Genomic DNA, 556,879 nt, shown 5'->3' on the forward strand with positions numbered 1-556,879 from the left:
TCATCCTTGAATGACACCCAGTACCACGCACACAGCCAATCTAGACTTGGTTCAACACCACATCCCTGAATCACCTGTGGGAGTCTCAGGCCAGGGAGATGCACAATAGGGATTATGGCGGAAGAGGAGGAAGGGACAGACAGAGGCTGTCTGGACACAGCCTCTCGGCAGAGGCGCCGGGAGCCCTGAGAGCAGCTGGCCACGCCCTCCCTGGCACACTCCGCTCCTGCTCCCTTCCCCACCAACTCCCAGCCTGACAACTGCCCAGCCCTCGGCCCTCTCTTCCCTCAGACACTATCAAGGTGGGAACCACTTCCCTAGGCAACCCCAGGACAGCCAGATGGCACCTGCCAGCAGCCCAGGAAGCCAGGCCCTGCCCACCTGGATCCCAAGGGCTATCTGATCTCAGCCCAGTCTACAAATCAGAGTCCCAGGAGAGCCAGAGGAAAACTGAGCTTCCCTGCCAGCTGGCCATGTGGTAGTCACTGGATGTTCAGATATTCCACAACAGAGGAAAGAGGTGTGATCAGGTCTTGAGGAGACACAAGCCAGCTCTCTATTCCATCCACGTCTCCCATTAACAAGCCAGAGAAGGACTCTTGCAGGGTCTGAGGGAAGAGGCTGAGGGAAAGCATTAATGAGAAAGCAGGGGTGAGGCGACCAATGTGAAAAATACACGTTTATTATCACTCATGTGTCTTATGCTTCAGTGACCTTGTTTCAAGAAAATAAATTATTTGACCTATTCCTAATCTTTCTAGATTTGCATGGGGTCTTTTTAAGAATAGTTCGCCTAAAGGGCACCTGGGTAGCTCAGTTGTTTAAGCGTCTGACTTCAGCTCAGGTCATGATCTCACGGTGCATGAGTTCGAGCCCTGTATCAGGCTCTGTGCTGACAGCCAAGAACCTGAAGCCTGCTTCATATTCTGTGTCTCCCTCTCTCTCTGCCCCTCCCCCAATCCTGCCTGTGCTCACTTGCACTCTCTCTCTCTCTTTTTCAAATAAATAAACATTAAAAAAAAAAAAGAGTAGTTCACCTGGACAGAAAAGTCAGATTTGCAGCCACGGAGCTGTGGCCATTTTCATTAGTTGATGGAGATTTGCATGACAAGGGAGATGATGTTTCTGGGAGAAAGGGCAGTTTGGTAGTGGAACCCCAAATTTGCCTTCACAATTGCCATCTTACTGAACTCTTTCTATTCCGGTCATATGTAATTGCTGTACTGAGATACACCTGACATACAACATTGTATGAATTTAAGGTATATAATATGTTGATCTGCGACATGTATGTGTTGTAACATGACTAATACCTTAGCAAGAGTTGACACCACATGACTTAACTTCTTGCAATCTGCCTGATACTTCTCAGGGTAGGTACTGGAGAGAGGCTATAGCTTGCAGACTGGCCTTCACTCTTCAATTCCACCACCAGCCCCCACCTTCCCCCCCCCCCCACCCAATACCATGCCAGCACTCTGCCAGGTCAAAGTTCATATGAAGATGGTAAGGTCAATGGCTGAAAGACAAAGACAACTCAGGAGATGGTGGCGTCCAACATCCTCTCAAGCAGAACTTGTTGCCGATCTTCATACAGAATGTGTCGTGTTCAGAACTCTTGGCTTTGACCTGGGTGTTTAAACCAATTGTCTTGAGTGCTGGTGATAACTAGTTATTCAACAAAGCAACTGCAACAACAACCCTCTACAGTGGGCTCTACAGGTTGGCCAGCCAACCAACAGCAAGTGAGCAGCGAGTGCAGGCTGCAGAAAGGAGAAAAACACCAACCTATCCTTGAAGATCTTGTGCCTGTGCAGGACAAAAAGAAGCCAAAGCATGAGGAAGTGATCCTTGAAGAGGCAGAGCTACTCAGGTAAACCTTGTCGAATGTGAGTAAGAAGGGTAAAGAAATGCGGATTTTCACGGGCTGGTACAAAAGGCTTTCCCCGAAGCTACAGGGGAATACGGCAGTAAAAGACCCTCAAGACATGTGGGTTGTCCGCGACAGACACATAATTCCACTGAGGATCTCTCCTGATGACTTCACTGTTTAGTCTTCCTTTTTCCAACATCAGTTGACATTTAGGGTTTGAAAACTGATGTACGGTCAAGGAAGCCTTTCTGGCTACAGCTCACGATGACCAGATCTCTAAAGTTGGACAGTTGCTAAGCAGTTATAAATTAAGGTTTTAAAAAAATTTTTAATGTTTATTTATTTTTGAGAGAGATGGGGAGAGAGAGAGAGAGAGCGACAGAGCACAAGCAGGGGAGGGGCAGAGACAGATAGCGACACAGAATCTGAAGCAGGGTCCAGGCTCTGAGCTGTCAGCACAGAGCCGGATGCGGGGCTCAAACTCAAGAGCCATGAGATCGTGACCTGAGCTGAAGTGGGAAGCTTAACCGACTGAGCCACCCAGGCACCCCTACAAATTAAGGTTTAGACGACCACACACCATTAGTGCCGGTGTTCAGAGTTAAGCAGGTGCGTGACTAAGTGAGCACTGAGCCCGGAAAGCCCATGGCAGTGACCCTGAGGGCAGGTACCCCCAGAGTAAAGGTGCTGCTCCCCCCAGCTGCATTCTGTCCACGCCCGCACAGCACAACACTCATCTGAGAAGCACCCAGTTAGTAAGTCTGATCCTGTTTATCAGACTTGCCCCACCCTGCCTGCAGCCCCTTGCCTGCCATCCCCACTGACGGTGGAAGGAGAGAGGCAGCCTATCACAGTGTGTCTGGAGTGCGGCTGAGAACGTGGGCTTTGGAGGCAGATGTCTGGGGCTAAACCCCAACTCGGTCACTCTCTGTGACTTCTTCCAAGCTAACCTCCCGGATCTAAGCTTCCTTATCTGTAAAATAGAACCTCAATGGCAAGAAGTGCTGAGGGAGTTCCCCAAGGCCTCTTTTAGAAGGGCACTAACCCCACCCATGAGGACTGCACCCTCGTGACCCACTCTCCTCCCAAAGACCTCACCTCCTAAAACCATCAAAACAAACGCCTTTTGGGGAGGGACACAAATGTTCCATCGACAGCACTTCCAAGGCTTTGAAGACGGGGTCCAGGTCGCCACAAGGGCATGGCAGAGGGAATAAACTGTGGACTTGGAAACTGCAAGGGTGTGGGGAGGGGTGGACAGACAGTCCTGGCTCCGAACGCCCACTCTACCACTTAAAGTCCAGGAAATCTCTGGCAAGCCACTTAACCTCACTGAGCCTCGGTTTTCTCAACTGCAAAATGGAGATAATAACTCGTAAGTGTGAAGATACTATGAATTTTCTGCCTAATGGTATACACTTAGAGTAAATTCAAGGCTCTTTCCTTGCTGTAAAAACTGACCTTTAGAAAAAAAGAAAACGGGCTTGCCTAGCCATTACAAACTACTGCTTTTTCTCATAACCTGACATGATACAGAAACATCTGACGAAGAAGCCGGCGGGCACTGAAATGTCAATTGTGAGATAATTAGTGATCACTGCAAGTCCCCAGCCCGTTCCCAAGAAAGCACGTGCATGGACCTCCTGGCCTCCAAGCCAGGCTCCCAGAGCCCAGGCCTTCTGCTCTTGCTGATGCCAGGGCTCTGTCTCCTGGGGAAAGGAGTCTGATATATGAAAGAACTTTCATTATCTTTGCCCTGAAGCACCAGCAACTGCCTACAAAGAGCAGAGTCAGGAATGAAGGGCAGTGAGAAAGAAATTACTGTGTTTCCTCCCCAGGGGCTAGTCCATTTAGAAATGGGTAGATTCAGAGAAGTGTGTCTGTGTTTGTGCCCTCTACTTCCACGATCTCAGAGATGAACTGGTGACCAACCTTGACCACCATCCAACAGTTAGCCCCCTTCACATATGGGGGAATACATCAGACCAAGTTCAAATGCAGGAGGACCATGCTTCTGCTAGGCCTCTTACAACCAGTGGAAGCTGGGGGCTTGGGTGAGTCCACTGGGAGCAGCAGTGATCCTCTCCACACCCCAAAACCCCCCAGTTTTCCAAGTCTATGACTCTTTGAATCTGGAATTCGGGACGGCACATTTGTTCATCTACTCAGTATTTACTGAACACTTACAACGTGCCAGGATCAGGGTGAGCAGAGAGGACTCAGAAGGGACAAAGAAAGCATGGTCCTTGTCCTCAAAGAACTGGTCCTAATACAGGGGTTCTCATACTTGGCCCTATTCACACTGAGGTCGACAGCATGGTGAGAAGCATCCCTGCCTTCTACCCAATGGCACTTCCAGTTGTGACAACCAGAAATGCCTCTAAACGTCACCAAAAGCTGTCTGTGGGCCACAATCCCCGTTGCCTCCCTGCAGCTAAGAAATGCCGTTTTGACGGGAAGGCTACAGAAAGAAGAATGTAAGCTTTGGAGCTAGATGGACTGGAGTTCTCCCATCTTATGTGCTGTGTGACCTTAGGGGGATTACTTCTCTGGACCACAGTTTCTTTATTTGCAAATTATGGGCATTAATCATAGTTCTGCAAGGTTGTTAGAGATGAAGTGTATAAAATACTGCAGCACACGCTGTCAACAGGCAGCCAAAAGCCACCTTCCCCACCCCAATTCTTCTAATTAACAGTTCCGTTCAGAGATCCTTCTCTCAGAAAAGATGGATCAGTCCCTTGGGGGGGAGGAGGGAGGGGCACATGGAACCCAGAACGAACCACTGAGACGTAGGGGGCATCTGAGGGAGGGGGCCCCCTGGGAAAGATCTTCCTCTCTGATAACAGGTTGATAAGGAGTGCAACGGTTTTAATATACGTACACAAATTCCTCAATACTCCTCCCTTCAAAAGATGGAACCCTTCTCTTGAGTGTGAGCTCAATTTAGTGATTCATTTGTAACAAATAGGACACAGAAGCGACAACATATGGCTTCCAAGATTAGAACATGAAAGGCCCTGCGGCTTCCCCCTTGTGCTCTTCCAATCACTCACCCTGGGGACGTGGCTGCCACATTGCGAGGACCCCCAGGCAGCCCTGTGGAGAGGCCCACAGCCGAGAGCCAGCACCAATGTGCCAGCCATCTGTATGAGGCATCTTGGAGCAGATCCTCTTGCCCCGGTCAAGCCTCCAGAAGATGACAGCCCCGGCCAACGTTTTGAGCGAAACCTCTCAAGAAACCCTGAACAAGAACCACCCGGCTGAACTGCTTCTGACTTCTGGCCACAGATAATGAATGTCCTTTAAAGACGCTGAATTTTGGAGTAATTTGTTAATGCAGCAAATAACTCATATGAGGAGAGGCAATCTGAACCTCCACACACCCCACCCCCTCCCAGGCCTGCCTGTTGACCTCATCAGATGAGGACACGAAGTGAGAGCCATCCCGGGGCCTGGAGAGGGAGGCCAGGAGAGTCTCGGGGATGCAAACCAGAGCCATAGGAACAATCCCGAAGCCCCCACTTGCAGACATCTTGTTAAAGGAGAAAACACTCATGTGCTCGAACCCAAGTCTCCTGGTCCCTGTAGCGTCACGCCTCAAGTGCAGTAACCGCTAGAGAGACAGCTACTATCCCCGTTTGCTCTGACTTCCCAAGGCTCCTCTCACGGATCCCAGCCCTTCTCAGCTCTGCACCAGGTGCGCCCACATCCTGGAGAGGCTGGCGATGACTAGGGGTGGAAGGCACAGAACTGAGCAGCTTCGAGGCTGTCGCCTTTCACCCTTTATTCTGAGAGGTTGCATACTCCCAGCAGGCCAGGACCAGACTCCAGTGATCTTACTCATCTTGGGCTCTGCTGTAATAAAATAGCACAGACTGGCGTCAACACCAGAGCTTGATCTTCCCACAGTTCTAGAGGCCAGAGTCTGAGATGAGGGCGCCTGCACGGCCACATTCTGGGGTGAGCTCTCATCCCGGCTTGCAGACAGCCACCTCATCACTATGTCCTCATGTGGCGGAGAAAGAGTGGGTTCTGGTCTCCCATCCTATTATCAGAGCACTAATCCCCTTACGAGGGCCCTAGCATCAAGACCTTACCTAAACCTCATTACTTTCCAAAGGCCCACCTCCAAATACCCTCATACTGGGGGTTAGCGCTCCAACATATGAATTCAGCCCACAGCACATGCCAAATCGTAGAAGCTTAAATTCTCTATTCTCGATACCAGAGAGGAAAACAACCAAGTGTCTGCTTTTCCTGCTCGTCATCGTATTTATAGAGGGCTATAGGTAGCTGGTTCTAAAACTTAAAGGTATGTTTCTTCAACAAAACTTATTATATTTCAACTAGCCAGTCAGAAGGCAACAAAAGCAAAACTAAACTGCTATGTTCAAGTTCAAAAGACTTGAGGCAGGGGGTGAATGAGGAATGGCAGAGTTAAGGTGTTCTGTATAATCATTTCGATTCTGTTTTAATGATGGGCCTCCTTCTAGTAATTAACCAGGCTTGGGCTCTGGGGCCCAGGGTCAGGCAACCACTTCCTAGTGGTGACCATGGCTTCCTTCACCTCTCCGTGCCTCAGTTTCTTCACCTACAATGGGGCCGTACGTTCAAAGAAGTAATGTATATGCAGTGCTTAGGACGGCATCTGGAAGGCAGTAAGCTCTTAATCACACGTTGGTTATTTATCATTACTGATGCCATTATCAGGCTTACTATCTTCTCCTAAGGAAAGAGGGAGGCTGGCAGCCAGACGGGGGGACTGTGGAACCTTCCAGGGAGTAGCCCCAAGAACCGGTGTGAAGTAGAAGAAGTGGGGAAGTGCAATGTGGCTCTAGGTGCTGGGCCTCGGACTTTGGCACAGCTGGTTGCTCCATTTCCCCACCTACAACAGGGCGGTGAGACTTCCATCTTACAGGACCATGAAGAATGTGTACGAAGCATAGGGGTGCCTGGGTGGCTCAGTCGGTTAAGCGGCCGACTTTGGCTCAGGTCATGATCTCGCGGTCCGTGAGTTCGAGCCCCTCGTCGGGCTCTGTGCTGACAGCTCAGAGCCTGGAGCCTGTTTCAGATTCTGTGTCTCCCTCTCTCTGACCCTCCCCCCTTCATGCTCTGTCTTTCTCTGTCTCAAAAATAAATAAACGTTAAAAATTAAAAATAAAAAATAAAAAAAAAGAAGCGTGAAACAGTGTCCTGCACACATGTACTGTTACGTTCCCAGGCTCTGATGCCACCAGGGACCAGGAGATGGAGTTTGAGGTACAAGAATGAATTATATCCAGGCTTTTCAGGGCAGTGAAGACTGACTTCAGTAAACAGACAAAGACTCTGCCTAAGAAATAAAACGAATTCAAGACTTTAAAAGCAAGACGTATTTGGGAGCTCCTCCGGCAAACAGTGCCGGTGAACATACAAGAGCTATGTGCCCCCTTCTTCCTTATAAGCCAAATTCCAACCCCTTTCAGGAGCTGGGGCTCTCTGCATTTCATGAGAAGCAGGGCCCTCGCCACTTTCAGAAGATGAATCTCCATCAGTCTTCACCCGGGTTGGTAAACCATGGCCTGTGGGCTAAACCTGGACAGCCATCTGCTTCTGTGTGGCCTGGCAGCTGAAAATGACTTTTACATGTTTGAGTGGCTGGAAAAGATCAAAACCCTAACGATATTTCCTACAATGTAAGAGTTACATGAAATTCAAATCCCAGTGTCCATAAGCAGGCTTGTTCAGGCAGGTATCATACATGGTTGCTTTCACATAACGACAGCAGGGGTGAGCAGCTACCACAGTGACTGGGTGGTTACTAGGCTAAAATATGTACTAGCCAGCTCTCCACAGGAAAAGATCCCTGGCTCAAGCCAGAGATTTTCACACTTAGTGTCCATCAGAATCATCTGAAGGGTTTATTCAAGCATAGATTGTGGGCCTCATGTCAGAGTTGCTGGGCTGAGGCCAAAGAACTTGAATTCCTAACAAGCTCCCAGGTGAGGCTGATGATGTTGGTCTGGGGACCACACTTTCACACTTCGAAAACTGCTGGTCTAAGTCAATCGTGGTAAATTCCATTTTCCGTGCCAGTGACTGCCTAGAAAAAGGGCATCACAGTTCTGACCAATGAGACTCACGGAGAAGTGAGCTGAGAGCTTCTGGGACAGTGATCCCAGAAGTGGGTCCCAAGTGGAAGAGCTGGGCCCGCTTCTCTTTCGGCATCATCTCGAGACCAGGAGATCAAGAGCCACCTGCTGCAAGCAGCAGAAGGAGCAGAAAGGGGGAAAGAGACTGGATCCACCAGTACACAGCTAGGCCACAAGTGCACCAGCCACAGCGTCTCCATCTGTGACACAGTAACTGCCATTATTGTCTAAGCCTCTTCAAGTTGGGTTCTTAGGAGCTGCAAGCCACACATGTCCTAAGTGGTCTCCCTCTTCTGTGCAGCCCCACCCAGGGTTCCAAATACACCCCCAACCACTGCAAGCACACCACCAATCTCAAGCCATGAGGGCTGGGGTCAGCGCATGGGCCACAGTACCCACCATCCCACAAGAGGGCAGATCTGGGGTAGGAAAAAGAGCATTATTTTTGGAGCCATAAAATGCCAGGTTGGAGCCCAAATTCCACCACTCAGTGACCATTCACCCCATACTCCAAGATGGGACTTATGCATGCCGCATGACCAAGGCAGCCCTGTCTGTGAATCTGGGCAGGGTCCCTTTCTCTCCGGATCCTCATTCACCACTAGAGCCAGCATCGGCAACAACTCGCGAGGTCCCAGGCACAGGACTAAGCCTTTTACGTGCGTGATCTTACTGAAGCCTCAAAACAACCCCAGGTGGTAAGCACCATCCTTTCCCCCACCTTACAGCTCAAGAAACAGAGGCTCCAGAACGTTACATGGCTCGCCCAAGGCTGTACAATGTCTAAGTGCAGAGGGAGGATTCCAACTCAGATGTTTCTGGCTCAAGAACCCACATGTTTGATGTCGACGCTGTGACACCAGGTTTAAAGGGCAGGATATGTACAGGGTCCCACAGTGCATACAGGGGCTCAGGACACACTCCTGAATCTGATCATCTGACACAAGGTCTCATTCCTCTCCTCACCCACCGCTCGGCCTAGAAAAGAGGGTGGAAAGACAAGTCCTCTCAAAAACTGGCCAGCTCTGGCCGATCAGCCAGAGTGGAGCTGACACGAGCATCAGGGGAGATATTGCAAGATCACTCAAGATGTGGACCACGAGACGGTGCCCCGCAGGGACGGTGGCAGCAGCGTGTCCGCAAGGGCCCGCGCCTGCCCAGCGTCTCGTCAGCTCTGGTTCCTGGGCCGCAGCCCAGCCTTACCTGCCAGCTTCCACACCTGGCTGAGAATCTTCCGCTGCCCCCTCTGGCATCCAGCTGTCTAATCGGAGAGCTCGGATGTTTGCCTTGCGCCTGTGGAGGGCAGGCGGAGGCAGTGGAACGGGCAGCAATTCCAGAGCCGTCACAACTTCTGGCTGAAACCAAACATGACAGATTTACCATTGGGCAGGCTGTTCCATTTATTATTTAACGCTCGCAATAAATATTTGCATGACCCAGCGCTGGAGGGAACGCTCTGTGATAACTCACTGCGTTTCCCTGCCAAACAGCACCGCAATCGGGTTCCAAAACTGCGGCAGAGAATATTTTATGCTCTTCTAAGGAGCCAGGTGATGGCCCTCTGGTAGGAAACATTTTCTTGCCTGTCTCCAAAGAGCCAAAGGGAGCAGGGAGACTGGAGTTCCGAGAGGCAATTAGATGAGGAGGAGGAAGGTGACCGCGAACGTGTACTTCTGTACTTCGAGCCTACTGGGTGCCAGGCTCTGTGCTAAGAGCTTCACATTCATTCATTCAGCATGTGTCTTTGAGGGCAGGGCTGCCAGACTGGGCAAATAAAATACAGGTGATCCAGTTAAATTTGAAATTCAAATTTTCAATCAATAAAAATCCCATGCAATTCCAGAAAATTTTTGGTGTTAATCCAAAATTCAAACTTGCCTGGGCACCCTATTTTTCTCCAGCAATCCTAATTGAGCTTATGCGCATGACAGAATAGCAAAGGGGATTTATCTTCAACTGGGGGTCAGGGAAGGGACCTCTAAGAAGACCACACTTAGACAGACACGTCAGTGAAGGAGACAACCATGACAAAAGGTGAGCGAGTTCCGGACAGAGAGGAAAGCCCGTGCAAAGGCCCTGGGGTGGAAAGAATGTGGACATACGAGTTGAGAAAGGCCATGTGAGTAGGGATGAATAAAGGAGGGGAAAGTGACAGGGCCCATGGTCCCCCTAAAGAATGTGGATGTTATTTTAAGTTGAAAGGAAGCTTTTGGAGGGTTTTTCAGGTGGACATGGCCCAATGGGGGTCCAAACTCCTGCTGCCTGGATTTCTGAATCCAGAGGCCACACAGAGGCCCCAACACTGGCAGGAAGAGAAAAGAGAAGGAACAAGAAAAGGAGAAATTGCATTAGAAGAGAGCTGATCGGCACTCACAGAAAACACTTGCACAGTAACAAACCAGCTGCCTCAACAGAAACCTCCACCTCTTCCCAGAGTTGTTCCCCCAGCCGGGCAGCCGGAGGGAGGGGGACTCCGGCAGTGACAATGCTATCAATTTCCATTCTGCTTTTGGCAAATACAGAAAAGGACATTTCAAAGACTTTTAAAAATAACTTTCAAACAACTCAAGGGTGGGAAGAAAAGAGAGAGACAGAAATCACGGTTTGCCTGCTCAAGAGCAGTGATAATGACAATAAGGAATGCAGATAAAAAGAACCGCATTTTCACATATGTTATATCATTTGCTCCTTAGTGTTCTATAAAGCAGGCAGGGCAGATTGTGATATCCCTGAATCATAGTGAGGGAAACAGAGATTCGGAAAAATAGAATCCAACGGCTAGGAAATGTCCAGGCAGGGTTTGAAGCTATGTTTGCTCCCACAGCCTGGGCTCCCAAAAGCCGTCTATGGTCTTGCTATGGACTGAATTATGTTCTCACAAAATTCACATTTTGAAGCCCTAATCCCCAATGTGACTGTATCTGGAAAGGTAATTTAGGAAGTAATTAAGGTTAATGAAGTCATAAAGGTGGGCCCTAATCAAAAAAGACCGTGTCCTGGGGCGCCTGAGTGGCTCAGTCGGTTATGGTCCGACTTCGGCTCAGGTCACGATCTCGCAATTCGTGAGTTGCAGCCCCGCGTCGGGCTCTCTGCTGACAGGTCAGGGCCTGGATCCTGCTTCAGATTCTGTAACTCCCTCGCTCTCCCCTCTCCTGCTCACACTCTGTCTCTGTCTCTCAAAAATAAACATTTAAAAAAATAAAAATAAATAAAAAATAAAGGACCGTGTCCTTATAAGAGGAAGACATCTCTCTCCCTTTCTCTTGGTCTCTCCACAGGAAGAAGGCTGCCATTCGCAAGCCAGGACAAGAACTTTCACTAGCACCTGACCACACTGCTACCCTGATCTTGGACTTCCAGCCTCCAGAGCTATAAGCAATAAATGCCTCCTATTTAAGCCCCCAGTCTACGGTATTTTGTCACAGTAGCCTGAGCTAAGAGAGCTGATGTGAAGCCAACCGCAGCCCAGCCCTCAGCTGCTTGTCTTGCGAGCACAGCTGCTACATGTACAAAATCCCTTCTCCCATCTCCCCCTCGGCCTTTCTGCCTACCTGATGCCTAAAGGGTCTTCCCCCCCGCCCCGGCTAGCCCACCCCCTTCATCCCCACAGCACTCATATGTCTCAGAGAATGTCACACATAAGTCCGCACAGTGGCGGACTCCTCCTCTGGAAAGGAACACAGCAGCAGAGTGAAGGGATCACAGCTTTGGCACTGGAAAACCTGAGTTCAAATCCCAGCTCTATACTAACTAGCTGGGTGGCCTTGAGAAAAGGACCTGAACCTCAGTTTCCTCTCCTGAAGAATGGGGATAACGTGATCCACACACCCCCTCCCCGGGGATCACTGTGGGAATTAAACGAGATGCTAAGTATAAAACATCAGCACAGGGGCGCCTGGGTGGCGCAGTCGGTTAGGCGTCCGACTTCAGCCAGGTCACGATCTCGCGGTCCGTGAGTTCGAGCCCCGCGTCAGGCTCTGGGCTGATGGCTCAGAGCCTGGAGCCTGTTTCCGATTTTGTGTCTCCCTCTCTCTCTGCCCCTCCCCCGTTCATGCTCTGTCTCTCTCTGTCCCAAAAATAAATAAACGTTGAAAAAAAAATTAAAAAAAAAAAAAAAAACATCAGCACAGGGCCTGGGACAGTCAGTGCCCGATAAGTAGTAGCTGTTAATAATAATTACAACAATGATGACACCCAAACGGTCCCTTCATTCAGCACATTTTTTAATGAACACCTGCTATGTGTTAGGCACATGGGCATAGAGCAGGACACAAGACACACATGATTCCACCTTCATGAAACTTACAATATGATGCAAGAAACAGACTTATGGTATAATAAAAGGACCATATTGGTAAAAAAATCACAAATAGTCTTAAAGTGTTGAAGAGTGCTGTGAAGGAAGAAGGAGGTTTCTGTGAGATAATCATCTACGTGAGCATCAGAGAAAGTCTCAAAGGATACTTAGCTGAGATCTGGGGTGTGAAGGAGGCAGCCAAGCAAAGACCGGGAGGGATAAGGCTTCCCAGTACAGACAGCAGCAGCACGTACAAACACAGAAAGGCTGGGAAGCACTGGACAGGTACTGAGGGGGTGAGGTGAGGCCAGCTCGGCTGGAGGAAGCAAAGAAGGGAGATGCGGTTGCAGAAGTCGGCCAGGATCACAGCATGCAGGGTCTGCTAATCCATTTCTAACTTATTCTGAAGTCAAAGAGAACCAGGCACCCACGCTAAGAATGCAGTACGATGGCTGGTGCAGAAGAAGAGCTCAAAAAACATGAGCTCGCTTCCCTACCTTGAAACGGCCAAAACAAATTAAAGTGGCCTGTCTGCTCTGAATTTTTGGATTTGACTTCGCCTTGCAACTGTTTCTTTAAAAAAATGTCCAAGGACCAGGGGGGATGAGATGGAGAAGGGGATGTGAGGGAACAAGCTCAAAATCAAACAAGCCAGAAACTCCTGGCTGGGAATTTTCTCTCCAGATCTCTGCAGGGATGGCCGCATCGCTTGAACTGCAGGAGACAGAGGTGAAGTCGGTAGAGCTTAGAAACCTTTCTCCAACCAAGACCCAGACCAGGCAGGTAGTAAAGCTGCCCCCCACTCTACCTCCACCCTCACAGCCCGAGGATGGGGTCTGCCAGACCCCTCCTGACATCCTGACACCAGACCAAACCCTCAGAGCCACTCAAGGCCAAAGCTATCGGCCTGGGCCACTTCAATGCCAGGAAAGCAAAATGTGTTGCCGGTAAAAAGCTAGCAAAGAAAAAGCAAAGAAAGAAAGAAAGAACTTTCAATTGGTTACAAGGGAGCCACAGTCTGAGTCTAGGACATTCATCCAGCATGAAGTCTGCTGTGACTCAGACCCTTCTTGGAATTTTAAAATTCATTACAGTTTATTTATTCATTCACTACCCACATAGAACTCACAGTAGACTGCCCTAAGAGTCTACTCTTGAATATATATGACAAAATTATTAAATATAAATTTCAAATCAGGACTTGGAGGAAAATAATTGAGAATAAGAGGTAAGGACAGGAATAGAACAGGATGGAAAGTAGAAAAGATATACAGATCAGAAGGTCAGTTACTAGATCTGAAAATGTGGCTCTGAGTTCCCTTGTGGCCAAGTCAAAAAGGGGAGTAGAAGCTGTTCTCATGGTCTACAAGGAAAAAGGCCTTTGACTCCCTAAGACCAGCACTATCCTGCCCTGTGATCCCACATAAGTGATTTAATCTCTACTTGGACTTACTTTCCTCGTCTTCAAAAAGGAAAGAGAAACTATTCAATCTTTGTGACTCCCTCTTTAGGTTATAAAAAACCAAGCTATAGTAATAACCAAGAATGGCTGAACTTCCAGCCTCGGCTCTAAATTAAGATTCCCAAACTAAATGTCTGTAAGGACTAGTCACTAGCAGAAATGAGGGAAGACATCTGGGCCTAACACAATAATAATAATAACACAGTAAGTAGCGGGGAATGGAGGAACCCATGCTCTGTCTAAAGGGGACAGCTGTTTCTGTCTCCAGCTGATTACTGCCCATGGTCTGATTTTTAAGAAGAGCTCAAAATCAGGATTTTAATGTAAACCCTTCTACTATGTAAATGTTTGCTTTTAATTCAAATTTACTTAAAAATAATGTATAGGTCAAACATGGCTCCACCTGAAGGCCAATTCCAGAAAGAAATAGCAAATCCCTCCAGTACCTTACAAACGGATTCTTCTATCTTCAAGTTAAATTGCAATCCCCACCCTATCTTCCCGCAGCTAAGCCTCTCAAGGAAGCATTTTGCAACAAAGATACGATCTTTCTGAATCCTATTCCCCACACATTGTTGGTTTCCTATTGTGCTTTGGGGCACCGAAGGATACACCAGTGTGATAAACAAGTCTCCACCAAGTCTCCAGACAGGCCCAGCTGTGTGTTCCATCAAGACACTGGCTGGCTCCCAGGAAGTTCTCAAGGTTTGGCGATGTCTGCAGAAATCAGCCCTTTTCATCAACAGCTTCAAAACATATTGCTGGATTTATCTCTACCAGGAACCAGAAAACACCCATTCCTCTCCAAATCTTTTTCCGTCTGTCCAGCCTCCTGGATAAGGTTTTTCTTCATGGAGCCCTGTCACTCCATTTTTTGCCAGTTCAACAAGTACGTGCTAAATGCCCACTGGATATGGGTGCTGGGCTAAGAGTTGAGGAGTCAAGACAAATAATATGAGACCACTGGTCCACAGTCCAAGGCCAAGATATAGATGCAATTGAACTTACCCTGGTGGGTATTTTAACTGACAGAGCTAAATGATAAAATGGAAAGTCACTTAACTTGACCTGGGTTTGAGTTAGAATTCTTCCACCCACTAGCTAGGTTATGTTGGGCAAGTCGCCTACTGTGTCTATTCCCTCATCTATTTAAAAATGTAAGGGAGGGGCACCCGGGTGGCTCAGTCGGTTGGGCGTCCAACTTCGGCTCAGGTCATGATCTCACAGCTTGTGGGTTTGAGCCCCGCGTTGGGCTCTGTGCTGACAGCTCAGAGCATGGAGCCTGCTTCTGATACTGTGTCTGCCTCTCTCTCTACCCATCCCCTGCTCATGCTCTGTCTCTCTCTCAAAAATAAAGATTATGGGAATGCAAGCTGGTGCAGCCACTCTGGAAAACAGTATGGAGGTTCCTCAAAAAACTAAAACCAGGGGCACCTGGGTGGCTCAGTCGGTTGAGCGTCTGACTTCAGCTCAGGTCATGATCTCACAGATAGTGGGTTTGAGCCCCGCGTTGGGCTCTGTGCTGACAGCTCAGAGCCTGGAGCCTGCTTCAGATTCTGGGTCTCCCTCTCTCTCCGCTCCTTCCGTGCTCACACTCTCTCTCTCAAAAATAAAGATTATGGGAATGCAAGCTGGTGCAGCCACTCTGGAAAACAGTATGGAGCTTCCTCAAAAAACTAAACATAGAACTACCCTACGACCCAGCAATTGCACTACTAGGCATTTATCCACGGGATACAGGTGTGCTGTTTCGAAGGGACACATGCATCCCCATGTTTATAGCAACACTACCAACCATAGACTAAGTACGGAAAGAGCCCAAATGTCCATCGATAGATGAATGGATAGAGAAGATGTGGTATAGATATACAATGGAGTATTACTCAGCAATCAAAAAGAATGAAATCTTTCCATGTGCACTACGTGGATGGAACTGGAGGGTATTATGCTAAGCAAAATTAGCAAAAGACAAATATCATATGACTAACTCATTTGAGGACTTTAAGATACAAAACAGATGAACATAAGGGAAGGGAAGCAAAAATAATATAAAAACAGGAGGACAAAAACATAAGAGACTCTTAAATATGGAGAACAAACAAAGGGTTACTGGAGGGGTTGTGGGGGGATGGGCTAAATGGGTAAGGGGCACTAAGGAATCTACTCCTGAAATCATTGTTGCACTACATGCTAACTAATTTGGATGTAAATTTTTTAAAAATAAAAAATAAAGCAAGTTAAAATAAAAAGAAAGAAAGAAAGAAAGAAAGAAAGAAAGAAAGAAAGAAAGAAAGAAAGAAAAAGAAAGATAGATTTAAAAAAATGTGAGGGGATATAACACCACCTCACTTAGTTTGTTGGAAACAGAACTAGCCCACACTGCAGCAAAGGTGCTGCACGCACAATTCCAAGATGTGCTAGTCACAGACTATGCTGCAAATAGTTTCCCCTGGAGTTGTGCAGTACCCAACACGGACAGCTGTATAGGGCAGCCCTGGTTGGAAGGTGTAAATACCTCATAGGAAACAAACAAGCAGAGTGTCCAGCACATTGTAGGGCCTCAACAAATGAAACTGTTGCCAGTACAGAAACCAAATGGAAAATAGAACCTAGTTTTCCTAACTTGTCTTTTCCAGCATCTTTTCAACAAGAACCTCACCGCATAAATCGAAACACTGCTGAACAATCAGGGTCCCTCGGACTGAAGCTGAGCCCTTCTCATCAATCAGGCGCTGCACTTCCGCCTCCAAGGAAAAACACTGGTACCAGTCCTCGGGCCTTGATTTACGCCGCTGCCATTCCTGGCTGTCAGTCAAGTACATGCCCCTCCTTCCCCACCTGGCCCAGGGCTGCCTCCGGATTCATGTTGCCGACTGCCGCGTGGCAGTCCACGCTCTCCCTTGGTTCAGAGTGATTGTCCACGAGGTGTGCTCAGAGTCTTCAGTCCTGGGATTTTCTATTCCTTTTAAGCTTCGAACTGACTATCTCAAATGTTTAAATAAAGCTGGCATCTGGCTCTTGCCTGCTCGTTTTGGAGGTGGTATTCGCCACGTCTCTTTCCACTGCAACGGGAATCAGCGAACAGTGAATTCGTTGTTTCACTTCTCTTTTAAGAGTCCGGGGGTAGAGCTCGGGTTCGGGTACAGCAGGATTCCAGAGCTCAAACAATACTGTGGGATCAGCTTCTCATCTTTTTCTTCTGTTCTCCTCCCGGGAGATGCTACGCGGCGGCTTCCGGTGACCCCAGGCGTTAAACACTGGGTAGATGCCTCCAGCCAGAGTAAAAAAGCAAACGGGAATAGAGGGATACGGAGTGCAATCTTCAGGGTCCGCCACACACCTCTTCTCAGCCCCGCAGAGAGCTGGTTTCTTACCCTCTGGTCCCAGCTTGCTGTTCGAAGTCACTGAGAGGGCGAAGACAGCCGGCGGATGACAGCTGGCCGGGCAAGGGCAGGCGGCTCACCCCCCACCCCCACCCGACCTGGGTGTGCCCTCGGCCCACTCTACCTGCACTATGGGCCTTTTCGAGGATGCAGCCTAGACACTGTAATGTTGCTGACACCACGTGGAGCGCAGGCGTGACTCGATCCCCTTGAGGCCGAAGATTCCGGCGGGCAGGGGCCAGGTGTAGTCGTCTGGTGGCCGCCCAGGCCAAGCCCCCTAAATTCCCTTGCTTTTTAAAACTACCCCCTACCCCTGTGGAGTGAACTTCCTCTTCCATCGGCCTCTCCTTGCCCTCAGGGGCCAGTTTCGAATTTCCCTGGGCCCACAGAGCTTAAGCCTGAGCTTCAGGCCCACCTTCTCTAGCGCCCGCCCCCCCGGAAAGCCACCTTATCTCCCGCCCACAGCTGACGCAGAAGCCCCGCCTCTTCCTGTTTCCGAGGCCACCTACGGCCCGGGGCTCATTTCCTGTCCAAAAGGGAGCAGTCAGTCCTCCGGTCATTGGTGGAACGCATTTGACTGTCAGACCCTGCAGCCAATGAATGATCAAGTTGGTTCCATTCTCATCCCGCCAACTTCTGAAGGATTCTGTCACCTCGCCAGAGTCCCTCCGCGTTTTTTTGGTTGCAAGCCCTAGAAGCATGACTCATTGGTAGGTTACTGAAGAATCTTTAATTGTTACTATTACTACTTTAATGGTTACTGTTATTATTAGATATAACATTGTTATTAATTGATATAATAGTATTATTAGTGGTAGATTATTAGATAAAATAAAATACTATTCTCATTTCTATTATTAGAGATAATAATATCATATCGGCTCCAGTATCAGCCCCACCAACTTCTTTTGAAGGGCTCTTTGAAGAGTCTCTAAGTGCTTTTTGTTGCAAGTGATAGAAGCCCAATTTATTGGTAGAATACTGAAGAATCTTTAATTATTACTATTACTAGTCTAGTTATTACTATTAGATATACAGTTATTATTAGATATAATAATAGCATTTATTAATATATTATTAGATTATAATTATTATTGGATACAATAACATACTATTAGGTATGTATAATAATATTATCCTGGTTACCAGGTGCTGTGGGGCTGGGGGGAATGGGGAGCTGCTAGGCACAGGGTACAAACTTCCAGGTTTAAGACAAAATGTTCTGGGGATCTAATATAGACCATAGGGCTTATAGTTAGTAATACTGTATTCTACACTTTAAAGTTGCTAAGAGAGTAGATCTTACGTGTTCTGACCACAAAAAAGAACTGGTAATTATGTGACATGATGGAGGTGTTAGCTGATGATATAATCACTTTCTGCAATATATGTGTATCAGATCTACACATTGTATATGTTAAACTTATATAATGTTATATGTCAATTATATCTTGATAAAGCTGGGGGGAAATAACAGTATATCTAATGAGTAGTAGCAGAAGATACAATACCCTTATTGTTATTGTTACCATAATTATTAGGAGGAAGGGGAGAGAGAAGGGGAAGAGATTTAGGAAGCATTTAATACCTCCCAGGTGCCATTCCAAGCACTTTGCTTGAATCTCCTTGCTTTCTCACAACCACCTTATGAGGTTGCTATTGTCCTTTTATCCTATTTTACGGATGACGAACACCACTGCCACACACCTAGTTGGCGAGCCAGGATTTGCACCTGGAAGGTCTGCCTCCAGAAGCAGCACCCTGCACCATTAGCCTATAATCCAAGGGAAAGTAACCAGGACAGCAGGGGTCTATATGAGTTTCTGAAACCGAGCACTTGAATTTCCACATTAGGTACTCTTCAGCTCTGCTTCTGTCAATTTTTTCCTTCTCACAGAGGATGAGTTTCTCTCCTGTTGGCAGGAGATGCGGCTCCCTACAAGCCCCAGCCTCATGACTCACAGTGTCTCTCCACCACAGAGAAGGAAGGACTGACACTCTCTCCATTTCCAAGTACAAAATCCCATGACGGGCTCTGATTGGCACAGCTTGGATCATGTGCCAGCCTCTGGGCCAATCACCTGTGGCCAGGGATCTGGAGTACTATAGTTTCAGGGCTTTGGTGTCAGATCAATCAATGGCAGATGGAGGCAGGAACCCACTAGGGGGTCCAAATGGCAGGGATGAGAAGGAGGGTAAAAGCCGTTTTCGTGAGAAAGGAGGTGTGCTGGAGACACCAGCATTTATTTCATCCTGAGAGCAAGGGAAGCTTGCAAGGAAGCCTCACTGGGAAGAAACCAGTTGGCCGAGAACTGAGGCCCTCCCAGCTGTGACCCTCCTGACATCTGGTCCACATGCTGGCCATCATTCCTTCAGACGTACACACGCAGCTTTAATGAGGAACTAAAAAGTCCTCCCGACTCCCAGGAAGAGGCATTAGCATGCATGATCATCCTGCTCTGTCTGCCTGCATGAAATATGAAGGGGGTCTTTGAAGACACATCCGGAGTGTTTAGCAAATGCTCCAGAACAGCTCATCTGAAAACCCTGAACAAACACCGGACTCATTGTGTGATCTGTTACATTACGCAGTTTTGGCAGGAGGTGGGGCTAAATTCAGTTCACTTCCACATCATCCTAATTGTCAGTTACGCTGCCTTCTTCAAGCGCCACCCCCTCAATCCTGATACACATTTTTAAAATAAAATTTTTAATGTCTATTTATTTTTGCAAGGAGCAGGGGAGCAGCCGGGAGAGGGAGATACAGAATCCGAAGCAGGCTCCAGGCTCTGAGCTGTCAGCACAGAACCCGACACAGGGCTCAAACCCACAAGCTGTGAGATCATGACCTGAGCCAAAGTCGGAGGATTAACCGACTGAGTCACCCAGGTGCCCCTTGATTTACATCTTAAGCCCCCCGGGACTGCAGGCCAAGGAAACAGGCTGTTATCAGCATGGGTGATCTTGGGAAAGCTCTTCAACCTCTCTGAAACTATTTATTTTCCCATGTTCTAAGTGGGGATACAAACGCCTACCTTGTAAGGCAGTTAAGAGAATTATAGATAGTGTAGGGAAGGTTCTAGATTAGTCAGACTAATGACTGTGCTGTGTTGTTCAACAAATTCCCAAATATCAGCAGCTTAGTGCCACAAAGTTTTTTTGTTTTATCATCCATTCCCATTCGTGAGAGGAGCTCTTCTGTGGTAGGATAAGATAAGGCCCAGTTATCAAGAGATGTTAACACCAACAGAGGTGGGCACCTGGGTGGCTCTGTCAGTTAAGTGTCCTACTCTTGATTGCGGCTCAGATCATGATCTCACAGTTAATGGAATTGAACCCCATGTCAGACTCTGCACTGACAGCTTGGAGCCTGCTTGGGATTCTCTCTCTCCTTCTCTCTCTGCCCCTCCCCACTCTCTTGCTCAAAATAAATAAATAAACTTAAAAAAAAAAACACCAACAGAGGTGACAGATGTGCAGACATATAAAGCATCTTGGTGTTGCTGGGTCCCTCGTCTCTAGTCCATGCAGCAACTCCTTCCAGTCCATAAGCTACTTACATCTAGCTATGTTTCAGTATGTTTCTTTTTTTTTTAATGCTTATTTGTTTTTGAGAGAGGGAAAGACCACAAGCAGGGGAGGGGCAGAGAGAGAAGGGGAGACACAGAGTCTGAAGCAGGCACCAGGCTCTGAGCTGTCAGCACAATGCCTGACACGGGGCTCCAACTCACGAACCGCGAGATCATGGCCTGAGCCGAAGTCGGACGCTTAACCGACTGAGCCACCCAGGCGTCCCTCAGCGTGTTTTTGGTAGGGTTGGTCACTTGTGACTTAAGGAGATGCAACCAAAATCAAATCAGATAGGGGACACTGATGGACCCCTTGCTGAATGCTTACTAGGTAGCAGGCATTGTCAATCCTGTTTCCTGTGCATATTCCAGGCACTGTTCTAGGCACTTCAAAGGAGACCAGTTTCTGCCCAGGGTCAGCTTCACCCTTCCCCTGTGCTGAGGTAACCTTCACACCTGCCTGTGAGTCAGGTTTGTTTTCTTTCCTTCCTTTTAATTTAAATTCAAGTTAACATACAGTGTAGTCTTGGCTTCAGGAGTAGAACCCAGTGATTCATCTCTTACATATAACACCCAGCGCTCATCCCAACAAGTGCCCTCCTCAGTGCCCATCACCCATTTACCCCATCCCTCCATTCACCTTCCCTCCAGCAACCCTCAGTTTGTCCTCTGTATTTAAGAGTCTCTTATGGTTTGCCTCTCTGTTTCTATCTTATTTTTCCTTCCCTTCCCTGAGTCCATTGTTAACACCCCACTTCTAAATTAGGAAACTGAAGTCCAGAGAGATTAAGTCATATGCAGTGGTAGTTTGGGCTCCCCCAGAAGCAGACATGAGGCAAGGATTCAAGTACAAGTAGTTGATTTGGGAGGTGAAAGAAATACGGAAGAGAAGTGGGGACATGACCTAGGGAAGAGAGGCACCCTGTTCTCAAGACACTTTCAGTGTGGGCCCTGCAGCTTAATCCCGTCAGGAAACACCGTTTGTCAGTGAGAAACGCGTCTCCGAGCCCTCTGAGCCAAGAGGAAAGGGAGCCAGGGATTTACACACCTGTCAGTCATTGCTTGAGGGATGCTCTCAGGAACGTGAATTCCCAAAACATAACTGCTAGCCTGTCTTCTGTAAGGACACAGTAGTGCTCTAAAGTTTTGGAGAAAGCCCTCACGTAAGGAGAGGCAGATACACCAGCAGTTGGAAGTTGACCACCTCTCACTGATGTAGCAAGCTAGAGCAGTGGCATGGAGGTCAATGTTCAACTGGTTCTACAGATTGGGGAGGAGGAGCAGGAGTCTAGATTTGTAATGTTTGCTGATTCCTATGGTATAAATACTCCCATGAAGGCCAATTTCAAGCTACCAACGTAATGTCAATTGGCCTGCAATGTTCCTGAAAATGTTCACAAAATTCCTGAAAATTTACCAGTTGACTCTTAGGAGCTAGTCCTAGCTGACTCCAGCATACGGCTAAGCCAGAGGGACGTGGGTAGGGCAACAGGAGTGTTCACTACGCATGCCCGAGTCATACAACTATTGAGAAGACACCAGCAGTAGTTCAGCACAGTAGGGTATGACCCCAAGTCCCTGGTCTTTACATTTTACCATGATGGCTATTGTTCATCCCTGTTCCTTCTCAGCCTGAGGCTGGGCATAAATTGTGGTGACAAGGAGGCACTGGGGAAGAGAAAGGAGAAGGGGGCGCTAAAAAGAGAGGGGCGGGGCTATATGGCAATACTGAGAGGGACCTTCAAAGTCACCCAGTCTGACCCCACATTGAATGGTGGGCTCTTCCTGGAGCATCCCTGCTCATTGATCCTCCAGCCTCTACATGCACGACTCCTGTGATGGGGAGCTCACCACTCCTCTGGCCAAGGATCAGCCTTTGAGGAGTCCCACATCACCAGCCCCAGATGGGATTCAAGCAGCCGACTGCCTGTTAAGGAGAAGTCATTTCACTGTGTCCAAGGCAATGGATGGACTCAGCGCTGGAGGAAGGCACTTGAGGAATGAGCCAGCCGCTGGGTCGGACACATACAGCAGATGAAGTGCCTGGTCCCCGACCAACTTAAGCAATGGCTCCTTTTGTCAAAGCCACTCACCAAAAGGGAGACTATTACATGACAAATGCTGACCTGGGTCAGACCAATGAAGCATCACGTGCACAGTTCTATCTCTGACAGGGCTCCATGACTTCCCCCAGGCTGAGAAATGAGGGCCATGTTCAAACATTCCTGGGCATGAGAATCACCAGGAAGCTTCTTGGGCCCCCTTCTCCCTCAGAGACTCCCACCCAGTAGGTCTGGGGCAGGGCCTGGGAGTCTGCATTTCAGTCAAGCTCCCAGATGGTGCTGATGCATTCCCCTGCACCTTAATGGCAGAGGCTAGAGCAGGGTCCCGGAGCCACAGCTGGCGGGCCACCTCTGTGAGCCCTGAATGCCTTGGGACACAGAAAAGAGAAAGGAAAGATCCCAAGCAGGTAAGCTTCTCCTAAGTGTTACTGTACATATAGTTCCAACAGTCCTGCTTACATTTACTGAGCCCCTACTGCGTGCCAGGCACTGGACTAGGTCCTGGGGAGGGACAAGATACAGTAGTCACTGAGCTGATGAGGGCTTCCCTTGGCGGGGTGGGGGGGTGGTCACAGCAAATGGAGGATCTTACATTCAGCCCCTGTGTGCCTGGCAGCGTGCTGGGGGCCTGGCACGTGGTGTTGAACAGAAGACCAGGCTCGACTCTGGGACGGCTGGAACCCTCATGAAGGAGGACCCCTCTGCCCCCACCCAACACTGGGGAAGAAAGCTAAACTGAGTTAACAGTAAAAACTGACACCTAATGGATCAGCCAGAACAGAGATACTCAAAAGTCACAGAAAGACCCTTTAAAAATATAAGATAGCAAGATGGAGCTGGGGGCTCTGAAGGAGGGACATCTTTGAAGAATTTTTGGTACCAAGAGCCATCTGCCATCTTGTGAGTGAGTCCTAGGACTGGATGCTCCCCTCCTCCCAACACTGCCAGAGGTGGGACTCTGCTGACCCTGGCTGACAGTTGGGAAAATTGAGGCTCTGAGGTAAGGGTGACCCGCCCAAGGTTATTCCGCCAGGAAGTGGTGCAGCTTGGGGCTGTATGGTCCCCAAGTCCTGTGGGGACTGTACACCTGCCAGCCAACGGCCTGGACAGAACCCCAAGCGTCAGCTGCAGGTTGGACAGGGTGACACAGAATCCTCGCCTGAGCTGGGAGGTGTAGCCTCATGGCTCTGACTGAAGTCAAATCCTGGCCATGGACCCCCCCCCCCCCCTTAACTGCATGACTCAGACAAGTTACTTGGTCTCCAGACCACATTTCAAGCACCTGGTTATCCCCGCCCCCATCCAAGACGACAGTCCTAGAACTTTCCATACTTTCCTGACTCTTCCCCAGAGGCATCTGTGAAAGACTGAAGGGCTCCCCAGGCAGACCAGTTGAAGTCCACTCGACCTCCATAGCACGTCCCACATCCATCTGCTTCTCCGAATTTCGGCCTCCACTACTCTGGCCCAAGCCACCATCATGTCTCCTCTGGTTTAATCCAGTGACCTCTGGGTGGTCTCCCTGCCTGGGCTCTTAATCCCCTCCAGCAGAGATCAGCAAATGATGGCGCTTGAGTCAAATCTTGCCGGCCACCTGCTTTTGTAAATAAATGTTTATTTTGGAACAAAACCACATCTATTCATGTATGTCCCATCTATAGGGCTGTTTTCCCACCACAATGGCAGAGCTGAGTAGTTGCCATAGAGACCCTATGTGGGGCATGAGGCCTAAAGTATTTGTGATCTGGTCTTTTGCGGGAAAAGTTTTCCAGTCTCTGCCCTGCAGTTCTTTCTCCCCATAGTCATCCTTCCAAAATGGCAACAGATCATTTTCCTCCCCCTGCTTAGAGCCCTTTGGTGGTTTTCAGGTGCCATTAGAAAACATCTCAATTCTCTATCCCATCTGTAAAGTCATATGTGATCTCCGTGGATGTCGCTGGTCTTGTCTCTTACCAGTCTCTCTTTGCCCATTCCCACCAGACTGTCCTGACTGCTATTTCTTGACCCCTCCCTTCTTATTCCTACCCTGGGGCCTCTGCAGGAGCTGCCCCCCTCAGTCTGGAATGTTCTTCCCTCTGCTTTTTCTATGGCTGGCTCCTTCTTATCACATAGGACTCAGGTTTTCTCTGAATATCACCTGCAAACTAGAACAGCCCCCGCCCACCACCCCATCACTCAGTCCTGTTTTCCTCTTGGCACTTCTCACTAACTAAAATAGTCTCATCCATCCGTGTGTTACTTGACCAGTGTCTGTCTTCCCATAAAATATAAAGTTCTGTGAGGGCAGGGTCTTTGTCTTTTCTTAATTCATCATACACCCAGGGCCTGGACCACTGCCTGACATGTAACAGGTACTCCCTAAGTTTTTGTTAAGTGGGTAAATCATCTTGTCACTCCCAAAGACAAAAGAAAAAGCTACATTTCCAGCAGGTATGACTTAAGCCCGATACACACACACACACACACACTAACTTCCTACTCAAGGGTTAAGACCTGGAAAAGGCTATCATAATAAACTAAGGAACCATTCCACAACAACTAAATGAGAAAAAAAACGATTGCACCCAATGCTGGCAACACTGTGAGCATCACTGTAGATGGCGGCCAGCCCTTAGGAAAGCAATAAGGTCATCAGTGTCCAAAGCCATAAAAATGCTCACTCATTCAACTTGGTATCCCTACTCCTGCGAATTTAAGGAAATAATTCAACGGTACTGAAGGGTTTTTTTTTTGGTTTGTTTTTTTTTTTTGCATAAAGCTGTTTACTGTTTTATTATCTGAAAAACACTGGAACAAGTTAACTGACCAACAATTGGTGTACACAGCCCATAACCATGAACATTAGGAAACTCAGTGGAGCCACACAGAAAAAGGATTATGATAAATGAAAGAAATAAAACTAGAATATATGTTATGGCTCTGAGTAGAAAAACTACTTATGAACAAGGACTAAAAGAGCAAGAAATGATGGTAATACTTATCATGTGTGGCAGAGACTTCAGGCTGCCCATCACCTTTGGTCCTTCCCTTTCCCCCTGGCACACAGCTAGTCAGATTTCCCAGCAGCCCCCGCACCTACATGGAGCCAGCCACCCAACTGAGCTCCAGTTGGAAGCAATGGGCAGCTTCCATAAAATTCCACCGTGTGTACTCCACCACGCTGTGTCTCCAAGGTGACCTGAGAAGCCACATGTTGGAGGTGTCACAGACTCTGTGCCCCAAACAACTGTACATAACACAGACCAAGCCCCCCTGTTCACCTGGGACCATCCCAAACTATTTAACAGGAGTCAGAAATAAACTTGTGTGCACACCATTCTGTTTGGGCCTCTTTGTTACAGCGGTTTAGCCAACGCTAACAAATACCCTGAAACAGTGCCTGGTGACTAAGAGCTCAGGCTTTGGGGTCCGCAACATCACTTATCTGTGTGACCTTGGGAGGTCACCTAACTGCTCTGAGCCTCACTTCCCTCACTAATGTGAGAATCAAATGAGAAAAAGACTATAAACTCCTTAGTTCTGTGCCTAAGAAGGAACTCAAGCTGTTGGTTCCAAGTGTTCCATCCAGAAGCACAGCTGCATCTTGCTTGTCTTTGGGTTCTGGAGATATTTGCCTAAGGTAGGTGGAGCTGGGTTTCTAACCCTTGCAAACATGAGTGCTGACTAATACACACTGCTCCAAACATTAATGTCTTTCCCCCAACCCATCTCCCAGGTGGAGGTGGTCCAGACTGGGTAAACCCAAAGAGAGGCTAGCTCTCCTCTAATCAGACTTAGGATGGAGCCAGAGGGCAGTGGCTGACACAATATGCTCTGCACCTTAGTGGCAGCACCAGGTCCAGAATCCAGGTTGACCCCAAAGCATCCTAAGACGTGGCCCCATGCCAGTGCTCACTTAGGTCAGGCTGTGCTGTTTTCCTGGATGGAGAAGTGATAGACCAGCAGGCAGTGGTCAGTGGGCTATGCCTGGGCCAAAAACATTTTCAAGACCAGATGGTATCTCTGGCAGACCCTCAAAGCCAGCAGAGGCCAAGTTATGCCCAAGAGGCCAAGAGGCCCAATATGGTGGGGATGGTCAAGAGTCCTGATGAACAAGACATCCCAGCGCGCTCCTTGTTTGCCAGCTGGCTACCACCTGAGGGTCCCAGAGCAGCAGACAGGCAGGGCCAGCCCAGGCAGTTGTACTGGGCCAGAAGTGGGGCTCACGGGCTCAGCTCGTGCATAGGCACATGCGTGCACACACTTACGTGCACACATACACACACGCACAGGACCCCACACATAAATGTGTGCACATACAAATAGCTGCATTCACACATCACACTCACAGATACATTCCTTCCAAACTCAGTGCCTTCCAATAGCACGACAGACAATAGAGCCACAGTGAGGTGTGGAGGAAACCCTGCAGTCTGATCCTAGATTTTTTTGCACGTGTCAGGGGACAAAGATATTTGACAAAACCCTTGAGTCACCTCCCCAACAGGGCCCCTGCCTGCTTGCAAAGCCCACCAAACCAGCTCCATGCAGATGATCTCACTAGGACCCCAAGGAGGGACCACTGTTCTGGCAGAAAGATCTAGGTCTGTAACAACAAGACACTGATGGCTTTGGGCCAGATTTCCTAGAAGCAGAGCAGCAAAACAGATTTGGGCAGATGTGGGTTTTTAAGGAAGGGCTTTCAAGAGAAGGGAAGTGAAAGCCACAGGAAACAGAAGGGGAAGGAGTCAAGAGAGAGTATGCTCTCTACAGGCTAAGCTTGGTATGATCCCACGGGGAGCTCTGGAGCACGGACTGGGCCACTGTGAGGCAGGGGTCAGCAATCCCTATTCCTATATCAGTTAGTCACTGAGGCATGGCATCCCCTCCAGGGTGAGGTGGCTCCCATCTGGAGCAGGCAATTCTCTGGAAAAGGAGACAGCTGTGAGCTCTTAGCAGCCGGCACTCTCAGCAGCCAGGGGAAGGTGGCCAGGTAAAGGGGAGCTGGGTAGAGCTCCAACTGGTGTCTGTACCAGGGCAGACCCATGAAACTGTCTGAAGCCCTGAAAGGAAGAGGGATGATTTCTCAAATAACAAACATCTGTCAGGGCATTGGCATTGACCAATCCACCCCAATGGCTGGCTGTAAAATACAGGCACAGCTACACCAGGGGATACCAGCTAAATGTCAACCTGCCTGTGCGAAGGGATGATACCAGACAGCAAGCCCTGTAGCAGCAGCTCTGTGAGCATCACTGAATCCTCAGAAGTGCCCTGTTGCAGACACTATCCCCATTTTACTATGGAACAGCCTACGACTCAGGAACATGAGGCAGCTCACCCGAAGGCAAACAGCCCAGGAAATAACAGAAGCAGAACTCGCACTCACATCTCTCTGGCTCCAAAGCCAGTGAACTGCTCTACCCTGCCTCACTGGCTTGAAAGAGATTAAAGAAGAAAGCAGGCAAAGGGAGCCCAGCCTCCAAGAGACATGAGGGTCCCTCAGTGACATTGGGATCATGATTTTATTTTGTTCAGAGCGGAACGAAAGGGACAGGAAACAAGCAATGTGTGATCTCCTGTCATGTCAGGAGACGTTCTTTTCAGAGAAATGTACATTTCGCAGAATCAATATGCTCCGAAGCCTCAGAAAGCCAATGAAGACATACAGCCCCGACCCATGCACGTGGGAACTCTGTTACGATAGACAGTAGAAATTAAATTGAATCATCTGGAGCAAGTAGGTTGTAAACATTCAATATTAATGATCCATTTCAGTCCCAAAGAACCTCAGGCTTTCCCCAGCTGTGTGCTCTGTTGTGAAAAGACTGAATTGTCCTGAGATGGGGATTCCTCGCCTTTCCTGCTAGGGATGATGGCAGAATCTGTGTGCCCTATGCAGGACCAGATAGATAGTAAATCTTTTATGGGCCATCCGATCTCTGTTGTAGCTACTCAATTCTACAGCTGTCACTCAAAAGTAGCCATAGATGGGGCAGCTGGGTGGCTCAGTTGGTTAAACATCCTACTCTTGATCTCAGCTCAGGTCTTGATCTTAGGGTCTTGAGTTCAAGCCCTGTGTTGGCTCCATGCCGGGCATGGAGCCTACTTAAAAAAAAAAAAAAAAAAAAGTAGCCATAGGCAATACATAAATAAATGGGTATGGCTGTGTTCTAATAAAACTTTATTGACAAAAACAGGCAGTCAGATCGATTTGGCCCTCACACTATAGTTTGCTGACCCCTGCCTATCTTCTTGGCTTTTCCAGGTAGACCAATGCATGCAGTCTGGATGCTAGACCATTTCCTGGCCACGGATATATCCCTAACTTGGGTTTGTTTTTTGTGGGTTTTTTTTTTTTTTGGTCTCTTGGGGCCATTGGCTGTTGGCCAGTTGCTGTTCCTCGAATTCATGAAGCTCATTTCCTCCTCAGAGCCTTGGCAGTTTCTGACCCTTCCACCTGGGCAGCTCTTCGTGCAGATCTTGGCATAACTGGCCCCTTCTCTTCTTCAGGACTCAGCTTAAATGTCACCTCAACAGAGTGGCCCTCCCTGACAGTCACCTTCCACCATACCACCTATTCTCCTCTTTTTAATAACACTTACCGTTATCCAAGAAATTCTCATTTACTTGTACGTTGTCCCTCCCCTCTGTCAGCACTACCCGCCAGGAGAGTTGAGGCCTGGTTGCTCTTTCTCACCACTATATCCCCCGGACACAGAGCGGTGCCAGGCACAGGCTAGATGCTCAGTTCATACATGCTGAACAAATTAATGACTCCCCCTGAAGATCAGACTTTACAAAGCACCCACTAGACTAGAGGTCAGCAAACCTTTCCTAGAAAGAGCCATATATAAAGTTTATAGGCTTTGTAGGCCATAAAGTCTTTGCCACAGCTACTTACCTCTGCCACTGTGGGGCAAAAAAAAAAAAAAAAAAAAAAAAGCCATGGGTAATCTGTAAATGAACAGGGATGGCTGTGTTCCCATTACACTTTATTTCCAAACACAGATGACAGACCAGATTTGGCCCAAGGGCCATGGTTTGCTGACCCCTGTCCCTCAACCAATACAAATCTTAGACCTCATCTTCTTATGTGAACAGTTCTTTGCTGCTGTAACTGAGTATCAGTCATCACTGAGGTAAGGCATTCTTGCAGGTGTACAAAGAAACATTTTTAGGGGCACCTGGGTGGCTCAGTCGGTTGAGCATCTGACTTCGGCTCAGGTCATGACCTCACAGTTCATGAGTTCGAGCCCTGCATCGGGCTCTGTGCTGACAGTTCAGAGCCTGGAGCCTCTTCGGATTCTGTGTCTCCCTCTCTCTCTGCCCCTCCCTAGCTCGTGTTGTCTCTCTCTCTGAAAAATAAACATTAAAAACATATATTCATGATACAACCATGATCCCACCATTGTATCATGAAGCATAAACACCTTCTCCCACTGAGAAGGGTGGGGAGGAAAAGGGCACATCCTACCTTTCCCTGTTCCACCAAGTTCCAGGGCTGGAAAGGCGACTCCTGGCCCTAGCAAATAGTAGGCTCACAGAAGGATTAGTTTCTTCCTTCTCTAGACATGTCATAAGGTCCATAAGGTCTTGGTCACATTGCTAATGAAAAGATAAAGCCCAAAATGGCAGGTGACTTCAACCAGGCTTTGTCATCCAGTTTTAAGGAAAGTGGAACTGACAGCTCGCCACCACCTGCTTCTTTAGGAAATGGAGAATCCCTCATCATGGCAGCTACCAATGGCGTGATGTAGGTGTGGGGGTCTGGTGGGGCCCCAGCCATTCTGCACTTTGCCCCTTTCCCAGGACTGACACGTGTTGCCTCAAGATGAAGTTCTCTTTCTGTCAGGCCTACAAATCAGGATGTTAAGGCCTAACACTGCCAGGTGACTCTCTTCCATCGGAGCACAACAGACTGACAGAAGTCAAAGACCAGTTTCCCACACTCCACTCGGGGAGAGCAGTGACTGAGCAAGCACACCTGGGCCTGCTTTAAACGTCTTGTCGGTTTGTATAAAGTGGTCTCTCAGAGCCAATCATGGAGAGCTGCCCATAGCGTCTTGGTGGAGGAAACAACAAGGTCAACACGTAACAGGAAGCAGAGTCAGGAGACTAAGACAGACCCTGGATCCAGCCGTACATAAAGCCTGGATCTCTAAATTACATGATCAGAGTGAAATGGACCATTTTGCTTAAGCTAGTTGGAGCTGGGTTTCTATTACGTGACACCAAAAAAGCGTGGACCAGTACACAAGCACTGCATAACACATTACCCCAAGACTTAGAGGCCAAATACATGATTATGTACGGTCTTCACAGACTCTGTGGGGCAGGATTTGGGAAGAGCTCGGCTGGGCAGTATTCAATCTGGGGCCTCTGAAGGGGCAGCAGTCAGATGTCGGCTGGGGCTGCATCATCCAAAGGCTTGTCTAGGGCTGGAGGGTCACGTCCAAGGTGCCTCACGCACGTGGCTGTGAGACTGGATGGGCTACTGGCCACAGGGCTCAGCTCCTCGCCACAGGGCTGCAGGAGCACCCTCAAGCAGGGCAGGCAAGCTAGCTGCACCCTGAGCCAAAGAAGGAGGCACAATACCTTTCCTGGCCTAGCCTGAGAAGTCACACATCACCCCTCACTCCTCCCCTACTCCATTGGCCACGCCACGCCAGCCCCAATTCAGGGTGACAGGGGACCACATAGGACAACATGGATCACTAGGGCCCCTCTTGAGGCTGGTACCTATCCCAAGCGCCAACCACAGGCCAGAGGCTGGAAATGCAGGTGATTAAGATGTTCTTAACTCCTAATGAACACTCAGGCTGAAAAGAATGTAACCACTTTGTCCCCCCTAATCCTGACCAACTCTCCCCTTCAGGATGTTCCAAATTTTAAGGAAAAGGAAATCCTGCCTATTAAGGAATTGGAATTGGGTGCCTGGGTAGCTCAGTTGGTTAAGCATCTAACTCTTGATTTCAGCTCAGGTCACTATCTCAGTTTGTGAGTTCAAGCCCCGCATTGGGCTGTTCGCGGACAGCGTGGAGCCTGCTTGGGACCCTCTCTCTTCCTCTTTCTCTGCTCCCTCTCCGTTCATTCTCTCTCCTTCTCTCAAAATAAACATTTAAAAAGTGTGTTTAATTAAAAAAAAAAAAAAGGAATTGGATTTAAGTGTCTAGGCACAGAGTTCTCTGGTCCCAGAAACAACACTCAGGAAACAACGAAAATGTTCTCTGTCCTCCACGTCCCTTCATGACCCAACCCTCCACTGCACAGTGTTGCATGTGGCCGGATCTTTACTAACTTTATCACAGCTACATCCGCATCTCCTCCCCGCAGCATTCATTCTCTAATCCCCTGAACTAGCCCCCTGGTCAACCTGGCATATAATTGCATGGTCTCCTTTTGTGTAGTGGGGGCAAGAACTCTTGGACTTGGGTTCAAATCCCAGCTCTGCCGGTTAGCAGCTGTGAGATCCTTAAGTCTCGGGGTCATCCTCTGTCAAATGGGACTGAAACGTGTGCTTCATGAGGCCATATGGATCCAGGGCATCGTGAATGCAAGGGCACAGCACGGTGCCTGGCACACGGTGACCACCAAAGGAGGGCTGGTCTTTCCTGCTGGTGCTCTCACTGCAGGACGGCAATCATTCTCCCCCGGGGAGACCGTGACGAGTTAAGCTCCGGGCTGTCTCTTCCCTCTGCCTTTCTCTTGTGGCCACCAGTCCCTCCTCTGGGTGCACCTGCAGCCCTTCCCATCCCCCTTCGTCCACCAATCCTCGCTGGTCGGTTGATAAAATTGAAAACAAGACAAGCCAGAAGACTCAAGTGAAAGTGAAGCCAGTACCTTAGAATCACAGGTCTTTGGGGTGTCCTCAGTGAAAATTTCATGGCCACTTAAATAAGCAAAAATGTGCAAACAATGGAGGTAAGAGCCCACTATTTTAGACATTTAAAATTTTTCTCAGCGTTAAGAAAAAAAAAAAAAAAAAAAGAAAACTTCTCACGTAAATTTGGCCCCATTCAAAATCCTCAAACATCATTAACCCGTCCACCTCCCAGGGGGAATCAGAGGCATTCTGTCCTGAGATTGCCAGAAAATGAGAAAATTAGAGACAACGGAATAAGCCCAACTTTCAAACGGACTGAGAAATGCACATGCTTCTCCCCCCTCCTCACCCCCCACCCGCCCACAGGGGCAGAGCCCTTCAGAAGTGCCCTGGGCACCCCAGGTGACCCGTGGCCAGTTAAGTGGGGAAGACCGCCACTTAACGGCAGCGGCTAGAACTGGAAGGAATGTATTGACATCCAGGAGGATCTTTCACAAGCTCTTAACCTTTACACCATGTCAATAAAAAGCCCCATTAACATTTAAAAGGGACGTTTCTGGGTGTCCACTTGGAATAAGAGTTAGCATACACTCCAAGAGTTGGGTTATGTATCTCATCTGTCCCAGATCTCCAAGAGTTTACTTCCTTTCATGGTTTAAAAAAAAAAAAAAAAAAAAAAGCCAGCCCATGAAACGGCAAACAGCCAAGAGCCACCTGCTAGCAACACAGACTCTTGGGGGGGCCACCAAGACCAGGGGGGGACCCTCGGGCTGACCTCCTGCATTGGCAAATCACACCCAACAAGACTTTCTGCCCTCTTTCTCCTCTCTCCATTCTGGATCTTCAACCACACTTAACATCACCTCCGGGAAGCCCCCCTCAAACCCTCAGGGAGGGGATCAGACCTCTGCTTCTGTGCCCCCATGGCCACTTGCGCTTCCTAAACCAGGAGGCCCTGGGCTCGCCACACTGCCCTTGACCACTCACCGGCTGGTCTTGCATTCAGCGATGGGAGCATTCCGTGAAGGCAGGCACCGGGCACTCACCTATCCACGCGTGCGCACGCGCACTGGCTCACTCCTCACAGAATACTCACAACATGGCAGGCGCTGGGGATGTGAGGAGCGAAGCAGATGTGGCCCATCCTCAGTGTTGACCCCCGACCGCCCATCTTCATATCCCCAGTGCCTGTCAAGTGCGGTTCTCAGTAAATGCTGGCCGGATGGATGTGTCCCTCCCTCAGTGGAACTTCATCACATCGACCACTTCCGAGAAGAATTGAATGAATGCTGTAAAATGCTGTGGATTGCTGCAGACCCCGGATGCAAATGAGCAGCCTTCAAGCCTCACCCATCCCACATAGGCATTCTGATTGGTTGGTGTGGCTTCTTTATTTTCTTTAAACACTAATTTTTTTTTTTTTAAGTTTTATTTATTTGAGAGCGAGCCAGCGCCTGCATGAGCAACGGCAGGGCAGGGGCAGAGACAGAGAGACAGAGAGAGACAGAGAGAGGGAATCCCAAGCAGGCTCCACACTGTCAGTGCAGAGCCCGACATGGGGCTCAATCCGAGAACCATGAGATCGTGACCTGAGCAGAAACTAACAGTGGAACCCTCGACCGACTGAGCCGCCCAGACGCCCCTGTGTGGTTTCTTAATAAATGGGATCTGTCACTCACTTTTAAAACTTCAGTTTCACCCGTAACTTGTTCATCTGGCTTCTCTATATCCATGAAGGTGCACTCCTGCAGAGCATAGGAGAGCAGGAGCCGAGATACTCTGGCTCCTTCAGAGGGGGTGGGCACTCTTGATCTTGCCACCCCTCCTCCGTCCCCTGTTGTCCTAGCCTGAGGCCAAACCTCACCCTGGCTGAGGACTCTCTTGCCCCGGCTCCTCACTCAGGGCCAACGTGCCCCTTGAGGCATCTCGGTTTATGACCCCAGCTTTATGCCCAAGTCATCGAAGAGACACATCTGAGATGAGCTATAACACGAACGAATGGGCAATTTTATTGATCATTACCTCCTACCCAACCTCCTAGTAGAAGATACAGGCTGTGCGGTTTCCAGCAGGGATCTCAGGTGCAGGGGAAGTCAAGGGACAAGGCGAATTCTGGCAGGTTCCTCGCTGGCGGACCAAAAACCCACGTTTACTGCAATTCTCACAAACGAGCGCTGAAGATGAAGAATCACATTCTCACACCACCAGCACAGCTTAAATACTTCTTCGACAAAAATACTAATAATAAATTATCTTCAACTCAGAAAATAAAGTGTGCTCAGCAGAGTGACAGGAGGGTCCATTCATTGCATTGCACCAAGGACTGGGCGAGGGAGGGCAGGCCCGGGCAGCTGCACCGGCGGGAGCATGGGGCCGATAGCACATGCTGAACTTGGTCGAATGCATGCTTGATGCCAATGGCGGGTGGTGGCAGCCCCTAGGCCACGGCCTGTCCCGCATGAGATTCACCTGCCCTTCCTCCTCCTCACGTCCGCCTTGTCTTCTGTTTCTTGGCTTGTCTCTTTGCATCTTCTGGGCCGCTATTGTCAGAGGCTGTCTGGCCAAGAGCTCGCACACCCTGTAGTCGACTTGTCAACTGCAACAGCAAGGGAATGAGCTAGAACGAGAGAGAGAGAGAGTGAGAGAGAGGGATGCCAGGAGAATACTCTTGCCCAGAGGGACAAGGGAGCCTCACGTGTCAACACACCTCCTTCTTCGGGCAGCTCACCACCCACTGTGGGCTAACTGGTGACGAGGCAGAGAGAGGCCTTGGCACTGGAGAGGGTTGGCAGACACAGGGGGACAAAGGATTAGGGGAGATGTTACAAGAGGTTTATGGCCTTCAAAGGAGGCCTGAGATTTGACAAAGTACAGTATCTATTCTTGATAAAAGCCCTCAACAAAGTAGGAACACAGGGAACATACCCCTATATCATCAAGGCCAGATATGAACGACCCACAACTAATATCCTCCTCAATGTGGAAAACCTGAGAGCTTTTCCCTCTAAGGCCAGAAACACGACAGTGATGTTCACTCTCACCATTTCTATTTCACACAGTACTGAAAGTCCTAGCTTCAGCCATCAGACAAAAAAAGAAATAAAAGGCATCCAAATCGGCAAGAAGTCAAACTTTCACTATTCGCAGACTACACAATCCTTTACGTGGAAAGCCCAAAAGATGCCACCAAAAAACTGCTAGCACTGATAACACGAATTCAGCAAAGTCGCAGGACACAACATAGAGAAATCTGTCACGTTTCTCTACACCAATAATGAAGTGGCAGAAAGAGAAATCAAGGAATTGATCCCATTTGAAATTGCACCCAAAACCATAAGATACCTAGGAATAAACCTAATCAAAGAGGTAAAAGATCTGTATGCTGAACACTATAGAAAGCTTATGAAAGAAATTGAAGAAGACACAAAGAAATGGGAAAACACTCCATGCTCCTGGACTGGAAGAACAAACATTGTTAAAATGTCCATACTACCCAAAGCAATCTACACATTTAATGCAATCCCTATCAAAATACCACCAGGATTTTTCACAGAGCTAGAAGAAACAATCCTAAAATTTGTGTGGGACCACAAGAGACCCTGATTAGCCAAAGCAATCTTGAAAAAGAAAAGCAAAGCTGGAGGCATCACAATCCCAGACTTCAAGTTATTATTATAAAGCTGTAGTGATCATGACAGTATGGCACTGGCACAAACACAGCCACAGAGATCGATGGAACAGAACAGAAAACCCAGACACGGACCTACAACTGTGTGGCCAACTAATCTCCGACGAAGCAGGAAAGAATATCCAATGGGAAAAAGATAGTCTCTTCAGCAAGTGGTATTGGGAAAACTGGACAGCAACAGGCAAAAGAATGAAACTGGACCATTTTCTAAAGTTTTTTTTTTTAATGTTTGTTTATTTTTGAGAGAGAGAGCGAGACAGAGTGCAAGTAGGGAGAGGCAGAGAGAGGGAGACACAGAATCCGAAGCAGGCTCCAGGCTCTGAGCTGTCAGCACAGACTTGAACGCAAGGCCTGAACTCACGAACTGTGAGATCATGACCTGAGCTGAAGCCAGATGCTCAACCGACTGAGCCGCCCAGGCACCTGAACCTGGACCACTTTCTTACACCATATACAAAAATAAGTTCAAAATGGATGAAAGATGTAAATATGAGACAGGAAATCATCAAAATCCTAGAGATGAACACAGGAGTAACCTCTTTGACATCAGCTGTACCAACTAGACATGTCTCCTGAGTCAAGGGAAACAAAAAGCAAAAATGAACTACTAGGGTTTCATCAAGATAAAAACCTTCTGAACAGTAAAGGAAACAATAAAACTAAAGAGCAACCTTTGGAATGGAAAATATATTTGCAAATGACATTATCTGGTAAACGGTTAATGTCCAAAATCTAGAAAGAACTTATCAAACTCAATACCCAAAAAATAAATGATCCAGTTAAGAAATGGACAGAAGACACGAATAGACATTTTTTCACAAGGAAGACATCCAGATGGCTACAGACACACGAAAAGATGCTCAACATCCCTCATCATCAGGAAAATACAAATCAAAACCATGTTGAGATACCACCTCACACCTGTCAGAATGGCTAACATTAACAACTCAGGAAACAATAGATGTTGGCGAGGATGCGGAGAAAGAGGAATCCTTTTGCATTGTTGGTGGGAACACAAGCGGGTGCAGCCACTCTGGAAAATGGTATGGAGGTTCCTCAAAACATTAAAAATAGAACTACTGTACGACCCAGCAACTGCACTACTAGGTATTTATCCAAAGGACACAAAAATACTGACTCAATACTGATTCAAACACGTACCCCAATATTTATAGCAGCACTATCAACAATAGCCAAATTATGGAAAGAGCCCAAATGTCCATCAACTGATGCATGGATAAAGAAAACGTGATACACACACACACACACACACTGTGGAATGTTACCCGGCCATCATGAAGAATATGATCTTGTCATTCGCAACAACATTGATGGAACTAGAGTATATTGTGCTAAGCGACAGAAGTCAAAGACAAGTATCGTATGATTTCACACATATGTGGAACTTAAGAAACAAAACATATGAACATATGGGAAAGAAAAAAGAGAGAGAGGGAGGAAAAACCATAAGAGACTGTTAGAGGTGATGGGGTAATGGGTTAAATGGATGACGGGAATTAAGGAGGGCACTTGTGATGAGCACTGGGTGTTGTATGTAAGCTCTGAATCGTAAAATTCCACACCTGAAGCTAATATTACACTACATGTTAACTAACTAGAGTTTAAGTAAAAACATAAACATTAAAAAATAATAATAAATTAAAAAGTTAAAAAAAAAGCAAAAGAAAGAAAAGAGGACTGGGGACTGGATTTGGGGCCTTCGCACTCGCTTCCAACCCTGCAGTGTCGTATCTTCTGGAACACTGGATACCTCGCCGTGTGCGGGAAGGTGTGTAACACTGGAAGGAACCCTGCACTTTCTCGCAGGGCCTCTGCATTTCCTACCTTATCGTGGTTGTAGCCGGCCAACAGGACAAGCAGGGTCAGAGGCAGGGCGATGTAGGACCCCTGTGCGATGTCTTGCTCAGGCAGTTTCCTCTGTGGACACCAAGACCACCATTACTGCTTTACAGGCTCTCCACTTCCCGGACGCCCACCATCCCACAGCCTTGGCCCACCCAGCCGGGACCCCGGGCATCCACATGACCCAACTCTTGCTCTCCACAGCCAGGAAGTGCAGCGACTTGGGTATACTTTCAGGTGAATCCCCTGCTCCCCAAACTCCCCTGCTTGCTCTTTGACACTCTGGGCCAGACAGATGCCAATCACAAGGTAGGTCTCACCCTCTGAGCCTCCACGAGACTGAGGAAACTGAGCTGTGGGGAGCAGGCCATCCCTGTGGCTGAGATGTAAAGGGCCCCCTGGGCACTGAGTCCCGGCTACACACAGGGGCTCTTCCCTACAAGGGGGTACGGAGAACCCGCCGTGCTAGGCTCAGGCGCACAGTGACAGATGCACTGGTTGCAGAGAGTATCTCTAGTGATGGGAGGAGGCAGGCTGCCACTTGTCTCCTAGCGGCCATTTGCCCTTTCTTCCAACTTTCATCCGGGCCGATCAGAATATACACACTTCCCAGCCTCCCCTGCAGCTAAGATAGCCATGGAATTAAATTCTGGCCAAGACCACATGGATAGAAGTGTTCGGTAACACATCCAGGCTGTTCGCTAAAAAAGCGGTGCTGTGCCTTCCCCTCCTGCCGGCCAGGAGTGCCATCTGTCAAAAAGGTGATGTGCTAAGGGACGGCAGAGCCCCGAGAGGGGAGGCTGGGCCCCTGATACCTTGGGGCTGCCGTACCATTCCTGTACTGCTCCATCCTGGATGCTGACATAAGACCGAAACTTCCATCTGACTAAAAGCCCCTGAAATTTTGGGTCTCTATACTAGCCAATGAACCTGTACCTTAGCTCACTCTATCCGCGCAAAAGAAACAAATAATGGAAACTCTCAGATAATGACAGAACAAGTTAAGGAGCCAGAGCACTGGTTCTCAAAGTAATGTCTAGGGAACTTCCTTTCAGATTTCCAAGGCCAAAACTATTTTCATAACAACACTAAGATATTATATGCCTTTTTTGCCTTCATTCTTTCACAAGTGAACAGTGGACTGTTCTGGAAGTTAAACGTGATGATGTCATCACTCTGAGAGATAACAGAATATGATAAATAAAAATACATTACACCCATGTAAACTAAGTCTCTTTTGGATTCTCAACAACTTTTAACAGGGTAATAGGGTCCTGAGACCGAAACATCTGAGGAGCATCCAGGCTGGACAACGAATGCGGGGTCATTTTGCCCCGAGATGGTTGAGGCAGAATGGGACGGTCGTTCAAAAATGAAAGAATCGTCGGGATGAACACTGGGTGTTCTATGGAAACCAACTTGACAATAAATTTCATATAAAAAAAAAAAAAAGAAAGAATCAGGGCGGGAACACATTTCTACCTCCAACGGCCCACTCCTGGATTATCCAATATGTCTTAGACCCCAATTTGCTCTCTGTGGAAGTAAATATTTAATGGCGAAACTGCAGAGTGATGAAGGCAATGAGCTTTGAGCTCAAGGCTCAGGTCTGGCCACATGACCTTGGGCAATCACGTGAAGCCTCAGGCCATTCGCTGTTAAGTGGTGCTGATACCAAAAGCACCTGCTGCAGGGGAATGTGAAATTCAGCGAAATCAGCTACCTCAAGTGCCAGCAGTGCACGAAACACTCAGTAAAAAAATCAATGATGTGGCTCTCGGTTTGCATGTTGAACAAAAGAATGGAGTGGAGCACATACCAAGGCCCTCGCGAATGTACAACATTGAGCCGCCCGTCCAGAAGGCTGTAATGCACTAGAAGCCACGTGATGTGAGACCCGCCACCTCCTCTGAGTCCCAGCTCTGCTGATCAACTGCAGGTAAATTACTTACTCTCTCTGAGCGTCTGTAAAATGCGAGGGATGGCACCTTCCCGGAAAGGTGTGATGTGAGGACTAGCAGTGAGTACCCTTCAGGAGCAGGCACTCCCTTCCCTGGTCACTGGGGCCCTGGTCTCCCAGGTAACCTCTGGCAGGGGTGTGTTCTCAGAAGTGACAGGCACATTCTTGGCCACAGCTGTGAGGCACGGTGGCTGCCCGGCTGCCACCCAGCATCATGTTCCTGCCACCAGCTGCCAAAGCGTCTCCCTGGATCCAGATGAGTCTCTGGGGCGGGGGGGATGTCCCAGACGGCTGCCATCAGTGCCCTTCACAGAGGCCCTCTGCCTCTCACTGGGGTGGCAACGTGCCTCTACAGAGACAGAAGGTTCCCTACGTGCTCATGTCAGTGGCCCTTCCAATTGGTCCCAAACATGGGAAATGAGGTAAGTGCTTCCTCATGGAGTCATCAGAAAAACTCTCCACTTCACATAAAATTTGTATTTGCCAAGTCACTGAGCACGAGCCCCTCATCAGAGATGCTCAGAAACCAGCAGAAGAGCTGTGTTCAAGTCCCACGTCTGCTGCGCACAAGCTGGGGACTTAGACCACTCAGAATCCTCTTGGGTCTCATCTCTAGATGACGGAAAAGAATCCCTACCTACCTCGCCTCTAGGATGCTGTTTGAAAAACACAAAATGGTCACTTGCTTGCATGTAGGAAAGATAAATGTGGAACTATTCTTTCTACCCTACACCAGGAAAAACCCTAAATGGCTAGAGATGGCAATGTATAAAATGTAACCATACAGGTACTGAAGAAAAAATAAATTCCTTTAAAACTGGGAGGGGGGAGCTTTTCCAGACTAGGACTCAAAATTCAGGAGCAAGGAGAAAAACAATGACACATTTTAACATATAAAATAAATGTTTGCATAATCAAAATGAAAAACGAGATGATAAATTAGGAAAAAATATGGACAACGTATATTACAAAGGTTTAACATCCCTCTTACACAAAGGGCTTCTGAAACATAAAAAATACCAACAATCCAGACAGGTCCAGAAGTCAACAGTTCCCAGAAAGGGACATACCTGGGTTCTGAACCCCATGGAAGGATGAGAAATGCAGAGGACAGAGACATGGAGATACCACCTCTCATCCATTATACTGCAAAAAATCTTTGACAACACACTCTGCGGGGGAACAGGGGTGCTCGCATACATAGCTGGTGGGAATGCAAATAGTACAGCCCTACGGACAGGAAGTGGCACCATCCAGCAAAATTCCAGGAGCATCGACCCTGTGATCCAGCAACTCTACTTCTTGAAGACTATTTATTTCAAAGACAGACTGACAAACATCCAAAAACATGCATGCACAAGGCCAATCACTAAAGGGTCATTTGTAATGGCAGAAAACTAGGAATAACCCAAACATTCATCAAGCAGGGGCTAACTGAACACACCACGGTAGAGCCACACAGAGGAGTATTACATAGCCATTAAAAAGGAACAAGAAGTCACTACATCTATTGCTGTGCACACAGTTATCTTTATCAAGAAAAACTCTTCACGCTGATGAGGCCTACGACAACGGTCAACGCAGTAGCTACGGGGCCAGGTTTTTGTTTTACTGTAGATCCCTGGGCTCCACTCTTACTACCTAAACCAAGTTCACACTCAGTAGGTCTGAGGCTGGGCCCTGGAGCCCATTTTTGTTGCTACTGTGGGCATTTAATCCCCAGGTGATTCTACTGCATGCCAGCTTTGGGAAGCACTGGTCTAAAGAATTATCTCACGAATGTTAAAAATACATGTGTGTGTTGTTCTGTATTGTTTTTCAGTCTGTTCGACACAGGATCCATTGGGCTCTACACATTGCAAATGGCTCACAAAATGAGCAAGTTGCTTTTAACCTACAAGTATCCCACCCACCTGTGGGGTTTTTTTTTTCTTCCTCACTTGCAATCTGTCAAATCAATCAGTTTCCAGCTTATTGTCCTGCACTTTCCCATAACCTACATTTTGTTGACTACATCCTTGCAGCATCCTTTACATGTTCCTGTGTCCTCTCAACTTCCTGTAAACTGGCAGCCGGTTCTAGAAGTTTGGGTAGGGCAGGTGTCACGTGGCTCCAGATGGAGGACCGCAACACCCCCAATCGCGACACAGTGATGAGCCTTGTTCCTAAAAATCACACCCGAGCCACTGACCTAAACAAATCCCCTGCCCTCGTTGACAACTTCCTCCTCAAAGGGAACCGAAGGCATCAGCACTCGAAAAAGGAGAAAAGCATCTAGGGAAATTCAGAGTGCGAAATCCAGATTGCAATCGGGCATCAAGGTGAGGGTCCCTCAAGCGGCCGTCCTCCCTCACCACCCCTGGAGGTTGTTTTCAACCACCCACCACCCTTTCCTTACCGTGGGATTGAAGACCAAGGTGATGTGCTTATGGTAGCCCACTGCAGTGAAAGACACCTGAGGCAAGACGTAGTCATACTGGGATCTGGGGAGCGTGGAGTCCAGCAGCACAACGTAATTCTGTGCACAAGTAAGAAGAAGTTACTTTTTACAAAGGACTTTATGTTTTGAAAGAAATCCCCAAGTTTACACATCCAAACCAAGGTTGCTAACTTCAGAGGAGGAACCTCGGTGGGCTCTTCCCTCGTTGACAGCCGTGTGTCCCGGCATCTCGGAGACTGTGTCTTCTGATAAAGCTTTCAGAGCCAGCGGCAATATTTTATAAGCATATTCAACCACGACATAATTGTGCTCCTTTGAGAATCTGACTTTATGAAACACAGAAAGTTATTATGAGCCAATCTGGATGAGGGACAGACATGATCGAACTGGGAAAGACTGCTTTCAATCCAAAGTGAGGTAGACTTTTAAGGCATGATAATTAAGCGGCTCACCAGCTGGCAAGTTCTAAGAACACAGCATCTCGGGAACGGTGCGGGCGACGGTCAGAGCCCACTCCACCATTGGGTGTGGAGCTCCAACGTGGTAGGCACCATGAGCACTGCCTTGGGCAAATAACGGCTGTGCTCTCAACCATGGACAAGGTCGGGTTTACTGCTCCCATCTCACAGCAGGCCGTGAGCCCAGGGGGAATCAGACCCCAAAGCCCATTACGCTTCCACACTGACGTGATGCTTACAGTGACTGCTGGGGCGCCTGGTGGCTCAGCTGGCTGAGTGTCCGACTCTTGGCTTCCGCTCAGGTCATGATCTCACAGTTTGTGAGTTCAAGCCCCGTGTCGGCTCTGTGCTGACAGTGCGGAGCCTGATTGGGATTGTCTCTTTCCCTCCCTCTCTGCCCCTCCCCAACTCTGTCTCTCAAAATAAATAAATGCAACTTTAAAAAAAGCTCAATCTTTAAAAACAAATAAAAAAACAGCATACAGTGGCTATTTCAAAGGGCATCTCAAGAAACGGGGAGCAACTCCAAGCTTCCATCGCAACTTATTTCACTATCTTATAGCTGTTTCATGACAAAAAAGGCCACAGTTTATCATCCCCGCGGCAGGTGGTAAGAAGCCAGGAGAGGAAACGTCGTATGTAGGCTCACTACTGACAGGTGCATGCCGAGCCCACCAGAAAATAACCGAATTCTTTGCCAAGTTTGCTCCCAGCACCTCAACTACAACAGCCTGCTCTGTCTGAACACAACTGATAATAAACAGTCCAGAATCAGTAAACGACATCCACCGTTAAGGCCTGAGTTAAATAAACTATCATTATTTCCCACATTATGGACGGCTGTGCAACCATGAGAAACCATGTTATAAAAAATGTAATGATGGGGAAAAGATTTCTGATGTATTCTTCACTGAAAAGCACGGATTATAAAACAATGTACCAAACAGTCCTAGCCTTATTAAACTAAATACACGTGTGTATGTATTAAACTAAATACACGTGTATTTACATACACACACACACACACACACACACACACACACACACACACACACACACATTGAAAAAAGACCAAAGGATACCTGTCAGCACACTGACCAGGATTATTTCTAGATGATGGGACTGTATCTGATTTTGTTTTCCCCCCAAAACAACTCCTGCCGTGAATGTGTATTATTTTTGTAAACAGGAAAACAGCAAATTAAGCAGAAGTAAATGCTACAGAGCCCACCCCCCTCTGATTCAGAGAGCACATCCACTGTCTTCGCGAAGGGAGATTTGGAGGGAGACGCAAGGACTGTTTGGGAGCCACGGGCATCAGTTACCTGGCCGTCCCGGAGCAGGGGTGGGAAGTGGAAGAAGAGAGACTGGCCCAGGGAGACCGTGTGCATTGGGCTGTCGAGATTTTCACTTTTGTAAAGCTTTACCTGGAGAGGAGAAACAAAGCAGGACGTGCTTTCGAAATTAAAACACAATCAACATTTCATTTCCAACACTGCGTTTCATCCTCAGGATAGCTCATCTGTTGCAGGGGAAAAGGATCTTTGGAAACACGGATATTTGAAAGAGAAACCAGACACCCCCAACAGGAATACATAATGTGTTCCGCAATCACCTGAGCCTCCAGTTCCCTGACCTGCATAGAAATGGAAGATTTTAAAACTGATTCCAGCGACTTTACGTTAATGTACAAAATGGTAACAGTTAGTATGAGGGCCATGTAAAAAGGAATAGCCTCTGATATAGCTATAATATGCTGGGCAAGTGACAGGCACTTTACACACATTGTCACCAATCCTGGCTCTGAACAGGCATCATTAGTACCTCTAGGGAGGCCCAGAGCCTGCATCACCTAAAGGCGCACAACTTATTCGTGGTGGTGCCTGGGATTCAGCTCATGTCATTGAGGGTCTGGCCCGTGTGGCACTGCCTCTCCATCGGCTATACCCTCAACCCCACAAGTATTCCTTAAGTGCACAACACATTCCCATTTTGCATTTGGTTTTCCGGGCTGCTTCCAGAAGCATTTCAGTCGTTTGTTTCTAGCCTTCCTTTCTCTCTGGCCTGTTCTCATTCTCTCTACCACAAGCAATGGGACGTGAGGAGGTATGGTCCCGCCTGACGCAGAAGGCTGTGGGGCTCGAGCCTGCACCCACCACAGAAGAACGCCATGGCCGCCCCTCTCCAGGGCCCACGGCGACACTTTTCTATAGAACACACAAGTCACGAGGAGTTTTCCTAAAGTAAGCCACAGACTGGAGGCCTACGGGTCACATCCAAGACCACATATGTGTCCTTTTGCCCTACACAGTGTTCTAAGCAAAACTCAATTCATTGCCTTTTTTTACAAACCAAGTGACTTCAAATAACTCTAAGTTGCATCTTCTCTGGAACACTGGGAAGTGGTGCCAATCCTGGGCCAGAGCTCCGACACGACAACCATCCCACAGAGCCGAGGAGCGGTGGGTGCACCCTGCCCAGCCCTCTTCACCCTGGCGTTGCCCTGCCTGGCCCCCACGAGCAACATGCTTGCCACCCTGGAAGGAAGGGCGAGTTGAGAGGGGAGTTAAAACCTAAGCGTACATTCTCTCCCAAGTCAAACACATCATTGTACATAAAATTACAAGCGCCTCTGAAAAATACACTCTTGTGGCAATTCACTGACATTTTTCAAGGGATCGTAGGGCCTTATATAAACATTTCATTAACTGTAGACATGGAGATTTTGTTAGAACCTGAAGACACCTTAAGAGGGTTTCACAGAGGAGAAACCAGCGGTCCAGGGGCATGAAGTGACTGCCCGTGGTGGCAGGGCAAGCAGGACACAGCTCAGACTGTCTGACTCCTAGTCCCCTGCCCACACCTTCACGCTGGACAGAATTCTACAAGTTACAAGGCACTGTGCCCTAAAATCATGTCTCCGCTTTCAACTCTAGGTCGTACTAAGCATTCATTAGGTGTGTACCACAAAGCTTCCAAAGTTATATTTCTATGAAGAGCTAAACAAAGTTATCTGAGAGTACGACCCCTCCTATGCTTCTCAGAGACAAAAAGACCATGACAGTAAGAAGCTGGCCTTACCCATAATGTAGGGAGATACTCAGAGGAAGTGATCACGTTTCCACTTAGGTCAAATTGATTAATCTGCCGGAAAACTATGATGTTTACATCATCGATGTCGTTATTGCCGACCTGGAAAGAGACCGGGAGCGTTGGCAGTGAGGAAGCTGGGAGGCAAACTTGCTGGGTGACGTCCCAGGAGCTATTTCAGAGCAAATTTCACTTCTTCAGTAAGGGGGCCAAGTTCACCAAGTCCAAGGGCACAAACTGACAGTGAGGAGATAGGCTACAGCTGGCCCACAGACACAACTTGTTTGACGAGCACAGCATTTTTTTCCCCTAAGTTTCAATTATCTTCTCCAACGTTTTAAGAGAGAAATTTCATACACAAAAAGAGCCAGGTTTTCTGGCCTCTCTTGGAAACAGAGAAAGATGTTCTTGCCTGGCAGCAATCATCAGGGGCTGAGCAACAGCTGTCCCGTGGGTGGGTGGGTGCCCTCCTGTTTGTGACTTTTTCGTATCTGCCGGGCCATGGTCCCCATGACCACCCGTGATCCTGGCCTTAGTTAGCCACCATGGCAGAGAAACACAAATTTAAAGATGCAGCCATCACAGCCTGATGCCATAAAGACATCCATAAAGAAAATCCACTTCCCAGCCAAATGGTCCTACATGGCCCGCCACTCTCCTGACCCCCATAATCTTCGTGCCTAACGCCCCCTAATCAAGCCACCAAGAGGCAGCCCCCCATCACACCCAAGCCCTCCAGTCTAGCAAGCGAGAGTTATTCCACGGGGAAAAAGCTTCACTTCAAATGATTCTCAGGCTGCTTCCCACAAGCTGCAGGGAGGGCTGCCTCTTTAGGGATCAATTAGCGAAGTTGTGATCAGGAATATCAAGAGACTCCACCCACCAAATGGAAAAAGCAAGGTCATCTGGATATAAGGAGGTCCGACGGCCCCACCACCAATTAAGCCCATGTTGTCTTTATTATCCTCCCTTGATCTGAAATGCCACTTAGACACTGAGCTCCTCAACTTGGAGGATAATGATCAGAGCTTGCAGGGAGACTGAAGAGACAACAGCTCAAATTTCTCTGGATTCACGACAGCCATGCTGCTCATTAAAAGCCCGCAGGAGATGCTGCTTGTGAAGATGACACTATTCAAAGAGGACCCTTAATTAGGGCCCAGAGCTCCCCCCGGCAAGAGATGAAAGGCAGGCAGCCAGAGAAGCACTGCAGGGTTTCTGCCGCGGAGCGTGGTGCCTTACCGCGATCTCCCGGTGGTGGGGGAGGGCCCGCTCGATGTGCTCGTTGCCTTCTGCCTTGAGCTGCACGTGGTACACACACCCCGGCTGCAAGCAAACGCAGGGGTCACGCCTCTCGAAAGGGGCTCGTCGCCTGGAACCTGACCTGCGCCTGCTCTGACCACAGGCCCTCAACGCGACCGTGACGCCATTTCCACCCCGTCGCCGGTCCCAGTCTGCGGCCTGTTAACCTGCTTAAGAGTCCCTTTTAAAAGCACCCTGATGAAGGAACATTTATCTCAAGGTCTGCAATTCCTTCAGTCCCCAAGGAAAATTAGATTTGGCTTCCTATTCCAAAATCGTAAGCAAAATATGCTTATTTTGACAAAACTGTGCTTATAGGGCTGTCCACCCCCCACATACACGCAGGGTGTGGTATCTGCAACGACAACTCCCAAATGCTTACAATGCACACGATTTCTGGGAAGTGAGATTTGAAATTTTCCTTTAAAAAAAAAAACTTGTTCTGGGGCACCTGAGTGCCTCAGTCAGTTAAGCATCTGACTCTTGATTTCAGCTGAGGTCGTGATCTCATGATTCGTGGCTTCGAGCCCCGTGACAGGCTCTGTGCTGATATGCAGAGCCTGCTTGGGATTCTCTCTCCCTCTCTCTGTGCCCCTCCCCTGCTCACATGAGCTCGCTCTCTCTCTGTCTCTCAAAATAAATAATAAACTTAAAAAAAATTTGTTCTTCCTAAAACTTTTTATTCTATTGCTCAAATTTATAGGTGTACGTATTTACCAAATAAATCATTACTCTAAGAAAACTTTTAGAGCAACCGATTTCTGATCAATAGCACAAGTGACCTAATGACATGCTAGGATCTAAAGCATCAGGCTGAGGTCAGAGGTGTCTATGTGCAGCTAATGGGGGACAACCCTAAGATACAACTGTTTATTTTTAAACCAGCGTGGATAATATGGTTCTGGTCTCCTAAAATAATGTGTGCTTTGATAGCTGTAGGGTGTGTTTTTTTGCCCTTTCAAGATTGCCTGTTTGGATATGCTGCCTGAACTACTTTATAATGACCACATGGCACCTTTACAAAGACGAAAAGCTATTGTTTTTTAAAAAGTGAGAACACCTCTGTGATGGCCATAATCGTCGACACATTCACTGACTTTACAGCTCGGTGAGGACTGGCAGCACGGGGTTCAGTTCCAAATGGCCACGTGTGCCCCAGAGGGCAAGGGACGCGAGTAATCACTTGGGAAGACAAAGGCACAGTCCTGCCCACTTGCTCACGCACCTGGGCCACCGGGAGCTCATCAGGGCAGCGGCTCCGTCCCACCCGGCTCCCTCCTCCCTCAGGACCCGGGCCGACCAACTCAGGGATTCACCTTCAGCCTCTGGCAGGGGTGTCTCGCCCCAGATGTCCTGACAACGTGCCGGGAAAGGTGAAATGAAAGACCGGACCCTGACTAGGGTCAAAATCCCTAGGAAATCTTCAGCAAGGGCTCTCCAGCCCAGTGTCCTCTGGGAGACGGGCACACTCAATCCCAAACCCTCGCTGAGCAACGTCTAAGGCTGTCCCTCCAGCACCTGTGGCCTGGCATGTGGAAGGCGAGGGCTACCACCAGGGCGACTCTAAAACCCACTGAGAGCGCTAATAAATTCACACCTATTAGGAGGAGGAGGGTGTCTCAGAGCATCAATTACAACAGAAATCTATTGCGCTGGAGAAAGAAACTATATTCGATTTGATTAAATAAAACGCGTGAAGATGGAGAGTTGAGAGCATGTCTGGGCCAGCAGGAAACTGGGGGAACCCAGAAGGGGAGGGAGAATTTGCGTTCCTGCAACCATGAGAGGGAGGTAAGCCGAGAACACGGAGTCCGCCCCGGGGAAGGGAGGCTCCCCTAGGCCCTACCTGCACAGGCCCCCACGCAGACCCCGTCTCACACTGCTGCCTCACAAAGCTGCACACCGAAACCCCAGCTGGCAGTGACGGTGAGGACCGCCTCGAGGAAAGTCTTGTTTGCTGTTGCTTATTAACTACTAGCTGAGTCTCCGTGCCAGGACCACTGCGTGTGCTACACGTATCAACTTACTTATACTTACACCTGTCCTATGTCACACTCATCCTCACAAAGATGACAAAACAGATACAGAAAGGAAAAAACCTTGCCTGAACGTAAACAGCTAAGAAATGACAGAGGCAGGCCTCAAACCCAGGCAGATGGGAGCAGATGGGCGTCTGCACAGCCTTTAAAAAAGGACAAAACTACAAAGGCTGGGCTTGCACCGAACGCATAAGACCAAGGACCTGGCTCCCACGACATGTCCCCTCTCCCTGGGCCCTGGCTGCAGCAGCATACAGCTATGGAACACCCCTCCTGGCCTGTGTATTCTCTGTGGGAAGCAGGCCTGGAGGACAGCAGAGAGCAGGTCCCAGTGGCAGCATGTTCCTCAGGGGCAGGGCCTTCCCACACAACGGAGGACAGCTAGGAAGGAGCATCTCAGGAAGGCCTGTCTGGACTCCTAAGGATGGCAAGGTAACTGTCACCTTGATGCCGCTGGTGAGGACACGCGGGAGAGAAGGAGCAGTGGGCAGAGTGCAGTGTGGGGAGCCCCCCCAGTCGGTGTGCATCCAGCTGGACCATCAGAACATATTCCAGTATTCCAGCCCTCAGCACAACCAGGGAAGACAACCCCGAGTCCGTCCTCCTCCTTCGGCTTGAACACCTCCAGCTCACCAGGAAACCTTGCAACCTGCCTCCCAGGTACCCCAACATCTGACACTGGGGAGTCCTGGACAATGGATGGGAGTATTTTTGTTTTGGGGAAAGAACAGCTTTGCCCCAACATATCAAATGATTTATTTTTAACATTTATTTATTTTTGAGACAGAGCATGAGTGGGGAGGAGAGAGAGAGGGAGACACAGAATCCGAAGCAGGCTCTAGGCTCTGAGCCATCAGCACAGAGCTCAATGTGGGGCTCAAACTCACAAACCGGGAGATCACAACCTGAGCTGAAGTCAGATGCTTAACCGACTGAGCCACCTAGGTGTCCTTCCCCAACGTCTCTAAATCAACTGGCAAGCTGCTTCACATGCGAGCTCATGTGATTTGGACAAACATTACCCTTCTGTGGAGCTATGTGTGCCTGTCTCTACGTGAACTATGAATACCCAGTCCGTGCATCTGAGAGCCCAGGGGCCCCACCACGGATCCAAGTGGCCCAGTCCAGCAGGTGCTGTCCAACCCTGCCAGTGACCACACGGTACACAGGTAAGGTCTGCTAAATGAGCAAATGAATGAATGCACACATAAAAACTGAGGACAAAGCACCATAAACCCTAAACTGAATGCTGCAATTGAGGAGTGAGAAGGACAAATGAGGAGTGAGAAGGACAAAGAAGTTGTGGGTTTGTGTTTTTTTTTTTTAATTAGTTGTTAACACCTAGAAATCAGGAGCTTTCACACAGCAATCTAAACTTGTGACATCCCTTTTAACAATGCAAAGGATCTGGCAGCCCCGAGTCTGTCTTCCCACATGGCTACAGAGAGCTGGGGTTCAGTGGCAGCTGCCCCCTCTCGAGTTCACCAGCCCCGCGTGTGCACCCAGCACCCTTCAGCCATTCACAGGTCTCTTCCGGCCCCACAGGCATTTGGCGTGAGAGCCCCTGCTTAAGCCGTAACCACCCGATGCAGGCAAAAGCTGCTCCAAACCCACTGTTTCCCAACTTTAATTTGCCACAAAACCCCAACCCAATGTGTCAGCTCTGTGAAAGGTAAGCTGTGCCAGTTAAGATACAGAAGGACGCTTCCAGAGCCCTAACCCCGCAGCCCCAACCCCCCTGCCCAGCCTGTTCCTAGCCGTCTTGGGGGCAGGCACCACAAGGCAGCTGTCAACAACACAGTGTGCAGACACCCACTAATAAAAGATGTCCAGTCTCACCAGCAATCCACGAAGCCTGAATTTGCCCTCCTCATCCGTCACGGTGTCTTCTCCGTAAATACTGCAGTCGTTCTGTCCCACGGCTTCCACGGCCACACCCTGTTCTGGTTCTCCGTTTAAAGAAGAAACCGTTCCATAGCAACTAGAATGGCGAGAGACAGAGCATGATATGCCCGGGGTTTTCTGAAGCACACAAAGGATTTGAGGTAAAGCGTCCTGCCTTTACTGACAATTCACAGTGCAAAGCAGTCCGGTGGGGAAGTGTACCTCGATGAGCCAAGGGGATTCGGTTCTGGCCTTGTCACTTCCAATCCAGCCTCCCTGCCCGAAGGCCTGAGCCTGCCTGAACACTGCCATCAGTTTCTCTCCTCGTACGTTTTAACGGACGCTCCAGGAAATTACAATTAATGGAGGCCAAGCCTTGTTTTATTCTGCTTTACCTTGCTTTCATTAAGCTTTGTTTCAAATAATGAAGCATTCCATGAAATGCAATGAAAACAGTTTCTCATTCTCCACACTCATTTGAAAATGGCCCATTTTGCTAAACTTCTGATCAGCCAATCTTCATCTCAAGCGCTCTTGCGACTGTTTACAAATACGTACGGTGTGTGTATGAATACCTTTCCGACTACGTACAGCTAACAGAGCTAACGTATGGCGTGTCGTACGCGTGTACGAGTATCTGTGTAAACCATCTCTGGAAGTGCTCTGACACACCGCAAAACCTGATGCGCTGAAACAAGGAAGGGGAACCGAACGTTTTACACTCTCGCCAACATTCTGCAGCCTTACTCCAGTGAGTTCATTTCCTTGTTTTAAAAATTTAATTTGAGTTTCAAGCTCTTGTACAAATAAAATTTTTAAGCAACTAAATGGGCACTCTCAGGCCAATTTCAGAATAGGAACTTCGTGACAGAATCGCTGATTTGGAGGGATCTGAAGAAAACAGGCAGCCGTCGAAACTCTCTGGGCCTGGTCTCTTATCACCTCTGCCTCCCACGTGAAACCCAAATGCAGGCTGGGTGGAGGCTCTGGGTCACGGAGGCCTGAGTGGGGCTCCAGAACCCGGGCCTGGGGGACAGGGACAGGCAGGCTGCGTACCTGTAGGCCGTTCGGTACCCGGTGACGGAGATCTTTAAGTTCTGCCCCTCCTGTACCTCAATCATTTGTGAGGACGGCTCAAACCGGAACTCCTTCATCATGGGTTTGAAGTAATACTGGCCAGGGCTCTGTGGAGAGACACCCACGGACTGAGCCTCTGCTGCCCCATCTACATATGGCTTCACACGGGGCGACTAAAGCCAGCAGGGACCGGAATTCGGCCACCAGAGCCCCAGGGCTTCCTATGCAGACAAAAATGGTGACTCTGCCTCTCGAGGAAATGGTTACATGAAGCAATTACAACTCTAATAGCAGCCGGCATCACGTGCCTTTAATTCAGCGAGGCAGAAATCAATTTGAATTTTATGAATGAAGAAACTGAGGCTCAGAGAGGTCAAGCAACTCCCCTGAGATGACACAGTACATAAGCAGCGGAGGGAAGATTCATGGCTGGGTGTGCATCAGTGCACAGCACATGACCTTTCAGATACGCCTCGCTGCCTGTGTGCGACGTCCCTAGAGCAGTCCCTTTACACCCAGGCCTCACAGAATGGCCAGCTAACGTGTACTTGCTGAGTCCCCACCACTCAGGGCCTCAGGTTACATCCGGAATGAAACGCTGCCATCCTCCCATCATGGGGAACACGGTTTGCAGAACAAACACAAGCGAGCCACCAAATAAGACTCGGCATTGTAAACAACGCGATGTTGTGGTCAAACAAAGGGATGCCTAGGAGAGGAGCCGCTGAGGCCACGGTAATTAATTACGCTGTCTTAGTGACAAGCCGGTGGCCAGAAAACAAGTGTGTGCGGAAGGGAACAAGAATCGGCAGCATTAAGTTCTAGTAAGAGCAATACCCTAGTTATATTTGGTCCCCTAAGAAACGTGCAGCACTCGACGCTGCTCTTCTGTTCTCAGGTTGTCAAGCGATACCTAAGTCACGCAAGCCATGTCCCTGCTCCCTTGTGGGAACACGGGCAGGTGGCACATTACGGGATACTTTACCAGGTTTGAGAACGTCAGAATGCCATTGTCCTGAGTCAAGAGATTGGATCGAAAAACACCACCACTGAGGGACAAGAGGACCCCGGGGAGGGGCTGGTCATCTTCCGCCTTTATCTGGGGGCAAGAAAGAACAGCAGAGCAAGGGCAACTCCGTTAGCCACTGGAGGTAACATTTCAAAAGCCAAGAGGCAATTCTTCTGGGTTGTTTTTCTCTTATTGTTATCCACCGGTAGACAGAAGGTCTACTCTTCGTCCCCAGGGGTAACTAATGTTAATAGTTTGGTACGTCGCCTTCCAGAACGGCTTCTACGCCCACATAAATGTGCAAACATTACAGCTAGCGCTGACCGACTGGCAAGTTTACAGCAGGGAGGGTGGGCAGGTGGCCCAAGCTCTGCACCTGCTGCTTCTCTCAAGTACAGATCCCGGCCTCCCTCCCCTGCCGGGCCACATATCTACCGCACTGTGTCTTAATGCACATCATCCTAAAGCAGGGGGCGGCCGAGCTCTGCATGAAGACCAGCCACCTACTTCTGTGATAGGAAAGGAGACGATCGAGACTTCCTGGAACATGTGTTCCTTGTGCACTTGTTTGCCTCTGTTCCTGGGAGTAGAACTGTTGGATGTTGTGCACTTTGAATTCAGAAAGACACCCCCACATTGCATACCAAAGCGGCCATAACCAGTTACAGTTCCATGAATTATCTATGCGTGGGAAAATACTCGCAAAAAAATGGATACTGTCTGAATCACTGCAAATCTAAGCTACATCCCAGTGTTTCAATGGTAATTCCTTCAGTCACTTCTGAAGTTGGGCATTTCTTCTAGCTTATCAGCCACCGGTATTGCTTCTGTAAACTGCCTTTTCATATACTTTGTGGTTCTTATTTCTATCAAATTGTCTTTTTCTTATCAATTTTAGGAGTTCCTTATCATCTTGGGTATTTCTCATGATATAAAGATTCCTTCCTGGTTTGAATGTCTTTTAATTTGCTTTAAAAATGAATCCTGCGTCGGGGCGCCTGGGTGGCTCAGTTGGTTAAGCATCTGACTTCAACTCAGGTCATGATCTCACCATTCCTGAGTTCGAGCCCCACCTTAGGCTCAGAGCCTGGAGCCTGCTTCAGATTCTGTGTCTCCCTCTCTCTCCTCTCCTCCTCCACTAACGCTCTGTCTCTCTCTCAAAAATAAACAAACATTAAAAAAAAATTATCAAAAAAAATGCATCCTGTGCTACAGAATTTGAAATCTGTATGTGATGTAATCTGTCCTTCTTTTCCTTGAGCCTCCCTCTATGTTGAAAATATTCACACTCAAGGACCTCCAGACTTACTCCGGGCACCACACACTTCTTCCCAGGAAGGATGGTTAAGAAGAGAGGGACATCAAATACTGCTACAGGAACATTCTGTCCTTTTCCACAGGACACAGTTAAAGATGGGAGTTTAAAGCACTTCCCAAAAGGTAGGCAAACAAGCTAAAGTCAACAGGTCTCCAAATTATGCTGAGTGAAAGAAGGCGTCCCCAAAGGAGTACATCCTATATGGTTCCATTTGTGTCAAACGCTAGAAACTGCAAACTAATCCGCAGTGACAGAAAGCAGACCAGATGAGCAGGGAGATCGGGAGAGAGGGGGTACCAAGGGGTACGAGCACACTGAGCAGGGTGCCTGACTGTCACTATACTCCCGGGTGCACCTGTGTATGTTGAAACTAGCAAATTATATGCTTTAAGTGCAGTTTATCATACGCCAATTATAACTCAATAAAACCACTTTTCAAAAACGTAAGGGTTACCTCAAAGCTTACGCCGGCCAAAGCATAAGCCTTAAAGTCTCCTATGGTTCCCTCGACCGCGGTCAAAACATAGCCTTCCTTCTGCGAGGACACCGTGTACTCCAGGTCACTGTGCAGGGGCCCGACGCTAAACAAAAGAAAGCAAGAGCCCGCTGGAGATGGCTGCGCTTCACGCCTGCAGGAGGCCTCGCCGGCCCCACGGACACCTGCTCCCAAGCATGTGCTGTGTCACGGGCTTACCTATAGGCACCTTTGTCATCAGTGAAGACTGTGATCAGGGGTGAGCTCGCCCCCTTTTCACTGATGACGATCTCGACTCCCTCCAACTCCGGGTGGATCTGGCCTTCCAGAAATAAGCCTGCTTTCCCGTGGATCTCAATCAGCTTCCCTGGGCAACTTTCTAAAGAGGGAACAAATAGAAGAACGGGACTTAGCTGCAGTGGGATGGGGCCATTTTGGAAGGGGGCTTCCCGTTAAAGAAGGGCTTGAAACTGAGATATATGAAGCTAGTTCCAAAGGAGGCTGTTCACTATATATATCAGAAGCCTCAGTAATTGGGTGGCCCACACCTCCCTCCATTCCTGAGAGAGTTTGCTCAATGGCCAGGAGCGTGAGCACACAAATCTAAACAAGGCTGGGTTCTCACTACCCCTCTGTCCACTGTCACAAGGCCTTTCTGGTGGAGGAGAGACTGTGCAGCTGGACCCAGCGGGGAAGACCACCCCAAACAAAACGCCCGCTGGGAAGCCGCACTATTCAATACGCTCTCCTGCCAAACACAAACTGCATAAATGCCCAGGATCCACTGAACCCATGAGGCTAGAGAAAACTGTTGGAAGCCAAAAGACAAATACCCCACCAGCAGTCACTTTAAATTGTCCAGTCCCAAAAAGACCCTCTCTCGCTCCTACCAACAGATACACACACCATCAACAGTTCACACATATGATGCCTAAAGCTCTCGCTTCAGCACCGGATGGTTTTGCTTTTCACCTACCTTTCAGTAACAAACTAAAAACATCAGGGAAAAAAGTAATCCTTCCTCAGAAAGATCACCCAACTTCTAATAACCACAGTAACTTTCGGGACACCTGGGTGCTCAGTCGGTTGAGTGTCCGACTTTGGCTCAGGTCATGATCTCACGGTTCGTGAGTTTGAGCCCCGCATCAGGCTCTGTGCTGTCAGCACAGAGCCTGGATTCGGCTTCAGATTCTGTGTCTCCCTTTCTCTCTGCCCCTCCCTGTTTGCACTCTGTCTCTCTATCAAAAATAAACACTAAATAAATAAATAAATAACCAGTTACTTTCACGGACTGAGACGATCCATTCACTCAGCCACTCACCAAACGGTAACAGCTATGTGCCAGTGCCAAAGGGGATTATAAGGAGCCCTACAAAGATGGTTTCACCGTAACAACCACACAAAATAAATTTTTAAATGCAGGTAAAAGAAACGGTGAACTGCAGAGATGTGTCACTGGCTCACCGAGTTGACACTTACCTCCGCTGACAGTGGCTTCCATGGACGGGGGATAGAAGAGTAGCTCTTTAGAGGAGGGTGTGACGGTGATTTTCTCTCCAGACCTAAAACAATGAAAATACTTCCATTTGGTTGGTTTTGCCCTCGGTTAGGAAGGGTATGAGAAGAGAGGACGCCGTAGAGAGAGAGCTCACCGTGCCCAGTAAGAGAAGTCATAGGAGAAGGGGCCTTGCAACTCGTCGACCATCTCCTGCGCGGGGGGTTTGGTCCTTCCTTCCCCAGTGTCATCCTTGCCGTTCTTCTCCCTCTCCTGCCGGCGGCTCTCGATCTCAGCCAGCTGCTGCTCCCTCCGCAGCTCTTGCACGGACTTCAGGGGGCCCAGGACCAAGGCGGGTTCACTGTCTATGGAAGATCTGAAGAACGGAAGGAGCAGCCTAGAGCACGTGGTCACTTACCCCCCGCGGTCGGTGGGAACCGGACATTTCTAGAAGGAGTCACCCGTCAGTAAAAGCCTGACCGCCTTCTGATGCCACCCCAGCGGCACACTCTGCTCCCGTTCTGCATCAACGAATCGCTTTCCAAACAATAAAAACTGAACTTCTTTGTGACAGTAGCAGTATCTAGTAGGTCCAGGGAACCAGTAAACAGGACAAATGACATTCCCTAACCATGTGGAATCCACATTCCAGGGGGGAGAGACAGACAATAAACAGAAAATGATGTCAGACTGAATACAAAGGAGTAAAATAAAGCACCGTAGAAGGAGACTGTGCTGGCAGCATGGGGGCACTGTTCTTTACCAGGCTCCCGGGGTGGGGAGTGTGTTGGGCAAGGAAACAGCAAGTAAAAAGCCCTTGGAGCCTCGGGGGCAGCTCCCCTGCCATGCCCAGGGGACAGCAAGGAGACTGAGGTGGCCTGGGCAGCGGACCCAGGGAAGAGTCAGATGCGTCAGAGGGTCCAGGGGGAGCAGGTGTCAGACTCTGGATTTCATTCTGGGTGGGATGGAGAGCCACTGGAGTTGTAAGCGGAGGAATGACAACATCCCTACTTTAAAAGGCCTCTGGCTTCTGCACAGAGAACACAGTCAGGAAGCAAGAGCCCATACAGGAAAGCCAGGCAGGACGGCCGTGGCAAGGATCCAGGCAAGAGACAGTGGATGGGACCAGAGTACCGAGGCAGCGTGCTGAGAAGGGACAAGATGATGGGCATATTTCAACTGCAAAGCCAAGGATCTGCACGTGGACTGGCTGGGTACGGATGCAGGGGAAAGAAGAGTCGAGAACCATCGAGAAAGATGACAAAGGGTAGGTCTGTGGAGGTCGACAACCAGGAGTCCAGTTTGGGAGCCAGGGAGCACAAGATCCCCATGAGGGATCCAGGTGGTCCTGTCCAGCTGAAACATGCATCTTCTACAATCCCCAGCACAAGCAACCAAAACAAAACCCCCCTCCGAAGTTTCAAAGATATATTCAATAAAGGCTGAAAATAAGGTAATACACGGTCGCTACTGGTCCGACCAATAATTGCTACTTTCCAAGCAGGAGGAGGGTAAAAGGCATTCTTCCAGCACCAGGCAGCGCCCTGGGCCCACCAGGAACATGCCCAAGTCCTTTGCCTAGACCCCTGGCTGCCCTGGGGAACGGGACACCCCTGCAATCCACTCCCCTAGCCAGGAGCCGAGGGCCGTCCCCGACACTCGTCCCGCCTGACCCCACTGGTCGGCGATGCCACATGCTGTCAACTCCATCTCTTCGACAGCCCCCCCAGGCATCCACTGCTCCCCAGCCCCACTACCGTGCATCTGGCCGAACCTCCACTGACTCACGCCTACACCCCTGCGAGGGCCTCCGCCCCCTGCCTCATGCGGCTTCTTCTGTGTGTCCACTCAGCAGCCAGGGGGATCTTTGTGAAGCACAAACACCATCCCTCTACTTAAACACGTCACAGTGTCTGTGCAACAATGCTGAGACCCTTAACTCGGGCTGGCCCTACAGGGCCTACCTCCCCCCCACACACACCCCAAGCATCCACGGGGTCCAATTCAAAGCCCTCATCATAGGTGCAACCTCACAGTCCTGCGCGTGACGCCTGGACTACTGTCTGTGTCCCCTGTGAGACCGTGGCTGTGCCTGAGCACTAAAGAACTCTCAACATTTGCGCAGAGGTGGATGAGCTGAAAAGGCGGAGGACAGAAAGACGGACAAACAGTTGAGGTTGCTTAAGGTAAGGAGGGGGAAAATTACTCAGATTTCCATTTTCTGGCACAAAGATGATCATGTTGCCAAAAACTCTTTCATTTCGAGGAAATTACAGTGTCGGGCATCTAACACCTCACCACACAGCAAAAATTCCTCTCAAAGAGGACATTCGCATGAACCTGACTCTCAGGGAGGGTCTGCCTTTCGCGTACTTTCTCCCTCATGACCCTTCACTTATCAGGTGCTCTCTACTCTCCAAGACTTCAAGGAAAGGTCTCTAGGAAAATAGGCAATTTTTCCAAATTTGCTAAAACACGCGAAATACGATGAACAAGCCAGAGATTTTTTTTTTCCTTTAGCAAAGACAGGAAGTGTAGAGAGGTCACACAGAAATTTAAGGCACTGAAACGAGCTGTCAGAAGACTCTCCCTCATCCACAGTTAATTCTTGAGTCATAAAAGGAAAGGATGAAGGCTTCATGAATTTATGGGTATGTCATGTGAGCAGAAAGGCCATTCGTATACATACCTAGAGATAAGAAATCAAAAATAATTTTCAGAGTGTCTGTTAGAGAAGTCCCCAGCCCTCATCCACCCCCTCCTGCGCTCAGACCACCGCAGAGCACAAGTCTTACTTGATTGTCACGGTGACATCCATCATTTTGTCAGTGGTGATAGTTCCAAGGACATGGTGGCGGATGGCTGTCAACGTCAAGATACTGGGTGAAGACCTATAAACCAAAGTGGAAAGAAAACACTAGCAACATCACCTAGTTCTTCTCAAAGGGTCACAAGCAACGCCTTCCAGGGGCACAACCGTTCTGACCCTGAAATATACTACCGAAATCGCTCCTAGTTTGGGATGAGGGACCTCCCGAAATACCTATCAGTGTTTAAAGAATAAACTAATTTTCCAGTGCAAAACTTTACGCTTCCCATTCTTGGTAAAACTCTCAAGCATTTGTGCAAAGGGAAAAATGGTAGACTGGAGTCCAAGCAACTCCCATCGGTGAGAGCTGGAAGACTGAACCAAGATGATAATTAAGGCACTTGAAAACCATACCCTTCCATCCTGGGCTTACAGAATTCTTGGGAAAGACAGCTCATCTCCATCTCCTCAATAATTCATCCAAATGTCTTGAAATCCTTACGTAGAAATTCTTTTTAATACCTAACTTTACCTCTTCCATTAAAAATACCAAAAAAAAAAAAAAAAATCCTTTTGTCTTCCAGAAAGAACTCAAGAAAAGACACACTCACTTGACCCCAGAGAAGGCTCACAAACACCACGGGGCAGGGAAGACCCAGCTTACGTGTCATAGGTGTAGAACGCTTGCTCAAACCGGTGGCAGGAGCGGGGGGTCACCTTGTATACACCTGCAGCCGGGAAAGCAAAAGTCATTTTCAGAGGAGAGTGTCTGTGACACTGAGCGCTTCCAACATCTGAAATCCAAAAGCAGTGCCTCTCACTTGAATACACAACACACAGCAGATGGGCAATGATGGGATCAGAAATGCCTTTTCTGCTGCCTGTGACAGCTTCTTTCCAGCGACCCGGTCCATTTAATGGCCCCTCACAAGCTCAGGATTTCATTTTCCATAATTGAACAACTCACAGTAGTTTAATCTGCACAAACCGAGCCAACAGGGCCGTGCAGAAGGAACAGGAAGTACGTTTCCACTGCAGATGAGAACGAGAATTTTCCACTTAACAGATTCTATTAAAGATCCAAAAGATAACCACAGCCTGACCGCCCTCCTAGAAATATTCCTAAAACAGGGCACAGAGCAAAGCCCAAAAATTTACGGAACAATCGCAGAGAACACTTTAATGCCACGAGCCTGTATAGGGAAACACTCAGGTTAGGGGTGTAAGTAGTTTGGCAGAGGAATACTGTCAGTTTCAGGAAGGAGCAAAGTCTAACAATTTATTCCCCCAAATGATCATTAACCAACCTTTTGGACATTCTTCCTACAAAAACCTGAAATTAGTTCAAACTGCCTCTGCTGTTTTCATCACACTGAGGAACCCCCTGTGCAATAACTAGCAGGAAAAAATGCTTAGGTTTCTCCATTCGCTTTATTCTTTCATCCTACAAATATTGACAGAGCACCAGCACCTACTATAAGCCAGATGTTGTGCTAAGTGCGAGTAGACAGCAGAGAAGACTTTGTATTTCACCTTGGGAACCGAGAGAAGTCACTGAATTACCCACTAGGAAGAGGCAAAGTAAAGCCACAATGAGATGCCACTTTATACCCACCAGGATGGCTAAAATCAAAAAGGAAAGTAACGAATGGTGTGAACATGTGGGCAAACAGGAACCGCCGTGCACTACTGGCTAGAGTACCAACTGGCACAAGGGGCCCCTTCAGGAAACAGTCCGGCAGCTTCTTAGACAAGGAAACATCAACTGACCATATAGTCCAGCAATTCCACCCCTGGGCCTCTAACCCAGAAGAGAGGAAAACAGATGTCCACATAAAGACTTGCACACAAATGTTCACAGCAACATGGTTCATGACAGCCATACGCTGGTGAACGCACACACAAAGTGTGAACTATCCACACAATGGGAACCAGTAAGAGAAAGCTGCAATCCACTAATACCTGCTCCAACATGAACTTCAAGACACGAGGACTCGAAACCAGGCTAAGTGAAAGGAGCCAGCCCAAATACCGGTATGGCAGGACCTCGCTTGTAAGTAATGTCCAAAAAAAAGGCCAATCCACAGAGACAACACAGATGAGTGGCTGCCTGGAGCTGGGGGCAGAGATTAACTGTAAACATGCATGAAGGATGCTTCTTCCAAGATGAAAATGTTCTACACTAGATTATGTGTATGGTCGCATAAGTCGGTACGTTTACTAAAAATCCTCATACGTTGTAAACGGGTGAGGTTTATGGTCTGCAAATTGTACCTCAGTACAGTTGGTAAAAAGGGAGAGAAGCCACCGAAGGATTTTAAGCAAGGTGTGAGATAGTCCAAATTTTATCTTAAAAAGATCACTTTTAAGGAGAGATCACTGCCCAATGGTGTAGTATTTTTCAAGGGGCAATGACCTAGTGGTCTCTACCTAACTCAAACCCAAGGAGACCAGGAACACTCTCTAGCTCCCAGCTCTAATTCTCTCGGTAAAAACAGCACTTCCTCCAGAGGAAAGAGACGGAAACACAGGGGTACACTAACCACAACCGAAATCAATAGCCTGATACACAAAGAACCACAGTAGGAAAAAAAAGGCCTTCACAATGATCCTCGGGTGCCTTTCCATTTCTCTAACTCAGAGCCCATCAATCCTTCCAGACTCACCAGGCTTGGACAGGCAGAATCGGTTGACTCCTTTGGAGAGGTTATAAATCCCCACGTTCTCAGGTCCATTTCCATCCTGATAAAATTCCTAAGGGACCAAAGCCAATACAATGACTTACTAGGGGAGACGGAGACACCAAGATGATTAATAATATTTCTGTTTCTGAACCAGTCATCTGTTTTACCCATTAATCATTTGAGCAGTTGGGCACTACAGGAAAATTAAAAACCTTCAAAAACTTCCCACAAAAACATGCTCTTTTTCACTCAATCAACTAATATTTATTGAGCACCTGCTATGTGACAGACCCAGGGCCGGGTCCTGGTGGCAGACGTGGCTCCTGCTCTCAAGGGGCTTACATTCTAATACGGGAAGACAGAAAATCCATTGTGGTCAATAAAGAAATTAGATTGCGGCTAATAGTAACGGAGAGGTGGGGAAAATGACCAGGAAAGCAGGCTAAAGCATGATCACAGCAGGAGCTTTTCAGCTTGGTGGGCTCAGGGCAGGCCCTCTCCTTTAGCAGGTAACATTATGGCTACAGCCTGAATGATGAGAGTAAACCAACCATGTGCATTTCCAGGGAAGACGCAGTTGCAGGCGGAGGAAAACATGTGTGCAAAGACCCAGAGGAGGAAACCAGCCTGGTGCAGAAGCGGCGAAGGCTGGTGTGCCAATGCCCAGGGAGCAAGGTGGAGAGATAAGGAGGAGGTCTGGGCTAGGGAAGGGCCATCGTTAAGGAATGTGGATCTCATCCTAAGGGAAAGGGAAACCTGCTGGAGAGTTTAAGGGAAGGAACAATTTCCTAAATGTGTACCACCTGCTCTCAACTGGGCAGCTGCTTCTTGAGCATTTGTAGCAGTTAGAATAGTCCACAGGACCTGGAGACACCAGCGGCAATCCCTCCACGTGTCTAAAGTAAGCAATCGCTTCACTGTCGTTTGCCTCAGTTTCTCCACTGGAACCTGACAATGACATCTGCCACTCTCTGAAGCCAGAAAGGTCTATAAAATTCATGAATGGACCTAGACAGTCCTACACACGTTCTCCTTCCTGAAACCCAGGTGGTACACTGCCTATCAGGGAGCTACCTCAACAAAACAGTAAGATGTTAGCAGCTCTGTCCTTTGCACTGGAACATACTAGAGAAACTGACTCAGCTGTACTTATTAACACTGGCAGTACTGGGGCACCTGGGTGGCTCAGTCAGTTAAGCGTCTGACTTCGGCTCAGGTCATGACCTCGCCGTCCCTGAGTTTGAGCCCCACCTCGGGCTCTGTGCTGACAGCTCAGAGACTGGAGCCTGCTTTGGATTCTGGGTTTCCCTCTCTCTCTATCCCTCCCCCGCTCACGCTCTGCCTTTCTCTCTCTCTCAAAAATAAATAAATATTAAAATAATCATAATAACAATAGTAGTGCACACCAAGGAAACCAAATACATAAGAGGTTTACTTAAACTTCATTACAACACTGAGAAGTGGACATTATGATCGAGGGCTACAAAATCAATACACTTTACACGACATCAATGGCTTTCCCAAATCACTAATCAAAGTTAGAATTTAATGTGGGTCTAGGACAAGAAAATCTCCCAAATCAAGGCATCCTTCTGCTAAGGGACTTCAAACAAAGCTTCCTGACTAGGCTTTCCCGAATAAGGGGGAGAATCGAGGGGCAGAAAAGCAAATCTGACTTAACTATGGTTATAATATTCTTGGCATGCTGGTCCTTCCTGCTTTCCAAAGGACCCTCCAAATAAGAGAATCCCCACAAGCCATTCATACCAGAGTGATTGCGTGAGAAAGGGAACATCTCAGCATATAGCCCGTCTGCCTAAACTCAATCGTGGACACATCGTCTTCCAGAACCTCCACCTCCAGACTCTTGTTCTTCCAGCACCAATCTTCATGCATGATGCTCACTGGAAAAGCCACAACACAGACACATGTGGGCATAGAGCATATCACCTCCCTCAACAAAAACTGTAATGATTTAATTTTTTTAAATGTATACGGGCAGACACACACACACACACACACACACACACACACACACACACACACAGAGCTAGTCGTGCTCAGAACTGAGTACTAAAGAGAAAATGAAACCAACGGTCATTAACGTCAACAAGAAAGAAACTGACAGTAATTCAAGATCACACTTACAAGTAAAAATATTTAGGGATCAACAAACTTTTTCTATAAAGGGCCAGAAAGTATTTTCCACTTTGCAGGTCAGGCAGTCAAATATTCAACTCTGCCTTCATAGCATATGAGCAGCTATAGATGATACGTAAGCAAATGGGTGCTGCTGTGTTTGAATAAAACTTTATAAAAATAGGCAAGTGGCCCCCATTACCATAGTCTGCCAAAACTTGATATAATAGAAAACAATTTCCCAGAAAAAAAGATTACTTTATAAGTTATTCATTGCCACCAGCTCCAAGTTGAGCTTTGAAGAAGCAGAAATATAGGCAATGGGAGTTTTCAAACTGCAGGGAAAAGGGAACCAATGTTGGCCAGGCACTGAACAAACTATATTTCGTTTTGTTTGGCACTCTACAGAAAGGCTGTATTACTCCTATTTTAGCAGAGGAAACAGAGTCTCAGGGAGATCAAGTAACCTGCCATGGTCACACAGCTGCTAAGTAGTAGAATACATCACTGGAAATATTTCATGCGCTCTGTTCTGGCATTTAGAGTGAAAACGGCATGAATGAGGGCCCCCTTCCAACACGGAAGAAATGTGTGGGTTGTCCTGACAAGGTGGTAGTTATGCATGGAAGGAACATCAATTCTTACACAATCATCCATTGCTAAACAACGCACATTCAAGGTCAAGGGGCAAAGAAAAGTTAAACAAGTAAAGGTATACAGCTGGGATGCAATTTGAGAGCTGGGTTTTAGAAATTTTAGAAAGACAGGAAGTACGTGAAGGCCACAAGCCGGTGCCTATGGTTCTTACTTTTGTATTTTCCCGGAAGCACGTTGTCAAAGGTAAAAGTCATTGAGTTGACCTTGCCGGACAGCTGGAGGCTCCGCTTCTCGCCCTGGCGGCTCAGGGACTGCAGTGTCACCAGCAGGTCACCACAGGTGTCTGCAGAGAAAAGACAGGAAGGCTTCACTTGGCTGCCCTCACCAACGCCAGCACAGGTTTGAACCCTCCACCTCTGTGTGCCACTGGCCACCACTTACCTCCTGAAGGGCAAGGCCAGCAGGGCTCCTTCAAAGCCAGGACGGGTCTACTTGATTCCAGGACATCTCCCCCTCCCCCTTGCAGGTCATTAGTACCACATAAAGAAGCCACTGAGGTTGAAAGCGACCCATCACTTGCTGAGTACCCCCATGCAAGGCACAGAAGACCAGGAGAGGGAAGAGTGTCACAGGGCACCTACTAAAGCAGATGCGAGGTGAAAGAGGGGAAGCGATATTATGGAGCACCAGAAGAAGACAGAAAACCAGCAAGAAAGATCTGGGGTGCCTGGGTGGCTCAGGCGGTTAAGCGTCCGACTTCTGCTCAGATCGTGATCTTGTGGTTCGTGGGTTCGAGCCCCATGTCGGGCTCTGTACTGACAGCTCAGAGCCTGGAGCCTGCTTCTGATTCTGTGTGTGTGTGTGTGTGTGTGTGTCTCTCTCTCTCTCTCTGCCCCTCCCCTGCTCACATTCTGTCTGTCTGTCTGTCTCTCTCTCTCAAAAGGAACAAAGATCAAGGAACTTTACTGAATGGCACAGAACTGGGCCCTTTATCATCATAACATCACCTGTGACAGCAAAGATTGGCATGACTCTTACTGTGTTCCAGAAACTCGCACAGGCTCTCCATGAGCTAGCTCATTTGAGCCTCACAACAACCCTCCGAGGCAGGTACGGTTATTATCTCCGTATAACGGAGGAGAGACTCAAAGCACAGAGAGGTTAAGTAACTTGCTGCAGGTCACACAGCGAGGGTTCAAGCCCACAAGCCTGGTTTCAGAGTCCACGTTCTTAACATCTGTGCCACACAGCCTGACATGACCATATTTAAAACCCTCTGAGAGCCGTTAATGCTTCCATGCTACAGAAGAAAAACAGGCTGGTCGAGTAAGTGCTTACTGTCTCACAGCTGGTGAGTGACAGAGCTGGGCAAGAAACCCCGTGTTCTTTTAGGAGCCAAAGCAGAAATGCTCCAAGAGAAATGTTTCTGGTGACGCCGTGTGGCACTTAGAAAGAATCGAACACAATATGGATCCACCTTTTACACTCTCCAACAAGGAAGAGTTCACCAAAATCCCACTTCTAACTGCCTACTCCTTTGAAGCTATCTGTTCTTGCTTTCAAATGACATCTTACCCAAACAAGAGACTTTCCCAGAAACCGATGCCAAGAACTGTACAAAGGCCACGTCCATCACGGGCCTATTGGTCACAGTAAGAGGAAACGTCTGGGGTTTCAAGGTCAGCCCCGCTCTGGTCTCCACCTCAGGGACCATCACCTGTGGGAACACACAGGACAACGTCAGTGTCTGCATCAAGGCTGCGGCTCCCCCGGCCTGCAGGGCACCAGAACATTCACCTGGGCCCAAGGCTAAGTACTTTGAAGGACAAAGGTCCACTTCTAGGCCGAGTTTTATAATCACAACAAATCCTCAAACAGGCCACGGAAAGAACACACATTTCTTTTCTTTTTTTAATTTTTTTTTTTTTTTTTACATTTATTTATTTTCTGAGAGACATAGAGAGACAGAGCACAAGTTGGGGAGGGGCAGAGAGAGAAGGAGACACAGAATCTGAAGCAAGCTCCAGGCTACGAGCTGTCAGCACAGAGCCCGACACAGGGCTCGAACTCACAAACTGTAAGATCATGACCTGAGCTGAAGTCGGATGCTTAACCGACTGAGCCACCCAGGCGCCCCAAGAACACACATTTCTAATCAGATACAAAAGAACTAGCCTTCAGCCGTGCCATGGTAAGCACAAAGGTGCATCTGGTGGGGCTCCAAAGAGGCACACAGCTGTCACCAGTACCCGGGGGGGGGGGGGGGGGGGGGGGGAGACTGCACTAAAGCCCAGAACCTTCTGGCTTGAGATCACTCATGACATAAGCTATGAACTTGTCAATGCTATGTGGATGAGCTCCTGGCAGAGTGAGGCCTTTTCTTCTGGACGCCTGAGCTAAGAAGAAGGACTGGGGAAGAGTCCATCCCTAGTGAAGTCTACCTCCCCAAGTTGCCCTTCCTTGGCAAGTCCCTTAGGCTTCGAAAGGGCTTCCAAAGGCCTGTCAATGTGGCCAACTTCGCAAGAGCTGGCTGACTGGCAAAGGGGCTAAGTACTCACACCACACTGTTCAGCGGAAGCAGGGAAACCACTCTCCTCCCACCCCATCTCCTCAGGGAGGGGAGTCTGCCTGCTCTGGGGGAGAGCACAGTCTCAGAGGGACCCTTCCCAGCCCTCTCCCTCACCTCACCTGCCCTTCTTCAGGGCAGAAGAGCAGCAGCTGACTGGACAGACGAGAGCCCGAGCTGCCCGGGGACTCAGCCTTCCCCGTGAGCAGGGCCGTGGCACTGAAAGGCACGGTGTGCTGACCTCTGGCTCTGTCCACCTCTTGCCTACCGTCCTGTGCTGAGGCCTTCACCCCCCTCGGTGAGGCCACAGGCCAGGGTGTCCCCAGCTTCTGTGCCTGCCTCGATGGAGAAATCAGATGGTATTCAGGGTGAGGTGGAAAAACACAAGCTCCATGTTGGCCTCGGGGGCCAGAAGCCATGCACTGTGGACTTGTCATCAGTAAAGGGTTAATGTTGATCTCCTTTGGGACTTATGGCTAGTCTATAGCAGCCAGAAGCCTAGGAAGGTGCAGGTGTGATCGGCAGCCTGAAAGTAACTCCTGACAAACATCGGGACTGGAAAAAAGAGATGCCTGAGTATCATTTTCATACTGGGTGCCCATCGGGCTCTACTATGACATGCAGGAACGTAAAGACTTCAAATAAGAAACTGGGGACAGAAACGCTCCTTCTGTAACTCCATTCCGGCTAATGATAATCCTTCTAAAAATCACTGAATACCTTAAATACCTTAAGTAAAACATCAAATATCTCAAACAAAACAAAACTCATCATACCTGGACTTTGTAGGTCCCTGGCTTTGCTTTAAAACAAAATGATCCACGAGCATCTGTCTCCACGGTGACCAAAGACTTGTCCTTGTCTTGAGACGACAGGACAGCTTTGTATTTGCTCATCTGCTTGACAGTGTCAGGGAGGCGAGTGATTGAAATCTGGCCACAGACACTGAACCTGTAACAAGGGGACCACCCATTCCGGCATGAGAATTCAGTTGTGACAGGAGAGGCACTTACCAACCCCAACTGCGCATCCCTCTTCCTGCCCCGGTCCCCAGGACTAGTTTAACCTTAAGAAAGAGACAGAAAAGCAGCCTAAATGACTGTGGTCTCAAAAAACAACCTTTGGCGGGAAGACTGAACCCCTCTCTGTGTACAGGAAAAGGCACAGTGGGAGCCCAGGATGGGACAATCCCCCACCGAGGAGGCCATTTTCAGAAAATCTGCCGATGATAAAAATGTTTCGGGTAAAGCGGATCATCGATGGCGGAACAGCCTCGGACTGAGGACGTGGGCTGGGCTTACATGCTAGAGCTGTGAGGAGCCTGACGCTGTGGCATTGCCCGGGCCACGAAACGGGGCGGCGTCATCAAAGACGCCTTCCTCGCCTGTCATTCCATACACTTCAGGATAAAAGCAACTGGGGAGATGTGAACAGAAAAGGTAATTAAGTTTAAAAAAATTACAAAGCCAAAATAGAACTCCAGGAGCCACCAAAGCGACTTCTAACTGAAAGGCCCTATTCAGGTAATGACTCACACTGGAGGCTCTAAGTGAGCAGCGTGTTAAGTGCTGCGAAGTGTCCCCGGAGAAGCGCGTGAAAGGCGCGGCCCTTCGCTGCCGAAGACCAACCAAGACCATCATCCTGCACAGTGACGGTCTTCGTTTTTCAGTCGGTTGATGTGTTAAAGTGTAATAAAGCACAGGGCTGGAGGCTCCAGTTGTATCTTCGGCTGACTAAAGGTTGTATTTTCTAATCTTAATGGATCACTTTAAGTAAAAGTCAGTTGCTACTTTTGACAGAAAGTGAGTAAGTTGGACTCGATGCTGGATAATTACGGAGTACACACGACGTCGGAATGCCCACCCGCTGCAAATAAAAAATGGCAGAAAACAGCACAGCAGGAAGCCGTGTGTGCGGTCTAAGAACGGTGACAAGCCAGTTGTGTCTGCAGAGTGAAGTGACCAGCCTGCCACATGAGCTCACAATCTAGAGCAGGGGCCCACGTGCCAAATCCAGTCAGCTGCCTGTTTCTGGATGGACGGTGGGCTAAGAAGGGTGTTCACACTTTTACTTTCATACTTCTGAAGGGTTAAAAGAGAGGCGGAAAAATCAAAAGAATAGTTTGACCCACAAAAATCATACGAACCTCCAATTTCAGTGTGCTAAATAAAGATTAACTGGGACACAGCCACGCCAGTCATTCATGAATTGGCCATGGTGGGTTTTGTCACAGAGGCCATATGGCCCGTGAAGCCCACCATATTTATTCTCTGGCCCTTTACACAGGAAGTGTGCAGGCCTCTGATCTAGAGTTAAAGGCACACATTTTGGTTCTCACTCTCCCCAACTGGGCACTTTGAGAGTAAAAGGGCAGGAAGGGGATATGGGTGAGCTATTTTCTTCCTTTTATTAGTGTTTATTTATTTATTTATTTATTTTTAATTTTTTTTTTTTCACCGTTCATTTATTTTTGGGACAGAGAGAGACAGAGCATGAATGGGGGAGGGGCAGAGAGAGAGGGAGACACAGAATCGGAAACAGGCTCCAGGCTCTGAGCCATCAGCCCAGAGCCCGACGCAGGGCTCGAACTCCTGGACCGCGAGATCGTGACCTGGCTGAAGTCGGACGCTCAACCGACTGCGCCACCCAGGCGCCCCAGTGTTTATTTATTATGACAGAGACAGCGTGCATGCAAGCAAGAGCACGAGCAGGGGGAGGGGCAGAGAGAGGACAGACAGAATCCCAAGCAGGCTCCACACTGCCAGCAAGGAGCCCAACAAGGGGGCTCGATCCCATGAACTGTGAGATTGTGACCCGAGCTGAAACCAAAGAGGTGGATGCCTACCTACTGGGCCACCCAGGCGCCCGAATTGGTGAGTTGTTCTTTCATGATGTCTTAATTTATATACGTGTCATGGGTAACGTCACTTTTTTGTTCTAAATTGAACCTCTCTGTCTCTCAAAGTTTTAAATATTTTACCCATCCCACCTGTTTTAGCTCATAGTCTCAAAGATAACTATCCAGTTACCCCAAACTTCAAATGCACATTGGCTTTAGTTTAAAAAAACTAAACTAAAAAAAAAAAAAAGCTAAATAGGACAGTGTTGTGTTACACTGAAGCCCTCAAAAATTGATTTGTGTCAACAAATTCATCAGAGGTGAATACGTTTATTCAGAAACTGATGATTTTGATGCATTACAAGATAATTATATTCTCATAGTCACTTGGACAGAAGCCAAGGCGTTTCCTTCTCAAATAAATTGGGAATTGTTTTTTAAATAAGATACATGAATGAATTAAAGGGCAAATGTGTTATTTTAGCCCAAAAGGAAAATGAGTTTTTCGAAAGATGCTCGACAAATGTCGTTTTTCTCTCTTTCATCCCAAATAATCCACTTTAAAGAAAAAAATAAATACAAGTATCATCCCCCATCTCCGTGAACGGCACGTCCTCCATCTACACAGTTGCTCAAAAAAGAAATCTGGGACCCCGACAGCACCAGTCTGCCGACCCCCTCCCCACATTATCTGTCAAAGGCATCTACTTCCTGTCCTCCCCTGCCGGTACCCTGGACCTGCCACCACCCTATCCCCTCCAGACAACTGTCACCGTTTCCTGTCGAGTCCCTCCATGGATACTCTGGGTTCCCTGCCATCCCTCTTCCACAGAGCGGCCAGAGCAGGAGAAAAAACATCTATTCTAAATGCCCTGATCTATACTGCTTCCTTGCCGAAAACGCTTCAACAGCTTCCCATCACGGGTGGGGAGAAGAGCCCACCTCCACAGCCTACTACAGGCTCTCTAACCTCGCCAGCTGCCTCCAGCCACGCTGGCCACCTTCCAGAAGGCTCCTCTCCCACCCCTCTGGGCCTTGGAACACACCGTTCCTGCTGTCTGGGAAGCCTCACTTAGCTAACTGTTAGTCCCCCCGGGTCTCAGTGACCCAGTGAGGGATCTCTCTGGGCCCCGGCCCCCTTCCCTGCACACCTACTAGAACTTACTACCACAAGTTACTCAGCTCGAGCCTGTCTCCCCAGGAAGATGAAAGCCCCATCTCCGTCTTGCTAGTTTGGTTCACTGTTACACACCCAGCCTTTATCACAGGGTCTCACCCCGAGTAGTTGCCCAAAAATGTTTATGAAAGAAAAGGAGGAAGGGCGTGAATCCAAAATGATTTTCTGAGTTCTAGCGCAATAGGGACAGAAGTACCGGGTTCCACTGGCGATGTACTTCCTTGTCTCCCAGTGGCCACAGAACCTCTGACTTTGACCCCCACCTGTCTACAGAAAATGTCACCGTGGCCTCCTCAGTGACCAAGCCAATGCACTGTGCTTTCAGGGCTCAGCTCTGGGGCCTCCCTGACCGTCAGGTACCACCGCATACTTAAACCCCGTTGCCTGGATCTTCCCGAGGCCTCCCCTCAAACGCCAGCGTTCCATTTTTGGTCTACTGTTACCTGCTCTTACACATCTAAGTTGCTGGCGGCCGCCTGGCCCCGTCTCCCCGAATTACCATCTATCCGGGCACCTAGTGAAGAGCTCCACCTAGTGGTCCTACAGATCCAGAGGCCACGACTGAACCCTTGTCACCTGAGGGGTTCCTCTGCCCTGCCCACAGCCATCCTGCTTCTCAAACCGTGAACCCCTAAGTACTTTTCCAACCTGTCCCTGATTTCCCTGTAAGGTGAGGCCTCAGCAGTCTGTTTTCACGCCACCTGTGCCCCAGTCTTGTCCCCTTCACAGCCACCCTCCACCATGGCCGCTGGAGTGCCTCAGTGAACATGGAAACCTAACCCGTGTCACCCTCCATGCTCAAAATCGATCACTGGCCACCAGACCCCTGGTAGAGAAAACCCTGTTCTTCCAGTGGGAGTGTGAAGACGTCCTCTGAGATCTGCCCCTCCGGCCTCGTCACTCTCCTTGTCCTGCCCAGACACACCAAACCTTTGCTCGCGTTGCCTCTCCCCTGGGAGACCCTGCCCCACTCCGTTCAAGCCACAGTTCAGTGAGCACTGCTGCTGTCTCAGACACAGATGGTGGCAGCCCAGGCTAGACATTCCACGCAGGGGAGACAAGGACCCAATGTCTGACTCCAGGGTTCTCTGTACTACGGTGCATCACTACAGGATAGAACTGCACAAATTCAACCAGTGGATGTCCCCTCACGTGCTCACGGTAGGTACAACAAAGGAGGAAGAACTCTGACAGCGACCAGAAGCATCTTATGACAAACTTTTCCCAAGCAACTGTACTATCTTCCAAAGTCCTCAAGAGTTAAGCCATGGAAGGTCTTGGAGATGTGGAGTCAGACATGAGAGATCTTCTTCTAACTTAGACCCATTTTAACTTCGAAGCAAAACAATTTTCCTTAAGTATCTACATAGAAGTACCTTTAGTTTATAAAACTTAGCACTAACCTTTTTGGATTTTTTTTTTTTTTTCATTTTATTTTAGAGACAGCAGAGAGTGGGGGAGCAGGGCAGAGACAGAGAATCCCAAGCAGGCTCCAGGCTCAGCACGAAACCCCATGCGGGGCTCGATCCCATGACCCCAGGATCATGACCTGAGCCAACATCAAGAGTCAGACGCTCAACTGGCTGAGCCCCCCAGCCGGCCCAGCACTAATCTAAGAATGCCAGCCTGGATTTCTCGCAGGTGTCTAAAACCCAATGTGGATCCTTGGCAGAAACACACAGTCAGATCAAAGGTAATTCTGTTCTCCCGTGGCTGCGAACGTCCACGCTGGTACTTCCAAAAACAAACACAATGACCTTACCCTGTTGCAATGATGTCAGCCAGCTGAGGTGTGTTAGGCGCAATTTTGATGGTGACAGTTTCAAAGTAGAGGTGCTCTTTCTGAGCATGGATGGTGTATGTCCCAGTCGTGATGTTCTCCAGGCGGAATGAGCCATCGGCTTTTGTTTTGACTATAAAACAAGAACATGCAAAAGAAGATGAGCCAAAAACAACCGTATGTCCGCTCCGTCTACACGAGAATGCTTGAGACAAAAAGCTGGCATGTTTTCACAGTCTTTAAGATGGTTTCCTTTCCATTTCTCTCTGTGACCAAAAACCAGCCCTGGCAAACAGTCCCGGGGGCCAACGCATCTGCTGACCTTTGATCTGGTTATTCAGAGTGACCACTGCCTCCGGAACACCTTCTCCTTCGGGTCCATTCAAGACCCTCCCGGTGACTGAGAATCCCATGACGTGGAACACGGGCTGGAAGATGAAGAACAAGGTCTGCAGGTGCCTGAGCGCAAGAGCCTCCCTGGTTCACTCACGCCACCAGTCAGCGATGCCACCGCTCAGCCCAGCCGCCCATGTGGGAGCCCCGTGTGCCAGCCAGGCCCCTCCCGGCCCCCCAACTCACGCTGCTCCCACACCGCTGCGCTTTCCCTGGGGTCCACCTGCTTTCTGACATTCCCAACACGTTGATGTCTGTCAAATAACTGGATGACAGAGATCTAGAAGTTTACTCCTCCAGTTAAAGCTCACGGAGTCAAACTTGAGAGAGCCCCCCACCCTTGCTCCCAGCTGCCTCCTCCCCTCCAAATGCCCCCTGTTCCGCTGAACCGCACCACCCTCCAGTCTCCCAACCTCGAGCCCCAGCGTACCTGAGACCCCTCCCCACACTCCGACACCTATCTGTTCTCTGCATCCCACCCCCGCCAGTCTCTTCCTACCACAACCCGGATTCATGGCCTTGTTGCCTCCACCTGGGCCACCTTCCTCATTTGCCATACCCCATGCTTGGTTTACACATGTCTGTGCCCCCGCTCATGAGTGCCATGGCTTTGCTCTCCCTGGAGTCGCTCTGTTCCAGCCCCCCTGATCTCTGGGGCCTCAAGCTGACCACATTTGGGCACGGCAGGCATGCCTCACATGGGCCTGTTACACCAGCTGCTCTCTCGGCCTGGATCACTCTTTCCCACACGTGGAGATCGGGGCGGAGGCCTCTCCTTCTCACCACTCAGGTTTGGGCTCAAACCATTAGCACCTCTGTCCAAGAGGCCATACCTGACGGTCCATCCCATCTCAGGGGCCCTGCCTCCTGCCAGGGCCGGTCACCATCTACCACGCTAAACTGTTTTATTAGCTTCGTCAGATTTTTACCACTATCTAAAGTGACCTTGTTTGATTTCTTTTTGTTTGTCCACCTCTTATTGAATGCAAGCTCCATGAACATAGGGACCTTTTCTTAGCTGGTATACAGTAGGCACTCAATAAATCACTCCTGAATGAATGAAGGCACGCATGCATGCATACATAAAAGAGCGTTTGAGAGAATTTCAAATAAAATGGCTTTTTTAAAATTCAGGAAGCCCCTCTTGAGCCTTCCAACAAGATGTGGTTTATCCACATACTGATCCCTATATTCACCCAACAGCTACTTGTATGAGACACCTACTATGTGCCAGGCACTAAATCACAGTAGGAATAAAGAATGACGCTCTGATGGCTCCTGACCTCATGCAGCTCACAGGCCGCACCCTGAAATTTTATTCATGTGTTCAAAAACTTGCATTTGGTTGAGATCTGGGAATGTCCTTCCCCGCTCACCTGCCCCATCCTTCTCTGCCAGCCCCCTGAAGCAAAAGCAAGGACATCTCCTCACCCCCTGCCTACTCCGGCGTGCACAAAACAGTCAAGTGCTTTACAGAATCTTAAAAAGCAGTCAGAACCCCACTGAGCATGTGACCTAAAAGCTAGCTCCTACCAATTTAAGCTACTTTAACATAGTACTTTCAAATGTAACATTAAAAGAAAGTGATTAAAATCTAATTTTTTCAATAACTGTAACACTGGGAGGTCCGTTTTTGGAGACTACTATTTTCTTTGGGGATCTGCTCTATCTAGCAAATTTTCTACAGTAACCATTATCTACTTCTGTAATTAAAGATAAAATGTGATGGAAAACACATTTACCACCTATTTTAGGATCTAGGGAGTTTGTCACCTCTCACTCACCCCCTCCCTGCAGCCCACACTCTCAGCTCCCACCTGCTTCATGGCCACAGCCTCCTAACTAACCCCTCCCTCACTTCCACCTTGCCCCTTGCAACCTCTCCTCAACATGACAGCCTGAGGAATCACACCTCCCCTCTGCTCAGAACCTCAGTGGCCCACCAGGTCCTGTGCTATCTGCCCCGTCGTCTCTCCCTTCCCCACGCCCTCCATCCCAGCCACCCCGGCCTCCTTGGGGTTCCTCAAACCCTCTAGGCACACTTCGGCCTGAGGACCTTTGCACCTGCCACTCCCTCCATCTCAAACACTTCCCACCCTGCCTCTTTCCCCTCAGGTTGTTGCTCAAACACCACCCTCACGGTGAGGACTTCCAAGGGCACCCTGGAAGACCCCAACCCGTCTCAGTGTGTCACCTCCTTCCTTGCTTCGTTCTTCTACACAACACTTATCACCTTCTGATACACTAGTGAATTTACCTATCGGAGCCACTGACGTCTGAAAGAACAGAATTTTGTGTCTCGTTAGGTCCCCACTGTACGCCCACCCCTGTGACAGTACCTTAATCGTCTGGCACTGGCACGCACTAAATACATCTCATGGCACAAAGTAGCTAGAACTCAGGCTCCAATTTTCTCAGATGAGGAAATTACTGAGAGTGGATCCCAGGCTGAACTGGAACAGAGCACAAGATTCTGTTTTTCCCAGCAGCCTAGCCCTTACAGATACAATACTGGCTGTTTATTCTTAAACACGTTTGCAACGCCTGTGCCCAGGGTGGGCAACTTGGACACCTGTCCCTCCAGACGGCAGGCAGGTCTTACCTCAATTTTCAGGCTGTCGTGTTCCACTGTAAAGTCACGTCTAGAAGGAGCAACATCAAAGGTGATCCTCTCTCCTCTATAGAAGGGGATCTAGAAGGAAGGGTCTGTTCATTACCAAGGGCCAACAACAAGATTCAACCATCAATATTAATAACTGACCCAACAGGCCACAAATGACAAGGGGTTTGAGGCGAGCTGAGAGACAAAATATTAATCCTGTTGCCGATCTTAAAAGAGGAAGGCCCAAACTTTTTCCAGCTATTTATTACCAAAGGATCAGAATCTCATCTTAAATAATTACACTACATAAAATGGTCATGAAACTGCAGGTCAATCATTTATTCCTTTTAACACCCAAATGGCATTGATTCTTGCTGCGTTGTAAGAGTCCCATACATTCACAGGCGCAAATCTCCTCCACTCACCACAGTGTAGTCCCCACTTGGCAAGGAATAGAAGGAGAAGGAGCCATCTTCTTTGGAGACCACAAAGCACAAATACACCAGACTCTCGTCTTGGGGCTGGAAGCCGGGCACTGGTGAGATGTTGCAGCCCAGGACATCCTGTGCCAAGGGGGGGGGAGGGAGGGTGAAAATGACTTCCTTTTCCACTTATGTGCTCTGATCATCAGCAAATGGCCATGCTATTGGAAAATTTTTCTAAGTTTTATGTCACGAGATACGTATTTCTGAAATCCAGGGCATAGTACTGGAGATAAAAGGAACACGGACTTTTTTACACTCAAGGTGAGAAGTTAAAAATTGGCACAGTCTCCTTGGAAAAAAATGACGTGACTGTCTTCATCTATGACGGGTCACCACTCTCAACAAGAAAATGGAGCGCAGGAAGACGAAGTGGCCGGCCCACACAGCCAGCAAGAGGCAGGGTGGGGACTGGTCTGCACCTGGGTCGGACTGGTTTCAGGGCCTGTGCACTTTCTGACATAGTCCACTCCTATCAAAGCCACTCAGCTTCTCGGGAGTCAACCGAGAAACACAGTGTTCTAAAACGTTGAAACAATACACCCACCTTGAGCTACATTTTCAGCAGTGTGTTCTTGGTCTGTAAACCCGCAGCCCCGCCCACAAGTTTGTCTGTTCTCCACTTTTCTTTACTTACCTCTTTGGATACTACAGATGAGAAGAGAAGGAACTTCACCCCTTTCATAGGCTCCCCGTCGCTGCGGACTGACCCAGACACATTGTAGCCGGCTACGATGAGGGGGCTGGCAGCGTGGGCGTTGGAATTGGTCACCCGCACGGTGGTGCTCGCCTATGAAGAGGGGAGTTTACCTTCCCAAGCAACAACCCCTCAGGATGTTCAACAACAGGAAGACGTGCTTCAGCTAAAACAGTAACAGGGGGCACCTGGTGGCCCAGCCAGTTAAGCCTCTGGACTCCTGGTTTCGGCTCAGGTCGTGATCTCACAGTTCGTGAGTCTGAGCCCCGCCTCAGGCTCTGTGCTGACAGCACGGAGCTGGTTGGGATTCTCTGTCTCCCTCTCTCTCTGCCCCTTCCCTACTTGCTCTCTATCTCTCTATTGCGCTCAAAAGAATGATTTCCTTGGCATGGTAACACTTTACTTTTTCACATTTTTCCACCTTCCAAATTGTCCACCTCTGTTATCACTCCTGCTACCATGCTGTTCTATCTACTCCAATTTTTTTAAATGAGCACGCTCTCCTTTTTTTCCGTATTTAATCGTGCAGATGCATGCATTTTTAAAGCTGTCTGCCAAAGCACAGTTTACACGGAGAAAACACACGCGTTGAAGGTGTACAGCACAGTGATTTTTCACAAACTGAACACACCCTGTGACTAGCACCCACCAACAGAATGGAACCAGCACCCAGAAGCCTCCTCACGCTCATTTCCAAGGCACTGCCCCCCAAGGGCACTCATTATCCTGATGTTTAGCAGCATGCCCTACTTTGAAACACAATTTTATATTAATAAACTCAAATTCCTTTATGCATACAATTAACAATGTAAGCCTTAAAATTTATCCTAATCAGAATGTATAAGCCATGAGTTGTGGTTTTTTTGTTTTTTTGTTTTTTTTTAAGCCATGAGTTTTAAACAAAACCTTTCTAAAACCCTGAAAACTGGCAGGCGTGAACAGTATACAGAGAAGTCTAGGTGTGAAACCCTACTATCTGTTATACATGCATAAAACCTTTTCAATAAAAACAGAAATAATGATTCTGACGGTTCTTTCGCAAGAATGACACACAGTCTCGGGGCACATGGGTGGCTCAGTTGGCTAAGCGTCCAACTTCGGCTCAGGTCATGATCTGACGGTTCATGGCTTCGAGCCCCGAGTCAGGCTCTGTGCGGACAGCTCAGAGCCTGGATCTTGCTTCAGATTCTGTGTCTCCCTCTCTCTCTCTGCCCCTCCTCCACTCAGGCTCTGTCTGTCTCTCAAAAATAAATAAATGTTAAAGAAAAAAGAATTTTAAAAAAATGAGACACAGTCTCAAAACTAGCATAAAAGTTAACATGATGAAATGTCCTTTAGATCTTTCTTCAATTTGTTTTTCCACAGATTACAAAAGTTCACCTTGTCTGTTTCTTCCTTTTTTTGATCTTTTACTACGAACGATTTCCATCAAACAAAAAGATATGAAGACTACCCTAAAGAACACCTATATATACACTCTAACCAGCCGAAGAAATAAAAGCAGAAACAAAATTCAGGACCCTCGCGTACCTCCAAATCCCCCACCTGCCTCCCTCTATGGATGTCAATGTCACCACGGACTTGGTGTCTGCCATTCCCAAGCACAGCTTCATGCTTTGTCTACATAGGAAGTACCCTGAATGTTTGTCACGACTATCTAAACAATACTGTGTTTCCTTACCTTCAGCTACTTGCCGTTTTCCCTCAACTTTATGTTTCTTTTTACTTTATGTTTTTTTTTTTAACGTTTATTTTTGAGAGAGAGAGAAAGAGAGAGCGAGCAGGGGAGGGGCAGAGAGGGAGGGAGACACAGAATCCAAAGCAGGCTCTAGGCTCTCAGCTGTTAGCACAGAGCCCAACGCGGGGCTCGAACTCACAGACCGCGAGATCATGACCTGAGCCGAAGTCGGATGCTTAACAAACTGAGCCACCCAGGAGCCCCAAACTTTATGTTTCTAAATGTACTCCTATTGATCTACGTAGCTCTGGTTCATTCATTTTTGCCGTCCAACAGAATTCTACTGTGTGATGAAACCACTCTCCACCTAAAGGACATCAAGGTTGCTTACGATATTTTGCTATTACAAGCAAAATTGCAATAAACATTCTTTTATATTCTCCTTGGGCACACGTACAACAGGTTTCTAAAATGTTAAGTGTATTTATAGATTGCTGTTTCAGGCTGGAAAAAGAACAACAAATAAATCTAATCGGGTCCTTCTGGTGTTGATTCAGCTTAAAATAGCTACAGTTAATAACAGACCTATTTCACAGAAGGAAGGCAATACTGTCACCTAAAACCAAAAGCAACATAAGCAACATCTGCTACACTGAGTTTTATCTTATAAATACCACCAAACCAATCAGTAGCACTGTCATTTTTCATCTACTTCCAGAAAAACCATAAACCCATTTCATACCTTGAACTGAAATCCGTACGTTTGTCCCCAAACCAGAACACTGCTGGCACAGCTATCAACATAAATGAAATACTCACCTCCTTCAATGCCCAGGTTGGATGAGTTGCAAGAATTTCATAATCTCCAGGAAGAACTTTAAAAAATGCAAACCTAAGACATACAAAGAGCCAATAAAGTTTCTTTCAAAACAACCCAAGTATACTAATTTATGACTAGTATTGGAAGCACTAGAAAATAATGTTCGAATTATCACAAACTGGCCATTAGCTGGTTAAATGAGCATAAACAAAATTCAATCCTTCACTGTACAAATCACATCAGGGAGCACTTATTGAGTACTTCCTGTATATAAAAACAGGTGTTCTGTGGGCTGACAGGAAGGAGGTTTTAGGTTTCTCCTAAACCCCAAGGATTTCTGACCTGAGAACCAGTCACTGTGGCTTAGCCAGGGATCAGTCACAGAACTTGCAAGTGCATTTTGACAGAGGCGTTAGGCATGAATAGGCATAGAGAAGGGAAGGGGTGCCAAAGGAACAGAAGGGGGAAGGGAGGAGTCCTGTGTAAAGAAGAGAGAACAGATCCGACAGGCTGAGGCCATCGCTAACACAAGATGATGCTGATGACACTGGTAGGGCAAATGACAGCAAGCTTCGAATCCTGTGCCGGAGAGTTTAGACGTGTTAGCAGAAACAAACAGAGTAAAAGGCGTTCCGGGCTCTTGCACAAACTACTGTGATGAAATCAGGTGCTGACAAAGACCAGTTAGGTAGCTGTAGACAAACCAGCCCCAGAGTGACAGGAGATGAGGCTGGGAAGGCCACCAGCAGGATTCTGACATATTTAACCCTTTCAAAGCGCAAAGCCCAGACGACGAGAGGGCAAACTCTAGTGAAATGGACGATCAAAAATCCACCTAATTTCTTCTCCTGTGGTGTCATTTTGCTACTTTGCTACAGTAACATGGAAATGACTACTGGATTTTGCAATTAGTGAGATTTAACCTCTACTTCTGCAGGCTAAGATCACTGTTTTAGATAAGTGCAGAGGAATGAGATTCAACAAGTTCAGGTCACTTTTCCCAGAGAGGTCAAAAGCAAACTACTACTAGTCTAGAGAAAATGGAAGCTCTGCGTCCCCCAGCAGGCTTCAATCAAGTAGAAGTAAACGTTATCCCCAGACTGAAAAATAATTTCGACAACCCTCATTTAGAAACTGGATAGCTTACCGACAGACTCATTATCAACTTCTAATTTGCAGTTAAGTTGGTTTTGTATACTGAAGGAGTAATGATTTGAATGCTTTCAAAATTATCAGTTGGAACTATTCTGAATTAATCTTGGCACATCTGTTAACACTTACAACTTGACGACATAGATCCATTAAATAAATGGCTTTAAATCTGACTCAACAAGGTTAATTTAAATAGTTGTCGCTTCGAACTACAAAATAATTTTCATGTAATAGTGATGAAATGATTTTTTAAAAATCGTAATAGAGCAAATCTATATGGAGCTAACACGATTAAGCATGTATTCCACACAGGGCAGTTTGAAATAAAAATATTAATTTAATCTTCCTAATAACCTTGGGAGGTGGGCTCCACCACCACGGTCACTTGTAAATGAGAAAACTAAGGCCCAAAGGCATTAAGTAACTTGTCTGGGACCAAACCCAGTAAGTGGGAGAACAAGGACCCAAACCCAGGTTTTCAGGCTCCAGAGCCAGCCCCAGCTGTTAAATGAAGGCCTACTACGTGCTGGGCACTGCCGGAGGGACTGTAGAGACCTTAACTCATCTCCTCAGTGCTGGAGGAGAGACGTCAGATGACTTCTTTCACAGACAAAGGGTTTGAACTTGCCTGACGAGTCCAAACCAGGATTTAAACCCAGGACTCCCTATACCTGAAGCTCCTCCAGCCCCAGTAACAGCACCCCCTCTCCGTGAGGCAGGATGACACGGGCACAACTCACTTTCCACCAGGCTGGGTCACGGTGGACTGGATCTTCGCTTCGGTCCCCGTGTTTCTCAGAGACACCTGAACTCCTGCAGGGCCCAGGGGCTGCCCTTTGCTGAGAACCTGGCAAGGAGAAGGAGGTCAGGACTGAAGCCAGGTGCAAAGCTCTCTCCACTCAGCAGAACTGCCCGGCCCGTTCATGTCCCCCCTCATGGAGCTTATATCCTTCCTGGGGGCAAGACTCCTTTACAAAGATTAGACAGATCACGGAGACCCTTCCCAAGGAGAGCTGAGGGGCTGAGAGAGGGAGTAGTAACAGGGAAATAATACTTTGTTTCACTGAATCTAAGACACCATCAGCCAAACAGACACCATTATTCTACAATCTCTACAGAGAAAGAAAACAATATCCATGATCCTCCTCCCCAGCAAGAAATTCACACATGAAACCAGGACCCCCTCGCCTCATCCAAGGGTGAGCGCCTCACTCTCGGTGTAAAGGTAAAGGAGAAATGAACTCGCCAGGAAGAAAAGGACAGCAAAGAAATCTGCACATGTCAACCTTGGTGCCAGATGGAGGGAGAAAAAAAAAACTCCCCTGAGAATCTGAGCTCGAAGCTGCCATTCGCACAGGTTAGCACTCTAAATTCACACGACCAGGGGGGCCCAGAAAACTCTCAGAGAATCCAGTTTACTGAGACAGCCCCTGGGGGAGGGGCCAAAGCAAACGCAAATCCTGTCTGGAAGGGGCCGGCTTGGGTTTCCCTCAGTGAGGACAAGATGCCACCTGGCCTGGGGCCTCCGTTCTTCCTGTCCTCACCCCTACGAAAGGCCAGCCCTAGCAGTTATTCGCCAGCAGCCTTTACAGGGGAATGGCCTGGCATTCCCTCACAAGCGCCCTTGTGGAAGAATGATAGGGAACCTAGATCTGACCCTGAAAAACACCCACTACCTTGTACATGAAATTCCACCCTCCCAAAGCCTACCTATGGGTCCCGTGTGGGCTTACTCGCCCCATTTAAAGAAGGTTAAGAGAAGACGCAGTATATAATACGGAGCAACCATTAAAAAGAACAATCTTCCAGAGCCAAACCTTTCCATTCACAGAGAACCCTGTGAACACAAAGTTGATGTCCCCGCCCTTTGTGCAGATGTCGCTGACGCCGTCCACGTAGAGCTCCACGTTTGTTGGCTCTGAGAAGTGAAGGTGGGAGGGGAGGGAACAAACAAGATACGAGACACAAGAGCAAGTTTAGTGCTGAGGTAAGGTGAATGTTCCCCGGGCAAAACACCCCTTACCAGTTAACTTTCATTTATTTTTGAGCACTTACTACGCGCGCAGGGTTAAAACTCCAAAGGTACCAGGAGGTATGAGGAAGGTCTCCCCCCGACCTCTTCCCCGGACACCCAGGTTCCCACCCCAGGGTGAAACAGCGTGTGCAGGATGATATGCTTTGATGACAGTCTTTCGGCTGAGCCGTATGTCAGAGCCTCAGTGACAATTCAGGACGCACCAAATCGTTTCAGTTCCTGGATGCTTACTAAGGACCAGACACGGAGCTAAGTGCGCGTGTTCCTCACAACTACATGAGCAGGGGGGTAAAAACACCTGCAACTGATTATTAAACTGACACAAGGAAAAGTTAAAGGACCCCCCTCCCCAAAGTCACAGAGCTTGTGAGTGACAGAGCCCCAATTCAACCTGCAAAAGCCTGCCTCCAAACTGTCCCCTGACCAAGTGCGTGAGTGCAGCCATGGCAAAACGGGACGGGAAGCTCCAATGCCCACAGGAACCAAGCAGGGAGACAGGCCACATGGGCCTAGGGTGAATGGAAAAGGAGAAGCCACTACTCACTTTGCACCAAATGCCAACTTTCTCACAAAAAAACAGAAACCTGGATTTTTATGTGCTATCTCCAGAATTTTCAGTATTAGCAACTAATTGATTTTGTCTAAAAAAACTGAAGAGGTCATCATAACAAGGGTTCAAGCTTTTAAAAGGTTAGGAAGAGGGGCGCCCGGGTGGCTCAGTCGGTAAGTGTCCAACTTCAGCTCAGGTCTGGCTCTGTGCTGACGGCATGGGGCCTGCTTGGGATTCTGTCTCCGTCTCTCTCTGCCCCTCCCCCGCACACATGTTCTCTCTTTCAAAATAAATAAATAAACTTAAAAAAAATAAAAGGTTAGGAAGAATGTAGAATGGTAAGTAGAGAAAAAAATGGGAAAATCAGGAGAATTTTGGGTAAAGAATTACACACACACACACACACAGAAGATGCCAGTAAAAAATGCACAAAAGACTTAAACAGACACCTCACAAAAGAGGCTGTCAACATGGCCAATAAACACATATAAAAAGCATTTATTTCATTGACCGTGGAGCAAACATGAGACACCACCACATTACCACCAGCATGGCCAAAATGAAAAAGAGTGACCATATCAAGTGCTGGGGAGACGACGAGGCACCTTGCTCACTGCTGGTAGAGCAGAATTTGCCAAACCTGCTTGGATATTTGACAACATCTACTACAGCTGCACATGTAAACGCACTGTCACCCAGCAAGTTCCCTTCTGGGGTATACCCAACAGAAATGCAAACATGCTAAAACGTGTACCAAAAGATATGAACAAGGACGTTAGCAGGGACACTATACTTAGTGGCCAAAGTCAGCAGCCCATATGTCTGTTCACAGAAGGGGGTGAATCACCTTCTATTCACACGGTAATCAAATGAGAGAGCAAAAGCTACAGGTAATACAGATGAACTTCTTTACCAATGTCAAGAGAAAGAAACCAGTTGGCAGGAGGGGAGGGGACTCAAACAAAACACTCCCACAGGGTGCTGAATCTGCAACCTCTGCTTTAGTCCTATGCTGGGTTTCCTCACCTCCGGCTTTCTGGAAGGCACAGGTCAGGTCCCCCCCAGCTATGAACTGGAAAAGAACTTTCCTCACAGAGCCACACTAGCTCTCGGCCATGTGAGCTGCACTTTACCCTTTGCGATGGCAGGGACTAAATTCTTCCTCCTCTAACTCAGGAGCAAGATGGCCTGAACCAACCAGCACCCCAGCCCTCCCCTTCCCAAGCTACAGAACAGGGATAAACACACATCCACTCTTGGAAGCCACGACAAAGCAGAGCCCTCTCTTATCTCAACCCCATTCCATTCCACATCTCCGGCTCTGATACAAGGCAGACACATCAGGAAAGTTTTGAGCTTTTGTCTGTATGTGTGCATAATGCTTTTAAGTATTTATTCCCTACTAATTATGTGCCAGCCTTTCTCAGCACGTACACAAACTAGCCCATTAAATCTCCAAGACAGGCCATGAGGCAGCTACAACCCCTCCCCTGACCCCCTAGCGAGCCCTTTCCTGACCCCCTAGCGAGAAGACACCAACCCAGGGGGAAGTAACTTATCCAAGGTTGTCACAGAGCCAGTAAAGCCCAAGGATGCCAGATCTTGTGATCTTTTTTTTTTTTAATGTTTTTATTTATTTTTGAGAGACCACAAGCGGGGAAGGGGCAGAGAGAAAGGGACAGAGGATCTGAAGCGGGCTCTGCGCTGACAGCCTGACAGCAGAGAGCCTGATACGGGGCCTGAACTCACAAACTGAGATCATGACCTGAGGTGAAGTCAGACGTTCAACCGACTGAGCCACCAAGGTGCCCCTCTTGTGATCTCTTATGAGAAGTAGATCTGGATTTTCACGTGAAATCTCACGACGTTGAATATTTCAATCAAGTCACTAAAAATGCTCCAGGGGGCTAAGAAAGAAGCCATCCTAAGACAGGAAAAGAAGTCCCCACTCCTGACCTCTAGAAGTCATTCTGCTGCCACTTAATGAATGAAACTACAAAAGCAGAGCTTCCTGAGGCAGATTCAAGAAAGGACGCCTATTTTTTTTAATTTTTTTTTCAACGTTTATTTATTTTTGGGACAGAGAGAGACAGAGCATGAACGGGGGAGGGGCAGAGAGAGAGGGAGACACAGAATCGGAAACAGGCTCCAGGCTCCGAGCCATCAGCCCAGAGCCCGACGCAGGGCTCGAACTCCCACGAGATCGTGACCTGGCTGAAGTCGGACGCTTAACCGACTGCGCCACCCAGGCGCCCCAAGGACGCCTATTTTAAGAGAAATGACAGAAAACCTTAAGGTAGGTCCAAGATAAATCCAATTTACTCTAACGTAACAAGCAGGTGGGGGGGCGCCTGGATGGCTCAGTCAGTTAAACTTCTGACTTTGGTTTAGGTCATGATCTCGTGGTTCACGGGTTCGAGCCTTGCTTCGGGCTCTGTGCTGACAGCTCGTAGCCTGGAGCCTGCTTCAGATTCTGTGTCTCCCTCTTTCTCTGCCCCTCCTCTGCTCGTACTCTGTCTCTCAAAAGTATATAAAAAAGTGTATATATATATAGTAGCAAACAGGAAAAAGCCCTGTTCCACACTAGAAATGTATCCTTAATATTTTAACAGTGTACGCACTCCAACAATTTAAATTAATATTCAGCACACAATCTAATCCTTTACAGAGTATGTCTGGCTATTCAGTTAACTTACCAAAACTCCACCCTAGGGGAGGCTCGATCTTCAGAATGAAATCTCCCTAAAAGGGGGGGGGGGGGGGAGAAAAGGTAGAGGAATGAAAACCAATGACCTTTCAATTAGTTTAATTTACTTCAGGGCTACCATTTAATCTAGCATTTTCACACCTACAATGAAATTCCAAGTATAGGGGCGCCTGGGTGGCTCAGGCAGTTAAGCGTCCAACTCTTGATCTCAGCTCAGGTCATGATCTCACGGTCCATGGGTTTGAGCCCCACATCAGGCTCTGTGCTTACAGCATGGAGCCTGCTCGGAATTCTCTCTCCCTCCCTCTGCCCCTACCCCACTCGTGCTCTCTCTCTCTCTCTCTCGCTCTCTCTCTCTCAAAATAAATAAATAAACTTAAAAAAAAAAAAAAGAAAAAGAAATTCCAAATATATATTGTGTCCTTCTAAGTCGCTGTGGGCTGTCTGGTTCCCTTCGGATGTGGCGGGCTGAAGCTGGCTGCCCAGAAATCCCCATCCAACCAATCACGAGACACCACGTTAACGCCCATGGGAGAGTTCTAAAGGCGTTATGTTCAGCCACTCGCTGTCTTCTGATGCCAAACATGCGACTAATGGAGTCTCCTATTAACCCTGCCTACACCCAAGGTTGCCAGGGTCATTGTGTATCTTTAGGAACAAAAGTCATTTCTTTTTAAAAAAATTTTTTTTTCAACGTTTATTTATTTTTTTGGGGACAGAGAGAGACAGAGCGTGAATGGGGGAGGGGCAGAGAGAGAGGGAAACACAGAACTGGAAACAGGCTCCAGGCTCTGAGCCATCAGCCCAGAGCCCGACGTGGGGCTCGAACTCACGGACTGCGAGATCGTGACCTGGCTGAAGTCAGACGCTTAACCGACTGCGCCACCCAGGCGCCCCACAAAAGTCATTTCTTAAAACTAGATGTTACTCACACACCTTGCTTTCTTGAGAATGATACGAATAGTTAAAAACAAAACAAACAAACAAACAAAAAATGATTTTAAGACCAACCTATAGAAGTCAGCCTTACATACTCTGGTGAAAGATGTAATTTCAAGAATAGTGTTGTGTTATAATATTTTAAATTGGGAAAAGCCTCTACGCCTATCAATAGAGACACAGTTACATAAATTGACAGTTTTGATTTGATTCTGATGTGCTATGCGGCCATTAAAAATAAATCAGTAGACCTGCACAGGCTGATGTTGAAAGTGTACCAAGATGTTACCATAGGGGAAAAAAAAAATCAAAAATTGCAGAATAATTCCTGTTGTTTAGTTCCATCCGATATAAAAAAACAAAGCCAAAGCTATGTGTACACACTGACTATTTTTTGCAACTTCCTGTGAACCTACGTTTCTAAATAAAACGTTGAAATGGGAAGGGTAACGAGGGTGGGGTGTAAGTAGGTGTGGATACATGTCTGTGCACACACGCACATATGTGGGCATCTTTAGAATTATAAAAATTTTTTTTTCTTAATGTTTATTTACTTTTGAGAGAGAAAGAGAGAGAGCACGGTGGGGAGAGGCGGAGAGAGAGGGAGACACAGAATCGGAAACAGGCTCCAAGCTCTGAGCTGTCAGCACAGAGCTTGATGTGATGCTCGAACCCACGAAGTCTAAGATCATGACCTGAGCCGAAGTCAGACACGTAACTGACTGAGCCACCCAGGCGCCCCTTTACAATTATAATACAGAGAAAGCTGTCTCTTGGGATACACATCAGAACCATTACCAGTGGTCATCACTACAGAGGGATGAGAAATCGGGGGGCAAATGGATAAATTTACTTCAAATACTTCTAAAGACCTCATTTTGTTGTTTCCCACAAAGCTCACAAATTTGGGTATCACTTGCACAGTTTTTTTAAAACAATATTTTAAGCTGCTTGCAAATAAACAGTTCTATTAAATCAGGGTTTCTGGATGTCGGCACTGCTGACGTTTGGTCTGTCCTGTGCAGCAGGTTCAGCTTCATTTCTGGCCTCTGCTCACTAGATAAAGACGCCCTCCCCCAACACCAGACAGGTGTCACAACCAAAAATGTCTCTAGACATCGCCAGATGTCCCTGCAGACACTGAGAACCACTGTTCGGTTTGTACTCAATCAACCCACTTTATAAATTGTCTCCCTCAAAATTTGGCCAGGACTGTAGATTCCACTTATAATTTACAAAAGAGACAAGCATTTGCTCATGTGCCAAATAAAGCCTGCTCTGGTTAGGGCGGTCCTGGAGGCCACACCACTTCCGATCATAAACGACTACAGTAGTCTCTCTTACCTTATCATACAAGGGGATCATAAAGTAACCATTATTAGGGGCACAGTCTGTCTGGTATTTCAAAGTCCCGTGCTTGGTATACAACTTTATCTAGAAGACAAGAGAAAGAAGAAAAGTCATAATATAGCCTTTGAGGATTAGCTACATTACACCACAATGCATTTGGCCAATATGCACTTGCTGAGGACCTACTATGTGCTGTGATGAACACCAGGCACTAAGGTCAGAGACAAATAAGACAAAGTATCCACGAAATAGTGTAATTAGATATTTTTTAGGTTAGAAACCCTCTAAAGACTACCCTGAAAAGTCATATTTTTCAATATTTTTCAGTGTATTTTTAGCGGCTGTCTCTATGGATGTAAAACAAATTTGCCAATGTGCTATTAATAAGGTGCTTATTAAAATGCAATCCCCAAGCTGCACTTCTGTTTCTAAACTAGAAGGTCTTGGGTGGGGGGACAGGGATCTACATTCATCTCAAATGATTTCCAATATTTGCGAGTTAACACTCATCTAGGAATTTTTAATTTCCTCTTTTATTTTCATTCTTTGGCAAAAATAAATCAAAAGGCACTTAATGTGTGTCTTTTCAAGGGATCTCTAAAGTTCTTGTATCCTGGGCATTTCCAAATACAATCTCTTAACCTTTTAAGACACTCAAGCAGCATCTGGGTTTTCCACATGCTGTGTGATAGTCATTTAACCTCCTGAGGTCCAGTTTCTTCGTAAATACGAAAAGAGCCACTCCCCTTCGTGGTGATTATACAGACTCACATCAATGCATATTAAGCACCTGGCAGACAGCATGGCTCAAAAAAAAAAAAAAAAAAGCGTTCTTATTATTTTACTCTATTACTATGTGGTAGTACTAACTTCTCTCTGCCTTTACTTTTCTCTCGGAGCCCCAGGAAACTAAGTAGCACAAAGCCTTGCAAGGCAGCTTCTGAACTGGTCTGTGCCCACACACTGGTAGGCAGCCCAAGAGGTGGCACGGGCACCCAGCAGAGCCCTAGAACCCTGCCATTGCCAGTGGGTTGACTCATTAAACACCTGACTTAGGATCAAAACTGGCAGAGAAGCGAGAGACAGAGGGGTCTTGAAGGTGATAATTATTTTCTTTAGTTAATACATGGTGCTGGATTCTGCTTCTGTCTCAACACCCTCCTACAAGAACAAAAGCTGGGATTTGGAACAAGGCCAGGGCGACCCAGTGGAGTGTGGAATCTATTTTCTACCCCTCCCCAAACCCATCTCAGCAACCAGATTTGTACAATATACTGGTTCATTCCTTCACCACAGCCCTTCAGCTGCCAGCAATGGACTGGCTCAAATGTGCTTTCAGTCAGCCTTTGGGGTCTTAATCCCCCCAAAGTCCCTTCTCTTTGCCAGCTAATAGCCTCTTCCTTTTTTCTCTCTCTCTCCAATCCCCTTCTGCCCCATCACAGTACCCTTCTAAGACAGAGGCCAGCCCTCCCTCAGGTCCCCTCCCATCTATCCTGACAAGTGACCTTACTTTTCACAAAAGCTTTCTGGGCCATAATGCCACTGTATTGATAATCATGTAACTGCCTGGGGCTTTACAACTTAATAAAAGACTTCAGCTCAAATCTCCAGCATTAATTTCACTAGTTACCCAGAAAGACATTCAGGGCAGCTGCCAACTCTCCATTTTTAAAGGAAAAGGAGTCCCGGGGTGGGGGGATATCGGGAAAGATTAAAAATACGTATTCCCAGCCCCAGAGATGCCAACAGAGATCTACCCGGACAGGATCTTTGGGATGGGAATCAGTGCTCTCTAAAAGCATCCCTGGGGGGTTTCGAGGAATGGATTAGAACTTTTGGGGGCTCTGAGACGTGGGGTACATACCTCTAGGTCCCCAACCCCACTCCGTAGCTGACCCCACGATAGGAACCCCCACCCCAGCGCGACGGGGAGGGCATGGGATGGTGGAGAGCCCGCGGGGGGCGGAGTCTTCAAGGAGGCAAGGACTCCTAGAACGTGGGGCAGGTGGCAACCGCCTGGCGTCTGAGGCGAGGCCACCGCAGCCCAGACAGGTTGAGTAACTGGCTCAGGGTCACACAGCGAGCTCCGGTCCCGGCCGCGGGGCGGGCGCTCACCTCGATGAGCGAGTAGTTGATCTCCACGTCCGACTTGACGAAGCCCCCGCAGCCCACCACGATGTCCTCGGAGGCGCGTGCCGGACCCACGCCACTCAGCAGCAGCACCACAGCGGCGGCCACCACCACCGGCCCCGGCGGCCCCAAGCCCCTGCACGCCCGCATGGCCGGGCCTCTGCCGCCCGACCCTTCGCAGGCCTCCAGGTCCCGCCCCTAGCTCCGCGCGCTGTCCGCTGCTTCCTCCTCTGCCCGCCGCTGACAGCCCAGGTCCCGCCCCGGCGCTACTGCGCGTGCGTGCTCCGGCGCCACGCCCCCTCGCCAGACAGGCTAACTACAGCGCATGCTCAGCAACAAAACCAGACCATTAGTGCCCTACGGTGGCCTGGAGGACTCCGCGCACCGTCTGTCAGGTGCAGTTGCAAGGTGCCTGATTACAGTCACAAACTCCAAAGTTGAATTATGCTTTGGAATTCAATATCGCTGAAACCGGAAACGACAAGAGACTATTGATTTAAGTATCCAACTACTCCCCCGAATGTTTTTGGCACATGTATTTCACAGGTGATATATAATCTCAAAAACCCGTTTAGGAATTTGAGTCAGTGCATTTTTCCATTATAAATAATCAGTACTTTTTTTAAAAAAGCAATACATAGGCCATTTAAGGTCAGCATTATGTTTTTAAAAAAAGGGTATTTGAAATTTATTTTAATCCCAGTTCTAATAACATTTGTGTAGAAACAAACTTGAGGGTTTTTCTCCCATAAGCAAGAGATGCAAACAGTTAATTTACTTTGAATTGTCTGTGATTTGAAGCATGGTTTGTCAGAAAACAAGTTCAAATCTCAGTACGTTGTGCTTTGCCCCAAGATTATACATATACTATGACAAAAACTGAATTTAACTGCAAGTTACCACATCAAAAGAGACAAAAATTGCTTTTCTGACCTGATATTAGAATTCTTCCATTTTGCCCTAAAAGAGAATCAAGCCCTTTATTTTGATAGTTTTTATATTTTATTTCTAAACAACCAGGTAAGAGAAAATTTCCCACCAGAATTTATCATTGTCACCAAGACTTAAGCAATATACAACTATGAATCATAGGGAGTTTAGACCATGCAATGGTTAAAACCTTCATGGGTCCTATAATGGAATGATACATCCCCCAAGGATCTCAGTCATGAGCACGTCTGATTTCAGTTTCTCACTCTGCACTCTCACTGGAAATACAGTGGAATTCTCAACTATTTGGTTATAGAGAGAATCTAGCTTAATATTTATTTCATTTATTGGGTATTTATAACTACAACTGAAACAGATGCCCTTTCCTCTCCCTAGCATGAGTCCCTGGTTTGTCTTAGCAAATCTGCATGGGGCTGAAAGCCACCAATTAGAAATGCTGACCCATGGAACCTTCTCACCTTACAGAATGGGAAACTGAGGCTGAGAGGGGGAAAGGGACTAGTTTAGGGCTCTGCATTCAGCCCTGTACTGTTCAGAGGACTGGGTTCTGTTCTTGGCTCACCCAACTGATTTCCTCTGTGTTCTTCCTTACTTTCTGACCATTACCCCAAAATTCCCACCATTCCCCACAAATCCATCTTCACATATACAATAAAATAAACACTAGGACTGTGGCAATGCCTATCAGAGGTGGGGTCACATGGGGTCACAGTAAGAGAGGCCTCCCCCTAATTTCCATCAGCCTCCACCAAGATCACCTCAAATAAGCAGACGTAATTTATAAATGTGAACAGCAGACCTGCCACACTCAGCTTCAAAACTGAGTTTGTTCTCTGTGTCCCTGCTCTTCCAGAAGACCCACGCCGGAGGACAGCTGAAGGCATACTGACTTGGGCCCCAGGCCAGGGTTGGGAAAGGGGAGAGCCCACACAGGGAAGGCCATGCGAGAAGTGGCATTCAAGAGCTGCAGAGAAGTGACAGGGCAATGTGGAGAATGCATAGAGTCTGACTCCTTCCTCCAAACTGAGTACCTGTGTTTGCCTGTCTGAAAAAGCTGTCTTTTCATTTCTATCTTGAAAAGAATACATGCTCGTGGCAGAAAGAAAGAAAACAGAAAAAGGAAAGGAAAAAGAAAAGAAAAATGAGGATTTCCATGATCACTGCTGGACTGCACGTCCATTTTTAAAATCTATGCATACATGTTGCATAAAGGATTTCCCAAAAAGAGCTACTGTCTGGGAACACACCTTGCTTTAACACCCAGGAGAGGAAGGCCAAGATTTGACTTCCTTCTCCCCCTTTCCCCAACCTAAGCATATACTTTTTTTTTGCATAAATATTATAGCCTATTTTGTATTATAATCTTGTTTTCATTTAGCGTTTAGCAACTATCTTTCCATATTATATTTCTGAAATGGCACAGTGAACCACTGCTTAGTAACCTATGGATAACATAACATTACTAATACTAATAATCGCTAACTCATTGAGCATTTACTGTGTTCTTGGCACTGTGCTAAACTCTTTATTAGTAATCTTAATATCTTCCCACCACCCTACAGGCAGACAGTGTCCATCCCACCTGTTGCGGGACTGGAGGGTTTTAGCGGGATGCCACTGCACTTTCCGGGGCTCCGAGATCCCCTCCCCCAATGCCGGCTCGGGCCACCCAGAGTGCCCCCTCCAATCGCCTCGTCTCATCCCTTCCCGCCCCACCCTTGCCGCGCGGCGGGACCTTGCCCCGGGCCTGGCGATCCCGGAGCTGGAATCCCAGCCTAGCCTGTCAGTCTCCGCCCCTTCCAGGACCCGGAGCGCGGCAAAGGAGGCTGTCTCGGGACAGACGGACAGACCGCGGGGCGGACAGACGGACAGGCACGGGAGGCGCGCGATGGCCGCGGCTGCAGAGCCCTGTGTGGGACAGGGAGTAAGTCCCCCCACCCCCACCCCGCCTCCTGCCCCACTCTCCTTTTCCGGGCTTGGTAGGTCTCTCCGGCAGCTTTCTCCAGGGGGTGATACCGGGGAGGGGAGAGACCACCAAATTCCCAGGCAAACAGCAGGCAAGTGCGGGCCCTTTAACCGAGCCTGCCCCTGGAGACCCCAGCACCACTAACGGGGCCTCCCGACCTCCCAGCTGCCTGCAGGCTTTGACCTCTATTTGCATAAAGCTTCAGGACCCCCACCTCTCTGGCCGGCTTCCTCTTTCATCCAGGCTCTTAGCGAAAGACTCTGGGAAAGAGGCTCATGGGATGGGAGCAAGGGTCGCAAACTCCCAGGATTTCAGGGGCCGGGCCGGTAAGGCAATAGTAATAGCTGATATTAATTGAGAGCTTACTTTGTGCCCCACATCCTCCTATGTGCTTTATTGGTATCAACCCATTTAATTCAATCCTTAGAGGTAGATTCTCTGAACACCACCCCTCTCCTTTGCAACAAAGGAAACTGAGGCACAGGGAAGTTGAAGTTCACAGAGCTGACCAGTGGGGAGCAGTGAAGTGGGGAGCAGTGAAGAAAGATAACCAGTGTGGGAGAGGGAGGGCTGTTAATATAGTAGGAAGAGAACTGAAGAGCCATGTTCTCTGAACTTCCCATTCAGACTTTTTGTAGCGTTAGAGAAGGCCAGTCAAGAGGCTGAGAGAAGAATCACAGACCCAGGGGCACCTGGGGGGCTCAGTCCATTAAGCATCTGGCTCTTGACTTGGGATCAGGTCATGATTTCATGGTTCATGGGTTCAAGTCCCGGGGCTCAGCTCTGACAGCATGGAGCCTGCTTGGGATTCTCTCTCTCTCCCTGTGTCTCTGCCCCTCCCCTACTCCTGTGCTTGTTCTCTCTCTCTCTCTCTCTCTCTCTCTCTCTCTCTCTCTCTCTCTCTCAATAAATAAACTTAAAAAAAAAAAAGAATCACAGATCAAGACCCTCTGTAGAACAAGCTTTGGGGTCAAACAGGCTTCATGGGAATTAGCTCTGCCACTTTCTATATGTGTGGGCCTGAAGAAGGCTGTTCCCCTCTCAGTGCCTCAGTTCCCTGGTCTGTGAAATGGGAACAGTAACACCTACCTCTGAAAATATAAGGCTTAAATGACAGTCTGCACCCAGTATTCATCCTGGAACCCAGGTATCCCAGACTCCAGGACCCAGCCACCTTGGTTCAAATCCCAGCACCACCACACTGGGTGGTAGTCACCCAGGTTATGTAACCTTTCTGGGCCTCAGCTTCCTCATATGCAAAATCAGTAGCATAATTTCCTGTACTTCTTAGGGTTGATATTACTAGCATTAAAGGAGTTGAGACTTATAAGGTACTCCAGAGAGTGCTGGGCCCATTTTCATGTCAATGTTAGGAGTCCAGATGGTTGCCTTGCCCCCTAATCAGGTGAATCTGGGACTCCTGCATTGTATGATCACAAGGGTCGTCCCGGTGTTCCCTCAGGTCTGGAACTGGACAGAGCCTGAACCCATTGCTGCCCACCTACTGAACGTGTGCTTCCTGAAAACAGCAGGGATCTGGGTACCCCCGATGTACCTCTGGGTCCTTGGCCCCATCTACCTCCTCTACATCCATCGCCATGGCAACAACTACCTCCGGATGTCCCCGCTCTTCAAGGCCAAAATGGTAACCGCTGCCTCTGGGAGGCTGTAACCAGACAATGGTTGGGAGGTGTGGGAAGCTGGCTGGAGCCTTGGCGGAGACCCCAAAGTGGACACTCCTCCTTTCAAGGAGCACCCAGGGTGGGGGCAAGACGGGGACCTCTTAGTCAAACAGAGCAATACTCCAGAGAGGCTACAGAGGTAAACTCTGTGGAACCAGATTCCCCCAAACAGATATGGTGACAATGAAAATCCACGCATCTGCAAACACACACATCCGGATGTTCAGATGTTCCTGGCCAGTTTGTGACTACCATACCTTGGAATTACCCACAGGGTGTGAGGTATACTCCTGGGGTACACGAGGTGATTTTAGGGTCACACTTGGGTGAATTTTTAAAAATTTTTTGAACAGTTACGCGTTGATTTTTATGTTTTCCCACTGGCAGTTCTAAACACCGGTTCTTAAAATTGTTCTGTATTTATTTTAGTGTGTTACAAAAACACGGGCATTCCAAGTGTGAGCCTTTCTGCTCATCCATCCCGTTCTCCAAACCTCTACAAGAATGTCCTTCCCAGGCATTAAGGAATCTGCTCCTGAAATCATTGTTGCACTATATACTAACTAACTTGGATTAAATTAAAAAAAAAAAAAAAAAAAAAGAACGTCCTTCCCATACCACCTCGTTAATTTTTGTCCTATTGTCGAACTCCTCCTTAAAGGGCCAGACAGTATATATTTGAGGCTTTGAGGGTCCATGTGGATTCCATGTCACCTACTCTGCCATTGCAGCAGAAAAGCAGCCACAAACAACAGTAAATAAATAAGCATGACTGTGTCTCGATAGCATTTTCTCAAAAGTCACTGAAATTTAAACTTCATGTAATTTTCACACATCACGACCTATTATACTTTTTTGAGTTTTGTTCAATGATTGAAAAATGTCAAAAACCATCCTTAGCTCACAGGGGATACAAAAATAGGCAGCGGGTCAAACCCAGGCCACCAGTAGTACTTGGAGCCCCGCTTTGGACTGTGAGGTGCTTGTAATAGTTCCTGCTATGCGCCCAGAGGCCTCGTCTTCTCTCCCACCTGTGTCCACCTTCTGCTTTCCTGCTTTCTCTCATTCAGAAGAGAGATCCCCGCATCTTAGAGAAAGGTCTGGAGACATACCAGTCCTGACAGAGCTTCTCCTTGATTTTATAGCAGGGGTCACGGGTGTCTGGGTGGCTCAGTTGGTTAAGCATCCAATTTCGGCTCAGGTCATGATCTCACCGTTGGTGAGTTCAAGTCCCGCGTCGGGCTGTATGCTGACAGCTCAGAGCCTGGAGCCTGGTTCAGATTCTGTGTCTCCCTCTCTCTTTGCCCGTCACTCACTCGTGCTCTCTCTGTCAAAAATAAATAAACATTAAAAACTTTTTAAAAATAGTAGAGGTCAAAGGGACTTGAAGAGAGTGTAAGTTTTTCATCCCCTGCGTGAATGTTGTTTCAGGCCGCTTCTTATTTATTTATTTATTTATTTATAAATGTTTATTTATTTTCGAGAGACACAGAGTGTGAGTGGGGGGGAGGGGCAGAGAGAGGGAGATACACACACACACACACACCCACACACACACACACAGGATCCAAAGCAGCCTCCAGGCTCTGAGCTGTCAGCACAGAGCCCAATGGAGGGCTCAAACTCATGAACCATGAGATCGTGACCTGAGCTGAAGTTGGACAGTTAACCGTCTGAGCCACCCAGGAGCCCCTTTTTTAAAAAATTTTTTTGATGTTTATTTATTTGAGAGAGAGAGACAGACAGACAGACAGACAGAGCATGAGCGGGGGAGGGGCAGAGAGAGAGAAAGACACAGAATTTGAAGCAGGCTCCAGGCTCTGAGCTGTCAGCACAGAGCCCGACGCAGGGCTTGAACTCACGAACCATGAGAACATGACCTGAGCTGAAGTTGGACACTTAACCTACTGAGCCATCCAGGTACCCCCATGGCGCTTCTTCATACCTAAAGCACCTCGCCTGTGTACTCTTGGTGCACCCTGCCCCACCCTCGCATTCTGGAAAATACTGGGTTGGCCTGGGTCCCTGGGGCATATTATTTATAGGACACTTCCAGGTCAAGGTGAATCTGTAGGTAAGGCTCCCCTTCCTGCTTCTTATTTGGCATCTCTCACACCGGCACTGCTAAATTATGATGTTGGGACCTTAGCGGTGCCTCATCCAGAGCCACTGCCCAGTGGGCGTGGGGTCCCTGTCTGGTTTGCCCCCACCTTTCTTTTTGCCTGCCGACCTTATCTAGCCAAGCCTGTTTCCCAGGTGCTTGGGCTTGCCCTCATCATCCTGTGCACGTCCAGCGTGTCTGTGGCTCTCTGGAGAATCCAGCGGGGAACACCCCAGGCCCCAGAATTCCTCATTCATCCTACTGTGTGGCTCACCACGATGGTAAGGACAACCCAGGCTTGCTGGGCTTGCTCCTGGCTGAGAGGCTTCTCTTGCCCTGGTGGAGGGTGTGGGGCAGAGCACAGCTCCTTTCCGCCCTCCCTGCTCCTGCCCACCTTAAGGGGCCTGTCCTGACTCTCCTGTCCAGAGCTTCGCCATGTTCCTGGTCCACACGGAGAGGAAGAAAGGGGTCCGGGCATCGGGGCTGCTGTTTGGATACTGGCTTCTCTGCTTTCTCTTGCCAGCGACCAGTGCTGCCCAGCTGGCCTCGCAAGGGGTAAGTGGAAGCCTGGGGAACCGATGTGGCAGTTTCAGGCCGTGGGTTGCCCTGCCTCCCTCCTTCCTCCTCCCCTTTCCGCACATGACTTACTGTCTACACAGGGACACACACCACGGTTGCTTAAACTCCAGCGACACACAGGCACACTCACTCACACAGGTGTATGCGTCATCCCATATGTTTTTATGGACACTCATTCCCAGGGTCTTACACACGTAGCTCACACACTTCACTTGCACAGCAGACGCACCCCTTTGTGCCCCACCTTTCATGCATCACACAACTACCGTCTGAAACACACCCATACCTGCCGCCACCCAGTGTGTCTGTCTGTGCCTTCAAGCTCCCACACGATTCAGGAACATGCATCGCCCATTCCCACACCGCACACCCGTGCACACGTCCTCCCTTGCACCACTGGCCACAGGTGAAGTGTTGGTTCACGCCGTCAGGAGCTTCCCCGATGAAATTTGAAAGTGGCCCCATAGGGGCACGTGGGTGGCTCGGTTGGTTAAGCGTCTGACTTCAGGTCAGGTCGTGATCTTGCGGTTTGTGGGTTCGAGCCCCGCGTCGGGCTCTGTGCTGACGGCTCGGAGCCGGGAGCCTGCTTTGGATTCTATGTCTCCCTCTCTCTCTGCCCCTCCTTCACTCGTACTCTGTCTGTCTGTCTCTCAAAAATAATAAACAATCTCTCTCAATAAATAATAAAAATTAAAAAAAAATTAGGTCTAATTAGTATTAGGTCTAATCCCTGATACTCCAGATGGTAGCTGGCAGAGTTAATAAGCAAGGGGACTTACAAGGCTTGTCCCAGGCACCACAGGACGAGTAGATGTCCGCACCTGCCAGCAGAATCTTCAAAGTATATAGAGGCTTATGTCCAGACAGTCTCCACAACATGTTACCGTCTCAAGTTTGTGTTCTTGAAAAGGCTCCTAGTGCGAGACACGAGTGAGTGGAATGACCTCCCAAAACATACCTGCGCACACACTCTTTCTGTATGAGCGTGCACATCTCCCCTCGTTCTCACCTACCCTCACCCATGCTCCCCTCTGGACATAATACGCATTGTTGCATATCCATCCATATTTCTTTTTCATTTTGTGTAGAGAGAGTGAGCACTGTGCTTTCAGCTCACTCTCAAGACCATGAGATCAGGACCTGAGCCAAAATCAAGAGTCAGGTGCTCAACCCACTGAGCTACCCAGGCTTCCCTTCCCCCCACCCCCCTCCCTATATTTCAGTTTCCCATCCTGGCCAATAGCAGTTCTGTGTTAAGGGACACATCGGATCTGTTTACCTGCAAAGAGAGAAATAGCCCAGACCTCGGTTCCTCAACCTCAGCACTCTTGACATCATTCTCTTTGGGGCGGGGGGAGCCGTTCTCGCCTTGTCGGATGTTAAACAGCATCCCCGGCCTCCACCTGCTAGATGCCAAGTGCACACCTTCCCTTGATGGTAAAACCCAGAGTGTCTGCCCTTGGGGACAAATTTGCCCCGGTTGAAAAGTGCTTGCATAGTTTGGATGCTCACCCCAGATCTGGAGACCCCCTGCAACGGGCTGTAGATCGTTTCTCCAGCCAAATGGTTGTTCCAGTCCTGCTCCCGAAAGGAAAAGGCAGAGACATACCATTCTGTCCTTAAGGACAGATTTTCACAAAGTAATCTTTGTAACCGACGGGAAAATTGCACAGGCCATCCACTGATGTGTGTGCAAAGCTAGGTTCCCCCAGCGGCCAGATGCAGCACAGAAATAATAATATTGTGACCACACATTAATATTGTGACCCCGGCCACATGCCAGGCCCTGCAAAAGCCACTTTATGTCATGTCTTCATTGGATTCTTACAAGAATGTGCTGTGGCAGATTCCCACAGTCCCGTTTTAAAGATGGGGAAACCAAGGCTAAGAGAAATGAGCGGCCTCCTCAAGGTCACACGGCCGAGGAGCGCAGAGCCCAAGTCCATCTCCCCCAAATTCAGAACAAATGTCCCGATAGAAACAGTGGTAAAAATGGCATTATAGGGGCGCCTGGGTGGCTCAGTCGGTTAAGCGGCCGACTTTGGCTCAGGTCATGATCTCGCGGTCCGTGAGTTCGAGCCCTGCGTCGGGCTCTGTGCTGACAGCTCAGAGCCTGGAGCCTGTTTCAGGTTCTGTGTCTCCCTCTTTCTGACCCTCCCTCGTTCATGCTCTGTCTCTCTATGTCTCAAAAATAAATAAACGTTAAAAAATTTTTAAAAAATGGCATTATAGAGAAGGTGAGCCACGATGTAGCTGGGATATCAAATTGTCTAATACCTCAGAAAACAGAAGTAAGAACAAAAGAGTAGAAATCCTGTAGAGGAACTGCCATTTGAAACGAGGGCTCTTGTTTTAAGCCACAAAGACTCAACTCACACTAGCTTAAGGGGGGAAAAAAAGTCTGCAGGAATTCATTAGCTCCTACATGGGGGCTCTCCTGGGCACGGTTGGTCCAAGTGTTCAGATGACGCCACCAGATAGATCTCCATCTCCTTCTGTCTCTTGGTTCTGGCCTGTTATTTGTTCAACAGTGGGGTGGCAAGAAGAACCAACAATCGCACTAGACCTAGGCTCCACCCCTGCAGCAACCCCAGTGAAAGATCTCCTGATGGTTCCAGCTCTCACTGGCCCAGTGTGGGTCGTATGTCCATTCCTGACCCCATCACAGTAGCCAGGGGACTGGAACGTACTCACTGGTCAGACCTCAGTCACCTGCCCACCGCCTGAAATGGAGTCACTTCTGCATAAACCACATACCTGAGCATGGGAAAAGAAATTAAGGGAGTCTGACAGAGGGGCAGCAGATACGAAAGCCATCACGGTGTGGCAGCAAAAGTTCTTGATTTGGATCGGATCATCTGGGTGCCCTTGAGCAAGGTGCTATTGCTTCTGTGAACTTGGTTTCTGCATGAGTAAAATAGAGCAGCTAAACTCCAGCTGGGGTCAGAGTGGGGAGGGACTTGATGAGACAGTGCCCCAAAAGACTCCCGCATAGGCACAGGGTGGAGTACATGCTCACTAAATCCAGTTCCCTTCTTTTTTATTTACGTTTATTTATTTATTTTGAGAGAGAGAGAGCATGTGCACACATGCATGCAACCGGGGGAGGGGCAGAGAGAGGAGAGAGAGAAAATCCCAAGCATGCTCTGCACCGTGAGCCTGAGCCCGACGCAAGCCCCATGGGAGGCTGGATCTCACAACGGTGAGATCATGACCTGAGCTGAAACTGAGAGTCCAATGCTTAATCGACTGAGCCACCCAGGTGCCCCAAACCAGTTTCCCTCTTAAACCAGGAAACACTGGCCATGAGGAAGCAGAATGGGATATTGGGGTGGGGGCTGGAGTAGAGAAGGGCTTTCCTCCGTGGCACAAGGAGAAAGGGAAAGTATCCCCCCTGCTCACTGTCACCTGCCTAAGGGGAGACACATGCCCCCCCATTTCATGCAGAGTATGGGGGTCGGGTGTTCCTAAATCGGGTCACCAGGCATGCCGGGGGCACTGGCTTTCAAACCCTGTGGCTCTGGCTCCCTGCCTGGGCACTGCTCATAGCTTCAGAAACCTGCTCAGCCGTGAGCATTCCTCCCCTTAGAGACACCCTGCCCAGCCTCTGCTCCCCACAGGCCTCTGGCTGCAGACTTCACCATGCCAGACTCGATGGGACTTGTGCTTTCTCGCCCACAGGGCTTCCAGAGTGACCCCTACTACCATCTGTCGACCTACCTGTGCTTGTCTCTGGTGCTGGCACAGTTTGTGCTGTCCTGCCTCGTCGATCAACCCCCTTTCTTCCCTAAAGACCCTCAACAGTCCGTAAGTTGCCGTGTCTCCAACCCAGCACCTCCTTTGTCCCTGTTTCATTTCTGGTCTCAGTTTCCCCGTGGGACAGAAGGGAGCTAAACTAGGACATGAGCCTTTCATAATTTTTTACCCATTCTTTCATTCAGCAAAATGTGTATTGTGTATCTGTGCCCTAGGCTGGCCAACTTTTTCTGATCAGAGCAAGACAGAAAGTATTTTAGGCTTTGTGGGCCATATGGTCTCTGCGGCATCGATTCAACTCTGCTGCTGCTGCACAGATAGTATGTCAAAGGAGCATGGCTGTATTCCAGTAAAACTTTACTTGCGGAAACAGGCACTGTGCAAGATCTGGGCCAGGAGCTGTGGTCCAATCCCCGCGCTGTACCCCAGCTAGGTGCCGAGGATCTATGGCAAACAAGCAGACGTAGTCCCTGTCCTCATGCAGCTAGCAGCCAAGTAGAGCAACCAGACATTAATCACATAATTGCACAAGCACGTAGAAAGTTACATTTGGGGCAAGTGCCCTGCAGGAGAAATTCGGGGTCTGTGAGAGTTTACAACAGGTAGCACTGAACTAGCCTGTGAAATCAGGAAAGAATTCTCTGAGGAAGAGACAGTTGAGCTAAGGTCACCTAAGGAAAAAAAATGCTCAGTGACATGAGTCATCAAATGAAGACTCTAGAACTTTTTTGTTCTGTGAGAATGAAAGAAAACATTAAAAATTGATAATAAGCTGTGATGGCAAAGATGTGGTGAAATAAGCAGTCTCGTGCTCTAGTGGTAAAAGGCGAAGATGCGTGCGGTTTTTCTGGAGCAGCTGGCAACGTCTCAGGACAGATCCCTCCGCACTTCTCACCAAATTCACTGAGGGATGTTGTCGAGGATGTTATTGTCTGTGTCACACATGCTCCGTGCTTCTAGGAGCTTCTTAGTCTCAGTATTAGTAATAGTTGTTCCCCTGGGAAGCTGTTAGTTCTTACCTGTTGGTTGCTGTCAGATTTGTGGCACAAATCGCTTTGGGCCTTACCTGCTAGGAAGCACCTAGCCCATGGGTATTCACCTGTAACAAACAGTCAGGGCATCTCAATGCGCACTTCCAGTAATACCGAACTCACGGTCCGTTCATCCGGTCTTCCTGACCTTGGTTCCCTTGCCTTATACTGGCCATGGAATGTGAGATTTGCGTCCTTCACCAACACCATCTCTTGTCTTTACAGAATCCATGCCCAGAGGCTGGAGCTTCCTTCCCCTCCAAGGCCATGTTCTGGTGGGTTTCTGGGTAAGTAGAGTAGCAGGGAAGGGGCCAAGGTGCATTTGCTTTCTTATTCGTCACTACACCTCTTCCCCCCAAGACGTTTCCGGTCAAGCCTACCAAGGTCAGCCAGGCTTTCTTCCTCCCAGCCTCAGTGCTTCTCTGTCCGATGTCAGTGTGTCCAATCTCCACACCCCATTCCCATTCACTCACTGGAGTGAGATCTGGGTTTGAGTCTGGCTTTCCTTCTTAGCTGGCCCGTATCACAAACATTCAGGACCTCAGTTTTCCCCTCTGTAAAAGGGGAACAGCTCCACCTTCACTAAATGTACATTGCTTAGTGCTGATGCACAGTAGGTGCTCAACAAAACCAAATCTATTCCTTGGCTGCATTTGTTCCACCAGCATCTAATATGAACCTGCTATTTGCTAAGCACCGGGAGTAAGGACAGAAGAGACCACATCTTTACTCCCTAGAGGCTCCCAGAGGTGGAGAAGACATGTGTTTCTCCAGGGCCAGCACACCAGGCAGTGAGGATGCCCTGTCCCCTCCAGACCACATTGCAGTCAGATCTTGGCAGTCCCTGGATTCAAATCCTGGCCTCGCCACTTCCTGGCTGTGTGACCCTGGGCAAGCTGCTTAACCTCCCTGTGTCTCAGTCCCCGCCCCTGAAAAATGAGGATAATAAGAGCATCTACCTAATAGGGGTGTGGGAATTAAATGAAATAAGGCTTCAAGGCACTGAGCACAGGGTCTGGCCCGTAATGAGTATTATACAAAGTGGTTGGTGAATACATAAAGACTAGAATGCCCTCGGGGTGAGGAATTGGTGGGAAGTGCGTACAGTTTGGCCAAAGAGCTCTAGAGAGGACCTAGCCCTCTTTTTCCCAAATGTAGGCATTTGTAGATCATTCTTCAAGCCTTTTGCCTTATTGGGATTTTATTTTCCTTCTTTTACTTAGTGGTTTTTTTTCTATTTTTAAACTCATTTTTCTTTCTTTTTTTTAAAAACTTTAAAAAAAAGTTTATTTGTTTTAAGACAGAGAAAGAGAGGGAGAGAGAGAATTAGCGAGGGAGGGACTGAGAGAGAGGACGACACAGGATCAGAAGTGGGCTCGATGCCGACAGTGCAGAGCCCGATTTGGGGCTTGAACCCACAACCCTTGAGATCATGACCCAAGTCGAAGTTGGATGCCCAACTGACAGAGCCACCCAGGCGCCTGGTTTTTGGGTTTTTTTTTTTTCTTTAAATCAACTCACTTTTTCTACTCTAATAAACTTTTTTTAAAGGAAACTTTCTATCACTGCCAAGTTGGAAAAAAACCTATTAAATCACTTGCCACATAGATCTCCTCCCCCCAAAATTTCAGTGAAAACCAGGTCATGTTAATAATTTCTAGGTCAGAACTAGATTGGCTGAATTTGCTCTGCATTAAAAAAACAAAAGGAAGGGTGCCTGGGTGGCTCAGTCCGTTGAGCGTCCGACTTCAGCTCAGGTTACGATCTCACGGTCCGTGAGTTTGAGCCCCGCGTCGGGCTCTGGGCTGATGGCTCAGAGCCTGGAGCCTGCTTCCGATTCTGTGTCTCCCTCTCTCTCTGCCCCTCCCCCGTTCATGCTCTGTCTCTCTCTGTCTCAAAAATAAATAAATGTTAAACAGAAAAATTAAAAAAAAAAAAAAGGAACTTGGAAAGTCTCCGAGGCGAGCTTAGGACCAGCAGCACACAAGACCATCTTCTTGGTATTATCAGAAAAAATTACAGGCACCTGAGAAGTAATAAACCACGCTCCCGCCTTGAAGTCTAGAGTAATTGATCTCTTGTGTATGTGTGCTGGTTCGCAAGCTGGCCCCCAGCTTGGCAAGGACAGACTGAAGACAGAGCAGACCATTCCAATTGGCAGGTGGTGGTTTTTTTTTTTTAATTTACTATTTTTTTTCAACGTTTATTTATTTTTGGGACAGAGAGAGACAGAGCATGAACGGGGGAGGGGCAGAGAGAGAGGGAGACACAGAATCGGAAACAGGCTCCAGGCTCTGAGCCATCAGCCCAGAGCCCGATGCAGGGCTCGAACTCACAGACCGCGAGATCGTGACCTGGCTGAAGTCGGACGCTTAACCGACTGCGCCACCCAGGCGCCCCGGCAGGTGGTGGTTTTAATAAGCAAGGAAACTTAGGAGGCTTGTCCTGGGCGGCCACAAAGCGAATAGATCTCCGCACCTGCCCGCCAGAATCTTACAAGTTAATGCGGGGGCCTCAGCGGGGTTCAGGCACGTCTACCATCCAGACAGTCTCAACAACACATTGCCTTCTCAAGGCTGCATCCTTGAAACGACTTTTAGTGCAGGCAGAGTGGGCAGATCCTACTTTCCAAGGACAGAGGACGGGCGAGGAGCCTCTGATTGCCCACGTCCAGCTTGCGGGACACCCGGAGGTCACGTCCTCTCCGTGACCGCCTCCAATAATGTGCCACCTACAATCCAGTCCAAGTGTTGGTAAACTCTCATTTTAAGGTGAGAAAATTGAGATCCACTGGTGGGAAGGGAGGTGCCCAAGGTGACAGAGCTGAAAACTGGTTTTATTTGACAAATCTTTGGTCCTGTGTCAGGAGGTGAGGATATAGAGGAGGAGAATAAAGGCAAGTACTTTTTGCCCCCATGGAATTTACCATCCAGTGGAGGAGAAAGACACTCAACATATAACCATATCAAAAAAGTAAGTCAAATGGCAACAAGCATTGTAAAGAAAAGCTCAGGAAAAAAGTCTATAATGGGAAAATCTACGTGGACTGAAGGGCCATCAAGTGGGTATCTAAAGAAATCACGTCTAAGCCCAGGAAGCGGCCAGGTGAAGAGTGGCAGGAAAAGGGTTCTAAGCAGAGCAATATACATGTGCAAAGGTCCTGAGGCCAGGTGGCTGCAGAGGTGAACAAGGGACTTAAAGCTGAGGATGGAGCTCAGGTTTCCAACTCTGGACTTCTGACTCTGGGGAGGTTTATTTCCCTCGCCACACAGGCTGTCCATTGATTAAGTCACTGAGTGTCTCTGAACCTCGATTTCTTCTCCTCATCTGTAAAATAGGTCAATAGTTATCACCGTGTGTTCTTGTGTAAGATTTAATGAGATGATCTTTGTAAACTGGGAAGTGCCCCACAAATGTTGGGCGTGCTCAGGCTAAACGCTTTCATTTTCCTGAGGGGCCAGCAGAGGAAAAGTGACTTACTCAGGGTCACATAGCTCCCAGGGCAGGACCCTGTGGGGGAGGGGAGGAGAGCATGGCGGGAGGAGCTTGTCCTGGTGACTCTCTTTTTACAGGCTGGTCTGGAGAGGCTACAGGAGGCCGCTTGGGCCAAACGACCTCTGGTCACTTGGGCAAGAAAACTCCTCAAAAGAAATTGTTTCCCAGCTCGAGAGGGCATGGACGAGAAACCGCAGTGCGGCCCAGCGGTGAGTGTGTGAGAAACGAGAGCCCGGCCCAACGCTTGGCCAGCAAAGCTCATCACTTGGCCCCGAGTACGACCCCAGACCCTACTCTGGGCTCCACTGCCATAGTCCCCTGCCTGCCAGCTGATCCCAGTAAGCATGAACTGACCAGGCCCAAGGGACATTTCCTCCCAGAGTGCTTCGCAGCTTCCAAGAGGACACAGTGGGTGCCTCCAGAAGGAAGCTTGGATGTTGGGACAGCAGACAGGAAAGAGATGGGGAGTGAAAGGTTCTGTGGTGGTCCACAACGTGCAGGCAACTACTTAGTATCTAACCCGAGGGATTCGTTCCCTGGGCCTCGGTTTTCTTATCTGTTCAACGAGGATGCCATTAGCTTCTGGGGGATGAAAAAATTTGTAGAAGAGAACTGAGCAAATACCTCAACAATGGTAAAAACTCCAATGGTGTCAGTTATCTGGAGGATTTCCAGCCCTTTCTAGTCCTGCCAGCTCTGCCTCACCCTTGCCCTCTGTGGCATCTCTGGAAACTTCTGTGGCCCCCTCTGACTCTGAGGAACCCAGTTGGGAACCTCTGGTCTACAGAAAAGAGCTGTCAACATAGGATTCATTAAACGTGGGTTAAAGCAGTCTTGCCATGAAGTAGTTGATGACTTCTTTAGGATTTTGTGGGGGTTGTTGAATCCTCCAAATTAGAAGACGTGAGAGACAGTCTATTGGCTCACATAGCTTAGAAGGTAGGTCTAGCCTCAGGTGTGGCTGGATCCAGGGGCTTGCATAATATCCAAATTCTTTCTCTCCATCTCTCAGCTCAGCTGATGTATTGGCTCGCCTCATATCCTGCCAGTGCAGCAACCCCAGCAGGAGTGTCTCTCCTAGCATCTGTACAGAAAATGCTAGGGAAGGCATTGGCTGACTTGAGTCAGGACCAATGCCATAGCCGGGGGCAGGCCCCATGATCGGTAGCCCCTTCAGAGCCACAGTGGGGTATGTTTTCCCAAAAGGGGTAAATGATATGAGCAAGTCAAAATAGCAACTCACTGCAGGAGTATTTTGTTGAATTGCCCCTCTAGTCTTACATGATTTCTAAGTGGCCGAATTCATTCAAAAGGACCTTAGAGGGGGGCGTCTGAGTGGCTCAGTCGGTTAAGTGTCCCATCTCACGATTTATGAGTTCGAGCCCCACATGGGACTCTGCACTGACAGCTCACAGCCTGGGGTCTGCTTCGGATTCTGTGTCTCCCTCTCTCTCTGCCCCTCCCCCACTCACACTGTCTCTCTCGAAAAGATATAAACATTAAAAAAAAAAAGAAAGAGTCCTAGAGGTCTTGCCCACTCTCTCCCAGCTGTGACCTCCCCTCAAGGGCATGAGAATATTGTAGCCAGGATAGAAATATTCTCCAGGACAGATTAAGAATCCATAGCAATTGACAGAAGATATGGCCATACAAAGGCCTCCCTGAGTTTTTTTCTGAGTTGACTGATTACACACAGAAAGAACCTTGGTTTTATTTCTGAAGTATTTTGCAATTTTGGGGGGAAGGGAGAGGACGTCATCCTGAGAGGTCAGGAACCAGCCACTCGCAGACCAGGTCAGGTTCCCAAGGTATGTTTGGTCCATGTGTTGTTTGGGGTTTTTTTCTCTTTTTTTTTTTAAAGTTGCCAGTATTTAAAACATTGGAGATTTCATATAAAAATCTGGAATTCTGGTGTCTTTTAAAGGACATGGGCAGTGCCGGGTCACGTCCCCTGCATGGCAACAGGGGAGTGGATCTGGGCAGGCCCCAGTGGGCAGGGCATTGGTTGGCCACAGTCTGTTCCACTACCTTTTGTTTTCCCAACTTGGACCTGGACAGTCACCCCTGCCTCTTCCTGTGGTCACGTGTACACCCTGCACTAAATGGCCTCCGGTCCAGAGACCTAAAACCTGGACTGTGAAACCCACTGGAAAGGAGGAACCTGGTTACAGAGCCTTCAGGTGGATCCCAGGGATTCCGAATTCTGGGGTGAGCAACCAGAACAGGACTGACCAAAACATCCAGCTGGAAAGAGGCCTTCATCATCATCTCCTGGCCACCCCATTTGGCAGATGGCAACACTGAGGCTCAGGGAAAAGGGGACAGAGCAGGCATTTGAATCTCAGGCTCCTGCCTCCAAGGCAGGTTCTGTCCATCAAACCAGATTTCCTTCCTTCCTTTCTTCCTTCCTTCCTGCCTTCCTTCCTTCCTTCCTTCCTTCCACAAATCTTTACAACTGTATGCACGTTTACTTATTTATTTTTGAGAGACAGAGAGAGACAGAGCACAAGCGGGGGATGGGCAGAGAGAGAAGGAGACACAGAATCCGAAGCAGGCTCCAGGCTCCGAGCTGTCAGCACAGAGCCCCATGTGGGGCTTGAACTCATAAACCGTGAGATCATGACCTGAGCCGAAGTCGGACACTCAACTGACTGAGTGGTTGACACTCCTGTTAGGCCCTTTATACACATCACACATCTGTTATTTTTTCCATTCATTTGACAAGTATTTATTGAGTGCCTGCTACATTTAGGAGCTGAATATGGGGGGGGGGGTTGTGGAATACAAGCGAAGTCTACCCACCTGGAGTGCTAACAAGATAATTACATAAAGGTGAATATTGGAGAGAGTGAGCAGGGCCTTGAGGGCAACGAATTAAACACTGGGCTGTGATGAGGAGGGGTGGCCAGGTGACCAGAAGGTGACATCTTCTTGGCATTGGAGGCCCAAATACCAAAATGTTTGTGAGCAGCAAGCCGTGCCCAGCTGAGCGACAGACCCTCCAGAGATGCCAAATCAAACAAGCCGGACCGTGGTCAAGGGGCAAGGGGGCAAGGCCTTGGCTTGTTAGCGAAGGTCTGGCCACCAGTGTTCGCCAAGGTTGGGGTTTTTTTTCCCCCTTCTTTCTAAAGATTTTTGTCAGTGGGGCTCACAAAGAGGAACTATGCAAATCACGAATTGCGACCCGGTCTCAAACCCCTGCTCTGTCCTCACTGTGTGACCTCAAGCAGCTATCACCACCTTTCAGAGCCTCAGTCTTCTCCTAGGGAAAATGGGGAGTCCATGGTAGGGAAGTCCACCAGGCAGGGAAGTCAAGAAAAACCAACAAGCTGGTGCATGTACAGGGCTGATCCCAGAGCCCAGCCCCAGGTCCCGGCTCTGTAAACAGGCACTGAAATTACTGATAACCCCAGAGGTTGTCGGAGCTGGAAGAAGCTCAGAGAGTGGGACCAGCCCCTTCCTTGCAAGCATGAGGACACAGAGGCACAGAGAAGGCGATTGTCTGCCCAAGGCCACACGGCACCCAGACTCTCAGCAGCTGAGGACCTGCCTGGCTGGCTCTCCCTTCCACTCCCCACCTTCCCCCCAGCTTCCATCTGTGGTTTCATCCAGACCAGGAATGCTGGGCCCATGGACATCAGCTATGATTCTAAACTGGTTCTAGACCAGCTCTAAACCACCTAAGGGCTAGCCAGTTACGCAAGGGAGGAGGAGGAGTTGCATTAATGGCTCACAGAATGCCTAGGCTCTGGAGGCACAGAGCTGGGATCAAATCCCACACACTTCTCAGCTGTGTGCCCTTGGGCAAGGTCATTCTAAACCTTCTTTTCCCCATCTGTGAAATGGGGTTAACACCTAGCTGGCCAGCTTCTTCAGAGGACTGAGGAGTGCCTGGCACATAGTAGGTGCTCAATGCGTGTGCAGTGCCATCAGCATCCGTAACGCCATAGGGCAGCCCTCCTGCCCTGCCCCTTCCTGCCCCATTGTCTCATAAAGGGGTCCTCTGGGGGACACAGAAGAACAGTTGAGAGAGCAAGGCGGGATGCTTACCCCGTCATCCCCCTTGTTGGGAAAACGGTCCTGTAATGCCTGGTCCTACTGGAAACTCATCTGCCACCTCTGAGAATCTGTGAAAGGACTATCTTAGTCCATTCAGGCACTGTAACAAAATACCATAGGCTGAGTGGCTTCTAAACCACAGACATTCATTTCTCACCACACTGGAGGCAAGGCTGGGCACTCCGAGATCAAAACCCCACAGATGCGGTGTCGTGGGGGCCTGCCTCCTGGTTCATAGATGGCTGCGTCTAAGGCTGTTCTCACATGCTGGAAGGAGGAAGGAGCTGTCTGCTCCCATTCATGAGGGCTTTACCCTCATGACCTCATCACCTACCCAAAGCCCCACCTCCAAATACCATCACCCTGGGGGTTAGATTTCAACATGTGAGTTTTGGTGCAGGACGGAAACAAATATTCAGTCTCTTGCAATGACCCAGAGCCATTTTCTCCTCTCCCGTAAGGCACACCAAGGCAGGAGCAGCTAAAAGGTATGGCACGGAGGTCCCAGAGACGGAGGTCTTCCTGCAGCAAGAAGGGAGCCAGAGCGGCTCGCTGCTGAGGGCCATCTGGCAGATGTTCCGTTCCACCTTCCTCCTGGGGACCCTGAGCCTTGTCATCTGTGATGTCTTCAGGTTTGCTGTCCCCAAGCTCCTCAGGTGGGTCCAGACCTTGGGTGCCTTGCTAAGGCTGGTGGTCCTTTCCTTAATGGTGTCTTTCCAGAGTCAGGGGGCACCAGCTCTCTTTCTTCCTCTGCCTAGTCCTCCGGTGCCCAGGGCACTGGAGAGTGGGTGAAAAGGATACTGAGGAAGGGGAAAAAAGTACGGAGAAATTGACTAGCCTCAGGGAGAGAAGATGAATGAACTCAACCCTGACTGTATCAGTTAGCTTTTGCCGTATAACAAAACAACCCAAAAGCGAGGGGCTTACCACCACTTCCTTAGCGCGTGATAATGTGGGTCAGCAGTTGGGGCTGGGCTCGGCTGGGCAGTTCTTCTTCCGTCAGCTGGGTTCCCCTGTGTGTCTGTGCTCAGCCGTGTGTGAAGCTGGCCGGGGGCTGACTGGTCAGAGACGGTCTCAGCTGGGACAGCGTGTCTCTGCTCCATGCGATCTTTCATGGCCCACAGTGCTAGCTCCGGCTTGTTCACATGGCCACTCGGCAGGGCTTAAAGACCCAGAGCAAAAGGGCCACTCTCTCTTGAGGCCTCGGGCTGGGGGCTGGCACAGTTTTACCTGCACTGTTTTCTGGGCCAAAGCTGGTTGTACGGCCAGCCCAGATTCAGGGGATAGTCGATTTGTGTGCTGTGGCTACCATGACAGTATTACAGGCTGGGTGGCTGAGACAACAGAAATCCGTCTTCGCACAGTGCTGGCGATGAGAGGTCCAAGATCAAGACGGATTTTATGAGGCCTCTCTCTTGGACGTGCTGTGTCCTCACATGGTCTTTCTTCTGTGTGTGTGTGTGTGCCCATATAGTATCTCCTTGTGTGTGCAAGTTTGCTCTTAGAAGGACACCAATCAAATGGGATTACGGTTCCACCCTCATGGCCTTATTTTAACCAAACTTCCCCTTGAAAGGCCCGGTCTCCAAATACAGACGCATTCTAAAGTACTGGGAATTAGGATTTAACATAGGTATTTGGTGGGGGCACAATTCAGCCCATAACATGTGGAGACAAAATACTCCCCTCCAGGTCAAAGGAGCAGCAATCACATTCAAAACGAATGTGCAGGGGGTGCCTGGGTGGCTAGTCAGTTAAGCTAAGTCTGACGTCGGCTTAGGTCACGACCTTGCGGTTTGTGAGTTCGAGCCCCGCGTCGGGCTCTGTGCTAACAGCTGAGAGCCTGGAGCCTGCTTCGGATTCTGTGTCTCCCTCTTTCTCTGCCTCTCCCCTGCTTGCTCTCTGTCTCTCTCTCAAAAGTAAATAAACATTAAAAAAAATTGTTTTTAAAAAGAAAATGAGTGTGCAGGGGGGCTCCTGGGTAGCTCAGTCAATCAAGCCTCTGACTCCTGATCTTGTCTCCGGTCATGATGTCACAGTTCCTGGGATCGAGCCCTGTCTCGAGCTCTGTGCTGAGAGGGGGCAGCCTGCTTGGGATTCTCTCTCTCTCTCTCTCTCTCTCTCTCTCTGTCTCTCTCCCTGCCCCTTCCTTGCTCATGTGCTCGTACTCTCTCTTTCTCTCTCAAATTAAATAAACTTAAAAAAAAAAAAGAAAATGAGTGTGGACAGTGGGAGAAATAACCTGCATTTTTGCAAAAATATCTACCACTCTGTCTGGTCCTCTCAGGCAAAAGGAACAACCATGGATGCCTTCTCTTACCGCTCGTACTCTCCCTCTCTCGAAAGCCTTTTTCTGGAGTTTATTGGTAATCCCACGACCCCGGCCTGGAAAGGGTATCTCCTCGCGGTGCTGATGTTCCTCTCTGCCTTCCTGCAATCAGTATGGGAGCAGCAGTACATGTACAGACTCAAGGTGCTGCAGATGAGGCTGCGAACTGCCATTACTGGCCTGGTGTACAGGAAGGTGAGCCCTGGGCGAGAGGTGCGGGTCTTTCCCGTCTCCCCATCTCTTCCGAATTTATATGAAACGTTCTAGCCCAAAAGGGTCACATCATATCATCTGTGCCTGAAAATGCCCTCATTCATTACTTTACTACACTCTCACCTTCTTGGTTATTTCCATAAGACCTTGAGTGATCTGACCCTGGCACCTCTCCAACTCTATAACAACACACACCTGCTCTCTTGCTCAACCCACTCCAGCCACAAACATACCAGGCAACCTCCGACCTCAGGACCTTTGCGCTTGCTGTTGCCACTACCTGGACACCCTTTCCATTTCTTTTCATGTACTTTCCACTCATCCCCCGTGAGGATAAAGGGCTAATCTTGGGGCTGTGTGGAAACCAGATGGAGGTAGACTATCAGCTACATCCCCAGGCAACGCTGCTTATGGTAAAAATGACTCCTGACCCATTGGTAAATTCATCTGGGCTGAAAGTTCTGTCGGTGGAGCATGAGTACCTGATGGGAAGCCATAGCTTGGAGCTTCTTTTCCTGCAACGGCTCTTGTCCCCTTGGGAGCCCTGGGAGTGGAGCTCACAAGACTATCTGCCGTAAGACTATCGGACTCTCTGGCTCCCGTGGGGTCTGGAGCCCCTGAGCCTGGGCCACCCAGTCCCCGCGAGTCTCCTGTCACGCCCGCGCTGTCCCCTGGGGGAGAACCGGGGCAAAGGGAACAGCCCCTGGACGGCTGTGTGGACGGCTCCCCTGACCGCGTGGCTGCTGTGTCTTAGACCCGGGCAAGCTCCGGGTCAGTGTGGCCCGTCTGGTCTTGTGAATCCACGTGCCGAGCTGAGGCTTGAGGCCGTTGCTCTCCCATGCCCACCCTTAGGGGAGCCCTGCCCGTCTCCTCAGAGGTCAGCCCCTGGGCTCCCCGTGCTGCTCTGCCTCCCCGTTAACCGTGTCTGCTTATTTTCCGGACCTGGTACGTAGACAGGGCTAGCCAATTTCTAGACGTAGGAAATGACTCGCCAAGAGCATCCCTTTCATGCCAGCTACCCAGTCCAGAGCCCACACTCCCGATCGCCCCCTGATGGGGCTCTCGACACTCTGGGCCCCCACACGCCTGCCCCAGTCACCCCAGGGCCAGGTGCTGGACGAGGGACAGCTCCTGTGCCCAAGAGCCCACCAAAATTATTCAAGCTAGCCAACCCTGCTTACCCTCACTGACCCTTCCTCCCTGTGAACACCACAATTAAGGCCCCACAGTCCACCTTGCTAATAGGCAATAATAGTAATTATTATTATTGATGTTACTGAATAATATTATCTTAAAACATTGCTTCATAACACGCCTCATAACTGCCATTAAAGAAGGAACTATGTAAGTTGTGATTTAATTTTCCTCCCCAGTTCAAACTCTGCTGTGGGAGAGCAAGCCCCCTGCCTCTATCTTCTCAGTACTCAGTTCACTGTGAGGCCCAGACTAGGTACTCGATAAAGACTGGAAGATTCTTCTGGAGATTTTCTACTCAGTCCTTCCTGGCTCACTCATTTACCCCCTTACTTCTTCCCTCACACACTCAGCAGAGACGATGGCAAATAGAGCTTAGCATTCAACAGGCTGGAAGGGGTCCACTGTGACCCCAGGGCCCACACTGGGGCTGCCAGAGAACCAGGTCTGGTGTGTGAGGGGCACCATGTAGATGCCTTCAGGGAATTGATCTAACACCCTGTCTAGCTCCTGTCTCGCCTTGGTCATCCTAGATTCCAAGCTTGGCCTAGCCTTTTAGAAGGCCCTTCAACTTTGGGTAAGTTGGTCAACTTCTCTGTGCCTCAGTTTCCTTGGCTGTAAAGTGGGGTTAGCAATTCTGCACTTCATTGATCCCAGTCTCACTTTTTTTTTTAACCCTTCTGAAATCAAGATGTATATCATGTGTCTTAATTTAATCGCATTTACTTTTTTTGCCCTTAGTGACACAAAAACAGAGCGTTTCGTCCATAGCATTGTAGACTGAATGAGATATGGCAGCACCTCCTCCATCTGGTTGTGGGTTGGGCCCCATCACAGAAAACGGTGACCCTGTTCATTTAGCACAGTGCCTGGGGCATGGTTGGAATTCAGGAAACGATCCCCAGTATCATCATGAACCCAAGGGTTTTATATATTGTGCTACTAACTTACCACAACAGTGTTTTAGGGATGTCAGAGGATTTTTTTCTTTGGTCATCTCTCCAAATTCTCATGACGGTCCTGGGAGGTTGGCTCAGGAGATTCACTAGCCCACTTTACAGACGAGTGAACTGAGGCTAGATAGGGAAGAGACCTGCCTCTGCCAGCAAGGGCAGACCAGCTTAGACCCCAGACCGGCCAGACGGCTGTGCTCTTGCTCCGTCCGTGCTTTGGGCCTCCCTGCCCTCCTCCACCCCACTCGTCCCGTCCTTCCCTCTGGCTCAGGTCTCCATCCTCCCGCCCTGCCCAGGTCCTGGTCCTGTCCAGCGCCTCCAGAAAAGCCAGCACGGTGGGTGACGTGGTCAACCTGGTGTCCGTGGACGTGCAGCGGCTGACCGAGAGCGTCGTCTACCTTAACGGGCTGTGGCTGCCGATTATCTGGATCATCATCTGCTTCGTCTACCTCTGGCAGGTGTGCCACAGTTCACAGGCCCCCGGCAGGTGTATCAGCGGCATTGTGACAGTGAGCGAGCATAGAGTGGTCCCAAGTACTATCCAGTGGGTGTTGTCATGGTGACTGTAGATCTACGCCTACTGCCCCCACCCTACGGGACACGGGGCCAGCACCCTTTCTGACTGGCCGCCTTGTAGCCAGGGCCCAGCATGCAGTGGGCACACGTAGAAAGAGGGAGGGGGACGAAGGACTCCTGGGAAAATGCAGAGCCATTAAAGGGGCAGACCCCTGACCACAGCAAATCTGCAGAAGACCCACCCATCACCCTCCTGGTCTTTTGGTGGACGGTCCCTAACATCAGAAGGTCACCCTGAAATCCTGGCCCGGCGGGGGGGGGGGGCAGACATTGAAGTTGCCACAGTTAGCATCTGTAGCATTTTTCTCCAAATGATACTATTTTTTGCCAGAGAAAGCTTAACCTTCCTTTCACCTTTCTTTGAGTATTTTCCCAATCCTGGCGGTGGGCTGGTTTGCCTTCCGGGCACTTCTCCACTTGGCCACTGGGTGGCGCGATTGCTGCATAAATGAAACAAACAGGCTTGCTCTGTGGTCAAGGAGATTACAAAATCGTGTTCTTAAAAGCTGAGAGGGGAAACTGAGGGCCACAGACTGAAGAGGGGTGGGGCTTGTCTAGAGACTGGGCCCAAATGGCGCGGGAGGAATCTCAAACAGTCACAACCACTTAGAAATCATCTCCCCCACCCCCAGCTCCACATTTGCACCAAAGCAGGGGCGCCTCTGTGGCTCAGTTGGTTAAGCCTCTGCCTTCGGCTCAGGTCATGATATTGCAGTTCTTGAGTTCGAGCCTCACATCGGGCTTTCTGCTGTCAGCCCGTCAGCACAGAGCCCGCTTTGGATCCTCTGTCTCCCCTCTCTGCTTTTCCCCCGCTTGCACTCTCCCCCCCCCCAAAAAAAGAGGGGGGGGAACCAAAGCCAAGGGGGAACATAACTGTCCCAAAGTCACAAAGCTGGTGGGGGTAGGGCTGTCAGACAAAATACAGGATGTTCGGTTAAATATGACTTTTAGAGAAACCGAATAATTTCTTAGGATAAGTATATCCCAAATATAGCATGGGACATACTTATACCAAAAAGCCATTTGCTGTTTCATCTGAAATTCGTACTTGCTGAGGCATCCTATATGTTTTTTGGCTAAATCTGGCAACCTTGTCAGGGGTGAAATGAAGACCTAGGATAACGACTGTATGACACGGGCACTTATTCTAGGTGACGGGCAATGCTGGATGTCCCTTTCATGGATGAGGACACTGCTGCTTAGGGAGGTTAGGTAGTTTGCATGAGTGTCCTCAGCAAGTGTCAGCTGGCTGCCCTCGCCAGCTTCCCTGGGATGCCCTTAGGACCCAGGTCTGACCAAATCCCTCGGTGTCTTCAGCCGGGCTCCTGGAGGTGTCTTGTGACCTCCCACCCTCTCTGTCTCCAGCTTCTAGGACCCTCTGCCCTCACTGCCATCGCTGTCTTCCTGAGCCTCCTCCCTCTGAATTTCTTCATCACCAAGAAGAGGAAACAGCATCAGGTCTGACATTTGGGAGAAGGGACACACTAGGCGGCAAGCGGGGCGGGGAGCCTGCAGGTCACGGGACTGTTGCTGGTGCAGGTACGGGGAGATGAGGAGGGGACGGAGGGCCTGGTGGCATGAGCCTTTCCGGTCACTCAGAGCCCTGCCTTCCTCCCGGTGCCCCCAGCCCTGTGGATGGCTGTCACACGCCTCCAGCGTCTGGGCCACAAGCCAACCATGGGTCAACTCGGACGCCTCTCTTGTTCTCACACACCGTCCCTCAGCAGATGCATCCGGAATGATGGCCCAGTCTCACCCTCACTGGGCGCTCCTGCTCCTCTTGCCCTCGTCATCCCTCTCTGCTCAGAACCACAGTGGCTCACATGTCCCCGAGAGTCAGAGCCGAGACCCTTGGTGGCCAGCCGTGATCTGGCCTCACCTCCTGCCCCTCTGCCCTTCCCTGACCCTCAAGCTCCAACCCCACTCCCCCTCTGCCCTCCCCTGACCCTCAAGCTCCAACCCCACTCCCCCTCTGCCCTCCCCGACCCTCAAGCCCCACTCAGGGCCTTTGCTCCTATGGTGCTCTCTGCCTGGAACACCTTCACCCCCAGACATCCCTGCCCCCCCCACCCCAACCCCTCACAGACCCCTGGTTACAGCAGCAACACGCCCCTCCCCTCCATATGCACCTGTTCGGCAACTTGGCCTGCCCGTTTGCCAGATGCACCTGGCTCCTCTCTCTCTTCGGACTGAAAGCTTCCCGGCAGCAGGGAATATGCACTGATACAGTCTCAGCTTCTAGAACAGTGCTTGGCAATCAGGAGGAGGGAGGGAGGGAGGAAGAAAGGTCTCACATAGACTGTTTCTCCAGACTTCTGTTTGGCCTCCTCTAAGGCACTGTCCACACCTGCCCCTGTGACAATGCCCCTCCTTAGTGGGACACAGGGGCCCCCGACTCCTCTGCCTGACCCCCAAGTCCCAACGTGGTGCAGCCCACCTCCCTCCCGTAGCACCCCCCCCCTCTCTGACCACGCTGCCTGCCTCTGGGTCGTGCTGTCCCCTCCGCCTTCCTTCGTCCACCTCACCTACCCATTTGCACACCCAGCACCTGCTCATCATAGCTCACGGTCACTCCCACCTCCAGGAAGCCTTCCCTGTGGCACCACACCCAGGCTGGTTCAGGGCTCCGCCTCTCCCACCTCCTCCCTGGTCTGTGGGAACTTCCCATCATTTCTGGCCCACAATGAGGGCAGAAGCTGGGGGACAGGAGGGAGAAGGCACCTGTGGGGGTCCAGGGACAAGATGACAGTGACTTGGGCCAGGACTGTGGGGACAGCGATACTGAGAGGCAGACAGCCTGGGACCTGCTGTGGAATCAAGGGCATTTGCTGAAGGTGGGGTGTGATGGTTTGGGGGGAGGAGAATTCTAGACGTTTCCCTGACCTCTTCCCCTCTTCTTCCCTCTGGTACCAGGAGGAGCACATGAGGCAGAAAGATTCTCGGGCACGGCTCACCAGCTGCGTCATCAGGAACATGAAGATGGTCAAATCCCACGGCTGGGAGGGAGCCTTTCTAGAAAGAGTCCTGCACATCCGGGGCCAGGAGCTGGGTGCCTTGAGGACCTCCAGCCTCCTCTTCTCTGTGTCTCTGGTGTCCTTCCAGGTGTCCACATTTCTGGTGAGGTCACTCTGATCTCTCTGCAGAGCATGGACGGAGGGAGGGAATCCTGGGGAGGGGGTGAGGTAGGCAGAACTCCCGCCTCCGCGCCCCCCCAGATCCTGGAGCCTTTCTTTGCAGACCACGCTGTCCGTTCAAACATACCTTTCCTGGATCCTTCCCAGTCAGGGATCCTTGCTTTGTGCTGAGTTAGCTGATTCTGAAGCTGGTAGTGGCTAACAAGGTCTGTCATTCTCCTGTAGAAGGTTCCAGCGTCTGAACTGTTGCTGCTTCTGGCATGGGGAGGAGGCAACAGGGGCAGGTTCTGCTCAGGTAGCACCCCCGGTCCACACTGATGCCGGCTGTCAGATGGCTGCAGGGGCCCCCTTCCCCACATCCACACACACTGGGCACCGTCCTGTCCTCCAATTTATTTCACAAACTGCTGCCAGACTAGCCTTCCTAAAGCACGGCCAGCCGTGACTTCAGTCCATGCGGGGTTGCAAACAAACCTACGGTAACTCACTGCTGCATAAATAAATAATCCAAACTCTTCATAAAATAGTCAAGGCTGGTTGCAGGTGGGCCTTAATCACTTATTTCCAGAAGGATTAGACACCCCCCCACCCCCGGGGGACGATCTGGAGTTACCAACACAGTCATCACTGAGAAACACAAGTAGCATTGCTTACAGCCATGAGAGCTCCCCGGATAGGGTCACTGAGTCACCATCACACCGAGCGACCATCACGGTAGGCATCATGTAGAGTGGTCAGCACACTAAGGGACCATCATATCATCACCAAGTGGCACCTAGAACTGAACTACACCCTCATGACATCTAGAGCCACAAATGCCCCCAACCCCCAAGGTTCTCAAGTGCTGCTGATACGTGCAACTTCAGGGTCATCTCCAAGAATTTCTAGACTCACAAGTCCCACCCATGCCTAGAACCCCCCCCCCCCCCCCAAACCCTACCCAGACCGCATGCTGCAGTGTCCCCAGATGCCTGGAACTAAGAGTTTCTGGTCCTAGAACAGGGATTGCACACACACCTCCTTTCACTAATACGGTTGTATTTTTTCAGAGAAACACAGCTTTGTGAACCAGGAGTGAGAACTGGGGCAGGTAGCAGAATTTAGGGTGAGAACCAGACGGGCGGGAACATTCCAACGTGGCAAGGCTTGGCCAAACAGGCCCCTGGAGACGCCTGCTCAGGTTCCTGGGTTGTGCCCTCAGCCCATTGTCACTGCCCGTGTGTCCCCAGGTTGCACTGGCGGTGTTTGCTGTTCATTCGCTGGTGGCTGAGGAGAATGCCATGGACGCTGAGAAAGCTTTTGTGACTCTCGTGGTTCTCAATATCCTCAACAAGGCTCAGGGTTTCCTGCCCTTCTCCATCGACTCCGTGGTCCGGGTGAGGCGGTGGGGCGGGGAGGCCATCTGGGCAGAGACCCGCAGGGGTGTAGCAGGCAGTGCCCTGCCTCTGTGCATCCCCACACTGCCCACAGGACCGACGGGGGAGGGAGGGAGAGGCCGGGAGGGGCAGAGGATACAAGGAATGGGCAGCAATCACTGTTCTCTTATTACGTAAATTGTTTTTATTTCCATTCTCTTCCCTGTCTCTGCTCACACTGTGCCACCTTGGTGTGGTAGAAATGAGAGCAAGTTGCCTCGCTGAGACATCTCTATTTAAATTTTTTTTTTGATGTTTTAAGTTATTCTTGAGACAGAGAAAAAGTGCATACTGGGGACGGGCAGAGGGAGAAAGGAAGACAGAGAATCCCAAGCAGGCTCTGCACTGTTAGCAGAGAGCCTGATGCGAGGCTTGAACTCACGAGCCACCAGATCACAACCTGAGCAGGCGCCCTGAGGTGTCCCTATTCAAATGCCGCCTCCTTAGTTCCCAGAGATGGTTTTAGGGCTGAGAGCAGAGAGGGTTCCCCTAGGTGGACAGAGTCTGGAACCATTTCCAATAATGGTCTGATGACCCCCTTGGAAAACCCACCATCTCCTTCTGGGGTCTGATCTGCAGAATGGCAGCCCAAGTGTCCCTACTATGCTAATTAGGGGTGAGGAGACGGGAGGTCACCACCGTCATCGTCGTCACCACCTCCGTGTGCACAGTTTCCCGTGGCCTGGAAAGCCTTGCGCTAAAGCTTTGCAAATGCATCAGGCTTGGGAGACGGGAAGGTTTTCCACATCCCGAGGCACCAGGCACCTGAAGCCCGAGTTCGTTTTTTGCTCTTTGGGCGCCAGTGACCTGAGGCTTTGGTTTCCCCAGGCCCGGGTGTCCTTGGACCGTCTGGCCGCCTTCCTCTGCCTGGAAGAAGTTGACCCTGGGGCTGTGGACTCAAGTCCCTCCAGACGCTGTGAGTGCGGAGTTCAGCAGGAGGGGGATGGGAGGGATAAGAGGAGCGGTTCCCGCAGTCCATCGACCAAAAGCCAGGGTCCCAGCTGGGGCCGCTGGAGACAGGATGGCACGCGCAGATGAGGTCACCAGCCATATAACGTGGAAACGGGCACGGTGACACTTTCTGCCGGTCATTCAGTGGCTACCCGTGCCCACTGATGGCGCGTCAGTCTGGGTTACAGCAGCCAACCCTCTAACAGCCCAGGTCCTCGCCCTCGTGCGGGAAGTCCCGGGAGACAAACACGGTGACGTGTTCGTCGAGCTGGGAAATAAAGTCGGAGAGGTTACGGGCACCCTTGTGTGATGAGGTTCTCCAAGCACGGGTTGTCTGGGTTTGCCCTCCAGCTGCTGGGGACACCTGCATCAGTGTGCACAACGGCACCTTCGCCTGGTCCCGAGAAGGCACCCTCTGCCTGCGCAGGTACAGCATGGCTTCTCCGCAAACTGCCTTCCCGGGGTCGGGAGGACGATGTGGGAGCCGCCGCGGTGTCCTGTGTGAGAGACGGTGCAGGCTTCCCGCAGGGTGGGGGGTGGGGAGAGGGGCTGGAGGGCGGGCTCACCCACGCCACTGTTGTCAGGGAGGTTGGGACCAGCCCTGGCAGAGAGTTTGGGGGAAGCAAGACTCCTGGGGGTGGAGGAACGGTGAATCAGCCTCCCCGGTCGGGGAGGGAACACCTCCCTGGTCCCTGCTCCACAGGCTGGCCAAGATGACACCAAGGGAGGCCTAGCAGACAGGCCCCCCAAGACCCCGTCAGCCATATCTGCTTCTCTCTCTCCTCTGTTAGCTCCCAGGTCATTGCCACCTGCAGCCCCCACTTTTGGTGGGGTCTTTGTGGCAGAAAACCCCAGCCAGCCCCAAAACTCTATAAGAAGAGAAAGAAAATATCCTGGGCAGTATTCATGTCGATTGCCATTCACTCCCCTCGTAGTATTTATTAAACGCTTGCTATGTGCCAGCCCCTGCTGTAGGCTCTGGGGACAGAGCGAAGGAAATGCGCAAGGGCCCTGCTTTCTTGGGGCCAACGTGATGGGGGCACACAAATGAGAAAGGGCAAGGGTGTGGTGTTGAGGGAGGGGCATGTGTAGTGAGGTCATAATAAAGAGAAGGAATGAGCCTTGTGGGTGTCTGGAAGAAGAGCTTTCTAGTGGTAGGGACAGCAAGTACAAAGGTCCTGAGGCAGGAGTGTGCCTAGACCAAGGTTTCTCCACGTCAGCACTGGTGACATTGAGGACTGCAGAATTCTTTGTCGTAGGGGCTGTGCTATGCATTGGAGGATGGTTAGCAGGACCCCCAGTATCTGCCCACTAGCTTCTAGCAGCAACCACCCACCAGGTGTGACAAATGACACTTGGGGAGGGGCACAGTGCCTCCTACTTGAGAACCACTGTCCTACTGTCTTTGAGAAGAAGCAGGAGGTCAGCGTGGCTGAGGCCGAGTGGCTAAGGGACAGAGCAGTGGGAGGTCGGATGTACTTGGTGAATTGTCGGGACGCTTTACCTTTTATCCTGAGTGACATGGGAACCGGTGGAGGCTTCAGCGAGGAGGCATCATGATCCCACTTTTAACGGGTTTTAACGGGTCCTTCTGGCCACGGGGTGGAAGATGGGCTACAGCACATGAGCAGGGGTGGAGGGCAAGGGCAGAAGCAGGGAGAGTGGTGAAGAGCCTACTGTAATACCCTGGACAAGAGGCAAGGCTGGTTAGACCCTCCTGCCACAATAAACTGAGTGTGTGAGTGTGTGTGCATATGTGCAAGCAGGTGTGTGCACGCACGTGTGCACATGCAGGCATGAGCGTGCGTGCAGATGTGCACTAGAACGTGTGTGTGAATGTGTGTGCACTTGTGCATACACATGAGTGTGCACGCACACGTCTGTGGCTGCACGTTTGTGGTACGTGTGGTATGCTAAGGGTGTGCGTTTGTATGACTGCAGGGGTGTGCGTGAGCGTGCGGTGTAATGCACGTGTGTGCTTGTGTGACGGCACGTGTGTGTGTGCATGTGCACGTGTGTGGGGCAAGGACTGTGAGAGAGAAGGACAGCTCCACGCTTACCCACAGTGACCTCTGCATGAGTCGCCAACAGGAAAGGCTGGCTCTGTCGGGGTTCACCAATTCCACGCAGACTCGGGCTGGGCCCTGCCCAGGGACATATCTCCCCTCCTGTGTTGCCAGGATAAACCTCACTGTGCCCCAGGGTCATCTGCTGGCGGTTGTTGGTGCAGTGGGGGCAGGGAAGTCCTCTCTGCTCTCTGCCCTCCTTGGGGAGCTGTCAAAGGTGGAGGGATCGGTGACCATCAAGGTGAGGCTGCCCCCTGCCTGTCACAATGTCCCTCCCCCCGCCTCCCTCCCGGTCCCCCCCACTCCTTTCCCCTCCTCCCCTCTCCTGCTCACTCCTCTCTGCTCCTCCCCGCTCCTCCTACTTCCCCCAAGTCGCTCCTACCTCCATCCCTACCTGCCTTTTGATGGCCGAAGTGAGTTGTCTTTTAGGGTTCCGTGGCTTACGTGCCCCAGGAGGCCTGGGTCCAGAACACATCCGTGGTCGAGAATGTGTGCTTCAGGCAGGAGCTGGACCCGATGTGGCTGGAGAGGGTCCTGGAGGCCTGTGCCCTGTGGCCAGACGTGTGCAGCTTCCCTGCAGGGGTCCACACCAAAGTTGGGGAGCAGGTGAGGGTCTCGGGGCCTTCTTGTGGCAGGAAGGCATCAGAGCTCTGGGCCATTTGTCTCCCTGGCATGTGGGCCGTGTGGTGGGAGGGACAAAGAGGACACAAGGAAGCAGCAAAGCGGGACAGACGAAGCGAGTTTAGTTCAGGGCCAAACATGTAATAAATGCTCAAAAATAGTTGTTAACGAGTGAATGATTGAAAATAGACACCAAGGCAGAGACCTGTGGCAGGGTTTGGAGGCGAGGGCTCTCAGCGACTAGGAGTGAGGAGACCTGGGCTCCTGTCCTGCCCTGCCCTGCTTTTCTGGGTGACATTGGTCAAATAGCTTTTCCTTTCTGGGCTTCACCAAAGGGTCTGGGGCAGAGATGTCCAATAGACAGGATATATGTATCTGGAACTACAGATAGGGCAGGGGTCAGCAAACGATGACCCACAGGTCAAGTCCAGTCCGTCACGTGTTTTTGTAAATGAGGTCTTATGGGAATACAGTGACGCCCATTCATTTAATGGCGGTCCATGGCTGCTTTTGCATGACAGGAGCAGAGACCAGGGTTAACATAGTTACTGTCTGGCCCCTTACAGAAAAAGTTTGCTAGCCTCCGGATTAGGCAGTTGAGAGTGAAAAACTAGGAGCTGCCATTAAGGAAATGAGTGGGTTTCCAGAGAGAAGAGGAAAGGGCCCAGGACAGGGTCTGGAGGAGTCCCTGTGTGGCCTGAGCCGTAAAGAGCGGCTGACAAGGAGTGTCCAGGGAGGAGGATGGGTGTCCCGGAGGCCAAGGGAGGGTGTGTTCCAGAAAGAAGGAGTACTTGCTGCCCTCCCTCTGTGACCAGCTGTCACATCCTTAACCAGACATGTGCGCTCCCAAAACTTGCCCACCCCCATCCCTGGTGATGGGAGCTGCATCCCTCCAGAGCTCGGATCCCAAACCTTGGTATCATTCTTGGTTCCCCTCTCTTTCATACACCCATACATCTAATCCATCAGCAAATCCTGTTGAGTCCACCTTCAAAGAGGACCCAGAGTGTCCTGGCATCATCCACCATCAATTCCCCCCTACGTGGCTGCCCTGCTTTCTTCTGTCGTCACGCCTGATAGCTTAAGCCCAGTGCAGCAGCCAAAGGGATTCTGTTCATGCCTAAGTCAGACCTCATCCTTTCTCTGCTTGGGAATCTTCCAAGGTCTTCCCATCTCTCTCAGAGTCAAAGCCAAAGTCCTGATAGTCCGCAACAAGTCTTCTCAAGGTTTGGCCCCACTCATCTCTCCAGCCCCATCCTATCATGCTCCCCCTTTCCTGTTTCACTCCAGCCACATGGATCTCCATATGTTCATTACACACCCAAAGCATGCTCCCACCCTGAGGTGCTCTTCTCTCTGCCGGGGATCCACGTGGTTCATCCCTCACTCCCATCGGGTCTCAACCCAAACGTCCCCTTAGTGGAGAGGCTTTACCTGACTGCGACCCCCAGCACAGCAACCCTGTTCATGCTGGTACAACATACACGCTAATTCTGCTTAATTCTTCATAGCACATAACATCTTCTGATAGGTGATAGATTTGACTTGTTTGTTTATTAATTACATGTCTCCCAGCCTACCCTCATTAGAGTGCAAGATCCATGAGAGCAGGGACTGGGTTTTGTTCATTATGGTATCCCCAGAGCCTAGGACACTGGGTGTAGTAGCCATGTGGAACATATGAGTGGAGTGGAGTGGGAGAAAGGAAGAGAAAAAGAAAAGAAAAGGAGAGAGAGGAAGGAAGGAAAGAAAGAAAGAGAAATAGAAAGAAAGAGGAAGAAAAAGAAAGAAAGAAGAAAGAAAGAAAGAAAGAAAGAAAGAAAGAAAGAGAAAATAAGGTTGGGCAACCAGAGAAATGACTGGTGTCCTGAGGAAGGCAGTATCATACGGTGGAGAAGCGAGAACAGAAGCCAGACTCAAGGAGAAGTGAGCCGGAGGAGAGAAGGTCACTTCCCCCAGGCAGCTTGGCTGGAAGGGGACAGGCGATGCTGGGTGGAGGCTGGTGGGGACGCTGGTTCGAGAGCAAGTGTTCGAACCCGGGAGCTGGCCCTCACTCTGATGAGCATGACGTCCACCCAGGCCCCTGTTCCTCTCCTGTGGCCACAGGGCATGAATCTCTCCGGGGGCCAGAAGCAGCGACTGAGCCTGGCCCGGGCCGTGTACAGGAAGGCCGCTGTGTATCTGCTGGATGACCCCCTGGCGGCCCTGGATGCCCACGTCGGCCAGCAGGTCTTCAACCAGGTCATTGGGCCCGACGGGCTGCTCCAGGGAACAGTACGTTTGGGAAAACGTGTCAGAGTTCACAGGGCAAAGGCAGGGGAAGTCCTAACCCAAGCGCTCTCCTCAAGTCCAGTTTCCTCTTTATAGTGGTCAGCTTTTGCTCTGACAATGCTGCCTAACAAACACCCCCCCCCCCCCGATCCCTGTGGCTTGCGACAGCAGTTATTTCTTGCTCATGGGTCCACGGTTAAACTACTCCAGCCGTACCTCAGGTCACCAGCCAGGTTCAGGCTGTGTCTTCTTGTTTCAAGACACAGGTTGAAGGAGCCCCTCTATTTCTCCACCGGAACATAGAAAGAGAGGGCGGGAGGGCAAGAAGGGGAGCTCCTCCCACACACAGTCCCAGGACGCTGCCTGCCCCTGAGCCCCCAGCTCTGGATGACTGGTCAAACACACCAGTGTAACCTCTACCCCTTCTTTTCCCAGACACGGATTCTCGTGACCCACGCACTCCATGTCCTGCCCCAGGCTGATTGGATCGTGGTGCTGGAAGACGGAGCCATTGCAGAGATGGGTTCCTACCAGGAGCTTCTACGCAGGAAGGGGGCCCTAGTGGGCCTTCTGGATGCATCCAGAAGGCCAGGAGATAGAGGAGACGGAGGTACGGGCTGGGCTTTGCTGGTTCTCTGTTGCCGGGATCCTGCCCCGCCTTGAGGAGAAGCCTCCAAGGATCCCACGGGCATGCCTGGAAGGCTCTGGCCACACCCTTCCTGGGAGCCCAGGCCTGGAAGCAGACAGCTCTCTGGAGAGGCCACCCAACCCCCCAGTTAGAGCGAGCGACACCTTCTGTGAGCCAAGGAGAGTGCTGAGTTCATTGGATCTGTCTTATGAGGCATGTGCCCTTTTGGTTGCCATTTTACTAATGAACAAACTGGGGCAAAGGCAAGTACTTTTTCTGAGGTCACGACATTAGAACTTGGGTGTGTTCAAATCTGGAGTGTTCGAGTCCTAACTGCTGCAGAGGCTGAGCAAATGGTCATTTGGTGGCTAGAGGCCAGAAGGCCCACGACACGCCAGCTAGGGCTTCTAATAACCAGAAAATACCATGCCTTCTGGAAAACCGATAACGCGTTGGAAGTGACGTCACCGATCCAAGCTCACCCATGGTGGGTGATAAGAACCCCCGTGGCACCTCACATACATGAGCTCATTTAATCATCGTGGTGCCTCTGTGAGGTCAGTGCTGTAATTATGTCCATTTAACAGGTGAGAAAACTGAGGCCCAGAAGTGAAGGAACTAGCCCAAGTTTACATGGCTTATAGGTGGCAGTGCTGGGATTTGAACCCAAGCAACTTGACTCCAGAGCATGTGCTTTTTCATCAGTAGGCTGTAGGCTGCTCCCCCGCCCCCGGCTCTCCCCCAACCCCCACCACCATGGAAAAGCAAGGACCCACAGCCAGGTGCCCCCAGAAAAGGCTCTGCCTTTTCTGAAAACATCTGTTGCACAGAACAGGGGCTCACCCTGGTAAAAGTCCTAAGCGTCAACTCGCAGTATCATCATCCTGGAGCTCGAAGATGGGGCCTGCCCAACCTGGAAGATGGTCAGAGGCAGGCTCCTTCCTGAGGAAGGTGACCCCTGAGGTTGGGTGCGAGTTGCCTAGAAAAGAACATTCCAGGTACAAGAAACTGCTCATGCAAGGCTGTCGGGGGACACCGGAGAGGTTTGCCTTGTGCAGTGTTTGCTACTGTTTTCCAGCCCCAAGTTCATAGCAGGTGCGCAATTATGTTTGCTAAGTGAATGAGCGCACGAATGAGTGATTCAGTGAGTAATGGTCCCAGAAGAACCCAGGGAGGATTGAGAGACGTTGCAGGAGCCAGATCATGGGAAACATTTGCTCAGACAAGTTAAGGCCATGCAGCCAGTGGGTGTCAATGCCCGCGTTTGGACCCCGATTACTGGCCCCCCCATCACACGACAAGACTTCTTTGACCTTGCAGAAACAGAACTCACGACTGATGCCAAGGACCCCAGAGACCCTGCCGGAAGTGGGAGGCCCGAGGGTGGACCCGAGAGGTGAGTCTGCCGCGGTGCTGAGCGTGGGGAGGGCGCGGGCTGAGGCTGCAAAAGCATTTCTGGGTCAGCACCCGCAGCGCGGGCAGGTCAGGGCGGCCAGAACCATTCTGGACCTCACAGCTGCTGAGTGCCCCCTCTGGGGGCCAGACCAGCCGAAAGCTGTTTGATCTTCAATGGGCCAAAGTGGTTAAGTCCTCATGTGGCCAGTTCATAGCAGGACCAGTTTGCCCTCAAATATGATGAATGCCCTAAAGTTTGTTAGGTTGTCTCATTGCCAGAGAGGGGCAGGGCTGGTGCCAGAGAAAGATCCTCGCCATAGCTGTTAACGATGTGCCCAGCCCTGTCGTTCGTCATGCTTTTTCAGGCTTGCTACCCAAAGGGCTTGAGTCTACACGCGTGGGATCACTTGTTACAGGCCAGAACACACGCGTGGGGGTTCACCAGGAGGCCTGCTGTCCCCTCGTCCCCAGCCCCTTCTAGACAGGCCATAGCTGGACTCATTGTGGGGCTGTGTGCAGCCCTGGAACATTGCCACCTGGTACTCGCCCTTTTTATGGAAAGTGACTTTGTCAACAGCAGACCACTGGGCAGTGGACACAGTGCGAGCTTAGGTGACAGTTGTTGGGGGGCTCCTGGTCCCTGGGGAATGTAGAGGCTGAGCACAGCTCCTCTCCATGCCAGGTAGCCACCCCGAGCCCTCCTGGGTCTTACACTGGGCAATCCCACTTGTCCTCACTGTGCACAATAATCCCAAGATCAGATAGATGATATAGGCAGGTAGGCAGAGAGAGAGAGATACATAGATGGATATATAGATAGATGACAGATTGATGAATGATGGATGAGTAGATGATTGATTGGTAGCTAGACAGACCGACATAGACTAACCCCATTTTGCAGCTGAGGAAACTGAGGCACAGACAGGATACGTCAGCTGCCCACGGTTTCACAGTCACCAGATGGCAATTCACATTTAAGTTTAAGGCAGCCCCCTCATCCACAGACGAAAGGAAGATACAAGAAGTCCTCAACATATGAATTGCACAAAACTGACCCTCTTCCAAGGTGGACTAACAGATCTGAGGGTAAACAGCAGGGGCAAAATGACCGTAGCAATGCTTAGGCCAAAAGGAAAACTCTGCAAAACAGGTCCCAAAGTTGAGTAAATAAGTTCATTCAATGAAACAGCATCGGGAGAACAGGCTTGCTCGCCTCTGGGGAAGGAGATGGCATTTAGCTGGGCACCGTGGAGGGAGGACGGAGCGCGATGCCCTCTGGTGCTCCATATGCTGGTTGTATGAGTGAGCGAAGGAATGAATGAATGAAGAGTGTATGTCAGAGGTCACCGGCTCCCAGTGGCCATGAGGGTTGGGTGCGCACACACCCCCTGGACAGAGACGGTGACTTGTCTTCATTTCCTCTCAGTGACAGGTCCATGAAGTTGTTGGTCTCTGAGAAGGACAGAGCCGCTTCAGAGGCCCAGCCAGGGGCTCCCCTGGATGATCCAGAGTGGGCAGGATGGTCAACAGGAGAGGATGGCATCCAGTATGGCAGGGTAACCCCCAGCTGCTCCCTCTCCTCTACGTGCACTGCTACAGCTACGCAATCCCCGGGGCCCAAGACCTCCCATCAGATACAGTGCTGGGCAGGGAGGCGGGGCGGGGGGGAGACTCACTTTACTGGACGTCTACTGTGTGCCACGTTGGACTCTGGACACTTCACGTTTCTTAATGCTCACAACCACCCCAAAATTAGATAGTGACAGCTCCATTTTAGAAATGAAGAAACTGAGGTCTTAAAGAGTTTGTCTGCGTTCTCAGAGCTAGCCAGGGACTTAAATCTAGGTTGCTCAGAGCAAGCAACCTGGGACTTAAATCTAGGTCAGTCAGAATCTAAAGTTTGTACTATTTCTTTTCTTTTATGATGCTTTGTCCACCCCTCCTTTCACCTACCTACTTTTTCATTCCTCTGTCTGCCTACTTTTCCATTCATTCACCACCCACCCCATCCATCCTACTCACCCATCCAGCCACCTACCCATCTACTCACTCATCTATCCATCTCACCTACCCTCTCACCCATTCACTCATCCAGCCATTCATCCATCCACCTACCACCCATCCATCCACCCACTTATCCACTCACCCATCCATCTACCCATCTTCCATCTATTCATCCTTCCACCCATTTATCCACCCATCCACCCACCCATCCATCTACCCATCTTCCGTCCATCCATTCATCCATCCACTTATCCACCCACCCATCCATCTACCCACCTTCCATCTATCTACTCATCCACCCACTTATCCATCTATCCATCCATCCACCCACTTATCCACCCATCCATCTACTCACCTTCCATCTATCCACCCATCCACCCACCCATCCATCCACCCAACTTCCATCTGTCCACTCATCCACCCACTTATCCATCTATCCATCCATCCACCCACTTAACCATCCAGAATCCATCCATCCACTCATCTGTTCATCTGCTCTTCTATAGACTCACTCATTTATTTATCCATCCACCCATCTACCCTTTCGTTCACTCAACTACCCATCATCCCACCCAACCATTCACCTACTCATCCACCCAAAAAACATTTACAGAACCCCCACTACATGCAGGCAATGTCTCTACTTTGGTGGATGTTGCACACTAGTGGGGGGAGACAGTCAGCAAATAATTAGGCTAATGGGCAAGGTAATATCAAATAATGATAAAAAAATAAAGAAGGGACATGAGATGGAGACCAACCAACTGAGGGTCATGAGCCTGCTTGGATTAAGATGCCCTAATGGGTAATGCTCGAGCTGAGCCCTAAAGTAAGGAACCAGCAGCTGACAGAGGAGGAGGGAGAGCATTCCAGGCAGAGGGAACAGCAGGTGCAAAGGCTCTGAGGTGGGAAGGAGTTTGGGGCACCAGAGAAAAGAAAGAAATCCCATGAGACCAGCAGATAGTGAGTAGGAGGTAAGGTCAGAGAGACAGACTAGAAGGTGAGAATTTCTTCTGAGAGCAAGAGAAAGCCATGAGCAGGCCAGCAACAGCAAGATAGGGTCAGGATGATGTTTCCAGAAGTTCACTCTGGCTGCAGCCAGGTGAAGAACTTCAGATTCGTGGCAGCTGGACCTTAGCAGGTGTCTTAACCTCTTTGTGCCTTTCTTTCCTTATCCGTCAGGTGGGAGTTATGATGGGGGTAGAGACACATGCCTGTCCTATAGTATGTGTTCAATAAATCACTCCAAAGCCAGAAAGTGCCACAGCTTTAAAGCTCCCACTGGCCTTTGGAGGGTTCTGCAGAGGAAGGGGGTCTTGAGGCTAGGTGGGGCCTGTAGGAGAGCTGGTGCTCCAGGTGGTAGCAACCAAGAGAGCACAGGTAAGGTCTGCACCGTGATTCCATCTGCCCTGTTGAGAACCTCACCTGGTCTTTTCTTCTTTCCTTTCCCTCTGGGGCCTCTCTCTGCCCCCATCCGCCCTACCTGTGCTACAGGTGAGGGCCACCATGCACCTGACCTACCTACGGGCTGTGGGTGCCCCACTGTGCCTCTATGCACTGTTCCTCTTCCTCTGCCAGCAAGTGGCCTCCTTCTGCCGTGGCTACTGGCTGAGCCTGTGGGCCGACGACCCCACTGTGGACGGGCGACAGACCCAGGCGGCTCTGCGTGGCTGGATCTTCGGGCTCCTGGGCTGCCTCCAAGGTACCCCTCGCCCGCCTTCCTCACCCTCCACCCTCCCGGCCCCATCTGAGGTGTTCAGGGCTCCCTGGCCTGCCCATCCCTGTCCTTTCTGGACAGCTGTGCAAACATCCTGGGCCCAAGCGCAGACCTGCATCCTTTAGATAAGGCTGGAAGGAGTGGGGGGCAGGACACATCCCTCCTTTCCTGGGATCTTCAGAGTCTGTGCCAGACTCCTCAGCAAGTGCAGAACCTTGGCCCCCAGATGTTGGGGTAGCTGAGGACTTGGGTGGACACAGACCAACTGCAGTGGTTTGGATGGGCCAGAGACAGTTTGCCCCACCTCAGAAACGGAGTGAAGTCAGCCCCATTCCAGGCACATAGATGGGCATTGAGAGAAAGGGGGTATATTAGTTTCCTAGGGCTGACAGAAATTACCACAAACTTGGTAGCTTAGAACAACAGACACTTCATCTCTCAGCGTCCTGAAGGCAGCAGCCCAAAGACAAGCTGTCGGCAGGAGTGGTTCCTCCTGGAGGCTTTGAGGGAGCGACAGTCCCATGCCTGTCTCCTAGCTTCTGTTGGGGGTCTCCAATCCTTGGCTTGCATATGCCCCCATTCTGTGCCTCTGCCTTCATATCACCTTCGTCTCTGTCTCCGGATGTCTTCTCTTCTTGTAAGGACGGGAGCTATTTAGAAGGCATCCTAAATCCAGGGTGTTACCACCTTAAGATCTTTCACTGAAAACGGCCACAAAGACCGTGTTTCCAAATAAGGTCACATTCCGAGATTCCTGATGGACAAGAGTTTGCAGGGTGGGGAGGCACACTGTTCAACCCACTGCAGGGTGGTTCCATCAGGGGACACTCAGGATGGCCAAAGCATAAGATGGCCATCATGGGGTAGTTGGGGGAGGGGGGTCTCGGCTCTCACACTCTGACACCCGCTCTCTCCCCAGCCATTGGGCTGTTTGCGTCCATGGCCATGGTGCTTCTGGCAGGAATCCGGGCATCCAGACTGCTTTTCCAGAGGCTTCTGTGGGATGTGGCACAGTGTCCCATCGGCTTCTTTGAGCGGACGCCCATCGGGAACTTGCTGAATCGCTTCTCTAAGGAAACAGACACAGTAGATGTGGACATCCCAGACAAACTCCGGTCCTTGCTGATTTATGCCTTTGGACTGCTGGAGGTCAGCCTGGTGGTGACGGTGACCACCCCTCTGGCTATTGTCGCCTTCCTGCCGTTGCTGGTCCTCTATGCTGGGTTTCAGGTACGGAGAGACTGGGGAGGCCCCTGGGGCCAGCTCGGGTCACCTCAGCTAGTCTCTTGTCTCTGGACGGGATTCAGCGTAAGAGGCTCTGCACAGTGGAAGAATCCCTAGAAGAATTCCCAGAGGCAGAGACACCACAGTTTACTTCTAACACCTACACTCAACACTGTCTCCCGAATGTCCGTGTCTAAGTTCTTAATATCTTACATTTTGTCCTGCTGCTGCTGAAATCAGCTTCCCGTTCTCCAATTATCTAGAAACCAAGGAGGCATTGCAAGGTCTCCAAGTGTTGTATTAGGTTGGACTCTTTCAGTTGCCAGAGGTGGAGACCAAATGAAATTAGCTTAAACAAAAGGACAGAAATTAACGTCTTACGTCCCTAAAGCGCAAGGAGCCGGTTCTCACCAGGATGCAGTCACTCTCTCCATATCTTTGCTCAGGGGGTCTCAAAGTGCCATCTCAGACCAGCAGCGTCAGGACCACCTGGGAGCTAGTGAGAAATGCATGTTCTCAGGCCCCACCCAGGAACTACTGACTCTCAAGTCACAGTAGAAATGGAGCCCAGAAATGTGGGTTTCAGCAAACCCTCCAGATAATTCTGATGCATACTAATGTTTAAAAACCACTGGCTTTAGCTCTGCGTGGCCTGATTTTGGACGCACTGTCTTTCTAGGGTCTGATGGGTCTGATGGCCCCTGACAACCCTATACTCACAGCATCCCACCTCAGCAAGTCCAACCCAAAGTAACTTTTACTCCAGCTCCACAATCATAGGTCAGTCCCAGGGAAGATTTGATTGGTCTGTTTGGGGGCCCGTGTTCATCCCTGAGCGAATCACAGTGACTAGAGGGTTAGCACACTCTGACTGGCTAGGCTGCGTGAGGCTACGTCCTCCGTGATCGGGTCCCACGTTTGAACTCTACCCTCCACCTCCACCCCAGGTAATTAGAAATAGAAGAGAAAAAAAACACGGTAGTCAGACAAAAACCACAGCCACCACTGTCTTCTCCATGTCTTCTTGACCTGGGGAGGGACAGCTTAAGGGTCGGGCGGAGGTGGATTTGAATCCGGGCCCTGCCACTTGCTTGCTGGAGAGGCCTGCACCAGCCACTTGATCCCTCTGGGCCTCAGGTTTTCTCACCTGTAAACTGTGAAGGACACCAGTGCCTACCTCACATTAATAAATACTGTTTGTAAAGAGGCTGGCACACAGCCTGGCTGGCTGTTCAGCAGATGCATATCCTTCTGGCTGGCACACAGCTTGTGGCGTCAGAGCAAATAACCCCACGGATCATTTGGGGATTGTTATGTTCCCAGCACCAGGCAGGTAACCTCCAGTTAAGTGAGCGGATTCCACTTGGCCGACTGCCTTCCTTGTCCTTTATGGTTTTGTTCCCACAATGACTGGCCCTAAGTGAAGCAGTTGGCTTTAGGGCTGGGAATGAGACATTCACACTAGATGAGTGGTTTCTCAGTCCTGGCTGTACGTTAGAATCGCCCAGAAGGTTTTTGAAAATTACCAAGGCCAAGGTGGTACCACCAGAGATTCTGATTTAATAGCTCTGGGATGGGGCACTGGAGGGTTTTGCAGCTTCCTGGCTTCTTCTTTTTTACTTTTTTTCATGTTTTTTTTTTTTTTTTTTTTTTTTTGAAGGAGAGAGAGGCAGTATGAACAGGGGAGGGGCAGAGAGAGAGATAGGGAGACACAGAATTAGAAGCAGGCTCCAGGCTCTGAGCTGTCAGCACAGAGCCTGACGCAGGGCTTGAACTCGTGAACCAGTAGATCATGACCTGAGCCAAAACCGGGTGCTTAACTGACGGAGCCACCCAGGCGGCCCTCTGGGTTCTTCTTAAAAAGAACCATGTAACTCTGATTCTGCAGGGAAAATAGAGCCCAGAGAGGGAACTCAACTAGCCCAAGGTCCCACAGCAAGCTGGTAACAGAGCCTGGTCTGAAACCCTGTACTTGAGGCTCCCTGTGCGTCTCAAACTACCTCTCTGTGTCTGTGACTTCTCCCCTCCCCACCTGTCCCGCTTCAGAGCCTGTACGTGGCCAGCTTATGCCAGCTCAGACGCCTCGAGTCAGCCAGGCACTCGTTCGTGTGTTCCCACATGGCCGACACGTTCCAGGGCATCACAGTGGTCAGAGCCTTCCAGGCCCAGTGCCCCTTTGTGGCTCAGAATGACATGCACGTGGATGAAAGCCAGAGAGTCAGTTTCCCGCGGCTGGTGGCTGACAGGTAGGAAAAGCATGGGGGCGGGCAAGACCCTGCAAGACATCTGTGTTCCCAGAGAGTGAGACGTAGGGTGACGCTATGTGGCCAGAGAGATCCAGCGGCCTGCCCAAAGTCACACAGCAAGTCAGGGATAAAGCTGAAGCTATACCCCGTGGGTGCACTTGGCTCGTACCGTGAGCAGATGGAGTCTGGCCTGAGGAGTCCTCAGCAGCAGGTGGACAGGAAGTACAGATGTCAGCAGAAGGGAAGCCTCTGTTGCCAGGCCGCTGGACCAGCCTCTGTTGCCTTGGTGATAGAGCAGCTACGTAAGCATCCTCAGCCTCTTTTCATTACTAAGTAAGAATACTCAGGCTTTGAGCACAGACAGGGGCTCAAATCCCAGCTCTGCGACTTACCAGCTGGGTGACTTTGGGCAGGTTTCATACCTCTCTGAGCCTCGTTTGTCAAGGGGGATGTCATTTATGGGGTGGCTATGAGGATTAAATAAATACACTCAGAGCTAATGCTTGTAACATGCTTACTATATGCTCAGCACGGTACTGAGAGCTCTACATGGATTTGTTCTTTTAGTCCTAAAAACAACTCATGAGGCCAAGACTGTTTTATGGATGATGAATCTTAGGCACAGAGAGATTTAGGAACTTGCCCAGGGCCGCACAGTGAATGTGGTGGAGTAAGGATCTGAATCCAGGTAATCTGGTGCCACAGTGTGGAGAGGGCCAAGCACACAGTAGGTGCTCAATAAATGTGAATTCCTTTCTCCTTTATGCCCCAGGTCCCTGGCCAGCTGAGGCTATCAGGCCATGTAGCTGTGGGCAGCATCTCAATCCCATAAGCCTTCTGGGCGACCTGCCCTGCCTCTTCCTGGGGTCCTAGCCCAAGGAGGAAAGACCTTATGAACATTTAGAAAGCACCCGCGATGTGAAGGCCCGGTGATTTCCATGGTCTGTGTGGCAGATCTCATTTAATCCTCTCATCTGTAAGGAGCCGGATTTTACTTCATTCCACAGATGGGTAAACTGGGCTTTCAAGAACAAAGGGACTCTCCCAAGATCAGCTGTCTAGGAAGCAACTTATGTATTCATTTGCTGGTTGGTTTGTTGAAAACCACCATAACCTAGTGGAAAAAGTTCATGCTCCCTGGTATGCATCAGGGTGATGTGGCTTCTAAGAATTTCATGTGTGTGGACTCTGGCAAGTACCTAACTCTTCTGAGCCCCAGTGTCCTCATCTGTCAAATGGGGACAACAATACCCCGCTTGGTGGGGTTGTTAGGACTAGATTCTCCATGTAGTAAAGCCCAGAGATCCCTGAAGACAGATTCTTAAATTGGATCACTGTGTCCCCAGCACCTGCAGCAGACATGACACACAGTAGGTGGTCAATATGTTTGTTGAATGAATGAATGAATGAATGAATGAATGTTGGAGTAGGAATGCAAGAGAAGGAGGTACCTATTTATCCACTCAGTTTATTATTCATTGAGCACCTACTACGTGCTGGGTCCTGTGCTAAGTACTGGGGACAGTCATGAACGAGACAGAGCTGCCGCCCTCACGGAGCTCACAATCTACTGATGGAGACTGATGGTCAAGGACTGATTAAATCGTTTAATTATTAAGAGTGGTAAGTGTTATGAAGGAAGTTTTGAGCGATGTGTTAGAGAGAAAGGGAGGAACAGGCCAGGAAGGCTTTTGGAGAAGGTGACGTTCAACCCAACCTGTGCATGAAGATGATATTGGCTGTATGAAGATGGAGGTCAGGTCCAGGCAGGGGGACCCCAAGAGATACAGCCGGGCATAGCCCAGGGACGGAAAATTGGCACCATGGCAAAACTTTACTTGAGCACCTACTGTGTGCCAGGCTCTGAGCTGGGCACAGGTAAGACAAAAGCGTCAACTTCCCCCACCCACTGAGCTTGGGTGGGGCCTGGAGTGTGGAGGAGACCATTGCTGGGACCCCTGTGGGACTCAACTTGGTACAATGACCAGTCCTTGTGCCCAGAGAAACAAGTCCTGCAGACAAGGCCCTCCCCCCGCCCTGCTCTTACCTGCCTCTCCTTGCAGGTGGCTGGCTACCAACCTGGAGCTCCTGGGGAACGTGCTGGTGTTGGCAGCCGCCATGTGTGCTGTGCTGAGCAAGGCCCACCTTAGCGCCGGCCTCGTGGGCTTCTCTGTTTCTGCTGCCCTCCAGGTACACCTGCCTCCCAAGACAGACCCCTGCCAGTCGGACCTTCAAGGACCCAAGTCCAAACCACCAACCAGTGAGGAAAATATAGAGGCTTAGCTGGGGTGACCTTCCTGGACCTTGGGCAAGAGTCTTCCCTCGCAGAGCCTCAGTGTGCTTATCTGGAAAATGGGGCAGTAATCTCTTCACTTCAGACATTGTAGAGCCTAGTTGAAATAAGGTATATAGAGTCCATTTCCAGGGTAGTGCTAAATTTTGTTAACTATTAATAATAATATGTCATGTCAGGTCATGATATCTATGAAGGAAAAAATATATATGCAAGTAGCACTCTTCCACTGAATTGTTCTAACAGCTTTATAAATATTAACCCATTTAATTCTGCCCACAACCCCATCGGGGATACTATTATTATCCTCATTTCACATTGAGGCAAAATGATGGGAAATCAGGGGAGAGAAACTCTCAGAATGGAAGTCAGTGGGCCTGAGCCCTGCTGGGTGTCCTTGCGAGAGCCATACACCCTCTCTGGTCCTCTCATCCCACCTGTATCAAGATGGGTTGGACAAGCTCCTTTCTACTCTGCATACTCCAGTTCTACTGGAGGAAGGTCCTGGTGACGACAGTCAAAGCCCATCCCCTTACCTGTCCCCACTTCTGCCTCCCGCCCCTGCCTCAGGGGGGCTGATGCAAGCCTGCGATGTCTTCCCCCCCAGGTGACCCAGACACTGCAGTGGGCTGTTCGCAGCTGGACAGACCTGGAGAGCAGCATCGTGTCGGTAGAGCGGATGAAGGACTATGTCCAGACACCCAAGGAGGTGATGGGTGGAAGATGGGGACGGGGGTGTGGACCCAGGTCTATGCCTGCTACGGGCTTTAGAGCCCCTGCCACTGAGGGCTGGGGTTGCAGCCAGGGCGACAGTAATGGTTAAGAGCGTGGGGTCTGGAGCCAGGAGAAATCCTGGGTCCTTTGCTTCTTCACTTGGGCAAAGCAGGTCATTCTTCTGAGTGACAGGGGACCATAGGTAACAGCAGTGCAGTAGCAGTAGAACAGCAACATGACGGCCACATCACAGACACATCACAGCAACGTTCTAGGCACATCACAGCAAGATGACAATAACGGAAGAGTGACATGGCAAGGTAACAGTGCGGGTGTACTGGGGGGTCAGGTGAGATCCCACGAGAAAGCACTTAGTGTCAGGCACACCGTAGACAGGCCCTACACGCCCACGGCTCTGATGGGCCCCCTTTCACCTCGAGGGGTCGAGGACCTATTCAAGGTCACAGGAAGAGCACACAGCAGCTAACGACCCCCTAGTGCACAATCTTGCCCTCCTCACAAAGACAAAGGGGAGAATACTATTCTACCCCTTCTAGAGGAAGACAGAATCTTATTTGACAATTAATAGTGGCTAATAATAATAATAAAGATAGAGTAGCCAATACCATCATTATTTTTATAATCTCAGAGGTCACCTGTTTATAGCTCTGCTATGTTCCAATGCCCCCAACGACTCTGTAAGATAGCGGTAAATATGCGCATTTTACAGAAGAGGAAACTGAAGCTCAAAGAGAGAGCGGCTCCTCTGACCCTGTGCCCCTCTCCCGTCCCAGGCACCCTGGAGGCTACCCACCTGTGCAGACCGGTCCCCCTGGCCTCACGGGGGGCAGATCGAGTTCCGGGACTTTGGGCTGAGATACAGACCTGAGCTCCCACTGGCCGTTCGGGGTGTGTCCTTCAAGATCCAAGCCGGAGAGAAGGTGAGCGACTCTGGCCCGTCTTCCTCCTCCTGGGGGCCAGGCCCAGGGTGGGCAGTGCCTGGGGTCTAGGCCCTGAGCACCAAATGCTTCCTCCACACCCGACTTCAGGCCCTCCACTCTGAAGACCCACCACGCCCTAACTGAAAGGATCATCTCCCCCAGGCCTGCCGCCATCTTGGCGAATGCCACCACCCACCCACCTTGGTGTCCTGGGTAAGGAGGCGTCTCTCCGACCGCCTTCTTTCTCTTTGCCTCCGACGTGAGTGCTGTGGCAGAGTGCTGGATGTTCCGCATACGCGATCCAGTCTGCACGGGCTCAGTTCCTGGCTTTGCCATGGCTGACCCTGGGCAGGTCACTTCATGTCTTGACCTCAGTTTTTCCATCTGTAAAATGGAAATAACAATGTCAATCTCACAGAGCTCTTGTGAAGTTTCGGTGACTTAACACATATAAACTGCTGGGAACGGTGCCTGGCACATAGCAAGAGCTGCAGAAGCATTTGCCCAGGGTTTTAGCAATTATCAGGTGAACCTTTACTCTGACAACAACCCTACGAAGAAGTGCTCGTATTGTCCCATTTTACAGATGCTTAGGAAACATTTCCCACTTGCATTTCCTTCCTGCCTCCTCCTAGACTGCTCCAGGCCCCCGGTTGAGCCCCCAGCCTCCCATTTAGTCACCTCCAGTCTGTTTTCCGTGATCTTTATTTGGGCATGACATTCCCCTGCTTGAGACCTTCCCCCTGCTCCCAGCTTCCCTTACAGTAAAGCCCAAACTCTTGAGCTTAGCATTCAAGGCTCTGCCCAGCTCTTCATTCATTGCCCTGCCAGGGCTCAGCCAATACTTGGGGAGTACTGCCTCACGGGGCCAGGTAGGCACCTGGTGCTGCCCTCAGGGGGTTTACCTGGCATCTTCCCCTTCCCCAAACTCCTGCTTATCCTTCAAGGTTCCACTCAAGTATCACCTCCACCATGAAGCCTGCTCTGATTACCCTGTTGACTTCTATCCCAGGCGGCTTCACGTCCAGAGTCTGATTATAGAGGGGGCTTTTTCATCACAGTGTATTCAAATTAAGTTTGCTCAGTTGCATTATTTCCAAGACCAGACAGTGAGCCCTGTAGAGCAAGGGTTCCTTAATTTCTCTATTCCTCATGCCTAGAAGAGTTGGCTGTCATACAGTGGGTAACACGATTCATTTACTTTTTTTGTTGTTTATTTATTTTTGAGAGAGAGAGAGAGATTGAACGTGGAAGAAGGGCAGAGAGAGAGGGGGCTACAGGGTCTAAAGCAGGCTCTGTGCTGACAGCAGCGAGCCTAGAGCCAGGCTTGATATCATGAACCGTGAGATCACGACCTGAGCCAAAGTTGGACACTTAACCAACTGAGCCACCCAGATGGCCCATATTTCATTCACTTCTTAAACATATAGTGTTGAGCCTCCAGCGAGTGTTGGACATTGAGAATGCAGCAGTAAATGCTGAGGGCAGATGGGGGCAGGAACAATGATGGGCAGATGGACGGAAGGATGGAAAAACGGGAGGGTGGGGGTATAGCAGGAAGTGTGGGTGAGTGGACAGAAAGATGGGAGAGGTGAGTCACAAAGGGGAGAAGATAGAGAACTATGTACAGAAAGAAGGCTGGATGGAATGGGTGGACATATGGAAAGGTGGACAGATGGACAAATGCTCAAAGGATAATGGATAGATGGATGTATCTTGGATGCAGGGGAAACACCTCGCAGAGATGCCCAGGGACCCTCCGGGCTTCTGGGCAGACGTGGTCAGAACGAGCCTTGCCCTCCCATCCCCTGGCAGGTGGGCATCGTTGGCAGGACAGGGGCCGGGAAGTCCTCCCTGGCCGGGGGCCTCCTGCGGCTCCTGGAGGCGGCCGAGGGTGGGATTTGGATCGACGGGGTCCCCATCACCCACGTAGGGCTTCACACGCTGCGGTCCAGGATCACCATCATCCCCCAGGTGAGGCCCGGGGCATAAGGTGGGCAGAAGTGGGAGGCGTGGCTGGGCCCGGCTCTGACCCACTGCCCCTTACGGCCAGGACCCCACCCTGTTCCCTGGCTCGCTTCGGATGAATCTGGACATGCTGCAGGAGCACCCGGACCAAGCCGTCTGGGAGGCCTTGGACACGGTGCAGCTCAGAGCCCTGGTGGCCAGCCTGCCTGGCCAGCTGCAGTATGAGTGTGCTGACCAAGGTTGCAACCTGAGGTAGGCTTGCCCCACCACGACCAGGGCCTGGGAGGAGCTGCGTGGAGAGGTGAGTGTGGCTGAGGCTCCCTGCACTGCCCTGTCCCCAGGGTAACATGCCCTGGAAGTCTGCCTCCCCCACGGGACTGCCAGCTTCATTCTGTTAGTACTCACAGGATGAACCCCGTCCCTTATCAGCAATTCTGAACTCCAACACAGTCTCTGAATATCCAGTTTTGTCTTCCTCAATTCGGTTCCTCAATTTATTTGGGTGACAAAACCCAACCCTTACTGACACAAGGCTACTTATAGTCTATTTATCCCTCTCAACATTTCTTTTGCTACGAAAGCATCGTGTTTGATGTGGGCACGAATTCGACTCTCACTGTGGGTTCTAAGTAACATATGGTATACGTTTCTTTCTGAAGAACTTTTAGGGGTGCCTGGGTGGCTCAGTTGGTTGAGCGTCTGACTCTTGGTTTCAGCTCAAGTCATGATCCCAGGGTCATGGGATTGAGGCCTGTACCACGCTCCGTGTTGAGTGTGGATCCTGCTTAAGATTCTCTCTTTCGCTCACCTCCCCCCCCCACTGCCCCTCTCCCCCACTCGTGCTCTGGCTCTCTCTCAAAAAGAAAAAAAAAAAAGAAATTTTAGTTGTGGTAAAATACACCTAACATAAAATTTAGCATCAAAAAAAATTTTTTAATGTTTATTTATTTTTGAGAGAGACAGAGCGTGAGTGGGGGGAGGGGTAGAGAGAGAGGGAGACACAGACTCCAAAGCAGGCTCCAGGCTCTGAGCTGTCAGTACAGAGCCCGATCCAGGGCTCAAGCTTATGAACTGCGAGATAGTGACCTGAGCCAAAGTCGGATGCTTAACCGACTGAGCCACCCAGGTGCCCCAACCATTTTTTTTTTCTTTACTAGAATACATTCATCTTTACTCATAAATACTGGAAAATAGGGTCTACTTCTTTTTGTTTTTTTTTTTTTTTTACTTTGCATCCAAGTTAGTTAGCATACAGTGCAACAATGATTTCAGTAGATTCCTTAATGCTCCCTACCCATTTAGCCCAACCCCCCCACCCCTCCAGTAACCCTCTGTTTGTTCTCCATTTTTAAGAGTCTCTTATGTTTTGTCCCCTTCCCTGTTTTTATCTTATTTTTGCTTCCCTTCCCTTATGTTCATCTGTTTTGTATCTTAAATTCCTCATATGAGTGAAGTCACATGATATTTGTCTTTCTCTGACTAATTTTGCTTAGCATAATACCCTCTGGTTCCATCGACGTAGTTATAAATGGCCAACCATTTTTTAATGTACAATTCGTAGTGTTAAATACATTCACATAATTATGTGACCCATTTCCAGAACTTTTCCATCTCGCAAAACTGAAACTCTGTACCCATGAAAAAACAATTCTAGGAGCAACTGGGTGGCTCAGTTGGTCGAGTGTCCAACTTCAGCTCAGGTCATGATGTCCCACTTCATGAGTTCAAGCCCCATGTCAGACTCCCTGCTGTCAGCTCAGAGCCTGCTTGGGATCTCTCTGTCCCTTTCTCTCTCTGCCCTTTCTCTGCTCACACACACTCTCTCTCTCAAAAGGAAAATAAGCCTTAAAAAATTCTATTTTCCCCTGCCCACAACCTCCAGCAACCCCAATTCTGCTTCCTGTTTCTATGACTTTGACTACTCTGGGTACCTCATTTAAGGGGAGTATTACAGTATTCGCCTTTTGTGACTGGCTCATTTCATTCAGCATAATGCCCTCAAGGCTCATCAGTATTGCAGCATGTGCCAGAATTCCCTTCCTTTTTAAGGCTGAATACTATTCCATTGTAGGGACGGACCACATTTTTCTTGCCCATTCCTTCACGGATGGACGCTTGCGTGCCTTTTTGAAAACAAAGACGTTCTGGATCCTAAAACCCCATCTGCCCCCAGAGGTGTAAGAGGCTGTGGGTGGCAGCCTCATCAGAGCTTCTGCTCACTAGAGAAGCAGTGTAGCTTGGTGGCTGAGAGTTTAGACACGCGTCAAATCCAGCCTCCCCCAGTTACCAGCTCTAGGACCTTGGGCAAGTTCATCTTCTCTGCCCAAGAAAGAAGTGAGTGAAAAGAGAACTACAGTGAGTATCTCCTTCCTGTTCGAGGATTGACTTATACGTGTTAAGTTGCAAACACAGTGCCTGGATGGAGGGAAAAATAATGTTTCCCTGTAAACCTCAGAGAGGCCTCCTCACGAATCCCCTTCTGCAGGATTGGCTTATGAGGCTTGAAAGTTGCCCCGGGGTCACCCAGCTCGCCAGGGGCGTGGCCTTAGCGGGTCCTGGTTCCCCAGAGACGCTGCTGGAAGGCTTCACTGTGAGAAGGAAGACCGCCCCAGACAGCCTTGGGTCTCCAGGGTCAGGGGTGTCACGGACTGTGTGACCTTCAGTTGCAACTGTGTGCTGTGTGCTGGGGCCTTACTCTGTGACAAGCACACTGCTAAGCACTGTTATCGGGCTTATTTTGTCCCTGCACCCTGATAAGTCACAAGACTCATTGGCACAGTAACTACCTTTGCGGTCACCGTGAGACGTGAGTCAAGACATGCACAGGCACGTAGGCTATGTCTGGCACAAGATAAAGAACACTGAGTAGAAGTGGAAATAGCCATTTCACTTGGGGAGAGGAACTGAGGCACGGGGGTTTGAATGTCTTGCCTGGAGTCTCCCTGCTCAAAAAATGGCGGGAAGGGGATTCCTGCCAGCTCTGTGGACTGGGGACCCTCGTGAAGGAGTGTGTGTACCTGCCCCACTAACTTCTGCAGCTGTCGGGGGATCCGTTCGTGGGCAGGCCCTGCAAGTCCTGAGATGCAGGTAGAGAAACGTCGGGCCTGACCGTCCCACTCCTTCCCAGTGTGGGCCAGAAGCAGCTCCTGTGTCTGGCACGTGCCCTTCTCCGGAAAACCCAGATCCTCATCCTGGACGAGGCCACAGCCGCCGTGGACCCGGGGACGGAGCTCCAGATGCAGGCCGCCCTCAGGAGCTCGTTTGCCCAGTGCACAGTGCTGGTCATTGCCCACCGCCTGCGCTCTGTGATGGACTGCGCCAGGTAAGCACCCCTCCCCGAGTAGCCCCGCCCCCACGGGCGTAGAGGAAGGCATCAGGGTTTAGAGCCGCACGGGCGCTGGAATGGGTTATCACGTGCGCACTGTACAGGTGGCAAAACTGATGCCCAGCAGGGAGGAGATGAGCCCAAGAACATGTGCCCGGAAGATGTTTCCAACCTAGCTGTCAGGGTCAGGAAACCGCAGGGAAGGCCGGACTTTGCCAGAGCAGACGTGCTGGGCTTTCACTGGTGCAAGCGCTCGGGCGGGTTGGGCCGGTAAGGGCTCCTCGTTGCCCTCTCTCCTGCAGGGTGCTGGTCATGGACAAGGGGCAGGTGGCAGAGAGTGGCAGCCCGGTCCAGCTGCTGGCCCAGAAGGGCCTGTTTCACAGGCTGGCACAGGAGTCAGGCCTAGTCTGAGCCCTCTGCCCTCGCCTCGCCAACCCGGAGAGACTGCTGTGCCTTGGAGGTACAGGTGACCCAGGGGTCGTCAGTGGCACCTCAGTATTGGATCTAGACCCCTCTGATCTCTGGGAGGAAAATGGCAGAGAAAATGGCCGATCATCACAAACCCAGGAGGACACAGCAACACCCAGGTTGGCCTGATGAGGGCTCATCCCGCCGCATCCACCTCGGAGGGGCTCCCTGTGCTGCCCGCCCGCTGGCCTCACCTGAGGACCTTAGAAACCTGCACATGTCTGGGCTCCACCGCAGACCAAAGAAATCAGCATCTCTGGGGCTGGGGGGCCGGGACCGTGGTGTGTGTGTGCCTTTTACAAACCACCCCCTCAATTCTGAGATGGTTGTCGAGTGACAAGCCACGACAAGAATCCAGAAAGTTCCTGCGTAGCTTTACTCTGTTTCCCCCACTAGTAACATCTTGAAAAACGATAGTATAATATCATAACCAGGATGTTGATAGTGGTACAATCGGCCGATCTTGTTCAGATTTCCCGCTTTTACGTGGATGTGTGTGTGTATGTGTGTGTGCGCACGCGCATTTCTACGGAGGCTCCTGCACCTACCCCCACCAGACGGGATGCTGAACGTTTCCATTACCTCAGGAACCCCTCTGCTTGCTTTCGTAACCATACCCACCTCCCTCCGCCCACAACTGCTGACGCGTTCTCCATTTTGGTACCTATTTTTATTTTATTTATCTTGAGAGAGAGAGCACGAGCAGGGGAGGGACAGGAGAGGGAGAGAGAGAGAGAATCCCAAGCAGGCCCCACGCTGCCAGCGCAGAGCCCGACGCGGGGCTCAAACTCATGAACCACAAGATCGTGATCTGAGCCAAAACCAAGAGTCAGACGCTTAACCGGCTGAGCCACTCAGGCGCCCCTTGGGACGTATTTTCAAAGCTTCTGGAGTATTCCACACCTCTTGGTGCCCCCCTACCCTCGGAGATGAGCCCCTAGGAGTGTCTTATCTGAACTGTCGCACCAGCCACACAACCCACACCAAGAGCAGACCGTCCCGGGAATGAGCACATGCACAGTGCTCACTTTCAACTCCATAAATAGGGTTCACGGAGCCAGCCCCCCCAGACTCCCACTGAGAGAACTCCTCACCGCACACTTTCTCCGTTTGTTGAAGACCAAATTCCAGCTCCCCAGGGGAGTCCCAATGGTGGTTGGGACGTCCAGAGCAGCCAGAGGCCTGGATGGGGATGGTTCAGGGCTCGCTTTCGTGAGGGGGAGTCACCACACGCTGTGCTGCTCGGGCCGGTTTCCCACAGCACTCGGAAATCGGATACAGGGCTCCTAAAACTGGCTTCAGGTACCAGGCAAGGGGGACAAGAGTCTAAAATAGGCCAGCCTGAGGCCACACAGGCATATAGCTGTGAAGGGCAGCCTGAGAAAGGAATCAAGTCCCTGGACCAGAACTTGAGGCCAGCCCCACGGTTCTTTAGTGACCTCACGGCACGGCTGCAGAGGTGAGCTGGGCACCAAATGCACGCCCGATCGATGTTCACTATAGTCGGCAATCCTGTTCTATCTGAGGACCTCTGTGGGTCCTCCAGGGGGTAAAGGCTTTACACACTAGGATCTTTTTAACCACATCACTCTTTAAAAAATGTTTATTTTGAGAGAGAGAGAGAGAGAGAGAGAGAGTGCTGGGGAGGGGCAGAGGGGGAGAGAGCATCTTAAGCGGGGTGCAGGCTCAGCATGGAGTCCAATGTGGCTCTCCATCCCATGACCCTGAGATCATGACCTGAGCCGAAATTAAGAGTCAGGTGCCAGGTGCCCTTTAACTGCATCACTGTTGACAGGTGGGCTGATAATTCTGTGTTGGGATGGACGTTCAGCAGCAGCCCTGTACTCTTTACTAGAGGCCAATAGCACTGTCACCTCCAGTTGTGACAGAAATGTCTCTAGATGCTGCCACTGTCCCCCAGGGGATCAATCACCTGGTGAGAGGCACTGGGCCTACCCGACCCGTGGTTAATCCGCTGAGACGTGGACAATGGCTGTGCTGGTACATCAAGGGGGGCCTGTGGACACCCACCTGCTTGCTGGGACCGGGAGCCCGCCCTGTCCCAGCCCGGTCACAGGGACTTTCAGCTGGTCCATTCAACATAGGGTTTTCAGCCCAGAGTAAACCAAAGCTAGATCTAACGGCAGTGCCTACCTCCCTCTGTCAAGGGGCGGCCAGAAGCTCCTGTCGCCTTACAAGTAGAGTGGGAGGTCTGCGTCCCTCGCCTGCCCCTGGTCATGCCTACAAGGGGCCGGCCCCACCATCACTAGCACCTCCCAGCTCTGTTTTATAAACGAGGAAACTGAGGCTCAGTGAGTTCACATGACCTGCCAATGTCGCCCAGCTTGTAAGTGGCCGAGTGGGGGCTCTGCTCCTGGGTCTATTTACCACCACAGCCCAGGACGTGGCGTGGGGGGCGTCTGCCCAACTTTGAAGCAGAGGAAGGGACCAGACACAGCACTTTCCATTTCTCTACTTGGAACGGAGCCCCCCGATGTCCGGGCAGAGCAACCGCAGGCCAAAGAGGCAGCCGCTGTGTGTTTGGCAAACTCACTGAGGGTCATTTGAAGGCTTCTTTCATGGAGGGAGGTGGTTGGCCAGCAGGCGGAGCGTGCGCCCGGGGAGCCAGCGCTAATGAGGCTGTTGTTGGGCCCACACCACGGCTTCCTGGAGACTGGCCTGCAAGGGCCACCCAGGCCATCCGTCCCCCTGCCACAGGCTCGGGGGAGGGGGGGCACACAGATGCAGGAAAAGCCATGTACAGACCGTCTGTGGTCAGTGTCGGTCTCAGTAGGTCCCTTACCTTCACCTGTGTCCCCTCCTGTCACTGCAAACGCTTACCAAGCCCTGCCCCAATGCCTGCCGCAGCCTTCTAGGGAACCCTTACAACGGGAGGAGGAAGGTCCCATCATTATCCCCTTACTAGGATGCTTTGAGGATGCCCCTTTTACAGATGAGAAAACGGAGATAGCATAAGGAGGGATCCGAACCCAGGTGGCCGGGCTCCAGAGCTCATGTCCTATCCACTGTACCACACTGCCTCTCGCACACTTCGTTAGCTCTAAAACACCAGCTGGCTGCTAGTTGAATTCCACTCTGGTATCCCACCAGAAGCGAAGGAAAGGGCTCCTTTCCTTTTTTTTTTTTTTTTTCCCTCTTGGTTTATTTATTTATTTTGAGAGAAAGAGAGCGAGCGAGCGCACAAGTGGGGCAGGGGCAGAGAGGGAGAGAGAACTCCAAGCAGACTCCACGCGGTCAGCACAGAGCCCAACTCAGGGCTCGAACTCATGAGCTGTGAGATCCTGACCTGAGCTGAGATCAAGAGTCGGATGCTGAACCAACTGAGCCCCCTAGGTGCCCCAGGGCCCCCCTTTCCTTCTCGAGGTAAGGGATTTGTTCATGTGTCTTCACTGTGTCTCCCAGCACCTGGCATGGTGTGCAGCAAACAAGAGTGCTCAGTAAGTGACAACTGCGTGACTGGATGGATGGATGGACGGATGGATGGACGGACGGATGGATGGACGGGTGGATGGACAAAGCAATGAATCCTACATCATCATGTAGGATGGTGTCCCGAGGGCCGGCTATGGTGCTGGGTGCTTTACCTGGATCTTTTTCCATCCCCACACCCACCTGGCCTGGTGGACATAATGATCCCAGCTGTACCAAGGAAGAAACCACAGGTGCCGAAAGGCAAGTTCTCGAGTCCCCGATGACTTCGCACTTGGCTCAGGGCCCGGCACAGAGGGCTTGTCCTGGATCAGAGAACCCAGTCACTTGGATACATGCTACATGCCCGTGGTGGGCCATTCATCAGGGAATAAACAGATCAACCCCCTGCTCTCACAGAGCAGCCACTGTACCACCACCAGGGGAGGGGCCAGCAAGAGGCAAGACCCTCTTGGTCTTGCATCCTTGGGCCTGCATCCTGCACCCTGGAACACCAGCAGAGTGTGACTTGTGGCTGGAGAGGCCAGTGAGGTGGCCAGAAGGGAGCTGCGGGCAGAGGTCATGGGAAGCCAGATTATGTGGGGTGTCTGGGTGCCGAGATGGGGACCGCAGGAGGGTTGTGATGTGATTTTTTTACAGACTTGCTGCAGGGAGGGGGCGGCCAGGGCAAAAGCAGGGAAACCACTGAGGTGGTAGCTGTCACAGGAACACGAGAGAGAGACCAGCGTGGCAGGAATGGGAGGGAAGAGAAGCGGTCTGATTGGGAGTGTTTTTCTGGAATGAGCTGCAGGACCCGCACGGGGTGTGAGAATGAACGGCGGACAAGAGCTCAACACTGGGAGGCACCACGTCCACTGCCCGCTCCCCTCTGGCCCAGGGGTCCCTTCCCGTGTGAGCAACGCTCCCCACTGAGCCCAGGGCCTGGCACACGGCAGGTGCCATCTCCCTCCACGTTAGGAAAGCACTCACCCGTACCATACCTGGACGAGCAGGCGCCCCTGCCCCAACCCTGGCGCTTCTGGCTTCCACCTTCTTCAGGGTTAATGCGGCTTGCGGCCTTCTCTTCGTAAAGCAGAAGGAGCTCTGACTCAGGCCTGGGACCCTCTGGAGTCCCAGTTGTCTCACAAAGCACACCCGTAGGCACACGCTCAGATACCTGTTTAACAGACCCGGCTTGGGGTTTTAGTGATTCAGGGTCAGGCTCCACAGAGACAGGAGACAGGAGCACACCTCCCTTCTCAGACCGACACCCCCCCACCCGTGCCCCGAGCCGGCACGTATAAATACCTCCTTCCAATGGTAACACCCTGTCGGGAGCCCTGTACTGAACACTCAGGCTTCAGTCCCTAAACGCAACGACGTGCAAGGCAAAGGTGTCAGTCCAGGGACAGCAATCTCGGAGGGAAGACCGGCAGGGTCGGGAAGCTCCCTCTGCACATTTACTTGGTGCGCGGTTTTAGGGTGCAGCAGGAATGGCCTGCTCCCCAACTACAGGGAATTCTTCACCATCGAAACTCGTCCAATTCAAACTCAGAAACCGAACATGCCAGCCTCACTCACACACTATCCAAACCCCAGAAAACATGCGAGTGACTGCAGGGAGAGGTACTGCTCTCCCTTACGCGCCCCTGCACTTCCCAGCCTCTTTTGCGGTGTGGTTGGGGCCATAGGACTGATTCTGGCCAACGGGCTGAGTGGAGCTGACTTGTGTGGCTTCTGGTTTGGGACAATGAAAAATGGATGTCCATCACCCGCACTTTCCCCTCCCCTGCTGTGGTCTCTGGAAGCCAGCCTCGAGAGGTGATGTCATAAGCCCAGAAGGGCCTGGATCGCTAAGCTGCTGCATGGAAGGCAGGGACCCTAGAGAGGCACCCGACGCTCATCAAGACACAGGAGTGAGAAACAAACCCTTTTGTTCATTTCCTAAGAGTTTAGGGCTAATTTGCTAACTGCAGGACAGCCTGTCCTGTCCTGATGCAAAGGGATTTTCTAGGGTCATTTGGCCACATGGGACTTTCACCCTCCTTGTGTCTTAGAACCTGACCAGGGTTGTGCATATCAGACACACTGCTGCTTGTCTCCACAATCCCAGGAGGCAGGTATGATCAGCCCCATCTTACAGATGAGGCTGCCGAGGCACAGAGACCAAGTGGCTCACAAAGGGTCACACAGCCAGTGAATCCAAGGGTGGGATTCAAACCCAGCCTCTGTCCACTGTGCCATGCTGACTCCCCGCTAAACTGCACCTGCTTAACCTCTAAGGTCCCATTTCCGGACGAGAGCTCCCGCTGGAGACGACAGGTGTGCCAAAGAGAAAGAAGAGAAGCAGACGAGAGGGTACCCAGTCTTGACTCCTGAAGGACAGGGCTGAAGCCTCTGATAACGCCCCAAGAACACAGGACAACTGTTCAGTAAGAAACAAAATATTTTTTTTACTGCAAATTATTTGCAAATGTTCACGTTTCCAGTGTAAGTCGTTAGAAAAAGATCCCCAAGAAAAACTTGGTTTATCTAGTGTGAAAGAATGGTATAACTTACAAAAAAAATAAATATGTATTTCCACCTAAAAGAAAGATGCTTCTCTGGGTTTGAAGTCAGCAACGTAGTTCATAGCAAGTATGAATCTTGGAGTAGCAGTGACCTTCCTCTGCTTTGGGGTCTCACTGTGCTCCCTGAGAGCTCTAAACAGGACGGGCCTCGAAGGACTCTGCCTCTCCGTTCTCCTCCAGGAACACGTGGACCAGCTGTCAGAAGCCGGCCGACGTGGCCATTCCCTGGGAATGCTGCTCCTTGGCTAACCCTTCCTCCCAAGAAATTAAAGTCTTGAGACTGTTTTTCTCCCTAGAGCAGCATTTGAAGGAAAAAAAAAAAAAAAAGAAGAAAGAAAAAGCAGCAGTCACTGATATTCGTGAATGGGTCCTGTTCTCATCCTGGAAGAGACTCAGTAATGAAATGTCGAGTTCTCCACACTGCCACCTTCAAGCTAACCAGATGCCAAGGGCGAGAAAAGAAATCTAAATACCCGGAGGCACGCAGGGGGATCAACAGGGCTCATTTAGGTACCAACGCGTTGTACTTAGGAGGTACCTGGTGCTCCCTTGACCTTGACCGCTTCATAACCATTGGCAGATCTTCTCTCTCAGGGACTACAGAAGGAGAGCCATTCTAGCAATGGGTAGGAAGAGGGAGGCAGGAGAGCAGGGAGAAGACTGGAGCGGACAAGGAGCTGAGCAGCCAGGCTGGGGAGTCAGCACTGAGATGATCTCCGGGCCCAGACAGCCCACAAGTCCTGCTGAGTCCCGTCAGTGAGAAGTCCGTGGAGATGGAGGCTGGCCCCGTGTGTGACACATGTACCAGTGAAGTGGGGCTGGGACATCAGTACCTAGCGTCTGAGCGCCTGGAAGACCAGACGGTTGGTGACAGCAGAGTCCCTGGCCCTCAAGGTACTGCCCGAGGGAGAGAATGATCTTCCCAGGCCCCTCACCTCCCACCTGCAGCCCCGAGGAAACAAAGCATTCTGGGAGGAGCCAGACAAGGAAGGACGTCAGAGGCGCCACGGGCAGCTGTCGGGGGCCGGCGAGCTTCTCAAAGACGGAATCCACAGACTTTGGCTGGAGAGATCTGAGGCAGTTGGCTGGATTTGGTCACTAGCATATTTTACGAAACCCATTTCTCCGGCTGTCTGGCCACCAAACCTCCTAACAAAGCACCAAGTGCACAAGTGTGCACTCCCAGGGGCGTGAGAACGTATGTACATCTTGTAGGGGCAATGGAGGTGAGGGTGGGAGTGTTTGGGGGGGCTGCATCTCTGGGTCTCTCCTGGTGCTTCATGGTCAGTTCCAGGTTGGGGGCCGGATGGGCTGTTTTGTGTGTGTTTTCATTTTTTTGTTTTTTGTTTTTTCTTTTTTCTTTTTGGTTTCAGTAGACAGGAGGCTTGGGTTCCCCAGAACAGCGCCTCATCCCTGGATGCTGCCCTGTCAGCCCTGTAATTCCGACCAGATGCACCAGCTATGGGGCTCACACCAGGCCAGCATCTTTGGCCATGCTGTAGAAAAGACCTCTCTCCTGCAGGAGGTCCAAGGGATGGCCACACTCCCGGATTTCTCCTTTGTCTAGGACGATTACCCTGCAAGAGGAGGGGACACAGACATGAGGGACAGGGAAACAGTTGGCACCCTGGGCCCCCAAGAGCCACATGACCAACTCCCTGCTTTGGGTCAGGGCCCTAATGCCTCGTGTTAGGACTGGTGCAGTAGCCTTCCAACTGGCTGCCCATCCTCAATCCCTCCTCTTGTCACTTCTTACATTTCCTTCCCGGAGCAATCAGCTTTTGTTCGTTGCTGTGTTTGCTGTCTATATCCATACACAGCCCTCAACTAACCTATCAGGTCCCTCAGGCAGGCTCCTTCTCTGATACCTCCTTGCTGAGTCCCCAGTGCCTAGAACAGGACCAAGAATGTGGCAGGGACTTCACACACGCATGTTGATTGAATCAATAATGGAGTGATGCCAGAAACACCCAGCGTAAAGAGAGGGCTGTGACTAGACACGGGATGCTGTACAAATGGGTAAATCCCAAGGCTGACAGGCCTTCTATGCCAGCAGCATCACCTTGTGTAGTCCATGATGGTGTTGAGCCGGTGAGCAATGGTCAGGACAGTGCAGTCGTCAAACTGCGTCCGGATGGTAGACTGAATGAGGTCATCGGTTTCGAGGTCCACGGCCGCGGTGGCCTCATCCAAGACCAGGATCTTTGTCTTCCTCAGCAGAGCCCGGGCCAGGCACACCAGCTGACGCTGCCCAACACTTGAGCAGAAGAGACAAAGAGCAGGAGACAGAGTGTCACAACCACCCCTGACCCTGAGCCCAGGCCTGAGCTGGGAGAAGAGAGAAGAGACACCAGGAAAGCACTGCCACTCCCCGCTCCTGCGCCCACGGCAGACGTTAGTGATGCCAGGACATTCTTGCTGCTGACCTAGAAGCAGGCTCAGGATCATTTTCAACACAGGACTCAGAGGGGATACCCAAAATATTTGACGAGGGCAACACGGGCAGTGTGACATCACAAGATGGCCCCACATGCGTGCCTTCTGTAGGACCCTCCCCGTTGACTCTGGACTCAACCACGTCTCTTGCTTTGGTCAAGGGCATGCTGGCAAACATAAGGCCAGCAGAGGCTTGCACTGGGAATGCACACCAGGGTTTGTGCGCTCTTGCACCTCTGCCGTCACCATGACAATGTGCTTGGGCTGGTCTGCTGAAGGAGGAAGGACATGTGGAGCAGACCCTAATTGCCCCCGCGGACCCCCAGCCAGAGGAGTGAGCCACGAACAGCAGAGCCGCCTGGCCGATCACCCCAGGTGTCTGAACGGTCACTGCCACTGCTCAACACATCTGAGGCTTGGGGGTTGGCGGCCACAGAGATGGGCAACTGAGCCAGCCACTGACTAATAACACTGGAGCAGGACTCTGGTTTGCTGTTGTGCCAGACATGAATACTTTGGTTGCTGGGTCATGGGTGGATCCTGGGACAAGGGCCAACGCAGCTGGGGCAGTGAGCGGTGACTCAGAGGGCTCAGAAAAGTGCTATTAACTGACTGACAGAGAAGCTTTTCAATAGTTTAACAAGCGACAGTCACTCTCAATTGAATAAATCTGGTGGAAGGAAGGAACCATATTAGCCTTCCCGGTTATAGTTCATGGTAAAAAGTCAGTCTGGACTGAAACCCATTTCACAGATATTGAAACTGAGGCTCCAAGAGGTTAAGAGAAATTGGCTTGTCTGTGGCAGAGCCGGGACTCAAACCCAGGTCGGACACATATGCATAAGGACCAAGGCTCAGCCGAGGAGACCCGGTCAGGGCCTCGCATGCCTGCCTACCTCAGGTTCTCCCCGCCTTCTGCACACTCGTGGTTCAGCTTATCGGGAAGGGCTGACACAAAGTCCTTGAGGTGAGCCAGCTCCAGGGACGTCCAGACTTCTTCATCCGAGTACTGGCTGAACGGGTCCAGGTTCATGCGCAGGGAACCCGAAAACAAAACAGGGTCCTGTTTGGGGAAAAAACGGCAGATGGCATGTGAGGCTCACGTCATGTTGGGTAGGGATGAGGCAGAAGGCTGGGGCGTGAAAACTTCTGGTAGGGTCCCAGGGCTCCTTGGAATCACCCTTTCTGGAGACGTTAATAATGGGGGGAAAACAGTTTGGAAAACCTTGGGTTAAGTGAAATAAAATAGATTTCTTGTTGTAAGACTTTCCAGAGGCTTCAATATGCAAATGTACTGGAACCTTCCAGAAGAGAGAAGCAGCCTGAGTAATCCCTGATCATCAAGTGCCATGGATTCCTCCCTGTTCCCTGCCTACAAAGTACAGTCTTAGAAAAAATCTTAGAGAAAATAACATGACAAGTAAACACATTAGGGAATCACCACCTACAGAAATCAATCTAGAAAATCCATTTTCCTCTCCTGGCTCTTGAGAGACTTATTCTTGTCCCGACTGGAGCCAGTGGGAATGAAGAAATGATATCCAGTTAATTCCCACTGTTATTTGTATGCTAAGAGGATATTCAGTGGCAAAGAAACAGTATGGTTTCGATGAAAATAACAAAATAGGAACACATTTACATTTGTCCTGAAAATATACCTACGTAAGCTTTCAGGGTGCCCCACTGACGCCCTCGGCACACCAGACCCCACCTGTGGGATAATGGTGATCCTGAAGCGCAGATCATGTAGGCCAATCTTGGCTATGTTGATGTCGTCGATAATGATCTCTCCCTCAGCAGACTCGTTGATCCGAAACAAGCCCAGGGTCAGGGATGACTTCCCAGCTCCTGTCCGCCCCACGATGCCAACCTGTGGGGCAGGAAGGGCCCAGGGTAAGGCAGGAAGGCTGGTATCTGGGGGTTACCTCTTGCCCTCCCCCAGGGGGCCCGCATTTCAGGTATCCACCCTAGAGCAGTTCAGTCACCTGGTCGACCCAGTGTCTACACAGCCCTCCCCATCAGTAGCTTCCCAGGGACATTCCTTCAGGGGCTGTTTTGGCCAAGGGTGAAGAAGGACTTCTGTCTCGGGGCGCCTGCATGGCTCAGTCGATTAAGCATCTCACTTTGGCTCAGGTTATGATCTTGCAGATCATGAGTCTGAGCCCTGCATCAAGCTCTCTGCTGTCAGTGCACTGCCTGCTTTGGATGTCTGACCCCCTACCTCTCTGCCCCTCCCCAGCTCGTGCTCTGTCAAAATAAATAAAAAAGGGGACTTCCTTCTCTTTGTCAGCTCTTTTTATAAGTTAAAATTATAATCACTTCTTTTGATAAGTGAGCACAGATCTCCAAAGAGGGCTCGGGCAGAAGGGGTTTTCCATAAAGCCCCATTTGTTTTCAACTCTCGAAAATACTGGTAATCAGGTATCTTCCCCCTACTGTTTTTCAGTCCTTTGATGGTGAGTTTCCCATCCCGAGCTGCTGAAATATCTCAAAGATTCAAGCAGATCCCCCTGCATGCCACACCTTCTCCCCTCGACCCCAGCTGCATGAGCAAAAAAGAGGTTATGGATAGGACCGGTCTCCCTGTTCAGTGGCCAATGATGGACATTCCTGACACCCAGTTACAACTCTTGCCTTCTCATCTGGGCTCTTGAAAGGCAGGCTTCCTCCAACCTCTAACAAAAATGTCAAAGAGGAGAGTCTCATGATACAACATAAACCATAAAGCCTCAGTGAGAACACCACCCACTCTATTCTTCCCCTTGTTCTTAGAGAAATTATCTCACGGGAAGAAAACGTTCTGAGCCTCGCAGCAGGAACGGCTTAACAAATACACATGTTTAGAGATGATGGAAACACTGTCCCATGGCAGGTGACCAGGAAGACCCTTAAGTCTGATTCCTGAGGAGGGTCTAAAGGTCTCAGGGCAAGGACGTCTTACAGGAGCAGCCTGGGACCAGGGGTACATTCCAAACTTCTGACACCCTCACATGTTCATCGAGCCATCCCTACTAGTGATGACAGCATCTTCCTATTCTAGAGCTGGCAAACCTGAATGCCTGCAGGGGACAGCTAGGCACACAAGTGAGACAGGGAGGGACAGGGTGAGCTGAGAAGCTCTTGTCTGGTCTAGAAAAAGCCAGGCAGGGAGTGTAAGCCCAGTGTTGCTACATGTTCTGATCTTTCTTTTTTTTTTTTTTAAATGTTTATTTATTTTTTCTGAGACAGAGAGAGACAGAGCATGAACGGAGGAGGGACAGAGAGAGGAGACACAGAATCTGAAAGGGGCTCCAGGCTCTGAGCTGTCAGCACAGAGCCCGACGCGGGGTTCGAACTCACGGACCGTGAGATCATGAACTGAGCCGAAGTCGGACGCTTAGCCAACTGAGCCACCCAGGCGCCCCCCCCCCTTTTTTTCATGTTCTGATCTTTCAAGAAAAGCAGGAAGTGGATCTTTACAGAAGGCACACCAGATTTTTCATAATTTTCAACATACTCAGATTTCTTCCCCCCCAAAACACACAGGTGGGCCTCATTTAGTGCCCGGCCAACAGTATGCAACACACCTGGGACACTCTGAGCAGCTTTTACCTCCACAAGCCCCACCTCCATGGTCCAGGGCCGTGATAAACTGGGGGAATGAGGCACCTGGTTTCACCTGCCCCACTGTGAATGGATGGGGGAAACAAGGTACACCCACCTTCTCCCCTCCATCGATGGTGACGTTAATGTGCTTGAGAACCAAGTCCAGGTTTTCCCGGTAACGCAGGCCGTAGTCTCGGAATTCTACTCGGCCAACCTGAGGCCAGGTGCTGGGCGGAGCCGTCTCGGGGATTTGCCAGGGAGCCTGTGATCGGGGGTGGGGGGTGGCGGTAAGGGATCTTCAGTCCCATGTGACCCAAGGCTGTAGGTGACCTGCAGGTCCCCTCTGACCTCATCTCCCTCCCTCTTGCTCACTCGGCTCCCCACGGGGCTGCACTACCTCTCAAACACACCTGCGTACCTCGCTGCCGGGCCTTTGCACCTGCAGGTGCCCCTGTCTGGAATGCTCTTTCCCAAACTACCCTCTCGTGCGCTCCCTGGCATGCTGCAGATCTTCCGCCAATTCAGACCACCCCCTGCCTCTGTGCCCTCCGTCCCCCCCCCCCCCCCCGCTTCGTTCTCCTCCAGACCACCGGGCACCTCCTAGCACCGCAGGTGTGCTTTAATTCGCTTATTCTGTCACCCACGCCCCCTGGAACATCTCTGTCAGGACAGGTTCTTTGCCTGCTCGCTGTCATACTCCAGGCACACAGTAGGGGCTCCACGAGTATTTGTGGACTGTACCAATAAGCGAGTGGTCTTCTCTGGTCAGACACAAGGGCAGAGGTGTCAGTCCGAATGCCTTCTACATCGGGACACCAACTATGCAGCAACGGCTAATGAGAAAGATCACGGTCCCATGACCTCACTTCATCGTCACTACAATCCCATGAGAGGGGTCCTTTCATTATCCCCAGTTTACACATGAAGAAACTGAAACACAGAGAGGGTGAGTAACTTGCCCAGAGTCACACAGCCCCTATTTCTGAAAAGCTTCTTAAGTTCAGTTCAGCATTTCCTGAGCTCTACAACTGGATGTGCTCCGGGCCAGGCTGGAGGCTACCTTTGGGGGAGCTGAGGAATGGAGGGGACAGCAAGAGAGAACTTTCATCCTTTCTCCCCCATAAGCTTGTTACATTAATTTTCATTTACAACAAGCACAGTCCCCTTTTACAAATTTATGTATAATGCAGGGGATACGCTGTAAGAACACGGAGGGCACTGGAGAGAGAGGTGGGTGGAACTTTCTAACTGTGAAAATGTATTCTATATAAATACATATTTTTAGTAGTGCTAAGACCCTGGATCTTTACATTCTTTTGTATTTTTCAAGTATGCTCTTATTTGAGAAATTAAAAAAGTAAGTAATTAAAAGAAGTAAAAACAAAAATTTTTTAAATAAATTTAATTGCGGGGCACCTGGGTGGCTCAGTAGGTTAAGGGTCTGACTCTTGGTTTCAGATCAGGTCATCTCATGGTTCGGGAGACTGAGCTGACAGCACAGAGCCTGCTTAGGATTCTGTCTCTCCCTCTCTCTCTCTCTCTCTCTCTCTCTCTCTCTCTGTCCTTCCCCTGCTTGGGCTCTGTTTCTCTCTCTCTCTCTCTCTCTAAAACAAATAAACAAACATCCAGAAATTAAAAAAATAAATTTAATTTCATACTTCATGCACAGTGAACTGCAGGCCATGTAAATTAGATCTTAAAAACTAAAAAAATAAATTCGATGTTGAGCGTGAAAACCCCTGGTGTAATACACTCTTATTTCCACAGGGGGCGCTCGCACCATTCGGAATAATGCTCTCCCATGAAGCGGGACCTGGTTCACCTGTGTCAGAGTCTTAAGGACGGGGCATTTTCTTGGGAGGCAGTGTGCCAATGGCCACGTAACCTTGAGCAAAGTAACTTAACCCTGCGTCTTAGTTTCCTGATGCGTAAAATGGGGATCATGACAGAACATGAGCTATAAGGCTACATAAAGATTACACGAATTACTCTACATAAATTGTATCAATTACTCTATGTAAAATGTGTAGGACAGGGCTGACAGCTCCCGAGGGCCCAATATGTGTCCCTAATATTACTGGTGGTGGGGGCGATGAGGGGATCCACTGGTATTGTCACCATGATCACTGCCAATGCCACCAGTGACAGCGTGTAGACAGAAAATGGCACTTTCTAGGGGCAATGTGGCACTGATGTCTGGACACCTGGGTCCTACCCTGACCACTTGTGACCTTGGATCAGTCACTGTCCCTCCCCAGGTGACCCTCTCCTCCATCTATAAAATGGGGACTTGGGTCAAACAACTGCCGGGTTCCCCAAACTTCGGTCATGATTTTTACAACATCCACGTACTGACTCTCTTGCTGTTGACTTTCAGGGCTTTGAAACAACTGATATTTAATTTTTAAACGTGAAGATGAAACTCGTCTCATTCTGCACCACACAAGTCCCTCATACAGATATATAACAAAGAACAGAAGACAATTTTCGCTGAATAGGGGTTGTCTGTTGAAGGCACCCAGGTCGCGCTGATGAGGTCAGGTGAGGGCAGGGGAGGGCAGGCCAGGGGCCGGCTTTACCTCCTTCTCCGTTTCCGAATACTCCTTCAGTCTCTCCACGGCCACGATGTTGGTCTCCAACTCGGACGACATGCGAACCAGCCAGTTCAAGTACGTGGTGACCTGTGCACAGAAGAGTCACATGGAGCTTCTGGGGTGAGCAGGGGCTGCTTTATCTTCAGCGAGTAATTACGAATTACGCAATTTTTTGAGGTAAGAAAGGTACCGGCCTCACGTACCGCCGTCGCCAGACCGCACCTCTTAGGCAAGCACGTTTCAAAATAACCCCTGGGCCACACAAGCAATCAGAAAGGGCATCAGAAAAGATTTCCAACGAGATGGTAATAAGGGAAAACCCAATGTATCAAAATTTGGGCAATGTGGCTAAAGCCGGAATGAGAGATAAAGTGACAGAGTGAAAAGCATTTTTCCTGTCGCTGGAGGCATCCTCTTGGTTCATCAAGGGCTTTCCTTGACTGACGGGGCAATCCCGGCCCTGTGTCTCATCTCCCTCCAGCACCAGCGGGTCACTGGGCTTCTCAAACGCCGCTTGGCCCCTCACCTCTCCCCCAGCTCCTGCGGGAATTCACAGCAAAGGCCCGAGACCCTGACAACCGTAAGAGAATGCAGCTGGGGGCACCTGTCTTACCTGCAGTGAGTAGGACACCGAGAGGCCCACTAAGCCGGCGCTGAGACTGTGCCTGGAGATCACGGCGAACAGGGCAGCAAACAGGACGATGCAGTTGCCTACGCACTCCAGCCGCACGGCCAGCCACCTGCTCACAGACACACAGGCAGATGGACAGACACACCAGGAGTTGGCTCGTCAGAGATCTGGTTTCTGGCTCAAGCCGGGGAAGGAGGGAGGCACTTTGCTAACGGAAAGAATTCCCCGAGAGCTCCCGAGACAGGCCTTCGATCTGTCCTCTCACGGGGGAAGGAGAGCCAAAGGGACACGGCCTCACTAATTCCTCATTGATCTCGCAACCCCGGGGGACTGAAACGGGGTTCTCCAGAAGGAGCCTTGCCGGGAAACTAAAGCTTGCCTTTTTAAGAACCAACTTTTTTTATTTACGGAAACCTTTATAACATACCCATGTACACCCATCTGCAAAGACAGGTCCAGGAAAGTTCCTAAATACTAAGAAGTCATCAACTGTAAGAGGCAGCACTGTTGCAAAAATAACCTTTTCTTGGCAGAAGGGGGAAGGGAGAGTGAGAAATGAAATACTATTTTCAATGTAGCTGTAATGTTCCTAGATCACCCTCCTTTTAGACATGTTAAAATACATTATTTTACCTCTTGGAATATAAACAGATAACATTATTGGTTTAAAGCAAACTTCCCTAGCGTACCTCCAAGCGTTAGGAATATTAGTGATTTAAGGTGTAAAACATTTTAGGGAAATGGTGTTGTTGATCTTACAGCCCTTAAGATTCGTGTGACTGGGGGTGCCTGGGTGGCTTAGTAAGTTGAGTGTCTAACTTCGGCTCAGGTCATGATCTCACGGTTTGTGGGTTCAGGCCCCACGTCGGGCTCTGTGCTGACAACTCAGAGCCTGGAGCCTGCTTCAGATTCTGTGTCTCCCTCTCTCTCTGCCCCTCCCTTGCTCACACACACTCTCTCTCTCTTTCTAAATAAATAAATAAATAAATAAATAAATAAATAAATAAACAAACATTAAAAAAAGAAAAATTTATTTTTTATTAAAAAAATTTTAACATTTATTTATTTTTGAGAGATAGAGTGAGCGAGAGTATTAGCAGGGAAGGGGCAGTGAGAGAATGGGGACACAGAACCCAAAGTGGGTTTGAATGGGGCTCGAACTCATGAACCACGAGATCGTGACCTGAGCCGAAGTCAGACGCAAAACGAAGTGGGCCACCCGGGTGCCCCAAAAAAGAAAAATTTTAAAAAGATTCACGTGACTGATCTTCCTGGGTGTGAGCTTATCCTAAAAACAGACCCAAATTTGAGAAACTCCCTGACGATTCTGCAGGGGAAGGTCAGGTCTCCAGTGATTCATGGTCACCCCACCCAGTCTTACCTTATGGGATTATATTGTGTATGATGGGGCAACAGTTGGTTACGACACGTTGCTCCCAGGGTGAGTCACCCCTCTCCAGAATTTCCTATCCCACATCTCAAAAAACGTATCAGGACATGAGTGAGGAGAATATTCTTTTAGGGATAAGTCAGATACTTTTCTGAATTTAGTCGACAAGTAGCGAACTCCTGTCCCTTCTTTGGGACGGATGCTTTTTTCATCATGGCCATCTCACATGGTCCAACCTCAGGCTGGTGAACGGCTTCCAAAGCTCATCACACAGGGGTGGTGGGTGATCACCCCCGTCAGCTGAGAACCAGGCCACAAAAATATCAGCTGAGCCCACCTGTCACCGATGACCTTGTACCGTCAGGACCACAGCGAACGGATAGTTCCTGCAGCATTTTCTGACTCCAGAAAATCTTGCTCCCTGTTGTTCCTCAGTGCCACCGGAGTGCCTGTGCTTCAAGCTGCCAGTGCTCCTGTCTGCCTTGAATGTTATTCCGTCCTTTCCCGCCCCGACCAAGTCTAACCATCCCGTGTGTGAGGCCCTCCTCCAGGAACTAAGGCTTCCTTCACCTCCTCCCACGGGCCTCGGGTGCCCACCTGTTGGCCACGATGCTGGGGTAATAGGCCTTCTGGTTCTCGTCCACCTTCAGGTCGCTCTGGCGGATGAAGCGCTCCTGTTCCTCGAAGGCGCGGATGACGCTGACCCCCAGCAGGGTCTCGTTGAAGTGGGAATACACTGGGGAGCGGCTGACGGATTCGAGGCGTTTCAGCTGCCGGGACGAGGCCACGTAGAACCTCTAGGGGAAGAGAACGGACCAGGGAGCTGGCAAAGCCCCTCCCATGCCAGCCACCCACCCCCACCAGGGCTGCGCTGGACAAAGCCTGGACACACACGGCACCTCCGGGAGGCAAGATGGCGGAGCTGGGCTGCTTTTTAACAGGTGTCTCTGCTCACCCGATGCCAGCACAACAGAATGACGACAGCGACCACGTAATGCCAGCAGCTCAGGACCACGGGGAGCCGACTACCCTAGCACAGTTTGAAGTCCTTCCACAGAATCAGCTCATTTCATCGTCACCAGACAGCTAGGAGTCGGTGCTCATTTGCACGGACTGTCAGTAAACCCAGGCACAAAGAAGCTCGCTGACCTCTTCCCCCTCAGGTCCCCCTCAGGCGACAAGTGGCCGAGCTGGGGGGCTGGACTCGGAGAAGCCGGCTGTCAAGGGTGAACCCCTGCACTGTCCTGCCTCTCTCAAGCCACAGACCTCTAGGTTTTTCTGGACCTAGCAGCGTGGCCTTTGGCCTCCACCCGTTCCCCGCGGGCAGTCACCCCATCGGCTCTGCTCCTGCCCTAACCAGGGCAGATGGAACAAAAGCAAAGCAAATCATGCCCTGGAAGCTTCGAGGACCCGCCCTTAGATGACAGACTGGTCACGTGAGGACATTTAGTTCTCGCGGCCTTAGTTTCCTCGTCTGTACAAACAGGACCGGGGAGACTGAGGTTCCCCATTCTGGAGGTGCGAAGGCAGGTGTTTCACAAGCGACACAGCCAGACAAATGAACAAGACAGGGAACAAAGGGTGGTTAGGGACACGGCCTCCCCGCCTCCTGGGGCCCTTGTGGGAGCAGAGACCTTCCACAGAGAACTGTGAACATAATGGAGGAGTCGGACGGGCCTCCAAGTTTAGCAGCTGCTTCCTGGACGGCAGCGTGTGCGGTCACCTGAACCCACACCTGGGCAGCCTTCTGGGTCCTGGAAACTCTGTAAGCTAACCCAGCACCACGCCAGCCAGGGCAGGCCCACGATGGTTGCTCTGCCAGTCCCCGAGGGTAGGCCAGATGCCCGCTCTGCTCCCGAGCCTCTCGGCCTTGAACAAAACCCTGATGCCTCGGCCCCGCGGGATCTGCCCTGGGAGGGTTCCTCTCCCCGGCTTTCTTTCTAAACATCCCGGATGGAAATCATTCTCAAGTATTTTCCCTGCTCAACCTACTCCACTTTATTTACTGTAGAAAGCTACCCTGAGATGTATTTGTCTTTAAATTGTTGTTTGCTTACTTATTTTTAATTTTAAAAAATATTTTATTTATTTTTCAGAGAAGACAAGTGGGGGAGGGGCAGTGAGAGAAGGACAGAGGATCTGAAGTGGGCTTTGTGCGGACAGCAGGGGGCCCAACACGGGGCTCGAACTCATGAACCGCAAGATGATGACCCGAGCTGAAGCCACCCAGGAGCCCCTAAACTCAGTCTTTAAAAAAAAAAAAACTATTAGCTAGCTTCCCTTTTATTATTTAAAAAAAATTTTTTTAATCTTTATTTATTTTTGAGAGAGAACATGTGAGCAGGGGAGGAGCAGAGAGAGAGGGAGACAGAATCTGAAGCAGGTTCCAGGCTCTGAGCTGTCAGCACAGAGCCCAACGCGGGGCTGTAACTCACAAACCGCGAGATCATGACCTGGGCCGAAGTTGGACGCTCAACCGACGGAGCCATCCAGGCGTCCCGCTAGCTTCCCTTTTAAACTCTATTCCAGGAGACATAATCCACCCCACCAGACTCACCTTACTTTTTCAGAAACCAAGTGCCTGGTGCTTGTAAATAAAAATAACTGCTTGCTGGGCACCTGGGGGGCTAGGATGGTTATGCATCCAACCGCTGATTTTGGCTCAGGTCACTATCTCACAGGTTCATGGGTTTGAACCCGGTGTTGGGCTCCATGCTGGCAGCACGGAACCTGTTTGGGATTCTGTCTTGCCCTCTCTCTCTGCCCCTCCCCCAGTCGTGTTCGAGCTCGCTATCTCTCTCTCTCTAAATAAATAAGCATTGGGGTGCCTAGGTGGCTCAGTCAGTTAAGCGTCCGACTTCGGCTCAGGTCATGATCTCACGGTCTGTGAGTTCGAGCCCCGCGTCGGGCTCTGTGCTGACAGCTCAGAGCCTGGAGCCTGCTTCGATTCTGTGTCTCCCTCTCTCTCTGCCCCTCCCCGTTCATGCTCTGTCTGTCTCTGTCCCAAAAATAAATAAACGTTAAATAAATAAATAAATAAATAAATAAGCATTAAAGTAAATAAATAAAGGGGCTCCTGGGTGGCTCAGTCAGTTAAGCGTGCAACTTCGACTCAGGTCATGATCTCACAGTTCCTGAGTTCAAGCCCCAGGTCGGGTTCTGTGCTGACAGCTCAGAGCCTGGAGCCTGCTTCGATTCTGTGTCTCCCTCTCTCTCTGCCCCTCCCCGTTCATGCTCTGTCTGTCTCTGTCCCAAAAATAAATAAACGTTAAATAAATAAATAAATAAATAAATAAGCATTAAAGTAAATAAATAAAGGGGCTCCTGGGTGGCTCAGTCAGTTAAGCGTGCAACTTCGACTGAGGTCATGATCTCACGGTCCGTGAGTTCAAGCCCCAGGTCGGGTTCTGTGCTGACAGCTCAGAGCCTGGAGCCTGCTTCGGATTCTGTGTTTCCCTCTCTCTCTCTGCCCCTCCCCTGCTCACACCCTGTCTCTATCTCAAAAATAAACATTTAAAAAAATAATAAATAAAATAAGTAAATAAGTAAGTAATAACCGCTCGACAAGCACCTGCCTGAGCCAGGCAGCAGGCCACAAGCTAAGGTACTTGGAGCTGTGACTGGGCAGTTTTTCAGACACCAAAATATTCCATAAAAGCAGAAATGCCTTCTTCCAAGCAACAAGGACGCCCCAACACAAGTCCACATCGGCTTATCTCTTCATCTTTTTATAAAAATGACTTGCTTTTAAATTAAAACATTAATGGGTAGCCATTTAAAATGCTGGGGGTTGGGGGAATGATACAGATGGGAATATTAAAAAAAAAAAATCACACTGCAGCCATTACACTCAGATAAGCACTATTCAAATCTCAGTGTATAACCTTCCAGATCTTTTCGGAGGAAAGAGAAAGAACCTACGTGTATCGAAAAGCCACTTTTTAATCAAGATATAACACACATTATGCTGAAAAATGCACCGAATCTTTACAGCTTGATGAAGTTTACATTCATTCACACCTGCACCCCCACTATCTGACCAAAATCTAGAACATCTCCAGCATCCATAAAATTCTTGTGTCCTCTAGGTCAAAACTCTCAAGTTATTTCTAGTTTGAGGCTATTATGAACCAAGATGCTAAGAATGTTCTAGCACTTTTTTTTTTTTTAGTAGATGCATTCTCTCATCTCTATTACATATATGCTGAGGAAGGACTGCTGGGTGGTGAGGTAAGTGTGTATTTAGTTAAAAGTCATTAAACAAACAAACAAACAAATTCTCCCATAATCCCAACCCTTGGGGACACCAAGTTTTCCTTTTCCTCTCACTGCTTCCCTTTCTGGCCCTGCACATTATGCTTGCATCTTGGTTATAGTAACAGTGTGTATATAATATGATCCTTTGCTGAACTGTCTTTGTTGTTTAAAAATAAAATCCATGGAGGGGCACCTTGGTGACTCAGTCGGTTAAGCGTCCGACTTTGGTTCAGGTCATGATCTCATGGTTTGTGGGTTGTTGTTTTTTTTCTTTTAATTTCTTTCAATGTTTTCATTTATTTTTGAGACAGAGAGAGATAGAGCATGAGCAGGGGAGGGGCAGAGAGAGAGGGAGACACAGAATCTGAAACAGGCTCCAGGCTCTGAGCTGTCAGCACAGAGCCCGACGTGGGGCTTGAACTCATGGACTTTGAGATCATGACCTGAGCCGACATCAGATGCTTAACCGACTGAGCCACCCAGGCGCCCCCGGTTTGTGGGTCTGAGCCCCGCGTCGGACTCTGTGCTACAGCTCAGAGCCTGGATCCCGCTTGGAATTCTATGTCTCCCCCTCTCTCTGCCCCTCCTCCACTCGTGCTCTCTCTCTCTCTCTCTCAAAAATAAACATTAAAACATTAAAAATAAATAAAAAATAAAATCGGTGGTATCACAACAACATCTCCATAATTATCTCCATTAAGGAACACGAGATCCCATCACTGAGTGAAAAAAAAAAAAAAGCTGGCACCAACTTAAAGAGAACACAATGAGGGTGTCGCAGTGGGTCCTGCTCTCTCTGGTTCCAACCTTCATTCATGCACACCAACCACGGGGCCACAGGGTGGTGGAACCTGGGGGACAGCTGACGACCAAGGGCTCTGGACCCCGCGTGAGCAGGCCACGGCACAGCCTGATGCGTGGAGATCTTGGCAGCTCTCGCTCTTGTTTTGTGCTGTAGTGATTGGCTCCCATCTAAACCACTGTCTCCCGCCAGCAACTGTGCTGCAGGTAACCTTTTCGGGGCAGAAAGGGGCAGTGCAGCACCGTGGTTACCAACGCAAGCTTTAAAATCAGACAGACGTGAGTTCACACTCCCAGCTGCACCACCAGGGCCTCGACATGGTCCTCCGTCAGCTGCAAGCACAGTTTACGTGGCCATCACCTAAACAACCACACTGACTCCCTTGCTGTGTTTGTTTCCCTTCCTCGGTCTTATATTCTGAAATACACATTGATGGCTGGAGCTCCAGCAACCACCTTAGACCATGAGGTCAACTTAAGAATGGAAGGCTTGTGCAAAGCTGGGAAAACTTAAAAGAAAACCACAACAGCGATGAAGTCTGGGACATTAACAAATGTGTGCAACTGCCATACCAGAGCTGAAGGGCCCACCTCTAAATTTCTACTATGAGAAAAAAATAAATAGAAACAACAAACAAATAAGTAAATACATTTCCACTAGGAGAGAGAAAGACAAACATCTTGTCTGAGCTGCTGTTATTCACATCTCTATTTTCTGCAGGGGGGCTAAGAACTAAAGAATTTCATAAAACTCTTTTAAGTTTATTTATTTTGAGAGAGAGAGAGAGAGAGAGAGAGAGCGCACGCATGTGCACATGGGTGGGGGAGAGCAGAGAAAAAGGGAGAGAGAGAATCCCAAGCAGGCTCTGTGCTGTGAGCACAGAGCCCAATGTGGAGCTCGATCTCCCAAAACCATGAGATCACGACTTCAGTCGAGACCACAAGGTGGACGCTTAACTGACTGTGCCACCCGGGTACCTCCATAATGTTAATAATCTATTTTAATAATCAAGGTGTCTTTACTACTATAGCTTTTCTCCCTTTGAGAGGTATTGAAAAGTGACAAACACCAGTTGGGCCCTCTGCCGGCAAATCGCGCACAGCGCCGTGCCGCGGAAATGGGAAGACGGCGTGAGGCCCGGACTCACACGGGAGCGTGAAACCCAGGAGGGCTCCTCCTGCAGCCCCGGGACCCCGCCTCTCACCTGCACGAAGAAGTAGATGAGGCCCAGCGGCGGGATGATGATGGCAGCGATGGGCGTGGCCAGCAGGATGATGGCGCAGGCGCCGATGACGTTGAACAGGGAGCCCATGAACATCTTGATGACCTGAGGGATCATCGAGTCCACCGTGTCCAGCTCCTTGGAGAAGCGGTTCACCAGGTTCCCGCTGGGGGTCCGCTCGAAGAAGCTCATGGGGGACCGGAGCACGTTCTGGAGCAGGTTCAGGTGCAGGCGGCGGGAAGCGAAGATCCCCCCGATGGACAGCGCCATGGAGTAGCCGAACACGGAGATACCTGCAACGTTCTGGCGGTAAACACCACAGTGGGGCCCAGGCCCGGGGTGGGGGCGAGGACAGGCCATGCAGACGCAACAGGCCTGCACGCTCAGCTTCGAAGAAAAACGGCAACGGTAATGACGAGAGTCGTGGCTGCTGTTTACTGAGGACTCAGTGTCTATTCAACACCGTACAAGAGTTTTACATGTTAATTCTTTAAAAAATTTAAATGTTTGTTTTTCAGAGAGAGAGAGAGAGAGAGAGAGCGAGCACGAGCAGAGACAGAGAGAGACACAGAATCCGAGGCAGGCTCCAGGCTCTGAGCTGTCAGCACAGAACCCGATGTGGGGCTCAAACGCGAACCATGAGATCGTGACCCGAGCCGAAGTCAGATGTTCAACCGACGGAGTCACCCAGGCGCCCCACATGCACCTAATTCTTTTTTTTTTTTTTATTAAAAAAAAATTTTTTTTTAATTTATTTATTTTTGAGACAGAGAGAGACAGAGCATGAACAGGGGAGGAGCAGACAGAAAGGGAGACACAGAATCTGAAACAGGCTCCAGGCTCTGAGCTGTCAGCACAGAGCCCAACGTGGGGCTTGACCTCATGGACCACAAGATTGTGACCTGAGCCGAAGTCGGACGCCTAACCGACCAAGCCACCCAGGCGCCCCCACATGCACCTAATTCTTAAGACTGACTCTGTATAAATCCTATTAGCACCCATTTTACAGAGAAGGGAGCTCAAGGTCAGACAGGTGAACTCCTCTGCCCTCGATACAGTCAGCCAACCAGCAGCAGAGTCGGGGTTCTGATCCAGGAAGCCTGCTTGCTCCAGGGTCATGCTCTTAATCTGTATGCCACATTCCTCTAGACCAGTGGCATGCAACACAACTTTCTGGAATGATGGAAATGTGCTGGACTTATGCAGTCCAGTGTGGTCGCCTCCAGGCACGTGTGGCTACTGAGCACTTGAAATGTGGCCAGTGCCACTGAACAGCTGATACTGTTACTTAGGTTTGACGAACTGCAATTCAAAGAGCCACACTGTGGCCAGCGGCCACCAGAGTGGACAGCTCAGCTCTGGAACAGACACTGCTGCTGTGTGAGGCAGGGAAACATCACACCCACTCTGTGTCCCACCTTCCCTCAAGGACAGTTTGGAGGCCAGTCCCATGCCCAATGACGAGGTGTTAGGGATGAAGAAATCTGGGAAATCCATGTCTACTCTTCTGTTTTTTTTTTTTTTTTTTCAAAGCCATCTCCTGGAGACCATGAGACATCGGTGGCTCCTCTGAACAAGCCACAGCGAGACAGCCGTTCTTTGCAAAGAGACTTCATAGGGATGGAGAGGCTTACTCTTGGGAGCAGGGGCTGAAACAAGTGGCTGCAGCCAGCGCTGCCCAACTGTGTCTTTGCCACCTACCAGCTGTGGGACCTTCCCGCAACCTCTAGGCACCGGGGGTCCTCCTAAGATGGCAACAATGATACGTAAACTTGTAGCACTGCTGAATGTGAAGGGCAGTGTGCCGCTGTACAGAAAGTACTCAAATGTATCAAACCTATACTTACGTATCACAGACACTGAACACACGTAGGTAGGGACAGATGCACACTGCTTTTAGGAGTCTAAACACACCGCTCGGTTAGCATAGTGTAGCACAGTGATCAAGAGCAGGGGCTCCTGGGCCAGACCACCTCATTCAAAGCCAGCCCTGCCCATGTATTTGCTGTGCAACTTCGGGCAACTTACTTAGCCTCACTGGGGCTTAGAGTCTCTATTTCTTTTCTTTTCTCTTTTTTAAAAATTAATTTATTTTTATTTACAAAATTTTTAATGTTTATTTTTGAGAGAGATAGAAATACAGATGGAGTGCCTGGGTGGATCAGTTGGTCAGGCATCTAACTTCGGTTCAGGTCACGATCTCGTGGTTCATGAGTTCGAGCCCTGCGTCAGGACCTGTGCTGACAGCTGGGAGCCTAGAGCCTGCTTCCAATTCTGTGTGTCATTCCCTCTCTGCCCCTCCCCTGTTTGCACTCTGTGTGTGTGTGTGTGTGTGTATCTCTCTCTCACAAATAAATAAACATTAAAAAAAAATTAAAACGAAAAAGAAAAAAAAGACTACAAGCAGGGGAGGGGCAGACAGAGAGAGAGGGAGAAACAGAATCTAAAGCAGACTCCAGGCTCTGAGCTGTCAGCATGGAACCTGATGTGGGGCTTGAACTCAAATCACAAGATCATGACCTAAGCCTCAGCCATGATGCTTAACTGACAGAGCCACCCAGGTGCCCCTACTCATTTTTATTTTAGAGAGACAGAGTGTGTGCAAAGAACATGGGCAGAGGGAGAGAGAGAAAATCCCAAGCTGGCCCCATGCCCAGTGCCGAGCTCAATGTGGGGTGTGATCCCACAAGCCTGGATCATGACCTGAGCAAAAATCAAGAGTCAGAAGGGCAAGTGACTGAGCCACCCAAGTGCTGCTACAGTCTCTATTTCTAAAATGCAGAAAATACTAGCTGTGACCTCATGACACCTGCTGCAAAAGCAAAATAAGTTAAAACACCCAAAAATGTTTAGAACATAACCAGCACCAAGTAAGTGCTCGGTAAACAACAACACTTACTTTTAACGCTGTTGTGTTTGGGGACCTTCGTGGAACCACAAGAAAGGTACACAGGGTTTCTCAATTTCGTCACTACTGACACTTGAGGCTACATCATTCTCTGTTGTGGGGGCCGGGCTATGCACTGCAGGACACCTAGCGACCCCCCTGACCTCTACAAGGCAGCTGCCCCCCCCGCACCGTGACAGCTCTAAGTACCTCCAGACATTGCTAAATGTCCCCCCAGGGGACAACATTGAGCACCACTGGCATAACCGAGTTCCCACTCTCAGGGAGCAGGTTAAAGTCCACAGGTGAGAGTTTACAGAAGCCCTATCACCCTGACACAGGAACAAGGGGCAAGGGCCCTTGCTTGCCAAGGCTCGAGGGGGCTGCTGTTCCTCAGCTTTCCTCATCTGTAAAATGGACACATTGGAGTGCTCTTCATCTCCTAGGGCCCCATGAAACAGAGCATTCAAGAAACATTCCCTCTACAAGGTATCTGAGTGTCTACTAAGTGATAGGTACCATTCATGTGAGTTTGGCTTAGTTTGGGGATCTGCAAAACCCTGACAAATGGGGGACCCAACTGCATAATAAGACATGGAGACATTTCAAGTGGCCAAAATTGGGTGGGCAGAGGAGGATGGGAAGGAGACGGCCCCTACCTTGCAAAATGCCCAGGGCGCCGTAGACGCTCAGCCGGACTTTGGTGTGCTCCTGGGTCCCGTTGACGATGGGGTCATCAGTCCAGAGGCTGAGCCAATAGTTAGAAGCCAGGGCAGCAACGTTGTTGCACAAGAAAAGGAAGATGCTCAGAAAGGAGATGAACAGTCCGATGGCCTTCATGTAGTCCCAGTACACGGACAGCTTGACCTGCAGACCCGGGGACAGAAGGCATTCGGAGGGTGTTCCCACCACACGCATCCAAGGTCAGGCACTCCAACAGCGCCTGTGTGATCCAGTCCCCCTGCCCCCCCTCCCCGTGCTCACGCCCACGGCACAGTCCCCCTTAGTTGATGGATAAAGTCAGCAGGAGAGAAAGTCAAGGTCTCTGCCCTCATGGAGCTGCCGGTCAAGTGGCAAGACAGACATCCAGCGTCCAGGTGAATGTGTAATTATAGAGAAGGGCTGGAGCAGTGCAGGATTCCCTCAGAGCATAAAACTGGGCATCACGACCTGACCGAACGGGGAGGTAACCTGACAATTTCCCTGAGGAAATGATGACCAAGAACGGAAAAAAAAGCACGTAGGGCAGAGGAAGCAGCATGTGCAAAGGCCCTGAGATAGGAAGGAACACAACACGTTTAGGGAACCGAAGGGAGGCATGGGTGGCTGGAACACGGTCGAGCTACAGAACGAGCAGCGGTCACACCACACGGGGCCTGGAAGATCCTGTTTAGCATTCGGAGCTTTACTCCAGGTCCATCAGGAAGGTGTGACCTGTGGCCTAGCAACCGAGACCAAGTGCTACCTCCCCCGTTTCCTCTCAACGTGAACACCGACTCCACATTGGTTCCACTGGCTCCTGGATGGTCGGTGCTGGCTTAGTCTGTTCCTCGGCTCCAAAGGGCAACCAAGGAGGACTTCTCCTACTCCTCCCTTCCCCGTGGAGCCCAGGAGGAGGGCTAAATAATTCTGTGTAGTTGTTCAAAGGGGGGCCTGAACACCAGAGACAGGGGCAGCCTGCTTCGGGCCAGCCCTAGGCCCAATCTGCCTGGCTCGGTTTCCACAAACGCCAGGTATCCGTCCTTGTGTGGGTGTGCTCGTGGTCACTTCAAGCTCTCATGTGCTGAATTTGGGGTCATAAAAACCACTGATGTGAATAACAGTCGGGCTGAAAGGTTAACAGGTGAAAGCCCGGAGGTCTCACGTGTAACTGAGTGCTTCTTTTTGACTTTTATTTTGCCCCGTTTTTCCAACTGAAATGGGGGGTGGGGGGTGCGGGGCTGTTCCAGAATTACCATGTTTTTGTCACCGTTTGGCTCTGTCACATAGCCAAGCAGCCTGCTGCTGATCCCGGAATTACACTGCGGGACTTGGGGACCTCCCCAGCAGCAGCAGAGCATGGTGGGCGTGGGAGTCCAAGATTTCCGAGTGAGCTTGCTGAGCCCAGCTCCACTCCCAGTCGAGCTCCGGCAAGTCACAAGCCCCTGCTCTGTTTTCCTGGCATATAAAAGGCAGGTAATACCGGGCGGTGTGGGATTAAATAAGCACTAAGTGGGCCCGGCATTCCTTCTCCGGTCTTTGATTTGGGGTCACTCCCCTGGCTCCCCAGAGGACCAGCGAGAACAGGAGGGAGGATACACTACAGCCACCTCCACCCCTGACCAAGGCTGCGATGAGAAGAGGAGAGAAGAAGCCTGAAACGGAGGATTCCAGGAGCTTCCGGATGCATCCAGGTAGATCTGAGACAACGGTGTCCTGACCTCGCTTGTTCCTGAACCACCCCACGTGGGGTGTTTACTTCTTATTTTAAAAATTCCATTCCCCTTTTTTTTAAAAAACATACCACATGTATTTTTAAAAATAAACTCTGGATCGTTACCATAAATGGAAGATTATTGACACACGGCCAAAACAGGGGAGCATAAAACACATACAAGAAAACAAGGGCCTGAAACCAATTTTCCCTGGGACAACAAGACGTCAGCGCCTGTCAGTGCTACAGACTTGAATGTTTGTGTCCCTCCAAGTTTGGATGTTGAGATCCTAACCCCGAGGGAGATGGTATGAAGAGGTGGGGCTCTGGGGAAGTGGTCGGATCCTCAGGACGGAACCCTCACAACGGGGTTAGTGCCTTTAGAGGAGTGGCTCCACAGAGCAGACGGCTGTCTGCGAACCAAGAAGCAAGCCCTCTCTAGAAACGCCTGCTGGTACCTTGGTCTTTGGCTCGCCAGCCTCCCGAAGTGCTAGCAATAAAGGCAGGTTGCTTCTAAGCCACCTAGCCTATGGTTTTCTGTGACAGCCGCTCACCAGACTAAGACAGGCATAAAAGATAAACGAGCATCTAACTCAGACTTTCTAGGTAATCATCAGGGTTAAAACAGAAATCAAAGACTCGCATTACGCAACGCGACAGAGATGTTATCTCAGAGGCAACCTTACCTTGTACACAACTTCCCACACGTGGGAAGGCAGGATTTAGAGCACCCAGGTCACCTACAGAAAGCCCCCAGCTGCTCAAAGGAGGTGGTGGTCAGTAGAGCAGAGGCTACAACCATCAACCCTGGAGTCTGGCTGCCAGGGTTCAAATCCTAGCTCTGCCGTCCCCTGGCTGCGACCTTGGGCAAGTCATTTAGGCTCTCGGGTCCCTGTTTCCAGCACTGGGAAATGGCACTTTTATAGGCTTGTTGAGGGGCGAGACACCAGCGAACATAAACAAGGCATTCTGCACAGGGCCCCGCACGCAGGAACGCCAGCCACGGTCCTCACCTGTCCCGTTTGAGCCTTGTCTGCCTCCACCAGCTTCCACGCGTCCTCGTCCTGGGCTCCAGCTTTCTGCGGCTCGGCGGTGCTCGTGTGGTGGCGGCTAACGTCCCCGCTGTAGGAGGAAGAGTTGCTCAGCTGTCTGGGGAAAGCAGGGCACACGAGCGTCAACCAAACGGGAGCCTCGGGGACAGAGGCAAGCCCAGCAGAGCATCAAGCTAGTTCAATCCTCTGATTTCACAGCCGTGACCCAGGGAGGGGACCCACGACACAGGACCCCACGGAGAAGATGTTCCTTCACACAGGCAGTGCTCAAGAAGCATCTCTGGTCTGCCGGTGGTCGTCATCAGCTTTAAACACCACGATACACTATCACCGATCGTGTGGCCCAAAGCCCTCTTTAGAGCCTTCCCCGAGGTAGCTCCACCCCCGGGGGACTTGTCACCCTGGAGAATGAGGCAGGCGTGTGTGGGCATATGCACAAGAATGCCCTCTTGAGCCATGGCTCAGTCCCACACGGGCAAAGCGATGGGATGTGACTTCCATCCTGGTTGGGGACTCTCCCCACTGCCTTCTTGGTTTGCAGGCATTCATGAAGCCTGTAGGCTCCTCAGGCCAGCTGGGAGCGGAAGGGGCTCCAGTTAGAAACTGAGGACAGTGATCCGGCCCCTGAGGAACTGATTCCTGCCAACACTCATGTGAGCTTCATAGTGGATCCTTCCCCAGCCGAACCTTCAGATGAGACCCCAGCCTGCCAGGAACCTCGGATGTGGTTCGTGTGAGACCCTGAATGGACGAAGCGGCTCAGCCGTGCCCAGATCTTCCAAAGCCACAGAAACTAGGAGATGACAAGCCACTAAGTTTGAGGTCATCTGTTACATAGCAACTGATATGCCCAGTGTCCCCGACGCTTCTGCTCAGTCCGCTCATGGTTCTCCCTGGCAAGCCCCCCACCGTCACCGCCCGTAGGTCCCAGGACCACCTCCAGGTGCTGCCTTATGTCAGTTTTCTCAGCAAATTCTCCAATCGCAGCAACCATGACCAACTGATCACGTGCCTGAATCCTGGCAGTGCCCCCACAGCCCCGGGGTGAGGCTCCGTTCTACGTGACTTACACACATGTAGCTAGCTCACTGCCTTGGCGGGTGCGCCAACAGAGCAGGGATATTTCCACCTGTCCCGTATAACAAAAATCAGGAGTCTAGGGGGCTACTGTGTGCAGTGTTCTGATGGGAGGAGCTACTCATGCCAATTTCCTTCCCAGCCCCGTGTCTGTGGAATCCACCCCCACCCGGAGCAAGATAACTGCAGGCAGCCCCAGCTCACCCAGTTAGAAGTGAGTGCTGTTTACTGGGTGCTGACGGAGCAAGGTGCTGTGCTGAGTACTTCTCAGGCACTACACGGTGTCCATCTCACTACAGCCAGCCCCCTGCAGTAGGTACACCGCAGACCCTATCTGACACATAAGAAAACTGAGGCACAGAGAGGTTAAGCAAGCAGGCTCACGGAATGCTGCTCCTCCAAATCCCAAACCTTCTAGCTGAAAACAACCTCCTTTAAAGCAGCAAAGCCTAGACCTTTGGGGCACTGGCTCAGAGACCAGGATTGGGTTCAAATCCAAGGTGCTGGCAGCTCAGAGCCTGGAACCCGCTTTGGATTCTGTGTCCCTCCCTCTCTCTCTCTCTCTCTCTCTCTCTCTCTCTCTCTCTGTCCCTCCCCCGCTTGTGCTCTGTCTCTCTCAAAAATAAATGAATGTTAAAAAAAAAAAAAGTTCAGTTTCTCTCCAGCTGCATGACTTAGGGAGAGTGCTGTTTGCTCATCTATAAAATGGGAAGGTAAGATTTCAACAGACCATACAGGGCTGGTGCCATGACTGGCTCCTAATGGTGGACTGAACATCGTGGTCGCTACCAGTGTGACCATTTTGATTCAAATACTGGCTCTTACAGCCTGACTAGTCCAGGCCCCTCTGAACGACTTGAGCCAAGATCGATATTATGTGGGGAACATGAGTGTCCTAAGTGCAGACGTCATCTGGTAAACAGTGCCAGGTGAGGTCTCCTAATGATTTGGGAAAGGAGGCAGAAAGCCTACATCTTCTAAGACCTCGGGGAGCTGAAGGCCTGTGTCGGTAGGTCAGACAGGCTGCCAGCACTCCCATCCCTCTTGGCTCCCGACCCAGGCAGGTGGCAGAGACAGGGTGCCTGGAGAATCTGGAGGAACGGGTCCGCCCGTACCCCCTACCTCTGCAGCTGCTTCCCCGCGACGTCCGTCACCAGCATGCCATTCTCCATCTGCTTCGTCTCCTTCCCGGGACTACTGATGCCTGTTAACCCGGGCAGAAGACAGGAGAGAGGGAAATTGTGATGTCAGGAGCTGGACACCAAGACCCAGGACATTGAGGAAAACCCATCACTTGAATGCAGATAACCTGACCCCCAGGAAGCTCAGAAAGCAGGAGCTGCTTTGCTGAGGCCACAGACAGTCTCCCGGCGCAGGTGCGGGAGATACGTGTTGCTGGCTGGCTCCCTTGGGCCACAGGTGATGGCCTGCAACCACCTAGAGGGCCCCGCAGGGGAGGGTGCCCTGTGCCGGCAGCAACAGGTATAATGCAGTGCCGCTAACAGCGTCTCAGCTGCATGAAGCTTAGTCCAAGGGGCCAGGAAGCAAGGAGCCTCGTGGGGAACGGGGCACAGCTCACGGGTCCCTAAGCATCCCGAGCAAGGCGCGTACTCAAATAACAACCAGTTTTGACAAGAGCCTCAGCCAACAGGAAGAGTCCGGGAAGGCGCTCCAGCCGCACCTCCCAGGGCCAGTTTTTGGTTGCCAGATCGTGGGGAGGTCCAGACCCTCTAGAGTAGAGGGTGCCTGGAGCAGTGCCTTTTCCTCCATAGTGACGAACTTCCCTGACGACTGGTGGAGCCACCGTGAGAAATACCAGCCAGGCATGTGCCCCCGTCCCAGGAGTCACACCCTCAGCATCCACACTCATCACCGTAACCTCGACGGCAGTGGCTCACATTTATTAAACAAGTGGTGGCCGCTGTGCTGACATACAATATCTGCCTTCATTCTCCCGACCCCTCGGTCGTATGTTATTATCACCCCTGCTCCGCACTCAACTCTGCACGCCGCTCCCAGGACAAAGAGCGTACAAGAGAGACGCACGGTGTAGGACTCCAAAGCACTGGCCTGGAAGAGGAGGGGAGGGCATGCGGGGGAGATGTTACTAAAGGGACAAATACGCAGCCAGCAAGGGCAGGGCGACCCTGGGAACATGCTGATGGGACGTGAAGTGGCGCAGAATGCAAAAAGGCAGGCTCTTTCAGATGAGACACTGCAGAGTGGGGCAGGCAACCATTCCCGCGTTGGGGGCGGGGAGCTCTGAGCTGGTGATTCTCCATCTTGGCTGTGAAGGACGCACCCCCCCCCCGGGGATGCCCCCCGCCCAGATTCGGTCCCTGCAGTGACAGCATGCAGGGAGGCCAGGCGCCCATCCTGAGTGAGAGCACAGTCAGGAATGAAGTGTTCTCTTACTTCCCAGCTGTGTGGGCTAGGCAAGCAATAAACCTCCTTGAGCCTCAACTTTCACATCTGCAAAGCGGGAGTCACAGCTACCTTCGTAAGTGGGAGGATGGATGAGGCCGTGCACGGGCTTGGTAAGGGAAAGACACCACGGTGGCAGTTAGCAGCACTCATGCCTAGAAACACGTTCCGTAGATAATTACGGGGTGCAGCCAAGATTGACAATCACTGCTTTATACGTTTCTTTCTTTTTTTTTTTTTAACATTTATTTATTTTTGAGACAGAGAGAGACAGAGCATGAACGGGGGAGGGGCAGAGAGAGAGGGAGACACAGAATCGGAAGCAGGCTCCAGGCTCTGGGCCATCAGCCCAGAGCCTGACACGGGGCTCGAACTCACGGACCGCAAGATCGTGACCTGAGCTGAAGTTGGACGCTCAACCGACTGAGCCACCCAGGCGCCCCTATACGTTTCTTTTTAATGCAGCATCTTTCTTATTTTTTTTTTTCAACGTTTATTTTATTTTTGGGACAGAGAGAGACAGAGCATGAACGGGGGAGGGGCAGAGAGAGAGGGAGACAGAGAATCGGAAACAGGCTCCAGGCTCTGAGCCATCAGCCCAGAGCCCGATGCGGGGCTCGAACTCATGGACCACGAGATCGTGACCTGGCTGAAGTCGGACGCTTAACCGACTGCACCACCCAGGCGCCCCATCTTATTTTTTTTTTTAATTAAAAAAAAAACCAACTATATCACAGAGAAGAATGATAACAAGGATTTTCCGTGCAGGCAAGGACAGCCACATATGCGCCCGGCACTGGAGGCCCCGGCCTGGCCTTGACCGTCTTTCTCTGTGCAGGGACAAGGATGCCTGAAAACATGCCCAGAGACACCTGCACTGTGGCAAGGGTTTCAGAGAGCCCCACTCTCAGGGCCGCACAGGCTGCCCTGTGCAAGCTTCAGCCTCCCCTTCTGCTCCTCACCCAGTATGAGCCGTAAGGTCTGGATGGGAGACCTCACAGTGGCCTCCCGTGACCCCCTTTCTCAACCCAATTAGCCCACAGGTTGATACAGCAGCTGGGGCAGCTGGAAAACTCTCCACCGAAAGGAGACAGAATGAGAGTCCTAGGGGGGCAACGTGAACATGGGTGGATCCACCACTCAGTCTTCCTTCTTTGCAAGGCGTCAGCCCCTCCCTCTTCCTACAGTCTCTTCCTACAGGCAGGCCACAGGGGCTCTGCCCAAGGGCAGAAGCTTAGTCCAAGGAACCCCTTCCCCATGACTTTGAACTATCAGTGACCCGACCAGGACTAAAGACAGCTTGGGCTGATCTGTCCTAAAGGAACAGGATTCCCGGAGTTCCTACTTCCTGAGTCTTGCTCATTTGGTTTGGCCTTTGATTTCTGAGCTACCCGGTTCTCTTCCTTGTTTCAGCAGCCAGAGTCGGCTTCTGTGGCTTACGGAAGAGCCCTTACGTCTGGACCCTTAAGACATATTGCTGTTTAAGGAAGGCAGGAGCGATGGGTCCACTCCAGGGGCTGGTGATGCCTTTACCTCGCCAGAGGGAGCCAGCACAGCCTTCCCTGCTGTAATTCTGCTAACAGACAGCCCTCCTCTGGGCGCCCACAGACACCTGCAGTTACTCCCATCAGGCATCTCCCGGCTCTGCCTTGGGTTGCCTAGGTCCTGCCCATGCCCAGCAAGTAAGGGTGGGATCATAATAACCACACTGTGGCCATTCACTGTCCACCCACTACGTGCCAAGCATTTTGTAGACAAGATCTCCTTCAAGACATGCTCATATCATGGTCATCTGACCTACATGGCAGTCAGGCTTAACCAAGGCCACCAAGCTGATGAGTAGATCTGGGGATTCAGACTACCTCCCCAAGGGTCCACCAGAAAGCCTGGCACATAGTAGGTGTCCAATAAAGGTCTGCAGACCGTCAAGGGCCTCTCTCCAAGCACAAAGCTACAGGATCAGTGCCTGGAGTGGGGGCACCTGGGTGGCTCAGTCAGTTGAAAGCCTGACTCCTGATTTTAGCTCAGGTAATGATCCCAGGGTCAGGGGGATCGAGCCCCACGTTGGGCTCGGCACTGACCGTGGAGCCTGCTTAAGATTCTCTCTCTCCACTTGCCCCTCTTTCCATCTCGCACTCTAAAAAAAATAAAAATAAAAATAAAAAAATAAATGTCCAGAGGGGATGGGTGGATGTTATCTCCTAAGGATGAGGAAGGGCAAAGCTATTCAAGGGGCCTGCTGCACCTGTGCCTCAGTGGCCCCATCCCACATGTTCTGGGTAGATCCCTGACAAGCACACTGCACGGGGCCAGCCCTTTCCCTAAAAGTTATAACCATGTCAAACACAAAAAGATCTAGAAAAATGCAAGCCAACCCTCTGTCTGCACTGGTCACAGTATAATAGCTGGGTGGGGTGGGTGTGGCAGCTGGGGGACCGCACACAGGCCTCCACTCTATCACACGTTTCAGGTAAGAAAACTGACTTGTGGAAAGGGAGTCATTTCCCCCAAATTCACACAGGTGGCAGGACTGCCGTTTGACTCTGGGCCATCGGGCGCCAGGGCCTGGGCTTCCTGCGCAGGCCCTCAAAAACCAAGGGGCCATTTAAAATTATTTTCTTACTTGCTTACTTAGCCCACAGCCCTCAGTTCCTCGAGGTCGGATGCTGCTCACGACAGGGGTCTGGGCCACAAGGAACCTTACTCTGAACCAGCTACAGATGGAGCCAAGAAAAGGGGAAGAGAAGGTGACTTGGCTCAGATTTCATCTTGGTCCCCCCCCAGCCCCCCAGGCTCACCTCCATCACTGCGGTTAGCACCACCACGTCGTTGATTATTTGGTGTTTGTTTCCACCATCCAACTGTGAGCTCTTGAAAACAGAGAGGTCTTTTCCACTACTCTATTCCCATCATCAGGCACACTGGATGGCCATGTAGGGTGTAAGAGACCGTGCACTGCACAATCCAAGAGGCACCATTCCACACAGTGGCTCAAGTACTGGGTGTCCCCATGGCACACACCAAGCGCTCTGTATACACCTGACACGCAGATGGACAGATTAACACATCAATGGCCAAGTGAAGCAGAGATGACCTTCCAGGGCCAGAATGGGCACCCCATTGGCCACCATGATGCCATCTCACATCCCACACCCACAAAGCTGGTTGCTTTCTTCTAATTTTGTTTTAATGTTTATTTTTGAGAGACAGAGACAGAGCATGAACAGGGGAGGGGCAGAGAGAGGGGGAGACAAAGAATCTGAAGCAGGCTCCAGGCTCTGAGCTGTCAGCACGGAGCCTGATGCGGGGCTCGAACCCATGAACCACGAGATCATGACATGAGCTAAACTCGGATGCTCAACCGACTAAGCCACCCAGGCGCCCCGTAAAGCTGATTTCTAAACCAACCCTGGACACATGGGTAAAATCAATGCATAGTTTCATCTAATCTGGGATCTTTATACAGCTGTGTTAATGTTCAAAGCTTATGTAGGATGTGCCTTCAATAATCAAGGCATCATGCATCCATTTGCTTATTTAACACATTATACTGAGCGTCTACTGTGTGCCAGGCACTGTTCCCAGTCCTGGGGATATACAATGACCAAAAAGCCCTCATGGAGCTTAAATTCCAAGGGGAAGGGAAAGGGAAGGGGAAGGGGAAGGGAAAGGGAGAGAAAGACAGAGAGAGAGATAATACACGAAGTAACAGATCTAGACTTGGCTGTCAGGCAGTGGTTAGTACCACAAAGAAAACTAAAGCAGAGAAAGTGGAAAATGAAAGGGGGCAGTGGGGGGTGCTATAAAACAGCAAGAATTTTTTTTTCGCCAAAGGCACCAAACTTCTTCTCCAATACATGTTCTTCCAGGGCTTCCAGGTACCAGGTAAGGGGCTGTCCCTTACCCTTGGGGTGTAAGGGTCCCTGCCCTTGGACCTCCTAAGTGCCCTTGCCTGGGCTCCGTGTCCAGCCAGCCACCGGCCCTCAAAACCAGCACCTCGGAGCTCTGTTGTTTATTCTCAAGAAGGTTCTGGAACTCTGCTTGGGCACGGGCCAGCAGGCAAACCTCCCTCAAGGGAAGAATCCCAAGTCGCTGCGTTACAGTCAACGCTTCGTTTTTGACCAAAAACGGAATTGACCGGCTGCATCGCCTGGCCCAATCCACCAGCCTAGGCCCAGAAAGTTCTTCGTACTCAGGAGGAAGAAATATGGCTACTGAGAACAGCCTAAAGGAATGTGCCATCTGGACGCTGGATTCTCCAGCAGCTGGTCGGTGTTTATGAGAGACTTTTGCAATATGGGGCGGTGCTTATGACCCACTGTTACCACTGTTAAGGAAAGAAAGAAAGGAGACCTGATGGCTGAATGCACAGAGGGCACTCCTCTGCTCGGGAGTAAGGCCGAGGCAAGACAGACACAGACAAACCCCCTGGCAGGTGGGTGAGTGGATGGACATTCTTTTTCCTGGTTTTGTGGGTTTTTCCTGCAGCTTCCAGCTGTCTAAAATGAGCACATATTGATTCCCTAATCAGTAAAAAAAAAAAAAAAAAAGAAAAAGAAAAAAAAAGAAACTGTCAGCAAAAATCTGAAAAACAGAAAAAATTAGACATGAGGTTGAGAGATGAATTAAGTAAGGTTCTGAAAAGTGGGAGAAAGGTGTTTCTCCCAAGACGACAGGAAAGAACCTGGGGAGCGTGGAGTCAGAGCATATGCTCTATTTTCTGGGGGGGGTGTGGGGGGAGAGTGCTGTGCATTGTAGGATGCTTAGCAGCATCTCTGGTCTCCACCCTCTGTGTTAGCACTGCCCTCCTCCATCCCAGTTGTCACAACCAAAAAAGTCTCCAGACACTGCCAAGTATCCTGGGAGGCACAGATGTTCCCCCCGCTAAAAACCACTGCTGTAAATTTTAGAGCAGTCTTCCTAATAAAGACACCAGAGTACATAGGAAGGTTCTTTACCTTCCGGATACAAAGGTTAATGAGTCAGTTTGTAACTCTCTTTGCCATGGAAAGGAAAGGAAAGGAAAGGGAAAGGAAAGGGAAGGGAAAGGGAAGGGAAAGGAAAGGAAAGGGAAAAGAAAAGGAAAGGGAAAAGAAAAGAAAAGAAAAAAGGAAAGAAAAGAAAAGAAAAAGGAAGAAAAAAGTTTCCTATTAATCAGTGTAATAAATCCCTGCCAAGACTGGTCAGTATCTTCTCTTCCTAAGCCTACTTCCTGTTACCTCTACTATTCCCTACCCCCCTGGGAAAGAATCCCCCCAAACCAACCACTCTCCCCCTTCAGCCTGGGTGTTCTAAAAAAGATCTGATTAATCCAACAAGGGAAAAAAAAGTTTCCCTTTAGGGGAAGCCAAAAATGTGGCTCAAACAAATTCAGGGTCATTGGCTCTTGGAAACCTGCCACAGCTGAGCAATATCGGACCCCGATGCCAAGCTGCAGTGCCGGGGGCCCCTCCGAGAGAGGGAGAAAGTGAAGACGCCGCCCAGTGTGAGTTCAGACCCACAGGGCTGAGGACTTCTGGGGGAGGCTGTACGGCTAAATTGGGAAAATGACCCTGCAGTGGTGCAAGGGTGGCATTTTCATTGCCAAATTAAGTGCTGACGTGGCCAAAGGAAAAAAGAAAAAAAAAAAAAAGTAATTGGCAGTATTCCGTGTTCTGCACCAAATGCTTTGGATCTGTTGGCAGTGGTGGAGGAAGGGGAGTGAAAAAACCCATCTGTGGTCAGCAGAGTTTAAGGATGCTCCCTGTGCACCTGGATACAAAGGAGGGAGACCTCGTTCGGGGGAAAAAGATTCAGTAAAAGGCACACGTGTCACCTGAGAGAGCATACAGGGTTGTTTTCACCTGAAGGAAGCTGGACTGTGACGTACAGGGGCTGTGGGGTTGTCTCATCCAGCACGTGGCAGTGGCATGACAATCAGAGGAAGGCAACCCTGAAGCAGGAGGGAAGCAGGCTAGACTTAAGACAGAACTTTCCGGCCCCAAGAGCAGAGACACGTAGAAACTCATTCCCACCAGGAATGATAAACTGGAGGCATTTCTTGCCTCATGCTCGCAAAAGGAAACACTTTTAATACCAAGAGGGTTCAGAGCAGCACAATTTATAACAGCCAAAACATGGAAACAACTTGACCTGTCATCACCTGACTGAATAAATAAAATGGGGTGTGTATTACCCAGCCACAGAAAGGTTATCAAGTATAGACATGTGCTATCACACGGGTGAGCCACAGAAACATCACAGGAAGCAAAGAAACCAGCTCATTAAGGACCACACGGTCTAGAATTCCATTTACATGAGATGCCCAGAACAGACAAATCTAGGGGCAGAAAGATGAGCAGGTGCCAGGGACCTAGGGGGCTGGGAGAAAATGGGGAGTGATTGCTAATGGCTACGAGGTTTTCTGGAGGGGTGACCGGAATGTTCTAAAGTCGGTTTTGGTGATGGCTGCCCAACTCTCAACGTGCTAAACATCACTACACTGTATGCTTTAAATGGGAGGATCGTATGCTATGCCAACTGTATCTCAATAAAACGTGACAAACCACTGGGGCTCCTGAAGCACACTAATGCAGAGGCAATGGATGAGCCCTGACCCCAGGCAGACACATAAAGCACCAAGGGAAGGAACAGACGACTGAAACTTAGGCCAGACTTGAGGTCCCACCCCTGCCTAGCAGCCACTGTGTGTCCTTGGCCAAGTTGCTGCCCCTCTCTGACATTCACTGGATGCCCGCTGCATTGAGACCAAACCCCAAACGCCTCACCCTGAAAGGCCATCTCCCACCACTGTCCCTTCACCCACCATGGTCTGGCCACCCCGGCCTCCTTTCTGTTCCCTGCATCAGCACACTGTTCCCCGGATTTTCTCCTTGCTGGCAACCTTCCATGCCAAGGTCACCTCCTCAGAAAGGGTGTCTCTGACCACCTTGCATGGCCAGGTGTCATCCGTATCACTCCCCAGCTCATCATCCTGTGTGGGTTTTTTTTCTTCATAGCACTTAACGCTCTAGGAAACCATTTATTTCTTGATTTGTGTTTTGCCCTTTTCTCCCAACAGATTCCAAGCTCCATGAGGATAGGGATCTGTCTAGATGTCATTCACTTCTGTCTCCCCAAAACCTAGAACAGTGTTGTTCTAGGAATTCCTGAATTCCTAGCCCCCAGGAGCTCCGAACGTGACTGTATTTGGAGACAAGTTATCTGCAGGTGTAATGAGTTGAGGTGAGGTCATTAGGGTGGGCCCTAATCCCATATAACTGGTGTCATTACAAAAAGGGGAAATTGAGAGACAGAAACACGCCAGGTTTCTGTGTGAAAGACGGAGGCAGATGTGAGGGTGATGCATCTATAAGCCACTGGCCGCCAGCAGCTCTGCAGAAGCCAGGGGAGGGGTGGAACAGCCCTCCCTCAGAGCCTCGGAAAGAATCAGTCCGGTGAACACCTCTGTCTTTGGCTTCCATTCTCCCAAACTGTGAGAGATTAAATTTCTGTTGCTTAAGCCACTCAGCCTGTGGCACTTTGTCAAGGAAGCCCTAGGGAGTTAATACAAGCACTCAACACATAGTAGTAGATGCTTAATAAAAATCTGCTGAATGACTACCTCGATGAAGAGCAGACAGCTCTTTCTTAGGGACCGGCCCCATTCACAGCTACAGGAACCCAGCCGTCCCTGACACAGAAGGGACAAGTTTCCCTAAACCTCACTTTCCTCACTATTCCCTAAACCGGGAATAACAATTCTACTCCCTCGTGAGTCGATGGAAGGGGTCAACAAGGGAACTCCGGCAGAGAACAGGGGCACCGGGAAGCCCTCAGCAAGCAGCGGCTGTGTCTTAGATCCGTATCACAGACGTTCCGAGAACAAAAGCACCCGTGCAAATTGCCCAACGAGGCAGTCCCGCAGCCCTGCCCCTGTGGACAGTCTATCTGAGGCCTCCCTGGGGACAAAGCACATAAAGAACGTGCCCGGGAGGCTGGGGGAGTCTGTAATTTGCTCCTGGAGATGGGAGATCAGGGCCGGAAGAGCAATCTCTCGTTTTCATTCTTAGCAATCGCCGCGAGCCAAGGAGCAAAGGTGTCAGATGACCTCTTCCCTCTCTGTGGGGTCAGAGCTCCAAGCAGAGAGGGGAGGAGAGGAGCCTCTGAGATGCTAGTCTGAGTGATGAAACACAGGGCAGCCTGAAGGCGGCAAACCAATCCCCTGAAATTTAAGCCAACAGAGAGGAGAGGACAGATTCTTAGAAGTCTCACCACAGAAGCCTTCAAATAAGGACAGGGTGAGGTTCCAGCTTTCGGAGTCCTGGCCCGAGAGGACACAGTGGGTGCGGCAGGTGGGAAGGGGGCAGGTCTGCACTGACCTGGCAGGTGCCAAGGGCATGGGGTGAAGAGATGGGCACTCTTCCCGGGGCGGGTAATGACAACAGTTGTCATGGCCCGAACACTGTGTGCCAGGCACTACGCCCAAGGCTCTATGGAATTCAGCACATGAAATCTGCACCAAGTGCCAGAGACTGTTCTGTTATTATCAGTGGGGAAACTGAGGCTCAGAAGGGTTTGGGGGACCCTAGTAAGAGGGGCAGTGGGGGGCACCTGGGTGGTTCAGTCGGTTAAGCATCCCACTTCGGCTCGAGTCATGACCTCACGGTTCATGGGTTCGAGCTCCACGTCGGGCTCTGTGCTGACAGCTCGGAGCCTGGAGCCTGCTTCGGATTCTGTGTCTCCCTCTCTCTCTGCCCCCACCCTCTCTCTTTCAAAAATAAACATTTAAAAAAAAAAAAAAAGAGGGGAAACGGGACTCAAACCGAGGTCTTGCCAACCAGCAGCCTACAACCCCCACGACCCTCACATCTGTTCTAGATTATGCCATACAAAGTCATTGCTTCCCACAGCCTCTTGAGAACCTCACCACCGTCCCTGTGCCTGCCGAGAGAACACTTAAGCTCGGCCCAGAGCCACATCGCAGGAAAGTAGCAGGACTTGGGCCCAGATCTGCTGCCCCCGCCGCAAAGCGCTGGCACCCCCTCTCAATGCCGCCCCCAAAGCGTTGGGACCCCGAAGAGGCTGGCCCGCTGCCGACAGGCCACCGCAGAGGGGGTGTGGGGGAACCTCCGGAGGCAGCGGGGGCCCAGCGAGGCACCCCGCGCGCCCTACCGTCATCCTGCTCGGACTGCTCCTGCTCGGTGCTGGCGTACGTGCGCAGGAACTCGGCGAAGGCCCCGTCCCGGGCCAGCAGCTCCTGGTAGGAGCCCATCTCGGAGATCTTGCCTCCGGTCATGACGATGATGACATCCACCTGGGGCAGGTAGCTGATACCGTGTGTGACCAGGAGCCGTGTCTGCGGGCAGAGCGGGGACCCGCGAGTCAGCGCCCGGGCATGAGTGCAATTCCCCTACGCCTAGCGGCCAAGCTCGAGTCTGAGCGCTGGGGACGCCCCCATCTATGGGTGCCTCCTTCAACACTCACCTTCCAGGAGCTGGGGGGCCGCAGGGAGGGAAACAGATCCCAGCCCCACACTCCAGGGTCAGGGGAGAAAGGACCAATACAAGTGCAACACGGCGGGTGCTGGGGGGGTATGAGACCGAGGGTGGAAGGTTCCAATTTTAACAAGGGTAATGGGGAAGCCTATCTGTGAACAGAAATCTGAAGGATGAGAGGGAGGCAGGGAGGGAACCATGCATGTGTCCAAGAACAGAAAAATGACACAGATACAAACCAATCTGTGTGCCGTGGGGAAATTTTCTTTTCAGGTAATCCCCCACCTCCCAAAAGACACTACAAAACTCGCACGTCTGTATATATTTTATCCAGTTAAGTCAAGGTTTGGAAGGACGTTCATCAAACGACACGAGTCGGCAAACTTTTTCTTAAAGGGCCAAATGGTAAATACTTTTGGCTTTATGGATCCTCCGGTTGCTACGGCAACCGGTGGTGAAGTTGCCACAGCGTGAAGGTGGTCGTACATACGATGGAAAAAGATGGTCTGTGACCCAATAAATATATATTATATAAATAAAATATGTACATGTATTATATAGAAACATAAATATAAAAATATATTTAAACTCAATGCAATTTGCATATGTCACAAATTTTTTTTTTTTTCCCCTCCAGATTTTTTCCAACCGCTTCAGAAATGTAAAGACCAGTCTTAGCCAGTCTTAGCTCAAGGGTGGTACAGAAACAGACAGCAAGCGGCCTGGTGACACCTGTCTCCTGAGACAGGGCCTAGGACGCAGGACAAAGGAGGGACATTTTTTTTTTTTTTTTTTTTTGCTTTACGTATAACTCTTACACTCTTTTAGATTTTTGATAACGAAATTTTTTAAATTGAAAATTATGTTTATCCAGAATTTTTATGGTGTGTACAGGATGATGCTTACAATAGGTTAAGTGGCTTGAGGTCCATTATGTACACACATGACATGATAACCTATTTATAAGGCTTGAAATAAATAAATCTGCATGAGGTAGGGTTGTCCAAAATTGCTTTTTTTTTTTTTCTTTGTTGTGTTTTTCTGAATCTTCTCTATTTTCCCCATGGACATGTGGAAAATACTTCTTTCTCCAGAGGAAAAAAACCAAAAAGCAGTACTCCTTCTCAACCATCCTATAATTCCCCTAAAAATGATGGTGATGATGATGATGATGAACAGGTGAGGACACATTTCCTGTCACGTACGGGTGCTATAGGCACTTTTCCTGCTCACAACCTCCGTCCCTCAGCCTACAGCCACGTCAGCAGGGAAGGGAGAGCTGCCCCATCAGTCAAAAGGGATAGGATTTCCCTCTGCAAAGCCGCCCATTATTAAATCGGGAAGAGGAGCCTCCTTTGGCCACATGAAGGCAAGGACTTCAAGTGAGTGTCAAGGACGTCCCCCTATAAGGACAAGAGCAAGAAAGCTGTCCCAGAAAGGCATGCAAGGGAAGCATGAGAAACGTGTTCTGAAGTCCAATTAAAAAAATGGGGGGGGGGGCACCTGGGTGGCTCAGTTAAAAAAATGGGGTGGGGGACATCTGGGTGGCTCAGTCGGTTAAAGATTTGACTTCGGCTCAGGTCGTGGTCTCACAGTTTGTGAGCTTGAGCCCCGTGTCAGACTCTGTGCGGACAGCTGGAAGCCTGGAGCCTGCTTCGGATTCTGTGTCTCCCTCTCTCTCTGCCCCTCCCCCGTTCATGCTCACTCACTTGCTCTCTCAAAAATAAATAAACATTAATAATAATAATAATAATAATAATAATAAAATAATCCTGAAAGGTGGGAAGTGAAGGATTCCCAAAGGGGGCACATTTTGACTGAACAAATGTGCGAGGACGGCCAGAGCTGAGCCCTGGCCCTTCGGCAGGTACCTTGTTCTTCAGCATCCCCTTGGGGCCAACCACATTTTCAAATATGTGTTTTCCCACATGGGCATCCACCGCCGACAGGGGGTCATCGAAGAGGTAGATGTCAGAGTCACAGTACACAGCCCGGGCCAGGCTCACACGCTGCTTCTGGCCCCCAGAGAGGTTCACGCCCTGGGGAGAGACACAGCAGAAGGGGGGGGTTCCTAGGGAGCCCTGCTCAGGAGGCAGCAGACCCCGGCTGGCGGCCCTGGAGGGCTGAACCGCCTCCCCTCGTCTGAGCAGGAAGCAGAGGCATGAGATTGTATCTGCACGGACTGTGCTCAAGGCCGACCACGGAATCCAGCCTCAACCCTGAAACAGGCAGAAGAGAAAACTGGAGCCCCTGGGAGCTGCTGAGCAGACAGCTGGCACAGCGTGGGCATTCGGCAAGGGGCGGCCCGTGGCACCAAGCAACAGGAAGGCTCCGGATCTTGGAGTCTGACAGAAGGCACCGGCAGATGCCGTAACGAGCCCGCTGCTGCTGCTTTAGTTAATAGCTACCCCTTTGACGCGCTTGCTCTGATCTCTCACTCACGGTGAAACCACAGAGAGCCAAGGCAGGCTGCACTCTGGGGGTGCCGAAGTTCCCCCCCCCACTCACCAGTAGAAATCGGTTTCTACTTCACACCAGGGCGCTCCACGGAGCACACCACAGCAGTCACGGCTCCCCCTCCGACTACAGATTATCGATTACCGACTGTCATTTCCATCCATGGCTGGGAAGTCCAAGTGGACCCCCCGCCGGGTTAATGGGGCCCAGTCTCTGCCGAGAGAGATGCCTGCCCTCCCTACACACCCAGGTGGGGCTCAGGCAGCCAGGTTCTTTTTGATGGCCCCTCCGGCCACAGCTCTTTGGCCCGGGGCAGACGTCAGACCCAGTCATATTCTCCCGCTCTAGACTTTTACTGGCAGCCAGACGGGGACTGGCTGAGGAGTCTCCACGTGGCAGAAACAGACACGTGCGTTAAAACAACTAACTCAGGGCCACCTGGGTGGCTCAAGTCGGTTGACCGTCCAACTTTGGCTCAAGTCATTATCTCACAGTTAGTGAGTTCAAGCCTCGCATCAGGCTCTGTGCTGACAGCTCGGAGCCTGGAGCCTGCTTCGGATTCTGTCACCCTCTCTCTCTCTGCTCCTCCCCCGCTCACGCTCTGTCTCTCTCTCTCTCTCAAAAATAAGCAAACATTAGTGGGAAGGTGTTTGGACAAGTCACTTAGCCCCCTCTATGCCTCTCTTTCCTCAACCATGAAATGTAAATGACAGTTAATCCCCTCTCATGGCTTGCCGTGAGGATGAAATACATAAAAATGTCTATCACGGTGCCTGGCACGGAGTAAATGCCCAACAGCTGCTGGTGACCATATTATTTTTACTATTATCGCTGCTTTGAAAGGGACTGTGGACATCTGAATCACTGGCACCTCTCCTCCCTGTAGAGCGCCCTGTCATGTGACTCCACAGTCACATGACTGCAAAGGCGAAGGGCACTTCCTGCTCTCCCATCTTTCAGTTCAACCAGGTGAAAAGGACAATATGCTTTAAGGGACACCATGTGGTTTTCCTGTCTCTCTTGGGCTTCTGCTGTCACCATGAGAAGGGTGTCCTCCTGTAGAGCTATCACCCCTTCAGCCGAAGCCCCAGCAAGAAGCCATGCGGGGCGGACCCCAGCCAAACCCATAGCCTAGAGGCGAGTTCAGCTGCCCCGTGACATGGAGCAGAGCTGCCTGACTGAGCCCAGTGTGGGTCAGCCAACCACAGTCAAAAGGGAGAATAAGTATTTAACACAAGCCCCTAAGATTTTGTGGCTGACTGATACAGGCGCCATACTGAGGCTGTACCGACTGACCTTCTCACCAATCTCCGTCCGGTCCCCGCTGGGCAGGATCTCCAGATCTGGGAGGAGGGCACAGGCTTCGATCACAGCCTTGTAATACCGTTCCTGGAGGGGGCGTCCGAAAAGGATATTTTCTCGGAGAGAATCATTCTGAATCCAGGCCTGCTGGGGGACGTAGGCCACTGAGCCCTAGGCAGCAAATACAGAAGGCAGCAAGACAGACAGACAGACTTGGTTAACAAGATGGCAGCTGGCCCATCCACTCGCCAGGAGGATTCTACTTCCCGAGATGCTCAGCAAGGGGGAAACTGAGTCACGACAGACTCAGATGCCAGACCTGGGATCAGACCCCACACTAGGTCAATCACAGACTCTAATATCAGGAATTCAAGAGTGGAAATCCGCATTAGTGAGATTACAGTTCTGTATTTAGTTAATTCACTAAATGCCTCTAGCAGTGAACAAAACTCCTGCCTCTCAAGAAGTGGGGCACCTAGGTGGCTCAGTCAGTTAAGCATCCGACTTCGGCTCAGGTCATGATCTCACGGTTTGTGAGTTCAAACCCCAAATCGGGTGAGCTGTATCCCCGATTCAGGCTCTACAATGACACTGGAGAGCCTGTGTGGGATTCTCTCTCTCTGCCCTTCTGTGGCATTCTCAGATTCTCTCGCAATCTGTCTGCCCTTGCTCACTTGCTCTGTTTCCCAAAAATAAAAAAAACTTAAAAAAAAGAAGAAGTCCCTGATGTGATTAAAAAAAAAAAATTATTTGATTACAGTTTGGGGTAAATGCTAAGAGAGAAAAAAATGAGTCCTTTAAAAAGTCCTTTAAGGGGCACCTCGGTAGCTCAGTTGGTTAAGTGACTGACTCTTGGTTTCAGCTCAGGTCATTTTCTCACGACTTTGTGGGTTCAAGCCCCACACTGGGCTCTGTGCTGGCAGCACAGTGCCTGCTTGGGATTCTCTCTCTCTCTCTCTCTCTCTCTCTCTCTCTCTCTCTCCCTGTCTTTGCCCCTCCCCTGCTCATGCTGTCTGTCCCTCTCAAATAAACAAACTTTAAAATAAATAAATAAAAATAAATACATACATCAATAAAAAGTCCTTTAAAAGGGAGCCAGGATGACTCAGTCGGTTCAGCGTCTGACTCTTGATTTCAGCTCAGGTCATAATATCACAGTTGTGAGAATGAACTCTGCACTGGGCTCTGTGCTGAACATGAAGCCTACCTGGGATTCTCTCTCTCTGTCTCTCTCTCAATAAATAAATTAAAAAAAAAAAAGTCCTTTGAAAAGAGAGACCTAGCTTGGGTCATCAGGGAAGGATTCCTTGGGGAAATATCCTTGATGAAATTTAATCAAGGTTACTTCTATGTCAAGTCATCTGCTTCAAAGGACCAACAGGTGAGGGTTAGTTGGTGTGACAAAGGAGAAATGGAAAAGCATTCCAGTCAGAGGGAACAGCATGCGCAAAGGTCCAGAGACAAGTAGAACCTGGCACATCCAAGGAACAGGAAGGCCAGGATGACTGGAACATCGTGTGAAGGGGAAGACAGGTAGGAGTGAGCTGGAGGGCAGCAAGGGCCGGCCCACCCCAGGCCAGGGATCCAGGTGAGGAGCCTGGGCTTTACTGGAAGGGCAAGGGGAGCAAAGATTTTTTTTTTTTTAATGTTTATCTATTTTTGAGAGAGAGAGAGAGAGAGAGAGAGAGAGAGGCAGGCGCACAGAGCGTGCATGTGTGCGAGCAGCAGAGAGGGGGGGGAGAGCGAATCCCAAGCAGGCTCTGTGCTGCCAGGGCAAACCCCGATGTGGGGCCTGAACTCACAAACCGTGAGATCACGACCTAAGCCCACCAAGAGTCGGACACTTACCCGACTGAGCCACCCAGGAGCCGCTACGAGTGAAGGTTCTTCCATAAGGGAATTCTAGAGGGATATGGTTGGGAGAGGGACCCAGGTATTTCAAATCTCAATCTTCATTCTCAGATAAATAACTAAACTAATACCCTGACAAGAGGCCAAAATGTCACAAAGTCTCACCACAGAACCCACAGAAAATTCAGACATGGCATACCCACGTAAAATATTTGGAGAAAATTAATATTTTAAACACATTTCTAGCATGCTCCTTTGCAGGGCAAAATAACCAGTCAGAGAAATCAGTTCATCAAACCAAATACTCAGTGCACCCTCAACTTCTAGATGCATCATTTCTGCATTTAAAGGTTTTTTTTTACTTTAAAAAATTCTGCTCTCTGGGGGACATGGGACAACATCTAGACACTCCTGGTTATCACAACCGGAGTCTGCTATCAGCATCTAGTGGACAGAGGGCAGGAATGCAGCTAAGAATGGTACACAGCATAGAACAAGCCCACCACAGCAGAAAAGCATCCAGCCCGACACATCAAGAGCGCTACGGAGGTGGAAACGCATTAACGAAGCAGAACACAATGGGGACAGTTTGGAGTCTACTTCCAGAAACGTAGGGCACACTGCCCATTAAGCTCACTTTATAACGTGTACTTTCAAAGCAGTGACGGAATATTTCTGAAAACCGCAGCTAAATGCCTTTAGTGTGTGGGGCGCCTGGGTGGCTCAGTCAGTTGAGCGTCCGACTTCGGCTCAGGTCACGATCTCACAGTTCGCGAGTTTGAGCCCCGCGTCGGGCTCTGGGCTGATGGCTCAGAGCCTGGAGCCTGTTTCCGATTCTGTGTCTCCCTCTCTCTCTGCCCCTCCCCCGTTCATGCTCTGTCTCTCTCTGTCCCAAAAATAAATAAACGTTAAAAAAAAAAATTTTTTTTAAATAAATAAAAAAAAAATAAATGCCTTTAGTGTAGACCCAACTAACATAACGTATACTTTTCTACCGATGCATACCAGGCTAAAGGGCCTCATATAAACAAACAAAAACACGAAACAAAAAAACAAAAACAAAAAACCCAAAGAACAAAAAAAGGACTTTGCTCTGAAGTAAAAACAACTGCATAAACCAGCGTTCCTAGGAGGAGACTCCAAGGGACAATAGTTCTGGGGATGCAAATAGTTGCACGGGCCAAGTATGCCTGGGACACACTGGGTTAACCAAACTTAAATCAGCTTTCTTCTCCTTGTGGGACTTCTCCGAACCTTTACTTTATTCACGTTTATTTTAAGTCTCCAAGAGGGAGGGGAGCTGCGTGTCCATTCTCTCCCGAGCCTGTCTGAGCCCAGAACTCTCCTCCTCAAACAACCGCAGGATGAGTCTAGCAGACCACGCTGAAGGACTGGTGGCCAGGAAACTTCGAGGGACGCTTCCTACTCCAGGGCAACTCCTTCATGGCGAATCAGCTGAACGCAAAACAAGGCTCTTGACTTACAGCGAGATTCATGTGTTCACTGAAGCAGCCTCTTAAATTCTCTCTTGAGGAATATTCCAACTTAGCTCCAAGTCCCGTGCATTTTAAAAACCAATAAATCTTGGGGCGCCTGGGTGGCGCAGTCGGTTAGGTGTCCGACTTCAGCCAGGTCACGATCTCGTGGTCCGTGAGTTCGAGCCCCGCGTCAGGCTCTGGGCTGATGGCTCAGAGCCTGGAGCCTGTTTCCGATTCTGTGTCTCCCTCTCTCTCTGCCCCTCCCCCGTTCATGCTCTGTCTCTCTCTGTCCCAAAAATAAGTAAACGTTGAAAAAAAAAATTAAAAAGAAAAAAAAAAACCAATAAATCTCTAGTTCTTCTTCCATTCTTCTATTAAGAACTCAAGGAAACACTCAGAATTTAAACAGCTCTCTTAACAAGAATTCTCCAACACGATATCCCAAAGACACAGATCAAAAATGTGACATTTTGTTACATTTATAAAAAGAGATACAGACACAGATCCACGGACAGAGACAACAAGCCAGAGGGACTCACGTGTCAAGAGAGACCACAAGATGCACACTGAGGGCCAGAGGTGGCAAGAGGACTGGAGACAGTGAGCGGACCAGGGAGCATCCGTGTGTTCACAGAGTATTTATTGAGTGCCTACTACTTGCTGGGCACTATTCTCTGTGCTAGGACACAGCGGGAAATCAGCGACATCAACTCTTGCCTTCGAGGGGGCACAGAGAAGAGCAGGGCGAGTGCGAGAGAAGGAGGCAGACCTCGCTGCTCTCGCTTCCTGCACAGGGGCCGCCATGAAACAAACCACAGCATCGCACTTGACTCTCCTCTCAGGCCAGCCACGCCCCCACCCCAGCCCCCTCAGTCCTTGCCCTACCTTGACAGACACGTGGCCCTCCACCTTGTCCATCTCGGCCAGGAGTGCTGAGAGCAGAGACGACTTTCCACAGCCCACCTGGCCCACCACGGCCACCAAGGAACCTTCCGGAACGGAGAAGGTAATGCTGAAATGACATAATGTGCTCTGCCTCAGCCACACCCTTGCCTGAAACAGGTGGTGACCCACCAGAGCTGGATGTACCCAGAGCGGAGAGGCGGACGGCAGGGCTGGAACGAGCCTTCCCAGTCTGGAAATGACCACCGCCGTCCCTACTGCCAAGCTTGGCTCAGGGAGCGTGCGAGGGCCTGGGCACATGAGGCTCCAGGCAGGCGCTGGGATGCGCACGTGTCTTAGAGACGCAGAGGCAGCGGGAGTCACCTGGGCGGCCAGATCATGATCAGGGGGCCAGATTAACCATGCAGGCGACCTGAGGGACAGACAGGAGCCTCAACGTGAACACAGAAACCCAGGAAGAGCTTAAGAGAAGGCCCAAGGGTGTGAACGGACAGGTGTGATCGGGGCTTGACAAGTCGACGGCACAGGACGAGGCAGAGGGGAGTAAGGCCAGCCCTGAAGAGGTGGGTGGGCAGCAGGCACGCCCGAAAACCTCAAAGCTCGCTGTGCTGGGGGCCTCGGAGTTTGAAGCGGGGGACCTGCCATGGAGGAATCCGAGTCTGAGAAACACGTCTCTACGGAAACCATCCTTCCACAAACGATGGTACCCCGAGTACAACAGTAAGCTCCAGGCTCCACTGGCAAGACCGCCTGTCCAATGACACGGGCCAGTCGCTGGCTGCAGTCAGGGCCCCTTTGGGTTTACTCACCCTGGCTGTGCTTTTCGATGGATGCCGTTACGATTTCAACATATTACAAGCGTTAGATTCTGCTATCACTAACTGTTTAAAGCACATGAACCGATTATGCTTTTGTTCCTGAGCTGAGGGGCGAATGGACGAGGGGGCCACAACAGAAGAGGACGCCCAGCGAGGCGGCTCCTGTGACTATCCAGGTGAGAATGGGTTATTTTTACAGGGTAAGGAGAGAAAAGGTTTGAGTGGGGAAAGGTTTGGGGAGTTCAAGAGCGGAAGTGGGGGTGGGGCGCATGGAACAAAAAGACAAGAGAGACAGACAAGAGAGAAAAGCTAGAATTGAAGCAGGCAGGAGCGAAGTTAGACATAAGGAAGAACTTCCCAAGCATGCAGCCCCACCATGAATTTTCCAGGTGTAGAAAGAATTTTACCAAGATTCTTTTCTCTAGAGAGTCTGTCCCCCATGCTTCCTCAGTCGATATACAGCAATAATTCGGCTACCCAGTGAGGAGGTAATTATGAAGGGGCATGGGGGATAAATTTGGCCCCTAAAAAGGTTCCTTCTGGCCCTGTATTTTGGGGACTCCTTTGAGGAAGCCTGACAGAGCCGGTGAGAAAGGCCTCCCCAGCTCAGAAACAAATAAGAGGCACTTGACAAGTTGCCTGGGGAACCAGGTCAATTCCTGGACACTGTGTGCTTTGGTACCATATGGGGAGGTGGCAAGGAAGGGTGACTCGGCAGCTGTAGGCCTGGGAGAGGACAGAGAACAATTCCATCCTGACAAATGCCTTCCGACAAAAATTCCTTTCAGCAGACTCAAGCCTGCCTGCAACCTGTAGCATCGCAGCCTTAGACCCAGCCTGGCCAATCAGTACGCTCTATCTCTCCTGGCACAGTGTTTGGCTCAATGAGGGGCACATGACCCAACCTGGACCAGTAAGAGCCAGCTGGGTCTCCCACCGAAGTAAGAGGGACACTGGGAGCTGACGGGGTCTATTTCCCATCATGAGTGGGGAGGCAGCTTGAGAAGGAAGCAGCACACAGGGAAACCGAACAAAGTCAAGACGGAGAGAATCCTGATGGCACAGAGTCCCTGGATCATGCTGTACCTGACAGTGGCTCTGAGTTATGCAAGCCAAAAACTGTTGCCTAAACCCATCTGTGCACGGTTTCTGTCTTTTACAATCCAAGGGAACCCTCTGTGCCAGCACACTCTCATATGCTCCTTCCTGCAGCCCTAACAGGTAGGACTAGACCTATTTCCCCGACGGGTAAATTGAGGCTCAGAAAGGCACAGTGGCTTATTCAGGGTCAAAGAGCTGGAGTGTGGCTGGAATCCACATTTGACCAGAGCCTCCTGGCTCTCTCCACATCCTGGCTTACCCATTCAGCGTTGGAGGGTCACTCCTGGCCCATGTGAACGTGGCATTCTTCACAGTGATGCTGTTTGTGCCCCCACCTAAAAAGCACCAGACACAACAGGTCAGGCACAGATGAAGCTTGGGTACTGAGCACGAGCAAGAGGCTCTCTGTTTTTTTTTTTTTTCCTCTTATCTTTTTTAAAGTTCAATGGCAGGTGCTAGATACTTGCACTAGACATTATCTGGTTACATTAGCTCTGGTTTCTAAAGAACCCCAACCAGACCCACAAAGCAGAAGGAACCACAACAGGGCTCTGCCTCGAAGGTTACATCATCCAGATGCCCATCTCGCACAGGGTGGGGGGAGCCCCTGGGGGTTTACTCATAGCTCTGAGGTCCCCGTCCCCCCATCTTGGGAAGATCGGGCAGCTCTGGCTGGGGACGCTGAGCAGAAGCCAGGGTCAACAGGGAACAAGCACTGCTCTCCATCGGGTGGGCCTGGCCCTTGGCCCTCACCACCCCCTAGGCCCTTGCTTTCTGTTCAAAGTGGGGTCCTTGGCCCAGAGCTCCTGGATTGCAGGGTGGCCTCCTAATGCACCTCCCATGATCCCTTCTCCCGCCACCCCTGCTCCCATCGCAGCAGGTCCAACTTCCTGAAACAGCAGGCAGGTGAACTGTGAAAAAGCAGGCTGTGGAACAGGAGGTGGGGTATCACAGGGTGGATGGGGGAGGGAAGAGCGGTAGACAAAGCCCGCATTCTGTGGATAATGTCTCCTCGGGATTCTAAGCTCCCAGCACCTCTTCCTTCACTTTCTCTTCCTTTCTCTCCCTTTTATGCTTTATGCCTCCTTACTTAAAAAAAAAAAAAAAAAAAAAAAAAAAAAAAAAAAAATTTTTTTTGACCCTTCATTATGAGCCTCCGTAAAACCACCTAGAGATAAGATGGGCGTGTTTTCAAGCTGTCAAATAAAGAAGTAAATTCCCCCACACAGAGAAGAAACAAAAGCCCATTGCAAGAGGAAGTTACTGGTTAACCTAACCTAACAAGCCCGGTCCCCAGGCCTCCCCGTCCCGTCCCGTCCCGTCCCGTGTAACACAGACCAAGGAGGAAAGTGGAAGGTGCTATTTAAGGAATTTAAAGAAAAGCCACTTGAGTCAGACAAGCTAGAAAACCACCAGACCCGGCCGGGAGTGGCCAAAGTGGCCCCATCTGGCACCCAGGGAGTGTGGATAAACATCTCAATAAGTCAAACAGCCTAGGAGACTGTCATTAGGGTGGAAAGGGGGTGCTGAGGCCCGGACCACACGAGGAAGCCTGGGGTTTTCCAGAGGCCTAGGGGTTTTCCAACAGGACACTTGCAGGTAATTGTGAGCAATTTTACTCCTCTGAAACCTCCATGGGCTGTCCCAAATTTCAGGCCTGTGTTAGGCAGAGAAATGTGACCAGGAATAGATGGCACCGTACCATTTACGGGGGGGGGGGGGGGGGGGGGGGACTAGGTCCTCAGGATGGGAAGAGGGGAGGGGGGAGACTAGGTCCTCAGGATGGCAGAAACTGGTAACCACAGGCCAGGAATGTTGAGAAGAAGATTCCAGCATCCAGTGAGCAGTGGTTCTTAACCAGGGCAACTCTGCCCCCCAAGGGATATAATGCCTAGAGGCATTTTTGGGTGTCAAAACTGGGGTGGATTCTACTGGCATCTAGTGGGTGGAGGCCCGGGATGCCCCTCAGCACCCTATAAAGCAGAGGACACCCCCCACACACACACACACAAAGCGAAGGACCATCTGGCTTTGAATGTCAGCAGTGCCGAGGCTGGGGAACCTGGCCGTAGACGGCTGAGTTGACAATGTCCCAGATCGCTCCTCTCTTACGCTAGGGACGTAATGGCCACCACAACCACTGGGTCAGCAGGCACTGGGCTAAGCGTTGCACACACCACCGAAGACATCTGAATGCCTACTTGGTGCCAGGCACTACTTGTACCTTACAACCAACGTCTACACACATTCATGCCTCGGACAGTATTTATTGGGCTCCCGAGCCCGACTGTTTGAGTCCAATCCCCACGTGGCCATGTCCTAGCTGGAGAGCCTTGAGCCAGTTACTTAACTTCTCTGTGCCTCATTTTCCTCATCTGTCGACTAGGACCGATAATAATGAGACGGACCACACAGAGCTGTGCTGCTTGGTGCATAGTAGGTGCTCAATAAAGCTCAGTGAGGGAGACACTGTCCAGTGGACTGGAGCACAGATTCCACTGGCCGGCTGTGGGCGCAAATTCTGACTCTACTTCTAATTAGCTGTGTGATCTCAGGCAGGTCACTTAGGCCAGTTTCCTCATCTGTAAAATGGGGGTTTCCACAGCTCCCCCTGTGATGTGTGAGCAGTGGGTGGGGTAGTGTCTGCACGTCCTTAGAGCAGAAAGTGCATGACAGGAGTGTCACTTAAGTGAAAGCAGTCACTGCTGGTAATGCTATGAATATTTATTATTAAGTGCTTAGAGATATAGCCATGAGTAAGATCCCCACTCAGGGGGATTGATGAGGTAAGGATAAATTAGTAAGCTACAAAAAAAAAAAAAAAACCCAATCAACAATAAAAATCCACGTTAACACCCTGCTAGAGAAAGGCACCTTCATCCTCATGACCCATATGGGGAAACTGAGACTCAGAGCAGTGAAGTGACCTGCCGAAGGACACAGAGCCAGAAGGTTGGAGCTGGTCTCCCAACATCCGTCCTCGGTTTGCCCGCCCATCTGCCCAGAACAGAATCAAGATCTGAGCTCTGGATCCTGTCCCTCGGCGGGAGGCCTCACCTCCAGCTGCCTCTCGGTGAGGACACACCAAGGAAACAAGCTGAAGTTCAGCCGCCTGGGCGGTGCAAGATAAGGCCACCCCACTCTGCAGAGCCCCCGCTCCCTGGGGCCTCGCAGACGGGCTTCTGCGCACAGCCAAACCCAAGGGTAGCCTTCGAGGTACAGGGGAACCAAATGCACACACCGTCTTTGCCAGGCTTCCGCTCGATGCTGTCGGCCTCCAGCTCCTCGTGAGACAGAAAGATCCTGAGGCGTTTGAGGGAGACACTCGCCTACAGAGAAGGCAATTACAGGGTGCAGTTATTTTTAAAAGCATTTTTGCGAAAACAGACCAAGGCCGACTTTCAGTGGTTTCCTCTGGGTGTGGAGGGGCCCACATCCTCCCTCATTTCTGGAGGCTCTGCGTTTCCTACAAGAGCGGGCCTTAGAATAAAAAACAGAACAGGTTTTGGTTCTTGTTTGTTTTCCTTTAAAAGCCCACGACTCGTATTAAAAAAGAGGGTAGGGGGACTGTCCCAGATGACAAGGGACTTGTAGAAACGATGACCAAAGGCAGTGGTCCCACGTAAGGGTTAAAAACTTGCTACCAGTGGGGGCACCTGGGTGGCTCAGTCGGTTAAGCGTCCGACTTCAGCTCATGTCATGATCTCACAGTCCGTGGGTTTGAGACCCGTCTAAGACTCTATGCTGACAGCTCAGGGCCTGCAGCCTGCTCCAGATTGTGCATCTCCCTCTCTCTCTATCCCTCCTCCACTCGCACTCTGTCTCTCTCTCAAAAGTAGATAAAGATTTAAAAAAATAATAATTAAAAAATTAAAAAAACTTGCTACCAGTGGATTACTAAGTCCCTGAGATACAATGCAGAGTGACCACAGTCAACAACACTGTTTATGAACTTCGAGTTGGCATCTTATTGGTTGCCACCAGAAAAAGGAAATGAAAATCATGTGATGTGACAGAGGTGTTAGGTAACATGCCAGAGGTAATGCCATTGCAATACAGCCAGCATATGAAATCAACACGCTGTGTGTGTGTACCTTGAATTTAAGCAACGGTACTTATCAACTCTGTCTCACTAAAGATAAGTTGAAAAAAAAAAGCAGAAGAAATTTATGCTGAAGCATCTGTGGGTGCAATGTCAAGAGGTCTGGGATTTGCTTTGAAATTCTTCAGGGTCACCTGGCTGGTTAAGTCTGTGAAGCATGCGACTCTTGATCTCAGGGCTGTGAGTTCAAGCCCTGAGTTGGGTGTAGAGGTTACTTAAAAATAAAATCTTAGATAGATAGATAGATAGATAGATAGATAGATAGATAGATAAATAAGTTTCTTCAGCAGAGAAAGAAAGGAAGGAAGTGGGGCAGGAGAGGAGACAAGAAGATTTAGATGGACCAAGTGTGGCAAAATGTTGAATCTGGGGGAGTGCTACACACCGTTCATTATTATTATACTGTTCTCTCCCTACCTGTGTGTACGTCTGAATTTATTCATAATAAAAGGGGGTTTTATTTGCTGGCTTATTTTTTTTTTTAAGTTTATTTATTTATTGGAAGAGAGAGAGAAAGCACAAGTGGGGGAAGGGCAGAGAGAGAGAGAGGGAGGGAGAGAATCTCAAGGAGGCTCCACATGGCCAGCACGGAGCCCAACACAGGGCTTTAACCCACGAACTAACTATGAGATCATGACCTGAGGCGAAGTCAGATGCTTACCTGACTGAGCCACCCAGAAGCCCCCATTTCCTTGTTTATTTTTTTTAATAAAGCATACCAACAGAGCTGTACAACCCAATCTTAAGGCTGATCTGTGGCTGAAAATGGGGTTTCCAACATGAATGTGTTCAACACTGGTGAGAAAAACACGAAAAATACTACCGGCAGGAAAGTGGTGGGAGCGTCACAGAGCGACTAAGCGGCCGGTTTCCTCTCTTTACAGGGTCACTGTGTGGACCTTATTAACTCTGGGTGGGTCTGGGTTGGGGTTTTTCCAATGGTGGGTCAAGGCCCATCAGTGGGTTGTGAAATCAATTTAGTAAGTCCAGAGGTGCATTCTTTGAAAAAGCAGGTGAAGATAGGGCAGGGTGGAACAGACAAGATCAGAACAGGATAAAATATTTCAGAATCTTACAGAGCACCTGGCTGCATTCAATATTTGCTTTGTATGCTCAAATGTGAGTTCCTCGCCAAGAGGTAAAACGGATTCCTTTCTTTGGGCTATGAGCAAACCAGCATGAAAGCCCCCCGTGGGGGCCTCGTCGAGCCAACCGGGCACGGTGGGACGGGTCACACAGAGGGAGCGGTACAGAGGGATTTGCGTCATTTCCCCTCCTGCTTCATGTCCCCAGAGAATCCCTCCCTGACCCCCCACCCCCACCCCAGCCTCGCCTGTACCTGCACGATGCTGCTGATGACCATGGGGAGAATATTCAGGGGAAAACGGAGGATGTTGAACAAGGCCAAGGACACGAAAGCTTTCTGGGCATCCAGGATGTTGTTCTTGTTGACAGTCACGTAGACGGCAAATGTAGACAGGGCCACCTGCAAACAGAGCGTCCTTTACTGACTTGTGTCCCCTGGGCAGTGTGGTCAGGCCTGCCCCATGACAGGCCGCCAGAGGCAGGTGAAAACGCCTAAGACAGTGTCTAGAACACGGCAAGCACTCACTAAACACTCAAAGAACTAGACAGGTGAGTGACCAGGAGCTGGAAGTCGTGGCCTCCGTACCAACCTTCTCCAAAGCACACCGTACAGATATTCAGAGAATTCCTCAGGAGTGGAATCGCACCTCTGGGCTGGTGCCCCTGCAACCTTCTCTGCCGGAAACGACCTTCCATCCAGACAGTGGCCTGGCTCCTCCCGCTGACCCTCGGAGAGGCCACCCCACCCCCCTCTGCCTGAAACAACCCTGTGACTGTACCTACTGCACCTCCCGCATGTCACAGCACCTACTGCTACCTTTTACTGCAGGACTGTAGGTATTTGTTGTCGGTCTCTTGCACTACAACATGACCTCCCCCAAGTCAGGCGTGGGGTTTGTCCCGGGCAGCATTCTCGGTACCTAGGACAATCCCCAGGCAGGATACCTCCTCTCGCCATGCCTCACACGCCTGATCCGTGAAATGGGTGTGGAGGCGACAGGGAATGCCACTATTTCAAGTTCCTTCCAGCTCACAGAATTTATGATTTTATAACCCTGGGAAAGGAACATTTAAAAAAAAAAAGGGGGGGGGGATCAGGGCACCTGGGTGGCTCAGTGGACTGAGCGTCCAACTTCGGCTCAGGTCATGAACTTGAGGTTTGAGCCCGTCAGGTTCTGTGCTGTCAGCGTGGAGCCCACTGTGGATCCTCTGTTCCTCTCTCTCTCTCTGCCCGTTCCCTGCCTGCGCTCTCTCAAAACTAAGTAAAACATTAAAAAAAAAAAAGAAAAAAAAAAGAGGGGCACCTGGGTGGCTCAGTCAGTTAAGCATCCAACTGTGGCTCAGGTCGTGATCTCATGGTTCGTGGGTTTGAGCCCCATGTCGGGCTCTGTGCTGACGGCTCAGAGCCTGGAGCCTGCTTTGGATTCTGTGTCTCCCTCTCTCTCTGCCCCTCCCCCGCTCACCCTTTGTCTCTCTCTCTCTCAAAAATAAATATTAAAAAAAATTAAAAAACAAAAGGGAAAACAAAAATAACGGCCAAAGGTACCACTTTTCCCAGAAGTCAGACTTGCGTTAAGCCCCGGGGTGCCTCCTGGGATTTTACTACGCAGGCTGCAGTCCGACCAGGATGGGGCTTCAGTTGTCTGAGACAGCAGCACATTACCTCCCTGACCAGGAGAAAGGGAGGACGCCCTCAATAATCCAGGGCCGGGCTGCTCAGCTGGGGAGGGAGGCATGAGATCACCAGGGGGATTTCTGTGCCTCTCCCTTTACTGCTGGCGACACAGAATTGCCAGGTGTTGCCGGGCGAGGCCAATAACAGGTGTCCCACGAGATCACCCAGGACACGCTATCAGAAGCAATCTGGACAACCCCGGACTCTGACAGATGGACACAAGTCCCTGCCCCCCACATCAGCCCCAGGATCACAGAGCCATTAAATGCTTTCCCCGTGGGAAATAAACTGCCCAGGCCTCTGCCTTTCTAAGCTCAGAGCAGGCTGCCGGGAGCCAGGATGTCTGAGTTTGAGCCCTGTCCCTGGTGCGGCAGTGGTCCAGGGCATTTTCAGGGTGTCTGCTGCCTCATTTCTTTGCTACCTACCAGAGGGTAACACAGCTTAAAAATGAAAACCAACAGCTTTGCTGGGAATCAGCTGTGTGACCCTGTGTCACCTCCCGACTCAAGCAAGCCTCTGTTTTCCTATCTACAAAATAAGGGAATCCGGCTCGACGTGCACAGGGCTGCTGGCCGCGACAAAGCAGGCATTTAAGCAAAGTGCTTAGCACACTGCCCGGCGCACGGTAAAACGCAATATATGGCAGCTGTTTTTATTTCTGGTTACAGGACCCAGTCCAAACTCCTTGGTCCACTCTTCCAAAGAATCTATTCACCGGGCCCCAAGGGCAAGGCACTGCACAGGAGAGCTGGAGCTGGTTCCTGTTCTGGCTCTGAGACATCAACAAGCTACGTGACGCACTAGCCTCTCAGCTGAAGACGCTCTCACTCAAAATGCCCGATAGATCCACACAAAGGAACAGTATTCAGCCATAAAAAGGAATGAAGTGCTGACACGTGCTACAGTATGGATGACCCGTGAAGACACGATGCTAAATCAAAGAGAAGCCAGAACGAGCATCAAAGACCGTGTCTTATGTGATCCCAGGGACAGGAAACGTCCACAAGAGGCAAACTACAGAGACAGAAAGGAGATGAGTGGGGCGCCTGGGTGGCTCAGTGGGTCAGGCGTCCAACTCTAGATTTTGGCTCAGGTCATGATCCCACAGTTCGGGGGTTCGAGCCCCGGGTTCAGCTCCACACTGGCAGCACGGAGCCTGCTTGGGATTCTTTCTCTCCCTCTCTCTGACCGTCCTCTGCTTGCTTTCTCTTTCTCAAAATAGATAAATAAACATTAAAAAAGAAAAAAGTAGGTTAACGTGTGCTAGAGCTGGGAGAGTAGGGAGGGACTGTCAGTGACTACAGGGCTCCCTTCTGGGCTGTTAGAAATGTTCTGGAACTAGACAGTGCTGATGGTTGCACAACCTTGTGAACATATTAAACACCACTGGGTTGTATGCTTTAAAACAGTGAATTATATCTCAGCAAACAAACAAACAAACAAACAAACTAAGAACAAAAAAACCACCTCCCTAAAGTCAGTCTGCTTTACTTAGTGGAGAAGCCAAGTCTTGACTCAGGCCCCAGGGCTTGTCTGGTTTGTAAAATCCTTTCCCTGTAACTTGCCTGACCTCCTCTCCTATCCTCCGCCCACTCGTGCCATTCCAGCCCCAGTGGCCTCCATGACTATTCCCTCTATGGGGTGGGTACAGTCCTGCCACAGGGCCTTTGCATGTGCTTTTCCCTCTCCCTGGTGGGGGCCCTCACTTCCACCGGGCCTTTACTCAAGCGTCACCTCCTCAGTGAGGCGCTCAACCACCCTTTTTAAAACCACAAGCCCTCCCTACTGCTCTGTCTCGCATCTTTTTCTTTCCCGTAGCCCCACGGATTAGCGTGCTATATGGTGTATTTACTATCTGCACAAAGACAGGGAGCAACCGCACGTGGCCCATCATTCCACAGCCCTGGCTTCTCCAGGAAGTGGAGTTCATTCTTCCTCAATATTAATTGAGCACCTGCTGTGTACCGGCACCGTGTGGCGAGGAGCGAGGCAGGCTGGGCGTTCCTGAGACTCACAGTCTGGGGGAAGCAGGTGTCAACGGAGTTCTCTCCAGCAGCGGGGTATCTGGACGTGTGCGGAGGAGAGTGGGGTCAGCGCAAAGACTGGGGCTGTAGGCGAGTGGGGGGCTGGAGTGTGCCACAGCCTTGTAATGGGTGAAAGTCAAGGAGGTGAGGAGTTTTCTGCAAGCAATGAAGAACAAGGGTGCCGCCCCAAAAGCTAAGAGTGCCTCCACATTGACAAATGCAGCTCACAGGTGAGCCCATCTACTCCAGCCCAACTCCTCTTGTGTGTGTGGACCTGTGTTCTTTCTGTCTGCCCAGCATCCATTCCTGCTTGTGGTTACAATACCGCAATTTTCTTTTGGGAAACAAAATCTCTCCGAGTATCAGGACGTGACTCTGGCCATAAATGAACTGCCCCAAAGAAAACCCCATGGAGAATGCAGAGCTGAGAGACAGAGAGGGGGTCATTCCCTTTGAAATACCTAGATCCAGCCATTCCTGAAACCCCACTCATGCTCAAAACCAGCACTTTCCTATACTTTTCAATTTTGTGACTTAAAAATCCCACTTTTTTTTTTTTAACTCTAGTCAGTTGGAGTTAGGTTTCTGCCAATTGAAAAATAGTTCCTAACATGGCTTATTCAAATCTTTTACTCATTCAGGTTTTCCTCCACATTACATTTAATGAATGTGTACCACGTGCCCAGAGATACAAGCAGAGGAAAAAAAAAAAAAAAAAAAAAAGATAAGGTCCATGTATGATCCGATCAGCAGAGAATAATTGCCATATGGAATGATAATCGTCCTAACGAAGGGAGATACAGGGTAAGTAGAAGGCGAAAAGCTCATAAATCTTCTAAGACAGAAAATGCTAAATATTGACGGCTGCCTGGGGCTACTATTTTAGCAAAGTGCATTAAGCGTACATGATAGATGCCAGGCTCTGCATTTCAGAAAAACAGGCCCATTAATCCCGCCACAATGTCAGCCCTGCTCCTGTCTGACCTCCCTAGGCCTCTGTCTTCCATCAACCCTACTGGGGGGTAAACACCTCATCATTCTTGAAGCGCAGGAATTCGCCAGTGGAAAGAATAGGCCAACACCTTCCAAGAGAACCAAACGCTACATATTTCATCCTAATGTAGTCAGAGGCTTAGGTGTCTGGGCCGGGGCCACGGTCCCCAAGTGACACCCAGGCTCATCGGTTTCATGCCCAGCAACTTAATGGACTCCGCCTCTGAGAGCCCGCTGCCCCTGCCTTCCCCCATCCCCACTCCCCCGTAGTGAGTGGCAAATTCACGGTCCAGAAAAGCCAGTCCCCCTCTTAAGCATCTCCTGGGCCATGGCTTTCTGGCGGAGGCTAGGGCAGGAGACGTGAAGTGAAAAGTCAGCACATACAGGGGACAAGCTAGAAACAATACACTGGGTCAGAGGACCTGAGGACCAGAGGACCAGAACCAAGGGTCATGGGAAAAGGCTTCCCCATCCGAAGTCTAACCAAACCCACAGATTAAAAAAACCCTATCACTTACTCCCCCTGGCTGCAGATCTTTACCTATTAGAAAAAAACCAAAAAGTACAATTGAAAACGCCTTGGATTTCTTTATGATTTGCCATCACTTGTATGAAAGTAAATAAAAGAGATGCATAGGTTTAATTCCATTTATTATGTATAGTCACTGCTATGCTGATTTATGCACAGGCTTTCTGTGCACTCAAAAAAAAAAAAAAAAAAGAAAGAAGCTGAGTGACTAGGGCTGAAGAGGAAAAAGGCTGTGCCTTTCCCTGCAGACCAGCAGTTCTCAACTGGAGGGACACCTGACAAAGTCTGGAGACACCTGTGATGGTCACATTGCACAGAGCCTGACGCTATCTCACAAACTGTGAGATCATGGCCTGAGCTGAACCCAAGAGTCAGACACTTAACTGAGCCACCCAGGGGCCCCACGTCCAACTCTTGATTTTGGCTCAGTCATGATGTCGTGGTTCGAGCTGACAGCACAGAGCCTGCTTGGGATTCTGTCTCCCTCCCTCTCTGCCCCTCCCCTGCTTGCATTCTTTCTCTCTCAAAATAAGCAAAACTAAACTTAAAAAAAAATGAGTATCACCTGTGCAAAGGAGAATATTTAATAGTTACAAACACACAAACTATTTAACAGTTTAAAGGAAAAATAATCAAAAGCACACCCTATACAACCACCATCCAGTCTTCGAATACTTTTTACTTCTAAAAACCAAAGAAAGCCATCAGAGACCTGGAGAAAGTTAGGGAGACCGGAGTGTTCTGAAAGAATGAGCTGGCAGAACCTTCTAGCCCAGAAGGCTGGCGCACGTGAGCCAGAAAGGATCGAACAGAACTCGGAGTCCCAGAACAGCTAAAAGATGTCACTTCACGTGCCAACTGTAGTCAGCTGACAGCAATCACCTGGCGGGCCGCCTGGGAGAGAACCCCATGACTGGCTGGGGATGTCCAGGGTGGGCATGGGAGCGGGGGACAGGCAGGGGCCCACACGTGACAAGCCCTGTGGCCTAACCCCTTCGTGTTTCTTTTGCAAAAACCCAGAGGCAGGGAGGTAGACTGACCGGCCTCAGGGCACACCGCGAGCTGGCAGTAAAATTCAGCAGGCATCCAGACTCTAAGCCAGGGTTCCACTCCTGTTTTTGTCTGGCCCACGCGCTTAAACCATTTTACACGATTCATTTTTTTTTTAATATCAAAATAATAGTATTTTATGACCCAGGAAGATGACATGAAGTTCAAATCTCAGGGTCTATAAATACATTTTTACAGGAACACAGCCACGTCCGTTTATGGAGGTATTATGCACGGCCACACTGGCAGACGACAAGAGTTGGGGCAAACGCTGGATGGCTCAGAATGTCTACAACGTTCACCAACTGCTCCTTTGTAGAAAAGGTTTGCTCACTTCTGCTTTTTGCCAGCGTTTCTCAAACTTCAATGTGCGTACCCACCACCTGGGTGCGGGGCGGAGGTGTTCAGTAAATTCAGATCCTGTTTTAGCCCGGTCTGCAGTCGGGCCTGAGTCTCCATTTCTAATAAGCGACTTGGCGATGCTGGTGCTACTGGGCCTCGGACCACACTGTCAACAGTGGACATCTACTCCACTCCTCAAAGTGTGGACCCCAACCAAGGGCAATCGGTAACGCCAGGGAACCCATCAGCAATGCAAATACTCAGGCCCCACCCAGACCTACTGGATCTTGTTTCAACAAGCCTCCCAGGTGATTCTGATGTGGGCTCGAGTTGGATCCTCACTGCTTTCCACCCGACTGCCTCCTGGGCGAGTTCAGACTCTGGGAGACATGAAGTTGAGCCTGATGAAAAACCCAGCGTCAGAAGGAACACACTTTGACACACCCTGAAAATGCAAGACTTTCCTTAAACATTCCACCTGTGACTCGAATGAAGCTGATAATACTGTAATAGAAAAGCTTCCCATTTATGAAAACGTTGACTGCAGTTCACAGAAACCTCCCGTAAGGATATATATTCGCCAACAGGGCTGAGAAATAACAGTCATCATTAGGACAGCATTAAAATAATCATGATATAATTAAAAATATAAAGACACAAAAAAATGAAGCCGGGGGCATGATTCTTAACTATACATTTTTTAAGTTTATTTATTTTGAGAGAGACAGAGACAGTGTGAGTGTGGGAGAGGCAGAGAGAGAGGGAGAAAGAATCCTAAGCAGGCTCTGCACTGTCAGCACAGAGCCGGATGTGGGGCTTGAACTCATGAAATGGGGAGATCATGACCTGAGCTGAAGTCAGACACTCAACCCACTAAGCCACCCAGGTGCCCCTATTCTTTTTTTTTTTTTTTTTAGTGTTTATTTTGATAGAGAAAGACAGAGTGTGAGTGGGGGAGGGGCAGAGAGAGAGGGAGACACAGAATCGGAAGCAGGCTCCAGGCTCTGAGCTGTCAGCACAGAGCCCGACGTGGGACTCGAACTCATGAACTGTGAGATCATGACCTGAGCTGAAGTCAGACGCTCAACCGACTGAGCCACCCAGGCGCCTCTATTCTTAACTATTCTTTAGTGGGTTTTTTTTTTTTTTTTTTTTTTCAACGTTTATTTATTTTTTTTTTTATTTTTGGGACAGAGAGAGACAGAGCATGAACGGGGGAGGGGCAGAGAGAGAGGGAGACACAGAATCGGAAACAGGCTCCAGGCTCTGAACCATCAGCCCAGAGCCCGACGCGGGGCTCAAACTCACGGACCGCAAGATCGTGACCTGGCTGAAGTCGGGCGCTTAACCGACTGTGCCACCGAGGCGCCCCTATTCTTAACTATTCTTTTTTTAAAATTTTTTTTTTTTTCAACGTTTATTTATTTTTGGGACAGAGAGAGACAGAGCATGAATGGGGGAGGGGCAGAGAGAGAGGGAGACACAGAGTCAGAAACAGGCTCCAGGCTCTGAGCCATCAGCCCAGAGCCCGACGCGGGGCTCGAACTCACGGACCGCGAGATCGTGACCTGGCTGAAGTCGGACGCTTAACCGACTGCGCCACCCAGGCGCCCCTTAACTATTCTTAACAGTGCACTGTGCCTAAGGGGTTTCCACAGCCTATCTTTATATGGTCTCGTGGTCTAGGGGTAGAAACTTTGTCTTTAAACTTTCAAAGTTGGCCAGCCAGGGAAAGACCCATTAAAGGATTCAAGACTTGCGTATTGGAACATTCAATGCAACACGGATCATAATAGCAAAGAACAGGGACTATCCTAAAAAGTCAGCAATAAGAGATCGCTTAAGTCCACTCTGGCACATTCATGCACTGAACATCCACGCTTCATTACAACAGATGAAGCAGGGCGCCTGGGTGGCTCCATCGGTGACGCGACCAACTCTTGATTTCAGCTCAGGTCATGATCGCACAGTACATCAGTTTAAGCCCTGCATCGGGCTCTGTGCTGACAGTGTAGAGCCTGCTTGGGATTCCCACCCCCTCCCTCCCTCCCACTCTGCCCCTTCCCTGTTCATGTGTGCTCTCTCTTCCAAAATAAATAAATAGATGAAGCAGATGTGAATGCACGAAATGGTCATATCTCAAAGTACAAAAGAGGTATAGAACACTAAGTATGTATGACTCTGTGAATATATTAAAAATATTTTTTTTTTTTACCAACTACATCCACAAATATTTCTTTTCTAAAAAGACACATGAAACTGTCGCTTTGGAGGAAAGGGACAGACGGAAGGGAAGACAATATATTTTCATCTTCGGACTTTCTGAATCGTTTCACCTGTTGTTTTTACAGTGAATGACCAGTATGTGTTGAGCACCTACTATGCACTATTGTATGCACTGAGGGTGTAGCAATAAACAGAGAAGACACAGTCCCTGCCTTCCCGGAGCTGACATTCTAGTGGAGACAGACAGACAGTAAACAAGGACATTGTGCAGTGCGTCTGGCTCTGCCACCTCCACGGTTTGTGACCAGCCAGCAAGAGATCAGAAGCTGACTCTGTAATGTAGCCCAAGTGTGGCACCCAGAACCCCGCTGGGTTCAGCTGGTCTTTCTTTTTTTTTTTTTAATTTTTTTTTTCAACATTTATTTATTTTTGGGACAGAGAGAGACAGAGCATGAACGGGGGAGGGGCAGAGAGAGAGGGAGACACAGAATCGGAAACAGGCTCCAGGCTCTGAGCCATCAGCCCAGAGCCCGACGCGGGGCTCGAACTCACGGACCACGAGATCGTGACCTGGCTGAAGTTGGACGCTTAACCGACTGCGCCACCCAGGCGCCCTGGTCTGCTTTCTTAGGAAGACGCTCTCAGGGAAGGAAGCAGGGAGCCTGACTGACATTCTGGCACAAATTTCTTATCTCCTGAGCCCATCAAACAGTTCCTGAACTGGCTACTTTGGAGTGTCCCTGGGCTGGAAGCTACTGAGTGCTGTTGAATAACATAAATTTGTGGGGAGGGAGCACTTCGTGAAGGGAGTGGGAGAAGAGGGCCCTGCTAACTCATGACCTTTTAAAAATATGTAGGTTTGCAAACACAACAAAACATAAAGCGAGGGGGGCCGGGATCAGGTTGGCCTCACTCACCAGGAAAGGTGTGCAGACCCAGGTGAAGGTCCCCACGGCTGCCAGGTAGGCCGATTTCTTCAGCACCTTCAGCTCCTCCTGCCTGATGGCCAGCACCTTGTCTTTGAAGGCCAGTTCCCACGCGTACAGCTTTAGCACTTTGATCCCGTTGAGAATCTCATTCATCAGCTTAATCCGACTGTCTTTGCTCTTCATGTGGGCCACCTTTGGAGAGACAGGAGCAATCAACACCACAGCAAGGGGCTCACTTCTGGCCCTGGCCCCAGGCCATCCCAGGCCATCCCCGTCCCAGAAGGGTGGGGAATCGACTCTGAAATCCTTATGAATGCTACTCTCTTTTACACCAGAGAAAAAACTGCTTTGGATCCCTTCCGCTGGACATAGAGACACCAGTTAGATTTAGATTTGCGAAGCAGGTGTCCAGGAAAGAAGAAAGGCAGGGGTCCTACTCTGCTAATCCAAACACAAGACAGATAATGATGCTGGACTTATTTTCCCCTCCATTTTTTTAGCTTCTTTACTGGGCCATACCACTGTTAAATGCTAATACCATCTGGCATTTTCCAGATGCATCTGACATGCACCTAGTCACTGAAGGCTCTCAAGAACCTATCATGAGTGCCGTGGTCAGTCCTGGGTCACAGATGAGGACGCTTCTTTTTTTTGTCACGTGAAGCAGAAGCCAGTGACTGAAGTGGTTTCAAGGGAGGGCCGTAGGGACAGAGCCTCTTCACTGTTTAACCTATTCCCACCCGCACCTGCTGAGGCCTCTTTCCAACAGGACCCAGGTCCTGGGATGCATCTCTCCTACTGTGTCATCGGTGTGGCCAAGCGCTCTCAGCTGAAATCCCACAGGCACATCATAAATAGCCATCAATAGGGGATGAGAGACAAAAACCTCGACCCCTCTCTGTTTCGGACCATCTCGCACCAGCTCGGGAGAATGAAGTCAGGCTCCACACTACGCCACAGAAAGATCCCTGAGACGCGGTGACAAATGCTAAAACCGTGCTGGCCAAATGGGTCGGTGTATAAACATATATGATGGTAATCACACAAAACACACACACACAAAACACACCAGACCCAACTAGATAATGAGATCTCTCTATAAATACACGTAAAGTTCTAGAAGGCTTTGCTTTGGTGTGTTCACTGGGACTGAGGGAGCAGGGAAGGGGGCATTCCCTTTTAATCTACACACTGTGTATCCACTGAACATCTTTTATAAGGAAAAGGCATGCGCTGTTGTTACTTGGATGTTTTAAAAGTTAAAAAGCATTTCTGAAAACAGTGGAAGGGCTCGCATAAGGTAATGGGCGGCGGGGAGTCAAGGTTAGTTTTTATTCCACTCTTGAAAATGCACATGAAACACATAAATGACTAAATTCCGTGGGAAATAAGGAATTCTCGGAGGCCCACGGATGTGATTTTCGTCACTGGCCTGTGAGGCCTAACTATTTTGGGAGTTCTCAACCTTGGCTGTCCGTTGTCATCACTCTGGAAGCTTCAAGAACTGATGCCCAGGCTTTATCCATATTAGGTGAATCAGAATCCCGGAAAAAGAGCCCAGGCATCAGCATTTGCGAGAACTCCTCGGGGGATCCCAGCAGGGATGTGAGGCTGAGAACCCCTGGGCCTGGGCAGAAAGAACTCGGCTAAAATCCAAATGGAAAGGCGTCCAGCAAGGGCCTCCGCGTGGGGCCCTATGGAGGCAGACACCCTACCTGGTAGGTCTTGGTTTTCATGGCCATCACAGCGTTGACGGGAACCATTAAGATCATCACAGCCACTCCGGCCAGGACGGAGGGGCCCAGATTCTAAGGACGGAAGAGAACACAGGCCTTCAACACAGGGCTTTCCAGCTGAGCCCCTTCACAGGGACTCCGCAGACCTGGCCCAGGGCATTCAGGACAAGTGTGTCACTTTTACCCCGTGACGGGCTGTTAGGAACTTGCAGATTTATTCCTGAGCATCTCTTGGGGTCCCACAACCCCTTTAAGAGCATGCAGGTCCCTTATCTGAAACCCTGCGGTCCAGAGGAGCTTCGCAAATTAGAACTCTTTCGGAAGGTATCGAGACGTTAAGCAGCAGAGAGTTAACACAGCCAGCCCGGCGCTTTATCTTGTTTAAAGGCCTGCTTTACAAATTTGGCCCCTGGCTGGGATCTGGGAGCTTGGATCTGGAGAGGGTTACCAGCATTCTCAGGACTGGTAAGAGGGGCTCACCGGGCCTCAACTCTGTACAAACGATATGGTTTATGCAGAACCGCCCCCCCCCCCCTTTGCCTTCTGGGAGTCTGCAAGTTTGTGCCAGGCAGAATCTGCCTATGTGACCAGCCCCCGATAAAAACCCTGGGCGTCGGGTCTCTATCAAGCCTCCCTGGCTGGTAACATTTCACACGTTGTCAGAACTTGCTGCTGGGGAACTGAGTGCATCCTGTGTAACTCTGATGGGAGAGGACTCTTGGAAGTCTGTACCTGCTTCCCCCAGACTCCGCCCCCTGTGCCTTTACCCTCTGCTCATCCTGCTGTACAAATCAGGGCCATGAGTCTTCCTAGCAACTCGTCAGCCTGGCGGGGTCTTGGGGACCGCTGACACCCGCGTGTCCCTACGTGCCCAATGGGGCCCTGGCAGTGCCCTCCCTAATCAAATACAGTGATTTTTCCAGCATCAAAACCAGAGTATTCACACTGAGAGAAATCATCAAGATCATAAGTACTTCACATCAGTTCAAGTAAGGTTTTGGCACCAAATGAATTAAGGAAAACTTTCAGAGCTTCTGGATTTGGGGATTTGTAGATAAGAGGCGGCAGACTTGTTCTGTTATCACAATTGCAGATAAGGGATCGACAGCCAGATTAAGAGGTCAGGATAAGCCACAGATCTACATCTTGTACCTTCTACACCTAAAGAGAAACAGCTTGAGAAACTGGCCCAGTGCACATGTACTCAGCAGCTACACACAGATGGAGCCAGAGGGTGATGTGATTTTTTTTTTTTCCCCATTCGGCATTTGGAAAACCAGGAGCGTTAGTCTCTTCCAAAATGCTCAGGGACAACAGTCCTCGTCTCCCCAAAAATGCTGCTGTTGCTCCAGACGGTTTGTGACGTATCTCCGTCCAGGGACGATTAATCCACCTTTGAGAATGAAGGTGATTTCTACCACCCACCTAAAGCATTCAGAATGAACTCTGACAGCAAATAGTAATGAAAAGACACTGGGCAGATCTATATACCATGCACTGTTCTCTGAACATCACCTGCTTTGATTCATTCCTTGGTCCCAACATCCCTGTGATGAGAGGTACCGTTACCATCACCAATTTCCAAAGGAGTGACATTAAGTAACAAGGTCACAAAGCTGACGACGATGGAAGAGGCAAGGTTTGAACCCAAGCAGTCTGACTCCTGAGCTCACTCCAGCATCGCTATCCTATACAGTGTTTGTGATGGTCAAACAGAAATCCTATTTTCTTTCTTTCTTTTTTAATGTCTTTTTGTTTTTGAGAGAAAAGGACACAGAGAGGGAGCAGGGGAGGGACAGAGAGAGAGGGAAACACGATTTGAAGCAGGCTCCAGGCTCCGAGCTGTCAGCACAGAGACTGACATGGGGCTTGAACTCACGAACTGTGAGACCAGGACCTGAGCCGAAGTCAGACGCTCAACCGACTGAGCCACCCAGGCACCCCGAGAAATCCTATTTTCTATCTAAACTAGTAACTCCCAACCAGGGAAGAATTTTTCCCAGGACACATGAGGCCATGTCTGGAGACATCTGAGTCCCAAGCGGCGTGGGGGTGGGGGTGGGGGTGCGGAGAGAGATTCGTGTTGCTGGTATTTTGTGCAAAGAGGCCAGGGACTCTGCTCGACGATCCTGCAGTCCACAGGCTAGTCCCCCAACAAGAAAAAATGATCTGACCCCAAATGTCAATAGCACATTCAGCAACCCTCATCTGAAACAAAACCATTTTCCTCATGCTTTATAAATCAGCCCTGAAGGCCAATTCTAAAAGATGTGCTCCAGAAATATCTCACCCAGGGCTGTGCTTTCTGGGGAGGTGGATACCCCAAGATGTAGGCCCAAAAAGACATTTAGATTCTGGTATTTACTTCTAAGTTTCATTACCAGAAACAATTTATAATCCCTCATCTGCTCCATAAACAGACCAAAAAAATGTAAACTATAGTCATATCAACAGATAATTCACTGTGCACCTATTAGGCACCAGGGCCCTGTGGGACTGCAGTCGTGGGAAATAAAAAATAAGACAGAAAGAAGGACACCGAGCCTGTGAGTAACCGACACATTTATCAGGAGAGGAGGGGCTGGTACACTGAGCAGCAAATGACTATTCCAGAATGTAACATCACAGGAACTCCTATACTAAAGTTAGTGGGTTTAAAAAAAGGAAGAAATTAGGGGCGCCTGGGTGGCTCGGTTGGTTGGGCGTCCGACTTCGGCTCAGGTCATGATCTCACGGTCCGTGAGTTCGAGCCCCGTGTCAGGCTCTGTGCTGGCAGCTCAGAGCCTGGAGCCCGTTTCAGATTCTGTGTCTCACTCTCTCTCTGCCCCTCCCCTGTTCATGCTCTGTCTCTCTGTCTCAAAAATAAATAAACATTAAAAAAAAAATTAAAAAAAAAAAAAGGAAGAAATTTGTCTCATCGAGAACGAAAAGGAATTAGTGGTGGGGTGCCTGGGTGGCTCAGTCGGTAAAGCGTTAACTTCAACTCACGTCACCATCTCATGGTTCTTGAGTTCAAGCCCCATGTTGGGCTCTGTGCTGACAGCTCGGAGCCTGCTTCAGATTCTGTGTCTCCCTCTCTCTCTGCCCCTCCCCTGCTCACCTCTCTTTCTCTCTCTCAAAAATAAAATAAACATTAAAACAATTTAAAGAAAAAAACAAGGAATTAGGGGATGTGGCAGTTGCCACAGCCTTAAACGATGGGTAGGACTTCATCCTTAGCAAAGAAAGAGGGAAAGGAATTCCTGGCAGAAGAAAAGGCTCAGAGGTGACAAAGAATAAGGCAGGGGTTAGGCTACGAGCATCTCATCAACTTAAGTGCTCCATGAAACTCTGGCTGAGGCAAGGAGGAATGCAATATTCTCTTTTCTTGGACACCATTCTCAGTAAAGAGGATATAAACCTAAAGGGATAGAAGCCATTGAGGGAAATCCCATTGAGAACAAAGTCAACTCAAAGGGAAATAGGGCCAAGAAATGATGAGAAGGGTGAGACTGAGTCCTCATGGCACTGCTTGAACTCCTGGATCCATCCATGCCTGAAGCCATACTCTGTACTCTGCACTCTGCAGTTGCATGCACCCACAAAATTCCCTTTATTTGCCTAGACTGTTTTAAAACCCATTTCTCTTCCTTGCAACTCAGAGAATCTTGACCAACACAGATTAGGACTAGTGAATAAAGGGAATGTGGTTAGTGTTTGGGAGGATACAGTAGGAGACATACGGTGTGTATGTTGTGAGGTTACTAATTACATGCACTGTCAAGAAAAGACAAACGCAAACAACTGTCATGCCACCAAAAAAAAAAGGGCATAAACCCAGGGACCAAGGGAGGGGATAAGATATCCAGCAATTGTCTAACAGGCCAGAAAGTAAAACGTGAATGACGGCAAGGAATACAGAGGTTCTGCTTACGAACACCCACTCCCTCACCCCCCGCCGCCCACATGTGGCGGTCCCTCCCTCTGCACCACGCGAATGACGTCAAACACACACCAGCCACAGGAGGTAGAGGGCAAGGACGACCTGCAGAGGGGCTGACCAGATCATGTTGATGTACGTGGCCAGGTCCATGAACCTCTGGGCGTCCACGGACATGAGGTTGACGATCTCCCCGACCGTGGAAGACCTTCTGGCTGAATTGGTGATCACCAAGGCCTGCAGGACAGAGAGGAAGAAGGTGAGTGAGGCAGGAGACGGCCCGGGGCTCTCCCTCCAGGCCCCTGCGAAGGAAGAAGACAGCTCAAGAGTGGAAAGCCCACTCTCTTTTCTCCTCCCTCGCTGCCTCGTCTGTCCCATCGCAAAGTTCCCGCTGTTACCAATGACATTCACTGCCTCGCCCTGACTTCTTCAACATGGAAAGGACCCCAGAGATGGCCTCAACCAGGGCCTCACACACTTCAGGGTGCACACACATCACCCGCGAAGTTACTTACAGTGTGGTTTCAGATTTGGTAGGACGGCGATGGAACCTGGGGCTATGCATTTCTTACAAGCTCCCAGATGATGCAGATGCCGTTCGTCTGCAGAGAACACTCAAGGAGCAAGGTCAGGGTCAGGGCTTCTCAACTGTGGCATTACTGACATTTGAAGGTGGGTATTTCTCTGTGGGACCAACCTGTGCGTTGTGGGGTGTTCACCACATCCCCTAGATGGCCTCTACCCACTAGATGGCCCCACTCCCAGTTAAGAGAACCAAAATTGTCTCCATATATTTTCCAAACATCTCCTGGAAGGATAAAATTATCCTGGTTCTCAAACATGGTTTCACACTATTACCTGGGGAGTTTAAAAAACACTGGTGCCCAGGTCCCACCCAAAATCAGAGATCCTGATTTTGTTTGTCGGTGGTGTAGCCTGGGGACCAGGGGTTTTGGAAGGTCTCCAGGGGAGTCTAACTTACAGACAGGGCTGAGAACCAATGACCAGTCCACGGTTCCTGACTGTCTCCTAGGCAGTCTCTTGTCAACCCTGCTCAAGCAGTGTCTTTGCCCCAGAAGCTAAGAAATGAAGGAACCAAGAAATTCCTTTAAAGCCGGATGTACAGGGGCGCCTGGGTGGCTCTGTCGGTTAAGCATCCAAGATCAGCTCGGCTCATGATCTCAGAGTTCCTGGGTTTGAGCCCCGCATCGGGCTCTGTGCTGACACCGCACAGCCTGCTTGGAATTCTCTCTCTCTTCTCTGTCCTTCCCCAACTTGCGCGCACTGTCTCGCTCTCTCTCTCACCCATAAATTAATTAAAAAACAAAAACAAAACCAGCTGGCTGTGTACAAATCCTATGTATTCCACTATCGAGGGAAAGGACCTCCTGCTCAGTGCAAATGGAGAGTTAGAAGCAGCCCAGAGTATCAACAGCAGAGACAGGATGTGAACCCGGATTTTCCCACGTCAGGTGCCACCTAAGAAATTCAGCTACCCAGGCGCCTAGGTGGCTCAGTCGGTTAAGCGTCCGACCCTGGGTTTCGCCTCAGGTCACAACCTCACTGTTTTGTGAGTTCAAGCTCCGCGTCAGGCTCTGTGCTGACAGTGCGGGGCCTGCTCCAGCTTCTCTCTCTCTGCCCCTCCCCTGCCCACATTGCTTTGGTCTCTTTCAAAATAACTAAGTAAACTTAAAAAATTTGAAAAATAACAAGAAACCCAGCTGCCCGTGGCCGACACGGCCCCAAGCAGATGCCCCACACCCACGGCTGAAATCAGCTTTGCTAAGGTCTCGTGCCTGATGGGTCAGTCCCCGCCACGCGTGGTCACGGGGGCCACCCTCACGCTGCCGCTCCAGAAGCCGGGCTCGGCATCCCCACGGTGGTCCTGGGAGGGGCGGGGGAGGGGGGTGACCAGGCCAAGCCCCCCCCCCCCCCCCCCCCCCCCCGACCCGGCGGGCCCGTGCACCAGGCCTGGCCTCACCCACCTTCCGGTAGACGGCCCCGATGACTGCCGTCTTGATCCTCATGCCGCTGACGAAGCAGATGTGGAAATACTGGTGCAGCACGAGGGTCTGGAGGCAGGCGCTGATGAACAGCAGCGCCGTGTAGAAATAGCCCTGCCAGTCCGGGGCCTTCGTGTCGTTCACGAAGTTGATGAGCAATCTGCGGGGCGAGGAAAGAATGCCTTGACCGTGACGCACGCGGCAGGGACTTCAGCATCTCGACCGTGTCCGGTCCGGGCCGGGCGGGGCGGGCGCTATTCCTTAGAGCCGGGGCGGTGACGGGGCTGCGCGGGTGGCCTGAACCTGCTCCCGACGGCGCGCCCCGCGCCTCTAGTCTCATCACCGGACAGTCACCCAGAGGTGACCAAACAGAGACTGTGAGAGGCGGCGTTAGCAAAGCGGAGAGAAGGGACATGTGGCCCCAAAGAGACAGAAAGAGACAGGTAAACAGAGAGAGCAGAGAAGGGAGCTCCTCTCTGACTTTCTGCTTTCAGGCTGCAGTGCGACACGATCTGGCTCATCCTCTTGTCCTTGGTTTCCACAGATAATCCTCTCTCTTGCCTCTTTCGGCTTCAGGGAAGCCTGGTACGTTTCTGTTCCTTGCAACCAAAGTGGCCTCAGCTTGGATGGTGTTTGAGCAAAGCATGAGGCAAAGCGGGTCAGGGCAGAGAGGCTTGGCTTCAAGCCCACGGGGCCAGGTCACGTGACCCCAAGGCTGAGGTTAGGGTACCGTAAGTGAAAGGTCAAGGACACAAAGACTCATGCAGCGGGCAGGGAAGGGGTCTTACTTTAAGATCTCCGGGCCGGCAAACATCATCAAGTCATGGAGGGCCTTGAATAAGAAGCTCATGAGGAAGTAGGGCCCGAAGGTCTTGTATAACACCTTGAACAGAGACGGCTCCCGGCCCTTCTGAGGGGACTTGACAATCAAAACCTCAGCCTCCTCGTTCACGTCCACCTGGGAGCTCCCTTTCGGCTTGGCGGGATCCTTGGAGGAGTACGCGATCTTCGCCTGCTGCCTGGAACACAAGGAGCGTGGAGCGGTTCTGGGGTCTTCCTGAAACCGGGCCAGCCAGCCGGGGGGAGAGCCAGGGCACCCCACCCCCTCGGGGGCGCCCAGCCAAAGAAAACCAGTCACGGCAGAAAGGCGGCCGAACATGCTGGTTAGGAGTACAGATGCAGGCTCCTGGCCAGCCAGCTCTGTGACTTCGAGGTCAAGTGGCTTCACCATTTTAGGCCTTAGTTTCCTCATCTGCTAAATGGGGACACAGGGACGAGTCTACCCCACAGGGCTGTTGGGAAAATTCAGTGTGTTCATATACGTGAAAGGCACTGAAAAGTGCCAGCCCCACCGTGACGTACAGATTCTATGCAATCTCTGATCAGAATCCAAGTTGACTGACAAGCAGATTCTAAAATTCATATAAAAACTTGAGGGACCGAGGACAGCCTTTAAAAAGGAAATCAAAATTGGAGAATGCACACTTCCCGATTTCAAAACTTAATCAAGATAGGCATAAACACACACACACACACACACACACACACACACACACACACACACACACACGGAGCCACAGACACACACATTATCAGTGGAACCAGAAATAAACCTGACTGATTTAGGGTATTCACAGTGTCAAGACTGTTCAACGGAAAAAGAATAATCTTTTCAACTGGTGGCACGGGGAAACCAGACAGCCACGCAAAAGAAGGAAGGTGGACCCTTAGTTCATTCCACGTACAAAAATCAACTCGAAATGGGTCACAAAGACCTAAACACAGAGCTACGACTATAAAAATTCTTAGAAGGAAACATGTGAAAATCTTCATGACCTTGTATTTGGCAATGGATTCTGAAAAATGACACAAAACGCAGAAGCAAAAGAAAAAAAAGATAAACTAGATGTGGTCAAAATTAAACACGTTGGGGGTGCCTGGGTGGCTCGGTTGGTTGAGCGTCTGACTCTTGATTTTGGCTCGGGTCATGCTCTCCGGGCCGTGAAATCGAGCTCCACAATGGGCACGGAGCCTGCTTACAATTCTTTCTCTCCCTCTTCCTCTGCCCCTCCCGCGCTCGTGCATGCTCACTCGCGTGCGCATGCATTCTCTCTCTCTCCCTCTCAAATAAAACATTCAAAAACATGTTGTGCTTCAAAAGACACAATTAGGAAAGTGAAGAGACAACCCACAGAATGAGAGAAAATACTTGCAAAGGGAATATCTGATAAAGGACTTGTAACCGAGCATGTAAAGAACTCTTACTACACAATAAGGAAAAAAAAACCCCAATTTCAAAAAAGACAAAGAAGATACGCAAATGACCATGAATTGCTGCTTGATGTCATTAGTCATCCGGGTAACACAAACCAAAACCACAGTAAAGATATTACTTCACGTCCACTCGGTGGATCATCAGAAAGTCATATAATGCCGAGTGTCTGCAACCATGTGAGAAACTGGAACCCTCACATTCACCCCGGTGGAGTCCCCTCCTACTCAGAAGAGGACAGAGCAGAAACAGTAGAGTGCGGGCCACTTCCGAGATCAGGTCATGGCAAACACAGTGGCTTCCGTCTTGCCCTCTCTTGCATTGTTCACTCTGGGCAAAGCCAAGTACCACAGGAGGAGGAAATGGGGGAAGATCCCATGGTGAGACGCTGCAAAGAGCCAGCACTGACTTGCCAGCCACACGCAAACTAAAAGCAGGGCCTACAGCCCCAGTCAAGCCTTCAGATGATGTGGCCCCAGCTGACCTGCCGAGCACAACCTCCAGAGATGCTGGGCCGGGACCAGCCTGCTAGCCCACGACTGGATCCTTAACCCAGAGAAGCCGTGTGAGATCGTAAACGCTGGCTCTCACCTTCAGCTGCTACGCACGGGGAAATACGTTACACAGCGAGAGACACACAGCCCAGCTCCCATCTCCCAAATTACAGTCAGGGCAACACATTCCAATGGCCCGACGTGGGCTCCACCCCGAAATACACGGCGCATCCTCACCCAACCCAACTTTTGTGATTTGCGAACTCCTTCCATGGCGGGAGGGCACTGAACAGCGCTCAACTGCAGAGGACTCGCATTTGTCACATCTATGCCACATCTGACCATTTATATACCACCTGCCGCTTTCTGCTGGAGACCACAGCCCTCCAACCCGCCCTGGCTGGCTCCCCACCTCCCAACCCCCAGGAAAGGGCCAGAAACATGGGAATCTCCTCCATGCCCCTGGGTTGACCAGGCGCGGGTCCTGTCCGTCTCCCTCCTGGGATGTGTGCGGACATCCATCCACCCTTTCCATGTGCACGGCCTCTGGCCCATGCAAGCGACCACCCCCCGGGCCTCCTCCCTGCTCGCTCATTTCCTCCCACTCTCGTTCCCTGACAACCAAGTCCCTGCACAGCAGCCAGAGGGACCTTCCTGATAACAGATCATCCCCTGACAGCTTCCACTGCACCCAGAATAAAACCTAAACTCTGGTGAAACTGCGGTAACCAATTACCACAAACTTCGTGGCTTAACGCAATACAAATTTATTGCCTCGTGGTTCGGGGGGAGGGGGTCAGAAATCTAAAGGGGGGGCCCACAAGGTGGCCTTCCTTCTAGAGGCTCTAGGGGAGAATCTGTTGCCTGGTCTTTTCCAGCTTCCAGAAGCCACCTAGATTCCTCTGGTTTGTGGCCCCTTCCTCCAATTCAAAGCCAACTACAGACCATCCTCTCTTTCTCTCTCCCTGACATCCTGCCTCCTTTTACAAGGACCCTGGGGATCCTATCAGGCCAAGTCCCTTTGCCGTGTAAGGGTTTGGGGATCAGGACACGGACATCTTTGCAGGGGAGATATATCCCTCCACCAACCCCGTTGTCAATGTCACCACACAAGGTCTTTCCTGCTCCCTTTACTGACCGCCCCCAAAGCTGGGATTCCAGCTAGGAGTTTCAGAATTTTCTTTAGCACACGCAGGCGTCCTTGGCAAGGAAGACAAGAGGGCCAGGCAGACAGGAAGGGAGTGGCTCGGCCCTCTCCATTCATTCTCTGCACCACTTCCTAAGCAGGACCTGACCCTGGGCCTGTGTGGGCTGCTGGTGACCCAGGGCTGTTTCCGGTGGCCAAGAGACAGGTGCCAAAGGGTCAGGGAGAAGGTCTTGGGCAGGCAGAGAAGGAGGAAAGCTCAGGGCCGGGTGGGAGAGGTCAAGGACAGTGGGAACGATCAGCGAAGGCCAAGCCAAGAAAGAAAACTATCCAGCCAAAAAAGAGGCCCACAGAGGAAGCGGGCACTCCAGGAGGGGAGAGGAAGCAAGTAGGGCATCTGTGAGCTCAGGCTGGGAGGGGAAAGGAAAGTTGGAAGGGAAAGGTCTGAGTCAGGAGAAAACTAACTGCCCAGGAGCAGGGGAACCGAAAGGGGTGGAGAGGCTGAAGGCTCAGAAGAAAAGGGGACTTTCTCTGTGGATCAGATTCCAGTGTAGGCAGAGATGCCCATCAGTCACTCATCCACTAATGAACTAAACACATAGCTCTGGGCCAACCACTGGAGACAGCCCCACAGAGCCTCATGAGAAAAAAGGATTAGCAATCATGACTTCTCAAGACTGTGTGAGGGGTGCTATCACGGGGGGCTTCCCGGAGGTGACGTCAAAACACAGACACACAGGATGAGAGAATGGGGAGAAGAGGATGGGCAAGGCCTGGAGCTAAGGATTTGAAATGAGGTTTGGCAGCCCTTCCCAGAACACCAAGAACTTCAGGGTAATCTGAACGGGACAGGGAGCAAGCAGCCTCACTGGGGCTGGAATCAGCCAAAGAGCAATGAGGAGCTACAGATGACTTTGTCATTCATCTTCAAGGCTTCAGGAGAGGCCACATCTCAAACTTAAAACAGTCTCAGCTCAGGGCTCCTGGGTGGCTCAGTCGGTTAAGCGTCGGACTTCAGATCAAGCCATGATCTGGCAGTTCGTGAGTTCGAGCCCCATGTTGGGCTCTGTGCTGACTGCTCAGAGCCTGGAGGCTGCTTCGGATTCTGGGTCTCCCTGTCCCCCCGCTCATGCTCGCTCACTCTCTCTCGAAAATAAACAGTAAAAGAAAAAAAAAAGTCTTAGCTGGATTAAAATTTGCACATTTTCTGGATGTACTCTGAACATGGTGTTTGACCTGTAATAAATTCCCAAACGAACACAGAAGGGCAGACTACCTACAACCACAGGGAACGGATTTTGCAAACCTAACGCACATACTCACTCAGAGGGAACATTACACAGAACAGTAGTTCTGGAAACCACAATGGGCGTGGGAAACACCTGCACAGCCCCTCGAAACTTGTAGCCCAGGCAGGATTTCAAATGTGTTGTTTACGAATCCAAATGACTCAAGATCTTTCCCCTACTCTCCTACCCTTTTCTAGTTTTCTGTTTCTTGAATGCTTTCGGTTCCTCAAAACCAGAGGTTCTCAAAGAGAGGGTTGTTTTGCAAATTCCACATTCTCGGTCAATGATGGAGCCAGACAGCAGAGCTTCTGTGACGGACAGAACTTCAGTCCCCCGCCACCCCCCAAAAAAAGATCCCAACAGCAATGCATGTAGCTTGAAGAGCTTGCCTGAAATGACCTAAGCCCGGAATCTAACTCTGTTTTTAGACATAAATCCATATTGTGTAGTGTTTTGTGGGGTTTTGTTTGCAAATTTAAATATACCTCAAATTTTTTCAGGAATGCAACTATTGTTGACATTAAGGGAACACTGCATTTGGTTCAGAACTTTGTCAAGTGCTGGCCAACACTCTGCAAAACGTCTTCTGTGAGGGTGACTGACACTGGTTCTGGAGATGTGGAGGGAACAGCAGCTGTCACAGAGCATCCTCCACAGTGGGACAAGCGGTGACTCTCTGTTCTGTTCTTCCAGCGTGCACCTGAGCATTTACTCACCGAAATACATGCCATTTCACTACAAATCGCTTGTACTTCAGTTTTTCTTTTGTGTTGAGGGAGAGGGGTGCCTGGGTGGCTCAGTGCCATTAAGCATTCTACTTCGGCTCAGGTCATGATCTCCACCCCCGTTGAGCTCTGTACTGACGGCTCAGAGCCTAGAGCCTGCTTCAAGTTCTGTTTCTCTCTCTCTCTATGCCCCTGCCCCCACTCACACTCTGTCTCTCTCTCTCTCAAAAATAAACATTAAAAAAATAAAATAAAAAACAAAGTCTAATAAAAGCATTTTGCTAACTTAAAAAATTTTAGATATGTGGGTGGGTTATTTCTACTGATATATTACCTTAAAATAACTGTATCAGTGTTAGAAAATCTTTTGTTCTCAAGGCAGCAATGAGTCTGAAAGGTTGAGAACCACTTTTCAACATGTGTATGTTGGTGCTTTGTTTTTTTGTATTTTCTGTTGCATTTCTTTATAAAACAAAGACAATTGAGCAAAATACTCAACCCCATCTTTTTTTAATGTTTTTTTACATTTACTTTTGAGAGAGAGAGACAGAATGTGAGCGGGGGCGGGGGGGCACGGTCAGAGAAAGAGGGAGACACAGAATCCGAAGCAGGCTCCAGGCTCCAAGCTGTCAACACAGAGCCTGATGCGTGGCTCAAACCCACGAAACGTGAGATCATGACCTGAGCCGAAATCGGGAGCTCAACCAACTGAGCCACCCAATCTTTAAACACTCTGATTTTTTAATATATTAGCTTTACTGAAGTGTAAGTGATGTATGATAAACTCCACACACGGGAGTATACAATTTGGTCAGTTTTGACATGTAGGGATACACACAACTGTGAAACCGTCAGCAAAGGCAAGATTGGGAACACATCCATCACCCCACAAGGTCTGCTGGGGCCCCTCTATAATTTCTCCCTCCCACCTGCATCCTGTTCCCTGGTGAAATGGAGAGGCCTTGCTACAAAAGGCCACACCAAGAAATTCCAGCTCAGAACAGGACTCTCCAATCGCCCACCACTTCCACAGAGGTTACAGGTGCCAGATCTGGCTTATGCCTCTGGAAGCAGAGCGAGTGACCCATCTGCCAATGACCCAGGGCGTTGAGCCCCCATGCTGAGATCCCCTAATGGCCAAGGTAAGGAGACAGCCAGGGACGCCCCTGGGGCGTGGCCCACGATGGAGCCTGAGGCGCCAGCTCTCGCCTCGTCCACCCAGGCAAGATGGGAGCGCCCAGCCTGTGGCCGCACCCACATAATAAAGACAACTTGTGCAGTTCCACCTGCCCGCCATTTACCCAGGCCTAGGACAGGGCTGATCAGATGATGCTGATCCCACTGAACCGTCAGAACGCCCTCTGAGTACAAAACAGGGGAGGAGGGCACGAAGGGACTTGAGGGACAGCCTCTCCAAACCCCGAGGGTCTGAAAAGACTACACATTAGCAGCAGATACCACATATGCTGAACAAATCCAGTAAGGGCCAGACCGGCGGTAGACAGAGCTTCCTGTGCAAGCCCGGTCCTCTCTCCGCGGAGCCTCCCTGGCAACCTCTCCCACGCCGTCTCCAGCAACTCGCTCATCACGAAGGATGCCACCGGCCAGGGCTTGCGAGGGAAGCTGGGCCTGAGAACCTTCACGCGGGTCACGGGCACCAGACTCAGCAGGAGCAGGATGTGCAGAAAACACCTCCCGTCTCGCCGTGCTCACCCACGGAGACTCACGCTCAACACGCCTCCCCTAAGAAGACTTCTCCCGTGTCCATGGCCACCACGGACGGGCCACCAGCTCAGAGTCACAAGGTCCTCTGCTGGCGTCCTAGTGGCCGATGGCACCAACGTCCCCAATTCCCACCCACGAGCCCAGCCTGACCCAAGACCTATACGCTGGGTGTTCCAGCAACGGAGTGAGGAACCAGACCTCAAGTCCAGGGTTTCTCTCCGGGAGGGCCAGCTGCTCTCGGGCAGATGCAACACACCAGGCTGGCCCCATCGTCTGCCAGTGCAACTCAACGACAGGCCCACCGCATAAAAACCACAGGACTGATAACAGCCCCTTTTTGTTCTGTCCCTACAGCCACCAGCCGCTGCCCCAAGTCACTCACAGCTTCTCAACCAGCTCCTCTGGACCCAGGATGCACAGGGCCAATGACCCACCTTAGTACGACAGCCATTTTTCTTTTCTGTTGACATGTGACGTAATGATGTATCATACAACTGACATGTCTCAGATTTGAGGAAATTAAAGAATGTGCTGGGGAGGCCCTGGCCTGATTCCCAAAATAACCTGAGAACAGAGGCGTCTGGGCGCTCAGTCGGTGGGACGTCCAACTTTCGGCTCAGGTCATGATCTCATGAGTTCGGGCCCTGCGTTGGGCTCCATAATGATGGCTCAGGGCCTGGAGCCTGCTTCAGATTCTGTCTCCGTCTCTCTCTGTCCCCCTCCCACTCTGTCTGTCTGTCTGTCTCTCTCTCTCTCAAAAATAAACATAAAAATTAATAAATAACCCGAGAAAAGAGGTCATGCGATGGCATGCAGCTTATGTGGGAGGAGCATCGAAAATCGAGGACGCTATGGGTGAACCCTAATGCAAACTAGAGACTCGGGGATGACAATGACGCGTCAGGTGTAGGTTCATCCATACACCTGGTGGGGGCTACTGATAACGACAGAAGCTGTGCAGGCGCAGGGACAGGGGGTACACAGAACCCTCTGCGCCTTCGGATCGAAAAACTAACGTCTACTTTAGTTTTAAATCCAGCACAGTCAAAAGCACCCTCGATGGGGGCTTCTCTGGCTGAACACCCGCGGAAGTGATGGGCGTGGTGTGTGGAAGGAAAAACACATAGAACAGCAAGAACACCCAGGAGGCCAGATGCTGTGAGCGAGGCAGGCAAAGTGGGGCGGCCTCGGGGAGTGCGGCTGGGCACGCACCTGCTGAGCCAACAGAACCAATCACTGCTCGATGCACATTTTTCTCTCTTCTTTCCTACTCACACTGCCTTCGCTGCAGGTACGACCCTTGCCCATTTTGCAGATGAGCAAAAACCGGCTCGGAGGAGTAAAGCAGCTTTTGCCCAGGACCATGAAGTCAGCGAGAGGCGGCAGGAAAGGGGTGGTCAGGTCGTCGCAGAGAGGCTCACACTTACCTTCTGGACTTGGCGCACTCCTTCTTCCAGTTCTTAACCAAAACGGGCACGACTTGCTCTGAGGTGTCCTCCTTATTCAGGGACCAGAGGTCAGTGCTCTCCAGGGGCTGGCGGTAGCCCCGGACCATCAACCTGGGGCCAAAACACAAGGGGGAGGTGATGACAGTCTGGAGAGGAAGAGGAGGGTGACCCTCGCTGCCAACACCTGCCATGCCAGCCGGCTCTCCATGCCAGGGGGGCCGAGGGCAGAGCACAGCTGCCAAGAGTGGAATACGTATGGCATATACGGGCACATTAAATGATCACTGCTAATTCTGTGAGGCCGCCCAGGGCAAAACGGCCTCATTTTTTAGAGACACAAACTATTTAAGGTAGAGATCATTACAATCGCTCTGATTTGCTTAAAAAATATTTTGGGGGCAGCAGCGGTGGGGGGGGGGGGGCGCCTCAGTCAATTAAGTGTGTGACTTGATTTCAGGTCCAGTCATGATCTTGTGGTTCGTGAGATCAAGCCCTGTGTGGGGCTCTATACTAAGTGTGGATCCTGCTTAGGATTCTCTCCCTCTCTCCCCGCCCTCTGCCCCTCCCCAGCTCTCTCTCTCTCTCTCTCTCTCTCTCTCTTTCTCTCAAAATAAAATAACCTTTAAAAAACTCTTTTAAACATATATATATTTTAAAATTTTTAATATTTATTTATTTTTGAGAGAGAGACAGAGACTGAGTGGGGGAGGGGCAGAGAGAGAGCGAGACACAGAATCCAAAGCAGGTTCCAGGCTCTGAGCCGTCAGCACAGAGCCCGACACGGGGCTCACCCTCACAAACCACAAAATCATGACCTGCGCCGAGCTGGATGCCCAACCGACTGAGCCACGCAGGTGCCCCCCAAAAAGTATTTTTTAAGGCCAAGTGGCAAAGCATCAATAATTGTCAAATCTGGGTGATGAGTTTATTGAGACTGATTAGACTAATCTTTCTACGTGTTTGAACACTTGCATAATAAAAAGTAAACCTGTCACTGTAACTTGCTATTTTGAATTAATACCAAAGTCGCAGGAAAATCACGTGAATTGCACAAAGAATCCCAGTCTGCCATCCGCCTGCTTCACCACTCCTTACATCTTGCCACATCTGCTGAGCCATTCTGGGTCTCTAGCCATAAACATACACGTCTACAAACACACTTCTTTTCTGAGACACTTCGGACTAGGTTGTGGCAGCGTGTATCCCCATAAGGAAACCCACACGCTGTCACAGAAGCCAAAGCACCGTTACCAAAATCAGAAATTTGAGCGATGATGGCAGAGTCCGCAGTCCACATTCAAATTAATGCTCTGACTCTTGGGGTCGGCTCAGGTCATGATCTCGCGGTCTGTGAGACTGAGCCCCGTGTCGGGCTCTGGGCTCACAGCGCGAAGCCTGCTTGGGATTCTCTGTCTCTCCCTCTCTCTGCCCCTCCCTGGCTTGCTCTCTTGGTCTCTCTCAAAAGAAACAAACTTAAAAGTAAGTAAGTAAAAAAAGAAATAAAACATTAAAAAATTTTAAAAAGCTATTTCTTAACAGTAATTTGAAAGCTACTTAATAAAAAAAAAAGGTATTTGGGAAAAGTTTATAAAGACAAGGAACCATGCTCATCAGAGGGGAAAAGGATTCAAATAATCCCAGGTAAAATGCTGATACGTGCAGGAAAAAAATGTGCCCCAAAAAGGACAAGAGGGGAGCCCATCACACCGCTGTCAGTGGTCACCTTGGGTGTTTTCTGCTTGTTGGTCTATGCGTGTTCTTACATTTCCTACGGAGCACGGCTATTACTTTTCTGCTAGCAAGGGGTCTGAAACAATGCCAACGTTGGTAATTATACCTGACATTAAAAAAAAAAAAAAAGCACCCAAATCTGGAAGCTCAGAGCACAAGGCTTGTAAGGGCCCCCAGGTGAAGCCGTGCGCAGAGGAGCAAGCCGTTCATGTTTCACGCAAGTCGAGTCCGTGCATGTGGGCGCAGGGTCAGCACCTGAGACCCGGGCCCCCGGCAGGCACGCTCGCACCCGGGGGAAGGGTGAGGGAGGGAGAGCACCGGCCGGGCCTTACCCTGTGATCCACCAGAAGGTGACTCTGGACAGGAAGGAGGCACTGGATTCCGGGCAGGGGTTCTAGCGGAGAGAACACACAGGGTGGGAGGAAAAAAAAAATGATCCGTTAATCTTCTCATCTAGGCCGGCGCTCGTGACCAGTCTTCCTCTCAAATGACCAGCAGCCACCCTCACGCCGAGGACTGACACCCCAAAAGGGTTTCCCTCCCGAGCCCCGACGGCCTTCAGAGAAACACACAGCAGCTTCCCACTTTCACCCAGGAAATATTTCCTGAATGACTACTATGTGCAAAGATGGCACAGTGTGCCACATCCCTGCCCCCTCTCAAATCCCCACCGCGACCCAGTGGCTGTGGTGCTGCCCAGGTCCCCCGAAGTTACCCCAGTCATTCATTCGCTCATTCATTCAACAAGTATTTTCTGAGCACCTGCTATATGCCTAGCACCATGCACACAAATCTGAGCAGACACAATCCCTGCCCTCAGGAAGCCCACAGTGCACAGGGGTAGTAATAACACCTGCTAACTTCTCTGCGAGCGAGCTGTGTTACAAGTACTTTATGCAAATGATTTCATCTCATCTTTAGAACCAGCCTACCAAGGAGATAAAAGCATCATCCTCGCTTTGGAGATAAAGACACAGAGGAACAGACAGATGGAATGACCTTGCCAGGCAAGTGGTGAAAACAGACTACGAGCCCCTCGCAGCGTCCGGAAAGAGCCATTAATCAAAGGATCTTGTGATCGGGCACTCAACCACAACTGCAGTGAGGATTGTTTCCTGAAGATAGGTCAGTATTACCGGTGGGATCACTGGTATCTTAGTGAGCTCACGGCAAGAGAGCGGATAAGCAGATGGGGGCTGATCTCTCTGACGAAGGTCAAAGAAGGCATCCCCGAGCTGGGCTCTGAAGAGTAGAGGATGACAAGTAAAGGGGAGAGGCAGGGTAGTCTTGGCAGCAAGCATGTGTGTGCAAAGGCCCTGTGGCAGAAGGGAACATAACCCTATTCCAGGAACTAAGAGGGGGCTGACCAGTCTACACTGGAGGCCAAGTAAGGGGTTTGGGTCTTCATCCCAAGGGCAATGGGAAGTCACCGACACAATCCAACGATAATACAAAGAGCAGGAGAGTGATGTCAGCATGGAGCCTCCGTGACCATCAGCAAGGGCCGACTTTCCATTCCAAGCAGATACAGGGAGGTCGACATTCTGAAATACACATTTTGGTGCAGGGCGCTCGCCAGGCAAGGATGAGGTCTCTAGCCCTTTTTCAGAGGCACAGCACAGGAGAGCCAGGCGAGAACACACATTGTGCCTTGGTGGTTTCCCACCCAGGCTGCGAGCAATTTAAAAAAACAAAAACAAAACAAACACAAAAAACCTGTACCTGGTCCCCACCTCCCAGAGATTCTGATTAAGCTGGCTGAGGGTGGGACCAGGGCATGAAGTTTTTGTTTGTTTTTAACTCCCAGAGTCTCCTTGGCAAAGGGGTTTGGCAGGAAATATACCAGATAAGCCTGATACCAAGGAAGCTAAATTCGCGTGGAGTTTAAATTTTAAATTAAAAAAAAAAAAAATTTAATGTTTTATTTAGATTTGACAGAGACAGAGAAAGAGAGGGAGGGAGGGAGAAAGAGCACGCACGGAAACAGGGGAAGGGCAGAGAGAGGGAGACACAGTCCAAAGCAGGCTCCAGGCTCTGAGATGTCACCACAGAGCTCAACGTGGGGCTCGAACGCACAAACCGCGAGATCCGTGACCTGAGCTGAAGTCGGATGCTTAACCCAATGAGCCACCCAGGCGCCCAAGACCTGAGAAGCAACCAGAAGTGACTCCTATTAGCCCCAAAAGGGACAGCGTGAGTCACAATCAGGATCCTAAGTAGAACGGACTGAGACATCTGTTTAACATCCATTTAAGCATCACATATATTTAAATACGCAATCTCACACAGATGCGGAAAAAAAAGCAACTCTCTGGCATCATGCGTGAAGAGACACAAGTGAAGCAAGCCGTTGTTCTGAGAAGAGAAGATGGGCAGACAACAAGCATTTTCCCACCTTTTCTAAAGGAACTTCCCCACAGGGGAAGTGTCTCTGCATAGAAGTGGTCCAGCTAATATACAAGGAAGGAAGGACAGAATGTTAAGAAGATGTGTGGCGTTGCAACCACAATGCGTGACTGGAAAACTTGACGAAATCCAACAACTGTTATTAATGCTTTCAGGCCAGACAGCAGTAGCAATGGTTTACTGTTTAAAATCCTTCTCTTTCAGGGGCAACCTGTGTGGCTCATTTTGTTAAGCGTCCGACTTCGGCTCAGGTCATGATCGCGCGGTCCGTGGGTTCGAGCCCCACATCGGGCTCTGTGCTGACGGCTCAGAGCCCGGAGCCTGCTTCGGATTCTGTGTCTCCCCCTCTCTCTGCCCCTCTCCTGTGTGTGCTCTGTCTCTCTCTCTCTCAAAAATAAATAAACGTTAAAAAAATGTGTTTGTTTTTTTTTTTCAACGTTTATTTATTTTTGAGACAGAAGAGAGACAGAGCATGAACAGGGGAGGGGCAGAGAGAGAGGGAGACACAGAATCTGAAACAGGCTCCGGGCTCTGAGCTGTCAGCACAGAGCCCGACGCGGGGCTCGAACTCACGGACCGCGAGATCATGACTTGAGCCGAAGTCGGCCGCCTAACCGAATGAGCCACCCAGGCGCCCCCCAAAAATGTGTTTTTTAAGAAAATGCAATAAAAGAACTCTTCTCTTTCACCTACTCTCACTGGGGAGAAGGGCAGACAGCCATCCTACCATTTCTACAAGCTTGTGTAAGTCAAGTTATTTCAAAATAACAAGTTACTAAATACGTTTAAAGCCCTGCCTTCCAGAGATACACACTGAAATGTTTACCTACGATGCGGTGCAGGGTGAAGAAAGAGTCCGTGGCAGTTGGTGATACCCTGCTGTCTACGTATGTGCACACGCGGAAGTTTCCATCATGCAAAGCTAGATGAAAAGCTTCCCTGGTGACTCAGACACGCATCCTGGGCTCCACTCCGGGGCCATGGAGTACCAGGAGTTTCTGGAGTGTCCCAGCCCCGCCTGTGCCAGCGTCACCTGGGAAGCTCACCGAACACGGTGGGCCACAGTCCCACCCCAGACCAGCTTAGACCTCGGGCTGGGGCCCTGGCCTCAGGAGATTTTTTTTTTTAATGTAAATTTTATTTTTGAGAGAGCACAAGCAGGGGAGGGGCGGTGGCGGGGGGGGGGGGGGGGGGGGGGGGGGGGGGGGGGGGGGGGGGGGGGGAGGGGGGGGCTCGGGACAAAGGGTCCAAAGCAGGCTCTGTGCTGACAGCAGCAAGCCCAACCTGGGGCTCAAACTCGTGACTGTGAGATCATGGCCTGAGCGGAAGTCAGACGCTCAACTGACTGAGCCGTCCAGGTGCCCCCTCACAAAAGTTTTAATAAGGAAATCAGACACTGCCGCCTCACAGACCTAAGTTCCAGACCAACCTAACACAGAGAAAGTTCCAACTGTGGAACCAGGGCTCAAATCCCAGGGTTGCCATTTTGTACCTGAATGACCTCAGGCAAGTGCCTTCACCTGAAAGCCTCAGTTTCTGAATCTGAAAGATGGGAGCAGGTCTTCCGGCTGCTCTGCCTTCCTCACAGGAGTGTAAGGAGGGAGAAGTGAACTGTGTCTGTGGGACAGTGTTGTAAGCTGGAACTTTTCCAACCCGGGGTGGCAACACTATTCATGGAACAGGTGGTGGTATTTGCTCTGTGGGCTGGTGGTGAGCGAGTTATCAGGGAATCTCACATGCACTTCAACTGTAGCCCAATTCAGACGCACCGGGAAAAGCCGGGGTTCCGGCAGGGAGCGGGAGAGGGAGGAGGCACAGCTGGCAATGACTCATTTCTTGAGCAAACGTTTAGGGAGGGCCTGCTTATATGCCAGGAGATGGCTACGGGCTGGGGACAGGGCTATGCATGACACAGTGAGGTCCCCACCCAATACCGCTTCCCAGCTTGGGGGGATGAACAGTAAGCAAACCAAGATGCAAATAAATACAGAAGTATAAACACAGAGGGGCGCCAGGCTGGATGGTTAAGCGTCCGACTTGGGCTCAGGTCATGATCTCACGGTTCATGAGTTCCAGCCCCATGTCGGGCTCTGTGCTGACAGCTCAAAGCCTGGAGCCTCTTCCAATTCTATGTCTCCGTCTCTTTCTCTCTCTGCTCCTCCCCTGCTTGTGCTCTTAGTCCCAAAAATAAATAAACACTTAAAAAAGGAAAAAGAAGTATAAACAGAGAGAGCTGCACCAGAGGAAAAAAATGAAGGTCCCAGGAGAGAAGGGGGCCAGGGGGGTTGCTTATGTGAGAGACAACAAAACAGCAAGGAGGTGAGAGAGAGGCTCTGAATCCCAGCCCTGCCACCTACTTACTAGCCGTGACGACCTTGGCCAAGGGACCTGGTGATGCACTTAAATGAGACAAAGCATGTTACGTCCTTAGAACAGTACCTGGTGCGGAGTGACTGTGGGAGAAACGGTATTAATGGGATTAATACTAACAGTAGAAACAATAGTACCATCTTCTATTTCTTATAGCATCACGATGCGCCAAGCACTGTACCAGATGCTTCACATAAGGGTTGCCAAAGAAAGGCCCACAGGCTGGCTGCTGGCAAAGTCAAGTCTGATGGGTACATGGTGACGCCCACTCATTTACATAGCTCACAGTCAAATCTGATTGGCACACGGTGACGCCCACTCATTTACATACCGTCTGCATCTGCTTTTGAGCTACAATGGCATAGCTGAGTAGGTGCACCTCAAACTACGTGGTCTACACAGCCTAAATATTTACTATCTGGCTTTCTACAGAATAAGCTGGCTAAGCCCTGCTTACATCAGAGCCCACAACACCCCAAGACAGCGGGTACTAAGGCGTAAAACCAGAGCTCAAGCGACGGCCGTTTGCTTCCAAATCCAGTCTTCCTTGAGTCTTGCCACAGGACACGGAGCATAGCTGTGCGGGTTACAGACCTCATACAGAGATGCCCAGCTGAGGGGCAGGTGGGGGCTGAGACACAGCTCAACAAGACCCCCGAGTCTTGTGCCTTTGAGGGGCTGCATCAGCCTGAGGGAGGCCGGCCGTTCCCAAACTCATCCACCCGGCGGGGGTACAATGTCTTTTTCTCATGTGCACAGAGACACCGTGCAAACAGCAGGGCATTAGGCATCTATGCGCACAGGGGGCTCACCAGTCCCGGCATTCTCTCACAATCAGGCAACTCCAGCCGTGGCACAAGAAGGAGCATAATCGAAGGCACGTTCATTCCCTTTTCGCCCTACTGTATACAAATGGGGGTCGTACCCCTGAGACTGCAAGAAACGATGGCCCACAGGGAAAAGAGGAATCCTCACCCCGGCTAGTAAAAATCCCAGCTGCTGCAAGAAAAGGCACCCTGCCAAAGCAGTGAGATCACATTATTCACAAGAACGTTTCACAGTTTCTAATTTGCACTCTCCAAGAGCTTTGTCCCATTCACTTCCCCCCTCCTTTGAATCCAAACAGGGATTTTCAGGTTATTTTTTTTTTAAGTTTATTTAATGTTTGTTTATTTCTGAGAGAGGGAGAGGGACAGAGACAGGGACAGAGCATGAGTGGGAGAGGGGAAGAGAGAGAGAGGGAGACACAAAATCCGAAAGCTCAGAGCTGGACACGGGCCCCAAATCCACGACCCGTGAGATCATGACCTGAGTCGAAGCTGGACACTTAACCAACTGAGCCACCCCGGCACCCCGGGATTTTCAGATTATTAGGAGTCATGTCAGGCTGACAGAAGGTCCCCACTGCCAGTGCAGAAAAGGAAACAGGTAAGTTGGAATCTGGTTTCTGGAAGCCCCTATCTGACAGAGAAGGCTTTATTTGATAAAAACAACTTGAGCTCTTTTTTACGTTTATTTATTTTTTACGTTTATTTATTTATTATTTACGTTTTTTTACGTTTATTTATTTATTGTTTGAGAGAGACAGAGACGGCACGAGCGGGGGAGAGTGGAGAGAGAGAATCCCGAGCAGCCTCTATGCCATCAGTACAGAGCCCGACGCGGGTCTCGAACTCACAAATCCCTGAAATCATGACCTGAGCCAAAACCAAGAGTCAGATGCTTAACCGATGGAGCCATCCAGGCACCCCAAGAACCGATAATGTAAAAAAAAGAAAAAGAAATGGGCTGGGCGCTGGATGAGAACCCAGACCGCATTCCATTCAATGGAAACCAAGCAGAACATTCTGACGTAACTCACGAACGGCAACGCTGTCAGTGAGGGGGTTTCCCAGCCTTGGAGGCTGAAGCAGAGCTAACTCCTGTCCCTGCATGTAGGAAGCTTATTCACTGGTCCCCCCATTCACCTAGAAAGGAGAATAATTCAGACAAGCCCTGGATGAAGGCAGAGGGAGAGTCTGATTTATGCAACGTACAGAGAGAGCCACATTCTTTGGCATCTGTATCTGGCACCCGGCGATTTGGCCAAAACCCACGTGGCTTAAACCAATTTGGTACAACAGCCCCAAGCACTGGTTCTTTAAGAGCTGGTCATTCATTGCCTCCCACCAGGCAGTTTGGGGAACGGGCCTTTCAGCACTCTGGCCTTTTTGTCGGAAATGCTCGGGATCCCCGCTCAGCGTTTCTGGTTTTGACTCTTTTAGTCTCCTGCCGGTTACTCGAACTCTGCACCACCCAGATGCCCAGCAGTAAGGGGAGGATGACACAGCCATAGGGCTTACAGCAGGGGTTCTCCGACATGGCCCTCCAGTGCCAGCATTCACGGCGCCTGGGAAGCTGTTAGAATTGCAAACGCATGGGTCCCGCCAAGAGCTACTGACTCAAAGTCTGGGGGTGCTCCCAGGGCCTTCCAAGAGATACACGCTTGGGTGCGCCAACCCTGAGGAAGAGCTTCTGATCCAGCCTGATGAACTCAGGCAAGACACTTCACCACTCTGGCCCTCAGTAACCTCATGTATAAGATGAGACTCACAGCCCCGCCTCATCAGGAGGCTTCGAGGACTAAGAAACTTAAAAAGACAACACACAGGGTCACTGACTGGCTCCGCCCTCCTCCTGACCCGCCTGAGCTGCTGAGCTGGCTATATAAGTGCCACCAGCCCCTCCGTGTCCCAGGCACCCTCCTACTTTCAGCCAGAGGGGTCCCCGAAAACACCTGAAACCTGAGCGTGTCACCCCCCGCCCCCCACGCTGAGAATCTTCCAACATGGCCAAATCCCAAGTCTTCATGGTGACAGGCAATTCTACCCTTGATTTTGCAAGCTCAGCTCTAGGTCCCTCCGAACCAACCAAGCAGAACCCTGCAGTTCCCCAAACACCTACAAGGTCCTTTATACAGCTGGACCCTTTTACGTGCTGGTTCCTCGACCGGGAGCCCCGTCCTGTCCGGCCTTATGAGCCCAGCCGACGCCTCTCGTTTCTCAGACTCAGGCCTCCCCTCCCCTGGACGCTGGCCCTGGAGCCTCAGGCTGAGTTAGGAACCTCTCCTCCAGCCCCTCAGCCCCCAGCACTTTCCTGCCTCGGAGCCCCACTGTCTACAGCTCTTGGTTTATTTGCCCGGTGCCCCCTCCTCAACGGTCAAGTTTGTTCAATTCAGTACCCAGAGCCCCTCCACCCTGCACCCCTGCACAATACCAAACCACTGTGACCAACAGCATAAATGAGAGAAGACTTAAGAACAGACTTTATGAGGGGCGCCTGGATGGCTCAGTCGGTCAAGCGTCTGACTTCGGCTCAGGTCATGATCTCGCCGTTCTCGAGTTCCAGCCCTGTGTCGGGCTCTGTGCTGACAGCTCAGAGCCTGGAGCCTCCTTCGGATTCTGTGACTCCCTCTCTCTCCACCCCTTCCCTGCTCATGCTCTTTCTCTCTCAAAAATAAATACACATTAAAAAAAATTTTTTACACAGACTTTACAATGCGTTCATAAAGCAGTTCATGTTCAGTGGCTGCCTCTATTGTATGAGGGGTCAAGACTGACCATGAAGGGCAGAAGGGAACTTTCTGGGGTCCTGGTAGTGTTCTGTAGCTTGATAAGGGCTTGGGCTATTACTCATTTGTCACAACTCCTCAACCGGTAACTTTCACATTCAGGAATTTCACTATGCAAATTCTGCTTTAAGAGAAACATAAAACAGAAGCATATACAGATACTGCACTCTGGCTAGTGGTTTGCATGGTGCAAATGTCTGGGTAACGCATACTAAGTATTTCAAAGTACGTTTCAGATACCAAAAGAATGAGCCAGTTGGCTGGCTGGTTGGCCAGATATGTGATAAAGCAAGTTGAGCACAATGTTAACTGTAGAATCGAACTGGAGAGTGGATGGGTACTCACTTTCCGCGTTCACAGCAAAGTGCTGGGGGAAATATTTCCCGTATTTATGGACAGGACTAAAACCACCTCTTAGGCCAAATGAGCTGGGCACTTCTACATGCGTTTTAAATGTCCTAAACCAATGCTTTTCAACCGTGCACCACCTGTATATCCTGCTAAAGTGAGGCTATGACCCAGCAGGGCTCAGTGGGCCCAGGACTCTGGATTTCTAACAGCACCCGGGGAATGCCAGTGCCGTCGGTCCAAAGACCCCACTTTGAGGAGTGGGGGTCCACTATATGACCACATTTGCCGTTGATGCCTCCAAGGGCAAAAGGAAACACCTCCCTCCTCTCACGGGCCCCATTCTAAGCAGTAGCCTTGGGGCCAACAAGGATCACAGAAAGGGCCAGACAGGAACCCCAAGAGAGCCCTGGAAGGCTAGATGAGCCGCTCCCAGATTCCAGGCAGCCCAGGGCCTGGAGGTACAGAGGGGAGCAGCCCCACGGAAAAACCAGGGCCAGCACAACCGTCTGAGTCATACAAAGGGCACAGGGCCAGCTGGAGAGGAGGCCGACTTTGGTGACTCAGCAGGAGAGAGCCTGGAGAAGCCCAGTGCTGCCAGCTCCCACCCAGGCCCCACCTGCCCCTGGCCACCCCAGGGCAAGGCTGACTGCTCCCTGTGTGCACAGACAACATGTGACTGCGGCTCCGAAGTCAGGACAGCAGCTGGGGCTGGGCTCTCCCCATCTTCTGGGCTCTGCTGTGATGGGAGCCCTGAGGATAATGGGGAGACAGGCAGAGAAAGCACCTAACGGTGTCCTCCTCCCCCTGATCACCGGCCTCAGATCCCAGCACCAAATGGGGCTCGACCCACTTTCAAGAAGGGAACAGTGAGGTCCTGAAAGGAGGAAGGACTTGCCTGGGGTCACAAATCTAAGTCCCATAAGCTGATTCCCAGCCTTCCCAGCCTGCACCTCAACTGCAGGTACATGGCTGTTTGCCCACCCGTTCAATGGCTGTCCCCCGCGAGGTCACAAGCTCCCTGCGGGTACACAGGAGACTGCATTGTCCAAAGAGGGCCAGACATTATCTGCCATCTCATGAGTTCGTCTTAGAACGAGACCTGACCGCTCCCCCATCTAGAAGTGGGGTCTGTGTCCCCAGCCCTCGAACCCAAGCTGACTTCTGTGAATGCCTCCATCAACAGACTGTGGCAGGAGTGACACTGTGTGAAATCTGGGACTGGGTCGTAAGAGGTGACACAGCTTCCGCCTGGCACTCTCTCTAGGAACACTCATTCTCAGACACGGGCCACCACACTGTGACGTCACCCAGGCCACCCTGACATGGACTGTCAACCCTAGCCGAGGCTCCAGCCAGGGGCTGATGCTAACCACCAGCCCAGCGAGTGAGAAGTCGCCTTCCCAATGCTACCATCAGGGAAACCCCGAGGGAGAACCGCAGCTGAGCCCGGGCAACAGCCAGGACTATGAAACGTAACAATAAACTACCAGTTTTTTTTATTTTGAGAGCGGGAGTGCGCAGAAAGAGAGAGGGAGACGGAGAGAATCCCAAGCAGGCTTTGTGCTGTCACCATCAGATTCAGGGTGTGAGTTAGGGTCTAACGGTCCAACCATCTCTGTAAGCTTAGACTCCTAAAATTGAATGGTTGGGGACAAGAGACGGAGCGTCCCAGTCCTGGGCAACCCAGCCTCCAGCTGCCCCAGTGTGGCAGAGCAGGCCCAAGGCCCAGGCTGCTGGGAACGCAGAAAGCACAACGGAGGAAGAAGCCAGCTCTACGAACCACCCTAATGTATGGGCACCGGGGGAAAGAAGAAAAAGGAATTTTTATCCAGATCCCCAGAGGGAACCAGACATCAGAAATTCCCTCTCCCGAGGTGCCTGGGTGGCTCAGTCGGTTGAGCGTCCGACTTCGGCTCAGGTCACGATCTCACGGTCTGTGAGTTCGAGCCCCATGTCGGGCTCTGTGCTGACGGCTCAGAGCCTGGAACCTGCTTCCGATTCTGCGTCTCCTTCTCTCCCTGCCCCTCCCCCACTTGTGCTCTGTCTCTCAAAAATGAATGTAAAAAAACATAATAAATTGAAAATAAATAAATAAATGTTTCCTGATGGGGACATGCTGCTGACCAACACCCACCGCCATGCACACAAACCCTGCTCAGCAGGAGACACGGCAGCCACAGACACGTGAGCCCCTCTCCTCCTTTGTGGCAGGCGTGAGCCGGGATCCAGTGGGCGCCCCAGGCGTCGTCGCTGCCCTTGTGAACTTTGCACACGTACAAACACACACACGCGCCCAAGAACACGCTAACGCGCATATGCACATGCACACGTGAACGAAAACAGATGCGCGTGCACACGTACAGCAACATGCACATATGCAAACACGCACACCTATGTTTTTTAGACGTAAAAACTTGGCTCCTCAGAGCCGATTCCCCACAGCTGCCTTCGTCCCCCACGAAGGCAGCCTCAGCCTTCTGATGAGGCTCAGGCCAAACCCCAGAGAATCGCAGCAGCTGAGAACTGCCCTTGCTGCCATTTCGCCAGTTAACAGCTGACTAGCCACGAACAAAGCGTCAAATAAATGCTCCAAAGGTTCCCCTCCCACTCAGAGTAAAGTCCAATGGCTCACACAACTACAGGCGATGGTCCCCACCTCTGAGACGCCATGTCTTAAGCCCTCCGTGGCCTCTCGCTGCTCCAGGCACACTGGCCTTTCCTGCTGCTCCCTTGACAGTCCATGGCAGCTCCTGCCCCAGGGCCTTTGCACTCGCCAACCCTGCCTGGACCACTCTTCATCTGGTATTTGCTCAGCTCGCTCCCGCACCGCAGTGAGGTTTCATGAGGGAGGCCTTTCCTGATGGCTCCTATCAACTCGAAACTGCACACGACCCTCAACCATCACGTGCATTTCTTCTCCATGCTTTCCTCTCCTCCTCAAGATTCACTGCCACCTGACTGATATACACTTGGGTCCAGGGTTACAGACTATCCCTCCGGCCCACACGACAACATAAGCCTGAGGTGGGCAAGATCTCTGTGTTAGGTACTGCCACAGCCCTGTGCCCAGACCGGGGCCTGGCACTTGGCACCAGATGGAACGAGGGAGGGAAGAAGCAGGAGAAGGAGGGGGAGGGGCAAAGAGGAAGGAAAAGGGGGAAGCCAGGAGGAAGAACGGAGGCAACAATGGTCAACGACTATGTTCCCTTTTATTCTGTCAACAGGAAGATTGGTCATTTCTACCGCACCCACTCACACCCACTGGTCTAGAGAAGATTCCTGCTTCCCTCAAAATAACAGAAGAGACTCAGGGTCTCAAACTCAAATCCCTCAAGGGCCAGGGACATACCATGACAGAAGGAAGCAGACTGTGTAATACAAGAGGGAGTGCTGGGCACTGTGTAGACTAGGGCCACACTCCTCCGCGGAGCTCAAGTACTGCTGTGGGGGGCAATGGCCCGAATAGTGACACAACTTCTCGTTATTCTAGAAAACCTGCATTGTTAGAAGGGGAAATATCTTCACGTTTAAATGTTTTGCTCACATTTTCTAAAATCGCTATGGCAACCAAATGATCAAACCGGCAGGCCTATAAGACACAGACGTTTACAAGTATGAAGCAGATTCCTTCCTTAAGTCCCCCTAGCCACACAGAGGCCTCAGTTTTTCCATCTGTAGAGTGGGAAGGAGGATGTTACCTCTCTCTCTGGGCCTTGGCGGGGTAGGGGGGGAAGATGGAACGAGATCCCACGTGGATGATACTGTCACAGAACAAGTGTCTAATCGATGTTAGCTAACACCGTATAGTATTTTTCACACAAACACACACACCCGTGTCTCCGATCACACTTACGGGGTCGTGGATGGTTTCAGAGAACAGGGGCGATCGGTCCGAAAAGCAGGACAACACGAGCTGAATCAGCACGAGGGAAAAGTAAATGTAGAAAGTGACATCGCGAAACACGTCAATTTCAGCACCCTAGAAGTGTGGCAAGGAAGGAGGAAGAGAAGGTCACTTTCTGGAAGCAGCCTGCAGAAGCCGGGGAGCAGGTGCAGACCCAGTAATAAGCTTTCCTGCCCTAACAGAAGAGAGGCAGTCCCATCACAACGTGCTCCCGGATGCCTGGTGAGGGCATCCAATGTGGCAAAAGGAGGCTCAGGCTTGAGAGTTAACCAGCCACGTTCAAGGCCTGGCCCTGCTCGTACTGGCCATGGGGTTTTGTCAATTCACTCAGCCTCTGTGCACTTGAGTTTCTCCATGTATAAACAGATAAGTGGTTCTCAATCACAGAGGATTTTGCCTCCCAAAGAACATCTAGTAGCATCTGGAGACATTTCTGTTCACCCTAACTTGGGGTCTGCTACTGGAATCCATGGGCGGAGGCCAGGGATGCCCCGCAAACATCCTACAAAGGTCAGGACAGTCTCTTACAACAAAGACATCTCGGGTCCAAAATGTCCATTAGTGCTAAGGCTCAGAAACCCTGTCGGAGTAATTGTCAGCAGTCGGTAAGATTCTTCGCGGAAAAAAACCTTGGTCAAGTATCAGGCCCCCTAGGGGGGCAGCCGCTCTGCGAACACCACTCCCCGCTCAGCTCTGGTACACACTAAAGATTATCTACAGTTGACTTGCCTTGCTGTTCACTGCTGACTGGGGCTCAGAGGGCGGTGTGCACCTGTCTGGGGCTCCCACCCCTAGAGAACCCACATGGGCCCCTGAAGCTACACAAGTAAATGGGGCTCTGAAGAAAGAAGGTTCTAGATGAAAGGCTGAATGAGCTAGCGAAATCCCTGGGGGAAGAGCTGGGCCCATATACTACTCATTGTCTGGATCCCAGGGCAATGCACAATTTCTGCATAAGCTGGAAGGAATAAGCACCTTTCCCAAGGGCCGCTCGAGGCCACCACTTACCTCTTTTAAGGCAGTCATGATTTTGGATCTCAAGATGGCAAGGGCACACAGTAGGGCTACAAGCCAGAAAGTGAGCATGATCCCCGAGGACTGGACTCCCTTCCTTCTCTCGAGCTGAATTAAAAAGGTAGCAAGCAGCTGGAAGAGAGAAGCATACAACAGTTGTCAAAAGACCGGGCCCCACGGCCGCCCACAATCCCGGCAGCTGTCAGGACTGGAGCAGGGCTGTCCTCAGCTCAGTGGTGCAAAAAACAGCCTCGGGGGGGACCTGGCTCCAGGACCAGCTCCGCTCTCACCTTGCTGGGTGACCCTGAGCAAGTCACTGAACTTCTCTGAGCTTCCGCTGCCTCATCTGCAAAACGGAGATGCCAACAGCATCTAACTTGAAGGTTGCGGGAATTTAAGAAGATCATGAATAGATCTGGGGCAGGATGAAAAGTTGGGGGTGAAGCTCAGTTTAGAACAGATGTAGGCAGGGTACCTGGGTGACTCAGTCGATTAAGCCTCCGACTTTGGCTCAGGTCATGATCTCACCATTGGTGGGTTCCAGCCCCACATCGGGCTCTGTGCTGACAGCTCAGAGCCTGGAGCCTGCTTCGAATTCTGTGTCTCCCTCTCTCTCTCTGCTCCTCCCCTGCTCATGCTCTGTCTCTCAAAAATAAGTAAACATTAAAAAAATGTTTTTTGGGACATAGGCCCACTTTTTCTTGAATGAATGGGCATGGCTGAGTGCCAATAAAACTTTATTGACAAAAACGGGCAGTGGGCCAAGCCTTTATTTACAGGTAGGAAGACCTATGTTCAAATCCCATCCCTGACAGGGACGAATTCTTCTCCTCTGGGCAACAGTGGTAACTGTTCTCCTTCAAATGGAAATGAAGCTTTTTTTTTTAAATCTACCTACAATTATGCATGTCACCTACAGGGGACTTTATGAGAATGATGGCTGGCGGGGGAGAACGGGATTTTATGTCATTCCTGACACCTGAGGCTATTACTTCCATTTCACACCAATTTTACGATCAGGGAGAGAAAACAAATGATAAAACTACTTTTTCTCTACAGAAGGAACTGCCACGGTCATTCTCCAGACAAGCAGAGCTGGCCTCCCGAGGCATGTCCCCAAAGCCAGTCACGAGGAGCTGAAGGGTCACCCACGGCCCCTGCTCTTACTCCCCAGAAACACAACCGCCTGTCTGTCCTCATCTATGCACCTTGGGCGGTGGGGGGGGGAAGGGGGGGGGAATCTCTCTCACTCCCTACAATCTATCAGAAACTTGCAGATCTGCCATCAAGGCAGATCCTCACTTTAGCCACTGCTCACCCTGGCCTCAGCCCCCTCCCAACACTCTGGGTCACCCCACGGGCCCCCCACTGGACTCCCAGCTTCCAGTTCTGCCCCAACAATCCAATCCATTCTCCAGAGGCCACAGTCAGCTTTTCAATATACAAAGCCAGGCGTGACACACCCTCGCTCAAAACCTCTCCCTTCAGGACTTGGGGTTTCAACCTGGGGACCAAGGACGGGCTGTGGCTGGGACCCAGAGATCCATGAACTTGGACAGGAAAACATCTATAGCTTCACTTTCCCTCATCAGCATCCCCAGCTGTGAGTGATGGCAATAAACCACATAGTATTAGTAGTACCTGGGACACCGTCACCATTAGAAATCCCACCTGAAGGGGCACCCGGGTGGCTCAGTCGGTTAAGTGTCCGACTTCGGCTCAGGTCATGATCTCACAGTTCATGAGCTCGAGCCCCGCGTCGGGCTCTGTGCTGACAGCTCAGAGCCTGGAGCCTGCTTCGGATTCTGTGTCTCCCTCTCTCTCTCTGCCCCTCCCCAGCTCGTGCTCTCGCCAAAAGAAACATTAAAAAAGAAAATTTAAAAAGAAATCCTATCTGAAAATATACAACTGAAGATGTTACATGTCCAACTATCACATATAGTCATCACTGCTCGGGAATTACAGAGGCATCCTACCCGCTGGTAGATCTTGATTTGAAATGCATATATCTATTTTGCTTCTTAATCTTTTGCTGCATTTATTTATTTATTTATTTATTTATTTATTTATTTATTTATGAATGACAAAACGTGCGTGGGGGAGGGGCAGAGGGAGAGGGAGAGAATCTTAAGTAGTCTCCATGCCCAGAGCAGAGCCAGTCTTAGGGCTCTGTCTCATGACCATGACATCAAGACTGGGATGCTTAACCGACTGAGCCACACATGCACCCCTTTTGCTAACTGGTTTTACTCAACAATGGATAAACACTGTATGGCAAAACCATGCCATCAAATACACTGAGCAGCTTGAAAAAAAAAAAAAAAACCTCTCTGGATTCACACAACAGGTCAGAGAAGTCAGCCTCAAACTGCCCCAGCCAGCAGAGTGCCATTCACATGACGTTCTGGAAAAGGCAAAGTGACACGGACAGAAAACACACCAGTAGTTGCCAGGGAATGGGGGTGTGGAGGTTGGGGCTGCCCACAGAGGGGGGGCAGCATGACGGAACTTTTGGGGGTAATGGGCTGCTGCAGATCTCGGTTGTGGAGCTGGCAGTGTGAGTGGGTTTATCAAAACTTAGGAACTTATTTAAGAAGAAAAAGTGAGTCCTACCACATGTAAGTTAAACCTCAAGTGGAAACATAAATGTAATCACAAATTCTTCACATATATCAATGTGTGGGCCTGAAGGGTGTCCTCTGTGCTCCTATGCATGTGTGTTAAGGACATTATCCTGAGACCTGACTGGCCAGGGAGAAAGGGGCCCATGGCGCAAGGAAGTTTTACAGCCCAAGTTTGGGAATGAACAACAAAACCAAACCCACTTAACCTGAAGCTCAAGGTCCTATGAGGTCAGCCCTCTGCCCTTGCTGCCGTCCCAGCTGCCCTCCCCCACTCTTACTCCCTCTCCCTCAGCCACACAGGCCAACTCTCCATTTCTTCCTGTGACCCCAGGACTGTTGCACGTGTTATTCTCTCCAAATGGAGAGTCCTCTGCCCGCAGACTATGCAACTTTGTAACATCCTGCTCATCCTCCAGCTTCAGCTCCATCACCCCTTCCTGCCTAGCCCCCAGACCCAATACATTTGCCAAACTTCACCCCCGCAGTGCTTCGCACAAGAGCAAACATTTTGTGTCTTTTTGGGGACTCATTCATCGAGTGTCTGTTCGCACAACCAGACATATACTCCATGAGGACAGGAACTGCGTCGGTCTTGTCTCCAACTCCTGGCCCGAGAAAACTAGGAGGCTGCTGGTGCTGCCTGTGACTTTTTCAAGAGGAGCCAGATTTTTGGATTTTTACCGGGAGATGTGAGATCTTCTCATTTCTTTTTTCAGTTTATGCATTCACTTTGAGAAACAGAGAGAGGATGAGCAGAGGCGGGACAGAGAGAGAGGGACAGACACAATCCCAAGCAGGCTCTGCACGGTCAGTGGGGAGCCAGAGGCGAGGCTCGAACTCACGAACCCATGAAATCACGACCTGAGCCGGATGCTTAACCGACGGAGCCACCCAGGTGCCCCGAATTTCTAAACGCTGGCTGCTAGTTTTGGCCTCCGTGGGGCCTGGTAGACAGCTGGCTCCTACTTACCATAGTGATGCCCAAGAGGGTTGGGCTGACCAGAAACACTGGGGCCAGGAATTTGCCCCAACTTCTTTCCCAGAAAGAGTAGAAGAGGTCTGCCCAGCAGACGATCCACAGCAAAAATCCCAAGGCCTGGAAAAGAAGGACACACGTCTTACAAGGGACAGCACTGGAACTTTCCCTAGCACCCCCCGCCCCACAACTCCCCACCAAAAGCTCAGCCTTGGAGGGACCAGCCAAGCCCTCAACCATCAGCTGTCCTTAGACATAGCACACCACACACCCTCTGGAACACGCGCAAGTCCTGGGGAGGGGGCGCCACCCTCTGGGGCATCACACAACAGTTTGTAACCAGAGTACGACGTCCTCTCATACCCTCTCATTCTCTCGTTGTCCGTGCACTGCTCTTCCCTTCCCCTGACAACTCAAGATCTCAGTCTACGGCTGACCTCCATCTGCCACCCTGGATGCTTGCATAAGGCCCCTCCTATAATAAGCGTTCATTAAACAACATTCATCCAACCCAAGTTCACTGGGGGCCCACTAAGGGCCACATACTTTTCAAAGTGCCAAAGATACAACAGGGAACAAAACACACAAAAATCCGTGCCTTTGTGGAGCTGAGACCCTCATGGGAAGAAATGGGCAAGAAACAAACTGGAAAAATATAGAATACCAGAGAGAGTAAGTGACATGAAAAGGTAGCACATGACACAGGGTGGTCAGGGAAGTCCTTTCCAATCTGGTGACATACAGGTAATGAGCCAAACGTGGCTATCTGAAGGAAAGAACAATTTAGGCAGAGAGAACAGCAAGTGCAAAAGCCCTGAGGTATGAACATACGTGACTGGCTTATGGTTGCTATGTAATGGGCAATGAGTGGGGTAGATGGCTGAAGAGGAACCTGGGGCCAGATCAAGCTGGGCCACTGTGAACATTTTATTCCCTGTGGTAAGAAGCTACTGGAGGGCTTCTAGGCAAGGCTTTTGTTTTGTTTTTTGGTAAAATCCGTTTTACTTTTTTTTTTTTAATTTTTAAAGACTGTTTCTCAGTTGTTGTTTTTTTAAGTTTATTGATTTATTTTGAGAGAGAGAGAGAGCACGAGCAGGGGAGGGGCAGAGAGAGAGGGAGAGAGAATCCCAAGCAGGCGCCGCACTGTCAGCACAGAGCCCTATGTGGGGCTCGAACTCACAAACTGTGAGATCATGACCTGAGCCGAAATCAAGTCAGACGCCTAACCGACTGAGTCCCCTAGGCGCCCCTCTGTTTAACATTTTAAAGAGAGACGTTGCTCTCCCCAAAAAGTACAAAGTGCTCAAGAGAAAGACACTGGATCTAGTTGAGGACCGGGAAATCGACAGCGTTTCACGTGGGATGAATGAGACAGGTTTCGATGAGGGTCCTATGGGCAAAGGGACAGCCTCAGTGAAACCACTCAAGTTTCCCTCTTTCTATGGAAATCAGTCTTGGGAAATATGAAAACCAAAAGAGACCCCCCGTGACTAAAAGCAGCTCAGGATCTGGACAGGATCCCGAGCTGGGGTTGGAGGGGGTTGGGGGTGCTGGAAAGGACAGTATTGGGACAAGTGACAAAATCAGACTCAGGCCGTAGATTCTTTTTAAAAGTATTACGCCCATGGCCTCCACTAACTGTACTGCCATTACGTGAGAGAATATCCCTGTTTTGAGAAAAGACACACTGAAGAATCAAGGGTCCATGTAGCAGGGATGGTTCCGATTCTCAGATGCTTCAGGAAAAAATAAACGCGTCCAGGGAGAGTGCCAGAGCAAAGCACAAAACAAAGGTGGAAACGTGTTAGAAATCATGAACGTGACTGGCGGGTGTACAGGGCTAGCGGGAGCTCCTGGGATCTTCCTTGCCGGGCTTCCGCAATTCAAAATTATGTCAAGGTAACAACACTTTCGGGGTAATAAAAAAGACAGCCTCGGGTCATACGGCCAGCGAGCTGAGGAGCCAGCGTCTGCACCCACGTCTGAACCCAGAGCCTCAGCCTTTATCTACCACATCACTCGTCCGCCTTCTAGAAAAAGGAACTCAGGGCCAATGAAGTACAAGAAGCAGGTCAATCTTCACCAGCCGCCACCCCCACCCGAGCACACCCCACCTCCCCCACCAGGAGGAAATCCCAAGCGACTCACAGTTTTGGTTTTGTTGAGATATGTCATCTGAATGTAGCCCCGGTCATGGTGGCAGAGATAGAGGAAGTAGAAAGGGAAGCAGACCCAGAGATAAGAACAAGGCACCCACACGAGGACGGTGTTCTGAAAGCACTTGGTGAAGTCGGGGTTGCTGGTGTTCCATGTGACACTCCACTCCTGCGGACAGAAACACAGGGTCACGGTCAAGAGGCTGCACCAAAGAGGCCCAGACATCTGCATGGAGTTCAAAGCTAGATACGACGGGTTGAGGAAGACAGACAAGGCCCTCCGTCCACCTGAGGCCCTCTGAGGCAGCACACGTAAACTGGAGAGACCGGGAGCCAGCAAGACTATGAAACAAAAAAGAAGAAATAGAGAGGCGCTTGGACGGCTCAGTCAGCTGGGCCCCCAATCCCTCACTTCGGCTCAGGTCATGACCTCCCGCTTTGTGGGTTTCAGCCCTGCGTTGGGCTCGGCGTGGACAGCTCGTAACCTGCTTGGGATTCTCTCTCTGCCCCTCCCACCCTCAAAATAAATAAACAAACTTAAACGTCAAAGAAGGAATCGAGGTAGGCCCTGTCTCACACAAGAGGTCCTAGGACCTGTCGCAAGTTCCACAATCGTCCAAGAGATGGGCACTGCCATTTGGAGGAACCCGGAAGGGTATTCTCCTGTCAGCTAAGGAATCCTTTGGTCGTCATGAATCATTCTACTTTGCAATCTTGTCAGCTGAGGGCTTTACAAAGTCTGCTTCATCCCCACCACCGCCAGCATCACGACCATTAGCATCACCTGCATCGGCATCATGGATAACCCCCAAACGGCAGTCCTCTGTGCTAAGGGGACCCTATTCTAAGTTCTTCATATGGATTGCCTCCCTTCATTCTGTGAGGACTTCATCATTCCCCTTTCACGAGGGAAAGCTAAGGCACACAGAGGTTTGGTGATTCGTTCCTGCATCACCCCACTGGTAAGATCTGAAGCCCAATTCGAACCCAGCCAACTTGGTTCGGAAGTCCCTGCACCGAACCACTAAGTTATCCAGCCTCAGAAATAAACTTGGTTTAATTGTTTATTTTTTTAAAAAAAACCCACATGTATTTCATTAGAAACATGCCAAATAGGAGCGCCCGGGAGGGCTCAGCGAGTTGAATGTCTGACTGGATTTTGGCTAAGGTCATGATCCCAGGGTCGTGGGATCGAGCCCAGGGTCATGGGATGGAGCCCTGTGTTGAGCTCTAAGCAGAGGGTGGAGCCTGCTTAAGATATTCTCTCGCTCTCTCTCTCTGCCCCTCTCCCTCACTTGCACCCTCTGTCTAAAATAAAACGCTTTTAACTTAAAAAAGAAACATGTCAAACAGATAAGTAGCCAGACACGTAATCAACAGAATGGGTTTATCTGCCCAGGAAAAGAACTTTCAACCAACAGTTAGGACTTCTATAATGAAGAACTGAATTCGAGTCCTGATTTGACCACTGACCAGTTACACAACTTTGGGAAAGTTATTCCCCCACCGTGGGTCTTAATTTCCTATTTCTACCATGACTCGGTCAGGTAAGATTAGAGGTCTAAAACAGGTGGCCCTCAGGCCAATTTGGCCCAGAGACAGTTTGTCGTTACTCCTGTTTTCGCACGCTTTTAAAAATCATCTTCGCTTAGCTGCCAACATCCAAAATCGGGAAACTTCATGAAAAAACTTAGATCTGGCTTCTCTCAGAAAAGCAGGAAAGTCTGGCAGCACGGAACCCAAAATCCTGTTCTACAGCCCTCGCCAGGAGCTGGGGAGCGGCCTGGCTTAGGACAAGGTCAAGGCCCCAGGCAGCCTACTTCTCACCCAGCAATCTCTCCCCACCACTGGCCGACGTGCCTTCCAGAAAGCTCCAGAGATCCCCGATCCCAACAGCCTCCACACATTCAGTTCAGCGAGACCACCAAGGAACTCCAAGGAACCTGGAATCTTAGGGCTCCGTGACAAGCCTTAAAGCCACATCAAAGAACATTGAAAAAACAAGAAGGTAATGGGAACAGAAAGATCATTTCACTTAAAAAGCACATTTGACTATCTGATCAAACTACAAGCTTCGAGCTTCTCAGAAAAGAGACCTCGCTATACACAACAATGTGAATATACTTAGCGCTACTCAAGTCTACACTTCAAAATGGTTATTAAGATGCTTAATAAAAAGAAAGGATTTGACTTTTAAAAAGAGTGAGCGAGTGAGGGAGCTCTGGGATATTAACGAGGCACCTGAACGGCTTCTTCTGAGGTCTAATTATTCTACGATATCAACAATTATTTTTTCCAGAACCAAGAACAAGAAATCATTGAAAAAGAAACTTGAAAAGGTCACCACACACAAAGGGGTTAGCTGGGAAACTTCTAGACACAAAGAAACCCGAAAAAGGACAAAAGTCATGCCTCTGGGGACTTGGGCATGTGGAAGACGGCCTTGTCAACAAGAATGTGATCAGGAAGAAGAATGATCTATGTCGAAGACCCATTATTTTAACTACTTTCACGCCACTTGTAATTCTTCAGGTGGTGGTGCAAACGAGATTAAACTGTTGGCGATTGTGTTACATACAGAGCCGTTCCTTGACCAGTTGCCAGAAAAAGCTCATTCCAAAGGAATGTGCCCTTCTGGTGAAACACAATGCTGCGCCTTAATGTATGCACTTGTGTATACCAGAAGGTCGGTTCGTGTGTGAGACATCCCCAATTATTCCTTGCCTTGACTCCCGCAGTCATTTCCTAACCATTCCCCTGCTTCAGCCCTCCGGGCCCCCCCTCAGGGCTTCCTTCCACCCACCGCAGCCAAGTTACCATACGTATCTAGACATCCATTCATGCATCCAGATACATACCTACCCCCCCATCCATGAGCCCGTCCACACATCATCCATCCACTAGTCTATCTAGCCAGCTACCCGCTCACCCATCCGTGCACCAACTCCTCCACCTACCCACTGAACCATCTACCCATGCATGCATCCACCCATCCACCCATCCTCTACAAATGCAACCATGCGTGCACACATGCCCACCCATCAACCACCCACCCACGCACCCAACCACCCAGGCATCCAGCCGTGTTTCTCTGTGTTAATTCTATGATGAGCTAAAAATTTTTCAAATCACACACAATGGCATACATGTGGTGAAAGAGAAGCCTCCCTCCCCGAATCTGCAGCCCCCATTCCACCCCACAGGCAAAACTACCATTGCCAACATCCAAGTATCTTCCAGATACATTATCTTGTTTCCCCAGAAAGCACAATACATAACCCATTCTGTATCTCGCTTTTTAAAAAAAATATCAGACACTGATTTTAATCAATAAAATAGAGGTCTTATTCCTTTTTTTTTTTAATTTTTTTAAATGTTTATTTATTTTTGACAGAGAGAAAGAGAGAGAGAGAGACAGAGCATGAGCAGGGGAGGGGCAGAGAGAGAGGGCGACACAGAATCCGAAGCAGGCTCCAGGCTCTGAGCTGTCAGCACAGAGCCCGACGTGGGGCTCAAACTCACAAACTGTGAGATCATGACCTGAGCTGAAGCTGGATGCTCAACTGACTGAGTCACCCAGGCGCCCCTAGGGGTCTTATTCTTGAGAACTTAATTTTATTTCTTTTGAAAAAGGAAAAGTGACCAGCCATCTTCCCACCCCGAGTCCCTAGGTCCTGTCTCTAGGAGCAACCATTATTGTTTTTTTTGTGCATCCTGCCAGAAACTACTTTATGCGTGTATATTTAACAAAAATACATATTTTCTGTTACCAAATGGAAGGCCACATACTCCTTACCCTGTTCTGTCCCTTGCTTTTTTCTCTGAAGAATTTTTTTTGAGTTTATTGAAGTACTCTCTACACCCAACGTGGGGCTCAAACTCAGGACCCTGACATCAATAGTCACATGCTCTTTCGACTCAGCCAGCTGGGTGCCCAGCTTTTCTCACTTAATAACAGATCTGAAAGGTCATCCGACACTGCACACAATGTGTTTCCTCATTCTTTGTTCCAGTTGCTTGGTATTCCGCTGTATGATGGACTTGACTTTATTGGACCAGCCTCCTGCTGAGTGGGCACTGGGTTGCTCTAAGAGACAAGCAATGCAGCAGGGATTTGACAACCTGGAAAGTGCCTCATTTCCCATGCACGCAAGCATATTTATAAGATGACTTTCCAAAAGGGAACTCGCTGGGACAAAAGGTGCCTGCTTTTAAAATTTAGACAGACATTGCCCCCCACGGGGGTATCAATTTATACTCCACCTAACAAGGCACAAGCACGACGAGTTCCCCAACACCGTGTATTACAAGCTTTCTGACCTCTGCAGACGTGGTGGTGGAAAATACCTCTCTGGAGCTTAAATTCCTTTTCCCTTGGTGTTGAGTGAAATTGGAAGATCTTTCCGTGTGTGCTTAAAAGCAGTAAGACTCTCCTGCTCAGAGGAAAACCTACAGACTTAAATATTTGTGTTAACAGGGGGGCTTGGGTGGCTCAGTCGGTTGAGCATCTGACTTCAGCTCAGGCCATGATCTCAGGGTTCATGGGTTCAAGTCCTGCGTCGGGCTCTGTGCTGACAGCTCAGAGCCTGGAGCCTGCTTTGGATTCTATGTCTCCCTCTCTCTCTGCCCCTCCCCCACTCGCACTCTGTCTCTCTCTCTCAAAATTTTTTTTTAATATTTGTGTTAATAAATAGGACAGATCTGATTGTCCTCTCCCCTCTGGGTAACAACCTCAAATGGCTCCCTATCACCTTCAAAAGCTGATCCTTGCTACGGCTCATGAGGCCTTCCACATTTGAGCCCCATCTGTTTCTACTATAATTTCTCCCACTCCAATGTGTCAACACAGGCATTCGCTCAAAGAAGCATGTACCAAGCACATGTCAGGCATTGTTCAAGGCTCTTGAGATTCAAGAGGGCCAGGGTTCCTGCTTTCAAGGCAATCCCCAGTTGCTGGTCAAATCAATGATTCTTTGGGATACTTCTTGCTAGATGCTCTCCCTGCAATGTCTTTCTGCTGTAACAAACTCCTACACATCCTTCAAAACCCAACTTGGATATCTCCTTTAAGAAGTTTTCCTTTCCCCCAACCCTGCTCCAAAACGGCTTTCCTCCCCACCAACCTTTGCAATGATTTTTTTTTAATTTTTATTTATTTTTTGAGAGAGAAAGAGACTGGGTGTGAGCAGGGTATAGGCAAAGAGAGAGGGAGACAAGGAATCCAAAGCCAACTCCAGGCTGTCAGCACAGAGCCCGTTATGGGGCTCAAACTTCTGAACCATGAGAGCATGACCTGAGCCAAAGTCAGATGCCTAACCGACTGAGCCACACCTCTGTCCTACAAGGACCATGCAAGGACCTCAGTGCCAGGACCATGTGTATTTACTCTTCGCTCCTCTCCTCCTCACCTGGCAGGTACCCAGAAGTTACTGGGTACCCATGCCATGCCTCCCCCCAACCTCCCCTGCCCAACATCATTTCCTACTTTGCTTTTAAGAAAAAAATAACGCATCCAAGTGGAACCTGGCTAGGATCCCCGGCTTTCTAGCTACGGCCTGAAACTCAGGCCCTGACCTCGTGCAAACCCGCGCAGGTCACCTCACTTGTCCAAGCCTCAGTCCCCTCACCAGTAAAATGGTCAGGAAAATGCAAGGGCCTTGGAAGGGTTTCAGCCACTTTCAAACGGCCTGGCACGAGAGGTGCTTCGCCCGGGACTGGCTGGGTCCAGAGATGAGCGGTGACTGTCAGCAGCAGATGCTAATAATTACTGATGATCGCCACCACTGTCACCAGCACGGGCCGGAGTCAGGAAGCTTAAAGCGCAGAGAAACGCTCGAATCAGGAAGTAAGCAGGAGGAAACCAGGGAGCATCTAAGGGCACGGGACTCCGGCAACGGGAGGCAGAAAACCACTCAGCTCAGCGAAGGAGGCGCTGGCTCTTCAGAAGCAGCTTCCCGCTCGAAGCCACACGCCTGCTACACGCCCGCCCTGACCCAGAGGGAGAGGCGGGAGGGGGAGGCAGGGGAGGGGGGACACGGGAAGAGGGAAGATGGGCTTCTGAACATGACGCTGCACTGCTGTGGGAAGCAGACAGTAGGCCACGGGCCCCCTGCCTCAGCCGGCCAACGGTGGCCCTGACGACCGTCACCGGAGGACAGACAACAGCGTCAGGGCCTCCAGCGTGGCCCTCGCTGGCCGGGACTGGATGGAATCTTCTGTGCGAAGGGACCCCTGCCCCGCCTTGACCCCGGAGACCCGCAGCGCGACCCCGCCATCCGGGGTTTCGTGGGCAACAGTGACGTAGAGGGCCCGCTGGATGGCTTCGGGAAGGATCCCGATTCCCGGGGAGCCTGCTGGCCCCTCGTGGCTCCCCACCCCGGGGCTGGCCGCCACCCTGCTCCTCCTCCCCGCGGCCCTGCCCCCCGCATCCGGGGGGCTTCGGAAATCAGGCTGGCGTGACCTCCGCTCTCTGATTCTGCGGACGGAGCGGCCGTCGGCCCGATGCTGGTGACAACATTCAACCTGGGGGGAAGCCAGTCCAGGAAACAGTCACCAGCGCTGGCCCAGGAGGGCGCCCGGCGGGGGGAATGTGGTCCAAGGAACCCTTCGTACAGAAGGTGCGTCGCGGATTCCCCCCGGCCGCGGCTTCTTCCACAGGACGCCTCCACAGCTCGGTCACCCTTTTATGCGCCCCATCCCCCCCTCTCAGCGCCGACACTCGAGGATGTGGGGCACGAGCCCAAGTGGGCTTGGCCCGCGTGCTTCGGGAGTTCGTGAAATTTCTACTGAGTGGTGTCACCTCTCATCCGTCTCCCAGGGCAGAATAACGACAGGCAGCTGAGCACCTGACGTACCAGGCACGTCAGCCAGTCCTCAGAAGAGACGCTGCCGCCAGCCCCATTACACAGACGAGAAAACCGAGGCACTAGGCAGGAAGATACCTTCCCAAAGGCCACGCTGCACTGGCTCTACGATGTCCCCACTCCAACCCACACATACATCCCCCTCCTCTGCTAACAGCCCCTGGCCGTCGTTCATAAACAAATCCTCCTGCACCCTCAGCCACACACTCGGGGCAAAGCTCCCGGGCCAGGCCCTCGTTAGAACCAGGCAATCAGCAGAGTCCTTCACCTGCTTGCTGGCGATTAGATCTAGAAGGGCCGCCTAATCCACATCAATCCCATCACAGCAAAGATGCTACTCTCTTGTCCCCAGTGATGGAGGGTGAGGATGTGGGATTTACAGGTGTCTCGGCTATTTACGAGACAAGCACCAAAAGTTGGGAGGGGAAAGAAGAAGTGTCACCACCATGGAGAACTGAGAACAAAGTGGACATTATAAAAGGCAGAGACGACCTATGACCCAGCGAAAGCACTGCTACCCCAATGTTTACAGCAGCACTCTCAACAATAGCCAAATTACGGAAAGAGCCTAAATGTCCATCAACCGATGATGGATAAAGAAATTGTGGTTTATATGCACAAGGGAGTACTACGTGGCAATGAGAAAGAACGAAATATGGCCCTTTGTAGCAACGTGGATGGAACTGGAGAGTGTGATGCTAAGTGAAATAAGCCATACAGAGAAAGACAGATACCATATGTGTTCACTCTTATGTGGATCCTGAGAAACTTAACAGAAACCCATGGAGGAGGGGAAGGAAAAAAAAAAAAAGAGGTTAGAGTGGGAGAGAGCCAAAGCATAAGAGACTGTTAAAAACTGAGAACAAACTGAGGGTTGATGGGGGGTGGGAGGGCGGGGAGGGTGGGTGATGGGTATTCAGGGGGGCACCTTTTGGGATGAGCACTGGGTGATGTATGGAAACCAATTTGACAGTAAACTTCATATATTGAAAAAAATAAAAATAAAAAAAAATAAAAGGTAGAGACGAAAGAAAAATGGTTCTTGGTGCCATGGGGGGGGGGGGGGCAGGGGAGGTGCTGCTGGACTTCACCTACAGTCCTTCCTCCCACAGCACTTCTCCAATAAATCCACTTTATTGTTTCACAAACTTTTTTTAAGTAAGCTTCACACCCAATACAGAGCCCAACGCAGGGCTTGAACTCATGACCCTGAGATGAAGCCCTGAGCTGAGATCAAGAGTCGGACGCTTAACCGACTGAGCCACCCAGGCACCCTGTTTACACAAGTTTAAAATGAATTTGCTCTCACTTACAACAGAAAGCATCCTAATAATACAAGTTCTGATCCACTGAATCAACTTTTATACAAGACTGTGATTCAGAATTTGACATGCATGATTTTAGGGCTTATTCCACTACGAGCAGTAGTATACTTTCTGGGTAAATCACTAATCTTCTCTGAGGCTCAAACAATCCACCAGCCAAGTGGGGATACTGCCTTCTTCTCCCAAGGGGCCCAGAAAAACCCATACATATGTTGATTATTACTATTATTTACAACCTCTTCAGCTGACTTTTTTAGAGCCCACTTCTTTCCTTCTGTTCTCCCCTTTTCCTATTCTTCCCCACTACCCCACCCCATTTCCCCAAAAAACTATTCCCTGGTCTCTTAAAGACACAGTTTCCTTATTTGCTGTGTGACCTTAGACAAGTTACTTAGCCTCTCTGAGCCTCATCTCTAAGGCTAAGAATACTTATCTCCTAGAGCTATTCTCAAGATTAAATAAAATTGCATGCACACAGGGTCCTACACACTCAATAGAGAACTACTGTCAGTAACCTTAATTCTTACACCAGTAATGGAAATAAATGTTTATATCGTGAAACTCTTAATGTGATGTTATGTTGTTATTGATAATAACAATACCACCTAGCATTAACTCAACACTAACTACGTGCCAGGCATTATTTCTATGCGTTTGAAATGAATTAATTCATTTAACCTCCATGACTACTTAGAAGGGAGGTTTTGTTTTGATGCCCCTTTGAGAGGTGAGGAAATTGAGACAGAGAAGACACACAGCTTGTATGTGATGAGGCTGGGACTCAAACTTAGAAAGGGCGATTACTGAGCTGTCCCCCAGGGATGGGTAACATGAATTTTAGCAGGCCCTTCTGGAGCTGTGCCTGCAACCATGAAAAATCTGGGCCGAGAAGATGTGAATGCTCAAATCGTCACCAAGTTCAGAACCCCCTACCTGTACTCACCGCCTATGGCTGCCGTTACAAATCACCACAAACTGGGTCGCTTCAAGGAACACAAATATTCAATCATACAGTTGCAGAGGTCAGGAATCTGAAAGGGGTCTCGGGCAGGGCTGCGTTCCTTCAGGAGACTCTAATGGAGAATCCGTTTCCTTGCCTCTTCCAGCTTCTAGAAGCCGCCCACATTCTATGGCTCACCGCCTGTGCTTCCATCTTCAAAGCCAAGGACACCAGACCAAGTGCCAGTCACACTGCCGCCTCTCTGAATTTACTCTCTTGTGTCTCCCTCTTGCACATACAAAAACCCTCGTGATACCTGGGCCCACCCAGATAACCCAGGACCTCTGCCGGCTCAAGGTCAGCTGTGACCTTGAGCCTAATTGCACCCGCCATCCGCCTTGCCCTCTGCTGTGCAACATCACATAATCACAGGTTCCACGGACCAGGCCACAGGCATCTTTGGAGAGGCCATTATTCGGCCCACCAGGTGCCCTCAGGTTTACTCTGGTCCATCCTGAGCTCCATTCAATGGCTCTCCCTCACCCTCACTCCTCTTGGCTGGGTCAGGTCGAGAAGCCACCCCAGTCGTGCCCAGCACAGGCAAGTGTCACCCCACACTTAGCTGGCCGGCCCCACTCGGTTCAACCAAGCTGGTCACAGAGGCACCATGTGCCGGTATCTCCTCGGTCGGAGCCCCGCGGGGATTCCCCGCCATCCTGATGCTCCGGCCTGGCCAACGCAGCTTCTGGAGGGACACCAGACAGGGGCCTGCAGGGACAAGGGGAAGAGCTTTGCCCGGGGTCCTGCTAGCTGACCCCAGAACAGGAGGGGTGCGGGGAGACAACAGAGGGGAACTTAATTATGAATCTGAACTGCTCCTCTGTGCCACCTGAGTCTGGGAGTAAAGGTTGCTCTGACCTAGTTAATTACAAGGACGGACTCTGAAATGGGCATTCCACTGGGGACTGAAGCGATCAGCTCAATAATGTATCACATTCCGCTTTCCACCACTAAGTAGACAATTATTTATCAGGAGAGTACTGTGTGCCAGTAACATCTGAGGTCAAGGTTCTACTCTCAGAGTATCATTCTAGCGAAAGAGGCAGGGGCGTCTGGGTGGCTCAGTCGGTGAAGCATCTGATGAGGTCATGATCTCACAGTTCATGGGTTCGAGCCCTGCGTCGGGCTCTGTGCTGACAGCTCAGAGCCTGGAGCCTGCTTCAGATTCCGTGTGTGTGTGTGTGTGTGTGTGTGTGTGTGTATCTCTCTGCCCCTCCCCAGCCCTCTCTCTCTCAAAAATAAATTTAAAAAAAAGGTTAAAAAATTTAAAAGAAGAGGCAAATACTAAACAGATAAATAGCTATATGCTTGTCCAATGTTAGCAAATGCCCTGAAGAAGAGTAAAAGGGGGCAGAGAATAATGGTGGGTGGTAGGTGCTATTACAGAAAAAGAGCTCCGGGCCGGGATGATATTCCAGCATAGACCTGTAGGGAACATGTATGTGCCACCTTCCTCCATTAACAGCAACAAAAAGACTGAGGGCTTACTGAGGTTCTCAGTGGCATGTGCCAGGACTGAGCTAAGTGCTTTATATTCCATTTAATCCTCACAAACAACTCTGGGAGGCAGGCACTATAATTAAATCCATTTTACAGATACAGAAACTGAGGACAAGTGACATAACCCGCAAGCAGCATGCATAGCCGGGAATTTAAATCAAGTGTAGATGCCTCTATCCACCAAGAAAATGTTCAGTTTGCTTTTTTTTTTTTTAACGTTTATTTTTTTTAAAGGTTTGCCAAATTTATCTTTTTAATTTTCTTTTTTTTTACATTTATTTATTTTTGAGAGACAGAGAGAGACAAAGCGTGAGCCGGGCAGAGAGAGGGAGATACAGAATCCGAAGCAGGCTCCAGGATCCCAGCTGTCAGCACAGAGCCCGATGCGGGGCTTGAACGCATGAACTGTGAGATCATAACCTGAGCTGAACTTGGACGCTTAACCAACTGAGCCACCCAGGCACCCCTAACGTTTATTTATTTTTGAGAAACTGAGAGACAGAGCACGAGCAGGGGAGGGGCAGAGGGAGAGGAAGATACAGAGTCCGAGACAGGCTCGCTGTCAGCACAGAGCCTGACATGGGGCTCAAACTTGTAAGCCACGAGATTGTGACCTGAGTCAAGTCGGACGTTTAACTGGACTGAGCCACCCAGGCACCCTTCTGTTTGTTTTTGAATCACATACATGTACTACTGTTCCCATTTAAAATTAGTATAAAAGGATCCATGGATGATTCTGGAGGCAGGGAAATTTTCTTAGAAAGATACAAGAAAAACAGGGGCGCCTGGGTGGCGCAGTCGGTTAAGCGTCCGACTTCAGCCAGGTCACGATCTCGCGGTCCGTGAGTTCAAGCCCCGTGTCAGGCTCTGGGCTGATGGCTCAGAGCCTGGAGCCAGTTTCCGATTCTGTGTCTCCCTCTCTCTCTGCCCCTCCCCTGTTCATGCTCTGTCTCTCTCTGTCCCAAAAATAAATAAACGTTGAAAAAAAAAAACTTTAAATAAATAAATAAATAAAAGAAAGATACAAGAAAAACAAAAGCTAGCAGCTACTACCTCCAGGGGGTAGAGCTGAAGCTGGCGAGAAGACATTATTCATTTTGTTTTATTATCTTTAGCGCTATTTGTATTTTTCACTCTGTAGGTATTACCTCTAAACTGCTAATAACAAAACAAATTCGCACTTTCAATAAACAAACGGCAACAGCAGGGACTTAAGGGTAGAAATTTCTAAATGCTGAGCTGGGCACAAAGAGAAAGCACATATTTACTGGGCACCTATAATAACCCCAAGAGCTGAAATGCCAGGCAGAGTGCTAAGTGTTTTCCAGGCAGGAATCCATTCAAACCCCTACAAAGTCAGGACTATTAAAACTTCCCCTTCTCAGACCAGGGGACTCTGAGGCCCCAGAGTGGTTATGGAACTTGCTCGGGGCCACAGGGCCAGAAAGAGGCAGAGCCGGACGCTGAACCCACACGGTCTGACACTGAGCTCCAACCTCCCGAGCTGCACCACCTCTCAGCCAGGTACTTAGAAGAACTCCAGGGGCTTTCCAAGGTCCATGGCCTCACCACCCCGCCCGGGGCAGCCTCAAAGACAACGTTCTCTGAGGCAGGGCACCAACTGTCCTCAGACATCAGGGATTCCGAGTTCATCTGTGTGGGACGGAGAAGCAATGTTCTGACCCAGATGTGGAAATATTCTACAACCGCCCCCACCCACCTACCCAATGCGCGCAGCAAGGGCGATGGCTAAGAAACACGAGGTTGGGCCGACTGGGTCCTAGTCTCTACCTCGGCATAGATGTGCACCCGAAAGCAGGGTTTCTCAGCCTCGGCACTGGTGACATTTCGGGCCAGAAGATTTTTGCCTTGAGGGGGCCATCCTGTGCACCTGAGGATGTTCAGCAGCATCTCTGACCTCTGTCCAAGAGATGCCAGTAAGTGCACAATCACATTTAATCCTGACAGACAACCCTAAGAGGCACGTACTAAACCCCATTCTGTAGACACAGAAACTCAGCTCCCGTATAATCTGGGAGCAAGCATACACAGCCAGGGGGGACCATCAAAGATGTCTCCAGACTTTGCCAAATAACCCCCTGGGGAGGCAAAAAAAACCTGCCCCTACCATCCCAGAGCGGTGGCCTCACCAGGCCTCGGTTTCTTTATCTGTGAGAAGAGAATTCACCGATTACAGAACCACCAGGAGGGCTAAATGACAGACCCGAAAGGTTCCAGGTTTAGTTCCTGGCCAAGAGACTGATCAATAAACCCAAGGGTTATGGAAACCAATTTGACAATAAATTTCATATATTAAAAAAAATTTTTAAAATTAAAAAAAAAATAAACCCAAGGGTTGGTTGGTTTCATTCACTCACTCATTCATTCATTCATTCATTCATTGTCTCCATCACACAATGAATATTTATTGAGTACCTACTCTGTACCGAGCTCTGGACTAATCAAGGAGAGTGGGAATAAATCAGGCACAGTCCCTGCCCTCTTAAGACTCACAGTCCACTAAAGATAGAAGGTCACATGAGGCACCTGGAGGGCTCAGTCAGTTGGTTAAGTGTCTGACTCTTGATTTTTCTTTTTTTTTTAATATAATTTATTGTCAGGTTGGCTAACATACAGTGTATACAGTGTGCTCTTGGTTTGGGGGGCAGATTCCCGTGGTTCATTGCTTACGTACAACACCCAGGGCTCATGCCAACAAGTGTCCTCCTCAACGCCCAGTGGCTCTTTTTTTCAACTTGGGTCACGATCTCACCGTTCAGGAGTTTGAGCCCCGCGTCGGGCTCCAGGCTGAAGGCACAGAGCCTACTTGGGATTCTCTCTCCCCGCCTCTCTCTCTGCCCCTCCCCCACTCGCACACCTGTGCGCCTTCTCTCTCAAAATAAATAAGTAAATATTTTTTAAAAAGATGTAAGGTCACAAAACATAACTGTGAAGATCAATGCTTGTTACACAGGGAGGGGAAGTGTCAGGGTGAAGGTCCGGGAAGGGGGCATTTCAGCAGAGGAGAGTGCCAGGGTCAGAAAGAGCCAGCCGTGCAAAGATCCAGGGAAAGCATGTCTGAGGCAGAGGGATGGCGGGGCAAAGGCATGGGGAAGATGCTGCGTGGGTATCCACCTTTTCAAAATGCAGAAGGGAGGGAGGGAACGAATCGAACGAATTCAAGCGACAGCAGCAAAGACTGGAGACCCTGGAGCCAGAGGCCTGAGTCTGAATCCAGCAGCCACCACTCACCTGCCCCTTGACCTTCAGAAAATCAGCTCACCTCTCCGGCTCTGGTCTCCTTCACCTGCAAATAGGTCTAATAATGGATGCCACGCAGACCGCGGGGTTAAGGGTTTAGCTTGCCCAGAGACACCTCATCAGCTCTGGGCAGCATGGGCTGGGAGCAGTGGGGTGCAGGGCAGGCCGGCCACGAAGCTGGGGCAAACCCCGCGGGACTGAAACTCAGGCTGATAAGAGCACTAATAAGTCATCGCCCGCAGAAAGTACTGACCATGCTCCAGGCACCGTGTTCCTGCTTCAACGTCCATCAGCGGAGCCACACCCTGTGAGGCGCGTCCTGCATTAACCCCATTCCACAGAGGGACACAGAGGCAAACAGAGGTAGGAACACTTGTCGGAAGGTATGTGGGCAGGACCTGGTGGAGCCTGGATTCGAACCCCGACAGGCCGGCTCCAGAGCCCCAGCAAAGGGACGGATGGAGGTGTGCAGGATGCTACTGGGTATCGGCCCCGCCTCGGAGGGGCAGAAGCGAGGCGACTGGTGGCTGACAAAGCCATATCCAGAACCGGTCCAAATGCGACAGGCAGCCGGCACAGGGGTAGCTCTAAGCAGAAGCAAGCTGAGAAAAGGAGCTGCAGGGAGGCCAGCAGTCGGGTGGGGACCTGCTGGGCTTCTGGACATTAATCCTGTTTTCAGAGACAACATGGGGCCTCCGCTTGCCCAGCACAGGCCGGCCAGAGAGACACGGGAGGTCTAAGGCCGCCCTGCCCCGACCCAGCACGAGGCCAGGGCTGCCTGTGGTGGGAGAAGGGCAGCAGGAGCCAGGGTCACGCGGGCGGTGACGTCCCCTGCCCGCTGCCAGGCTGAGCTGCAGTCTTTCCTCACTCTCTGACTCACCAGAGCTAAGAATAAAACCTAGAAGTATTAAGGCAGGGGGGAGGGTAGGAGGGCCACATCCAGATCTTAGCCCCGGCACCCGGGAAGGCAGGGCACAGCCCTGCTCAGGCAAGAGCCCCAGATCCCCACTAAATCCTAACACCCAAGGCGCAGAGCTGAACATCTCAGCAAGACAGGGACTGGGGCCACCCGCGAACCCAAGACTCCTGTCTTAAAAGGACAGCCAAAAAGACGACAGAGCCGTGTCCAAATGTCCACGGCGGCAGCAGCCTGCTCTGACCCGCCGCGACCCTGACGCTCCCAAGGACGGGCCCTTCCCTACAAAGCACACATCTGCCCTCACCGTCTCCATCCAGCCCTGACTGTCTTTGTTGACTTTTGTCTCCAGCCACTTCCCCTCCTCCGATCAGACTTTGGAGCTTCACCAAATCCTCCATTTGGTCACATTCCAGGGACCTGAGCGGGTTCAGGCATGTGCCAGCCAGAGGCATACATCTAAGGACACGGCAGTCAACAGGACGGACAGCATGCATCCCCTGACTGAGCACTGTTTCCAGATGCTGAGGACCCCGCGATGAACAGCAGAGCAAACGGCCTGCCCTCCTGGAGCGGACAGCCTTGTAAGAAGAGACAGAACAGACAAGATAGAAGGAAAAAATATATAGACATAAAAAATACACATAGTGTGCATGTATGCATGTATTATGATGAAAAGGACTCGGAGAAGTGGCAAGGACTTGCTGAGAACGTGTATTTTGGTAATATATTAAAGAGACAAGGGAATAGGCCAAAAGGCCATTTGGCGCAACAGCACGGAAAACAGCTGATGCAAAGGTTCTGAGGTAGGAACACGTGTGCTATTCTGCAGTAATAACAGAGAGGTCAATATGACTCGACAGTAATGGGAAATAAGGTCAGGGAGGAAGCCAGGGGACAGGGAGGGACAGACTAGAGGACTCAGAGGCCACTGCAGGCATTTCTAACTTTTACTCCAAGCGAGGTGGGGACCATGGATTTCATGTCATCATCGGATTTATTTGTTTCAGACAGTGGTTCTCAAGCGGGGTAAACTTTCCCCCAGGGGACATCGGACAGTGTTTGGAGACATTTCTGGTGTCACTACTGCCACCATGCTCTGGACATCTTGTGGGCTGCCGAACATCCGCAATGCAAGGACAGGCCCACAACACTCACTGAGCCCTCAATGTCAACGGTGCTGGGGCTGAGAAACTCCGCTGAACGCAGTCCCTGCCCTTATCAAGTTTAGACTCCTTGTTCTCCAAACACAACCCTTATCAAGCAGAGTTTCAGCTTCTCACCACGTGACAATTAACCAGGCCTCAGTTTCCACATCTGGACAGTGGGGATACCCATGAAATGAAGCAAATTAGCACGTCATTAAGCACAAGCCGGAGCACGTAGTAGGCACTCAATAAATGTCACCGCTACTACGGGGACTGCGTCCAGATCCACCCCCTGCCTCAACCCTTCCACATTTCCACCAGTTAAATGCAACATACCACCATTTCAACATGGAGCATCTGCATGTTACCGCATACAGCAGGCAACACAGACGGGGCCAGCAGGAAGCAAGGGCTGGTAGTGCCCCCACCAAGCCGCCTCTCCTTCCCGCCTCCAGCCCTTGTGTGGGCCGTGACCCCTGCCTCCTCACCCTGCCCTGGCGCTGTCCCGAGTCAGCTCAGCCCCAAAGTACCTGCTCTGCCCGCCCCGGGCGCTTTCTGAAGGACGATCCCTGCCTCTCCCACGGGGGAGGTGCTGAGAAAATGCCTTTAAACGAAGCTGAGAACAACAGAAAATACTAACTTCTTTTGTAATTGATTTTAATAGGCAGTACGTGGGTGGCCTGGGTGGCTCAGCTAGTTAAGCGTCTGACTTCGGCTCAAGTCGTGATCTCACTGTTCGTGAGTTCGAGCCCCACATCGGGCTGTGTGCTGACAGCTTGGAGCCTGGAGCCTGTTTCGGATTCTGTGTCTCCCTCTCTCTCTCTGCCCCTCCCCTGCTGGCGCTGTCTCTCTCTCTCTCTCTCTCTCTCCAAAATAAACATTAAAATTTTTTTTTAAAAAAAACAAGTAGCATGTGACTCAAATTTAAACGTGTGCATGCGTGTCAAACGGCAAAAAGTTACTCTTGCTTCCATCTCCCCCACAAGCCCCATCCCGTCCCGTCTTCACGGCCCCATACACCCCTCCCCGTATACAAATCCAACCACACGTGTGAGTTCCTGTGTACCCTCCTGAAATTCTTCAGGCAAATAGAAGCAAATACAACATGTTCTCTTTTTTTTATTATTTATTTTGGGAGGGAGCGAGCGAGCAGGGGAGGGGCAGAGAGAGGGAGAGAGAGAATCCCAAGCAGGCTCCGTGCTGTCAGCACAGAGCCCGACGTAGGGCTCAAACCCACAAACCATGAGATCATGACCTGACCCGAAACCAAGAGTTGGATGCTTGGTTGGATGAGCCACCGAGGCGCCCTACAAATATACATTCTTATTTGTCCTTTTTTGTACCTAAGAAGTATCATACCAAATATGACAAGTGTATCTTGATGTTTTCATTACAAAAAAAAAAAAAATCTGAATCTTGGAAGCTGGCCTTGTCCTCACCTTTTACTTTCTTCTGGAAGCATCCCCACCCCTCCGCTGAATGGGCAGGACACAGCATATTTACTCAGGCCCCTAATGCCCACCTCTCGGGTTGCTGATCTTTTGCTCTCCCAAACAATGACGCAAGGGCTCCCCTTAGAAGTTACTCCTCAAGTGAAGAATATACAGAAGGCCTGACCCGAAGGCCAACGGCTTCGCTTAATTGCTACTAAGCCTCACGGGCAGAACACAAATTACACCGGCTTAAGTATGATAACCTGCAGCTACACAACGAGAATTAAAAAAATGATGACAAATGTTGACCTGGTCATCCCCATGGGAATTCAATCTGTACAACATCACAAAGTAAATCCAACGTAAACGCAATTCCGATCCTCGAGAGAGATGGGCGTGTCACATTCACTAGAGCATCACTCACAACAGCCGAGACATGGAAACAACCTCAAAGCTCAATGGCGGATGAAGGGATAAAGGAAGGTGGTGTATACCTATGTAATGGAAATATCATCCAGACATTAAAAAAGAAGGGAATTCAGAGAGGGAGGGAGGCAAACCATAAGAGACTCTTAAATACAGAGAACAAACGGAGGGTTGATGGGGGTGGGGAGGTGGGGAAGAGGGGAAAAGAGGTGATGGGCACTGAGGAGGGCACTTGTTGGCATGAGCCCTGGTGTTGTATGTTAAGCGATGAATCACGGGACTCTACCCCCGAAACCAAGAGCACACTGTATACTCTTGACAATAAATTATATAAAAAAATATAAATTTTTTTATATAGCCAACTTGACAATAAATTATATTTTAAAAAAAAAGGAAGAAAAGAAAACCACTAACTCAAAAAAAAAAAAAAAGGAAATCTTGCCATGTGCGACAACATGGATGGACCTCGAAGGCATTATGCCAAATGAAACGAAGCAGAGAACAACAAATACTGTATGTTCTCATTTTACGTGCGGAATCTAAAAACACTGAACTGAGGGCTCCTGGCTGGCTCAGTCGGTGGAGCGCGTGACTCTTAATCTTGGGGGTCATGAGTTTGAGCCTCCGTCGGGTGTCGAGATTACCAAAAAAATAAAATAAAAATAAGCTTTAAAAAATAGAAATTAAAAGGACTAGGGGGTAGGGGAAACGGGGAAATGTGGGTCAAAGGGCACAAACTTCCAGTTATAAGATGACGAATTAGCTCCAGGAACCTAACGTACAGCATGGTGATCACAGTTAGCAAATACTGTGTTGTATACTTGAAAGCGGTCAGGAGAGCAGATCTCAGGAATTAGAGGTGGAGGTCAAGGTAATAATGGGAGGGACTGGAGGTGCTAAGTAACCTAACTGCATAATCACTTTACAACACACACGTTTAGCAAACCATCCTGTCCTATACACCTGAGCTTTACATATGTTACACATCGATACCTCAATAAAGCTGGGGGTGGGGGGAAATCACTTAAATGCAGGAGTGTGCATTCCTGGCGGTTTATAGCTCTACAAATATTATCTAATGTCTGATTTTTAACAAAGTAACAGAAACCGCAGCATCCAATACACTAACTACCAGCCTCAAGGGGCTAATGAGCACTTGAAATGAGGCTGGACCAAACTGGGATGTGCTATAAAACTAAAACACTTAGTATGGGAGCACATGGGTGGCTCAGGTTAAGCGTCTGACTCTTGGTTTCAGCTCAGGTCGTGATCTCACAGTTCATGAAATCGAGCCCCACATTGGGCTCTGCACTCACGGCATAAAACCTGCTTGGGATTCTCTCTACCTCCTCTCTCTCTCTCTCTCTCTCTCTCTCTCTGTCCCACCCCCCCCCCACACCCCGTACCTCTCAAAATAAATATTAAAAAAAAAAAAAGACTCAGTACAAACAAAATGCAAAATACCTCATTAGTTACATGCTGAAATTCCAACATGTTGCATATATGGAGTTAAATAAAATATATACTTAAAATCATTTCACCTGTTTTTTATTATTTTTTGTAATGTGGCAACCAGACAAAACTCCATACATGGCCTGCATTCTTTTTCTATCGTATGGTGCTGGTCCAAACAATAGAAGATAGGGGATTTGTTCAATTCATTCCACACCTTGCAAGTATTTATTTACCTAGGCTCCTAACTGGTTGCTGGCCTCCCCTCAGGGCCACCCTTCACCCCACAGTCAAAGTGATAGCTTCAAACCGTAACCAGATCCTGACACACTCTGCCTGAAGCTCCTCACTATGCCTATGGCCACCCTATGCCTCAGGACCTTTGCACGGTCTGTTCCCCTGGCCTGGAGCTCTTCTCCCCTCGCTGCCCTGGCTTCGACTCAGAGGCAGCCTTCAGGCCTCAGGAGAAGCAGCCCTCTGTCCTTCCTGCCCATGCCCTGTCAATCACATCTTAACTTCCTAATGGAACTCTGTACATTTCCTGTAGAGCACCCACCCTACGGTCACTAAATATTTCTTTCGGATATTATTTATTCGATGTTCTACTTACTATCTTACTTAACACCGTATGTGATATGTGTTATGGAGTATGCAATATAGTATACAATACATCACATGTAATACACATAACTACGAAAAAACATAAAAATTGCCGTTTGCACAGGTCAGGAGTTGGCAAACGACAGCCCGTGTACCAAATCTGACCTGCCGGCTTCGTCCCCAAACTAGGAAAGGATTTCACATTTTTAAATATGAAACGTAAAACAGATGGGTTGCTGGGGCACCTGGGTGGCTCAGTCGGTTAAGCGTCCGACTTCAGCTCAGGTCATGATCTCACGGTTTGTGGTTTCAAGCCCCGCTTCGGGCTCTGTGCTGACAGCTCAGAGCCTGGAGCCCGCTTCGGATTCTGTCTCCCTCCCTCTCTGCCCCTCCCCTGCTCATGCTCTGTCTCTCTCTGTCTCAAAAATAAATTAAAAAAAAAAATTAAATAAAAAAAATATATTTTTTAATTTTTATTAAAAAAAAAACAAAAACAAAACCAGATGGGTTGCCTGCTGCTAAGAGTAGTCATTTGATTTTGCCTTGGCCCACAAAGCCTAACCTCTTTACCACCTGGTTCTTTCCAGAACAAGTTTGCCAACCCAGGAGGGAGGTCAAAAAACACCAAAGGTCGGCAATTTTCTAGGATCTGATGCTACTTACTCCAAACATTACTTTGCCAGATCTGCCCTCCCCTTAGGCTGTCAGGTCTGTGGGGACAGTGAATACCCAGGTAGCAGCCCTGGACTTTTCACCCCCGACCTGCCCCAGGCCCAGACACATGGCAGGTGCTCAGAAGCACCCAAGGAATCTATGAACCAGACCCCAGAGTGAGTCTCAGCAAACTGAAAGTTAAGAGGGGACGCCCGGGCAGCTCAGTAGGTTAAGTGTCTGACTCTTGATTTCCGCTCAGGTCACGATCTCAAGGTTCGTGGATGGAGCCCCGCGTCAGGCTCTGTGGTCGACGCGGAGCCTGCTTGGGGTTCTCCCTTTCCGTCTCTCTCTGCCCCTCGCCCGCTCACACACACTCTCTCAAAACAAACGTAGAATTTTTTTAAAAAACCGTACACGGGACGCGGCCAGCATTTGAGCCATCACAGCAGGCACACACGGGGCTGGGTCTGAAGGACACAAAGATAAATAATGTTCCAAAAATCAACCGTGATGATGGATGCACACCTCTGTGGCTGTCCTAGAAGCCACCAAATTGTGTGCTTTAAATGCATGAATCATATGGTATGTGAACCGTATCTCAATAAAGCTGTTAAAAAAAAAAAAAATATATATATATATATATATATATATATATATATATATGAGGAAGACCCAGGGTCATTTTAACTATGTCATTTCTCACTTCATACGGTGTCTTTAGAACCTAACATCCCCCTCAGAAACTACTAAGGACACACAGACCCGACTTCATCACCTCACTAAGAAGACACGTCATCTAGATGGGACTCATTTGCATTTGTTAAAAATATATATATTTGAATGCAATGTGACTTCCCACTGCTATGCTGCTTCTAACTAGATTACATGTGCCCTTAACCTGAGATTTCTCACCCTTGGCACAGCTCACCTCTGGAGCCGGCTAATTCTGCTGTGAGGCTGTCCTGTGCATGGCGGGAGGTCCGGCAGCATCCCTGGCCTTGACTCCCCAGATGCCAGGAGCATCCTCCCCCCCGCAAACCATGACAACAAAAACTCTCTAGAAAGTGTCAGTGTCTGCTTGGGGGAGGGGGGCACAATCACTCCAGTGGAGACCCATTGTCTTAACATCGTTTCCAGAGGGCCCCACCCCCGCCACCAATACCTACTGACTCCAAAGACCATCCACCTGCCTGACCATTCATTCAACACATACTGAGCCCTGCTTCATAACAGGAGTTGAACCACAACACCCACCTTTGTATCCTGCCCTCAAGTAGCTTAGAATCTTATCCAGGAAGTAGGGTGGGTACATAAATAGCTATGACAAAAGATTTTAAAAGCACTGAGTGTCATTGAAGAGGTGCACATAAATGACAAGAGATCTCCGGAGCAGACAGAGGAGTTAATTCACAAAGCAAAGAGGAAGAAAAATCAGCTTCCTCGTGCTCACAGCAGGGACCACACCTGCCTCTGAGAGTCATTGTGAACATTAAATCTACACATTGCCTGATTTCACTTTCATCCCCAAATGGGTACTCTTGCTCCCATTTTGTAGAGAAAGCAACTGAGGCACAGAGAGGCAAAGCAACTTGCCCAAGGTAGCACAGCCTGCAGGTGAAAGTAGCAGATGTCAACACAGGCAGGCGGGCTCATGGCCGCATGTGCTGCCTCCTTGAGAAGTCAAGCATGGGGACAATAAACGGGCACCTGGTGACCAGTCTATTAGTGGAAATTAGTGTCACTGTTGTTTCCCCTTGGGAGCTCAGAGCGGGTTTCCTGAAGGAGGTAAAACCTAAGAAACAGGCCATTGTGCCAAGAAACAGGCCATTGTGGAGACGGGGTGCCGGTGTTTCAGGGGGGCACAGAGCAGCATCCAAGAGAGTCACCAGACAAGCTTCGGGCGGGCATGCCCATCAACTAATAGAACAAAGTGCCAGGAGGGGACTGGGCAACCGAAAGGGCTCAGAGGACAGGCCAAGGACTGAGCGAGGGACGCAAAGGAAAAACCAAAGCTCCGTTCGGGATTCCCACCAAGAAAGTGCCGCGTCACCCACGTGTTGCAAAAGCTCCCAGACATTGTGAAACCGTGAAACCGAGAGCCCAAGTCTCAAGTGCAGCCCCCAAACAGGAAACTGGCGAAGCCGCCGTCATCCCCCAAAACTGCCCCGGAGCCACTCCGGCCCCGGCCCCCCTGCCCCAGAGTACGTGAGCTGGCCCACCCGCCAATCCCAAGGTCCCTCAACTCCACACACAAATCCAAGCTACGTGCTCCTGGTCTGTGGCAGACAGCGTCCCGGTGGAGATGGGCCCCAGGGAGCAGGCAGTGTTGAAGGAGGACCACGACACGGGGGTCACGAGCACGGGCTCTGGTGCAGAGCCCCGGGCTCGAGACCCACAACACCACTTCCTGGCTGTGTGCCCGTGAGGAAGTCAATCCACCTCTCTGACTTTTGGGCGCCCACCTCTCACCAGACTATCAATCCTCAATGTTAGGGGAGGGGGTCGCTGTGGGGGCTGAGTTTGCTGCTGCCATTTCTACCACATTCCTGCCGCATCACCATCATCGAGTGACAACAGCAGCTCAGAATGCCAGAATGCCAAAGCCCCCCCAAGGGACTGTTATCCTGTCCTGCTACAGGGTCAGCCGGGGTCATCTGGCACAGCCTGTTGGAAAAGACGCAACCCGCCCCCGTCCTACCCTACCGCTGACCTGGAAGCATCCACAATAGCTATTTTAAAACAGGCCACTAGGGACACTCCCATCACAGCGCAGGATGGTGCCACACCTCGGAGCCTAGACTCTGGGCCAAAGGGCCATGGGTCCATCCTGGCTCTGTTACCTCTGAGCTGTGTGACCTTAAGCAAGGCACATAACCTCTGTGGGCCTCAGGTGCCCCATCTGGACGATAATCAGTCTATCGGACCTGACAGGGCTTTTTGAGGATTAAATGGAAAGCATTCTGAAGAGCGCCTGGGGCTGACAAGCACCAGATCTGAAGAGCGCCTGGGGCTGGCCTCCACTTGAGCCCGTGACGCGGCGCCCCAGCCTCTGCCGCTCTGGCTGCGAAGGCCTCTCACCACTCCCCCAGCTCCCCCAGCTTTTCCGTACCGGCTCTGTCCCGGGCCTGGAATATTCCAGGTCCGGTCAGGGCTGCCTCAGCTGCCAAATGGTGGACAGAGGTCTCACCCATCGAAAGTGCCCGTCTCCGCCATAACTCACTACAACCGCAACGTGCATTTCCTCCAGCACCCCCGTCTTTATGTTCCTGTAGCACGAGGCAGAGGTTGCCAGCCAGATTCCGGGTATGAATCTGGTTCTGCCATCCGCTAGCTGAGTGACTTCACTTCTCTTGGCCTTTGTTTTCCCATCCGTAAGTTCTCAGGCTCTCTTTCCTCCTACCTGTCATCTCCCCAAAGCAGGACCTCGTCCTAATTCACCTGCACAGAGTGGGCACTCATCAAATGCTTGTTCAACAAACGAAAGAAGGGGTGAATCAATCTATCTGAAGAGCAACCCAGAAACATGTGAGGAAAACCCAGAGACTCCGTGGCCTGCTGTGACCCAATAATCCCCGCTATGGGCACAGGTCCAAAGGAAGTAACTCCAAGAGCAAGAAAAGGCGCAATCTGTACATGCTGGCCCGTTCACAGCCAAAACCAGGAAGCTCCCAGGCACGCGAGACCTAAGCAAAGGGGGCCAGAGGATCCTGCGGAAAATGACCCAGTTGTCATGACCCAAAGCGAGGGGCCAGCCCCAGGCCTGGAGAGGCCATCAGTAAAGAGGGGTTAGCCCTGGCACCCTGGGCTTCATGCTCTCTGCCCAAGAACTAAGGCAGACGCAATGCCTAAGAGCGGGATCAGGGGTTAGGGGAGGGTTCCAATCAAGGAAAAGGGGAAGGGGGTGGGGGTATCTTTTTTGCCAGAGAGGTTTACATACCATCAGAGGACATCCTTACACAGCGCAGGCACAGCCTAGGGCACTGGGCACATCTCAGTTTGTCTAATCCCTCAAACAAACCTATGAGGACACCAGTACCATTACTGTTCTCCATGTTACAGATGCAGCAACTGAGGCACAAAGTATAAAGGTCTCCTGACCTGAGCCAAGAAGGCCATGTTACCCAGAGAACCAGAAGTTAACAGTGGCTAACTTGAGGGCTGGGGGGGGGGGGGGGGCCCAACCTAGAATCACATCACCGTCCGGTACGTCTTCCATCTCTGGGTCCTCCCAGATCCTCCGGATTTCCCTTTGGACCAGAGCAGGGACTGCTGTGTAATGATGAAGATGGCCACAGTAACAATGACAACAGATCAGCAATAGTAACAATAACACCCACTTAGTAACGGGAGGAGCACATTCGTCCTACTTCAATTGTTCGAATTTTACAACGCTATGAGGTAGGCACAGCTATTATCCCCATTTTGTGCATGAGAAAACGGAAGCACAGAGAGGTGAAGCGACCTGTCCAAGGTCACACAGCAAGCAGCAGAACCAGGGTCTAAGCGGAAGCCACACGGGCAACCTGCACTGTTCTCTCCCTCTAGACATCTTCGCATCCGTGGCCTCCGTGAGACAGGGAGGCTGCGTGTTTCATTGACCACACACATATTCCCGGGCATCAGACCTACGGCAATAGGATTGATACACACAAGAGGGAAGAAGGGAGGGAGGTACTGGAAGTTATCATAATGCATCGATTCTAAAACCCAGGTTTCAGGGGCGCCTGGGTGGCTCAGTCGCTCGAGCGTCCAACTTTGGCTCAGCTCATGATCTCGTGGTCCGTGAGTTCAAGCCTTACATGGGGCTCACTGCTGTCAGTGCAGAGCCCGCTTAGGATCCTCTGTCCCCCATCTCAACTCCTCCCCCGTTTACACTCTCCCAAAAATAAAACATAAAAAAATTGTTTTTTTTAGATAATAAAGTAAAACCCAGATTTCTTCACACTTTACTGTGATACCCGTTTCTCACGCTCGGTGCCCCCTTCAACCTCTGCCGGCCGTGTCTTCACAGCAAGGCATCTCTGAAATGGGGATCCTCGTCACCGCTGCCGATCTTTTGGATTCGATGACATGTGGTGCAGCCCGGATCCTTTTCTAATCTAACTCATCTTTAGGGATGGCAAGAGGCTTCTCCCTAAGTTTCGAGAAATCAAGAGGGAAAAATGGGGGTGCCTGGGTGGCTCAGTCTGTTTAGTGTCCAACTTCAGCTTGGGTCACGATCTCATGATCCCCGAGTTCAAGCCCCGTGTCAGGCTCTGTGCTGACAGCTCAGGGGCTAGACCCTACTTTGGATTCTGTGTCCTCCCTGTCACTCATGCTCTGTCTGACTCTGTCTCTCAAAAAGAAATAAATATTGAGGAAGGAGGAGGAGGAGGAGGAGGAGGAGGAGGAGGAGGAGGAGGAGGAGGAAAAATGAAAAACGCCCTTACTGCTCGGCCAAGCGCACCCTAAGGGAGAGCCGGCAGTCAGTCCGGCCCCACCACCTCACTACTGCTCCATAACAACGCCATTAACTCTCACCGAGGGGGCGTAATTGTCGAGCTACCTGGCCGGGCCAGCTGGGGCAAAGCTGCCAACCGCTGATCTGACCATGCCCACCTGCCAGCTGCCTGCCTGTCTCCACAGTTCCTTCCCCAGGCCAGGCTGTCTGTGCCAAACCCAGGCAGAGGGGAGGCAGTAAAACCAATCTGACAAACCACAGCCCTTTCCAATGGGGCACGGTCACCAACAGGCCCCATAAGAGAAATCCTCTTGCAAGCAGAGTATTCTTCCCGAAACACGGCACTCGAGTAGGATTTGCCTGGCGAAATGGTTATGAATTTCAAGCACCTCAGGGTGAGAGAGAGAGACAGAGACAGAGACAGAGCATGAGCAGGGCTTCCCCTGCTCAGAGAGGGAGACACAGAATCCGAAGCAGGTTCCAGCCTCCGAGCTGTCAGCACAGAGCCCAACGCGGGGCTCAAACTCAGGAACCACGAGATCATGACCTGAGCCGAAGTTGGATGCTCAACCGACTGAGCCACCCGGGCACCCCCTTCTCCCCAATTTCTGTAAGGTGCTGGGAGGGGGTGTTAGGCAATAGTATCCTGAATTCACATCCACAGGTAAACTACACCACAGCTATTTTTATTGGAGATCCGACATTAGGTGTGGGCACAGACCTGAAAATCACTAGCAGGCTACAACTAGAAACTGTCACAGTCCCCAGTCACCCAGAAGAACTGCACAGAGTTAGCGGACTAGCAAACCGCTGCTGTACCCAAAAGCTGGCAGCATGTGGACTGAGGCAAGGCAAGGGCTTCTCAACCTCAGCACTAGTGACATCTGGGCCCTGATCGTTCTTTGTTATAAAGAGAGGAGGGCCTTCCCTGTACATCGTATTACATCAGCAGTGTCCACCCACTAGATGCCAGATGCCCTCCCTCCAGTTAGAACAACCAAAAATGTTTCCAGATGTTGACAAATGTCCCTCATGGGGTAAAATCACCAGGCGGCAAGAACTGCAGGTGTAGGCAGTTTGCAGAACACCCTACTCTTTCCTATGAGTAATGACCTAGTTAAGAGCCATTTGGTAAATATGTGACCATGGCCACCCTGTGACTTCACATGTATAATCAAATAATAGGCAGCTTGAATTTAGGATGAATTTATTGGGCTTAAAAAAAAAATGAGGGGCGCCTGGGTGGCGCAGTCGGTTAAGCGTCCGACTTCAGCCAGGTCATGATCTCGCAGTTCGTGAGTTCGAGCCCCGCGTCAGGCTCTGGGCTGATGGCTCAGAGCCTGGAGCCTGTTTCCGATTCTGTGTCTCCCTCTCTCTCTGCCCCTCCCCCGTTCATGCTCTGTCTCTCTCTGTCCCAAAAATTAAAAAATGAAAAAAAAAATGAATTAGTTTAAAGGAAAGAAGTCATTAAGCACAGGGTAGACGCTACTGGTGGGCTAGCCTCTCCCAACTCCCTTCTCCCACTAAAAGAGTTAAAAACCAAATGCTCACTTTCCCCATCCACCTTGTACCAAGAGGCGGCCAAGCCCAGGGCAAGGACATCCAGGAAACCCTCAGAGACCGTCAACTCAATGGGGCCAGGCCAGGGGTGAGAGTCCAGCCCCAAAAGCACTGAACTTCAGAGGTTCCGTCTCCTGCACGGGGTGCCTAAGAGGGTCCAAGACGTGCCCCTCCAACACCCACCCACTCAAGGCTGGCTTTGCATTTTCCCTAGGAGCTCCCGGTAAGAGAGGCTAAAAAACAACGCCAGGACCAACTGCCTCAAGAGGCAACAATTACTGGCAAATTACTTAATTAGGTTCATGATGGCATTTCACCAAGTAAAATATGCTCATTAAAAATGGGTCACATCCAAGATGTACTAGTGAGTGAAAACAAAAAATAAAGAATGTGTTTTTACAGATCGTCCTTTTTTATTTTTTAATTTTATTTATTTTGAGAGAGAGAGAGAGAGAGCACGAGCAGGAGAGGGGCAGAGAGAGAGAGGGAGAGAATCCGAAGCAGGCTCCAGGCTTCCAGCTGCAGGCACAGAGCCCGACGCAGGGCTTGAATCCAAGAACCATGAGATCATGACTTGAGCTGAAGTTGGATGCTTGATCAACTGAGCCACCCAGGTGCCCCCCCCACTTCCATGTGTTCAAAAGATACTATATATGTTTAGCATCCGTGGAGAAAACAGACTGATTTGAAAGTTAAAACACCAATCTACCAATATGAGATTATCTCCAGAGAGTGCAGTTATGGAAGATTTTCTTTTGACTGTACTCGTCTCTGAACTGTTTCATTTTATACTGTAGCTCTTATAATATCAGACCAAGACAAGAGGAAAAGAAAAAGTCCCTTTAAATAATCCAATCACTGCCATGTTTGCAAAAAACCTAGAACTGTCCAAGTATGTGAATGTCAGCTGCACTCAAAGTCATCTCAACCTGCCTTCCCTTGTTCATCAGTGATTTAAATACTCAAGCACATCTTCTGATTCCTAACCTATAGAGAAAACCACGGGAAAAATGAATTTCCCCACACATTAGCTGATACGCGACACCTCGGCATGCCTCTCCCAGACTTGGGAACCCACCCCGCCCCCCAGACACCCTGTAACAACTGGGCCAATTCACTTCAATTGTTTCAGACGCTGGGGGCAGGGGTCTGAATCCCTGGGGTCAGGCTGGGCTCTGTTCCAACTCTGCCAAGGCCTGTGTGGGGCCGGAGGCCACAAGGAGATGATCCACCAGAAGAGAATCACCACACCTGAAATCCCCCCTCCACTGCCCTCCACGCTCTACCGCTGTCCCCTATCGTCCAGCCGCCTCCTCCATAACCACAGCTGGCGTCTGCTCGCCCTCTGCTAAGCGCTCTGTACACGGCACCTCCTCCTCACAACTGTGTCAGATAGGCAACGTGATCGCGATCCCCACTTAACAGCTGAGGAAACTAAGGCTCCCAGAAGTTAAGGAACTGGCTCAGGGTCACATGCTGGGCAGTGGCAGGACGGATTTTCAAACTCAGGCTCCTGAATCTGGCCTCCTGACCCCACCCATGTTCTTCCCTCGCTTTCTCTGGAACTGCACTTTCTTGTCCGAAGCAGCCCCGTGCCTTCAGCCGCCAATGCTCGTCCCTCCCCGCCCAGTACCCCCTTTGAAAAGAAAGAGGCTCTGACTCAGGGCTGAGCCCTTTCTCCAACCCCTCCCCCACCAAGTATGCAAGTGCACTGGAGGTGAGCGGCCCATGGCCCACCCAGACCCCAGGGATCTCCATGGCACAGAAGTAAAAGCCGAGAGAGAGCCCCCATGACAATACAAAAGCAGTCCTCACGGAGTCTGATCATCTACCATGTGTCTTTTTTCCTGGACCTTGATTTAGTAACTTAATGATCCTGAGGAAGATGGCTTATCAAAGGGCTCCTAGATAATCTAACCAAGTTATTTAGTTATTTATTTAGTTGATTACCAACCAAATTGCTTAGTCACCTTCCCAGCATCGGCAGCTCCAAATTCCGCCTGGGCCACTGGCCTCCAGTCTATCAGGTTGACTGGAGGGACCGGAGAAGACGCTGTCACTTATACGTACCTATCATCTGCCCATAGTAATAAAAACAATAATGGGGATCGTTAGACCCTGCTAGAATGGCAAATTAACTCAACCCCTTTTAAAAAACAAGGCTCTAGGGGCACCTGGGTGGCGCAGTCGGTTAAGCGTCCAACTTCAGCCAGGTCACGATCTCACGGTCCATGAGTTTGAGCCCCGCGTCAGGCTCTGGGCTGATGGCTCAGAGCCTGGAGCCTGCTTCCGCTTCTGTGTCTCCCTCTCTCTCTGCCCCACCCCCGTTCATGCTCTGTCTCTCTCTGTCCCAAAAATAAATAAACGTTGAAAAAAAAAATTAAAAAAAAAAAAAAACAAGGCTCTAGGGGCGCCTGGGTGGCTCAGTCGGTTAAGCGTCTCTTCATCTCAGCTCAGGTCATGATCTCACAGTTTGTGACACTGAGTCCCACACCAGGCTCCGTGCTGACAGTCGCAGAGACTGCTTGAGATTCTCTCTCCCTCTGTCTCTGCCCCTCCCCTGCTTGTACGTACTTTCTCTCTCTCTCTCTCTCTCAAAATAAATAAAGAAATAAACATTTAAGAAAAAGTCTCTAGCTAGACTGAAATCTTTTCAAATGTTCTAAGGTACTCACTCCACCCCTGAGAATATGTTCTAAAAGTCAACAGGCACTACCCACGTGACACTGTTACAATGTTTTCTTTAAAAGAAAAAAAAAAAGAGAGAGAGACAGCAATCTAAATGTCAAACCACAGGTAGTAATTATATAAATTATAGTTCACCAATACAAGGAACAACTGCTTCCACGTTGTATAATTTAAAAAGTTACACAGGACCGTGGGAAAATCCTGACAACAGTAAATGAAAAACATAAGACTGAAAATAATACGCACTGGCCACATGCGACCTTGGAAACTGCACACAAACCTGGACGAGAATCAGATGGTAACCCACCAGTAAACAAACAGTGGCCTGTGGGAAAATACCTGTGGCTCACCTGACTAAGGGGCAAACTCCCAATATATCAAGAGCTCCTGCAAATCAACAGGAAAAAGACGAAAAACACACTCACGGAAAAGAACACGCCTATCACTGGGAAATATATTGCTGGATGCTCAGCTTGTAACCTAAAGGGAAATGCAAACACCAATAAGGCATTTTTTAACCCATCAAACTAACAAACTTGTTTATGCCCAGTGCTTGGGATGATGCAAAGAAACGGGAATTCTCATTCACCGTCAGTGGCAATGGACTTGCTACATTTTCCTTTCTGGAAAATAACCAGCTGATACCTATTTTAAAAATTTTACAGGGGGCGCCTGGGTGGCTCAGTCAGTTAAGCATCTGACTTCGGCTCAGGTCATGATCTCGCGGTCCGTGAGTTCGAGCCCCACGTCGGGCTCTGTGCTGACAGCTCAGAGCCTGGAGCCTGTTTCAGATTCTGTGTCTCCCTCTCTCTCTGACCTTCCCCCATTCATGCTCTGTCTCTGTCTCAAAAATGAATAAACGTTAAAAAAAAATTAAAAATTTTACAGAATTCCGACCCATGTACAAGGATGCTTACTGGAGCACCGTTCACAGGAAAGAAAAATGGAAAATCATGCAAGCAGTGGTAACTAATAGGGAAGTGACTGAGTTAATTATAACAAATCTGCAAGTTGGAATATTAAATAATTACGAATATTATATATTATATTAAATATCATTATGTTAGGGGTGCCTGGGTGGCTCAGTCAGTTAAGTGTCTGACTCTTGACTTGGGCTCGGGTCATGATCTGTTTGTGGGTTCAAGTCCCACATCACGCTCTACACACACAACGTGGAACCTGCCTGAGATTCTCTCCTCCCCACCCCCCGCCCCTCCCCAGCTCCTGCACCTGCACACATGCTCTCAAAAATAATATTTAAAAAATATATTATGTAATACGTAAAGAGTATTACATAAATTCTATGTATTGACATGTATCGCGTTAAGTGGAATTAAAAAGCAGAGTGGGGCGTCTGGGTGGTTGAGTAGTACATGTGACTCTTGATCTCAGGGTCGTGAGCTTATGCCCCACGTTGGGCATGGAGCCCACGTGAAAAAATCTTTTAAATAAACAATAAAATAAAAATCCCTATGATGACTGCGTTGTAACAAAAAGTGTCGCTCTTACAAGTCACGCAACGGACGAAACCAGAAAGCTTACGTGTGAAAAATTAAATCGAGTTGCATCAGCATGATGGGACTCTCAAACTTTGCATGTCGTTCAACTGCTGACATAAATACACTTTTGAAATGACAGAGAAGGCCAAGAATTTTAAAATTCAACCATATATATTTCTTTAATGGAAGCAAAACCAAGCACTCACCAGACAGAACTCCTTAGAATGTACGGTTTAACGCAGCTGGACAAAAACCCTCTCCTGGAGGAGGGAAGCAACATGAACCTGGTCAAGGTCCAGCTTGCTTCCTCACCTCATCAGGCAGCAACACAACGGGTGCTTAATAAATGCTGCTGGGTGGTGGGTCCATGAGTGCACAGCGGCCACTAGGCAATCAGAACTATCAAATTTTCAAAGCACAGGTCCCCTCGTCCCAGCCATTCCTCAGGGAGGAACTTATTCTGCTGAGTCATTTACATCTCCTCGCATGCAAACATGAGTGCCCGGGAATGCTCCAGGCAGGACTGTTTATCATGCCAAAATTCTGGAACGAAGACCCACAGAGACAAAGGTGGGGCAGAGGTGAGTACCAGGCACAGTCATGTGACAGAAAAATGTATGGCTTTTAAAGAAGTGCTATTTCCTTTTTCTTTCCATCTGCAGGGACTTAACGTGGAAAAAAAAAAAATTGACACTGTTATTTTTTTAATCGTTATTTAACTTATTTTGAGAAAGACAGGGAGAGAGAGAATCCCAAGCAGGGTCCTTGTGGTCAACACAGAGCCCCATGCAGGGCTCGCTCTCACATATGTGAGATCACGACCTGAGCTGAAATCAGGAGTCACACTTAACTGACTGAGCCACCCAGGCGCCCCAATTTTGGCTTTTAAGTGAAGGGAGCAAAATACAGAACATGATTTAGAATACAAACCCACCTAGGGAGGAACAAAAGATATCCATACCCCCTCACCCTTTCATACATATTTGCGTATGCTTGGCATTTTTTCTAGGATGCCCAAGAAACTCTATCATCAATGGCCACCTCTGAGAAAAGAAGCAGGGGGAAGAACTAAACATCTGCTTTCCCGCTGTAGAGACTATTCACATTTTTAAAAATAATAGCACAATCAAAACAGTTACCACCCAAGATCTTCACACTATCAGCCAGATCAATTGAACGTCTAGTTTTAAAAGAGTTTTCCTTGGGGCGCCTAGCTGCCTCAGGTGGAAAAGCATGCAACTCTTGATCTCAGGGTTGTGAGTTCCAGCCCCATGGCGGGTGCAGAAATTACTTAGAAATAAAACTGAAAAAAAAAAAATAAAGGAAAAAGAATAAGACTTTCTTAGCAATTTAAAGAGAGTCATCTTAACTGGTCAGGAAACGCCTTTGGAAGAGAATCAAGGGCAGCTGGGAGTGGGGAATCCCAACTCGGGTCTGACCCTGAAGGGTTTTCAACTGTGCTTCGGAAACAGGAGACTCATAAAAAATATACATTGAATTTCACTATAAAAACCCGAGACTCGTTCCCACCTAAATGGATCAGAGGCCCATGCCTCTGCAGGTATTGCTGTTTCCTCGCCAAGCTTCCTCTTTGGAATTTTCAGGCCCTGATTATTAGCCCAAGCCATTTTATTAGTGCTTTGTGCCTTTTTGCAGAATGCTGCGGCCAAGAGTTTTATGAGATGGGCTCTGTAGTTCTGTGGAGTTAAACTCTGTAATACTCTGACCGCTCCAGGCACCCCAGGGTCTTTGCACTTGGAGTTCTCATTACCTAATACTTCCTCCCCCTAGTCCTTTCATGGCCAGCTTTGCCGTTCAGATCACAGGTCAAATGTTACCTCCTCTGCAAGGCTGTCCCTGGGTATCCCTCTATCACAGCTCGCACGCCATGCCAGGTCCTCTGGTTTCTGTCCTTGTGGCACTTACCACGCCCCAGAATTATTGTGGTCATTCCTAGTGTAAGCTCCATGAGCATATGCACCTCATCTCCTTCGTTTGTGGCTGCACTTCCAGCGCCCTCCCCCTCCAGGCCCCTCCAGGGCCGCAGACACACAGATGTTCAGTTAACAAGGCTAAATCGATGAACGAATCGGAAACAGTTGTAGGAAGAGCAAGAGATGAAATCCAGTGTTGGGACACCCTGGGGGCTCAGTCTTTAAGCGTCCAACTTCGGCTCAGGTCATGATCTCCCGGTTTCTGGGTTCGAGCCCCACGTCAGGCTCTGTGCTGACAGCTCAGGGCGTGGAGCCTGCTTTGGATTCTGGGTCTCCCTCGCTCTCTCTACCCCTCCCCCACTCATTCATTTTCTCTCTTTCTATCTCAAAAACAAATAAAACACTGAAAGAAAAAAAAAAAAACCAGAAATCAAATCCAGTGTTTTAAAAGATCACTCTCAAGCTCTGCATACCAGGAAAACTTTCATAAATGCTCTGCAAAGAGGAGGGCTTCTCCAATCAAGTAGCCACCTACGAGGCCAATAAAAGGTAAACAGAGATTCTCAAAGGAAGGGAAAAGCCCCATAAAACCTCAATTACTACCTCCCCAGTCATCTAGAGCCATTTTCCAGGACTTGGCAACCTCCCCCAGGACATGAATCCCACAATTAAGCTAAAGGGATACTTAAGTGGAGCCTCAACTTGGTGACTGCCCATCTATCCCGAGGCAGTTTAAAAAGAGGGAGCAAAGCTTCAAAGCCAACCTCGACAGAGGTGTTTTCGCCCTGGGACTGCACCATCACACACACTAGGACCAGAAGGGAAGGGATTCCTGTCGAAAAGCAGAGCCCTCGGTGGAAACAGGCAAACGGCACTGAAAAGGCTGCAACCTCCTTCGTCGCATAATTGGAGGTGAACCTTCTTAACGTCTCCTTAAGCTTCTCCAAGGCAACCCCTATAAGCCAATTACATGAGGCGTACAACAGCCTAAAATCTCTGGGGAAAACGCAAGGGCGAGGGCAAGGCTTGCCCCCAATTTATTCTCCAGGATCCTCCACGCCAACGGCTGTGTGACTTCACCACCAAAGGGACATGTGGCAGCGTCTGGAGGGGAAGGTGCTGTCACAACACGGGGAGGTAGACACCAAGGAGACCGCTGGACATCCCGCAGTGCACAGGGGAGCCCTCACGGCAGAGGATTATCTGGCCCCAAATGTCAAAGTGCCCAGGCTGAGAAACTGTGCTGTGCCTCCACCTCCCCAAACCGGCTTCCTCAAAGGGTCCCTGTCAACCCCCAGCCTTCCAGAGCTAAGTATAGGTTCGCTACCGCCATCGGGAGACGCTGTCCCAGTTTCCACGCCAGGCTGGGGGAAACACCTGCCTCAGGATGTTCGAGTCCTTGTCATTCTTCCAAATCCTTTTATTAGCACTTTCTCTTTGCAAAATGTTCAGACAAGTTTTGATGGGCTAGAGATTTACTAACCATTAAGATATGATAATAACAGCTAGACCTTATCCCACCATGAGAATCTAGAGCCAACATACGACACGAGAGGCTGGTTTCAAATGCCTCGGGCATCACTGGCAATGAGTTTATCCACCCCCCCGCCAGCAGACATGACCTTGATAAAGCCAGGGGGTCTCTGCACCATTAAATAACCAATCAGATGGACCCCAGGCATTTCACCAAGAGCTTGGGCTTCAAGGCTACCGGTGCCAGGTGAGTTCTCTCAGTGAAGGAAGTAGACAGGGTGAGGAAACACAATGAAAAACAGCCGGGGACCGACGCTGGGCTCAAGGAGGAGGAGGGCTTGCAGCAAACGGGGGGCCGGCAGAGGTCTGTCCCAGGGAGGGCAGCCTGCCCTCTCCCCACCGCCCCCAGTGACCACTACCATGTACAAATGCACCCTCCCCCCTTCCCGTTTATCAGATCTCCTGATTTGTCAGAAGTCAGGAATCCACATTTTTCCGTGAACTCTTTCAATCAGTAAACAGTAGCGATTACAAGTAATCCACAATTAAAATAAGGCCAAAGCAGCACACTGGTGGACTAGATCTGATCCCCTGTTTGAAACCCGTACCTCGGACACTCTTATTTATTTTATTTATTTATTTTTTTTTTTTAATTTTTTTTTTTCAACGTTTATTTTTTTAGGACAGAGAGAGACAGAGCATGAACGGGGCAGGGGCAGAGAGAAAGGGAGACACAGAATCAGAAGCAGGCTCCAGGCTCTGAGCCATCAGCCCAGAGCTTGACGCGGGGCTCGAACTCACGGACCGTGAGATCGGGACCTGGCTGAAGTCGGACGCTTACCCGACTGCGCCACCCAGGCGCCCCCTCTTATTTATTTTTAATGTTTACTTTTGCGAGAGAGTGAGCAAGTGCACGTGAGCAAATGGGGTAGGAGCAGAGTACGCAAGGGACAGAGGATCCAACGCAGGCTCTGTGCGGACAGCAGAGAGCCTGATGCAGGGCTCGAACTCAAGAACCGTTAGATCGTAGCTTGACGCTGAACCGACTGAGCCACCAAGGTGCCCGCTCATATTTAAATGCTGACTGAGCCTACTTATGTTTGAGGCGCTGAGTCCTAGGACAAGAGGGAGGGGCAAGACTCAGTGCTGACCCTTGCAAGGTAGAGTCTATGCCACCATTGGTGGAAGCTAGAGGGCTTGGTCTCCGTGGGTATCCAATCCAGACAGGTGAGTGACTATTCTGTCCTAAGAGATGTCTGGGAAGACGCTGCAACCCAGCTCAAGAACCATTCCAGTCTTCGTGTCATTTATTCCTTTCACAAATATTTACCGGGCACCTACTATATCCCAGGCACCATTGTACCGTGGAGATAAACACAGGCCAAAACAAAACAAAACAAAACAAAAAAAACAACCCACAAGAAACAAAAACCTGCCCCTGTGGAATTGACCTGTTTGTGGGAGTTTACAGAAAATAAACAAAGTAAGTAAAAATATCTGATGTATTAGATTAGTTCAAGGGGGTGTGGGGACGGGTACAGGACAGAGTGCAGAGAAGGACTGGGGGCACAAGGAAGTGGCAGGGAGTTAAGAGAAAGCTGCCTGAGGTGACATGTGACCAAACATTTGAAGGTAAAGGAACAGTCCAGGCAAGGAAACAAGTGCAAAGGCCCTGAGGCAGGCTAGAAACCACTGTGGCAGGAGCAAAACGAGACAGAAAGTAGTAGGTGATGAGGTCAGAGAGGTGATAGGGCCAGCTTCTGCTGACTCCTGTAGGCCTAAACCTTTTCACTTCTACCTGAGGGAGGTGGGGAGCCACTGCAGGGTTTCAGGCACAAGAGGGACAAGACCTGACCTGCGTCTTGAACAGGACCCTGCCAGCTGCTGAGGTAAGACTAGACCGTAGGGGGTCAAGGACCGAAGCAGGGAGAGCAGTGAGGGGGGAATGGTCAACTCCTGGAGTGAGCTGAGCAACGGTGGCTCCGGCCAAAATGAGGTGGGGGTGGCAGCCGGCTGTGAGAAGCTGGCAGATTTGGAAACATTCTGAAGCAAGCGGCAACAGCAGAGGCGTGGCAAGGGAGGGAAGGCGAGGAGTCAAGGATGCTGCGGGTTTGGGGCCTGGGCCTCCGAGGACAGGGCTGACGGTAACCGAGATGGGGAGGGTCCGAAGTCCCGTTTGGGACATGTCAGGTTGGAGATACGCACAAGACATCCCCCGGGGCGGGGTGATACCTACTCCTAAAAGTTGAATCCCCCACCACATTCAAAAGGTGACGCACCTCCAAGAGTATCACAAACAGACCCGGTCCAGCTGGGGGAAGGCCCGGGAACCCCGAATCAGCTCTTGCCCTGCCCTGTCCCCTCAAAGGTTCCTCCTTTCTCCTCCCACAGCCATTTACCTTCTTACCTCAGGCCCATCATGCCGCCATTCTGGGCCTTGAATTCCTGCAGGAACGGATGGGGTGAGGGGAGGACCATCCAGGGTCCCTTTCGGCTCTAACAATCCCAAGGAAGGTAGAGGAAGGCCAAGGGATCGGTCTAAAAACCTACAGAAATCTTGGGGAGGGGGGGTGGTTAGGGGTGCAATTTGGCTGTTCAAAGACTGTTGTGAACCCAGGAGGAACTATAAGAGATAAATACACTCACTCCAAGGCCAGATCTCACCCCAAGAGAAATTTCTAACGGCTTCTAAAAGATTCCCTTTTCTCCCAGCCCTTGGCTGCTTATTCACATAGTCAGGGATGTTGTGTGTTCTCCACGGCAAACGGGAGCTCAGGGGCCAAGTATGAGCAGGACTCCATGAACGGCAACACGGGCCTGCTACTTCTATTGGCCACTCTCAGCGACAGCAAGTGCAGCAGCAAAAACTAACTAGAGAATTCCAGCTGGTGTGGACCGCTGACAATTACTGGACGCTAACTGTATACTCAACAGCAATACCCTCCGCAACTGCCAAGGATTTGCTCATTTGATCCTTGGGCCACCGGTCTTTGCTTAGTATTGCGTTGTCCCCGTTTCCCACACGGGGAAACTGAGGCACGCAGAGAAATCACTCGCCGAAACTGCAGAGCCAGGATTTGAAGCCCGGGGACGCAGGCACTCGCTCTGAGGCACCACAGCGCACTGCTTACTAATTTGTTTCTCCGACTTTTTGACATTTTTCCGATTTTTCTATCCTGGGTCTGCAACATAATAAATATTTTTTAAAAATTAACCCACAAGGAGGGGCAGCTGGGTGGCTCAGTCAGTTGAGTGTCTGACTTCTGCTCAGGTCATGATCTCACAATTCATGGGTTCAAGCCCCATACCGGGCTCTGTGCTGACAGTGCGGAGCCGGGAGGCTGCTTAGGATTCTGTCTCGCCCTCTCTCTCTGCCCCTCCCCCACTTGCACTCTGCAAGTGTGTGTGTGTGTGTGTGTCTCAAAAAATAAATAAACATTAAAAAAAAATTTTTTTAAGTTACCCACAAGGAGAGACTCCTATTCCCAACCACCATACAAACACCAGCCACAAAACAGCCCTTCTTACCAGCACTAATGGGAAAAACAAGCTGGTGCTGGTAAACCCAGCACCTACCTGGGTAAAGAAACACCTCTTCTCTCCCTCCAGAGCATTTGCCTAAGTGAAGGTGGTTAAGTCCCTGGAACCCACACTGTGGGCCATTTCCACATTCTGGTTCCTCTGGACTTTTCAGTTCACAGGGCAGAGGCAGGCAGTGACCCAGGAACAAAGCTCTGATAAGAGTCTCACGTGGGCCAGTCCCTTTAATTTCTAAACACAAGGCCTTGGTCACAGAGAAGCCAGGTATAAGGGGCGGGGCAGCAGCCCCATCCCTCCGCCCCCTCCCCAGCTGAAGAAAATGAGAATCCACAGGAAGGACAAGCAACTGGAAATATACAACTTCACCTTCAGAAAGAAGGGACTCTATTCGGGGCACAGGCTGAGCCTCCTATACAAATGATCTCATTTACTCTTCAAACAACCCTAAGAATTGGGGCTTTTTTGGATCCTGCCCCCATTTTACAGATGAGGAAACTGAGGCACAGAAAAGTAAAGTGGCTTCCCTCTCCCAGCCTGGAGTGTGCCGCCCTAGAAAACACAGAAAGTAGTGTGCCTGGGTGGCTCCGTGGGTGAAACGTCCGACTTCGGCTCAGGTCCTGGTCTCACAGCTCGTGGGTTCCGGCTCCACGTTGGGCTCTGTGCTGACAGCTCAGAGCCTGGAGCCTCTTCCAATTCTGTGTCTCCATCTCTCTCTGCCCCTCCCCTTCTCACTTGCGCGCGCGCGCACGCTCGCTCGCTCGCTCTCTCTCTCTCTCAAAAATGAATAAACATTTAAAAAAAAATTTTGTTTTAAACACAGAAACTACCTGCTTTCTGTTACATTTGGTTTCTCAAGCTACCTAGAAGTTCTCACGCTGCAGTGGCCAGCTTTGAAACTCTGCTTCCAAGCTCCAAACCCTCCCTCCCCCACCCAAAACTGGGGCATCCAGGAATCCAGAAGAAGGGACAGAGGAAAGTCTGCAAGGGCAAAGACTCGGAAAAAGGGAGGGTCTGGCAACCAAGGCCATACATTGCCTGCCCCAAGCAAAACAACCATGTGGTAATTTCTGTAGCAAAAAGTCCAAAGGGAAGGGAAATAAAAAAAAAGACACAATTGGTTTTCCTGGATGAACTTAAGCTAAATAAACAGAGTACCCCCAAACACACTTTGCTTTGGAAAACCTCATTAACCATCAACTGCCAGTTGTCACTAATAAAGTCCATCCTGATGCAAAATGTGATTCCCAGTCAACCTATTTTTTTTTCCCCTGTGTAATCTAAGATAAGAAAATAAACAAGGAAGCACTCCAAAATTCACAGCAACACTAGACCAGATCTCCCTCTGGATCCTTGCAAAAATAATCTTGCGGCTGTTACACCTGGCAGAGGGAACAGGGATTCCACAGGTTTTTCCAAACGGAGTCCTACTTTGCAAATGCTCTGTCCTCCAGTCCCCCAGACCCCGAATGCAAAAGTTATCTGTCAGATTCCCAGCCCTAGAGTCAATCTCTCATCCTATCAGCCTGAAATCTGGGAGACGTACTAAGGTGTATTTGATTGTTCTACCAAACGACACCCCCCCCCCAACAAAGCCTTCCCCTGGGGCCCTCAAGGATGACTTTTTCAACACTACAAAGGCAGCAGGCAAGGGAAGGGCCACAAAACAGAACAAGGAGGTATTTTTGGATGCTAATCACCAGCTCCTAAGAGCCAAGGCTGTTTCTCTCTCCTGAATCCAAGACAAAAGAGGGAAAACAAAACTATCCTGTCCAGGTTCGCCTACTGTGTTTCCCAATAATCAAGAGAGTGTGCCACAGACGTGCCCTCCTGGAACAAAGAGGTAAATCGCATTAGAGGGAAGCTAAAGCCCAAGACAGTGGGGATTAAACCACAGAAAGGGAACTCAGGAGCCAGAGCCAGGCCAGCACTGAGCATGCAGAGGAAAACTTGCCAGGGAAAAAGCCACGTGCATCCCCACAGACAGGAGCCTCACATTACAGAGGTGGGACGGCCCTGCACCCCAAACCTGACAGAAGGGCCCGGTGAGGCAGCGGGGGACAGCCCTACCTTCTTTCCTGGCTGTTCCCCAAACTTCCCATATCCTTCCCGTTTCCCCAAACCCCCCTATAGTAATTAAGCAGACAGAAAGTAAAAGACGGCAAAAATACGTAACCACAGGAGCGTAATGTTGATGCAGCACAACCGGGGAAGGGGCAAACATCCCTTCCTCCAGCCCGAGCCTCTTCCCAGCTCAGCCCTTTGGGAATGGGGCGTTCTTGGTGAAAGGGGGGACCCCAATCCACAAAAGACATGGGAGAACTTAAGCCGGGAAACCACCCCCTGTGCCGCCGCCCTCCCCCCACCCCCCAATCCCTGGCGTCCCCTCCCGCGGAAGGTTATTTTTAATTGCAGGGGCAACCGCAAAGCAGGAAGCCCTGTCCCCCAAGCTCTGGCCCCTAACGTTTCCCCTAAAGCCCCGGAGCCGGGCACATGCACAGCCCCTGCCCCGTTCCCGGGAGCTGAGCTGCCAAGGTCCCCCCGCCCCTCCGCCCGGCTCCTATCGGCGCCGCCCCCGAGGGGCCGGGCGCGGGACCCCCGAGCCGGCTGCGGAGCGGACGAGGCGGCACCGGGCGGCCGCGGGGGGCCGCGGGGGACCGCGGGGGGCTGCGGGCCCGGCCCGGCCCGCCCGGCGCTTCCCCTCGTGGGCCGGCCTCCCAGCCGGCGGCCGCCCCCTCCCGGCGGCCCCACGCGGCCCGGGCGGCCGCGGAGCACGTACCCAGAAGGGGTCGGAGCCATCGGCGCTGCAGAAGCCCCGGAGCGCCATGCGGCGGGCGGGCGGGCGGGCGGACGGGCCCGGCTGCTGGCGGCTGCTGCTGGCGGCGGCGGCGGCGGCAAGAGGGCGGGAGGCGGCGGCGGAGCGGGCCCGGGGCCGCAACGCCGCCTGGTTGGCCGGCGCGTCACGGGGATGCGGCGCCCCGCCCCGCCCCGCCCCTGCGCCCGACTCGCCTCCAGCCGCGGGGTGCCGGCGGGCTACGCTGCACCCCTCGGCGCCCACCCTGGCGGGGGCCCGGGCGGGGGTGTGTGTCCTCCAGGAGCTGCGGGGACCCCTGCGGCCGGACCTTGCGACCCGTTTTCCAATCCCGCGGTGGCGACGGCGACAGCAACGGTAATAGTATCGCCAGGAGAAAACAGGTACTGAGCCCTCCGCCAGCCAGGACAGTGCCAGACGGCTTAGCTGTATCCTCATTGGATCCTTACTAGGAGCCCAGAGGTTGAGTGACTTCTCCAGGGTCACCGGGTCAGCCCCGCCAGCTGAGTCCAGAGCTGATACAGAGGACAGAGACAGTAGGAGGTGGATACGCTCATGGGTCTACCCTTCACAGATGGAGAAACTGAGGCCCAGAGAGGTGAAGTGACTTGCCCAAGGTCACACAGCTGCCAACGGCACAAGTGGGATCTGAACCCATGACCCATCTGCGCCAGAGGGGTCATGGCGGGAAGACTCCAATCTCCATCCCAAACCGTTGTCACCCCCCACATAGGTAGAAAGCACCTTGCCATTTTCTCCATCATCTTTAGCAGCACTCAAATAACCAGGTTTTTGATCCTCTTAGAGGTAAACTGAGGCCTGGAGACATATCTTCCTCAACTCAGGTGGGGGTTACATGGGGCAAACCCATGTTAAGTTGAAAATATCCTATGTTGAAAATGCATTTAGGGGGCACCTGGGTGGTTCAGTCCGTTAAGTAGCCAACTTTGGCTCTTGTCATGATGTTCGGTTCATGATCTTGGCTTCATGAGTTCGAGCCCCACATTGGGCTCTCTGCTGTCAGAGCAGAGCCCGCTTTGGATCCTCTGTCTCCCTCTCTCTGCCCTCCCCTGCTTGTACTCTCTCTCTCTTTCTCTCTTTCTCAAAATTAAATAAACATTAAAAAAAAAAAAGAAAATGCATTTAGTATATCTAAGGTACAGAACATCACAGCTTACCCTAGCCCACCTTAAATGTACTAAGAACACATACATTAGCCTACAGCTGGGCAAAATCAGATCTAACACAAAGCCTACTTTGTAATAAAGTGTTGAATATGTCCCGTAATTTGTTGAATATTGTACTGAAACTGAAAAACAGAACGGTTGTTAATCAATTTTAACTGCTCTTGATTGTGTGACCAACTGGGAGCTACAGCTTGCCGCATGGTGAGAAAGTATCATAGGGCATATCGCTAGCCTGGGACAAGATCCAAATTCAAAATTCCAAGTCCAGTTTCTACAGAATGCATACAGCTTTCACCCCATCATGAAATCAAAAAATTGTAAGTCAAGCCATCATTTAAGTCTGGAACCACCTGTAGTGATAATTAACAGGCATTCACAGTCATGGGACTTCCTAAAGGCATGTTCTTAGCAATGAACATGAATTAACTTAAATGCTCACAACAGCCCCATGAAGTTAGTATTATTATCATGATCCCCATTTTGTGGTTGAGGAAACTGAGCCCCAGAGAGGCAGAGTGATTTGTCAGGGATTACGGAGGCAGCAGGGCTACAAACCACTCTTTGAACTCAGGCAGACTGGGAAGGAAGGAATCTGTAACGCTGACCATTTTGCCATATTGCCTCAGCACTGTTTAATGTACAGGTAGTTAGTGACAGAGGAGCTGGGACTGGGGCCTGAGTGTCTAAGCTTTCACTGTGACACCAGCAATGCCTTTCCTTCCTTCTCTCCCCCTTAATCCTTTGCCTGATGTATAGTTTCCATTACACACACACACACACACACACACACACACACACACACACACACACACACACACACCAGCTGCACCAAATAAAACAGGAATGGTGATTGAATGTGAGACATCCCCCCCACCCCTGCCCCTGCCAAGGACTTAGGGAGATAGGATTGGTTTCTGTGATTTTTTTATTGGCCGAGGCTCCCCTCAGGGTGAGTTTTTAAGGGATAATTTATTTCAAGTGATAATGCTCCTTGGCTGGTTGCTTTGAGATTTATACATCTAACGAATACTTATTGAGCATCTATTATACGCCAGGGCTTGCTAGGAATGAGAGAAAGTTGCTGTTCCTATGCAGTTCGCAGTCTTAGGGTTGGGTTTTTTGTTGTTGTTGTTGTTGTTGTTGTTTGATTTTTTTAAGTTATCTTTAAACCCAACATGGGGCTCGAATTCATGACCCCAAGATCAAGAGTCAGATGCTCTACTCACTGAGTCTCAGAGTGCCCCCAAAGTGTTGAGGGTTTTTTAAAGTATTTTTTATGGTAGGAGGGCAGGTTAATTAAATAATCACATAAAGCAGAGGCTATTTACAGCTTTGGTAGAAGCTGGGAAGAAAAAGTGGAAGAGGGCCAACAAGGGCCCCGGCCTGCTGGCAGTGGAAGTCAAGGAAGGCTTCTGGGGGAAGGAGTTTATGCACTGAGATGCAAGCGATGAGTCCAGCCTGGATTGTGTTCCAGGCTGCAGAAAACAGCTTACGGAAAAGCCATGAAACAGGACAGAGCAGGCCGTGAGTATAACTAGAAGATGGTCTGGGTGGCAGGAATCCAGAGAGTGAAGCAGATGGGACCCATCTGGGGCAAGACAGATCAGAAGGCTTGCAGGATCTTTTTGGTCAACGGGGGGGGGGGGGGGGGGGGGGGGGGGGGGGTTCAGCTTGGCCCTAAGAGCAACAGGGAGCCACTGTTGGTTTCAAGTGGGGCAAGACGGACATTTTCCATTTTCGTATGAACGTTTTGTTCATTAATTCTTTCAACAAATATTGATTAAGCAAACATATGAAAAGGTTCTTAACATCATCAGGGAAATGCAAAAAAAAAAACCCCAAAAAACAAGAAACAAAACAAACAAACCCAAACCCAGCCATGACAATTTACCAGAGTGACAGAAATGAAAATACCAAGCTTCAGCAAAGATACGGAAGTAAAACTCCTCTGTTAGCGGGGATGGACGTTGGTTCAACCACTTTGGAAAGCTGCTGGATAATTTCTGCTGAAGCTAAACATAGGATTACACAGGGGCACAGCAACTCCACTGCTTTCTGGGAAATGGGAGTGCTTATGTTCACTGAAAAACATCTATAAAAAATGTTCATAAGAGCTTTGTTCAAAAAGCCCAAAACTAGATGTCACTGAGTGGCCCATCCGTAGTCAAAAGGGCGAATGAATTGTGGCCTATGCACACAATAGATCACTACACAGCCAAAAAAAAAAAAAAAGAATCAGACTGCTGGGGTGCCTGGGTGGCTCAGTTGGTTAAGCGTCTGACTCTTCATTTCGGCTGGGGTCATGATCTCCCAGTTCATGGGTTCGAGCCCCGAACTCTCTCTCCCTGATTCTCTCTCTCTCTCTCCCTCTCTCTCTGCCCCTCCCTGGCTTTCTCTCTTTCTCAAAATAAATAAATAAACTTCAAAAATCTTAAAAATTAGAAAAGAATCAAACTGTTAACACATATAACAGAAAGAAAGAATGGAATCTCACCAAACGCAGGAAGGAGCAGAAAAAGCTAGGCACAAAAGAGTACATTTGTTCACAACACCGTTTATAGGAGGATCAAACACAGTCACCGCTAATAGATTTTAAATGTTTTTTTTTAAATGTTTACTTTTATTTTTGAGAGAGCATGAGCAGGGGAGGGGCAGAGAGAGAGGGGGACAGAGACTCTGAAGCAGGCTCTGTGCTGATGGCAGGAAGCCTGATGGGGGGCTCGAACCCACGAACCGTGAGATCATGGCCTAAGCTGAAGTCAGACACGCAACTGACTGAGCCACCCAGGCGCCCCACAACTAATAGATTTTGATTAGAGTCAGAATAATGGTTACGTGTGAAGGGGGTATTGATTAGGAAGGGATACAAGAGAAACTCCTCAGTAGCTGGTAAAGTTCTATAACTGGATCTGGTGGTAGTTACATGGTTTACACATACATATTTTAAAATTCACTGAGCTGGATGCTCAAGGTGGTTGTACTTTGCTCTAGCAAAGTTACACCTAGGGGCGCCTGGGTGGCGCAGTCGGTTAAGCGTCCGACTTCAGCCAGGTCACGATCTCGCGGTCCGTGAGTTCGAGCCCCGCATCGGGCTCTGGGCTGATGGCTCAGAGCCTGGAGCCTGTTTCCGATTCTGTGTCTCCCTCTCTCTCTGCCCCTCCCCCGTTCATGCTCTGTCTCTCTCTGTCCCAAAAATAAATAAACGTTGAAAAAAAAAAAAGTTACACCTAATGCAGAAATGTTAAATAGAGAATGAATGAATGCTAAGTATGAGTAATAAATAACGAGCATACCATTTTCCAGGAATAGGCAAGGTAATGAGCAAGGTCCCATAGCTGGGATGTGGCAAAGACAAGGCCCAGCCCTGCTCTGACCTGCCAAGCCCTCCCCGTGCTTCTCCCGCAGGCACAGACCCGAAGGCCTTCCCTTCTCTTCTCTGTCCCCTTCCTCCCCATCTTCAGCTCCTGTACAATTAAGAAACACCCTAGACCAAGAGGCTCTGGGCCCTGAGCCAAACCCACCCAGTGGACAGCCTACAAAATAAAGGATGATGAAAATGCAGGATGGAGATTTCAAGCACCAGCCCCTTTGCTAGTACGTGATTCAGTGAATCCAGCTGACAAGAATGCCCAAGAGATCCTTTTTAGTTCTCCCTGAATCCTAGCACCCTGTTCCTGTCGGTTTATTTTATAGTACTGGTCACTATTTGCAACCATTTAATTGCTCATTTGCTCCACAGAGGCCTCCCCAGCCACACTGGAAGGTACCAGCCATTGCTGTCGCTCTCGGGAACTGCTACACCAGCCTCCTTCCTGGTGTCCTGTGCCTGCCCCTTCCCACTGCCATCAGCAGCCAGAGGGGTCCTGTTAAAAGCAAGGCAGCTACACACCGCCTCCCCTACCCCCCCGCACAGAACCTGCAATGGCCTCCCCACCATGGTTGGTCCACAACCCGGCCAGATACGATCCAGCAATTCCATTTCTGGGTCGGCACCCACAAGAATTGAACGCAGGGACCCAAACAGATATTTGCACCCCAAGTTGATAGCATCATTATTCCCGAGAGCCAAGCAATGGAAGCCATCCAAGTGTCTGCCCACTGATGAATAAAGCAAATGTGGCCTCTGCATACGATGGAAAATGACTCAGCCTTAAAAACGAAAGAAATGTTGACACAGGCTACAAACTCTGAGCCTTGAAGATGCTGTGCTAAATGAGATAAGGCAGTCAAAGAAGGGCCGATATGGTGTGAGTTCTCAGAGTATTCAAATTCGTGGGGATGAAGAGGAGAATGGTGGTTGGCAGGGGCTGTGGGGAGGGGAGAAGTGGGGAGTTCGTGTTTAATGGATGTGAACTTGGAGTTCTGCAAGAGGAGAGCACGCTGGGGATGGACGTGGTAAGATCTGCCCAACAGTGTGGACGTGCTTAATGCCACAGAAACGTCCCCTTAAAAAATGCTAAGATGCTTGGGGTCACCTGGGTGGCTCAGCTGCTTGAGCATCCGATTGTGGCTCAGGTCATGATCTGCAGGTTCGTGAGTTCCAGCCCCATGTTGGGCTCTGTGCTGACAGCTCAGAGCCTGGAGCCTGCTTCGGATTCTGTCTCCCTGTCTCTCTGCCCCTCGCCCACTCACTCTCTGTCTCTCTCTCAAAAATAAATAAGTATTTTGTTGTGTGTATTTTGCCACAATAAAAGAAATTAGAATAAAAGAAGCAAATAGAGCAGTTAAAAAAAAAATCCTACGAGGCCCCGTGTGACCAAGCCCCTGGCCATCTCCAATGTCATCTTATACCTCTTTGTCCTCAGTCCTGGTTCAGCAGCCACACGGAGGGCTTTCTGTCTCTCCTACATGCCAAGCTCATTCTCACCTCCTGCCTTCAACTCCTGCTAAGCCCTCTGCCTGGAGCCTTCTTCCCCCAGATCTTCAAGTGGCCCTTGCTTCCCCTCAGGGTTCAAAAGTCACCTCCTCCCAGAGGCTTTCCCTAATTAACTTACGCTGAGTAACCCCACTCCCTCTAACTCATCACCTGCTTTATTTTCATGCTAGCATTTAACACTACCTGAAAACGCTTAATTGGCTCTTCTCTCCTCCTAGATGAAAAACATGCCCTTGTCTTCCTTCACAAACTCACTCAACAAATATTTATGGAGCATTAGGCAGTGTCCTGGCCAGGAGCCAGCAAACAACCACCAGCCCTTTGTTTTTGTAAATGAAGTCTTATTGGAACACAGTCCCATACATTTCTTTATGCCTATTTTTATGACTGCTGTATCCCTACAACCTCAGAGCTGAGTAGTTCCAACAGAGACGGTCAAATTTGGGAACCAAAAAATCCTGCTGGGTCCTCAGAGGCCACCACAGGGCACATGGCTTATTCTTGGAGTGAGGCGGGAAGTCATGGGAGGGAACTGAGCAGAAAAGCCGTGTAACTTGAGTTAAGTTTTTTGGTTTGTTTTTAAGTCTATGTATTTTGAGAGAGAGAGCAGGGGAGGGGCAGAGAGAGAATCCCAAACAGTCTCTGCATTGTCAGCACAGAGCCCGATGCAGGGCTTGAACTCAAGAACCGTGAGATCATGACTTGAGCCGAAATCAAGATTTGGACGCTTAACTGACTGAGCCACCCAGGCGCCCCTTGAATTAGGTTTTAACAGGTCACTCTGGCTGCTGGATGGAGAATAGACCGTGGGCTTGGCAGTGGGAGGGGCAGCAGAAGCAGGGTATGATAAGATCAAAGCAAAACAAGGTTATGACTAAAGGGGCTAATATCAGCCTTGACTGCAAAGTGGACCCACAGTAGTGAAGTGACCGGACTATTGTGCTCAGAAAGCCCTTATCTGCAGCTCTGTACCTGTGTTGGAAATCAAGGTAACTTCTCCCATCTTCTAGGAGAGAGACAGGTGCTTCCTTGGTAGTGATATCATTTCAAACTGCAGATTTTCTATAATTTTAGAAAGCAAAATTCTCAGTGAGTAAGAAAGGGGCAGTCAATCAAAGAAGGAGGTGACTTTGGTGCCTTACAGGTATGGAGTATCCTTGGGAGAAATCGCGTTTCCTGTTAGCTTTGCAATTAGTGTTGTTGTGTCTGTTATCCCAGCCTGAAGAATGGCCAGGCTGAGTGTTTCCTCTCTTGGTCTGAATCTAATTTCTGCTTACTCACAATTAAGGATCATTTACTGCATTTCCTTGTCCTGAGCCTTAAGTGTCTTTTAATGGACAGTCCCCCATTTTTTTTTTAAATAACACCATCTTGCTGAAGAGAATGAGCCAATTATACCAAATGTCCCACATTCCGGATTTCTTTTGTTTCTTCGTTGGTGTGGTTGAATTTGTTCCTCTGTCTCTTATGTATTTTGTGAACTTTAGATCTGAAAGTTTCATTGGATTCAGGTTAATAAAGATGCTTTCTGAAGAGGATGCTGCTGACAAGGACAGTGTTAAGAGGATCTGTTTTCCACATAGACCTTCCACCCAGCTCTCTCCTAGATATTCAAGCAAGAGAAATGAAAATGGATGTCCACACAAAGACTTGTACTTGGAGGGGCATTATTCATAATGTCCCCAAACTGGATATTTGGGACAAGCCAAATATCATCAACAGGTGAACGGGAAACAATTTGCAATACATCCATATGGTGATTGCCGCTCAGCAATGAAAAGGAGCTACACCTTAGATCCGTCTCAGAATCACCGTGCTGAGTAAAAGAAACCAGATGCGAAGGGCCACCTGCTGTATACGGTGACCGAAAGCAGACCACTAACTGCCTGGAACCTGGGAAAGGAGGAATTGACTGGAAGGTTGCAGCAGGAGGGAACATTCCAGAATGATGGACATTTCCTTCCTATATCTCGAATATGGTGGGGATGATACTGGCATATATGTCAGAACTCATCACAGTGGCTACTTTAAATGGGTGTGTTGTATTGCATTCAATTATATCCCGGTGGGGTTTCGAGCAAAAGAGAATCTGTGTAGATCTCTGCTTCTGTGTGTTCTCTCCCCTAAAACCCATATGCCTGTGAAAGTGCCCGAGGTCCAAGGTGTTCCCTCCTTTACAATTGTCCTTCCTCCAATGCACAGAAGTAAGGCAATCCTTGTCACTCTTGTCAGGACCTACTGAGGATGTGGTCGTTCTCCAGTATAAAAACCTGGATGCCAGACAAAAGCATCACGTGAAATCACCGTGAATGACCCCAGAGACCAGCCAACACATCCTTTTGCAGTTCTGATGGTTTCCTCTCTCCTTCCAATCTCCATGGAGGACGCATGGCTTGCTGGGTGATAGATGACTACAAATAATTTCTGATAATGAGTGACAATGTGATATGTGGCAAATTACACAGGAGTTTCAACATGTGTGACCTTGAGTCACTTAGCAATGACAAAATTTCCATTCCAGTCCCCTGTTTCTGTGAAAACATTTCTCAGTATTTACTACGGTAAAAACAAAACATTGGAATAATGCTTATCCTAAACTCTGTCCCATTCCAGCCATGAGGAATATGTATCCACAGGTAGATGAACCTGAAACACACACACACACACACACACACACACACACACACACACCACCAGCCCCATTCATCTCATTAAAAGCCTCATTTAGGGGACACCTGGGTGGCTCAGTCAGTTAAGCCAACAACTTAGGCTCAGGTCATGATCTCACGGTTCTTGAATTCGAACCCCATGTCGGGCTCTGAGCTGTCAGCATAGAGCCTGCTTCAGATTCTGTGTCTCCCTCTCTCTCTGGCCTTCCCCCACTCGTACTCTGTCTCTTTCTCTCTGTCTCTCTCTCTCTCTTTCTCCCCAAAATAAATTAAAAAAAAATTTTTTGAAGCTCCATTTAGAATGAAACATTTTATATATTGTACATCTGAACCTAGTATCACACTGTATGTTAACTAACTAGAATTTAAATTAAAACATTTAGGGGCGCCTGGGTGGCGCAGTCGGTTAAGCGTCCAACTTCAGCCAGGTCACAATCTCGCAGTCCGTGAGTTCGAGCCCCGCGTCAGGCTCTGGGCTGATGGCTCAGAGCCTGGAGCCTGTTTCTGAATCTATGTCTCCCTCTCTCTCTCCCCCTCCCCCGTTCATGCTCTGTCTCTCTCTGTCTCAAAAATAAATAAACGTTAAAAAATAAATAAATAAATAAAATGCCTTCCAGGGGCGCCTGGGTGGCTCAGTTGGTTAGGCGGCCGACTTCGGCTCAGGTCACGATCTCGCGGTCCGGGAGTTCGACCCCTGTGTCAGGCTCTGTGCTGACAGCTCAGAGCCTGGAGCCTGTTTCGGATTCTGTGTCTCCCTCTCTCTGACCCTCCCCCATTCATGCTCTGTCTCTCTCTGTCTCAAAAATATATAAGCGTTAAAAAAATAAAAATAAAAAAATTTAAAAAAGAATAAAAATGAGTTCCCAAGATCACTTCTTAAAAATAAATAAATAAATAAATAAATAAATAAATACATTAAAAAAATAAAACAAATATATGTAAATATATGACAATTACCTTTTTTTCAGTATATGTGCTGCTAAAGAGAGCAGTAGATAACAATTACTGATCATAATGTGGTATATTTATGCTGTTTTGATCAATTACATTCAAATAATAATTGTAGTGATAAGTCAGAGAAAAATGGTAACACAGCCTTAAGAACACAGGACAGTCTTCAAAATTAGACCCTGGGGAAACAGGACTTAAAAAAAATAAATATAACTTCACGAAGGCATTTTTGTTGCAGAGAAGTATGATCAACTGACTAACAAAAAAAACTTTTAAGTATATTACATTAAGGTAGAAATCTGTAGGGCAAGTAGAATGGAAATACAAGTTAAAGGAGCAAAAAAGAAAAAGTGAAATAAAATTTCCAACTGTTAAGAGCCTGTTCTTGTATTTTTTTTTCCTACATAATTTCCATTTATTTTCATGATCTTGTGTGATTAGGCTCATGGAGTTTTGGGGGGTTTTGTTTAGTTTTTACTTCATAATAGTAAACAACTCTGCAATCCAGCCAGACTTGGAGGAAGGTAGGAAAATATGGAACCCATAGGACTTCAGGGGGAGCACAAAGATGACAAGATATTTTGAGCAAATGGAGCTGAGGGGGCAAAGCTTTGCTGAGCTACAGAGGAATCTCTGGTAATCACGATAAAACACAAGTCAAATACTGGGTGCCTGCCCTGGATGGTTCCGTCATCAAGCTTCCAACTCTTGGTTTCGCCTCCAGTCATAATCTCCCGGTTTATGAGTTCGAGCCCCACATTGGGCTTTGCACTGAAAGCTTGGAGCCTGCTTGGGATTTCTCTCTCCCTTTCTTTCTGCCCCTCTCTGGCTCTCTCTCTCTCTCTCTTTTTCTCTCTCTCAAAAATAAGTAAATAAACATTATAGTAAAATTTGTAAAACTTAAAAAAAAACTGCAAGACAAATTTATTAGATTTGTCCACAGTCCACAATGGTGATCTTCTTCCTGGTCTTGCCATTCCTGGACTCGAAGCAATCCATGGCTTCCGCAATATTCCTGCCCTTTTTCATCTCGCCAGCGACCACACACTTGCCATCCAACTACTCAATCTTGGCGGTGGGGATGAAAACGGGGAACCGCTTGTATTGGGTCCAGCATCTGCCATGGACAGGATGCCAGGACCCACGTGCTTCAGGATGAAATTCTCATCATCTGATCTCTCCCCATACACGGACTTTTGCCAATGCCGACGTGGCGTGTGACGTAACCGCCCTGGCGCGTTCATCCCGGAATCGTCCTGAGAAAGCAGGAAGCTTTATAACCAAATGCTTTCTCCCCAGTGCTCAGGTCAGGAAAGTTTTCTGCTTGCTGGCTTGGGAACTTTGTCTGCAAACAGCTCCACGGAGATGAGGCCCAAGGGCTGGCCGTCCACGGTAGGGGTGACCGTGGCTGGGTGGTGCAGGCAGCTCCAGGGTGGAGGCTTCTGCTCAGAGATTTTGTTTTTTTAAAGAGTGATGGCAGGTGTATTTAAAAATGTGCAGTAAAAGTTATAGCCTAACATATGAATATGATAATTGGGAAATTAGGCTGCCACTATTTAAACTTATGATACACAAATTGTAGATTCAACTTGGAAATGTGCAAGGGGAGGGGCGCCTGGGTGGCGCAGTCGGTTGGGCGTCCGCATTCGGCTCGGGTCATGATCTCATGGCTGGTGGGTTCGAGCCCCATGTCAGGCTCTCTGCTGGGAGCCTGCAGCCTGCTTCAGATTCTGTGTCTCCCTCTCTCTCCAAACCTCCCCCACTCGCTCTCTATCTCAAAGGTAAATAAACATTAAAAGAAAAAAAGAAATGTGCAAGGAGAACATGGTTCTTAGAAGTTCTTTTAGGAGAGGGGCGCCTGGGTGGCTCAGTCAGTTAAGTGTCTGGCTCTTGATTTCGGCTCAGGAGATCGAGCCCCGGTGTCCAGGCTTTGCACTGACAGTGTGGAGCCTGCTTGGGATTCTCTCTCTCTCTCTCTCTCTCTCTCTCTCTCTCTCTCAAAATAAATAAATAGACATTTAAAAAGAGACGATCATAAGGAACAGAAAATGCGTTTAGAGTACTGTACCACATTTATAGAAAAAAGTCTGCATGTAAGTGGACCTCCATGGTTCAGACCTGTGTTATTCAAGGGTCAACTGTAAACAGTTGTTTACAGAAAGTTCCTTGGGTTGGGACGGGGAGGGTTGAGTGTTGAGGCCAGAGGGGCAGATGAGTTGGTCAAGGTAAATCTCACAGCGGAGGTGATATGTGAGCTGAGACCCGAATGAAAAGGGTGTCAGCAACCAGAAAATCTGGGGAAGAGCACTTCACACTTAGGAAACAGCAAGTACGAAGGTCCTGTGGCAGGAACAAGCTTGGTAGGTTCCAGGAACGAAAAGAAGATGCTTGTGGCTGGAGTAGAGTGTCCCAAGGGGAGTGGTGAAAACCTAGGCTAGGGACTTGCAGACTGTACTAGAGAGTCTGAATTTTATTCTCGAGACGGTAGAAATCCCTTAGAGCAGAGTTTTTCAACCTCCACCCTATTGACATTTGGTCCAGATAAGTCTTTGTTGTGCGGGGCTGTCCTGAGCAGTGCAGGATGTTTGGAAGCCTCCCTGTCCTCTACTCATTGAATGCTAGTAGCAGCCTACCCCACTCCTAGTTGTGATGACCAAAAATGTCTCCAGACATTGCCAGTTACCCCTCTGGAGGGATATATCCCTAGAAAGGCACATTACCCTGCCACCAGAAATGGTGATGCTGGTCTACGCCCGATGAATGAACAGGAAAACACTCTTGACCCCAGCGAGACACAGCACAGTGAACACATTTTGTCTCTGCTCCCTCTCGTAACCTCTCTGAAACGACCATCAAGGGACAAGAAAGGTTTCGATTGATGAGGACAAGGAGAACAGGAGACGAAACAACCTGAGATGAAGAATGGGCACACGATGCTAGCAGATGGAAAAAAAGTGGTGAGCCAATGAGCCAACTACAGGCATGGAGGCCGGCCAGAACTAAGCTAATCCCTACCCTAGAGGCCAGAGGAGTCTGAGAAACAGTTACACGTGGAGGCTGAGACCTGAAGGGCTGCATGGAAGTCAGCACAAGGAAAGGCTGGATTCCTCCCGCCCCACAGAGCAGGTGACATCTTCCCCAGCCACAGCATAAGACAGAAGGTATTAGCGAGCCTGTATGTGGGAAGGGGCAGGGCGTGGGAAAGAGTGGGTGGTAGAACTCAAGACAGAAGGACTCAGGGAGAGTGTACCTGGGAAAGCGGGGGGAGCCCCAAGCCCCCACCCCCATTCTGCTCCCATGATGATGACAGGCAGGCCAAGACCTCTGAAAAGTCAAGATTGGCTAAGTCATGCTGCGGTAACAGAAAACACCTGAAACCCAGTAGTTCGAAACAACTAAGGTCCATTACTTTTGCTCAAGCTTCGTGTCCTTGTGGGCTATATTTACTCAGTCTGTTAGAGCAGTCGTGGTCTCACAGGTGGATGATCACCACGCCAAAGGGAAAAGAGGGGTTCAGAGGGTCCCACAGTGGTCATTAAATGCTCTAGCTTGAAGCAACACATACCATTTTTTAGATGAAATTCACAGAGTGTAAAATTCACCATTTATTGATTTTTATTTTTATTTTTTTAGAGAGAGAGAGCATGTGAATGGGGAGGAGGAACAGTGGGGCAGAGGGAAGGAAAGAATCTTAAGCGGGCCCCATGCTCAGCACAGAGCTGGACATGGGACTCTATCCCACGACCCTAGGATCGTGACCTGAGCCAAAATCAAGCACTGGACACTCTACCAACTGAGCCACCCGAGCGCCCCCCAAATTCGCCATTTAAAAATGAACACTTTGGGGCACCTGGGTGGCTCAGTCAGTTAAGTGTCCAATTCAGCTCCGGTCGTGATCTCACAGTTCGTGGAGTCGAGCCCCACATCCGGATTCTGCACTGACCGCTCAGAGCCTGGAGCCTGCTTCAAATTCTGTGTCTCCCTCTCTCTCTGCCCCGCCCCTGCTCATGCTCTGTCCTCTCTCTTTCAAAAATAAATAAACAGTAAAATAAATTTTTTAATTAAAAAAATGCACGATTCTTGGGGCACCTGGCTGGCTCAGTCAGAAGAGCACGTGACTCTTGATCTTGGGGGTATGAGTTCAAGCCCCACATTGGGTGCAGAGATTACTTAAAATGTTTAAATCTTAAAAAACAAAACAGAACAAACAATTTGCTGGTATTTAGTACTTTCACAATATTCTGTAATCATCACCTTCTTTAGTTCGAAACACTGTGATCGCCCGAGAAAGAATCCCGTGCCCATAAACGGTTGTTCCCCAGGCCCCTCCCCACCCGGCCTCCAGCAGACATCCATTTACAACATTATATCTCTGGATTGACCTGTTCCCGATCTTTTACAGATATTAACCCTCATTACTTGTGGATTTCATATTTCTGAATTTGCCTACTCTCTAAAATTTATTTGTAATCTCACAATCAATACTTGTGGCTGCTTTCACGGTCATTCACGGAAATGTACAGAGTAGCAAAAAATTTGAGTTGCTTAACACGCATGTTCCCAACTGAGGTCAAACAATGCAGTGGTCCTTTTCCTTCAGCTCTCACACTCTAAACAAGTATCCTTCTTGCGGTATATTTGGTGCCATGTGTTTTGCATTTTTATTGGCGCTTTTTGTCGGTGATTTCACTGTTTGAAATGGTCCAGAGGTGCCTGGATGGCTCAGTCGTTTAAGCTTCTGACTCTTGGTTTCTGGTCGGGTCATGATCTCATGGTTTCTCAGATGGAGCCCCACGTTGGGCTCTGTGCTGACAGCGCGGAACCTGCTTGGTATTCTCTCTCTCCCTCTCTCTCTTTCGCTGCCCCTCCATTGCTCACGCACATGCACTCTCTATCTCCCAAAATAAATAAATAAACTTTTATTTATTTTTATTTTTTTTTAAAGAGATGAGCTCTAATTTTTGTTTAATGTTTATTCATTTTTGAAAGACAGAGAGCACAAGCAGGGGCGGGCGTAGAGAGAGGGGGATACAGAATCTGAAGCAGGCTCTAGGCTCTGAGCTATCAGCACAGAGCCTGACACAGGGCTCAAACCCACAAACTGCGAGATCATGACCTGAGCTGAAGTCAGACGCTCAACTGACTGAGCCACCCAGACACCCCAATAAATAAACTTTTAAACAAACAAACAAATAAAAATTGTCTCAAGCATAGTGCTGGAGTGCTGTCTCCTGTGCTATGAAAGTATGTGGGTTAGATAAGCTTTGTTCAAGCATGGGTTATTATCTACTGGCTGTGACTTCAATGTTAATGAGTTAAAAATATATATACAATATGATTTTTTTTAAGTTTATTTACTTATTTTGAGAGAGAGAGAGAGAAAGAGAGAGAGCAAGAGCACAAGCAGGGGAGGGGCAGAGAGAGAGGGAGACAGAATCCCTACCAGTCTCTGAGCTGTCAGCTCAGAGCCCACTGTGGGGCTTGAACCCAGGAACTGTGAGATTTATGACCTGAGCCAAAATCGAGAGTCTGACGCTTAACCAACTCAGCCACCCAGGCGTCCCTCAATGTGATTTCCTTTTTTTAAAAAAAATGTTTATTTATTTCTTAGAGAAAGAGACAGAACGTGAGCAGGGAAAGAGCAGAGAGAGAGGGAGACACAGAATCGGAAGAAGGCTCCAGGCCCCGAGCTGTCAGCACATAGCCCGGTGCAGGGCTTGAACTCACAAACTGCAAGATCATGACCTGAGCCAAAGTCAGATGCTTAACCGACTGAGCCACTCATGTGCCCCAATATGATTTCTTTAAAAAGAAACACACAGAAATCAAGGGGTTATGTATTCATTAGTTCATAAACATGTTGTGGCCAGAGGCTCACATTTCCCTTAGGAACTGTATTTCCCCTAGGAACAACAGCTCAGTACCTGCTAATTCAGTGTAATGCTTTATTGAGCATTACTACCATGAATATTGAGGATCAACTCTAAATGGAATCATATACTCTGTGACCTTTGTTCTGGCTCCTTTCACTTAGCATAATGTTTTTGATGTTCGTCCATGTCATCACATGTGTCAGAACTTCATCGTTTCAATGGCTGGATGATACTCCATTGTGCGCACACGCCATGATTTGTTCGACGGTTCATTAGCTGATGGACATCTGTACTGTCTCCATCTTTCAGCTCTTGAGAACAGCGCTGCTATCAACATGGGTGTCCATGCATATTTGTTTGAGTACCTGTTTTTAGAATTTTAGGTGGCTACCTAGGAGTGGAATTGCTGGGTCGTGGGTAACTCTGTGTTTTAAGTTCTTGAGGAATCAATGTTTTCCACAGCAGCTGAACCATTTTACATTCCCACTAGCAATGTATGAGGGTTTCGATTTCGTCCCACCCTCACCAACACTTGTTATTTTCTTTTGGATGTTTGTTTTCATTGTAGGTAACCTCCTGGGTGTATGTGCATTTCCTTGATGACTAATGATGTGGAGCATTTTGTTATGAACTGGCTGACCATTTGCATGTCTTCTTTGGAGTGTCTATTCTAAGTCTGTTGCCCGTGTTTTCATTGGGTTGTCTGCTTTTTTGTCATTGGGTTAAGTGTTCTGCATAAATTCTGGATGCTAGGTCTTTATCAGACATATGATTTGCAAATACTTTTTCCCATTTTGTTGGTTGTCTTTTCATTTTCTAGATAATGTCCTTTAACGCACAGAAGTTTTTAATTTGTGAAAGTCCAATTTTTCTATTTTTTTGTTGTTGCCTGGGCTTTTGGTGTCCTAAGAGTCCATCAGCAAATCCATGATCATGAGGATTCACCTCAATGTTTTCTAAGAGTGTTATAGTTTCAGCTCTTATATTTAGATCACTGATCCATTTTGAATTAATTTTTGTTTATGGCGTGAGGTAGGGGTCCAAATTCACTCTTTTGCACACACATATCTGGTTGTCCCAGGACCATTCATTGAAAAGACTGTTCTTTCCCTCAACGATTGATGTTGGCACCTTTGTAAAACATTACTTGGCCATTGGTTAGAACTATTCATGCGGTCCAGGCCAACTTCAAGGGTTCAGATGTGATTGAAAGGAGGGAGACAAAAAAAATACTTGGTAAATAAAACCAATAACTACCACAACCTTCATGGAGGAAATTGCAGAATTCTTCTCCAGGAAACTGAGTGGTCCGAGAGGAAGATCTAAAGATACTGACATTTGATAAGCTCTCCAATGATAAGCCTGTATCCCTCACATCTCCCCACAATGGAACCGACTGGTCTATAAACCTCTCTTCACTGCAGACCTTTCCAGAAGCTTTTCGTGTCTCACTCTAAAACATGAACAGGCAGCCAAAGAGTCCAGACATCTGAGAAAAGCTGTTATTATGAAAGACAAATCCAAAACAATTAGCAAAAAGGGATTTGGAGAAACAATGAGGGTAATCAAGTTCTGAAAAGCTACTGTAAACATCGTAGAGAGATAACAGATGATATATCATACCTAAAACATGAACAAGGTATCTTTCAAAAGGAACATTCAGGGAACAACAACAACAAAAAAGGCTCTGAGAAAGAAGAAATCAAAAAGTGAAAAATATTCAGTGAAACAAGGGGAAGAAAAAACTGAGGACATCTTCCAGAGAGAAGAGAAAAGAGGACATTAGAAGCTCACAACAGAAGGCCTAACATCTAAAGAATCACAATTTCTCAAAAATAAAACTGGAAAAACAAAGGAGAGAAATTTATCAAAGAAATAATATGAAGGAAAACTTTTCAGAGCTGAGGGACATGATCATGTTTTGTAGATGTGACTGGGAGTCACATGAACGTGAACTCATGACTTCTGTAACTTATCTCAGAATATTTCATCAAACCACAACGAGATACCACACTGTATGTTCTGGAATGGCTGTAATAGAAAAGGCAGCATCAAAAATGGACGCGGTTTCCGGTTTCTCTTCCTTCTCCTCAACAACATCATGTCTAGCTAGCTCTTTTGTCCCCCAACTGCTGGCGTTGCTGATACCACAGCAACTTGAGGTCCACCATCCAATAAAGACACAGCAACTGTCTACTGAATTCTCCACCAGCTCCCACGATCGTGTAAGATTTAATTCTCAAAACAGACCCCTTGTTATGAGTAGTAAGGACTCACACCGATTCTGCTTCCCCAGTCAAACCCTAATTGATGTAAGGTTGGTACTGATTATCCAGGGAAAGGTGGCCACGTACGTATTCATTAACACTACTGCGAACGTAGGACATCTCTGAAGAGCCTTACGAGCCCCTGGTAGCCACAGGATATTTGGAGGGAGGGGTTTGGAGGTCAGGGGGATAGAAAGACCTACTGTTTGTATATTTGTCTGTTTGCATTTTTTTCGCTTTGTGCACGTAGACATGTTTCAAACACACGCTCAGGGTAGAATATAACATGCATGTGGAAAAAGTGCATAATATATGTAGACTGTATAGTGGTATCTCATTGTGGTCTAAATTTGCATTTGTAAGCCTTGATTACAAGGACTCATTTCTAGGTTATTGGCCGTATGGATTTCTTACTATTGCCAAGGGCATGTTAAAGTCTTTTGCCATTTTTCTACCAATTGTCTTTTTCTCAGAGGTCTGAAGGAGTTCTCTGGTCTGGGGACAAGTTATTTGTCATTTATGTATATGGCAAATATCTTCGACTCCCCTGTGGGTTTTTTCCTAACCTGTTTTTGAAGAAGTTTCTTTCGAGCAAGAGTTTCTAAATTCAGTTCAGTTGAATTTATTAACCTATTTCCTTATTGCTAGTGATCTCTGTGTTTTATTTAAGTCTTATGGTAAGTCTTGATATCCAATAAAGCAAATCTTTCACTTTGGTTTCCCCCCAACCAAGAGTGTCTCGCGATTTTTGCCTCTTTCCATTCCTGTGTAAGTTTTGGAATCAGATTGTCAAGTTCTGGAGAAAAAAAAAAAAAAGCTGAACTTTTGATCGGGGTTGCATTTGATCCATAATCATTATCAGGGAGAATTAACACCTTTAAATCTTGAATCTCCTAATCAATTAACATGGTATATAACTCTTCATTGATTTCGGTCTTCTTTAATGTCTCTCAAAAATTTTTTTCTACAATATTTCAAAGAGGTTTAGTACCTCTTCTGTGAGACTAAACTTTTTAAAGTTTATTTATTTATTTTGAGAGAGAGAGAGACAGAGAGAGTAAGCAGGGGATGGGCAGAGAGTGGAGGAGAGAGAGAATCCCAAGAAGGCCTCATGATGTGGGGCTAGAACTCATGAACTATGAGATCATGACCTGGGCTGAAACCAAGAGTTGGATGCTTATCCGACTAAGCCACCCAGGTGCCCCTGGATCTTTTTCTTAGGTACTCGTTGGGTATAGGAGGGAGTCTTGCTTTTCACTCTTTTGAACTGTGTGAATTTTTTTTTTACCATATGCATATATTTTCAAATAGAATTTTTGATCATCATTTATTAAGTTGTGCTATGCTAAGCATTTTATATACTATACCTGTTTTCTCTTCTTCTCCCAGGAACCAGAGCCCATGTACTCATCCAGTGACAGAAGGCAGAGTGCCTAAGCCATGATACTTACTTTTAGGGCCCTGTGGAAAATAGTTTAACTATTTAGAATCAAAAGAAAATGATAAATAGGGCCCTGCCTTTATTGTATTTGTCTTTATGCCAACACAATCATAAAATATCGTGTTAGATTGCTTTTTATGAAGGAAAGCAGCCCAACTGGTAACCCTACCAGGTGGGTACTATTGTTATAAAAATATTCCAAGGGAGGAAGCTCCCTTGGCCAAAGTCAGACAGCTGGGAAGTGTGGGAACAGGGACTTAAACCCAGGCCTGGAGGCCCCTCAAGCTCATTCTTGGCCACCAAGCTCAAGGACGTCTGGATCAAGCATGTTCATACTGAGGGGATGAGTCTGGCTGGAGTCAGGGAGGTTTACTCCAGGAGGAGAAGAGTTAGAAGAGATTTTACACAGGCTCCAAATATCTTAAGGGCTGCCACGTGGAAAAGGACTAGCCTTGTTTGAATTGTTCCCAAGAACGGAGCTAGGGTAGGTGCGGTGGGGTTTCAGAGAAGTAGATTTTGATCCAGTGATACAATGAACTTACTGGAACTAACAAGACCTCTGGCAGTGGCGATTTCTCCTGAGGACCGTAGATGCGGAGTCTGACCCCAGCCGTTGACAAGAGGAGAATTCAAAATAAGGCTCTGTTGGAGAGGCTTGTTGCCTTGGGAGGAGATTTGGATGAGAGCAAGGTGAACTTTTATGTCCCTTGGACCTGAAGAGTCTACAGCTGTAAACTTGACCAGTTCATCAGTATAAGGAGGTGGGACCCTCCCCACCAGTAGCCCCAGTTTGCCCAATCCTTACTGAGCCTTCTCATACACCATGGGTGGGAGCCTAGATGGATGGTCTCTTTGGAAGAGCTGTTCACAGTATCTGTCAATATTTAGACTCTTGGTACTTTGACTTAGCAATTCTGTACGGAAGAATCTCTTCACAGTATAAACACGCAGATATGCACAGACATGTGCCCAGGGGTGTTCGCCACAGTATGTTTATAATTGCAAAAGTTTGGCAACAACTTAAGTGCCCATCGGGGGACTGGTTAAGTGGATGATGATATAGGATTGATATATTGTGAGTGATATCCCCACCTTTGAGGATGTGTCCCTGGGGGAGTGTGGGGGAGCATCAGACAATTAACAAACATATGTAATAACTTAAATCATATAGCACGTTAGAGGGTGGTGAGGGCTGCTTTGTGAACTTGGGAATGTGGGGTGCGGGTGGAGGCAGGATGCAATTTCCAGGAGGGTGGCTGGGGTAGGTTTCACTGGGAAGGTAAGGACTTGAAACCTCAGGGGGAACCTGCCCCTTCCGGTCATTCTTTTTAGAATTTTTTTTTAAGTTAAAAAAAAATTTTTTTTTTTAAGTAGGCTCCACACCCAACGTGGGGCTTGAACTCACAACCCAGAGATCAAGAGCCGATGTTCCACTGAGTCAGCTGGGTGCCTCCTTCCTTCATGGGAAGGGGGAATTTGCGGGGATAACACCTTTGGTGGGTCTGGCAACCAGCAGGCCTTGCAAGGACTCTTGTTCATTTTAGTCCCAAAATTAACAAGAGTTCATAACACTCTTGTCTAAGGAAGATGCCCCAAAGCATTTCAGTTTGCAAATGAAGAGTGGGAGGCCTTGAGCTCTGGTGGCTGTCTTATCCACTTCCCAGAAAGGAATTCAAACATCTCAACTGAGGGAAAGGTCCCTGCCTGAGCCGGCTGTTTGTTTGCCTTCCTTTGTAGCAATGGGACCATTGTGTTTCCGTCAGTTTAACTGTGTGGGGAGGTTCCTCAGCTTTGTCCTTGATAAAGCCCCACAGGGCTTCCCCAGTAAGCAATGATGAAGCCACTGGTGTGGTAAAGTCTCTCCCCTAGACAGGAGGTTACTAATCAGCAACTCCTTAAACCACAAGAATTTGTCCCTATCAGTGCATTTATTCTGTGTCTTGGCAACAGACAGATGGGAGTCACCAAACGGATCAGTTGCTTGCTTTCCCTGACTCCAAGCAGGCCTTATCTGGTTCCTTCTAACAATGGCTCTGGCCTCTTTAGGGTAACAGGTGTCTAATGGGGGTCTGCTCTGGTTTACATGTTACCTGAGGTAGAGAGAGGGGCTCCTTCGGGAGGACAGGAGACAAATAGATTTTTGCACAAAGCCAGAAATAAGTATCGCAAGACGGATCAATAAAATCCCAATGAGGGGATGAGGGAACGTTTCACCGACACTGGCGACAGTGATGTTGGGGTCAGAGAAGACACAATTGGGGTTTTGGCCTAGGGAAAAGGGGGGGGGAGGGTGGCGTCCTAGGCAGAAGGCACAGCAAAGAAAATCGCATGGGAGCTGTAAACAATGGAGCATATTCAAGCTGTTCTAAGTAGTTCCTTGTGTGTAAAACATAGTGACAAAGAATAAATAATAGTAATAACTAACGTTTGTTGTGTACTTACATATGCCCGGCAGCATTCAAAACACTTCCTACTCTCTCTGATCCTCATAACAATCCTGTAGGCAAGTTTTGTATATCAATATCCCAGCTCTCTAGGTCAGGAAGCAGAGGCAAAGATAGATTGATAATTTGCCCATTGGTGGCACCACCAATAATAATAACCACAATAATCAGCTGCCACTGATCGGTCACCAAGCACTCCCCTGAGTGTTAGATGTACCTTCTCTTCTGATTTGACCCTCCCTGTTCAGGTGAGGAAACTGAGGCTTGGGTAGGAGTAAGATTTTCATACATTATTGAAGCTAAGTTGGTACTCATTCTAACCAGCTTGTTTTAAATTAAGATGTTAATTGTAGTTTCCAGGGCAACCTCTAAGAACATAACTGAAAAATATATAGTACAAGAGATATAGGAATCAAAATGGTATACTAGACAACCTCTATCTAATAAAAAAGTAGGCAGTCATGGGGGAACTGAGGAACAAAAAGGATAATGACACAGAGAAAACAAATAGCAAAACCGAAGTAAGTCTTATCAGTAATCGCGTTCAATGCAAGTGGATTAAACTCTGCAGTTAAGGAGCAAGCTGACAGAGTAGTAAAATCATAGGAACCAACATTACCCTCAAAAGAGACCCAAAGACATAAACAGACTGAAAGACAAAGGATAGAAAAAGATAATCCATTGTAAACAATGGTTATACTGGTAGCAGAAAAGTAGACTTTAAGGGCACCTGGCTGGCTCAGTCAGTGAAGCATGATCCCGGGGTTGTAAGTTTGAGCCCCACATTAGGTGTAGAGGTTACTTAAAAGTAAAATCTTAAAAAAAAAAAAAGAGAGAGAGAAAGAAAAATAGACTTTAATAAGAAACTGTTACAAGAGACAAAGGACATTATGTAATGATAAAAGGGTAAATCCATTAAGAATATGTCACAAAGATTAATCTATATGTACTCTGAAATATATGAAATAACAACTGCCAGACTTGAAGGAGAAATGGTTCAACAATAACAGTTGGAAACTACAACACCCTACTTTCAGTAATGGATAGAACTGCTAGATAAAAAAATAAACAAGGAGAGGGGTGCTGGTGCCTGGATGGCTCAGTCAGTTGAGCATCTGACTTCAACTCAGGTCGTGATCTTGTGGTGCATGGGTTCAAGGCCCATGTTGGGCTCTGTGCTGACAGCTCAGAGCCTGGAGCCTGCTTTGGATTCTGTGCCTCCTTCTCTCTCTGCCCCTCCACTGCTTGTACTCTGTATCTCTCTCAAAAAGAAAAATAAACATTTAAAAAAAGTTAAAAAAATTTTTTTTCAACGTTTTTTATTTATTTTTGGGACAGAGAGAGACAGAGCATGAACGGGGGAGGGGCAGAGAGAGAGGGAGACACAGAATCGGAAACAGGCTCCAGGCTCCGAGCCATTAGCCCAGAGCCTGACACGGGGCTCGAACTCACGGACTGCGAGATCGTGACCTGGCTGAAGTCGGACGCTTAACCGACTGCGCCACCCAGGCGCCCCTAAAAAAAGTTTTTAATAAATAAATAAGTAAACGAACAAGGAGAGAGACAACTTGAACAACACTCCAAAGTAATTAGCAACATCCCACTCAAAAACATCACATCAATAGAATGGAGGGGGAGAAAAACCACATGAACATCTCAGGCGAGGCAGAAAAAAAAGCATTTGATAAAATCCAACACCCTTTCATGATCAGAATACTCCACAACTGGAAGGGAACTACGTTAACATCATAAGGGGCATATAAGAAAAACCCTTCTCATATGCAGTGGTGGGAGACTTAAAGCTTTCCCCCTAAGATTGGGAACAAGACAAGAATGTCTACTTTTGCTAATTCTGGTCAACATTGCCCTTGAATATTTTATAGTGCAGGCTTTATTATTATTCGGGTATGATGAGGCCAACAGATCCTGAGAGGACTGCCATTGAAGAAAAGTTTATTGGGGCGCCTGGGTGGCTCAGTCCATTGAGCATCCGACTTTGGCTTGGGTCATGATCTTACAACTTGTGGGTTCAAGCCCCGCATTGGACTCTGTGCTGACAGCTCAGAGCCTGGAGCCTGCTTCGGATTCTGTGTCTCCCTCTGTCTCTGCGCCCCCACCCTGCACTCTGTCTGTCCGTCCTTCAAAAGTAAACATTTAAAAAACATTTTTAGTAAAAAAAGAAAAGATAGTTTATTAGACCCACAGATGCCAAGAGAGGGGCATGCCATATCATGGGGTAGGGAGCACGCAGAGAAGGCCTGGGTCAGTCAGGATAAGGGGTACCCATGGGCAAGAAAGACCCTTTGTTGGAGTTTCAGAGGGAAGAAATGGGAGAGACAGAGTAAACAGGTTTTGGATTGGCTAGTTTGAATAGTTTCAGTGGGCTCTCAGGTATAGAGGCCATCCCGAGTTGTCTGATACTTGGCCTCCTAAACTACAAAACGTTGCTGAAAGAAATTCAAGAAGACCTAAATAAATAGGTCTTTTGTGTGTTTATGGACCAGAAGACTTAATAGTATTAAAATGGCAACAGTATACAAAAGCAATCTACTGATTTCATGCACTCCCTATAAAAATCCCACTGTCCTTTTTAGCAGACATGAAAAAGCCAAATCTAAAATTTGTATGGTATTTTTTTTAATTTTTTTTCAACATTTTTATTTATTTTTGGGACAGAGAGAGACAGAGCATGAACGGGGGAGGGGCAGAGAGAGAGGGAGACACAGAATCGGAAACAGGCTCCGAGCCATCAGCCCAGAGCCTGACGTGGGGCTCGAACTCACGGACCGCGAGATCGTGACCTGGCTGAAGTCGGACGCTTAACCGACTGCGCCACCCAGGCGCCCCTGTATGGTATTTTAAGGGACCCTGAAATGCCAAGAGAATCTTGGGAAAGACCAAAGTTGGAAAACTCAACTTCATGGTTTAAACCTCACTACGAAGGGGCACCAGGGTGGCTCAGTCAGTTAAGCGTCCGACTTCAGCTCAGGTCACGATCTCATGGTTCATGAGTTCGGGCCCCGTGTAGGGCTCTGTGCTGACAGCTCAGAGCCTGGAGCCTGCTTCGGATTCTGTGTCTCCCTCTCTCTCTGCCCTGACCCCACTCACTCTCTGTCTCTCTATCAAAAATAAACAAACATTAAAAAAAATAAAAAAATAAAAAACTTTACTACGAAGCCACAATACCCAAACAGTTTGATAGCAGCATAAGGATACACATGTAGATGAATGGAATAGAGTTGAGATTCTGGAAATAAGCCTGTACGTCCACGGTTCATGGATCTTGACAAGAGCACCAAGACCATTCATTGGGGGAAAGAACAATCTGTTCCACAAAATGATCACGGAACAACTGGACATCCACACGCAAAAGACGGAAGCTGTACCTTGAACTCACCTTGTTTGCACACACGCAAAAGACAGAAGCTGGATCTTGAACAAACATAATTTACCAAAACTAACTCAAAATGGATCAACAACCTAAATATAAGAGTTAAAACTATAAAATACTTAGACAAAAACCTAGAGGCAAGTCTTCATGATCTGGGATTGGCCATGGTTTCTTATCCGTGGTACAGAAGCCCAAGCAGCAACAAAAATAGATTAATAGCAACAATAATCAATAATTTCCTATTTATCAAAACTGAAAACGTTTGCGCATGAGAGCACACTGTCAGGAGAGTCAAAAGACAACCCACAGAATAGGAGAAAATATTTGCAAATCATACATTTGCTATGGCTCTGATACCCAAAATATTCAAAAACAAAAAACAAAACAAAACAAAACAAAACCCCAAAAGACAATGATTACAACTCAAGAAGAAGAAAACAACTAACTCTGTTTAAAAATGGACCAAGGGTTGGGGCACCTGGGTGGCTCAGTTGGTTAGGCATCTGACCCTCGGTTTCAGCTCAGGTCATGATCTCATGGTTTGTGGGTTCGAGCCTTGCATGAGGTTCCAAGGTTCCATGCTGACAGTGTAGAGCCTGCTCAGGATTCTCTCTCTGCCCCTCCACCTCCTCTGTCTCTCTCTCTCTCTCAAAATAAATAAATGAGCTTTAAAAAATAGGGGCCAGATGTTTGAAAAGACATTTCTCCAAAGAAGATACTCGAATGGCCAACAAACACATGTTGAGAGGCTCAATATCATTAGCTACCAGGAAAATGCCAATAAAACCACAGCAAGACACTTCACCCACACTAGGATGACTGTAGTAAAACAAACAAACAAAAAGAAAGAACAATCCTTTGGATGTGGAGAAATTGGAGCCCTTAGACATGGCTAGGAACGTGAAATACTGCAGTCCCTGTGGAAAACAGCCTGGCGGTTCCTCAAAAATGTACACAGAGACTCGCCAGGTGATCTGGCGCTCCCACGCCTGGGTATACATCTCCGAATGGGAAACACGTGTTCACACATTAACCTGAACCTGAATGTTCCCAGCCTCTTTGGTCATAACAGTCCCAGGGAGTGCAGGGAGTCTGCTCAATGGGGATAGAGTTTCGCCTTGGAGTGATGAAAATGCTCTGGCGTAGATAGTGGTGATGGTCGTGCAACATGGTGAATGTGTTAAAAGGCACTGAATTGTATCTTTTAAAATGGTGATTTTTACGTTATGTGAATTTCACCTCAATAAGTTAAGAAATGAATAGAAAGGAGACCCGACATGAGGAGAGTTTTGCTAAGTGTTTGTGGGGAAGTCCTTGGATCTCTGGGGGAGATTCTACAGGTTGTTCTTTTCTCCTCTGACCATCGTGGTGTTTGAATGTGATCTTTGAAACGGCTTGGGTCACCTCACCAACCCTTTAGAAAATGGTGTCCCTCTATGAGAACGCCACTGACACGCAATTTTGCACTGTGCCCTGAATAAATGCTCCCCACCGGGTAGGTAGTTGGGGGCTGAAGTTTTCAGCCTGTGTTCTTCCCGGTATGTGGTTGAGTCCAAGGAAGGGGTTGTTTTTTAAAAAGTTGTTTGCCCAGAGGGGTCCCTCCAGAATCCTCTTAACGCCACCACATATACCCACAGCAGCCTTGGAGAAATCCGTGAGAATATAAAGAAAGGGGGCCAGGGACAAAGGCGTGAATTAGCTTTTAAACCTGCCAAGCATCTGTACTTCTAGTTATGTTTCATATGAATTTTTCTTACCAATGAAGAGATTTCATCTGCATAAAAAGTCTAATCAGGGGCGCCTGGGTGGCTCCCTCGGTTGAGCGTCCGACTTCTGCTCAGGTCATGGTCCCACGGTTTGTGGGTTCAAGCCCCACGACAGACTCTGTGCCGAGTCCAGAGCCTGGATCCTGCGTGGGATTCTGTGTCTGCCTCTCTCTCTGCCCCTTTCCTGCTCACGCTCTGTCTCTTTCTCTCTCTCAAAAATAAACATAAAAAAAAATGTTTAAGTCTAATCAATCAGCTTAAACCAAAATTTATTGACTCATGTATCTAAAATGTCCAGCAGTAAATTTGGCCTCAGTCACGGTCCAGGAGCTCAACAGTCTCCATCACTTGGTTCTGGCTTTCTCTTTGTTGGTGACATTGTCAGTCAGGTTCTCCGCACTCACAGACAAGACAACACCCATAACTTTCAGCTATATTTCTCCTAATAACTCCCAAAGAAAGACTATATCCCTTGTCCAATAGCTCCCGCTGATGTCTTGGGTTTGAATCTCATTGGCCCTGCTTGGGTCACACGTCCATTCCTGAACCAATTGCTGAGGCTGCTGGGCTCGTGAGGAATGTCCTCAGTGGCTAAAACTGGGTCTTCTGTCCACTGTCCACAGCCCCAGTGCAAGGGGGGTTTGAGAGGGAAGTTAATAGCTCCCCAGTGGATCTCTAGGGTGCTGACCATTCTGGAAGAACGGACACTGGAACCTGAGCAGACACAACAGATGGCTAAAGCACATGACAGACAAAGCCCTGTGCAATCTGCCCTTTCAAATTCACTGTCTCTCTGACCCTGTCACTTGAGCCCACTTTCACTTCCTCCCATGTCCTCACTGTTTCATCTCAGGGCCTTGCCACATGCTGTTCCATATTCCTGGAATGCTCGTCCACCATGGTACCTAGCTAACACCTACTTATCCGTTAGCTCTCAGCTCGAACAGCACTTCCCCAGGGAAGCTGTGACAGTTTTGTATATACAACTGTAACTCCCATAGCACACGCTGATCTTGTAAGATGACTCTGACACCGCCCATTGAGACGGGTGGTCTGTGTTCCCTTGCCCTGAATCCGGGTGAGCTTGAGACGACCATCGAAGTGCCATTATGTGACTTTGGAAGGAGTGACATTATGTGACTCTCATAAGAGGTGGAAAGCTTTTGCCCGGTTGTCTGGGGACGCCCAGTGTTGGAACCCAGGTGCCAGGCCATACAGAAGCCCGAGTAGCCAGGGAAAGGTCCCCGTGGTGGGGAACTGGGATTCCTGGTCCTTATCCCAGGGTGAGAGCCAGTTGATAGCGGGCACTGACTTTCCAGCCAGCCATGTGATGAGCCGTTTTAAAAGTGGATCCTCCAGGGGCGCCTGGGTGGCTCAGTTGGTTAAGCGGCCGACTTTGGCTCAGGTCATGATCTCGCGGTTTGTGAGTTTGAGCCCCGCGTCGGGCTCTGTGCTGACAGCTCAGAGCCTGGAGCCTGTTTCGGATTCTGTGTCTCCCTCTCTCTGACCCTCCCCCGTTCATGCTCTGTCTCTCTCTGTCTCAAAAATAAATAAACGTTAAAAAAAAAATTAAAAAAAAAAGTGGATCCTCCAGAAACTTGACAGACACAAGAGACCACATATTGTATGTTTCTATTTATATGAAATCCCCAGAATGTTAACACCCATAGGGACAGAAAGTAGAGTAGGGATTGCCAGAGGCTGGAGAGAGGGAAGTATGGGGAGTGACTTTTAATGGGTACAAGATTTCTTTTTAGGGAAATAAGAATGTCCTGGAATCAGATCCTGATGATGGCTGCACAACCTTGTGGACCTACTAAAAACCACTGAGTTGTAGAGTTGAAAAGGGCGAGTTTTATGGTAAATTGTATCCTTAAGAAAGGAGACCCAACCATCCCAGTCAAGCTGCCCTTGGCTGATGCCATGTGGGGCGCAGTCTTGCTGTCCAGGCCAGATTCTGCCCAAATTGCAGCTTTGTAGACAAAAATAAACATTGCTGTTTTAAGCCACTAAGTTTGGGGATGGCTGTTACACAGAAAAATAGATGCTGATATAGAAACTTTCCCCAACCACCTCCCCAGTTGCAGGGCAGGGCCCTCCAGGTCTCTGTATGAATTACACTACCATATCAGTTTGTAATTAAATATTTTACTACTCACTGTCTTCCTCATTGGCCAGTAAGCCCTGTGCAGTGTCTTTAGTAAGAACCAGTCCCCAGAGGTGTATGGACCCACAGTGGCTGAGAACCATGTGGCAGATGTCAAAGTGGATGGAAAGGGGGTCAAGCGGGCTTTGTGGCACACAGCTGGGCAGGAAGATTGTGATCACTGGAGGCCCCTCTCTTACCTGGACACTCATGCTCTCCTGACGCATTTCTCTGCTGACAGGCTTAATAGTTTAGAAAACATCCTAGAAAAATGGAGTCCGGAAGTCAAGCGATTCCGCCCCGACATGCCCATCGTCCCGCTTGCGAACAGGAAGCATCTCCAGAAGGATGAGCGCCCAGGGCAGGAGCTGACCAAGGTGAAGGGGGAGCTGGTAAAGGCCTTTTCTGCCTTCCTTTGGTTTCATGCTTGAGGCACCCATACCCAGCCAGCACTCACTCCCCCTTCTGAGGATCCCGCCGTGGTGTCACAGGTAGGTCCATCAGAGCTGCAGGGGGCCAAGGATGTGTTTGTGAGAATGTCATCAAGAGCCAGTGATGGTGACCAGCAGAGCCAGCAGCCGGGTGACCCATCCAGGTATCCCCTTGCCTGGCTGGGTTCCAGACTGGCTCTGTGCCACCAGTCCCCTACGTGGCCTCGAGCAAAGCGCCTGACCCCTCTCTGCTTTCGTTTTAGTGTGTATATTCTCACAACGTCAGAGAGGAAAGGGAAGCCCTTCAGGGAACAAAGATTAGGAAAACTGGGGGAGGTTTGGGGGAGGGCATCAACGGGGTCCCATATTCTTTTCCAGCATGCAAAAGTCCTCAGTGTGCAGAGCTGTGAGCCCATTGCAGCAACCGCCCAGCACAGGTTCGTCTCATCCAGCTGGAATATGAAACCATCTGTCCACGTGAGCAGAGGAAACCTAGGACCTGGCATCAGACTGTGAATGTGGTTGAGACTCAGCCCAGCTGTCTGAACTCGCGCAGGTCGCTTCAATTTCTCAGTCTCACCTTTAAATCAGGATAACCATAGCACCAGCCTCCTGGGAATGGATTCAGTGGTGCCCACAAAATGTCTCACACAGTATCTAGTATAGGGGTGAGTACTTCAAAACCAACGGCCGCTCCTGTTTTTTTGGAGTGTGCTCAGAGCAACGATATTGCACATAAAGACAGAAAGAAGCAACTTTCCCCCTTCATAAATCCAGAAAGGAGGGATTTGAATTTGAATTTGAATTCCCCTGGGATTTCAGGCCCATCCCTTTGAATCAGCAGTTCGGAAGCGGTTGCCACCGTCTTGGTGGCCATGAATGGCCAATGTGGAGGCATGTCATATTTTCAAATTAAAAAAAAAAATTATTGTTTTTTATTTTTAATTTATTAAAAAAATTTTTTTTAATGTTTTCTCATTTTTGAAAGACAGAGAGAGACAGAGCACAAGGGTGGGGCGGAGAGAGAGGGGGGCACAGAATCGGAAGCAGGCTCCAGGCTCTGAGCTGTCAGCACAGAGCCCCACGCGGGGCTCGAACTCACGAACTGTGAGATCATGACCTGAGCCGAAGTCGGACGCTCAACTGACTGAACCACCCAGGCGCCCCCCCGCAAAAAAAATTTTTTTAATGTTTATTTTTGAGAGCGAGACAGACCGTGAGTGGGGGAGGGGCAGAGAGAGAGCGAGACACAGATCAGGAGCAGGCTCCAGGCTCTGAGCTGTCAGCACAGAGCCTGACACGGGGCCCGAACTCATGGGCCACGAGATCATGACCTGAGCTGAAGTTGTATGCTTAACCGACTGAGCCACCCAGGCGCCCCCAATGTGTCATATTTTTAAAAGCTGCCTCGACTTGTCTGACAAGGAGATACTGTTTCTATAACGTGGTTGTCTCCAATTTGTAAAATTCTGTCTACGGATTTCCCCCCCCCTTCCTACTCTCTACTGCCTCTTGCTGCACATCCTAAGAAAAGTCATGCCTACCAGGAGGGCATAACTAAATCTCCGTAAGACACTCGACTCGTTTAAACTCAACTTTGTCCAGCTGGGTTCCTCTGATAAAACAGGTTTCACCCAAGAGTTACTCAAGAATTCCTTAATCCCTAATCCTTTTGGTAAACAAGGCATTGAATAAATGTATTGCTCATCCCTCTGAAAAAAAAAAAACCTTTCAAATGTTCAAAAGGTGGCATTCTCATTTTACCTGGCGGATCCTTTTTACTTCCTCCAAAGGACTGACATTAATATCCACCGCCTTCCCCAACGCCCGCAAAAAAAAAAAAAAAAAAAAAAAAAAATCTACATTAAAACCTCCCACATGTCAACATTCCAGGGTGAGAACCATGTAGGTGCCACAGTTCAGAAGTCGGAACCTGTAACCTCCACGGGTTGCATTTTGTCAGTCACTGTAGAGAAAAGCTGGGGTATAATTCCACTCCCGCCACACGGTCTACTTGCTTCTGGCCACTTAGTTGTCTCCATGTCAGTTTCAACTGTGAGATGTGTTGCTTTGCGGGACTTCATTCATTCATTCTATAAATATTTGTTTGACCAGAGATGAGCAAGATAGGTAAGGTTTCTGTCGTGCGAAGCAATCCAGTGTGGGCACCGGTGTGAACAGAATCACAGCCCCAGGGTATGGAGGCCGCGCTGCCATGATGAGGGTGCAGGGTAGGGGAGTTTGGGGGCCGTCTGAGGATGAATTTTGATGAATTCATACATGACTTTTGATAAATGCATACAATCACATCGTCACAATCAAGATGTAGAACAGTTCCAGGACTCCCCAACTCATGTTATTCCATCTTTATAGACAGTCCCCTTTATTCATCCCAGCCCCTGGCAACCACCTTCCACACACTTTTCCAAAGTTCACACCAAAGAGACTTTGCCTCTTCCAAAATATGTAAGTGGAATCATATCTGATGTAGCTTTTTGAGTCCTGATTCTTTCACCAAGCACAATGCGTCTGAGATTCACCCACGTTGTTGCAGCTATCAGTGACCGGTTCCTTTTTATTATTGAGTATTTGTTATTCCATGGTACAGGCATCTACTACAGCTAATTTATATCCATTCACCAGCTGGAAGGCATTAGGTCATTTCCAGGTGGGACGATCACAAATAGATCTGCGATTATTTCATACTGGCTTTTGTGTAGACGTTAAGTTTTTATTTCTCCTGGGTAACAGCGAGGAGTGGATTACCGAGTTGAATGGTGAATGTATGTTTGGCTTCATAAGCAGTTGCCAAAACAATTTCCAAAGTGACTCTACCTCTTTGGATTTCTACCGGCAACGTATGCACACTCACCAGCATTTGGTATTGTCATCGTGGCTTGTTTTCATTTCAGCCATTCTGATGGACACATAAAGATTTTTGTCTACTATAAACAGGGCTACACTGAATATTCCTATGCACATATCGTTGGTAATTAGATGTGAGTGTATGTGTAAGATACATTTCTAAAACTAGAATTGATGGGTCATAGGGTGTGTGTGAAAGATTGACTAGATATTGCCAAATAGCCTTCTGAGAAGGTGGGGCCAATACACCCACATTCCAGCGAGGAATGGTGATGCCTGTTTCCCCACATCCTTTCCAACACAGTGTAGTACCCAATTTCAGTACATGTTTTTCAATGAAATTTTACCTTATATACATATTTCTTAATATTTAGTTTTGAGAGACACAGAGAGAGAGAGAGAGAGAGAGAGAGAGAGAGAGAGAGTGATAAGAAGTGGGGGAGGGGCAGAGAGAGTAGGAGACACAGAACCCTAAGCAGGTTCCAGGCTCTGAGCTGTCAGTACAGAGCCCAATACGGGGTCTAAACACACAACCCCCGAGATCATGACCTGAGCTGAAATTGGACGCCTAACTGACTGAGCCACCCAGGCACCCTGAAATTTTACTTTAGATGATTGCTGTGTGAGTATCTACCTCATCGGGTTGTTGGTGACAACTTTAAGTAAGGCTTTAGAGGTGTACCTGTCACACAGAGAGTGGCAATGGATATTAACTATTGTAATGATTACCACTACTAATCAATCAATTGCATTACTATTTGTCTCTCTCTCTGAGTTGCTCATCAACACACCCAGCAATTCTTTTCTCTGAGGAGCTCAAACTTCCTACCTATGGAATTTAGTTAATCCTTATAAATCTCTTGAGATGTTGGCCAGGAATTCAGGCTCTGTGGGTTTTACAGAATAGGGAAGTGGGATGAATAGGGCCTTTCTAAATTTACGGAACAGATCTGAGTTCTACAAGGTCAAAATTAGGGGTGCCTGGGTGGCTCAATCGGCTAAGCGTCCCAAATCAGCTCAGATTGTGATTTCGTGGTTTGTGAGTTCAAGCCCTGCATTGGGCTCTGAGCTCACAGTGCAGAGCCTCCTTGGGATTCTCTCTCTCTCCCTCTCTTTCTCTCTCCTTCTCTGCCCCTCTCCCACTTGCATGTGCACATGTTCTCTCTCTCTCTCTCAAGATAAATAAACTTAAAAAAAGGAGGGGGGCACCTGGGTAGGCTCAGTCAGCTAAGTGTCCAACTTTGGCTCAGGTCATGATCTCACTGTTCTTGAGTTTGAGCCCCAGGTTGGGCTCTATGCTGACAGCTCAGAGCCTGGAGCCTGCTTTGGATTCTGCGTCTCCCTCTCTCATGCTCTGTCTCTCTGTCTCTCAAAAATAAACATTAGAAAGAAAAAAATTAAAGGGGCGTAGTCAGGTAGCTCAGTCAGTTGAGCGACCGACTTGGACTCAGGTCATGATGTCATAATTTGTGAGTTTAAGCCCTGCATCTGGCTCTGTGCTGACAGCTCAGAGCTTGGAGCCTGCTTCCGATTCTGTGTCTCCCTCTCTTTCTGCCCCTCCCCTGCTCACATTCTGTCTCTCTCTCTCTCAAAAATAAACATTATACATTTTTGGTTATTAAAAAAAAATACACCGGGAACGAGGACACACATCATAACTGAAACAAAAGTTTCAAAAAACAGTATTTCCTTGTTTGCTGTTTGTTCCATTCCATTTCATTAAAAATATGTTCACCGGGGGCCACTAATAAATAGATTTTAAAACCTACTATGGGTAAAGACTAGCAGTTTAAAAAGCACTGTTCTACGATCTAAGTCACAGATGCTGGCCTTCCTGGCAATGGAAGGAAGCATAGAATTGGATTCCTAACTGGAATCACAGAATCTCCCACTGTTTGGGGTACAAAACTGGGATGGTAGAGTTTATTCGTCCATCAATTATTCACAGATAGCTCTTGGACTCCTCATGTGTACTACCCAGTATTAAGTGTCAGTGGAAGAGAACAGGCCTAGAAAAGCAAGAGGCCTGGATTCCAATCACCTCCATTTGCTGGTGATCTTGGTTAAGCCTCATCAGTTATCAAAGACTCAGTTGCCTCCTTTGTAAAATGGGAGTAATAGTAGAGAAATCAATGAGCCAAAGTGTGTAAGATTTAGCACACTGTCAGGCTCCTAGTAAGTACTTAATACAGGGGTTCTCAAGGTGTGATCCCCAGGCCAGCAGCATCCCCGTCACCTGAGAACTCGTTAGAAAAGCAGTTCTCGGATCTCATCCTAGATTGACTATATCAGCAACCTCAGGAGTGGGGCCCTTTAACAAGTCTTCAAGGTGATTCTCAGACACTCTCAAGTTTGAGAACCACAGGCTCAACACATGGTAACCATTGACAATTAGTCCCTGAGGCTGCAGAGACGAGCAGTGGGGACACGCTGGAAATATCAGTCAACTAAAGTGCCAGTGGCACGCAAAGGTAAAGGATCTTAGTCCTGACTCCTCCTCCCTCCTCCCGCAGCACCTAGAGAGCTCGCTGATTGGTGAAATCCCTCCGGAGAGTCACCACCCAACCAACCCCGGAGACAGAAAACTGAAAGGGGTGGGACCGAGTGTAGCGAGAGCGGCGCACCTATTGGCTGTAGACCATGCCGCAGAGAGGGGCGGAGCTGCGTGTGCGCACAGCCGAGACGCGCCCCTGACGGCGGTTGAAAGATGGCGACTGTCGCCGAGCTCAAGGCTGGTGAGTGCGCGTGGACCGTTTGCCGGGTGAAAGGCGTCTGGCCTTCTTCTTGTGAAAAGGATGGAGCGAAAGGAGCGCGCGCGAAACAGAGTCCGGCTTTCCGGGGGCGCGGGGCTCGTTCTGCGGCGTTAGGGTCGGCAGAGCGTCCGGCTGGTGTGGCGGCCGCTGCGCCCGGGCCCTGTGTGAGGGAAGCAGTCGCACTGGGGCAGTTTTGGAATCGGCTTTGAGCTGGAGCAGGAGCTGCGGGACCCTCATGTGCCCGAGGGGCCTGCAGTCCTGCACGCTGGGCCTCTGGGCGCATTTGTGAGACCGCTCTCGGGCCGAAGCTTTGGGCCGCTCCCTTTATGTGGGACTGAGTGATGACAGTACCCACAGCCATTTATTGGGGTTAGGTACAGTCCCAAACCGTTAGCTCAGTTGTCACTGAATCCTTGCAACCACCTGTGAGGTGCGTCCCGCTCTCCATGGGGAAAAACTGGCGGTGGGAAGCTGCCTGGCCATTCTCCTGGAGTTTTTAACAGAGTTCCATAAAGGTGCGAGTCGATTAAGCTGGAAACGTTTGTTCACCGTTGGTTTTGTGTGATCTGATGTGCAGACAAATAATAGTAGTTATAGTTATAAGCGACAGAGCCTTAAATGTCAAGCACTACCCATTCCCAGTATTGCCTAATAGATCCTGTGTCACAATCTCATGCCCATTTTATAGACTGGGAAATAGAGGTGCGGAGAGGTGAAATAGCTCGCGCAAAGCGCCTTAGCTAGGAGGCCCAGTGCGAGAGCCTAGATCAGCCGCACCTGAAGGCCAGGTCTTAATCCCTGGGTGATACTGCTACCCAGTTAATAAAACCAGTTGAGTTTTCAGGGAACTTGGGATCCAAATCAGTAATTCTTAAAGATTTGGCAGGGAGGGGTTGAATCCCTTTGAGAAGAGGATGCTGGAAGCATTGACGTAAATGTGTGTTTGGGCGCCGGGCTGGTGAACAGTCCTGGAAAAGGCATGCCTTTATCCACAAGAACAGAGTTCACGGGAATCCGATCTCACTCCCCGCAGGGAATCCGTAACACGTGTGATATTGCATCAGCTCCAGAGGATTTATCTTTTTTTTTTTTTAAAGATTTTTTTCAGTTTATTTATTTATTTTGAGAGGGAGAGGGACAGAATCCCAAGCAGGCTTTGCACTGCCACCACGGAGCCTGATGCCAGGGCTCGAACTCACACGAGATCGTGACCTGAGCCTAAATCAAGAGTCAGAGGCTTAACCCACTGAGCCACCCAGGCGCCCCTCTTCAGAGGATTTAAAGATACTTTGGGGAGGGGGGCACCTGGGTGGCTCAGTGGGATAAGCCACCCGCTCTTGATTTAGGCTCAGGTCACGATCCTGCGGTTGCGAGTTGGAGCCCCACGTGGGGGCTCTGCGCTGACCGTGGGGAGCCTGCTTGGGATCCTCTCTCCCTGCCCCTCTCCTGCTCATGCCTTCTCCCCCCCACCCCCAAATAAATAAACTTAAAAAAAATAAAGGTATTTTGGGATATTAAGGCAAGTTAAGAACCTCTTTCTGAAGTTGTTATAGCACCGTGTTTTAAACATAATAGAAGGAAGGGCAAAATAATACAGAACCCCAAAAGAAGATGTAACTCTGGGGTTTAGGAGTGAGTGTCCTTCACAGATCTAGGGAGCCCTTTATGTTTTTTCTGCGTTGCCCAGTTCTGAATATGCTCTGTGTTCAAGAGAATCTCAGTGACAGTGTGTTTCCCAGTCAGTTATCGTACATTGTATGGACTTGTGCCTTTTTGAAGCTTGCACATCTTTGCATCTCCCTTGGTTCTGCCTCCGAGAGGTGGAGCTCATCATGTTGGAGAGGGCAACTGAGGCGTGAGCTGGCGGTGAGACGGACAGCCTAGATTTCCTAACTCCAGCTTCATTAATTCGCATTTCTCTGCTGAGTTTGAGGCTGTGCTGTGTGCACATACAGCCTTTGGGACAGGATCCTGGCCAGCGAAAACTCTCCCATCTACTTCCAAAGATGGAGTTAAAGAACGGGTTCGGTTATGATCCCTAGACTGTGATAAGGCTGGACCTTCCTTTTATGGGCCTGTTACAAAGTCTGATTGGGTGATAACTGTACTTGCATACCTGCCAAATAGGTTGAAGGGATGATTTAAAAACAAGGAGCAAGAAAGGTTAAAATTCAGTCTAGATTGTATCTCTGTAATGGAATCCTAAGACCCAGGTTTTTGTTGTTGTATAATAAAGCTTTAAAGGAATTTTATGACAAATGGATAAGTTCTTTGGGCTCTGTTTATGAGTTTTTCTTTATGTTGATGTACTTATTTGGTGCCTTGGGTAGGGCACAGTATGTATTAAACTATGTTTATTACACCCTGTATTATAATGCTCCCAGGTAGAGTTTTTGAGCTCTTACTGTGTTCTAGGCACTGTGGGTGAGAGGTGCTGATTGTCTGGGTTCGTTACTTAGCCTTGAGGGACAATGTGAATGAAGAAGGTCCAGATTACTGCAAGGAATGATGCCAATTCAGCCCTGTGCCCGTCAGTATCTATACTAACATTTATAGGTAAATCTCATTATCATAACTGATACAGCAATCCGACCCTTGCTCCTCAAGAAGTTAGATTACACTCAATATATATATCCCCGATGTCTCAAGGTGGCAGTGATAGATTTCTAACTAGGCTTATAATTTCAGAATCCTGTTGTTTTTTAGGAAATTAACTGGTGTCTTAAACAAACAAACAAACAAACACAGAAATACCTTTTTCCTCTGAATGGGCCGTTCCCCAAGGGTTCTGGATAGCATAGGTTTTTATCAAAAGACAACATATTCCTTCCTTTTATGGAATGCATTCATTGTCTTTAATCATCTTTCTACACCAGAGATTTTCGTGACATATAGAACCTATCTGCAGTGCTAAACACTCTTGAAAACATACGAGACAGTAAGGGTTAATTTCAGGCTCCGGTGAGCTAATTCTATGCTCCCTTTTCCTCCCTCACTAAAGATGCATACCAGACTATAGCTACTGACAGTGATGATGTTAGAAAGATAAACTTGAGTTTGCTTAAATATATTAAAATAGCAAATCATTGCAACTTGAGAACTTTATATTTGTATTACAAACATGAATTGTGGTAGCTAATTGGATAACTTCCATTTAGCACATTGTTTAGATCGAAACAGTGGGTATTAGGCCACTTTACTAGTTACACATTTTTCTTCCAAGTATGCCCTAAGAATTGAGGGGTGCCTGGCTGGCTCAGTTGGTGGAGTGTGCGGCTCTTGATCTCAAGAGTTTGAATGAGTTCGAGCTCCATGTTGATGTAGAGATTACTTAAAAAAAAAAAAAAAAAAAAGAATGACCAAATTTGTTCTATAATTGAAACATAATATTTTATATTTAACAGTTTTAAAGGACACCTTGGAGAAAAGAGGAGTATTAGGGCATTTAAAAGCAAGGATCCGAGCTGAAGTTTTCAATGCCCTGAATGATGAAAGTGAACCCCGACCACCGTTGTCTCATGAAAACCTTCTAATTAATGAATTAATTCGGGAGTATTTGGAATTCAACAAATATAAGTATACAGCATCTGTCCTCATATCAGGTAAGAGGTTATTGTTACTTACCTGAAACAACATCTGCTTTTTCCCTGCCCTCAATTCTCAGAAAATGTTTACGCTGGAAATCTGATTCCATTACCACAGTGTCATCTGAGTGACAGCGACCTAAACATCTCATGGGTTCTTTCCATAGCTTGAACAAGTTCTCATGGGGCTTACTGTATTGTAGGCGAAAATAAACAAACACTAGGTGCACCCTTTGAAAAATCGCCTGATACTGAGAATAAGCAGTTGTTGGCATTTTGTTTGCTGCTAGCTTTTTTTCTATAGATATACTTTAAAAATACAGTTTTGCTGTATATAGTTTTTGTTAAAAAATATGAAGCACTAGAGATAAAACTTTAAAATACTGGTACTATTATAGGTGAGGGATATATGCAAATGTGTGTAAAAGCGTGATATTTAAAATGGATTAGGAAGGAGTTTACTTTCCTATTGGGGGTTAACCTTGGTATTGGGGGGAGGAGACGGACAGTCGAAGAGACATTTATCTGTTAAATTTTATTTGTGAAGAAAGTAAAGAACTGAAAGGAATGCACGGTAGTCAAGACTTTCCTCTGGCTGAGGGAGAAATAGGATTGGAAGGATTGCACCTGTATCATTTGATGGCCTTGTTTAAGGTTTGCTCTGTGCTTTAAGATCGTTTCACCTCTCATTAAAGAAAAGAAGCCATGAAGTAGATTTTGGAAGAGAGAATGAGTTCTTTGAGATGCTGGAACTTTGATTTAACAGCCCTTTTATTGATATTCTAGATGTCTTATTTAATGTTAAGCATATACCTTAACTGAATAAAGACCAGGATTTTTCGTGGTCTAAGGATCTTCAGTATCAGTAGCCACTTTCCTCACTTTGTTACAGATGGCTACATAATACTATTAGTACTCAGAAAAGAAGAAAATTGTGAAAATAGAATGAATGCGGTCTTGGACTTGGGCTTCCCTAAAATGAAATATGGTAACCATCATTTTAAGTTTCATATTAAGTGTCTCGGCTTTGTTCAAAAACTGAGGTATAGTTAACAGTACAATATACCTTTTTTAGTATACACTGCGATGAATTTTACCAAATGCATAGTTTTGTAACTACCACCTCAGTTACAGTCTCGATGTAGAGTATTTTTAGCACCTCAAAAAATTCTCTGCCCTGTTGTGGTCAACTTCTTTGTCTACCCCCACCCCTAGGAACCACTGATCTGTTGTTTTCTGTACCTGGCATTTGCCTTTTCCAGAATGTTATAGAAATGAACCCATTCAGGAAGTAGCCTTTTGAGTCCGCTTCCTTTCACTTAGCATAATGCATTTGAGATTCAGCTGTGTTGGGTTTTTTTCCCCCTGAATAGCACTCATTTGTATGGCTGTGCCGATTTTATCCATTATCGCCAGTGGTTTGTAGTTTTTGGCAATTATCAAGCTGCCATAAACATTCACACACAAGTTTCTGTGTGAAAGTAAGCTTTCGTTTCTCTTGAGTAAAGAGCTAAGAGTGGGATTGCAAGGTTGTGTGTGGTAAGTGCATGCTCACCTTTGTAAGGAATGGCTCAACCCGTTTCCAAAGTGGCTGTGCCATTTTGCCTCGCCTACTGAAAATCTGAAAAGTCTGTATACCTGGTGAGTGGTTCTTATCAAAATCGTATGTGCTTTTTAGATGAATAAAGACACCTGATTTTTCCTCCAGAATCCGGTCAGCCGGTAGTACCATTGGACAGACAGTTTCTCATTCGGGAACTAAATGCATTTGAAGAATCAAAGGATAACACAATGTAAGAACTTTTTTTTTTCTATAATGTATTTATTTTTTTATAATTTACATTCAAGTTAGTTAACACATGATGCAACAATGATTTCAGGAGTAGATTCCTTAAGCCCCTTGCCCACTGAGCCCATCCCCCCTCCCACAGCCTCTCCAGCAACCCTCAGTTCTCTATATTTCAGAGTCTCTTCTGTTTTGTCCCCCTCCCTGTTTTTATATTATTTTTGCTTCCTTTCCCTTATGTCCATCTGTTTTGTATCTGAAAGTCCTCGTATGAGTGAAGTCATATGATATTTGTCTTTCTGTGACTAATTTCGCTTAGCATAATACCCTCCAATTCCTTCCACGTAGTTGCAGATGGCAAGATTTCATTCTTTTTGATCGCCGAGTAATACTCCATTGTGTGTGTGTGTGTGTATATATATATACACACACACACACACACACATATATATACACACCACATCTTCTTTATCCATTCATCCATCAGTGGACATTTGGGCTCTTTCCATACTTGGGCCATTGTTGATAGTGCTGCTATAAACATGGGGGTGCATGTGTCCCTTTGAAACAGCACACCTGTGTCCCTTGGATAAATACCTAGTAGTGCCATTGCTGGGTCGTAGGGTAGTTCTCTTTTTAATTTTTCAAAGAACCTCCACACTGCTTTCCAGGGTGGCTGCACCAGTTTGCATTCCCACCAACAGTACAAAAGAGATCCTCTTTTCTCTGCATCCTTATCAACATCTGTTGTTGCCTGAGTTGTTGATGTCAGCCTTTCTGACAGGTGTAAGGTGGTATCTCAGTGTGGTGTTGATTTATATTTCCCTGATGATGAGTGATGTGGAGCATTTTTTCATGTGTTGGTTGGACATCTGGGTGTCTTCTTTGGAGAAGTGTCTATTCATTGTGCCAATTTCTTCAGTGGATTATTTATTTTTTGGGTATTGAGTTTGATAAGTTCTGTATGGATTTTGGATACTAACCCTTTATCTGACGTGTCGTTTGCAAATATCTTCTCCCATTCCATCAGTTGCCTTTTAGTTTTGCTGATTGTTTGCTTCGCTGTACAGAAGCTTTTTATTTTGATGAGGTCTCAATAGTTCATTTTGCTTTGGTTTCCCTGCTCCCAGAGACGTGTTGAGTAAGAAGTTGCCGTGGCCAGGGTCAGAGAAGTTTTTGCCTGCTTTCTCCTCGAGGATTTTGATGGCTTCCTGTCTTACATTGAGGTCTTTGATCCATTTTGAGTTTATTTTTGTGTCTGGTGTAAGAAAGTTGTCCAGGTTCATTCTTCTGCGTGTCGCTGTCCAGTTTTCCCAGCACCACTTGCTGAAGAGACTGTCTTTATGTCACTGGATATTCTTTCCTGCTTTGTCAAAGATTAGTTGCCCATACATTTGTGGGTCCATTTCTGGGTTCTCTATTCTGTTCCGTTGATCTGAGTGTCTATTTTTGTGCCAAGAACTTTTTTTAATAACTTTTTTTAAAATAAAAACTTAAAAATAAATTTTTAGATAGTGTTGTATTGGAGTCATAATCACATAGTGGTGGTTTTATTTCGTTTTAACTCAGCAGGTATTTATTTGGTTTGAGTGTGTGTCTAACACGGCACCAAATCCAAGGTGTGTAGCAATAAACAAGATAAGGCGTCTGCTCCCTGGAGCTAAAATTCCCGTGGTTTCAGAGGACTGAGCAACAGTCCTGCTAAGGGTCACGTTTCTTGGTTTCTTGGTCCATACCCCACCCCCCCACTTTTATTTCCCATCTGAGACCATCTTTTATCACTTGTTTCCTTACTCACGCTGAACTCTTCCTCCCGATTATTTCCTTCACTTCAACTTAGGATCCCCCCAAAACCCAATCAACTTGTTTTGACCATTGAACTTAGTGAAAACCAACCCTCTGTTTTCATTTTGTTACTGTCCCCTCTTTTGCCCTCTCTGCATGTTAATTTCTCCTATCACCATTTATACTGAAACTCTGCCCTTGAAAGGAAGGGTGACCACTTTTGAGTAGTTTCTTGGTTCTTTTCTTACTTCAGAGTTGCTTAAACTTTTCCCAGAGAATCCCTGAATGGCAAAAATAAAATAAAATAAAAATAAAATAAAATAAAATATAAAATAAAATATAAAATAAAATAAAATAAAAATAGAATGTACATAGGAGGCCAGGGGACATGGCTCAAAGCAGCCTTTCCATTAGCAAGAAATTTCTTTGAAATCTTATGTTTTCTCTTTCGAAAGCTTTATTGAATTTTTCTACTTCATGATATAATTGTTCTACCATAAAAATGTTATAAAGGACATACCAATTAAATTGAACTTTCCCACAAGTCTTTGCACAATGAATGTTCTAGGATCATACTCCACCTTTACCCTGTACTTTGTCCCAAGGCCCCGGCCCCAAGAGTGGCTGTATATTGTGTATTTCCAATTTGAGAAGCTCAGTTTCACTGGAGTTTCTGTAGCATTTTGTAATGCTGACTCTTCTCCCTTAAAACACCTATTGTCATTTGTCTTTTATGACCTTTACTGTCTAAGTTTTTCTTTCCCTAACAGTGTTCTCAATTTCTTCATTGGCTCTTTTAGGCTTCCTTTAAATTGTGACCACTCAAGTTTTGTCTTTAACAAAACTTTTCATCTTGTCCCCTCGCCCACTTTTCTGAGTATGCCTGAGTCTTTAATGGTGCCTCTGAGCTGTGACTCCACTTTAAATCAAACACATGCCCTAAGTTGTGGGCCCACGTTTCTGCTGGCATCTTAAACTCACCGTGTCCAAAAATTAAATCTGCTGTTTTCATCTCCTTAAACCCCCCTCGTAGGTTCCTCATGTAGCCATTTGGGTCTTAAACTCAGAGTCCATTTATGTTTGTGGCTCCAGCTCCTTTCTCCACCAGTCACTTTGCACATCGCATCCCTTCTACCTCTGCGGTATCTCCCATCCACTCCCGCTGCCCCACGCTGTGTTGTTCAGAAGCCGTCTGCTTTCTCTGTCTCTAGTCACTTTCTTTGCCAACTTACACTTCAAACTGTCAGCAGTTTGCTTTCTGAAAGACAGTTACTGCTTTGTTTAAAAACACTTCTGTTGTGAAGTTTTCAGATTTTAAAAAGTAATATGGATTGTAAGATTGAAATTTTCTCACCCACAAAAGTAACACACACATTGACAAAAGTAAATGTGTGAGATGATGGATATGTTACTTAATTCGCTGAGGAGAATTCCTTTGCTGTGTGTGTGTGTGTGTGTGTGTGTGTGTGTGTGTGTGTGTGTATCAAGTTATCACCTTATATAGTTTAAATACCTTACAATTTTATTTCTCAGTTATACGTCAGTAGAGCTGGGGGAAAAAGGGTAAAATAGTAAGTATACCACATACTAGATACATGTGCCAGTGTGAGTGTAAAGTGGTTTTCCACAAACACATTCATATTTTTCAGAGAAACTTAAGAATTTGCACACAAAGTAGGATAAAGTCTCAAATAGCCTTATGTTAGGTCAAGCCATGCCACCGAATGAGTTTGCCAAATTTATGAAGAAGACTAGTTTTCAGAGTTTCTGTGTTTTAACATTGCAAATAAAGTATTGTAAGGCCGAACCTGAAAAAATATTCTCCTTTTTTAACTTGTATTTTTTTATAAATTTTTTTTTAATGTTTATTTATTTTTGAGAGAGACAGAGACAAAATGTGAGTGGGTTGGGGCAGAGAGAGGGAGGTGCAGAATCCGAAGCAGGCTCCAGGCTCCGAGCTGTCAGCACAGAGTGGGGCTCTAACTCACGAGCCGTGAGATCATGACCTGAGCTGAAGTCGGTCGCTCAACTGACTGAGCCACCCAGGCGCCCCTTAACTTTTATTTTTTAAAAAATCTTAGTATCCATGAATTTGTGGATTAAATATACTAGTTTTTTGTTTTCTAATAACATCTAAAAATACCTGAATCTTAAAATTTTAAATCTTAAAAACTTTATTGATGTTAAGAACAAGTTTGTTTAAATTTAAAAATCTTCTTGAACCAATTAGCTCTTTGGGACACATTGGTTTAAAATAAACAAAAAGACCTATTTTATGTTCCTGGATTGTAAGATATATTCCTTTCATAAGAGTTGAGGCATCTTAAATAGAGAAACTTACTTTCCTCCTTTCCTTGTGTTATGAAACAGTTGGCATGCAAGGAGTTACTTACTGCTGCGTAACACACTGCCCCAGGATTTGGTGGCTTGTAACAACAAACATTTATTATCTGTGGTCAGAAATCTCTGGGTGGGGCTAGTGGGGCATTTCTCAGGAGATCCGCTTAAAGGGTAGCCAGGGACGTCGTCATCTGAAGACGTGGCTGGGGCTGGAGGATCCCCTTCTGTGTGGCTCACTCACATGGCTGCTTGCATGAGACTCCATTCCTTCCATGTGTACCATTCCCTAGGACAGCTTGAATGTCCTTATGACGTGGTGACCCAGCAGAGAAGGCAAGGAGGAAGCCGAGGGGCACAGTGGTTTGTGACCCAGTCTTGGAAGTTGCACAGCACTCTCATTTAATATGTTTTTTGGTTCAAAGAAGTGACTTGAGCCCACACTCCAGGAGAAGGCAGTTAGGCCCCACCTTTTGGAGGGAAAGGAATGTCATACTTTAAGCTATCACACCAGCTAATAAATAGTTGTCCCCAAAAACTCAGTTAAGTTGTATTTTCAGTGATGAGATTGGAAACATTTCTGGTGTGCTTCTGTCTCTCCCATCGTCAGCCGCATAGCTTCCGTTTGTGCAGGGATGCTCGTGTACATCTCTGAGCAGTATATTGTAATGCAAAGAGTATGGGACTTGGGATTCAACTGGAAAGTTTGTTTACTTACTATCTAAGGAATCTCCAGGGCCGCCTGGGTGGCTCAGTCCATTAAGCGTCCGATTTCGGCTCAGGTCATGATCTCACAGTCTGTGGGTTCAAGCCCTGTGTCAGGCTCTGTGCTGACAGCTCAGAGCCTGGAGCCTGCATCGGATTCCGTGTCTCCCTCTCTCTCTGCCCATCCCCTGCTCATGCTCTGTCTCTCTCTGTCTCAAAAATAAATAAAAACATTACAAAAAATTTAAGAAATCTCCAGCATATCTTCCCTGAGCCATGGTTTTCTCACGTATAAATTGGGGATGATGATTATGACATCTACAGGGCGAAGATAGAATGGAGAGAGATTTGGAAACTGTAAAAATCACTTTTTCTTTAAACTGCCTGCCCTAAAAATAATAGCTTATTAAATATTAGTTCTTACCTGACTCCTGAACAGCTAACATTTATATGCCATTTAATATGTGCCAGGCATGGTTTTAAACCCTTGACATTTATGAACTCATTTAGTCCACAATAACCCTAGGAGGTAAGGACTACACTTATCCTCATTTATAGAGGAAAAAACATTTAAGAGGCTGGGGACATTAAGAATCTTGTTGAGGTCAAGTGGTAAATCCAGGATTTGAACCCAGGCAGCCTGGCTCTTGAGACATATGACCTAATTTGACAAGGATTTATTCATCCAGCATTTCCTGAATACCTGTTGTATTCAGACAGTGCTAGGTACTGGGAAGTCTTACACTGGACTTTAAAGTTGAAAAGCTGAATTCCTGTGTATTGTTTGACTTTGTATTTCAGTTTAGTTGATGTTTAAGTTGGTAACATGGGTTCTCTGGATTTTTAAATTGTCTTTCGAGTTAAATGGTACTCTTAAATTTAAATATTTTTTTAAATGTTTATTATTAAGACACAGAGAGAGACAGAGTATGAGCATGGGAGGGGGGGTGGGGGGAGACACAGAATCTGAAGCAGGCTCCAGGCTCTGAGCTGTCAGCACAGAGCCCGATGTGGGGCTCGAACTCACAAACCGTGAGATCATGACCTGAGCCGAAGTCAGACACGTAACTGGCTGAGCCGCCCAGGTACCCCAAATGGTACTCTTAAATTTAAAAAAGCATGAATAGTTTGTGATTTGGATAGTAACCCTGCATCTTCTTTAAGTATAGAGAATTACCTGGCCATTCAGGTGGCAGAGGCTGCCTTAGAGTAGAGTTTTGGGGGCGCCTGGATGGCTCGGTTGAGCGCCCAACCTTGAGTTCAGCTCAGGTTGTGATCTCATGGTTATGAGATGACCCCGAGTCGGGGTCTGTGCTGAGCGTGGAGCCTGCTTGGGATTCTCTCTTTCCCTCTGTCCCTCTCCTCTGGGCGTGCATGCTCGCTTTCTCTCAAAATAAACATAAACATAAAAGAGAGGTTTGTTTTAAGCTTTTCCTCTATCTATAATTTTAACTGATTGTGGTTTTCTTCCTGCTATAGACCTCTTTTATATGGAATTTTAGCTCATTTCTTGCACGGAACTAAGGAGGACCTCCAAAATCCATTTTCGAGAGGGTCTTCACTTCAGCCTCCAAACCCAGATCTTGGCAGACAACCTAGCGGAAGAAGGCAAAGGGGTATGAATTTCCTGAACTTCATCATTTTGCTGTCAGCACGTATATTTTCTTAAATACTTCTCTCTGGAATAGTTTTTCTTGAGCTTTTGAGTCGTAGTTTAATTCTACTTACACTTAATACAGTTTTGGTCTGTGTTACTTATCATCCTAAAAACAAAATGCTTTTTGGAAGGAGAATCTGGAGGGGAACGACTGGACAAAATTCTCAGATATTATTTCTATACAGAAGTTTGGAAAAACCTGATTTTCACATAGATTTGTACTCTTTGGAGCAGGTTAGATTATTGGTATACTGAACAAATAGCATTTTATCAAATCATCACTCCCCCCCCCCCCGAAAAGTGAGGAAAGATCTCTGCTTACAGATAGAGAAGCCACATGTTTCTGTACCCTTTGCATTTTTATTTAAAAAAATTTTTTTAATGTTTATTTTTGAGAGAGAGAGAGACACACAGACAGCATGAGTGGGGGAGGGGCAGAGAGAGAGGGAGACACAGAATCCGAAACAGGCTCCGGGCTCCGAGCTGTCAGCACACAACCCGAGCTGTCAGCACACAACCCGACTTGGGACCCGAACCTACAAGCTGCGAGGTCATGACCTGAGCCAAGTCAGACTGACTGAACCACCCAGGCGCCCCCTCCCCCACTTTGCATTTTTAGAATACTGTTTGTGGAAGACTGGCAGCTACCTATAAATAACGAATTCTTAGGAGGACAGCCTCGGTTTCTTTCAGAATGCTCCCTTTTCAAATGAGCTTTCTGTTGTTTTGTTCACATCAGCAATAGGCTGTCATTTTGCTAATCTGAACTGAGTGGTTTATTAGCTCCTCCTTTCCAGCTTCGGTCGAGGTGACCTCTTTCTAAGGCCAGTCATAGGTGGGGCTCAGGCAGCAGATTAACAGAACAGCTATAGCCCTGGAATGTGGAAAGAAACTTGTAGAAACCTCTGAAATACAGATCGCCCTTGGTAGTTTTCATAAACTGCTGTGAGCAGTATTGATCATGCCAAATGCTTGCTGTGTCTCCTCGGATCTGAAAGTGAAGTATCTGTGAGGCAAGGCAACCTCTTGAGGAGGTGATTTCTGATTTCACTACGAGTTATCCATTATCTTAGAATGCTGAGCTGATAGACCGTTGAAAAAGAAATCATCCCACCTCCTTCCTTACTTTACGCTTGAGCAAACCGACCCTGAGAAGTTAGGTGACTCCTCTGAAGCCTGCAGCTGATCGTTTTTAGCCGAGTCGGCCTCCCTCCGTGCCCTTCTTGTACACTTTTCGGGGGTTGTGAGGAACTGTGATGAGTGCCTACTGGCCGGCAAGTACTTAAAACAATTACGTGAGTAAATGTCGAAACGTTCAGATAATACACTGTAAACTTCCCTTTCATCTCTTCCGTCTTGCCTCGGCCCCACTCCCCACTTTCCCTCCCTTCCACGGAGGGAAGGCCCCCGTCAGCAGGTCGGCAGGTCTCCCTCGGGATCCGTTTCCTGTGGATTTATGTATTCTGCTCCTGTGCGTGGCCTCCTGCAGTTGGCTTTTCTTCACTTGTTCTGTCAGCACGTGGACATCCCCTTCTACCTCGTTCTTAACTTCGTGTAGTATCACGTGGCTTTGCGAATCGTTCTTTACCGATGTGCTGTTACGTTTTTAATTTTTGGCTTCTACCATGTAGCGGTATAGAATTACTTCCTGCCCACACAAGTGTTTGTCTTGTGCGGATGCCCAGAAGTCCAGTTGCTGGTTCAGAGCATGCACGTACTAAAAAATGTAGTAGATACTGTCTGATTCCCCTCCAGAGAGGCTTTACCAGGTGACGTGCCTACCGAGAGCGTACGATAATCGCACTTTCCCCGCGTGATCGCCACCAGGGGATGTTATACACATGAACACTCGCTCACGCTGCAGACCCGCGACACGGGTATTTTCATTCCCATGAGGGAAAATCTCTGGAGAAAGCACGTTTCTGGCTTGCAAGCTTTTCATTTTTATTTTCTTCCGTTGTACGACGTGGTAATTCAGCACTTGCCTACAACACCTGGTGCTCGTCGCAGGTGCCCTCCTTCATCCCCATCACCTCTTTCCCCCACCCCCAGCCGCCTCCCCTCTGGCGACCATCCACCATCGGTGCGCTGTCTCTAGTTAAGAGTCTCTTTCTTGGGGTGCCTCTCTTTTCTTCCCCCTCTGCTCGTGTGTTTTGTTTCTTAAATTCCACATGGGAGTGAAATCATAGAGTATTTACTCTTCTGACTGACTTCGCTTAGCATAATCCTTTCTAGCTCCATCCATGTGGTGGGCCCGCTTGTAAGCTTTTTCTAATCGATCTCATTCATGGCTAATGGCTAACAACAAAGTTACAAGGAACAGAGTATTTCTTAACTGAGTTCTGTTGTTTTGAGATGTGGGTCACAGAGTAGCAAGTTGTGGCTTCACACCTGGGAGGTGGGAGGGCTGGGGAGTGGAAGAGAGAGGGAGGGAGAGAGCGAGCGTGCGCGGGCAAGCCAAAGAGGGAGAGGGAGGAGAGTGCATTAGTTACTTTGGGGCCTTCAGAGACTCCGCTTAGAGTAAACCTTTGGGCGCTTACTCTGTGGAAAGCTCAGAAATGAGGATAGCAGCTGAACTAAAGAAGAACGTGATTTTGCAAGTTATTTTTCTTGACCGTCAAAAATTTTCTTGATAACAATGAACTCTTTGTGCAATGATTAAAAACAAATTTTTTTTAATGTTTATTTATTTATTTATTTATTATTTTTTTTAACGTTTATTTATTTTTGAGACAGAGAGAGACAGAGCATGAACGGGGGAGGGGCAGAGAGAGAGGGAGACACAGAATCGGAAGCAGGCTCCAGGCTCTGAGCCATTGGCCCAGAACCCGACGCGGGGCTCGAACTCACAGACCGTGAGATCGTGACCTGAGCTGAAGTCACACGCTTAACCGACTGAGCCACCCAGGCGCCCCTTTAATGTTTATTTTTGAGAGTGAGAGAGAGAGGCAGAGCGTGAGTGGGGGAGGGGCAGAGAGAGAGGGGGACACAGAAACGGAAGCAGGCTCCAGGCTCTGAGCCGTCAGCACAGAACCCTACGCGGGGCTCGAACTCACAGACTGCGAGATCATGACCTGAGCCGAAGTCGGACGCTTAACCGACTGAGCCACCCAGGCGCCCCTGTGCAATGATTTGTGAGGAATTATCAGCCCAAAATTGCATTGTGTCCCAGTCACACACTCGAGTATTCTGTTTACTTTCTGGATTCTAGCTTACTGTTTGATGGAAATGTGTTTGATTTGACAACATTGACGAGGTTATGGAGACATGAAAATAATTATTCTTCAGATTACAATACCTGATCTCTACAGAAGCTCATCCGACTGAAACATCAAACACTTAAAATGAAATTCTCTTTTATTTGAACACAAGCCTAAAGCATTCCAGCATGAAAGCACTTCCTTTATCAGAGCTTTCAGAGTGCTGAAAAAAAGAGGGTTTATGTAGATACTCTCACCTTTGGAATGGTAACCAGTTCATTAGTGGTGCTGGTATTAGTGCTTGAAATATGGAGGCAAAGTAGTTTTGGGTATAAATAAAAAACCAGATATCTCATAGCAGAGAAAATTATTAACGGAGCTTGATAGCCCATCTGTAAGGTACATGCATAACAACTTCATTTCTTTACAGTGCTTTTCTAGAAAACCTGAAATGGTTGTGGCCTCAATTTTGTTCTGTCCAGCAAAGCTGCCTAAAAATGAGGGAGGTAGTCATCTGTGATCCAGACCAGTAGTCTCCCATTTTTTATGAGGGTGATCAGCTGTGGTGGACTAGTGGGAATGGGTGTAGAAGCAAATTGTCTTTAGAGTTAGAAAATCCAGGAGCACCTGGGTGGCTCAGTCGGTTAAGTGTCAGACTCTTGATTTCGGCTCAGGTCATGATCTCCTGGTTTGTGGGTTTGAGCCCCACACTGGGCTCTGTGCTGACAGCTCAGAGCCTGGAGCCTGTTTCAGAGCCTGCTCCAGATTCTTTGTCTCCCCCTCTCTCTGCCCCTTCCCTGCTCGTGCTCTGTCTCTGTCTCGCTCTCTCACACAAAAATAAATAAACACTAAAAAAAAATTAAAATAAAGAAGCATCAAGAAAAGAAAATCCAATATGTGCTTGTGGTGCTACAATTGCATATTTCTAACAACTGCCTAGATTTGTATTCTTTTTCTCTTGTCATCTAGTTGTCATAAAAATGGGTTTTTCCATTGTAAAAAGTGTCTGGGGAATATTTTCAGTTCTTCACAATTCTCAGAATTTAGTCTTTGCATTGCATTTTTGTTGCATTTGGTTCTTTTAATCTAGAACACTTCTGCCCTCTACCCCTTTGCCTCCATGACAAAAGAAATTCAGCAGAAGTGACTGGGGCCCCTTCTATTGCCAGAGCACAGGGGGTGGTCACTGGGGCCTTGGGCGTTTCTGAACTCTTCCTGGAGCTTTATTGTTGTGTTTTTGACTGAAGATTTTCTACAATTTCTGCGATACTTTTCTGATTTGGGTAGGAAGATGTAAACTGCTAGTTTTTTTTTCTGGCCACAAGAGGGTGCTGCCGAGAGGCATTTCTGTTTGAAGAAAAGTTTCTTAGTTCTTAGTTTCAAAGGTAGAACTTAGTTTCAAAGTTCTTCTTAGTTGAAGAACTTAGTCATCCTTCAAAATGCTCATTGAACACTGTCCTTGCAAATTCCATTCCTTACGTATCGTGTAAGAGAAGTTTATAACTACTACTTACCCATGGGTTTACTCCAGGATGCTCTCTGTTCCCCCCTTGGGAGTGAGTCTTTAGTACTAAACATTTCCGATTTCCTCAATAATGGTTTAAAAATGGTGAGTTCCTTTCTTTGTCCCAAGTCACCTGAAGAACTCCTACAATATCAGGGGCGCATGGGTGGCTCAGTCAGTTAAGCGTCCGACTTAAGGTCAGGTCATGATCTCGTGGTTCACGGGTTCAAGCCCACTGTCGGGCTCCGTGCTGACAGCTCAGAGCCTGGAGCCTCTTTTGGATTCTGTATCTCTCTCTCTCTCTCTCTCTCTCTCTCTCTCTCTCTTTCTCTGTCTCTCCCCCCCCCACCTCCTTCTTTCTGTCTTTGTATCTCAAAAATAAACATTTGAAATCTCTTTCAAAAAAAGAACTCCTATAGTATTCAGGATACAGCATTCAAAAATACACGTAGATATGTCTGCACACTGCTTATTTTGACTTGGGATAAGTACTGACATCTGTTTCTGTTAATTTCAGATGACCACCTAAGAAAGGAGAAGGGGAGTATAAATAATATGGAAGATCCTCTTGTTTCTCAAGCAGTAAAGAGATGACATTTCCATCTGGGGCGTCTTTTGTCTTAAAATTGTGTGTATTCAGTACCATATTTATTCTGCCAACATTACCAAAATACATCACTAATGTTTGTACTTTGTAGAAATTCGAGTTTCTGCAAAACATTTAGCTCCTCCTGTTTTACTACATTTGTGAATAAAAACTAACTTGTAGCTTCCAGCTTCTTGGATTTGACTTGAAAGAGAAAAAAAAATACTGTTTTCAGAAGGTATGATAAAGTTTTTTAAATTTGTAAGAGCTAAAGGGATTTTATTAGTACCTCTGTGTTCTTAAAAAGAAAAAAGTTCAGGCCTTTATAGCCATATGCTCTGCTCTTTAACAAGGTTACATTAATTAAATTTCCTTCGGGCTGGAATTAGGTGGATTTGTAGAAAAATCCATTCATGTTCTGAGAAAACATTTAAAAGAACACTAAAGCCAGAAAAAACTATTTTCTATAAACTTTGTTTTTTTCCTTATGATTAGTGGTTTTTCAGATAACCATTTATAATTAGGTTTAGATATCTGAATTACTATCTAAATTTGAACTTTTAAACTAGGTAACAATGTACTTTTTCTTTCCTTGGACCATTTTGGCTTCTATTGGAAGATTTAATTAAAAGGAAGAGGGGGAAATAATTCTTTTAATTTTGCTGTAAGTAAAACAAAGAGTTTGTTTCATTATATAAAGAATGTGGAGTAAGCATGAAGAGACAGGCTTTAGGAGAAATACCAGAAGGCACTTTTTAAAAGATGGCCTTGTGTAACCTCCGTGTGGCCTTCAGCTGTGCACTTACAAGGCGACCTACGCCAGGGGCCGCCACTACCTACTCGGGCTCCGGAAGTCTCATTAAATGCCAGTTTTTCGTTCTTGGGATAAAAAAAAAAAAAAAAAAAAAAAAAAAAAACGGTAAGAGCTCTTAGTGTGCGATCTCTAAAATGCTATTTTGATATTTATTCAGACATTTTTATAACGTGGAGTCTCCAGACCGATATCCCTGACAACACCTGTTACAATAGCGCCCGGTCGGCCGGAAGTCACAAAGCGTGTTCTGGGCGTGAACTGCGCGGGCTCCCGTTTACCGACCGCGTTTAGCTTGAACATTTTCCACAGGGAAAGTGATCATGGCTGGAGCTGGAAAAATTGGCGTCCTCTTCAGGGTGCGGACTCTGTGCTGCCTGTGGAAATTACTGACCCTTATTATTGGCTTTCTGTGCGGTGGTCAGCGTTCAGTCCTTACACCTTAACCAAGAATTTTTATCTGAGTGCCAAAAGTTTAAAGAAGTCCCCTCAAGACATACTTGACAAGTGAGAGGATTTTGCGAGGCCCTATTGACGAGCTAGAGTTACTTACATAGAGAAGTGCCATCAGGGCTCATTTCCATTTTTAAAATTAAATCTGTAATCTGTGGTAACAGTTATGAATTCCGTTGTATTGGGTGTGGGGATATGAATATCTGAATTCTTCTCAGAAGACTTGGTTTACATGCAAGGATGTTGGCAATGGACGCTAAGTTTACCTCAGGAATTACAATCATGCAGGACTAGATTAAGAAAAAATTCTGGACTTTATCATTTTGGATACTGATATAAAGTCATCACAATAGAAGCTGAACAGAATTGTCGCGTGTAGTCGATAGTGCTTTTGTATGCATTGTCCTGTCATTTGTTTGTACCCAGGCCACTTTTATACTTTCGATGTATCATTTAATAAAAAACACTGGAGCAACTCGTCTTTGTGCAGAGGCTGTTCCTGTGCCTGTTCGGTCATCAAGAGGTGGACGCCAGGACGGGAAGAATGGTTGGAGGCGGCTCCCCGGGTCCCCCCTTCCCCCTGCAGGCTCCCCGGCAGCCTGGGTGGAGGGTGGAGGGTGAAGGGAGGGAGCTGTGCCCCGTGTGTGCCCTTGCCATCAGCCACCTCACCTGCCACACTTACTCTTCACCCCGGGGGCTGGCGGGGACGGTGTTGTAACCGGGGACGTGGCCATTTAGGGCTTCAGAAGAGCATATGCAGCACTCTTTTTTTATATTTGGAAAAAGGGAAAACCACCTATTTTCAAAAAACTAAGATTTTTATGATTTCCACAGAGGACCTTAGGTTGAGAAAAATGTACTCCAGAAATGTTTATACTCAGGATATTTGAACTGTGTCAATTAATTTATAAGCCAGTAGTTGAAGAAGGTGCATGGGCAGAGATAGCAAAAAAAAAAAAAAAAAAAAGATCTGAATACAGAGGACCCATCAAGCTCTTGTCCTCTAACTCAAAAAACTAAATCTGCATCACTGCTGGTGGTTTTCATGGGTTGTTAAGGAGAAGTTCGCTTCCAGAAATACAGAGAAGTTTTAGGGGAAGACTTGGATTTACACAAAAATAGGATGGGAATTGGGACTGAAGAGGGATTTAGGAAAGGTGGAAATCTAAAACTTGGGCAGTTAAAAAACAGCAGGAACAGAGGTGGCGTTTGAAGATGATAAATTTAGCTTAGCATATATGTTTGCATAGAGTAAACTAATAGCTTTATAATTATGTGCAAGAATGCATTTGTATATGACTCGCATGCCTGTATGATTATATAAAATTTGATGTGTTCCTTTAACCTAAAGCCAAGTGTACACGAAGGATTAACATTTGTGAGAATATGCCTTTAAAGGCATTTAGGACAATCCTCCCCAGCCACTTGGGTATTTGATTTTTGTAACAACCGTTCTGCAAGGATTGTGTGGTCTTAATTTTTTTTTTTTTTTAATAAAAGGTAAAACTACCTCTAAAAAAAATAGACCTTATTTCTTGAATACAACGTGCACAGGGTTTCCATACGCCACCTATCCCCACACTCGCAGCCTCCCCCATTTTTAGCAGCACCCCCGCCCCCCCCCCCCATCAGGGTGGCACGTTTGTTCCAATCGATGGACCTACACTGACCACATTCTCACTCAAAGTCCATAGTTCACATTAGGATTCATTTAAGGTGCTGTTCATTCTATGGGTCTGAACAAATATATCATGACCTGTGTCCACCATTATAGTATCGTGCACAGTATTTTCACTGCCCTAAACGTCCTGTGTTCTGCCCATTCATCCTCCCTCCCCCCAGGCCCTGGCAGCCCCAGGTCTTTGACCGTCTTCATAGTGTTGCCTTTCTCAGAATGTCAGATCTGGAATCCTGCAGTGTTGGGCCTTTACAGACCAGCTCCTTTCACGTAGGAATATGCACCTAAGATTCCTCCATGTTTTCGTGGCTTGAGAGTTGGTTTGTTTTTTAGCACCAAATAGTAGTGCATCACCTCAGTGTCCCACGGTTTGTCCACTCACCTGCTGAAGAGCATCTTGGTCGCTTCCAAGTTTTGGCAATTCCGAACAAAGTTGCTATAAACGAAGTGCAGGCTGCAGTATGGACGTAAGCTTTCGACTCGTTTGGGTAAGTCCTAAGGAGTATGATTTGCCGCATCGTATGTCAAGAGCGTGTCTCGTTTTGGCAGGCACTGTAAAACTCCTCTTGAGAATTTTAGGGGCCTTCCTGATAGAGAATCTGGAGGTACGAAGGCACCATGGGTGGAAATGGACGAAGGAAAGAGCGTCGCAAGTCACTCTGCCGTGGGGTCTTGTCTTGGAGAAGCGTGGAGCCGTCACGACTGAAACAGAAGTGCCTTTTTGCAAGAGCGATCGAGCCAGGCTTGTGGCCAGGAATGACATCCCTTCATTCACAAGAAGGCACGGTCCTGTGCAAATCTTGGGCTGGAGGCCTTGAGCGCCGATACCCTTCTACATAATTAGGTCGCGAGGCACATGCAGGAGTGAACCATGCTTGACCCCGATCTTTGATATCATTAAAAACTGGGGGACAATCACATTTTTGAGCTTTTTTGCTAAAAGGAAAAGACTCCGAGAGAGAAATTTCCCCTCTGCCATCTTGTTTCATGAGTTTATGGAAACTCCCATTACACAGCACCTCAAAGAAAAGACAAGCCAAGGAAACTTACTGGACAGCTCTCAGAGTAACACTTTTTTTAAAAGTATTTTTCCCCCTTGATCTTAAAATAACTGGCTTTTTGAGCCATGAGAAATAAAACAGGCATTTGCTTTAATTACTGTAACAATGCACTTTTGAAGATTCAAACATCTGAGCTTTGGCACTGGACACATATTTAATGAATGACTGTCCCTGAGCACTGGTAGAACGTACCAGAAAGGTATGGAATGCTTTATATAAGGCCTTCACATATGTTGTCCTGTTTAACAACCCAGTAAGGTAGTTGAGGCAAAGATTCTGTCGCTCTGTGCTCCTCCTTGAGAAAACACAGGCTCAGTTCACGGACTATCCTGTGGCTTCAGAATAGAGAGAGAGCAGGCTTCAGAAAGCAGGAGTGCCTGAGGAAATGATCAAGAGGGTCTGAAGTACTCTGGGGAGCCGGGTGGCTGGAGGGGGGACAGGCCGGCCCTCGCCATCAGGCACCCAAGGCCTGTGGTTTCAAGTTGGCTGGGAATAATAGCTAACAGGAAGCTGCACAATATGTCCGTTTCACATGGATCATCTCAACGACTGTTTACCAACAGCCAGGGCATAACTGCTGCTCTTCCCATCTCACAGATAGGGACGCTGAGGCACGAAGCAGTTAAAGGAATGGCTCCTGGCAGAACGGCTACAAAGGGGGCACCTGCCACTAACCTCGGAGACCTGTCTTTAGCCTGCAGGCCAATTCACCTGGGCATCTCCCTTTCCCTTTAAAGTCCTTCTGGAAGCGAATCATGGCAACGGTGGGCTCCAGTCCCATCGGGAGCCTGGGCAAATCTCTTCGCTGCTCTGGGACCTCAGTTTTCTCACCTGCAAAATGGGGGTGATCAGGCAAGCCCCCTCCCCCATCCGATCCGTTTACCCAGGGAGGGGTTGTGGACGTAGGTGGGGTGCGTGCGAAGCCCGGGGCCCGGCGGGGGTCTTCCCAGCTCCTCCGACCCCCTCCCCAAGCCCTGTGGCTGGGAGTAGCTGGGGCCCACGTGGGCCCGCGCGGCGCAGTCGCAGCGGCCGGAGGCAGCGCGCCCTCCCCCGCGACCGCCGCGCCGGGAGGCCGCTCCGCACCATATTTAGTCAGGGGGAGCGGGCAGCCCCGGGCTGGTATGCGGCGCTGGGGATTCCTGCAGGAAGGCGCCCGCGCCTGCCCTTTTTGGGTTGTCGCCCGCCCAGCGCCCCCCGCCGCGCCCGCGGAGGGAGGACCGGCCCGGGGACCCGGGGCCTGTGCGGGGCGGGGAGCGGGGCGCGCGGGTCCCCGGCCTGGCGCGGGGCCAGCCCACCGCCTCGGCTTCCTTTTATGGCCTGCGTGCGTGCGGGCGACGGAGCCCGGGAGAAGACGGAGAGCCGGGGAGAGAGCCGGCGACGGAGATCCGGAGCCAGAGACACAGGGCCAGAGATAGAGGGAGACAGTGGGAGACGTCCGGGAGAGACACAAAGCCAGAGACCGCGGGAGAGGTCGGGAGAGACACAGGCCAGAGGCAGAGGGAGACAGAGGAGAAAGTGAGAGACAGGGACATACAGAGTGACCGCAAGGCAGGAAGAGTGATGGAGAGTCACTGCATCAGAAGTATGGGAGAGAGACGAACAGATTGACAGACACAGGCAGAGGAGGGGAGGGAGGGGTCCTACGAGAGAGGGGAGCAGGGGTGAAGTTTTAAGCAGCCTCTTCATTTGCAGGAACTTCTTGGGCGGGGGAGGAAGAGTTGGGAACTTGCAAGGGCAGGGTCGCACCCACTTTCTCTTTGCATCCTGACTCACACCTTGCAAGTTACATAAATATACCCTCCCCGAGACACACACACACACACACACACACACACACACACACACACACCCATTTTTCCGCTGCAGAGACTGAGGCTCAGAGCAGGCCTGAGGTCATCAGTCAGCGAATGGCACATCCGGGCCTCAAGTCCCTGCAGCAGGTTGTTGGGTCCCCACCCCCACCCCCCACTTTTCCTTGTGGGTGGAGGTGGAATAGCAAGTTGGGAAAAATAAAAACTTCCCCTTCCCAAACGATTCCCAGCCGTCGGGGGCTCCTGCCTTGCACTTTGCAAAGTTCAAAAAATCCCCTTCCTCTACCCTTCATGCAGTGCGGCCGGCCCCCTTTCCAGGCACTGGATGGCGAATAAAAGGGGGAGCGGGGCTGGGAGGTGGCAATTCAGACCCCCACATTTGCCCCCTCCGAGGGGAAGGAAGCGGTTAAAATCGGGGTCGTGCACTGACTGAAGGGAGACCTTCTCAAGCATCTCCCCTCCCCGCTCCCAGACGCTGATCGCTCGGCCCCTTGCTCTGGGAATCAGAGCCTCGGTGAGTGTCCCAGAGCCGGGTTGGGGGGGCGGTGTGAGACACCGGCCCGAACTCTTCTGCGGGGAGCGCCACAGCCCCCTGGGTCCCCGCCACGTGTGCGCCCCGGTCCCAGCGCCGCGGCAGGTGAGGCCAGGAGCGGCACAAAACGCCGCGCTTCCCGGGCCCTGCAGGGGGCGCTGCGGAGCCAGCAGCCTGGGACCCTCCCCCCTCCTCCCCCCCTGCCCCGGGGCCGCCTCCTCTTTCCCACCGGGGGCAGCTCCGGGTCTATAAAGAGAGGCTTCCCGGGCGAGCCGGGAGATTTGGACGCCCCTGCCTGGGAGGTGTGCCAGATCTGAGCTCTCCACCCGGTTTCTTCTCTGCTGTCCCCCCAGTTGGAGATCTGTAAGTGGGGTGGTACTGGGGGGTGGGCGGCTGGGTAGGGATCATCCTACAGGGGCTGGGGAGCAGCAAGGTGTTTCTGTTGCCATCCTTGTCATACGGTCAAGGACTCTGGTGAGGAGGTGGGGATTCACAGTTTTCATTTCTCTGCTTCATCAACCTAGGTTTTCCCCAAACCTCCATCTCCCCAGGTAGCCAACCAGAAGTGCCACCTTGGGGGCACTTGTTAAAGACAAAAATTCCGGGCTCACCTCCAGTTACACTTGAATCTCCAGAAAAACTGTACTTAAAAAAAAGGAGGAATCCCAGATGATTCTTACGAGACACATCTGGGAGATGTGATCCCTTCAAATCTCAGAGGAGCAGCTTCCATTGGCTTCTAACTTTTATTCTAGGCACAGATAAAGTACAGCTGAACTTCCCTAGAAAGTCATTTGCAGTCACAGAGGTGGGCAAAGTAACGCTCTGAGTGGATTTGGAAGCCTGGCTTAATTCTGTTGAAAACGTGCTAAATCAGTGAAAAACACGTGGGCAGATGCTTCGCAGAAAGGCGAGTGCGTTTTTCATGAGTTTAGAGGATGTGTTTGTTGATCACCCTAGAGAGGGAGGGCTGGTTATGATGCAGTTGATTTATCACAGGCCAGTTTTCTTCCAGACTCCCCTCCCCCATTCCAAAGTTAAAAAAAAAAAAATCTTATCCAGGTTGACCCCAAGGGCTTCAAACACCCAGACAGATGGGACAGTTTCGATTTGCATCCATGACCTACAGGTGTGTTAAGTAAGAGTGCCCTGGGATTTCCTGTGAGTAGCTGGCACCCATGTTGCTCTGAACGTCCCCACAAAGTGGACCAAAGTGAGAAAAAGTCTGGCTGACGTCTGTTTCAGTTTTCCCCCTGCACAGAGAGCTGGTGGGGATTTTGCTGCCTGAGGAAGGGCGCCATTCAAAGCTATGCTGATCAAGACGTTAGAGAAAATAGTTAGAAACCCAAGGAGAGGGTTTGGTTACAGTGTTAAGAACTGAGAGATTAAATGGTTAAGTGGCCAGGGTTTGGCCAAGGGAAGGCAGGTGGATTGTTAGTAAACCGATTTGCATAGTTGTGTTTTGCTTCGTCTTCTCGTCTTCTCGATTGGTTTAGTTTCCTTAAAGGTACCAATGGAGAGGTTTTTCTGTTTTGTTTGTTTTGTTTTTACAGAGAGGGAACTGGAAGGTGCTGGGCTGAAAGGCATTGGATGGCAAGGTGTAAAATAGGTTGAATTTCTGTGGAAGGAAGTCTTCCATTGGTGCTTTTCCATTGAGATAGCCACCACTGATGGGATACTTATGTACCAGGCACTGTAGCAGTGTTTGATTTAATTTATCTCATTTAAATGCTGCAATAACCTTTTAAGGAGGCACCATGATGCCTGTTTAGTCAAAAGGCAGCTGAGGCTCAGGGAGGTTAAGTAACTCGCCCAGCATCACACAGCTAGCAAGTGGTGGAACCCATTCCTGGGTCTGTCTGATACCAAGGCTGTGTGGTCTTGACCCACCACCTTTTGTCTTTACCATGAACAAAACGTCTTTTGGAGTCAAGTTTCTGGGGGGACCAAATGCTTCCGGAAAGCAAGGGTTTATCATCTTCTCTCTGGAGAAAACATAAGCTGACCTTTTGGGATTTTGAAATAAAACGCACCGTTTGTCCCCTGGTGGTGTGGTAATCTAGCTGGGGCCGATGGGTAGACTGCCATCCCAAGAGTCTAACTCATGAACTAGACGAGCTTTCTCCAAGAAGCTTCTGGGGCTCTCCTGGTACACACCGTGGTTTTTTATTTTCGCATCTGAAATAGACGTGTTCTTCCGTACAAGGTATTTGTTATGGATTTGTTATCATTACTTTTCTGTCCGAGGGCTGAGATTGAGGCAAACATGGCCATGTATGGTAGTGTTTTCCATGAGGCCATACCCGGCTCGCTTGCAAATTAGCGTCGTAACACAGCTTTGTTGGTCGTGACTCTGGGGGATTTCTTGGCCCTTGTCCTTCCCATTTGGGAACAAGTGGAGGGGCCCGGAGGAGAAGACATTTGGGAGGAAAGGAGGATTATTTTTCCCTGCTCCTCTCTTATTTGGAATTTTTTTTTAATTAAAAAAAGGTTTTTAGCCACTCGGGTTTATTAAACTACTGCTTTCCAAGATAGGAGTAGAAAACAATACCTGGTGATTATCTTTGCCAGACCATATTGCACTGGCAGTGAACTAACTCCCAGGCTCCACAAGACCATAAAGATTACTGTCCAATCCTGTAACGAATTTCTCTAACACTCTTCATTCGGGGCAGACCCCCACAGTCTCCTAATTCCGTGTCTTCCTCTGGCATGGTCTCCTCTGTGTTCCCTCTTCCCGGAGCTCTGCCCCACCAAGGTTTGGCCAAACCAGCCAGTCAGAATCGTGACTTGACCGACCGCCATCCGAAGTGATTCACCTCCAAGGACCTGGGTCTCCTATTCAGCATTTGGTGCTCATTACTGACTAAATCAGTTAGATTAGGACTTGTGATCTTAGGGACCTGCAGGGGAACGTTCTGGAGGCTGTTGATGTCCAGGATCAAGGAGCTGGCAGACTCGGTTCTTGGTGAGGGCACTCTTCCAGGTTTGAAGAAGGGTGCCTTCTCGCTGGGCACTCACACGGCCTTTCTTGACAGTTTTATTTTGGAGGAGGAAGGGTCTCTTCTTTCTTCAGCACATCGGGGCCAAGCAGGCGGACGCCCTGTTGGAAATTGAAATGGATTTCCGTGTAATTCTCAAATCAGATCCGTGTGAGATTTTTCCGGAAAACCAAGTCCGCTGTTAAATCCACTGGAATCCTAGAATGTCATGAGCAAGTTTGGAAATCCTCCACACCGGACTTCACAAACCTCCATTTTCCCATCTGAAAAATGGGGGTGGGGTGGGGGAGAATAGCTCATGTTTGGTGAGCACTTTGGCCAGTCGACACGCTGAGCCCTTAACTGGCATCATGTTACCATCTTTGCAACAACCCTTGGGAGTAGATACTGTTGTTGGCCTCTTTTTACTACTGTGGTCTGAATAACTTGCTCAGGATAGCTTGACTGGCCCAGGAGGAAGACTGGATCCTGCAGATCTAGCTCTTTGTAACTCTAGAGCCCGAGGGATTACCCTGTCAGGAGGATTAAGTGGGATAATGCACATGAAGGGGGTAGCATCCTCTGGCCTCTGCCTCACTTCAGTGGGCGATTATTTATCACGTACGTGCTCAGAGACCTTAAGGATTGTGCTTCATGTGGCACAGCTGGTACTTAGCAGAACCAGAAAGCCTATCGTGTGACCTTTATGTCAAGGAGAAACTTGTCCCTTATTTTCCTTTGGTGTCCTGCCTCCATAATCCCAATCCCTATTTGGCACGAAGGTGGTAGTTAGAACCTTCCACTTGAAGATGGCCACACTTGCTCCCCTACGCCAGGCACATCGCAAATTCCAGTTCTACTGGCCCATTTGTGATTCATTTCGGGCCATCATGGCATCCTGGAAGGGCTCACCTAGGAATGGGAACTTATCTGGCTTTTTAGGTGGCTCTTTGGCTCCCTGGGGTCTCTCCGCCTTCCTCCCCTGAGCTTTAAACTGTTGAGCCATGGCCACACGTTGGAGGAAAGGCTGAGTTTGGAGAAGGCCAAGCGGGAATTTGCAGGAATTTTGTAAGGCTCAGGTGAGGGAGGAACTAGTTAGTGCTGTCCATTGCTCCTGCACGGGGGAGTCCCATATCTTGAACCTGCATTAGTGATTCAAGGGTTTGGATGGAACAGCCCTCATCAAAATCCCCAAGAAAGGGCCCACTGCTCACTCATGCAGGCTTGAACTTGCCCCATTACTATACCCGTTCCTTCCTTCCCCTGGTGAAGCGAACCGTGGAGCAGATGACGTAGAATCTCAAAAGGGGCCTCGGTCTGAGACCACTGGGTCCTGATCTGGGGTCACGATTGCCAGTCCCCCATCTCCTCGTAGAATGCCTGTCTCCCTGAGCCCCTTCCTCCTTGCCCTCTCGATTCTTCCTTACCCCCTAGGTGTAATCACGGTCAATGTATTCTTGGGTGTCTTTCCAAAACTTTGCTACGTCGAATTTCCTTTTTGTCAGACAAAAAAAAAAAAAAACAACTGGCATTCCGGACATTAGGATTTTTTTTTCCCCACTTAATCGTAGATCTTCAACATCTTTCTCTATCGGCATGTTTTGGCATGTTTAAAAATCAGCTGTATAATCCTCTAGTATTGGAAAGTACAGCTTCTTACTGAAATAACCCCTTATGGAAACATACCAGCTGCTCCCCATCACTTAGAGTGTTTCAGGGAACATCCTATATCTATTTTGGTCTAATTACATGAATTTATCTGTAAGATCAATTCCCAGCAATGCGATGGCCAAGTCAAAGGGCACGCGCATTTAAAATGGATAGATATTGAGAAATGTCTGTCACATTCGAGACTGTACATTAATTGTAAGCACGTTATGCCAGGGCTGGAAGATACAAAATACCCTGGGGCTTTGAGGGCCAGAAATGACCAGTTCTCTCTTTCCCAAAAGTGTTCTTCATAGGAGCTATATCGTGTCTCTTGCTAACCAAGTTCTCTTGGTAGGAGAGAAAAATAATTTCACTCTACTAACTAAAAAACTTCCTTCTGGAGTTACTTTATTTATTTCTTAATGTTTATTTATTTTTGAGAGACAGAGAGAGAGAGAGAGGCAGCATGAGCCGGGGAGGGGCAGAGAGAGGGGGAGACACAGAATCCAAAGCAGGCTCCGGGCTCCAAGCTGTCGGCACAGAGCCCGAAGTGGGGCTTGAACTCATAAACTGTGAGATCATGACCTGAGCCGCAGTCAGACCCTTAACCGACTGAGCCACCCAGGTGCCCCGGAGTTACTTTAAACACAGTATTTAAGTCAGGGGAGATGTCCCAAAGCAACAGTGAAATGGTCCACTGCTCGCCTTTTTCCAGTTAAGGTGAAGTCGGGCTTCCTTGGGATCACACCCTGGGGAGGTGGGGGGTGGTATGATTGATGGGGGGAGTGCGGAGGGGGCCAGGCCTTGAAGCAAGCAAGAGCTTTTCTGCTAAGAGTAGACTGGGCATCGGGTGAATCTGGGTTTAAATCCCGACTCCAGCTTTTGCAAGAGAAGGCTTTTAATTTAGTTTACTTTCCAGGACCTCTGTAATCTTACAGGAATAATAAATTATGCTCACCTTGCTGAACACTTAGGACACATAGCAAGCTGGGGTATTTAATAAATGGCCTGGCCCGATACCCCATGAATAGAAGGGGCCCAGTAATTACAGTGGCTATTACCAATAACTGATTTAGAATCCAATTGTCTCATGCAGACAGCTTGGGGCAGAGAGAACTGATGCATCTAGGGATCCTGGACCCTCTCCTGTTTCCCTCTACACGCCCGGCTCCTTCCACACCTGCCCCAGGCCTTGAACTAGTTTCTCCGATGTGGAGGTCCTTCCAGCTGGTGGACTATGTCCTAGACCGGGCTCAGAGGGTGTTCATTTTGTCTGCACAGTGCTTAAACTGTGCGATGATTTGACTTGAGTGGCGGCTGTTTTGCACCTAAAGTCGGACTTCTGGGTCGACTGCAAGCCTGGAAGTTCAGGGTCCACATACTCATGAGGTGACCCCGGCTAGAGTGAAGGAGCTACCACCATCTCTAGGCGGGGCAAGAGGGCTCTCAGCCCAATTGCTCCCGTGACCCCTGGGGACACTTAGGTTTGTGTCTGTGGTCCAAGCTCTTGAGCCGGCCGCTTGGAAATAAAGTCTTCAGGGAAGCTGTCGACCAGGCGTGATGATGTGCAAATCCTATACTATTCGGGCCCTGGGGTATTTGATTCATTTTTTATTAGTGCGGAAGCAGAAAGGGCAGGATCTTTTTACTCCTGCGTCCCTCTGGGGAAGATAAAGCTGATGTTAAAACACACCAAGCTGAACGGTCTTTTGTGGTCCGATTCCAGCCCTTTGATATGGAATCACAGATCCCATAGAATGTCAATGTCAGGCCAGCCCACTTTCTCCCCCCAGATGAAACATGCAAGGCTCAGAGCGGGAGAGTGACTTGGCCACAGGCACCCCGCGAATTCGTGGCCGAACTGGGACTTGTAACCGGGTGGTTTCACAGAGGCTGAAGAACGGCTTGTTTGTGCTGAATGAATGAAGCTGTGTGGTGTTGGCGAGGAAATCAGGAACGCGTGCACAGTGGACACACTGAGCCGTGTCGTGTCACACGTTGCTGACCTCATTGCCACAGAACCCTTTGTTTTCATCAAAAAGTTTGAGAGCACCGCTCGATCCCTGAAGCGTCCTTAGTGTTCATCTGTCCTTCGTAATACCCCTGCAGGTGCCCCTTCAGCCCCCGACCTCTGGGCATCTGCGTCTTGTCTTGGGATGTGTTCACTGCCCCCGTGTCACCTCCAGCAGTTGGCCTCCCAGGTTGGTGTGGACAAAGTGGTGACTGTCCTCAGCCTTAACTGTCTTCTGCAGAGAGTCCTGGGTTTTCTTCTAAAGCAGTGGTTCTCACCGGGCACGATGTTGCCTCACCCCCCCAGGAGACATCTGGCAATGTCCAGAGGCCTTTGGGTTGTTAAAACTGGCAGGGCCAGGGGCGCATAGGCGGCTCAGTTGGTTCAAGAGTCCGACTTCAGCTCAGGTCATGATTTCACGGTTCGTGGGTTCGAGCCCCGCGTCGGGCTCTGTGCTCACAGCTCAGAGCCTGGAGCCTGCTTCGGATTCTGTGTCTTCCTCTCTCTCTGCCCTTCCCCCGCTCGCACTTTGTCTCTGTCTCTCTCAAAAATTAATAAACATTAAAAAAAAAAACTGACAAGGGGAGGAGTTACTGGCATCTAGTAAGTACAGGACAGGGACGCTGTAAACAGCCTAGAATGCATAAGACAGCCCCTCCCCCAACAAAGACTGACCGGCCTCAAGCGTCCATGGTGTCAAGATTGAAAACCCCTACTTGAGGGGCGCCTGGGTGGCTGAGTCGGTTAAGCATCCGGCTTCCGCTCAGGTCATGATCTCGTGGTCTGTGAGTTCGAGCCCCGCATCGGGCTCTGCACTGGTGGTGTGGAACCTGCTTTGGGATTCTCTCTTTCTCTCCCTCTCTCTGCCCTTCCCCCACTTGTGCTCTCTGTCTTTGTCTCTCTCTCGCTCTCTGTCTCTCTCAAAATAAATAAATAAACTTAAAAAACAAAAACAAAAACGAAAAACCGCCTTGGAAGTAAGGACCACAGCAGGGAACAGGAGACCAGGTTTTGTTTCCGCTTAGCACAAGGAGAGTCCTCTGACTGGAACTGGGCCCCTGATCATTGCTGTTATTTTGCAAGCTACTTTTTATTTTCTTCCTCCCAGTGCCTCCCCTAATGCCCCACCTGGGACTTTTTTACCTGGTTGTCACCGTCCCAAATTTTTGAAAACTCAAGGCTCTGGGTGCATGCTGAGGCACGTCCTTATAACGATTAAGCCAAATTATCCGGAGCCTTCTACACTGATCCAGGATGTTTCTCGGGTGTGCCTGTATTTCCTGTCCTCAAATGTTCTGCCTGTTTCAAAGAAGACAAAGCAGGAAAGATCACCTTGAAAATACACCTTTATTCAGGTTCCACCATAGCTGGCTGTGCCATGATGGGCAAGTTACTTAACCTCTCTGTGCCTCCGTATCCTCGTCTGTAAACCAGAGTTGATGGTGCACCCTGTAGTGTTTCTGAGGGGATTAAAGGAGACCATAGCTGGTACCCAATAAAGATTTAGCGGCTCTGATTACTAATATTAATATTATTAACTTGCTAGGCTCACTACATTTTCTCAAGGGCATATTTGTGAGATTTCATCGGTGTTTGGTGGGAAAAGAGGTCTGTGGCCAAATGTTTTGGGGAGCCTTGGGTCTAAAGGAGTAAAATCGCTTTCGGGTTTTAGGAACTGCCAAAGTCTTGGATGTCCTGATACTGTCCTGCCTTTCCATGCACAGGTGGGGGGTGGGGATGTGGGTGGGGCGGGGGTGGGGGGAGGGAGCACTTTGCCAGTGGATTTAACCGCAGAGTCATTTTCTTTCGAAGAGTATCTCAATCTCCCTGAATCCCACCCAACTCCCACCCCTTAATATTTCAAGGGATTAGGGTTCCAGGGAGCACACTCTGGGAAACGCTGTTCTCGGGTGAAGCCAGGCTTCCTCTTGCCTGTGACCAAAGCAGATTTCGTGCATCGTAACAGTCAGAAACAGCAAAGCCCTGAGAAGCAGCCAGCTTCTCTGTCTCCTTTTTTGGACAGAGGCGGACTCTTTACACTCGGTCTTGTTTGTGTTTTTGATTCTTAGATTAGACAGAGTTCCTGGTGACGGGGATTCCTGTGTCCTTGTATTTTTCTGTTGTGTTTTTTGGTGTTTTTCTGACTTTTAAGGCAGCTGACCAACATTGCAATTAGAAGGAACCCAGTTCATTGACATGTTGCTCAGAACTTTCCCCCGAGCCCTCTTGAGTATATTTAGAAACTATTTTATAATTTTTATAATTTTTAGTTGATTGATTGAGTGAGTGATTGAACCGGCGGGGGAGGGGTGGGGGGGGGGCGCGGTTAGGGGACCGAGGATCCGAAGTGGGCTCTGTGCTCATAACAGACAGCCCGATGTGGGGCTCGAACCCACCAACCGTGAGATCATGACCTGAGCTGAAATTGGATGCTTAACCGACTCAGCCACCCAGGTGCCCCTTGGTACTATTTTAAAAATGTTTCATTGCACACTAACAAGTGTACTTAACACTATTGAACTGTGCACTCAAATGGTTAAGGTGGTCAATTTTATGTAATGTGTGTTTTAGCATAAAGAAGAAAAAAGGAAACCAGAAGTTTTCATGGAAGTGAATACTTTGTATCAGAAAAGTGCACGGGGGGCCGCCTTGGTAGCTCAGCGGGTTAAGTGTCCAACTCTTGATTTCCACTCCGGTCGTATCTCCAGGTTTGGGAGTTTGAGCCCCAGATTACGCTCTGAGCTGACAGTGCAGAGCCTGCTTGGGATTTTCTCTCTGTTCCTCTCTCTCTGCCCCTCTCCCACTCTCTCTCAAAATAAATAAATAAACTTAAAAAAAAAAAAAAGGCAGCAGAACATCAGCCCCGTAAGCCCCCCTCGGCTTCTGTTCTTCCAGTTAAGACATCTGACTTGTGTCACCATAGGGACATTTTTGCTTGGTTTTGAACCCTCCTATAAACAGAATCACGTAGTATGTCCTTTTTTTGCGTTTGCCTTCTTGGTTCAAATGTGCACGTGAGGCACTGTGTTGGGTACCTGCTAGGGTCGGTTCACTTATTGCAAATTCTCCGTCGAGCTTCTGCCAAGCCCATCGGGCTCACGTGGGAGGCAGAAGGGCAGGGGCTGTGGAATCAGACGTGGGCTCAGAACCTGGCTCTCTTACCGTTGAGCTGTGTGACCTCAGGCAGATGCCGTCACCTCTCTGGGCCTCTGTGTCCGTATCTGTTAGGGGGAGCTGACCGTAAGGCGAGATTCCCAACAGCGTGCTGATGTTACTTGCTGACCCCGCTGTGAGTGGTGACTATCCCTGCTGGTATTCAGAAGACTTGGCCCCGGCAATGACCTACGGGCCAAGTGGGAGGCGTGTGACAGCGATATGGCTTACACACGGAAGACAGTGGCACGCAGGTGATACAGTAGCATTTTTCCTTTTTTTTTTTTAAATTTTTTTTAACGTTTATTTATTTTTGAGACAGAGAGAGACAAAGCATGAACGGAGGAGGGTCAGAGAGAGGGAGACACAGAATCTGAAACAGGCTCCAGGCTCTGAGCTGTCAGCACAGAGCCTGACGCGGGGCTCGAACTCACGGACCGCGAGATCATGCCGAAGTCGGCCGCTTAACTGACTGAGCTACCCAGGCGCCCCAGCATTTTTCCTTTTAAAGAAAAAGGTCAAGCGTGCAGAAGTCAATGCAACAGCGTAACCCACCTGAGGCACCCCATCCCTCAACCCCAGGTTTGTTACTTCAGATACAACTCCTTCCCACTGGCTCTGAAAAGAAGGCACCCTAAATACATTTTAAAAGTTTACTCATTTAAGTGATCTCTACGCCCAGGGTGGGGCTCGAACTCGTGACCCCGAGATCAAGAGTTGCGTGCTCTTCTGACTGAGCCAGCCAGGCGCCCCGAAAGGGACCCTAAATAGATGGAACCACAGTGCCATTGTCACATCGAAGAATTTAACAGATTCCCTAATATAAAGGATATTGTTAATGTTGAATTTTTCTTGATTATCTCCTACATTTTTCTTTCTGGAGGCATGGGTCGGGACTTTGTTTTTTCTTACAACCGCATTCGCTTTCTCAAAACTTTCCGTGTGAGGGGTGGCTTTTCATTTTATTTTAGTTTTTAAGGTTTCTTTATTTTTTTGAGAGAGCGCAAGCAGGGGAGGGATAGAGAGAGAGGGGGACAGAGGATCTAAAGCGGGCTCTGTGCTGATGGCAGAGAGCCTGGGGTGGGGCTCGAACTCATGAACCGTGACATGGTGACCTTAGCCGAAGTCAGAAGGTCAACCGACTGAGCCACCCGGGAGCCCCAGGGGTGGCTTTTTAAAAATGTGAAATGTGCCCTTGCTTCTGATTTGCCCTGTATGTGTGCGTTGTGGGGAGAGAATGTGTGTTTCTTCCCCTTCCTCTCTCCCTGTTAGTCTTTTGTTGTCCTTCTTTGACTTTTTCATTGTGAAAACGTTCCAACATATGCCCAAGTAGAGAGGTCACTAGGACACCCCCCCCCCCCAGGCACCTAGCGCTCTACTTTGGTAATGATCAAACTGGGCTTTGTTTGTCTTCATCTCCCACTTTTCCTCTGTGTCTCAGAACCCCCCCCCCCCCCGCCAACGCTTCTAGTTTATAAATTTCTCTCCTTTTTTTTTCTGTATGTTCTTAAAGAAATGGAGTCATTTGTATTATGCTTTCCCACCTGTGGATTTCATTGCACCCCCTCCTCTTCCCCCCATGACAGTATATATAGTGTGTTCCCTGTGCCTCGCGTTTCCTGGGGTGTTGGACCCAGAGGCTTTGCCCGCTTTGGCCCCCATCCCCAGCCCTTTTCCTTTCTGGAAGAATATTTCCTTGGTGGTAGAGGCACTTTCTATGGCATCCCATCTGGGGGCACATCGTTCTGATCGACTCCTTACTGTGATGGTTAATGTTGATTAACACGTTTAGGTGACCCCCTCCTGATGTATCCATGATGAAGTGCTCTATCCACTTTTCGTCTTATACCGTGGGTCTGAAAGTATAGACCCCAGACCCACATTCCTCATCATCACCCAGGAACTTGTTAAAAATGCCAATCCGAACTGGAGAGTGTGATGCTAAGTGAAATAAGCCATACAGAGAAAGACAGATGCCATATGGTTTCACTCTTATGTGGATCCTGAGAAACTTAACAGGAACCCATGGGGGAGGGGAAGGAAAAAAAAAAAAGAGGTTAGAATGGGAGAGAGCCAAAGCATAAGAGACTCTTAAAAACTGAGAACAAACTGAGGGTTGATGGGGGGTGGGAGGGAGGGGAGGGTGGGTGATGGGTATTGAGGAGGGCACCTTTTGGGATGAGCACTGGGTGTTGTATGGAAACCAATTTGTCAATAAATTTCATATAAAAAAATGCCAATCCATGGGTGCAAGTGAGAGAGAGGCAGAGCATCCCAAGAGGGGCAGAGGGAGAGAGAGAGGCAGAAAGAGAGAGAGAGAAGCCAGGCTTGAGCTCGAGCTCGAGACGTGGGACTCGAACTCATGAACTATGAGATCATGACCCGAGCCGAAGTCAGATGCTTGATGACTGAGCCACCCAGGTGCCCTAGACGGGAGTATTTTTTAATGTCAGTTTAAAGTGAGGTTTTGGTGGGGGGAGTGGGATGCTCTTGGGATGATGTCCTAAGCAAAACCCGTAGGAACTTAAAAATGCAGGTAATGTGATTGTTAAACCCAGGGCCATGTGTCTGTCTGCAATTCTTTGTTTCACTCCTTTTGAGTGATGAAGTGATTATTCAGATTTGGGGAATAATTTGCTCATTTCTCCATCTTGTTAAAAATGAGCTACTAGATCATGACTCAGGGGAAAAGTAACCACCCCCTCTGAGCTTATCAGTTTCTTATCATTGTTATTTTCACCCCTGAAGGAGAAGAGGGGAGGTCGGAGTACTTGCCTGTCCTTTCCTGCCTTGTAGTCTGTGTCTCAGGAGTTGGCTGCCCATTTGTGAGATGTGGGGGTTCTTTTGGTGAACTCAAAGGAGCTGTGAATTCTTCTCTGCTGAAGTAGGGCGTCAACCACACAGTATGTCCTGGTGGCCATACATCCTAACTCAGCCTATGTCTTAGTTCCTGGAGACACAGCAGCAGTGGGTGGGGGAGGACTGCTGGGGCAGGTGGGAGGAGCTGGCTGGCAGCAAATGTTACTAGGGCAGGGGCAGCTCCTGCAGGAATGGTCTGGAATGGGCTGCTAGACAGAACATTAAGAGTCTGTTGCCTTAGCACCTGCCTGGTGGACACATCCAGACGGTGGGAGGAAGAATGGGCTCCTCATGTGGAGAGGACGGTCACTGACTTGGAGTTGTACATACAGACTTTTCTTTGTCAATTACTTAGTGACCTCGAGGAACTAAGGGAAGTCAGAATCAAGGTTTTGCTTCCCCCCCCTGCCCCCCCATTCGTTACCAGTTTGCAAAACAACGTCTTGGTTCCCCAGCATCTTACCTGGCTGGCCTTTAACATTTATTTTAATCATCATGCCTCATGGGTTTAAACGTATTCATCTCTCCATTCTTACCTTTACGCTTCTTACTGATGTCCAAACTCTGCCATATTGGACCAGATAGAACCATAGTTTAATATTTTAGCATACAATATTCTAGACTAATTTTTTAAGTAATCTCTACACCCAACATGGGGCTTGAACTGAGATCAAGGGTCGCACGCTCCACCGACTGAGTCAGCCAGGTGTCCCAGTGTTCTAGAATTTTATTTTTATTTTTTAATGTTATTTATTTATTTATTTATTTATTTATTTATTTATTTATTATTTTTTTAATGTTATTTATCTATTTATTTATTTTTGAGAGAGCGAGAGAGAGAACACAGGCAAGGGAGGGACAGAGAGAGAGGGAGACACAGAATCTGAATTAGGCTCCAGGCTCCGAGCTGTCAGCACAGAGCCCAACGCGGAGCTCGAACCCACAAACTGTGAGATCGTGACCTGAGCTGAAGTTGGACGTTTAACCACCTGAGCCACCCATGCGCCCCTATAGTGTTCTAGACTATTTTTTTAAAGTACTCTCTACACCCAATGTGGGGCTCAAACTCACAGCCCTGAGATCGAGGGTCGCATGCTCCACCAACTGAGCCAGCCAGGCTCAGTGTTGTAGACTTTTAAACATGTACACACACACACACACACACACACACACACACACACACACACATATAATTATAAATATATTTATTATAAATATTTCAATCAGCTTTATTACGATATAATCTACATACAGTAAAACTCACCATTTTTTTAAAAAATTCACTGGCTTTTAAGTATGCATACAGCCCAGTGAGTTTTGAGAAATGTACTGATGTGTAATCACCACCGTGATGAGAGTATAGAAAATGTTCCTCCCTCCTCCGAAAGTTCCTTTGTGCCTCTTGGCAGTCCGTTCCCCTCCCTGTGCTGGCAGCTAACTACTGATCTGCTTTCTGTCGTAGTGGTTTTGCCGTTTCTTGAGTTGTAGGTCAGTGAAGTCATTGAGCCTTTTGGGTCTGGCTTCTTGGGCTCTGCATAATGCTTTTGAGATTTGTCTGTTTTTCCCCCCGCTGAGTATTCTATTTATACATAATTGTTAAAGCATCTTTCAATGTTTATTTTGAGAGAGAGCATGTGTGCGTGAGCACGGGAGGAGGTGAGAGGCAGAGAGAGAAGGAGAGAGAGAATTCCAAGTAGGCTCCACGCTTTGTGCTCAGCACAGAGTCCCGACGTGGGGCTCATTCTCCCGGCCGAGAGATCATGACCTGAGCCGAAATCAAGAGTCGGACGCTTAACCAACTGAGCCACCCAGGTGCCCCTGTACATAATTTTAACTTGGACATACATCATGAATAGCTTTGCACGATCAGTGGTCACCTATTGTACGATTCCATTGATAGGAAATGTGTAGGAGAGACAAAGCCCTAGAGACAGAGAGTAGATGAGTGGGTGCCAGGGACTGGGGATGGAACCGGGGAATGTGGGCAGACCAGCGCAAGGGATGCCTTTTTTGGGGTGATGGGAATGTTCCAAATTTCGTTGTAGTGATAGATGCACAAGTCTGTAAATTTGCTAGAAGTCATTGAATTGTACGTTTACAATGAGAGAATTTTATGGCATGGAAGTGGCCCTTGGATGAATAGGTTAAAAGAAAAGGGTGAAATTTTGGCATAAACACAAGCCACATCCTTGTGTGTCTCTTACCCCTTGTCTGTTGCCTTAGGCTGAACTCCTAGCAATGGAATTGCACGTGAAAGGGTTTGCAGAAATGTTAAGGTTTTTCCATCCATAAGGGTGGCCTGTGCAGAGGCCCAGCCCCTCCAATGCCTGACAACACCGGGAATTACTGATAGTTTTCATCTCAGCCAAGCTGATAGGAGAAAGTCAACATCTCACTGCTTTCAGATTCTTCCTTTACTGGCGAGGTCGAGCACCTTTTTCTCATGTGTAGTGGCCTTTGGAAGCTTTTTGTAAAAAAAAAAAACAAAAACAAAACCCGATTTTTGTTGATCATAAGTTTAACAAAAAATTAGGGAACCACAAGTACGGTAGGGGCGCCTGGGTGGCCCAGTCGGTGGAGCGTCCAACTTCAGCTCAGGTCATGATCTCGCAGTTCATGAGTTCGAGCCCCGCGTCGGGCTCTGTGCTGACAGCTCAGAGCCTGGAGCCTGCTTCGGATTCTGTGTCTCCCTCTCTCTCTCCTCCTCCCCCACTCACTCTCTGTCTCTCCCTCAAAAGTAAACACTTTGAAAAATTAAAAAGCTACAAAGACAGTAAAAATACATAATTAAAAGTATACCCATGTTCACAGTAGCATTATTCACAATAACTAAAACATGGAGGCCAGTCAGGCGCCTATCAACAAACCAACGGAGGAGCCAAATAGGGTGTATACATCCTGCGGAATAGTATTCTGCCTTGAAGAGGAAGGGAATTCTGACACATTTGCCAGCCTAGATGAACTCTGAGGACATGATGCTGAGGCCAGTCACCAAAAGACAAACACCACTTGTACAAGGAACTTAGGGCAGTCAGACTCCTAGAGACGGGAAGTAGAATGCTGGTTGCCGGGGGCCGGGGGAGGGGAGTGGGGAGTTAGTGTTTCCTGGGGACAGGGTTGCAGTTCTGCACGATGTAAAAAGTTCTCAAGGTGGATGGGGGTGACAGTTACACCCCAGTATGAATGCACTTCATGCCGCTGAGCTGCAATGACCCTTAAAAATGGTTGATAGCAAATTTTGTGCTACGTATATTTTACCACGATGGAAAAAACTGGGAAAAAATGATAGAGAGTGAAAAATCCCAGGGGTGCTTGGGTGGCTCAGTTGGTTGAGCATCCGACTTCAGCTCAGGTCATGATCTTGCGGTTTGTGAGTTTGAGTCCCACATCCGGCTCTCAGCTGTCAGCACAGAGCCCGCTTCAGATGGTCTGTCCCTCTCTCTCTACCTCTCCCCAACTTGTGCTCGCTCTCTTTCTCTCTCAAAAATAAACATTTAAAAAAGAAAGTGAAAGGCCCCTCACACTTAAACTCATTAAGTGCATATTTCTCCATTTTTTTGCCTGTATTATTCTAAATATTTTATTTTTTTTTTCTTTATTAAATGTTTATTTCGAGAGAGCGAGAGTTGAAAGGGGGAAGGGCAGAGGGAGAGGGAGACAGAGGATCTGAATGAAGCAGGCTCTGTGCCGACAGGAGAGAGAGAGAGAGCCAAATGTGCCACTTGAACCCACGAACTGTAAGATCATGACCTGAGCTGAAGTTGAACGTTTATCCAACTGAGCCACCCAGGTGCCTTGTATTCTAAATACTTTAAAATAAAAATGGGGGGGGGGGGCGCCTGGGTGGCGCAGTCGGTTAAGCGTCCGACTTCAGCCAGGTCACGATCTCGCGGCCCGTGAGTTCGAGCCCCGCGTCAGGCTCTGGGCTGATGGCTCGGAGCCTGGAGCCTGTTTCCGATTCCGTGTCTCCCTCTCTCTCTGCCCCTCCCCCGTTCATGCTCTGTCTCTCTCTGTCCCAAAAATAAATAAAAAAATGAAAAAAAAAATAAATAAATAAAAATGGGGTATTATACCTACTGTTTACACTCCTTTATTTCATTTTTTTAAAACTTTACTGAGATATAATTCACGTGCCATGTAATTCACTCATTTAAATGGTACAATTGAATGGCTTTGAGCATATTCACAAAGCTGTACGTCCGCAGCTACAATAAATTCCAGAACATTGCCATTACCCGTAAAGAAGCCCTGTACCCCTTAGCTGTCACTCTCCCAGGCCCTGGCAACCACCAATCTGCTTGAATCTCTGTGGATCTGCCTGTTGTGGACATTTCATATAAAGGGCATCCTACAGGGGCGCCTGGGTGGCGCAGTCGGTTAAGCGTCCGACTTCAGCCAGGTCACGATCTCGCGGCCCGTGAGTTCGAGCCCCGCGTCAGGCTCTGGGCTGATGGCTCGGAGCCTGGAGCCTGTTTCCGATTCTGTGTCTCCCTCTCTCTCTGCCCCTCCCCCGTTCATGCTCTGTCTCTCTCTGTCCCAAAAATAAATAAAAAAACGTTGAAAAAAAAATTAAAAAAAATAAATAAATAAAGGGCATCCTACAGTCTGTGACACCTTGCGACTGGATTGTTTGACTTGGCGTAATTTTTTTGAGATTCTTCCGTGGTGCGGCGTCAATCAGTACTTCTGTCCTTTTTCAGGCTGAATAATATTCCACTGCATGGATAGACCGCATTTTATTTATCCGTTCTATCTGTCCACGGACACCTTGGTTCCTTCCCTGTGTTAGCCATCGTGAGGAATGCTTCTGTGAACATTCGCTACGAGGTTTTGTGCGGACGTCTGTCTTCTTTCCTCTTGGGTTTACACTTGGGAATGGAATTGTTGGATCCTATGGTATCTCTGGGCTTAACTATTTGAAGAACGCCTCTCTTTTATTTTTATAGTAAACAGTAAGACGTGGACCTCTTTGGATGTCCACGCGCGTAGACCTCATTCTTGCTTCGAGACCCCTGGATGGTAGTATCTTGTCTCATGAAAATAACGTGGTTTGTGGATCCGGTGCCATGATGGCTGACAATAGGCACTGATGCAGACCCTCTCGTGAGGGGCTTTGAGTCGTTTGCATTCTTTGGCCACATAAACATACCGCACGGAACATCCTCCTACTTGGCAGAATGTTCCCTAGGCATGCGAGGCAAGGGCTTCGACCGTCTTTGGGGCTCGGTTCTGGCCCAATACTGATGCTGCGGCTTTATTCCACAGGGGACCAACCAGGCACCATGGCGCAGAAGGGCCAGCTCAGCGATGATGAGAAGTTCCTCTTTGTGGACAAAAACTTCGTCAACAGCCCAGTGGCCCAGGCCGACTGGGCCGCCAAGAAGCTGGTCTGGGTCCCTTCGGAGAAGCAGGGCTTCGAGGCAGCCAGCATCAAGGAGGAGAAGGGGGACGAGGTGATCGTGGAGCTGGTGGAGAATGGCAAGAAGGTGACGGTCGGCAAAGATGACATCCAGAAGATGAACCCGCCCAAATTCTCCAAGGTGGAGGACATGGCAGAGCTGACGTGCCTCAATGAGGCCTCTGTGCTGCACAACCTGCGGGAGAGGTACTTCTCCGGGCTCATCTACGTGAGTGTCTTGGGGCAGCCAGTCCCTTCGTGCAGGCCTACGGGTTGGGAGGGGGAAAGTTTCGTTGGAGAGGGGCCCCATGGTGACGTGGGATCGTTCAGACTTGGGTCCAGACCTCAGCCCCGCCCCACTTAGTTCGGTGACACCAGAAAATGCTGCCACTCACCAAAGCCTCAGTTTACCTGTAGGTGAAATGGGAATACCCCCGCCCTCGCACGTGAAGGAAGCGCAGAGATGGCACGTGACCCCACATGCGACGTGCCAAGGGACATCTTGGAGGTGACGAGGTGCGCGAAACCTCTTGGGAAGGCTGGACCCCCTGGGCAGCCAGGCGGGAGGCGACCTGGGGGTCTGGCTAGGTTCTGCGGAGGCCTTCCCTGGCACAAATGGGAATACCTAGATTGGACCCGGGACTCCTCTGGGTCGGCCGTGCAGACCAGAGCTGCCCTGTCCACTCTGGTAGCCACCGGCCACCTGCGGCTAACTAAATTTAGACGCAAGTTCCTTAGAACTCGTAATGCATCTCTTTGGTGGCACTGGCCAATATCCAGTGCTCGACCGCCACCTGAGGCTGGTGGTGCTGCAATGCATTGCACACTTCTGTCCCCTCAGGAAGTCCTGTGGGGCAGCCTGGGATAGATGATGGGGGACGATGTGACTCAGGGGGTGCGCAGGTTCCTTGTGGGTTTGGACCGACTCCCCGGAGCCAAAGGGACCTCGGTGGCCCCCTGGTGTTCAACTGCTGGGCAGAGGGCCCTCCGGGTTAGACTCCATCTCTTTGCCTCTCGGAAAGGGCACGCCGATCCCTTGGGTGAGTTACCTCATTTCTCTGGCATTTCGTTGCCTTCTCTATGAAATGAACGCAACAAGAGTACCGTCCTCACGGAGTGGGTTACGCTGAAAAGAAAGCACTTGTCACGCGGCTGGGCACATTGTCAGCGCTCACAACGCTCGGTGTTACTGCTGGTTATGCCGTTGTTAGGGTCTTGTTTCTTGGATCATTTGCAAATTGGCAAAGACAGTCACTTCATCATTGTGCCCTCCGACCTCGTCCCTTACATGTTGCCGCGTGAAAATTACCAAAGCAAAGCAAACAAAAAAAAAACCCCTTGTCATCTCTAAAAATGCTCTGCAGACTTTTTTTTCCTAATTAGGAAATTAAGTCACGTTCATCGCAGGAGATTCGGAACGTTCTGAAAAGCACAGCCGACACAGAAACCAGTCCTCGCCCAGAGATCACAAACTGATAAGATGTTGCCATGTTCTTGGTCTTTCTCTGTGACTATGGTACATGTTTACCTATTTACGAGCCTGTGCACATAGGTTAGTGGCTCGCTCTTTCTTCTGCATGAGTCAAGGCCGAGCATTCCCACATTTCCATGATAACCCCCCAAAATACCCTCTTGGGGCTATGTAATCTCTAGGGTAACCCATGTTGTGTAACTTGACACGTCTTACCTCATTTAACCAGCAGACCATCCGCTGAAAAGTATGCTTGTCCCATTTTACAGATGAGCAAGCTGAGTCTCAGAGAGCTAAAGCCTGTCCTTAACTGCCCTGAGCAGGGAAAGTACCTTTAGTCCAAGCTGTTCCTTGTACGGCAATATCATCAACCTGGAGCTGTCAGCACAGGACGGACGTTTCTAAGGAGGCCAGCCTGCAGGGAGCTGGGGTAAAGTGGGAGTTCTCCCAGATCTCCCACCGAAGATGTGTTCTCTCCCTGGGGGAGGTCAAGGACGGGTCTGTGTGTAAATCTCCCCTCCTGTCCTCTGACCCAGCGTTTGAGCCCAAAATAGAAACCAGGAAGAAATGAAGGCCTCCTGAAGGTCCCAAGACCCAGAATTTCTAATCTGACAAACAGATGGAAGCTTTGATTCATTTTTTTTTAATTGCTGCTATGCTTCCCTGCACAGATTAGACGCAAAGCCTCCCGGCCTTGTGACCACGTGCCTACTCCTGTCTCCTTCCTTACTGCTCAATTTAATCACTTAAATAGAACCGGTTGTCCATGGTGGAGGAGATCAAGAAGGAAGCGGGGGAGGGGAGGCACAACCAGTTAGTCTCCAAGCACCTGACAGCGCTTGGAGCAGGTGGGTGTTGGCAGGTGATGCTGGAGCATCCGGTGTGTGTGTGTGTGTGTGTGTGTGTGTGTGTGTGTCCGTCCGTCCGTCCGTCCGTCCAGCTTTGCCCTTGGTAATGAAGAGAACCTTCCCCTCCGTTCTGCAAAGTACACCTCAAATCAAGACTGCTGTCCTCTTGGTTCTAGAAGAGTCCATAGAAGCCACTGGGTCCTATTTCATGAGCCTTTTGATGCGGGTTCTTGCCATCTTTGTGCAGGTTCTGATCCTGGCACACGGCAGGGCAGGGTAGGGGGTGATTCCGAGTCCTCGCCCACCCTCACCTGCCCTTCTGGGCGCTGGGTTCCCTCTGCCCGGAGCTTAGTGCGACCACTCAGCAGTTGGCTCTATTTTTAGTATATGGAGGATGAGACCAGGGTTTCAGGCACAGGAAGATCAGTAAAGCGTGGGCTTTGCCTGTCCTGGGTCCCATCCCAAGTCCTTCCCAGCGTGTTGTGTCCTTGACCCCACTGGTGACAGCAAAGGTCACCTCCCACTCTGCGCATGACCTGTCCAAGGCAGAGACCTGACCTGACTTGCCTGGGAAGGGAGGGACCTGTGTCACACTCGGCTGGCCTGCCCAGCTGGGGGATGCGTGGGCTCTTGCTTGTTCTGTTAGCATCGCTGTGGGATTCCGGGGGTTACACGGCTCAGCCCGTGCCCCGAGCCGCTTGGTAATTAAGAGGAGGAAGATTAGACACACTTGAGCTCGAGGCAGATGCAGGAGGTAGTTTCTAACACAATGGATGGATTAAGAAAATGTGCTGTATCCGTACAACAGACTATGATTCAGCCTTAAGGAAATCCTATCATATGTGACAACAGGGACGAACCTAGGGGACATTATACTGAGTGAACTAAGCCAGTCACAGAAGGACGAACAATCAGGATGTCACTTACCTGAGGCATCGAAGATAGTCACGCTCAGAATCACTGCGGAAGGGGGGTAGTCAGAGGTGGGGTGTGTTGGGGGGTACGCCTAAGAAACCGGTGGGGGTGGGGGCCTGGGTGTCTCAGTCGGTTAAGTGTCTTGATCTTAGTTTGGGTCATGATCCCAGGGTCCTGGGATCGACCCCTACATTGGACTCTGCCCTGACAGCGTAGAACCTGCTTGGGATTCTTTCTCTTCTTCTCTGTCTGCCCTTCACCCACTCTCTCTCCCTCTCTCTAAAAATAAATGAATGCATTTAAAAAATTAAAAAAAAAAAGAAACTGGGTTTTAGAAAAGTTAAATAACTTGATAAGAAACAGCTGGGTCTTGAAGCTGGGAAGGCTGGCCCTGGGAGCAGTGCTTCTAACTGCTACTCATTTATTCCTTCCAATGATCCTGGGAGACAAAGGCTCTTACCGCATTTCAGAGACCAAGATACTGAGGCTCAGGCGTGCTTGGTCCTGTTGCTGGGATTCAGGCAAGGTCTGGCTGCCTCCAGGGCCAGAGTGACGACCCCTGGATGGTAAGGGGCTGTAGGGTATCTGGAAGCTTGAGCAGGAGGTGATGGCTGTGGGCTGGGGCATGTGGGGATGATGCCACGGGCACCTTTAACTTTGAGCTCGACAAGCTTTACGTGCACAGAAGGAAGAAGTCTAACTTTTCACTTAGGATTTCTTGAGCACCTACTAGGTTGTAAGCCTTTGGCCCAGAGTGAGTAATTTTTTAAAAATGGAGGAGTTAATTTGATACATCTTTCCCCCTTCCTCTCCAACTGCCCCTCCCCCCCACAAAAAAAAAAAGAAAAAGAAAATCTCAGTTGCTGGCATTGCTTTAAAAAGCAGCCCCTGGGCCATCCTGTTAGGTGGGCTGTGGGCCTTGTTTTTGCATAGGCCTCACTGCTCCCTGTTGTCTCCCAGACCCTGAGGGTGAGAATTGTTGGTCGTTAATCACCTACCCATTGTTCTCCTCCTTCCTGGCTTACTTTAGTCCCGTCTGATGTGCTTGGTCCCTGTAAACAGTAGGACTTTCCACCCCTGTTTCAAGCCCCTGGGGTTAGGAACCTGCTCCAGAGCGAAGGTGGATGGCCTCTCCTATTGATTGGGTTTCTAAGCCCAAATTCCCGACTTGTGAACCCCAAAGGATATTTTCCTCGTTCTTACGTCACTGTTCGAGGAAGACCAGGGGGTAAGGAAAGGCCTTCCTTCCAAAGGCGAGCAGGGGATGATGTTTTCTTTTTGGACACTTGGCTCAGTGACCTGAAGGGGTACCCACCCAGGGATGCTGAGAGCAGATGATGAGCAGCGGCCTCTTGAGTGCCAGAGAGTCCTGGAGGGTGGGAAAGAGATACATGACTGCACCGAGTCTTAGAAGATAGAAAGAAAACACAGCTGGAGCCTACCCTCTGCTGAGCCCTGTGAACTCACTGTTAAGATCTTTCGAATAGACATGGCCTCAAACCTTTCTAAATTTTTTTTTCAACGTTTATTTATTTTTGAGACAGAGAGAGACAGAGCATGAACGGGGGAGGGGCAGAGAGAGAGGGAGACACAGAATCGGAAGCAGGCTCCAGGCTCTGAGCCACCAGCCCAGAGCCCGACGTGGGGCTCGAACTCACGGACCGCGAGACCGTGACCTGAGCTGAAGTCGGACGCTTAACCGACTGAGCCACTCAGGTGCCCCTCTCAAACCTTTCTAGTAACGTGAGGCTATCCATGCAAAGACCTCAAGAGAATATTTAAAAATAAGAAGCATACATGACGTCTTGTGGCTTTTTCTTGTGTTTGTAACTCTCTAGTTGAATTTAAAACATTGGTTTGAATAGGTAACACATACCGATAGGAAATAGTGTATCAGTGTATTGGGAATTTTGCCTTTCACCCCCATTCCTTCTGATTCCCTTCTGTAGAGGAACTGCTCTGGTGTTTCTTTCATAGGCTTCCAGAAATACTTTATACATATACAGGCAGATGCATGTATATTTGTTTTGGTGTACATTCATGTATATGTACAAACACACTCTTTTTAAATGTTTACTCATTTATTTAGAGCAAGAGAGCGTGAGTGGGGGAAAGGCAGAGAGAGAAAGGGAGAGAACCCCCAGCAGGCTCTGCACTCTGAGTGCAGAGCCCAAAGCGGGGCTCGAGCCCACGAACCCTGAGATCACGACCTGAGCCGAGATCAAGAGTCAGATGCTTAACCGACTGAGCCATCCAGGAGCCCCTAAATATACTCTTTTTAATGGCAGCATGCCATAATTATGAAGCTAGCCTCCTGATGATGGATATTTAGGTAGTTTTTAGTCTCTCTTCCCATTCAAATCAAGGCTGCAGGAAATTGCATTCCTGGTGGACCGTGTCTGTCTTTAAGGATAGATGTTGCCATGACATTGTGTGACAACCTGGCAAAGAAGGTACGCGTCTCCATCTTTTTATAGACGGAGAAGAAGATAGGGAAGAAGAGACTCAGGGGTTCGGCCACTCCCATGAGTCACACAGGTGATGAATGAGGGCAGAACTGAGGTTCTCCCCTGGCCCGTGCGGCTCAAAGCCTGTGTTCTTCCCACTTTCCTCCGTTGGTGCTTGTTTCTGCCGCAGGCTGTGGGAGCAGACTCCTGCTCAGAGCTCTGTGGCTGACCATATAAAGTGTCAGGGAAAAACTGGAGTCACTTCCTAATACGGTCACAAGAGGGAAACCCTGGGCCTGTGGCTGGGACCTGCTGGTGGCATGGGGCCCTGAAATGCTGGCCGGGACACAGGAGGCGGGGCTATTGAAACCTCTGAACTTGACCGGCTGGAGAGGACCTTGGGGACAGTGAGGAGGCAGAAACACCGCCACCAGCCGGTGAGCCGGGCGGGTCTGGTGAAGGCAACGGAGGTTGAACACTGTCGATCAAACCTCCAGATTCTGCAGCCCGACCACCCTGCCGGGGGCATGCCTGCTCAGCCCTTCCCCTCGGGTCGTCGTGCCCTGGAAAGATTTGCTGCGCCGAACAGAGATTCAGATCTGCCTGGAAGCTCGGGTTAAGTGCTTGCTGGGTGCTTAGCACCAGGAGGTGTCCCAGGCAAACAGGGGGAAAGGGACAGTTTTTCAGAAGCTGGTGATGGATTTGGGAGAGCCACACATTCTTTCTTTCATTCATTGCCTTCAGCAACTGTTGCCTGGGGTCTGCCTTGTATACGGCCCTACGCTGGGTGCTGGAGAAACTGTGATGTGCAGCTTGCGGTCCAGAAGGTGACATTTAGGATGAGCCCTGGAAGAGGAGACGGAAATGGCTCTGGGAAGATTGAGGGGGGTGGGGAACATACTCGAGGTACAGAAGCAGCACCTGTGAAGCTTCCAGGCTGACAAGGGTTTTGTCATCATGAAACCAAGGCAGCATGGTATGGTCACTAATGTTTATTGAGCACCTGCTGTATACCAGGCACTCTGTTAAATGCTTCGCGAGCACTCTCTCACAGCAAGTCTTTGAAGGATCTGTTACATACCGTCATCTGGTAGTTGAGGTTAGTAGGCTCAGAGAGGTTAAGAGACTTTCCCAGGGTCACACAGCCAGGAAGTAGCAAAATGAGGGTTCAAACCAAGTCCTCAGTACTCAATTCTGTATCCTTAGCCATTGACCTTTACTGCCTCCAGCTCAAGGGCTTGGTGAGGGTGTGGTTTGGGCTATAAATGAGCATTGTGGTTGGCAGTGGGCACAGCCCAGAAGGATCTGGAGGTGGCATTCAGACCTGAAAGAGAGGTAGGACTTGGCTGACGTTCATTCAAACAAGTGATCGTTGACTGGGCACTTAGTTTATGGGAGGCTTAGCACTGGCGACCAGGACACAGATGAGTGGGCGACACAGAACCCCTGTTCTGGAACAAATGTGCCACCAGCTCAGCAAACATCTCCCGAGCACCTACTGTGTCCCAGCCCAGTGCAAAGCCCCGGGCCACAGAGATGAAGACATCGACATCGGGGGTCCCTGCTCCAGGGCAGATTTGTAATCAGCTTACCCCTCAGTCATTTATTGAGCAAGCATTTAGTGAGCACCTACTGTATGCCAAGGCCCAGGCCTGAACTGAAGCAGAGGAAGAGGGTGGTCCCGCCCTCAGGGCACTTGCTCTGGTGGGAGGGGCCTGGAAGATCAGATCGGGGAGTGGGGAGTCGGGCTGATGGTGGACTCATCCGTCTCTGTGCGGTCTGGCCCCTGCCCGCCTCTGCAGGAGCCTCACCCCTCACCCTGGCTTGTCCCCTCCTCGATGCTCCAGAAATACCACACTGCTTGCAGGCTGCACGCACACACTCGCCCTGCTGCCTTCTGTGCCTTTGCTACCTCCTGAGCAGGATAAGCCCTTCTTGTCTGTTGAGACCTCCTCACTGGAGGTTTCTCTGACCGCCCCCAGGGTGGGTTAGGGCCCTGACTTCCTTGCTTCCCTAATCCCCTGGGCTCCATCCTGGTTCTTTGGATGTTATTGTTCACGGTCCTTGTCCCTGCTCTGATCTGTGGGTTCTTCTGATTTATTTATCTCCAGCATGGTGGAGACCTGTCTAGTACAGACCTGTACATAGTAGGTGCTCAATAAATGGCTGATGGATGTTTCGACAGGCCTCTGCGACCTCATGCCTGCCTTTTTAGGGGAATGGTGAGAACCTGAGAGATTATTCCCTCCTTCCCCTGCCAGTCCTGTACCTTTTGAAGATTACTGTCCACCTCTCTACATGGGACCATCGCATACCATTGTCCCTTAGCAGACTGAGCGCTGGAGAGACCCTCCTCCAATCAGCTGTAGCCAGGGCTGAGGTCTCTTTGAGGGCAGGACCTTGAGTTTTTTGCCTTCTTTAACCCCAGAGCCTTGCACGGTGTCTAGGACGTGCACACTGAATGAACAAGCAAGTGAATGAACGAACGATGTGTTGTTTCTCTTTCTATAGGATGGGCAGGGGTCGGGTAGCCTCACGGGCGGCGCTCAGGCCTGGGAGTTGGCCAAGCTGGGCTTAGTGCTGTCAGGGTCTCACTCTGTGACTTTGGTCAAGTTGCTTAACCTCTCTGGTGTTGGCTTTGCCCTGAGGGTCACCCAGAGATGGACCATTGGCTGTTCCTTGAGTCCCTTCTAGGGGGAATTGGAAGGAAGACGGGCTTGGGGGCTGTTGGAGCCCCGGGCGGCCTGATGGTATCGTTTGGGAAAGGCAGTTCCTGTGGGGCAGGTCGGATCCTGTGCCCTGAGCTGTGACCTCAGCCCAGGGGGCAATCTGATGTCCGGTAAAGAACAGCCATAGCGGTGATAGTGCCTCCCGTGTGCGCGCGTGGTGGGGCTTGCGGGGTGCCTCCACCCCCTTTCCCTGTTCTGATTATTTCCAGATGCTCCTGTGCCCTTGGTAGGGCAGGACGACGATTTTGTTTTAATTGTGGTAAAACCCATATAACATACAATTCACCACCGGATCCACTTTCAAGGGTACAATTCAGTGGCCTTCAGCACATTCGCTGTGTTGTGCAGTTATCACCCCTGTCTCGTTTCGGAACGTTTTTATAACCCCATACCCATGAGCAGTCACCGCCCTCCCCCCGCCCCCCCCCCCCCCGGCCTGCCCCCCGCCCTTCCCAGTCCTTGGAAACCAGGGATCTGTTTCTGTCTCTATGGATTTGCCTGTCCTGGCCATTTCATATAAATGGAATCATACGCTATGTGACCTTTGTGTCTTTCATAGTGAGCATACCATTTTCAGGGTCCGCCCATGTCGTACCTTGTGTCAGTACCAATCTTTATATATATATAAAAATTTTTTAAGTTTATTTATTTTGAGGGGTGGGGGAAGAGAGAGAGAGAGAGAGAGGCAGAGGGGGGGGGGGCAGTGCAGAATCTGCCATGGGTCTCAAACCCACAAACCTGTGAGATCATGACCTGGCCCGAAACCAAGAGTCAGATGCTTGACCCACTGAGCCACCCAGGTGTCCCAGTACCAATGCTTTTTAAGGACAGCTGTGTTTGTCCCTGTTTTGTTTTGTTTTGTTTTTTTCTCCAGATGAGGGAGTACCTTGTTAACTGTGCAGAGCATGAGATCTGGGGAGGAGGCGTCGTGGTCTCTAGGTGCAAATTTCTGGCCGGCTGTGTGTGTGTGACAACCTCCCCAACCCTGTTTCTTCATCTGCCGTATGGGCGGCAGGGAAATCACCATGCGACTGTCACAGGGTAGATGGGAGGCTAAATAGAGAGATGCCCGTGAAGGGCTTAGAGCTCAGTGTATACAGTATACAGTAGGTGCCCAACAGTTGGTGGCTGTGGTCCGAGCCCGTGAGTCTCTGGGAGGTCTGAACCTGGACGATTGGAAAGCGCGCAGCTATAAAACAGAACGCAGGTGGTCCAGAAAGCCAGTCTTGCCCCTTGGTCCTCTTCCCCCATCCCTGTCCTTAACAGGGACGCCAAGGGGTTCCCGTGAGGGCTCTACGCCTCAGTTTCCCCATTTCTAAAACGGCAAGACGAGCGCATCCAACAGTTTTGCTGTGAGGATGCGGGGAGAAAATGCACACAGAGCGCTCGGTAAGTGTTCGAACGCAGGCGGTGACGGCTGTCGCTGCTCCCGGACCTGCGGGCTGGGCGGCCGTGTTCTGGAAGTCAGCTCGGGTTCTCTGTCCGCAGACGTACTCCGGCCTCTTCTGCGTGGTGGTCAACCCCTACAAGCAGCTGCCCATCTACTCGGAGAAGATCGTGGACATGTACAAGGGCAAGAAGAGGCACGAGATGCCCCCCCACATCTACGCCATCGCTGACACGGCCTACCGGAGCATGCTGCAAGGTGAGCGGAGGACGGGGACAGGGACGGGGACGGGGACGGGGCTCCTCCCCTCCGGCCCGCCCGCCTGCATCCTCGCCAAGAATGCGGAGCTGGGCGGGGCGGGCGCTGGGCCCCGGGAGCCTTGTGACTGAAAAAGGGAAAGAAGGCAGCTGAGCATCTGGGCGCTCGGCTGGGAGGGCGAGAGAGAGCAGGCAGCTTGGGCAAATACGGGCATGGGCCGCCGGGGCGCCCGGCCCCTCTGCCGCCCCCCGGCCCCGCGGGGCCGTCAGGGTGCGGACCGCATGGTGCCCTCACCTCTGAAGGAAGGGGGTGACTGCCAGCCCTGGGGCTGAGCCAGCCTGCCCTGCACTTGGAGCCAGCCGAGGCTGGAGTCCCGGGGGGTGGTGTGAGAGGTCTTCTCTCCAGCCTCAGTTTCTCCATCTGTAAAAAGGGAGTGATAGGGTCCGTCTTGCAGCTTGTGGAGATTCTAATGCAGGCGTTTCCAGTCTGAAGGCCGTTGTTTATTATCTCCATGTTGATGCCTCATTATTATCACTATTCTTAATGAACTTTTAACTGAGGCGAAATACACAGACAGCAGGGCGTGGCCAGATGTCGTGTCCAGCCTAAAATTGATTTTTGCATACGTCTGCGGTCCTATAACCACCACTCAGACCAAGATGTGAAAGATTTCCAGAAAGTTCCCTCATGCCTCGACCTAGTCACTACCTCCTTTATAACCGCCCCCCCCCTCCCCGAGGTAACTGTTATTGTGACTTCTGTCACCTTCAGTTTTGGCTCTTGTTAGACTTCATAAAAAGTATGTCCTTATATTCATATTTTTCTCATAAGCTCCCTTTCTCACAATCTCGTTCCGACTGAACAAGATTTCGTTAAGAGCACAGATTCTAGAATAGGGGCGCCTGTGTTTAAATCCCGGCTCTGCCACTCAGTAGCTGTGTGACCTTGAGCAAGCTACTTAACCTCTCTGTGCCTCTGGTTCCTCATCTGCAAAAGCCAATGACAGTAACTGTGACCTATCTCATAGGCTGATGTGAAGATTAAGTGAACTATTGAACATGCAGGGCTTAGAACAGAGCCTGGTACTTAGCCAAAGCTCACTAAGTGAAGGAGCACCTGGGTGGCTCAGATGGTTAAGCGCCTGACTCTTGATTTCAGCCCAGGTCATGAGTTCACAGTTGATGAGTTTGAGCCCAAGTCGGGTTCCACGCTGCCAGTAGGGAGCCTTCTCGGGATTCTCCTTCTCTCCCTCTCTCTATGCCCCTCGCCTGCTTGTGCTCTCTAAATAAATTAAAACTAAATAAATGAGTAAATAAATAACTCAATAACTCAGCATAAACTATTCTCATCATTGTGCATAAAACCGGATGTGAGACATTGCAACTATATACGTTTTTTTTTGCATGCACATTGAAAAGAATATATAACTATTAAAATTATTATTATTATTATTTTAAATTTTAGAGTGAGAGAGCATGAGTGGGGGAGAGGGGCAGAGGGAAAAAGAAAGAATCGTAAGCAGTCTCCGTGCTCAGCACGGAGCCCGATGTGGGGCTCAATCCCACGACCCTGGGATGAAATCCCACGACCTGAGCTGAAATCAACAGTCAGACTTTTAACCGACCGAGCCACCCAGGCACCCCTGTGACTATTAAAATTAAAATCATAATCTGAGTGGCATCTAGAATCACTTTGTTGTGCTTCATGGGTCATGGACTGCATCTACTGTGCTTCATGCAGGGCTGGGTATGCCAGAAGCTTGGAAAACAGACGTTTGCAGTTGTGGGGCCTCTTCTTAGCCTCTATTTGAATAGCACTTTGGGTCAAGGCACAGACCTCCTTTAACATGAACACACACATTCTCTTTTTTTTTTTAATTTTTAAAAAAAAATTTTTTTTCAACATTTATTTATTTTTGGGACAGAGAGAGACAGAGCATGAACAGGGGAGGGGCAGAGAGAGAGGGAGACACAGAATCAGAAACAGGCTCCAGACTCTGAGCCATCAGCCCAGAGCCTGACGTGGGGCTCGAACTCACGGACCGCGAGATCGTGACCTGGCTGAAGTCGGACGCTTAACCGACTGCGCCACCCAGGCGCCCCTCTTTTTTTTTTTTTTTAAATCTTCACCATCTATGGGATAGGGTCGGTGTTACTACCTACACTTTCCAACAGAGGCAAACGAGTTTCTCAAAGTGCTTGGAAACCCAGGCCATGACCCAGGAGGGCTTACTCCAGGAATGCAAGGCTGGTTCACTCTTCAAAAATCAGTCAATATGACAGTCTAAAGAAGAAAAACCACACCACCATATCCAGCGGTGCAGAAAAAAGCATTTGACAAAACTTAGTATCTGTTCATGAGAAAGTATCTCAGCAAACTAGGAAAAGGAGGGACTTTCATCAACCTGGTACAAGGAATGTCCAAAAAATCTATAACATCAGATTTGATAGTGATAGTGACAGGTTGAATCCTTGCCCCCTAAGATGAGTAACAAGGTAAGGGTGTCTCCTCTTACCACCCTTGTTCAACATCATATGTACTAGAGGTCTTAGCCAGTGTAATAAGGCAAGAAAATGAAACTGGGGCATCTCCAAGTTGTGAGCTTTACCTGTTGGACAACCTTGGTCTTCTTTCAACAAATCCCTTTGCCTCAGCAGGGTCAAGCCCTTGCTTTCCTCCTCGGGTGTTTTGGGGGCATCGTAAAAAGAACAGCACCCATCCCAGTGCCGTTGATCTTTGGGGAGGGGTGAGAGGATTTTTCATCTTATAAATGGATCTGGTCTTGAGATACAGGAGTTCTCCTGTCTCCTTACGCTTGGGAGAGGGCAGCAGAAAAGGGCTTTGCCAGTCCTAAAGCTGTATATAATTGGTACATGACTATGAGGTGCAAATAGTCCTGAGGTTGTGAATCAGCAGCTAATGGGCTGTATCCAGCCTTCAGATAACTTTGGTTTGGTCCACACAGAATTTTCAAGATACTTGAAGTAGTTGTCAACTTTTTTTTTAATGTTTATTTTATTTATTTTATGTTTTTTGAGAGAGAGAGACTTACGAGCAGGGAAGGGGCAGAGAGAGAGGGAGACACAGAACTGGACACAGGCTGCAGGCTCTGAGCTGTCAGCACAGAGCCCGACGCAGGGCTCGAACTCATGAACCGTGAGATCGTGACCTGAGCTGAAGTCAGACACAACCGACTTAGGTTCTTGTGAAAATATCAGAACATCTGCCAACAGTGGGCCTGTGTCCCCGCATGTCAGCCATCTGTTTAGAGAGGGCATGAGTTTCCCAGGACTGGGGCACTCATTTGTGTTCACTGCCCGGCCCTTGGGTCTGACTTTTCAACCTCTGGGATAGCTACCTCCAAGAATGTTCTGAGTCAGGAATGGAGAGCTCCGTTCTGGAAGTTCTTGAGGTCAGGGATCCAGGTGTGCCTTGGAGACACCCCTCAAGCTAGAGGGTCTCAGGTAGAAGTGCCCCCAAGTTACTGACAGAGCAGGTCAAACCCTACAAGTATGACCCAAGCTGGACCACTGCAGACCTGGGGCTGCCATTACCTTCAACAACCAGCAGAGGGAGCCTTGCAAAGATGGCTACATGGACATGTAATCTCGGGTTGTGACGCGATGGTTCCTGGAGTTAGATACGTGTCATTGTTTAGAAAAACAAACAAACAAACAAAAACATTTCTTTGAGGTCTCCCTTGATGGAAAAGTTAACAGTGATGATTCACATACCTTTTTAAGGAAGTTGAACATCACAAAGTTGCAGCATTCATGGCATTTGGGGGTGCTTTGGGTTGCAAAAAACCCCCACGTAGCAACCAATTAAAGCGGCTTAAACAATAGGAGTTTATTATCTCACGTAACAAGAAGAGAACAGGTGGACGATTTCAGGGTTAGTTAATCCAGCAGCTCAAAAACAGACCTCTCTGGGATTTTCTCGGCTTCTCCCTCATGGTTACAAGATGGCAGCCATAGCTCCAGATATCATGTCTTCATGTGATGATAGCGGAACGCATGAAGGAAGTGGAAGGCTAGGTTCTTTTTTCCATGTCTCTTTTTTTTTACCCGGGAGAAAAATCTTTTCCAGGAATTCCTCAGCAGGCATCCCCTTACATCTCATTAATTAAAACTTGGTCACATGCCGACCTCTAAACCCAGGGTTGGCAAACAGGACCGGGACCTTCATAATTGGTTCAGACTATTCCTGGCTCTTTCCTGGAGCTGAGGGAGCTCCCACAAGCCCATTTTTTTTTTCTGAATACTGGAATGAAATGAAATTCCATTAGCGAAGGGGAAGGGAAAGTCACAGGTAAGCACTGCCACAGTGCTCTTAAAATACATGTGTGTAAGTTTAAAAAAAGAAAACCTTTAATATTTTATGTTCATTCTAGAAAAACTAAAAACATATACGTAAGCTAATGAGAATATACCAGCACCCATAATTCTTTCACCCAGAGGTCACCACCATTAACCTTTGGTATGCAGCCTTTCGTGTGGTAACTGAGATGAAAGGCTTGAAATGAAGGGAGTTTGGAGTTTCTGAAAATAACTGATTCCAGAGAAAAAAGGTCACTTACAACAGGGACCAAAGTTTCACTGGAAGGGGTGGGGGGGAGACGTTTTGACTGGGCTGGGGCAATGACATTGCAAATTGTAAATTTATTTTATCTGCATACGATAGGAATTTGGCTATAATTGGAACTAGATGCCAATTCTTACATTGAGTATAAAATTAAGGGCTGATTTTTTTTAATGTTTATTTATTTTTGAGAGAGAGAGAGAGAGAGAGCAGGGAAGGGGCAGAGAGAGAGGGAGACAAAGGATCCGAAGTGGGCTTTGTGCTGACAGCAGACAGCCCAATGCAGGGTTGGAACTCACGAACCGTGAGATCATGACCTGAGCTGAAGTCGGACGCTTAACGGACTGAGCCCACCCAGGCGCCCCAGGGTTGATATTTTTTAACCTTTTTTTTTTCTTTTTGGACAAAATCACATGAGAGCATATCGCAGCATTCCTCACGTCGTGTTTGATCTCTGCAGCACCAGCTAAAGAGGATAATTTTTGCAGACTTATTAGAGTTTTCCCAAGTGTTCTTTTGTTTCGTTGTTCTTAAAATACTACCATGTTGTCGTTTGCGGTGACTCTGTGGTCACAATTTAGTTGTGAACGGACGTGACTTCCTTCATGGCCTTTCCGAGCTCATTGACCTCGCGACACATTGCACCTTCAGGGAAATTGTCTGTTGTGCGTGGCTGCTGCTTTGTTGTGTGTGTGTGTGTGGATGATGGTGGGTGCTGACACCCCGTCATCGGCAAGATAAAGCTGTTGAGTTGGATAAGAGGCAGTGACGGGAACCAGAGAGGGCTGCTTCAGTGGGGTCTGGTTTCCTAAGTGGTGAACTCATCGAAGAATATTTCTGTGTCGGGATCATTTGGCTTCCACAGACAACCTCCCCTCCCGACTGTGGGGCACTGTAATACTCGATGACGGGGATCCCCATGTCAATACATTCCATTCCCTGCAGGCTCTACATTTTGACACAAAATCACATAGTGAGATGGAAAATGACTCAAAAGCGTTGGCACATTTTAACCCCCAAGGGAAATCCATTAACTGTGAGCACGGCCATCCGTGAAAGATAAACTGTTGAGTGTGAATGTTAATCAGCAGTTGCTACTTAGGCATTCATTTTGGCATTACCTGGTCCTTTCTGGAAAACTGGCAATGATAGAATCCGATGAAACAGATCATGGGAAAAAAGTAGAAGCTTTGGGAAAAAAAAAAAACCTTCTTCTCTCTAAAGGGGAAATTTGGTTTTTGCAAAGGAAGGTGTAGGCCCAGTTTGTGACTCCGTTGATGAATATTGCTGTCCCAGTCTGTAAGGTCATTCGGCTGGGAGCCACAAGGAGCTTTCTGTCTTTTATTTTTGGTTTGTTTTAATGTTTATTTACTTTTGAGAGACAGAGAATGAGCAGGGGAGGAGCAGAGAGAGAGGGAGAAACAGAATCAGAAGCAGGCTCCAGGCTCCGAGTTGTCAGCACAGAGCCCGACGCGGGGCTTGAACCCACGAACTGTGAGATCATGACCAGAGCCAAAATTGGACGCTTAACTGCCTGAGCCACCCAGGCGCCCCGAGCTTTCTGTCTTGTTGGAGACATAAAGCAAGCAACTGTGGCTTCCTCCTCCACAAGGTTTTTGTAGAACAAGATCGGGTGTGAAGAGGTGGGTTGGGATGGATAGCACATGTGGTGAATGTAGAATGTAATCTTTGAATGTGTTACATGAGTGATCCCTTAAGTTCCTGAGGACCCATCAACTGCCTAAGAGCCAGACTGTATCCTTGTCTGCCTATTCATTTCTGTATCTCCAGCATACCTACTGGTGCCCAGCATATAGAAGCTGCTCAGTTAATACTTGCTGATAATTAATGGATGTACTTAATCACTAACTCTTGCCCAGATTCTCCTTTCTAAATGTGCTAATCCCCCTTCACTATGTCTAGATATGTGTTGGGGACCCTACTTACAGCTTCTCCTTGAAGGTGGTTGCAGCTGGAGCCTTCTGAGCTGCCCTGGCTACCCTCCATGACTGGTAGCTGACATCCGAGACCTTCCTAACCATGCTTGGAATTCACTTCACTGCTCTCTTGGTGGATTCCTTGGCCCTGGTTTCATGCCTTCCTCTTCCTTGATTTGCTGTGCTGTTTAAATGGAGCACCTTTTCTAGTACCTTCTCAAGAAAGGATGTGTATAAGGCAGACTGAGATCCTGCATATCTCATCTGAAGACTTGATACTTCTCTAATATGTGACGGCTAGTTTAGCTGGGTTTAAAATTTCAAGCAACAGTTTTCTTTCAGAATTTTGAAGGCATCGCTTTACAGTTTTCTAGCTTGTGTCATTTTTGAGAAGATAAAAGCCCATCGGATTCTTAATCGTTCGTGTGTGACCAATTTATTCCCCTCCTTCTCTGGAGGCTTTTATACCCTTCTTTATCCCCCTGTTCATGATGATGGGATTTGTCATGGATCTGTTTTCACCCATTGTGCTGGAGACTTCATGGACCCTCTTAATCTGTAAACTCATGGCCTTAAGTTCTGGGACATTTTCGTGAATTACTTCCTTGATGATTTATTTCTTCTCTGTATTCGCTGTTCTGCTTCTCTAGAAGTTTTCTCATGTCCAGAATTGAACTCTGGCACTATCCCTTTTTCATCTTCTTATCCTTTTCTGGACACTTCCCTCAACTTTGTCTTACAAACCTTCCATTAAATTTTAATTTCTTTGTGTGTGTGTGTGTGTGTGTTTAATTTCTAAGAACTCTATTTTGTTTCCTGAATCTTTCTTATAGCATTTTTTCCCCATGTGATGTGATGTCCTTTTCCTTGGAGGATTCGTCTCCATGTTGAGTCTGTTACCTCCAGGATGGTTCTTTTCCTATTGACTTATTTCCATTTCTGTCTGACATATTAATAGCTTTCTTCAGAAGTTTGCTGATTCTTGGCTATCCGTGCATCAGGGATGCATCAGTGCATGGGCACCACAGCAGTGATAGGCGCTCTGAACTTGCACGAATAGCTTGCTGGGGATGAGCTTGGCTATTCCCTGGGGCACTTCTAGCTGCTCTTTCCATCTTTCCTTGGGCTGATCAGACTTTTCAGGGAAGATTTGTGTTGTCTTCTGCCTGGAGGGTCAAGATCTGTCCACAGTCATTTTGGTTGCATGTGTGTGTGTGTGTGTGTGTGTGTGAGAGAGAGAGAGAGAGAGAGAGAGAGAGAGAGAGAGAGCGCGCATGGGTGCGAGCAAGTAAGAGGGGGAGGGGCAGTAGGGGGAGAGAGAGAATCCCAAGCGGGCTCTGTGCCAACAGCAGAGCTCAACATGGGGCTCAATCCTATGAACCGTGAGATCATGACTTGAGCCAAAATCAAGAGTCAGATGCTTAACCCACTGAGCTGAGTATTTTGAAACTCTGGTTAAGAGGCTAAGGGCTTCAAACTGTGGAATGAAACTTGCACGTTTTCCTTCCCATATGGTCCCTGGTGCACCCCAGGCCAGAGACTCTCTGTTTAATGCTCTCCAGAGAATAAAATCTACCCCTTTCTGTGGGCTGTGGGAAGGGCAGCCATTTGGCTGCAGGGAGTGTGGAAGGTATCTGGCTTTTCCAGCAGCTTCTCAAGCCGACTTTGAGCTCATCCTCATGTTTATAAGTGCCCCTTCACCCATTCTTCCAGAGACCCCCTGGTGCAGCTGGTTACTGAGGTTTGGCCAGTGGGGGGGAGAGGGAGGTGCACAGGTGATTCTGGGATGAAATCACATTTCTTCCAGTCTTCTCCATTGTCAGCTCACACTTCTTCCCTGGGACTGCCATCACTCATCCTGTTTTCTGGCTTCCCAGATTTCGTTGCTATTGACTCTCTCTTCTCCGGTTCATTTCACCTGCTCCACGTGTGTTTGAAAAATCCCTTTACTGTCATTTCACTCAGGTTTGGGGAGGAAGGAGCCTAAATGCATGTGTTCAACCCACTCTCCTTCAATGGAAACTCTCTCAAACCTTCTTTTCCAAAGTGGTGATAAGGATAATAGTGGATTTTTATTGTGTGCTTGTCCTATGCTTTCTGGGATCATTCTCTATCAATCCTTACCCCAAACCTACAAGGCGGACAGGACCAGATTAAGATCTTTAAAATGAAACCTTGGGGGGGCGCCTGGGTGGCTCAGTCGGTTAGGCGGCCGACTTCGGCTCAGGTCACAATCTTGCACTCTGTGAGTTCGAGCCCCGCGTCGGGCTCTGTGCTGACAGCTCAGAGCCTGGAGCCTGTTTCAGATTCTGTGTCTCCCTCTCTCTGACCCTCCCCCGTTCATGCTCTGTCTCTCCCTGTCTCAAAAATAAATAAACGTTAAAAAAAAAATTAAAAAAAAATGAAACCTTGGGGTGCCTGGGTGGCTCAGTTGGTTGAGTGTCCAACTTCAGCTCAGGTGGTGATCTCCCAGTTCATGAGTTCGAGCCCCACATCAGGTTCACTGCTGTCAGCCCGGAGCCTGCTTCAGATCCTCTGTCTCCCTCTCTCTCTGTCCCTCCCTTGCTTGCGCTGTCTCTCTCAAAGTAGATAAACATTAAAAAAAATAATAAAATCAAGCCTTGAAATTATTATAGTGCCCACATATGTAATCTAGAATACAAGCAGTACTAAATTGTAAAGCCAGGAAGGCCAACAAAGTTTTTATGTTTCACCATAACATTTTCCTTGCTGGTTTTCATGAAACAGCAAATACTATGCCCTTCCAAAATTTTTCATTATTTTTCCCTTCATTCCTTCCCGTGTGTGCATGTGCACATGGGCCTGTGGTTATGTGAGTTGTCAGATAATCCAACATGGGAAGCGGGTGCTAATATTAATTTTTTTTAATGTTTATTTATTTTTGAGAGAGAGAGGGGGAATGAATGAGCGGAGGAGGGGCAGAGAGAGGGAGACACAGAATCCGAAGCAGGCTCCAGGCTCTGAGCTGTCAGCACAGAGCCTGACGCAGGTCTCGAACCCACGAATCGTGAGATCATGACCTGAGCTGAAGTCAGACGCTTAACCGACTGAGCCACCCAGGTGCCCCAAGCGGGTGTCATTATTAGCCTCCTTTTATAGCTGGGGAAACTGAGGCTCAGAGAGGAGAAGAACTTGCCAAAAGTCCCAAACATGTCAGAGCTGGATTTGAACTTGGGTTTATCTGACGCCCAAGCTGAAGGCTCGCCTGGTCAGTGGGGGGCTCCAGCTGCTGCACTGAGCCCCTGACTGTACCCCCATGGAAGGTTGTTTGCTCCTAGACGGTCTGTCTTATTACAGGTCAGGGTGTTGAAGCCCGGGCTGCCTAGGACAGTTTGTTGACTGGGGCAAATTAACATGATACATGTGGGGAAAACACCACCCTTGACGTAGCACTTTGGGTCTCCCGCCTCCCCTGCAGTGGTTTGCAGGTGGGGGTGGGGGGGAAGAGTGTGGAGGGCGCATAGGATTTCATTCTGATGTGCTGAGCACAGCCCTCAGGATGTGTTACCCCATGCAAGATCGCGTCTGGACGCGTTTTGTCCTCGTGTAATTAGCACCAAGCGGCCATTCTCAGGGGATTAGAAAAGAAACAACAGCCAGCTGGCCTCTGTCAGCTCAAACCCTCTTTAAGCTGGAGAGCCATCTGGGAGGTGGGGTGACCTAACCTCTAGGCTCTCTTGCTTTGCAAGTTCCCACACTCAGTCGCATCGCTCTGTCCGTGGTTGGCGGGCCCTGGGGGGTGGGGGGCAGCTCAGGGTCACCAACCCCCCCCCCCACCCCCACCCAAGGGCTGCTCTGCGAACTTGGCAGAGAGAGGAAGGGCACCCATGTCCCCTCCACCCCCCGCCCCTGCCCCGGCTCACTGCTCTGTAAAGCCTGCATGGCTCGGCCCTCTCCAGCACCACGCAGGGCAGCACCCTCCTACAGAACAGCCTCCCCGTTAGACAAAAAGGAGACTCAGCGTAGCAGGTGACTTGGCCCTTGAGCCCTTGTGCAGCTGGAGATGTCACCCTCTGCCACCCTCAAAACTGATGCCCCCATTTAACAGACCAGGAAACTGAGGCCCCAGGAGGCTAAGGGACTAGCTTGGGCCTTCCCATTAGAAAGGGCCGGACCTGGCCCAATACCCCGTCCTCTTGGGACAGAATCACTGCCGTCTAGACGCCTTGGCAGGCTCACTATTTTGGATGACGTCGATGATGGCCCTGGTGACGATCCTAGCGAGCGCTGCGTTCTCCGACGTGCCGTGGGTTAATTGTCAGCTTTGCGCATCCAGTCTGACATCACTGTTTCCATATCCTTGAAGGGTATGGATTTTTATCCCTCTTCTCCTCAAAAGAACAGTGTCTTGCCCAAGAGGCGGGACCAGGAAGTCATGTCAAGTCGTTTTGCTCCAGAGACCGTGTTCCTACAACGCGCCCCCAGAGAGGGGCCCGGATGCGTGGTCTTCGGCCTCTTGGAGATTTTGTCGCGGCTCTGTGTCTGGCCTGGCAGGGCGGTGGGGGGGGTGGCTCCATCTGCCTGACTCGGTCCTCACTGACACGCCGTGACCAAGCAAGGTCGGTGCTGAGTTGTCATGGGCAGTTCACGTTCTTTGCCAGGAAATGCGGAAGCATAGAGGATCGTCCGATGAGCCTTTTAGGGACCGCCCTGTGGTGTCTTACACGGAGGGGAGAGAGCTAGGGAGAGTTTGTTTATTTTTTAACAAGCAGTAAATACTGAGTTGAAGGAGCAGGCATGCTCAAGGGACTTGGGGAGCTCTGGCTGATAATCGCTGATGAGAAACGCACGCTCCGGCCTCCTCCTCCCTCTCTGTCCTCCCAACCCCAGAGGAAATCCCTGGTCGCCTTTGATTCGACACTGTTAACCGAGGCCCCGCTGTGGGGGGCGGGGGGGGGGCACAGTCTACTCCGTGGGGACAGACAAGGGGAGGGAGACGCAGGTATTCATCAAATCATTGCACAAACACACGTGCTATATAAGGGACTTCCAGGGGGACGCCTGGGTGGCTCAGTCGGTTAAGCCTCCGACTCTCGATCTCAGCTCCGGTCGTGATCTCGCGGTTTGTGGGATCGAGCCTTGTGCTGGGCTCTGTGCTGACCGTGAAAATATCGGTCTTCCCGCGTCCCACCCGCCAACTGGCCACGTCTGCTGTTAAAGATGCCAGAGCCTGCTTCGGATTCTGTGTCTCCCTCTCTCTCTCTCTGTCCTTCCCCTGCTCACCCTCTGTCTCTCTCTCAAAATAAATAAAGATGAAAACTTTTCTTTTTAAAAAAAAAATTTTTTTAACGTTTATTTATTTTTGAGACAGAGAGAGACAGAGCATGAACGGGGGAGGGTCAGAGAGAGGGAGACACAGAATCTGAAGCAGGCTCCAGGCTCTGAGCTGTCAGCACAGAGCCCGACACGGGGCTCGAACTCACGGACCACGAGATCATGACCTGAGCTGAAGTCGGACGCTCAACCGACTGAGCTACCCAGGCGCCCCAAGATGAAAAATTTTCTTAAAAAATTAAAAAAGAAAAGACACCAGACCTGGGGCGCCTGGGTGGCTCAGTCAGTTAAGCATCTGACTCTTGATTCTGGCTCTGGTCGTGATCTCACAGTGGGTGGGTTCAAGCCCCACGTCAGGCTCTGCACTGGCAGTGAGGAGTCTCCTTGGGATTCCCTCCCTCTCTCCCCTTTTCTCTGCTCCTCCCTGCTCGCTTCCTCTCTGTCAAAATAAGTAAACAAACAAAAAGATGCCAGAGCTTTGGGTAGGTCTGGAAAATTCCTGCTGGGTCCTGCACGAACCCTCAGAGTATGTCTCTTCCCACTCAGAATCTCTTGCTGCCCACTCTGCTGGGGGAGAAGGTGGCAGATCAAGACCAGAGAAAGAGAAGGGCCCTGACCTCCAGGGTGGTGGGTTCGGGCATCAGCTCCTGAGCTGGGTTCAAATCCCTGTTCTGCCGATGCACCCACTCCTTTGTGCCCCAGTTTCCTCTCTTGCCCCGTGAGGCTAATCACTGTGCCCACCCCAGTTGTTGCAAGGGTTCACAAGTGCACGGGGAACACGGTGCCTGTTCGCAGCAGGTGTAGTAAGCATTAGCTGTCATGCCAGGACCCGCAGTTGAGGCCCAGCACTGACATTCACCGTGGGTCTGGAATCCTCCGACAACGGCCTTCACACGTGGCACTAGGGGGGCTCCTTCTCTTCTGCACACGGTGGGGCCTGTGTCCTCCCTTCTTGACTGGCTGCGGTGAGGGGCGGCGGGGTGGGTAGTGGTGACCCTAAGGGACGCGGGCTTGGCCGCTGCCCTCTCGCTGGGTCCCACAGCAGCCTGGCATGGGAAGGAAAAGAAGCAGTGAGCCTAGGTCTGTTTTCTCCTTTTATGGTCAGCCTGCAGGCCTCTGGCTTCCCAGCCATAAACCACGAGCTTGTGTTTGGGATCGGGCCGAAATAGCTGGTCTGTGGGGGGCTGGGCGTCCCCTGAGAATCTTCAGGCCAGCTTTGGGGGAGGGACCGCTGGAGCCCGTCATCTGCTCGGAAATCTCACTCGCAGACTTGCACGCCCAAGGCCGGACCCCGAGTGTGGGGGAGGCAGGGGTGTGCAGGGGTGCGTGTGAGGTGAGGGGAACGCCGGGTCTCTGGGCTGAGCGACCTTGGCATGCCAGCCCCGGCCCTGCAGATCTCTGCTCCCGGACGGTGTCCCTTCCATCTCTGACCTACTGTGGCCCAGGTCCCGTGCTTGAGATGCTCTGCTTTTTTGGTGTCTCCTCCTGGGGAAACGCTACACGTCTTTCTCCAGGTAGCGCAGAATCGCTTCAGCTGAGAAGACTGGTTGGCTCTCAGGCAGCTGCCAAGCTAGTTGTCTTACACAGTATTTTGGGCAAATACCCATCGTAGGATCTGCTCGCTTTATGTATTTATTTATTTTTTAATGTTTTAAATGTGTATTCATTTTTTGAGAGAGAGAAACAGAGTGTGAGCAGGGGAGGGGCAGAGAGAGAGGGAGACACAGAATCCGAAGCAGGCTCCAGGCTCCGAGCCGTCAGCACAGAGCCCGACGCGGGGTCTGAACTCGTGAACCGTGAGATCATGACCTGAACCAAAGTCAGACGCTTAACCGACTGAGCCACCCAGGTGCCCCCAGCATTTCTTCACTTCCTGAAGTCATTGCTCTACCCATCTGACTCCCACACTGGATCATCAGTCTCTCAAAAGCACACTGAGTAGGTCTTAGTGAACTTGAGGTTTCCGGTGGCTGGCACACAGTCGGGGGTCAGGACTTGTTTGCCAAGGGGTTATGTGAACACAGACATAAATGTTTCCCATTGCTTCGGTCTCAACTGCCTTAGAGAGAGCGAGATGCCAATCAGTTAGCATTTCTTGAGTACTTCCTGTGTGTCCGGCGTTGTTCCCGGCCCCCGGAATCAGGGCCAGCCCTTGACCTCCAGCAGCTCACAGGCTAGTAGGAGAAGCGTGAAAAGCAGTTTTGAAACCTCCGAAAAATGAATAGCTCTGTTGAAGGAGTCCGATCTCTTAATTCAGAGATGGTGTAAAATTAACAGTGTTTTTAAAAAGGTTTATTGTGGTATGCTTTATTTATTTTTAAAACATTTATTTATATTGACAGAGAGAGAGCATGTGCTATGGACTCATGTGAACGTGAGCAGGGGAGGGGCAGAGAGAGAGGGAGAGGGAGGGAGAGAGTCCCAAGCAGGCTCCAAGCTGTCAGCGCGGAGCCCAACTCGGGGCTCCGTCCCATGAACCGCAAGATCTTGACCCGAGCTGAAATCAAGAGTTGGACACTTAACCACCTGAGCCGCCCAGGTGCCCCACAGCACCATCTAATTTTATATTTCTCTCACCCCAAGAAGAAATTGTGTGCCCATGGGTAGTCACTTCCCAGTCGTGCCTCCAGTTCCACGGGATGCCTCGTCTACTTTCTGTGTCTCTAGATTTGCCTGTTCTGGAAATATCCTATCTGTGGAATGAATGAGACACTATGTGGTCCCGGGTGCCTGGCTTCTTGCCCCGAGCGTCATGGCTTCCTTCAGGCTTTATCCACATTCTGTCCAGTGTCAGGGCTTTATTTCTGCTTTATGGCTGAGCGATACTCCATTGTATGGATGCACTGCATTTTGGGTATCCATTTAGCAGTCGACAGATGTCTTTATTGTCTCTACTTTGGGGCTATTATAAATAATATAAAGTAGCATAAGTTTTACTAAGGCGGAAGAGAAAAATTCTGCCTGTTACATCATACATGGCCCATTACTATTCCAGATAATCTGTACCCTTCCCCGCTAAGAAGTATTGAGGTTGAAACAATGATCACAGTGAAATTAAGTGCTACAGCGGAGGGAACTTTTGGACTGTCACAGCCAGGGCCACCACTAGGCCATGTGGTGCCCTTATAGAAATAGAAAAAGGCACCCCTTTCTCAAGGCACTTTTCCTTCATCTGCTGCCACATTGTTTTAATAAATATACAAATCTATAATGACCAGTGTGAATGGTTCCCCTTAGAGTTATGCAGTGTACAACTTGAACCACTGCCCCTGGCAGCCCCAGACGGGGCATGCAGTTGAAAGGCCTCCAACTGAAGTGCAGGGAGCTATAGTGTCAGAGAAAATCATAGAGGAGGTGACTTTCAAGGTGCCATTTCAAGAATGGATTAGGGTGTGTACCCCAAAGAATTGACAACGAGCACTCGAGTGAAAATTTGTGTTGGGATGTTCAGAGCAGTACTATTTACAACAGCTCAAAGGTAGAAACAACCCAAATGCCCATCAATGGATGAATGGATGCGCAAAATGTGCTCTACTCGTACAGCGGAATGTTATTCAGTCCTGAGAGGGAATGGGATTCTGGTACATATCACAACAGGGGTGAACTTCGCAAACATCGCACTAAATGAAAGAAGGCAGACACAGGAGGCTCCATACTGTACCGTTGTATTCACGTGAAGTGACTGCCAGCAGGTGTGGGAGGTATGGCGTGAAGGGTGCCTCCTGGATGGGTAGGGGCTTTATTTGGGGCTAGTTTTGGAACTAGATGCGCGCAATGCTGCGAATGGACCACATGCCCCCGAATCATTCGCTTCATTCGGTTAATTGTGTGTTATGTGAATTTCACCTCAATGGCAAAAAGAAGAAGAAAGAGAACAGATCAGGCAGGAAGAGGGAGGCGTGAGCAGAAGAAGCAGGGAGTGCAGAGCTCGGAGGGGACCCTGCTCCCCGCGTGCAGAGGGCTCTGCTCTGTTGGGTCAGATACAAGCCCAGGCTCAGGAAGGAGGCGGGACGAGCCAGGAAGTCGCGGGTCGGTACGCGGTGCCCGTTTCAAGCCCTCTTGGTGCCCGTAGCCGTCGCTCTATCAGCTTCCCACGCTTGGAGGCCGTGTGTTTCCGATGGGAATGTCTCCGGCCAGAGGTCCCCGGCAGCCCCCAGCGTGGAGCCTCCCTGGAAGCTTCTAAGCCTTCCCCTAGGACCTGCTGCCTCTCTCCTGGGGACCTTGCGGGGGAAAGGCCCCAGGATGGGCATCTGACCCTATAAATCTCCCAGGGCTGCCAGGAAAGTCTGCCTTTTCCCCTGAAGCAGATGCATCGAGATAGCCCCTCCGTTGTTAGTCGCAGAATCGTTCCTGAAAAGAGTGGAGGTTGTGCGGGCCAGCCCCAGGGCGGTCTCTCCCTGCCTGGCTCTGATCACAGGCTTCTTGGTTCCTCTCCTCCATGCCTGCTTCCTCAGTCTGTGTTTAATGGGTTTCTTACTTTGCTCTGTTCCCGGGCAGATTCTCCTCCTGGGGGGAAGTTGGAGGCACAGACATCCGTATTCCCTGATTGCAGAACAAGGAGCCCGTGGTTGTGTCAATGCCGGGCACCTCCCTCTGCCGATCTCCCAGATATAAGGAGGGGTGACCCTGACTTCGGTCTCTCTCCACAGTGCCCTGGGGAGGCTGAAGGTTTTTTTTCTGTTCTTCCCCCGGACGAAGTGCCACCAGTCCACAAGTGTGGGTTCTCCGAACAAAGAAAAGAACGGTGCCGTGGCAAAAAAGCAAAGGGTTTGGAGTCCCACAGACCGTGGGTTTGAGTCCCAGCCTGCCACCTGCTAGCTGTGAAACCGTGTTCATTTTCATTTTCTTTCTTTCTTTTTAATTTGTATTCAAGTTAGTTAACATGCAGTGTAGCCTTGGCTTCAGGAGCAGGACCCAGTGATGCATCACTTCCATACAGCACCCAGCGCTCTTGCCGAAAAGTACCCTCCTCAGTGCCCATCCCCCGACCCCCTTCCAGCAACCCTCAGTTTGTTCTCTGTATTGAGGAGTCTCTTATGGTTTGCCTCCCTCTCTGTTTTTATCTTATTTTTCCTTTCCTTCTCCTATGTTCGTCTGTTACGTTTCTCAAATTACACATAGGAGTGAAGTCTTAGGATATTTGTCTTTCTCTAATTTCACGCAGCATAATACCCTCGCGTCCCTATGAATCAGCACTCCTGTATCCCTTGGGTAAATACCTAAGAATGCAATTGCTGGGTCGTAGGGTAGTTCTGTTTTTAATATGTTGAGGAACCTCCACACCGTTTTCCAGAGGGGCTGTACCAGCTTGCATTCCCACCAACATCTCCACGTCCTCGCCAACATCTGTTGTGGCCTGAGTTGTCAATGTCAGCCCTTCTGACAGGTGTGAGGTGGTATTTCATTGTGGTTTCGATTGGTATTTCCCGGATGATGAGTGATGTTGAGCATCTTTCCATGTACCTGTTGGCCATCTGGATGCGACTGTGCCCGTTCTCTGGGGCGGCTGTACAAGCAGCTGCAAATGTCCTGGCCAAAAACCATGGGATTGGTTCTCCCACGCCTCTGCTGGCCTGAAGTCAAGGCGTTGGTGGGATTGCCTCTTTCTGGAGACTCTGGGGGAGAATCTGGGCCATGCCTGTCTCGTGGCTCCTCGTGGTGGCCTGCAGTCCTGGGCTTGCAGACACGTCACTCCGGGCTCTGCCTCCTTCTTTATGCCGCTGCCTCCTCCTTCCCCCTGTGTCTCTAATCTCATCCTCCTTTCTCTTAGAAATAAAAACACCCGTTGTTAGTTTAGGCTGCACCCCAGGTCCGGAGTCATGTCATCTGGAGATCCTTTAATTCCGCTTGTGAGACCCTCTCTCTAAATAAGGTCACCTTCTGAGTTTCGGAGCAGACCTCTCTTTTGGGAGGCCACGGTGACCTTGGCCGGTCACCCCACTTCTGCGTTCTGTTTTCCTCATCTGTACAATGGGGGTGATGTCAGTGCCCACCTCTGGGGCTGCCGTGGGAATTGGATGGGTCGCTGTCCCGAAGGAGCTCCACACAGGTGCAGTGAGCACTCTGGAGAGGGGGGAGCCGCTGGGGGGCGTCGTGGGTGACCGCTGTTCCTCTCCTGTGTCCTAAGCTTTGGGGTTAGAATGGTTTCCTCGAGAGCAGTAAAGAGTATTTTTTCGCTGACCATTCTTTGGTGGAATGAGGGAATGGTTATGCCTGCTCCCATCACCAACATGACCAGGTTAGAAGCAGATGGAGTGACAGGAAGGGTCCCTCCTGTTCTGATTCTCAGTCCCTCAGACCCTCCCCTCGGGGACAGCCACTGTTGGCCACATCTAGAGTGTGTCTTTGCAATATATCTGATGCATATACACGTACGTGTGTGTGTGGGCATGTGTGTGCATGCATGTGTATGTATATTCCTCTTTTTAAAACACAAAAGTCATAGTGCTGTGTTTCCTAGCTGTTTGATTTTTAGCTTAATATATCTTGGTATAGAGAGTGTTCTGCGTCAGTCTGTAAACACCTCCCGGGTTCTTTTTCCTGGCTGCCTAATGTGCCAATATACGGCCGTGCCAGAATTTAAATACTAACAGTTACTTAACTAACTGTTCTTCAGTGGACGGGCCAGTTAAATAGTTTGCTTCTGGCCTTTGCTACTACTGATGTTGTTGGAGTAACCAACTTGGGTGTCTGTCTTTAGACACAGGTGTGGGTGTTTCTGGAAAGGTATGGGGCGGCCAGGAATCACAGAAGAAGATGGGGGTGTAGGTAGCAGTCAGTACAGCTATACTGGAAGAGGGGACTGTGTGGTGAGGGAGCTCCAATGTGGAAGGGGAGCGCTCTGTCTCTCTGTCCTCTGGCTTCCTGGGGCCCTTCTCCCTGCAAGGGCCTTCCCTTAGCCTCAGCTCAGAGGTCAGGCTTGCCTGAATGGAGTGTCTCCACAGCCCCTGAACGTGGCCCTCACAGGCAGCTGAGGCCCGTGCTACCACCTCAAGGTGGAAAACGTGAGAGCAAGAAAGACAAAATAGTCTTTTGGTACTTCTGCCTTTTGCCGTGAGGGTTTGGCTCGACCAGGCCACCAAGATGTCCGTCTGTAATCTGAGAGAAGAAAAGGAAGTCTGACTGGAGGTGGCATAGGATCCGTGGAGCTTGCTCATTCATCCCATTCATCTTGCCCTGCGGTGGGCCACATCTTTCTGTGACATAAATGGCCCCTCTAGATAGGGTCATTACTGTCCTCTCTGCTCCCCAGTGACACACAGGAATGGCATTCTCCAGTTCCATCCATCTGTCTGTCCATCCATCCATCCGTCCATCCATCCATCCATCCATCCATCCATCCATCCATGTGTCCATCCATCCATCCACCCACCCACCCACCCACCCATCCATCCATGTATCTACCAATTAATCTGTCCATCCATGTATCCATCTGTCCATCCATCCATCCATCCATCCATCCATGTGTCCATCCATCCATCCATCCATCCATCCATCCATCCATCCATGTATCTACCAATTAATCTGTTCATCCATGTATCTATCCATGCATCCATGCATCCATCCATCCATCCATCCATCCATCCGTCCACCTGTCCGTCCATCCATCCATCCGTCCACCCATCCGTCCATCCATCCATCCATACATACATACATACATCCATACATATATACATACATACATACATACATCTGTCCATCCATCCATGCATCCATGCATGCATGCATCCGTTGATCCATCCATCCGTCCATCCATGCATCCATCCATCTATCCAGGTACTGGAGATACAATGTTAAACAAAACATACAAGCCCCCACTTCCACAGTAAAACTTGTTTCCAGTATAGGGAGATAGACAATGTGGGCTGGATGAGATGGTCCTTAGACCGACCATGACAGTGGTGGTAGGACAGGTTTACAGATTTAGGATCCAATTCTTGGGAAGTGGATCCTTCCAATGCAGAGACTCTTTCATGCCTGGGTTCCTTCTTCCACCTAGACTTGAGCATAGCTTTTTCCTGGCCTGGGAAGAGCCCTCACTCCTTCACGTGGCTGGGTCCGTGCTGGTCTCCCCAAGCTGGCTTGTCCTCCAGCACCTTCCCGGATCCCCTGCAGCCTGAGCCCCTCAGGACCCACTCTCTATCTCCTGTACTGCAGGAAGCAGAAAGAGCCCACACTCTGACCCACAGTGCTTCAAAACCCTAGTCGGTCACCGAAGTGGCCATGTCACTTTGGGCCACCCAACCTCTGTTACCTCAACCTGGAAAGGGTCGGGATCAAAGGTCACACGTAGGAAGTGCCTGCCACTGTGTCTGTCCCAATAAATAGTAGGTGCTGGGTTCAGATCCTGCCTCATCCACTGCTGTGTAACTATGGGCAAGTTTTAAGATTTCTGTGTGCCTCAATTTCTTCATCTGTGTAATGGGAATAAGATAACCTATCTCTAGGGTGTGCAAGGGCTGAATGTGTTAAAACAGGTCAGTGCTTCAAACAAGGCCTGGCACAGAGGAAGTGCTATGTATTACCTGCTACCATGGGATATTTTTAGGGCTCGCCATCATGTCTGATACATGGTAGATACCCTGGAAGTATTTGTTGAATGAATGAATAAACGAGTCAATTTTTCGCACCTAGATTGAGCTTCCCCATCAAGAAGTGCCCTTCCTCTAGGTTGGGGGGTAGCTTTAACAAGCTAAACTTTCTGTATCTGGAGCTCAGGGCTGGGGAGCTGGGAGGTCTAGGAACTGAAGGAAGAGAGTTCCAGAACTGGGTGCTTCTGCCTGAGGATCTCATGGTCCTGTGGGGGCACAGACACAAGGAATGGAAAAAAGCCCACCTGGGACCGAGTGCCTGGGGAGCACAACTACCATGGGACCAGGGGCACGAAATGTCATATCTGTCTTAGGGAAGGGCAGGAACCAGTGACAGCTCCTGAAGGTCTGCCTGGGAGGAGCTTGGAGGCCGACATTACTGAGGGGGCTGGAGGCTTTTCTTGGGGCTTAGTGTCTCTAGCAAGGTTACCTATCTGTGCAAGGTTGACATTGTTGAAGGAGATTTACAGCCAAGCCATCCCCTGGCTCCCTCTCCGTGGGGAAGACTTCTTGGAAGAGGTGTCATCTTTGAGGCTGAGGGACCAGGAGGTGGTCAGGAAACAAAGAAAGGAAGGCCTGTGCAGCAGGAGCGATCTGAACAAAAGCAAGAATATGCTTCGTGGGGTCACTGCACATTGAAGTAAAGGACGCATGGGCGCTGAGGCTGGGAGGTGGGCCGGGCTGGTCACCAGAGGCCTTGGGTGCCCTGCTCTGGAGTACGGGTCTTCTCTAAGGGCACTGGCTTATTATTATTTTTTTTAATATTTGTTTTTGAGAGAGAGACAGTGCATGAGTAGTAGGGGGGCAGAGAGAGAGGGAGACACAGAATCCGAAGCAGGCTCCAGGCTCTGAGCAGTCAGCACAGACTTGAATGCAAGGCCTGAACTCACGAACTGTGAGATCATGACCTGAGCTGAAGTCAGAGGCTTAACCGACTGAGCCACCCAGGTGCCCCTAGTGTTTATTTATTTTCGAGAGACAGAGAAAGAGAGAGAGAGAGAGCACAAGAGGGGGAGGGGCAGAGAGAGAGGGAGACACAGAATCCAAAGCAGGCTCCAGGCTCTGAGCTGTCAGCACAGACTTGAACGCAAGGCCTGAACTCACCAACTGTGAGATCATGACCTGAGCTGAAGTCAGAGGCTTAACCGACTGAGCCACCCAGGTGCCCCTAATGTTTATTTATTTTCGAGAGACAGAGAAAGAGAGAGAGAGAGAGCACAAGAGGGGGAGGGGCAGAGAGAGAAGGAGACACAGAATCCAAAGCAGGCTCCAGGCTCTGAGCGGTCAGCACAGAGCCCAATGCGGGACTCGAACCCACAGACTGTGAGATCATGACCTGAGCCGAAGTCGGATGCTTAACCAATTGAGCCACCCAGGTGCCCCAGGGCACTGGCGTTTTATTAAAATTTTTTTTTCAACGTTTATTTATTTTTGGGACAGAGAGAGACAGAGCATGAATGGGGGAGGGGCAGAGAGAGAGGGAGACACAGAATTGGAAACAGGCTCCAGGCTCTGAGCCATCAGCCCAGAGCCCGACGCGGGGCTCGAACTCACGGACCGCGAGATCGTGACCTGGCTGAAGTCGGACGCTTAACTGACTGCCCCACCCAGGCGCCCCGGCACTGGCGTTTTAAAGACGGCTTTATTGAGATAATATTTGCGTACCAAAAATTCACCCATTTTAAGGGTACACTCTTCAGAGGTTTTTAGTAAACCGACGGTATTATGTAAGCAACACCCTAATCCGGTTTCAGAACCCCAAATGCCGATTTGCAGTCACCCCACCCCCAGCCCCGGGCAACTGCTGATCTGCTTTTTGACTTTATGGATTTGCCCACTCTGGACATTTTGTGTAGACATAGTCCTACAATATGTGGCCTCTTGTGTCTGACTTAGCACAGTATTTTCAAGGGTCATCCGTGTTGTAGCTTGTGTGACAAGTACGTCACCGTCTTTATGGCTGAATGATATTCCCTTGTATGAATAGACCACCTGTTGTTTATCCATTCACCAGGTGATGGGCATTTGGGTCCCTTCCACTTTTTAGCTCTTACGATAATGCTGCTGTGAATGTTCAGGGGTCCGTCTTGCAGAGATACAGGCTTTTAGTTCTCTTGGGTATATGCCAACAACTGGAGTGCCGATCACATGGTAAGTTTACGTTGGACTCTCTGACAAACTTCTAAAGTGGGAGAGCGTTAGGTCGTAGAGTGATCGGCAGCTCGGTGCATCAGGAAGATCGCTGTGAGAGGGGTTTGGAGGGGGATGGGACAAGATCTAGGGAGATCTTTGGCGAGGTGCAGATGGAGAGGGGGATCCATAGAGTGGATTTCAGAAATGCCTTCCACTCTGGTGTTGCCCATCGGCAGACAGGATGCTCTGATTTCTCAGTTACGGTTCATTCGCCAAGGATTGAAGGTGTCCGTAACTCTGCCAGTATCCCTCGCAGGAGTGGAAGTGGGTTCCGGAGCCTGGCTCCATCCTCTGAGGCCCCTTTAAGAGTAGAAGGTGATCTGTAACGTTTGCTTGATTGTGTTTAATCTCACGATGCCCTGTGTCCCCTGCCTGGGTTCTCTGGTGGTCAGCAACGGAGACCGGCTTGGCACCTTATCTAGGAAAGGAATGAATGCAGGATTATCAGGGGGCTCACAGATGGGGTGGGAAGACTGGGGATCCGGCCTCAGAAATGGCAGGGACGGGCTCCTTGGGATCTGGGGGCAGGAAGTAAGGCCCCTCGGGGCTCTGTCCACCTGCTGTGCGTCCCCATCCACTTGGCTGGGGGACCGAGTGGGGCAGCCCCACCAACATGGGGTATATGATGCCAGGGGTGGGGCCGGGGGCACGTCTCCTAGAGGAACACGGGATGGTCTTCCCAGAAAAGGAAAATGCTAGGTTTTCAAACCCAAACTGTCCACTTCCCTACATTCCAGGTGCAGGAACTGAGGCACGGAGGGGTTAAGACCATTCACCCAACGCCACAGAGTTGGAAAGTGGCCGAGTGGGACCCCAGTCTGTTCCATCTGGCAGAGTGAGCTCCTGGGACCCCCCCACAGCTGGTGGGGCTGGGATGCCACTGCCTTCTGAACTAGTCAGACTCCAGCAGCCTTCTGGGGCCGCCTCCAGGACTCTCAGGGGTAGGGAAGAGTATCTAAAAGGGCTTTGCTGCCCTCCTGGCTCTGCTCTTGTCCCCTGTGCCCTGAGCAAAGAGCCCAGTTGGCCCCTTGCCACCTTTGGTGGGGCCAGTGAGCAGGAGTTTAGGACGGGGGCGGGGGGGCTGGGGAGGGCCATTAGCTAGGAGCTGATTCTAATTCACGGCCTTTTTCCTTTCTGTTCTCAGATCGAGAGGACCAGTCCATTCTGTGCACGTAAGTGGAACTCGTCTTTCCTGTTTTTCTACAGTTGAGGTCCAACCTACTGAAGAAAAAGGTCCTTGAGGGCAGGGCTCTTTGATGCGTTCGAGGGAGCTGTCCCAGAGCAAACTCAGCGTTTGCTCCGCGGATGGCCTCATGCTGAGACCGGCACAGCCAACCCGTCAGTGATGCCTGGTTCCATCTTGTTCTACACCATCCGCCTTTCTAAAACGAGCATTTTGTGCTCGCTTACTGCGTGCCAGGCCCTGAAGCAAATATTTCACAGACGGATTTGCATCTAATTGCCTAACAGCCCTGTGAAGGGAGAGGGCATCTCTGTGAGGGAGGAAATCTGGGCCTGTGTTAAACTACTGCCTGAAACTCTCACAATCAGCAACCACATCTGTGCCATATTTAGTGGTTGGGGTCACTGTGTCTTTGGTGAAGGCCCAAAGACGTCGTCAGAAGCTACTACTCAATTTAGAACCATTCAGAGAATCTTTGACATTCAGGAAAACCCCTCTTGTCATGGGCAGAGCGATGGGTGCCCAGCGATCTCCACATCCTCACTTCTGGAACCCGTGGCCATGGCAGGTCATGTGGCCTGGGGGAGTGAAGGTTGCAGATGATATTAAGGTTGCTAATCAGCTGCCCTTACAATAGGGAGATTTTCAAGGTTATCCAGATGGCCCAATATAATCACAAGGTTCTTAAAAGTAGAAGAGAGGGGAGACATCAGGGCAGAGGGCCAGAGATGCAATGTGAGAACTTGACCTAAGGTTGCTGGCTTTGAAGAGAGCGGACGCCAGGGGTGAGAACAGCTTCTAGAAGCTGGAAAAGACAAGGAGCTGGACTCCTGCCTAGAGCTCCCAGGAAGAAATACAAGCTGGGATGCCTGGGTGGTTCAGTTGGTTAAGCATCCAACTCTGGCTCAGGTCATGTCACATGGTTCATGGGTTCGAGCCCCACATCGGGCCCTGCTGTGAGCACAGAGCCCGCTTCAGATCCTCTGCCCCCCCTCCCCCTACTAGTGCGCTCTCTCTCTTTCTCTCTCTCTCAAACTCTCGATCCCCCTCTCTCTCTCTCTCAAAAATAAATATTGAAGAAAATACAACCTTGCCAACACCTTGGCTTTCGCTCATTGAGATCCGTGTCAGACGTCTGACTGCCGCAGTTGTGTGGTCACAGATGCCAAGTTTCTAGTAATTTGTTACAGCAGCAACCAGAGGCCCATACCCGTCGCTCCCACTTGAACCCCTGTATCACTCCCTCCATCATTTGTTACCCAACAGACTGAGTGGGCCAGGCCTCCTGGTGACCATTAGGCAGATGGGAATGAGCCCAAAATAAACAGGATCCCTCTTCTCAAGGATCCCTGTTCTCAAGAGGGAAACAGCAGGAGGACAATAGTCACATACTTGTCTTTTATGCTCTTTGACTTTATTGCTTCACCCTGTGAAGGGACGACCTTTCAGAAACTAGAAAAAAAAATACATACACACTTTTTAAATCACCAAAGTAAGTGTATAATGACAAACTGTGAAAGTTACAAAGAATGAAATATATTAGGAACTAGGAGAATGTGTAAATGGGAATTGTTCTAACCGGGGAAAATAGGAAAGGCCTCTCCAAAGTAGCGCTGTGGCAGGCTCTGTTCCGTCAACGCAGAGCCCGATGTGAGACTTGAACTCCCGAGCCATGAGATCCTGACTTGAGTCACAATCAAGAGTTGGATGCTTAACTGACTGAGCCACCCAGGTGCCCCTCTTCTGCTGGGCAGAAATGGCAAAGAAGAAGGGAGGGGAGAGGTTGCAGCATGTGCAAAGGCCCTGGGGTCCGATGAGTCATGTTCTAATTAAGAAACTGAGAGATCAGTTTGGCCTGAGCATGTCCCCCAGAAGAAGCCCTCTTTCTAGGAAGAGCCATTCCCAGGGCTGGTGGCTTTTATATTTAGTGCATTGGTTTAGGGGGAAAGATCTGCAGCCTGCCCATGCTGGCTCAACCACTTACAAAGCATGAGCTCAAATCTTTGTGATGAGTAAACCCTGGGAGAATTTGGGAGAAGAGTTTCATGTGGGGAACAGCAAGGGCAAAGTTTATGGGGTGTGGGACCATTTGCCTTTTGGGGGACAGAGAAAGTCGAAAGGGCTGGTCAGAAGGGGATGGGCAGGAGGATGTGGTCAGAGAGCAGGGCCTTACAGGCTGGGGTGAGGGTGTGGACAAGAGGCAGATCAGATCTTTCTGACCATTCAAGGGGCCCAGAGGTGCCACTTGGGGACATACGCTGGTGCTGTTAGGGTCTGGGGGGGCTTGCATGAGCCACCTGGGAACCCCCATCCCTGTACTTCCCACTGGGTTGGTCAGACTCAGTGGTGGGAGATGCCAGTGTTGGGTCATTCTCTCCTCCAGGGGAGGTGGCTCAGGCTGACAGCAGCCTTCTGCCACTCCCCCCCAGGGAAAACATTGCCTCTTATAAAACTACAGGGTTTCCAAAGGTTTTCCACTGGGTTCTTTACCTATGGCCGGTGTTCCCTCCCATGTAGGCTTCCTGCTTTCACCCCATCTCCCCTTATCCCTTCTGCTCTCTTTTCAATGTTTTTATTTGTTTTTGAGAGACAGAGAGAATGAATAGGGGAGGGGCAGAGAGAGGGAGACACAGAATCTGAAGCAGGTTCCAGGCTCCGAGCTGTCAGCACAGAGCCCAATGCGGGGCTCGAACCCACAAACTTTGAGATCATAACCTGAGCTGAAGTCGGACACTTAACCAACTGAGCCACCCAGGTGCACCCTGCTCTATTTTTTTTAATGTGTATTTATTTATTTTTGAGAGAGAGAGAGAGCAGGGGAGGGGCAGAGAAAGAGGGAGAGAAAGACAATACCAAGCAGGCTCTGTGCTGTCACTGCAGAGCCCCATGCGGGGCTTGAACTCCTGAACCATGAGATAGTGACTTGAGTCACAACCAAGAGTCGGATGCTTAACCGACCGAGCCACCCAGGCGCCCCATTGGAATGTTACTATTAATTAAACTGTAGACCTTAATTTTCACTAGTTTTTCCAGTATTATCTTGGTCCAGGATCCCATCCAGAATTACATTGAATCATCATGTCTGCCTGAGCGTCCCCTGGCTGGGACAGTTTCTCGGGCGTTCCTGGTTTTTCATGACCCTGCTGATTTTGAGGACTGATGGAGGATTTAGTAGAACGTCCCTCCGTCTGGATTTGTCTGATGTTCTTGGTCATGAGACGGAGGTCATGGTTTTGGGGGAGAATGACACGGGAGTGAGGTGCCTCCTTCACCCCACCATGCCAGGGGGCACCTCACATCCACGTGACATCCAGGTGACCTAACATGACCTTCACCACCTGGCGCAGGTTGAACTTCTGGGTTTGGTAGTGATATCTGAGCCAATCGCCCCTTTCCTGGTCAGGTTGCTTTTGGACCATGTCCTGCGTAAAGCCATCTCAGGTACCCCTGGGTGTGGGTCCTGCCAGACTTCTGTCCCCAGATGTGGCTGTACATCAGTTCCTTAGTGACTGGTTCAAGAGACCAAGAAACTGATCCCCTGGCTTCACCCGGAGACTTTTTTTTGGGGGGGGGGCAGAGTCAGGGTTTGTTTATTTATTTTAAAGTTTATTTACTCCATTTGGAGGGGGAGGGGAAGAGATAGAGGGAGAGAAAGAGTCCCAAGAGGGCTCTGTGTGGTCAATTTGAACCCACGAACCATGAGATCATGGCTTGATTCGAGTCAAATGCTTAATTGACGGAGCCACCCCGGCGCCCCTTGATTATTTTTTTAATTTGAATTTTAGTTAGTTAATATACAGGGCAGTGTTGGTTTCAGAAGTAGAATTCAGTGATTCATCACTTGCATTCAACCCGCGGTGCTCATCCCAACAAGTGCCCTCTTCAATGCCCATCCCCGATCTAGCCCATCCCCCACCCCGCTCCCCCTCCATCACCCCTGTGTGTTCTCTATCGTTAAGAGTCTCTTGTGGTCTGTTTCCCTTTCTTCTCTACCGCCCCCGTTCCCATATGTTCATCTGTTTGGTTTCTTAAATTCCACTTGTGAGTAAAATCCCATGATATTTGTCTTTCTCTGGTTGACTTATTTCACTTAGCATATTGCCTTGTAGCTCCATCCATGTCATTGGAAATGGCAAGACTTCCTTCTTTTTTTTTTAAGTTTATTTATTTATTTTGAGAGAGAGAGAGAGAGAGAGAGAGAGAGAGAGAGAGAGAGAGAGAGACAGCACGAGCCAGGGAGGGGTAGAGAAAGAAGGAGAGAGAAAATCCCAAACGGGCTCCACGCTGTCAGCGCAGAGCCCAATGTGGGGCTCGAACTCATGGATGGTGAGATCACGACTTGAGCCGAAACCAAGAGTCAGACACTTAACTGACTCAGCCACCCGGGCGTCCTTCATTCTTTTTGATGGCTGAGTAATATTCCGTTGCGTATATATACCACGTCTTCTGACTCGGTGCCTGGGGCAGAGCTGGGCACTCCCGCATTTTTATCTAGTGTGGGGTGCTTGAGAAAGCGGGGAGGCCAGCCAGTGAGCTGGGAGGGAGGCAAACATTGTCACAGGCATGCTCGCAGGGGACGCCGAGGGTATGGCTGGATCGGAACTGCGTGCGCCTGTCTGCCTTGGGGTGGAGAGGGGGTGGCGTGGCCCTGGGAGCAGGGTCCCTGCCAGCAGAGGAAAGGAGCTAAAATGCCACCCCTCTGGGGCCCGTTTGGGAGCCCGGAAGGGGAGGGAGGCGTGAGCTGGGGGAAGACTAGGGGGTCCTGGAGATTCTGATGCACATTTTGCAGTGGGAATGTCTGGTTCATCCCCCAGATTGCTGACCCCTGGGTGCAGGCTTTGTGGCAGAAAGACTTCTGGGACTACCTGTGCCTGCAAGGCTTGAAGAGAGGCCCCTGGTCTCAGCTCCTGGGGAGCCTCGACTGGGAGCAAGCCCAGCCCAGGATGGGGGTCCTCAGACTGTTAGCCGACTCTCCTGGCTGACAAAGTAAAGCATTTTGTGGGGGGAGGTACTGGGGTCCTTTACGCTCCTAAGTGACACTGTCACGACAGTTTGATGCCCTGAGCACGTCAACATGAAGCCATTTTGGCTCTAGGACAGGCTAGATTTTCACTTTAGGGGCAGCCCGTGAGCTAGACGGGGAAGAAGGGAGTCCTGGACTCAGCTCTGCCATGAGAGCCACTTACCCTGTCTGAGCCTCAGTCTCCTCACCTGCAAAATGGACAACTATACCCACCTCACAGGGCAGTCGTGAGGAATCAGTGGGTTAATTCATGGAAAGCACTGAGAGCAGGGCCCGGTGATGCCGTTTTGTGCGCAGTGAACAGAGTTGTTACTTGTAAGTTACTTGCGAACGCAAGTGCCACTTCCTGCTCAGCCACGAAAGCGAAAGCAAGGGGAAGAAATGTCCAGAGTGACAATGAATGTTAGCGATCCATATTCATGATCAGTGTGTCCATATTATCTTGATGCATTGTTAGGCGTGGCCAGGGGTTCTACAGATAGCTGCTTACAAACGTTCTTTGTATCCCCAGACCAGGATTGACAGAGGCAGATGCTCAGGGGAGCCTGGCAGGTGACAGGAAGGGGTGGGTTAGGCCAGGAGCACAATAGGGAGTGGTGGGGACTGTGGCAAATTGGAAGGCTCACGCCCTTTGAGGGGCGGCTGTGGTTCTGCCCCAGACAACTTCTGCCGCAGGAGAACGCTGACCCAGTGTTCCCGGGGCTACACGGGTCTTTTCCCCTCCCCAGGAGGATCCAGCTGCCTTCTGTGCGTGCTGGTCTGCCCTTGTGTTTTCTACTCAGCAGTGCCCTCGCAGTGTGTTGTATGTCATCAGACATAAACCAGCGTCCCTCCTCCTAGTGACTGCCCAGACATGCCGTATTTTATTTAACACCCCCCCCCCCCCGTGGATTGTAGCTTTGATTGTTTCCGGACTTAAGAACTAAATGTAAGCGTGTATATAAGGATATACGTGCGATCAGTCCTGATTATTTACTGATGCCATGTTTGCAAATTCATTGCTACTTGCTGATATGTATTTGTAACCTCCAACCGATGCTCATGGTGCTTGTGGGGGCGTTCGAGGACACGTGCAGAGCCAGGAAAAGTCTGAGTGGCCTGCCAGCTGAGGGAACCCTGCCACCTTGTTTCAGCTCTCTGGCTGTGAACAAGTGTCCCTTACATGCTAGATTTAGCACCACAGTTTTTGCATTGTTGTGGCTTTTGGTTGGTGACTTCGCTGTTGATAATGCCCCCCAAGCCTCCAGCTGAAGTGCTGTCTTCCCTTTTTAAAAAATGTTTATTTGGGGCGCCTGGGTGGCGCAGTCGGTTAAGCGTCCAACTTCAGCCAGGTCACGCTCTTGCGGTCCGTGAGTTCGAGCCCCGCGTCAGGATCTGGGCTGATGGCTCGGAGCCTGGAGCCTGTTTCCGATTCTGTGTCTCCCTCTCTCTCTGCCCCTCCCCCATTCATGCTCTGTCTCTCTCTGTCCCCCAAAAAATAAATAAACGTTGAAAAAAAATAAAATAAAAAAATAAAAAATGTTTATTTATCGTTGAGAGAGAGAGTCAGAGACAGAGAGAGAGGGAGCCAGAGGATCCGAAGCAGGCTCTGCCCCGAAAGTGGAGAGCCCAACGCGGGGGCTCAAAATCACGAGCTGTGAGATCATGACCTGAGCCGAAGTCGGATGCCTAAGGAGCTGAGCCACCCAGGCGACCTGAAGTGTTGGCTTCCTAAGCACAAGACGGTTGGATATGTCCGATAGAGAAAATTCATGGGTTGGATGACCTTCATTCAGACATGAGTTACAGGGCTGTTGGCCATGAGTTCGATGTTAGCGAATCAACAATATATATGGTAAAGGGTCTTTAAACAGAAAGGCACATAAAACAAGGTCATAGAGTGAGCAGCTGGCGGGAGCCTTTGGAGCACCTGTGCCCCAGGCATGTGTGTGAGCCTCGCACCTCCCAAGGTTCCCAGGAAGAAACAGCATTGCTCGTCGGCATCTGTAGGAACATGGCATTTCTTGTCCACATCTGCTGAGTGAACGGATTTAACGTTGCACCAGAGGGGAGCAGGGAAGAGTATGGCTTACTTACAGATGGCTTCTGACCTGTGTGACCCTGCACAGGTCACTTAACCTCTCTGAGCCGGGTTTATGGAGAGGCCGTGAGGATGAAAAGGGAACCACCCCACAACATCGGTTGAGCGACCGACTTCGGCTCAGGTCATGGTCTCGCGGTCCGTGGGTTCGAGCCCCGTGTCGGGCTCTGTGCTGACAGCTCAGAGCCTGGAGCCTGTTTCAGATTCTGTGTCTCCCCCTCTCTCTGCCCCTCCCCCACTCATCCTCTGTCTTTCTCTCTCTCAAAAATAAATAAACATTAACATTAAAAAAAATACATAAATAAAACAGTGCCGGCCAATAAGGCTTTGTGTGCTGATGGCTGCTGAGAACTTGAAACGTGGCTCATGTGACTGAGGGGCTGGGTTTTTTTTTAACTGACTTTAACTAATTTAAATAGCCTATAGCTAGTGTTTTCTGCATTAGCATGGTTCTGAAGTATTTCTTACCTCCGTCCACTCCTCTGATTCTGCCCATGTCTCGTTCAGGCTCCTTTCACCTCTTGCCTGGACCACTGTGGTAGCCCCCTAACTAAACTTCCTGCAGCCGTGCCCCCCCTGCTCCCCAGTGTGACCATGTCTCATTCATGCCTGGCTGCCTGCCTGGCTGCCTGCCTGCCTTCCTCCCTGCCTTCCTCCCTCCCTCCCTCCCTCCCTCCCTCCCTTCCTTCCTTCCTTCCGTCCTTCCTTCCTTCCTTCCTTCCTTCCTTCCTTCCTTCCTTCCATAGCTACTCATTGTGAGAAGTCATATGGCACAGCAGGGTGTGGATTTCAGAGTCAAACCTCTTGGGTTTTGAGGTCAGCCCTATCACCAACCAGCTTGTATGCTCCCAGAACCAAGTGGCTTAACTTCTCCGAGCCTCAGTCTCCCCATCTGTAAAACGGGGCAATAGGTGCTCCGCTGGGTGGTTGTTTGTGGGATTCAATGAATTAATTTGTGTAAGAGAGAAAGCAATGCCACTGCCTCCTGGTGAGCCCCCCTCTTCGCCGCCCCCCCCCCCCCCAAGAATCAGCTGCCTGCACTTTTGATGTTTCCGTCACGGGTCCTCAAGCCCCACTCCTCTCCTGAAATGGTTTCCTGTACTCATTGGAATGAAAGCAAAACTCTTTACCGCAGCCGAGAAGGCTGTCCGTGATCTGGCCCCTTTCTTCCCTCATCACTTACCACCACCCGCCTCCCTCCTGGCGCTCCAGCCACACCAGCTCCTCCCTGCTCCCTGCGTGTGCAGAATATTTCCCTGCGGTGGATCTTTGCCCTTGCTGTCCCCTCTGCCGGCTGCCCCCTACCCTTGGTCCTTCCTGCAGGGCTCCTTTGCATTTTGTAGGGCTCCGCTCCCATTCTGGCGACCCACCCATGGCCCCCCCCCCTCCATCTCGGCCCCCCATCATGCCACCCTGGCGGCAATAACAGAGCCTCAAATGACCCTAATTGCTTATTTCCTTGGCTAGGGTCTGTCTCCCTCTCCTGGAATGGGAGCTCAGTGAGGGTGGGGACAGTCTCCTTGTCCCCTAGCCAGTGCCCAGTAAGCAGGCATTGGCCGCACCAGTAGCTGGGTTATGGAAAGAGCCCAAATGTCCGTCACCTGATGATGGATAAAGATGTGGGGTGTGTGTGTGTGTGTGTGTGTGTGTGTGTGTGTGTGTTTGTATACACAGCAGAATGGAATACTAGGTGATGAAAAAGAATGAAATCTTGCCATTGGCAACAACATGGTTAGAACTAGAATGGATTATGCCAAGCAAAATAAGTTAGAGAAAGATACCATATAATTTCACTCCTGTGTGGGATTTGAGAAACTTAATAGATGAGCATAGGAGAAGCGAAGGAAAAATAAGATGAAAAAACAGAGAGGGAGGCGAACGCTAAGAGACTCTCAGATACAGAGAACAAACTGAGGGTTGCTGGGGGTAGGGGGTGGGTTCAACGGGTGATGCGCGTTAGGGGGGACACTTGTCGGGATGAGCCCAGGGTGTCATGTGTAAGAGATGAATCACTGGGTTCTGTTCCTGAAGCCAAGACAGTGTAGTTAGTTAACTACACTGTATGTTAACTAACTCGAGGGGGAAAAAAAAAGCAGGCATTGGCCGTTGTTGCAAAGGCAATCCCAACCATTCCGCTGTTATTTGCCAATATATCCAGTCGCCCCGGAACTGTCATCAGCTTAGCTCTGCTTATTAAATTTCATTTTGGCCAATGTTAAAATCAGCCAGAGTGATTTGAGGACCAACATGTTGATAGCAGGGTATGAGCTTTGTCAAAGTAGCAGGGGTCAAGGTAAGCCCAGCTGGGACTAACAGTTTGCTACAGATGATTATGCAGTCAGGAAGCTGGAAAGGGAGCAAATCTAATTTTTAGACCCGAGTCCTGTCTGGTCTAGGAAGCAGTTCATACGGTGCAAGTAAACCTGGGAGCATGGGTGAGGCTTGGAGCGGCCCTGGGTTGAGAGAGAGCTGTGTGTTCAAGGAGTAACCCGTGTGTGACGAGGGGCTAGATTAAGAGAGAAGGGAGTAGGGGAGGGGGAGATCAGAGGGCGGTGAGGGGGTCTTCTAGGCCCTGGGAAGGATGTTAAACTTTAAAATGGGCAGGAGAGCACGAGGAGATACAGCCAGGGGTCAGCAAACTCTGACCAGTGGGCCAAATGAGGCCCTCCTCTATTTTTGTAAATAAAGTTTTATTGGCACACAGCCGTGCTTAGTTGCTTTCCGGCTACCGCGGCAGAGCTGAGTAGTTGGGACCGAGAATGCATGACCCACGAAGCCTAAAGTATTGACTGTCTGGCTCTTCACAGGAATGGTTTGCCACCTCCTGGCTTATCCAGTGGGAAAATAGGACGTGATTTATATTTTAGTAATAGAATACGTGTTGACATTATTGATATAAACAGGATATAAGCATTGTAGAGGCATTAATATATAAGTATTGATATAAGCGTTAGGGAAGAAATTAATCATTAGTAAGGAGTAATAGCTCACATTTTTGCATATCTGGCATTGTTCTGAACATTTTATATATATACATGCTCATTTAATCCTTATAGCAATCATGTAAGTGCTTTAATTATGCCTGTCTTATAGATAAGGAAACCACGGCATGGGAGTAGTTAAATGACCCACCCAAGGTCATACCGGTAACTGGCGGAGCAGAGATTTGAACTCAGTCTCACCTTGGAGCCCATTGTGCTATTCTGCTGATTAATGCTGTGGGGGAAGGTGGCATTGCTTCTGCCTAGAGGCAGTATTCAGAAGAGAGGCAATGCTTACCTGGGCTTTGCAGGGTATGTAGGAGTTGGACAGCTGGAGGACAGGAGCAGGAGTCACCTGAGGACTGGGGACTGAACAGCTTGAAACCCAGAGTTAAGGGGCGCCTGGGTGGCTCAGTCGGTTGAGCGCCGACTTCGGCTCAGGTCACGATCTCACTGTTCGTGAGTTCGAGCCCCGCATCGGGCTCTGGGCTGATGGCTCAGAACCTGGATCCTGCTTCCGATCCTGTGTCTCCCTCTCTCTCTGCCCCTCTCCCATTCATGCTCTGTCTCTCTCTGTCTCAAAAATAAATAAACATTTAAAAAAAATTAAAAAAAAAAAAAAAAAAGAAACCCAGAGTTAATGTGGCTTTGATGCCAAGGGCAGACTGCAGGCTGAAATGGGCTTGTAAATGGGGTTCAGCCCTGGGATCCAGGACCAGCAACATGATGTGTAAAATCATGCAAAATGAAAATGCAGAGCCTTTTATTCAAAAAGCATTAAGAATTTGAAGACGGCAGCAACATAAGCTATCATTGCCGCTGGGGCAGGACTGGGCAGTGGGGTAATTACACGGCCAGGAGGCCTTGCACGGTCACGAGGAGGGGACCAGGCAGCAAGGGCCCTATGAAACAGGACAGTGGTTTAGGGTGCTAGGATCAGGAAGGCATCTTCACCCCCAGAGATCAGAGGTCAAAAAAGCAAAGATACTAATGTTTTGAAAGCAGCCCAGAGCACATCAATCTTCAGACACCCATGAGCCTGGAGCTCGGGGTGTTTTCTTTGGCACAACCTCCCAAGACAATTTATTTTTATCAATAAAACTTGGAAATTGTTGAGCCAAGCAGTCCACAGGGGGAGGAGCTGATTCCTGGAGCGTCTGCCCCTCTTCCCCTCCCTTGTAAGGTGGAAGGCCAAGGCCACAATCATGGTCATGCCACATCTTTGTTGTAAAAGAGAAGAGGCAGGAGAGGCTGAAAACAAAGATGGAAAATGAGGAGGTTATAATGGGAAAGGAGAGCATCTGGGGATCTGGACGCGGGGTACACTGCGTCCTGACTCTTGCCTCAGATCGGAATTAGGCTCGGGACCACCTGCCCAGGTGACTTCCCATGCTCAGATTTTCTCTCCTCCTTCTTGCTCTGATGAGAAGCTAGCCCCTTCAGCCCGGATGATGTCTGTCAAGCATTCTGAGGTTAGCCTGATTGAAGTAATTCATACTAAGGTATAAATGACTGAGTAGTTCGGTTCATTTGAGCCCTGGTTACATTTTCAAAGAGCCTGCCAAGGCGAGTCAAGACTCCCACATATATGGAAGAGCCCTTGGATGGAGAGGGCTTCACTCTGGGTTTCACTCTGTCTTTTCAACATTCCGTCCTCTTTTCTCACCAAAATAAAAAGGCAACGGGCAGAACAGCAGCTGTGGCATCGAAGAGACCCACACTGAGACCTCATTTCTTCTCCATTACCTCTTTGTGTGATAGCAGGAGCAGTCACGATCTCCAACAATCCCTGAGCCTCAGTTTCCCCAGGGGCGTGACGGGGATCACCAGTGAGTCTTTTGTTAGGTTGTTGGGAGGTTTATGAAAAGATTCGTGAGCCCAGTGCCTAGCAGAGTGTAGGCCTTCAACAAACATCAATTCCTTTTCCTGTGCCCTTCTTCTGGCCTCAGTACTAAAGCAAGTCCCCCGAGCGTTGGGCCTGTCTTATGGAATGACTGGGCAAAATGCAGTAGAAAGAGTCCTGATGACATCGGCATCAGAGACCTGACTGTGTCCTTGCCTCGCTGTGTGACCTAGGGCAAGCTGCTTACCCACTCTGGGCCAGAGTTCCACCTCTGTAATAACCAGGAAGTGGTATGTCGTACCCTCAGGATTAGGAGAGGGAAGGTAAAGGAGACAACGCGTGTGAAACGGTGAGTGTATGACCTCTACTCCTAAAAAAGTCAACTCTCTCCTTAAATTTTTTTTTTTTTTTTTTTTTTTTTTTTTGGTTTGGACTCTTTCCCCCTGAAGAAAGGGGCATAATGACTCCACGGCTCCCCATTCACAAAGTGCCTCTGAGGCCACATGAAATAATGTGGCCATTGGGATAAAGACCATTAGGAAGAGGGAGAGGGCTGTACTGAGCCTGGCTTGAGGATGTGTCCTCATACCTGGAGATCAGACACTTGATGTCTGGACGTCGGGCCCCAGGGCACTAGGTCCGGAAATTCAGCACACGTGTTTCCACGTGTTTCTTTTTTAGCCCCGAGCAAAGTTGTTAGCGGGTCCTTGGCAGGGCAAATTCATTTCTTTCTTTCCTAATTAGGAAAAAAAAAAAAGAGCAGGGACTGAACTAGTGCTGTGGCACCGGTTCAGCATGCACAACCTTGAGCTGACCTCGCGGTAGACGCATTCTTTTCCAGACTTAACAAAAATGCTCTCTTGTGTTTCAGAATATTCAGCGAGCTCAGAAAATCAGAGTCTAGGCAAATAAGGGAAAGTCAAGAGAAGAAAACCAGAGGGGAGGACAAGAAGGGACGAAAGTTTTGGTTGAGGCCCTGTCTTTCCAATTAACTAGAAAGAATGGGAGAGTTAGAGGCAGTATCTGGAAACCTCAGATTAAACAGTCCCACTATGATGATCCTTGGTGGCCAAGAGAGGCAGGTGGTTTGAAAAAGCCATTTGATTTAAAAAAAAAAATCTGCTCATTTTCTAGGAGTACTCTTTTGAAAAAACAAACAATGCTCTGCCCATCTGAATGTATCAGTCATTTACACTTTAGTGTGAATTACTTCAACCAGGTTCATTCTTTGATGTTTGACTCCGATCATTAGCTAGCCACCTTACAATCAGAGTGGGCTTCACCAGAGGGTGAAGTGGCTGATATCTGCCCAACAGCTGGTAAGATAACCTGTAAGGGAAGCTTCTAAATCTTTGACTTTAGGTTCTGGTGCTGTGAGAGGTACCTATCTCCTTCCTGGAAGGCTGCCCTTTGCCTGATCTTTCTATTGGTAACAAAGCTAGTGATGTCTTAAAAGTAGATGATTTGCAGAGAAACTATTCTGTGTGGTTCTATAATGGTGGGTTCATGTCATTAGGCACGTGTCGAAACCCATAGAGTGCACAACACCAAGAGCGAACTCTGGTGAGCTCTGGACTCTGGGTGATGGCTGTGTCAGTGTATTCATTGATTCTAGCAAGCGTAACGCTCCGGTGGGGGACGTTGGTGGTGATGGAGGCTGTGCACCTTGAGCTCCAGGGGGATAGAGGAACTCAGTGTTCTTTCTGCTCTGTTCTTTCCGGGTTCAGGTCATGATTTCATGGTCTGTGGGTTTGAGTCCTTTGTTGGCTTCTGTGCTGACAGAGAGAAGCCTGCTGGGGATTCTCTCTCTTTCCCTCTCTTTCTGCCCTTACCCCTTCTTGCACCCTCTCTCAAAATAAATAAATAAACTTAAAAAAAAAAATAGAGGAGGGGCGCCTGGGTGGCTCAGTCGGTTGAGCGCCGACTTCGGCTCAGGTCACGATCTCACGGTCCGTGAGTTCGAGCCCCACATCGGGCCCCTGTGCTGACAGCTCAGAGCCCGGAGCCTGTTTCAGATTCTGTGTTTCCCTCTCTCTGGCCCTCCCCCGTTCATGTTCTGTCTCTCTCTGTCTCAAAAATAAATAAACGTTAAAAAAAAATTTTTTTTAAATAGAGGAGTCCAAATAAACCTAAGTTTGGATCTTGGTGGGAAAACTCAGTTTTTCTCTTTCTGTCTTGCCATCTGAATTCTTTCTTGCATCCTCTCAGGAGTAGATGGAGCAAGTGGCCAGCGTTTGAGGCCCGGCCCAGCTCCGTCCCGGTGGCACGACCCTGGGCAAGCCTCCCTGGTAAATGACCCGGAGCTGCAGAAAGATACCCGCAGAGCACCGGGGACAGTGATTTCCAGCGGCTCACTGTTCCCGTGTCTTTCAGAGGCGAGTCTGGAGCCGGAAAGACGGAAAACACCAAGAAGGTCATCCAGTACCTGGCCGTGGTGGCCTCCTCCCACAAGGGCAAGAAGGACACAAGCATCACGGTGAGTGCAGCACCCCTCCGTGGTTGTGGTCGTGACCTAGCACACGGGTCTCTGGGCTCTGGTGCGAGGGCCAGGCCCATATTTACCGGCCCCTTGCCCCAGCAACTCACAAGGGTGGTCTTGTCCCACCCGGATGGGCCCTTAGGGCCTGGCTGCTTCCTCGCCTCAGCCAGGATCATCGTCCTGAGGGTCCTGTTCCATGAGACGGGACGAGCCCTCTCCTGCCACCGCAGGACCCTTGCTTCACCTCAGGGCTTCCCAGTACTGGGAACTGCCATCTTGGACCAGTCCGTTTTCTGCTGTGGGGCTGCCTTAGGCGCTGTAGGACTTTGAGCAGCCTCCTGGCCTCTCCCCACGAGAGGCTGTCCCAGGTGGTGACAACCAAAAACGTCTGCAGGCATCCCCAGGTGCCCCTGATTGAGAACCACTGCTGTAAACTCCCTAGAGCTGAGACGTACCCCTCCCTCTTCCACGTGCCCCTTTGGGACCCCAGGGCCTGGGAATACCAGCGTCACCCAGCTCTGGGCTTTGGTCCAGCTCAGTTGCCCGAGTATCAGCTGGGTGGCGGGCATCGTGGGATGGGGTCCGGTGCTGAGTCCGAGCGATGCCGTCATTCTAACCCACCGGGCTTCCAGACGCTTGGGGAGGAGAGAGACGGTCAAATAACCATGCAGATAAACCCGTGCTGCCGCAGCCTGAGGGCTCGGAAGGAAAAGAAGAGTAGGTTTCCGGAACCCTCCCTTCCTCGGCCCGTCCCTCTCCTCCTCTGTCTTAGCGCTGACGCATCTGTCCCACAAGAGGGGACACTCAGGGGGGCGCTCTGTCTCAAGGTCTAGGGCCGGGGAGATGGCAGAGTGGATGCTTCAGGACAGCTTTGGGGGGGGGGGGCCCGGTTCCTGCCATTCCGGGTCTTGCTCTCCAGCCCTCGCAGGTGGCTCAGTCACAGGGACAGCTGGCCCGGAGGCGCTGGGGGAGCGGGCACGGGCGCTGGAACCCTGCGGGAGACTCAGGGTCCTGCCTCTCCCCGCTGTCTCTGGCGCAGCGTGCAGGAGCCTAGAACCCCGCAGCTAAGTTTACCTGGCAGTTAAACGTTGCTTCCCGCCGTCTTTTCCCTCCCTGTAATCGTAATTCGACACAAGAAATAATAACGCTTAATAACTGGTCTTTACCAGGTGCCTACGATGTGTCAGACGCTTTGGTCTCTGTGCGCGCAAACGCGTCTCAGACGCGTCTCATTGATAACATTTGAAAGAGCCCCCCCTCGGCCCCAGCAGTTACAAAGCCTTTTGCGACGTCTCAGTCGCTGAGAAATGTTAAAAGGGAGCAAGCAATACCGAAAGGCCACGGAATCAAAGGAGAGCCGCTGCCTCCCTAGTTATCTCGGGGAATCCAGGCTGTCTGGTGGGGGCGGGGAGGGGGCGGGGAATGGAAATCCTAATTCTCCAGACCCCGACGCGCGCGTGTGATTGAAATAACACTGACGTTTCTTTTATACTGTATCGTTCAACCACAGCAAGGCCCATCTTTTGCCTACGTGAGTAACTGAGAGTGTTTTCCTGGTGTGGACGGGAGGCACAGAGTGTATTAGGCCTGCATGCTCCTGACGCACCCACTGAGTCCCGTAGCTGATGGTAGAAGGGGCCCTCGAGTTTCCCAGCCCAGACCCAGTTCCCCGGAGTGCAGTCCTGCGGCGGTCGGATGCCAGGGTGTGGTGTGGGGGCCCGTACACCAGCCGCAGGACCCCCGTCGGAATGCCCCAGGGTGTCCTCCAGCCAGGAACGGATGTCCCCAGTTCAGAACGAATCTCCTCGCCCTTCCCATGAACGCATCTGCCACCGGTTCCCCTGACTGGACCGCCCCAGAAGCGTCTGTCCCACCCGGCTGAGCGTTTCAGGACTGCCTGTCCCTAAAGCTTCCCTGGCTTGACTGACAGTCAGTTAATGGCCCTGCTGTGGCATGCCTTCCTCCCTCCTCCCTAAGTTTCTTCCCTGAGCCCTGCCCCCCACGCACCAGTGTGCCCTTGTGCATGTGTGTGCAGTGTGTGTCTGTCTTTGCATGCTCGTTGCTTGACCCGAGGCTCCAGAGCCGGGAGACTTGGGGTTGGCGATGCCCTGGCTTTGGTGGCATGGTAAGGCCCCAGCTACGCGACACACGACAGGGTCCTGCGTGGACCTCTGCAGATATAAACTCATCTCTAACGCAGAGCTTGGGGGGCTGACGTATGGGTCCCATTCTGGAAGAGACCCTCAGAAGCCCTAGCATGTGCTAGGATCACCCTGAGCCCTTAGTTAGCTCCTGGGAGGCAACGGCATGGGTGGATCAGAAGGACAATTGGGGTTCTTGTTTGGGATCTGCTCCTGGGTGACCTTGGCCAAGTCACTTAACTTCTCTGAGCCACAGTCTCATCATCCATACCATGAATGGATTGGATCAGACCCCCATGTTTAAAGCCCCCCCGAGAAGGATCTTTTGGTCCCACCAGCTGGATTTCCCATTCTAGAAAGGGAATCTTTCTCGGTGGATATTGGGACCCCAAGTTTGGGTTGACAGGAGTAATCCCTTTAGTTTTCTTCCCACCAGCCAAGGAGAGCCCCATGCTCTCCTCGTATGTGTACGCGGGTCCGCTCAGATAGGTTCATCTCTGGGAGATGCAGAGAGCACGTGGAGAAATTAACACTGTCCCCTTTAGGGACAGCTTACCCATGATGCCCTCCCTGTGTACAGCAGCCCAGGGAGAGAGCTGTGTGCTCCTTTCCCCCTCTAGAACCATTCCTGGCTTCTCTTTAGCCCTGGCCTGCTGGTCTGAGCAAAGGGGCTGGGAGCACAGCAGAGGGAACGAGGAAAAAACCCTCAGAACCCAGCCTTTCCCCGAGGGAGACCTGGGGGAGGAGCTTGGACGGGAGGCCACTGGACCAGTCTGCAACTGCCGTGTTTTGGGGCTAGGCAAAAGCAGCTCATTGCTTTCTCGGCATGCGTTACCTCGTTGGCCCTTTCCCGCCACGATTAATCACATGACTGCGTTTGTGCACAGGAGACCCCCTCAGAAAGGGCCAGTGGGCTGTGTGCAGTCTCAGCTGCATTTAACCTGATGAATGAAGCTCAGGCAACCTGCTTTGAAGCTTTTTCCTGCCAGTCAGTTAAAAGTATTCCCCGCAGGTTTTGTATTCTCTGTTTGTCTTTCGTAAAAGACTTCAGGCAACTCGCCCTGAGAAAAGAAAAATTGCAACTTAAAAAAACAAATCACCCTAAAACCGTCAGGAGAGGGATTGTAGTGGTTTAGCTTGAAGACAGATGCTTGTTAAACATGAGCAGTAGCAGGACCGCCGTGGACAGCAGGGCAGGTTGTGCACTGCACAACTCCAAGGAGCAGAATTCATTACGATATAAATGACATCCCCAACATTGTGCAGCGGTTCTGAGTGAAATGGCATTGTATAGATAAGCAAGCCCTGGTCAAAAAGTGACCTTGCTAGGGATCCGGTGTCCTAGCTATCAGAGAGCCCAGCCAGTTGCTTCTCTCCTGAAATCCTTGAGCAAACCTGGACAAGGGCATTGGAGTCTCAAACAGCGTAGGCTATAGGATAGGAGAGAACCTGTAGATTAAGGGCAGAGTTTGGGGACAACATCCGTCTAGGGCAGAACTGTCAGTGCCTGGGTTACTTTCTCCTTTAACTAGATGTGGGTAACTTTTAGGGTGAGCTGGAGAAGCAGCTTCTACAAGCAAACCCGATTCTGGAGGCTTTTGGCAACGCGAAGACGGTCAAGAACGACAACTCTTCACGGTTTGTAAGTAGCAAAACTCCTGTGGCGTCCTCCCCTGCCCGAGGATGCAGAGTCTGTGCATGCAGGGGGCCCGCGACGGAAGGGGTGGAGGGCGCACATCACAACAGCACTTTGTTCCGTATCTTCGGTCCTGCCTCAACCTTCCGGTGCCGCAAGGAAGGGCTCCTGCCACACATCCCCTCATTCGTTTGTTCGTTCGTTCGCTCTTCACTCAACGGTTGGCCAGTGAGCATCTGTTGTATACTAGGCACCTGTTAGGCGTTTGACGTTTATTCAGTAGACGTTTACTGGGCACCTAGGAGGCGCTGAACGCTTAACCCAGTGCTCATTCAAAACGCAAATTGGGCACCCACTGTGTCCAGGCCTTCAGCAAGTATTTATTAGGCGCCTACTGTATACAGTCGCTCGTATGCTTTTACGGGCACCATTCTCTTTTGTTTTCTCAGTGGCTCGGTTAGTTATTAGGCACCCACTGTGTACTAAGATGCTGCACTAGGCTCACAGGATTGTAGCAAGCAGTGCAGAAGCTGTTCCAGCCTTCATGAAGTTTGTGGTCTAGTTGGGGGGGCTGAGAGTCCCCGCCACCTTCCCATAGATGCGTCCCTGGGCTCCAAGGGTCTCCCTTTCTCCCTTGAGCCTAAGGAGGGGGCAGGAGAACCCTGAGAGTGGGTGGTCAATGACATGAAGACATGGCCCACATGTCCCAAAGAGGAGGATTGATTCCCAGCTGGATGAACTTGACCCTGGTGGGTTGTGGCTGAGCCAGCATGCTTCTGGGGTGGGGGCAGGGAGGGAGCCCTCCAGCCACCGGCTGCCCCAAAACTTGCCTTCTCCTTACTTATGGTTCTACCTCTCAGGAGCAGTATCCCATTGGGCGGGTCGTACTACCTTGCCCAGCCTCAGTTTTCCCACCTTGAAAATGGGGATAACCAGAGCCACCTGGGTGGCTCAGTCACTTAAGTGTCCGACTTGAGCTCGGGTCATAATCTCACAGTTCGCAAGTTTGCCCCCGACATCGGGCTCTCTGCTGTCAGCGTGCAGCCTGCTTCAGATCCTCTGTCCCCCTCTCTCTCTGCCCCTCCCCCACTTGCACGCACGCTCTCTCAAAAATTAAAAAAAAATTTAAACGAATAAACAAATGGGGGTTGCCATGACTGGCCGAGGGCCAGTGCAAGAGCCAAATGAAATTGATTTGCGAATGTGTTTCACATCGCGAGGCCTGGATCCTCCCCCAGCTCAGTTGGTGATAGTTCCTTCCGACATGCTGACCTGTGAGATTCTGAGTGTTTGCAAGAAACTCTCTCTGTCCCCCCACTCCCACCCCCAAATGCTCCCCGACATGTCTCCACTTGCCTGCAGGGTGGGGGGGGTGAGGAGCTGAGGCTGGGGAGCCCCCCCCCGTGAACCGTGTTTTCCTGTTGGCAGGGCAAATTCATCCGCATCAACTTCGATGTCACTGGTTACATCGTGGGAGCCAACATCGAGACGTGTATCCTCTGCTGAGCCTGGGCCACGCGGGACCCGCCCCGTAACCCACCTCCTGCCCTAGAGCCTGAGAGGCCCAAGAAAGGTGGCAGAGCGGCCCCTCCGTCCCCAGGCTCTTGGGCTCCTTCCAGAACAAATCTGCCTGGGGTTGTTGTGGTCCCACAAATGCAGACCCCGGTTGTGAACCCCAAACAGCTTGCCTTCGATTCTGGGTTGACCTCTGCTTAGCTGAGTTACCTTGGGCCGGTTACTCGACCTCTCTGTGCCTCGTCAATGGAGTGGGGGTGATAACACTGCCTGCCTCTCAGAGGGATTGTGAGAATGAATTAACTCATGTACGGCTCTTAGAACCACACGAGGGGCAGAATGAGGCCGGTTGAGGATTGGCTTTTGCGTGATCGTGCCTTCATCCTCCTTGAGCCGTGGACCCCTGGTGCTGCTTAGGGAGCTGGTCTGTGACCGGTGTCCAGTCCAGAGATAGGAAAAGGTGGAGGAAGAATCTGCCCCCAAGGAGAGAATCTGGTTGGCAGAGCGGAGCCCCTTGGAAATGTCTGGACTCGGGGACCAAGTCTATGGTCCAGTGACGGATCCCCTGAGAAGCATGGCAGGTGCCTCTCAGGCCCAAGGACGTTGTATTTTTATTGCTGCTTGTGGAGCATTTGCTTGGCTCCTGGGACCCTGGGGAATGTTCTAGTTGCATTTTGGTGCCCTGGATGAGGGGGGGTATTTGGAGTGGCTCAGGTCTCCGTCCATTCTCAGCTCTGCCTCATTTGCTGTGGGGCTTGGGGCAAGTCACTTGACCTCTCTGAGCCTCATTAAAAAAAAATTTTTTTTTAATGTTTATTTACTTTTGAGGGACACAGAGAGAGAGAGAGCAAGCGAGCCCGAAGCAGGCTTCAGGCTCTGAGCTGTCAGCACAGAGCCTGATGCAGGACCCGAACTCCCGAACCATGAGATCATGACCTGAGCCAAAGTCGGACGCTTACCCGACTGAGCCACCCAGGCACCCCTCTGAGCCTCACTTTTGCCCCCAGTGAAAGGGGGGTGATAGCAGCACCTACCTATGGGGCGGCTCTTAAATCGTCATTTAAATGAAATGACCCGCGTGGCCCTTGGCCCAGGGCTTGGCCGGAAGTGAACGTCCGTGGCTGTCACATCATCGCTCTCTTGGGTCATTTTCCATTTTAATCCACTCAGACATTTTCCCCCCAGAAAATCCGTATTCGTCTGGCCTACGATGTCTGTATTCATCTAGGGAGGCATCCACAGCCAGTGGGAGCTCCTTGAAGTCACACGTGAGAACCAGACTCTGTATCACTGTATTAAAATCAGCAAAACCCTAACCGCTAAAGAACAGAGGGCCACGCATTTCTGCTCTGTGCCCCCCAGATCCCCTGGATTAGATGGTGTCCTCTCCCCTGCTCTGCTGTGTCAGGCCATGAAGAGTGGTTTTGCCTCACAAGGCCTCTTCTAATATAGGCCCACAGACTCTAAAACCCAAAAACTTCCGGAAACCAAAACTCGGCTGGCGGTAAAACCCGCCGAGCACACACGAGGCTCTTTGTAGTCTCTTTGTTCCCATAGGAGAACAATGACATCTTTGGCTGCAGGACTGTCAGTGGGCTCCCTCAGAGCCATTGAGAACCTTCTAGAATGTTCGTAGTATGTCCACAGTGGTCTGTCCACAAATCTAGAAACTTCTGAAACTTGGGAAAAGAGATTGTAGACCTTGTGGTATTTTTATAACCGCTAACCTTACGCAGGGATTGCTTTGGGAGGGGGCGGGGCACCGGCCTGGGCCCTGGGCTCACTGGGTGTCCTGGAACTCTGGCCCGACTCTGGGAGCTGCCCCGAGCTTCCACGGGGGTGCAGATGAGCAGGAGCTGGGCACTGGCGGGCCGGTGGAGCTTGGATTCTTGAGGCTTTACAGGCACAGCTTCCCGTTGGTTCGGTGGGAAGCGGGCCCCGGGCCTCCAGCCAGCCCAGCCACGCTGACACCAGGTGCCCTTTCTGGGCTGAGATGCCCTCTCTTGGGGGAAGAAGAAGAAGATTCTGTCTTACGGTCTGTTCTCCTGTCCCTTCACACACGCTTCTCAGCTGTTCGTTTCTGGTGTTGGTGGCAAATCCTGGGCAGAGGCCCCGTCCCTCAGCTTCTGCCCTTCGGGTCAGGGACCGGGACGGTGTGCTCCCTGCATTGCCTGCTCGACACACAGACCTCCCGGTGCTTCCCAGGCCTGCTGACCTGGAATTCCAGGGGTGGGCCGGCGACCTGGGTGTTTACGGGCCTTCTAAGGCCGCACAGGTGGCAATGGGCTCAGGAGGGAGAGGCAATTGCCGGCCGGTTGTAGGGCTCCGGGAGGGCCTGCCCCACGGTCCTGCAACATCACACTTAAGGAGAAGAGATCTACCCGGTGCAACCTCCCAGCCGCCCGTGTGCCCTCGGCCACCCTCCGGGACCCTCGTGGTCTCCCTGCCCCTGCACAGGGCAACAGGCCCTCCTTTCCTTCATTAGGGCTGTGTTCACGTTCCCTTTCCCCAGGCTAGTTGAGCCCCAGCCCCTTGGCCAGGGTGGTTTTGGCCACCCACACATGGCTTGGCCACCTGCTAGCTGTGTGCTCTCGGAAAACGACCTCCTTCCCTGAGCCTCCGTTTCCCTATATTGAAAATGCAAATAATATTTGCCTTTACTTCCCACGATAGTTGGTGAGGCCTAAAAGAGCCCACCCCCCCTCCCTCAGTTGCTGAGACAGGGATGGGGAGGAAGGTTGGGTTCCCGAAAGGAGACACTCTGTGGTATCCCCGGAGTTCTTAACTCCTCCCAAACCAGATCTGCTGGAGAAGTCTCGGGCCATTCGCCAAGCCAGAGACGAGAGGACGTTCCACATCTTTTACTACCTGATTGCTGGAGCGAAGGACAAGATGAAAAGTAAGTGACCTGTGAGGATACATCACTGGGGGGGGGGGGAGCCAGTGGGGGGTGGGGTTCAGCCCTTCCCATGGGCAATATGTAAACCAGTGGGCATAGCTGTGTTACTATAAAACTTTATTTACAAAGTAGGCAGTATGCCATAGTTTGTTCACCTCTGTGGTAGGAAAAAAAAGTATTTTTACGGAGGTATAACTAACATATAACATGTTACTTCCAGGTATACAACGTGATGATTCTATATTTGTATATATTGCAAAATGGTCACCACAGTACGTGTGGTTAACATCTGTCAATGGTAGGGGAGATACTTTTCCCATAAAGGCAATATACTGTATATCAGATTCCAGTAGGAAATTGCATGTATGTCTGAACTTACCGCAATTTGCTAACCAACCCCCCCCTTTTTTTTTGCATATGCTTAAAAGAATATGCAAATCACATACCTGAAAAAAAGGAATCTACCAGTGAATATGGGTACATAGTGCAGTCTAAATTCTAGTAATAATTTTAAGACTGAAATGTTATGAAGACAATCCAGACTTTGCTTCCCATCGGTTTTGTGGCCCAGGGTTCGTCCTTTTGCTTAAGAAAATCGCCAACAAAGATGTGTGTGCTGGTGCCTTTGCTGTGATGAGGTGTATTTCAAGGTTCAGCCGCTGGGGGAAAGTGGGGAGGTGCCAAACATATGCGGTACCTTGGAAATTAGATTAATTGTCAGTTACAGTGTGGGACCTTATGAGATGGCTTAGGGAGAATGATCCAGTTTTGTGCTCTGTCCCTAGTCTTTAAGGCTAAGTACTGAAATTCTTACGGGCCGTTTTTATTCTTGATGATAGATCTGGAAAACGGTGAGGCTTTTTTTTTTTTTTTAATTTTTTTTCAACATTTATTTATTTTTGGGACAGAGAGAGACAGAGCATGAACGGGGGAGGGGCAGAGAGAGAGGGAGACACAGAATCGGAAACAAGCTCCAGGCTCTGAGCCATCAGCCCAGAGCCTGACGCGGGGCTCGAACTCACGGACCGCGAGATCGTGACCTGGCTGAAGTCGGATGCTTAACCGACTGCGCCACCCAGGCGCCCCAAAGGCTTTTAGAGAAGATCAGATATCTGGCAATTTACCCATAGTCTGAGAAATGAAATCTTGGCAAAGACCCAGATCCTTGTGACTTTAATCAGGCATCAAGGCTAATCCACAGGCTGGAGTTATCTGGTGTCTTGGGTCACTTTAACATGAGGCACCTTCCCAAGTGACTTGACCCATAAAAGACCTTTATTTAAAAAGAAAAGCATCTCATCGACTTTCCTCCAAGAATATTCAACCAAATCCAGCCTCATTAAAGATTGATCTGGAAGAGGACGCTTGATGTGCCAGGGGGTGTCCTAAAAGCAAAGAGCACAAGAAAAAGGGAAGCAGTTATAAATTTGGGGAGAGAAAGGGGAAGAGAGAGCTGAGTAGCAACAACTAAGTGTAACCACAGAATATACTTTACAGAGAACAATGTTTCATGATAAACAATGTTTCATGATAGGAACAAGGAGTCGCCACAAGGAGTCGTCACAAACGTTTTTGCTAAAGGGCCACATGGTTTTTGCTAAAGGACCATATGGTTTCTGTTGCAGCAACTCAAATCTGCCTGCCACTGTTACGTAAAAGCAGCCATAGAAAATCGACAAGGAAATGAGAGTGGCTGTGTTCCAATAAAACTTTATTTACAAAAACAACCAGCAGACTAGATTTGACAAGCTCTGATATCAACTTATGTAGCAACTTGACTGGAAATAGTTGGAGGTGAGGGGAGGTGGTGTGAGAGAGCTAAATCTTTATCCACCATTATAGAGGGGTCAGTAGGTAAGATCTCATCTTGAAATATCCAGAAATAGCCTATTATACATGATATGTAAACATAACATTATAACTTATATAAGCCCATGTAATATAGGACGTGTTATATAGTATACACAAAGGTATGTTACATGTGATTAAATTAAAGCTATTATGTAGAGATCGTGGTAAGTGCCGGAAGAAACAGCCCAAAGAGTTAAAAGCAGTGCTATAGGGTAAGGTAGGAATTGGAAGAAGGGCAGACAGGGAATGGTGTTTTTATTATAAACCTTTTGGTAGTAGTTGATTTTTAAAATTCATGGGAATTAGCAATTTGATACATTTATTTATTTTTAATTTTTTTAAAACATTTACTTATTTTTGAGACAGAGAGAGACAGAGCATGAACAGGGGAGGGTCAGAGAGAGAGGGAGACACAGAGTCTAAAGCAGGCTCCAGGTTCTGAGCGGTCAGCACAGAGCCCGACGCGGGGCTCGAACTCACAGACCGTGAGATCATGGCCTGAGCCTAAGTCGGACGTTTAACCGACTGAGCCACCCAGGCGCCCCAGTGATTTGATAAATTTTCACAAATAGATGGATAAGGATTGATCTTGCTTTTCAGGCAGCGTTGTTCAGAAACGGCAGAGTGATCTGGGGCAATTGAGATAAAGGTGTGCCTTCCTCAAGCTAGCTGCAAGCCTGTGTCAAGGGACATGGCTTAGCGAGGGGAGCCAACACTGGGTTTTAGCTTCCAGGCACCCTGGAGCAGTGCACAACCTATACCACTGTATTAGGCCAGTGATGGTTGGTGAGGCCTTCTGTGTGATGGAACCAGAAGGAAGGTTTTAAACCGTCCACATCTCGGGACAGGTTCCTGCCTCATGTTCAAAGTCCATCCTCCTGACCACCACCCCATCTTCCTCTCCTTCCAGATGACTTGCTTTTGGAGGGCTTCAACAACTACACATTCCTCTCCAATGGCTTTGTGCCCATCCCGGCTGCCCAGGATGATGAGATGTTCCAGGAAACCCTGGAAGCCATGGCGATCATGGGCTTCAGTGATGAGGAGCAGCTGTGTAAGTCTTCATGCCTTCAGGCTGGGTGCCGGCGAGGAGGCCCGGATTCATGCCCTCTGGGCCACTAACATTAGTTAGAGAGCCTTCCCTGGTAAGGACAGATTTCTGCTTGCTGAATTCTGCTCCGCCCCTCCCCACCCCCACCCGCCAGACACCCTCAAAAAAAAAAAAAAAAAAAAAAAAAAAAGAAGAAGAAGGAAAGTGAACATTACCTTAAGGTAGCTTATTGGTGTTTTAGAAAAGTGGCTTCATATGTTAGGGTTTTTTCAGTTACAAATGACCCAAATTGGCTTAAGCGAAAAGGAAAATGATCTCACAGAGCTGGAAAGTTCAGGGATAGGGGTTTCAGGTACAAGGAGTTCGATGGGCTCAAAGAGTGTCTCTGGAACCTGGTCTCTCAGCAGTATTGTCTTTAGGTAGGCTGCAGTTTCTTGGGGACAGAATGGCTGCTGTAGCGCCAGCCCTTACATCCCTTGGGTTTATGTCCAGCAGGAAAGAACAGATTGCAATCCCTGCCTGAGTCCCTGAATGGAGTAGGCTGATATTTCTTAGGTGCATATTCCTGAGTTATTCACAATGATCGGGGTTATGGAAAACTCTGAGAGGCTTATGTTATGGTCTCTACTCCATTTTGGAGCTGGAAACAGAGAGGTTGTTGGTCTCGTGAAGAACACATGGGCAGAGGATAGGCGGGGAGTGGGGGGCATATCTGAGGCAGTGGGTTTACTTGTTCTCTTCCTGGAAAGGCAGTTCTGGTGACAGGCCAGTACCGATCAATGTCACCAGCCCGTGACCAAGAAACACATTTGGTTCTGAGATCAAGAAAGCCCAGAGAGATAATCTTGGTTTCCACACTGGGCTTTAAGAAATTCTTTGCCTTCTGGGTTAGACGTGCCCCAGTGTTCAAGGTTAATCTCTTTTGGGAACACCAGGACATGGTTGTGGAAAATATTTCTTCCTTCCCACGCCCACACCCCTTTGGAGCCCCAGAATAGTGCTAGGGTTGCTGCGATGCAGCATAGAGGGAGGGACAGCTTCCCCGGAGATAACTGGGGGCCCAGAAAAAAAGGCTCCGTGGGTCAGTTGACAAATGGGCGGTGGTTGTGGATTTTGGCCAGAGCCCCACATCAGAGCCCAATATTAACAGCATCCCTTCCTGAACGGCATGGGCTCTCCCAGAATGATTCATTTTATTTGGGACACGAGTCCTTTTTACTTCTGATCTTGGCTTTGGAAAAAAAAAAAAAAAAACTACACACATGAACAGCTAACGATTAAATACTTGCTGTGTGCCAGACATTTGCGAGAGCCTCTTTTCAAAAAAAGGTACCAAGGTGTCCAGTTTTATTTTATTTTTTATTTTTTTTTCCAACGTTTATTTATTTTTGGGGGGACAGAGAGAGACAGAGCATGAACGGGGGAGGGGCAGAGAGAGAGGGAGACACAGAATCGGAAACAGGCTCCAGGCTCTGAGCCATCAGCCCAGAGCCTGACGCGGGGCTCGAACTCACGGACTGCGAGATGGTGACCTGGCTGAAGTCGAACGCTTAACCGACTGAGCCACCCAGGCGCCCCCATTATTTAGTATTGAAAGAACCCGACATTGTGGCCACTGTTATCCCCAGTTTGCAGATGAGGAAACTGAGGCACAGAGAAGTGAAGGAACTTGCCCAAGGACACACAGCTGGAAGAGCTAGGACTCCCTCTGGGGCCTCAGGGACTCCCAAGCCCCACTGTGTGGTCCTCTGTGCTCTGTTTTTGTCTGTGGGGATGTGGTTTTTGTCCTTTAAACCCTTCCAAAAATCCCTGTCAGAACCAAGGTATGGGAATTGAGGCTAGAAGGAGCCCGGTGTATTCTGAAACGTGGACTCGTGGCATTACTAGTCACGTGGAATCCCACTGCAGGATGTTTTGCTTTCTCTGATCCTTTCAGCTCTCCTGATGACTTGCAAGGAAGGGAGTAGCAGAGTGGCACCCACTAAGTCCTCAGCCCCTCTCTGGTACTTGCTAATGTCCCCTTTCACCCCGGAGAGCAGACTCCAGGCCTGGCATCTTGCTGGAATTTGATAATATTATTCCCTTTCCTGTATTTATTTTTATAGTTGCCATCTATTTATGGCAAGGGAAGTTGATTTTTTTTAATGTTTTTATTTATTTTCAAGAGCGAGCATGAGCGGGGGAGGGGCAGACACAGAATCGGAAGCAGGCTCCAGGCTCTGAGCTGTCAGCACAGAGTCCGAAGCGGGGCTCGAACTCACACGCCGTGAGATTATGACCTGAGCTGAAGTTTGGACGCTTGACCGACTGAGCCACCCAGGTGCCCCAAGGAAAGCTGATTTTGCATTTGTGAAATCATTTCCTAGTAAGCTGCGGGAAAGAGATGTAAATGAATGATTAGAAAAATGCACAGCAGCCCCAGTTAGAACGCCAGAGCTGCTCCCAATGCCCCACCGAGAAGCTGAAGGAGAATGGGGCTGGGCGGGGGATCAGTGCAAGCCCTGGAGCTTCGTGGGGCCCCAGGAACCACCCCCTCTGGTTCCTGGAGCTCTTGTGAGGGACAAGTACTTGCCCAGGCCACACAGAGAGTTAGCAGCAGTAGAGAACTGGAACCATAGTAACATCCCAGCAACTGATGTTTCTTGGGTACTGACCGCGTTGAGGCGCTTTGCATTTACTCCACATGACGATCCTAGGAGGTGGATGTTTTGTTGGGCCTTCAAATGGTGAAACAGGGGCCCAGAGAGGCTGATACCTGACTTGAGGTCACACAGCCAGTAAGACTAGGGCCAGGATACAAACCCCCTGAGAGCTAGCTCCGGCACCCAGACAGACCCTCCCAGGGACTGTCTAGATCCATTTCCCAGATGTCCTCGTTTGTAAGTGACTCCACTTCCAGGTCCCAGCCATATTATCGTTGGCTGACAATTATTGTGCACAGTGTAGATTTCTGTAGCCCTATACTGCTTGAACTTTGTCCGAAACAACAATTTCTGTACAATCACTAATTGTGTGTCCTTACTATTTCCAGTAAGTTAGAATAAATGCCTAACGATCCAAACTTTTGGAAAGTTTTGCCCGTCACCTAGAATCATCTGTTCTGGGTACCCTTGGCAGTGCTTAGGCCTCGTGTTAGAAAACCCTCTTTCTTACTCTTCCGTAAATAAGGGCGGTAAGTCCGTTCGCTGTGGCTACTCAAACAAATAACCACAGACCTGGTGGCTTCAAACAACAGAAATTGATTTTCTCACGGCTCTGGAGGCCACAAGCCCAAAGTCACAGTGTTGGCACAGCTCGCTCCTTCCGGATTTGGGGCCCACCAGGTTCATCCAGAATGATCTCACCTGAGATCCTTGACTTAGTTACCTCTGCAGGGCTCTTCTTTCTGTGGAAGTTCACGTTCCCAGCTTCCGGCTGGACACATCTTCTGGGGCCCCGTGTACAAGCCACTGTAGGTGGCTGTTCAGTGCCCGCTGGGCCAGGCTCCTTGCTTGCCTCCACCGTCTGGACAGAAACTTCTTGAAGCACGTGCTCCAGTTTGCAGACGGGGAAACTGAGGCTCAGCACGGTGCAGCTGGGGTTTTCTAACTCCAGAGTGCCTGGGTTCACTCACTGCCCCAGACCGCCAGCCCTCGCCGCCCTTGCGTTTGGCGTAGCCCCTTCCAGCCACCTTGCTGCCCACTGGTACTCTTTCGGATGGTTCAGTTCCTGCGGCCTGAGTATGGTGGCCATTCTTCCATTTCTGTGATCCCATTATTGGTATCAGAAAAAGCAGCACGATGGGGCCTGAGCCCACAGGGAGGGATCGACCTACACAGGCTTCAAAGTTGTTGTAAGTTGGCTCCCAGCATTTAAACATGAGTAGGTTTCACATTAAGAATCTGGGTTTCCATCCGCTTTGGATACATCGGCCTGGGAGCAGCACTGGACTTGCTGCATGACTGGAGTCCAGCTGTACCCCTTCAGGTGGGGTTGTGGCTCCCATGCGTCCCCACAGTCCCCCTCAGTTTGCTTTATTCATTTAGACCAATGGTTCTTAATCTGCGGAGGTTGGCCTCCTAGGGGGCGTTTTTTGGTCTCAGAACTCAGAAGAGGGAACGCTACTGACACCTAGTGGTGGGAGACCAGGTGTGCTGCTGAACATCCTACAGACACGCACAGAGCAGCCCCGCCAGTGATTTATCTGGCCCCCAGTTTCAATAGTGCCAAGGTTGAGAACCCTGAGTTAGACGGCTTCCCTGGGCTCTGGAGTCACTTCAGCAATTCTTAGTTTAAACTTCGAGTTCAGAAACTGTTAGTATAGTGGGGCGCCCCGGTGGCTCAGTCGGGTAAGCATCCTACTCTTGATTTTGGCTCAGGTCGTGGTCTTGTATTTTGTGAGATCAAGCCCTGCATGGGGCTTTCTGCTGGCAGTGTGGAGCCTGCATGGGATTCTCTCTCCCCTCTCTCTGTGCCCCTCCCCCACTCTTTCTCTCTCTCAAATGCATAAACATTGAAAAAAAACTATTAGCATAGCACCTAATAGTTTACAAAGCCCGTTTAGTATGGTTTTTTTTAATGTTTGTATTAATTAGTCATCTCTCTTTCCATCCATCCATCCATCCATCTGCCCATCATTTAGTCCATCCATTTGTCAATCCATTGATCAACCCATCAGTGTATTGATCCATCCATTGATTTATTTATCCATTGTTTACTCCATTTTCCATCCTTCCTTCCATCCTGCACCCCCCATGTATCTTCCCTGTCTCCCCATGTGTATCTGGACACTTAATTAGGCTTTGAGAATGCAGAGATGATAGGACAGCCCCCCATTCGCCAGTCACTCATGGTCTTGAGGGGATTTCAGACATAGGCGCCATTTTAATAGTAACATGGGCTGAGTACGGAGTCAGAAGGGCTCCAAGGGTCTGGGGACACATTATTTTGTCTGGAGACACCTGGCTGTCAAGGGGGAAAAAATTTCCCCCTTCTCAATCCTCGCATGAGCTTGTATACTTAGCCAGACTACATTGAGAAGCACAGGGATTGTTGCTTTGTTTTGTTGCTTTTTAAATAACTTTTAGTGACATACAATTTACATTTAGAAAATCATGTATATCATAGGTACACAGTTTGATTAACCTTTATGGACTGAATACACCTGTACTGCTAGTAATCATTTTAACTAAGAGGATACCAACAGAGCCCCAAAGCTTCCCCATAGCCCTTCTAGTAGATTCCACCAATGAAGGATAACCATCATCCTGACTTCTAACGCCATAGTTTTTCCTGTTCTTGAACTTTCTGTAAGGGGACTTACATAGTTACTTTATTGTTTGCCTTTGGCATCTTTTGTTCAGCATCTGTGAGATACAACAGTTTTGTTGTTTATGGTGGTAACTCATTCATTCTTCTTGCTGTATAGTGGGGATTGACAAACATTTTCTGTAAAGGGTCGCGTAAGTAAATACTTTAGCATTTGTGGGCCATTTGATCTCTGTTGCAACTGTTCAGCTCTGCCCTTGGAGCAGCCAACAGCTATTGACAATACGTAAATGAATCATTATGGCTGTGTTCCAATAAAACTTTATTGACAACAGCAAGCAGTGGGCCAGAGTTGGTCCATCGGCTGTAGTGTGCCAGCCCCTGCTTCACGGTGTTCCTTTGAGCACAAGATTGTCAGCAAGCATCTGAACATATTCTGCTACCCCCAGCCAGGTTTTCTACCCTGTTAGCATAGTATTAGATTAGTTTGCCTCTTGCCTAGACTTAGGAGCTCAGAACTGAGTCTTCTTTCGAGAAAGATGTAGGCTGACTCTAAGGTCCCCAATAACTTGTAGACTCTAAACCTCCATGGCCCCTCGGTGTTGAGGTCTGTGCCTTAACTTCTCTTCTGTCCTCATCCAGCCATACTGAAGGTGGTGTCGTCCGTCCTGCAGCTTGGAAATATTGTCTTCAAGAAGGAAAGAAACACAGACCAAGCATCAATGCCGGATAACACAGGTGCTTGCTGCCTTGTCCCAATAACTAACAACGTCTGTGATGGGAAGGAGTGTTTGGTGGTTTTTTGGATACGGTTATTAACAAGAGCTAAACTAAGTTATTTTCGCTGACTTCTGTCCGAGACTTTTTACTGCTGAAGATCCTACAGTGGGAAGTTCTTGAATCAGAGTGTGGGCGAGGAAAGCTAATAGTTTTAGATCACACAGGATCCTTAGGGACCATCAGTTCTATAACCCCCTGTTTGTTAATTTTGTTAAGCAAATATTTTTGAGCCTGCACCATATGCCAGGCCCTGGGATTCATCGGCAAACTAGACAGGAACAGCCCCATTCCTCACGTGGGGGACACAGACCCCAAGTTTCTTCGCAGTTAGAGTTGCCAGAGAAAATAGAAGATACCCAGTTAAGTTCAAGTTTCAGATGCACAACCAACATTTTTTATTATAAAATGTATCACTCTATAATATATTGTATGTTCCATGCGGTGTTTGGGACTTAACTATAATTTTTAAGTGTTGGTTGTTTCTCTGAAATAAAGGCTTAACTAGGCATCCTGGTTTGTTTGTTTTTTTCTCAATATGCCAGCCCTACCTGCTTATACCTGCAGTGTTTTGTGTTATGGAAAGGTTGCTTGGTTATCTATCCCCCGTGCTTGTTGGTGGCTGAGCCGAATGGATAGCAAGTTCCTGGCTTGTCTACCTGTTGTCTGAACACGCCCCACACAGACTATATACTGTGTTGTTTTTGAAGCTCCCCGGAGCTTACCCTCCACAGGCCCTGCCAGTGGTTTCTGGTGTCGCACACTCCGAAATATGGCGAGTTAAAGGTCTCCTCCCACCCAAGAGACAACTTCAGGGAAAGACAAACCAAAACAAACAAACAAACAAACAAAACCAAAACCAAACCAAAACAAAAAACAAAAAACAAAAACACACCCCTTGCAAAGACAGGGAAAAAAATCCTAAAACCACACCGTGGATCGTCCACCACGCATAGGCAAGCCATCAGACAAGAGTAGCCTTTGTGTTGAGCAAACAGTAATGGTGGATGATGATTTTCTTTTGAGGACGAGTTTTAAGAGAAGAAATACATGAATATTACAAGAATCCACCATCCAGAAGTGGCATTTGTGAATATGTTCTAATACTGCTTGGTCATTAACATGAAACAATGTAGCCCACGTTGACGTCCCAGTCACCTCCTTGTCTCCTAGCAACCACAGCTGTATGTTACTATGTCCCCTTCCAGTTGTATTTTAGGCTTTTCACACACATGTATCTAAACCATATATAGTGTTGCTTTGTGAGTGTGATTTTAATGTACATAAGTGATTTCACCTGGGAGTCAGCATTCTGCAACTTGTTTTTCTCTCTGCTCACCCTTGTCTGGATCAGGGTTTTTCAACAGTAGCGCCCCCTGGTGTGACAATCAAAAATATCTCCAGACATTGCCCTATGTCCCCTGGGGGCAAAATTATCCCCAGTTGAGAAAGAGAATCGTTTCCTTTAACTGCTATTTGCTATTCATGGTACATTTGTTCGCTCCCATATTAATGGACATTTAAGTAGTTTCCGGTAGTTTCCACCACACATAATGATGCAATGCATATCTTGGCATAGTGGGACACATTTATTGGTAGTTGACCATGTACCAGGCACTTTACATGCCTTCCCTCATTTAATCTCATTGATAACTCAACAAGGTACCAAATGGCTGTGTCTTTATGAACTGAGAAAAGCAAGACTCTAGGAAGTTAAATAGCTTTTCCCAAATCACATGGCCCCATCCTACCCCATCATTGCCACTTAGCAAAACATTGGGGATGAGGTCACCAATGACAGCAGTTTTCAGGACCCTTTCATGCTATGTTCACTACGTCATGCTCCATTTCTCAAAAAGTACCAATTGCATACACAGATCACAAGTATCCCAGGTGATGTGCCTTTGTTCCTAAGCCTTCTCTTTGGTGATACACTTAATATGCTTTTTTTTTTTCTCCATCCAGCTGCTCAGAAAGTTTGCCACCTCATGGGAATTAATGTGACAGATTTCACCAGATCTATCCTGACCCCACGTATCAAGGTTGGGCGGGATGTAGTACAGAAAGCTCAAACAAAAGAACAGGTAATGATGCATTTGCCGTTTGTTTTTGTGTGTGACATTTATTCCTGAGCCTGCATATTTTTCTGCAGACTCTTCCATCCATCTGTTCATCCATCTATTCATTCACCCATCCATGCTTCCTTCCTTCCATCTCTCCATCCATCCATCCATCCATCAATCCATCCATCTATCCATTTATCCATCCATTTATCCATCCATTCACCCATCCATGCATCCATCTGTTTATCTATACATCCTTCCATCCACCCATCCATTTATCCGTTCAACTATCTATCCATCTGTTCATCCATCCATGCACCCATCCATGCTTCCATCCATCCATGCTTCCTTTCTTCCATCCATCCATCCATCCATCCATCCATCCATCCATTCATCCATCCATCCACCTGCCCATCCATTTATTCATTCAACTATCCTTCCATCCATCCTTCCATTTATCCATCCATTCACCCATCCATGCTTCCTTCCTTGCTTCCATCCATCCATCCATCCATCCATCCCTCCATCCCTCCATCCCTCCATTTATCCATCCATTTACCCATCCATGCATCCATCTGTTCATCCATCCATCCATCCATCCACCCATCCATCCCTCCGTTTATCCATCCATTCACCCATCCATGCATCCATGCATCCATGCATCCATGCATCCATCCATCCATCCATCCATCCATCCATCCATCTTTTTATCCATCTGTCCATCTCTTTATATCTCATCCCTCCAATACTGGAATATTCAAAGTCCCATGTCAGGTTTTAAAGATCCACTACTGAACAAGAACAGCAGAGTACCTCACTCATGATCTCATCCCGCTCTCTTAGTTGTGCATCCAAAGTCAGAGTTAAAGATACATTTTTAGAAATGATTGTGTACCCTTTCTAGAGGCAGAACTGACTACCTCTAAATTGCCCCTGGGAAGGAACAGGCTCTCCCCTGTTCCAGGTTCCTCTGACAAGAAGTGTTTAATTCTCCACACAGTCATTCCTTAGGTCTGGCCACTCTCTTCCTTACTGCCCCTTTCCTACTAGTTCCAGAGATGGCATAATTTCTTTTTTTGTTGTGGTTTATTTTTCAAGAACTGATTATGGGCAGAAGAGGAATAAAAATCTGAGCTGCCAGCCGGGCTCATATGAAAAGACAGCCCACTGGAGATGAACCTGTTCCCTCACTTCTCCCCACAGGCAGACTTTGCCGTAGAGGCCCTAGCCAAGGCCACCTATGAACGCCTTTTCCGCTGGATACTCAGCCGCGTGAACAAAGCCCTAGACAAGACCCACCGGCAAGGGGCTTCGTTCCTGGGGATCCTGGACATTGCTGGATTTGAGATCTTTGAGGTACAGCTTGGTGGGATCATGACAGCCGTGGTCTCGGCTCTTTGGGCAGAAGCTTCACCTCGGAGAAGTCATTATTTTAGAGAAAGGCAGGCCGATGACGACTTAGGGTGGGAGGCTGTCTAGCTGAGGTTAGATCCTCAAGGGTGTAGGAAGCGTGTTGGTTTCTGGAAGTGGGCTGGCCAGAGCTGCGACTGGGTGCAACAGGCGAGGCTTGATCCCTGCCACCTCTCTCTTCAGTCCTCCGCCACGAACTCTAGGCAGACTTCGCTGGGGATAAGCCCTCTCTGGGCCCTGAAATGGCAGACAGGCTCTTGTGGAAAGGACACAAGGGTGGCAGGCAAGGGGCTCTCGCTGGGCAGAGCTCCCCTGGCCCCGGTGTCCCCTGACCAGGACGCCCCTCCCCCACCCCTCTCGCGGGCGCAGGTGAACTCCTTCGAGCAGCTGTGCATCAACTACACCAACGAGAAGCTGCAGCAGCTCTTCAACCACACGATGTTCATCCTGGAGCAGGAGGAGTACCAGCGCGAGGGCATCGAGTGGAACTTCATCGACTTTGGCCTCGACCTGCAGCCCTGCATCGAGCTCATCGAGCGGCCGGTGAGGGCCTGCCTCTCACTCGCATGCGGCCTTGTCCGCCCGCATGTGGACCCTGCCTTCGCCCCTCCCCACCGAGTCCCTGCGAGCTCCAGCACGCTTCCCTTAACCCGCAGTGTGCTGGCAAAGGCATTTCCTTTTCTTATTTCTCTCCCCTCCCCTCCCTCCCTTCCCCTCCCCTTCCCTCCCCTCCCTCCCTCCCCCTTCCCTCCCTTCTCCCTTCCTCCCTCCCTTCCCCTTCCCTCTCCTCCCCTTCCTCCCTCCCTTCCCCTTCCCTCTCCTCCCCTTCCTCCCTCCCTTCCCCTTCCCTCTCCTCCCCTTCCTCCCTCCCTTCCCCTTCACTCCCCCTTCCCTCCCCTCCCCTCCCTCCCTCTCCCTTCCCTCCCTCTCACTTCCCTCCCTTCCCCTTCCCTCCCTTACCCTCTTCTTCCCTCCCTTCTCTTTCCCTCCCTGCCTCCCCCTTCCCTCCCCTACCTCCCTCCCTTCCCCTTCCCCTTGCCTCCCCCCTTCCCCTTTTCTCCCCTCCCTTCCTCCCTTCCCCTCCCCCCTCCTCCCTTCCTTTCTCCTCCCCTGTCCTCCCCTCCCTTCTGCCTTTTCCCCTCCCCTCTCCCTATTCCCTTCATTGTCTTCCTCCTCTCTGACTCATTCATTCCCAAAGGCAGGGGTCTTTGTTTTTCTCACTGATGGATCCCCAACTCCTAGAACCATGGCCACAGTAGGTGCACAATAAGTCACTGTTGAATGACTATTTACTGAGCACCTATTCTGTGCCGGGCCCTCTCTTAGGGGCCGGAGATGTAACCATGAACAAGATGGACATAGTCCCTGCCCTTCCTGAAGGAGCAGACCAAGAAACAAGACAGACAAAGAAAGCCACTAAAACTTCTCTGATAAGGCCTCTGCGGAGAACGATTTAAGGAGGCCTGCTTTGGACAGAGCAGTGAAGAAATAGTTCTCAGGGTGCCTGGCTGGCTGGGTCGGTGGAGCATGTGACTCTTGATCTCGGGGGTCATGAGTTCAAGCCCCACGTTGGGTGTAGAGCTTACATTAAAAAGAAAAGAAATACTTCTCTAGCGAAGTGAAGACCATTTCTACCAAAGTGAATGGCAGGTGTGAATTTGGCTGTGCTCCTGGCCTGTCTGGGCCACAGAGAAGAACCCTGAGGTGAATTTATATGCAAAGCATCAAATTCAAGCCTGAGATCTTTGTGCTGTTCCGCATGTACTGTCCACGAGGGGGCAGAATTGCACACGTTCTGTTGGCGCCTGCCCTTCTGGCCTCAGTGTGGGTCCATCGGCCACAGGGCCATCTGAGGATAGACTTGTAGGTGTGGGAGGCATAAATCCGACTTTGTAGGCAGATACGGTCACGAGGTAGGGGCTGCCTACGGTGCGTTTCGGCGGCCAGCTCTTTCTGGCAAGCCTGAGGCTTGAGCACCCTAGCTGTGATCCCACCTTCCCTGCTTTCCACAGAACAACCCTCCGGGTGTGCTGGCCCTGCTGGACGAGGAGTGCTGGTTCCCCAAAGCCACAGACAAGTCCTTCGTGGAGAAGCTGTGCACGGAGCAGGGCAACCACCCCAAGTTTCAGAAGCCCAAGCAGCTCAAGGACAAAACAGAGTTCTCCATCATCCACTATGCCGGGAAGGTACCAGCCATGGGCCCCAGGGCTCTCCCTGTCCCCAGGGACCAGGCGGGGCGTCAGAGTGGGAGTAGTTAGGGAATGGCAGAGCCCATAGGCGTCTGGTGTAAATCAATCCAAGCGAGTCCTATGTATGATTTGTCTGAGTGTCTGTAAGAGATACATGTCCTAAGACATAATTGTATATCTATTCTAACCTCTGTAACCTATTCCAACCAAGGTAGCCAGGCAATTCTTTCTTGCGTAGACTCTGAATCCTTCCCGCTACAACTTAAACCCAACAGGAAGGGCCAACTGGGATGGGATGGCCAATAAACACACCTTCACACCCTTCCAACAAAAGTCTCCCTTATCACAGCCTCGAGTTTCCTATCACATGCCTGTGCTGTCCAGGGAAATAGATGATGGTTGTTTTCCTCCCCCTCCTCCCCCTCCTCCTCCTCTTCCTCCTCCTCCTCCTTCTTCTTCTTCCTCCACTCCCCCTCTGCCTCTTTCTCCTCCTCTCCCTCCCTCCCTGCTTCTCTCTTCCTCCTCCTTCTTCATAATGATGATCATCATGTGATAGCTGGAAATATATAGGACCTTCGCCCATGGCTCCTGAGGGTCCTGGATAGTGTAGAAAAGACACAGCTTAGTCTGGCTTGCAGAATCTGAGTATTTTATTCTCTCTCCTCTACCCGCCCCCCGACTGCCGCATACAAACAGGCAATGCCCTGTACCAGGGGTTGGCAAACCACGGCCCATGTGCCAAATCTGGCCCACAGCCCGTTTTTGTAAATAAAGTCTTATTGGCACACGGCCACGTCCATTAATTTACATAATGTCTTTGATGGCTTGTGACAGTATGTGACAAAGAAGTTGTGGCCTACAAAACTGAAAACATTTACTATCTGGGCCTTGTACCAAAAACGCTTGCCAACTCCTACCTTATATTCAAGGGAGTGTACGTTCCCTTAAGCACCTAGAGTAACACTTTTCTTTTCCCTACTTCCCAAGTGATAGTTTTTAGTTCCCTCTCCCATCAGGCCTGGCTATCATCATCATAACCCACATCCCGTAATAACCCACCAGAGTTATTTTACAAGTTCTTTCCATTTCATAGTCACAATAATAGCATTAAGAGTTTGGCCACTGTCAGTGTTGAAGTTAGGAATTTAAAAAGCTCTATGTATCCTTTTTCTCTATATCCGTATATCAGAATCTCCAAGTTACCCAAACTACATTCATCACAGATGGGAAATGAGATCCTCAAACGTAATTTAATTGTTGCCCGGTCTTCTCCACATGAGAGAAGATCTTTGGGTGTGAGGGAGAGTGTTTGCCATCCCCCAAAGCCCTACACCTTTAGGAGGTCACAGCCGTCCTTCTGGGCTCTGCAGAAAGGAGGCTGCCAGATGCTTGCTAAGAGAAGGCAAGGATAGCTCCGCAATGGCGACTGTTGGCTGATGCCCCACCATGCGCAGGGCCCTTTAACATACTGATCTATCAGTGTCTCCATTGGTGTTTGCGGATTCCCATCATGGCGGCTCTAATGCCATTTCCGCTCTGACCTGGGAGGATCCGGGAGGGAAACAGGAGGCCGTGGGCCCTGCCCTTAGTTTGTAACTGAAGCAGAAACACCTGACCAGTGGTGGGATCCTTGGCAGGTGGACTACAATGCCAGTGCCTGGCTGACCAAGAACATGGACCCGCTGAATGACAACGTGACTTCCCTCCTCAATGCCTCCTCGGACAAGTTTGTGGCCGACCTGTGGAAGGACGGTGAGGCCCTGCCTACTGGCGCTGGAGGACTGGATGCCAAGTCCTCTACCTCCTTGCAGTTACCCCTGGCCTGTTCTCATGCCTCGTCCCAGGATGGGTGGGCCTGTGTGGGGTGGGGAGAGGGCAGTGTGGGCGGGTGTCGGGGATGACTTGTTGACACATTGAGCCACTTCCTGAGTGGTGACCCCTGACCCCTCAATCCCACACCTGGACCCCCGGGGGAAGGTCTTAAATCAAGGCACAGGCTGTAATAGAGGAAACGGTAGTGCAGGGGTCATGGCGAGTTCCCATCTGGAGCCACAAAGACAGTCTTGTCTCTGCCCTGCACTGGCTGTGTGATCTTGGACAAGTCTCTTGACATCACTCAGCTTTAGCGTCCTCTTTAGTAAAACCGGGAAGATGACAATAGTTCCCAGCTCTCCTAGGATTATTGTGAGGGTAGAATTAGACCAGAGGCTCAAGCTTGAGCATGTATTAGGACCTCCAGGGCGACGTGTCAAAACTCAGACTGCTGGGCCGTACCCTGGGAGGTTCTGACTCAGCAAGTCTAGGTGGGGCCTGGGAATTTGCATTTCTAACACATTCCTAGGTTCTACTGCTGATGCTCTGGGCACCACACTTTGGTTGCCTCTGAGAACCAGTGAAGAGATAATCCATGTGAAGGGCTGAGCACCTGCCACACCCATAGGAAAGGCTTAGTACATGCCAGCTGCTGTGATGACTGTTAGGGGCAGTGGGCTTTTCTGCTTTTGTTCCTGGACCTTGGTGCCCACAGCAAATTCTGTCCTTGGCACAGAGCCTGTGTTGGTGTTGGGCTTATAGGACCGGCCACCCTTGATTTTGGTGTGGTAGAGAATTCTGCACATGGGGGTCTGCTGTGCCAAATGTCTCCTGAATGCTCACCATGTACCAGGCCCTGGGATGGGGTAATGGCATCTCCCCCTGGGATTCCTGACCAACCCAGCAAGGTCCTTCTCTCAAGGAGCCCAAAGTCTTGCAGGAGACAAGACTTGATTACATGGAGCCTGAGTACAAGGAACAGAAATGGGGCATCTTAATGCCCGTGGAGTTGAACTGAACCACCATCAACCAACTGAATATAACTGTCTTCTATAGACGGCTTCATCCAACAATGGACGAATACACATTCTTCTCAAGCTTACATGGAATGGCCACCGAGATAGACCACATTGGGGCCATAAAACACACCTTAATGAATCTGAAAGAATAGAAAGCATACAGTGTCTGCTCTTAGACCACCATAGACTCACACCAGAAATCAGTAAGAGAAAGGTAGCTGGAAAATCCCTGTATCCATGGAGATTAGACAAGACACTTCTAAGTAACAGGTGACTCAGAGAAGAAATTTCTTGTTGTGTGTTATTTATCAAGAGAGATTTAAAAATGCTTTGAACTAAATAAAAATGAAAACACAACTTAGCAAAATTCATGGGGTGCAGCAAGAGCAGCGCTTTAAGGGCAATTCATAGCAATGCCAGTGGTTTGAGCTTGGCATGCACGGGACCCACTGGGCTGGTGAAGTCTCTCCTTCTGTTCTGAAAGAAAAAGAACCTTTTGGTGGTTGCAGTAACACCACCACATATTCTTTGTTGAGCGTTTGTAAATGTGCCAGATTCCTACCTTGGAATACTTACTACATCTTCTGCCCGGAATATTATTTTTATGGATATTTACCGGATCACTCACTCCTCTCAAGCCTTTGCTCAAATAACTTATCAGAGAGATCACGCCCATCACTCTCTTTCCCCCTTTATGCTGCTTTATCTTTCTAAGCATGCCTCACCACTTAGAATATTACTTGTATACCTAACATCTATCCTTCTCTTTCCATGAGAATATGTGTAGAGTATGGGCTGGGGTGTGTGTGTGTGTAGAGACACAGGGTCTTTGTTCATGGCCATATCCACGGGGCCTGGCACATAATAGGCTCTCAAAAACATTTGTTGGTAGATGAAGGACTGAAGGCAGGCAGGAGGGGTAAATGCTCTCCATGCCTTATTCACTTACTCCTGCCCTGTAAAGTAGATGCTGTTACTACCCCCATTTTGTAGAAGGAGAAACTGAGGCACAACATGGCACCAGGCCAAGGCCATGGCATGAGCAGGATTTATTCCCGGGTCTCTGTGACAACATCAGAGAGAATTTGGGCTTTCAGGGGCTTTCAGGATTTCCCAACTAGACAATACACAGAAAGCAATCCTCTGCACACCTCCCTTTACCTATTGCCAGAGGAAGGGTGTTGGCCGGCAAAGGAAAGAAGGGGGTGGTGCTCCCCAGGAGGGAGCAGAGGACTTGGGGTCTCCACACTCTGGTCTTCTGGCCTGTTGTGGGGGGTTGAGGGCTCCTGGGTGGGCCAGAGGCTGACACCAACATTAATGTGCCCCACAGTGGACCGCATTGTGGGCCTGGACCAGATGGCCAAGATGACCGAGAGCTCACTGCCCAGCGCCTCCAAGACCAAGAAGGGCATGTTCCGCACGGTGGGGCAGCTGTACAAAGAGCAGCTGGGGAAGCTGATGACCACGTTGCGCAACACCACACCCAACTTTGTGCGCTGCATCATCCCCAACCACGAGAAGAGGGTGAGGCCCCCTGCCCGGCTCCTTGGGTGGTCAGAAGGTCTTCCCTGGGGCTAGCGTCGGGCGGCTTTGGGAAAGGGAGAAGCAGACCGGGGTAAAGGGGCAGGAGGAAAGCTTCCCTCCATTCCCCAAGGGCTCCGTCTGACATGGGAGGCAGGTTGTCTGAATTTGGTAGCCGTTCCGCATCCTGGAGACAAAGGAAAGCAAGGGAACAGACGGGGCTTTCAGCCCTGGAGTTGCTGGCCAGGGCATCAGGTCCCTCACGCGTTCGTTATTCCAGTCAGTATTTACTGAGCTGCACCTGTGTCGGATGCTGGGGATACGGTGCTGGATGAACTGCAGTCCCTGCCTGCAGGTTCGCATCGTGATCTAGTGCAGGGGTGCTCGGCTGGGGCGGTCGTGTCCCCCAGGGGACATTTGGCCATGTCTGAAGACACTGTTGGTTGTCATAACTGGGAGGGAGCTGCTGTTTGCATCCAGTGCATAGAAGCCAGGGAGGGATGCTGTTAAACACCCTGTGGTGCACCGGGCGGCCCTCACGGATGGAAAAGCAGAGACCAGTCCAGCCCCGGGTGCCAGTGGTGCTGATGTTATGGGAGATCCAGTGGGAGAGAGAGACAAATGAGCGGCTATCACAGTGTAATGTGGTAAATTATGAGAACAACGTGTAGCTGGGCTTCCACTCCAGCCTCAGGGCTCGGAGAAACCTGCCTCCGGAAGGAGGAGGGATCCCCTTGGTGAGGTGGGGCAGGCATCCTAGGTAGAGGGACCAGCAGAAGCAAAGATGTGAGTTGAGAAACGAAGGGTCTAGGTAGGGAAACACTAGGTAGGTCGTTGTTTCATGCGGACGTGTGATGGTGTGAGGCCGGGATTGGGGAGAGACAGGGCTGAATCACTTGGCAGGGGCTGGTCCTTGTGGGTTGACCCGAGCTTGGCCTTCCTTCCAGAGGATGCCACTGGGGGCTTTTGAAAGCAGGGGTATGTCATGATCCGACTGACGTTAGAGAAGGGGCATGAGAGGTTGCAGGGGGGAGGCAAGACAACAGTGGGAAGCAGGCGGGGTGCTCTGGGGGTGAGCGGATGGCAGTGGAGAGAAGCGGGTCTGTTGGGAGTTCTTTGGGAGGTCGCTGCTGTAGAACTGAGGAAGGAGAGGTGACGAGGAGGAAGCTGCAGCGTCCAGCCACATGATGCTGGTGTCACCAAGAACCAGAGAGGCCTCTCGTGGGCCTGATGAGGTGGGACCCCAGGCCTGAGATTCGGGGCTCGCTGCTCCCGGAGTCCCGGCCCCAGGGGTCCACTGGCCTCTCTGTCCTCGCAGTCGGGCAAGCTGGACGCCTTTCTGGTGCTGGAGCAGCTGCGGTGCAACGGGGTGTTGGAAGGCATCCGCATCTGCCGTCAGGGCTTCCCCAACAGGATCGTCTTCCAGGAGTTTCGCCAGCGGTGAGCCCGCCGGGCAGGCACGGGGTGGGGTGGGGGTGCAGGGGCCGTGTGAGCCAGGCCGGGGGGAGGGGAGGCGTTGGGTCAGTGACACCCACCCTGTGTCTCCAGCTACGAGATCCTGGCTGCCAACGCCATTCCCAAAGGCTTCATGGACGGGAAGCAGGCCTGCATTCTCATGGTGAGCCCTGCCCCCAGCCCCTCCCCAGAAGTCCGACGGCAAACCTCCCGGCCCCTGGTGGCGTCGCCAGGAGCTCATGGGGGGCGGGACCCTCCTTAACATGCCTCACGTAGGCCCCGTGTCCCAGCCGAGAATGGAACACCTGTCCCCCTTTCCTCCTCCAGATCAAAGCCCTGGAACTCGACCCCAACTTGTACAGAATCGGGCAGAGCAAAATCTTCTTCCGAACGGGGGTCCTGGCCCATCTGGAAGAGGAACGAGACTTGAAGATCACCGACGTCATCATGGCTTTCCAGGCCATGTGTCGCGGCTACCTGGCCAGAAAGTAAGGACCCCCATGCTGTATCGCCTCCTGGCAAACAGCCCAGACGCGCACACTCCCAGAGGCTCTCGGGCCTCGGGTCCTGCTTCCCTGTTTCTACGAGACGGTGTAGTTTCGGAGGCATCCGTGACTGACTGGCTGCTTTTGGTGGCAGAGACAGAAATGGTGCCGCTTTAGAGACACGCACTAGTTTCAAGGGCAGGCCGGGAAGGGGGTAAGATCGTGGCCTTGGAGTTTTAGACGTGGCTCCCCACTTACTTGCTGGTGAACCTTGGACAAGTTAGTCTCTCTCTCTCTCTCTCTGAGGCTCAGGTCTCTCCACTGGAGAATGAGGATACTCCCACCTGCCCCATGGGGTTGTCAGTGAGGAGTCCATGAAGAGGACTGAGAGCAGGGCCTGGTTATCGTGTGACAAGTGTGAGAATGTGGTAAAGAATCTGAGGAAAGAGTGTCGGGCTGCATCCGTAGCCCCATGTCCGAAAGGGGTTCATAAGGCAGAGTCTTGGACGATTGTGAAGCCTGGGGTCTGCGTGAGGGCCGAGGTTCCTCAAGGAAACCCACATCCCGAAGAGGAGGACAACAGGGCTGGCAGACTGGCTCTCTATCCAGGGCGTGTGTTACCACGAGGTACGGACCACGCTCTTATCGGCAGAGCCCTGATAGCGTTGGGCTGCTTCATTGCCACGTGGATCCAAGACAGGCAAGGCCAGAAGTGGGGAGCTCGCAGTCCAGGGACAGACCTCCGTTGTTGGATTTCATAACTAAATTCTCTGATGCCGCTCCTCCCAGCCTCACTAAGTAGAGAGTTCACCCGTGTTTCAAGATGGCGGCCGAGCAGGGGAAAGAGGAAGGAGCTCTCTGTGCTGTGGTTTCGCAGACCCAGCAGCCCTTAAACAGGAAGAGCGCTGGTTCGGTGTCAGATTTGAGATTTCTAAAATGCACCCGAAGGAGAGAAGAGGTCTGTCAGACGCTCAGCTTTGGGGAAGACACGGGACGGTTGGAGATGTGTAGGAATGGCCTTCCTTGGTGTAGTTTGGACCACCGTCCCGAGTCCAGGCTATTTTGTGAGCTGGGGTTTTCCTGGCCCATGAAGGACCAGGGCTCTGGCCTCCAGATTAGTTAAATGGTCTGTGCCCAGACAACGTGCGTGTGCTGATGCTCGGAGCTTCCTGAAGAATCTGAGTGGGAGAGGGGCGCCTGGGCGGCTCAGTCGGTTGAGCATCCGACTTGGGCTCAGGTCATGACCTCACTGTTCGTGGGTTCGAGCCCCACATCAGGCTCTCTGCTGTTAGTGCAGAGCCTACTTTGATCCTCTCTGCCCCTCTCTCTCTGCCCCTTGTCCACTCAGACTCTCTCAAAAATGAATAAACATAGGGGCGCCTGGGTGGCGCAGTCGGTTAGGCATCCGACTTCAGCCAGGTCACGATCTCGCGGTCCGTGAGTTCGAGCCCCGCGTCGGGCTCTGGGCTGATGGCTCAGAGCCTGGAGCCTGTTTCGGATTCTGTGTCTCCCTCTCTCTCTGCCCCTTCCCCGTTCATGCTCTGTCTCTCTCTGTCCCAAAAATAAATAAACGTTGAAAAAAAAAAATTTAAAAATGAATAAACATATACATATATAAAGAATATATATATTTATATTTATATAAATATATATATATATATATATATATATATATATATATATATATATAAAGAACCTGAGCTGGAGAGAATGGGGGGATGTCCCCACACGAGTCACAAAACCACATGCCCAGCAGATGCATCTTGCTTTCAGGATGCTGCAGGACAGGACCCCATGGACAACACAGGGAGGCGGGTGCCGGGCCCCCCAGGGCTCCTCACGACGTCCCCTTCCGTCTCCCCAGGGCCTTTGCCAAGCGGCAGCAACAGCTGACAGCCATGAAGGTGATTCAGAGGAACTGCGCGGCCTACCTCAAGCTGAGGAATTGGCAGTGGTGGAGACTTTTCACCAAAGTGAGTGCTCCGCTCCCCGCCCCCCCCGCCCCACTCTGGGGACGCTCAGCCCGGGCTGTCCCCTCCAGATGCTCCCGAAGCGGGGCTGTTGACCTTGAATGACTTTGGCTGTGATCCAGAGCATTTCCATCACTGCAGGGACCCCAAGCGTGGCTCATTTATGGCCACACCCACTTCCCCGCCATTGTCCCGTCACCGCTCATCCGTTTTCCGTTACCGTGATGTGGCCATTTCTAGAACGTTACATAAATGGAGTCCTCCGATATGTCATCGTGGGGACTGGCTTTTTCACAAAGCACCCTCCCCTGGAGATCCTTCCAGGTTGTTGGGGTATCCACTGTGTGCTCCTCTGGGGACAAAACTTGTTCTTGCCGGGTCACTAGCTGTCACGAACGGTTGTGCCAAGTGGTGACAGACAGTGTGTGACAGACACAGCCTCCTCTTACGTGCCCTTGAGTGAGAAAATTGGCACAAAGCTTTCTCGTCGAGCAATATTGATCGAGCTCCCATTGTGTTCCAGGCATGTGCGAGGTGTTGGGGGTACCGCGGGGGGAAGAGACATCATGGGCTCTGGTCTCATGAATGTTCTAGTTGAGTGGGCGAGCAGACAGGGAGCAGATAAACACGGAAATAGATACCTAAAGGTGAAATGGGTAAGTGGAGGGAAGGAGCCAGAGTCTACACAACAGGGGATTCCCTGGGGCCAGGTGAAGGCTTGAACACAAGGAGTCAGGAGTCAGCCTAGGGAAGAACCGGAAGGGGAAGCTTCTTCTTGGAAAGGTTCATCTTCATTGACCTGACTTCTGAAACACTGTCCTAAGGAAGCCATCTGAAATAAAGAAAACCAGAAATTCAGGGTATTTGTTATGGCCTTGTTAAAATAGCAAAATGCCAGGGCACCCAGGTGGTGCTGTTGGTTAAGCGTCCTATTCTTGCTTTCAGCTCATGTCATAATCTCACAGTTTTGTGGGTTCAAGTCCCACATCAGGCTCTGTGCTGAGAGTTAAGGGCCTGCTTGGGATTCTCTCTCTCTCTCTCTCTCTCTCTCTCTCTCTCTCTCTGTCTCTGCCCCTGCCCCTCCCCCACTCATGCTGTCTCTGTCTCTCTCAAAATAAATAAATAAATTTTAAAAAGAAACTTTAAAATAGCAAAATGCCAGTGTCCAGTCCCAGCAGACTCATTAATTTAATAGAATATTTTTAACTCTTAAAAATGATGGCTGTCTAAAAACCCTCGACAAAGTAGGGTTGGAGGGAACATACCTCAACATAATAAAGGCCTTATATGAAAAACCCACCGTGAACATCATACTTGATGGAGAAAACCTGAGAGCTTTCCCCTAAGATCAGGAACGATACAGGGATGTCCTCTCTCACCACTTTTTTTTTTTAATGTTTATTTTTAAGAGAGAGAGAGAGAGAGAGAGAGAGAGACAGAGCTCCCGTGGGGGAGGGGCAGAGAGAGAGGGAGACACAGAATCCCAAGCAGGCTCCAGGCTCTGAGCCATCAGCACAGAGCCCAATGCAGGGCTTAAACTCACGAACTGTGAGATCGTGACCTGAGCCAAAGTCGGATGCTCAACGGACTGAGCCACCCAGGCGCCCTCCCACTTTTTTTTTTTGTAATGTTTCTTTATGTATTTTTGAGGGAGAAAAAGAGAGTGCACATGAGCAAGGGAGCGGCAGAAAGGGAGGGAGACACAGAATCCCATGCCGGCTCCACACTGTCAGTGCAGAGCCCAACGTGGGGCTCAAAACCACAAACCGTGAGATCATGACCTGAGCCCGTATCAAGAGTTGCACACTTAACTGACTAAGCTACCCAGGCGCCCCTCACCACTTCTGTTCGACAAAAATGACAGCTATCAGAAAAGAAAGTTGTCAAGATGATAGAACAGCATGGGGTAATAATAATAATAATAATAATAATAATCACCTTACAGTTTAAAGTAATGGAAGCAGCATATAAAATTGGGCAGCATGATCTCGGGTGTATTCGGTAAAAGGCTGGCGGGAAGTGCCGATAACGCCCGTAACGACCTTGATGGGGAGGTAGGATGTGGGAGATTTTTTTTCTTTTTTCTCGTTTTCCCCTCGGAAGGAAACATGTTGGTTTGTCCGCAGTAACGCTCTCTGGGCAGGGACTGCATGGGAGAAGGGGAGACTTTTTCCTTGACGCTCAGCGCCTTTCTCGGTTGCCCTAGTTGATGGTTTCCCAGCCTCGGCGCCGTGGGTGTCCGGGGATGGACCGTCTTGTGTTCTGGCGGCCGTCCCCGTGCGTTCTAGAACATGAGACAGCGTCCCCGACCTGTGCACGCTAGGTGTCGGCGGGGTCCCCGGGAGTTCCCGGGGGTCCCCCCCCCGGGGGGTGCGGGCCGGGGTACGCCCGCCCCTGGTGGCGGAGCGCGATCTCGGTCGCGACGGGAGCCCGTCCCTCGTGTGCTGAGCGCAGCTCACGCGTGCCCGCGTGCGCGCAGGTGAAGCCGCTGCTGCAGGTGACGCGGCAGGAGGAGGAGATGCAGGCCAAGGAGGACGAGCTGCAGAAGACCAAGGAGCTGCAGAAGAAGGCGGAGAGCGAGCTCAAGGAGCTGGAGCAGAGGCACACGCAGGTAGCGGGCCGGGCGCGGCTGGGGCTGCGGGCAGCCGGCCGGGCACGCCCCCGCGGGGCTCAGCCGCCGCCTGCCTTCTCCCCGCGGGCAGCTGGCCGAGGAGAAGAGCCTGCTCCAGGAGCAGCTGCAGGCCGAGACGGAGCTGTACGCCGAGGCCGAGGAGATGCGGGTGCGCCTGGCGGCTAAGAAGCAGGAGCTGGAGGAGATCCTGCACGAGATGGAGGCCCGCCTGGAGGAGGAGGAAGACCGGGGCCAACAGCTGCAGGCCGAGAAGAAGAAGATGGCCCAGCAGATGCTGGTAAGGCCCCGCGGGGGCCGCCCGCGGCGGGGGTGTCCGAATCGCTTGGCCCTCATCTCAGGGTCCTGCGTGTCCCCGTTGGCCGGGTGTGGGGACCGGGGGTTGGAGAGGAATGGCCGTCTGCCCCAGGCCACACGGCCAAGGTGGGGACTTGAAGGCAGGCCCCCCCACTCTCTCCCGCCCGGCACTCCACCCATGAAAACCTTCTCAGGCACAACCCCACGTGAGGGGCAGGCGCATCAGTTATCGATCGCTGCGGGAGGAAGCCCCCAGAACTTAGCAGCCGTTGTGTCACAGGGTCAGGGGTCTAGGAGCAGCCCGGCCGGGAGGTTCTGGCTCAGGGTCTGTCACGAGGCTGCACTTGGGACGGGAGCCCAGGGCTGGAGAACCACCCCCCCCCCCCGCCCCTCCATCCATGAGGCTCACTCCGTGGCTGTCAGCAGGAGGCTTCCATCCCTCACCTGGGGGCTGCTCCCTGGGGCTGCCGGAGGGTCCTCACTTCAGAGCGGCTGGCTCCCCTGCAAGGAGGGGTGAATCCGGAGAGGGAAGAGGAGAGGAGAGCACGGTGCCTCGTAGAGCCTAATGTCGGGCGTTACACTCCGCAGCTTCTTCCCGATTTTATCTGTTGGAACCGCTTTGCTAAGTCCGGCCCACGCTGAAGGGGAGAGGACCAAAGAATTTGTGGACATAGTTTGAAACGGCCACGGTATCTACTGTTCCCGTTTGACGGACGGGGAAAACTGAGGCCCTGTGAAGCCAAGTGGTTTCCCAAAACTTGTATTTCCAGTAAAAGGAGACCGCAGAGCACAGGGGCAAGGAGGCCCAGCCTCTGGGTGGGTCAGTCCCCAGAGCTCCGAGGAAGGGACTCTAGGGTGAGCAAGGCTGTGATTTTTTTTTCCCTTCCCCCACCAAGGACCTGGAGGAGCAGCTGGAGGAGGAGGAAGCTGCGAGGCAGAAGTTACAGCTCGAGAAGGTCACGGCCGAGGCCAAGATCAAGAAACTGGAGGACGATATTCTGGTCATGGATGATCAGAACAACAAACTGTCCAAAGTGAGTGGGGCCAGCGTCTGCGTTAACACGGCCGGCTCCGTGGGGCCGAGGGCTCCGGATACTTGCCCCTTCAGGCCAAATACGAGACGCCGGAGGCCACGCAGAGGGCTCTGGCTTCAGCAGTGGGAGGCGGCCTCCTGACTGCCGTCCAGATACCGGCGGGCCATGGACGGGGAGCCCGGTGGTCCCACCAGCACCGGGTCTCAGAAACTCCGTGCCAGTGGAGCCCCCCTGGGTGTGCAAAGGCAGCCACGTGTGCCTGACTCTTGGGAGCCTCTCCCTCATTCTCGTGGACTGCTTCCAGTCCGTAATAGGGTGACCGGCTGTCCTGCTTCGTCTGGGACTGAGGGCTTTCTGGGATGGGGACTTGCAGTGCCCAAAAGTCCCCATGTAAACTGCAGGGCGCAGGCCCCCCCTAGGCAATAACCACTCCCCAGCCCCACCGAGTTTGGGCTCCCTTTAGTTCTTTGAGCTAGATGTCAGCTGGCCACCTGCCATGAGCCAGGCCCTGTTTTGGGTGCAGGGCCTATATGGTGAAGGAGGGCACTGCCCTGGCAGGGCTCATACTCTAGTGAGGTATAAAATAGATAATCGTACACCTAACCATTAATGACCATCACAGTCAGGCTTCTGAAGGAGGTTCATCATATTGTAAAAATACAGCACTGAGGGATGGAAACCAGGCATTCAGGGAAGGCTTCCTGGAGGAAGCGGCATCGAAGTGGGAACCTGACAAATGAAGAGTGGCTGGAAGGGGAGTGGAGGAACAGCTCAACATATAGTCCTATCTGTGCAAAGTCCCTGTGGCAGAGAACAGCTGACATGTGCTCATAAGGGAAGAGGGCACGCCTGCCCGGAACATGAAGTAGGAGGGGCAGAGGTCCCACGAGATGAGAAGTGACTGGGTTATAGGGAATTACTGTTAAGGAACTTCTCTTTATCATTTTAAACCTCGACGTGGCACTTGGTATTCATGGGGGGTTCCCTGCCAACTGTTGATCTGGAAATTACTAAAAGTGAAAGGCCCGTCTTGCAGACGAGAAACAAAAAAAAAGCCACCGATATTTCTCTTTCTTTTCCCAAAAAGGAGCGAAAACTCCTCGAAGAGAGGATTAGTGACTTAACCACAAATCTTGCAGAAGAGGAGGAAAAGGCCAAGAACCTTACCAAGCTAAAGAACAAGCACGAATCTATGATTTCAGAACTGGAAGGTAACCCAGCCACCCCCAACAGGGTTTCAAATGGACGTGGTAAAGCTGGGAAGATCAGAGAGCAGATGTGAGTGTGGCACGTTGTTTCGGGAGAGGTACAACCCTCCCTAGGCTCCCTCGGCCAATACGCCAGTAATCGTCAAGGGGCTTTTCATCAGCACTGACTTTCTTGCTACAAGATAGCAGTCTGGGCCGTGACAGTTACCTGTAGGGCCGGGTGCATGCGTGCATGTGTGTGTGTGTGTGTGTGTGTGTGTGTGTGCGTGCGAACTGCCCGAGCAGAAAGGCTTGTCCTCCGGGCACCTTTCTGGTAGCTGCCGCCTCCTGAGGGGGCCCCTGGCTTTGTCACAGTGCGGCTGAAGAAGGAGGAGAAGAGCCGGCAGGAGCTGGAGAAGCTGAAGAGGAAGCTCGAGGGCGAGGCCAGTGACTTCCACGAGCAGATAGCGGACCTGCAGGCACAGATCGCGGAGCTCAAGATGCAGCTGGCCAAGAAGGAGGAGGAGCTGCAGGCCGCCCTGAGCAGGTAGCCTGGCCTGCGGGGGGTGCATCCTCACGTCCTGTGTTCATGTGTCCCGGGGCGGGGGCCACAGTGGGCCCCGTCTTCCTCCTCCTCCAGGCAGGCCTCCGTCCTCCCGGGTGCCTTCCCTGCCCTGCTTGTACTTTCACAACGGTGCCACTGACTTTCTTCTGTCCCCGCCAAGCCCATCCTGTCTCTGTGTGTCCCCTCCTCCCGCTGCGTCTGCCCCTCAGACCTCCAGGCCTCTGTCATCTGCAGTTGCCCATGGAGTCCATTGCACTGGCATGTCCGAGGCCGGGATGAGCCTCCTGCTCCTCCCTCGTAGGGCCCTTGCCGTGAACGCCCGTCTTCCCTGACTTTTGCCCACCGCTCTCCGCCCGCCCCCGGGCTGCAGCAGCCCCCAGATCCTGCCAGTCCTTTGGAAGGGGTGGCGACCCCATTCCCTGTTTGCCCTTCTCCCAGCTCCTGGCTGGGTTCATGCCTCATACTGGGAATCTTGCAGCCCCAGCTAAGGGTTGGTTTCCTGTTCGCTGCGTGCCGGGCTCTTTCCAGACGGTATGTTCTTTCACACCTGGCCGGTACGCTGCTGTGATCTCCACGTCACTGAGCAGGAAGCCGTGCTTGGGGACGTGAAGGAACGCGTGATTGTCACACAGTCTTGTGGAGGCAGGGCTGGGGTGAAAGCCCCAGAACTTTCTGACTGATCCCCTGGCCAGGTCTATCTTTTCCAGCGTGGGCTGCGGGGGGCGCGAGCGCGATGAACCGCAAACATCACCTGAAGCGTAAACCCATGCTGGCTTGTGCCGGGAAGGCCGGCTTCCTTAGCCTGGTGCTCAGAGGCCCCCCCGCCCGCCATCCCCCCCCACCACGTACAGCCGGACCCAGCCGACCATCTAGCTTTCTCTCTTAACTGCTCCCCATTCCCAAGCTCACTACCATCTCACCTCCCCCCTGCCCTGTGCAATCTTGCCTCTGTGCCCTCTCTTCACGCTTTTCCCTTTCCATCCACCACGGCAAAAACAAGAGCTCGGCTGCACCGTGCGTCAGGAGGGAGCTGCCTTCCATGAAAGTCCTCATGTGCTCCCGGCCATTTGGACGAGGCTTTTCCCGTCCTAGCTTGACCCACGGTTGCTGCCTCCCCCACACTGGGGGCCCTGGTTTAAATACCTCCCCGAGCAATACCTGGTCACGTGCTTCGCATGGAGCAGGCACTCAGCCACTGTTAGAGCAAAGAGGAGAAAGGAAAACGAGTAGTTGCTAGGGAGAAATAATTGTCCGATGTTTACAAAGCATCTGTTAAGCACCTGCTGTGTACTAGGTGCCTTGCTAGTCTGGGGCCATGCTCTGCGCACACACACACACACTCACCACTGTTCGTGGACCTCAGATGAGTCCTAATGTGCACGCAGTCCAACCTAGCAGGAAGGGGTCCACTGTGTCTCGGGGACATGGGGGGGAACATGCTTTTGATATCCAACGAACAGGGTTATCTGGTCCCTGGAAACAATTTTTGGCCACGCCGTGAGATCTCGAGGGCCAGAGACCCCAAGGCCTTCACCATGCTGGTCTGTCGCTGGCAGGCTGGACGATGAAATCGCTCAGAAGAACAACGCTCTCAAGAAGATCCGGGAGCTGGAGAGTCACATCTCAGACCTGCAGGAGGACTTGGACTCAGAACGGGCCGCGAGAAACAAGGCCGAGAAGCAGAAGCGGGACCTGGGGGAGGAGCTGGAGGCACTCAAAACGGAGCTGGAGGACACGCTGGACAGCACGGCCACCCAGCAGGAGCTCAGGTGGGAGACCGGCTGCAGAGCCGCCCCCCCCCCCCCCGCCCCGCCGCGTGCATCAGGTGGCTGGTGGAAAAGGGGCAAACCCAGAGCGGATCCTGAATGACAGGGTTCCTTGGGCCCTACGGTTACCACCTCGGGTTTTTTTGTTTATTTATTTTGAGAGAGAGTGCGAGAGCAGGGGAGGGGCGCAGAGAGAGAGAGAGAGAGAGGGAATCCCAAGCAGGCTGTGCACTGTGAGTGTGGAGCTCGATGAAGGTCTCATACTCATGAGCTGGGAGATCATGACCTGAGCCAAAATCAAGAGTCCGAAGCTCAACCAACTGAGCCACCTGGGCACCCCTGTGATACATTTTTAAAATAACATTTGTTGGATTTGTCCTTAAGATTTGCTACAGGCTAACAGACACCAGCAACAACAACAAAAACACTCCAAAACAAATAAACCAAAAAACCCAGAACAGAAACAGATCACTTGTTGGATAATGAATGCTGAGTTCAATGAAAGTAGGTCACTTATTCATTCAACAAACATGCAAATGGATTTTCAGTGCATCCTTTATCAGGTGCTGTGCTAACTCTGAGGTTGATGTCCCGCACTTCAGGTTTTGTGCCACACCCGTCACCTGGGCCTAGAAGCCAGCAGTTTTCTGCCCCCTTCCCACCTGGCCAATGACACAGAAAAGCCCTTGGTGCAGTCTTCAAATGCACGAGCTCAAAGCCAGATCATTTGGGTTCAGATTCTGGCTCTATGACACAGCAGATGTACCAACATGGGCTAAGAATCTCTTGGCCTTAGATTTCTCCTCTGTAAACTGGAAAAATTAATGTATCTTCCTCTAAGGGTCACTCTGAAGATTATACGAGATGATGTCTATAAAGAACTTAGGTCAGGGCACCCAGGTGGCTCAGTCGGTTGAGCGTCCAACTTCCACTCGGGTCATGATCTTGCCGTTTGTGAGTTCCAGCCCCGTGTTGGGCTCTGTGCTGACAGCTTGGAGCCTGGAGCCTGCTTCGGATTCTCTGTCTCCCTCTCTCTCTGTCCCCCGCCCCCTTGTGCTTCCTGTCTCTCTCAAAAATAAACATTAAAAAAAAAAAAAAGAACTTAGGTCAAGGCCTGGCATATAATAAGTAAGCTCAATAAGTAAGAGCTAACATTATTTGAGGAACATTTTGTAATTCACAGATGTCCTTTCAACACGATTTTGAGTATTTTGTGTATTTATTTGCTGGCCTTGAGAGTGTATTGGCCTTTGGTGTATTTTTGTGCTGGCCTTGAGAGTTTCTGGGCAGGTGACATGCTGTTTACTTTGCCGCTGAGGAAATGCCCGGTCCAGAGAGGTTAGGGGACTCAGCCGAGGTCACACAGCCAGGGAGGGCTGTTGATGGGGACTTCAGCTCTGGGTCCCCGGAGATCTCTTGTTGCTTTGCACGGCACTGTCGGAGGTGAACCCCCGTTTCCGGCCGACTGCCATCCACCGTGTTCTTCCTGCCCAGGGCCAAGAGGGAACAAGAGGTGACGGTGCTGAAGAAGGCCCTGGACGAGGAGACCCGGTCCCACGAGGCGCAGGTCCAGGAGATGAGACAGAAGCACACGCAGGCGGTGGAGGAACTCACCGAGCAGTTGGAGCAGTTCAAGAGGGTAAGTGGTGATTCGTGTGTGTGTGTGTGTGTGTGTGTGCGCGTGTGAGACAGCATCATGCCGACGGCTTCACATAACCACGTATCAGGGTGTGTGCTGAAAACGAATCCTACACAAGAGCCTCATGACAGTGGTGGCAGCCTGCATTTATTCAGGGCGCGCCGTGCACGTATCCGTTAATCCTCACATCCACCTATGACGTAGGTACTCTTGAGCCCATTTTACACACGAAGGAACTGAGGTCAAGAGTGTCTAGAGGCGGGGGCGCCTGGGTGGCTCAGTCCGTTGAGCATCCAACTTCAGCTCAGGTCGTGATTTCATGGTTCGTGGGTTCAGGCCCCACGTCAGGCTCTGTGCTGACAGCTCGGAGCCCGGAGCCTGCTTCGGATTCTGTGTCTCCCTCTCTCTCTGCCCCTCCTCCACTCATGCTCTCTCTTTCTCTCTCAAAAATAAACATTAAAAAAAAAAAAAAGAGTGTCTAGAGGTGAGGAGACTCACCCAAGGTCACACAGCTAGTGACAAAGCCATGATTTGAACCCAGGCAGTGCAGCTGCCTGCCTACCTCCTGCCCACTCCAGGGCAGGGTCTACAACACCCTGCCCTCCGCCCCCGTTGCTTAGCCACAGTTGAGAACAACTTCTGGGTCGCTTAAGATGGAGAACATTCTTTCCGTCTTAATTTCCCTGCAGGTTGGAGGAAAGCAGCTCGCTCTCCGGCAGAGTTTGAGAATGACTGGATTTAGTCGTTCTGTTCCCTCGTGCTTGGCTATCTGGGGTGTGTGGGATTCGAGGCAGTTAAGTAGCCCGAGTCTGAATGCTTCACACCCAAAACCTCTTCTCCCTTGGGAGAATTTCCTTGTGTTTCCTTCCCAGGGGTGAGCTGTTTAGCTTGCGACATCCGGATGGTGTCCCTAAAGATCTGATTGCATCCCCCTCAGCACTATGGCTCCCCCGATCCCTGCCCTTTCTAGATATCCGCCCCCCCCCCCCCCAGCTAGACTAAATGGGCACAGCATTACCTAAAAATTGTGGGCAGTTTGGGTTTGTTTCTCTCGCCAGCCAAGGTCACGCTTCTTCCCTGAAGGGGTTTACTGAGCACCTTTCCGCCTCTTCTAGAAGAAGCTCCAATTTTCCTGTACAAGAGAACAGTGGCACCAGTCCCTTAGGTAGCACTGACCATGTGCCTGATACTGTTCCAATGCTTTCCAGACACGAGTTCATTTCATTTCATCTGGGGCCTTTGTTAAAATGATGTCTGGGCCCCGTCTTCCACCCTTCTACAGGGGGTCTTAGGCCCAGTGTCTGAAAAGTGCAGGGCAAGACTGAGCCCCCCCGCACCTTCCAGGTGAGTAAAAGGACTCTTGTTAAGTGGGAGCTGAATACTAACGTTGAACACTGTGTCACTTCTTTGGACAAATAAGATTTGCTAATTGTCACTACACAACATACATTTTCTCTTATGGTACTATGTTGAGTAAATGTGGTGAGAGTGAGACCCTTCTTGTTCCCGATCTTAGGGGAAAAGCTCTCACTTCTTCCCCACTGAGGATGTTTGTGTTTAGCTTGGGTTTTTGTTGTTTGTTTAGAGATGGAGAGATAGAGATAGGAAGGGGCAGAGAGAGCATCCCTAGCAGGCTCCGTGCTATTAGCCCAGAGCCCAAGGCGGGGCTCAATCCCCTGAAATGTGAGATCGTGACCCGAGCCGAAATCTAGAATTGGACACTTAAGTGACTGAGCCATCCAGACGCCCCTAGCTTGTTTTTTGAAAATCAGAATTATTGAGGTCTGTGCAGTAAGACTCATCAGTTTTAACTGTATAGTTCAATTTCGACAAACGTATGCATTTGTGTAACCACCACCTGTCATGATAGAGAACACTAAATTTTTTATTTTTAAAAATTTTTTAATTTGTTTTGAGAGAGAGAGAGAGAGAGAGAGAGAGAATCCCCAGCAGGCTCTGAGCTGTCAGTGCGGAGCCGGATGTGGGGCTCGAACTCCCTAACCACGAGATCAGCATCTTAGCGGAAAGAAACCAAGAGTCGGAAGCTTAACCGACTGACCCACCCAGGCGCCCCACGACGCTACATTTTTTTTAAATGATGCTGGAATACAGTTTTATTTTTTCTTTATTAAATGTTGACAACAAAGAATAGGTCTATCGGGACATGACCACAGGTTGGATGTAGCTTGTGGAATGCTGGTTTGCAACCTTTGAGCTTTAGCAGAACAGAATGCAAAATGTCTCACCGTGACCGTGTGTCCCCCACGCTGCTGCGTTTCTTCCCAGAGGGGACAAGCACGGGTCCCTGCACCTCCCTGACCGGAGGGGAAGGGAAGGAGGAAGATCCACCAGTGACAGAGTTAGGTTCTTAACCCGCTTTCCTGGCCACAGCTGTAATGCCTTCCCTGCCCTGTGCTTCCCCGGCCAGGCCAAGGCCAACCTAGACAAGAACAAGCAGACGCTGGAGAAGGAGAATGCAGACCTGGCCGGGGAGCTGCGGGTCCTGAACCAGGCGAAGCAGGAGGTGGAGCACAAGAAGAAGAAGCTGGAGGTGCAGCTCCAGGAACTGCAGTCCAAGTGCAGCGATGGGGAGCGGGCCCGGGCCGAGCTCAATGACAAGGTCCACAAGCTGCAGGTGAGCGGCCTGCACGGCCAGCGGCCCTTGGAGCCATCCCCGGGGGGGGCGGGGGGGGGACGAAGCTCTCCCCGGCTAACTGAAGTCTTTGGCTGCAGAGCAAGCTGGTTCCCTCTTGTAAGGTCCCTCGAGGAGAGGAGGGCTTCTCCCTCCTCAATTCACTCTTGAAAGGCCCTCTTCTCCTTCAACAAGTATATGAGTATTTGCTGTAGACCATGCACCATGTTTGACCCTGAGATACATCAGCAAGAAAGACACATTCCCTGCCCCCATAGAACTCTGACCTAGTGGAGGGAAAGGCGTTTATAATTCCATGAGTGAGTGTAAAATGACACTGTACGTAACTGGGGCGGGGGGTGGGGGGGCGGGGTCTGGCCGGCGGGAGGAGGAGTCGGGAAAGGCTTCCCGAAGAAGGAGGTATCATCTGAGATAAGTAGAAGTCTACCAGGCAGAGGGGACAGCATGTGCAAGGGCCCAGTGGTTAGTGGGAAATCAGAAGAGACCACATAAGTGACGCCAGAAAGCTGAGCTGGCAGGGGAAACATGGTACAAGATGGGACGTGGGAGGTAGGCTGTGGCCAGATGACACAGGGCCTTCGAGGCCCTATTCTATGTACATTCATCTTTATTCCGCGCGACAAGTCGTCATTGATGGGTTTTGACCTGAGCAGTGACAAGGTCTCTCGGTCTTTGGTCTTAGTTAGCTTTGACTTAGACACTTGGCCTGACGTCCATTCATGGGATCCAGGCAGACTTTTGATAAGTCAGTGTGCTTACAGCCTGGGACCAGAGGGCAGGGGGAGCATTAAGTAGGATTTCTTTCCACATGCCGTTGAGAGCAGGGGTTCTGCTACCGTAACACAGGCAGTGTCCTGGAGACGTAGAGTCAAGATTATTTACGTTCTCCTCGTAAGGGGGAGAGGATGGACGGTTGACTGATACCTCAGTAGAGGGCTTCTTACCTTTAGTGTCTGCATCTCTGGTTGGGGCATGAAGGTCAATGAAAGGGCAAAGAGTAGAGGCGAGGAAGAGGGTGGTGGGAACAGGGCCCTTGGAAGTAAAGGTGCCATCTGCATCCCCCTTCCAACTTCAGGGAGCAGACGAGTTGTCTAGACTCTCTAACCTGCTGCTTCATTTTTGCCAACCTTGGCAAGGATTCAGGGTCCATTTAGTAGGATCAGGAACAAGCCAATACAGTCTGGGGCTCAAAGAGGTTCTTAGAGCCAGGCCTCCCAACTTATAGGTGCTACATTTCCCTTGGGGGCCATGGGGTTACCATGATCAGGCCCCATAGCCCATGGCTATTTCCTAATCAGTGAATACAACTAGGCCTATCATGTGAGTCGAGAGATCTCCTCTTACTTCATAAGGATCCTGTTCTAGAGGGCTCTAACCACAGTCTCTTGGCACCCTCAGAATGAAGTGGAGAGTGTCACAGGGATGCTCAACGAGGCTGAGGGGAAGGCCATAAAACTGGCCAAGGATGTGGCATCCCTTGGGTCCCAGCTCCAGGACACCCAGGTGGGTATTCTGCCACGTGATTCAGAGGGAGCTGGGGTGTGGACTTCCTGGGGGTGGCTCCCTGAGACTTCCACATGGCATTTCGTAGGAGCTGCTTCAAGAAGAAACCCGGCAGAAACTCAATGTGTCCACCAAGTTGCGCCAGCTGGAGGACGAGAGGAACAGCCTGCAGGACCAGCTGGACGAGGAGATAGACGCCAAGCAGAACCTGGAGCGCCACATCTCAACTCTGAACATCCAGGTGCTGGCCGTGTGTCCTTGCCTTTCTAGGTGTAAGCCTTGAAGGGTAGCTCAGGAGCTCGGAGAGGCTGTGGTTGAGTGTTGGCGCCATTTTGTTTGGCTCACTGGCTCCCCCTGCTGTTGAATTTCCTCCAGGAGGAGAAGGTGGTCTCTTCTCAGGGTGGAGTCAGGGATGGGACTCGCTCATTGGCCCTCCTTTTACCCCAACCCGGACACTGTCGTTTTAGCTCTCCGATTCGAAGAAGAAGCTACAGGACTTTGCCAGCACCGTGGAGGCCTTGGAAGAGGGCAAGAAGCGGTTCCAGAAGGAAATCGAAGGCCTCACCCAGCAGTACGAAGAGAAGGCAGCTGCTTATGACAAACTGGAAAAGACCAAGAACAGGCTTCAGCAGGAGCTGGACGACCTGGTCGTCGATTTGGACAACCAGCGGCAACTGGTGTCCAACCTGGAAAAGAAGCAGAAGAAGTTTGATCAGGTAGGGGCTGGAGGGCCGTCGGCTCTGTTCACGGACACGGGCTGGGGCGGGAGGGTCTTTGAAGCAGCTGGTGTGGCTGCCATGTATGTGGCTCCCACCCATCCTCCCAAGGAAAGCTTGCTTGCCTTGGGTGACCATGAAGCATTGGGGCTCCTAGGTCGGAGCGAGGAGAGCACTGGCTCTTGGACGTGACTTCCAGATATCCCCACCACCAGGGCCACCTGCGACCCCAGGGATGCCTTAGTTTCTAGCCCTGAGAAGGAAGGAAATTTATTTCACTTCACTCAACAAGTATTTATCGAGGGTCTCCTGAATACTCCACATAATTTAATGTTCCACCTTTCTATACCACTTCCCCCAACACTTCACAATGAAGAATTTCACGCACACAGCAAAGCTGAAGCACCGAAGAGTGAACACCTGTATACCCACCACGTGGATTGGATCATTAATGTTTTACCAAATTCGGATGAACTGTCATTGAATGCATTTCAAAGCAAATGGCAGATTTCCCCCTCTATACTTCAGCACTCTGTGTCTTAACTGGAGTTCTTCTTTAACAGAAAATTTTGCTTCTTGCGTATACATGCAAATGCACAAATCTCAAGTATCCACTCACTGGAGTTCTGGTAAATGCATAATACACCCATGTGGCCCAAACCCTTAAAAAATGCCAACTTTTAATACGCTACTCAGATTTAGCAAAGCTGATTTGGTGTGCAAGTGACTTGGGATGATCCTTGAAATCAATCTGGGGATTGTTCTGGGAGGCCAATGCCAGGGGTGTGGGGGCTCACTGCCCCTCCCCGCCTGGGCTCAGAGGAGCAGGCTTCCAGGCGTCACGCTGGCTCTGTCCTTCTCCATCTCAGGCGGCCAGCCTGTCTTCACTGCTTCCACTATGCTGCCCCATTATTGGCTTGAGGGCCTGGGGTCGCTTCTTTTATTTCCCTGTCACACATCACGTAGGTTTTTGTGCTGACTGCTGTTTTGGGGGCCCCTATTACTTACCTGTCTTCGCTCACTTCTCAAAGCCTGGTTTTTGGATGTGTCAGTGTATACGCTTATGCCCCTGTCTGTGCGGATGACATTAACGTCGGCCTGGAGTGTTCCTTGAACTGCCTCTCCAAGCACAGAGCTAAGTATGTGCCGCTCTGTCCCCACGCTCACCCTTTCCCTACTCTGGCTCAGAGAGTGCTTTTGAGGGCTGGAGATGAGTGGCCATGATAGAAAGAATTAGTGGCCTCTGGCAGGATTAAATGTCACTGTGACCTCACTAGTAGTACGTTCGAACCAGCACGGGCAGCATTAGTGATTTCAAAGCACAAAGACTCAGCAGGTGCTGGCTCTGAGTAAGGTCCACCTACTGGAAGTCAGAAGGAAGCCCTTTATTAACTATTTGCATAGATGCCTTAATGACTTCCACTGCCCCTGAAGAAATTCAGGCAGGAGGCTGCTTGCGCTTATTTGCAATTGAAAGGGAGCCTGGGTGGCTCATTGGGCTAAGCGGCTGAGCGTCAGACTCTTGGTTTTGGCTCAGGTCATGATCTCTAGGTTTGTGGGTTCGAGCTCCGCGTGGGGCTCTGAACTGACGGTGCGCAGCCTGCTTCAGATTCTCTCTCTGCCTCTCTCCCTCCCTCTCTCTCTCTGCCCCTCCCTGCTTACGCTTTCTCTGTCTCTCAAAATGAATAAAGTTAAAGTTATTTTAAAAAAAAAGGGGGGAAGCCGAACTTCACCTCCGGGGCTGGGCTTCCGTTGTGTTGTAGTTGTTAGCCGAGGAGAAGAGCATCTCTTCCAAATACGCGGATGAAAGGGACAGAGCCGAGGCAGAAGCCAGGGAAAAGGAAACCAAGGCCTTGTCGCTGGCGCGAGCCCTCGAAGAGGCCCTGGAAGCCAAAGAGGACCTCGAGAGAGCCAACAAAATGCTCAAGGCCGAGATGGAGGGCCTGGTCAGCTCCAAGGATGACGTGGGCAAGAACGTAAGTGGCTCCTCCCTGTCTGTGCCTGTCCACAGGTCACCAGCCCCCTCCCCACTATGCATTACCCACGGGGCGGGACGCGGGCACCCTGAGCCTCTTCCACGGGACAGGACCATCAGGACTGAAGGCCGTCACGCAGACGGGGACTGATTGGAAACAGCACTTTGGGGGGGGGTCCCCAAGGAAGACTCTGGCCTTGACTCTTGGCCCTGCATCCCGCGGGGGGGCAAAAGCCATCTGTGTGACCTCACAGAGCTGCCCGGCCCCGCGGGTTGCCTGAGCGTCTTCATGAAGTCTCCCCTCCCGTGAAAGGTCCACGAACTGGAGAAGTCCAAGCGGGCCCTGGAGACCCAGATGGAGGAGATGAAGACCCAGCTGGAGGAGCTGGAGGACGAGCTGCAGGCCACGGAGGACGCCAAGCTGCGGCTCGAGGTCAACATGCAGGCCCTCAAGGGCCAGTTTGAGCGGGACCTCCAGGCTCGGGATGAACAGAACGAAGAGAAGAGGCGGCAGCTCCAGAGACAGGTAGTCCGGGTGGGGGGATGCGGGGCGGGGAGGCGGCGGGGCCCGGACCCGAGGAGACTTGGTTCTCTCAGCGGCCTGCAACCTGGAGACGAGCAGATCCCCCGGGGGGGGGGGGGGGCTGTGCCCCTCGCTCCCCACCCCGGGAGCTCTCCAAATGCCGGCCGCGGTGGGGGTAGGGCCTCCGAGGGACGGCCAGGCCCAGCAGCGCCCCCCTTCCCCCCTCGCTCAGCTGCACGAGTACGAGACAGAACTGGAAGACGAGAGGAAGCAACGTGCCCTGGCAACGGCGGCCAAGAAGAAGCTGGAAGGGGACCTGAAGGACCTGGAGCTGCAGGCCGACTCGGCCATCAAGGGCCGGGAGGAAGCCATCAAGCAGCTGCGGAAACTGCAGGTGGGGGATGCGGGGCACAGGCCGAGGGAGGGGGTGGCTCCCCACCGGAGGGGAAGCCGGGCCAACAGCCGCAGGATGCAGGCCTGTCACGGGTGCCTGAATATTCAGCTGGGGTTTTCCACTGGGGTTCAGCCTCGGGGGGCCGTTTCCCGCCCTGGGTAAGGCACGATCACCAGGCCTTGGCCAAGGCCCTCAGACCACATGGCCATGTTGAGGTCTGCTGAGCCCCTCCGTAACGGTGCCCCCCGACAGCAACCTGGCCCCGTGAGGTAGGGTGGGTGGGCCACAGGGACCTCTCTGTGGTTGATCTGAACTTCCTCGGGGCTGGCATGGAAAGATGGTGAGTTAGGACCTCTTGGCTTGTCCCTCCTGTTGACTCACGCAGGCCCAGATGAAGGACTTCCAGAGAGAGCTGGAAGATGCCCGTGCCTCCAGAGACGAGATCTTTGCCACCGCCAAAGAGAATGAGAAGAAAGCCAAGAGCTTAGAAGCCGACCTCATGCAGCTACAGGAGGTAGAGCCTTCTCGATGTGGGCCTTGGGGGGAGGGGGGCGGGGGGTACTGTAGGCGGAGCCCGTGGCACCCACGCACCTCTTTCCCTCGTCCAGCACTCCATAGGGGCAGGCCCCTGGAGTGACGAAAGGGGCAGACGTGGGATTTTCTCCTGTCCGGGACATGCAGGGCCTCCCCTGACCCCAGAGGCAGCTCAGCTGCTTTCCAGGGTGGCCGTGGCCGTAGAAACTGCTGGGGTCTGGAGCAGGTGGCTTCTCGCTGGGGTTCAGCCCTTGCCTGGCAGATCAGCGGTTTCCCCCCCCACTCCCCCGTGCTGTCCAGGATCTGGCCGCGGCTGAGAGGGCTCGCAAACAGGCCGACTTGGAGAAGGAGGAACTGGCAGAGGAGCTGACCAGCAGCGTCTCAGGAAGGTAGGGGGCCGCATCGGGAGAAGGGGGTCCCAGGCTCAGATGAGGACAGAGAGGCAGCTCATGGAAGAGACTCCTGAAAATGACAATGTCCAGCCAAGCTTCTCACAAGGGTCTTGACCCCATTTGGGCATGTAGCCAGTTTCATTGGTTCTGAATGAACAGCATGGTGGGGAGGGGACACGGGGCTGGGGGAGGGGGGGAGACATCCAAGAGGAGAGAGCTCGTCTTTCCTCCAGGCCCAGCTTTGCCCATACCGACGGGATAGAGTCCCGGCTCCCTACTTCCCAGCTGTGTGAGTTTGGACAAGTGTCTAAGCCTCACTGGGCCTCAGTTTCCTTTTACAAAGGAGGGCGACTCCAAGGCATCACCTCACTCCTCCACACAGAGGTTATTTCCTAAGCCAGAGGGAGGCTGGAGCCCCAGACCCGCCTGCATTTCCCTTAGGAACACACTTCAGGACGAGAAGCGCCGCCTGGAGGCCCGGATCGCGCAGCTGGAAGAGGAGCTGGAGGAGGAGCAAGGCAACATGGAGGCCATGAGTGACCGCGTGCGGAAGGCCACGCAGCAGGTGGGGGCAGAGCAGGGCCAGGCTGCACCCTGTCACACGCCCCACACTGCTGCACTGCAAGCTCGGGTTTGGGGTGGAGAGCGGGGAGACGGGAGCAGGGGTCAAGCGCATCTGCTCCCTGCACCCTCTCCCTCCCCGCGTGGGCACGCGGCCCCTGTCGCCATCTCATCAGGCGGCCAGTGTATGTCTGGCTCCCTCCGGCAGACAACGTGGGCCTGGAGAAAGGGCCTCGGGGGTCTCCTTCTTGCTGTCGCCCCAGCCTCTGGCCCCGGCCTTACACCAGTGAGCACTCAGTGACATTACTAAGCACCAGCTCCGCAACAGGTGCTGGGGCCCCGCCTTGTGACCTAGAGACAGGGAGCCTGGGTGGCCCCAGGACGCTGCCTTTTGAGCTGCACCTTAAAGGAGGCCCAGGAAGGAACTGGTGGCTGGCGGAGGTGGGGAGGGCTCCTGGGTGCCCCCGCCCCAGCGACCCACATCGAAGCCCACCAAGGCTGGAGGCCACAGGCGTAGTGGGTCCTCTCAGTGGACGCCACCCCCCACTCCCACCCCCATGCCCTCCACCCCCTGACCTTCACTGCCCTCCGCAGGCCGAGCAGCTCAACAACGAACTGGCCACGGAGCGCAGCGCGGCCCAGAAGAACGAGAGCGCGAGGCAGCAGCTCGAGCGGCAGAACAAGGAGCTCCGAAGCAAGCTGCAAGAGATGGAGGGGGCCGTCAGGTCCAAGTTCAAGTCCACCATTGCAGCACTGGAGGCCAAGATCGCACAGCTGGAGGAGCAGGTGGAGCAGGAGGCCAGGTACGTGGGCCGCGGGCTCCAAAGAGCGGCCTGCTGGCCAGGAGTACACGGCCATCGGGGCTCAGGCTCTCTGGACATCTGTCCTGGCTGTGGAATGAGCCCAGTGGTCCCCACGCCGCAGCTGTGTGTGGAGAACCGCGTGTGAACACGGGAGCGAGGCAGGCCTGGCCCCGAGAAGGCCCGTCCCAAACGGCCCTGAGTGGCAGGGGTCCTCCGTGAGGTCCGCTACCTTCCCGCGAGCACACTGGCTATGCCTGGCCTGTGTTCTCAGGATGTCGTGTTCACGGTCACCCAGGAAAGTGCAGATCAGCAACCCCATTCAGCACGTGCCAATATGGTCAGGCTTCTCCTTATAAAGAGAAAACAAGATCACGGCCCATCTGTGACCATCAGACTACGAGGATTCTGACCCACTTTTTTTTTTTTTTTAATTTGGTAGTGGCTTTCTTGCCAAGTCACAGACCATACAAAAATTCAGCCTTTTCACGTGTACTGCTCAATGGGCCTTTAGTATAGTTGTGGATAGCTGCACCCTCTGTACCGTCCAGTGTGGGACAGTTTCAACACCTCATTAGGACACCCTGTACCCCCCTGGCCACCCTGACCTCCCCCAGCCCTCTGCAACCACAGATCTGCTTTCTGTCTCTCTTGTGGATGTTTCATGTAAGTGGAATCCCACAGTGTGCGCCCTTCTGTGACTGGCCTCCCTCCCTGTGTCTTCGAGGTTCGCCCACGTGGTAGCAGACCCAAGTGCTACGTTCCTTTTTAAGGCCCAGTACTGTTCGTCTGATTTGGGGGGTGAGCCCTGATTTGGGGCCCCTCAGGGAAAGCACTCACAGCAGGGGAGAGGCTGGTCGGGTCTACGTGCCAGGTGCAAGGGAGCCCATCCCCGCTTCGCCCCCCTCCTCCCCCCGTATGCAGAGAGAAGCAGGCGGCCACCAAGTCGCTGAAGCAGAAGGACAAGAAGCTGAAGGAGGTCCTGCTGCAGGTGGAGGACGAGCGCAAGATGGCGGAGCAGTACAAGGAGCAGGTAACCCGGGACGCCGGCCTCTCCCAGCCCCGCACGGACCCCATGGCGCCCCCTGCTCACCCCCGGGCCTCTCCCTGACAGGCAGAGAAAGGAAACGCCAAGGTCAAGCAACTCAAGAGGCAGCTGGAGGAGGCGGAGGAGGAGTCCCAGCGCATCAATGCCAACCGCAGGAAGCTGCAGCGGGAGCTGGATGAAGCCACGGAGAGCAACGAGGCCATGGGCCGCGAGGTGAACGCGCTCAAGAGCAAGCTCAGGTGAGGCTCATGGGCCTCGGGTGCCCACAGGGAGTTTCTTTCCTGATGCAGAGGACACTCCCCCCCCCCCCCCGCCGCCGCCCCTGTTCCTTTCCAGGTTCTCCCCCCTCACCAGCACTTATGCGGCACCACTGTGTGCCAGGCACATGAACAGGCCGCGGATCCACCAGGGCCCTGCCTTGGAGCAGCGGACCCTCTGTTCGAGGAGGAGAGAGCATCCCAAGCAGGCACTGCGCTGTCAGCACAGAGCCCAATATGGGGCTTGATCTCACAAACCATGAGCTCATGGCCTGAGCCAAAATCACAAGTCTGACACTTACCTGATGGAGCCACCCGAACGCCCCCTCGTGTGGTTTAATGATGCGCGTCCCTTCCCAGCCCACCCTTGGGCGAGGAGAAGGATAGGGAGGCACACCCCTGTCTCCTCAATCCTTGTCCTCACTGCTGCATTGCCCGTGCGGGTCCCTTCTCTCCAGAACCTCTTTTCTGGGTTTTCTCTTGACCACTTTGGTCTAATCAGGGTCTCCCATCCCTGCTGCTGTTTGGGGCCGGATCATCCTGCCTCACAGGAGCTGGCCTGTGTTCGCAGGATGGGGCATGGCACGCTCTGGATTGTGACAACCGCAAATGTCTCCAGCCGTTGCTCAGTTCGCCGGGTGGGGGTGCAGTCGCCCGGGGGTCTCAAATTGCCGCCCTAACCAGGGCTGTTTTCTCTCCCACGCCCCTGTCCCTCTGGGCCTGAAGCTGGATAGGCTACACCCCTGCTCCTCAGGCCTCCTTCCCACCTCCACTGGTTCCCAGAAGGCGTGGGCCCTGAAGCTTCCTGCCACACTCACCCACACTCCTCCAGGGGGGTGATCCAGTCTCTTGGGTCCTTGGTCTTGTCTCCTCTGCGATCCTGCCACCCCATGGGCCCTAACACTAGCTCTAACTTGCCCATCAAGCCCAGGCTCGGTGGTCGGTCCGCGTCGCACACACCCTCAACACCCCAGACCCCTCCTGCTTTGAGGTATGCACTTGGTGCGTTAAACCAGACTTTCCACCTTCTGCTCAGGGAAAAGCAAACAGGAACACTGCCAGTTCGTGCTGGGCCTTGTCTGTCACCACAAGGAGCTGACCTCACTCGGTGCTGCCTGGGCCTGACTCCCCTCCCCCTGCCACTGTCTTGGGCATCTGGTTTTCACTGTCTCCCCAGTCTTACCATCCCCACCCATCCTTACAAGCTCTCATGTCCCCGTCAACCCGCCTCCCCGCAGCTGTGTCCATTTCTTCTACTCCGTTCCCGGGCTGAACTATCTAGCACCAACTAAGGGCATGACATCAGGTACACCTACGTCTCTTGTTCCCTCAAGGACGTCGCTCCAGAAATTCTTACCCTTCTCCTTTTCACCATTTTCACGTCAACAAAGTCAATCCAGGAGCTGAGAAAGCCTCTGAGCCCCACGCCCCCTGCTACCTTTTACCACGAAACCTTAATGGTCAGTCCCAGTCCTCCCCGACTGAGCTGCAGCTTCCTCGACCCACACCGGGGTTTGTTCCTCCCCTCTGGGTGTCTTTCCTTGTCTCCTCTGCTGGTACCTCATCTCAAAGCCGCCTGCCATTGGCCTGCCCCAGGGCGCCATCTTGGTTCTCTCTTCATCTCCTTTTCTGCTCACTCCTAGGTGACCTCACCCAGCCTGGTGCCTTTTGAGTTCCACCCACAGCGTGTGGCTTCCTGGCCCAGACTTCTTCCTAGAACCCCAGACCTGCTTGCCCTTTCCCCTCGATGCCTCACAGGCAGCTTACACCTTGAGCTGAACCCCTTCACGCCCAAGTCAGCTTCCCTCATGGTCTCTGCCAGCTCAGCAACTGGACTGATAAAGCTGCCGTTAACCCAGTCCACTAATCTGTGCTCTTTCTTTTTCCCTCTCCCCTATATATAACATCCAATCTGCCATGGAATCTGATCAACTTTCCCTTAAAAACACTGTACATCCGGGCACCTGGGTGGCTCAGTCAGTTGAGCGTCTGACTTCAGCCCCGGTCATGATCTCATGGTTCATGAGTTCGAGCCCCGCATCAGGCTCTGTGCTGACAGCTCAGAGCCTGGAGCCTGCTTCAGATTCTGTGTCTCCCTCTCTCTGTCCCTCCCCAGCTCATGCTCTCTGTAAAAAGTAAAAACTTAAAAAAATTTAAAAAAAACAACACTGTACATCCACAATCCAAGAGACAAATGTTTCTTGCCATCCTCATCCAAGCTACCCTCTCCTACCATCTAGGTAACTTTCACAGCTTGTGTTTCACTTGTGTTTATACTCCGTCTTTATAGTCTGTTCTCAACATGGCAGCCAGAGGGATCCTGTTGAAATAGATATGAGTCACAACCCCCCTTTGCTTGGAACCGTCCAATGGCTTCCACCTCATTCAGATTGAAAGCAACACCTTTATGATGGTGGGTTCCACCAGGCCCTACATGATCTCCGTCCACTGCCTCCTAAATGAGCCCTCTGCCTCTACACATGCTGCCCGGGGCCCTGGCACGGGTGGTTCCTGCTGTCTGGAAGTCTCTTGCCCCAGCTCTCGGCATAGCTGGATCCCTCCTTCCTTTCCTTCAGGCATTTACATGGCCACGTTAACCTGTCTACAACTTCCAACCTCACTCCGTGCGGTTCTCTTACTGATCTGTCACCATGTAACCTGCTGTTTATTTACTTATCTCATTGGCAGCCTTCACTCTGGCCCCATGAGCACAGAGGTTCTGTCTGCTTATTCATCCCCAGTGTCTGGGATGGTGCTAGGCACAAACCTTCAATCACGGAGTCAGAGCTGATGTTTCCCTAAACTCATTCTCATACCACCTTGGCCATTTGGCCTTAGCCTTTTACTACCTGCACCATCGTTGACTTCACAGTGTCTTTGAAATTAACTGGTCTAATCATAAACACATCTATTTGCAAATAAAATTTACCATCCCTGTATTGTTAAACCAGCATCACCAGCAGCAACAGGTCACAACGAAATTAAAATACAGTGAGAACAAAACAGTAATGGATTCTACCTATTCTGACTACAAGTTGATGACTAGGACCAGAAGGCCTCTTTCTCAGTTGACAAGGGACTGACAGAAGATGACGTTAGCACGGAATAGACGGTCCCTGACATAATGAGATGTATTTTAAAAAGAGTGGGAAAGGGAGCACTTTCCTCACTGTGCGATCGAGTTATCCAGGGGCACGCCCAGCAACCATCTGAAACCACCTGCCATTATCAACTCCAGACTCTGAGCATCACTGCAGGCAGGTGACGAGGGGACGGCCCAAACCCCTTTCAGAAGGGGGAGGATGGCTGGCGTGGGGTACAGGGCTTCGGGAAGGAGACCCCAGATCACACAAGGCTGGGGAGGGCCTGTGGATCCCCCCAGTGAAACAGAAACAAGACGTAACCTCTCAGGCCCAACAGGGGCTTGGGAGCAACACCCAGGACAATGGTCAGCAAGACAGTTGTTCTCACATGGACCTGTCCCCCCCCCCCCCCTCCAGAATTTGCTTGGCTAGTGACTGAACCCTGCCCTCCTCAGTGCCAGGCCAGGGAGTGGGGAAGCAGTCAGCTGCTCTGGCTGTCACTGCTCCCTGTGGTCAGGACCCCTGATTCTCTTAGCACATGTTCAACGTACCTTGTGGGTTCTGCCCCCCAACAGCTGACCCTCCTCAGGGCCTACAGTATGGAACAGACTATTTGACACTCCCGGTACGAGCATACCCTAAGGCAGGGCCTAAGAGCGGTCACACCTTCCTGCCTCCTCTGTGTCCCACGTGTAAAAACCTCAAGTCCAGCACTAGAGCCGTGAGTGAGGTTAGCAAGCCTGGCCAGCTCTCAGTGAACAATGAAATGCAAAGCGAGTTTCATAGTCGTGCCGACCAGGTAAACCTCAACGTGAGCGCCTGTTAAAGAGCTGGGCCCGGCCTCTGCCACACCAGCAGACGTGAGCTTCTTAGCTGAACCAACAGCTTATGCTTGCCGGCCTCAGAGTTCTTGGTGTCCCACGCTTTTCTGCCAGGTTGACTTAGAAGTGCCTTTGATCACTTCATCGAAGGGAATGCCTTTAATGATTAAAAACGCACTTAGAGGACTCCCTCTCGTTGGCGGAGGATAACCACCAGAGACTCTCTCTCTCTGTTTCAGAGGCCCCCTTCCCCAGGAAACTCCGCAATGACTCACCAGGTACCATGCCTCCAGCGTCGCGGCTCATGTGTGTTGCACTTGGTTTCCACTTGGTTCTGCCCTCCCGCCCTCCCAGTCCCTGCGACCCCCCCTTTTTTGGCCCTCACGAACCTCCATGGGATTCCTGCAAAATCTGAAGGCCTAGATGTCTTAGTTCAAAACTCTTTTTATCATAGCCAAGATCAGTACAACAAGACTTAATCTCTTGACCCGTCTTCCTTCCCTACTTCTGCTTGGGCATCTGACACGGCACCAAATGTGTCCTCGTCACCGTGTGTTGACGAGCGCTTAAGAGGCTGCGTGTGTGTCACTCGGATTGTTGGTACCTGCATAAGTGGGCCTCTCTCACACTTGGCAGTAGGACACTTGGCTGTGCTGTCCTCCTCCGTCTGGTTAAGACGCTGCACTGAGCGGGTATGACACTTCTACAGCCTGGGCCCTTTCGTGGAGAAGGGCCTCAAATCTGGTCCACAAATAACAATTCACGAGCACAGGTTCACGGGAACCACAGCCCGGCCTCTGGTTGTCCCCACGGCCGGGCTTTCATACGCATGTCTGCGAAAGAAATGGGCTCTCACCGTGCGTTCTACAGTCGCTGGGGCCGCACGAGCCTTGAGCGAGGCCTGGCTGATAACGGCACTTTCCGCACGCTAGGACACGTGCTGGCCACTGCGCAGCCAAGCATGGTCCGGACGGAGCCTTTTCCAGGGGTCTTGCGAGCCTGTATACACAGCGGGGGATGGACAGGACACCCGAGACTCGAGGAAGGACACAGGGCCCTTCACAGGACAGAGTTAAGAGGCCTCGACTTGTGTGGGAGTCTACCAGCTTTTCACACGTGACGTTAGGCAACCGGGGCCTGGTTTTCCTCTCATCTTCCTTGAGAGGCCAAGCAGGCCCTGGCTTGTGTCCCTCTTCTCTTTTGGAGAAGTAGCTGTCGCTACCCCAATACTTAAAGCTGGGTGAGGGACTGGCAGGAGCTCTAGGAAGAGTGCGCGGCCTCTAGAATACGGCTTTCTGAGCAGCGCTCCTGCCAGCTCAGGCTGGACGGTGGGACCCACTAGCCGATGGGAAAGTGAGTCCTTGCAAATCAGTGCTTCTGCTCTGGTGCTGGATCCCACCATGCCACTAGTGCCTGGAAGAAGTTCTCGGAGTCTGTGAATAGAAGCCAGACTCTCCAGGATCAGACACTTGAAGAAAATCTTTAGAAGGGTTCCCTTACTTCCTGTGACTGATGTAGCCAGTGCCCACCTCGGCCTTGGATTTGAAGCCAGTTCCTTCAGGAAGGGTACCTGAACCGGAAGACAGGCTCACAGGACTGGTGGCGGAGCAGGGGGCTAACAGTGACCCGGGACATGATTTACGTCTTAGATCAAAGGAACACATTTACACCTCAGCTCTTGTAGCTTGCAAATAAATCCACACTGTCTCGGGAGGCCAAGAGTGCCGGGAGCCTGGAAGGGTAGGGGAGACGGTTTCCCAACCCCAGGCTGTCCCACCGAGTTTTGAACCAGGAGGATTAGAAGCGGGAGAGACACGTGGAAGCTACTCTCCTTTCTGTCCTGTCCTCTGAGACCCTGCTTTCAGACCCAGGTGCTTGGAAAGCACAGCGCTAAAGACTTTTTAAAAGGTCACTTCTAGAGAGGGTGATGGAAAGTTAGTTCCAAGGGCACAGGGCGCTTCTGAGCTTCCCTCTGATGTGAGTGAAGCTGGCCTGAGTCTTGAGCTGGGAGTGGCTACAACTTTAAGTATTCATCCCTGATCGTGGCCCCTCAGAAAGTATCATTCTGTGAACCTAGGCGGGTTTTCCCAGCCCGGGTTTCTCCCACCCTCAGACCCCAAAAGGCTCACGTTGGGACTCCCCTTCTCAGTGTTCAGGATGTTCTGGGCCTTCCTTTTGCCTCCAATCTTACCTCTCTGAGTTGTCTCTTTGGACTAAAGAATCTCTAACTGGGATGGGCTCTCCCTCATAGCTTTCAAAAGTCCAGCCTCTGCGTGGCGAAGCGGGTCATTTTTTATGACAAACATTCTGCATTCCTCTTAGGCATCCTAAAATGAGTTAAGACCTGTCTTCTGATTCAGGTCAAACAGGGCCAGATCACCAGAGTCAAATACGATTATTTGTTGTCCCAGAAAACACAGCAAACATTTCTTTCCTGGAGAGGACGCTGAGTGCTGGTTATCTGACTTCTCCTGCCACCTGCCTGCCCTCCTAACCAAAGCCACACTGCAGGTGACCTAGGCACACCCTGGCAGGAACTCAGGGCATCCGGCACTCCAGAGATGGGAGCCATAAGCACACAGAGAAAGGGGTATCCTACCAGCTAAAGCTAAAATACACCTTAGATTAACATGTCTAGCTTACTTTTCTAACAAATATTCATTGGGCACCTATTATACGCCATGCACGGTGCCTGTGTGGTGAGTAAAAATCAGCAAGATCTCTGTCCTGGGAGAACTCACACCGAGAATTCTCTCAAACAAGCAGGGGACCCTGCATTGCTTTAACCAGACAGAGCGCACACCTCTGGCATCTGCACAGTGACCTCTTTGCCTCAATGCTGCCTTTGATGCTCATTTCCACCTTCTTCCGGTTGAGAACCTAAAACCCTCCCCTTTGTTCCCTTCTGAAGGCAAGGGGGTACAAAATGAGAACACGTTCTCCTTCACACCTGCTCCACAGGGTATGAATAACCCCACGGGAATGTGTCAGCCCCCGCTTGATTCATTTTTTTCTTCTTTTCCAAATAAAAGACCACAGAAGAGAACCCTGTGGGCCATCAGATGACCAAGCCCAATTTTTTTTTTTTTTTTGAGAGAGGTATGGGGTGGGGGTGGGGGTGGGTTGGAGAGAGAGAGAGAGGGAGAAGATCTTAAGCAGATTCCATGCTCAGTGTGGGGCCTGATGTGGGGCTCGATCCACTACCCGGGATCATGACCTGAACAGCTATCAAGAGTCAGAGGCTCAACTCACTGAGCCACCCAGGTGCCCACACCTTCTTTTTTTTTTTTTTTTTAAAGCTGATTCTCTTGCTTTGAAAAATCTACTTTCCTCCCATTCCAGCTCATTAAACGTTACCACACCTTGAGATAGGTCAGCCCTTGACTTTAACCTGAATATTTTCATTTCATTTCAGTTTGTCTGTGTTTGTTTTCTGTCCCTTTAAAAGCCTCTTCCAATCTCAAGGGGGGGCTTTCTGTACTAAAGAAACGTGTATTCTTTTAAAACCCACAGGCGAGGAAACGAGCCCTCCTTTGTTCCCTCTAGAAGGTCTGGAGGACGTCGAGTTATTGAAAACGCCGAGGGATCTGATGAGGAAATGGACGCTCGCGATGCGGACTTCAATGGAACCAAAGCCAGTGAATAAACAACTTGCGAAAAGCAGAACAAAACCAAACCCAGTGGACTCTGCTTAGCACTGTTTAAATCCATTTTCAAATCCCAAATGTCACAGACACCCCTCACAACGAATATAAAAACCACCACCCTGCGTCCAGGGTATCGATGGAGTTTTGAATGCTGTACCAAACGAGAAAAACCCAAGAAGCGACACAGACACTCCCGCTCCCCCCATCAGTGAATTGTGCAGAAATCTTGAGTTTTTAGGAAAATAGAACCACAGTAACTGATCACTGGCAACTTAGTTTACATGAAACGGGGAGAAAGTCACCAAAATGGGTGCCACTGCCTCCCGCTCCCAAGCCATTCCCTAGCCTGTCTACCCTTCCAACGTCTCGAGTGGGCCCCTGTTTGAGTTCTTTCCCCTCTTGGTTACCACACGTCAGATGCACACAGTTCACCGAGACCAAGTGCCTTCGGTAGTCACATGAATTCAAAAGGAGACGCTGCTCCAGCGGGATGAGAGCAAGAATGTTACACTGTTTTATATGCACCCCGACTGTATTTAAGGACACCTTCACTAATAAAAGGTTATAAATCACTGGAGTGCAGTCGGCTCTTCTGTTGTTTTCTACGGAGTGAAAGAATGGGGTGTGTTCTTGCTTAATCCTTACGATGACCCTGGGAAGCCAGTGTTCATAAATGGGGAATCTGAGGCCTGGGGAGGGGAAATAAATTATCTGAGATCCCACAGCTGGCCAAAAAAAAAAAAAAAAAAAAAAAAAAACAAACCAACAGCAAGCGAGCAAGCACAGGTGTCACATGAGTCTGTGTGAGAGGACTTCTCCAAGCAGAGGCAGGCAGCTCCAGGCCCAGAAGTAGGAACTTGACCATGAAGAACATCCTTATCAATCAAAACTCATACGTACATACTGTGAGGGATATAGGATATCCTCGAATTAAAAAAAATTTTTTTAAATGTTTATTTTTGAGAGACACAGATCAAGAGCAGGGGAAGGGCAGGGAGACACAGAATCCGAGGCGGGCTCCAGGCTCCAAGCTGTCAGCACAGAGCCCGACGTGGGGCTCGAACTCCTAAACTGCAAGATCATGACCTGAGCCGAAGTTGGACATTCAACCGACTGAGCCACCCACGCGCCCCAAGATATCCTTGAATTTCAAAAACGTAAGACTTGATCCAGCAGGGATCGACAAACTTTTTTTTTTTGAGAGCGAGAGTGAGGGAACATTAGTGCTTGAGCAGAGAAGGTGCAGAAGTGGGGGGGGGGAGCGAGAGAGAATTCCAAGCAGGCTCCTCACTCAATGCAGAGCCTGATGCAGGAGTTGATCCCATTAACTCTGGGATCACGACCTGAGCTGAAATCAAGAGTCAGACGCTCAACCCCGAGCCACCCAGGCACCCCAAACTTTTTTAAACAAACTTTTTCTGTAAAGGCTGAGAGTCAATATTTTAGGCTACATGTGTTCTCTGTCACGTGTTCATCTTTCCGTTTTTGTTTTCCCCTTTAAAAACATAAAAACCATTGTTACTACGGGGGCCATGCAAAACCAGGCCGTGCATCCTCTCCTTACAGAAGTTCTATTCCACACAAATTGATTCCACCCACTGATTCCGTAGAGGTCAAATAGATTTGAGAAGAGACATGGCAATGGAAGAACTCAAGCCAATAGCCAAACGTGAACCTACCCTCAACAATACACAAACATATCCTAAATACACTTCTAAGAAGCTGACGTGAAGAGGAATTTTTTTCAAGTAGAGTTTTTTCGTATTTGATTACTTGGTTCAAAAACAAACTTTTTGCCACCGTTCGAGCAAACATCAAGGCACAAAGCAGCATTTACCCACCACCACCACCACCACGACGTGGAAAATGAGTTTCTCTTGATTTTATTGTTCTTTTAAAAAAATAGAAGTCCATCTTTTCCCGATACAGGTTAGAATGTTCCCATGGTAATGAACTGGGCACCAGAGATTAATTCTCTGTTGAATTTCAAAAGCACTTGAAAAGTTCTATTTTCAACTCAAGGATATTTCTGCTATTCTCTTGGAAAAATAACTTAGTAACAAAGGGTGGTTAAGCTGCGCGCATGCTCCCAAATTCACGTGTTCTTTTTAACTTGCCTCCAAAAGTGTGAGCCAGCCGTTCACGACGGGCAGGGCTGAGCACATACTCCGTCCACGTGAAAATCCCGTGTTTGTGTCTTCTTTCACAAGGAAGCTTCCAACAACAATCCTGTGGGTCAATCCTATGTGGAGGCCACCATGGTTACTTTATCATGGCTTTGAATGAAGTTCTGTTCTTAGGGGCTGTACTCATAAGGCCACGCCACCCCAACGACCGTCGGGGAGGTCACCCCCAGGGCCAGGGCACAAGTTCCAGGAAACCCAACTATCGGGAACGATCTAAAGAAGATACAGATGTTTCCATCGCCCTTGTCCACGCAAGATCGCCTCTGAAACACAAGCACAGCTCCCAACGCCTCAGTGAGAGGCAGAGTGAGTCCCAGAGGTACACTACACCATAGTGGGTTTTTTTAAAAAAAGGCACGTGCCTATCCTACTCTTCTCTCTTAGACACAATTTCAGTACACAGACCCTTCTGGTGCCACAGAGCACGGAGATTTTCTTATGGAAGATAGCCTGGGCCCGAGATGGGCTCACATCCCATTTTTAAGGCAATTCCTGTCATTAAAAAAACACCCCCAAATCCTTCAACACTCAGGTCAGTTCAAAATGATGGGGTGGCCTCAGCATCCACACCACGGAGCCCTGTCCAGGGGGTCCGGTTTGTCCCTGTCGATTTGCAACGCACTGGCAAGGAGGCTGGGGAGGAGGAGACAACATTTCACGGGGACAGCTACCAGGGGCCATGGGCGATGGCCTCAGTGGCTAGTGTGACTGTTTGCTCGTAGTTCTTAAGCTAACTTAAACAAAGCAAAAACCTAGTTTAAGGAGGGAAAGAAAAGCAACGACTCCCACACAGACACACCAGGGGCTTCGGCTTCCGTGGATTTCCTAAAGCAACATCTTGACTACACCCTGGGCTGACGGCAGCGACGGTGAGGAAATATTTGAAGGCGGCTTCCCAAATTCCAGGCGTTTTCCCAACCTTCAGACAGAGCAAACCAAATTAGGCGGACATTACAGCTGTCACAGACTGGCTAACATCAGGGCCCACAAAGTTCTAAGAGTAAAGAGAGGCAGGAGCAGGGTCTCCCTGGGTGTCAATTTTCTCTCCTGCGAAACGAAGAAAAGGACACTGGCCATCGAGCTCGCACATTCCCGAGGCCACACAAAAAGCCCAGACCCACTAAAAACACCAGACCCACTAAAAACACCCTCTTCGACGGGGTCGGAAGTCACGTGCGCACCGTGGAAAACGACTCTTCGTTCCCCATCATCTCTCTGTCTGCCCCACACCTACCCAAGTTACTTGGCTCGGGGTCCAGGAACATGGCGACGCAGCTTAGGAAATCAACCCATCCAGAAGCTGTCCTGATTTTCCTCAAGTAAGAAAATACCCAAAGCTGTCAGAGTCTGAGTTGTGCTTTCCCATCAGGTTACTGGAATCTAGTCTGGCTGGAATGGAGTCCCTGTTTCCTGAGGTTCTAAAGATTTTTTTTTTTTTTTTTTAAGGAAAAAAAAAAATCCTCCTTCAGGGGAAACAGAGAAGCTTTTGAAGCTCAAGTCCCAAACAAGTGTTTCATACAGGACATTCTCACAGCATGACCAGGAGCTGGGGCTGCAGATTCGAGTAATAAAAACGAGCCTCTTCCTGGCCATTCGCCCTTAACCTTCACCGGAAGACACCACCTCACTGCGTCCCAAGGGGGTGGAGGGTTATGGTTCATTGACCTGATCCTCCAACTTTTACAAAATGGCTATCGGTCAGGGGTGAGAGGCTCCCCCCAGGAGCGGACAGCTAAAAAGGTACTGACCCTTTGTCACCTAGAGGCACGCCGCTGCTGCTTGGCTGTCTCTCGCCACCGCCATCTCTGTGTTTGCTCCCCCGCCCCGAGGCCGGGCCGCTTGTTCGGTTTGGGGACTGATCGTACACGAAGTTCCGGCAGGATGCAAGTTTGGACTCCAGCGCCTGCAGAGAAACGTGCTTTCATCTTTCAGGTTCAAGAGCAGACCTCCCCTCTCCCCAGAGCCTGTACACAGACAATAACCTCAAACGGGGGTTCTCGAACTGTGTTGTAGGGCGGGAGTTCCAAGAGTGGGGCCCTGAAGGAACCCCGCATGCACCCACCCTTTAGAGCCACTGGCCTAAGACAGTTAGGAACTTCCTGGAAAATCACCAGCCCTGCCAATGATCCAGTTCTGCCTATGGGAAACGTGAAATCAACTTTCGGGATGATCTACTCTTTTGTTTACCTTTATCAAACGTGCACAGAGTGGCTTGTGTGGGAGGGCTGTGCCTTGTTGGAAAGAGACCCCATAAAAACCAAGAGGGCGTTGAGACCGCCCCAGGCTTACCTATGCTCTAACCGGGCAAAACATTTAAAGAGAAACATGTTTACAGAACAGAAAACCAGAACACCAAAATCTCAAAGTAAAAACACGAGAAAAGAGTTGCAAGCTTCTATGAAGGCGCAGCTCTGACTACATACATTCTGGCTGACGACAGGCTGGCAGGAGTTAAATCATGTGATTCGCCAGCATCGTTTTAAAAAACACAAGCATGGGGCGCCTGGGTGGCGCAGTCGGTTAAGCGTCCGACTTCAGCCAGGTCACGATCTCGCGGTCCGTGAGTTCGAGCCCCGCGTCGGGCTCTGGGCTGATGGCTCAGAGCCTGGAGCCTGTTTCCGATTCTGTGTCTCCCTCTCTCTCTGCCCCTCCCCCATTCATGCTCTGTCTCTCTCTGTCCCAAAAATAAATAAATGTTGAAAAAAAAACCCAAAAACACAAGCAACAGCTACACAGAATACCTGTGTTATTTCTTAAGCACACACAAAAAACCTTTCCCTGTAGTGAAGGTAAAACCTCAAGTCGAGTTCTTTGCTCTAGCCCTTTGAGATGCTGTCTTTGACTCCCTCATTTAAAAGGAAAAGAACTTTCAAATGTTTCTCAGTTTTCTTAAATTAAGAAAAACATCACAGACACCAGCCAGATTTCCCGAATTCCAAGGAAAAATGGCAGGGGAAGAAATATATGCACAGAGGTCAAAGGGCTGATGGAGTCAGAGCTCTGGGTGTTTGTCAACAACAAGGCCCACAGGAGCTCGAATGACGCTAGGGGACGCTAGGGGACGCTCTGTTACAGGGGAAAGGAACCAGTAAAGTCGCCCCTCTCAGGTATCCTGAAACACAGGCAAGGAACCACACCAAACCCGGGGAGGCGGCGGTCTTACCCCTACTTTCCGCAGCAGGTCTCCCACAATGTTGAGGGCCGATATCCGGGCTGCGGGCGTGAGGGGGGTCCCACCCGTGGAGTCATCCAGACCTGGGTGTGCAAAGGGAGCACATATAAGAGCGATCCCCAGTCTAAGTCGGTGCACTCATGTCCCTACACGTGGAACCCCGGTGGGGGGTGGAGGGAGGCTAATCCCCACGCTCTGATCCTGGATGTTGCCCGTTTCACTCAAAAGTTAACTAACACGCGAGGAGTCTATGGGATGACCGACCTTTTGCAGCCTTACAATGACTGTATTAACTGTTCACCTTTACACGTCACTCTTTTAAATCAAAATCCAAACAAGTCTTCTTGAAATTCTATGAATTCCATACAGTTAATGAACATGAATAGCATCCAAGCAAACCACATCTGGAAGGGTCTTAACTCTCCAGAGCCTCTCTCCTCCAAGCAGGAGCCGGGGACCAGAGGCACCAGGATCACTGGGGTGCTGGTTAGGGGGCAGGATCTCGGGTCCTGCCCAGACCCGCTCAATCTCAGGTGCATTTGAACGAGATGCCCCGCTAAGTCACGTGCATACTAAAGTGTGGAAAACACTGCTCTAAATGGGCATTCTGGAAATCTCACCAGTCTCTTCATCCCAGGGGACGAGCCTAGGGATATGGCAGGAACAGGGAGTGTGAGCTCTGGAGCCAGCTGGCCTGAGTCTGAATCTCAGCTCTGCTATTTACCGCCCATATGACTTGAGGGGAGCTACTTTCCTCAGGGCCTCAGTCTCCTCATCCATCAAATGGGGACGGCACCTGGGCCAGTGCTAAGAATTCAGTGAGGTCACGCGTATGCAAAGCACCTTAAGCACAGCGGCTAACTAGCCCACACGGAGCACTAGTGGCTGCCTACTGTTATTTCCTATTAAGCAGCCTGATAACAGCCTCTGTGAATCAGCAGAGGAACTGGGGCAAAATCTCCAATTTCTCGTTGTTGGGTTTTTTGGTTTTTTTTTTTTAACCATGCACCCCAGGCTACACCAGCTCCAGTTCTAGACACACATCTCACTAGACCCACAAAACGTTTTCTAAATTTTTTATCTGATCATTGGAATTTTAAATTTAGGAGAGTTCACTTTCAACAAGAGGATTTCTGGCTTCTGATGAAGAACGGAAAGGTTCTTTCTTTCCTAATGCTGGGCCCACACGTCACGGGGTGGGAGCACAGTGGCAGCCGCCCCTGGGAAGAAGCTTCCATTGTCCGGCTCACCGCAGACTCCACCGCTCCCTACTGCCTCACACCCGAGCTCTTCCAGTTTGTCTCAAAGCTCTGCCCCTCTGAGCACCCAGTTTGCTCCCTGCTGCACAGCCAGTGCCAGTACCTCCCTGACCCAGCACCCTACCCGTGGGAGAGCTTGGTGAAACAAGGCAAATCGCCCTGACTGCCGTTCTCTTACGTCTGAACGTCCCCGGCGTGTTTAAGCTGGCGCTGGGTCCCCGATGAGCTATGGGGGTGGACGGGACGGAGCCCGTGGCCTGCACAGCTGTGTCTGTCTTGTTGGCCTCCACCGAGTTGGGCATGGGCGTCCTGGGTTTCTCCTGCTTCTGCTGCACAGCCAATTCCTGCCGCAAATCTGAGCCAGGACAAGGATTCAGATTAAGCCCTTGCTTCAGGGGAGAGGGCAAAGGGAGGAGGGTCGACAGTAGACACTGGTCAGGGAAAAGAAGCACCAGAATGAAAACCCATGGGCGGAAACCCTCAGTGGAGTGAAACCCACAGGACCTTGCCTAGCAGGCTTGTGAAACTACACGATTTTGTAATAAAACCAAAAAGGTTTAGGGGCGCCTGGCTGGTTCAGCCGGTAGAACATGTGACTCTTTTGTTTTTAATGTTTTGTTTATTTTTAATACAGAGAGCGAGCATGAGTGGGGAGGGGCAGAGAGAGAGGGAGACACAGAATCCGAAGCGGGTTCCAGGCTCTGAGCCATCAGCACGGAGCCCAACGCGGGGCTTGAAATCACGAACTGTGAGATCATGACCTGAGCCAAAGTTGGAAGCTTAACCAACTGGGCCACCCAGGTGCCCCTAGAACGTGTGACTCTTGATCTCAGGGTTGTGAGTTCAAGCCCCATGATGGGCATGGAGCCTACTTAAAAATAAAAACAAAACAAAAACCAAAAGGTTTAAAATTTTTGAAAAACTATGGCATTGATAGATACACTAATGCTTTACTTGCTTCAAGATATTTCCAGCTCAACAGGGTATACAGCATACTAAGGGAAAAGACACTTTCCCCACCAACCCCCATATGGGCCTCCTGACTCATTATCACTATAATATGGGGGAGATATTTTCAATCCTTTTTTCTCTGCGTCTTCAGATGTACAGTTTATCTATTATCTATTAAGCGTATGTTAGGAATAATTCTTACTAAGTGTAAACAGAAACACGTTTACGGTCTATGATTTACCTTCCTTCAACGGTAGGTCTTAATCTAGCCATATTCACATCTATACCTTACTTGTTTTAACAACTGTTTAACGTTCCATAAAATAAATGAATCTCTGCCATTTATTTAACCACTGCAGAACTACCCTTCAGACCTGCAGTTTTCTTCTTTTTAATCCCCCTTCTACTGGCTACACGTTAGAAACTAAATTAGTGTTATGAACAATTAATTGGGATGTTTAAGAAGTTCTTCTGCACCCAGATCTACCCCAGAACTGCAAACTTCCACGGCGCAAATGCTGATGGGAATTCAGAGCTGGAAACCACTGCCTCGGCTGCCATCAGGTCAGAGAAACAATGGGCTAGCTAGCAATTCCATTAAGACTTTTCTCCCCACAAAACTCTTACACTCCTGCTGAACAAAAAGCCAGTGGTGGTTTGAATACCCACAGAGGGTCTTTACGGGGTCAGACATCTGACAATTCTTACCATGGGGCGGGGACAAGGCCTGCCCAGTGTGGTTCTACGCCCTCTGACTAGGGCAGGTCACAGATTTCCAGCAAAGGTAACACTGGGCAACATTGGAGGAGAAGCTGTTCTCAGGTAGGGAGAGGGGAAAACACCGGTCAGGGCACACAGAAAAAAGCCAAGTCTTCCTGACCTCTGGCTTCATCTTTCAGGCGCTGAACAGATTCAAGAAGATTCTCCTTCTCATCAAGTTCACTCTCCAGGAAGGCATTTCTCTCAATGGCTTGATTCAAACGCTGCTCAAAGTCCTCCAGAGACATGATCGTGGCCCTAGTAAGAGAAAAGCAAAGTTGTCCCGGAGAGCAAACAGTGGCATCCATGTGGTGCCTACAGAACAGGGAGATGAGAAAGGGCAGACACAGGGGGCATGAGTCCCAGCATGGGCACCTCCTGGACACCACAGACTTGAGCAAGCATCTTAACCTTCTGGGACCCAGGCTGTTCACCTGCAGAAGGAGAATCATCTTAGCTCTTGAGGTACACAAAGCCGTCCTGAGGATTAAGTGAGAAATGTCCATACGGCACTTAGCAAAGGGCCAGCACCTTGTTTAGGACAACATACAGGGTCCAAATGCCAGGACAGCAAACTCCCATCTCCTCCTGGAGACTCAAAATGCAAATCAGTGTTCCGAATACCCTACTAAAATAAAACTGTACCGTTTTTAAGGTTTTTTATTTATGTATTTTTTTTTTTAAGAGAGAGAATGCAAGCAGGGGAAGGGGCGGGGGAGGGGGGGAGAGAGGGAGAGGGAGAGGGAGAGGGAGAGGGAGAGGGAGAGGGAGAGGGAGAGGGAGAGGGAAAATCCCAAGCAGGCCCCATGCTCAGCACAGAGCCCAACACAGAGCTCAATTCCACGACTCCGGGATCATGGCCTCAGCCAAAATCAAGAGTTGGATGCTCAACTGACTGAGACACCCAGGAGCCCCAAGTTTTTTTTATTTTTTTTTTAATTTTTTTTTTTAATGTTTATTTATTTTTGAGACAGAGAGAGACAGAGCATGAATGGGGGAGGGTCAGAGAGAGGGAGACACAGAATCTGAAACAGGCTCCAGGCTCTGAGCTGGCAGCCCAGAGCCCGACGCGGGGCTCGAACTCACGGACTGTGAGATCATGACCTGAGCCGAAGTCGGACGCTTAACCGACTGAGCCACCCAGGCGCCCCCCCAAGTTTTTTTTAAATATAAAACTTGAGTATTCCAGAACTTTATTCATTCTATAATAATGACCGGGGCCTCACCTCTATCTCATCTGATTTTAACATCCAAATGTTCAGCATTTGGCAAAAATGTGAATACACATATAGAGGGAGAGAGAGAGAGCGCACACGAGAGTGAGAAATGTAAGAAAGAAATGTAAGAAAAGAAAGAAAACCCAGGCTAACAGCTGTTTAAACCCTGCCCTGCCACTGTGACTGATCGACTAGAGAGAAATCAGAGAACTTGACAGTAATGAATACATCAGACAAAGCTCCAAGACAAATGACAAATTCTCAATATTTTCAATCCACATCAACAAATATATAAAAGGTCTCCCAGAAATGAGAAACAACCAGCAACCCAAGTTTAAAAAAAAAAAAAAAAAGGCAAAGTTCAGAGAAGAAGAAACAGAAATCATTCTTAAATATATGAGAAGGAATCTATGTCACGCATAATTCAGAAATGTATCCACTGGGCCCTGACTAGATTGGCAGAAATCTGAAGTCTGAAAACCACTCTGTGTGGGAAGCTGTGTGGAAAACAGGACACGTAGCTGCTGGGAATGTAAAGCGATGTAACTACAGAGAGAACAATCGGGCAACAACTATCAAAATCACGCATGCGTCTATCCCTTTACCCTGCAATTTCACTTCTGGGGATTTATTCTCCAGATAAACATCTGTGCAAGCAGTGTTCATCATTCATCACAGCAATGCTGATCACCGCACAAGAATGCAAATGTAGCAGCTATCCATCCACAGGGGACTGGACAAATAAAGTATTATGTATTATGCAATACCAACCATACAATAGGATATTATGCACTTGGGGGGAAAAAAAGAACAAAGAATTCTCTGTGTCCTGATACAGAAAGATCCCCAAGATCTACTGTTGTATGAAAGAAGATGTACAACAGCGTGTATAGAATGCTGTTGGGGAGGAGAGTAGGGATAACACAAATTTCTATTTTTATTTGCCTGAATTTGCATAAAAAACTCTAACCTTTGTGTATTATTTTTCAACCACGTGAATGGTAGACTGGCTCCCATGAGAAGTGGTCCCAATTCTCCCTCCCTTCTTGCATCCACATCCTTGCCACGGCCTGTGAGTGGAATGTACTTTCCCAGCTCTTGACTTGGGCCACATGACTTGCTTTGATCAACGAAATCTGGGTGGACTTTGCATCTTCATAAGTTTTCTGCCTACAGCTCCAGTGATGGAATCCACCCCACATGGGAGCCCCAAATTCTCTTCCCACGTCTCTGGCTAACACTGGGACCATGCATCTGCACAGCGGCCTTGAAGCAGTCCTGAGGTAACCTACATGGTTAGAATTAGCAGAAAAAGACTTTAAAGTAGTTTCTTTAGCTATGCTCAAGGATATAAAGAGAAACCACAGTAGAGGAATGGAAATTACTATTTTTTTTTTTTTTTAGAGGAAATTCTAGAACTGAAAATACAATCTCTAAAAGCTCTATTGGAATTGGCTTATCAGCAGACTGGAGAGAAAGGTGCAGCGAACTTGAAACTAGATCAACAGAAATTATCCAATTTGAAGAACCAAAAAGAAAAAATATTAGAGGAAAAAAATAATAAAAGGACCACAGCCTCAGAGACCTGTGTGGCAATTATCAAAATGACTGATGTGTGTAGTTGGGGTCCCAGAAAGACAGAGGACAGAGAGAATGGGCCAGCGCAAATCTTTGAGAAATCATGACCCAAGTGAAATCTGTCAAGAGAGATTTACAGACTAAAGAAGCCCAGCAAATCCCCGTCAAGATAAATACATATAGGGGCACCTGGTTGGCTCAGTCAAAGAGCATCCAACTGTTGATCTCAGGGTCACCAGTTTGAGCCCCACACTGGGTATTGAGAATCACTGAAGGAAATGAAAAAAATCTATTCTGGTTAAATCCAACACTTAAAAAAAAAAAAGACACGTATATAAAACCGAGGCACATCATAATCAAACTCCTGCAAACAAAAAATCAAGAGAAAAATCTGAGAGCAGCTAGGAAAAAAACACATTATATACTGGGGAGTGACCACTCAAATGACCACTAACTTCTGACCTAAAGCAAGGAAACCAGAAAAACAGTGGAAGAACCCACCGAAAGAAAAAAAACACAACAGCTGTCAACCCAGAATTCTACATCCAGTGGACAAGAATGAAGGCAGGGGTGCCTGGGGGGACTCAGTCGGTTAAGCACCTGACTTCAGCTCAGGTCATGATCTCATGGTTCATGAGTTAGAGCCCCGCATCGGGTTCTGTGCTGACTGTGCGGGGTCTGCTTGGGATTCTCTCCCTCCCTTTCTCTCTGCTCCTCCCCCACTCTCTCTAAAACAAATAAACCTAAAAAAAAAAAGGAGAACACAATGAAGGCAAAAGACACTTGGAGATAAACTAAAACAAGGAGACTTCACCATCAGCAGACCTTTGCTATAAGAAATCTTAAGGGAAAGGGTGCCTGGGTGGCTCAGTTAAGCGTCTAACTTTCAGCTCAGGTCACGATCTCGTGGTTCGTGAGTTACAGCTCGACATCGGGCTCTGTGCACACAGCTCAGAGCCTGGAGCTTCTTCAGATTCTGTGTCTCGCTCTCTCTCTGCCCCTCCCCACTCATGCTCTGTCTCTGCCTCTCAAAAATAAATATACATAAAAAAAAAATTAAAAAAAAAAAAAGAAAGAAATCCTAAGGGAACTTCTTCAAGCCCCAAGGGAGGGGATACCAGAGAGAAATCCATATCCTCAGGAAGGAATGAACCCAAAATGGTAAATATGTGGGTAAATATAAAAGGCTATCTTTTTACTTTCTTCATTTCTTTAGGATATACTTGGCTTTTTAGGGGCACCTGGGTGGCTCGGTCGACTTCAGCTCAGGTCATGATCTCACCCTTCCTGAGTTTGAGCCCCGAGCTATACTGACAGCTCAGAGCCTGGAGCCTGCCTTCGATTCTGGGTCTCCGTCTCTCTCGGCCCCTCCCCCACTAACGCTCTGTCTCTCTTTCAAAAACAAACATTAAACAAATTTTTTTTTAAATTTTTTTTTTCAACGTTTATTTATTTTGGGGACAGCGAGAGACAGAGCATGAATGGGGCAGGGGCAGAGAGAGAGGGAGACACAGAATCGGAAACAGGCTCCAGGCTCTGAGCCATCAGCCCAGAGCCTGACGCGGGGCTCGAACTCCCGGACCGCGAGATCGTGACCTGGCTGAAGTCGGACGCTTAACCGACTGCGCCACCCAAGCGCCCCTAAACAAATTTTTTTTTTAAATAAAATAAAATACACTGGGCTTTTTAAAGCCAAATCGATAGCTACACATTTCAGAATCTACAGCATTTGTAGACACAGCAGTATTACAAGTATAGCATAAAGTTCAAGGATGGTAAAAATCAAACTGTAAGGTTGCAAGGCTGTTGCATTTTACTTGAAGTGGTACAGTGAAGTTATCCTAAAGCAACTGCTAAAAAGTAACACAGGAGCCTGTGGGGGCAACACAAAGCTTCCCCATCTTAACAAGAGTGTGGGTCGCGGGAGCATATACGCCATTTGCCCAAACCGATGGGACCTGTACGCTAAAAATCTGTGCATGCCAATGTATGCAATGTATATCTAATTTTTAATGTGTTTCCATTAAAAAAAAAGGGGGGGGTGCTGGCACAGAGTAGTTTTTCAATAAATGTTAGTTATCACTGGTAGTATTCTGCTCAGCAACAGAATGTCAGTTTACAAAATACCGTTCTTTGGGGGCACCTCGGTGGTTCAGTTGGTTGAGCACCCTACATTGGCTCAGGTTAGGGGGCGCCTGGGTGGTTCAGTTGGTTGAGCACCCTACATTGGCTCAGGTCACGATCTCACAGTTTGTGTGTTCGAGCCCCACATCGGGCTCTCTGCTGTCAGAGGTGGAGCCCACTTTGGATCTTTGCCCCCCTCTGCCTGCCCCTCCCTGTTCGTACTCTCAAAACTAAATAAACATTTGCAAAGAAACACTGTTCTTTGAACACGCTTACCTTAGGGCGGTAACGAGCACATGTGTGCCTTTCTGCCTGGAATGTTCTCACCTCATACTCTTCCCCTGGGTAATGCATATACATCCCCCTGGTCTTAGCCTAACTGCCACTTCCACTGGGAAGCCTTGCCTGACATTTACCCACTGATGGTGTAACTTCTGTGTCCGCTTACGCACCCCCATCGCACCTGAACTTGCAGCACTCACTGCTGTCATCAGGTTGCACTGATGTGTCTGTTGTCTGTCTCCTGGACGGTCACTGGCTTGGTGTGGCTCACGGCTGAGTCCTCTAGACTCAACACGGTGCTTGGCACCCACGTACTGGGAGCCAAGAGCAGAGAAAAAAAGGCTCCCAAACCCGTATCTCCTTCCCGACGTACCGTTTTGCTCTTTCCAAGTCATCGTTGGCTTGCTCCAGCTCTCTGATGTATTTCTGAAGTTGATCCTTGATTGCTTTGGTCTGGGCGAGGTCATCCTCTAAGGCTGAGATCTGCCGGTGGCCTTCAGAGTGCTGTGTTTCAAACTTGTCCTGAAGATCAAAATCGACACTGAGTGTGTGATTTAAGACTTCTGATAAGCTATGTTTATCTCCCTTCCCTGGCATTGCCTTAAAATACCGAGGATTACTCCTGGACTGTGCCCACTCCTGTTGTCATGGGCGCTGTTGCTTCCAGCTTGTGAGCATCTGTACCTCCCCGTGTGCACAGCCCGTCAGCGCCCTGATTTCTTTAAGGGATTTAGCTCCTCCTTAGTATAGGATCTTTATGGGGCCATTCTTCCTATCACTCCCCAAGGTGGCTCCAGACAGCCTCGTGGCCACCCACCACAACCAGAGGACAAGCCTAACCTCAGTCAGTAGAACCTTCTCTCCACAGACACGGACTCTGAAGCAAAGGAGGGCAGATGGCAAGAACGGGGCCAACGCTCAAAGCTCTTATGTACCAAGTACTTCCTGCCTCCCAGCCCACTAGCACCTTGCACCACCCTGCCCCCTCCCAAACTTGGTCCCTACAGCCTCTGGGTAAGAAGCCCCCAACGATCTTCAAAGCCATCATTTTGTTCAAGGGCATCCACACAGCCACAGAAAACCACATAAATGTCTCCAAGCAACATCCACAGGGCAATACAGATCCACCTCACGGGACATCCCTGGATTACATGTAAGGAATCACAACAGCTTTGGTTGCTGCTGCCTCATAACAAGAGCAGAAAACCATGTGCTTAGTTTGATAACTGTTCTAACTTTATGTCGAGACTCCCCGTGTAGCATGGGGGTTTGAAAGGGATTTGGGGACCTTTGGGGGAGGAAGGGAAGAAGGGAGGGAAGCAAGGAAGCAAGGGAAGGGAAGCAAAGGAAGGAAGCAAACAAAAAAACCCCACAACCTGTTACTTATCACCAAAAGTAGCTTAGTGTGATTTGACTAGTGCTTTCCAAGGAAGGGAACAGTCAACTGCAGCAGCTAACATTCATCGCATGCTTACTCTGGGCCAGCTTCTGGACTCAGGACCGTGCTTACGATGCCTCGCTGAATGCCGTTTCGGAGATGTGAATGGAGCCTACCCCATTAGCCCAAAGTCAACTGGTAGCAAATGCCTGAGCCTAGATCCAACCTGGGCCACTGGGGCTGGTGCTTTTCCTTTTTTCGCCTTTTTTTTTAATGTTTGTTTATTTTTGAGAGAGAAAAAGAGACAGAGACAGAGCATGAGTAGGGGAGAGGAGAGACAGAGGGAGACACAGAATCTGAAACAGGGTCCAGGCTCCGAGCTGTCAGGCCAGAGCCCGATGTGGGACTCAAACTCACAAACTGCAAGATCATGACCTGAGCTGAAGTCAGATGCTTGACAGACGGAGCCACCCAGGCGCCCTGGGGCTTATGCTGTTAAGGAAACTGTGCTAACGGCACCACTTACTTCAGCTCAGGTCATGATCTCGAGGTCCATGGGTTTGACCCCTGTGTTCGGCTCTGTGCTGACAGCTTGTGGCCTGGAGCCTGCTTTGGATTCAGTGTCTCCCTCTCTCTCTCCCTTCCCCCGCTCATGCTCTCTCAAAATAATAAACAAACAAAAAAATTAAGAACAAAAAAACAAAGAAACAACTATGCTAAAGCTCCCTCAACCATTTCATTACAGGTCACATAGGTAGGTGTACACACACACACACACACACACACACACACACACACATTCTGCTCTGTCTCCTTTCCCAAATTACCTTCCTTCACCAAACACCCTTACTGCTTTCCCTTCATCTACACACAAAAGAAAACAATTCCCATAGGAAAGGCCCAAAGTCAAACTGGAAAGTTTGAACAACAGTCAAACTCTTCTTGACTCAATTGAGTCAACAAAGGCGTTGCTAGAAACAGTCTGGATGCACCGGGAGAATGACACAATGGTGCCCAGGCCAGAGAGGCGTGGCAAGAGTCCTGTGAAAGACACACTCCCACAGAACAAGCAGATTATTTACAGGGTGAGGACACGGAGACCATTCCACATCCTCACGCTGTCCAGTCCCCTCTGATACTCTGTTTCCTGGCCAGTCCCCTCTGATAGTGTCTCCTGGCCGCAGCAGAGGAAGCATCCCCGCTCAGTCAAGGAGGGGCAGACCAAGACCCACACAGGGGCCAATTCCCAGGCCTGGCTCTCACGGCCTCACACCCTTTATTTGTGTGCATCTCCAAATAAAACAGGAAGGCATGGGATCCTAGGTCATTAACCTAAATTCAAACACAGGTTCGAGAAGATGCAGTTAACGGGCCTCTCCACCAGCATTCAGATTCAAATGATGTCCTTTGAACTTGCAGACATGAAAAGCTATTGCTAAATGTTGCGCTTTCATTTGGCGCTAATTATTATAAGCGGTCAGTTGATGGAGCCATCAACAGACGCTCTGTTTGATCCCTTACAGGCTTTTACATTCAACTTGTGATGAATAAGCCAGTTGTCAAGAAGTCTGACACAGCCAAATACATTCCCCTTAGGTGACTGACAAATAGGTGGTGGTGGCAGTTTTTATTTACTTATTTTTTTAAAGTAATCTCTACACCCAACGTGGGGTTCGAATTCACTACTCCAAGATGGGGGCGCCTGGGTGGCTCAGTCGGTTAAGTGTCCGACTTCGGCTCAGGTCACGATCTTGCGGTCTGTGAGTTCGAGCCCCGCGTCGGGCTCTGCGCTGACCGCTCAGAGCCTGGAGCCTGTTTCCGATTCTGTGTCTCCCTCTCTCTCTGACCCTCCCCCATTCATGCTCTGTCTCTCTCTGTCTCAAAAATAAATAAACGTTAAAAAAAAAAATTTAAAAAAAAAAAAAAAGAATCACTACTCCAAGATGAAGGGTTGCACGCTCAGGGCACCTGGGGGGATCAGCTGGTTAAGTGTCCGACTCTTGATTTCGGCTCAGGTCGTGATCTCAAGGTTTTTGAGTTCAAGCCCCACGTCAGGCTTTGTGCCAACAGTGTGGAACCTGCTTAGGTTCCCCTTCCCCTCTCAAAAAATAAGTAATTTTTTTTTTTTAGTTTATTTAAGACTCGTATGCTCTGACTCGACTGAGCCAGCCAAGTACCCCAAGGCAAGTAAATATTCTTCATTCCAAGGTATTTCTATTGCTTCTCCTACTCTATGCTCTGTGCCTCATGCATCTGTCATGCGGCTGTCATAAAAACGTCTTCTTGAAGGGGGCGCCTGGGTGGCTCAGTCGGTTGAGTGTCCGACTTCAGCTCGGGTCATGATCTTGCGGTCTGTGGGTTCGAGCCCCACATCAGGCTCTGGGCTGACAGCTCAGAGCCTGGAGCCTGCTTCGGATTCTGTGTCGCCCTCTCTCTCTGCCCCTCCCCTGCTCATACTGTGTCTCTCTCTCTGTCAAAAATAAATAAAACATAAAAAAAAAAAATTAAAAAACAAAACAAAACGGCTTCCCCAGGTTCAAGGGCTCAGTCTTGAAACAATTACTTCATCATTGCTCAGTATTAGTCTGCCTCCGTGGAGGGTCTCGTTCCTTCTCCCAACTATCATTTATACTGCTGCTGATCTTCCCTCCACACAGCTTCCCACCCCGTGTCCCCTTCAGGCTGAGAGCTATAGTGATCCCTCAGTGCTCATGGCAGGGGTCAAATACTAATGCCTGTAGGGGCCAGGCTGTTTTGAGTTGTGTGGGCCAGGTGTAGGCATCGAGCAAGGGACACTCATTCCTCAGTGTCAGAGACAGAGGTGGGGGACCGTAGTGGGGACTGGGATGGACTGGTGAGCACTCAACCATTACTTGGCTTTTCGCTGGCGGGGACGAATGCAGGCCTGGTATGGCCAGATCCGCTGATTCTCAAAGGAAGTCAGAAATCCCAATTTTTATAGGAAGCCTCGCAACTTTGAATACTGATGTCAAACATTTAAAAAAGAACACTACAGATGTAAGTTTTACTATCAAAAGAACGAACTATACACAAAACCTCAACTCTAGCTAACACTAACACGCTGAAGTATTTACAGGGAGGTAAATAGGTATCTGCAAATCACTTTGAAATGCATCAGAAAAGTAGACCGAGGGAGGGATAGCTAGGTAATAAGAATCAAGTATAGCAGAGGTTACTGGTAGAGCACAGGTGATGGATATACAGACGTGTGCTGGAAAATTCTTTCAACCTGGCTGTGTGCATGGAAGCTTTCATAATATACAGGATAAAAAGCCATTGAAGGCTAAGCAAAAACCATGCATGTGCCAGAATGGCCTGTAGATGGCCAGCTTGGGGTCTGCGGTCTGCAACATATAACTTGCACTCCACAGCTCAGCTTCTGAGGACTTCACGGTCTTTCCTCCGCCCCTCCCCATCCCTCAATCCCCAGGCCATTTGTTGGCCCCGCTGTTTCCCATGAACTCATAAAGCCAGGATTCCCAGGTCTGCTTGACATCTGTTCTCGTCTGTGTCTGTGGAAGGTCCAGATTAGCTCTTCCTTAACCCCTCTGCCCCAATCTGCTGGCCACACAAAAACAGACGCACACACCCTCTTCTCACCTTCAAACACCAGCTCAAATCCCTCCCAGCAGCTGCGTCTCCATTGCATACAGACCTTTCTGTGTGAAGGATCTCTTGGTCAGTACTACATCACAGAGTATCTTTTCCCTAGGTGCTTTTTGGAGTTAGGTTTGTCTTCCCCACAAAGCTGCCAGAAGGCTGGGAGCACATCTTCCACTATTCACCACACCTCCCCTAGCAGCTCGTCACAAATTACATGGTGAGCTTTACTAAAAAAAAAAAAAAAAAAAAAGACAGGCAGACATGCCTGTGTCCCCCCACCACAGACTTACTGAGACCAGGACTCTCACGGCGGGGGTGGGTTCAGGCCTGATACTTACGAAGCTTGCCGGGTGATCCTGCTTATCAGTGAGGGCTGAGAAACTCAGTCTCCGGGGCACAGTGTTAGCGATTATCTGCTAAGCCCTATAGCATGTCCAAAAGGTAGTCTTTACCATTTAGACCAGTGGTTTTCCAGATATGTGGCAATATTTTTGGTTCTCATAATCTGGGGCAGAAGGAGCTACTGGCATCCACTGGATGCAGACCAGGGATGCTGTTAAACATCCTACAGTGTGGGGTGCCTGGGTGGCTCCCAACTCTTGATTTTGGCTCAGGCCCTGATCTCACAGTCATGGACCGAGCCCCACATCAGGCTCTGTACTGGCAGCGTGGAGCCTGCTTGGGATTCTCTCTCTCCCTCTCTCTCTGCTCCTCCCCTGTTCTCTCTCTCAAAATAAATAAATAAACTTAAAAGGAAAAAAACAACAACAAAAAAACCACGGGTAGCCTGGGTGGCTCAGTCAGTTAAGCGTCTGACTTCGGCTCAGGTCGTGAGCTCATGGTTAGTGAGTTTGACTCCCGTGTCGGGCTCTGTGCTGACAGCTCAGAGCCTGGAGCCTGCTTTGGATTTTGTGTCTCCCTTTCTCTGTCCCTCCCCTGTGCCTACTCACACTCTTGCTGTCTCTCCCTCTCAAAAATAAACATTAAAAATTTTTTTTAAACAAAAAAACCCCCCACAAGCATCCTACAGTGTAAAACTCAGCCCCCTAAACTGAAAATAACCTGACCTCAAATGTCAGCAGCGTCCAGGCTGAGAAACCTGGTCTCGACTGGCTCTGTCCGACAGAACTTTCTGTAACGATGGAAATATCCTGCACCACTCTGTCCAGTAATGATACCCACTAGACATGCGGCTGTCGTGCAGTTGAAACGGCGCTGGTGTAACCGAGGAGTTAAATTTGTCTTTATTTTACTTTAACTTAAACATCAGTAGGCATCTGGGGGCTATCATACCCCCGATCAGCAAATCTAGTGACACTCCATCCTCTCCAAACGTTTGCTTTTGCAGGCCTTGGGGGACTGTGGTAGACACCCAAGAATGGGCCACGGGGACACCTGTGTGGTCTGCTCCCACAGAGCTCTGCCCATCGGGGGCAAACAAGGGTTCCACCACCACATCCGCCCAGCAGGCCTAGGGGTGGGAGGGAGCCCGGGGCTGGCCGCGGCCCCTCGCAAGGCAGGGCTCCCTTGTCCAGGCGCACGCCCCACACCCCACACCCGCTGCCCGTTTCCTCTCACCTTGATGGTTTCTAGCTCCAGGCGAAGGCGACTATTTTCCGACAGGAGGTCCCTGTTCCTGGTTTCAATCTGTTGCAGCTGCGTCTCCAGTTCGGCTTCATACTCGCGGCTTCCCTCCTGGAACTCCCGCAGCTCCTCTTGGGTATTTTCGGCCCTACAGAATTCCCGGCCGTGTCAGGGGAAGCGTTTATGGAGCACTTACAGCTACTGAGGGTTATGCGTGGATTAGCTCTTCACTCAACTGCCTTGTGAGGCGGAAACTATCACTGACCTCACTTTACAGATAAAGCCAGGCTCAGAGAGGCCGACAGACCTGCCTCAAGGTCACACGGGTCAGAAGCAGACCTCAGGCCTGAACCCAGGGGTGCCTGACTCCAAAGCCCGTTCACTCTTCACTCATTCTTTCACCATATATATATTTTTTAAACTCAATGTGTGGCAAGTATTCGTGGGATTGCACACCCTCTGCAGATTGACTTTTAAGTAGAAACCGGACCTAAGTGCTTCCTTGTCCCACTGGATGAGGGACAAACACCCAATTCCAGCTTTTCAGTCCTTAAAAGTCAAGCAACACTTTTTTTTTTTGGTTTTAAATGCTAAGCCTGAATTATCTTTAAGTCAAATTAAGAGTAAGGAGGGGCGCCTGGGTGGCGCAGTCGGTTAAGCGTCCGACTTCAGCCAGGTCACGATCTCGCGGTCCGTGAGTTCGAGCCCCGCGTCAGGCTCTGGGCTGATGGCTCGGAGCCTGGAGCCTGCTTCCAACTCTGTGTCTCCCTCTCTCTCTACCCCTCCCCTGTTCATGCTCTGTCTCTCTCTGTCCCAAAAATAAATAAACGTTGAAAAAAATTTAAAAAAAAAAAAAAAAAAAGAGTAAGGAAATTAGGGGCGCTGGGTGGCACACACTTAAGCGTCCTACTTTGGCTCAGGTCATGATCTCCTGGCTCGTGAGTTCGAGCCCTGCGGCAGGCCTGGAGCCTGCTTTGCATTCTGTCTCCCGCTCTCTCTGCCCCTCCCCTGCTTGTACGCTGTCTCTCTCTCAAATATAAACATTAAAAAAAATATTAGAGGGGCGCCTGGGTGGCTCAGTCGGTTGGGCGTCCGACTTCGGCTCGGGTCATGATCTCGCGGTCCGTGGGTTCGGGCCCCTTGTGGGGCTCTGTGCTGACGGCTCAGAGCCTGGAGCCTGTTTCAGATTCTGTGTCTCCCTCTTTCTCTGACCCTCCCCTATTCATACTCTCTATCTCAAAAATAAATAAATGTTAAAAAAAATTAAAAATAAATAAATAAATAAATAAAATTAGGGAATTAGAGGGACTGGAATAAGACCTCCCTACGAAGAGTGTAAGAGCCCACAAGAAATAAAAGGAAGAAATGCTGAACACACACTCTCCTCCCAAATATGGACGCAGAATCACTTCTTTCAAATTTAAAATCTGCAATGACCCATTTTGTTAGACACAGGGAGAAGTTCTTTCCTCACACACCGGGGAGGGGGCTGACCAGCTAAGGCGTCTGGAACCGACGGAGCGCCGCCGGAAAATCAGCTGGGAAGGAACACGGCGGTTTGCTTGGGACCACAGGCTTTGGTGCTCACATCCTAGGCCTGCTCCTTACTGGCCGTGTGACCTTGGTGGACACATTAGTTGCCTTCCCTGAGGCTCAGCTTCCTCATCTGTAAAATGGGCTGACAACTGTTTCCTCACAGGGCCGTTTTGAGATTTAACGGAGAAAATGTATGTCAAGTCCTTCGTAGTGCTTGTGGCCTACGAAGAGCGACAAAATCGATGGCTGTTGCCACGGTGATGGGGAGAAAAAGCAAGGTGGAGTTAGGAAGACTGACCTCTGCTTGTAGGTCATGGCCAGATCTTTCCAGTAGCTTGCTTCTTCCTCCTCAGAGCTGAAAGTCTTTCCCGAGTCCTCCATTGTGGAAACACAGGAAGGGGTCACTCTTCTTGCAGCATGGCGTCTGGGAGAGAAAAGCTTTAAAATTATTTGCATATCTGGTTCAACAGATGTTTATAAATTTTTTTAATACTTATTCATTTTTAAGAGAGACAGAATGAGCATGGGAGGGCCCGAGGAGGGGGGCACAGAATCCGAAGCAGGCTCCAGGCTCCGAGCTGTCAGCACAAAGCCCAACATGGGGCTTGAACTCCCCAGCCACGAGATCATGACCCAAGCCAAAGTCAGACACTTAACCCAATAGTGGATCTTTAACAGGGAGGGGGAAAAAAATTCCTGAATTTTATGTCGGGTTAAATGATAAAACATTGCCAAAACTTGACATCAAAGGCAGACAAAATCCAGCCCACCCACAGGAAACATTCCACAAATAGACAAAACTACCAAGATTTTATTTATTTCATTCGAGGAGGGGCAAGGAAAAAAAAAAAAAAGGAGCTGAGGACATCTCCCAGGGTTCCAGCTTAGACACCCGGTGCCCCCACCATCCTCATCAGCAGAGACAAATCCTAAGAGAAGGAATGTCTTTGAGGAGGAGGATAAGGAGCCCGGTTTGGGACACTTCGGGTTTGAGAAGCCTGTGGCACACCTAGAAACAACAGTGGATCTGAGACTCTGGGGCGAACCCTGGGCTGACACAAATTTGAGAGTCCTGAGCCTGTAGCTGCTTCTTCCCTTTATCCTGTGATGGAACCGCCAGACAATCTAGGGAGGACTATTTATGGAACTCTGAGGAATGCCAATGTTTGTCTGGTAGGCAAAGAAAGAAACAGCAGTCAAAGGAGACAGCGGAGAAACAGAGGCAAGAACCAGACGGTGAGCTGTCCTGGGAGGACATGGAGTCTAGGGGAAAGGAGGGAATGTTCCCCAGTATCCACGACGCAACAGAGAAGCTAAGATAAGGGCTGGAAAATATCCAGGAGACTTCGCGAAAGAAATGTCGGTCACCGGTGACGTGGGCAAGGGTAGTTTCAACACAGAGGAGGAGGGAGGAGGAATAAACGGGGTGGAATTACCAGGAGGCAAAGAAGAGGAAGTAGAGGGAATTTTGGAGAAGTGGGTGTGAGAAGACAAATGGGAGGGGAGCTACAGGGTAGGGGGTGGGAATGGGGCCTTGGCTCTGAGGGCTCAGAGAAATGCAGGAGAGGCTAGAGCACAGATCTTTCCCAACAGCTGTCAGGTCACAGACTCCCTGCTGATAGAGCCTCTCCGTGCAAAAGCTCATTCCCTGAACTTATGTAAGGCTCTGAACTTGTCAAAAATGCAAATGAGAGGTCTCCAAGGTCCCTTCCTTCCCTCCAGGGAGCTCTCGGTCTGGTGTGTGTCCTTCAGGACCAAAGAATGAATGCAACCCCTCACTCCGCAAGACATAGCAAGCTGTATTTTTGACTACAAATATGAATCATTCAGCTAAATAAGTTAGTGTTGGCATGGACAAAATCACCAACTTCTGGATCCCTGGTTAAAAAAAAAAATCAAACAATCATAATTCTATTTGAGTGCAGCATTTCTTGATAAGCAGATTTGTTAGTACCAATATTCACATCTTCTTCATAATTTCTCTCCCTTCCCTATTCCAGGGACAACATGCTTGTTCCCCACCCCACCCCCACGCCCTTTTGGGGAACAGAGTCTGTCTGAAAGCTTGATGGAAGCACAGAAGCTGGGTAGAACAGAATGCTGTTCATTCGTCGTTGTCTTTTTTTTTCCAGTCCAGCATTTTTTGTTCCATCTTTCTGTAACAACACCCTTATCTTGGGGAAACCAACCCTATGCTCATTCCAGAGTGATTCAGATGTACTAGATTGACTCAGTATCAGCATCTGGGAGGAGGCCCATGATGGAATGGATGTCTCCATCATCAGCCTAATCTCTGCTGAGCCAATGATAGGGGTGGGCCTAACCCAAACTAGGTCAATGATTGGTTCACGGGTGGTCCCAACGCCAACTGAGCCAAAGACAGGGGTGGGCCTAACCCAAGCAGGGCCAATCAGTGTCCAGGCATAGGGCTTTTGCAGAGCCAACAAGAAACACACTCTCCGTGTTAACTAATCTTATTGTGGTAATCGGCTCCCAAAATATACATGTATCCACATGTCATGCTACACTAACAGGTGCGCCTGGATGGCTCAGGCGGTTAAGCGTCCAACTCTTGGTTTTGGCTCAGGTCATGAGCTCATGGTTGGTGGTTCTGAGCCTTGTATCAAGCTTCACGCTAACAGTACAGAGCCTGCCTGGGATTCTCTCTCAAAATAAATAAACTTAAAAAAAAAGAAAAAAACCAAATCATCATGCTATATACCTTAAACTTACACAACGTTATACATCAATTATATCTCCATAGAGCTGGGAGGAACAAAGACAGACATTCTTTCCACTAGGGTAAGGCAGTAGGACGTGGTCATTCCTCCACCACAAAGGAGGGGTCGGCCAGAGAATGAAGCCAAAACCGAGGAAAGCAAGGCCAACAGGTGGAGACACTGGGTCTTGATGACGTCATTTGAACACCTGGACCCAGTCATACCTGATTTAAGGTTATGACAGATGACCAACTCCCTTTCTTGAATGTGCCAGTTAGGGTTGGATTGCTGCCCCAAGAATCCTAATGAAGATAAGTAGTGAATGATCTCGTTCATTGGAAGTAAAAGGAATAGAGCAGCTGGAGTGTAAATGACAGTAATTAACGTGGCAATGGGTGAGGGTCAACTTAGGTCTGGTAGGTGCTCCCTGCTGGAGCCCGAAGCTCTAATAAGCCCAGATCTCATCTAATACCAAGGCACAAACCAGTGCCGACAATGTCAAGAGCCCGTGCGAGTGAGCACCGTGTGGCCACTGATTACCTTACTGAGGACAGTCTCAGATGCATGGCACGGGGGTCTGTGTAGTAGGGCAAGAAAGTGAGGAACAAGGAACAATGGATGTAGGCGGACTTTTCCCGCTGTTTGGAAAAACAACATGTCCAATATTCAATGTAATTAGTTCGTGCATACTTCTCTAAACGTTCTCTACCCCAGACCCCAATCATTAGCTTACGTTCAAGCCACGTTGCCTTCTTTCTGTTCCTTGAACATACCTCGCTTGCTCCCACCTCAGGGCCTTTGCACTTGTTATTCTCTGCCTGGAATGCTTCTCCCTCAGATCTATGCCCAGGTGTCCCTCTTATCATTCAGATCTCAGCTGAACCGCCTTCCCCGAAGAGACCTTATTTTAATGCCCCACCTAATACCCCCTCCAGCCCTTCGCTCTTATATTAACCTCTGCTTTCTATCATAATTTTGAGTTTTGTTTTTGTTCATCTTCCCCCGTGGGAATACCAGTTGTTGAGCACAAGGGCCTTCTCTGTCTTGCTTTTTTATCCCAATGCCTAGAAGAGTGCCTGGCATGTAACAGGCACTCAATAAATGCTTGTGGAATGGTACTAGCAGGAAGAGGATGTCAGGTGAAGGAAAGGCAGGAAGCCAGAAAGCTCTCAAGACCAGTTTATGGCTGACATCTGTAAATCCTTAAGATGCTCGTTAGGATGGGGAAAGCTCCACTCTCCCTCAGCACCTGAGTGGCATCTCTTTAGCTGGAAGGATCTGGGGGAGAAGATACCACATTGCAAACTACCCCCTTCCCGGGTTTACTAGAGGAGTATCTCATACTGGAGTTTAATAACCTTCATCCTGAACTCTTATGGCAGATGAGTTTTAGGGAGAAAAAGCTTCCTAAAACATTTACTGTAGCCGGTGAGAACTAAAACTGAATCCTCAGGAAGGGACTTTGAGATGTTTTAAGAGGTATTTCCACTGTGAGAGAGGCTCTAATTACAACCATGCTGATGGGAAAGCTCTGGTTTTGTTTTTTATTAAAAAAAATTTAATGTTTTGTTTCTTTTTGAGAGAGAGACAGAGCACCAGCAGGGGAGGGGCTGAGAGAGAGGGAGACGAGGAATCTGAAGCAGGCTCCAAGCTGTCAGCACAGAGCCCGATGAGGGGCTCGAATCCACGAACTGCAAGATCATGACCTGAACCCAGGTCGGACGCTTCACCTACTGAGCCAGCCAGGTGCCCCTGGTTTTGGACTTCAGAGCGAGGGCAGGGGAAGCTAAGCAGAGACCTGAGCTTCTACCGGAGCCTGCACAATCTGTAACTAATTCAACTCAAGGACCAAAACCACAGGCCTGGCATTTCAACCAGAAACTCCTGCACTGGAATAACAATCCTTAGGGAAGAGGAAAAACATGTTATAGAGGAAGAAGTAACAGCTGAACCTCACTTTGCTATGCAATAACGATCTTAAAAAGAGGTATGATTTTTGAAACATCTCACATTCTAATGCGCATTATTCTTTGCCATGGAAAGCAAGTAAGAGGACTCGCAAAGACTTCCTTCTCCCGGCATAATTTCCTCAAATGTATCACCAGCTTCCATTAGCCGTGTGCTGGGCACCTAGGAAGTTATCTTCAAGTTTATGCTCTTTCAGCCGTTCGACTGCAAGAGTAAGCAAGTCAGTCTCTTGGGTTCTTAGGACCAGGAACTGGAGCAGAGACACGGCATACCTTGGCCACCTCCACAGGCACGAGCCAATGGCAGAGGCACCCCAAACCCAAGTGCAAGTTGGGGGAGGGTGTTGTCTTTGAATCCGAGTTCAAGATCTCGTTGGGGTTGCAAACAGGCTAATGAGAGGTCAGATTCACCCGTTTCATCTGGCCCACACAGTCTTTTAGAAGGCGCTGTGGCAGGCAGCTGTTAACGCTGGGTCTCAGTATATACAACTCTGTAGCCACTAGCTTAAAAAATGAGTGAGTGCTCCTGCCTTTCTTCCTTTTGTGCTACAAGTGTTACAGGCCTTCTGCCTCCCGGCTTGTGCTCTCAACACACCATCGTGCCACCGTGTCCCAGCAGCTCTGTGGACAAACCTAACGGGTACCTCAAAAGTATATGCTACGGTATGCAAGGAGGAACCAGCTGGGAGCAAGAAGCTAGAAAAGCATACATTCTCTACTTGGCATCGCTTAGATCTCCTACTCCTACAAAAATGTGTTTCCGCAAGCTGAAAACATACTTGAGACACACATACCTTTGATTTCAAAACCCTAGAAAACACAAAGCAATGTCCCTTGGCTCTCCTCTCAGCGAAGAAAGCCAGCACAGCTGGTCAGGAGCAAAATACATGTATAAACTATCAAGAAGTAACTCGCCGCCCTTCACCCCAGCCTCAAATCCTTCCCAATCAAAACACACAGAGGAGGGAGGCAAAGACACTGCCAAACGTCAGCACGTGCTTCCCCAGCTTCTCGCGGGTGCAGGGGGGTGACGTGGGCTCTGCATTTTGCAGAAGTGGCATCACTGGGGCAACACCAGTCAAGAGTCAGCAAGTCTGGCTTCTGTCTCTGTGCTTTCAAAGTCTGTAATGATCTTCCTACAAAAATACTTAGATAGGCATGCAAGGACATATACTCGAGGGTGTATGCCATCATCCACTGATGTGGAAAATTGGAGAAACTCAACTGTCAACAGGGGACTGCCTGGAAAATTACGCAGTTGTTAAGAATCATACGAACTAATATGGAAGAAAGTTCATGCTATGTTAAGAAAGGGTGCCTGTTTTGTTTATAAATGTATCTCGCTCTCTCTGCATACATGAAAAGGGTCTGGAAGCTTGTACCAGACGGGGTAAAGCAGGCAAAGAGATTAGAGCCTGTAACTGACACACTGCTAAATACATTGATTTTTATGGTAAGCATATATTGCCTTTGAAATTTTAAAAAGCTTAAACTGGGATCAAAAAAATAGAACGGCTGTTGTTCCAGGATAATTTTATTCTACTGAATCAAGATGCCAAGGGAAGAATTTTCCCTACTGTGGCTTCTCTCTCCACCCCTTCTCAAACATTTCCAAACACCTACTAAGTGCCAGGCGCTGCTGGGACAGGCAGAGACGAAGCACCCACGTCAGGTCTAGATGCAAACAGTACTAGCTGCCGACACAAACCTTCTGCATGCAGCCCCACTCGCGTTAGGAAAGTATCTGGTAAGGAAAGGGAGTGTAATCTATCTGTTAAGGAAAGGGAGTGTAATCTCCCTGGGCTCACACATTTCAACGCGAAAGAACACACTTTGGAAACAAAAATAACATCCTAAGAGAATCAGCCAAGTTAAGAAACTAATATCCGAAATGAGAGAATAAAAAATGCCAAGGAGAGGCCTCTGAGACCTCAAGGATCAATGCTACACGAGTGACACACTAAGAGGAAGGATTTAAGTTTCAATCCCGATTGAATACCAGGGTGGTGGTGGGGGCAGAAAAGTGGCTCTGGGAGCCACTGGGATCCAATTGCTCTTCAAAGAACCCTACCCATGTCCTAAAATGCCATCCTATCCAAGAATACAGAAATGAAACCAGCATAGAAAATGACAAATTTCTGCCCAGTGCACGCTGTAAAAGGCCATTTCTTTAGAAAGGAAGTTAAAAGGGGCCTCGAGGATAAAAGTAGAAAGAGGTACAACCTGGTACAAACCCTGGACAAAGAAATCAGGGAAGCTCAGACCCTCAGGAGGCAGAGAACTTGAGATGACTGGAGAAGATAAGGTAGCTTCCCAAGGTGATGGCGGGATTTCCCATGACCTCGGAGAGGCAGGTGAGCCCCACGACTGCATTCAAACTGTAGAATAAGCGTTTTCATCCTTTATCCAATCCTTCCCCTAAGTGCTGTCAGGGGAAATCTGAACCTTCCCGCAGCAGAGATCTGAGAGAAGCAGAGGAAAGGAGGCTGTTCCAAACACGTTCCCGAAGACAGGGAGATGCCAAGGAGGGGGGAGGTTTTTGCAAAGAGGCCTGCAGTGAGGGTGGAAGTAGCAAGGGGCAGTGGACGAGAGCGGGGAGGAGGAGGGACGAGAAGGAGCGGGGGGAGTTTGGGGCAGCAGGAAGAAAGGAGGTGGCGGGGACTGAGAAAAGGCCGAAAACAGCGAGAAGAGAGACTAGGGGAGTCAAAGGGCAGCCTACGGTGGGGGTGAGAGGAGGGTTGGAGAGCAAAGGAGCCGGGCAGCGGGGACTGGGGACGAGGAGGAGAGCAGGTCGGAGAGAGGCCAGCGCTAGAAGAGAAAGGAAGCTGGCAAAGGCGAGAGGTGGGCGCGAGGACACAAAGGTGGGAAGGCACAAAGTTAGCAAGGGAGGCTCCAGAGAGCGGGACTTTTGAGCCAAGCGCCCGGGAAGCGCGGAGCGCGGGCAGCCGGGAAGCGACGGGAAAGCGAGGGGCGCGGCAGGTTCCCTGCAAGGCGGCTCCTGGGAGTCCCGAGAGCGCGGCGGGCGCCAGGGCAGGCGGAAGAGTTTCCCGGCGGTGGCGGCGGTCCCGGGACGGCCCCCACCCCCAGCCACCGCAGCCCCGAACTTACCCGGGCTTGGTTCGCGAGGACGGGCGGCGGCGGCAGCAGCAGACTGCGCTGCCCCGGCCTCTAGCCACCGCCACCGCCCCCGCCCCCGCGCCCGCGGCGGGCGGCGTCCATTGGCTGCCGCGCCGCGGGACCGCGTCCGCCTCGGCCAATCAGCGCCTAGCAGCGCGGTTTGGAAACTTTTTTCCCAGGCCAGGGCGCGGCGTGGCCACGCGGCTGCCCTGGGCCAGCCCCAGCTTGGGAGGCTCCGGCTGCTGGGCAGGGACCTGGCCAGCCTTGGAGTGTGCAGGCGGGTCCCTGGACATCCCGGGACGGGCTTGGACTTGAGGGCCACGCTCTTCAAGAAAATGCGACTCCCTCCCCTAAACACCGATAGCATTTTCCCCAAATGGAGGGAAGGACAAAGATCCAGGTCCGCTTAGGCTAAGCAACGCTCCATGTCCTTTACACCCAAAATAAAAATTTCAACATCATTGTCTTCTTCAAAGAGAGTAGACCTAGAGTATGTTTGGTTTCCAGCCTGGCTTTGAATTCTGGCTTTACTCCTACTAGCTGGTTGATCTTGGGGAACTGACCTAGACACTCTGTGACTTAGTTTCCTCATCTCTAACACGGGGGTTCATAATAGGATTCTACCAACGGGTTATGTGGAGACAAAATGAGGTAACTTGGAGTTTGTAAAACGTTTAGGACAATACCTAGCACACAGTTAAATACAGTCTATGTAATTGTTAAGCCATTGTGATTTGCTTATTGGTTATATGTGTCAGGCACAACGCTAAGCTCTTGACATGGGTTTTCTTACTTAATTCTCGTAACTATCCTAATTGTTCACCAACAAATATTTATTGAGCAATCAGGCTTATGACACAATGTCAGACAAGATGCCAATCCTCAAAAGGCTATGCTAAAAGCAAGAGAGAAAACCAGCAAACGGTAAAATAATTTCAGATGTTAGTAAGTGCTAAGAATAAAGCAAGGTCACTTGATAGAAAAGGGCTGAGAGAGGTCACTTCACATAGGGAAATCTGCTCTATGGAGGTGACAATGGACCTGAGACCCAGATAATGAGGACCACAGAAAAGCACTTTTATTGTCCTCATTTTAAAGATGAGAAAATAAAGGTGCAGGAAATTAAATGCATTGCCTAAGGTGTTCCACTTAGTAATTACAAATCAGTCCTCAAACCTGGGTCTGTTTGACTCCTACACCCACATTCTTCAGCACTACCCTAGAGGCAAAGAGATTTTTAGCTATTTTGAGGCCTCTCTCCACACTCCTGGAATCCTTCCTACCTCCCTGCCTTGGGTAAGACTGACCTTTCTCTAATTTGACTTCATTTTGACTCTTTGCTAGTTCCCAAAGCTCAGAGACCCAAAAGGGAACATCACTACCTATATCAACAGGGTTAAGGAAAGTACCAAAATGTCTTTTTAAATTTTTTTTTAACTTTTATTTATTTTTGAGACAGAGAGAGACAGAGCATGAACTGGGGAGGAGCAGATAGAGAGGGAGACACAGAATCTGAAACAGGCTCCAGGCTCTGAGCTGTCAGCACAGAGCCCGACGCGGGGCTCGAACTCACAGACCGTGAGATCATGACCTGAGCCAAAGTCGGACGCCCAACCGACCAAGCCAGCCAGGCGCCCCCCAAAATGTCTTTTAGGAAACTTCCATCCTGGTCACAAACACTAATAATTTGCAGCCTCTTGATACTTTTCCTCTGATGCTTTCTTTCACTCTCAGAATTTTATTTGACTCTCTCTATTCCCTGGGGTTTCTGGGCAGGGAGTAATCATCCCAGTTTACAGATAAACTGAAGCACAAATCGATGAGTTTGGCCTGCCTAAATGTCATTGATCATACCACTTAAACTAGGTAGTTTCCAATTTCCTTCATTTTCCATAAAGACAACAGGGAGGATACTGAAATGATCATGAAAATCCTCTTCAGGAATACTTTAGGGAAATGGATTGGTTATTGGGTAAAACCTTTAAAATGAAATGAAAATTTTGGTGCACTTTAAAACCTTTTCCTCCCTTTATTCAATTTGTTTTCCTTGTAGCTTTTACATATTAAGAATTAGCATTAGAATAATTAGAATTAGCAGAGAGTTGTTTTTCTTGCTTATGTCCTTCCATCATAATTTATTGTTGCAAAACACTGAACTGAACATAGGCAGGAGAGAAGTTGCTGGGGGAGAAACTCCTGTAGTGGCAGCGAGATTAATTGAGGAGGTGAATTAAATGTAAAGTAGCCGCTTAAATAGCCCCAAAAGAAAACTTCATCCCGGTTTCATAAATGTGAAGATTATAATTTGTACAGGGAAAAACTGAAAGTTACTCTCTGATAAAAGAGTTTGCCCAGGAAAGAAACAGGAGTAAGATTAACAGGGCCTGTATTTAAGAAAATAGATCTTCAGAAAAATGTGAAAGCACTCTTTCACAAGTATCAAATTGCATTTCACTTCACAATTGCTTCCAAGCGCTGGTGTCCTCTGCTTAGGCGGTTTTTCTACAGAAAACACTAAAACTGCATCTCATCAAAAATTATTTGTAATTCAGACTTTTCATTAACTTTCCATAACCGATTGGTTCCGTTTTATTGACTGCATTTAACTTGTTGAGATCAGGCACAGTTCTGGGCTTGAAAGAATGCCAAGCAAAGTCCAACAAAATGTGTCTGCTCTGTATTGTTCTTGCGACTAAAAGTCTTTTTTAAAAGGCAATTAAAATCCACAATTACTTTGTTTCCTTTTTATATTTTCAGTTACTTTGGTCTGTGTTTAGCGGTACTCAACTGCAATAAAAAGAAAAACTCCTCCAAAGAGAAGCATTATTTGTTTCGTACTTTGGGAGAGAAAACAAAACAAAACAAAACCCCACTAGACATAGGGCTGTTTTTCCTCTGTTCTAATTCCCACTTGGAAAATAATACCCACACACAGACACAGCGAAGATTTACTCAGCAGTAATAAATACCTAAGCAGGCAGATGTGTGTGCTTGTCATCTGCCTTCTGGAAATTGAAAGGCAAGCACGAAGGGTGCTTCGGCTGCGTGTTTGATCTTGCCCTCCACAATAGGCGTCTACAAGGACGTCTACAGGGATGGATCAGCTTCCCCTGAAATTTCCCCCACTTAATGCGAGTTGCCTAATGAAATTGCCTCACCCCGCAGCCTGGGGGTGGGGGAGGGGTGGGGAGGGGAATCTCATTGGGTGGTTTCTGCTTATTCTTCTGCAAAATTCATCTGTTTTCTCAGCAAACTTCTAGGTCGAACTCAGCCAGCACATCTTAAATAGGTCTGGATTTAGACAGGCGCTTGTTTTTCTCATTGGCAACAGGAAATCGCGAGCAGTTGGCAGTTTCAAAAATGACCATGGTGCTGAGCTTTAAAATAAAACCCTTCAGGTCACAGTAAAGACTGCGAAGCACCTACCCCACCACCACCACCACCGCAACCATGGCACATGCATCCACCTAAAACCCAAACTGTCACTGGCTTCCCAGGGCTTCCCCCAACCGGTCCCTGGAAAAGTTCACATGCGTTGGAACGAGCTCCGGACCAGCGCTTTCAAAAAATGATGTTTTCTGGGGCGCCTGGGTGGCTCAATCGGTTAAGGTCCCACTTTGGCTCAGGTCATGATCTGGCGGTTCAGGAGTTCAAGCCCCACTTCGGGCTCTCTGCTGTCCGCATAGAACGGGGTTCCGATCGTCTGTCCCCGTCCTCCCCGCCCCTCCCTTCAAGCACGCTTCTGCGTGCGCTCTCAAACAACAACAACAACAACAACAACAACAAAAACCACACATTAAAAATGACGCTTTTTAACTAAAATCACGAGGACCCCTTCAGAGTAGGTGACACTGTCCCGCCGACTCCGGGTCCACATCTTCATTTCTGCCAGCGGGGCAAGAAGCCCCGCTGGCAGTTATTTTTCTCTCCTCTCGCCGCTAGGTCGCACTAGATTAAGGATGTTGTGGAAAATATGCGTCATTTCATTAAAAAAAAAAAAGTAGACTCGTCACGTGACGGGAGCAGGGCGCGAGGGAGAGCGGAACGCGCGCCAAAACGACTTTTTTTTTTTTTTTTTTAAATCGAAACCCCACTTAAACCGTCTTCCCTCAAAAGACCGAAAGAGCTGAATTGTACCAATTCCCGGTTGGGAGGTTTTTTTCTCCCCGGTTCCACCTCACAAGCCCCCTCATTCTTCGCTTTCAGGTTCCTTTCCACTCCACCGCGATAAGCAAGGGAGAAGGCCTCCTTAAACTCGGGGTTTTCGCCAAAAAAGCCGGGGTCTCCTCCGGGAAGGGACCCTATTTAGGGGTTTATCGGGAGGGGACTGAGCCTGACGAGGCTGCAGGGCCGCGAGGCCCCGCCCCCCCCGGGGTTCCCAGCACGCCCCGCGCGGGAGGACGCGGCGGCGGGGGCGGAGTGGAGGAAGGGGCGGAGCGAGGCGGGGAGAGAAGGGCGTCGGTTTTGCGACAGGGGCGGTGCGGTGCGGAAGCGGAAGTGGAGGGTGCGCTTGGCGGCGGCGGCGGGAGCTGCGGAGTCGGGAATCAAAACAAAGGGCCTGGGGGGGCGGGGGGAAGGCGGCGGGGCCGGAATGTGAGCGGAGGTGGAGCCGGCGGCTGAGGTGAGTTGGCTGGCAGCGCTGGGTACTAGTTCCTGACGGACTCACTGCTCTGGGGCCACCAGCTGAAGGCGGGACAAGTACCCCCCCCTTCCCCTGCCCTTTGCTGGCGGGGGTGGGGGAGGTTGGCTACTCCGAGGTGAAGGACTGGGACCCACCAGTCAGGCCGCCAGGAAAGGTTCCGGTTGTCTCCCTTTTAGGTCCGTTCACGACTGTCATTGCTGCGCCGCTACTGCCTTTTGGGGGTGTTTGGCTCCCCGCCCGCACCTGCCTCCCTGCTCCCTGTGGGGCTTCCAGGTGTGGAGAGCAACCCTTCTCGAGCAGTGTGCACAGTTGGAAGGTTCAGAGAGGAGTAAAGGGGCGGGTGTTTTTAACCCCCGCCCCGAGCGTTTTTGCGTTCTCCTCGGTCTTTCAGCACTCTCTAGGGTGTAGTCTCTGGCTTGACAGATAAGTGTTGAGTTGCCCTGAGCCACTCCCACTACTAATTGCAAAGCAACACCGTGGTACACGTGTTAGTTTCCCAAGCACCTTTCTGGTATTACCAAGAGCTTTCCAGTTACATTTGTATCTTTTGGACTCCCCAACTTCTCTGAGCGGTAACTGTGGTGTTTTGCCTCCTGGGGGATGAAAGCTTAAGTGGTCTTCCTAGACGTTTATTGAACTCTTCACTCATTGGACAATTGTTGATAGGTACCGGACACTGCTAGGTGCAGGAAATACAGCCCTGAATGAGAAAACATGATGCCTGCCTTCATGGAGTTTATATTCAATAGGGGCGACGTAAAACATCAAGCAAATAATTTTAGATAGAAGACCTATGAAAACAAAGTGATGGGTTGGGGTGGTTTGTGGATCCAGGACTAGCTTGGGTGTTAAGAGAAGGCCACTTCTAAATTTCATAATGTGACTGTCTCATTAAATCCCAACAACAGCCCTTTGAGGATGCTGCGGTTACTATCAGACCCATTTTACAGATAGGATTTGAGGTTCAGAGAGGTTGTGAGCTCTCCAAAGCTGCACAGATAGGAAGCCACAAAATTGGGACTTAATACACAGACTAACAGTAGAGTCTGTGCTCTCAAGCACTGTCTGAATTGTTCAAAGACTCTCACTCACGTCGGATAGAACTTGCTTTGGCTGCCTAAGTACTTAGTGGCATTCCCAGGAATGCTTGGGAAATTTTCTGGGTGCGGGCCACTATCCTGCTAATACATTTGTACTTTCTGTTGATTGTGTTGAGCAATACGGAAGGCACCTTGTTGTGGTGGAAAGGGGTGGACAAGCCTGGTTCTGCCCCCTCTCTAATTGTGTGATCTTGGCAAGTTGCAAAACTTAATTAAATTTCTGCTTACTCCTCTGTAAAATGTGGCTTATTTCTCTCTCGTCTATCTCACCGATTGACTGTGGGTAAAAAAAAGATTACATAAATGGATCTTACTGTCTGGTTGCTTTCATCATTGTATCTCCTGGGCCAAGCACGGACCTGTTATATAGTAGACTCTAAATAAATATTTACTGAATGAGGAAATAATGTTAAATAAAAGTACTTTGTAATCTGTATTGTACTCTCCCTGTTACCTCACTTTGAGCATTGGCCTTGAAGAGGTGAGAGCACGTTGAAGTTGTGTATTGTGAACATCACAAATTCCTATGATCTAAAGAGGAGATTGTAAGGGAATATAAGACCTGTCTTGAGTAAGAAAAACAGCTAGTATAGCTGTTAAAATTTATCATTGTGGCTGTTAATGCTGTCTCTGCTTCTAACTTCTAACAGTATGTAATAGGTAAATAGTTTATTCATTCCTTCATTTAACAAATAATTACTTAGTATGTAAGATTTAGCAAGCCCTGTGCTTAGCACAGACTATACATTGGTGAAAACAAATGGATGGGGAGCGGGGAGGAGTCCTTTGTCTAATCCCCCCCCCCCAATGCCTTGGGGGGGGGGAGAAATGAGGCACACTCTACAGAGGAAGAAACTGAAACTTAAGGGCCAAATAGTAAATGTTTTAGGCCTTCCCCGCCAGTCTCTGTTTCTGATAACTCAACTCTGTAGTTGTAGTGCATAAGCAGCCCCAGACAGTACTTAAACAAATTTCTCTATTTATAGATACCAAAAGTTGAATTTCATATAATGTTGTGTCGCACAGTTTTTTTCCCCTAAGAATTAAACATATATAAAATACATTCTTAGTTTGAAGGCCATTTAAATACAAGCAGCAGGCTGGTTTTGGCTGGCCGGCTATAGTTTGCCTACCCCTGCTTTCTGTGATCAGTTGTATATTTTAGAGTACTGGTTAGTCATTGTTCCCTTCACCATATTGTGTCAATGTTAAACTCTTGAGAGGAGCATCTTATCAGAGTGATAGCTAGAAAAATTGTTTTCAGGGGCGCCCGGGTGGCTCACTCGGTTAAAGTGTCCAGCTCTTGATCTCAAGTCAGGTCTTACGGTATACGGGACTGAGCCCTGTGTGGGGCTCTGCGCTGACCAAGCGGAGGCTGCTTGGGGTTTTCTCTCTCCCTCTCTCTCTGCCCCATCCCCACTCATGCCCTATCTCTCTCAAAATAAATAAATAAAAACATTAAAAAAATTGTTTTATTTTTGTTCAGGTGAACTTTCTGATAAATTGATGACCTTAAAATGGCCACTGTGGGTAAGAAGAGGTGGTTGTTTGGTATGATGGCGAAGACTTGGAAGTGACGTTCCGCTGTCCTTACCATTGGCAGGCTGCCTCCATGCCCAGTGGCTGTTATCGATTGGATCTGCTTTTATTGTACTGTTTAAGACTTGTAAGAATGTGGTTGCACTAGAATAGATATAGCACATCTGTGACTTGAGATTTCTCGGTTGGATTTTTGGTGGTGTATCAGATTGCACTTTCATGATAAGTAAATGAAGGAATTGGTTCGATTTGTTCTGTAGCAGAATCACATTCAGAGTCCACAGAGGTCACTTAATTTGGACCTTCTGTAGTCACATCAATGACACAGTGGGTTAGGTTGCTGTTAAGACAGATGCCAGAATCTTACATAATTGGAAATGAAGACGTGTGTTTGTTCTTTTACTAAAATTACATGCTCTTGTCTATTAACATTTTGACCCTCGCAAGTAGAGCCTTTAGGGGAGAGATGGTTGAGAAGAATTAAGAAAAACTGTAGAAAAGGCCTCCTCGGGGCTGGAGGAGGTTGTCACTTGGCTAGAATTCTACTTTTGTTTCTACGATCTGACTTACTGGGAGCTATTGTACCGTAAATGTAGTTGCGCCGTAAGTACGGTTGAAGTTACACTTTTTAATAGTAAAATTTGTCCTTATGCAAATAACTGATGTTGAGATCTCGTTCTTAACAGGGTGGAAGAATGACAGAAAAGAAAGATGGGAGAATGTTGAACCACTTTGTATGGCTGTATGATGGAAGGAAACGGAACTGAGGACCCCTGCAGTAGAACACTTCGATGGCTCCGACAAAATAATGATGCTAAGCCATGGCTCTGGAAATTTTCTAATTGCTTTTCTCGTCCTGAGCACACATTGCCACTTAGCCCCCACACGGTAACTATGTGCAAGACTGAGGACATAGCAAATTCCTTGTGCAAATAGATGAGTGGCCCATTTGGTCTGGGGCAGTCTCTCTTTCCCTGGAGTCTGTGCTAAGTTTTACTTTGCATCCTGCTTTTTCCTCCTTGTAGCACATGATTATAATTTCTGACTCAAGGAGAGCATAATTTTTTAACTGTAGCTGCTTTGAATATTTAATGTTAACATTTTGGGAAGACTTACTTCTTAGGAAAGTCAGAGATTCCAAAGATGAAATCAAATTGTAGAGTCGAATCAGAGGAAAGTATAAAATAGACTTTATTCTACTGTAGCCTTCTGAGGTTTGAGTCTTAAAATCAAGGGAAGATTGAAAGGACCTTATTGGCGGTCTTTTTCTGTTCAAGATTTCTCTTGAACATTTAAACATGTCTGCAACTTCTTCCTTTGTTTTTTCATAGTGATTTTGACTTTTTCTGATGTCATGCATGCATCATGTTCCCACTTTTCTATTTTGTTTCTTTCCTTTTTTTTTGGCTTTTGCATTTGGGATTTGAATGAGACTTTATGAATTTATATAAGGGTATTAATAACTTTTTTAAAACTCAGCTAAATTCCTTATCTCCTCCAGGGTTTCATTATATAGTTCTCTTTTTTGCATGGCATCAGTAATTGTGGTCATTTACTTTAAGGACATCTGACAGCAGGGTTGGCACCTCAAGCAGGGCTTCCTGGGATGGTCGGTCAGGCCCCCGTGGGGTCCGACAATACAGGATTGCACTTTCACTTTATAGATCCAGACACCTGCTTCTTTCAGTGGTACCCAGACCTGAGTCAAGACCATAAGAGCCAGATCTATATAAATCCGAATGCCAGTAAATGAATTTCTAGCCTGAACTGTAATTACCAAGAAAGCAGGACACACTGCTTGTTGGCAGTCAGTCGGTTATCAGCAACCGCCCCACACCCCCCACCCCCCACCCTTTTAGGACAAGTCGACCTGAAAAATCCTGCATCTTCAGATCCTGATTTCTCCCAAATGAGTGTGCTCTCCCAGGTTAATGTAGAACCACAGCCAAAGGGGTGAAACCATAGCAGTCAGATGGCCCGTTCTGTACTCTGAGGGAAGAGCATGTCTCCATCACCATATCTGCTTTCTCTTAATAGTTCCTGCAGCCAGCCAGGAAGGGCTGTCGATTAGTTAGATCCCCTTTCAGTGACCAGGTACCCTGCTGAGTGCTTTATGTGCACTGTCGTGTTTTATCCTCCTAGCCGTTGTAGGAGCTACATCGTGTTCCCAACTGAAGCATGAGGAAACCGAAGTATGGAGAGGTTATGTACCTTACCCCAGGTCCTACGACTGCTGAGTATCACATTCCAACCCAGGTCTCTAACACCAGCGACAACACAACGTCCTGTGTCTGTGTTGGAGGCATATGATAAGCTATTTCTCTTGAATATTGTGCCCAAACAGTTTTCTAATTAATCCTTTTCACTGGCTACATAGCAGTGGTTGGCCTTGTGGCTTTAGGTCATGATAGCCTGGAGTTTGCTTCATGTCCCCAACAGCATATTTAAGACTCCTTGGATGGGCCATGTGGGCAGATAGCTGATCTCATCCGAAAGTTTGGAATCGTCTGGAGGACCTTAGTAAACCCTTTATGGTCTGACTGCAGGAACCATTAAGTATTTTCCTCAACGCACTTGGCTTGTGAGCCATCCTTGTTGAACGCCACTCGTGATTGTGTTGTTTTCGTACCACCTGTTTTGTCTTCAGAAGGCCCTGTGAGGCAAGGGGAAGTTACCAAAGGGAAGTCCCTGAGGCACAGATGGTTAACCTGCCTTGCTGACCGTGTAAGCAGCACCCTGCCTCAGTCTCTTGAAATCCAGGAAGGACACGGTCTTGATTTTGTTTGTCCGTTTCCCTGTTCTGTGAATAAGGCCCCTGCTTTCAGCCGCCACTCCGTTCTCCTTCTGTTTGGTTGTGATCGACTGATGTAAACAGGACTGAACACTACTTCCGTCTCTAGATTGCAGTAGGATGTGAGTAACCAAAACTCACCGGCCCCGTGAAGCTAACTTGCCTTCTGGTCTTCTCTTCCCAGAAAGATTACATGGAGAACAAGAAAGCTGCTGTGGAGTTAAAGGACGTGCCGTCTCCCCTTCATGCTGGCTCTAAACTTTTTCCAGCAGTCCCGCTTCCAGATATTCATTCTCTCCAGCAACCTAAAATACAGCTTTCACCTGTCCCCAAAGTAAGCTGCTGCGCTCATTGCCCTAATGAACCCTCCACTTCGCCGATGCGTTTTGGTGGTGGCGGTGGCGGCGGTGGTAGCGGAGGTAGCGGTAGCTTGATTCACCCAGGTGCACTGTTAGACTCACAGAGCACCAGGACAGTCACGTGTCAGGTAGGGTCAGGGTTTGCCTTCCAGTCTGCATCTTCGCTCCAGAATGCCTCAGCTAGGAACAATTTGGCCGGCCTTGCAAGTGACTTCCCCAGCATGTGTCTAGAGAGTAATCTATCTTCCTGCAAACACCTGCCCTGTTGTGGAAAGCTTCATTTCCAATCCTGCCATGGTAACGTGCACAAGCTGCATCAGTTTCCGGCTCTCCAGGGCTGCGCCTCCGCTGGCTATTTCCCCTGTTCTGATTTCACAAGCGGGGCTCCGGGGCATTTGGAAGAGCACATTTCACAGTCGGAGCTAACGCCTCACTTGTGCACCAATTCTTTGCACCTAAACGTGGTACCTCCGGTTTGTTTAAAGGGCTCACTTTACTGCGAAGACTGTCTCAACAAGGTGTGTATCTTTTTATTTGTTATGTTGGGTGCAGCTGACTTTTGAGGAGTGACTTTTTTAAAGTGGATCTATCTCGAAAAGTCTTTGTGGTGCATGGGGCTGAAGATTCTTCTGTGAGGTAGCTTTCTCCCCAGCAGCATAGCCTCTGTCGGTCCCGAAAGAGGCGAAGGGTAAAATGGGAAGGCCCATCCAAAAACGTGCAGAGTCCTTATTCACGTAGTTTGTGCTTTTAGAGGCTCTCGTTGTAACAAATCCGTTGCCTACACGTACACTTAGTTCGGCAAAGCTTCGGGTTCTGTTGTGTCTTTAAAGGCTAGAGTTCTCATAACTAACACTCACCTCATATATGGACCCATTCATGTTAACATAGGTCACCCCATGGTGTTCTTTGGTAATAATTTGAGGGACTTGGAACTTGGCCTCGATCACACGGGTGCTCAAGTAAAGATTTTAGTTTCCTTTACGGAAAGTATGTCTGGGTCTCCTCTGCAGGATACATACGCCCTAGGCTGTGAAAGTCGTCCCAGACCATTTAAAGTCACTTTGTGAAGTGAGTTTGTGAATTAACAGCTGATAGTTCTGGGAATGCACTGAAATATTGAAAATACATTCTGTCAGAGGCGACAGATTCTAACAGGTGGAAAGAAGAAACACTTAGAATGTGTTTTCAGTTGTTGTTTATAACTCTAGGTTCTGAAATGATGTGTCTGAAACCTCCTCCTTTTTTTAAAAAAATTTTTAAAACAGCCGGCAAGAAATAGTATAATTGATGCTGCTAAAGTCTGGCCAAATATACCACCTCCAAATACTCAAACTGCGCCTGTTACTATTCCTCTGTGTAATGGCTGTGGAACCAAAGGAGCAGGGAAGGAGACCACGTTGTTATTGGCGACCAGTCTAGGCAAAGCTGCTTCGAAATTTGGTAAATGACAGTATGGTATAAAATGTGCATATTTAAGTAGTTTTCAGTATCTGATACACTGCATTTAATCACCTTGAAAAGATTCTTGTGGTCTAAAGCTACTGTGTATGTGCATCTCCATTTCTCCCTCTTGGTAAAAAATCTTTTTATTCTTAGACACCGACGGGTCATTTGCCTTTTACGTTGCACTGAGGCTGTTTGAGGTTGGATGCCGTATACAGAATACTAGGTATACGAGGTATATATTAGGAGAGATAAGTGCCAGAGGGGACTTAGTGTCAACTTAGGTTCCTAATTACACTTGTTGATGGCGCACTCCATAGAAGTACTTACTATTTAGAAAGATTTAGTAATGGTTGATAAAAAACAAGAATTGAAAAACCTAGTATCATTTCCCCAAAAAGTAGTTAATGTGATATTTTGTCTTTGGAAAACTTTTTTTTTTTTATATTAAATCAGATGTTAATGCAGTGTTAAATTTTTTTTTTTTTTAAATCAAGGACAGTAACAAATTCACCCTTTGTCACCTCTTCATTGCTCTTCCATACTGAGCAGGTAGACACGCGTGGGCAGAGCATGACAGGTCCCAGAGCCGCAGTGTCCATTCGCCTACGTGTTAGTGTACAGAGAAACGTAGACATAACGGTCAGCATGAGGATGGCTCATGCTTTGCAATGGATTTGTTGTGGGCCTGAAGTAACTTGACCTTTAGATTTGTTCTTTCCTGAAAAAGAGGAATAATCACTTAGGAATGCTATTGCAACTTGGGGTTGTCCTTTTAGGTCAACCAGTGAGGTTGGTATCCTTAAGCTTAACATCAATCAATAATTTCATTTTTCTGCCACTAAAAATGATAGGTAGCTACCTATTATTTTAATTTGCCATTATTTTTTTCACTATGTGTGATTGAAAGTGTTAACATTTCCTAAGGGTCACCAGAAGTTGCACTAGCCGGACAGGTGCTGGAAAACTTACCCCCCATTGGAGTTTTTTGGGATATTGAAAACTGTTCGGTTCCCTCTGGCCGCTCAGCTACTGCTGTTGTACAGAGAATCCGTGAGAAGTTTTTTAAAGGCCACAGAGAAGCAGAATTCATCTGTGTGTGTGACATCAGTAAAGAAAACAAAGAAGTTATTCAAGAGCTGAATAATTGCCAGGTAAAAAAAAAAAAAAAAGGTTTTTTCATCTATTATGGTACAAGAAGAAGCACATGTGTGTTTTTTTTAAATAATTTTAATTCAGGGGCGCCTGGGTGGCGCAGTCGGTTGAGCGTCCGACTTCACCCAGGTCACGATCTCGCGGTCCGTGAGTTCGAGCCCCGCGTCAGGCTCTGGGCTGATGGCTCAGAGCCTGGAGCCTGTTTCGGATTCTGTGTCTCCCTCTCTCTCTGCCCCTCCCCCGTTCATGCTCTGTCTCTCTCTGTCCCAAAAATAAATAAACGTTGAAAAAACAAATAATTTTAATTCAAAATTTGTTAAATATGCATTTCTACTAGGTTGGCAAATAAAGGAAATTAGCAAAAGATTATCTTTGAAGTACTAGAAATCACTTAATCGTATTTGATCTTTCAGTAATGCCACATATATGTGACTAGTGCTGTGTCACAGCATGGTTACGTGTGCATCCTTTCTTTTGATTTTCATGGCTGCTCTATGAAAAGGGCTCATAGGATTTATTATTTGAAATTTGCAAATTCACCTGAGGCACCAAGATGTTAAACAACTTTTTAAAGATCACGTGGCCAGTAACCAGATGAGCTAGGATTTAAATCCAGATTGTCTGACTGCAAAGTCTAGTCTCGTAAGCTGGAACTAGAAACCAGTTCTTTGACGCTTAGACAAGTAATTCTGTTTTTATGCCATATTGCTGCCTAAAATTACATACTTATGCTCCTTAAAAAACTAATAAATCCTATTGTGTATTGTATGTAGTTGAAATGCCTCTCAAAACCTTTCCTTGCCCTTGGAGACTTCAGTATAAGCCTGATAACTTTAACAGAAATAAATCCATTTTTGCTCTTTTGGGGACAGATGCCTTTCCTCTCCCATCACCTAACCCCAGATCCTGAAAGCTATAGACTATGTGTAGCAGAGACAAGTGACATCATATACAGCCCTAAATCTTAGGTTCATCATCTCTGTCCATCTCTGCTACTTCCTGGTTGTTGGCAAAAGCTGTTAGAGCTGCATTACTTCATATCTCACTTCCTTGTCTGCCTGTTTTCTGAAAGGGGGTTGGATGAAGGACAAGAGCAGATGAAGAGAGGCGTGCAGGGCTAACAATGGATCTAGTTCATTTGTACAGAGACACAAATTTGAAATTACTGAGATCCGTTGATGATTTTCTTTTCACTGCTAAGTGGCAAGAATAACAACAGCTAGAGTTTCGTTCCTTGAGGACCGTCTCTGAAGATGTGGGCAGAATGTGTAGTGATTTCCTAAGCTCAGCTCTTACTAATTTGTCCTCACTCTGAATCAACGCAGGTGACCGTTGCCCACATCAACGCTACCGCCAAGAACGCGGCTGACGACAAACTGCGCCAGAGTCTCCGAAGGTTTGCGAACACTCACACTGCTCCAGCCACTGTGGTTCTCGTGTCGAGTAAGTGCAGAGACATCTGCTCATTTCCACTAAACGCGCTGTGTGGGAATTATTACAGAAGCCAGGACACATTTGAGTGAAATATGCCCCCAGAGAGGCTGAAATGCACAGGCCATATTTGTGCTTACCTCTGAGAACGGTTTAGAGAAAAAAGCGGAGTCTGTGTAGATTTTGTGGATTTTCTCCTTAGAGCTTGAATATGGATTCTTGTGGGGCCAGTTAAAGAAAATGTAATTTTTTATTCTACTTTATTTTTTTGTATCCTGGGCCCAGTATTTCTAGTTTTAACAATTTAAGAAGAATTTCCAAAGCTGATGCTCCCCGAAATATTAATATTTGCTCTCTTTTACTATTGGAAGTAACGTGTCTTGGAATTCAGTAGAAGTATGTGGTAAAATTGCCCTACGGTGTTCATTCTTGTGTGAAACGTGTTCCTGTTTCAGTTAAGGGGGTGGGAGCTGGGGGGCAGGGGGGTGGAGCAACTCTGAGTCCAGTCCAGCCATTCCTTCCTTCTCAGTAGGGGGCAGTACAGCTGTGTGTCTGTGTCACGTCTTTCTAATGTTTGGGGACGGGGTGGGCTGTGCCTTTTCTTTCAGCTGATGTCAATTTTGCATTGGAGCTTAGTGATCTGAGACACAGGCATGGTTTCCACATAATTTTGGTCCATAAAAACCAGGCCTCGGAAGCACTGCTGCATCATGCTAATGAGCTGATCAGATTCGAAGAGTTCATTTCCGACTTGCCCCCCAGGTTACCACTAAAAATGCCAGTAAGTGGGTTTGCATTCTTCTTTTGCTGCACTCTAATGTTAGATTTTGGGGGCCGAAGACCGCCCTTAACGGGGTCACCAGGTGAGGCTGTTCTTTGTAGGAGGCTGGCCAGATTTTTGAAGTAAGGCTTAGAAATAGTTCTTTTCTTACCAATAGAGAATTGGCATGTATGAATTTTGCTTTTAGCTTGTTTCACGGTATCGTGGGGAATTGGCTTGTAGGTTTATCTTCCCAACACCTCTGGTCAGTGTCTCCAAAGCCAGCAGTGTTTGTGTCAACTGGATGAAAGCAATAGGGAAAGATTTATTACGTCTTTTTCTTCCAGTCATGGGTAAAGAATATGGTGATGGTTTGCACACACTCATGTGGCTGCAGTCAGATAAACAGAGTAAATCGTACACGTCTTGGGCATTTAATCCTTAAACTTCAGTAGCCCTCTGAGCTGGTTTTGCATAGTTCTATTCCCCACCATGCATGTGCAGGATTCAGAGCGGTTATTGCTACACCTGTAGCTTATTGAGCCACGTGCTAGGAGAAAGCCCGTATTTCCAGCAGGGTGAGCATTCCTTATGGTCTTGATTTGGGAAAAAAAGCACATTTACTACACTCTTGAGCTGCATTTCAGCCATTTGGAGAATATACATATGACTCCTAAAGAAATTGGCATTTTCTTTTCTAGCCTCAGAGGCCTTTAAGTCGAATGTAGTATTTTAGGTCAGAGATTGCCCACTTTTGAGGTCCCTGTTCTTCATGGTTAAAAAGAAGAAAAAGACTTGATTATTCAGAGCATTAAATCTTGCCATTCTCATTGGCCAGAGTGGTACTTTAAGGTACATTTCCCTCTTTCTGGGTTTTTTTGGGTTTAAGCAAGTTCACCGTCTTCCCTCAAGATCATTACCACCTCCCCTCCGAGGTTGTTAGCTTAAGTTTGGAGATCACTCCTTGTTCTTCTAATTTTGTAATTGAATGTGTGCCCTTGAGTTAACCCGTTGTAACCCTTTTCCTCTGTATCAGCAGTGCCACACTCTGCTCTATGTTTATAACCTACCAGCAAATAAAGATGGCAAGAGCATCACCAACAGGCTCAGGCGCCTGTCTGATAATTGTGGTGGGAAAGTGCTGAGTATCACAGGCTGCAGTGCAATTCTCCGCTTCATAAACCAAGATAGTGCAGAACGGGCTCAGAAGCGAATGGAAAACGAAGATGTCTTTGGTAATAGGATCATTGTGTCATTTACTCCAAAAAATAGAGAACTCTGTGAAACAAAGAGTTCCAATGCAATTGCTGATAAAGTGAAGTCTCCCAAAAAACTTAAGAATCCAAAATTGTGCCTCATCAAAGATACGAGTGAACAATCTTCCAGTGCCAAAGCCACGCCTGGAAAAGGGTCGCAGGCAAATTCTGGATCTGCTACAAAAAACACAAATGTTAAAAGTTTACAGGTAACTTTGATACCTCTTGCTTTCTGAAGTTTACGGTAGGTTCGGTTTCTTCTTCTCCGTGTTTTACATGCCCCGCTTGCTTTCGGCATGTCCTTTTTTGTTTTCCATTTTTGACGATTCTCAGTTACGTGTTTTCTGTACAGGGTTTAACACATCTTGGTCGCTTCAGTTTTAAATTCCGCTGCGCTTGTCTCTTTTAAGGAGCTCTGCCGCATGGAGTCAAAGACTGGAGCTAGAAGCAGTGACTCCCAGCAAGGCCACCTGAGGCTGGTGGCGCCTCCCCACAGAAGCTTGAGCGCTGCAGCGCCCGCACCCAAAAACTCGGGGACGGCAGAACCCGCTTACAAAACCAACCCGAAGTAGGTTACGTTACTCTTCCTCACGGCCTCTTGTCTGATGTGAAGGCAAGCACGTGACCTTTTCCCTTCATGTGTTCCCTCCATTAGGAAAGAGAACCCCTGTCCCCGGAGTGTCACCAGCTCTCCTGTAGAGAACAAAGAGAAAGAGGAGACTCCGTTCCAAGTGAGTTACCCATCTGCTTTCAGCAAGCTGATCACGTCACGGCAAGTCAGTCCCCTGCTCGCAGCACAGTCTTGGTCTTCTCGGTGAGTCCACCTGCTTGATCGTGGGGTACTTGCGTGCAGTAGCAGGGATGATGACACGATGCTGGTTCAAAGGAACTCCGGCGACGCAAGTGCATGAATACAGAAATAAGAGATGAGTCCTCCCTCCTCGTCCTCCAACCCCCCTTCCTCAGGCCATCTTAGCTTACGATGGGGGGCCGTGCTCCTCAACGTCTCTCCCCTCCACGTGGGAATCTGGGTAAGCAGAGATCACAGAAACTTAACTCGGACTCCCTGGCCATGATGGGAGGCACGTGTAGATGTCCTTACTGTTTCCTCCTCACTTTGTCGTGTTGGGGAAGCAGCCCCAACTACACGTGCCCTGGTTATTCTTATTCACAGGGTAATTGGAGGGAGCCATTTGAGAAGCAGGAGTGGGGGGCAGTCTGTAGACCACCGTACTTACCCAAGTAACGCTTACCTTATCTAAGCTCTCCAGACTCACACTGAGTACTTCTGGAAGCTTGGAGGACAGGAGCCATGAGGCCACGTTGCACCTTGTGAACTCCTTCACGCATTGTATTTGTTGCGCTGAGTTGCTGAAGGCTCGCTCCAGAAAGTGACTTTGGATCTGCAAAGTTAAAATTAAAAATTCTCATAAAAGACTACAACACGTGAGCGACAGTAGCGTTTTCAGAGCCAGGGAGAAGTTAAATGACTTTTATTGGTATCGCAGGCTAATTCACCAAGAATCAATGCCCAGAGTAGAAAATGAATTCACCGGGTCTGCCTATAATTTCTGCCTCTAGTTTTAAATAATCCAATGAAAGAATATTTGGTATTAAATTGTGTACTGGTTGTTAATAACAGGTCAATAGGTAGTACTTTTGGAAATAAGTCTAAATCAGTGTACATTTAAGATAAAAATACATTTGGAAACCAAATATTCTGCTTGGTTGCATTACGGAAAGCTGTTTTTACATATAGCTTCAAACAGAGCCTAAGTGATTTAAACTAAGTAAATAGAATAACGGTTTTTAAAAATACTCCACCATGTATGTTTTAAGCAGGAGTATGTCTCCAAACCTTTTAAACAGAGCGTCCCCACTTGCTTTCAACATTGCAAATTCGAGCATTGGTGCTGACAGCCCAGACCCGTTTGCAAATGGTGCTGACATCCAGATCAGCAACATCGACTACAGATTATCCCGGAAGGAGCTGCAGCAGCTTATGCAGGAGGCATTTTCTAGGCACGGCAAGGTAACCTTCTCACCCCCTCTTGCCTTCCTTTTACCCTTTGCTAGCGCTTCAAGTCGGGAGAACGTAGTTCAACACACGTAACCGCAGCCAGGATAGACGTATCACTGAATGAGTCTGCACTCCTTCCTTTTTCCTGTGGTCTGCTCACGGTGATGCTGTACTTGTAGTTTTTAGGGCGTAGCCCCGGAGAGCAGGAGACCTAGGGGAGAGGCACTCGTGGTCACAGGCACGGATTTAAGTAGCACTTTGGGAAATGAAACTCTGATGGATTTTACTTCACTCTGGCTGCTAAAATACAGAAGTAGGATTCTAAAGTAATGTTGGCTGTTTTTGTGAGTATCTTACTGTGTCTGATGGGGTTTTTAGGTGCCGTTTGCTAGAAGTGCACCTATTCCAGGTGATTAAAATGGCTATGCCCCGGGTGTCTGCAGGGTCTGGAGAAGACCCCAAGGACTCCTCACACATTTTGGCTCCCGAGCCTGCATCAGAGAGCTGCGCGTGCCAGAGCACGCAGGCAGGCCGGGCCGATTTCACGTCTCTGAAGGTCACCCAGTCCTGGTTCACTTAGGTTTTGCTTGGCAGAAGCGTAGCGTTCAGACACATTCCCTCACAGAAGCACGGAAGTCCACAGACGTGTTCCTTCATAACTCACCTTCAGGTTGAAGCTGACAGGGTTCGGGGTAGACCTAGCATTCCCTTTTCCTTTTTACTGCTGTAGGTGAAGAGTGTTGAGCTCAGCCCCCATACAGATTATCAGCTCAAGGCTGTTGTTCAGATGGAGAACTTACAAGAAGCAATCAGTGCGGTGAATAGCCTCCACAGATACAAAATTGGCAGCAAGAAGATCCTGGTCTCACTTGCCACAGGAGCTGCTAATAAATCACTCTCTTTACTGAGGTAAAAACAAACCATTTATTTCAGGAAATAACTTCTTGGCCCAGAAACAACTTTGGAAAAAACAAAATAGATTTCATCACATTCCCGACCCTCTTTGATGATTACACACGCAGCAATGTTTATTCTCAGTTGTGACAGAACTTAGAAAATGAGCTGGAAGGTAGCAATAAGCTGGTTAGAATAATTCAACTCTTACTCAAGTCCACTACTCAAAGGTGAAGTACAGCTTAAACTTGGCAGGCGGTTAGGAGTAAAATAATACACCGCATATCCAGAACAGGTTCTAAAAATAGTAGCCCTCTACAGTAAATGTTTATAAGCCTGGAAAGTCTGAAATGTTCCCTTCAAATCTTAGGAGAAGGTGGGTTTGTCTGTAGAGGGTAGATCTACAAAGCTGCAAGCTCTCAACCTGCAGATATATCCTTAGCATCAAATAGACACTCAGCTCTGTAAGTCTGCCTTCAACTCTGTCAATTGTAGGAATCTGGTGGTGCTTTCATTCTTAATGTGCTTTGATTCTTCTTCGGCTTTCCCTGTTTTGGGGACAACTAGTAAAACAGAACTCACTCCTAAAAATCTGTTTCAACTCTCAAAGATCTTTTTCCGTAATGTGTACTTCACCATTATTTTAAATTATGTTTTTTTCCCCTAGAATAAAAATAATAATGCTCATTGAAGAAACTTTGGAAAGGTCAGAAATACAAAAGAAGCTGGGGGGTGGGGGGGTGGGGCGTGGTGGGAATCTATAATCCTGTGGCTCGAAGCCAGTCGTGCAACGGTTTGCCTATTTGTTTTCTTCTGATCGTTCTTGGCTGCCTTTTTTAAAACTATAGTTGGGATGATATTGTATCTGCTTGTGTATCCTCCACTGTGGGAATTCTACGTCCACGTCTGTAACACGTGACACACGACGTGGCAGGAGCCATTCAAGCTGTTCTGCCCTTTTTTTTCTGTTAACAAGGTGTTTGTCTCATTTGAGCGGTCAGTGTCCTTCTGATACACAGGTGTGAAAAGTGCTCTGCTTGAGTCTGATAAAAATCCCAGTGTCTGGCTTTATATTCTTTAATCACCTTGTCCCTAAAGTCATTTTTTTTTCAAGGTTTTCCAGAAAATAAATTTTGACATACCAGAAACTGGTAAATTTATGTTGTGTATACAGTTGACCCTTGAACAGCTCAGGGGTTAGGGGTGCCAACCCCCCTGCCCCATGCAGTCAAAAATCCCCATATCACTTCTGATTCCCCCAAATCTTAACTACTAATCGCGTACTGTACTGTTGACCGGAAGCCTTTACTGATAATGGTAACATAAACAGTTGATTAACACCTAGGTTGTATGTGTTATATGCTACGTTCTTACAATGAAATAAGCTAGGAGAAAGAAAATGTTTCCAAAATCATAATGACGAGAACATACATTTATAGTACTGTACTGCATTTATCGAAAGAAATCCACATATAAGTGGACTCGTGAAGTTCAAACCCATGTTATTCAAGGGTCAACTGTACATTGTGTTAATCAGTTTTATGAACTGTTTTTGTTTTTGTTTATTTTTCCGCTCCCTATGAACTGTGTTTTTAAAATACCACTTGGAAATCCTCTGTTGATATCGAATGACATCTGTTTTCTAATTGAGTAAAATTTTGTTTTACAGTGCAGAAACAATGTCTATTCTTCAGGACGCTCCTGCCTGCTGTCTGCCTCTTTTTAAATTTACAGATATCTATGAAAAAAAGTAAGTTAGGTTTATTATTATTTTTTTCATTGATCTGGTCAGTACTGATTGGCAGCTTCCAGAATTCCTATATTAATTGGTGATTGGCATAAATCTCTTGAGGAAAAGCTGCTGAGGACTATTTCCAGCCTGGTGGAGGAAATGACGTAAAGACAATGGTATCCAGATTCACGTTTCTATTTTAACATACATTTTAAAAACGTGTTTCATTTTTAATAAATTTAGGCCTCAGTCCCTAAAGCTGTATGTTTTTCCCATTGACTGATTCGTTTTGCTCATCACTGAATGAACATTTTCACGCACCTTCTAGGCTGTAAGCTCTAGGGCAAGGACTGGATCTGACTTACGACCATCCCTTCAGGACCCAGGGCTTAGTAGATGCTCAGGAAGTATGGGTGGTATGGAAGTCTAGGGGCACCCGGCTGGCTCAGTTGGTGGAGCGTGTGACTCTTGATCTCAGGGTTGTGAGTTCAAGCCCCACGGTGGGTGTAGAGATCACTTTTAAAAACAACATCTTTTTTTAAAAATTTATTTATTTAAATTGAAGTTAGTGAACATACAGTGTAGTTTTGGTTTTAGGAGCATAACCCAGTGATCTAGCACTTACATAGAACACCCAGTGCTCATCCCAACAAGTGCCCTCCTTAATGCCCATCACCCATTTAGCCCATCCTCCCCAAAATAAAATCTTTAAAAAGTCTGAGCCTCTGTGGAGAGTGCAGAGCTGGGAAGACACGATCCTTGTCCTTGAGCTTATGTCTGGAAGGGAAGAGGAAATACTCGTAAATCATCACATAGAACAAAGAAAACTATCCCCAAGTGAGTGAGGAGGGGAAAATGCTATAAGGATGGAAAAAACAAAGAGCTGGACTGTTACTCTGAAGCCCCGGAGCCCTGAGTAGTGGCGGAACAACGGGCCATGTGGTGGCGGTGCAAGCTGAGATGGAATGAACAGGGCAGAGAAGGACACAAAGAAGGGACAGTGCTGTCCCAGTCCTGGGTCCAAGCAGATGCTGTTGGAACACCGAAGTTTCAGTTGTCAGTGAAATAGGACGTTGTGACTAGTTTTATGTAGCTGGCAAGGTGGAGAGGAGAGGCAGTTTGATTCTGAGTTGTTTTGTCCTGGCTGACTGAGAGGATGCTAGTATGGTTAAACCAGAAATAGAAAATAAAGAAAGCCTGTCCAGAAAGTGCAGTGAGGTTTTGACCTTGGCTTGGACATTGGAGATAATGAGGATGTGACCGTTACTTTCCTAAAGGGGATCAGGAGAGGCAGGGGAGCAGGGAGGGAGTGAGGGGAAGCCAAGAGAAGGGCAGAACTGGATGGAATACCACCCGGGACGGGAAGCAGGAGAGAACCAGGAGGTGAGGGTGTTACCAGGACATGTGGGGATGGCTGGCGTCATTGAGGGAGCGGAGAATGTGGCATGGGGTTTTGGGGGGAGGGGAGGAGGAAGCCGCTGGTGACTTGAGAGCCATCCCTCCCGAGTCCTGTGGATAAAATCCTGGAGGGAAAAGGATATGAACTCAAATCTGTCTGCCTTCCAAGCCTGTGCCTTTAAGCTCCCAAGTATGAAAGATACACACACGGTGGGGGGATGATTGAGGAGTCCAGTCTCAGGAAGTGTGGGTCTCAAGGTTAAGGAATAGGTGAGGTGAGGGAGTAGCTGGAAAGGAGCCTACCTCTTCTGAGGTAGCAGAGCAGAGATGGGGAGGGGTGGTACAGAGGGATTTCCAGCTTGGGGAGTGGAGTCAAAAGAGGTCATGTCAGATAGCTTTCCATCTGAGACAGTGAGGTGAGGTCATATGCAGCAACTGCAGGGGTTCGAGGGTTAGGTAGCAAATGACATAATGACTGATGGGCAGTGAGCCAGAGGTGACTCAAAGGAAGTGCCAAGTGTTACTGGCTTGGGAGTGAAAGAATTTAGAGTAGAATTAATCCCACCTTACTTTTGAAGAGATGGAGGATCCGTCCTTAGCAATAGCCCTTTACTTAATCAGTACAGGCGTTTCTGTGTAATCAGAGAAGAACATCCCAAGTCAACTTCTGTCCCCTTATCCTTGCTTTTAGATTTGGACACAAGTTGAACGTGTCGGATTTATATAAATTAACAGACACGGTGGCAATCCGCGAACAAGGAAACGGAAGACTGGTGTGTCTGTTGCCCAGCAGTCAGGCCCGGCAGAGCCCCTTGGGGTCTTCGCAGTCACATGACGGCTCCTCGACAAATTGCAGCCCAATTATATTTGAAGAGTTAGAATATCACGAGCCTGTCTGCAGACAACATTGCCCCGATAAGGACTTCAGGTAGAACCTCGTTTCCTTCTAGAAATAATCCTTGTGTATAAGGTCCTTGAACGTCTGTTAGTTACCTTGAAGACCTTTTAGACCACTGAGAAACGTCAGCTAACTGTTTTGTTCTCTTTTCTGTAGTGAACACGAATTTGATCCAGACTCCTATAAGATTCCTTTTGTGATCCTCTCTTTGAAGACATTTGCGCCCCAGGTTCATAGTCTTCTGCAGACACATGAGGGCACCGTGCCTTTATTAAGGTGAACATGTCAAAGCCATTGAGTTATGAGGCCTTAGTTCTCCTCTTTCTAGAAAGTCTGCCCTCTGCCCACACCTCTTCCCAAGCAAGTATTATAGAATGCTTCATCCTAACATTTTTAGCACCTTGCAGTCAAAGTAGATCTGAAATAGGATCCATTCACTCAATACTTGAACAAGAAAATTTGTGCAGATTTTTAGAAACGTAAGCAATGAATAGGAAAGCTTGTTCTCCACAAAGACGAGATTATTGTAAGTGGTGTACTACAGGTGCACACACGTGCTAGAGGAGGGTACACAGCCTTCAGCCCTGGGCTGCAAAATTTGAGAGAAAAGCCACTAATGCATTGAAGCAGGTAAATCACTGACTGAGCACCCAGTTGCCTTATTTTTAACACCCTCTGCTGGGAAAATTGTCTAGGAATTTCTGGTCTCATCAGACTGCATCAAAGAGGTCAGTGCCACAGTGATTGGCTCCCCTGCCTCGGACCTTAATTCTAATGTTCAAACCCAGATCCTGGGGATTTAAACAGAAATTACTTATTTGTGGATATATTAAGGTAGAGATTTCTGTTTACCAGGTGCTTTGCTTTTCCATTATTGTAATTACCCTTCTTTTTCCCCACTTCAGCTTTCCAGATTGTTATGCTGCAGAGTTCGGTGAACTAGAAATAGTGCAGGAAAATCAAGGGGGTGTCCCCTTAGAACACCTCATCACCTGTGTTCCAGGTGTAAACATCGCCACTGCACAGAATGGCGTCAAAGTGGTCAAATGGATTCACAACAAGCCCCCACCTCCAAACACAGGTAGGAGGCAGGTATCGGATGTTTCTGAGCCACCACCTACTAGGAGAGGAGGCTCTTGGCTTTTATCTTCCACAGCAGCCCTGTTTGCCAAGCACAAAGCACTGTGGATGTCTCCTTTGATCTTTTTTTTTTTTTTTAATGTTTATTTTGAGGGAGAGAGAGGCGCATGCCCATGCCCTCGAGTGAGGGAGGGGCAGAGCTAGAGGGGGAGAGAATCCCAAGCAGGCTCCATGCTGTCAGCTCAGAGCCTGATGAGCCCAAGAACCGTGAGATGGTGAGCTGAGCCGAAATCAAAGAGTCGGATGCTTACCTAACAGCCACCCAGGCGGCCCTCCTTTGATCTTTTTAAAAACTACTCTCTAAAGTGCTGAAGGTTTGGCAGAACAAGACTTTTGGGGAGTACCAGCATAAGCTGTGTAAAAAATGTAAAATCCACATTTCACAATGACGAATCTCTTTAGCCCTACCTAATTTTGTGAGACTTTTTGGCTTGTCAGTTGGCTAGCCTTTTAAAAATAGTTTCAAGGGGCGCCTGGGTGGCGCAGTCGGTTAAGCGTCCAACTTCAGCCAGGTCACGATCTCGCGGTCCGGGAGTTTGAGCCCCGCGTCAGGCTTGGGCTGATGGCTCAGAGCCTGGAGCCTGTTTCGGATTCTGTGTCTCCCTCTCCCGTTCGTGCCCCTCTCCCGTTCGTGCTCTGTCTCTCTCTGTCCCAAAAATAAATGTTGAAAAAAAAAAATTAAAAAAAAAATAGTTTCAAGTAGTTGAAGGAAATCTCTCTAAATGCAGATTTACCTGTGAAATTCATTGTGGTCAACATTTCTGACTTGGATAAATCTGAAAACAGATTTAGCTGTTAGTATAAAAGACCAGGAAACGTGAACCTAGATTTGGGTGGGTTGCTGAGTTCTGGGCATCCCTGAGTCGCAGGTGTCTAATCCCACGACCTGTGAACAGCACTGCAAATCGTTGCCGCTATATGCACATTTCCTTCTCTTTGACCCTGAATACTTCCTCCCTTTCTCTCCCTCTATAGGAAGAAGGGTGAGGATAACCAGGGAAGGAGAAAGACTGGTAGCAACGCTGCTTGCCACCTTCTCCTGCCTTTCCCCTCAGCCCTGGCCGGTGCAGGCTCCCGGGCCTGTGCTGTTTCTCCTTCCTCCTGTGTCGTTAGCCTGCCAGGGTCTTAGAAAGGTTTTTGTCTGCTTATACGTTTATAATGAAAACTTTTTCTCAATTACATGGGCGTTCAAGAAAAATTTCTTTCTTACTCTTATATCAGCTAGTTTTACATTGCTGTTTTCCGTGATTTTCTGGGTAATGTTTTCAGCTTCCACATGGGTTAGCTCGGCTCTTCTGGGCTACCCGCTTGCTGACCATCTATAACTTTGTTTCTGTGAGAAAGTATGCTCCGCAGGACCAAGATGCAAATGAGTCGTTGAAATACAACGAGTTTATAAGGTGGAAACTTGCTGTGGAATTTCACTTCTGCTTTAAGTTAACACTATGCTGAACTATGCTTTGACTACTGGACTTCGAGAAATAGTGGGAAAACATCTGCCAGCCCATAAAGAAGTTGGGCTGGCCCATTGATTATTATATAGAACCTGAATATAGATGCTGAGAAGTAAAGAGGCCCTTTGGTCTCATCTGCGTCGTCATGGGTGAGCTCAGGCGAGCGAGTGCAAGGTTAGTTACCTTTGTTTCAGAGGTAAGATCCCACTTTATATCTTAGGAATGCTCTCTTTTTCTCCCCCTGTCTAGATCCTTGGCTTCTGCGTTCTAAAAGTCCTGTGGGTAACCCCCAGCTGATCCAGTTTAGCAGGGAAGTGATTGACCTGCTAAAGAGCCAGCCGTCCTGTGTCATCCCAATTAGTAATTTCATCCCGTCCTACCACCATCATTTTGCAAAGCAGTGCCGGGTATCAGACTATGGATATTCCAAGCTGATAGAATTACTGGAAGCTGTGCCTCATGTGTTGCAGGTAAGGAAAGTTCAGGAATTATTATTATTTTAAAGATGAGAATGTTCCTCTGTGGCTTTGGCTACCTCAGCCGAAGAAATGGGTTAGCTGGTAACCTCATCCAAGATGGCTTCTTGGTTTTTGCAGAAAGCTGTGAGTTTCTACTTAAAGAACGAACTCCTTAGAGCACTGTCAAGTGTTTTTCTTCTAATCTGTGTAGACTGACCTCCCTTCTCCTAACCCAGAGCTCTCCAGGGTTGTTCACTCTTACAGAGGAGCTGCCGAGAACACGGGCTTACCTCTCGTAAACGAGTGAAAGACGAGCTCCTGGGCTGGAGCCTCATGTTGGTTCCTAAGGAATCTTTCTTTACCTGTTAACCTAGACTGTTATATAGCTTCCTACCTGTAAAACAGCTTCCCACTTGTAAAATGGCTTGGAATACCTTAGCTGTCTTTTGTAGACAAAATTAGTTGCTTTTTGTGTCTGTATTCACAACTATTTGAGGAGGGGTATGAAGGGCAAACAAAAAGGGGGTGGGGGGTCCCAGGCACTTGAGCAGATGTTCATTTTGAACATCTACATTCTGTTGATCTACATGTGTTTGAAAATGCAGATATCACACATAAAGGGGCTTATTGTCTGAGAGCGGTAACAGGAGAGAGAAAATGCCATCAACCAGAAAGTCAGTATGTGCCAAGGTCTTACGAGTATAAATAATCAAAGTGTTTGATTTACAGATCCTCGGAATGGGCTCCAAAAGGTTGTTGACCCTTACCCACAGGGCCCAGGTGAAGCGCTTTACTCAGGATTTACTAAAACTTCTCAAATCCCAAGCCAGCAAACAGGTCATTGTGAGGGAGTTCTCACAGGCTTACCATTGGTGAGTTGATGAGAAGGGGGGAAAATGAAAGCAAATATTTTAAGACACTTTTTCTTCCCACAAATCTAAAGTAATTACCTAACGTTTTCTATTTAACATTCTTTTGGAAAACTTACAAAGTTTATTTAGCAAGTGATATGTCTCATTCTTTACCCATTTCCATGGTTAAATTCTAGGTGTTTCTCAAAAGACTGGGATGTCACTGAATATGGTGTTTGTGAATTGATTGATATCGTATCAGAGATTCCAGACACAACCATCTGCTTGTCCCAACAAGATAGTGAAATGGTGATTTGTATCCCCAAAAGAGGTATGTTGACCTTAATGTGCTGGAAGACAGTCGCGTATCTCAGTGGTTATCTTAACATGGTCTCACATATCCTTTTCCCTGCCCCCATGGTTCCTGCAGATTCCATGGAAGGAGCAGTGTGAAAACTACTATGTGCTGTGCAGTGGATCCTAGGTTCTTCAGAGCAGGAAGCCACTCACCAATAAGAAAAGCTGGTTTTTTAGAATTTAGAATTTTCCCTCTAGGGGGAAGAGGGGCATAACCAGCACTTTGCCAAAATGCCTTCTTCAGCCTGTCTATGGCTGTTGACACCATAATTATCCATCTGAGAGTCGGTTACCATAGCTCTTGCTTGACTCTTATCTTTAACTGAGCTACCTTACCATGCACTCTGGAGAAGGAAAGAAGGCTCAAGCAAATGTTTTGCTTTATCTTTCATATTTTGGCCACTCTGGTTGAGGTCTGGGAGCTAGGGTAGGTGAAATTACATCTATCTACTGTCCTCTTCTCCCACTGTTATTAATCGGTGATTCTTAACCTGTGTTCCTGCAGAACACTGATATTCATGAAATTATGGCACTCCAGAGCTTTTGGAGTGAGTAATGTCGGTCTTCTGATTCTCATTTAAAAATCAATAGAGGGGCACCAGGCTGGCTCATTTGGAACAGCATGTGACTCTTCATCTGGGGTTATGAGTTCAAGTGCCACATTGGGTGTAGAGGTTACTTAAAATTTTTTTTTACATCTTTTTATTTTTTATTTTTTTAGAGCTTGTGAGAGGGCAGAGGGGCTGGGTAGAGGGGAGAGAGAGAGAGAGAGAGAGAGAGAGAGAGAGAGAGAGAAAGAGACTCTTAAGCACGTTCTGTGCTTAGTGTGGAGGTTCAGATCCCACAACCCTGGGAACCTGAGCTGAAATCAGGAGTTGGGTGCTCAACTGACTGAGCCACCCAGGTACCCCTAAAAAAAAAAAAAAACTTTAAAAAAATTTCTTTTTGTTTTTTAAACGTTTATTTATTTTTGAGAGAAAGAGACACAAGCAGAGGACAAGCAGAGGAGGGGCAGGGAGAGAGGGAGACAGAATCCGTGAAGCAGACTCCAGGCTCTGAGTTGTCAGCACAGAGCCCAACGCAGAACTCGACTTCACAAACCGTGGGATCATAACCTGAGCTGAAGTTGGGCGATTAATTGAGCCACCCAAGTGCCCTAAAAACTTTCAAAAAAAATTACATACATAAAAATTAATTGAAATAAAAAGTGAAATGTAAGCTTTTATTGCCCTGTGTTTTTGTTAAACTTTTGTTGCCTGATACTCTTTCTGCTAACAATTTTAACTGAAGGTCAGAAGAATAAACAGAAAGCATGTGGCTCTTCAGAAGTGTGAGTTTACAGAAATAATTTCTAGGTTATTTTTACAAGTACAGAGACCTGTCATGTACATCCTCGTACGTGTCAGGCTCCTATATATGGGATAGGGGTGGGGAACAGGGAGCTAGAAAAAGTATATCCAGCTTGCAAGGTGAAATCACATGGGTATGTATGTATATTTCACTGTGTACCATAATAGTTTCCTGGCCTCTTGGTATTGTGTCCTTGAGTGAGTTTGAAAACCATTCTGCAGAGACAGCATACGAATGTGTTTGTCTTAGGCTGTGTGCATTTGGAAGGCAAAGATGATACCTCTTGTAATCTGTACGTAGGACTAACTATACCACTAATGTTCCACACAAATCAATGGAAGACTGTGATGACTGATCAATTTTTTTTTTTTTTTTTAAAGAGCGTACCCAGGATGAAATAGAAAGGACAAAGCAGTTCTCCAAGGATGTTGTTGATTTGCTGCGGCACCAACCCCATTTCCGGATGCCCTTTAACAAATTTATCCCCTCCTACCATCACCACTTTGGCCGGCAGTGTAAACTTGCATACTATGGGTTTACTAAACTACTTGAACTTTTTGAAGCCATACCTGATATTTTACAAGTGAGTAGAGATTCCAATGATATTTTTCTAAACAATATATGGGAGAATTTTTTTTTTTTTCTCTTAGGCCTCTTTTCCTGGGAGGTAAGTAGTTAGGAAATAGGAAAACTGGAAATATTTTGATCAGAGAAGCTATGTGTTTGGCTCATTAGTATTTTAAGGTAAGTGTGGGTTTTTTTTTCCCCTTCCATGAAGAAAGAAACCATATTCAAATTTATTTTAGAGTAATTATTGTCAAAAGATGAAGTAGTTTGATTCTTTTTGATAGTTTGATTTCTTAAATGGAATGTTTTTCCATTAGTGCCGTATTTTTCAAATCTCTTAGGTTGGTGCTGGGGATGAGTACGCGAGGCGATATGAATGCTTAGCTGTTAAGCCATTGCTAAGTTAAACCAGATTTTTGTTGTTAATTTTATTAGCATTTGTGTTTTTTAAAATTTACTTATTTGGGGCGCCTGGGTGGCGCAGTCGGTTAAGCGTCCGACTTCAGCCAGGTCACGATCTCGCGGTCCATGAGTTCGAGCCCCGCGTCGGGCTCTGGGCTGATGGCTCAGAGCCTGGAGCCTGTTTCTGATTCTGTGTCTCCCTCTCTCTCTGCCCCTCCCCCGTTCATGCTCTGTCTCTCTCTGTCCCCAAAATAAATAAACGTTGAAAAAAAAAAAAAAAAATTTTTTTTAAATTTACTTATTTATCTTTGAGAGAGAGCAATACCAGAGTGCGAGCAGGGAAGGGCAGAGAGAGAGGAAGGGACAGAATCTGAAGCAGGCTCCAGGCTCTGAGCTGTCAGCGTAGAGCCCGATGCAGGGCTCAAACTCACAAACCAGGAGATTATGACCTGAGCTGAAGTCAGACGCTTAACTGACTGAGCCACCCAGGCACCTAAAGTGCTTTTAAAATTCTTCTTGGGGCACCTGGGTGGCTCATTCGGTTAAGCGTCTGATTTCAGCTCAGGTCCTGATCTCACAGTCTGAGTTTGAGGCCTACATCAGGTTCTGTGCTGACAGCCTAGAGCCTGGAGACTGCGCTGGTTTCTGTTCTCCCTCTCTGCCTACTCCTCCCCTGCTCATGCTCTGTCTCTCTTGCTCTCAAAAATAAATAAACATAAAAAAAATTTTTTTAGGGACGCCTGGGTGGCGCAGTCGGTTAAACGTCCGACTTCAGCCAGGTCACCATCTCGCGGTCCGTGAGTTCAAGCCCCGCGTCAGGCTCTGGGCTGATGGCTCGGAGCCTGGAGCCTGTTTCCGATTCTGTGTCTCCCTCTCTCTCTGCCCCTCCCCCGTTCATGCTCTGTCTCTCTCTGTCCCAAAAATAAACGTTGAAAAAAAAAAATTAAAAAAAAAATTTTTTTTTAAAAATTCCTCTTGTGTGTGGTCAAATACACATTACTTTGTTAACCCTTTTTAAGTGTGCAGTTAAGTGGTGGTAAATGTATCACATGCTGTGCAACCAATTTCCAGAACTTTTTCGTCTTGCAGAACTGAAGCTCTGTATCCATTGAAGAGCACCAAAGTGCTTTTCCGTTACTAACCGAGTACATTTCCATGCCACTTAATTCTGTGAACAGTCATAACTTGTTCAATCTCGCCTTCTTCCTGCTGTGTGTTTTCCAAGGTATTGGAATGTGGAGAAGAAAAAATCCTCACTTTGACAGAGGTGGAACGATTCAAAGCTCTTGCTGCCCAGTTTGTCAAACTCCTTCGGTCCCAAAAAGATAACTGCCTTATGATGACAGATCTGCTTACGGAATACGCTAAAACTTTTGGTTACACGTTTCGTCTCCAAGACTACGATGTCAGTTCAGTTTCAGCTTTAACACAGAAGCTCTGCCATGTTGTAAAGGTTAGCAGGTTTTTATTTTCACGGCAATGTGGCGTCATCTTCGCTGGGGTGTTTTCCTGTGCTTTCGTGTTTCTTTGTTCACACCTTGCAGTAGTTGCTGTTTCACAGTAAGTGCTTTGTTTGCTATTAATACCTTATTAGGTGATAGGAGATTACCCTAATAGGGGCTCTGGTTTGGCAGCTAAGATTTTTGGTCTTGCTTCTGTGTGTTTATTCAGGGCCTTGTCAAAGGAATGACTCTGAACTGATGAGGTGTCTTTTATCCGAGGATGTTTTTTTCCTCAGGTATATTCTTCTAAATGGATCATCGTTTCTGAAGTTTTGGGGAGGCTGTAATCCCAGATCTCTTTCCCCGCAGATTCTGTCTCACTCGAGTAGATTTAGGAGCAGGCTAGGCTCACAACAGCCCTTGTTGCTGGTAACACGGGATTGGAGAGGGTAACTTCCTCTTCCTTCCTGCCCTGGACTGAACTAACCCTCCCTGTCCTAGACTGAGCAGCTGGGTGGTTTCAGGCTGCCTCCAGCCTGGGGCCAAGAAAACTCACTAAGAGGAGGCAGAGTGGAAGTGCCACCAAGGGGGGCAGCCCTGGTTACAGACGTGGAAGGGATGCATTCACGTCCTGTCCAGTTGAGGGGAGAACCTTCACAGGACCCAGAGTAGGGAGGACGCTAGGAGTGTGGCACTCCCAATCCAAGGAGGGGAAACGGGCAGCACTGTCACCTGCTGGGACGAGTGAGGCAGGGACTAATGTGACCTTCGGGCCTGGCTACATGGAGGAACTTGGTGTTGCTGGCCGGGCGGGGTTGCCACCAGTGAGTGGGGACCAGAGGCACACTGAGCAGGTCGAGGCATGAGGAGGAGTAGGAGGCAAGAAAATGGTGACAGGTACTACAGCCTTTCGGCTTGTCTCCTTGTGAAGGAGCAGCGGGAGTGCACAGTGGCGGCAAGGCCACGGGACCGAGTGAGCCCATGAGCTTTCTGTGGCTGCTTTGCTCCCAGGTGGAGAGACCCGAGCATGGTTGAGAGCCGCCAGGAAGGATGTGCTCGAGGGAGAGAAGAGAAATACACAGACAAGAGGTGGTGGGGTGGGGTTTCCCAGGAGGCAGGCATGGGAATCGGCATTCAGCAGACAGCAGGGCACAGCCCTGATATTAGTGCTTCGACCAGAGGGAGGGAGTAGCGGGCAGATGTAGACACAGGGAAGTTTGCTGTTCCTCTCTGGAAAGAGGAGGGGGGTACCCACCACGAGCTATTTTTCTGTGAAGTGAAGGTGAGAGCAACTGCATAGAGAGAGGACGAAAGACACAGGATTCGAGATTGAGGCCCCTCATGGTACGGTGTGGTGTGGGGGGCCCGCCAGGACATGAGGCAGGGGCACGGGGAGTAGGGAAGGCCCGCAGGAGGGAGGCGGTGCCCATAGAGTTACCCTGGGTTTGCTGCCGGCTCGGAAAGCAGACCATCGGGCTCGAGGTGGGAGTTTGTCAGATGGTGCAAAGAAAAGGCACCAAAGGGACAAAGTTGTTTACAGAGCATGACAAGAGTGGTAATGAATTCATGGCCTATCAGCGCCAAGGTGGACACGAGAGGAAAGTGAAGAAGGCAGAGGGTTTTAATTGGGAGGAGGTGCGAGTCCGTGCAGGTGAAGCTGGAGAAGGGGAGGAAGAGCCGATCATTCGAATCTCTTTTCCGTCTCCCACCCCAGCATCTGCCGCAGGCCTCCTTTGGCGCACAGGGTGCACAGGAGGTTTGCATGAGCTGCCTCGGCAGCGGGCGGTAGATGGCGAGATCCCACGTGCGACCTGGGAATGGGTGTCCACGGTGGAAGTCAGTGGAAGGGGATATCCCCGGAGATGAGGAAGTTGAGGAACTGAAAGGCCACAGGACGGGAGGGGCCCCCTGGATACTCAGTCACCCAGCATAAAGGCAGTGGAGTGCTTCAGTGGGTAGCAGGACTCAGCCATGACCAGAGACTTTGATAAGCAAGGGCGAGTGAGTGGGAAGTTTGGGCGTAAGCAGTCAAGATGGGAGAGGATTGGAGAGGCTCCGGTGCGCTGCCCTGGCTGCTGCTGCATCTCCGGGAAGCTTCTGGGGAATGCTGAGAAGCGGACCCCTCCACCTGCCCCCCACCCGAGACTCTGATGCAATTAGGCCCAGTGTGCTCTGAGCATTGGCATCTTTTATAAGCTCCCTAGAGGATTCATTGTGTAGCATGGGTTTAGAATCAAGAGATGTATCTAAGTAGCCTCGAAAGAACAGGTTTTTATTTTTACTCCTTGAAAGGCTACAATAGTAGCAGTGGTCTAGGCATTGAACAAGATGACTCAGACTCGCCTAGACCTGACTCTGTTGATAGGGGAAATCTGTCACCATGGTAACTGGTGTGGGGGTCTGCCCTCCATCCTCCTGCCTGGGCTCTGGGTGAGCGTCCGAACCAGGGTCGCAGTGGGATGGTGACAGTTCCTCAGGTGCTGCTCTGCCTGTGAGAGCCCAAAGCACACAAGCCTGTGGTGACCCAGCCCGCACCGAGGCACTGAGACCTGTGGTGTTGGCTGGAAAACCAGAGGGGAAGACACGTAACAGTAAACCTTGGCTTGCATGCCAACACCTCAGCGGTGCACGTGCCTGTGGGTCTCAGTTACCAAACATCTGTTTCTTCACGTGCTCTTTGGTCCCCGAATGATAACCTCTGTCTTTTTCAGGAGCTTCCCCTTCCAGCGTGCTTCATCACTCAGACCCGTTATCTCCTTGAGAACCAGAAAGAATCGAGGGGTAGACATGTAGTCAGGAAAATACCCACTTACTGGCTAGTGATGATGGACTAGAAGAAAATGTGGGTGTCCTTAAAGTGGGCCTTCCATCCCTGCCCCAGTCTAGCTCCTGGGACACAGTCCAAACCCCTCCCTTGCCTCCTCCCTGAGCGCAGCAACCTTCAGTTTAGGGGCTTGGGGAGTGGAAGGAGTGCCCTAAAAGAGGGCTGGTGTTGATGGAAGTTTCTGATTGTGGACCAGCAGAAAGGGAGAGAACAGCTCCTGCCCCGGTGTCCCCTGAAATGTTGGTCTGGTGTCCCATAGCAGCTGGAAAAGAAGAAGTTAGAAAATCTCCCTCTGTTGGTCTCACTAGCCCAAGGACAGTAGCTGAGTGCATGTGGCATGGCACCCCTCTCTCTAGCTGGGAAAACACGTGGACTCTTGTCCTCCCAGGTTGCTGACATGGCGTCAGGCAAACAGATTCAGCTGATCAACCGCAAGTCCCTGCGTGCTCTCACTGCCCAGCTGCTGGTGTTGCTGATGTCTTGGGAAGGAGCCGCCCACCTGTCTGTCGATGAGCTCAAGAGGCGTTATGAAACTACCCACAGTGCTCCCCTCAACCCCTGTGAATATGGATTCATGACCTTGACCGAACTTCTGAAGAGTCTGCCCTACTTAGTGGAGGTATGAATATTGACAGTTCTGTGGAGCCGTCTTATGAGAACCACTGAACCATATGTTTCTGGATCACTTGATGGTCTGGCTTAGAGGATGTAGAGCTGGAAGGGACCAGTCGGTCATTTCGTAGTTGAACAAACCGAGGCGTAGCAGGGGTGTGGGCACCTTGCCCAAACGAGTAGCAAGCTAAGAGGGAAGCCTGGGCCTCCTGAGTCTCAGGCTGGGGTGCTTTGTTATATACTGGCTGCAGTTTGCTACTGTTAGGTATGTCTGAATTAGATGGATTTTGTGGGGGCTCCGGGCGACTCATCAGTCAGGCACAGGTCAGAAAGGAAGGCTGGTCACCCAGGTTGCCTTTTAAGAATAGCACTTAAGGTTAGAAAAATCATAAGACAATACTACAGAAATGGATAAAGCCCCCTCCACCCCACAAAACTATCAAAATTGACCCTAGATGTTAAAAATTCGACCATTTACCACCAAAGGGGCTATAAGATCGTTGAAATTTACGCCAGGACCAGATAGGTTCACAGTTGGATTTTTAACTGACTTTTAAAGCATAACTCCAACTTCCTAAGAACCATTCTAGGCCGTATTGAAAGCACATAACTCACCACTTCATTTTATGAAGCCGAAGAAACTTTAATACCAAAACCTAAGAGTCCCCCCAAAAACAATAGTTCTAAATAGGATATTAACCAGTAAAATCCAGCAACATAGGAAGAGAGTGGTATACCGTTGTTACCAAATAACCATGTGATTGATAACTAAATAATTAAAAGATACTGACAAAAAGTCTCTCCTTGGCCAAACTTAGGCCAGGCTCCTGGGAGCCGCCTTATAGACTAGACAATGACCTTGGGTGTCTTAGTAATTTTCCATCCACCAACACCCCCTCCCTCCTTGCCTATAAATCCCCACTTTTCTCTCTTGTATTCAGAATCGAGCCCAATTCTTTTTTTTTTTTTTTTAAACATTTATTTATTTTTGGGACAGAGAGAGACAGAGCATGAACGGGGGAGGGGCAGAGAGAGAGGGAGACAGAATCGGAAACAGGCTCCAGGCTCCGAGCCATCAGCCCAGAGCCTGATGCGGGGCTCGAACTCCCGGACCGCGAGATCGTGACCTGGCTGAAGTCGGACGCTTAACCGACTGCGCCACCCAGGCGCCCCAGAATCGAGCCCAATTCTATACTGGGCTTCTTTCTTTTCCTTTGTTGTGGTAGTTCTTAAGTAAAAGGTATTTTTCCTACTTTAACTACTGTGCAGTTCTGGTTTGTTCCCCAGTGCCAAATCCAACATTTTCTAGAGTCTCTCAGTTCTCTGTTACATGAACACTGGTTCTAGGAGGTGTAAATAGATGATCCAATACAAAAGGCTTTCTGTGACCAGTGAGGGTTGGGAAATACCCCTTCCCTTAGAGATTTTCAGTGTACATTAAGACTCTGGAAAGGTTTCTGGTAAAGGAATTTGTTTACTTGAGGACAGAAGAGCTTTGGGGTTTCTTCCCTTAATGCCCCGCAAGAATACCACTGTCGTCATCCTGCAGCACAGTGTTCCTTGGAAGGCCACTTCGGGAGTGCGAGTTCCCTGGGCTCAGTCCCTGCCGTCTGATGCAGCTCCCTTCCCTCCTCACTGCCTCCTTGTTTGAGACCCCAGGTTGGCTAGTTTCCTTCCTTTCTGACACACAGTTCCCTCAGACCTCTGCCTGCTTAGAGGCACACATAGAACCAAGGTTTGCTCAAGGCGCTGCTTCTCTCTGAGGAGATCCTTGGATGAACCCCTCCTCCTCCTTCCTGGCTTGTTGTCCCTTTTCAAGTTGACTTGGTGCCTTTTCATTCTCAGCTGGAGGCCCGGACCCCTGGGGGGCAAGGCCAATACTCTGGGAGTTTCTAATGCGTCTTTTTCTCTTGAGCCAGGTTTTTACTAATGACAAGACAGAGGAGTGTGTGAAGCTCACAAGCCTGTATTTGTTTGCCAAGAACGTGCGGTCTCTACTCCATACTTACCACTACCAGCAGCTTTTTCTCCATGAGTTTTCCATGGCCTATACCAAGTATGTCGGAGAAACACTGCAACCCAAGACCTACGGCTACAGTAGTGTGGAGGAGCTCTTGGGAGCAATCCCTCAGGTGCGTGTCTGCCGAGCTTCTTGGAGAGCGTCTTCCGGGACAGCCCCAGGCCCGTCTCCTGCACAGGAGGTGGAAATGCTGCCGGGTCGATGACGTGGCGGACATTTTGAAAAACATACCATTGGCATAAAATGAATGACTTCAGCATTTCTCCTTCATTCTGCGAGCCCGTATTAAGTTCCTGTCTGCCAGGTGATAAGGTGATGGAGTGAGGTCAGGGCACCTGAGCAGGTGATGAGGCAGTGCGGTCGGTGCAGCCATTTTTGGGTGCAGTGAGAAGGGACCACGAGCAGGGCCCATGCCCGGGCTTGGGGTTCGTTCTAGGGCCGAGATGTCGGGGATGCGTAGAAGTGAACCCTGTGACGGAAGGGGCTGCGTAAGCGGATGCAGGGTAGTGACCAGCAGTGTGGAAGGTTCAGGGCATTTACAAGTAGGCAGGGGCCCATCAGTGAAGCAGGAGCTCACTTGAGGGGGCCTTCCTCCTTCAGGTGAGCGGGAGGGCCTGGAGGGGAGGGCAGGGGGGAGACTCAGGTTTGTGTGCGGAAAGCACCAATGTCACTGCTGCCACCCGGACTGGTGGGAGGGGAGGAGAGGGCTTGGCAAGGATCCTGGCCGTGGCCGGAGTCCAGGTAGAAGTGACACCCAAAGCGCACCTGTGCGAGAGGGATGGGGGAGGCAGGGAGGACCTGGTGAGGCTGAGGTCGGGGGCTCGGTGACAGGCGCGTGTGGGGCGGTGCAGGGAGCCAAGGACCTCTGCTCCGCTCTTGCTCTGCTAAGGACGTGGAGAGAGGACTTCGTTTCAGAAGTAGGACCGGGACTTGCTTTGATTCATCTCCATGAATCCTCTTAGGGTATGTTTACTAGAAAAATTAGTAAGGGCTCTCCTGTGAGAACTGTCTCCTTTAATAGACCAGAACTGGCGTTTGGGAGATGGTCTTTGGAAGAGCCGCAAAGCATATTTTTAAAGCTGAGTCTCACCGTTTTTAGACTACGCATCTTCTTGTAAGGGACGTGTTTCTGCCAGCTTCTATCACTTTAAAAGCTAAAAGAAGCATAGAAAATTTTTCCTTGGCGTCACTTTCTAACTTGTGAGGTATTTCGGGTCAGCACAGTTGGTCACGTTCTGCCTGGATTTAGGACTTATTTCCTCTCCTTTTCCACTGCTTAACCAGTAGTATGTCTTGTGTGCAGGTGGTCTGGATCAAAGGACATGGTCATAAGAGAATTGTAGTGTTAAAAAATGACATGAAAAGTAAGTAAGCACCCATCCCCTCCCCGCCCCGGAAACCCTGGTTGTCTCACCGACTTCTCCCTCTGATGGGCTCTCTTGGTCCTCCAGGCCGTGTGAGTTCACTCGGGCTCTCCCCTGTCAGTCCTGAAGACCAGCCCTCGGCCACAGAGCGCATCCCGGCGGCGCCCGAATCTTGCACAGCCCCGGAACTCAGACTTGGAGCAGGCAGCGATGGTAAGCGTGGAAAAACGGAACGAAGCTTGTGAGATGCTGCAAGTGGCTGGGAGTGGGTAGGGGGTGGGGGTGGAAAAGGACCACAGTGGGTTGTTTTCCTTCGTTAAAGTCAAGTCTTCTTACATTTTCCAAAGCAGTCTGGCGTTTAGTTGGTACCTGAAAACCTGGCCTACTTTTGATGGCATTTTATGGTTAGCGGTTAAGGCTCTTAAAGCATGTGGACGCCCCTGTAGTGACAATATGTGAGCCCAGTTCAGACGTTCGAGGACAAAATTTCTTGGACACTTGTTAAAACGGTATTTTAAGACTATGGCAGTAGGGTCAACTCTGCTGCACTAGAAGAGGGAGATCGAACTCAGCTCTGAATACAAGGGTGAGGGGGGCAGTGTGACTGGGTGGCTCAGTCAGTTAAGTTTGCGACTGTTGATTTTGGCTCAGGTTGTGATCACAGGGATTGTGAGTTCGAGCCCCGTGTCGGCCTCTGGGCTGACAGTATAGAGCCTGCTTGGGATTCTCTGTCTCTCTGTCTCTCTCTCTCTCTCTCTGACAGAGAGAGCTCTGTCAGAAATAAATAAATGAACTTAAAATAAAAGTGGGGTGGGTGGGGATGTTTTAGTCAAGGAGCAGAGTGAGGGGGGACATCTGGGGTGGAGGATTGGGGACCTTGTTCAGAGAGCAGGGGTGCGATTTCTCACAAAACCCCGCAAGATATTTGCTAAGAGCAGACATGGAAGGCCAAGGTCAAGGCCTGTGGGGAAGAGGGTTCAAAGGGCCTGGCCTAAAGTTGGATCAAGGATAGTCTTTGTCACAGGATCTCCCTGGGAAAGACTGGATAATAATATATTAATAATACTAAGAACAACAGTGGCTCACTTAGATTTTATGTGGAACCTTCTCTGGCTAGAAGCTGGCTTGAGCTCTGTAGCAATTTTAACTTTATTGTAAGGGTTTTGGGTGGGTCCATTGCTGTGTATGCGCCTTCAGTCTTCATACGACCGCGTTAGTCGCTAGTTAGAAGTGTTGCCGTGGCCTGTGCGTGTCCAGCGCCTCACGTGTGCAGCGTGTTAGACTTTCTAGAGCTCCTGAAGGAGCTCTGTGCCCTCAGCTGTCACGCGTTGCCTCCAGTCTACAAATGAGGGACCCAAGTTCTGGGAGGTTAAAGGGCTTACTTACCTAGGTTCACTCAGTTGGGGAGTGACAGAACCGGGGTTCAGCTCTCCCGGTTCGGAGCTCTGGCTCATTTAACTACTTTATACACCATCTGCGGATTCTTGTTTCTCCTCTTTAGAAGCCGATTGTGGAACCCCCTTTTTTTTTTTTTTTTGGCTCTGGCCCTTAGGAGATTGCTATTCCTAAGAACGGGAAATACTGGCTTGTGACATTTCCCTCACCAAAGAGTGACCAAGGCCTTCCTGTTAATGGCTTTTTTTTTTTTTTTTTTTTTTTAACTGAGAGTTCTTGAGTACTTCCTGGTCTTTTTCATCCTGAAGGCCGGGAAAGAAGGCCTCAGGCACAGTCTCACGGTAGAGTCACGCCTGCCTTCTCTGTCCAGGGCCCCATCAAACCGAGCAGGAGCTCCTCCGCCTGACCAACGACTCCCCTGTGGACCTCCTGTGTGCACCCGTCCCGTCATGCCTGCCGTCCCCTCAGCTGAGACCAGATCCTGTCATCCTCCAGTCTGCTGATCTCATTCAGTTTGAGGAGCACCCTCAAGCGCCTTCTGGTAGGATGCACTGTGTTGTCGCGGGGGTTTTCTCTGTGGATTAAGAGAGAAAAGAATGATGCCAGCGTGGTAAACGTTAGATGGAGGTGGGGAGCACCTGTGGTTTTTCAGGCACAAAAATTACCTGCACTGATGATGATTATTCAGGACCCTGTTTTCCTGTCAGTCTTCCTGTAAAACTAGGCTCAGAGCCCAGGGTGGCTCAGGGAGCGGCAGGCCCAGACAGGCGGTGGGTCTGGAGGGCTGATGCAGCCGGGCTGTGGACAAGGCCATGGGGGCGTGTGGAGGGCTTGCTGGGCATGTGTTCCCCGCCTGCGTAAAGGGCAATGGCTCGTGGGCGCACCTGGCACCAGCCGCACGCGGCAGCCCGGTCTGGCCTAGAGTTGGGTGACTGCCCCGCGTCCCCGGGCCTTGTGAGGCTGTGAGCAGGGGAGGGGGAGAGGGTGTCTGTGACGTGAACTCTGGGCTCTGCACAGTGATCTGAGAAGGGACGGGAAGCTGGCCACCTGGAGCACCGACCTGGTGCCGGCCCCGCGTGTCCCCCTTGTGCCTGACCCCACGCTTGGGCTCACAGGCATGTTCATGCTTCGCCAGAACCACAGCCTTGCAGGGCAGGTGATGAGGGGTGCAGCTTGGGCCGCCACTGGAGACCACGCTGGCCCCAGGCTGCTGGACTGGGAAGTGGCTGAGCCGGGATTTGAACCCCAGCCTTCTTGTCCTGCTTCTCTATCACCTGGCCTCCGCAGAGGATGGCCCACCGCCTCTATTGAGGCCCTTCCCTTGTCGCCTTCGTCTATCACAATGAGTTCTTCTCCGCTCTGTGTACTGTTTCCGGGGAACGCCAGGCACAGCCTTGTGTTGCCCGGTGAAAGAACTGAGGCTGTTTATCTGGAAAGTGGGAGGAGAAACATACACGTGGCTCTTGCCCCTAGTAGGTGTGACTTGTGACGGAAGCAGGAGCGTCGTCCGTCTCAAGGAGGCACAGCTAGAGGGGTGTATGGTGGATAGTAATGCTTCCATGGGGTTGTGGCTGTGGTGCATTTAGTAAATGTGGGTCCCCCATGCGCGTGTGACGAGGGGCACAAATGTAATTGCAGTGGCGTCTGCTGTTGTCCTGAGTGTCGGCCTGAGCAGGGAGCCGGGGCTCTGCATCCCGACTCTCACTCTCCTCTCTGTGCCTTCGGTGCGAGAGCCCCTTACACACGCAGGGGGGGGTCTCTTCCAAGCAAAACTGGCCCTGTGTGTATAGCGGGCCAAGTGTTTGGGGCTCAGCCAGAGAAAGGGCAGCCTGTAAACACTGCCGGAAAAGCGGCTGTGTTTCAGTGTCTGGGTACTTGAGAGTGATCCCGACTCTGCAGCTCTCTCCCTGTCTCTGCCCACCTTAGGTCCACGCAGAGTGCTGTCCTCTGTCCGTGGAAGGGCCCGGGGCTTCCTGACACTGAGGTCCCTCCTGGTGTGAGAGTGTTCGGGTCCCAGGAGGCTGGTGGGTCTTTTCCCTGACAGAGAATGATTGGGCACAGGATCCAGAGTGGGGAAAAAATGTTTCTGAACCATTGGCTGTTGAGTTCTGGCCAAAACGACGTTCTCTAAAACCTCATTCCCGGGAGAGCCGATGTGCAGTTTATAAAATACGTGACTTTAAGTGACTCAGAGTGACCACATAGCTGGTACATACATTGTGACCTGGGCATGATGTTTGGTGGGTTTTGAAACATCTTTTGAGGGGCCCAGGGTGGCTCAATATGTTAAGCGTCCGACTCTCGGTGTCGGCTCAGGTCGTGATCTCATGGTTCGTGAGTTTGAACCCGGCGTCGGGCTCCACGCCAACAGCACGGAGCCTGCCTGGCATTCTCTCTCCCTCTCTCTCCGCCCCTCCTCTGCTCTCTTTCTCTCTCTTAAAATAAACCTTAAAAAAAGTTTTACAGGACATTTTTTGAGGTAATCTTAGAAACTAAAAACCAACATGTCTGGCAGGTCCTAGAACTGAAGGGGTTTGCTTTTCTGTGTTTACAGAAATCATGATTTTAAACCAAGAAGAGAGCATTGAAATTCCAGTACCAGTAAAGAACAAAAACCCGGCCTCCGAGTCCAGCTCACCCTGCGTCTCAGCAGCTGCCCCAGTGCCTCCCTGCCCCTCCTCGGAAACCTCAGAGTCCCTGCTCGGCAAGGACCCCGTGGAAAGCCCGGCCAAAAAGCAACCCAAAAATAGAGTAAAATTGGCAGCCAATTTTTCCTTTGCACCTATAACCAAGCTTTGACTCGCGTTTTGAACATAGAATTAGGATGGGGAAACGCTGTCTGATTCTGCACACAAAAGTGGGTTCAAAAAACACAGCCTTTTCTGTTTGAATGAAAACCCCCTAGAAGCCACTTACTTCATCTTTAGATGTATCCCATAACGTTTTGTTTCTTTTACATTGAACACAGCCTTGAGCTGAAATGTTTTTCTTTTTTTCCTCCCCTAATTATTTGGGAAAAAAACAACAAAAAAGCCACCCCAAAACCTCCTGGCATTTGTTAAAGAATTCTTAACATATTTTACCCAGTTTTTCTTATCACGAAATGTAATGATGTTCTCTAAGAAGAAAGCAGTGAGAACTCAGCTCGAAGGGAGTGGTTTTACTTCCCTTCAAGCCACACCCGTGGTCGAATCTTACATGTAGCACAAGATAGCCTCTGAGCCTTTGCTTCCTGGTGTTTCCAGACAGTCTGAATCAAGTGCATGGTGTGTCTTTGCATTGAAGCCTGCTCCACAGCCTGTGCGTTCACACACGGAAGCAGAAGGGCGGGCGAGGTGGTGAGAATGTGTTTTCACGTTGGATTAGGAAGGTTCCTAGCTTCCATGTGACTTGTAAGCGTGCCTTGGTTTCTTTTGTTTTTTGTAACTATGTCTGTAGTTGACGGATGTGGCTTCATGACGAAAATTTTTAAATGTTTCCGCTTCAGGGTTCCACGTAGGAGCTTTCTAGAACGTTGAGGATGTTTTAAGCTTCCCTTTTATGTTCCATTCCAGTTTGATAGGCATTGGGTTAAGGAAAAGGAGATGGCCTTGGTGTCATGAATTGAAAGTCAGCATCTGAATTCTAGCACACAGTGTTGTGTGTTGAGAGGCAATGTTGGGAAGAGAGTCTGATTTCCTAAAATATGCATGAAATGCATAAATTACAAATCAGAGCCGAGGGGGTGTGTTAACAGGAGTGATACCGATACTCTTTCCACTAGGAAGAGACAGAATTCTATCTATACGTGTGAAGGCCAAGGTTGATCATCTTAACCTTGTATTTGTCATTTTAAACCTGGTTTCGGTAGCCGGGAAGCTTTCTGCGCGAGTGCATGTGTGTGCGCGTGCGTGTTGGCTCCGTGTCTTTTAAGAGTGTCCGCTTTTACTGTTACTTCTCGCTGTTGTTGGAAGCATGTTTGGTTGTTTTGTGGTGTCTGATGTTGCCCTTTGGGAAAAGCCAGCCTCTGAGGGAGCACTGCCCTGTGGAATGACCTTCGCCTCGAGGTGGCAGAGGCATCCGGTGACGGTGACCTCTCACCCCTCCTGGAGAAACCTGACATTTACAATGGGTTGTATTTGTTGGGCAAAAAGGCGGATTCATTCATAGAGCAGAGAGAACCCGTGGGCTTAAGGTCTTCGGCTACGGAGATGGTTTCTTTGGGGGAATTGTTCATATTTTGTAATTTCTAGAAGGCCGGAGAGTGGGCTCTGATTTCTTCATAGCCAGCATTTGGATAAAATGCCACAGAACAAGGGCTAGAGAGAGATTTTTACAAGTCAGGTTTTTGTTCCCCAAAATCTCTAAAATGAAGCCAGTGATTCTCAGTTCTCCACACATGGCCCCAGTCGAGATGGAACAGCACTGGAAAAGCCTTCCAAGCATTATGGCCCCTCTGCGAACCCTCTGGGAACGAAGGCATTTCCTCTACAGACATAGGACGGCAGGAAGTCAAATACAGATGTGCAATTTTTTTTTAAGAAGCTTTTAAACGGTGTAATAAAGTTGGTGTTGAGAACCTCAGTTGCCTTATCCTGAGACTTCTTAAGGCTGAGTTTGCACTCTTGGACTTTAGTTTTGCTCGCAGATGCGGGATTGACTTTAAAAACGTTAAGAGGTACCATTACAAGTCACTTAGGGACAGTCTCAGAGCGGCTTCTTTGAGCAACAGACGGAGAAGAGCCTGCAGACGTACGCTGTCGTGGGAGTCTGGTCGAACCGAACCGCTCGCCGGGGTCACCAGTCAGCCTGGGACGCGTGTGTGACTCTAACGGTCGCTGTTGGAAGGTGAGAGAACACAGCGAGAGCTCGGTGTGTCGGTGATGTACTCCACAACGGCCAGTCTGATCGTGATCTATTTTTTTATCCAGAGGCTTAATTAAATGATGTGACAAAATGATGTATGAGAATTAAGACAATGAAATTCTTTATTTCTGGGTGGAAAGATGTACCAGATTAGATTTATCTGTTTAAAAAAAAAAAAAAAAAGACAAAAAGTCGTCACCAAACCCCCCTTTCCCATCTTGCACTGTTTGTTTTGGATTGGGCTTGGGGGAAGAGATGTTTTTCTTAACTGTCTACTTTGTTTCAACACTTTCTTTGTGGTTCAAGTGCTGTTTTGTGTGTTGGGACCAAACAGTTGTCAATAAACTTTACAAAGCAAGCATCTAATTGGAGTTTTCTGAGTTGATGTGGGATTTGTTTGTGGGGTGGGATGAAAGGCCAGTCCAGCCCTCTCTCCGTGCTGGGTTCCCCCAACTTCTCACCCCTTCTGAAAAGTCTGTCAGGGAGAGCACATCAACCTGACATCTCAGCGGCCCTTTCCGTTTGGCACACGGCCCTGGACGGTGGCCACGCTGTTGGTGCTTCGTGTTCTGGACCGTCCAGGGTCTCCAGCCGAGTTCCAGGCATGATCACACGTGGGGCGAATGACAGTAGCCGCAAACCCCCTCTGGTTATAAGCCTGAGATAATCCCTCGGATCCCTGTCCCTGTGAGAGAAATCCATTTTGGCAGGCTACCTTGTTTTTTGGCCACTCCCTGGGCATGCTTTCTGAATAAGCCCATCGGGAAAAGACTTCTTACACAGATTCCACTGTGAAGCCCGTCCCCTGAGACCACCGTGACCCCTTGCAGGAATCTGAAAGCACCCAGAAGACACCTGAATGTTTGGATAAATTGCTTCTTCATGAAGTACAATTATTTTTTAAAGCCCAGCATTAAAAAGCTCTTAAAAGCCCTTGGCGATCCTTTCCGAACATCTTCCGCGGCAGCAAACCTTTGCGGAAAACCTTGGGCGGCCACCGTACCCCTTTTGAGGGAGGCAAGGAGGTTTCGTGGGTCCGGACTGGGATTTGCGATGGGCACTGCCTCTCTCCTTGTGCATTTCCACGCGGTGTGGAGGCGGTGGCTTCGGAGATGGCCAGCTGAGTGAAGGCCCCCCCTCTCCTTGCCCGGGAGGTGGGTGTCGACATCTAGAACCTGGCTCCAGAAGCTTTGCCCTAGCGGTTCCCTTCACCACCGTGAGGAGCGTGGTGCTCTGGGATTTCTCTTCCTGTTTTCTAGCTGCTTCATGTGGGCAGTAGGCCGAGTCGCGTCTCAGGAGCATCCACGCTGCTCCCCGTACCAGTGACCTGCCATAGCCTCCGCTCACGCCGTGGATTGGACGGGTCGCACGTTGGCCCTGGGCCTGAGCAGGAGCGGGCCCCCTGACTCGCTGCCCCATGAACCGGCGGTCAGGGTGGCCTCCACTCCTTTCTTACCTGGCCTGCACTCCTTTACCACCCGCTCCCACGATAAATAGGAGATAATGGGCAGTCTGCTGGTTAACAGCATCAGCGTCCCCTAATGCCAGTCTTTGGGGACAGATGCAGAGAAGACCGAGCCAATTTGCTTGTCTGCATTACTCCTTCCCAGGAAAGTTCTAGACTGTCTCCCTGGGAGGCTGGCAGCCCTGGGAAACAGGAGGAAATAGCCAGTCGTCTCTGGGACAGGGTCAGCAAATGATGGAAATGGCGGGAAAGAGAGAACCCCCCCCGCCCCACCCCTCACTTTTCAGGTGCACAAGGCCAGGAGCTTAGAAGATCTCAAGTTGGAAATAGAGGGCTGGTACTTTGCTCAGCAAGGCGAAGAGAACAATTCCCATTTCCTGGGAAGGAAGGATTTGGAAATGGGGAACTCGGAGCACAGAGGAGGAAGGAGGAAGGACATGTGGGTGGAAAGCAAGTGGTGGCTGCCACAGTATGAACCAGCCAGGAGCGCTGTGGGGGGTCAAGGGCAGGGCGGAGCCGTCTCTTCCGGCCATGGGAAAACCTCTCCTAACCCCCTTGCCCGAAAGCCTTCCCAGATGCAGGGCCTGGCATGGGAGAACCCCCCACTCCCGCTTCCCACCCTTTGTCTCTCAGAGTTTATTTTATTCTTTTGAATTTTTTAAAACATTATTTTTGAGAGACAGAGCATGAGTGGGGGGAGAGGCAGAGAGAGGGAGACAAAGAATCTGAAGCAGATTCTAGGCTCTGAGCTGTCAGCGCAGAGCCTGACGCGAGCTTCCAACTCACAAACCACAAGATCATGACCTGAGCCGAAGTCGGACGCCCAACTGACTGAGCCACCCAGGCGCCCCCTCCCTCAGAGTTTCTGATGTCACTCACAGTGAGTGCAGGCAAGTGACCCACAGGCTTGCAGGGACCCTTGCCCTCGGTGTAGGCAGCCTCTGAATCTGGTGTGTGGCCCAGACGTGGGATCGGGAAAGAAATCCCTTTTCGCTTCCCTACGTGAGGAGGATAATAGGGTTTTGTACATGTACGTGGACTCTGAGTCCTGACCCCACCGACCTCCCCCATCTCCCTCCCCTCCCTCCCCCCCCCCCCCCCCCGTCACGCATGAGGACGAAAGCCCCGGGTTTTGTTGGCTGTCAGCTGGAAGCCACCTGGAGGCCATCCACCGTTCCCTGCCACATGGGATCCCTCAAAACAGCAGCTTAGTTCATCCAACCCGGGAGGAGAACCTCCTCCAGTCCTCTAAGAGGGAGCCTCATAGAATGTGCCCTCATCAACGGAGGGGCCTCCCACGGTCCTTGCCAACTTCCGTCAGGTAGAAGAAGCAAGCCACAGGCGCCCAGGTGATCCTGGAGTATTTGACGAATGAGGGAGTGACCGAGGAGGCAGGCCTGAGACACCCAGTCGAGCTCCTGGTGTGAGAGGAGAGGGGTCCCAGCCCTAAACCTTCCGAGGGCCGGCAGCCAAGTTTCACAGCCAGGCAAGGGCCCCGAGAGACCGACTTGTAGCTCACGCGCCTTCCACCTCCGCGCCGAGGTTTCCAAGTGGGAACAGGAGGCTTCGAGGACTGAAGCAGAGAACCCCCCACCGGCCCCGCGAGGAACTCGGGGCTGGGCATGTGACCGTTAGAAAAACAGGACAACAGGCCTGAAATGGAATTGCTGATGCTGAGCTCCGTGTCACCAAACCGGCACTTCCCTACCGTTTTCGGCTCTTCCAGAAATAGAATCCCGAACCAGTCCGTCAGGAGTCTCCAGATCGGCTCTGATCAAGTAATCTGCCCGACAGAGCCCTGTGGCCCCCTATTCCGTTAGCTGCCCCCTCCCACATTCCCGCCGCCTCTGTGCTTTACCGCTGGCCTAGGGGGACAGAAAGCCCACAACTGTTCGTCAAGACGCGAAACCCGCCACAGCTGATTCTCCTGTGGGCGGAGAGTCAAGGAGCCACATACACCTTCTCGGTAGAGAAATAAACCTTGGTGGGCAGAGGGGGCCCCGGGGGCCGGCTAGCAGTGTCCTAGGCTTCTCTGGAAACGCCACGGGGCCTGGAGTGAGGTCAGCGAGAGGGCGGCAGGGAGCTGAACTGTCTCAATAAAGCGGGAGGGCAGTTGCCGATGGGGAGGCCGGGGACACACGTGAGCCCCGTGGGGGCTGGAGGCAGAGCTGGTGGCAAAAGGAGTGGCCCATCTTCACTGGTGTGTGTGGCTGTGATGCAAACCCGCACCCACCTCCGTAAGCATTCTGGAAGGTCGGCTTCACGTCCCAAGGCCTGTGCAGCTTGCCTTCTGCGGCGAGTGGGGAAAGCTGGTGAGTTTCCTGTGGGACTTGGCGGGAGGAGGGAGGGGACAGCCGTGGGAAGGGATGTGAGGGGTGTGGAGAGCTGGTGGGGGGTGCGGTCCAGGGCACGTGTGACTCAGGGACCGTAAGCCCCGGGAAGGTGCGAACATCTTGGAGAAGCACAGGGAGTGGGGCTTCAGGTGACATTCAGGTTACGATGACTCTTGTTGCCTCTTCCCCTGTCTGCTCACGGTCAGCTTCACGAGGGCAGGCCCCAGCGGGTCTTACTCTGTGCCCCAGGCCCCCCAAGAACCCCGGCGAGGCTTGGGCTGACCGTGGCTCCTAAGAACCCGCTTTTCTAAGCGCGTCGTTAGTGCCTTATCTACCACGTGCACTGCTCCAAAGCCATCCCACGTAGTTCATGTCCCACAAATGCCCCACTGTTCTCTCTCCATGTGACAGGGCTGGACGCGGAGGTGCAGAGCGGGGAGGCATCATCCGGGCACACCCGGGAGGGCTTCGCCTGGGATTTTTCACCCCGGCGGGCTGACTCCACGCCGAGCCCTTCGTCGCCTCCTAGGTTACTTGCCCTTTTGCTAAGCCTGCTGGTCGGGGGTTTTGTTCAGATTTAACCCCGGTGAGAAGGCCTAGCCCTGCCCTCCTGTTTGACGTTCGTCTCCCCCACTGGAACGCAAGTTCCAGGAAGGCAGCACCGCCCCCGCCCCGTTCTTCCGTGTCCCCCGGTCCCTGCCGGGTGCTGCCTTCACCGGGGGCATTAAACACACGAACGAATGGAAAAACCACCTGGCATTGGTTCCTCAAGCCGGCTTTCCCGAGGGTCTTGCCCCAGCCCCTGGCGCTCACCCAGCCCTCCTGACTCAGGACGTGGCCACATCCCACGGGCCCCTTTGACCAAGTTCTTAAGGTCGCGGGACCTCTGTGGATGCTGCAGAACCTCCGGGTGTTCCTGCTGCTCCTCCGGTTTGTTCCCTGAAAGGACGGTGTGAGCAGGGTTGTGAAGCCAGGCGAACAGTGAGGCTGGAGGTGGAAAAGGCCTCGGAGGTGCTGGGCCTCAAGTAAAGCGTTGCCAACCGGGCCCAAGCCCGAAGCCTTTACAACGAGGGCGGGGGGCAGGTGCCGGAGAGCTTGGGCCTGGGGAGCAGCAGCACGTTAGATCTGCACGTTAGGAAGGTCATTGTGGCTTCAGCGTGGCGCACGGGGTAGACCAGAGGAAGGGCTGGCAGGGAATCTGAGGAGCTCGTGGCACAGGCAGTGACGCGTGAGGGCCCGGGAGAGGTGACAACAGGTGGCAGAGTGGGAACCACATAACCCCAAGAGGCTTCGGTGGCTGCGGCACTACAGCTGAGGAGATGTGACGGGGTGGAATGGGGGGGGAACGGTGTAGGAAGGGGCCGGGGTCCAGGGGGGCCTTTTCATCCGTGTGGGAGGAGCCGCATCTCGCCCTAAAGACGCGGGCGCCGTTTCACAGAGGGAATGACATTTACGTTTGCGTTATTCAGAAAATCAGCCGGCCGCTGGGTGGAGCGTGACGGGTGCTGAGGAGGCCAGTGACGAGCCACCGCAGCTGATGAAGCAAAAGGTGACGGTGGTTACACTGGGGGCGTTGTGGTGTGGACAGACTCTGGGGAAACTCAGGAGGCAGAAGCTAAGACGCGGCCGTCGGGTGGGTGTGTGGAGGAACGGCCGAGTCGAGGTCAAGTCCTGGGACAGTCGTTCTTGAGATGGGAAACACCAGGGGACGCTGAGGCAGTTTAGGGTGGGGGTTGGCCAACTTTTTCATAAAGGGCCAGAGTAAATATTTTAGGATTTGCCGGCCATGAGGTCTCTGTCATAACCTTAACTCTGCTGTTGTAACTGAAAGCAGCCAGAGACACCATAGACACAAATGCTCTTGACTATCTGCCAATAAAACTCGATTTACAAAAACAAGTGATGGGACAGTTGACTGACCCCTGATCTAGGACACGGCACATTTGACGTGCCTGCTCTGGTTCCAAATGGAGATCCTAGGAAGCAGTTGGGGGAAATGAGTCTGAGTACAGGGGGAAGAAAGGTCTAGGTGAAAGAGAGACTCCGGGAGCAGTCGGGGGCCATGGCCATCTAAGGCCAGGAGAAGGGAGGAGCAGAATGCTGAGAGCCGGGCTTGAGGTCAAGGACGAGAGAAAGGAGACTGGAGAGAGGTCCTCCCGCATGGTGGAAGTTTCGCCTAGATGATGAGGAAGCGTGGGGCAAGCTGAGGGTAAAGTACAGGCTAAGAGCACCCCCAGCACCCCGCTCCCCCCCCCCAGCACCCCTTCCTCCTCCGCAGGTGGGACATGTGTGATATTCCTCAGACACTCCCGGCTACCCAAGAACAAAGGCAAGGGTAGTTTAAGTGCTTGCCACGGTGATGTGGGAAACAAAGGCAAAGGAGAAATTAAATCCCCCTACTGCCTACAACCCACTGACAAGTCCTTGAAACAGGCAGAGCCCCCTCCCTCTAGAAGCTCAGCTGTCTCACTGATGACACTTTGCTAGGGGCAAAAGGGAATCTCGGCCTAACATTATCCTGACTCCCCCCAGGATCCTGTAAGTCTACGTCAGCATAGAAAAAAATCCTTTGGAAACTTCCTTTATCTCAACCTCCTCCAAGATATATGCAGGCAACCATACTCCAAGCTTATGGCCCCCCCATAGATATCTGAAGGGTCTCATGACTGAGGTTTTACTAAAGGGTAACAAATGGCATTTCCTTAGCAACAGTTAGCCCCTCAGGGTCCTGGAAACCTTGCTTCCAAATACCTTAGAGACTTACTCTATCCCTAAGCCCCTCCCAACCTGAGGGTATTATACTGAGTTACGTGCCACTTCCCGTCGCAACCCCACCACAGCTCTTTCTGCCCACGGGTCCTGTCCCTGTGCTTTAATAAAATCACCTTTTTGCACCAAAGACAGCTTCAAGAATTCTTTCTTGGCCGTTGTCTCCGGACCACCCCACCATCACCCCAAAACTTCATCATAGAGAATGGGACGTGTTGGCATTGTGCGTCATAACACCCCAGGGAGGTACCGTGAGGGCTGCGTGGATTGGATGTAAATTGGGGGTGCCAGAATACGCCACCCCCAGAAATGCCACTTTGGCGTCTGGACTATTTTGAGCTAAAGGCCCTGGAGAACCAGCAAGTGCAGGGAAAGCTCTCCTTTCGTAAAGGAGACCACCATTTATAAAGGAAATTTCCATTTGTAAACTGTGTCTCCTCCTCCCATACCAGGAGGAGGGAGAGTCTGATCCCTGGAGAAGGCAGATCTTAAATCTGCGTAACAAACCTTACTAAACAACCCTTGTTTACCATACTTTTCCTGGCCTTCTACCCACCCACAGGAAGCCCAAAACCCCTTTTCCTTTTAGGCCAGATCGGATGTAACATGTTCTAAGGACCTCTTTGGGTTGTTCATTGCTGGGTGCTCCCATGTGTACCTGTGCAATGCATGTGTTAATAAATTCCTGCCTGTTCTTCTCTCAGTCTCGTCTTTGACGAATCTCATTTATAGGGCCCCAGCTGAAGAACCTGGGATGGATAAAGAAAAGGATTTTTCCATGGGGTGCCTGAGTGGCTCAGTCAGTTAAGCATCTGATGGCTCAGGTCATGATCTCATAGTCCCTGG

The 556,879-nt window shown here is 49.6% G+C and overlaps 7 protein-coding genes and 1 long non-coding RNA gene across 25 annotated transcripts; 5 read left to right on the forward strand and 3 right to left on the reverse strand.

The window, feature by feature from the left end:
- Nucleotides 1-34,565: 34,565 nt before the first annotated feature.
- Nucleotides 34,566-91,114, reverse strand: LOC122471625 (nodal modulator 1). 2 transcript variants are annotated; one of them, XM_043560442.1, is made up of 31 exons: nt 90,796-91,114; nt 88,675-88,764; nt 86,381-86,426; nt 82,917-83,017; nt 81,840-81,946; nt 79,947-80,019; nt 77,390-77,542; nt 76,696-76,833; nt 76,271-76,360; nt 73,598-73,703; nt 73,258-73,408; nt 68,256-68,430; nt 66,489-66,630; nt 65,125-65,256; nt 63,945-64,081; nt 62,160-62,247; nt 60,158-60,221; nt 59,480-59,575; nt 56,842-57,060; nt 56,669-56,751; nt 55,409-55,568; nt 55,169-55,295; nt 53,373-53,486; nt 52,367-52,494; nt 51,266-51,407; nt 47,328-47,411; nt 46,077-46,187; nt 44,321-44,422; nt 42,496-42,615; nt 38,120-38,212; nt 34,566-35,203 (listed from the first exon to the last, which is right to left on the reverse strand). In XM_043560442.1, exons 1-31 carry the CDS (start codon nt 90,958-90,960, stop codon nt 35,072-35,074), a joined length of 3,669 nt encoding a protein of 1,222 aa, XP_043416377.1. In that variant the 5' UTR covers nt 90,961-91,114; the 3' UTR covers nt 34,566-35,071. The 2 variants fall into 2 exon arrangements, with proteins under 2 accessions (XP_043416377.1, XP_043416378.1); XM_043560443.1 differs by lacking the exon at nt 38,120-38,212 and having other exon boundaries at nt 90,796-91,056.
- A 2,376-nt stretch (nt 91,115-93,490) lies between these two features.
- On the forward strand, nt 93,491-145,495 carry ABCC6 (ATP binding cassette subfamily C member 6). The gene is made up of 31 exons (XM_043560444.1): nt 93,491-93,685; nt 95,190-95,372; nt 97,666-97,791; nt 97,937-98,065; nt 101,771-101,896; nt 103,102-103,163; nt 106,449-106,580; nt 110,892-111,086; nt 112,777-112,954; nt 115,416-115,577; nt 117,061-117,153; nt 118,609-118,812; nt 120,059-120,205; nt 121,073-121,160; nt 121,547-121,622; nt 123,376-123,502; nt 123,691-123,867; nt 125,989-126,156; nt 126,589-126,763; nt 128,102-128,177; nt 129,603-129,732; nt 131,675-131,882; nt 132,817-133,127; nt 135,168-135,367; nt 137,431-137,557; nt 138,268-138,369; nt 139,169-139,315; nt 141,131-141,289; nt 141,369-141,535; nt 144,411-144,605; nt 144,911-145,495. The coding sequence occupies exons 1-31, from the start codon at nt 93,650-93,652 to the stop codon at nt 145,017-145,019; spliced, it is 4,515 nt and encodes a 1,504-aa protein (XP_043416379.1). The 5' UTR covers nt 93,491-93,649; the 3' UTR covers nt 145,020-145,495.
- Nucleotides 145,496-150,933: 5,438 nt separating this feature from the next.
- On the reverse strand, nt 150,934-291,786 carry ABCC1 (ATP binding cassette subfamily C member 1). Of its 2 annotated transcripts, none has more exons than XM_043560445.1 (31): nt 291,573-291,786; nt 250,077-250,253; nt 247,923-248,048; nt 244,323-244,460; nt 243,264-243,389; nt 231,006-231,067; nt 228,922-229,053; nt 220,634-220,864; nt 219,828-220,005; nt 217,918-218,079; nt 213,903-213,995; nt 212,176-212,379; nt 202,673-202,819; nt 200,473-200,560; nt 197,491-197,566; nt 195,295-195,421; nt 191,075-191,251; nt 189,193-189,360; nt 186,999-187,182; nt 176,544-176,625; nt 174,306-174,441; nt 171,539-171,746; nt 167,975-168,285; nt 162,309-162,508; nt 160,304-160,430; nt 159,676-159,777; nt 157,212-157,358; nt 155,223-155,381; nt 154,408-154,574; nt 153,138-153,332; nt 150,934-152,652 (listed from the first exon to the last, which is right to left on the reverse strand). In XM_043560445.1, the coding sequence occupies exons 1-31, from the start codon at nt 291,618-291,620 to the stop codon at nt 152,544-152,546; spliced, it is 4,587 nt and encodes a 1,528-aa protein (XP_043416380.1). In that variant the 5' UTR covers nt 291,621-291,786; the 3' UTR covers nt 150,934-152,543. The 2 variants fall into 2 exon arrangements, with proteins under 2 accessions (XP_043416380.1, XP_043416381.1); XM_043560446.1 differs by having other exon boundaries at nt 174,306-174,414; nt 291,573-291,738.
- LOC122471628 lies at nt 291,786-300,426 on the forward strand. Its single transcript, XR_006294222.1, has 2 exons — nt 291,786-291,988; nt 296,532-300,426. It is a non-coding gene; the product is annotated as an uncharacterized LOC122471628 (long non-coding RNA).
- Nucleotides 300,427-326,560: 26,134 nt separating this feature from the next.
- Nucleotides 326,561-345,548, forward strand: CEP20 (centrosomal protein 20). Of its 4 annotated transcripts, none has more exons than XR_006294223.1 (6): nt 326,597-326,647; nt 330,070-330,267; nt 331,958-332,042; nt 338,342-338,478; nt 343,741-344,047; nt 344,781-345,548. XR_006294223.1 is itself a non-coding variant. In XM_043560448.1 (6 exons), exons 1-5 carry the CDS (start codon nt 326,620-326,622, stop codon nt 343,815-343,817), a joined length of 525 nt encoding a protein of 174 aa, XP_043416383.1. In that variant the 5' UTR covers nt 326,597-326,619; the 3' UTR covers nt 343,818-343,851; nt 344,781-345,548. The 4 variants fall into 4 exon arrangements, 3 of the variants coding, with proteins under 3 accessions (XP_043416382.1, XP_043416383.1, XP_043416385.1); XM_043560448.1 differs by having other exon boundaries at nt 343,741-343,851; XM_043560450.1 differs by having other exon boundaries at nt 343,741-343,763.
- A 4,840-nt stretch (nt 345,549-350,388) lies between these two features.
- Nucleotides 350,389-476,085, forward strand: MYH11 (myosin heavy chain 11). Of its 4 annotated transcripts, XM_043560453.1 has the most exons (43): nt 350,389-350,518; nt 368,075-368,436; nt 378,106-378,262; nt 402,004-402,031; nt 416,343-416,445; nt 417,959-417,979; nt 420,139-420,231; nt 421,654-421,717; nt 424,541-424,639; nt 427,401-427,544; nt 433,431-433,526; nt 435,531-435,649; nt 436,832-436,984; nt 437,408-437,581; nt 439,051-439,224; nt 440,865-440,979; nt 443,389-443,582; nt 444,898-445,019; nt 445,128-445,197; nt 445,362-445,522; nt 447,384-447,492; nt 449,969-450,100; nt 450,192-450,398; nt 451,312-451,449; nt 452,537-452,660; nt 453,012-453,183; nt 454,758-454,970; nt 456,462-456,606; nt 459,035-459,241; nt 460,658-460,762; nt 460,851-461,003; nt 461,230-461,478; nt 463,242-463,454; nt 463,767-463,979; nt 464,209-464,370; nt 464,756-464,884; nt 465,205-465,293; nt 465,738-465,861; nt 466,452-466,660; nt 467,582-467,690; nt 467,772-467,944; nt 472,106-472,144; nt 475,380-475,580. In XM_043560453.1, the coding sequence occupies exons 2-42, from the start codon at nt 368,092-368,094 to the stop codon at nt 472,134-472,136; spliced, it is 5,838 nt and encodes a 1,945-aa protein (XP_043416388.1). In that variant the 5' UTR covers nt 350,389-350,518; nt 368,075-368,091; the 3' UTR covers nt 472,137-472,144; nt 475,380-475,580. The 4 variants fall into 4 exon arrangements, with proteins under 4 accessions (XP_043416388.1, XP_043416386.1, XP_043416389.1 ...); XM_043560451.1 differs by lacking the exon at nt 472,106-472,144 and having other exon boundaries at nt 475,380-476,085; XM_043560454.1 differs by lacking the exon at nt 417,959-417,979.
- Nucleotides 476,086-477,380: 1,295 nt separating this feature from the next.
- On the reverse strand, nt 477,381-505,042 carry NDE1 (nudE neurodevelopment protein 1). 2 transcript variants are annotated; one of them, XM_043560455.1, is made up of 9 exons: nt 504,959-505,042; nt 497,462-497,587; nt 495,622-495,775; nt 489,415-489,563; nt 483,962-484,098; nt 482,307-482,485; nt 480,863-480,955; nt 479,448-479,602; nt 477,381-478,618 (listed from the first exon to the last, which is right to left on the reverse strand). In XM_043560455.1, the coding sequence occupies exons 2-9, from the start codon at nt 497,542-497,544 to the stop codon at nt 478,525-478,527; spliced, it is 1,044 nt and encodes a 347-aa protein (XP_043416390.1). In that variant the 5' UTR covers nt 497,545-497,587; nt 504,959-505,042; the 3' UTR covers nt 477,381-478,524. The 2 variants fall into 2 exon arrangements, with proteins under 2 accessions (XP_043416390.1, XP_043416391.1); XM_043560456.1 differs by having other exon boundaries at nt 478,501-478,746; nt 504,959-504,998.
- Nucleotides 505,043-509,449: 4,407 nt separating this feature from the next.
- MARF1 (meiosis regulator and mRNA stability factor 1) lies at nt 509,450-549,827 on the forward strand. 9 transcript variants are annotated; one of them, XM_043560459.1, is made up of 27 exons: nt 509,450-509,588; nt 512,935-513,136; nt 515,224-515,916; nt 516,664-516,838; nt 517,769-517,995; nt 519,322-519,439; nt 520,036-520,208; nt 521,227-521,652; nt 521,854-522,011; nt 522,099-522,257; nt 523,283-523,475; nt 524,194-524,372; nt 526,027-526,107; nt 528,179-528,415; nt 528,542-528,661; nt 529,291-529,466; nt 531,229-531,449; nt 532,167-532,309; nt 532,486-532,619; nt 534,376-534,578; nt 536,190-536,417; nt 539,619-539,849; nt 541,762-541,974; nt 543,166-543,226; nt 543,314-543,439; nt 544,992-545,162; nt 547,176-549,827. In XM_043560459.1, the coding sequence occupies exons 2-27, from the start codon at nt 512,993-512,995 to the stop codon at nt 547,418-547,420; spliced, it is 5,235 nt and encodes a 1,744-aa protein (XP_043416394.1). In that variant the 5' UTR covers nt 509,450-509,588; nt 512,935-512,992; the 3' UTR covers nt 547,421-549,827. The 9 variants fall into 9 exon arrangements, with proteins under 9 accessions (XP_043416394.1, XP_043416397.1, XP_043416392.1 ...); XM_043560462.1 differs by having other exon boundaries at nt 523,313-523,475; XM_043560457.1 differs by having other exon boundaries at nt 509,453-509,588; nt 521,224-521,652.
- Nucleotides 549,828-556,879: the final 7,052 nt, after the last annotated feature.

This window comes from Prionailurus bengalensis, chromosome E3, assembly GCF_016509475.1.
Source record: "Prionailurus bengalensis isolate Pbe53 chromosome E3, Fcat_Pben_1.1_paternal_pri, whole genome shotgun sequence".
Lineage (NCBI taxonomy): Eukaryota > Metazoa > Chordata > Mammalia > Carnivora > Felidae > Prionailurus > Prionailurus bengalensis.

Excerpts from the sequence above, each read along its gene's own strand:
- LOC122471625 (XM_043560442.1), bottom strand. The coding sequence starts at position 90,960 with ATGCGGGCGTGCAGGGGCTTGGGGCCGCCGGGGCCGGTGGTGGTGGCC. Across the intron at positions 88,765-90,795 it reads TCAACTACTCGCTCATCGAG|ATAAAGTTGTATACCAAGCA; the intron begins GTGAGCGCCCGC and ends CTTGTCTTCTAG. Across the intron at positions 66,631-68,255 it reads CAGGGACCTACAAAGTCCAG|GTGATGGTCCCTGAGGTGGA; the intron begins GTATGATGAGTT and ends GTGTTCCCACAG.
- ABCC6 (XM_043560444.1), top strand. The coding sequence starts at position 93,650 with ATGGCCGCGGCTGCAGAGCCCTGTGTGGGACAGGGA. Across the intron at positions 123,503-123,690 it reads AGGGATCGGTGACCATCAAG|GGTTCCGTGGCTTACGTGCC; the intron begins GTGAGGCTGCCC and ends GTTGTCTTTTAG. Across the intron at positions 129,733-131,674 it reads ATGGCATCCAGTATGGCAGG|GTGAGGGCCACCATGCACCT; the intron begins GTAACCCCCAGC and ends CCTGTGCTACAG.
- ABCC1 (XM_043560445.1), bottom strand. The coding sequence starts at position 291,620 with ATGGCGCTCCGGGGCTTCTGCAGCGCCGATGGCTCCGACCCCTTCTGG. Across the intron at positions 191,252-195,294 it reads AGGGCCACGTGTCTGTCAAG|GGCTCAGTGGCCTACGTCCC; the intron begins GTAGGGCAAGGA and ends TTTGCTGCCTAG. Across the intron at positions 160,431-162,308 it reads CCCAGCATCGTGGCCAACAG|GTGGCTGGCCGTGCGGCTGG; the intron begins GTGGGCACCCGA and ends GTCTGTGAGCAG.
- CEP20 (XM_043560447.1), top strand. The coding sequence starts at position 326,620 with ATGGCGACTGTCGCCGAGCTCAAGGCTG. Across the intron at positions 326,648-330,069 it reads TGTCGCCGAGCTCAAGGCTG|TTTTAAAGGACACCTTGGAG; the intron begins GTGAGTGCGCGT and ends TATATTTAACAG. Across the intron at positions 332,043-338,341 it reads GAATCAAAGGATAACACAAT|ACCTCTTTTATATGGAATTT; the intron begins GTAAGAACTTTT and ends TTCCTGCTATAG.
- MYH11 (XM_043560451.1), top strand. The coding sequence starts at position 368,092 with ATGGCGCAGAAGGGCCAGCTCAGCGATGATGAGAAGTTCCTCTTTGTG. Across the intron at positions 417,980-420,138 it reads AAGGCCCATCTTTTGCCTAC|GGTGAGCTGGAGAAGCAGCT; the intron begins GTGAGTAACTGA and ends GGTAACTTTTAG. Across the intron at positions 465,294-465,737 it reads ACCAGCAGCGTCTCAGGAAG|GAACACACTTCAGGACGAGA; the intron begins GTAGGGGGCCGC and ends CATTTCCCTTAG.
- NDE1 (XM_043560455.1), bottom strand. The coding sequence starts at position 497,544 with ATGGAGGACTCGGGAAAGACTTTCAGCTCTGAGGAGGAAGAAGCAAGC. Across the intron at positions 484,099-489,414 it reads GACTTGGAAAGAGCAAAACG|GGCCACGATCATGTCTCTGG; the intron begins GTACGTCGGGAA and ends TTCTCTTACTAG. Across the intron at positions 480,956-482,306 it reads CGCCGGGGACGTTCAGACGT|GGTCTGGATGACTCCACGGG; the intron begins AAGAGAACGGCA and ends TTTGCACACCCA.
- MARF1 (XM_043560457.1), top strand. The coding sequence starts at position 512,993 with ATGATGGAAGGAAACGGAACTGAGGACCCCTGCAGTAGAACACTTCGA. Across the intron at positions 519,440-520,035 it reads CACTGTGGTTCTCGTGTCGA|CTGATGTCAATTTTGCATTG; the intron begins GTAAGTGCAGAG and ends CTTTTCTTTCAG. Across the intron at positions 520,209-521,223 it reads GGTTACCACTAAAAATGCCA|CAGTGCCACACTCTGCTCTA; the intron begins GTAAGTGGGTTT and ends CCTCTGTATCAG.